This window comes from Ceratotherium simum, chromosome 25 (assembly GCF_057802395.1).
Source record: "Ceratotherium simum simum isolate JZ-2026a chromosome 25, ASM5780239v1, whole genome shotgun sequence".
NCBI lineage: Eukaryota > Metazoa > Chordata > Mammalia > Perissodactyla > Rhinocerotidae > Ceratotherium > Ceratotherium simum.
Window position 1 is genome coordinate 35443274 of NC_141924.1, and position 576716 is coordinate 36019989.

Below are 576716 nucleotides of genomic sequence, written 5' to 3' on the forward strand. Positions count from 1 at the left end.
AACATTGGGTCTCTTATCTCGAGGAAGGACAATTCTGAAGAGCCATACCAGCTCCAGAGCATCCTGTGAACTGAGACACTCGTTACAACACTATTGCAGTTACACTCCTCCCTTTGCTCATTCCTTCCTCCCTCCTTCACAGGGGTTGATCCTGAGAGGACTCTTCACCAAATTACCAACACGCAAATATCCATCCCAGTCTCTTTCGCTGGCGGAACCCAACCTTACATAATGCACTTGCACTTGTGAGATTAAGGGCTTTAAGAAATAAATTCATAAATGCTGAATGGCATGATAGTCCCCGTAACGTGCAGCTCAACATATCTTCCTAGGGTGGTGTCAGCTCCTGTAGAAGCTATCCTGACGCAGACAAATATATAATAAAGAGCAATGCAATAGTATCAGAAAAGTCTATTAAAAATTCAAGGATTTGAGGGCTGGATAGAAAGTTCATAAGAGATATGAGCTGAAAGAAAAGTTTAAAAGGGAAGTCAAAGTAGAAACAAGAGCTCGTTCCTAACAAGGTTAATAAGTTTTATTAACAAAACCTAACAGAGATGGAAAAGATGAAGGAAAGACACTTCAAAAACATAAAAAATACAGAAGCCGTGAGAAAAGCTACATAATAACATATTGCAAGAAAATCTTGATGGTGACTTCAGACTGAGTCGAGCTATTCATATGGCGGACTCCTCATTCTTCCTCTCTCCCCTTCAAATTTCCTCCTCAGAGAAGAAGTCCCTGACTACCCAATCAGAAGTAGGGCTTCCTGTTACTTCAATCTCCGTACCCAATTTATTCTTTAATAGCATTTATCACAATTTTTAACTCTTTTATTTACTTGACAACTTTTTTATCTATCATTTCTAAGTGGCTGGACCTCCATAAAGGAAGAACCACTATCTTTTTCACTAATCATTATCTCTTGGGTGTCTAGGACTAGACTAATAAGGACAACGGAGGGAAAACACGTACCACAAGAACACAGGAGATCTTTGCAATAATGTGCTATGTAGTTTCACCCATATGCAATAAGAATTTGAAAATAGAATATTTTAAAATACTCTTTATTAGATTTGGAAGGTAAAATCTTTTAAGTCTTATAGGTCATCAGTTTCTATCAAATTCACAGATAACTCTTAACGTATATTGTGTGGCTGGCACCACACTAGGAATTGAGGTGAATTAAAAAAAAATTATACATCGTTAAGAACTTACAGTATTGTTGGATCAGGAGATAGACTTATAGGAAACAAACTGAAAATCATAAAGACAAACAAAAATCACATGGCAAATGAATGGCACTCATTCAACAGTGGTTGCGGTGAACTTAAGTGCCAAAACAATAAGAGCTGTGGGTCATCATCTCCACTCAGTGAATAAATTGGAAGGTGAGGAATGGCAGGTTCCCAGATGGCTTTAGTTTGGTTTGGCTCTGAAACACAAATACTATACTCTTAAAGGGAAAATGATATTTCAGCATTTCTGTTCCCATGGAAAAAAAAAAACGAAGAATTGTAAATCTTTGAAGAGGAAGTTCATATTCACCAAACTTTTAGCTTCAGTTCCAAAGGGTAAAAATAAATCCATTTATGTTTAGATAAGCACTTATGAATATTTCAGTTTCCAACAAATGACAATGAATTCAGATTTTTTTAAAGCTACTCTTCAGTTTTTCTTTTTAAAAATTATTTAAATAAAATAGCTGTTTCTTAAGCAAGTTGCTGAAATACAGTAGCCATAGCACATAAATTTTTGGCTCTCTCTCTCTTTTGAGTTGCCAAACTCTATTTCATAAATTATCCAAGTTTTCTAAAGTGTACACTGGAAGATATTTCCTAAAATAGTCTGAAGTGTGTACATAGATTATTATTAAAGTTTATCAAAAAAAATCTTGTTTCTTAATGTATCAAGATGACATAATTCCCCATGAAGAAGTACACAGGTACATAAAATAATTTCACATACTTATATACGTGAACCAGGATGAACTTAGATACATTTTTTAATTTAGAAATCTATTTTGCAATAAATAATAACTTTTTCACTGTATATACGTGCTAATTTTATTTTTGCATGTATTTTAAAGATTTAGGTAGTTTCAATTAATTTATATTTATTTTTATGGGTTTAACTAAACCATTCTAATGTCAAATATAAAAACACCTTCTTTTATTTTTTAAATGTATACAAATATCTTTTTACCTGAAGGGGATACATTTGAATGATTAATTACTTCATACATCAGTCAACAACTTATAATTTTTAATCTCATGATAACTGTACTAATATTTTCCTCTGGATTGTCATAGAAAAATGCAGCACATGATCAATAAATACTCCCTGAAAGGGTACTCAAATTCAAAAGAATCTTGCAATACTTAAAGCCAAGGGTCTTGTTTGTGCTATCTGTGACGAGGATTGATATTTTTAAGACGTATTCATCCATCCCTCTTCCAGCATCTGTGAGTTTCCATTCACTAAGATGATTAACAATTATCAAAGAGTTTCCTTATGGAGCAGGCCAAAGCTGGTATCTGCTTTCCGTCCAAGACAATGAGGTTGATGCCAAAAAAAGTACACAGAATTATCGAGGCAAGGTTTTGGCTACTCATACTTCAACATTTAGTTGCTTTCTGTGTTTAACTGTAAGCTACAATAGAAGCCAACCATTTTCTAACTTTTATAGCACAGTCAAATCAGTTCAGAGAAAAACTAAAACGAGAATTTCCATATGCTGCATGTTCATTATACAACAGAACTGTGCTTGACTTTTTCTTCACAGCAAGCCAGTGAAATAAGCACAGTTATATAAAGACCAGAGAATTTAAATATGTTACAGAATCCTACGTACCTAGAGAGACAAGGAGCCAGGACTGTAAATTTGGAAGTTATCCTGGCCCTTTTCTCGCCCCTAGCCTCCACCATACACACACATAGGAGTTATCTGCTAATAGTGTATCCAGGGAAAACCTTCTCTCTTAAATATAAGTATTTTTTATTTTATGAGGAAGATCAGCCCTGAGCTAACATCCATGCCAATCCTCCTCTTTTTGCTGAGGAAGACTGGCCCTGAGCAAACATCTATTGCTAATCCTCCTCTTTTTTTCCCCAAAGCCCCAGTAGATAGTTGTATGTTATAGTTGCACTTCCTTCTAGTTGCTGTATGTGGGATGACGCCTCAGCATGGCCCGACAAGTGGTGTGTGGGTGCATACCCGAGATCTGAACCCGGGCCGCCAATAGTGGAGCTCACACACTTAACTGTTAAGCCACGGGGCCGGCCCCTAAATATAAATATTTTTAATAAAATTTTTTCATACAATGTTATAAGATAAAATTAAAGAGTTACAAAACTGTCATAAATATGAGAAAAACTCACTAGAATAAAATTCACTGGAAAAAGAATTGCTGCAAATTATTCGGAAATTATAACCCAACATTACAACATGAACACTAGCACCCACAACAAAAAATACTTTAACGTAGTAATGAAAGACCAGAAATACAAGAATTCAGAACAGTTGTACAGGCTGCAGTAGGTGACAAGCACACAACAGGAGAAAGAGAAAGGGGAAACTTCAGAAATAAAGTCTGAAATTACAGGAAGAAAAAGGAAAGTAGACACTTAAGAAACCATATCTATATAAAGAAACCATATATCTATGTGTGTGTGTGTATATATAGACATATACATATATATATAAAAGACATAAAAGACAGGAAAAGGTGATTCACCATACATATAATTGATATTCCTGAATAAGAAAATGAAACAAAACAAAAATTAAATATGTAATTAAAGAAAATGTTCTGAAATAGAACTATATTGTTTTCATATATTGAAAATCCACATTATATGCCAAGGAAACTTCATTCAGAACCATAAGACATCTCTGTAACATTATTGGGCTTCCAGAACTTAAAAACTCAGGCCAAAAAGATTATGTCACATATATGAGAAAGAAAATAAAGCTGGCATCAGACTTTGACACAACAACATTCCACATAAAACTTCAAATTCCCTCAAGCTCTCCTGCAGGTATGAAGAGTAAAGACAAATGGTTTTGAACCTGAGGGTACTCAGACAATAGTGTGCATATAAACTGTTCTCGAGGAGTGTACTAGAGGATTAATTCCATTCAAATATCAGCAAAAAGATAGGCTGTGAGCATTGACTATACTTAACTGCAGATCTAAGAATGAAAGGGGGGGAGATTAGAGTGACACAATGGAATTGCTGCTATGTAATTTGACAATATAGAAATTGTACAACAAATAAAATTTGCATTTTATATCTATATCGGCTTAAAAGCCAGTATCAGATTTAATGGAAAAATAATACTGGTGGCATTCTTGTCAAAGTTAATAGGAAGATAAGGATGTCACTATTACAACTCTATATTTTACATTTTCTGGAGGTATTAGCCAGCGAAAATAAATTAGGGGAAAAAAGAGAGGTATGTGAAATAAAAATAAAGTTTTCAATATTTGTACATGTAATGATTGTTTAGCTGGAATACTTAAAACATTCAACCGAAAATAAGGTAATTCAGTAAGGTAGTGATTTTAAAATAATACAGAGAAATGTAGTTATCATAAATGACAAGAACTAGTTAAAAGACATAATGGAAGAGAAGACCCTATGTACCATATCAACAGGAAAGATAAAATTAAGAAATTCAATGTAATTACAATGTGGATTCTTACAGATTTTATTTTATTCTCTACTCCAGCAGAAATAGATATATTGATTCTAAAGTTCAATAAGAAAAATAAACAAGCAATAATAGCCAATATAACTCTAAATAAAACAATGTAGAAGGAATAGCCCTAACTACAAGTAAAATAGCAAACATAATATAAAGTTTTGAAAATCAAAACAGTGTAATATTAGAACATGAATAGTAAGATAGACCAAAAGAACAGAGTTGAAAGTCAAAAAGTCACCCAATTTCACCCGTTACATTTATTGTATAACGAACACTATGTCTTAAATCATGTGCAAATGAACTTTTTAATTCATAGTGTTGGAACAACAAAGTAGTCATCTGGAAAAAGATAAATTTTGATCCATATTACACACTTTATGTCAGAACAAATTCCAAAGGAGTTTCAGTTCTCAGATGCTAAAAATGAAACTAGAAGAAATTGTAGGTGAACTTGTTTATACTCTTGGAGTGGGGAAGAACTTTCTAGGATCAATGCTGTAGCTATTAAAGCTGTATAACAATTACTCAAAACTTAGGGATATAAAACAATCATTTGTTGCACTCTTGGTCTCTGGGGGTGAGAAATTCAGACAGGGCACAGCAGAGAGGGCTTCATGATGTCCAGAGCCATGGCTCAAAAACGTGAAGGCTAGGGGCTGGGATCATCCAAAGGCTTCTTTACTCTCATGTCTGGGGTTGATGCTAACTGTTGTCTGGGGGCCTCAGTTCCTCTCCTTGGGCCTCTCAGGAGGTAATTTGGGCTTCTTCACAGCATATTGGCTGACATCCACAGAGCTAGCTTTCCAAAATGAATAGGTCAAAAGGGATCTATCTCTTTTTCAGGATCTAGCCTTGGAAGTCACATAGTATCACCTCTGCCATATTCTGCTCATTGAAGTAGTCAAAGACCCATCAAGAGTTAAAGGGACAAAATATAGATTTCACTTCTCAGGGGCAAGAATGTCAAAGTCACTGTTATGAGCTGAACCGTGTTCCCCTAAAATTCACTAATCCACAGTACCTCAGAATGTGACTATATTTGGAGACAGAACCTTTAAAGAGGTAATTAAGATTAAATGAGGTCATTAGGGTAGGGTGGACTCTAATCCAATATAAATGGTCTCCTTATAAAAAATGATTAGGACAAAGACACACAGAGAAAAGACCATGAGAAGACAGAGGAAGAAGATAGTCATCTACAAGCCAAGGAGTGAGAATTCAGAAAATATCAACCATGCAGACTCCTTGGTCTTGGACTTCCAGCCTCCAGAATTGTCAGACAATAAATTTCTGTTTAAGACATCAAGCCTGCGGCACTTTGTTATGACAGCTCTATGACTGACGAATTCAGTCATATTTTAGGAAGAGTATATGGAACAGAATCTTGTGATCATTACAAAAATACAATCTTCCAGATCAAAAATTCAGAAACAAAGAATGACCAAAAAATTGAAAAATTTTTGAGTACATAAATATCAGGAATGTCTGCAAGGCAAAATTATCAGAAGCAAAACCAGAAAATACATGGCAAGCAGGAAGAATAATTGGAACTCACATCACCCACAAAGGGTCCTTTGCCTGAAAGAAAATAGGCAAAGGACATGAATTCATATTTCCCAGAAAAATAAATACAAGTTGTCCTTAAACATATTAAATTATTCTCCATCTCAAATACAGTAAGAGAAAATATAAATTAAATGATCATTTTCTAACTATAACATTAGCAAAATTCAAAGTTTGAAAACACGTTCTGTTGCCAAGGCTACAGCAAGCGAGCTGTGGAAGTGAAGAATGGGGTTACTTATGGAGAGCAAGTTGATAATAGCTCACGGAACTGCAAATCTATTCACTCTTTCACCTACAAATCTTTGGAATTTATCCTACAGATATGCTAGCACACCTACGAAATGACATACATTCAAGTTTATTCCTTGTGGTATTTTGTGGCAAAAGTTTTCAAACAATCTATGATTCCAAATTTAGAGAACTGATGAAATAAGCCACAATGCATTCACTCAATGGAACATTATGCAGCTGTAAAAAAGCATAAAGAAGCCCTTTATGTATTAATGTAGAAAGAAGTCCATGATATATTTTTAAGCAAAACAAATAAGGATAGAACAATGTATATATTGTGGTAATTTTTGTTTATGAAAAAGGGATAAATAAAGTATATATCTATATTTTAATTTCCTTGTGTTTGAAGAAGGAACCACATACATGAGGATCTAAAAAAGTGGCTAATTGTGAGAGTGGTGGGCAAGGGCAGGGATAGAAGAAAAATATAAGGTAAAGTATATTATATAATATATATAAAGTATATATATTGCATTGTTCTGATTTTTGAACCATAAGAATAATTTATTAAAAAAATTGAACCAAATTTTAAGAAGACTGAGAGAGCACCATAAAAATTTTCTACTAGAAATGCTATGGAATTTAAGAATTTTGCAAGAAAAATGTATTCTGTGTACAAACAAGTATGAAAAAGACTAGCTTAAACAAAATTAGGAATTACTTCCAGCTTTTTCAGACAATTTTCTATGCTAGTTATCATTGTTAGTAGTCAAAGGGTAGTTAATATTTGACAGCATTTGCCAAATATATCCAGATTTACTTTTTCCTTTCTCTTTTTTTTTCTTTTTTTCTTCCTAAAAGTGCCTATTAATATCTTGAGGAAAGTTTGAGAAGTTCTATTCTATATATTAAAATGTCATGTTAATAAAATATTCAATTGGCAGCAACCTTGAAATGGTAAATTTTTGTGGTTATTCACTTAAATTGAAGGTCAAATATTGTGGTATTCCTTCAACATGTCCTCAGTAGAACTTACAATCTGCCCAACAAAAACAATGGCTCATTTTTAAGGCCACTGGTCTAAGAGTAAGTTGCTTTCTACACTGTGTTTGGATTTTTTCCCCTTGGAAACTTGTTATTACTTGCTAGAAATAAGGCACCATGCTAACCCTTCTACAGAAGGGCTGTTCTTTTAAAGAATAAGTGAGGATGTATCACAGAGGTACAGAGACGGTAGGGTCCACTTTGGGTTAAGGTGATCGGGAAAGATTATTGGAGGGAATGTGAATCAGTCCTTGAACCATTATAGTGAATGAAGGTTTTGAATGTCATTCCAACCAAAAGTGTGGAAACCTGAAAAGCACAGTTCCTACTTAGCTAAAGGTACACAGTACACAGCCACTAATTCTATCCTACTGAGAATTCTCTCGGTCATTTTTTTCTTTCCTTAAACCAATGCCACATTGTCTTATTTACCGTAGTTTCGTCCTAAGTTCTGACACTAGAGATGCAAGTCTTCATTTCCTGATCTTCCTTAGAAATCTCCTAGCTGATCTTGGGCATTTATTCTAACACAAATTTTATCAAATTCTGTGAAAAATCCTGTGGGTATCTTGATTAGAATCGTTTTTAATTAATAGGTCATTTGGGGGGAACCGAACATCATCTTCACGTTATTTGTCTTCTTTCATGTCAATTAACAAGATTTTAAATTTTTCTCTGCAGAGGTCCTGCATACTATACGCCAGATTCCGCTAGGTGCTTGATACTGTCTGAAAATATTGCAAGTAGTATGTTCTAGTTAATTACAGTTCCAGTTGTTTTGCTGGTACACACATTGGAAACACAAAGGAGTTTTATTCATTAATCCTATATCCAGCTTTTTGCCTAAAACCTCATATTATTCATAAAAGTTTTTCTGTATTTTTGGGATTTTTCTAAATAAATAATACTACCATCTGTAAATAATGACAATTTTCTCCTTTTCCAACGTTAGATATGTATTTTTAAGTGTGTCCATAAAATACAAAATACACAGGTAACTCTTAAAAATGATAATAATAATTAGTAACCACGTCTCCCTTTCACATGTATTATATTATTCAACATTTATAACAGTCATATGAGGCTATTTATTATTTAATTAATTAATATCACCATTTTGTAATTAAACACAGGAAGTGACTACCCCAATCTTGCTCTTCATTGAATGAGGACACTACCTTGCAAAACCAAATTACCTTAAGTGAAAAACAAAACAAATAGGTTTTGAAATTGAACACTCCAGAAGCAGATCAGGAACATCCAGGACGTGGTGCTCAAACAATGTAAGAAAACTCGGGGTCTCTTTTTCTTTTTATCTTCCCTTCCCTTCACTTCCCATATCTTCTTTCTTTCCATCTCTTTTGCTTCCTCTCATCCATCAGCTTTTCTCTATGTTGGTTTTATTCTCAGGGTGGTTGACATGGTGACCCTCAGAAACTTTAGCTTATGTTACCCTAGCTCACAATACCATAGTTTCTCCCTCCATGGTTTAAAGAAAGAAGTCTGGAAGTAAATGTTTGTGTCCTGGCTTGATATATGCGCACATCCCGGAACCAATCACTATAAGCACCTTGATTGCCACCTTCCTACACAGATCTTAGTGTATGTGCCCATGAGATATGAACGCACTTCAGTGGGAGATTCTGATTTGCAGTTCATTGTCCCCACTGGAATTGGGGCCCCGATATGAATCCAAGTTGGTTAGTGCCTTACCCCTGCCCAGCCTTATCTGTGTCCTCTCATTGAGGTGGTTTTTGGAGATTTGAGAGAGAGATTCTGTCCCTGCATCCCAGCTGCTGAACAGGATCTTAATTAACCCACCAAGAACTAAGACATGACAGCCTACCTGAAGGAGTACTTTCATTGACCCACCACCTACCGCTTTTTCACCATGTACAAGATCAGAACTCTCAAGTAGTCTTATCTGTCAAATTAAATCTAATTGTTTCATGACCACTTCAACATTAATTGGAATATCTGGCCTACAGTAGTCTTTGAGCCCAGCCATGCTTTGTATAGGATCATTTCTCTCTCTCATCCACTGAGGTGACAGGTCATCTTATGGTAGAGAAAACATAAGTCATAACATCCAGGGAGTTTTTTTCAATTATTCAGCTAACTTATTTATTTATTTTTGAGAAAGATTGGCCCTGAGCTAACATATGCTGCCAATCTTCCTCTTTTTCTTTTTTCTCCCCAAAGCCCCAGTACATAGTTGTATATCTTAGTTGTAGGTCCTTCTAGTTCTTCTATGTGGGACCCCCTCAGCATGGCTTGATGAGTGGTGACTAGATCCACGCCTAGGATCCAATCTGGTGAACCCTGGGGCAGCCAAAGCAGAATGCGTGAACTTAACCCCTATGCCACCGGGCTGGCCCCCCGTTGAGTAACTTTTAACCAAAGATTTTTTTTCCAGGATTTATACACTGTTTTTTAAGTGTCTGCCTTTAGTAATAATCAATATGTAACGCAGCGCAGCGTGGTGGACAGAGTCATGGGCTTAAATTTACCCTCTGCATTTTCTACCCAGGTGAAATTGGGTGAGAGTTCTTTAAACTCTCTGAACCTCTGATTTTTTATTTATAAAATATGCATAATAGTAATCATTTCATAGGGTTGCTTTGAGGATTAATGGTTTATAAATGGTAAATTTATATACCTAAATGGAAGCTTTGATTTTTTTTTGTATATCCAATATATTAAAAGCATTGTGGAAATAAATACAAAGACATACCAGAGGCAGTTTCTCAATTCAGAAGCATATAATTTAGTGAGAAACCAAAGCATAAGCAAGAACAAATTCTAATATAGAAACTTAAGGATAAAAATTTAAATGATTTCAGAAGACATAATAATTATTTCCCATTTGAGTAATATACAGAATGGGTATTATAATCTCAAACTAGTATTTATAATTAAGGAGGTTATGCATAAATCCTTATTCATTTAGAAGTAAATGTCCTTGACTTCTAAATCCATGGAAAACTGACTTTTCAATCTCAAGCAGTAACTCACCACCAAAGCAAAATATACGATTCTGCGTTCAGAAGGCCCTAATTAACTGTCAAGCCCAATAAAACCCATCATTTAGTCAATTTTCAGGATTGTTGCTCTGAGTATAATTTTATGGTCATGTCCAAATTTGAAGTGAAGTAAATTATTATTGAATAAACTGACAATTTTTCCCAGAATTATTTGAATTTGATGCTTCCACTGATTAATGAGTCCTTTGGCATAGCCAGAATATATCCAAAGAACAAACTCAGAAGAAATTATTATTCTTGAATCCCAGTCTTTTCAAAATAGCTTGTTATAGATGCAAAGCTTTCACCACTTTTGTTTTTTCAAAAGCTTAACAGTCAATTAGATGCTGACCAGCCAGAATAAAACGTGGATTGGAGGTTTTAACTTATACCTTATCTAATGGGAGAGCCTGCTGTGTTGTTGTGGTTACTCTGGCAAAGAGGGAGGTGTCAAATGTTTGTCTGTCACCTAATGCTAGGCTCAACAGTCACTAAAGTTCTTGGATTCCCTGGCAGGGTTAGTTAGAGAGGGCCTATCATGGATTCTTAATTCTCTAAGAAAACATTAAAAAGTGGCTTCTAATTGGCCTCGTGCAAAGGTAACAGATTAACCAGAGGTGGTGTATTTAGACAGAAAAGTGTTAAATTAGACGTGAAACTTCCTGCAACAACCTGTGTAAGATTCTCCTCAATGGAGTTGGTAGTTTAAACTTAGACATTATTTTAGGTATTAAGGCTCACCCCTGCTCACTTATGCTCATGAAAGTTTTACTATTTATGTGTTTAAATATACGCAGAGGAATAGCACCATTTACTTTTTTTTTTTTTTCTTTTGGTCTGTTCAGGACTCTATTTAGTAAATATATTGTGATGACCATGAAATTTTAAGCCTTGCATTCCATGCTAGTTCTAAATAAACTAACATTCTTTCATTATTTTGCTTAACAAAGATTTAAGTTTTAGCTCTGTGCCAAGCATTGGAAATAGAAAGTTGTATAAGGTAATATCATTGCCCTTACAAATATCAGTCAAGTAGAGAAACACACAAAAAAATAAAAGAATATAGGATAGATTTTTTTTAAAGTCTGTAGGATCACTCAAGTGGCAGAGCAAAGCATATATCAAGTCAGGGAATGAGTGAAGGAGAGAGAACACGGAGGAGCCCATAGCTCGACAGTACAAAGTGGAGATGGTGAAGTCCCAGAAGAAGACAAGAGCAGTGAGTCAGGAAGTACCACCTGAAAGGAATAATAATGGTGATAATGATGACAATAGGAGCGAACATTTATTGAGTGCTCACTCTTTGCCAGATAACATTCTAAGAACTTTACGCATAACACGTTTAATGCTCAGAACAACCCCAACATGTTCATTCAATTATCCCCATTTTACAGATGAAGAAACTAAGGCACTGAGCAGTCAAGTATCCTCCCCAAGGTCACACCCATGATAAGCAGAGGACTTGTTGAGCTGGGATTCAAACTCAAGCAAGGACTCTAGAGTCTGCTTTCATAACTAAGAAACCATGGGAAATAAAGAATAACATGGGTCTCAGGTTTCTCTCTTAGATGACTGCCTGGACCGCATGCTAGTATTGAAAATAAACATTAAAGAAGAAAGAGCATTTGGGTGGATGGGGGAGAGAGAATTAAATTTTACTTCTGTTCATGTTGAATTTGAGGGTCTTATAGGAGATCTAAATGGAGTAGGCTGCTGTTAGAAATAGGAATCTGGACCTGGGAGAGAGTTGAAAATTAGAGATACGTATTTGGAGGGCCTCGTATTGAAATCATAAACTCACTCAAGAGTGAGTGGAGTCAGAGAGATCCCAGAAAAGAGCTATGGAGTAGGTCAATATTGAGTGTGTAGGCAGAGGAAGGTAAGCCAACAAAGAATTCTGAATCTCATTGGCCAGAGAAGAGAGAGAAGAAAGAGATTTCAAATGTTCAAGGGGAGGAGGACTCAAGGGAATGTAAATATCAAGCATAGCTCAAAAAAAATAAGGAGCAAAAAGTGATAATTCAATATGGTATTTAAGAAGTCTTAAAAGCAATTTTAGGGAAAAGATGAGGAGAAAATTCAGATTTTAGTTGGGTAAATAGTAATCCTAAGTATCTGAATAAGTAACTGAATGCTTAGCATGGTCCTGTGACAGACTAATTGCTTTACATGGTGGTAAAGAGATAAAAAAAAAAAAAAGGATACAGCAAGTTAAATTATCTTTTTAGTGCTCTACTTCCGGTACACAATCCTGCTCACGGATTTCTATGCTCATCTTTGCTACTTCTATCAGTATTTTGTACCCGTCCTGAATCAAAATATAAAATCAAGCATCTACGTCGAATTATAGAAAGCAATTAAACAATCAGAAGAGGTGATACTATGAAAAACAAAACAAAAAACATTAAACTCATGAAAGAAACTATAAGGATAAGGTTAAGCATGCCAGTTAGGTAGTCTTTAAAAGTACTGAATTCATTCCAGATCATTTGTCTCTATACAGGCTCTCAGCCATAAGGAATCAGTGAATGTTAGAAATGGTGGAAATTGAAGAGATAAGGAAACCAAGGCCTTTAGAGCTAAAATAATCTGCCAAAAGCCACCCAGCTATTAGTGGTAGGATATAATTCAGAAAATGTCTCCTGATGGCAACTTTAGTGTTTTTTGGGCTACACTATACTGTGTCCTTACAAACTTTATAGTCTAAATAATTTGAACTTGCACTTGAAAATTCTTATACATCTAAATGAGTCAACTACGTTAAGTATTTATACATAGATTAATAAATAAATTGATGTTTGATGGTGAGTATGACTGAATGTATTACTGAATACGTCACAACTCTTTCATTATTATTCTTGCATCTAGTAGGTAAAACAATCTGTTAATGAATGGAAAGATCAGCTTTCGAAGAGGATGTCTATTTCTAAGGATGTGCAAAAAGGATAAATCATCATTACCTATTACCATTAGTTTCTTGACATTTTGGCATAGTGGCATATCCTCTGGAGGAAAATTTGAAAAAGAACAATTTTCACAAGAACCAGGATTGTTCCTCCCTGCCAATGTAAATATGTCTATGTATAGGCCTTACGTTCCTTCATAAAGTAGAGTTCAAGAGTGCTTTTAAATCTCCCTCCAAAATATATATATATATATATATATGCCTTAAATTTAGGGAAACTGTGGTTATTTTATTCTAACACTTGCTTCCAAAGAAAGGAAAGCAGGGGAAAGAATCCAAAACTTAAAACCTTTAGGTTTTTGAAAAAGTGATATCGCCTTACATATTTAACGCAGCCTATGACTGTATATGACTATACCAGTTAGTCCAAAGAAATAAGCAGATATTTTTGTTCTGTGCATTTGTCTTTATGTATGTTCCATTTCAATTAAAAGCTTCCTTTTTAAAACAAGAATAAGTAGAAACCATTATAATTGCTATGACCAAAGTCTGTATTTTAAGCCTTCCTAATATAATAAATCATGAACTAAGATTGGAATGTTTTTCATTCCTTAAATGCAAGGGAAATTTTTGAAATTATAAAAAAACTATGGATAAGCATACTAGCAGTTTTATTATTAAAACAGAAGCATTTTATTTAAGTAAAGAAAATGGAACATTTTTGCTGAGAATATATTTATTCACTATTGCTCACTAAAATGTCTTAGATTGACAATAAGCTTAAAGCACATAGACACAAATCACTTTAGAGGATTAGGTTTGGCAGTTAGTAAAATTGTCAGGAATGACTCAGGAGGAATCTGAAAAATAGGAAAACTTGCGTTAAGATCAATTATAAAAATGACCAAGTAGGTAAAACTTACAAAGGTTGGGGCTCGGGCTTATCACAATCAAGAATCTATATTGGAATTTGGGAGTTAGAATTTCTCAGTGATCCCATAATTTCAAACTGTCAAATTGGAAATTTTTACTACACAATAAGCTCTTCTAGAGAAGGGACTATGAATTAGAATGTCTTTTTTAATTATTACTTTCACCTATTTCCATACAGCAAGCTTTCGATAAATGTTTGTTGAGTAAGTAAATGATTAGTGAAGTCTCTCCTTGGCACTAACTGTTGCCCTAGAAATGTTTTGTATTTCCCTTTAGAAATTCTAATGAGATGTTTACCTGAGGCATTGGTATTCCTGATATGCTTATTTAAACGATGCTGAGAATTGAAAGTTACCAGAGAAATGCGGGTCTACTTCTTGTTATGATCTTACCCAGCTGAGTTTAGGAGAGATATTCCAGGAGGTCTCTTCACCCACATGTTTGCACTACCTTATCTTTCAAGATAAAAGGAATGAGGAGAGACGCACCAAGAGAAATGAAAAATGTCACTGTGTAGAAGGCATACACATGGGATAGATGTAAACAACCAGCAAGCCCAACGAGAATTAGAGACCGTGGTACCAACCTAGCAGGAGTGTTCCCTAGAATGAGGTCCTGGACTTTTCCAGATATTTCTTTCGAGTCCTCAGTGTTCCTTCTTTTTCCCTCTCATAATCTTTATTTCTTTTTTCAAACTCCCACTTCCCCATTTCCAGTGACCTAAGATATCATCATAATTCCTATCCACTTTCCCTCCCACCTCCCCCGCCCTCCCCACCCCCCCCACCCCGGGCCACAGGAGAACAACCAGTATTTTCCACTGGGAATATCTACTAGTCAGTATCACCTTTTTAATAAAAAAGATGTTTACTTACCAAATATATTGTTAATATATCTCCATGCAAAGCAAACCATATAAAATGAATTATCAGCCAAAATTCTTCTTTGAGGTAATTTGAAGCCAAAGTCAGATTTGGCTGAAGTACAGAAGATCTACTTTTCTTTAACCTAAAACTATGCAGTAGTTGAATTCCACAGAAGGATCTGGCAATGCAGTAATATGTTTCTAACCAGGGCCTAATTTCTTGCTATTACCAGTGGTTTATGGTCAAAGTATTACAGTCAGCACATTGTAAAAGACATTTGGGAGAGCAGCTTACTTAGTGCCAAACTGGAATTGAAATTTCATTCCTGGTAGCCTATCGGCACACATTGCTAAAGGCATCCTGGTTCTGGTGCTGGGATAAACACAAACAGAGGAAGCAGAGTCGGGAAGCAACCTGTATTCGTGGTTTGTTTTCAAACTGCTTTCTCCTTCACTTGCGGGAACAAACCAACATACCACCAGAATGAGTGCTGCCCAGAGACAGGGAGTGAAATTTAAGATATCTTACAGTGCAGTAAACTCAAAAATGTAACATTCACAAACCATTTTTAAAGCCTATAATTTGCGCTAGAATGATTCAGAGTGATGTGCCTTCCATACAGCTGAGGCTCGATGTTACACCAGGATTCAGCCTTTCCTTTGAGTTAATGAAGCCCTCAGAAGCCGAGCCTGCGCACTGTGGCTCCAGGTCTCTGTTCATTCATTTCTTTTTAAAGCACTTACAGCACAAGAGCCTATTAGGAACCAGACATTGTGTAAGACGCTATGGATGCAAAGATGACTAAAACGTGGTTACTGAGCCCCAGACAGCTTGGATTCAAATCTGGATACAAATACTTGCTAAAGATTTGACCTTGAGCAAATTATTCAACCACTTTAAGCCCCAGTTTCCAGATCTTTAAAATAGAGAGGAAAAGAGTACCTACCTTTCAGGGGCTGTTGCATGATGAAATGACAGATCCATATCAAGGGTTTGGCATAGCCCCTGGCCCATACTGAGTACCTGTGTGTGTCATACATTATTCTGGGGGCCAATTCTACACTTGATACACAGTATTATAGTCTTTTATCCCAGAAAATACTATTACACAAAATGGGCTACAGTGCAGATTTTTTATTATTTTTCCTTATGTCTCTTTAAATATAGAAAATCAAATAGAGAGACTATCCATGATGCCTCAACTCATTTTTCTTCTAACAGCTTGTTCTGTTAAAGCTATCCTAACGATCATGTTCTGCTCATCACTGAATTGGCTGTACAGCGAATCTAAACCAGTAGGTTATAATTTTGAAAATCACAGCTCAAATAGAATTGCTTTTTATTGACTTTTTAAAAAGAAAACAGCATCGTATAATTTTAATTTTCTGCGATAGCCATAGTAACCTAGAATTTAACAATGGCCTGTGGCATTTTTTTGAACTTAAAGATCTATTGATTCACTTGCTCTTTTGCTGTAAGAAAACAAAAACTCTGACTACAGGTAAATTTCATCTGAAGATTATGAAAACAAGTCTTTTAGCTAAACACATGCAGATACTATTAATTCTTTCTATATTTTCAAAATACGTGATGTTGATTAGATTGCCATACCTTGATCATTTACCATATTAAAAAATAACGTCTTTATTACAGAACATTAAATATTTTTCAAGAAACAAAACCTAAAGCTATAAGTGTTATGGGAAATTTGAAAAAGTTACGAAATTATAGAGAATCTTTGTATCTATATGGAATAGTTGCAGCTCTCATTCTAGTATTCTTACTTCATTTCTCCAAACCACACTCATTTTTTTGAAACTTCCGCAAGAAAGGAACAAAAGTACCCCAGTATGAGATTGTGCAATGGGGCCCAACATGTATAACATGGTTTGGAAACTTCTGTCTGCTCCATTTGGCTGAATCTGAGTATTCGGTCTTTAAATAATTCATCTAAATAGATTTTAAATAAAAATGACCTGTTTTCACATATTTATCAATCATTTTAGCATCCAATCAAGTACGCTGGTACTACGAATACACATCTGTGATGATATAGAACATTTATCTTGAATATTTTCTTGAACATTTTATTAAACTTTTTATTTAACAATATTTATAAAATATTTTCTTTAATTTTATTTAATTTTTTATTAAACATTATTTCCTCATGAGCATAAATAATTAAAATTATTAATTAAGGAATTAAGTGAGATTTCTATGTTGATCTATAGTTCTTAATCTAAGGTCATTCAATTTACAATTTAATATCTATAATAGAATATTAAAAGTATGCAGTATGAACTATGTATATAAAACAAATAAACAAATCAGACAACACAAAAGCAAAGAGCAGAGAACTCACCCAAGACTGAACATAGCAATAGATATCCCTGTTTATAAATCTATAGCACTCAAAGTCAGCATATAGTTAGAGATTCTATAATTCAGAGGGGGGTGAATTGACATTGATTCTATGGGACCAGGAAAACATAAATCTGACATAATGATTTGCCTAAAAAGTTGGAGACTAGTAGGAAGGAGATTTGCAGAAGAAGATGTCATTTCAAGCATCCTGCTGGCAAAAAGAAAAACTCAAGTCAACTCCACCCTGAATATTTGGACAAACATTCATTAGAGACTGGCCAAAATCAACATTGTGTTCCTGGATTGCTGAACTTGTTTCTTGACCCATTAATTGGCCTTCCATCTGGGTTGGCTGCTAATCTAGCTAGTTACTCATTCTCAGAAAAGGATAAACTTTTGATTTTGACATAACCTTTATTTTGATTTGGAAAATGTGAAAAAGAAGTGTGATGAAATTACATTTCTTCGCAACAGTTAGTTTCGTTATGCAAAACATATTTTTAGTATATTAGATAAATGATATGGGGCCCACAGCAATAATCACAACATATACAAAGAATATCCATTTCCTGTAAGTAACAAGCAATCATCAGAAGCAGCCATGTTCTGTTTACCATGAGATGCAGACAGTTTTCACCCTTAAGCCATCATTCATATTTTTCCAGGTCAATTTTTGTACTGATGCAATTCTGTTCATTGTTTATTCCCATTTCACAACAGTGTCCTTATGACCTTTGCATTGTTCCAGACAAGCTATGCCTGAAACATATCAAAATGAAAGGCTTAAATCAGAAAACGAGATTTTTCTCAGTTTTTAGATGCATCTTTAATTTTTCACTATCTTGGTTTTTTTTGTCTCTGCTCTGATTTATTTCAGTCTGTGTTGACATAACTCCAAAACAACATTTGAAAAACAATTTAGTGTAACAGCAAAAAAGAATGGTGCTTTGTATGCCTACCAAAAAGTTTAGTTGAACAAACTTTCTTTTTAATCCATCGAATTGCCAGATGAACATATCTAATAGTAAATGTATCTTTGAGAATCCACATGATCTCTTTCCAACACTTATCACTCTTGAAAATTGTGATGACAAAAATTATATCACTATCAAATATAAACACAATGCTGAAGTTTCAACACAAGTTTCTATTTTTATGTAACTCACAATGCTATCAGAGAAGACAGCCTTTAGTGGTTTGATTAATTCTTCAGAGAGAGGCAGTCATTGTTAAGACAGAATAACAGGATTTTTTTTTCTGATTAAAACAACACAAAGAAGTTATATAATCTACATTTATGTGTGTGACTAATGTAAATGAAGTCAGAGAAAGAGAAATGTTTTCTCATTCTTTATGCAGATTTGGTTTGCCTAATGTATCAGTTAAGGTGCTTTCAGCTCTAAGTAATACAAAACTAACAGAGGCGTAAAGCCTTGCTACTAAAAGTGTAGACCCTGGGCCAGCAGTATCAGCCTCAGCTGGGAGCATGCAGACTTACTGAATCATAATCTTAAATTTAAGAAAATTCCCAAATGATTCAGCTGCAAATTATAGTTTGAGAATCAATGGCCTAATCAAGAGAATATTTCACAGAACTGGAAGGTAATTTCCAGTTTCCCAGGCAGCATCTCTGTAATTTTCTTACCTTTCCCCTCATGTTGCCAAGAAGGCTGTCACAGTTCTGGACATCATGCCTTCATGTGACCTTGTTCAAAGACAGGAAGAGCAGTTTCTCTTTTTATGTCTCTTTTTGACAAGGAGGAAAATCTTTCACAAAAGCCCCTAACAAACCTCTTGGTGTTATTGGCCACTGCCTGGTGATTCCATTAGCAGGGGGGGCGGATTGTCAAGATTGGCTGAGACTAATCAGCATTCACTCAGGGGCTAAGGTGGAGTAAGCTTTCCTGGGCACACAATCACACAGGGGCTCTGCTACTGAGAAGGGGTGGGGAGGGTGGGACACAGACGGGCATCAACAGCGACTGCCAAAACTATTTTGCTACTTCTGGTTCTTTACCCAACAAAGACATGTCATGAGACTCACAAATGACACCACAGGAATCTATTTCTGTGATAATGACTGTAATCCGAATGTCAAATAAAAGTCTTTTCTTAAGACTAATAATACTGCATTGTCTTTTTTTTTTTTTTGGTGAGGGAGATTGGCCATGAGCTAACACCTGTGCCCATCTTCCTCTACTTTATATATGGGACGCCACCACAGCATAGCTTGATGAAAGGTGTGTAGGTTCATGCCCAGGATCCAAACCTGCGAACCTGGGCCGCCAAAGCCGAGCATGTGAACTTAAACACTACACCACCAAGCTGGCTCCTGTATTGTCTCTTTTTATGATCTTTTTGTAAAGACAATATGATACACAGTGTGATGTGCAGAAGTGTTTTTTGCACGGTTATGCCTGTTGTGCACTGTTGCTTGGAGATTGAACAGATAAGCCTAAATATTCTCTCAATATTGAAGACAGGACACATTGAGAAAGATAACAGGATATTTGTGTTGTAGTTCCATTCTCACGTTTTAAAGCTCCTAAAATAAACAGTTTGGCATAACTCATTTTTTAAAGCACTTTGAGTTATAGTGAAATGAGTTCACAGAATTGATTAATTTAGTCTACAAATACTTATTGGGCACTTACCATATACCAGGCATTGTTTTAATTGTGGGTATAGAGATTAACGAATAGTCAAGATCGGGGGACTTGTAATTGAATGAAAAGGCAGAATAAACAAACAAACAACAATCAAAAAGCAAACAATTACCAAAAGAAAAGAAAAAAGTAATATAAATGAAAATAGTGCTGAGATAACTAATAGACTTCATTAGATAAGAAGGGTAGGGAAAGTCTTTATGAAATGATATTTTAGCTACAATTTAGACTATGGGTCTGCAAGCCATGCCATCTGTTTCTGTGTGTCCTTGAGCTAAGAATGGTTTTTTATGTTTAAGTGTTTTTTTAAAAAAAATGAAGAAGATTTTGTTGTACACAAAAATTCTATAAAATTCAAATTTTAGTGTTCATAAATAAAGTTTTACTGGAACACATGGAGATTTCGCTCTACAATGGCTGAGTCGATTAGTTAAAACAGAGACTCTATGACCCAAAAGCCCACAAATATTTACTATCTGGCCCATCCTTTGGCCCATCTAGAACTTTGCCCATCCTTGACTTACAGATGAGCAGAATTCAGCCTTAAGAAGAGGCAGAGGAAAGGCATTCCAGGCAGAGGAAAGCATATGCACAGAGGTTCTAAAATAAAGCAGAGTCAAGTGGCAGAACCATAGTGACAAGTGGGAAGGCAGAAAGAAATTAAGTAGGAGAGGCAGACAGGGGCCAGTTCCTCTAAGGTCCTCATGTGAGCCAAGTGTGACTGCCATCAAGTACAAGAAAAGCCCACGATGGATTTTAAGCAAAGAATACTGGATTGCTTACATTTTAAAAAGATCACCCTGGCTTCTTTGTGGAAATTTTGCTAGAAGAGAGCCACAGAAGGGAAAAATCCAAATGGAAAGCTACTTATTGGTAATGGCCAGGCCAGAAGTGACTGTGGCTTGGTCGATGAACTGCTTGTTACAAATCCTTGAAGGGAGAAGTTCAGAACTTAAGGGTATTCCCACGACATTCAAGCATTTGATCTGGAGACTTGTTGCATTGAACAGATGGTAGGTCAGTTCCAGTTTTGTGCAACTTATGTGGTGAGTTGCCTGTGTTAGGAGATGCAAACCAGAAGTAGTTAGGAGGACCATGCTACACAACATGTGCTATGTTAGGGTGGTTAGTCAACTCTAACCTAAAAGTAGATTAAAAAATGAAGAAAGTGTAAGTAGTCATTTATTTATGTAATATGATGTGAACTTTATATAACTGTGTCAGGTTACATTTGAGAGTAAATATTTCTTTCTCATCAAGAAAAAAAGAAACAGAGAGATAGAGGGAGAAACGAAAGAGGGACGGAGGGGAAAGGGAGGAAGGGAGAAAGGGAGGAAGGAAGGAAGGAAGGAGCAAACTTCTTTGCTGTGTGCCTGGCTTTTCCCTATTCTTTGATTTTAGTTATGCTTCAAAAAGCTTTAGATGGTCTCCTTTGTGAAATAAATTGATTTAGTGAAATAAATCGAATAGTTTTGCCTTACCTCATAGGAACAAAAACAAGGAGGCTTTATAAATCATTTGCAAAGTGCTATGTAAATTCCGTCTTTGCCTCATTTTCCCATTGTGTACTTGTGAGAACTTCACTCTGAATGTGCACTTGTTTGGCGCACAGAATGCTGAAATTCTTGCACCTTACTGCTGGAAGGAGACAGGTTAAAAACTATTTGAAGTGGTCACAGTTAGTTCTTGCAAAGGAGTCACCCATCCCAGCTTCTCTATCAGCAAAATCTTGCCACTACGTAAAATATCAGGGCCAAGTCCTGCAGGTCTCTTTAAGGAATGCATAAGAAAACTGAATTGACAGCACATTCAGCACATCATATATATGTTTGTTTTTATTGTTGTTAGTACACTGGGCACAGAGTCAAAGTTAATGGGCAAGTCATTTGAAGTTTGGAACTTTCAGCAGACAGTAAAGGAGGTTAATTGATTTATACTAACACAGATAAAGGGGCTTTTGTGTCGCTGAGAACTGGTTAAAGCAAATTTGTCTAAGCATGAATCTAACCAGGAAAGACATTAAACACCAAATGTCAGGGTAAGATTCCAAATGGGAATTGAGATAAATGCTTCATATTTCAACATTAATACAGCGCAGAGTAGAAAGAGCACTGGATTAAGAGTCAGGAATCTAGGATCCCACTCTATAATTTATTAATCTTCTGAGTTTGAGAAGGTTATTTTAAATACTTTTGGCTTCAGTTTTTTCAGCAGGAGAATGGGTAATTTTATTTAATCTGTTAAATAGCTAAATGAGATAATGACTGAGAATAGACTTTGAAAATTGTTTACACACATGGTTATAAAAAAAATGAACTCATTAAATGAGTTCCTAGAGTCGATATAGTTACTAATCTAACGCAAGCAAAAAAGTCAAATTATTCTGGGCATAAATAAGGCACAAAGGTCACTGAAGTATTTCCATGGGTGTCTGAGGAAGGTAAGAGGAGTCAGCAATATATAAATCATCTCTGACCTACGTGGTCACTGTTTCTTCTCATGTTGACTTCGGAGTTGGAAAGGTTGCCCCATCTCCGAGTTAAGCTTAGCTCTCAGACATAAGACAGATGAAGCAGGTTATCAGCAACTAGTTTGGGGAGGCCAGCTTATAACTTTTCAGTTTTCAACAGGATCTTTTCAAAATTCCACTATAAACCTGGACATATGTATTTTGTGTAACTTCTAGTTTTTCGTATAACTTCTATTTTCAAGCATGTAAAGTGAGGATAAAATATATCATTTCATATTGTATCGTGGCTCTTTGTACCCCAAAGGGAGCAAAGGACAGAATAGATGCTGAAACCAAACCTGTATAAAAATCAGGAGTTTTGGCCAGAAGCTAAAACACTCTCTTACAAATGGTAATCACAAATCTTTTTTGAGGTGACCTGGGTTATGAAGAAAATGGAAACCCTTCCTCTTAAAAGACCATAAGAATTAAAGTGTTATCTTTCCAGCTGGGGTTAGAGTTGTTTGTGACCTTAGAGCTGGCAGCAATGGAAAAAGCATGTCGAGCTTTAATATGTTACCCATGTGATAGTTTTTCGAAAGGAATAAATGCACGTGTGATTCTGATGACCTCATATGAGATCTAAAGGTGTTACATTAGAGTGGACCACCATCAAGCTTTTGCTTGAAACCTTTTCATACCGAGTGCTCAAGACACTGCCCACACCACATAAGTTATACAAGGTTTTCCAAACTTATAGCTGCCTGCTTTCAACTAAAGCTAAAGCCAGCATGGCTGTAGGATTTTTGCTGTTTTGACCTCCAATAACAACCAAAACAAGGCATGAATATTGACTTTAGGGGGAAGGGAGCAGGAAGTATTTTCCAGTGAGATTATCCTCAAGGGCTATTAAATAGTAAAGAAGCAACACATATATATTTAAGCTGCATCTGTAATAAAATTTCCTCTGGGACAAAACAAGTGGATGATTAAGTATTTGAAAAACATACAGCAGACACGTGTAACAGAGTCATTAAATGCAAAGAAAATTAGGCAGACTGGAATAACAATAAGCCGAGACAGGCTTGTCTAGCCTAGATACAAACAGTAGCGAAAGTCTGGAAGCATTTATTCTTTCCTTGATTAATTTTTACCTATCAGCACGTTTTTAAAATGACTCGTCTAAAGCCATTTCTTGAGGCAAAAAGTAGAAGCTTGGAACTCATATTCCAGCTTCAGAAAAATTAGCTTTCCCAAAATGTCTAAGTATTTAAAGAATTAAAAATGGTTTTGAAAGATAATACAAATATTTTATATACATTTAAATATGAAATATATATATTTTTATATAATATATATCTAAGATATGTTGTATATATACACATGTACATACATGTGTATATGTGTGTGTGTATATATACACACACACATGAATTTTTGCCAAAAAATAAAGAAGCCATCATGCACACTTCCTCGTGAGCAGTTGATTAACTGACACAATCATTCCAACTGACTCAAGTGGCTGTTCATGGACTCATCTCAAATGTTTGAATTCTCCCAGCTTGGTCCTTGTGTTGGTAATGCTCAATGTAATGGTCAAGATATAGCTCCCTTGACCATTGTTGTAATAAAAGCAATAATCTAAGAAAAAGAATATTCAACCAGATATGTATCCTTATGAAGAATGTAGCTCTGTTACTAAAAAAAGTTAGTTGAACCATCTTAATGCCTGTGGAAAATGGTGACTAGCCTAAGAGAGATTTTTCAAGGGATAACTCCAAGAGAACAGCTTTCAAGTATTTACATTGTGCTCTTGGACTTAATTCACACTTTTATCCCTTGTTAACTTGAGTTAATACATGGGAAAACCTACCAAACATATGCCCTGTTACTACATTTAAAACATTGTTTTAAATTATGAAGCAATAATGTGTTTACTTTTACATTGCACTGCTATTGTTTTTGTTTTTTTTTACCAGTTCTAACCAGTGGAAAGAAACACTGGGCAGTGTAACTGAAGACTCAGTTTTTATTCTCCATTCTCCACTTTAGGCTTTTGGTCTCTATTCACTTAATGTCTCTAGCTTCAATTTTTTTCCCTCTCAACTATAATCTTGAACTCTATTCTCCCCCCTCCTTTTGAAACTTGTACCATTAATTATGCAGTTTCCCACTTTTATCTTCAGAATATTTCTCTCTACTGGTTTCCTCCCATGTGCTCTCATAAATATGCTTGTATGTTTCCTTTGCTGAAAATGTACAAACCAACACACACACACACACACACACACAAATAACTAACAAACTTTTCCTTGATGTTGTCTCCTCATAACTTACTATCCTGTTTCTATTTTAAAAATCTCAGATTTTTTCAGGTCCTCAGAAACTCTGTGGTCTCCAAAAGCATTTTGGCATTACATGGTAGTGCTAAACATATTCATACCTAATGACCCAGAATTCTACTCCTAGGTAAATACCTCAGAAAAATTTTCACACTTGGGCAACAGGTGATATACAAGAATTTTTAGAGCTGTATAGTCAGCAAAGCAAAATTCTGGAAACAAACCAAATGTCTAATAGATGGATAAGTAAATTTTGATATCTCTTGCATTGGACAACTATACAATAATGAAAATTAATTTACCTCAGCTACGAGAATAAGCATGGATGACTCTCAAAACATCATGCTAATGAAAAAAGAAAAATCACAAAATAACACATGTACTAAGATTCCATTTACCTAAAATTCAGAAACTAACAAAATTTAACAATATATGAATTAAAGATGTATACACATATATTAATAATATAAAGCAGGACAAGTAAATAACACACAAAATTCATAATAGTAATTATATATTGAAATATAGTAATTATACACTGAAATATAATAAATATACAATATATATATTTCAATATATGTGCATGTATATTGAAGAAAGGGGGAGGGGTACACAAGAAAAGGAACATAGAGTGTTTCAAAATTATTGGTAATGTTCTATTTCCAATAAAGAAGTGAAGTGGCAAGTCCATGAAAGTTGTATCTAAACTTTTGTGGGTATGATCTGTTTTACAATTTAAAAACTCTGTGGTCTCTCTTGTTTCTATCCCTTTACAAATTTCTCAGCCAGTAGTGTTCTTTCCTTTTTCCTATGCCCCCCACCAGAGTTTGCTGGCTAACTTCCACTCATAGTCCCAGTCTCATCTTAGTTGTCTCTTCCCTAGGGAGGTCGTCCTTGGTCTAAAGTAGGTCAGCTCCTTTGTTATATTAGCCCATATCATCTTGTGCTCAGCCTTTCTCAGTACTCAGCTTACCTGTGAAATGCCTGTTTTCTCCACCGGGCTCTAAACTCCATCAGGGAACACAATACTTAGCATGGAACCTGACACAAAATGGATGATCAATAAATATTTATTGAATTGTATTATTCTCTCTTCAGCTAAACTTCTTATAAAAGCAGTTTATAATCATCATGAAAGTTTCCTCAGGTCAACTTTATTCTTCATTACTCTAAAATATCACTCCTGTCTTCACAAATCTATTTGCTTTCAGAGAGGTCACTAGTGACCTCATAAGCCTTCCGTTAGTGTAAATCCTTAACCAATTCGACCTCTGTGACATTTGATACTCCTAAGGAGAATATTTGGTCATTTGCTTAACCTTTACTGAATGTTCTGTATGTGTCAGAAAATGTGAAAATGCTTCCCTTAGATTCCACGATGTCTTTCACCTGGTTCCTCTACTTCTCTAACTTTTCTTCCTTGAGCTCTGCTGCCTCTTCTTTGCACCAAGGATTGTTCCCAGCCCTTGACTCTTCCTATCCTATACCCTCTTCTCACTGATGATTCTCTTAGTTGAGCTGATCATCATCTCTTAAACTATTACAGTATCCTTCTTGCTGCTCCCTGCCTCTAGTCACTCTTGTGCTAAGGCACCTTCGACACGTTTCTTATAAAAAAAAATCCACTGTTATTCCCTGCTTTAAAACTTGTAATTTCCTCTTATTGGTGGTTGAATACAGCTTAAATTCATTAGCACAGACCACAAGCCCTTTCACAATAACTGACAAATTTCCTCTGCAGCCTCTTCGGCAGGTATTTCCCATTGTAGCCTATGCCCCAACCACCCCAAATTATCTGACTTTTTTTTTTAACACATCCTATAGTGGTTACTTGCATCCAGAGCTCTGCTCACATTACACCTTATGCTAAAAGTTCCTTTTAATGTGCTTCTTTATTCAGAAAATTCCAACATCATAGATCCTAAATTGGGGCAGAGGGGGTGTCAGAAAACCATCTGAGAATCTGATAAAAAATATATTGAACCCCTTGTCAGATAAATTCATACCTGTGTACACAATTTTACATAGAATTTCATGGAATTTGCTCTGCCTTCATTTTTCAAGAAAGAAAATGAGTGGAATGAGTTGAATGTGAAAATGAGATGTAAATGTGATGAACTCTTCCTTCTTCCACCAAAGATAGAAAAATCTTGCTATGCACTTGATTTTCAGTATAGAGAACCAGGGGACATGGCTTCAAAGGAATTTTGAATAAATTGGCAATGGTATCAGTTTGGTCAAGCTTTAAAAACAGATGATGTAGCCTCTATCCAGGTCTGTAGTGTATTAAGAAGTCGGGCTGTCCATGAAACGATACAAACATTCCCTAAAGTCATATTAGAGAATGCTAGGACTAGTAAGGGTCAGAAGATAATTACCTGAGAAAAACAGTAACATAGAAGACTATGGAATGCTAGCGGGTTAAGACCACACAGTCCTTATAAGTCATCATCTGTCAACAACTCTCTAGCCTCCTTTCAACAATGAACCGTTCTACAAACATGTATTATGCATTAACCCATGTTAGGCATTACACTAGACACTAGGATACACAGAATAATAAAAATGGTCTCTGATCATGAGATTTCATTATCTGGAAGTTTACAGCATTCTTTGTATCTAGTTCCCCATGAGATATATAAGTGAATGATTTATTCCTTACACCTATACATACATACTAAATGTGAGTTTGTTGGTTTTTTTTGTGGGGAAATTTTCCCCCTGAGCTAACATCTGTTGCCAATCTTCCTCTTTTTTTGTTCCCTCCCCAAGGCCCCAGTGCATGGTTGTATACCCTAGTTGTAAGTCCTTCTAGTTCTTCTATGTGAGCCACCACCACAGCATGGCAACTGACAGACGGGTGGTGTGGTTCTGTGACCAGGAAACAAACCCCGGCCGCTGAAGCAGTGAGAGCGTGGAAATTTAACCACTAGGCTATCAGGGATGGCTCTAAACGTGAATTTAAAGAAGACGGGCTGACACTACATACAGTCTGAGCTTAAACATGGGTATCACCAACTCTGATTACCTTGATGAGTTTAAAATGCAAAAAGGATACCACAGACATGCCAGCATGGACCTAATGAAACAACAAATATATTTTATATTTTCAATAAAAGTATGGCATGAAATAATCAATCTTACTCATATATAAGAGCTACTACGGGGCCGGCCCTGTGGCTTAGCGGTTCAGTGCTCGCCCTATGCTACCAGCGGCCTTGGTTCGGATCCCGGGCCCGCACTGACGCACTGCTTCTCTGGCCATGCTGAGGCCACGTCCCACATACAGCAACTAGCAGGATGTGCAGCTATGACATACAACTATCTACTGGGGCTTTGGGGAGAAAAAGAGGAGAAAAAGGAGGAGGATTGGCAATAGATGTTAGCTCAGGGCCGATCTTCCTCACAAAAAACAAAAAAAAAAATAAGAGCTACTAATTATGATTTTGCTGCATTGAATGTCGTAAGGTCTATGAAAGCTAATTAATTGGGCAAAAGGAGACATCAGCAGATTTCAGTTGAAGGCGACTGTGCACACCTGAGCAGCCCAGGCAGTCCTTCCTTCCTGAGCTATTCGACAGCGGTTGTTTAAAGTACATAACCTCACCCCTAAGAAGCTGAGCACATTTTGGAAGAACTGTGCTCGCCACTGAGCAATTGAGCCAGGGAACTTTTTACTACATCTAAGAGGAAAAATATGTTTGCTGAAATTGAAGTTTGAAATATACAGTTTTTTAAACTAGATTTCATGTTTTTATTGATACTTTGCATAACAAAACAAAGCAATTACATGTGCATAAACATTTTAAAAGTGGGGTTTAAACATTTTAAAAGAAAAAGAATATGAAACAGTAGCTAAAAAACACGTGGCATTCCTGTTAAGCAGTTTTCAGATGTCCATTTGCTTCTTATTAAATGCAACTCCAAATTTCTGAAAGTCTCTTTTGGTACTTTATTATTTCCTAAAAGTTATAAGCAACAACCAGCTTCACACAAAGCCTCTATAGCATATTGAATGTGCTCAGAACAAAAATATGTTTCTCCTCGTTATTTTCAGCCACTAATACCACCACAGAGGAAATAATACAAGTGGGTATGAGTGAGTGTGGAGCCATTTTCCAGAAAACTAACTTCTCAGGGTGATTATTAATTTTTTTTTCAGAATCATAGAAAATGTCCTTTGGACAGTATTATAACTAAGTTTTTCTGAAGAAAAATTTACACATAATCTAGTTTCAGTTGTATTACATATATCAGCAATAAATAAGGAGATGAAAGGAAGAAACAAGTAAAACATAGTTTAATATTTTAAGCAATTATGACATCTTAGATTTTACAAAATATGTGCAGTTATGTTCACCCACTTAACTTTTACAATCTTATGAATTACAGGACTTTTTATCTCAATTTTACCAATGAGGAAAGTAGACAAGTCTCGAAGGATTTGAACAAGTTGCTCAAGATCAGTTATCTTTAAGTGTCAGAGTTAGGGTCTCACTATGTAAAGTCCAGAACTCTTAACTCACGTAACATTGAGACTGTCTGAGAATGTCATCAGGAATGGGAAAAATATTAATTCTTGAAAAAAAACAAACTTTAAATGAACAACCCATGAGAACAAATCACCTAAAGTAATTTGCAAGAACCACAAAGAGCATGATACACTATGTGTTATCCTCTAAGTCCCCTGCAGGCATGATATTGCTCTCAACAGGTCTCAATAAATACAAATTGATAAATGAAGAACAGATCTTCCTAGCTAACGTTTTCCAATAGAATGTAAATTAAGAATGGGGAAGTGAAAAACTAAATTTAGCAAGATTTTGTCATCCCCTTGAGTATCATTAAACCAAAGATAACGACTCAATTTGATCATCTAACAAGTAGTTTCCTTACCTAAGAGACATATGGCCTAAATCAGTAACTCTTAATACACACGCCAGAGACCCATGAGACCCTTCAACCCGCCATGATAACCCACAGCTGCTGCGTGGCTATTTCTACCTAGTCCGTTACTGCTGGGACCTGAATTCACCCTACCCTCAGGCAGTTAGCACACCCCAAAGTTAGGTATTGGAGAAAGGAACCAGGAGTTCACCCATGGTTGAGCAGATACTTTGCCTCCTTCCTATTTTTAGCCATCTTCAGATCATCGAGTAAGCAAACCTAGTTGTGGACATTCAGCCTAAATTATTATAATTCATAAGGGTCATAATTAAGCGAGTTTTCTGATAAGCTCTAAGAGAACAAATATTAAAAGAAGATGCATAAATTAAAAACTAGGTTTGCAGGTAGAAAAACTATTATTATTAGGTAGGGAATCAGGAATTCAATGTGTTTTCTTATTCAGAAGGAAGGTTACTCCACCTCTGCACAAAGAGTGCTACACCGTGCCAGGGATTAACCTAAGTATGGGTTGATTAACCCAGTTTTTATTAAAATGCACTGTAGACTTATAAGGAGTTAATTTAGAGGCTAAACCATAAGTTTAGCAGAAAGTACAAGTTTTGAAAACATTTAATAAAGCAGAATACAGCATTGGGCAGAGTGGTTGTCACATACTGGATACCAAATAATATTTTTTGAATGACCTGCAAAAACTATTTCACTATAGCTTGCACAATTATGAGAACAATGCTGATGACTTATTTCAATTTAATCCATCACACATTTATTGGGTGCCGAGTAGGTATAAGTCCTTTCAACATATACTGTACGTGGTGAAAATTCCAAGCTAGAACAAATTAGTGAATTTTCGAAGGAAATTACATTCTGATGCTTTCATTTCTCTGGTACAGGATGAGTTTTAGTCACAACTGCAAGAAAATAGTAGCAGACAACAAGAGAAACTGCTGGCATCCTAAGACTTAGGAAGGAAGGAAGAGGAAGATGTTACTAGAGAAATTACGGTATCTCTATTTTTAAAATATATGTATAGTATTCATTATATATTTTATATGTTATAATATCTATGTATGATAATTTTAAATTATTTAACATATTTAATCTTTGACAGTTACTTTTGCAAAATATTTTTGCTGTTAGATGGACAATGGGATTTTAAGCAAAATTATAGCAGAGCAGTTATTTGAAAAAATACACATTTTAGATAAAATAACATGTTAGAAAAAGAAAGTCAACATAAAAAAATGTATTATTGATTTCTTGTGATAATTATCACAGAAAATGACCATTTTAAATGTCTTATTACAAGTATTATTCTCTATGAGTCCCCACTGAAATGTTTTTATATGTGAGATGTGATAAAACTCTATTAAAGTTACTCAGTTATAGATAATCCATTGGCAAATGAGGTTTCCATCAAGGGACTAAAGTGGTAGCTGCTTGAAATAGGATTGTAGATTGAATCTACTCATGAAAATGTGTTCCCTATTGACTGGTGCTTAGAGAACTTGATTATTTCGTTTTAATTTAGAAACTGTAGTTAGTGTCCCAAAACTCTACTTGAAATTTCTTTTATTAGTCTTTTTCACAAGGGAGCCAAACTGTTACTTCCTTATAACTGCCCTGCAATTTTCAGGGATTACTCTAAGTGTGAATTGTCAAGTATTCCTTCCAGCTGCCTCCTGTCAGGCTATAATCCCATACTGAGCCTTGTCAGAGGTCACTGAGCTCCTGACTAATGCACTTCATTAGAGGAGGAAAACAGAATGTCTCCAGTACACAAATGGCAGGAGACATACAGCAGAACCGGGTATTACTTAAAAAAAAAAAATCACATTAAACTTTAAATCCATGAAATTTGAAAAGTCGCTTTCAGTATATTTCCAATTATTCAGAACAAAATTTATTATACCAAATATTTATAATCACGGCATTATTTTTCAATATCTGATACATTTTGGAATTAAAACTTTCAAGCTATTAACAGTGATGGATGAATCATTGATAAGAAAAATACTTATACCAACGAATCTGTTCCTTTTTTCACAATTGCCTCTTAAATCAATTTTGGGGATGTTTAAACTTTCACTTTTCCTAGTTATTTAATATATTGTTACATTTATTGCAACCCCTGAAATCTTTTATATTGAAATCTACTTTTAGTGAAGGTGGAAATCTGCAAATATAGGAAGTGGTAAAATTTTTAATTTCAAAAGTTTATCTTGTGGAATTTTTTAATACACAAACATTGGCTTGTCTGAATAAGCTATAATTAGGCAAAAGAGTTTGGCCACCATTGTGTAATAGTCTGTTTTAAGAATCGTTCTTGAAGCAAACCAGTAAGTATTTGTTCTCTATTTGGTCTTGGTGCTGATGTTTCTGTTATTATTGTGGTTTAGCCTTATAGGAACAATCTTGAAAGACTATTCTTTAGTTAGAAAGATACTAATGTTCATTATGAAACATGCTAAGAAATATTTTCTCGTTACTTTCATTGTCAAATTTACATAATCTTAACAGAAAGTGGGGAAAAATATGACTCTATGAAACCATTTTATGTAGAATAAGCTAAGAGAGGCTTTATTCCTACATAAGGATCAATTATTTTTAGAAAAATATCAAAACTTTTAATCACACTGTTAAAACTACAAAATTAAGCTATGTTGTTGAGAATTATAAAATGAAATAACCAATATGTGACTATCGTACTCTCTGTATTGACAAATAGGTTATCGCTTTGAGAAAAGCTTCTTTCCTTTAGATGATTTACTTTAAATGTCACTTAAAAGTGTCATTTAAAAAGAAAAAAGATAAAATATATCAAAATATGTTGCAAAATTTTAGGAAGCTACATGTTTAAAAGTCAATGTTTTGCTTGCCCACCTGAAATGACTAGTCTGCATTATTTTTTCTTGAAAGAATTAATTAATTGATTCCATATCTGTCATAAGAAGTTACCTTTATAGGGAACTGGAGTGATGCGTCTGTTCCCTTCTTTTCTTTTCAGACTGAATGTGCAAATATGAATTGTTTAGAGCCATGATACCATTGGTATGTTTTTATCACTTTTATTTTTTATCTTTGTTTTTTATTCATCTTCTTCCAGAAACGATACTATTTTAGTTTCCTTCCATTTCCTCTGAAAAGGGGAAAAATATATATTTGTAAATATATATAATTATATAATATAATATATAATTATTACATTTATAGATAATATATCTAAATAATAAATATATATTTCCTATATATTTTTTAAATATACGTATTTTTTTTCCTATATATATATCCTAACTCAGAGGCCAGAAGCTAATTTAAAAACCCATAAACTTAAACTACACATCATGATTAAAACTTACTATGGTAAAATTAGTAAAAATTGTGGCACAGTCTCACCAATATTCATTATTTTCCGGTCAAAAAATCCCTGGAGTGTGCAATTATTTCTCAATCACAGTTTAAAAAGTCATTTATCAAATCAGAGCTTAAAGTAAGATCCACTGGTTTCTCATAATTACTTGAGGCTCTTTCTGGTTTAGAGAAAGCCATAAATTGATATCAATGAGTTTTCCTAAAGGCATTCTCTTTTCAAAATGTTTTAGACACCCACTTAGGTACTCTTACACACAGAGAATTATTTCACCACATTTTGATGTCGTCTCGCAGTTTCTCTCTCACCGTAGTTTGCAGTCACCCACTGGACCTCCATGGCGGTGGAATTGAATAACGTTTTTTCTGAAATCCCAAGGCTTCAAATTAGGGATCAGGAGTAAGCTCTTCTCAACAGAGGGCTCATGGGTCTGGAATTTAATTAAAGTTCTTCTAGTGGTCTGAAACGTTCTCAGTTTTCCTTCTTTCACCCACCTCTGAGAATTACTTCAATATTAAAAATTCTTTCAAGGAAAATCTCTAATATTCAACATCACATTTGAAAATTAAGTATATTCATCCCAAAATAGATAAACTATTGGAAATATAACATGTGAAATGTAATGCATTATTAAAATACTAAAAAATGACTATGTTCCAATGTATCTGCATACAGATATTAGATTGTAGACTTTCCAGGGTGTATCAGTTGCAGCCCAAGACATTTCTGAATTTGTAGTGAGATGGGTCCAGATCCCAACTGAGACTCATTCTCATGAAAATAACTCAGGGAGATGTTTTCTTAGATATTCCAAATACAAAATAGCAATTTTCTATTACTAAATTCAATTAGAAGGAGTATTTTCTATCTTCTTAGTACATTAATATACTTTTATGGAATAAGCAAATGAGGGATCAGGAAAACACGTACTGTGAAGGGCGAGGAAATGATATTTCACCAAGAGCAAAGAAGACTTGAAGGTCAGCCAGGCAGGCATCCACATTTTCTTCTGCATTTGAGTGGCTTTTATGTAGACAAGATGGTATATCTTTTCTGTCTTGCACCAACATGTGAAACTAGTACTAATGGGTAGAAGTCAGAGAAATAGACATTTTGATTCAATTCAAAAGATCAGAATTATCTAACACAGAGAAAGTTAATCTCGAAAAGTGGTGAAGTTGTCTCTGTGATGGTTCAAGGAAACTGGGTGGCAGTCAACAAAGAATCTACAGAGATATTTCTGCAACAGGAGAGGGCTGAGATGATACAGCCTCTAGGACCTCTTTCAACCCTAAAATTCTTTGCTTCTTTGTTTAGATACACAATGAAATACTGCAAACAAACTAGCAACTGTGAGGTGATAAAAAAATCTCTGTAGACTGGTTCTGCGCCTATCATTTCTAGAAGCTTGAATTGAAAATCTGAAGTACATAAAAAGAATAAGGAAAAACCTTTCATAAGGAATTTTTAAATAATAAATTGGAAATGATCATGTATATTCTGACTCTTAAAAATACCACTTGCTAGTCCATCTTTTCCCTTCTTTTTGTTTATCCAGGCTGGGGCAGGGAAAATACAAAATAAGACTGGAACATTTTCATATACCAGGAAGCAAGAGATGATTTATAAATGACAAGGACATGTTAAAAGGATACAGAAGCCAGCTTGAAAGGGGCTACCAGTGGCCCAATCTGTGACAATTTGAACACCAAAATAATTGATTATAACAGATTGAAAAATAAACTCTGAGGCCATAGTGTTATAAATAGAAAAGATGAATTAATTGAAAGTTTGTTGAGGAATGGGATATTGACATAGTATGCACAAAATACTTAATTATAAAGAGCAAAAAATTAACTTTGCAGTGGAGAAGTCTACCTTAATCAAATGATCAAAATGAATATCATCAGCATGGGACCAATAGAAATCATAGACTACCTAACAGGATGCAATGAGGAGAATGCAGTGATATGCCAGTGATGCACAGCCTGAATCAAATCATTGGGAAACATTAGACAAGCCCAGTCTGAGAAACACATCAACAAAATAATTGGCTTGTAATCTTCCAAAGTGTCATGATTATGAAAGTTGAGCAACTGTTCTGTATTGAAAAAGACCAAAATGAAATGACAACCAAATAAACACATGAATCTGAATTGGATTCTTTCCCATTATAGGACATTGTTGAGACAACTAGTGAAATTTGAATGGGATTTGAGGACTAAATGGTAATAATGTATCAGTGTTAATTTCCTGATTGTGATGCTTGTATTTTGGTTATGTAGGATAATGTTGGTAATGAATACACACTAAAGTGTTTGAGGGTGATGGAGCGCCATGTTGGGACCATACACTTAAAGAGTTCAGAAAAAAATATTCTGCATGTTGTATACTTTCAACTTTTCTGTAGGTTTGTGATTGTTTGAAATAATATAGATCACCGTATTATTACAATTTATCCTTTTTGGGCTCAATATATGTAAGGGCTGCTACTGATTAAGGTTATCTAATAATAGCACAGATTTATTTCTAATTAGTAATCTTTCCATTTTTGAAAGTTTTTCAGTCAAGGATCAATGATCTTCTTTCATTAACGTTAAAAAAAGAAACTTATGAAGTCTCTACCAGCCCAATGGGAGCCGTGGAGCAAAGAGTGCCCACTGGAAGTGTCCGCCTTGTTCTATTCTCTGCTTCTATGACTTTGACTATTTCAGGTATCTCATATAAGTGGAATTAGTCCTGTGCCTGGCTTATTTCACTTAGCATAATGTAGCAGGGGTCTGGGGGAGGACGAAATGGGGATTTGTTATTCAATTGGTATGAAGTTTCAGTTATGCATGATGAATATGTTCTAGAGATCTGCTGTATAGCATAGTGCCTATAGTCAAAAATACTGTATTGTGCACTTAATAAACATTTGTTAAGAGGGTAGATCTCATGTTGTGTTCTTACCCACCCCCCCAAAAAAAAGGAAACTTGTGGAGGTGATGGATATGTCTATTATCTTGATTGTGGTGATTGTCTCATGGATGTATGCATACGTCCAAATTCATCAAATTGTACGCATTACATAGATGCAGTTTTTTGTATATCAATTATACTCAATAAAGCTGTTTAAAAAAAAAAGAAAGAAAGAAACTTATGTATTGGCAAAGGACTTTTGGATAGAGCAGGGAACACATGGGCCTTAGTGTGTTCCTGTGATATAATAAAAACACTGCAACCAACTAGATTGTTAATCTCAAGCATATCAATTAGCCTCTGTGCATAGATTTTTCCATCTTTTAAATGCAGTTAATAATACCAATCCAGCCAGCCTCTTGTAGGGATTCAATGAGTCAACCCATCAAAGAGTCTAGTATAATGCCTAGCACATGGTTGATATCCACCCATCCATCCCATTCATTCACCAAATATTTACTGAGTAGTGTTTGGGTTCCTGGCATAAATTACGCACTGAGACTACAAAGATAAATAAGACCTCAAGAATTTCATAGTCTAGTGGGTAAAACACACACACAACTTATGATATATGGAGATAAATGAAATGAGAGAGGTATGCACCAAGATATCATGGAAAAATAGAATAGGGACACTAAACAAATATCACTTTCCTTTGGAAGGAAGATCAAAATAAATAAAATCATTGCTCAGTTCCAATTCTGATATTAAATATTAATTATTTTATTTTATGAGACTACTACAGAAAAATATGCTTGAGAGAGGACCGTGTATGAGAAGTGTGTTATCTCAAATAGAGTCTCCATTTAACAACATAATTTGGAGTTCATGATATCTGAATAAGGCTGTCTCCTTCTATTGTGTTAAAAGTAAAACAACTACATTTAATACTGATTGAGGACTTACCATGTACCAGTGCCCTAAGCATTTTACATGGATAACTTATTGAATACTCACAATGAACCATTGGAGGTAGGTTCCATCACTGTGCGATTTACAGGCCCAGAACTTTTCTACCTACATGTACTCACATACTGATTTCATCTAATCTTATTCCTTTAAATACTATCTATATGCCAAACTGACTCCTTTATTTATGTCTCCACTTCAGACCTTTCTATCTGAGCTTAACTCATGTATCTCACTGCCTTGGGTGTATAACAGGCTTCCTAAACTTAGCAAACTGAACTAGCTTCTATCCTTATTCAACATAATTTGCTCCACAGCCTTTCCCTTATCAGTTAACGTTGACTCCATCCTTCCACTTAATCGGGCCAAAAATCTATGTGTTATCCATGACCGTATTCTCTCATTCCTTGTGAGCAATCCACTCACATAGGCTACCAGCTCTATTTTCAAAAATATGTTCTCAGATCTGACCTCCTGTTATTGTGACCATTGCTACCACCTTGTCAAAGCCTCTTTTTAAACTCCTGGCTGAATTTTTGCAATAGCCTCCTAATTGGTCTCATGCTTCCGCCCTCACCCCATTTCAACCTGCTCTTAGCCCAGCAATCAGAGTGATCCTGTGAAAGTTATATCAGACCACAGCTCTGCTCAAAACATTTTCATTGCTTCTCAACTCATTCAAATAAAACCAAAGTCCCAGAAACGACTCCTGTATGTTCTCCACCTCACTCTCCTATGTTGCTCAGAGCTTTTGCACTCGCTATTCCCTTCTTAGAAAGCTCTTTTCCTTAGACTTGGAGGACCTTCTCCCTCTCTTTTCTCAAATGCTAGATCCTCAGCGGGATCTTTCCTGATGCCCCTGTTAAAAATTCATACCCATTTACCCCTGCACTCTTTATCTGCCTTCCTTGTTTCCCTCTCATTTGTCCTCAGAGTACTTCACTAATGTTTTACCTATCTTTGGTATTGTTGTCTATTGTCTGCCTTCTCCCTCCAGGATGTAAGCTCCTTGACACAAGAGATTTTTATCTGTGTTTTTCACTTCTCTTTCCTGAGCATCTAATACAGTGTCTGGCATGTATTAGGCACTTAATAAATACTCTCAAATGCTTGAACAAACTTAAACTTCCTCATACAGCAAGGGGCAGCACCAGAAGTGATACTCAGGAGTCTGGTGCCAGAGCCTGTGCTCTTACCCCTTGTACTGTACTCTTGCGATTACCTTTAGCTCATCTCCATGTCAGCCATTCCACCACTCTCGGTAAACTGGACCACTTCCCAGAATTTCTCCAATGTTCCAACTCTGACAACATGTTTAAATTGAACCAACGAATGCAGAATATTGTTGTTATAGAAGGGTGGGTTTAAGAGGGGATGGAGTTTAGAAGATGTCAAATAGGAAGATACTTGACTATATGTCCAGTCATGACAAAACTTCATGTGGTTCTAGAGTCACTGCATATGTAAATGTGCTCCTGAAATAAAGCCAGTAAATCCAGTAAGTGATTTCCAAGCACTAGAAAATTTTGTGTTTTACAGATTATCTGTAACATACACACACCCCTCACCACCACCACCCCTAAATTGGCACTGATATTCCATAATATTCTACTCCCTAAACATAGACACACCTGCATAGGTTAGTATGAAAGCCAAGTTGACAGCATGTTTTATGCACTGGCTTATTTCTTGGCCAAAGATTTGTTTTCTGTCATAGAGACCAGGCTTTGGACCTGTTTTTATTGCAACATAATAGAACACATATAGAGAGAGCTCAGCCAACTTAAAAACTGTATATTGAACACCTCCTCTGTCCAGGGTGCAAAGAGGCTAGAAAGAAGGATAAAACAGAGTTGTGTCCAGAGGGAGTTTGCAGTTTGGATGAAGAGAGAAAATTAATACGTACATAAAATAATTATCAAATAACTAAGAGAAAAATTGTAATCCTGACTGGAGAGAATTAAGATAAACAGATGAAACTATGAACCAAAGTGGTTAAGGAAGGCTCTGTGAAAGAATGAAAAAGAACGCTTAGTAAGCACCTGCTATGTGCCAGGTGCTTTGCATATATTGCCTCACTTAATCATCAGAGTAACCATATGGGGTCTGAATTATTATGTTATTTTTATAGGTAAGGAAATTGCGTTGAGGTCAGTCTAGCAAGGATTTATTGCAACCTTATTGCAATCATTTTGTATCTTCAGCCAGAACACAATGCCAAGCCAGGAACACAATGCCAAGTTTGGCGTTGTGTTCCCGGCTGAAAATGTAAACCATTGGTTTCTGCCCCTAATGAAATTTCAATCTTGGTGGGGATGTTGGTAACAAGATAGGTGAACATAATTTCAATTTAATGTTGAATCATATTAATAGAACTAAACTTATATTCTGTGGGAACAAGAAGCTTCTCCCCAAAAATGTGGGTCCCAAGGAAGTTTTTCTGGAAGAGGTGAGGCCTGTGCTGAATCTTAAATGATGACAATGGTGAAACTGTAATTTTCCAGGGACTGTAAGAACAAAGTCTTGTAGTTCTGATACTGTATGGCCCGTGTATTATTCAAAGTCCTGCTAACTAATAACAAACAACCCCAAAAATGTATTTTGGCTCAAATCTGATAGAAGTTAATTTTTCTCATGCTTGCATTGTCAAAGTGAGTGCTCCTGAAGTCAAAGAGGCTCTTCTTAAAGCGATGATTCTGGGACCCAGGATCCTTCCATCATAAATCTCCACCATCATCAATGTGTGGCTTCCAAGGTCTTCGAGTTTTTTGGCATCAGGTTGAAAGAAGGGGAAGAGACCCTATGGGAGGTCTTCATGCACCGGTCCTGGCAGTAGCTGACCTCACGCCCACTTGCCTAGAACACAGTGGTGTGGCCACTTCTATCTGCAAGGGAGGCTGCAAGGGAGGGGAAGATATTTTATCATTTCACACAGAAAGGGAAGAAATTTTTTCATGAACACATAGCAGTGTCTGCCATTTTGTATAAATTCTGTTATCGCTGTGGAATAAAGTTCAGTGAGAGCGAACAGAACAGCCCTATCATAGAGAACGTTTTATTTCATGATAAAGAACTTCAGTTCAAATCAACAAACATTTTTTGAGCAAAGCCAGGTACTATATTGGGTAGTAAGAGGTCAAGAATAAATCCCAAGGTTTTTCTTCAAGGTGATTGTATTTTAGTGGGATACGCTGAAAAGTCCATTGATAAGAGAAGCTTTGATTTTTATCTTGTAGGTGATGGAGACTTGGGGAAGGCAGGAGCATTGAAGTGAGGGGATGGCATGATCTGATTTGCTTCTGTGTGTATTTAAATGATGGCAAGCATGGTGCATTTGAGAATGAAAGACTAATGGCAAAGAGAAAATTTTGACTTAAAGTAGGTCAGTGTTAGTGAGGTGGAAAGAAAAAATGAAAAGTAGGTCACAATTTACTATATGTAGAGAATGGAGGAAAAGTCATAGATGAATCCTAGGTTTCCGACTCGGATAAATGAGGGGATGGCTTTATCAACAACTAAGATGTGAAATGCGAAACGAGAATTAGCCTAGGAGATAGGATAATATAATAAATTCAATTTTGACAAGTTGAGTGCAAAATGCTTATGAAACGTCTAGTTGAAGATGTCCATCTGAATCTTGGGTACTGTGGTAGGTTGAAAAAAGGCCCCCTAAAGATATCCACATCTTAATCCCTGGAACCTTACATAGTGGGAGGGTATTTTGCCTGCAAACTCACCTGGTAAAAGAGACTTTACAGATGTGATTAAGTTAAGGATCTTGAGATGGGAAGATTATGATGGATTATCCAGGTGAGCCCAATGTAATCACAAAGGTCATTAAAAGAGAGTGCAGGAAGATCAGAGTCAGAGAGAGAAGATAAGAAGATGGAAGCAGAGATTAGAAAGGAGAGAAAACGTTATGCTGCTGGCTTTGAATGTGGAGGAAGGGGCCATGAGCCAAGGAATGTAGACTCAGAAAGCAGAGGTGGGAAAAGGCAAGGAAACAGATTCTCCCCTAGAACCTATAGAAGGAACCAGCCCTGCTGACACTTGACATCAGCCCAGTGAAACTGATTTTAGACTTCTTACCACCAGAACTGTCAGAGAGTAACTGTGTTGTTTTAAGCCACTGACTTTGTGGCCTGTTATAGCAGCAACAGGAAACTAATACAGTGCAAGTATTTGTTTTCCAGGAATAAACATATTGGCACGTGATAGTTAAAACCATGAAACTAGATGCACACCCAGAAACTGTGAGGAAAATAGAGGATAGTATCCCGGGAATTACAAAAATTTAAGGAATAATCAGAGGAAAAATACTTAGGAGAGCTGACCAAGAGTAGATGAAGAGGGTGATATCAGGAGAACCAGGAGACTATGGCATCATAGAACTCGAAGTTATAAACAGAAATCTAATGGAACGAAGCCAGCAGCAGATTCAAATACAGGACAAAGGTCTTTATAAGTTAATGGACATAAATTGCTTGAATGGGAAAACAAGAGGTGTTAGGCTGGAAGAGAAATTGGTGGAGGAAAGGAGATATCATCTTGGAGCATATATATTTCGATATAATGATATTATGGGGCTGATCTAATGTGAAGTTTTGATATTAAATTGAGTCCTGAAGCCAATTCCACTGTGTGTGTGGTGGGGTTCCCCATACCTCCAACAAGCAGTGTTCCAGACACCAGCTGAGTGTCCTACAATTCAACTCAATTTTGACGCTATCTACCCGGACACAGCATCAGATTCCACAGGTTAAGTGTTCAGTCCTACAAGACTGCCCTCCCCTTCAGACGCCAATCGCAAGCCCAGGTTGTCACCTGTGTCTCTGACCAACTGGCTATAGATCAAATGTTCCCAAGACCCCCTCCTCGGGTTCAATTAATTTACTAGAGTGACTCACAGAACTCAGAGAAACATTTTACTTACTAGATTACCAGTTTATTATAAAAAAATATATAACTCAGGGACAGCCAGATGGAAGAGATGCACAGAGCAAGGTATAGGGAAGGGGGAAGGAGCTTCCATGCTTTCTTCAGGCACACCACTCTCCCAGCACCTCCACTTGTTTAGCAACCCAGAAACTCTCTGAACCCTGTCCTTTTGGGGTTTTATGGAGGCTTTATTACATAGTCATGATTGATTAAATCATTAGCCATTGGCGACTCATTCAACCTCCAGCCCCTCTCCCCTCCCTGGAGGTTGTTGGGGGGAGAGGGGTTCTGAAATTTCCAACCCTCTAATCTCATGGTTGGTTCCCCTGGCAACCAGACCCTATCCTTAGGTTACCTAAGGGTTTTCCAATAGTCACTTCATTGACATAACAAAAGACATCTTTATTACTCAGCACAAGAGATTCCAAGGGCTTTAGGAGCGCTGTGCCAGGGACTGGGTTGAAGACCAAATATATATTTCTTACTATAAATCACAATATCACAGATATCAAGTTCAGACTGATTTTTTTGGTACTCATATCCTGCCCCATCTCCACGACATTCTGTTGTTTCCAGTTGATTTCCCAGCTTTCGCTTTGTAGTACAACTTATCCGATGGATATATGAACTAATTCTTCTTATTAAAATAATGCACTGTGATACTTCTCTTTGAAATATTTTCATTCTAAACCTCATGGAAAGTGAGGTTTTGTTCTACTTAAAGGATGACAAACATCAAAAAGATAGGACTTCTGTGGGAGGAGGTGGCAGGCCATTAACTGTGATATCAGAATCGTATGACAGTTCTCTTTATCCATCAGTGGCTCCTTTCCACTGAATTGACTTTACATCATTTCTAGTTTTATTTTATTGGTTAAGTGCAATATGCTTCTCAATCAGTGTCTGCTTGATGAAGATACAACATAATTTTCACTTTTACCACTTGCATTGCTGACTTTAGCATTTAGTAACTGAATTTAATCCACGGAAAAGTATTTTAAACTTCATATATTGTTAAAAAATATATGCTAGTATATATTTTGAAACAGTCTCCATAAGTTAGTAACACATGATCCTAGTGGACTATACATTTTGTAAATGCTATAATTGTATAAAATCTGCAAAATATAATAATAAATTCAGACTTCAATATTTCTCAAATATTTCATATCTTTTTCTAAATGAAGTGTTTCCTCCATAAATGTAAACTGCTCCATTTTTTCATGTTTTCCTCATTTTCAGAGATTTTCCTGCAATTTCACTTCATGGATTGATGCAAGCGCAGGTGTGGTTTTTAAGGAGGTGTTTACACCACTTCTTGTGCAGAGTTCATCCATCATATTCAACTCACATATTTCAAAAACTGAAACAGAGAATGACAGTGGCAGATGCATTTGACACCAGATAGGACTCCTGAAATGCAACATACATAAGGAAAAGTTGAAGTCAACCAAGTCTAAACATAAATATGGGGAATATCTCTGTATGACCTTCTGCTCAAATGAGTGTAAAGATATTTAAGATTTTAGTTCCCAGCTAGGTTTAATACTGAATATAAGCTCTATATTGAAAAGACATTATTTAAAAAGACTAAAATATAAAAACAGAAGATTTACTTTTGTTTTCACAAATCACTGTTCCCCACGAGTTTGACATTCCTACATCCCATTCTTTGGTTCGAGAGGATCTTTTCAAAGAACAGAACATTTCATACCCCCTTTCAAAAGGCTTGATTGACTGCCTCTGCTACCCATAGAATAACATTAAAACTGCTTTACAACAGCATCCAAAAACCCTTCATGATCAAACATGAATTTTTATTTCAGACTTATCTCTTATCCTTTCCCCATGATGGAACCACCGTCATATTTACTATACCCCAAACATTGCATGTACAATCACATTACATACATACTATATATGAGAAAAGCATAGAGCCTGGCAACAACAACAAAAATATTTTTGTTAAAATTTATGAGAGATGCCTAACGTCCCTTTCATTGCTTACCTACCTATTGCCCGTGCTTCAAATCCCAGCTTAAATGCAAACTCTATTCTATTTAGTCCAGGCCTGGCTATTCACTCCCTCGTCTGGACTGCGGTCACACTCTCATCAAATCTCTTATGTAATATATTATGCTTTGCATTGAAAGTTTGTGGCTACATGTCTGTCCCCCTCATTGGACTATGACTTCTATGAAAATATGGGCCCTGTCTTTTTCTTCTTCAGATCCATAGAGCTCAACATAGTACTAATTCTTAATTTCTTATCTGAAACTTTTATCTTGGTGAAATTCAGAAATCTTTTGGATTTTAGAAAAATAATGTGGTATATATGATATGTAACCTATAAGACCGCAACCAGATATTGGGGACTGCATTCTGTAATCACCACAATAATATTTCTTCAGTGAAACATAACCTGGTAATTGTTAGTGCTATTTACCAACTATATTTCCAGTTCTCTTCCCTACCAGGCACACGGCAGGGTTAGACTTCCTGTGTTTGGGAGGAGCCATGTGTCTGGTTCTGTTTGTGAGTGGAAGTGATATGTGTCGTTTCTAAGTTCAGGTATTAATTGTTAATGTGAGATCCCCTGCAGCTCTCTACTCCCCTGGCATGATAGGCAAGGAAATGGATGCAAAGAGGAAAGCAACTTGTCTAGGATCACAAAATTAATAAGTAGGTCAAACCCAGGCAGTCTGATCTCAGAACCTGTCCTTAGCTATATCATGGGAAATATGCAGCAACTCTCAACCTAAGGAAACAAAAAATACTCTTTAACATTTCTTTCACTGCATTTACCCTGGGTCTTATTTTTCACTACTTCAATCACTTTTTGGTTCCCCACTGAAATTCTCTTCAAATTCTTTGATCCTGAGTGGTTGATTCCAAAATCTATAAAAGGATCAGCACCGGAGGAAAATGACTTTATGTTACAACATTACATTAGTATTGTCTTTAAAAATACCATTTCTAAAAAAAAAATACCATTTCTATGTCATTGATCCATATTTTGTTTGCCAGTCATTAAATACTAAGCGTGTATTTTCAGAAGATATGTCATAGTTGCTCATTTTTCTATTTCAAAATGTTTCTCAAGATACACTCTTTACCATTGAATGCATAATAATAAAAGCAATACTAGCTACCATTTATTGGACATATACTACCTGTCAGATGTAATACCAGGCATTCACATTCAATACATCACTTAGTCCCTACAGCAATCTTTCACATTTTGCATTCTTAATCTTATTTTACAAACGGGGAAACAGACTCAGCATAGATTTAGTAATTTAATCAGAGGTAGAACTGGAAATCCAAATGAGATCAGATCAGCCTCGAAGTCTGTGCTCTGTACTCTATGAGACATCAGGTATTTGGATGGGTATTGGAAATAAACTAAAAATAATTCCACATAAGGGTTTTGGGTTTTTGCTTTTTTTTTTTTTAGTATGTCAAGAAAAATACCATAATAGTTGATATAAAAAGAAAATACATTCCATTCCAGTATGTATTTCAAAAATGAATGAATTAATCAATATTCTTCTCTTGGAAAGCTCTAACAAGTCAAGTCAATTTATATGGTATGGTTGCACATAAACCCAGAAATTGTAGTTTGGTTTCTTTAGAAGTTTATTTTATATAATTTAAACTTACAATGAGGCATCTCAAAGAGGTATAATGATTTCTTCAGCTACAAACCAGGTACTTGTCATTTCAAAATGTAACCCATATCGATATTCCTCGTACAGAGAAATATGATCCCTTTAGTTCTTTTTGGGGAGAGTGTATTTCAATATGTGTTCTCTGTAGCCAATCAGCATCAGCCAGCCCCAGTGTATGTGGAACTTTAAAGAGCTTCCATGAACTTCAGTTTAAAAGGTGAATATCATTTTTTAAAATACTGTACATCACACAATTCAAATGCAAAGATAGTTTGGTAGGAAATATGATAACACCTAAACCAAGAAATATATTTCTAATAAATTTTGTGGTTATTTATTACTGGATGCTGCCTCGTTTTTCTTAGAAATAATGCCTTCTAAGGAACCAACTTCAGAAACGTTCATGTCTAAGAGAACACCAGAAGCAGCATAAATCCCCTAAAAGAGCAATAAAATATCTTTCCAAAGAAACCAAATCCAGATTCCATACCATAATTCAGGCAGCACGGCCCATCATAAACAAAAATTCATTATGCCTGCTGTGTGGAAAAAAGTTAAGCAAGAAGAAATAAACAGAAAATGTTTTAACAAATCATATTAGCCAAATGAAAAAAAAAAAAAGAGGATAAAGCCACAGTTCTGAATGAGTCTGCCAATAAAGCTTAAAACCGAGCCAAAATTTGGAAGAAATCTAAACATAGCCAGACCAAGTCTGAGTCTTCCTAAGATATTATATTCTGGGTTTTTCCTTTCAACTGTTTCCTTTAGGTTTAAGAGGAAACCTTGACCAGATCTAGAGATGTGATATTAATCTCACATAAACTGTATCCAAACCTAAATTGAGGATGCAATCGAGTGAAATTTAGAGACATGAAACAGAGCATCATTCCCATACAAGAGTTACAAAATACATCAGTAAAGGATGGAAATGTTTGTAGTTCTATAATGTTGCCTTTTAAAAAATCTAAAAATGGTTGTTTATAATCCAGTCTTCCATCAATGTGCAGAGCTATAAGCAGATGCAGTATGTATATTCCTCAGAAGTTTAGAAGCATGTTGAACTTTGTTATGAACATATAATAAAATGTCCTAGTCTGGATAGCCAGATACAATCAAAATACTTTCTTATTTGATATAACACATACAATGACAACTAGCTGCCTGAGAAAATCCAAGGAAAAATGAAAATCCCATTATGAAATAAAACCTGTCATTTGTAGAACAAGACAATTGTTCAGTTCTTCTGAATTGTTCAGTTCTTCAGACCTCATACTGTGTGGATGAGAAGGTCCTCTTCGTGTGCTGGTTGATGTCCCCCAACTGTGCTCTCCCAAAATCTTGGGATAAACATGAAGTGAGAAGGAGAGAGAAGAAGAAGAAAGGGAAGGAAGACACCTTACAGAAGCTAGTAGAATCTAACTGCCTACCTCTGCTGGGGGGATTGTGAAATTAGGCCCATCTTTCTTTCCTGGGGAATGTTTCTTATATGTGTTCAGGAACAACCAAGGCTACAGAGTTAGGCTAAATGTGTGTTTGCGAATTATCCTGAGATCTTAACCACCATTTTTAACATTATTTACTATTGGAGGAAAAAAGGTCTATTAAGTTCCAATTAACAAAATTATGAAGGTATTTTTAGAACACAATGCTTTTGGAAGTTGTAGTGTATTTACATATATAGTGGAAAGCCTTGAACTAGATACTATCAATGCCCCAGCCACAGCAACGGGAACATATTGCACTACATTCACAATTGAGACATCTAAAAGGAACAAAATAGATTAATCATCTGGAAATTATAATTGATGAGATGATTATACAAAAGCAGTGTCATATTCTTCTTCAGTGTAGATTTTTTTTTTAATAATCTTCCAAATACTGAATTCTCTCCTCACGGATAAATTTCTGAACTTGATGTGTGCTTTGAAAGAATCTGTGTTTCTTCCTGTACTTCACATCTACATATACTCAAGTGATCTTAAAGAGGGGAAGAGATGACAGACGACATGAAAGAAAAACGTGTAGCCCATCTTGTCCTGTGCTCTACTTTATCCTTCAGTATTCTAAGGCAACTCTCTCTCTTATTGTCCCCTCTCCTTCTCATTTTTTCCTTTTATATTCTGTACCTCATCCATTTTATCTAAATCATGATTTCCCAATCTCCCTTTCTGTGAAAGAAGAAGAAAGAGGATGCAGGTAGATGGAGAGAGAGTATAGATGGGAGAAGCTCAGTGCAGACCGCAAGGCAGTGAGAGAAGGCAGTTCTGAGAATCAGAGTGAGTAAGCATTAGAGTGATACACAGGTGTCATTCATGCAGATAAAAATTGTGTATCTCTGTGTGTTCATTTTGGCCTTAATCCTAAATTGGGAGTGGGGGTTATCTGGTCAATTTTTAAAGAAGATAATTTTTTTTTTTAAATCCCTCAGACTCATTTTTAGTGAATGCAAAAATTCATTCTCCTCTTCACGGCCCTTTTCTCACCATTTAAAAATAATAAAAAGTTGAAATAAAGATTTGCGTTTCCCCTCTTTCTTCTGTCCCTACAATAAAATGAGTGCGTGCGTGCGTGTGTGTGTGTGTAAATCGTGAAGAAATGGTCAATATACAGTGAATAACTAGACTGAAAAAATTACACTCAGAAAAGCTGATATATGGTTAATTCATAAATATTACAGGACACGGCTTGTGAACAATTTTTTTTTCTTATAATTAAAACCAGTTCTATTCTGACACACAGCACATTTTGAAGATTATTGAATTCAGTCAAAAACAAAAACAAAACTGGTAGTAATCTTGTTTATTGGCCAATTATTATCAAAGACTTACTTATTTGCCTAAATTTTTTTAAAATTAGTTTTTGTTTTGAAAAAGGCTAAAAGAAATACATTCATCAATATGAAGCTAAGACTAACTAAGATTTCCTTTTCAGGTCTTAAAATAAAATCCCAGAAAACAAATATGCAATTATTTATTTTCATGTCGTTTACTATTTTATATACTTTAAATGCTATCAGAATAAAAATTATAGCAATGAATCTGTTTCAGGCTAATGGCTAAATATTCCTATTTCGATAGACATTCTTTCTTCTATGTGCTTTTCAACAAAAGCTTTCCTTATACCCTACTCAAGGCTGACAACTTCTAGTTAATTTACTGAAACTGTAATGTCTATATTTATATTATCAATAAATCACTTATGCTTCCATAGGCATGGAAACAAATATTTTGCTGTTTGATTATATGTATTTAGGAATCACAACTTCTTAACTTAGCCAGATTACACTAGGCATTTAAGTGATGTTCTTTATAAACATATATAACATGGAACTACTGGCTAGAGGAAAGACTTACTCAAAACTAAGAATAAAAAAGAAAGATGAGAGTTGCTTCTTGAATAAACTATTTTACTAAATAATCTATGTTATTTTTAACTTTTAGGTATCCTGTTTGGAGGAAAATATTTGGTTTTTATGCTTTGCAAATCATACACAAAGTTGTTGTTTTCACGCATAATATGAAATCAGATTACTGGAAAAAAAAATAATTACAGTGCATAAATGTTTTATATGACAAAAATTAAAAAGTTTTGGGGCCGGCCCAGTAGCACAGCGGTTAAGTGCACGCATTCCGCTTTGGTGGCCTGGGTTCGCCGGTTCAGATCTCGGGTGCGCACCAACACACTGCTTGTTAAGCCATGCTGTGGCGGCGTCCCATATAAAGTAGAGGAAGATGGGCACGGATGTTAGCCCAGGGCCAGTCTTCCTCAGCAAAATAGAGGAGGACTGGCATTGAATGTTGGCTCAGGGCTGATCTTCCTCACAAAAAAAAAAAAAAATTAAAAAGTTTTCTGGCTATTTATTCACTTTAAGTTACACAGGCATATTGCACAATCTGCCATAAAAATAGAAACCTGGGTTGGTCAAATTAATCAAATAATTATCCCAATTTGATGTCTTACACTGTGTTTTAGAGAGCAAGAGCATTATAATTTTTAAAATTCACTAGCGATGGAAAAAGCTCTTTGTATTTACATTTTGGTTAAATTTCCATATTTGAAATACTAAAACTCAAACTTTGCATTATTTATGTAATTAATAGCATGATTATTGGCTTTCTAATTTTTAATAATTGCTATCTTTGGTAACAAAATATGCTCATTTATAGAATTAGAACATAAACAAAAAACATTTTTTAATCACCAGATGATATATGTATGGATACACAGAAAATGAAGTATAAAGAAATAGATGTAGTTATTCCTATATGCCAGTGTTCATGGACCCCCTGCCATAGGTGCCAGCACAAACACACTACCCCACAAATACTTTCACTCACATATATAGTTCTTTCCTCTTTTTTCTCTTCTTTCTTCTTGTTCCATTCTTTCCTCTGCCTGCAAATGTGGATATGTGATATAAAGAGACAGAGTTACAAATACATTTTTAGATGGTTTTTATTTGTCAAAGTACTATGGTACTTAGATTTAGTAAATTTTAGAAGCTGTAAAGCGAAAGCACATAAACAGATAAGGAGGATTTGTATCACTTTTTATATCTACATCCGTAGGCATACTGTGCACACAGTCATGTACATAGACATCCATGGAGCACATGTTACCAATTAAAAGTTACATAAACTTAAATCTAAGTAAAATCTTCAAAGCATTTTGGCCTGTGAAAAACGTACATTGCCTTTAATTCAATGAAAAAAAATACTTTCCATAAATAAGCACAAAAATTCTTCTATATTTAATTTTTTTTCCTGTTGGTCTATAAAACCAGAGAGGGAAAAGGCAAAGATGAATTATTTCCAATTTTTGCTAAATATCATATAATATAGGAACTAACAGTATAGCAACTATTTTCCTTTGAAATCAGGTATCATGTTTCTTGCTGCCATTTGTTTATAATCTTTTTTTTATGGTTAGTGTTAACTCAGATTTTTAATTTTGGAAATTAGAAGGCAAGCCTTCGTCTATTTATAGAATATGTACCCAGGCATCTACTAAATAAAAGGAACTTTATGAAATTTCTATGAAATAGAAACTCTATACGAAAAGTATAAGAAATTACTCTCTGAAGAATGTGTAATCTAGCAGAGGAAACTTTGCATGTTCAGCTAACTATAAGGCATCAAGTAATGGAAGTATGATCAAAGTGAGTGGAAGCATTCAGAAGAGAATGATGGGTTCCAACCGGGGTTTTGAAAAGCTGGGGACTTCACAGATATCTTTCTTAAGAAACAGTAGCAGCAGATTTCAAAGAAAATGTCATAACTTGAAATTTACAAAAAGTCAGGGAACCGTGGCATGTCGTGACAAACAAGCCCCAGAGTGATGCTGTCTAGTCACATAAACCAGTTTGAGGTTTTGACTGACTTAATCCGTCAGGTCAGGAGAAAAAAGCAAGGGTGTACTCTATGACTGATGTGACCCGTACAGAGAAAACAATCACACTTGTTTGTGTGTGTGCCTATGTGTTAACATTGCACAAGAGAGACGCATGGGCGATGATAGAAGTGACTGTGTTAATGTATTTAACGATCAGATCGTTCTCTTTCCCCAGCAATGACTCTGAAGAAGAGAAGAGGAAGGTAAAATGAGAAATAGAATTATTAGTGTTAAGGAAATACAGAGAGGAATTATATGAAGTTAGTGGTAGAGAGCTAGAGGGTCAAAGGCTGAAAGAAAAGCAAGATATGACAAAATGGAAGGATGGAAGGAAGAAAGAAGAGGGAAGGGGAGAGGGAGGAGAAAACGCGTGCATGGATCTACAGAGGGAAATATGAACTATGGAAGACAGATGAAGGTGGGAAGTCTGTAAGTCCCATGTGTGTGGGGAGGGAACAGGGACAGTCAAGTTCAGGCCCACAGACAACATGACTCACACTAAAATGCTTCCTTTGATTGTGTGTCTCCAGGAAATATTCGGTTTATTTATGCTCGTCTAGTAAGCCTTTGGTGATACAGGTTCTATGGTTTAAGCATCTTAAAATTCCTGTTGCAACTGTCCACTGAAAATGCACACATAAATCTTGAATAAAAATGAACCAGGCAAAGATATTTATTGAAAGAATTTGAAGGAAGCTATTTTACCTTAAGATTGTTTTCTTTTGGCTTATGATGATAAACAATGAGAGATGACTGTCATTTTACAAGCTAGTGAATAGTATTTGCCAAGCCTATTTCCATCGCCTTGAACTTCTTTATTCCTCCTATTTGTTCAGCACCACACCCTAAAGCATCTACCTGTGTCTGTAACTGAGCTTCAGAAACTTTGACACTCTTCTTTATTATTTTGATGTAAAAACACATTTGATAGAATAGTCGCTAAATTATAATACGTCATTATTTTCAAGGACTATTTTCTACTTTATGAGCTAATCTACTATAGAATAGGTAAAATATCAAGCTTTACAACTTTCGAAGCACTCTTCGAAGGACAATATTTATGTCACGTTAGATGCTATTTAACAGACATACACTTATTCATAGGAAGCACAGTTCCCTTCTTGCTTCAGACTTGCCCGGATTCACGTTGGCACACACAACTCCCAATTGAGCAGTTCAGATGTGGAATCCTGACTGCTTTTTTACCTTTAGTTCTCTTTAAAATGTGCAAAACTCATTTCCCTTAAAAAGTAGAAATGGAATTACCATGAAAAGATGAATATAGTTTAAATGCACATAGTTAAATGTATATAACACATATACATATAGTTCATTCTTTAGGGAAGAATTTCAAACAATAAATACAGAAGAAATGAAGGAAATAGAAAATCACCATTTGAACACCACGGTAATAATTCCTGCAGGCAAGATCCACTAATGGCTACTATAATTAGTAGGTGAAACTTTAAGGAAAAACAAGGTATTTGCATAGCCTCTAAGTATCTCCCCCAAATACTCATGAATTTCTGTGGAGGTTTTAACATATACCCACAAATCCTTTGATACTCTTCCCTCCAGGAGGTGGAGCTTAATTCCTCTCCCAAATAGAGTATGAAACGGAAAAACAATAGTAACTTTACAGTGGAGAAAATCAGTAGCATCTTCAGCAAGAGATCAAGGCTAACATCATCAGTGGGGAGCCATATTGGTATCATGTACACCCTGATATGATATAGTGAGAATGGCATTTCACCTCTGTGAGTATTCTTTCCAGAAACCCATAACCCCACTCTTATCATAAGAAAAAAAGCAGACAAACCCAAATTGAGGGACATTCTATGAACTACTTAACCAGTGCTCTTCAAAAGTTTCAAGAACATAAAAACAAAAGAAGACTAAGAAACTGTCGCAGACAAGAGAAGACTAAAAAGTCATGATGACTAAGTGCAATGTGGTGTCCAGAAAGGGAAGCTGGAGCAGAAAAAAAGGCATTAGTGGGAAAACAGGAAATCTGAATAAAGTCTATAGTTTAGTTAATAATATTTTACCCAGGGCTGGCCTCGTGGCTTAGCGGTTGTGTGCTCGCTCCGCTGCTAGCGGTCCAGGTTCGGTCCCAGGCGCGCACCCACGCACCGCTTCCCCGGCCATGCTGAGGCCGCGTCCCGCATGTGGCAACTGGAGGGATGTGCAGCTATGGCGTGCAGCTGTCTGCTGGGGCTTTGGGGGGAAAAAATAAATAAATAAATAAATAAAATCTTTTAAAAAAAATAATAATATTGTACCCATGTTAATTTCTTCGTTTTGGTAAATGTACTGTGGAATGAAAGATGCTAACATTAGAGGAATCTCGTCAAGGATAGGAGAATTTTATGTACTATCTTTGCAACTCTCCTGTCAATCTAATATTATTTCAAAATAAAAAGTAAAAAAATGTCAAAGTTATTACAGTAGCCCCTAAGGAGCTTAGTGATCCTCTGTTACCTGTCTGATCTCTTGTCTCATCCGTGTTCTCCTTCACACAATGGGGTCAATTCTCCCTCAGGGCCTTGCAGTTATCTTCTCTGTGGCAGCACCCTGCCTTCCTATATCCTCCTGGCCTCTCCTGTGGCTCCTTCAAGTCACCTTCTCTCCTGACCATCTCATTTATAAGTATAACCCCCTTCCACCCCAGCAATTCCCTATCTCACTTTCCCCCTTTGTTTTTTAACTTAGCACTCATCATTTCTAAAATACTACACTTTCACTTATTCCTTTAGAATATAATCTCCATGGGGACAGAGAATTCTGTGGGTTTTGTTCACTGCTATATACTAAGCACCTAGAACAGCATCAATGAATAAATATTTGTTGAATAAATGAATGAAGGAATTCTATATATATTGCATTTCTACTATGTTCCAGATACAATGAACAAAATGGACATTATCCCTTTGTGTGTAGAAAGTTACAGTGCAATGAGAAGACAGATACTTACAGGAACATCTATAATAAAGTAAGACAATTGCTATAACCAGGGAAATAGAAGGTGCTAGAAAGTCACTGAGCAGAACTGCTTAAGTCAATGCCAGCAAAGGGTCAGCAAAGACCTCCTGATATAAGTGACTTTTAAGTTAGAATTTAAAGGATGGGAGGATAATTAGACAAAGAGGAAAGAAAGAAAACATTTTTTCCAGGCAAAAGTAATACACAGAAAAACCTAAAGATCAAAAAGAGTGTATAGTGCACCCAGGAATTCAGCAACAATCATCCACGGGCTGGAGCATTAAGTGAGAAAGGCTAGAGACGTTAGCAGATGCCAGATCACAAAAGACCTTGTCAACCATGTTACAGGAGTTTGACTGTAATCTAAGGTTCTTGAAGACATAGAAGAGTTTGAAGCAGAGAAGTGATTTGGCCAGATGTGGGTTTTACACTCTATTGCAGTATGGAGATAGGCTATGTATCCTGATAGATCAGACCAGAGGCAGAGGCGCACCAATCCAGGTAGACATAGTGAATAGATTCAATGTTTATTCCAGTATGGAGAAATTTTGCTTCTTATTTTGTTTTACGTGGAATATTTAGGAACAACTTTTTCCTCAAACTAACGTTAGTCATAACTCATGAAAGATATGTTCAGCATGACCTCAGAGCCTCTGTTTCTCTTTCCTATTCTCCTTCTTTCACACGTTCTTAACCTGCACACACCTGTTCTTAATCACACACACATTCACATACACATGCACACACATGTCACATTGAGATCTATTTTCAAATAGCTACTATTATAGTAAAGGGATTAGAGTCTTTATTTGAGAGATTATTCTACAAGGTACTGATATACATATATTCACTTAATAATGAAACTTTAGTTTCCTCATAGCTACGTGAGTTTTTTAAAAAACTAAAGTTTATCTTGCCCTGCCAATTGAAAGCCTCATATAAAATACTTTGAAAGTGGCATGATTTTTTCTTTTATTCATTGACTCATGGTCAATTTAATGCAACTGACATCACATAAGACTGACTTTCAAACTTGTTTTATGATCATAGTTAAACTATAAACCTCACAAGGGCAAGATCTATGTCTAAGAATGTATTCCTGTATCCTCCATGAAACTCAGCACATGGCATGACAAAAAGTATATGTTCAGATTTCATAAATAGCTATATTGCCCACACATGACATTTAATTTAAATTAATTCAACAAGTTTTTATTGAGCACTTCCTATGTGCCATTCATTGTGTAATGTATTGCCCATTAGAAACTCACAGAAGAGCAGAGGAATACACATTTTTTATAGCACTGAGTTTGTAAATCCTATCACCTTATTTAATTAACATGATTGTACTGATTATTTCATTAGAACTTAGTATCTAGGTGCTAATGCACAGGAGGTGATTTTTGGTGGCACATAGATTGGAAGCTAACACCGTTAATATCACAAATGAAAGATGTTCTTTTTCTCCTTTTTTTTTTCTTTCTACATTCCTGCTTTCATGAAGTCCTTCTCCATGATCTCCCTGGCCTCCAGGGCTCTCCTGCTGCTCTGCCTCTAAAGCTCTGTAATGAGGTGTCTGAGCCAGCGATAATCCCTAGAGGTTCCAAAAACCCCTCTCTCCCTTCCCCCTCCACAATGAAAACTTGAGACTAGTATTTTGGAAAAGCATTTCTGGAAGGCTGCCAGCCTCTGCCCTGGACATTAGTTGAGATTTGATTTTCATTCCATTCTTGTGACTGTACTTCTAAAAAAAAATGTGGTAGGTTTTTCAGAGGTGGGAGCATTGGTAGCAAAGACAATATAAGAAAGAAGTTATTTAACAGGAGCCAATGGAGAAAGCGAGAGAATTCAATGCGTTTAACACTCGCTCTCCTCTTCTTTTGAGGGCCGTTTTGTGTGTGCTTATGATTAATTGCACATTTACACTTTTAGATTACTCCACAGTGAAAGAGCCTTTGCCAAAAATGAATCCTTGATACTTTGCTTTCATTTTTGCTATGTCAGTCTCCCATCACATTAACTGCACATTTATTCTTTCATCTCTCATTCCTCATGGCATTGAAGACGGAAATATTAGCACACAGTAGCTTGATTCACATTGAAATAACCTGGAAAATGCCCCAGAAACAAGTGGGCCTTCCTGTAGCTGTCCCACAAAGAGGAATTCGGGATAGCCTGTAGCTTCCATGAGTCACCATTTCACCACTGCATGCACAGTGAGCTTCCACTACACATATTGCATTCTGGGTAATAAGACCTCACAGTTCAGTTGTTGAATGAGGGGCTACTTAATGCACTTCGGGGAAAATTTTTGTAGTCAATGCCAGTCAGCTAGTCTTCTGTGATGCCCTAAGAGCATCTTAAATGCTTATATTCAAAGTTCAAAAAAGTGATTAAAGACTTGAGGGCAGTAAGTTTCTCTGAAACTTGTACCCAAACAGCCATGGAAATCAACATGGCTGGCGCTTCAAAACATATGTTAAAAGTGAAAGGTTAGTTGAAGGTCAGGAGGGGGGTGACAATTTACCTCATGTCCTCTCAAAATGGTTCACAATGAAAAGTACCTTGTTTTCAAGGTTACCTAATTTTCTCCCTCTATCAATGGAATCAAAAGTAATAATCCAGAGGAGATCTCTTCCTCCTTGAGGCAGGAAGCTTCCACACATCATGTATTCCTTGCAATTGATTAAGATCGTCTTAGATGTGGGGAAGCTGTTTCTGATCTCCTTATCACAGTGTAAAGTAAAACATGCTTGACTGGTTAATAAAAATGGAAGATGGAGTTACAAAGAGGAAAAGTTCACTTGACAACCCCAACAAAGACCAAAGTCCTTTGGTCACACCCAAGAAAGTCAGACAAGCGTATTTTAGAAATACAGGGTTAAAAGCTCCCTGGCAAAATTTTTCTGATTCACCATTAATTATGAATGTAACTAAGAAAAAAGGCACTCTATGTTAGTTGTCTGAATTCAAATACATAAAACAAAACCAAAAGAAATGAATGTTTTCCAGGTTTCACTTCAACAGTCTAGGTATGCAATTGCCAAAGGCATCTGTAAAAGCAATTTTTTCATATGTACAGAGAACACTAAATGGGTTCACTGTACTTCATAAGTTATTAATATGTATGATTTTAACTTCTCCTTTCGTAAATCACCATTCATTCTCTCTAGTTTTCCATGTATAATATAATCCATTTTGGACATTGCACAAGCAGTTATTTCTCTAAAGTTTTCCTATAACAATTAGAATCGTGGCGCATTAGACCTTCAGTAGATCTTAGGGGTCAGCTAGGTAGGCCCCTCATTTTACAGATGGGGAATCCAAGACATGGAAATTAAGGTCATACCTGTGTCAGAACTGGTTCCCCAACAATGTTCTTTCCATGGGAGTTACCATAACCATAGCAACCATAACAGTTACAAGTGTTGGTTGTGGAGTCAGGTTGGCAGACTTTGAATTCTGGCTCAACCACTGACTAGCTGTGTTACTTTGGATAAATTAATCTCTAAACCTCAGTTAGCCAGCCCTGGTGGTCTAGAGGTTAAAATTCAGGCTCTCACTGCTGAGGCCCAGGTTCATGTCCTGGTCAGGGAACCACACAACCGGTCTGTCGGTTGTCGTACTCTGGTGGCTGCATGTTGCTGTGATGCTGAAAGCTATGCCACCGGTATTTCAAATACCAGCAGGGTCACCCATGGTGGATAGGTTTCAGCAGAGTTTCCAAACTGAGACAGACTAGGAAGTAGGACCTGGGCACCCACTCCCGAAAAAACTGGCCGTGAAAACTCTATGAATAGCAGTAGAGCATTTGTGTCGTCTGATATGGCGCCAGAAAGTGAGAAGGAAATTTGTTGATGAAGCGCTTAGCAGGACAATAATTTGTTATATTAACCTTTATAATACATCAACCGTTACTAATAATCTCACCCCTCATTGGGCTCTGAGAGCTGGAACCAACATTTTCTCCAGGGGAAGTTTTCTTGAAGGGGAAGGTTGTTTGAAATCAAACAACCACCATGACAAATTGTTAGTTTCTATATTCCAAAACCTCTTAGCAGAGTGCCTGATCACTAAATGTCCATTTTTATTAATATCAATCTATATTATCCAGTCATTCAATAAGACACTGCATAAAAAATCATGAGATCTTTAATGAGATAGTGCATATATGAAAAAAATGGTAGAAATTAATAACCAATCACAGAATATAAAGAACATTAAACATGTAATATTTAATTATTATGGCTTTCAGAACCGTAATTTTTGAAGATTGAATTATTTTGATTTTCCACAGGAAGAATATCTTTTATTGACACTTGTTTTTAAGTAAGGAAAGTCACCAACTTATATCTTGCACTTGTTATATCGCTCTGAGTATATTTTCTTAAAGCACACTCCTCTCTGTGGTTGAAAAGTTCACAAGAGGCCCCTTTCGTTTCTCAAGCTTCATATAAATGGATCTATTTCAGAACGTTGCTAAGCACTTAGAAAGTTTGCAATGTGGTTCGTTTTAGTGCTGGGAAATTCTTTTTGGTGTTACCCTGACCTCAAGTGGTCTATTTCCTAATGCTTTTAGCAGCAAAAAACATATTACATTCAAACCTATTTTATTATTTATATGGTTTATAAATTAGATAGAAAATACCCTGAAGTTTAAATAGCCAGAGTTTTTCCTTAAAGTCTGAAACAGAATTGTTAGGAAGACCAATTTGCTCTTTGGGGTTCATCCTACTCCATTTTTGGTTCTCCTCCTCCTCACCTCCTCTCCACAGAGTGAAAAGTGTCTGTTCTTATTGTCCTGGGCCTCACAGTTGGTGCTTCTGCTGATTTTGGTAGTTTCACATAATCCAAACCTTTATTTGCCCACAATGAAACCTATTCGTATTTCCTCAAGACCGGGGCAAAGTAGATATATTTTCTCAGCCTCAGTTTCTTTCACAGCAAAAGGTGATAAGAACACCTACATCACTGTTCTGAGATCTACCCAAACTGGGGCATTTTAATGGCACTGTGCTTAAAAATGCAGGCTCTCACATCAGATAAGAGATCTCAGCTACTTATTATACCTCTGGAGTAAGTCGCTTGAGTTTCCATTGTCTGTAAAATGGATACACGTAGTGAGATCGACTTCAAGGAGTTGTTGAAAGAATTAAATAAAGTAATGCAAGTAGAAAACCCAGTACTGGGGGTAGCTCACTAAGTGCTCAAACATGTTCGCTATTGTCACTGTCATCATGTAAAGCAACTGGCACAATACTTGGTACATGTGGTTGACTAAATGGAAATTATTATTATTAGATATTAGTGCTATAGCATTGAGCAATAATAGGAACAAGCTCATACTCACTTCTAGGGTAACAGGTGATGCGCCACCTTTCAGATGCAACACGACCTATAGTAACCCTCTGGTGACACTCAACCTCATTCAAATGATGGAGGTAAGCATGGTTTGGAAGGCAGATCTGTGTTCACGGCCTGCAAACTGCAGCTCCCAGGTGGCTGGCTGTGTACTCTGATCACACAGCAGGCCTGCCCTGACTGTTGCCTATGGGGTGGGGGTGGGGTGGGGGGTGGGGGGTGATGATTTCAACCACATCACATGTGGTTTTCATTAGTGAGACGTATTTTACCTTTGAAGTTCTTGTTTTAAAATCCAATAATACTAAATATTCAGCAACACAAATTATATATAACTGCTCTGTTTTCTGTGTCAAATACAAACTTGATTTTATATACACTAAATCCCAAAGACATTTATTTTGGAAACTTTTTGGCGTTCTAGTTCAAAACAGATGAATGTGACCCAATAAAGCTAGGTCTATTAGATAAATTATGTAATCACATCTCTGAGTTAGGCATTCCAAAAACCTGTTTTTAACAATAAAAATCTGGTTGATATACTCATTTACCCTGAGGAGAGCATGAAAATCTACATTAGTATTTCCCCAATTAGGTGTTAACTAACAAAAAAGATTCTGTGATTAATTAAATAGAAAAAACCCCTATATTATACATCACCCCCTGGAGATTCACTATGTACGTTAACATGTTAAAAGTTCTGAAAATTCCTAGAGAACAGAAATCCGTTCAAATTTGTTTTACCTAGCTGATAAACAGACTTGTAAAGTGTTTTCATTTGAAGAACACCTATTATCAACCTGAGGATTTAGTGTTCCTTGAAACATATTGTGAAGAAAAAATTAATTTAGATGATTAATATGGAAAATGATTTTTTTTCCCCCTTAGATTGGGTAAGTGAGAAATATTTGGTATCTCAGTTGTCACTTCCAGCCTCTGGAACGGAAAGGAAGCCCAATCTCTTGCTAAAATTTAGATAAATTACATTCTTACCAGCCTACCATTGAATTTTGTATACCTTTGTCTTTGTGGTTAGGGGACCTGAGGCTGGCCAGGAATTAATTGAAGATAATTTATATAGTTTTACAAAATTCTAAACCACAAAATTCAATGTTAAATACAAAAAGCAATTTCTGTTAAATACATCAAAATTTGGTGTAAAATATATGTTAATAGTACAGCTAATAGCAACCTACATGGCCAAGGGTTAGATTTAATTAAAGGTCTTGAATCCACTCATTTAAAAACATTTAATAAGTGCTTGTTGAACACTCAAAATTGGATGTCTGGATGCTGGAAATATGCTGCTGGAAAAGATACAATCTTTGTTCTTAAAGATGGTAGCAGAAATGGATGTATCACGTGAATGATAGATAAGAAGTGGCTACTGTGATGAGGTAAACACAGGAGGCTATGGGAGCAGATCAGAGGGGCGCTTAGCCCAATTTTAGGGGATGGTGTTTCAGATGAGGCTTCTCTAGGACATAGAGTTGCCAGATAAAATAGAGGATGCCCAGTTACATTTGAATTTCTGATAAACAATGAATAATTCCTTAAAGTAAGTATGTTCCGTGCAATATTTGTAACTGGGAGTCCTGTATTTTTATTTGCCAAATCTGGCAACTCTACTAGGACATGACGTTTAAGTTGCAATCTGAAGGAAAAGAGTCAGATGAAGAAACAGCAAAGACCAGCAGAGGCAAATGGACCCACATGTAGAAAGAGGCAGATTTAAGCATGGGCACGGTACCCGTGGAGAAGTACAAGCAAGTCAGTATGGCAGAATCGGAGATTTAGAGGGAGATGGGAGTTGTAAACATATGTTGGAGTGTCTGCTTTCTTTAGAGGTGATGAGGAGCCATGAGATGATTTTATGTTTAGTGTTATCAGATTCATGCTTTAGAAATAGCAATCCGGAATAGGGCCAGACTGGATGCAAGAAACCCATTGAGAGAGTGCTGTTAGTAAACTAACTGAAAGATGATGGTTCTTGAATTAATACGGTGGCAATGAGGTTAAAGAGATATTAATGACTTCAAAAATGTTTAGAAATTAGTGTAATGATTGGGGTTCATAACCTGAAATCCAATTGCTCTGCTGCTTATGAGCTGTGAGTGGTAATATACCATAGGGGTTAAGAGTAAAGATGTTTCAGACTATTTATATAAGTAGAGTCCTCTCTGAGCTCAGGCTCTCACTACTAATATGGCCCTAATAATAGCATAGGATTATTGTAACAGTACATTAAATAATACATGTAAAGTGCTTAGCACAGGACTTGGTAGCTGATTGGCTGTAAGAGAGGAGAGAGAGAAGTAAAGAATGGCACTCAGGTTTCTGTTGGGTTAAGTTAGAATAACAGAGGAGTGAAAATCAGAAGCAGCCCAGACATAGAGCCATACAAATATTGTCAACTGATCTTTGACAAAAGAGCAAAGGTGATTCACGGGAGAAAGGATAGTCTTTTCGACAAATGGTGCTGGAACAAGTGGACGTCAATATGCAAAAAAGTGAATCTAGACACAGACCTTACATTTTTTTACAAAAACTAATTCAAAATGGACCAAAGACCTAAAGGTAAAAGACAAAACTGTAAAACTCCTAGGAGATAATACAGGAGGAAATCTAGGTGACCTTGGGTTTGGCAATGACATTTTAGATACAACACCAAAGGCATGATTCATGAAAGAAAAAATTGATGTCAGACTTCATTAAAATTAAAAATGTCTGCTCTATGAAAGACACTATCAAGAGAATGAAAAGACAAGCCATAGACTGGAGGAAAAAATCTTCACAAAACACATATCTGATAAAGGAATTTGTATCTGAAGTATACAAAGAATTCTTAAAACTCAACAATAAGAAAACAAATCCAATCTTTAAAATGGGCAAAAGATCTGAACAGACATCTCACCAAAAAAGATGTACAGATGGCAAATAAGCATATGAATAGATGCTCAACATCATGTGTCATCAGTGAATTGCAAATTAAAACAATGAGATACCACTACATACCTATTAATCCAGAACACTGACGATACCAAATATTGTGAGAATGCGGAGCAGCAAGAACTCTCGCTCCTTTGCTGGTAGGAATGCAAAGCAGTACAGTCACTGGAAGACAGTTTGGCAATTTCTTACAAAACTAAACGTACTCCGTATGTTTATCGTACAATCCAGCAATGATGCTCCTTGGTATTTACTTAAATGAGTTAAATACTTATGTCCACACAAAAATCTCCACATGAATGCTTATAGCAGCTTTATTCATAATTGCCAAAACTTAGAAGCAATCAAGATGCCCTTTAATAGGTGAATGGATAAACAAACTGTGGTACATCTATCCATACAATGGAATGTTATTCAGTGACAAAAAGAAATGAGCCATCAAACCACAAAAAGACATGAAGGAAACTCAGGTGCACATTGCTAAATGAAAGAGGCCAATCTGAAAAGGTTACATACTGTGTGATTCCCTATATGACATTCTGGAAGAGGCTAAATTATGGAGACAATAAAAAGATCAGTGATTGCCAGGGCTTAAGCTGGAGGAAGGAATGAATAGGCAGAGCACAAAGGATTTCTAGGGCAGCAAAAGTATTCTATATGTACTGTAATTTTGGATACATTTGTCACAAGTCATAGAATGTACAACACAAAGAGTGAACCCTAATGTAAACCATGGACTTTAGTTAATAATAATATATCTAAATTGGCTCATCATTATAACCCCTGTACCACACTAATGCAAGATGTTCATAATAAGAGGGGATATACAGGAACTCTGTACTCTTCTCTCAATTTTTCTGTAAACTTGAAACTGCTCAAAAAAATATTCTATTAAATATATATGTATATATATATACATTTTTTTAAGCAGAAGTGGGTTGGGATTTTATGTTCAGTTTGAGCTTCCCTAAGTCTGTTGTGCCTGGAGCACACCAGTAGGTGATCAGATATATAGCTCTGCTCCTCAGAAGGGAGATCTGGGGTGTGGTCAAGGGTATAGCTATTGAAGTAAAAACACCTGCAAAGAATATTGACAGTAAGAAAAGAAGAGAACAGAGTAGAGCACCCAGAATCACCAACATTTAGGCACAGAGGAAGAGTAGATTGGGGAGAAGTGGGAGAGGGAAGAGGATGACTAGAGGAGTTTGGCTCCACAGAGGCCAACATGGAAGACTCCCTTGAGCAGGAAGGAGTGGTCAGAATCAAATGATTCTGAGAATCTGGATTAGTTTCCTTGGGCTGCTGTAACAAAGTACCACATATCGGGTGGCTTAAAACAACTGGAATCTATTGAGTACAAAATCAAGGTGTTGATAGGCATTGCGGTTCTAGAGGTTCTAAGGGAGAATCTGCCCCATGTCTCTCTCCTAACTTTTGGTGGTTGTTGGCAATCCTTGGCTTATAAAATCACCACTCCAATCTCTGCTGATTATCACATGATAATCACATGATATTCTCTTCCTGTCTGTCTGGGTGTATCTAAATTTCTCTCTTCTTATGATCTTAATTTGATTACATCTGTAAACACCCTACTTACAAATAAGGTCACATTCACAGGCACTGAGGGTTAGGACTTTGGGGGGCCACGATTCAATCCAGAAGAGAATGGATCCGATGGAAAAGTGACCATCGGATTTAGGTTGGTGATCTTGAAAAAGGTAATTTCCACAGATTGGTAGAGTTCAAAACCCAATCATAGAGGTCTGAATAGTGGGTAGGAAGTGAAAAAGTGGAGATAGTGAGTGCAGATACACCTTATAGGAAGTTTTGGGGCAAATCTGAAAGTAGTGAAGATTTTTTGCCAACTTTTTTTGTGTGTGTGTGAGGAAGATCAGCCCTGTGCTAACACCAGCCAATCCTCCTCTTTTTTGCTGAGGAAGACTGGCCCTGGGCTAACATCCACGCCCATCTTCCTCCACTTTACATGGGAAGCCGCCACAGCATGGCTTGCCAAGCAGTGCATTGGTGAGTGCCCGGGATCTGAACCGGCGAACCCCAGGCCGCTGCAGTGGAGCGCGCGCACTTAACCGCTTGCACCACTGGGCCAGCCCCTTGCCAACTTTTTTAATTATTATTTTTCAACAAATGAGACTGGGTAAATGGCAGAAAGAAGTTTAAACATACAGGAGATGCCATAAAAACTCTGACAAGATGGGAAGGGATGCAACACAGAACAAGGATTCAACTTAGAAAGAAAATATCTCTTTCCCTAAAATAAACATGAAGAAGAAAAATCGCTTATGGGTGTAGGTATATTTGTAGATGTAGTGGCAGGAAATTGACAGTTCCTTTAGGATGGCTTTTTTTTCTTTGTGTAGAAGGTTCAGTGAGGTGGGGGAGCATTGCGGTAAAAGATTTGAAGAGTGGAAAAGCTTTGAAATGTTTATGGTAGAAAAAAGGAAGGAGGAATGACTGTGCTCAGGCATGTGGAGGGTCCCTTTGGGACCAAAGACCCAGTGGAGATAATATACATTCTTTTAGAGGAGCTAATCTACACACATTCCTGATGTTTTTTTAGTGATGTTCATTGGCCCAGGTGGAGGCAGGTGTGAAAAAAGGAAAACAGCAGGCTTTGAAGATATTGACCAAAGAGTAGTTGAAAGAATGGGCTGTGATGTTTAAGCTGGATAGGAAGGGAAGTAGAAATGGAAGGGAGTATCAAGAGAAACTGGACCATGAGGAGGTGGAGGGACTGGAGGATTTGATGGACTCAGACAATAGGCATGTTGAAGAAAGTAAGTTAAAATTTTTGCATGATGTAGTGTACTACCAGAGAACGGGAAGTAGGAATTTCAGATTTCCAAGATGGCACAATGCTGGCTAATCTGGAGCTCTGGGGTGTCACTAGGGATATAGATGCCTGAAGGAAGGGGGAGGCAAGAGTTATTGGAGTTGATGCTACAAGCCACTGAACTGGGTATAAACCACTTATTAAAGCTTTTAAAGTATTTTCTATATCAGCCAGAATATAAAATATAGTTTGTATTAAGAATATATTTATTTTAAAAATATGCAGCATAGCTGTGAATTGGTGTATTTTATGGATGGCATCCTCTCCTTTTCTTTTTCCTTTTTTTGTGAGGAGGATTAGCCCTGAGCTAACATCCGATGCCAGTCCTCCTCTATTTTGCTGAGAAGATTGGCCCTGGGCTAACATCCATGCTCATCTTCCTCTACTTTATATGGGACACTGCCACAGCATGGCTTGACAAGTGGTGCATCGGTGGGTGCCTGGGATCTGAACCTTCGAACCCCAGGCTGCCAAAGCGGAGCGCGAGCACTTAACCGCTTGCGACACCAGGCCGGCCCTGTTGGGGTTTCTTATTACTATTAGTTTGCCCTGTTTTCCCCCATAACAGGCTCACATATCCCCTCCCCCTTGAGGACCACTTTGCTTCCCTCAACATTACCCCCATGCTCCTAGAACTTCTCTGGTTCTCGGTTCTCTGATTGGAATCGATCAGTTTCAATTCCTGCGATTTTCAAGTCAGCTCCTTAACAACTGTTAAATAGATGAATGAGTGGTTCACATCAGTGAATTGAGAGGGAGCAAAGCAGAGAGAATGCATAGTAGATTACATGCTTTGGGCCAAATCCCAGTCCTACCACTTACTAGCTGTGCGACATTAGGGAATCTTAACCTCTCTGTGCTTCAGTTTTCTTATCTGAAAAGGGAAATAAAAGAACTTATCTGTTACATAGTAAGCACTGTTTAAGTGTTTGATAAATAAAACTAGGGTTAATGAATTTATGTTCTTCCCTCATATGCAACTGTGGGACTCCTGTATGAAATACTTTAACTATGAGAGCGAACTCTAGTGGAGGGCATTTCACACCAGCCAGCATAGTTGGTGATTCCCTCTTCCCCCAGATCACATTGGTGTAGACATCTCTTACACCTGTGCAGTGCCATCTACTGGTAAGAAAATAATAACAATAAGTGGATTTAATATTTCCCTCAATAACAAACTTTTTAAAGTTTCTGAATTTTTAAAAACACATTGAGATCTCAGATCTTTTGCTAGTCTGGTATCCTTCCTCTTACCTATTTTTTGTTTGTTTTTCAAAAGGTAGATTTTGCCAAATAAAAAATAAACACATAAAAATTTTAGAATAAGGAATGCCTTTCTACAAATGCCTTGAACTGACTAGTTTATGTGCCGATTAAAACAATAACTTTTAATCTGCATCTAAGTGTCCAAATTGCTGAGCAGTTTGTAAACCCAGGCAGAAAGACAAATGAAATAGCAAGACCAAAGTATCGCAGGTCCAAGGTAGATGCAGCCTCCACATGGTTCATCAGCTGGGTTCACTCGAGATTATGTCATTTACCTTAATAGCATTGGCTGAACACACACTAGAGGGAAAGTAAGGAATCTGCTTTCTTATTGTTGCTATGTTATCCAGGGATTGGTAGCTGCTCTCTTCCTGAATGTCACCTAAGACTGTAGACTTGGAAAATGGGTTTTAGCTAGGTATGGGCTCCGGGAAAGGGAAGAACACATAGAAGACTAAGGGAGAGATAAGGAGTGGGAGAAAGAAACTACAGAAGAGAGATCATGAATTAGGAAATGAATAGATTAAAGAAGCTCGTACAGTGCATTGAGGAGAGAGATGCAAAGTGCAAGCAATCTTTTTCTTAGGTATTATAAATTGTCCTCAGATCGAGTTTTTCACCATTTTATAATAGGCTCTAATGCTTATCTCTAGTTTTGTTTTATACACTGCCATCAAACTGGTTTTATGGATTGCTTTAATGGTTTCTGATCAATTTGACTTATTGATCATTGATAACTGATAACTGACTTATGATAGTTAAGGATAAACCCATATGATTTTTTAAGTGTCCATGAAATTCTCTTTGCATGGAAAGTCTTAGAGATGATTTCTTATCCCATGTTTTGGATTCTTTTCAGGTGATCAGATTCAACAATCTGCAACACAGCTGTCAGCCCATCAAAAAAAAAAAATGCTTCTGTTAGAGGAATAATAAAGGCAATCTGCCCCAAAGGAGTTTGTTTGTTAATTGCTTTGGTCCACTTTACAAGGTCAAATCCATTCTCCTAATGACGAATCTCATCTGTTCTGGCAGAGAAAGAAATGTTTTCTTTCACTTCTACGTGTGGCAAGAGCTCATTCATCTCAGTAAGTTCTGAAGAGAAATCTAGCTACATCAGAGAGAGGAGTACTCAAAGGGCAAATGATGGCCAGGAAGATATATGGAATTCACTTTCCTGAGACAGACATTCAAATGGTAACAAGTGATAGAAAACAGCTCTATATTTCAGCGTGATGTGTGTTCAGCTCCCGATGATTAAACCCCCTGTGAGCCATCTGCGTTTAATGGGTTCGAACTACTTTGTAGCTGCAGTTTCTTCCTTCCACTGCTCGCTTATTTATTTGAGAGGAGACCGAACTCCACTCTTTAAAAGTTAAGCATGTAAGAAACCCTGCCAAGAGAATCAGAAAGAAAAGGCAAATTTATAGCCCAGTGTTGTTTTAAGCATTTAGTAGTATAAATAAGAAGTGTAGATAAATGTGTACAAGTAGATGCATAAGTGACCCTCTGTTTATCTCAGTTACATTATTTGCCTAAATTCCAGAGCAAAATTAACCCAATTAGTTTATATAATGGCTAATGCTGTCCCTTAGCTGAGCTATTAGGGATGTGCATATCTGATGCTAGATGGGGGATGGTGTTATTTTACTTATAAGTCAAGCCTTGGGGACTATGGTTTGTATCCAGTGATTCTTGCAGATAAAAATCAGAATCCAGTGTGGAAATTATTGTACCTCGAAGCGATGTACACTCTTGGTGTTATTAATGCAATTAAATTGAACTTCTGGTTTAAGATGCCAATGATGATAATGGCTTTCTATATGTGGCTCTCTCTTAGCCAAGACATGTCACATTTTACTAACATCTCATTATTTTTCTCTGACTTAGAAAAGTCGGCAGCCATAAGCACTCAATAAATATTTGCTGAATTGAATTGAACTCTGAGAACTGAGAGGTGAGGTGGCACCGATTGTCAGTGACACATCTGGGATCAGAATCTAGATTCTGTTTTGCCAAATTGTGATCTCAGCCAAAGCCAATGGGGATATTACATGAAGAAGTTTAAATCTAAGACATTTTTGCACAGCTACAAATATTAATCCGAGTCACATAACTACATAAGCCTAGCAAGTTCTCTCTTGCCATTTATCTTCACTCTTAATACACTGACCATTTTCAGGGTTTTCCCTCTTCATAACATCTGGCTATATAGCTCTCTTCCTAGGTCATTAAAATTTCTTTCTCAGATATTTCCCTAAATAATTTCTCCTGCCTTTTTTTTCCCCCACTTTGAACCAGAAAACACATCTACAAGGGGAGGTTTCTTAGGGCTTTAAAAACATCAATCATTTTCACAGCTGGGAATAGAGGGATCTAGATAAGAGAGAGCAATTCCTCCATTAAACCTCTGTTTATAAAATTTAGATAAGAGTTTTGTATAAAGTGAGACAAACTTTGGCCACATTGAGGCAGACAAAGAGTTAAATTAAAGACACAAAATGAACACCCAGCTGTTGCTGCTTTTCTTTTCCCTTTCATGAGTAGGGAGTATTTTCCCCGCAATGACCTCAGAATCTTCTGTCTTTTTCTTGGTCAGAGATCAAGGGGTATACCAGGGTGAAACCTTCTTCTTATTGAACTTTTCTATCAACTTTCTGCAGATGTGTATTTTTAAACTACACTTACAATTTTTCCATTTTTTCTGTTAAACGTTTATATAGAGATCTTATTAAAATAGGTATGCTATCTTTTCATAGTAGGCAAGTTTCGGCAAATGTCATCCATCCAACTTAACTGAATATTCCTCGAAGACAAAGGCCATGGCTTGCATTTATTCACAACCTCCATGTCTAGCATAGCACATTGTAATATTATGAGCTCAGCACATATTCATTAAATTATTTGAGTAGAAAACTTGAAAAACATTATTGAATAAAATAAATTACTTCTCTGCTGAACCTGAGAACTTTGGTCCAGTTAATAAGATAATAATAAAATAAGGGACAAAATATAAAATTAGAGAGAAGTTGTGGTATGATGAAATAAAGAAAGCACGGACCCAGCTTTTTGAAACTTATTTGGGTTCTCTTTCAGAGAAAAAGAGAGAAAATACTGTATTCTTATAAGTTCCTACTCATCTTTCAACATCTAGCTCAAACGTCACCTCGTCTCTGCAGCTTTCCATGACTTATAAAGCATTGAATTAATTGCTCTCTTACCTGTTTTCCAGTAGTGTTTTGTTTGAGCCACTTCCATGTCATATAATAATTATTTATTGTACTCTTCCATCTCCCCAACCAGCATGTTAGTTTCTCTATGGCCTTGGCACAAAGGAAGTTCTCAATAAATGTTTGATAAATTGAATAAAACTGAATTTAAAGATCGAAAAATAAAAGGAAGAAAAAATCTAACATTGATTCAATAGCAGGACAAAATAGACTCTGTAAAAAGTGTTTCGTGTAAGTACTTCACAGACTACAATAAAGTATTTTCAAATGCATGTTTCACTTATTTTTTCTTCATGGCTTTAAGGACGGCCTGTAGGATACGAAGGCAGACGGAGAGGCTTTGAATGTAGAAATTCTTTACACTCTGACAGTAAGTCTCCTCATCTGTGAAATGGAGATGATAATAGCCATTGTCATAAAATTGTGAAGGTCAAAGGAGAAAATAAATGTGAAAGTGCCTTGTTAATTTAAAGCTTTATGCAACTTTTTCAATTATTGATAAAACTAAAGCTCAGAGGAATTGAATAACGCACCTAAAGCTTTAAAGCTAAAAAGTGGTAGAAGTAGGATTCCTAAGGCCGGACTGCTTCCATGATGCTGCCCAAACCATCGGCCCTCTTCCCAAATGCCTAGTCTCCATATACTGTACCCTGGCTCCTCAGTGATCCTCTTTAAAACGCCTCATTCATTCACTCAACAATGAATGCCCTGGGGCTGCCTGCTTTAACAAGTCCCATTCTCTTTCAATCCTACATTCTGCTAGTAAGAGATAATCTGATACATTATTATGTACCCTATTTTACTCCTTCCATAACATATAACTATCCTCCAGGGTGAAAGAATTAAATAATCTGGAGAACTGACCCTGGTGCATACAAAGGGTTTCTTAATCCCTTTTCCTGATGCACCCCTCTGGCAGTTTAGTGATTTTGGGAACCCCTTCTTAGATAATGTTTCTAAATAAATAAAATGCATAGGCTTAAAAGGGAAACAATTATATTGAAATGTCCAGATATTTATAAAACTAACTATAGGATGTAGTATTATCTGTGCATCTTGATTGATAGATTAAATAACAAGATCCAGCATCAGAACTAAAAATTACCCTAATTTTGAAGCAGTTTGAAAACTGTGCTAATCAAGTGATAAACTTGAATTATAATTATTTCAAATATCTACAATAATTCTAATAAATTAATATGCAATTATCTATTCTTTCTATTGGTGACAAAATTGCAGGTACTGCTAATACTACTGAATTTGTTGTTGATATTCATAAAGAAAATGCCAAGTTTCATTCTCAGGGTTAGTGAAGATAAAGATCTAATTATTTTTCCATTTCAGTTTATGGACCCTCTGAATTCTGTCCAGAGATACACTCTCCTCCACCGACTCCCCCCCAAGTTATGAACCCTGCTCTAGTGATATGGGGAGATTTTGAGCATTTGAATCTTTTCATGCCTACCAACTGGACTGTGTAGGTAACCTGTAGGGGGCTCCTTTTGCCTTCTACTGAAGACATGTCATGTTTTGACAACGCAGACAATTGTTCCAGATTATTCTCTTAAATCTTTAAAGTGTAAGTCAAAGTAAATAGGTAAGAGGAAATATTACAAGTATACTTTATGCGAAGATACATGAAAAATTTGTTATAATGTCTCTTATTCTAAAGTTAGACATGCTATCAAATAGTATCATGATGAAATACTCAAGTGAAGTCATTTATTTGCCTCTTGGACTTAAAAAAATGCAGTGATATACAAATCTAAGGCTCAGAAGAAAGAAAAATCTTCTTTCAACTCTGCTACTTTGTTCAGTAAAACTGAAGAACTACCCAGCCCTCGTCTTAAAGCCTTGCCCACAATTTTTGAAATACATTTCGAGGATAAATGATGGCAATATGTTTATTTAAAAAGGAAAGTTATTAAAACAAAACAAAACAAATCCTATTTTAGCATTTACTATACCCTGTAAAGCCAACATTGCATGTACTCTGTTTTTGAGGTTTTGTGCCATAAATGCTGACTCTACTGCCAGGCATTTCATTTCTGATTTTGTTTTCATTTGGATCATCAGTGACATTACTGCCTGGCTTGTATAAAATATATATAATGAGACTTAGAGGCTAAGAACAAAAGTACTATTTAATATATCATTTTATTAAATAGATTCCCTTACAAAAAGACATATTTTCTTCAATGCAAAATATGAATAGCTATAAGGAAATAATGTCTGTTGGAATTTTAGATGCCTAATTTCTTAAAGTAGAGATGGCTTAAAGTTAGCAATTATGTTTTAAATAATAAACATATATCTTTATATTCTAATCAGAGAAAAGAAAAGTAAGCCCAACTAGGATTTTAAAAATAAGATTATTTCCATATTTCTCCTAAAATATTTGGCAGCATAAGTGGTAATTATTTTTAATAAAAAATTATATCTAACATAATCACTCATCATTTACAATACTATTTGAATTAAATGTTGAAAGACAAAAGTCAGGGTCACTGGTAAGTTTAGAAAATTATTTAAATTTTTCAGTTTATGCAAACACTGTAATTGATCTTTTCACTTCTTATTTAGCTAAGGCATTGTTTAGTTGCTGATAAACTATAACTACAGCATTACATATAAAACAGCATTTTATAAAACACTGGGAGGTGATGTATGAATTGTACTTTGGAAGTCAAATAAGCACCCGGTATTTGACAGGAGAAAGTATAAAGACACTAAAAGGAAACAATAACATAGCCTCTTTGTAAGAACTGTATTAAGTGCATTCGTCTGCCTCTTCCCCCTTCCTGGGAGGTAAAAATCAACAGCCAATTGAAACGATGAAACTAATACACTCCTGAAATTTATACACAACTTTATGAGTTTCCTCAAGGTTATATAGGTTAAGTAACTCTGTTATTCATTTGCGATACATTGTCAGGACTGAGGGCAAAGATTATAGTGGCTTCCTTTTTCTACTTTATAAGAAGTTATATAAAAAGAAAATAATCACTATTCAATATTCATGAGACATAAATGATATATCTTAAAAAATCCACAAACCATTTTCTGAAATTTCATTTTATGTTTATGAAGGAAACTGCAAACTTTACTTAATTCTCTATTAAATTTATCTCTTATCATGAGGTCCAAACCTTAACCCAATTGGTCAGGAAAAAGAGGACAGAAATTCTCTCTTCAGCCGTCTGTGCAAGATAAATACGTGGAAGGAGCAAACGGGATGAGACCGTCATGGGAACAAACGTCCAGTGGATCAACTGCTTAATGGACCAAAGCTCCCAATAATCAATACTGTCAATCATGAGCCCAAACAAAAGTAAATGAAATATTCGTTAGTTTTTCATCCTGAAGTATATAAATTCAACATTTGTGTGAACATGAATTCCAGTACAGTCATATGCTGCATAACGACATTTCAGTCAACGGCGGGACGCATATAGGATTGTGGTCCCACAAGATTAGTCCCATATAGCCTAGGTGTGGAGTAGGCTATACCATCTAGGTTTGTGTAAGTACACTCCATGATGTTCGCACGACGACGCAATCGCCTAAAGATGCATTTCTTGGAAGGGATCTTTGTTGTTAAGCAACGCATGACTGTATGTGAAACTTTTTTCAACCTAAGTTCAGAAAGAGCAAGAGAAAGTTCAGGAAGTGCATTTTGTCCACTGTTTGTTTTAGTGTTATCTTATCCTATTACATCAAAAATTCATTTTATTATATTTTAGCAACTTAAATGCATAATACAATTTTCAGCCAATAAGAAAGAAAGATTGCAATGTTAACACAAAAAATTTCCTGTAATTCTTACTGCCATCATAAAATGTGGGGCATGGATGAGGGTGCAAACTTTATGCATGTGCCTGTCGAGGAAGATTATGAACTCATTAAGGACAAGAACCATGGTTACATTATTTATATTATTATCCCAAACAGTACTTCATACATTGTAAGTGTTAAGAAAAAAGTGCTGATTAAATTATATTTATACAGAGCATTGCAGATGTAGAACCTCAATTAAAAAGATGTTATTTAAACTGAAAAAAAGTTGAGTTACAGAAGTTCCAACTATTAGATATAATCAGGAGAAAAACTAAGGAATTAAGTGAAATTCAAACTTGACTCTATAAGTTTTGTCTCTCATTTTTAAAATATAAGGTATTAACCAAGGGATACTAAAATTTAAATTTTAAAGCAGAAGAAAATGAACACAAACACTACTAATTTGGGAAATTTCCAAAAGGAAAACCTTACATTTTACTTCTAAGTTTTAATTCACAAATTCATATTAGCCATATATATTAATACATTAAAGGAAGTCATTCTCTTCTAACACACGAAGGATATTTAACAGCTGCCTAAACAATCCTTTAACCAAAGCTCCTGCATGTAAGCATAATTCTCAAGGCCAAAGTTGAACAAGTTTGTCTTGGGAAGAAAACTAAAAAGAGAGAACACAAAAGTAATAAAGAACAGAGTTATTATGAAGTCAAGGAATGTTTGTTTAGGACATCACTCATCTCCATCATCTGCTTGATTTAAAATTTTATTACAAAAGATGTCTAAGTGCTGTAAATATTTTCCCACTTAAGGGGAAGAGACACTTACTGCATTTAAGTACTTTTTCTGAAATTTAATTTTTAAAATTCATTTATTCCTATCCTCTAGCCTTTAGGGCTTCCAAACATATCCCTAAAGGCTGTAGGAACCACAAGGAAGATTCTGAGAGTACAAAGAGCAGATCTTGCTCTGATCCAAGCCATGGAAGTCATCTTCATTTCAATTAATTTTCTTTGCCTTTATGAACTTAAGAGTCTTTCAAGGAGGTTAACATTTCACTCATCTGAAAAAGCTTGGAATGTGACAGGGGAAAGGGAGGAGAAGTAAATCAAAGGGGTTAGCAATTTTCCAGATGCAATGTATTTTTCTTCTCTTCTTGTCCACCAGAAACTTTAGAGAGCCTTCTGACATTTTAATTCCCTATGCAAAACCAAGGTAGCAAAAAATGCTTATGGCTTGTATGTCAAAAAACAAACATGCGTGTGCACTTGCACATGCCCATGAAATAAATATAAACTCCTATTTGCTGCTCCTTTAACTGAAAATATTTCTTAGTGTATTAGATGTTTGTGTGTACAGTTTAATCAACAGCGTTTTATTTTTTTTATTTTTTATTTTTTAAGCTACAACATTTTATTATGTTTGCTATAAACTATATTATATATGTATACATATATGCATATAGGTATGTATGGAAGGATATACACAAAAATATTAACAAAAGGTTACCACTTGGTAACTAGATTATGATTTTTAGTTTATATTTTCTTTGTGATTTTTGTTTTTAACTTCTGCATTGATTAGAATGGGTAATTTTTCTTTTTTTTTTTTTCACTTTGTATTGCCAGCTCTTTATTTTTATTTATTTATTTTTTTTCCCTGTGTTCATTGCAGCGCTATTCACAATAGCCAAGACTTGGAAGCAACCTAAGCGCCCATCAAGGGACGAATGGATAAAGAAGCTGTGGTATATATACACAATGGAATACTACTCAGCCATAAGAAACGATGAAATCCAGCCATTTGTGACAACATGGATGGACATTGAGGGTATAATGCAAAGTGAAATAAGTCAGAAGGAGAAGGTCAAATACAGTATGATTTCCTTCATTAAGTAGTAGATAATAACAACAATAAACAAACACATAGGGACAGAGATTGGATTGGTGGTTACCAGAGGGGAAGGGGGAGGGGAGGGTGAAAGGGATAATTCGGTACATGTGTGTGGTGATGGGTTGTAATTAGTATTTTGGTGGTGAACATGATGTAATCTATGCAGAAATAGAAGTACAATGATGTAAACCTGAAACTTTTACAATGTTATAAACCAATGTTACTGCAATAAACAAAAAATTAAAAAATAAAAATAAAAAAAACAAAAAAAACAAAAAAACAGCGTTTTAGTTTAAAAGCAACGGCAGGTTTTGTAACTTTCTTTTTTTCTTGTGTATGATAATTAAGTCGTTGAGTCCATGCTGGCTTTTTCATTAAAAAGATGACATTTATAAAAACTGTTCTCCAGACTGTATTTTAAATCACACCGGAATATTTCAGTTATCACCTTTAGCCATATGGTTTCAGGAAACTATGCCCGAATATTTCATGCAAATGCTGGTCCTTTTAGAAGAGCTCTTTTTTCATGGGGTGGAAATACACTGAAACAGCTAGAGGTAAAAATCTTCGAGGCCTGAAGATAAATTCTCAGCAACAGGGGATATGCCCATTGCATCCTGGAGCCAGAAAGGGAGAAATGGCAGTTAACTCCCTGAAACACGATGCTTCAATATTTACCTGACAGCTTTGGTATCTTGACATTTTCCCCTGTGCATTTCTTCCTTTATCAGGTATTATTTTACAAGGGATTTCTTGTTATACAGAACTAACATAAATCAATCTATAACACAGGAATTTGTTTAATACATTTATTCTTTTAAGAAGTTGCACGATCATATTTCATCGACTCGTACAATAGAAAAAAAATCTTACTACTAAAACAGAGTTTGTGGAGACTGGTGCATGGTAAACCTATTTAGTCTTTTCAGAGGTTCATTCTTAGATTTTAATGTTAAATAAGAACAACTATTCATTTAAGCTGGTCTCACTGTATATCTTGACCTTTAGCAATTCCACACACAGCAGCTTATTGTGGTATCCCTTAAATATGAGAAATAAGAATGTTTTACTTTGCCATTAAAAGAAAAATAAAAGAGTACTGTATGTTACATGGCCCATGAAATATTGGCAGTGTGCTCCTTGGCTTTCATTCGAAGAACTGCGATACTGGAAGACCTCCTTTCAAACTCTGGCTTTGTTTCAAATGCATGTCCATTGGTAGCCCCAGTAAGAAGAGAGTCAGTGAAAAAATTGTTGAGGGGCACGTGGCTGAACTGGTTCTGGTGGTTTGAAAACCCTGTGTAACTGGAATCTGTCCGAGGCGAGTGAGAATAAGGTGTCATACAGGACGAAGTGTCACGTGGTAACATGCATGAAGTAACCACAGAACCACCGCTCGCATTTCCTGCCCACAAATTGTTCTGAATCTGGAATACATAAAACAATAAATATTACATTTACGAGTTCTCACTTTTGTTCCCTTACTTTTGCTAAACTGCATTTACTAAATTTTGTTAACTGCTCATTGTTTGCTCCTTTCGGGTGGTCCGTAATTACATTCTGAGCACATAAACGGATTACTGAAAAATAATTATTTGAAAGATTCTTCCACTTTGTTATACTGTAACAGATCACCAAAACCCACATATTTGACCACATAAAATAGTCTCAGAACATGTCAATCTCTTGAGTATTCTTAAAGTCATGATTTTTAAAATGAAATCTGGAAGATTTAGTCATGATTCATGACCAATTCATGCGCTTAGAGAAGCAGTTTAAAATATGGTTTTAGGTTTGAACATAATTTTCATCTTTCTGAACAAAATGACACAATTGCTTTTTTTGTAAGTTCTATAGTTGGACTCTTGGTGTGGCAGTTTTGGTGAAAACCATTGGTGACATTAGGCTGTTTGATCTATAGATATTTTTTGATTAAACTCATTTTGGAAAATCTTTACCCTTTCATTGCTTGTTATTTCCTACAGTCTTGAATACATAGCTCTGTAGACCTGAGAAATATATACGTATTTTAAACATTTATTCTATCATTATATATGATAGAGTGAGGGTGCAATAGAACTATGACATGTAAAACATTTAGAATTCTAAAACATGACCGTTACCAAATAATGGAAGCACAACTGAAAGAAATATGCAAGTATTAGCAAAAATTTCATATGAGTATAATCAAAGTACTATATAATATCTTATATAAGATTGAAAACTGGGTTATTTCACGTCCAAGAAATTCACATTTCATGTTATTAAATATCTACAGGAAACAATTCAGTGCAATTTTACCAATAAACAAATTTATCTGAAGTTACTAGCACACAAAGAAACACTAAGTAGAAATTGTATAACATGAAATTTACATAGGAGGTATCTTAGACCAGCTATTTAAACAAGGGAAAAAAAACAGCAATCACATGTATTACTGAGAAGCATAGAGAAAATCACAACAAACGGCAGGAGCTGGGGAAAAAAAAATGTCTCACGATATAGCATGGCAGAGATGAAGACTTAGAAGATGAAATTTAAAAATTGTATGCCTTTCACAATATTATTACAATAGATTTGAACTAGAACACAGCAACAATATATATGTTTATTGCATCTGGCTTTCTTTTTTAAAATCACGATAATTAGAATGGAATCATCAATTATTTCAACACATACACAAATGTTTTCTTATATTTATTTTTACATAAAGATTCCTGTCTACTAAATATAGCCTCTGGTGTAGTCTTACAACACCCAAGCTTAAATCATACTTTTTAAGACAACTTATTTTCAATTAATAGCAGAAAATACATTAATGAATCTTCTAGATCACACTCGTAGAGATGTTACTCTGTCACTCAAGAAAGGACCTCTTAACCAGTTTCGAAACATAAGAGAAAATTTGAACAACTAATTTCATGCCTTAGGTGGGCTTTCAATGATTGACAAGATGCTCATTTCAGGGTTGTTTTAAAAATAGTTCTTTATACAAATATATTTATAATCTGCTTTAAATATGTTAAATCTGTGACATGTATCTATAGATATATCTAATGATTTGCATATTTTATTAATCCTTAAGTCATCATGGGCTATGTTATTTTAATTTTGGCTCATTCTACTATATGTATGCCACTTCAGCCAAAATATAACGATGGGTGCCAGTGATTGCTGAGTTATGTATCTCAAACCAACAACAGGGGCTGTTAATATCATTACTCTGTCAAACTAGCTCTTCTAACTTGATCTGGGTGATTTTCCTCTGACATTCAATCAAACATTGTGCTACACTGCAAAAACCACAGTCACATGTCTGACAAAAGGGCTTTCAAGAAATGAAAGTGAACTTGCTTGCTTATTTTTGGGGAAAAAAAAAATGAAAGGCAAAATTGTGGTAGAGAAAGATTATTTACATTTTATATTTGTTAAAGGATTCCTCCACTTATACATAGTGTTGCTAGAATTTATTATTAAAATCATCTACTTGTATTCCAAACGCATAGAAATTTATTTACCAAGTAGGTGAAAAAGGGAAAATAAGGAAAGTAGAGGCAAGGGAGGTAATCTATGAATGTAAATTAAGAAAGTGTTTTCTCTTTAAAAGAATTAGCATTAATCTTCCTATAAGCTGAAAAGAAATTCACCAGTTTCCATGACATGGGCAAATATTTTTATTTTGACCAAAACTTTTTTGTCTGGACATGATTAAGCAAGTTAAATGTGTTACTTTTGATGAAAGAATTTCTAACATATAGAAATGTTTTCTGAACAGAACGGATTGCTAAAGCAAGTTACTACAACAATATTTTAGTTGGACTTGAGAAGATATCCACATATGCCCATGGGGAGTGACATTGTCACACATTTCTACTGATACGTCCTGTTTCCATAATCTCTATCTTCCTTCACCCTCCCTCCCATATCTTTCTTTCATTTTTAAATTTCTGGCGTGTTTCCATTTGACTTTAGGGATCTAGCTGGTTTCTATATTGAAAATTAGATGCAAATTGTAAAGATAATATCCCCAGTGAACTGAGGTTTTGCTTCCTCTGAAGCATTCCCTCTGGATTTTTAAACATCTGATGATGATGATTAAGATCATGCTCATGATGGCTAATGGTTATCAGTTAATTACCAAGTGTCAGGCAATTACCAAGTGTCAGGCATTATATTAAATGCATTATGAAGACTTCTAATCATTTCAGTACACTAAAAAGTGTGTGCTTTTACTATCTCCATTTTGTAGAAGGTAAAACTATAGAACAGAGAGCTTAAGAACCTCACCTAAAATTGCATAATTACAATGGTGGAGGCCAAATCTAAACCCGGGAAATCTTAAGAAATGCTACAATGATATACAAACTAGTCTTATGAGTTGAAATTGCTTATTTACTTAATCATAATCCTAACTTTGTGGGGGTTCATAGGCTCTATTCTCTGAAAGCAAAATCCCGGATGACTGCTCACAACTGGTTCCTCATCCTCAGGCCTAAACACAATACATGATAAGCCATTAATACAAATCTATTAAATGACTGAAAAATCTCTAAGGATATGAAATTTGGACTGATCCATCTTGCAGATGTAATCAAAATTTTAGGGACAACTTATGCTAATATATCTAGATTTTGTTTCACGATTTGAACTCTAGAATCACCATACTATATAATCTTAACAGAAATCATGAAAATTACATACCTAGACCTTGCAGACTATATTTCCCTAGGTAGTTTTTTTTTCCTATTAAACATTTATTCTCAAGATTCTGATTCATTAAGCATGGGGTGTGGCTCAGAGGATCTGTATTAAAATAACGGCAATGATGATAATACACACATGCAATTCTGAAAATCACCTGGGATTAGGAAACACTTGAAGTCTAATGTTCTTCTAAATGCAAAACCCCTTGTCCACTTTCAATTACGTGTACTTCCTGTGATAAGAAGCTCACCTGTTCAAAAACCATTCCTTTCCCTTTTGAGAGCTCTGTAAAGAAGCAAGTGCTATCTTCCTCTATCTATCACTTCTATTTCTGTTCCTTGAAATGACAGAGAATAAGTAGCATCCTTCTTACATGTGGAAATCTTCAAGTATCATCAGGCAATTATTACACAATTGCAAGTCTCTTTTCTTTAAGCATTCCTCAGATGACATGGTTTCCAGACTGCGTCATTCTAGTTACATTCCTCTGCATAAGCTGGAGGTTGGCAACACCCTTCGCCCTTATCAACAGTTGACAAGAGAATATCATACTCTAGATGTCATCTGATCACTGTATGGAAAACCTGGCAGGTATCATTTTTGTTCTAGATCATCTACTTCTGTTAGTATTTGAAGGCAATATTTGATTAAACAACAAAGTTGTTTGAGCTTGTGATTTAATAAATCTGTTGTCAAGGTGGGCTCATTTTGCAGCTCCCCCATCCCTCCACAAATTCTATTCTTAAGTAAGTGGTCATTTTAAAACAATGTGCTGGAATCTACAAGCCATATTGTCTAAAACTGCATATATCTATTTGTCAACAAAGAAGGCATACAAAAATCTTGCTCTCTGACTCATTAATAGAAATATTATATTTGCTGTTAAATTCTGGAATGAAAGAATGCGTTTTTTTTTCTAAATAGGATCACTACTTTTCTTTTTTGGATTATTTCACAGACACCTACAATGGCAATGCTCAGCATCAAATCATTTTTTGGGTGTTTTTGTAGGCCTCTAACTGTATAATATTCAAGGGCTTTATAACATGGAACAACATTATTAAATAATGCCCATATCCTTCTTTCATGTGTGCTAAAAAAAAAAAAAAAAAAAGGACTGCTTGTCTTTACATTTTTCTTCTTTGTTGCATTTAAAAGGAGTGGAGAACCTAAAAACATTCCATGTTGTAAAGTGCTTCACAACGTTTTTCAAAAGTTCTAGGGGTCTGTTCAAAGCATTGTCCAGGGAACTTAGCCAACTGCCTGCCATTAGCGTAGATGGAAGTTCAGCTAACTTACTACCCTCCACTTTGAACATTTGCCCCTTAATGGTTTTCTAATCAAATAAAAAGTTAACACTTAATTATTCCACAACTTTGGAATTTTGAAGCAAAGTTGTTTTTTTGTCTGATTCTTTTCAAACTGAAATCAAATTCATTTAACATTCAGTTTTCTTCCAAGGAACTAAAAGCAATAGATAGGAAGGAGAGGGTTAATATATAAGTATATAAATATACACATTAAGAACTCTTCGCTGTGGATATATATCTGTCATGAATTGAAGTAATCTGGTAAATCATGCATAGGAAATCATAAATCTCATTTACCTTCACCTTAGAAACTCGATATAGATATATTCTTTGTATAACCAAAACTACAAAGAAAATTTTAGTATGCTAAACCTGGCGTATATTTCTAACATATTTGCTGATTTTATTGTAGTGAGTAATTTTTCACGCTTTTTAAAAACCTTTTAAAAGAAATGTAAGTTAGTCTTTGCCTTAGTTGTAAAGTACCACGCTGTGTAAAAAATACCAAATAGTTTCATGATAGCATTATATATTCTATATCCTAATGTTAGTGCTATTTAGAAGACACTGGTCTATGGAATCTAATCTAGATGTAATAGAAACACTGAACAACACGAAAATATATGAGTAACAACCGTTCCTTAATTCTAAAGCATCTCTAAAACCAGCTAAATAATATTTTTTCCCAGTAAAATAAGTTTATTCAACCCTAACTCCTCCTTTGTATACATACTGCTCCTACCTGCCACCAACATTCATATGCACGTGTACACACACAGACACACACGCACCATATACACAAAATGTTTGGTTTTTCCTCTTTGAGAGAATTTTTACATTTATTGACTACTTTATACATTATTTAATACTTACTATATAGATTTATTACCACATTATCACTATATAATTTAATTTACCATATTTTTTATATGGTCTCTTTAAAAAACACAAACATCACTTTTTGCAAAAGTAGTTTAACTTTTTAAGAGACCATTACATTCGTTCCTAGCATATCCTTTCCTTTAAAATTTAGGGGGATAAAATATTAATAAGAATCATATGCTTAGTACCTTGCAGGTATTTTTAGCTGTTGACTAACTTTAGGGTCCCATTAACTTTTCTAGTAACTACATCAGTAGGTTGCTGGCAGGGAGAAAGAGTTTAAATGTTTTTCTAAATAGTGAATTTGGTACCAGTGAATAACACACACTGAGACTTTGTCCATCTGGGAAAAAAAATCCCAACTGAATTAATCATGCAGTGAAAAGATCAATCTGAGTATGTTTAGGTACTCCCTGAGACAGGAATGAGGGTACGTTTTCATCAGTGCCTACTTATTAGGTGTAATTTTCACCAAAAAAATTTAAGATAACATATAAACATTAAGATTTTTTTGGAATCAATTTACATTTCAAAAATTCCAAAAGTGTATCTTTTCCACATACAGTATTATTAAGCTGAAGTGATTAGAAGTTATTTATTCATCTGAAAAAGTTCACATATTAAATATTGATTTTTAAAATAAAATTCCATCTTAGATATAGATATATACAGGGATTTGGAACAAGAAAGAGTGCATTTTCCCTTAAAGAAAAAATCACTGTTAGATCTAACAGTCATATGAGACCAATAATCTGAGAAGAAAACTGCTTTACAGAAAAATAAAAGTATATATCTCTTGTTAGTGCAAAAATGAAAAGCACTTAGTCTCATGAAAAATGTTAATGTCTGGAAATTTTCAGAATGACATCACATAAATGTGTTTAAATTTTGTATTATTCAAATAATATTTCAAATATTCTCCAAGTCAAAGATATAAGCAATACTAAGGATATTTTTTCTTTTCCTTTAGTGTTAGATGTGTTCTTACATTTTATAGTCATTATGATCATTAAAAAGAGTCATAGAAAATCTTACCCTATATGCCTTAAAATGAAACTTTTCCTATCAACTCACTTAAGGAGGAAATAAAATAATCACACTGAGCATTTGCTATTTTATTATCCAGAAACAAGTATCATATGAAGTATTTTCCAATTATTTATCACCTTATTTTTCATGTATTTTAGATACATGCCTGAGAGCTATTGCTGAGTCATCAGTGCCTGATTTGTTTTCAAAGACACCATTCTATTAAAACAAAATTCACAATTATAAAGGCAAAGATTACAATAAAAATTAAGTTTTCCTCATGAATAACTTAAAACAAATCAAATATGCAAAAACTTTAATTTTCACAGAATATTTTTAATCTTAGATATTCCCACTTGGTATCATATATGACCTTTGAATTTATTCTTAAAATCCTGCTTCAAGTTATCAATCATATTCGTCTTGTATTTGTGTTAACCACAAAGTTGAAATTTTATTTTTGTCATTTTTAAATCAACTGTGAGTTGGTGCAAAATTTTTTTTCTACTTAATGCTCCATGGCTTGGAATAAGAAAGAAAACTCATAGAAACATAGGGCTTAATATATATAGCACACATGAAATTCTGGATTAAAGTATATCACAAGGTTCCCACTAAGAAAATTAATGTGAACAGCAGGTTTTAACCTACAGGGCTGTTCTCATGGACTTCCTAGGCTTTGACGGCTTAATTCCTCCCTGGCTGTTCTCTATTTTCCCATAGTTTTTATATGTATAAGCAACATTGGCACTCTTCAATAATTTATTTTTACATCTTTTTCTTGTTATTTATTTTGGTAATCTACTTGATTTGTTGATATTCTTTCCTCTTAATATATAAAATACTTAGGATCAATTCAGTTAAATTCAATGCTTTCACAGTGGTCACCTCTTAAAAGCAAAAAAAAAAAATTAGCTAAGTTATTATTACTGTGTAAAGTCATTAAGTCACATTAAATTCTAATATGACATTTTTCAAAACTAAGTCTTTTCATAATCTAAAACACGAATGTACTCCATTTCTTTTGGAGGATATTCTTTATCTCTTTATAGTGTTTGTACTTTCAACAAAATAAAAATTATTCACTGTTTCTGTCTAGCTGCACTTTCACCAAGTTGATACTGACAAAATCTGCCTCATGCTACATGAAGTTATTTTTAATATCTACATATACATATATATGAAATATTCCTTATACATATTTATATAAAACTAGTATATATTTGTATACATTTAATTAAATCAGCAACTTTATCCACTGTAAAAACTACATTTATTTGAGTAATAACAGACTATCATATCATATTTCTTCTATGATTTTAAACATTTCTGCTTACTATCAGTGAGTAATTGTACAATTATCAATATGTCTTGTTGACCTAATGATGTTAACATTTTTGTCCCTTCATTCATCAGAAGGGAAGTTTCACTGTATCACTGTATGACCACATCATTGGTTATTTCATAGATAGGAGAATATTCATTACACAATGCCTCAAGTATAGCTACATTATTAACATTTTTTAAAGAATTTGGGTTATTTGTTTACTTCAAATATTTAGGAAAAAATAGAAATAACAGTGATTAAAATGTGATACTTTCTCTAAAGGTAAAAACTGCCCCAGATGCCTTTAAACTGCTAAACCACAGTAGTTGAAGGGAACAAGTTCCATATTTCTTAGTTAGCTTAAGTGAAGGTAAACTTTAAGATCAGTACAGAAGCTGGTGATAGAAGAAAGGTAGGGTAAACAATATCTTCACAATCACTATTTTACAGAAACTTTAAAATTTTCTTTTAAAAATTAAATAATTAGAATGTGGAAATAGAATTTGTTAAACTAGAAATGTACACAGCTTTAATCTGTTTTTATAATTACCCCAATGAATACAAATTATCTATAACTTGAATTCAACTCTTGGTATGTTCAAACTCCGAGTGGCACATATTTATAAAGTCATCAATTAAACAATAGAAAGCAAGATACTGCATAGGTCTCTTTGTACATTTGGTAAACACAGATTTAGTTATGATTCTCACCATATACTAAGTGAAACCTCATTGAAAATTTTGGTGGGAAAAAACTTCAACTCCTTTTTTGAAATTTTTGATGAAAACATTTTCTTCAAGAGAAAATAATTTTGGTGGATTGAGAATATACTCAAACTTCTCTACAGGTAGTACATTTGGTTATCCTAATTTAAAGAAGAAAGTATATGTAACTGAATTTAATCTTTCCCTAGATCATTAAATAGTAAATTTACTCACAGATTGGATTAGTTTAAATGCTACAACATAAGAGAACATTTAAACCACTTTGCCACCACTCTACTGTAGAAAACAATTAATAATGACTAATGGCTATTATAAAATTGTTACTATTTATTGAGCACTCTACATACTAGGCAATGTCTTAAGTACTTTGCATAAACTATTTTAATTGTCACAAACATGATATGAACTTTCATCCCCATTTTATAAATAAGGAGAAATGTTCCTGGAGGTTAATTCATTTGCCAAAGGTCTAAAATCTACTAAGTGGCAGAGTCAGGATTTGAACCCACAACTCCCTCATTGTGAAGCCCATAGTCACACATTAACCCCTGGCCTTCCTCAAATCCCAAGATTTAGCTCCATATATTGTTTGGAAATCAATTTAATCCTCTGCATAACAGAAAAGTATCATCATCATCATCATCACCATCACCACAACCATCATCATAATCACCACGATCATCACCATCATCATCATCATCATCATCTACACCACCACCACCACCAACTCTAGCACCAACAATACCTCCATTTTACAAATAAACAATCTGAAGATCAAGGAAGTCAAGAGACTTACCCAAAGTTACCCAACTAGTAAATGATAAAATTAATGCACATGTAATTTGAATCAAACCTAATGGCATGAAATTAAGCACTCCTTGTAAGAATGAAGGCTGGCTATAATCTTCCAGAAAATGTTTACACCTTAACAGAAAATATTTTATTCACCAAAAATAATTATTTAAAAAATGCTTTGGTTTTGATATATTAGAAACAAGTTAGAATCTAATGTCGATAGATATTTGCCTGCTTCATAAACTCAAGGACAAAATTATGTGGGTCTCTTGGTTTGCTAGGTCTAGTTTGCAACCAGAAGTGTTTGCAGAATTTGGTACAAATATCACTCAGTTTGTGGTCTGTCCACAAAGCAGGAGATTTTGTCTACATCATTTGTATAGTCCCTGTGCCTAAAACAGTACCTAGCATATTTTTGTTGGATAAAACGCAAATAATTCTGGAAGAAGAAAAAAAAATTAAGCTGAAAGAAGTCTGCAAAATCTTTCCAGTCTACTCCTTTTAAAGAGGAGGAAATTGAGATTCAAAGAGGAAAAGTTAATTGCTTAAGACCACAGAGCTGGTTAACAGCAGAGATTCAGAAGCCATCTATTTTATTGAAAATTGACTAATTTTTGTTTCATAATGTGCTCCTGCATAAATATTGAAGTGAATCAGTACTTTTTTTCACATCTATTCAGTATATATATAATTTGCTAAATACTGTGGTGATAAAAAGGTAAGACCTGAATTATCTTTTGAATACTTTACATTGCAAATGGTGTAGCAGACATTTTACACAACCCATCACAATATCAGTGAGAAAGAGATGCGATGATTGAAGGGGAATGAGAGGAGGCTCCATGGAGGAAATACAGTTTAGGTGAGGGGAAGGGAATTCAAGATAGAGGGAACAGATTCAGCACAAGCAATGGGACTGTGTTTTAAGATGTCATGTATGGGAGAACGTCAAATAGTTTAATTTAGCTAAATCATAGTGTTGCCAAATGGCAACTAATACTGTGAGCCAAAATAAAGGGCTTTTTTTTTAAAAAAAGATACTATTTTTCAGTAGAACAAAATATACTACCTTTAGAGTATATTCCTACTAACATCTCCCTTTCTTGTTTGTTTGCTATCAAATATGACCAAGCTTAAGAAAAAGAATATCTTAAGACAGTCTAAGAAATGTTCACTTTTTAAATGCTTTATATCATTATTTTATAAATTTAAAAAATAGAAGCATTTTGCCTTTCTAAAGTGATGCGATGTTTTAGGGTCAAAATTGAACTATTTCGTTGCTCAGGGATGGATTAAGGAGAAAATATTGCCTAAAAAGCCCCGGACTCCTGGACTCAGAAAACCAGGGCTGAAGTTCAATGAGTTAATGGCTATAGGAAGGAAGCCTGGCTTAAAAGAAGCCCTCAACTAGTAGTTACTATTTTTCTATTTTGGCTGTTTTTACTATAGTGTAATGAAGACCAGTGGAAACAAAGTATTTAGAACATTTTAGAAAATAATGTTTAATTACTATTCATGAATAAACATATTATATGTTATATATAGATACCTTTATACTAGGTAAGATTATCATCCCCACTGATCGAGCTCGAGGAGCTCATTTTTTAAACCATTTCCGGTTTTCATGTATTTCTGTGTATGTTTTTGCTTTCCTGCCAAATTGTTAATTCTTTATTTCTGTCCTGCCTCCAACATTTTCTAGTTTCCAACTTTTTTTGTAATTAATAATTTTTTTCTGTAATTAGTAACAGTAACCAAATTCAGTATCTTTTTGCATTGAGTTGTTGGCTTCTATTTTGGTTCCTATTTTTCCCATTAAAAATCTTTATTCTCAAGCCACATGATAAAAAGAGTTTCCTTAGACTGGAGCTTGGGAGAAATGATCTTGGCATAATTATTTTTTTCAAACAAACCAAAAAAAGTCAACCACATATTTTGAAGTAAAAATGGAACTTTCCCCTGGCTTTGTCCAATATCTACAATGGGGAGTGGGAAATACTTGATTTCAGAATTTCAGGCCACCAAACATTAAATGACTGACTAAGATAGAAAAGTACTATGGATTTTACAGTTTTGATTTTTATCATTGTTAATGAATTGCACTGTTAGAATAACTTCAACATATAGTCTCTGTGCCCCATACTTAACATTATGCGGTGGTATAACCAACGTACATAAATTATGGAGAAGCCACAGGCAGAATTAGTGCAAAATTCCCATGACTTGCGAGGAAAAAATTTTTAATTTTTTGTTTGAGTGAGAAAGACTATCAAATGTATAATCCGAGTGTATCATTCCCTTTCCTGCTTGACTACTAGGCTATCTCATTCTGCTAACTGATACTATCCAAAGCTGTGAGGCACAATAACACAATGGCAGGATAATCCTAGGCAAAAAGGGTGACTAGTCGGAGTATATGAATATATTAAGCCCTTAGAAAGAGCTTAATTGGTGCCAGGCATTATTCTAAATGTTTTATGCTATACTGAAGAAGAATGGGGACGTAGAGAGAAGGCAACCAACAGCAAAGAACAGAGAAGTGGAAAATGGACAGAAATGGGCTGTACAAGGAAAGGAATGAAGATAAAAATTATAAGATGTGAAAACGATATATCATGGTCAAGTGTTGTAGGACAGACTTATTGCTGCGCCTGTTTAAAATCCACTTGAAAAGAGTTCATAATTTGTGATTTTATTATTTCTAAAGTCATCACAGTCAAATAGTCCTAAATTATATAAAGTCTATGCCATCTCCATTTTTTAACTGTTAGTTCACTGGTTGTGAGGACATTCTCTGCTCCCCTGAACTAAACCACAGACTTGAATAATACAACTTAAGTCTCGTGCTCTCTGGAATTAATTTATTAGCCAGTCAATCATTCAAACATATTCACTAGGAGAGGCAGTCTATTGTGAGGGTTAAGACCTTGCACTCGGGAGCCAGGCTGCCTCTGGTCTAGTAGTGAAAGTGAGTAAAACCCTCACCTCTCTGTGCGTCAGTCTCCTCATATGAAAAGTGGGGATAATTAATAACACCTCCTGCATAAGGCTGTTGAGAGGATTAAATGAGTTAATATATGTAACCTGCTTGGAACAGAGCCTGATACAGGGAGGGTACAGCAGTGGAACAACTGAGAAGACACTGCCGCGCCTGCTCTCCTGGAGCTTCTAGTCTACAGGGGAACATCCCCACAGCACTTAGTGTAGAACTCAACTAGGACACCTAAAAATATCTGGGGAATAAATTTCATTAGCCGTGTGATGATAAGTAACTAGGAGTATATACACGCTTTTAAACAGGAGAAAAAATGAGCGAACTACTTCAAGATAAATTTTAAAAGAGAAATAATAAGATTCTTCTTATGGCAGGTATGGGCACTTATCAAAAGGTACCCACACCGCTGGTTTTCTAGCAAACGGCAGTGGCAAGGTTTCCTCGTAGCAGCCCTTTCGAGACTGCCCCGTGAAGGAGCGTGTGTGATCAGGGTCCAATTTCTTAACCCACCTGGGCCTGGTTTCCTAACTTTTAAAATGGAGTTGAACTAGGTGACCTGTAAGGCTCTTGTTCACATAGAATATTACCTTAATAAATTTGGTGAATTTATCTGGAGGAGTGAATGTCTCAAGATAGGATTTTAAGGATCATAAAAGGCATAAGAACACAAGGATAGCACAAAATTAAAGGACTGAATTCAAGCCCACAGGGTATGAATTTACAGTTGAAGAAAATGAATACCCTTAAGTGCGGGGCTGCGATGATCTGGTTACTGGATTATCGAGGTATTCCACTAGCATATCTGTTACATATTTGTTTTCAAAGTGGTCTCTTACAATGCATATCATTAAACAATAAGCAATGAAATAACAGATGGCTTGTTCCTTATAAGACACGTGTCCCTTATCATATATCAAATACAGTTCTCAATATAATAATTCAGTATTAGGAAAAAGTAATATCGAATTAGAAAGACAAAATATTTTTTATTTACATGCATTACAAAGTATTAAAAAGAAAAAAAACTCTAAATTAAAAAGAAAAATTGGAAGAAAAAGAATTTCTATATAGTCTTTGAAATGAGAGAGCTCCCATTATAAAGGAAAGTGTTTCTTAACAAGATAAATATTTAAAATTATGTTCAGTGCTAATTCTATAGATATTTTAAGTCACAAAGGGCTAAATGTTTCCTTGAAACAATGAGCAACTTTAAAGCTGAAAAAACAACATAAGAAAAGAGATATTTTTAAGTGGTACTGAAGGTTTCCTAGGCCACATCTGACACTAGGTTATGGGTACGGTTCATAAAACAATAGCTATGCCTGCCAAGCAATGCCTTATGTATTTTTAAAAGTTAACAAAGGAAGTGAGTCTGAATAATTAAAATGTAGAGAATTAAAAGTGTCATACTATTAAATGATGCTAATTCAGTTGTTGCAATGTATAACAAGGAAGAGATCCTGAAATATTTTTAAGTGAATGGCTCTGAAAAAAAACAAGAACAAAATAAATATTTTCATAAAATAAAAATCTAACGAACATGCAAAAAGTCTTCTGGAGGTTAAAATTCTTGACTATTATATTAGATAAAATAAAGCTTATAGTAACCCCTTGGAGAGTATATAAACTACGTCTATTTCGGTCCCTATCTGGTACAGTTACCATACCTGTGGGTAGCTGTCAGTCCTTGGCAAAACCGAGATATCATAGGTGGCAGCAAAATGGCTTTTAGCTTGTTGAATTTGGCCATAACGTTCTCTTTTTCTCCACTTGGCCCTTCGATTTTGAAACCAAACCTAATTTTTTAAAAAAGCAGAATTTTAGCTAAAGAATATTTGATAATGCAAATGTGATGTTAAAAGACTTCAACTGAGAAAGGTAAACCAGGTCAACAAAACTAATAAAGGAATTTCTTAATGTCAGAAAAGGATCCACAAATTTTACTTCCTATTGTACTCTGATAAGTGGTATGTCCGTGAGGCAATATAATGGAAAGAGTCAAGATACTTTCAGCAAATTTATTTAATATGTCGGAGCGTCTGTTTTCTCATTCATGGAAAATAAAAAGAAATTAGACTATATAATCTTGAAGACTCCTTATATCTCCAAACTATGATAGATAATCCTCCTTTCAGAGAATGCTGTAAATCTGGAAGACATCCATAACTTTTAGTTTGTGGTTATGCACATAACATTAACCTAGCCAATCCACAACCAAATTAATATCTAGATCTGTCAAAACAATTATCTTTAAAACATGTCACAAAGTGAAGATTATTCTGGGTTGTACTCATGCTTACACAATCTTAGAAAAATTTATAACATAAAGATTACACCTAAAGCATTTGGCATCAGTGGAAATATAATGATTATTTAGAAACAGAAAAGATTAAGATTACATATTATATCGAGCATGATAAAAACTACAGGTAAAATGGAATCATCTCAAGTTGAACTATGGTTTTAAAATATACAAATGTGCTTTTTACATAAATTACACCACTTATTTATTTTCCCGTATGGAAAATACTCAGAAATTTTTATCATCATTTCTCCAGTTTAAAACACTTACAGGTGATATAAATAATAAAAGAAACAGGGCAGGTATAACCAAGTGTCAAGAAAGCCTGTGAGTTAGTGTGGCCTCTAAAGGTCACTAAGCAGTCCTCAAATTTCTCTGATGACATACTAGAAATATTTATCATAGCAACTGTCTTCCTCAGAGGTTTAATATTCCTCAGGTATAAATATACACTAATTTATACTTGTAGCTCTCCAGAATCTTCATTTTAATATTTTAATGTATTAAAAGGAGATACAGAAAGTGATATTCAATATACATAATTTGATATTTTTGAGTGGACATTAGGGTAGCAGCTTTCAGGAAGCTCTTCAGTCTTTACAGAACTATGTTCAGAATATAGAATATTTAGGAAAGAAGCTGGAAATCAAGTATAAAAATGCAAATTATAAAAAGGCTTTCATTAAAATTTACTTAAAATTTTCACTCTTTTTCATATTCAATTCTAATCTTTTATATCTTTACCTTCACACTGATGGCCACGTATTAATACTCAGTTTAATGTTTAAGTATGTATTGCAAATTTAAGACGGCCCTTTGAAGAGTTTTCAGCAATTAAAACAAGGCAAAGAGAGCTACCTGTTGGATATGGTTTCTTAGAACACTGCTGGTCAATGTGAATTAGCCACTATGCCCAGGGCTCCAGATAACACCAAAAACAAAACAAAACCAATAAAACAAACCATATTTTCTTGCTGTCTCCACAGACAGGCATCATGAGCATACTAAGGGAATTCAGCAGCAATGAGGGGTTTTTTATTTCATTGAGAAAAAAACTTGACAATCTCCTTAAAATGGGTGCCAATTAGCACTCTGATGTGAAACACAGGGAAGAGAACAACCTGGCTTTCTGTGCGCGTTCTTAAGACAAAAATTAATCAGGACTTGAAATGTTAAGGGGAACGCATTGTGCACAGCTGATCACTCTGTGTGTGAACATATTTTTCTATGGTTACAAGTATAACTAATTTAAATATATGAACACAAGACAAAAAACACACATGAGGGACTCATTAACACCTGGCAATTCTAAAACTATTCCTTGCCATCCACTTTCCATATATTTAGTTCCCGAACTAAGATAAAGGAACCATTTACTTTCACAAACTAAAGTGAAAATCTGCTGCTGGTTATTCCTGCACCACTAGATGTTGTCTTTCATGATGTAAAGGCCTTTCAATGGCTGAATCTTCAGAAGGAATACTATTACTCCACTCAGAACAAAATTTCTCACTACTTTATTCATTTCTCTATTATAGTGGCTTATGGGAATTGCAAAATTCACTATTTTCTTACCTAGAGTAGTAAAAACACAAACAAAGGAAAAGGCCATTCGACTGAATTACCGTTACTTGGGAACTAATAAAATATAGGTTAAAATATCAAATCTAGTAAAAATAAATATACTTAAGAGGTACAATTTTACTCACTATAATTTTGTTTTTTCAAATTATTAAAAAATTTAGTATATTGAATCATCCAATTTGATAATTTGAATATAATTTATAAATATAATTGAGTATATACTTAAAAATTACTTTAAGATCATTATTTCTATTGCCTCTGCAAAAACCATGTAAGTTATCTAGATTAAAAAAAATTATAATAGAATGCCATGTATTGGCAACTACCAGGGCTAGATAATTGTATATGAGCTCTATGATCTTTCTTTAACTATGTATAGTGAAAATAGGTTATGGTATACATAACAATTAGGAATTTGTGAGACTTTTTCATTTTTTCTTTGCTTTATTATAACCCCAATATCAATAAAATTATAGATTTATGGGCCATTATACAAATACTTACAAATATACAAAAACTTACCAATATTACTTGGTAAATAACCTAAAAGAACCTCAGCGGCTGATAAAATAGAAAAACAAAATAAAATAAATGGATTACTAGTTTGGCTACTTATGATACTGTTTCTCGTCCTCTAAAAATTACTAAAAAAAACTCAGAGATACGTTTTTATATTTTTTAAATAATTTTTAATTTTTATGCCTGTGTAATAACTCAAAAGTTCTTTTGTTTTGTTTTTGTGTGAGTCGTTAAATCCTTTGCAAGTAAAAGGGAATTTTAGTAAATCTACATGCATATATTACATTGTTCTCTATCTTCAGCTGGAGAATCAGTTTCCTCCCTTGTAGCAAAATCCAACTATGAATTATTCTAACACGACCCCCGCCCCCCAACACACACCCAAAGCCTTCATTTGGTTCCTACCTGGACCCTGGCCTCAGTGAGCTCTGTCCTCAGAGCAAGCTGTTCTCTGACATATACATCCGGGTAATGGGTTTTCTGAAAGACCTTCTCCAGCTCCTCCAGCTGCAAGCTGGTGAAGGTGGTTCGGTGTCTCCGCTTCTTACTGCTGGATACGTTGCTGTCACATTTATCCCCAAGTTCATCCAGCTCTCCCTTCTCTGGCATCCCCTTCACAGGGGACATCCGGAGGCTGTTACAGTTGTCCATCGCTCTATTCAGTTCCGTGTGAAGAGGCTGTCCTTCTACTTTAGTGATCCCATAGTTCACTGTACCCAGAGGGGGAAAACACAGTTCTCAGGATTGTAAAACGTTTGGATGACGGAATTAAGTTGAAGTAATTTAGAGCATCAGGAAAGCGGTCTGGGTCTGTTAATGATTTACTGTGCCAGTGTTAATCCGATCATCACATTATATACAATTATTAATTCACTTTAAGCAGGTTTAAAACCATTTAAAAATGTGTAGCTGGAGCTCATATAATTTGCCAAAATTCACAGTTCTACTTTACAGGGCTAATACAATGTTTACGCACATAATTTATAACCAAATTAAGGTAGTCAAGTTAAAAGATGCTCTAGATTTTTTAAAAAACCCTAAGTGAGCATAATTTTTGAAAAGGGAACCAAATTTAATGTAAGTCATATATTTATTCACAGCAGACAAAATCAAACTTACATGACCCAAAAAAGATATTTCATTTTAAAATAATGTCTGTAAATCAAAATACAAACTCTTCTTAAAAGTCATCTTCCTCCTCTACACAAAACCTATGGACTATAGATTTAAGATACGATATTGTTTCTATTATATTTCAAATATTTCGACTGTATATTCATGTCTGCATTTAAAATTTTTTTTCAAAAAATGACCTACTAAATTATGAAATGAATTTCATAGCAGTTTCTGGAAGTGCTTCCTATAAAAAAGAATAAAACTTAAATAGACTTCTTCAGCTTAAAAACTCACTTGCAGTTCTTTCTAAATATGTCATATTTATGCTTAACTCATGAAATATGTTTTAAGACAAAGTTTTATTTTTTCCTCTAGTCAAGCAGAAATTAAAACATCTATTAAAAGATTACAAAGGATGTCATCTGGCATTCTGTTTAGGAGTGTTTTAATTTCAGTGATTTCCTCCAGATTTGATTGCATGCCTGCAGTATGATATAAAACAAAAAATGTATCATATGGTGCCACACACACACAAAAGCAATAGATGCACATATTGAAATGGGAGGCATTTGTTTTTAAAGTCAACCCAGTCAGAACAATAATTTCCAATGAATCGTCATACTTTTTCGTTTTTGTCTGTTTTTAAATTCTCACAATGTATTACAACTGCTTTAATCATTATACAAACGTATTGAACTCTAATGCCTATATAACTTAAATGCCTAATAGCTTTCATGCAAAAGAAGACGTGATGTAAAACTAAACATAAAGAAGAGCCATGACTGATTAACAATACGGTTTTGTCTCCGTGGGCAGGGTTCAACGGGGAACTGCGGTAATTAGGGATGGGGGAGGGGAAGCAGTCGTGACGCGAAGGGCAGCTCAGGAGAAAGACAGGAACTTTCCTAAATTTAGCGGACTGCTGCCTACATTCCTCTTACTTAATACCTTCCTTTTAAAATTCATCCTAATAGTGTGATGTTCGTTTACAAGTTGATAAAGTACCAAAAATCACCTATTGCTCTTATTTTGCATTCCCGACAATTTAAAATATTACGATTGAGTCTTATCCAGCAGTTAACACAGGACATTACAGAATCATTTTTAAAAAATCCTGTCTATTCCAATAACTTTATGTATACATCTAAGAATCCCCAAAATAAAGACACTGCAGTCTGAAATACATCCAGAAAGCCAAAAATTTAGTGAATTAAAAACAAAAATTAATTGCTGACGTCTTTCTAAATGACTGAACCTATTTAACTGATTTTTTTCTGTCGTTTGCGTCTTTATTTTTGGTTTAACCTTGCAAATCAAAAGTAACTTGCAACGTTGAATGAAATAAGTAAAATATATGAGATCTTTTTTTAAGCTTACTGTGTACCAAGTGTCTAGAAAATGATCTTCTACGAGCCCGTGCCTTGCCAGATTTTGAACCTCCATTAAAATAGGGGGTGGGAGGCTTGTTGTAAATATTTCACACTTAATTCGTTTGTTATTTTAAAGCAACCCGCTCCTTACAGCTTAACTGTGGAATATATACAATGATAAGGAAAAGTCCTCTTGTAATTGTAAACTTGCTTTAGCTGTCGCGATCTGAAAAAATAGGTTTGTATTGGGTTACAAGATAGAAAAGATAGATGGTTTGTTTTGATAACATTTTGACTTTGAGATAGTTAACCATTCAAAGTTGAAGATTTCACCCAGAAGCATTCCTAAAGGCTTCTTAGGTGACTTTTAATGTGGAGTCAGAAAAAAAGACAATGCAGAATTCGGGAGTGAGTGATTATAGTGGGGATTCTTTGCCGAAGCTATTTAAAGTGATTTGATATTTAACAAAAATTTGTGTTGTATTGCAAACTCAAAGAAACAGAAATCACAAATTCACACAAGCTAATCTAGCAACCCTCCAACTTCACAAGGAAAAATGTCGCTGTCTTGAAAAGTAAAAAATGTTTTTCACTTAAAGGAGCTTAGACTTTTCTTATTCGTGACGACAATGACGTCCTCTAACGAGCTGTGATCGATTTCAGCTCCTCCTGCCGGGGCAGCGCGGCGGGCTCGCAGAGGAAGCGCGCTGTCTTGACTCAATTACGCTCCATTCACCGCCCTATCAGTTTACGCCTGGGTCCTGGATAGAGGGACTCCGGGACCCGTAGGGGACAAGACAGGACAGCCAAAGGAGAACTGCGCGGAGGCAACCCGGAGCTGAATCCTTCCTTTGCCCCCTAAAGTCTGCTGCAACCAAAACACCGCTTCCTAAAACGCGCACCGTTCCACTGCCTCCTCCGCCCTCCAGTCTCTCGCTGCCCCTTTCCTTCCTTCCTTCCTCCCAGCCTGCCTGTCCTGACGGGTCCCCGCACTTCGGGTTTGCGGAAGGGCTCCCGCGGCTCGGGCTGGAGCTGGCGACTCACCGCTGCTGTCCTGACAGGGCGAGGTCCTCTCCAGGCGCACGTGATGCTCGGCGCGGGGCAGCGGCCCGAAGGCCTGCACGCATTTGCCCGCCGACGCTTTGCTGTAAAAGGACTCATTGTCCAGCGTCTCCATAACGTGCTCCAACGCGCCTCCTGCGCCCATGTAAAAGTCACTGTTTTTACTCGGCGGGCTCTTGAGGGCAAACTTCTCGCTCAGAAACTCCATAATCCTGGAAGGCTGTCGCGGAGCTCCCGGGGCGCGGAGGCTGGAGAGCGCTGGGGGAGGGAGCCAGTGGGCGGGAGGAGGGAGGGCCAGAGAGGAGGGAAAGGGGAAGCGAGCGCTGCGGCGCCGGGAGCAGCCCGGCTCTGAGCCCTTTAATCTGTCCCGGCTGGAAAGCGGGGCACCCGAACTTGCTTTTATATCTTGAAACTCAGCTGGGCTTCTCGGGCAACCTCCCAGTTCTAATGAATATGAAAATAGGCAGGCGACTAACTCCACCCCAGGTCCCCCTCCGCCCCTACCCCACCCCCACCATCCCCCACTTACCCGGGTAGGGCGCGTCCAGGCCTAGGTTAGATAGACAGTTCCATTTCAGACAAATGCCAGGAGGGACGAGGCCCCGGCATCCAGAAACATTGTCGCCGCGACAGTGGACTGGCATTTCGGAAGAGCTTGGTGAGATCGCAAAGCAGTTAACCCTCCACTCCCCGCTCTCTGCGCCCTCTCGGCCGCCTGCCCGGCACCCGGTCCCCACCCCGCCCCCACGCTGGCCACTCACTACCAGAAAGATTTAGAGGCGTCTTAAGAACTTGAAAGGAAGTATTGCTTTAAAGGGCTTTTAATTCGTCCGTAAATCGTTTATGTGGAAGATCCACATTAATCCGAAGCCCAAGAAGCCGGATACGTTGGCAGCTATTAACCGGGACGGCCGTGGTCGAGGACCCGCTTCTGCTTCTAAGCCGGAGGAGCTCGGCATCCCGGCGCGCTCGGCGCTTACGAGCCCACGGCCTTTCCTTTCTTTCTGGAATGCGGCGGCGTGGGGACGTGGTGGCGATGGATGGGAGAGGAAAGCCGAGCAAGAGGCAGGGAAACCATTACACCCATATCGACCTATTTCCCCACCCTTCTCCCCACCTCTCGTTGGTCCACGATTTTATCATTAGATCCAGATTATTTTAAGAAAACTATACAGGAAAAGTGCCTCCAGAGCCCTTAGTCTAGGCCAGAGGGAGGCACGTCACACAAAGGGGTTCATGAAGGAGGCAGGTCTTCAGCGCGGTTTTTAAAAAATTACTGTTTTTACTTTTAAATAGTCGCGGTGGAGGTACTTAGAAAAGTGCCTGCGGGGAGCCAGGGGCGCGCGCGCACGGAGCTGGGCGCGCTTGCGGGGCGGCGTCCGGGGCGCGGCTGGGCCGGGGCCTGGATTCCCGCTGGAGGGGGTGCTAGGGCGGGCGGGAAGCTGGCCGCTGCCTGAGGGCAGGGCAGCACTGCGGGGTTGAAAGCTCGTCTGTGTGATTTCGGGGGAGACTCTGGCTTCCGAGGAGCCCGCGGCGTCTGCGGGAAATGCGTTCAGCGCCTTGGGCACGAAAAGGCCATTTGCAACAGGCCTCCTCTGGCAAATTTGGTGAAAAACTCCCACCGACTGGGGACTAAAGACTGCGTCTTCCCAGGGAGGCCTCGGCTTGAGGGTTCTGATAGCGTTTCTCGCACAGGCCTTCGCCGTGCCCGTCGCGGTTCCCCAGGCCAGCCTGGCAATTACGCCGCGGATTTGGGCACGCCGGGCGGTTCAGACTCTGGGAGTGGCGAGGCCAAGCCCAAGTCTGGCGGGCATCCGGATGGGTTCGGGAATTTCCACCTCTCTTCGGAGTCTTGGTTGCTGCAAGACTCACTGGCGGTCCCTCGTCGAGGCCAGGACAGGCCACAGCCGGGGAGAAACAATCGTGGAGCGCTGCGCACCCCCGAGCACTTAGCACTGCTCTAGAAGCAGGGCCGGCCCTAAACACCCAGATCGGGCCGGTGGAACCCATCAGATCGGGCGGCCCGGAGCAGCAGGCTTAGTTCTTCCCAGACGCTTCTCCCGAGGAGGGCCCAAGCTCAGTTCACGCGGCGCCGCGCTCGGCGGGGCCTTGAGCGCGCACTCAGGTTCTGGCGAGTTGACACTACTCCTGGAATTATATAGCTTTGCTGTATTATTATCACTACCTTCCGAGCCATGCAGCCAGAACCAACAACGAATTGTTAAATCTCAAGGGGGCGCGGTCAAAGAAAAGCTTTCCGGGACTGCGCTCCGGGAGAAAGCCGGACTGCATCAAAGCGCGGGAACTCCAAGCCTGGCATCCTCGTATGGGGCAAAAAAAAAAAAAAAAAGCCAAGGAAACGCAGGCGAGAGGGTGCCCTCCGGACCATGCTTAAGGCGAAGGAGCAGCCATGCGCTTTCTGGGCACTTTCTAGCCCGTTCCTGTCCCTCGTCCCCCCCCCCCGCAGGAACGCTGGGTGTAGAGTTATCCACTCACTCCTGTGTGGGTCAGTGATTTTCGATTCTCTCCTATCCCCCTCTGTGTCTTACCTTCAATTTTTCAGAAAGTCTGACTTTCTCTAATAGACACGAGGAGGTTAAGAGACATGGTCGTTAAATAGATTTTTCAAGTATTCACAGCAGCAAGAACAACGCCTTGCTGACTTGAGGAAATATACAAACAACTCCTAGCTATAAACTTAGTTATGTCGTAGAGCTCTGTCAGCTTGTTTATAAATATGCGTCTTAAGAGCCCTAAATTCCCTGAAAAACATTCGGTGTCTTTTAAATGAAAGACATATGATGCAAGCTCTAGAGTACTTGACGCCAATAAAGGTCCGGCTCACACAGGAAACTACAGGGGAGCCAAGTAGGACGGCTCCTAGTAAACCGGTTTCCAGCCCATACCCCAAACCCAGTTTTGATGGTGGTGGTTGGAGGGATGGGTGCAAGGTGTCACCAACCCCTCTTAATATCCCTGGAGCCTCCTGGAAAAGCAAGTCTATTACACGGAATCCTGCGTGTTTTGGGACATGTAACCCCATGTCCCTAACAGAGGGAACAGCTAATGGCAAACTCCCATAACGAATGCTTAATCTGCAGTTTTTGGCACAAAGCTGGGTCTCTGGTTGCCAAGAGCTGCATTAAATGGATTTTGAGAGGTTGAGTTGGAGTTTATGGTAATGACACAGCTCTAGCCATTGGAGCATTAATAATAAACTTAATACTAATTAAAACAATAATAATTAAATGATTTCTGGAAGTCGCAAAAGGGAGTTGGAGGCTGATTGGACTGAGGTCTGTCTCGCCTTCCCTGAAGTCTACCTGGGCTGCTTCTGCCTGGTGCTTTGAGGATAACCTTCTTGGAAATTGACCATAGCACTCTGATAAATACTTTCAGCTACTCTACCCAGACCTGGCTTGGCTCTTTGCTCCTCAGCAGGCTTTTAAAGTCTGCTCTTAATCCTCATTACTTATCCCAACCCTTCCCAATTCCAACCAGTTGGCTTGGCCAGGGCCCCAGAGGCCAGAGTCCTGAGGAGCCTTAGCTGGCTAGAGAGACCCAGTTTATTAAGCCAGGTTCTAATTGGGCTTTTATCCTAGCAGGCTCAGCCCATCGCCCCCAGGCTACTGTTCCCTTCTTTGTTCCACCTTTCTATTTCACCTTTGAGAGTATTGTTCATCTCTTTCCATCCCAGGAACCCAGCTTCTAACCTAGGATTCAGCCCCCCATCTTTCATGTCAGTCAAGAAACCAACCTGGCATAAAGCACTTGCAGGAAGTGGTGGGAGTGGGGGTAGAAGAGGGAGGGAGATGGGGAGCCATCAATTTCTTGTAAAGCCTAACAAAATTTAGGACATCCCCAGGATTCCAGCACTTTTAGATCTCTGGGCACTGTGTAGCCATTGATGCTTCTTCTCATCTCCTTGACGGGAATGAGGCAGCGCCTGCAGAGAGCGTCAGGAAGGAATGTACAGATTCCAAAAAGCAAAAAGATGAAGGTCAACAAGCCCTACTGCAGGTTCAAGTCTCAGCCTCTTTGAAACCCTGTTTTCTCCTCATTCCTCTGGCACCATTCGATGCTAACACAGTGGAAAGGCTATTTTGTGAAGCGACTCTGATGCTCCAATTTGCAGTTACAACTACCATTCCTGCAAACAATTTGTTGTTGTTATTGTTATGAGGTGCCAACTCCCCAAACATAGTGATTTGGGGTGTTGACAAGAAGTTTTAAATAGTTCCCCTTAGAGCTGCTTAGAATTAAAGTAATTGAATAAGTTAAAACTAAATGAAAAGTTCATTGAAATGACTATTCAACTCCCCCCCACCCCCCACCCCACACATAAAGGTAAGTTCAGATAAGTCAAATTCAGATAAGGGATTGACTCTCTGTCAGCTTGACTCATTTTACATTAAAAAAAATTCTCACGGTCTAAAAGCTGCTTTTAATGCCCCCCCCCGCCCCCATGAGAATATATTTTGGGAAATGAAAAATATTTGAGTACACAGATCAAAGCAGCAGTTGAAACAATGTGTAGACCACTCTAGTTCCTTTCTTTCTCAACTTATTGAAAGAAACGTCACACTAATATAGTAACAGTGGGAATGTCAAGATAGGATTGGGAAAATTTTAGTCTTAGCACTTTCTTGTTGCGGTGAGAGTTTGAGGCATAGTATACTAAGTAAAGCTAGGAAAAATGCATGCTGAATCAGATGAACTGTGCCAAATGTAGAAAAGCAAGAATCTGGAGAGGGGAGGGGAAGCTGAGTGGAGGGAAAGCTCTTATGAAAAAGTACTAAAATAATTGAATGTCATGTATGATGGCAGGAAGCCAGATGGCCTCATGTTTGTGTGTGCTCTATTGCTGTTCTCTTTCCCTGGCTTCGTCTTCAGCCTTCCCACAGCTCTACAGACATAGCAGATACAGAAATATATTTTGCATCGAAGCAGTTCAAGAAGTCTTCATTAAAATAAAAATATATACACAAAGAAATATTTAAGCTTTTTAAAAAAATATATGTTCTAATCCATCATCATCTACTCCAGAAAACACACCTATAGACTAATAAATAACTTGGTCACATTTTTGAAGCTTCTGTATTTTAAATTTAAAAACGATTACCTGAATTTTAATCAACCATATCAGATTTTCAAGTGTGCTGTTACAAAGCTCTCAAATATACTAGATTAAATTTGCCTGTGATTTCAATAATACTACTAAGTATTTTGGTATTTCAGAAACACATGATTTTTCAAAGAGCTACACTTGTTTTTGAATTTCAACTTGTTTCTGTAATAGTTTTTCACATAGTTGCCCTTAAAGAGAGAAATGGATTAGACTTCTGCTCTCCTAAAGGATCCAATTTAAATGTAACAATCTAAGACGACTATTTTCCCCCACGTGCAAATATTTTGACTTATATAACGCATACCATTGTTTACATTTACTATGGACATTGTTTACATTTACTATAGAAATTTATTTTACTACAAATATTAAAAAATCATAATTCAACCGCAATAATCTAGGCATCTTTATTTCTCCTATGGCCGTCGTCATTGCTCCAGGAAGTTCTGAAGATAACAAAATGAAAGACCGTTAAAATTAGATCTCTTCTATGACATATATAGCTTTAAATAGTGCATAATTAAGCTAAACTGTATTCAATTCACAAACCCAGATTTCACTAGCAAATTCTTAATCTGTTTATCTATAATACATTTTCCACTATTTATTTGAAATAGGAGTTGCTTAAACTTCTAATATATTTTAATTCATCTTTTTCTGCTGATTTACTAGACATGTCTTGACAGTGCTGCGTATTTTCAAGAAGATGCTGGGCATACACATTAACGCCTTGAGCTTTCAGGTTTCAGGAAAGACTTTCTTAAAGAACATCTCAATATAGATAGAGGCAAATGACATGATGGATGTTTCTCTTTTGGACTGGAATGATAGAATGTAAGTGTGAAGTCCACGGTCATGAAACAAACCGACCAGGCTACGGCCAGTATGTCCAAGGCAGGTCCAAACAGAGGGAAGCAGAGTCTCCTGGGTTTAGACCCCCACCTCCTGTGCCCCTCCTCCGCCCACGAAGACCCTTTACCTCGGGACAACAGGACAAGGTTTGGGCGCCAAGGCGGTGCGCTTAGAACGCACCTCATTATAAGAAGCTGAAAACCATTCGCAACTTAGCTTAACCTCTTCCCGTGGGGCTTTATAAATTCTACAGAAAGAAGGAAAACACAAACCCGTTTATCACATCAAGGATTCTTCGGGAAAAAAAAAGGGGGAGAGACCGCCAACTCCTTTATTTCGAAAATCATTAAGGAACTTTAGAGAAAGGTAAAGATTAATATTCACTCGCTTCTCCCTTCCAACCTGGCCTGACCGCCCCCAGCAACATGGATTCCTGATGTGAATTTTGATAAGTGAGTTTTAAGTTGCAAAGTGTCTTAAGTAGAGTTTCGGAACAAAAAGCTCTCTGTGGCTCGCAGGGGGAAAGCGGAGTTCCTGGGACGCCCCTCCTTGGGGTGCAGGCGGGACCCAGAGCTGCAAGCGGCGCCTCCGCCGCGCGGACCTGCGTCCCAGAGCCTGCGGCCTCGCCCCGCGGTGGCCGCAGCGCGACCTCACGCCAAGGCTGTCTGGTCCGGGACCTGTTGTGCAGAGGCTGAGTGCGGGGCCAACTTCCGGAGGCGAGGCGCAGCGCCCCCGTGCACCCGTGGCTCGCCACCTGGTGTGCATCTCGGTGCAGGACCACACTCGGGGCACTGGCCCGGGGGAGCCGCAGGGGACCGCCCTGGCGGACCTCTGGGGTGAAGGCTGACTCTCCAAACGCCGCCTGATTTGACCTCAAGGCAGTAGGCTAAGTCACCTACGACGAGGGACGACGCCGTGGTTAAGGGCGCGTTTGTGGAGGAGTCTCTATTCTGAGCAGAGAGAATGCAGTTTCGCTTCTCCTGTCAACTTAAAAGAGCCTCGACGGCTACAGAAAGAAGGTGGTGGTTAACCGATTTGCTGCTAATATTTCATCCGTGGTGCTTTCCCTCCTTTAAAGTCTAACTCTTGGAAAAACAACATATTTTAAGCTTTCCATCCAAATATTGATATTGGCAAATAGATCATCCAACCGTCCCCTGGTAAGGACAGTGCCCTTTTTGTTTCACAAGTTGGCACTCAGAATTAATCCATATCACAAATTGCTGCAGATTTAGAGGATAAAGCAGAAGACTTGTACCTCTCTTTGACAGTAGCGTGGGTGCGTGTACGTGCGTGTGTGAGCGTGTGAAGCAGCGCGCGCCTCACTCTTCTACCTGTCTCCACAGCGAATGATCCACTCCCCCGGTTGGAGAAAGCCAGGTTTCAGCCTGACTGCGAGACGCTCCTAGCAGATTCGTTAAATGCCAGGCAACGATCCAGTCTCTTCTTAAGATCTTGTTTTACGGTAAAAATTTCTTACCCTTTACTGGATTTTGGATGTCCTTTTTGTTTAATAAAGCTGACGCATCACCTCTAGCAGGGTGGCGCCCGCCGCCTTCGAAGACGTCTGCTCGAAGGAATTCTCGGGACCTCAGCGGATTACGTCATTATTCAACTCCCAACATCAGATGCCCCGCATGGACCTTTGTTATACAGTCGGAACAATTAAACACTTTCCTACCTTCACAGTTTGCTCTCTGGGATCACAAAACGCACAATTTATTAATAAAGTTCAAATATAACAAGCAATTAAAATATTGACTGCTATTCTACCAAATACTTCAGCAAGTATTTTTTTCAAGTTACCAAAAAGAAAGAAAAAATTGGCTTTAAACAATTCATTTATATTAGATTCTTTGTGAGATTTCAATCCCTTGTGCAATGCCAAAAAAGTTATAATAAGCTCAGGACTTACTGAGGACTTCAATTTTAAAAGTAACTTGTTTTGGGGAAAATCTTTTTAATGCAGTTACTTATGGGGAATCCAAATATTTCCAATAAAATTCATTTCTGATTAACGTTAATGAAATTATTTCTCTTACACAATATTTGATTCACATGTGCTAGTTTTAGGGAGGAGGGTTTGTAGTCATTCTTCCACTACATTAAGAATTGTTCAATAATTGAATTAAACAAAATTCTATTTTGAGTAAGCAAGTCCTTTAATCTTGCATTCTTTCTAATGTTAATACAACTTTGAATGCTGTCTTAGAGTTTAAAAAGAAATATAAATCTTGGCAAAATGAATAAAGGAAAGAAACTTTATTAACGTAATTTTTATTTTTAATGAAAAAAATAGATCTATGGGCAATATCTCATTTGAGCTATATAAGCTTCTTTGGGTATCTCTGACTGCTGGATCACGTTGAGGCAAGCCACACAGTATATAAGGGCTTCTTTAAAGTATTTCATGCAACGTTTTAGCTCCAGAGGTGAACACTGTGGAATCCTGTAAATCATTTTGAAAAACTTTCCTCAAGTATTATCCATTAAAGGTAGACCTTTATTCAATATTTTCACCAAAAACTCAAATATAGATATTGCACTTACAGAATTTTACAAATTATGCATTCTTAGGAGGGCTAGTTAAAACTTTAGAATACAAAAAAATTGGTAGGCAAATATTTTGGGAGAAGGTAGAATGATAGAATTAAACCAATGGAGATAAACAAAAGTTGCAAATTAAGGTTAAAAAAATATGTAGGAGAGGGGAAACAAAGCTTATAAGTGTCCATACAATAAAGATCTGAGGATATTTTAGAGTCGACAGCATGACTTAGTTGCTAAGAAAGCTAAAACAAACTGAGCTTATATTACATTAACAGAAGTGAAGCAGTCACATCAAGAAAGATCAAATCCTCACTATACACTATATTATGCAGAAATTGAGAGAACTGAGAAGCACTGCAGAAACTACTTTTACAGAGAGAAATTATTAATTTTGAGTTTTTCTAGTGCACAGTGGGTGATTCAAAGAGGATTTGGAAACTGTCATTCAAGAATGGTTAAAAGAGTTAGTGATTTTTAGCTTAGAGAAGACATGCAAAAGAATGATTCAATTTATTCAGTTTAGACCCAGTGGTGGAACGAAGTGGATTGGCTTTGGTTAGAAAACAGGTTTTTTAATGTAAAAATCAAGCTTTTTAACAACGAAAGGTCTCTATTAGTAAAGTGGGCTGATTCTCAAAGCTGTATGCTACTGGACAGGAGATGTTACAGAGATAAATGTGTTGTGCAAGTCCCTTCCAAATCAAAGCTTCCAAATGATGTTCTTAATGCTTACAATAGCACTGCATCTCTGAAGTTTCCTTCACAAAAAAATTACTGTACCATTAATTTCCAAATTAGGATTAATTTTCTCTAGGGAGAGAACAGTAACGTTTTATCAAATTTAGCTTTAATTATAAGCTGAAATTAAAGACTACACTTAGAAAGCAAGTGTTTTCTGTCAAATAACCATTGTATCATTCTGGCTTGCCTACATTTTTATTATCTAGATAACTTTTTGGATTACCTATTCTCGGCAAGCTTGGCTAACTGGTTACCCACAACTTTTACCATAGTGTAGATGTATGCATATTTATTTCAATTATAACATCAAAAGTGTAGTAAAGTACAGACTAGATTCAGACTCACTGGGTTTGGGTCCAGCTCTACTGCTAAGAAAGGTATGTAACCATTCTATGATTCAGTATCATCTTCTGTAAAATGGGCTAGGAATAGTACCTATCTAAGGATGGGAGGAAATATAAAAAGCGTTAATGTATCTAAAGCATTTAGATACATTTAGCCTGGTCTTATTATCAGCACTATGTGTATAATATTATGATTTTGAAAATTCAGAATGGGAAAGCATTTAATACAGATTACAGACATAGCAAAAATAAAGTAATGGTGCTATGAAATAAAAAATGATTTTAAAAACAGAAACAAAATTCAACTATTTAAGAAAGTGAAACATATGATTATCTAAGAGATAGAAAGAGAAGGAAAAAGGAGCACATATGGGAAGCAAACCTCCATGAGGATTCTATGTCCTGAGGTCTGTAAGGTAAGTGTGCTTGCCCCAAACTACTATTCAGTAGTATTAGCTGTAACATAAGTATAATTACTACGCTTATGAATAAGTATTACTTCTAACATAAATTTTCTAAGATTTTTAGGACTCTGGTGACTGGGCTTCTACTTCCAGCTTTACCCTCAACTATCTATCTGTGTAATCTAAAACAAATACAGTCACGTCTAAAGATCTCAGCTTCTCTTGTTAAAATATTCTCATTGTAAGCCACGTATTGAAAAAAAGTCTATATTGAAGAAGTACAATTTATTTATTAGAATAGAATTCATATCAATTAAACTATATGATCTCTAGGAGGCTGCTATGGACTAATGTTGGTGTCCCCTCAAAATTCATATGTTGAGACCTTAATCCCCAGTGCGGTGGTATTTGGAGGTGGGGCCTTTGGGAGGTAATTAGGGTTATATTCAGTCATGAGAGTGAGCCCTCATGATGACATTAATGCTCTTATAAAGGGATGAGGAGACACGAGGTCTCTCTCCCTGCCATGTGAGGATACGGTGAGAAGCTGGCCATCTGTAAACCAGGAAGAGGGCCCTCACCAAGAACTTGACCAATGTTGGTACCCTGATCTTGGAATTCAAGCCTCCAGAACTGTGAAAAATAAATTTTTGTTGTTTAAGCCACACAGTCTATGGTATTCTGTCATAGCAGCCCAAGCAGACTAAGACAGAGGCCTTCCAATTCTTTGATGCCAATATACTCCAAGTAAATAATAATAGAAATTCTAGCTTTTTCCAACCATTACTAGACTTAGAGGACTCAGCATATTGCTCCTGAAGGCCTCATGGAACTCATTCTTGGGGTAGAACAGTTTGTTCACAAAATCACTGTCTGTATCAATATCCTTGGGAGGAAAGCATTTACAAAGAGTTCTGCCAGCATCTATATTTGGAAACAGCTTCACTCAGATTGAAGAGGCATCAACTTTTATAAAATCAACTCTCAACAGACTCTGAAAGGCTAACACCGCTTAGGTCATTCAAGTTTTCTCCCACTTAACACTAATAAAGAAAATCAGTCCCATTAATCAGGGACTTTTGTGTAGGTCACTTTACTGTTATTATTTCATATTTGAATCAAATTATTATTTTCCTCTAATCATGTCTATTTTTATTTCAAAATTATCCCAGTAGTTATTGGTAATAACATTATCTGAGAATATTATTGCCTTCCTGTTTTTGAAAACCATCACATAGCAGTTTTCCACCTAAAGACCACAGACATAACCTAAAATCTATAGGCTGGATGGGTCTCAGGGTACTTTATCCAATTCTACCTCCCAATCACATTTCCAACTAATTCCTTGTCTCTCTCACCAGGCTGTCTCACTTCTGTCCAATATTCCCGTCCTTGGATTGTTCCACTCTCTCCTCCCTGGACATGTCGCCATTATCTGTCTCCAGGTATCTATTCAGGCTGTGTCCTTAGCCTAAAATGCTTTCCTCACTATCAATTCATCCTTCAAGATCGGTTAAATGGAATATGAAAATACCCTTTCCCTGTTCATTCTCATTTGAAACTAATTCTTCCTGTGCCTAAAATATGTTGTATCCCCTTTAGGATACAAAAATAAAAGTTCCTTATAATGTTGTTTATTAGATCTAGGTTAATACTCATGGTTTAAAATTAGTTTATCTTTATGAAGATAATAAAATAAACAAGTTTTTTTGTTCTCAATAAAAAAACTGAATAAAGATTAAGAAATCAAATCAAGGGATGGATATCCCTTTCTTTGTCTCTCTAGGGAGACAATGAGCCAATATTTTCCTTGAGGGGGGAGGGATGCAAAGTGGAGAATGTGAGAGAAGTGGAGAATGTGAGCCAGTCTAGCCAATTACCTAGCATCCACTTTGGGACCTGGTAGTGGAAACATTTTGTGGGTCTATTTTGGAGTATAGAACATTGCCTACAGAGTTCTGGCACTGACATTTCTGTTTTCTAGAAATACATCTTTTATTTGCCCATGTGAAAAAATAAGTTAAGATGCTATTAGAAATGTATGCCTCTTACATTTCCAATGTATTCTGCAGACTTCCAATGGAGGATGCACAGTATGTACGTATTTGAAGCAATAACTTCTACTGCCATTTCAAGACAAATCTAAAGAAGTCAGTCTTAAAGATCTTTTAAAAATATTTTTTCATCATTTCATGGAAATGCTTTATAAATAAGATATGCAAAATTGATCCAATTTTTAGTTTAATTATGGAAGATTGGTCTGGAAAGGTTTTCTGTGTCAAGTCACCATTTACTGAGTGCTTATGAGACCCAACGTCCTGAGCCAGGGGCTTCTCACAGACTTTGTTACTTGACCTCATTGATTATAACCTCAAGATTATAACTCAACCCTGTGAGTTATAATCTTAATTTAATGGTAAGCAAGTAGGCTCAGAGAGTTTGCTACTTGTCCAAGAAGACATATCAGAGTGAGGATTAGAACATGGGACAATTAGATTACAAACAACATGTTCTTTTCACTTTCTTTCTTATGCCTCATACCAAAATGTGTACTGAGCAGAACAAAATAGCCTTGCTGAGTTCTTACTTTGTTCTATGTATTATATTGAGTTATTCTAAGCATTGGTTTCATTTTGAAATTAGTAGAAACTTTATGGTTGGACTAAATCTGAATGATCCAGAGAGAGAGAAGAAACAGATCTACCCTTACTATGTCTTCTTGGAATTTTCTGTTGATACATGAACTTTGGGAGAGAAATCTTGAATCTAATAACTGTGGGAGGAAACCTCAAATCTGTATCACAGAGCAGGGCAGTAAAATTAGCATTTATTTATTTGATTTGGAATATGTATAGTTAAATATTACAAATAGTTACACATTTATAGATATCAATGAGAAATCATTTTATTTTTATACCGTTTTATTTTTCTCCAAGACATGTAATTTTAGGGGCTAGTATAGCTGAAGTTTTCTGTTGCAAGATAATATCTTTATAATTCCATTTGAGAAAAGAAATGCATTGGATATATTGGGTTAATAATATATATATATATATATATATATCTGGTGAGGAAGATCAGCCCTGAGCTAACATCTGTTGCCAATCTTCCTCTTTTTTCTTGAGGAAGCTTGTTCCTGAGCTAACATCTATGCCAATCTTCCTCTATTTTGTATGTGGGACACTGCCACAGCATGGCTTGATGAGCAGTGTGTAGGTCTGCGCCCAGGATCTGAACCTGCGAACCCTGGGCCACCAAAGCAGAGCACACGAACTTAACAACTACGCCACCAGGCCGGCCTCTAAAATATATTAATTTTATCAATTCCTTTTTATATTTGTAACGTGGCTACTAGAAAATTTAAAATTACATATGTGGCTCAGATTACATTTGTATTGTACCTGCTTATCTAGACCAATTCTATGAGGATCATAAAGCAAGTCTAGAAGTTTCTATTACAGATTTTTCAGGAGAAAATTACTTTTCAGAAATTCTAATGACATATTTATTTAAAAAAAATAAGTTTTCCATTTACTCACCTGGTTACCACTGATGGATGCCTTCAGGCCTCCATAAGGAAAGCATGGACTGGAAGTGGTTTCTCACCTTTGTCTTGCAATGTAAAAGTGTTTACAACAACACCTCCTAAAATGTAGAGATGCTATACAGATTACACTCAGTCATGGCAAAAATAAGCTTGAAATAAAAGGAAAACTTTACCCGTTTTAATGTTAATTGAATTGGTTTGCTTTTCTTAAAATCGTCATAGAGAGGACTTCTCTTTCTGGAGCACCTTGGCTAGTTATTGTGTGAAAGCAACAATGACAAATGAGGAGCAGAGAAGCCCTCACGCTGACTCCCAGTGCTGTACAGCAGACATTACCAGTTGTGGCCCTCTTTCACGCTGCTTCATGCATATTCTTCCCTACTGAACTCTAAAGAGTCCTCATGGTCGCTTCCTATGGGTGGCCATCTCAGATGTAGTAGACAGGGCTCTTGCACTAAAGTGCTGACAGGGATACGAGCTATAAATGAAAAGTTTCACTTCACTTTTTGACTTGCATAACATTCTGTCTGCTAGGAACAGTAGATGAACTTCATGGTATTAGAGGGGAAGGAAGAATGGCAGTCAGGCTGGACCACATAAAGCATGTGTTGATTACATGCTTTTTATAGAAGTTATAAACTTTTATAGAAGTTATAAACACACTACTTGTTATCTTTCAAATGTATTATATTCATTTATGCAACTGTTATTGGCTTTTATGTTCTATGTCTTAGATTAAAACTGGATTTATGATACAATAGGATGCCAAATATAATATGGCTCCCATTAAAAGACTCCATCTAGGGCCAGCCTGGTGGTGTTGTGGTTAAGTTTGCACGCTCTGCTTCCGGCGGCCTGGAGTTCGCCAGTTCAGATCCCAGGCGTGGACCTACGCACAGCTTATCAAGCCATGCTGTGGCAGGCATCCCACATATAAAGTAGAGGAAGATGGGCACGATGTTAGCCCAGCGCCAATTTTCCTCAGCAAAAAGAGGAGGATTGGCAACAGATGTTAGCTCAGGGCTAATCTTCCTCACCAAAAAAAGAAGAAGCCATCTATGTCACAGTTCAAATCATGCCATTTAAAAAATTAACAGCTATACATATGTAAAGCAAATATAACATAGACTACAAGGTGGGTGGTAATCCTATTTCTCATCATCAGTAACATTTAAGACTTCAGCCTGACTTTATATAGGATGGTCTCTGATTAACACCAAATAAAAACAAATATATAGAGAGTTATATAATATATATAGCTATATAGAGAGTTAAATTCAATTATGGCAGAGTTAAATTATGCCATCTTAAAGTCTAGAGCCACAATGGAGAGTTATCTCTCCTTTTTATTTCATAATATTCACTATGCTTAGTAGAATCCAAGTTCCTTTTTCTTATAACTAGGATTTTTGTGCCGTGTTTTCTATGGTCACTATCTCTCTTTTACCTATTATCTTACCAATTATTTTCTGCATCAAAACATCCTACCTAAGTTTTCTTATAGAACAGCCTATAGATCAGTGCCATCCAATAGAAATACAATGTTAGCTACGTAATTTAAAATTTTATAGTACTCACATTTTAAAAAGTAAAAAAAGAAACAGATGAAATTATTTTAATAATATGTTTTATTAAAGCCAAAATACTATTATTTTTAACACAATCAATATAAAATTATTGAGCAATTTTCTTTTTCTCATACTAAATGTTTGAAATCTGCTGTGTATTTTATACGTACATCATATCTCAATTCAGACTAACCACATTAAAAGTACCCTGTAGCCATGTGGCTAGTGGTTAATGTTTTGGACGGCACAGATCCAGATTACAGTTCTTCATGGGCTGCAAAGAGCCTTTCTCTGAATCTCACAATCATCAATGACAAATACAGCGCCATCTAGGTAAGCAAAACAGTAGATAATAGTAAAACAGTAGGTAATAGATTCGTGCTATACTGAAATGGACAGTAGAATTACATCTACTATTAGTGATTAGTCAGAAATTAGCCTTCGCAACTATTATTCTATAGAATGCTTAGGGGTGGTCTTCCCCATAAATTAAAGTATATTTACTAGATAACTCACTTTCCCCCAGTATAGTCATGAAAACCGTAAATCCAGATGGTGTATAAGTTTCCGGCCTTTAAAGCTGATGGGAACTGCACTTGGTAGGAAATAGGATAATAAAGAAAATATAATAATAAAGGGAGATCTTATCCACTTATTTAATCTCTATTAAATGAATGATGAATGAATTTTTATTTTCAAAAATATGAGCCAAAATGTTTCTCTTTTCTAAGAAACTATTATAGTTCCTTTGCTTATAGTATACCACCAGTAAAATGTTATCCTGCATGTTTAATTTTATTAGTCTGAACTTTGGATCAATGCACCCAGATTTTGAGGGAAAAAAAGACAGAAAATATGAGTAAATTACAAACAACTAAGAGAAAATCAGCGCAATAACGACTTCAATGACTGAACAGCAGAATTAAGAAATATAAGAACCAAAGCTCATTATGCTGATGATGTGAGGATTTAAAATTAGACAAAGATCTCTTAAAACACTGCTATTTATTGTTCATTTGCAATTTTAATTTCAGTAAGCTTTTACTCCCTTTCTGTGCCTTCCAACATATTCTTTCTAGTTATAATGCATTCTCCCTTGTTTTCTCCAAGAAAGAAAAACTCAAAACTAATTTTCAAGAATCCTAGTGTATTCTCTTTTGCCTCAAAGGCAGAGCAGTGCCTACCTATAACAATGCTGTGGCTTTTGTTCTATTATTTTGGCTTTTTTTCTTTTTAATGTGAGTGCTGTACTTCCAACTACTTTATGAGCACAATAAGAAATTAGGATTTAGAATGCTTCCCCAAACGCCTAATAAGATCTCTTATAATGCACTATGTGCACAAAGATGTTGTTGGCAGACTGGACCTTGGGAAGGGGATATCTCCATTAACCAACATAACTAACTCGCCTATCAAGACATCCTGGAATCAGCAAACACCCTACCTAACACTTCTGTCAGCCTTTTTGTGATCAGTGATTCACTTTGTCATTCTTACTAGAAGTGACTGATGATGATCCTTTGTCATAGAACTGGGGGAGGGGGACAGGTAGGAAAGTGAGAATTGAGTTGGGAAGGGGTTGAGGAAGGCCATAGGGTGCAGGAAAGGACAAAATGTCATTTTGGGTGGTGCCCTTGAATAGTTGCATTGCCTAGGTCCATTACTGTGATTCCAAAATTCAGTGTCAACTGAGTGACAATATAGGCTCCTATTTTTACCTTCCCAAATCTTAAAGACAAATATTTGCCTCAATGTCTCCCCAAGGAAACAGGAGAAAGAATATTTCTTGGTTTGAATTCTTTCAGGTTTTATTCAAGTTTTAAAATTAAAAATTTTTAATTAAAAATTTATTCAATTTTCAAATACCTTTTCTATTTTTATAAGACAACTAACTAGTGTTAAAAACGATAAGTTGAGCTTTGAGAGATTTTTTTAAATGACCATTTTAAGGTTAGACACAATAAACATCACTACAAAGAACTTCCAACTTAGCAGCATAATTAAGAAGCTATTTTATTGACATACATATCAATCATCACTTACAAATTTAGGAGCATCAGCACCCATCATCTTCCTCAAAATTAATATTATGAAACAATTACACAGATCACAGAATAAGAATACTACAGATTAAAGTTATTTTTAGGCACTAAAACAGTTTAATCCTAAGCATCTCACTTCTCATACTAGCCTTTCCAGTTCATTGATTTGAGCATATGAACCATAAAACCCCATCAATATCAGCTTTAATGTGGTTTTCTCCTGCAGGGTTCACAATAAGCTGAGATAAAATATTTTCCATCATTACATTATGTTGGTTTGTGGATGCTGTTAGTAAAAGGATGACATAACAGCATGTTCATAAAGCAACTACACATGGAGCTTATGTTCCAAAGCTCAATTTCTAGGCCACAACATATGAATCTATTTTTTCTTTATTGATTGACAGCTCAAGGCTCATTAACATTTCTGTCTCAATCAAGTTAAAAGAGATTTACAGGTTTGAAATGCAATAGGGCTCCAAAAGTAGATGGGGGGCACAAACTAAATAAATGCATCTCTAAATCTGCTTAGTCAGTTTTAGTTAAACTATTTCCTTAAAGGGTAGGAAAAACAAAGGAAAAAACTGAAGTTCACTGGATCCTATTACACAGCAACACACTGGAAAGTCACTGGAGAACTTAACTTTGTAAATTGAGCTCCAGACTCAGGATAGATCCTACAGAGCATTAAGTGTAAACACAGCATTTTGCACATTGTATTTACTAAGATATTGCAGTACATTAACCACACAATAGTTAGAGTTTAATAAAACTGGTCTGTCATTTTAGGAATTATATTAGTATTACAAAATGATAAGGCTGATCTTTGAAAAGATTTTTTAAAGGATAATTTTAAGGCACCTTGGAAATTAAAATGATAGTGTATTTTTGAGGCAGTAGAATAATATTAATGAACCAGAATTAGCATCTACCTTTTACAAATGAGAAGAGTGATATCCATTTGAATGAAACATTACAGATAAAATATGCAATTCATTAAATTGATAAATATTTATATTTCATTTAAATTTAAACTGAATGTATATTTTCTTATAACTCTCTAATCTATTTAAGATGACAAAGTAAAACAAAAAGGCCATTTTCATTATCTATTTTGAATTACTTTATATATCAATTTATCTTTGAAATATCTAATAATAATAATCTGGTTGAATAAAATTTATTAATATATTAATTATTTATTAAAACTACATTAAACAGTGTCAATAAAATATATTTATATTCTATTATAATTTGTGTATGGTATTACAATTTATTATTGGTAACAAAAATCATTTTTAATACATGTGTCATAAAAATTTTAAACCAAAGAAGAAACTAGACATGCAAATTCCATTACAGCATTTCAAGAATTAATTTTCTGGAGGTCATTTCACATGAACACAGGAAAAACTGCAAAACTGTATTTTACAGATGGGAAATAAGATAACTCCATCAAAAAACAAAATGATGAAATACGTAGAATAATACAAATTAAATACAGTCCTCTAAAATCTTGTATCCAATTGGTAACATGACCAGATATCCACAGATCTCTTGAAAAGAAACCGTTTGCCATATGTTTTGAATGCTGAAGCTTGAAGGATTAGTTTGAAGTTTTCGCCTTCTTTTTGCCACTTCCCCATCCACCACTGAGCTGTAGAGGATTGTCACGGAATGATATCCGTTCTTTCTTAGAAGGTCTTGTGTTTGTTATCATTGGTGCAAGTATTCCCTTAATTGAACAACCTAGACAGTGATATTAACGTACACTTTCACTTAACTTGATGCAAGTAAAATTATATTTTAAAGTAAGAAATATATTTGTCAACAACATGCATTTTAGAACTGTATGATCTTTGAGTTTAAAAAAGGTATATTGAGTTTCCTTTTCATTTGCAAAATAATATAATCAAAGTTTGGTATAAATTATATTTAGGTTAAATAAAAAGAACTGACTAAATAATTAAATAAATATAATAGTTTCCTTCTATCTACAATTCAAATGTTCTTGGTATTTCAAGACTATGAGATGATATATCTTCTTAGTATTTAGATATTTAAATTTGATTATATTTTTATAGTTTAATTTTTTAATTGTTTATATTTTCATAAATAATTCATATGTTAAAGTTACTTTTAGAAATAGGCCTAAGCTCTTCTTCAGATAAAAGAATTCTTGGTAGAATGGAAAGCATGTTAGATCTAGAATCTAAAGATATTCATGGGTTCTAGTCTGGCTGCGTAAAACCTAGCTTTGTGACTCTGGACAGGTCACAGCCTTTCTGAGCCTTAGTTTTACAGAGGGAAATAACATGTGCATTACAGGGTAGTTATGAAGACTGCCTTTCTGATTACACTGCAATGGTGGTAAGATCTGTGAGCATGCTTTGCGAACAGATGCTAGAAAATGGAAGAAATTGTTATTCACATGCAACAAGGTAGAACTTATCCAGAGAAAAGTAACAAAACTGTTAGAGGTTAAAAACAAATAGTAGTTGTAAGAATGGAATAGTGGATTAGGAATGTTTTACTCGGCAAGACCCCAAGAGGCCATATCAAGAATACTATTAAAGAATTATGATCATCTGCTTTAAATCTCCTGAGGCTTAAGCAAGCGCACAGGGCTGTGTCTGGTGTCTGTGGGGAAAGGGTTTGAAAAGCAGCAGTTAGGCCTTCCAGAGCCCACTCAGTCCTGGCTGGAGGCAAGGGTTCCACCATGTGACTCTCCATTGTGATGCCTTTGTGCTTAAATAAGTTTAGGGCGAAAAATATCTAATTTTTTTACAGATTAATATTTTTCCAACTAAAATTTAAAATATTTAAAAATACATGTCCAAAAAGAAGGGTTAGGAAATATTAGACTGTGGAAACTGGTCTGTAATTTCAAATTTGGTGCAACATGATGGTGAATATTGATTGTAAAAGTCCATTTTATATTGAAAAGCTCTTTTAAAACAGAGAATTGCTTTTTGGTTTTTGATCTTAAAACTGTGATTAAGGGAACAAATTCAAAGGAGTTAATGAATTTTCATAAAGGAAGCATATTTTATTTTTAGTCAACAAAGAGAACATTACTGAAAAGCAGGAAAAAAAATTAAAACCTATTGTTTTAGGAAAGAGTGTGCTGGCATAGAGGCCAATGCCTATGGCTATAGGCACAAGTCTATAATGGAGTTAGAGACGGAGCATAGCTCACGAGTTTAGAGACCTTCACAGCTGGCACGCGTGAAGGCAAGCTAAGCGGAGAGACAACAACTAAGAGAGGTGCCAAGTGAAGCTGGCTCCCATGTGCCAGCCAGATTTATCCTGCATGAAACTACTCCCTGTAAGTCAGTCAGTAGTTCTTTTTGAAACTGTAAGAACTATTTCAAGCAAGGGGAATATTACTGGTTCATAAAAGCAAGACTTTGCTAATGATAAAATAGTGGCCTAAAAAACATAAGAAAGCATCCTAAAAGCTTATCCTTTTCTACTTACTAGTTACATAATGGAAATATATTTTTTTCCAAATAAGAGAATGGAATGTCTACTTTGGTCTATTTTAAAACACAATAACAATAAGAGCAAACTGTCACCTTGTCCCAGCAGCAAAAATTCTTGGATGAATAAACTATTTCCTGGATAGCAAGTACATATTTATGAGGACAGGTTATTTAGGGAGAATGCCGGGGCTGGAGGGGCAGGGGAGCAGGGAGGTCTGAGAAATGAAGAGCTATTGGGACACATTTAAAATTCAGTTATATTTATTCAAGATAAAAAATTAGAGATCACTAAAAGAGTAGGCAGATTTCTACAAATGGCTAACACAAATGTTTTGTTCCAATAAAGCTAAATCAAGTTCCTTATAAGCATTATTCAAGGTAATATGTAGAAATAAGTATGTATTTTAAAATATAATTCAATAACATAGTTAATTATTGGTTAATATTTTTGATGAAACTATCTTAATGGTATAAAGATGTATTATTTAATACCATTATTTTTAATATAAGCTTTTTATCAAAGATGGCAAATAATCAAGAAAGGTAGCACTTTCTGTGCAAAGTATTGAAATATTTACAATTTTATATACTTCTAAAATAATTATTTCAACATGAAATAAATTGAATTGTATTAAAACATAACTTTTCTTTAGACCAAATCCTCATTCTTAACAGTGTTTTTGCATTTTCTACAGGATTTTTCTATTGACTACAAATTTACCATATGGTACAATTTTTTTTTCCTTATACTATTCTGTTGTCTTTGTTATTTTGAAGTTGCTGACGAATCTTCAAGTCTTTTTGCACTTATCCATAATGTAACCCTACATTTAAAAGGCAGTTTGTAAATTTTTCATTGTTTAATGTAATTCCTTCAGCAAATAATAATTATATATTAAAGAACATATATTGTGTGATATTAAAAGACAGCTTTATAGAAATTTTGAGGTATATTTTCAGTGGAATGAAAATGCTGTAGGAAATTCATCTTTAAAATTACATAAACATGTAAATATATTGTACTTTTAAAACAATATTTTAGGTGCGACTAAAAGCTTGTATTTGTTTTTCTCTGTGTAAATAAACAATTTGAGCAGTAATCGATATAGCTTATTCTCTCATTGCATTTAGTGAGAGTCTTTTGTCACCATATAAATTCTTGCACCACTAGAAAAGTAGAAAATAAATTGAGGAGTGAAACAACATATCTATGAAGGAACCACATACTGGCATTCATTGCAAAGCTATTATTTTGTCCTATGATTACTCTAGAAATGAAAAACAGAAAATAAAGAAGCAATTTAATACAGTCAATGTATAATCATTCTAAAATTACTTACCCACATGAAAATACAATAGTGAGAGAATCTTGCCTCAAAAAATTATTAAAGCCAGACCTACTGATGGGTTCCTGGAATAAAAAACTATGACTAAAGGAACTTTGATAGTTTTTTCTCTTTTCTGCAACATTATGGTTATAGATTTTATGTTTCTTCAACAACAATCTGCTGCATATTTACAGGTGATCATACAAATCAACCAATGGCTCTGTTACAAATATTCTGAAAGTATGTCTTGATAAGTATGCCCTATCTTCTAGTAAGTCACTTCTTTGCTACATAATCTGTGTTCTGCTAAAGATTTGTTCTGGTCCTTTAAAAATTTTTTTTTGGTTAAATCCTTGGTTCTTTAGCAAATGTCAAGGTCTATATATGCTATGTTTTGATAAGTAATCTAATATGTAAAATGCTTTGAATAACTCTCCTGGTATGTATAAAAAAACTTCATTAAATAGGTCAAAATAGAAATTTCATGATGTATAGTAATACGTCATTGGATTTTCATCGATACACCCAACACCATGTGTCTGGATATAGAAATCATTTCAAAGTCCTTCCCATATTGTACTGCTTAGCAGCAGATACAGCATAAGTAAAGCATGGGGTAAAAAAATTCAACATTTTAATGAAAGTGACCAGAACAAATTTTTAGCAGCAAAGCGTTTCCATCAATTTCAGTGCTGTGAATGAGTGACACTGGGCAAGTTTGAGGTTGAGGCAGATATTGCAGTGTTCAAATAGCAGTTGCTTTTTAAAGCCATTGCTATGTCCAATCTTGAATTATAATGATCATTTACAGTGAACTTCAGGTAGAGAGTTTAAAGTCTAACACTGAGAAAGAAAATAAAATAAAAACAGGTTGTTTATGTCATATTCAGATTTCTTCAATGTAACATGGTGATTTTGTTTGTTTTTGAAATTGTTTCCAAGCTTTTTCAGTGAATAAAAATTTTTTCTATAACTTATAAAAATATTAATAAAATTTCTGTTTTTGAAATCTCAATTGGACAATGACATTTACAGTTATTCTTTTTACCCAATATTTAAGACACATATAAATAAGAAAACCAGTTAGTTGATAGTCACAAAAATATCTGCAGTATTTGCTATTGTTGCTAAAAATCACAATGTTTTTTTAAAACCAATATGTGTGACACATAATTTGCTTTGTACATTTAATTTGAAAAAAACAATTCTTAATGACCATAAAAGCTAATACATATCATATAGGGTGGGAAATCTTATTTTGATAGACATTGTATAGATTTTTAATTTTGTATTTTACCTATTTCTTGATCTTTTATAATAACTACCATTCATATTTGATCTAGAATCTTTGAGGCTTCCTTATGATATGCATTCTTTTCCCAAGTTTTATTATTTTTAACACACTACTGTGTTGATTTCTTCTTAAAGATACCTTGTGGCTGTGTCTGCACCACTAGAATGTGGTGCTAAAAATACTATCTGGCTTCTATAAATTCTGTGGTTTTCATACTAACATTGTTCAACATTGTTTTCATTATTTTTCTGGAGGAAATTTTTTTGAGTGATTTGTTTTTGGTTGTAATATCTAAATAGATCTTGTTACTTTTTTTCAGAATTAGATTTGCCTTCTGTCACGTTTAAATTAACTAAAAGTTTTCTTTCCATGATGACGATTCTATATAACTCTGGTTATTGCGGTTTTCTGGTTTAGCACCAAACTAGTAGATACTTAGTGAGTTTCTAAATTTTTCAATTGGGTAATAAAAAGTGTAGCTCAATAAGCAGTTACGAGTGAAATTTAACATCTATAAACTACCTAGGTATCCATTTTCTACTTCCTACAGTTGGTTCTGTGTTCATATGTGCCCTTACTCTTAATTCGGGAAAGGTCTGTTTCCAACTTCTCTGATGATTTTTTTTAATGTTCTCTTCAGGACTCTATTCAATTCCATTATATTTACAACTAAGTGTCCATAACTATTTGTAATTAAAGAATAATGGCATAAATAATGCTAATAATTGAGAATATTTTTACCCTTAATTGATATGCAGATTCCTTTGAAACAACCCAGTTCTTATATAACACTATATTTTAACTTCTAATAATCTCGTCTTACCCCTCGTTTTCCCATGTTAATTAATTTTGCCAAAGTAAACTTTTAGCAAAAATATGCATTTTAAATAAATTACAAAATGTTTATCACTGAGCAGTTATCCTTTGGAATTTAAACATTGAAAACCCAAATTAGATTTTCAGGATCACTTAGGGTCTTTGAAAGCTTTAATGTAAAATCTTCCTTTTATTTACACATTCATTCAACATGTATTTATTTAGTGCCTATTATGTAGCAGGCACTGTTCTATTCTGCCTTTCAATGGAGCTTCCCTGTCAATTTTCTTCTGTGTACCCAATAATGCTAGTAACTGTCATACTATAGTTGTTTTCCATTTGACTCTATTCTCATAATTCCATCTTTACAGTCCTCATGTGGATCTTGTGTAATACAAATACTTATTTCCACTTTCCCAGATAGTGAAGACTTGTGGATAGATTTCCCAAAAATTTTTCATGAAAACTTTCATTATCCCTTTTCATGCTTATTAGTTCTTAGCAGGGAGACATTTGGCAACAATACACATGACTAGCCTGGGGATTTATTCTATTACTGCACTTCAGTTGCATTCATTTAACAAATGCATTTCACATTTGACCATACCCATTTATTTTCGCACCACATTAGCTAGTGTAAGAAATCGGTTTGAAAACAACAATAACCATCAAAAGAAAAACAGAGTAAAACAGTTTAAGAAAGAAAACGATCATGAAGGAAAGGGGTAAGAACTAAAATATAATGGTTAGAAACATGATGCTTTAATCTATTATCAATAGAGCATACATGGATCTTGTCTTCAAAAATGTTAAAATGTGTGTAGGGTTTTTTTTGGGGGGCGGGGGTTTGTGTTTTTTATAAAGAATAAATGTAGCTGACATATGTACAACTAGTTCTCTTAACACAAGTACAGACGAAATTTGTCTTTCTCTGGGTAATGTCAACTGCTGGTGAAACTAACTACTGTTTTAGATCTGTAAACAATATTCTGTGTTACTAATAACTGTTATATTTAACTGTGTCTGGAATCATTGTTGACTGTTTCATTAAACTGTCTCAGATCTTGGCAATAGGTAGTATCAAGCTGTTAAAGATATTAAATCAATAGCTATTTATTGTGTGACTACTCTGTGCTGGACTTTTAATATTTATCTGTTAAATGATCCCACCAACCATGTAAACGTGCTCTTGGTATAACAGTAATTAAATTTGACTATCCACTTCTGGTTACGGGCATATTTCAAGGATTTAAATGTTAATCCTAATGTGTATGTTTAATTAATTGTCAAAGTTCAGGGACAAAATATCAAGACCTAACAAATTTGTATTTTAAAGCTCCTACTCCAAAATTTCAGACCAAGAAAAATTAGAGTTAATGGTTCAAGCCATAATAAAAAAGGCCTTAAAATTTAACATTGTTAGAGACCAACTCTTGCCAAACAACAACAACAACAATAATTATTATTATTATTCTATGAGATGTAACTCTATCTTCCTTATTGACATGTTACTTTAAATTGAACACTTCAAGAGGACAAGCAAAGCCAGATTTCATTATATATAGAACAAAAAAGTTTAACTTGGCCACAATCATTTATAAGATCTTATTTTTACCTTGTTTTTATATGGGGAAAAAAATATAATGTCTAGAATGAGATTGAAGTTTGAATCTTTTTAATGGGAAATCTGTTAGTCAATTTTTACTTTTACTACAATGAAATTTTGCAACAATTGGCATAGTGAATATCAAGGAATTAATTTATTAGAGGGGCCAGTACAGTGGCGTAGTGGTTAAATTCACATGCTCTGCTTCGGTAGCCCAGGGTTCACAGGTTTGGTTCCCAGGCACAGACCTATGCACGGCTCATCAAGCCATGCTATGGTGACATCCCATATACAAAATAGAGGAAGATGGGCACAGATGTTAGCTTAGGGCCAATCTTCCTCAGCAAAAAGAGGAAGATTGGCAATGGATGTTAGCTCAGGGCATATCTTCCTCACCAAAAAATTTAGAAAAAAATAATTTATTAGACAATTTTGTAGTCAGAGACCATCATTTATAAGTATGCCAATTAACTAAAAGTATTTCTACGGTGCATATATGTAACAATTTCTTTATTGTGCATTTAGCATCAACAAAATTTTTGCTTGAACATAATTACATTGCTTTTTACCATTAAATCTACTACAAGTGTATTATGTGCTATTGCTCATATTTTTTCACCATCCTTCAACTTCTCATCACTCTTCAAGTCTCTGCCAATGTCAATTCACTCATATCTTTCCTGAAAATGTCACATTGAAGGAGTGGCGGCAATTTAAGAGTCCACAACGTCCCAGTCCTGGCATGGTACTTTATGTTCACTGTCTCTTTTGATCCTCATAACAACCCTCCAAGATACATATCACCCTCTTTTAAAAATGAGAAAACTGAGGCAATGCAATTAAATTATTTGCCTAAAGGTAAGTGATAGTAACACAGTTGGAACTTGGCTCTATATGACTAAAATTTATCGTAAAGAAGTCCATATCTTGTTTAATATTCAGATATAAAGAATGTCTGTAATATAAGAGTACCATAAAGAAAATTATTAGGGAAGCGAATGTGAGATGCATATCTGTTTCTGCATGCCTTGGAATGCAAAGAACTGTTCATTACCTGGAAATAAGACCTGTGAAACTAAAAATGAATAAAATGTATCAATGAAAAACAATATTATCGTCAATTTCTGTAAGTAGAGAAACACAAGAGAAAGATATTTCTGTATCTGTATCCATATCTATATCTACATGTGATCTCATAACTTCTAACATGATTTTTTATATGTAATAATTTTTCCAGCAAAAGTTTTCTTCAGACTTTCTTATCCTTTACTTATATCACTGTCTTCTCTTTACCCCTCAAAGTCTCTGAAAACTAGGTATTACCAGAATATCTGAAGTTGTTCAAAGAATACTCTCATATTTGAGTGATTTTGGCTGTATGACATGAAAACATACTTTAATAAAATAACATTAATGAGTAGTGTCTCCTTTGAACTTTGCAAAAATAGACACGGAATACTAGAGACTAAATGTTTTTTCTTTAAGATTAGTATCTGAAGAAAATATATCAGAATTATATAACTATTTGGATTTTCTAAAGGCCAGGTACAAGTAAAACCAATATGCTAGTTAATTAGTGGACAACTGAACCAAAACTCAATTTATTCTTTTTATGTACAGTTCAGTCTATACTGAAAAATAGGCAAGTGGCGACATGATTACATATAACGTTTACTCACCGTTTGACTACTCTTTGTGACAAAAAAATTCAGTTAAATGTAAAATCTTTCTAGACACGCAGTGAAGAAATCACTGATTTCTACGTTTAATTTATGGAAGGTAAGGGACAGATAGGAACTAGCAGAGCTGCCAAAATGGTCAAAATGCTAGTTATAGATCTTGGAGCACTGAAAAAGGGAAATTTCAAAGGAGATGCAGGTTAGGAGTGGGTGGCAGAAGGCTTAGAGAGCAGCAAGATGACAAAATGGGGGTGTAAATCCACCAGTGAAACATCAGTGATTGGTATTATATCTATAAATTAAAATAAAGTCATTTATAACTGTTATTTCTGATGTTTTACAGTTTGAAAATCATGCTTGTAACTGAATATAAATGGTAATGTGGTAAGAATTAGGAGGTAAATCTCTCTTTGTGTGTTTGTGTGTGTGTGTGTATCTGTCTAGCTAGCTAGCTAGCTAGCTAGCTAGCTATATTTATCTATCTACATACTAGCTAGCTAGCTAGCTACCTATCTATCTGTATATTTTTGGCTTGGTATTTTATGTAAAATTGTAAATTTATGATCCAAGTAAGAAATTTGGTAATAGGAAAATGCCACGTAATTGTGGTTTTCTCTTCCTTTACCAATAAGAGACTCTATGTTGGGAATGTTATTGTTCTGACTGGCAGGGGACAATAAAGTATGAATATTACCACATTCTTTCTGTTGAAAAAGACTCCCTAGATGGTTCTGACCCATCTAGGAGCTAATCCATTACTAGAACTATAATTCCCTAAAAGATACCAGGGGCCTCTAGTGTTGAGAGGACTGTATGGCCCCCATGTGAGTAGTCTATTTCGGAATATACTTAGAAATAGTAACTGTAGTTACTCAGACTGTGACTTACTAATGATAAGTTCCTAAGGAGTATAGGTCAGAGTGGATCATGTGCTTAAATGTAGAGGGAGTCTCTTTGGAAAATATACAATCTTTATCATCCAATCAAGTTTCTTTACTATAGGAGTAGAGAGAGACAGCTGGTGACCACAGATGTGAGTCCTCCCACCTTAAAAATTAACACTGCAATTCATTAACACATCTTTGCATTGGATGGAGTTTATTAATACTTTCAGAGAGAAAAACCAGAGCTATTTCACACAAGAGATATTGCTTCTATTTTTGAAATACCAAAATAATGAAATTTTAATTTTGGAAAATAAATTTAAGCTCTACTTTTTAAAAATTTTGGAACATTTACTATATTAAGTGTAATTATAAGCAACAAAGGATGTCTTGCTTATTTTTTTTTTTTTAAGCTGAGGATGAGTTGCTCTGAGCTAACACCTGCTGCCAATCTTCCTCTTTTTGCTTGAGGAAGATTCACCCTGAGCTAAATCTGTGTCAGTCTTCCCCTATTTCGTACATGGGTTGCCGCCACAGTGTCGCCACAGACCAGTGGTGTAGGTCCACACCCAGGAACCAAACCCGGGCCACCGAAGCTGAGTGTGCTGAACTTAACCACTAGGCCACAGGGCCAGGCCCAACCTATATTTTTTAAAAGTTTAGAATTTTGATATTTAATTAAATTTGAAATGATCTCTACAGCATAGAATAGTACCTCATATATATTAGGTGCTCAATAAATGTTCACTGAACAAAACAGCCACAAATAACTTCAAAGGTATAATTCATTCAGGGTGGATTTAAAATATATTAACCTTATCTTCAAAAAGAGAACCCCTCTAGTCCCTTCCAGTTTTGGCCCATAAATATACTAGAGTTCCCTTCAAGACATACATAGCTTTCTTCAGGAGAGAACAGAGGCCTGGTTCTCTAATATTCTACATGAGAATAATCAGATTTAAAACCAAGGCCATCTCTCACACAGTTCTATAAATTAAAAAACTGAAATTTCTCTTAAAGAGTATAGCTGTCTAATCTTATTCCTGTCTTTCCTGTAATAACATTTTACATTTGTACAAAACTTCACAGACTTGACTTTACTTTCAGGATAACATATTTATTGAATTATCTTGTATCTGTAGGTCTTGTACCTAGTTCTCTCTTTAATGTCTTTAATTTTAAGTTTAAAAGCAACAACTTCCTTCTAAAAAAGTAAACATCTAGCTAAAGATTAAGCTAAAGATCATTTCCAAATGCCACCTATGGAATGTTGACTGCATTCTCAATAGGTAATTGTTTTTTCTCTTCTTTAAAAAATTGTATTGGGACATTAAGATATCAACTACTAAGTAGAATATTTTTAAGACAAATTATTTCAGTAGGCATGCTGAGTTTCAGAATCACTTCTAGCCTTTTAAAGTTCAACTTGATTTTATAAAATAGCTGTAATTTCTCAGGGATGATGGAATTTTCTGATCTTTACTTGGAAAACATTTAAAGGAAAGATTTACTTTTTCCCCATCTCAGTTGACTGTGCTTAGCTAAAGTAATTAGAGACAATTTAAACAAGTTTGAAACCAGGGTCATTTGAAAGTATTCTGGCATGGAGAAAATTTTCAGTTACAAACATGATTTTCATACTATGAAACATCAGAAATAATAGCTTCTGTTGGTTTTTAATTGGGAAATTGTCATATACAAAGTTTTATTGTTCTAGTTTCAGAATTATGGAATTTTAAAGCTATAAGGACTCTTGGATCTCCTTTAGGTTTGATTTTCTGTTTTTCCCTCTTTTCCCACATGAGTGCAAAATATGTATTTATATAGTCATCTAATTTTCACCATGATATTTTCTAAATGGACAAACCAAACCTGAAATATCTCATCCAAGCTCACAAAAACATATATATGAGAAATGGGATTCAAATTCAAATCTGGCCTGCTCTGAGTTTCTTTCCACTTGCCAGGCTGCCTTTTACCTACTAAATTTACAAAGGAGTGGTAAGAGACTTAACCAAGGTCACAGACAAACTGGTGAGGAGCCAAGCCAGAACTAGAAATTGATTTCCCAATCTCTTAACCCATACTCTTCCCAACACCACACTGTCTCTCACCGTGTCTAAAAATGCAATTGGCATATTAACCATCTCTCACCTCTGTCCTTCATCGTTCCAGTTTAGAGAGGGCCATACTATACTTTATTAAAGTCATTCCCTGCTTAATTGTTTACCCTAGTTAATGACATAGTTTTATAGGCTGGAAGTAGCATATGAAACTCAGAAGAAAGAGAAAAGGAATTATGGAACAATGTTTTCTTAACAATTTGATATCTTATTATGTGTTTCTTCACTTTTTCTCAATGGTGAAAAATTTTTTGCAATTTTTCTCACTCAAACACATTTCCTAGCCTAAGATGCCATGAATAAAATAATACAAGGCTTTAATTTGGTCCAAGCTGTGAATCTCTTCTAAAAAAAGGATAGTGAGTCCAATTAGTTTTAGAAAGAGGTTTTTATACACATACCTAAAATTCATATACATATATAATTATATTCAGAGAGTAGTAATTTAGTACATGCATATATGCCCGTTATCAATTTTTTGCCTCTTAGCAATGAATACACCCTTCATTACATGTTTAGTAATAAAATAATTCCTTTAAACAGTTCTCCTTTAAAGTGAGAAAAATGTTAAGCTGTCTCAGTAGAGGGTGCTGAAGGGACACTGCCCGAGGAAGAGGCTTTGCAATTTCCGGCATAGGTGGGGTGGAGTTGGCCTTGTGGGTTTGAGGACCTCTGCTGCAGCCTGCCTGAGCCACAGGCCCAGAACGTGATCTCTCTGCAACCTGCAGCTTCTACCTAGCGATGCCTATGTGCTGTCCTTTCCATGGGGCAACCAAAGCCTGCTGCACCTTCTGCCCTTGTCATGGCCCACTCACTGCACACCTGTGCTCCTGATTGCCCGTCATCACCTGCTCCCTCTGCTGCACTCCAGAGTGTTGCCTATTGTTGGCCCAGTAACTCCAGACCAACTGGGTCTGGCCAATCCAGGGAGCTTCTGTGCTATCCTGTGGCTGAACCACACCTTCTCCCACGAGGTCTGAACCTTCCAAGTTTGTCCTCTGGGTGCTCCCCCTCAGCCCTAGGGTAGCATATAGAGTTTCCTCATACTTTATAGCTGCTCCTTTGGCATAGGTAATAATGCTTAACCCTTCCCTGTTTAACCTGCTGTATGAGAGCTCTCTCTCAGTTGGACCCAGATTGTCAGAGCATATGTTTATGTGGATCATAAACGTCCTGAGGCCGGGAGTATGCTGGTGGCGCTCAGTACTCTCCCCTGTGTAGAGCGCTGGGCTTTCCAGCAGCACTCTGTAAGTGCTTCTGAATGAACAAATGACGGGATTGGCTTCACGTAGGCTGGATCCATGGGAACCTGCATCTAGTGACTGTGTTGTTTCAAAGACTCACCTGGAAGGAAACCCTTACCATTTGCATGGATTGTGCTCTTTAATGATAACAGCACCAGGATTTTGGACAGGTCAGGTGCTCTGAGAAGCTTTGGCAGACACTGTTGAATGTCAGTCTTCCTTTCTTCTTTGTCAGTACAGCCTGCCTCTCACTATGGAGCATGAAAATTGTAGACACTCTCTTTTCTAGCCCTTATGTAGCTAAAGGATGGCCATATTCATCAAATAATTCACTCATCAAATATACATCACAGGACCTACCATATGCCAGCGAGTTGTTCCAGGTACCTAGGATACTTCATTAAATTCCCTGCCCTCCTGAATATACATGCTAGCAGGGGAGAAGGAGAATAAACAATAAACAATAAACATAAAAAATTAGTATGACACTGCTATGGCCAACAGAATCTGAAAGGAAATCTGTTTAGTGCTTCTGAGAGAGATTTTCCTCCCCGATAGAGGCCAAGCCCTTCAAAATCCTATCTTCATGTTGACTGAATTCCACAATAGAGTGCTATTTATAATATATTACAACCTTTCTTTGATATCTGTAACCATTAGTCTAAATCTCATACCACAGTTTGGAGAGAAGGTCATATTTATTTATTTAGTGTGTGTGTGTGCGCATGAGGAAGATCAGCCCTGAGCTAACATCCATGCCAATCTTCCTCTTTTTGCTGAGGGAAGACTGGCCCTGAGCTCACATCCCTGCCGATCTTCCTCCACTTTATATGGGACACCGCCACAGCATGGCCTGACAAGCGGTGTGTCAGTGCGCGCCCAGGATCAGTACCTGGGCCACTAGCAGCAGAGCTCGTGCACTTAACCACTATGCCACGGGGCCGGCCCTGGAGAGAAGGTCATAGAATGTTAATGGAAATGTTTTCCCTTGTTCTGGAGAAGACAATATCCATTGAAAAATAAGGCAATATGAATATATGATACAGGAGAAAAGCAACAATGGCTGATATATTCATTTATTCTCTCTCTCTCTTTTTTTTTTTGGTGAGGCAGATTGGCCCTGAGCTAACATCTGTTGCCAATCCTCCTCTTTTTGCTTGAGGAAAATTGTCGCTAAGCTAACATCTGTGGCAATCCTCCTCCATTTTGCATGTGGGATGCCGCCACAGCATGGCTTGATGAGTGATGTGTAGGTCTGCGCACAGGATCCGAACTCGAGAACCCTGGGCTGCCGAAGCAGAGCACGCGAACCCAACCACTATACCACCGGGCTGGCCCATCATTTATTCTCTTAATATAAGTGCCTTCTATGTGCTAAGCACATACAATTCATCTCTGTACTTTCTTTTTTTTGAAAGAAATCATAATTTATATAGCATCTTTTCCTTCCATCTTTATGTTGAGATAGAAGCAAAATATTCATGGTGCAGAAAAGTTGGATGGGAAACAACTGATATCTTTACTCTAAGAATCAGAAGACCCAGATTTGAGTCTCAGCTCTCTAACTTTCTGCCTCCTTAACTCTGGACAATTTACATTTATAAAATTAAAATCTAAATCCTACTTATTCCAAAGTAAATATCAGGCAATAGCTGGCAAGGAACACCCTCCTGACCTTTTCTTTTCCCATTTTTTCTTTTTCCCCCCGACTTTTATTAAGACTTTATTTTTTTAGAGCAGCTTCAGGTTCAGAGCAAAATTGAAGGGAAGGTACAGAGATTTCCCGTATAACCCCTGACCCCACCCATGCATAGCCTTCCTCATTATCAAGATCCCCCACCAGAGAGGTACCTTTGTTACAATTGATGAATCTACATTGACACAACATAATCATCCAAAGTCCACAAAAGTTCACTTTTGGTTTCATACATTCTATGGGTTTGGACAAATGTATAATGAATGACACGTATCCATCATTATGGTATCATACAGAGTATTTTCACTGCCCCCAAATCCTCTGTGCTCTACCTATTCATCTCCCCTCTCCCTCAACCCCCTAGCAACTATTGATATTTTTACTATTTCCATAGTTTTGACTTTTCAAGAATGTCACATAGTTGGAGTTATATAGTATGCAGCCTTTTCAGACTGGCTTCTTTCACTTAGTAATACTCATTTAAGTTTCCTTCATGTCTTTTCATGGCTTGGTAGCACATTTGTTTTTAGCGGTGAATAATATTCTATTATCTGGATGTACCAGAGATTATTTAGCCATTTACCTACTAAAGAACACCTTAGTTGCTTCCAAACTTTGGCAATTATGAAAAAAGCTTCTATAAACATTTATGTGCAGGTTTTTGTGTGGACATAAGTTTTCAACGCCTTTGGGTAAATACCAAGGATCATAACTGTTGGATCATATGGTAAGAGTATGTCTAGTTGTTTAAAAAACTGCCAAACTGTCTTCCAAAGTGGCTGTACCATTTTGCATTTTCACCAGCCGTGAATGAGAGTTCCTGATTTTCCACATCCTTCCCAGTATTTGGTATTGTCAGTGTTCTGGATTTTGGCCATTCTAATAGGTGTGTAGTGGTATCTCATTGTTTCAATTTGCATTTCCCTTTATAGTAAGTATGGAAGTTGGATGTTTCGGTCCTCCAACTTTGTTCTTCTCCTTTACTATCATGCTGGCTATTCTAGATCTTGTGCTTCTCCATTTTTGTACTTTCTTAATGGCCTGTGTAGTACTTGGCACATTTTAGGCAGGTAATTGCTTGCTATCATGACACGTGGTTTATATAATGACCCACAGATATATGCAAAAATATTTAAGTCTTAAGTTTACTCAGTGAGGGATTATAAATGCATATTATATATATATATATATACTGCAGCTATGGACAAATCGGATATCCATATATATGTGTGTGTATATACATACAGACATACATGAATATACAACATGCTAATAATTCTTGATTTGCAAATTTAAAATTATGTTAAGGGAATGTGCTTAGTAAACTTGGAGTAAACTTGAATGGTCATCTTTGCAATCTACTTTTGCTTTAGCTACCACCTTCGGCCTCTCAGTCTGCATATATTATTGGGTATTGACATCTAGTACACTATTTCGCTTTGTGTGGATAACCAAAATTAATCTTTTTTGGTAAGAGCTGTTCAATTACTTTGTCAGCATATTGGCAGCATTGTGTAATGTTAGGACCGACTCAGAATACCTTTCTTCAACTGATCTTAAGCTTTCTAAAACACTAAGGTATTTTCAGAAATCTCTGTTAGTTATTCATTCTCAGTAGGAAAGTCTAGTTCCTCCACTTCACTTTCAAACTTACCTGAAACTAGGCTTCATTTTTAATCCAAACTTATTTTACAGTATGGGAAGCTCTTGGTCCAGACAGACTCCTCAATGTTCCACAAATATATATTCATATTTCACTCTTTGCTTTTGTTTAGATGGCTTTCTTCCACTTCTTTCCTTCCTTAAATCCCAAATATCATTCTAGATACAAACCAAGAATATTGCCTCCAACAAGCCTTCCTCACTCACTTAAACTACATTAGCTGCTTCACTTCTGAAAAATATTTTTTTACATATTCAGAAAATTCAGTCCCATATGAACAGGGATTATGTTCCATGAGAATTTAGACATGCTCAAAGAAGAAGTTGCCTCTCAGCTGATTCTGCACTATTACAGAGGTATTGTGGATTCTCAATCCCTGGCTAACTTTGAAAATAGAGTATGTCCTGGAAAGTGCAGAGATGACTAGAAGGAGGCAACTGAAAACCTAAACTAGGTATATAGTGAGCAGTGGTCATTCAATAAATAGTTCTTGAGTGAATGAATTAATGAAAAGAATTACATTAGTTATGTTCTACTCTTACCAATTAAGCTGTATATTTTAGTCCATGAAAGAATAAAAGGCAATATAGCAAGTGGGTTTGGAATAAGAAAAGATAGGTTCAAGTTGCTTCTTTCTCTTGCTAAATTTTTTGTGCCAAAGGCAAATTAAATAAACTCTCTGAGTCTCATTTATATTAGCTGTCAAAGAAAAATAATCATTATAAATAAGAAAAGATAATTAAAAGAAATTTGTAAAGCTATAAATTGCTATAGCAATAAAATTATTATTATTGTAATACATCCTTTATTTTAAGTATTAAGTGGGAAAATTGAGAAAATCAAAACCATTTAAGAAAATAAAATATTTTTCCTAAATATTGTCTAAGTGAGGAACTCTCTTGGCCTATTCATTTTATAAATGGCAATTTTTGAATAAGAATGTGACCTCTTTCATTTCTTTTAAACCATAAAATAGATTAGAAAGCTAGGTAGAAGGAGACTGCCTTGACCTCTGGTAAGAAAGCAGAAAGACTTAAAAGGAAAGGGACAGAAAACAGGAAATTCTCTAAGAAAAGACAATATTGTTTGAGATGGCTGGCATGCTGAAAGTATACTGGTTCTGGTATTACTTGACACACAGAAAAGGAAGACAATTCTACTTTGGAGTTGTTTAAAATTATGCAAGAGCAACATAAAACATACAGCAATAACAAACAATATAAACAGCAAGTACTATTGGTTAAGCCCTTACTATATGCTAGGCAATATATCACATGCTTGACGTGTATTTTTACTCATTTCTTTCTCACTAAAACTCTATGAGATAGACATTATTCCCATTTTACAGAAACTCATTCTCAGAGGTTAAATAATTTACCCAAGGTCACACAACTTATATGTGACGGTGGAACTGGGATTTTAAACCTGTTTTTCTGATTCTAAAGAATACATGTTACAAATATTATAGCAACGTTGAAAGAGAAATATCTAGAAAAGTTCAAAGGCTGAAAGAGTTTTATAGCTGCGGCCCATAAACTACTCTCTAGATTTGGCTTGCAAAGCTAAAAGAAATACTTTAGCTTTAATAAGGTGACAAAGTTTTGAGAGAGAGAGAGAGAGAAAGCTTCATGAAAAAGAGCTTTCAAAATACCATAGCTGTAAGTGGTTGGCCCAGGGCCATGGAGGCCAGGGACCCAAGGACTTTGATGGTTAAAAGATTTCTACAAATAATAGGCTAAGCCAAATTTTTCAGTCAAGAAACTATTAAGAGTAGGTTTCTTATAAGCAGAGCCAGTTAGCCCATGTGCCTAGATGCTAGAAACTTCAATATCTTCTTGCAACGATGTGCAGGTGGCAATTATAAAGAACATTTATCAAGCACTTATTTTGTGCCAGATATTGTTCTAAATGCTCTTCATTTGATCCTAACAACAACTCTGCAAGGTAGTAGGTACTTCTGTTATCATTCCCACTTTAAGGATGAAGAAATTAAGTCATGATTCAAATCCAGTCAAATTAATGTCAGGGCCCACATTCTTTACCATTATACTATGCAGATGTTATAGTAAACTAGTAACTACAGCAGTTAGGGAAGTAGTATTTTAGTCATAATCATTATTCTATTTAATAAAAACTCTATTTTTCTAAAGTGGCTTGTCTTAAATTATCATTTAGTGTTTAGTGATTAGCTGTGTTTGCAATAATGTTCCTTATTGACAACTAATTGGAATTACAGTGAGAACAGCCTTATGACAGTTTCTTAGAGAGTGTGTTAAGAAATGAACTCTACATAATGATTTTGTATACTCTAAAATCTATGATTCAATGTCACATAAGTGAAAGATGAAGCTTGTGATTTTCAGGATAGTTGCTGACATATTGAACTTTTTATGTTTTAACATTTAGATGATACATGATGATACATTATTCTGTAAAGTGACAGGCAATTTTTTTTGTTTTGTTTTTTTTGGTTTGTTTTTTTTACCTATACTGCTCCAAACTGATATCATATGAGTTTGTAATATGCAATTCTTAAAATGGATATAGCATTATTCATTATTATATGTGGCACAGGTTGTTTCCATCTGTAATGTAATATATATTTTGAAAATTGATGTAATTGACACATTATGTTAATAGTGCAGAAAATTTATACTAGATGAATAACTTTACTTGGGTGAATAAACCTAAAATATTTCTTTCTTAACCATATTGACTAGAGCAACCTTTTGTGACCAGATTCTATAAACAAGTAAGGAAAATTCAAGCACTATAAGAACTTTGAAGCCTGGGAAATATTTTTAAATTAGACATATTAAAATTATTATTTCAAAAGCAAATTAAAGTTTATCAAAATGAAATTGATGTACTAATGCATTTAAATGACTAGAATCTAATAATACCAAGTACCTGGATAAAAAATAAAAGTTACAGAATCATTTTGGAGCTTTCATTTATCTGGAGAGCACCATCTGGACCACCGAATTTTTCACATTTAATCAAATATTGACTTTGTATGTGTATAACTATAATATCAATGAGTAATAAAACTTTTTCAAGAATAACGTAATACTTATAATGAAGTGTAAATTAATGTGTGGACTTTTGAGGCTCACTATACTGCGTTGAAAGTAACAATATGTCTTTAGGGTGTAAGTTAAATGAAGAGTTTGGAAAAATTAGGCTCTATTACCCCAAAATACCACAAGATATAGATATTTTTTAAATGTTTACCTTTTTTCAGAGTTAATACCTGCAATGCAATTCTTGTTGAAATGATATCTCCCTAATTAAAGGTAATAGATGTATGTGACAGGTTTACAAGTGTAAAAAATCATCATTAATAAATATAAACTGTCATCTCTTCAATGGAAATAATTTTAAAAGCGTGGTTTTCACAGTATAATATTATTATCTAAAATTTGTTATTTTCAATAATTTCCTTTAAATAGTAACTTTACCTACAACATCTACTAAATCAATGACAAAAGGCCAAAATACACTTCTTTAATATATAAATCCAACTTTTTACAATTAACCTAAAAAATTCTTTTAGAACTAAATGATCAAAGAATTCAATATGATCCATAGTGGGTGGGGGGTGTAGAGCATTGAGTCACAGAATACGATTAAAATAAAAACTGATGCTGTTAATTTTAGAAATGATTTAATTTTGTTTATATCAAAAGAAGACATTTAAAGAAAGAAAAAATTCAAATACACATTTTTGGGCAGTTCTGGTCGCTGGCATCCTACCCCCTATCTGTAAAAGAATGCTTGTTGGCATTAGGTTCCATCAATTCATTTGTGATTTCTAAATTAATTCTGAAGGAAACCACAACTTACTTGAAGATCCCGCTGAGTGTCTGTGTGCCTGATTTTTTTTTTCTCTCTTCACAGACAAAGTGCTTCCACTGGTCATGGAAAAAAGGTCTAAATCTGTGTCTTCTCTGCTTACAAGTCTTGCCTGGGAGCAATAGGAGAGAATGTATACAATCATGAAACAAAATATGGCATTTTCTGAATGCAGCTCACATTACCCCAAATAAACAAACAGGCTCTGTCAAACAACCTTCTTCAAAATGATACTACAATCCTTTATTGCTGCCCAGGAAGAACAAATGCACTATGTCAAAGCACTTTTTGCAAATAAGAGCCGATTTTAAAATTGAGGTTTGCTATTTGAGTCTGTACAACAAAAGAAAACATTTTAGTAGAGTAATTTTGATGAAAATCAATCTTAAAGGCAACTGATGGAACTTTAAACAGCTTAACATCACTTATTTACCAAGCATATTATTCAATTCTTAATTGAATGTTAGAAATGTCATATTGGATTATTTTCTGCAATATTTATATTTTACCGCTTATAAGTATTAGCCTTCTCAATAAAATTCCCTGAAATGCCTTTCATCCCATATTTGTATACTATAAAGTCACAAAAGATCTCTACCTTCTCATTATAACCATTATTAACATAAAAATATTATACATTAAGTCTAATTTTGGGTTAATGGTAAATATATAGACATCTCAAGATATATTATTTTAAAGACATAAGGATTAGATAATTTATTTCAGCTAAAATTACCATCTGAACTTTTGTTACTACTTGGACTGAACCTAAGAGTTGAAAGAATTGTTTCTTGCCTATAAAATATTGTTTTACATAATGTCTAATATCATTAAGTAAGGATTTATCAGGAGTCAGTCCTGAAGTGGGGGAAAATGTCATGATGGAAAGCAAAGCAGCCTCAAAGTAGCTGGGATTTAACCCAAACCACAGGATGCTTGAAATCCTATGAGAAAGCATTGTCCTTAATGTTGGATGTGAAAAAATTTAAATAGAGCAAAATAAGTCCATAAAACCATCACTGTGGTTAAAAAGTTGCGTCCATACGATGAACCACAAAAACTCATGAAACAAGAATCTAAAGATCATCCTCATGGATTAAGAAGATATTGTGTATATGTACAACGGAATGCTATCCAGCCATAAAAAAGAAGGAAATTCTGCCATTTGTGACAACATGGATGGAACCTGAGGGCATCATGCAGAGTGAAATAAGTCAGACAGAGAAAAACATATACTATATGATCTCACTGATATGTAGAATCCAAAAAGGTTGAACTCATAGAAAGAGAGAGTAGATTGGTGATTGCCAGGGGCCAGGGGTGGGGGAATTGGGTGGTGCTGGACAAAGGGTGCAGACTTCAGTTATAAGATGAGTAAGTTCTGGGGATCTAATGTACAACATGGTGACTCTAGTTAACAATACTGTAGTATACTTGAAAATTGCTAAGAGAGGGGATCTTAAATGTTCTCACTACACACACACACACACACATACACAAATTAAGATCATCCTCTTTCAAATTTAGATCTTTGCCCTTCTCCTTTACATCCCCCTTCCCACCCTTACAAACATGAACTTCTCATTGTTAAGTAAGCAAGTTTGCTATTGCTAAACTCAGAATAGAAATCATTCTATAACGTCGATCATTTTTTGATGTGCCTAGCTAAGTGATACAATTGCATTGTCAAAAAACATCAGTAGAACACTGTTTAAAATGAAATAAATAAGAATTGGCTTCCAATTTACACTTGTGATTAGTATGAAAAATGTTACGCATTCTGTCTGAATTTTATTTCAATTAGTACACAAGAGTACATGTCTAATGTTCCCATTACAATAGCTCCATCAATACTAAGACTTAAAAAGAATCAGTCAGGAATAAGGGGGAAATACCAAAGCAACACCACAGTTTTGGTGAGACCAGTTACAAAACAAGCAAAAACATATTAATCACATAGGTGACCCTACTGCTGGCTAAAGAGGCTTTAACTATAAGCCTCAAGATTTTAAAGTCAGGTTTTATTTGCTTCAATTCAATGACATAATTTCATTGTGCCTATTTAGAAAGTATTAATCCCACCCTCCTCCAAATAAGATGATACCTATATGTCAAGAAAATATTTGTGAACGCGTGCCTTTCAAAAATCTTATCATCTAAGGCTTTAATATCCAAAAGATAGTTTCTTCAGAAATAGAAAACAATTAATGTCAGTTACTAATTAGGCCAGATTATAACAGGGAATCAAATTTAGAAGTGAAATTTCACAGGAATACATGATTTCACAATGGTGCCACCTAGTAGCTTAAATGCAAACCTAGAAATTTAATAAAGGGGCTAATTACAGGTCTATTAGTTCATCTGACATAGCCACTTGTGCATTAATAATCATATTCAATTCCTGAAAACACTGGCTTTCAAATTAAACATCATCATTCCTCTTACTGTTAACAAATAGATAAATCATAAAAAAATACTTCTTTTCTTCTATAGCACGCAAAATGGATACACTTAAAAACCAAACACAACTGACCATGCTTCTAACAAATTCTACAAAAATGTATGTTGAATTCTAAAAAACTGCAATATTAAATATTTTGTATGATTATAACATAATAAACAGTTTTGAGTTAATGTTGGATAAGAATTTTCTTATGTACAATTCAATAGCAAATATTTATTAAATAGTAATTTTGCAAAATTCTCAGAGGTCTTTGTTTTCTGAACAGCTCACATTTGTAGCCCCATCTACAAGGTTTGTAATTTTTTTTCCCGTATTTTCACAATGAAATGAGGGGTATGAATTCTGGAACATGACTTCTAAGCATCTGGATCCTGATTCACCTCCAACTCAGGCAACTTAATTAAAAATACAGAATCTGTGTCATCTAATAAAGAACAAGGAGTTCCTCTTTATTCTGCTTTTTTTTTCATAAACAAGATTTTATTAAGTATTTGTTTTAAAAATTTTGTATTTTTAGAAGTTAAGACATACTAAATAGCACAGATAAAAATAAATATCTAGGGCCAGCCCCCATGGCCTAGTGGTTAAGTTTGGCGTACTCCACTTGGGCGGCCCGGGTTCAGTTCCCGGGCATAGACCTACACCACTCGTCAGTGGCCATGCTGTGGCAGCAGCCCACATACAAAAGAGAGGAAGATTGGCGACAGATGTTAGGTCAGGGCGAATCTTCCTCAGCAAAAATAAAATAAAATAAATCTATTTACTTATGATCAAGACAGTTTTTTTAAAAGGCAAAATAAAATAATGCAAAGCAAAGTCCACTTCTAAGCTACCTTATAGTATTTCTACATATAGATATTCAAAAAATTTTAGAGTATTACTTTCAAAATTAACGTAAGTGGTTTGCAAATATCTTCTCCCAATTGTTAGGTTGTCTTTTCGTTTTGTTGATGGTTTCCTTTGCTGTGAAGAAGCTTTTTAGTTTGATGTAGTCCCATTTGTTTATTTTTTCTATTGTTTCTCTTGCCCGGTCAGACATGGTGCTTGAAAATATGTTGCTAAGACTGATGTCGAAGAGCGTTCTGCCTATGTTTTTTTCTAGAAGTTTCATAGTTTCAGGTCTTACATTCAAGTCTTTAATCCATTTGGAGTTAATTTTTCTGTATGGTGTAAGGTGAGGGTCTACTTTCATTTTTTTGCATATGGCTATCCAGTTTTCCCAACACCATTTGTTGAAGAGACTTTCTTTTCTCCATTGTATGTTCTTGGCTCCTTTGTCAAAGATTAACTGTCCATAGATGTGTGGGTTTATTTCTGAAATATATAAAGAACTCATACATCTCAACAACAAAAAAACTAACAACCCAATTAAAAAATGGGCAAAAGACCTGAACAGACATTTCTCCAAAGAAGATATATAGATGGCCAACAGACACATGAAAAGATGTTCAAAATCATTAACTATCAGGGAAATGCAAATCAAAACTACAATGAGATATCACCTCACGCCGGTCAGAATGGCTATAATTAACAAGACAAGTGCAAACTGGTGCAGCCACTATGGAAAACAGTATGGAGATTCCTCAAAAAATCAAGGATAGAACTACCATATGATCCAGCTATTCCACTGCTGGGTATTTATCCAAAGAACTTGAAAACACCAATGCGTAAAGATACATGCACCCCTGTGTTCATTGCAGTGTTATTCACAATAGCCAAGACTTGGAAGCAACCTAAGTGCCCATCAAGGGATGAATGGATAAAGAAGATGTGGTATATATACACAATGGAATACTACTCAGCAATAAGCAACAATGAAATCCAGCCATTTGTGACAACATGGATGGACATTGAGGGTATTATGCAAAGTGAAATAAGTCAGAGGGAGAAGGTCAAATACTGTATGATTTCCTTCTTTAAGTAGTAGATAATAACAACAATAAACAAACACATAGAGACAGAGATTGGATTGGTGGTTACCAGAGGAGAAGCGGGGAGGGAGGAGGGCGAAAGGGATAATTCGGCACAAGTGTGTGGTGATGGGTTGTAATTAGTATTTGGGTGGTGAACATGATGTAATCTATGCAGAAATAGAAGTATAATGACGTACACCTGAAATTTATACAATGTTATAAACCAATGTTACTGCAATAAACAAAAAATTAAAAAAAAAAAATTAACGTAAGTGGTATCTTTTTTTTGCTACTTGGTTTTTTCACTGTACATTATATCTGCAAGATCTTGATTTAGTTCATTCATTTTAACTGTTTGAATAATATGCAAATTATTATAAAATTATTGCATATGCTATGAACATACCACATCATTGTACCAATATCTAGACATATGAATGATTTTAAAGTATTTTTATCTTTGGTTGCAGAAAGCTTAGATATGCATAGCCCTCCATTCCTAACACATTATCATCATTGCACAACCCCCTTTTCTTATATCATAAGGCAGAGGCCTTGTTATATAATACATGTGGGCATGGAAGGCAGTTTAAATGTTTTATAGAGCTATAATTTACACGCAATGAAAGGAACAGACCTTAAACATGAAGTTCAATCATCTTTAACATTTTTATTTTGAAGTAATTTAAAACTCCCATAGAAGTTTCAAAAATTGGTTCTGAGAGTTTCTGTATACCCTCTACCCAGCTTGCCCCAGTGATATCTTATATAACCAAAGTGTGATAATAAAACCAGGAAATTGACCTTGGTGCAATAACATTACTAAACCACAGATCTTATTAAGATTTCACCAGTTTTCACTTGCACTATTTTTTTGGTTTGTTTATACCTCTTTTGACATTTTATCACATGTATAAATTCATATAATTACCACCATAATCAGGATACAGAACTATTCCATCTTCTCAAAGAAATTCCCTTGTTCTCCCTTTAGAGTCACACCCTTTCCCCAACCTAACCACCGGCAACCACCAATATGTTCTCCATCACTATAATTATATGATTTTGAGAATGTTACATAAATGAAATCATACAGTATGTAAGCTTTTGAGATTGTCTTTTTTTACTCAGTATAACGCTTTTGAGATCCATCAAAGTCTTCATATGTATCAAGAGTTTGTTCTTGTTTGTTGCTTTTTATTCTTTTAAATTGTATATCCACTGTATGCATGTACCACCACTTGTTTATCCTGTCACTCATCGAATGAGATTTGTGTTTTTTCCAATTTTTAGATATTACAAATAAAACTACTGTGAGCATTTATGTACAGGTTTTTGATTGAATATAAGTTCATCTCTCTAGGAAAAATGCTCCGGAGCAGAATTGTGGAGTCATATAATTGTTTATTTACTTTATAAGAAAGTGACATTTTTTCCAGTGGCTGCACCATTCTCAGCAGCAATGTATAAGAGACCTAGTTGCTCCACATCTTCGTCAGCACTTGGTATTGTCAGTATTTTATTTTACTCACTCTAATGGGTGTATAGTGGTATCATATAGTGGCTTTAACAACTTCGCTGGTGGACTGATTAACGATGTTTAACATCTTTTCATGTGCTTATGTCTAACTGAATATTCTCTTTGGTGAAGTATCTATTTAAGCTCTTTGCTCATTTTCTAATTACACTGTTCAATTATTTTTTACAGATGACTACTGTGATGGTTAATTTTATGTGTAAATTTGACTGGGCCACAGGATGCCCAGATATTTGGTTAAACGGTATTTCTGGGTGTGTCTGTGAGTGTATGAGGGTGTTTCTGGATGAGACTAGCATGTGAATGGGCAGACTGAGTTCACCAGATTGCCTTCCCCAATGTGGGTGGGCATCATCTAATCCATTGAGGGCCTGAATAGAACAAAAAGGTAGAGGAAGGGAGAATTCACTCTCTCTGCTTGACTGATGGAACTGTCTTTTCCTGTCTTAAGACTGGCACTTATATGATTGGCACTACTGGTTCTCAGGCCTTCAGACTCAGACTGGAACTAACCACCAGGCTCTCCTGGGGCTCTAGCTTGCAGACAGCAGATCATGAGATAGCCTTCATAATTTAATAAGCCAATTCCTTATAATAGATAATATATAATTCTTTATAATAAATAAATAAATCTATAAAATCTCTCTCTATATATATATACATAAAATAAGTCTCTTTATATATATAAATCTCTAGATAGATTTTCTAGATAGATAGATAGACCAGAGGGGGCCAATGGTGTAAGTTCCAGTCTGAGCCTGAAATCAAGTAGTATGAGTCATCTTACTGTTCTTTTTCAAGATTGCATTGGCTATTCTAGGTCCTGTACACACACACACACACACACACACATATATATTTATATAAAATATGAGAGATATATATCATATGGGTACTGTTTCTCTGGTGAACTCTGATTAATATAACTACCAAGAGTTCCTTTGTGCCTCCCTCCAGTAATTCGTCCTCAGAAGCAACTACTATTCTGATTTCTTTCACCATTGGCTAGGTTAGTTTTCTCTGTTCTTGATCTTAATATAAATAAAATCATACAGTATGTACTCTTTTGTGTCTGGCTTCTTTCACTCACTATATTGTTTTTGATATTCAGCCATATTGCTGTGTGCAATGTTTGATAGTTATCATTGTAGGAGACTTGCACATCTTATTGTTAACATTTTTCCTTAAATATTTTACATTTTTTACATTGTGGTGAATGGAAGGTTTTTAAATTAAATTTTTCTAAAGTTTGTTGCTAATATACAGAATCATATATATATATATTTCCTCCAAGAATGGGATTGAAGAGTAACAGGGGCCTACAAAGACCTACCTTAAGAAACACTGACAGATTTCTTTCCAGAATGACTGTACCAGCTTCTACTCTCACCAGCCATCCATCAGTGTTTCCACATTGTTAACAGCACTTTGCCTTACCCAATTTTCTAATTTATGCCATTCTGATGAGTATAGTCATGCAACTTCTTAGTTTTAATTTTTATTCCTCTGGTCATACAACTGAGCATCTTTTCATATATGCATTAAGCATCACCGCTGTGAACTATGTTCTATTGTCTATGTATATATTCTTTTTCTATTGCATTGATATTTTTTTCGTTGAGTCACCTGACTTTATATCGTTCATTTGCAGGAGTTCTTTTTATATTTAGATGTTGAGCTATTGTTAGTTTTAGATGCTGAAAATAGTTTGTCCATCTCTGAAATCTGTCTGTTAACCTTTTCTATAAAGTCCTTCACAGGAAGGAATATTTAACTTAACACAATCAAGTCAATCAATATTTTTTGCCATATAATTTGTACTATTTGTATCTTTTTAAAGAAATCTTTCTTCACTGCTAAGTTGCAAAGATATTCTTATAATTTTATTTGATCATATAGTTTCATAGCTTTACCTTTCACATTTGAGTCTTTAAACCTTCTGAATGCCATTTGACTATTGTAAAAGTGGTATCTGGTCTATATATAGCTCTAATTTTTTTCTCAATGCTAGTATACTGACTTCTACTTACCAAACAATCTGACCTTTCCCACCTTTATCACATATCACATTTGAATATAGTCATAGGTCTATTCCTGAACTCACTGTACATATCCACTGGTCTATTTATCCCTGCCTGCACCAGCACCCCAAATTATTTTAGTTTTGAACTAAGTCTTTATACCTTGTGACACAAGTTGCTCTTCTTTTTCGAAGTTGATTTATATAATCTTGAGTTTTTGTTTATCAATACATATTTTAGAATGAGATTTTTCAGATTCCTAATAAAGCAGCTGCAATTTTGGTTGGAATTGCTTTTAATTTATAGATTTACTTGGGGACAATTGAAACATTTTATATGCTAAGTTGTTGCATCCATGAACAATTTCCTGAGTATAGTGGATATTATCATATTCCACTCAGATCACTTTTAACAAATGAGTCAGATTCCTCCAGCTGCTGAGAAAGTTGAAGCCTGGTGGCTCTCAGCTGAAGCCCTCTCTGGAAACTGTCTTTAGCTGAAGAGAGTTGCCTTGCCCAAGTCACACCCTCTCCTGTGGAGATGCATGAGAGTTAAGCCTGGTCCTCTTGACTCAAGCTGGGACAACTCAAAGAGTCTTCCCACCGCCAGAGCTCCCTTCCTCTGCTGCAACTCTATTGCAGTTCACCTTCTTCCTCTTCTCAATCCTGCTTCTTTCATCCCTCAAAGGAGTTGTTCCTGAAAGCCTTCCCCAATAAATGCCCTGTACTCAAATATCAGAATCTCAGAGTATGTTTCCTGGGGAACCCGAACCATGACTGTCTTCTGCAGGAAAATCCTGGAGTTTGGGGGGATAAGTTTAATCAACAATACAATTGTTTAGATGTTTGACATGCTGTCTGATATATATCTGGAAGTAAGTAAAATGATATTTTGTTTCCATTTTTCTCATTCCCATTTGTCATACAATATGCTTTGATCTTGTTTGGAAGACAGAGATGTTATTTATTAGCTTCCTCAAAACTCAGCATTTGAATGTTTGATTATGTCTTATTCTGTCCTCACTCTTCAAGGTTAAGGTAGAATATTCTGGATGATATTTATATTTATGCCTATTATTAAGAAATTTCTGAGGGCCGGCCGAGTGGCCTAGTGGTTAAGTTTGGTGAGCTCCGCTTTGGCAGCCCAGGTTTGGTTCCCTGGGCACGGACCTACAACCCTTGTCAGCCATGCTGTGGTGGCGACCCACATACAAAATAGAGGAAGACTGGCCACAGATGTTAGCTCAGGGAGAATATTCCTCAAGCAAAATGAGGAAAATTGGCAACAGATGTTAGCTCAGGGTCAATCTTCCTCAGGAGAAAAAAAAAAAAATTTCTCCATTGTCTTTTGATATGCATTATTTCTGATATGATGTTAGCTGTCAATCTAATTATCATTCCTTTGTAGATAGTTTTTCAATTCACTAATTCTCTCTTTATGATGTCCAGTCCAGAGTTTATTTCAACGATAATATTTTTTATTTGCAGAATTTATAATAGCCTCATTTGCATATCCATCTGTCCTCTAATTAAAATCTGATCACTTTGGTTCCATAATTTTCTGTCCTTTTATTATGGGTGTTATTCCTGTGTCTTTGAGGATCTTATAGTAGCAGCAGTTGCAGCTTTTTTTTCTTTTTTCTAATTTTCCTCTTAGTTATGGCCTGATCCCAATTGTGCAATTATCTACCTCTACTTCCCCAGCACAAGTAGGGTGCCTTCATTCCCCAACACTCTGCAAGATTTCTACTCTGGTCCTTCAATTAGCCCAGTATCCTTTTGGCATAAGTCCTTGATCCCTTCCCCTGTGTCTACTCACAAACACACACAAAATCTGAGTGTTTTTGTTCTACTACAATTTATGTTGTTTTTGTGTTCAGCTGTACCTCTTTAACATGAAAAAAGCATTTATTATTGCTATGTATTTGTCATATATTTTATGTAGTGTAATGTAGTGGGATATGAAAGAAGAGAATTAATATCAGAGCATTAATCTCATAGAATCATTTTGATTAGTAATCTACCCAATCTATTTCTATTCATTTTTAGAAGTATAATAGTAATTAAATATAATATCACTTCCTTTTTCCTGGTATTCCTGAACACTTTTATACTCTCCATTCTTGCTCCAAAGTTGCCACTCAACAATCTGTACGAAAGTGTTAATCAGTAATATATATGTTGTTAATAGCCTGAAGTACCAATTTTCCCAGGGTAATCTACATGCCACTCTGCCAGAGGGATCTCTATTAAAATGCAAGGAAATATTTGCTGGGTGATTATTTCAAATCTGTGCATAGATTCCATAAATATTTTCATCAACACATTAATGTTAGCTATTGCCCTCATTTCGTTCCTCTCTCAGGAAAACTCCTTGAATGAGTTGTTCATGAGAATAATGAATATAACTGCTCTGAATACCATGATACTAGTTTCCAACAGAAAGTACATTATCTTTTTATACTAAATTCTACATGGTAAGCTAAATTATAATTAGTTTTCTTGGTGAATGTGGAATCTGAGAAAGGAGTATTAGTTGGTTGTTATAAATGGAAGGTGTCATAAAGTTAGGGTCACCTCCTACATCCATTTTCACCTGCCAAGGAGGCCACACACTTTTGTCATTAGTTAAGGTACTCTCTTCTCTCGAAATTTCTGGAAACACACAGAAAATTTCATGTTTTGTGGGCTCCATTTCTCTAGACTCCATATTGGCCATTCTCTTTCTGTTAACGTAGTCTTCCTTCTAATAGCACATAGCACTACTGACTTGAGCAATGCACAACAGTTATGTTGTCTAGAGTGTACAATCTGGTTACCATGTTTAGAACTTGGTTGTTCTTAAAGCTCCAATAATTTACACCTTATTACTTAAAGTGGCTGAGTTCACAATTACTTGTTAATTTTTGTCTGTTTTTGACTTGTGAGAGTACTTTCCCTCAAGTATCCTACTCTTTTAAAATACTCAAGAAAATAATTTCATTATGCAATTTCCTGTCCAGAGTAATTTTGTTTTAAATATGGTAGCATGCTAATATTTTAAAATCTGCCATATAGAATTAATATTTTAAAATAATATCATATTTTAAAGTTATATTACAAGTCAAGAAAACATGTTATTATTTTAATACATAGTACTTTGAGATTACCCCAAATAGATACAGTTGTGACATTTTCATAATTTATACTTATTATGGCCATATTTTAAAGTATCATTTATTGAGTACAGATGTCTACAACATTTTTCTGTAACTTTAAACACATTTCTTACCACAAGCTGAACTCTTCCACCATTAAGTACATCTGGGTCTAACTCAGGCAAGAAGTGATTGCTGCATAGTGACAAAAATAGAAAGCATATTATTATATAAATGTAGAGGAAGACTATGAAAGAAATGCCCAATAAAAAGCTTGAGAGAAATCAATAATTTACAAAATGAAAATAATAGTTTTCCTAAATTAGGTTACATGCAAAGATATATACAAATTTACATCTTTCCATAGTCATTTTAAAATTCAATTTGACATAAAATTTAAATTTCTAAATAACACTTTAATGCCATACTTCTTTGCCAAACATAAATACATACCAAGAGCAAAAGTTTGAAAGTACCAATAATGATAGCTAATAAATTATAAAAAATATAAATATTTTATTTACATTTACTTATATGTCTTGTCTTATAAGAAAGGCAAAGCTTCCCATTTTTAAAATAGCTCTAGTGTGTTTAATGCATTAAATACTAAAAACTAATATTCACAATTAACTTATGTTTAAAACTAGAACACTGACATTTGGCTTTTTAAGAACTCTTGAAATGTTCTTGAAAACAATTTTTCTTAAAATATTACTATCTATTCCTTTATATATTATATTTTCAAAAGAGAAAATCCATGAACAATTGCCTATTACATCATATGTTGAAATGTACATCATTTAGAAGTGAGGGATATTGCTAAATATTTAAGCATATCTAAAATACATCCTGAAACGTTTTACTTATATTTTTCACATTATGTATACTAATGCTTTTAAATTTCTGAACCAGACCTCTTATATCTGGTTACTATAGATGGTAAGCTATGGGTTATATTATATTTGTTTATAGTTCCAAGAATGTCATCTTATGAATTATGCTAAATTGATTAAAACCAACATAAAAGAAATTGTGCTTGCATTAATTAGAAGATAGTAAAATAAAAAAATTCTCAAATGTTGATTGCTTTATTCCTACTTTCTTTGCTCACAATAAAATAGGACACAGATTACAAAATGTTATATTAATTTTACTTTCAGTCTTAACTTTTTTTCAATATTTTTAAAAGAATTACATAAATAGAAGTGACTACATGTGAAAGTTTCAATTCATATATATTGTTTAAAAAAGGTTTCATTTTTTACACATTTTAACTTGTTGCTAAATTAAATTTTAACCCTCATAATTGTAGGATTTTGTTTGTTTGTAACTCATTTAAATAGTTATTACTCACAATGCCTGGAAACATTTCCAAAGTGTCATCTACATTTATTTATTTATTTTTGTGAGGGAGATCAGCCCTGAGCTAACATCCATGCTCATCCTCCTCTTTTTGCTGAGGAAGATCGGCTCTGAGCTAACATCTATTGCCAATCCTCCTCCTTTTTTCTCCCCAAAGCCCCAACTGTATGTCACAGTTGCACATCCTTCTAGTTGCTGTATGTGGGACGTGGCCTCAGCATGGCCGGAGAAGCAGTGCCTCGGTGCGGGCCTGGGATCCGAACCCAGGCCGCCAGCAGCAGAGCGCGCGCACTTAACCGCTAAGCCACGGGGCCGGCCCTAGTGTCATCTACACTTAGATTCAATATCAGTTTATATATTTAATAAGTGCTTATATGAGCACTTCTGTTTTTTTACTGTTTTGTGGATATATGTATCTAAAATTAAAATATTGAAAATTTTTGTCAAAAATATTATCTTCGGACTTTTATTTCCTTAAAATTTTGGTTCAGTGGTTATGTACATACATGCTTTATATTACCTTGTTATGGGCTGAATTTTGTTCTCTCAAAATTCATGTGTTGAAGTCTTAACCCTCAATACTTCAGAATGTGACTATATTTGGAGATAGGGCCTTGAAAGAGTAAAGTGAAATGAGGTCGTATGGGTGGGCCCTAATCCAATATGACTGGTGTCCTTGTAAAAAGAGGAGATTAGAACATAGACAACACAGATGGAGGGATGATCACGTGAGGGAGGACACAGTGAGAAGGTGACCACCTGCAAGCTAAGGAGAGAGACCTCCAAAGAAACCAGACTTGCTAACTCCTTGATTTTGGACTTGTAGCTTCCAGAACTCTGAGAAAATAAATTTCTGCTGTTTAAGCCAACCAATCTGTGGTATTTTGTTATGGCAGCCCTAGCAAACTAATACATATGCTAATGTGATAAAAATTAATTGATTACTTATTAGGTTCAAGGCACCTTGTTTGTTGCTAAGGGATATAAACATTTGATATCCTCAACCTTGTAAGCTCACCTCTCTCCTGTGAGATAGATAGATAAGATCTCACTATAAAGGAGAGGAAACTGAAATATTAAGACATCACTGAAAATTAGTTACATGACTAGTAAAGTGACAGCGTCAGGGTTGAGTTATAATTTTAACTGCCAAATATAAATGATAACAAAAATAACACAAAATAAAATATAACTTCCAATACATATGATATTTATAAACAGTTAATGGATACCATGTATTTTACTTTTAAAGTAGAATCATTTACGTGGTTCATCTGTTGATCTTAAGCATTACAAAGATAGAGTTCTCAAACATTTTAGGGTGAAAAATATAAAGAGTGATTAAGTCTATCCTATATAAGAGGCCTTTTTATAACCTGGTAATGTGGTGTATTGGCCTTTAGCTATAAAGTCATGTTTGTTTTAGCACAATTAACCTAGGTTTCACTTTCCAAGAGGTGTTTACAATATAAAAATCTAATTTAAAGGAACTGATCTCACCATTTCATATTTCTGGAACTAGTTGTTTCATGAACCCCAACCTGTGTGTGGAGCCATTGGTATGTATATTCTTTACTCCTTGCTAATTTTTCATTTGCAGTGGTATCCTTGTAGATAAATTGCTCTTCCTTCCCTGGGAAAGAAATATGGAATATTTATTTGTTATGTAAAGAGATAAGATTTTGGCCAAGCAGTTCAGTCTAGGCCAATAATTTTATCATAAGGAAGAAAAAAGAAAAGACTAATTCATGGGAGAAAAATAATCTGTAAGAAAAATAATGTCAGGCATTTACAGATTAAGTATTTTTCCTGTTTGAGTTTCAAACCCACCTATTTTGAAAAATAAAGGAAATGTTTTAATGTAACCAACATTTTATAAGGCTTGTTTTTTAGTTTTTAAATTAGAAAATTCAAAGAATTATTTTTGGTAGACAATAGAATTCTAGTATAAAAAGAATATCTGTCCATTCTTATGTCTTTTCAGGCTTATTTTAAAGTCTAATTGTTCTTATACTAGGCTTATCCATATGTAGAATTTATAAATTATATTGAGGGTATTTGAAACAGAGTTTTTATTTTATAGAAAGCTAAGCTTGATTTGTGTAAGCTAATACAACATTTTAAGATAGAAATATAATTTATATCAGGTTTAGAGAATCTGTGGTTATGCCAGAGCAGCTATTTCAAAGATGGAGGGGAGAAGCATAACAATGAAGCTGGGTAAGGAAAATACGCAAGAGGAGAAATTATGCAAAGTAAGAATGCAAGGTAACAAGTATAAAAGAAAATAAAAGAGTAAATAAAAAGAAAAATCCAATCCTTACATTGAAATGCAAAATTTACTATATATATGTTTGTGTCTTTTTTTTAAATTTGCAGACATTGCTGCTACGTCAATGCCGTGCATTTCAGAGCTGTACTGAGGGCCTGTTGCTTTAGAGCCTTCCTCCATGGACTTGATCTTTAGACCGCTTCTTTTTTGGGGCCCTCACCATGTTTAGGGACTTGTTAGCTCTGTAGGCTTGATTGACAGTACACCAGACAAAGGTCTCTCTTGAAAACTAACTCAATGGTAATCAAACTCACAACAATTCTATAACTTAAAACATGACATTTAAAATGTCAATTTATTACTTTGAGTATTCTTTCACTATAGATCATAGAAAGTCACTTTATATTTGCAAACTGTTTGGAAAACAAATGAAGCATGGTGCAAACCCTATTTTGAATGCTTGGTGCATGTGCACACACACACTTACACATGTACACACAAGCTTTTAACATTTCTCATTCTGAATATGTTAAGGATGATACATCTAACATTTCTTTTCTTTTCCTTAAAAATTGCTGTAGTAATTAGTGAAATGACACCAATTTTCAATCCAAAGAGATATTGGAGCCAGTTGTCAGGAAAGCTACAAGTCAGGATGTTTATTTCTCTAAACTCTATGTTACTTAGCAGAGTTTACTTCCTGTTACTTCTCATGCCACTTTATGTTTCTAAAACAGCCACATTTCTCGTATCCTGAGCTTAAGCCAACACTTTCATAGTTGCTATATTGGAAGGACAATTACTTCACATAAGAGGAGGGGTGACTATTGAATCCATCAGCAGACACCATTTTGATAAATGGCCTTATGGGTGTACAGAAACTATGAAAGAGACTCAAATAAAGGGAAGATCTGGCATTGTCACACCCAGTTACTGCACAGAATTGTCTCTTCTCTAGCAGAATCAGCCTTTTATCTGCCTTTCTTCATTGACCAGACCAGATCTTGGACCAGTAAGTGAAGTGACAGAAAATAGTAAGGACTCAGGGATCAAGATCATCAACTGAGCCCACAGCTGGAACCTTACCTCCTCTTGATATGTAGAGAATCCTTCTGTTACAAGTGTACTTTTTTAGCTAAAAATAAAAATTATCTCTGTCTTTCTGTTCTTAAAAATAGTGACATATACTTGCAATAGTCATTTTTTAAAGTTCTTATTTTTGGAAAGTTCTCCTCAACTCTAAACAACATTCCATAAACCCTAAGTGGTTTTACATCAGAACTCTGCCAAGGTTCTAAACAAAAATCCTTGAGGAAAGATGACAAATTTCACCGTAAGGGTCCAATTCATATTAACCATTTAACCCTAAGGCACAGATTGGTAGATTGGCATGAGCTCAGTGTAAGAAACAGAACAAGCACAGTGATGCAGTTGGCTGGATGTACTCAAAGAGATTGCAATTCAAATACTGGAGGAAGTGATTCTGTTTTGGCTAAACCATTTCAGGATCCCTCCTGTCACTGAGAAGAAGAAAGTAAGATTTACTCTTTGAAGCTTGCAGAAGTCCTGCTTTTAGCATCTTGGGTAGGAAGAATAATGGTGACCTAAATTACTCAACGGATGCTTATCAGTGTCTAGTCCAGCTACCAAATAAATCCTTCCTTTCAGTTTTAGAACAAGCATCATTCTGCTCATAGAAAGCGAAATCCTTTACTTACTGTCTTTTCCTACTTCTCTGGGTCTTGATTCATTAATTTCTTGTATTATCAACCTAAGAAAAAAGGTTTTTATTTGATTCCTGTTGTCCCCTAGTTACTACTGTCTATATATGCTCTCTGATTTCAAAACACAAATTTGAGTAATTTTATTTAAACAAATTGTTAAACTTTTTTATCATTAAAATAATACATTCTCATCATAGACAATTTAACAAATACAGAAAAGTAAAAAGTAAAAGAAAAGAAAATCCACAAAAATCTCACTATCTAAAGACAACCACTGGATAACATTTTTAAGGCATTTCCTTATAGTTCTTTTTTCATAGATTTATTTTGTTTTATTTTTTGTTTACATACAATTGTATGTATTCTATACATCCTACTGTTCAGGTGGTACTATAATAAATGCATTCTATGTAATGGAAATCTCATCTTAAACAAAATCTTAGTGGTTATGTACTATGATGTACCAACTTCTTACATGACAGGTTTTTAAGTATCCCATTTAATTAATCCATTTTCTCAGGTGGAATTAGAGATAACATGTCTAAAACTATAAGTATTTTGAGGAACTTGATATAATCTATACTGTCAAATTATTTTAAAACCTTTCACCAATTTACCACATAATATATGAGGTTGCTCATTTCACTGAGTCCCTGGTCAACACTGGCATATTAAGTATTTTAAAGCTGGTGATAATTTGACAAAAATATGTATAATATGGTCTTACTTTATATGTCTTTACTGCTAGTGAGATTGAACGTTATTCCATATGATTATTTATTAATTATACGTCATATTGTATAAAATATCTTTCTTGTTCTCCCCACTTATCTGCTGGGTCCTAGTATTTCCGTTTTTGTTTTCAACTGGCCATTCATACTCCTTTTTCTGGTATCACTGGTGCAAATATCTTCTCCTGCCCAGGGTTTGACTTTAGTTTCTTCTCTACTTTCAAAAGCATCAACTTTGTTTTTCTCTAGGCATGCAAATTTATCTATTTGCTAAATATCTTCTAAAGTACAAGCCATTTCCCCCTCACAATGTATGGGTTTGCGTCTCTCAATTCAATAAACTCATATGAAATGAGATATAAGATTTCAGGGACAAATTCTATACTCTTCTAATATTTTGTCTTTCACACCAAAAGATATTGGTTAATAAAATTCTTTTAAGAGAAGTCTACTCTCTGTCTCTATTTTTTCACTTTCCATTCCCTCCTTAATTTGTTGCAATCTGATTTTGTCAAATTGAAAATGTCCTTACTAAGAAGGCCTTAAACTGTCTTATCTAACAAACACATTTATTCCTTATCTTCACTGACCTCTCTGCTGAATTCAGCTACACAGGCCATTTCTTTTGTCTTAAAAATCTCTTCTCGGCAGAACTTTGGAACACCAGAGTTCATGTGCTCTCTCTCAGGCTCTTTAATAGATTCTTTTAGACTTTGGTACTCCTCATTCTACAAGTATTTAGGAGCCCCACCCCCATCTATGCCTGGCACTGTGCTGGCTTCCAATAATAGTTAACTAGATAGACATTGTTTATTACCTCATGGGGCTAGTAGCCTAGAGGACTGGATACCTAAAGGGCTAATATCATCAACTTCTTCCTACTCCTGTTCTAATATCCAGCTGAACTTCAGAATCACAACTGTTTTTACCATCGTCATCCTACTAAGACTGTTTTTCCCCCTGAATTCCCAAGTCACTTAGACCAGATATTCTGGAGTTAACCTCGGCTGCTCCTTCCTTAAGTACTAACATCTAATCAGAAACTAGGTCTAGCCCACCTGCTGGATATCTCACTAATATCTGGCTTCTCCTTTCTATCCCCACTGCCCTCATATGAACAGGAGTGAGCAGGCTTGTGTATGGTGACATAAGTGCAAAGGTACGTTTTCTACCCGTCACAATAGAAGAGGCACCCCTCCTCCTAAGCCCAATGCCCTCAACTGTGCTCTGAATCCCAATCCTTCCATATAATCTAGGATCTCTTGCCATCAATATTTTTTTCTGTATTTCCAATACCTCTCAAACACAGCTTTTTACCTACTCCTCTAGCTACTCTTCTCTCTCTCCTTCCCTAATTAGATAAACTTCTTAAAATAATAGAGAAAGCCCAGTCTCCACTGACTTATTGCCATTCATGCTTCAGCCCACTGCAGTGTGGCTTCCTCCCCACATCATTTCACTGGAACTGTCTGCACTGAGATCACTAATATTGCCAAATCTTTGGGACTTTTCGAAGTTCTCATCTTACTGACTCCTCTGTAATATTATACACTATTGTCCACTCCTTCCTTCTTAAAAGGTTTATTTCCTCTGGATTTTGTTTCTTTCCACTCTCCTTGTTTTTCTCTGACCTTTTGTCTAAACCCTACTCTCCTTCAAGGCTCCTCTTCCCTTGTCATTTCTTCCAATCTCAGCATTCTTCTTTGGGGTTCTATCCTGGCTCCATCTTATTCTTAGGCTATTCTCTTCCTGTATGAGGATATTCATTCAAGTTCTTCAATCACTTCCTCATCTCCCTCTGAAACATGTATCCATCCAAAGCCTCTCCATTTAAGTATCCCACAGATAATTTAAACCAAGTATGTAAAAAAGCTTAACTCATGTATTATCCCACCTTTTCCAAGTTCCTATAATGCTACCACCATCGTCAATGGACTACTCAGAAACCAGAGTGTTGTACTGAACCAACATTCTTCCTCACCCTCCAACTGCATAATTTACCCCCTAAATTCTTTTCAATCTGTCAAATCTCCTGTATTTCCATTGCCACTATTTTAATTTAGGCTACCATCATCTCTTCTGAATTACTGTAACAGCCTTCTCACTAGTCTTTTTGCTTTTGGTCTTGCTCTCAAGTATATATCTCCATAACTGCAGATGGTTTCACGAAAGTAAAAATCTAATTATGCTATTTCATAGGTTAAACTTCTGGTTCTCCACTGCCTTTGGATAATGTTCAAAATTTTTTGGATAGCATACTGGCCTTGAATATACTTTTGGATACATCCGTTAGGTTCCTGACTCCATCACCCAGATATATTATAATTACTAAAAATGGTCTTTTTTGCCTATAGACCCATAAGGTCTTGGTATTATCTACTTTACCAGTGGTGTTCTTGCTTCAGGTCTTCAGGTCTCAGTTTAGAAATTACATTCTTTGGGGTAAGCCCCTGATCTTCCAAAACTGCATTCCTTATTCAAATTAGGTTAGAGATGTCCTCCAAAGGATCCTATAGAGACCCCATGATAGCATTTATTACATCATATTTACTCTCCTATTCATGTGCCTGTTTCACCTACTAGGATACAAGCATTTTAAGTGGTACGTAGTAGGACGGTGCTCAACAAATATTGGTGAAATAAAGGAATAATTTTCATAGCTGATTAATACTTTCCCAGTGCCCTGAGAAATGCAGAACTGGAATTTAGATTTTTAGCATATAGATGAACCTGTGCATTGTGGAGAATAACACATATTTAAACATTATTAATTATTATAAAAGAAATTTCAGCTCTGAAAGTTAGAATTAGACTGGGATAAAAATTGACAACTAAACGTAGCAATTAAAAAACAAAACAAACAAAAAACCACTCCATCATATAAGGCTACTTTATAAAATGCCTATAATGTACACAATCCTAGAGGAAAGTAGTCCAGCTTTAAGAAGTTTACTAAAAGGAATGAAGTCTTTTTTTAAATTAATGGAAATATTATTCTTTTCTTCATAAAAAGCAAAATAAGTGTTCACTAAACCCATACGCTTCAAATAAATCAGTTTTCTAAATTTTTAGTATAGCATAATATCTTATATACAGGGAGATTAAGATTCAATTATCATTTGGGGCACACAAAAAGAAGGTAATTATTTATATTTTTAATACATATGGCAATTTTCCCATGACTATTTTCTTTTCCCTTAATGGCCTTCCTCAGTAATATAATAAAACACTCTTGGTTTCATGGATGGAGATGAGTTCATTTCTTTACCAAAAGCTTTTGGAGGACATGGTTGCGAGCTGAGCAAAATGCTTCATGTGATGGAAATATTTTGGGGAACTTTGATAAATGGCTGGTTCTATGTATCTTATGCCGGAAATACTAAAAATACGATTTACATTATAAAGCATAAGTGGCCTTTACGTGTTTATTAAAAGAAGTTATTGCATCATACCTCACAAATAAAGCACAAATAAAATTGGGAGTTTGGCATAAATGTTACACTAACAGAATTTTAAATTCATTAACATCTGTGTAAATACTTGTCAATAGGCTGTTTATGGCATCTTCCCTAACCAACCCAATCTGTTGTTGGAAAGTTGACAGCACTGGCATGAAACCAACAACCCTCTAAGAGCCATTTGTGTGTGACAAGCAACATCCCTATTCTTTTAAAATATATTTAAATATATATGTAATTGATCACTGAGGAAAAATGACTTCATGAATAAAGAAGAGGATTGTTGGTGAAAAAGTTTAAACAGAAATTTTGGGAATCAAGCCAAAGCTGTATGTAAGGGTCAAAGGCTAACTGCAGTACTAATCACTCCTTTACATATTTCACTATATTTTATGGCAGAGAGGGCAAAAAAATAAAAATACTAGAATGAAAAATACTTGCTAGTTTCTGACATTTGCATTAATTTTCAAAATTTGTCTGTTTAGGTGGCTGGGTAGTACATAAAGTGTATGAATGACCTCTACGATAGTAAAGAAAAATAAGTTACTAAATCATATCTTTTAAAATATATGGATTTTGCAGATACAATTTTCGATATTATGGAATTGCTATATTTAAGTGAATCCCTACAGAATAACCAGAAACATCCCTTTATAAAGTGGATGTAGTTGTGCTTATTAACCTATTATAGTAAGTGTTCTGTATAATTCTACCTGAAAGGATAGGTTTTGCATTGTTCAGTTGAGCTGTGTCTCCTCATTAATATCCTTATAGTGGAGTACCAAATACTACATAAAGTGTGGTTCTCAGTTTCTTCTGTGAGAGCCGCATAACTCAAGAAAATTGCAGTTTATTAAAGTCAAATCGATATGAACATATAATGTGTCACCACGTTTGCTGTTAACCAGGGATGGGACTAGGGTAAGGCAAGTTGGACAAATAAGATACTTGCTTTAGGCACTAAATTTAAGGAGGTGACAAAAAACTCAGTAATCAAGATAAATAATATTTTAATATAATATTTTAAAATAAAAATTAATGCGAAATCCATGATGAACAAAATATCCAAGTTTTAAATGATAAGATCAGTAACAGCACTGTGCCATGCTCTACTGGAGCCTGACGTAAAAGGAAACATTAGTAATACTGGGCCTTCTCTGCCATCATATTGGCAGATTTATCCATTTCTAAGTAATACTAATATAAACGTCAACAGGATATAGTTTTTAGAACTACCCAGTAGCCATTGTTTAAGATTGCTTTCTATTGTTTCCTATCAATCTGGCACACCACTTAATTTTCCATTAGAAGAGGCCCTGTAATTGTGACATATGAGAAATTAGTTATAGTATAAATTAATTCAGTCTATAAAGGAAAAGCTATACCTTATCCATCTTTCTATCTGCCTAGCAACTAACTTGCACACAGTAAGTTGGCTTTTTCACTTACCAGCTGTTTAATGTTGGGCAAATTATTTACCTTCTCTCTACTTCAGTTTTCAATCCTTTTAAAATGTGTAAAATAACAATATAAAATAATAGAACACCTATAATGCCTAACATATAGTAAGGATTTAACAACTGCAGCCATTTTTGTATTTTTTTTTTTTTAAAAACGTGAAATGAACTCCATTATGCATAGTCTTAACGCTGTCTCAATTGCCATGGGCTAAGATTCACGTACCCTGAGGTGAGCCTATCTGTAGAAGTCTCTGTATTCAGGCCAAGATCAAGGTTCCAGGGGGTCACTGGCAGGAGGGGAAGATTCCAGAATTAACCACAAAACTAGACAACAATTTTCTGGGGGTGAGTCCAGGAAGTCCTCTTTTCCAGAATTCTAAATCTGTAACAGGTATTTTTTAATGTATTTTATTTCATAATATGTGAGGATTTTAGCGTGTCTTTATAAAGAAAAATTAATTTCCAAAAGATAAGAAGGGTATACAGTCCTAATTGATTTGAAGTTATTTCAAATAATTTTTAGCAATTTTTCAGTAATAACCATGAAGGAGGTTTCATCGACATGATTCTCTCCTGTTTCACTCTCTCAATTTAATTATCCTTGGAAAATATTCCTCTATCCAACCTAGACTCCCTCAGGGAGTGTTAATACAGTAGGTCATCCAAACTAGGGCCCTCCCCATAGAATAATGGAGAGTCTGATGATGTAAGTAGGTTGGCTTTCAAAATAACATGATCATAGCGGCCACATAAATGTTACTGCCACCTGTTGTTTATTTGTTTTTTGTGTAGTTTTAGACTTTGTGTCCCTGCCATATCTAAAAGTTTCTACTCTTTAGTAGAAAGACTCTAATTCTAATTCTACTGATGTATTAATTAAGGGACAAGTAGATGGTTTATTACCTCTACTAGTTTCATAGCAAAAGAAGCCCCAGTAAGTGGCATGATATTGATACATTGATGATAGAGGCTTGATGAACCCAATTAAACATTTTTTATATTATTGTAGTCACTGTTCTTTTTCAAAGCTATAAAACAGAAATGCTTATATCACATATGTCTATACATTCATAATGCGTTTCTCATTGTCTATTAATTTTCTGTATCCGATGATTTCTATATTTGTCAAGCTGAAGAAAACAGATATACTTCTGTTACACACAGAGATATCATATGAAATACTAAATATATATTAAAACATTCCTTGCATTATAAAAATCAATAAGTAAATATAAGTAAAAAAATTTTCTTTCACAACTTGAGTGACAACATATTAGACACTAATAAACCTGGCCCCAAACTTATTGTTTTCTCCAGGTAATAATTTAAACAAGTATCCCCATAGCCTGCTGAAGATTTAAAAGTTTTCTAAGTGGATACTTCATTAACGCAAAATTTTTATCTTTTATTGTACTGTCTTTAGAAAGATATCTTTTTATGTAGAAGAATTTCATTTGTAAATGGATCAGGGCCTCCATTCATAGATTTCTTTTAATTGAAAAGATAGGTAAAAGCATTACTTATTTATTCACACTGCAGTGGAGAAAGAAGTCAAGATAGGCATTATAGGTCTTCCCTATAAAATTAATTTTTAGTTTTAAACTATTTACATAAATGTTGATCTGTGGAAGCTCTTTTTTTTTTTGGAGTTGGAGTTGGAATTGGGGGTGGGGTTTGAAGCTAGAAGGGCCCTCAATTAGGCAAGTCACCTTGCTTACCAGAGCCTTAGTTTTGTCCTTCATGAACATTAGAAAGAAAAGCAAAACATGGAACGCTTCATGAACTTTCCTATCATCCCTGTGCAGGGGCCATCTTAATCTCCATATCGTTCCAATTTTAGTATGTGTGCTGCCCAAGTGAGCACTGGAAGCTCTTTTTAAGCATTTTTATTTTATCATGATATATATACAATATACACAAAATATTGCATATAGCAGGTGTTTATAATTTCGAGATTTATAAATAAAATACATTATAAATATAGAAATAATTATGGAAATTATAAATTGCATAAATTATATATAAAATATTTAAAATAATTATATAAATAAATATCCCATGTGACCTCTGATCATTAAAAAAAAATAGAACACTGCTCGTACATTAGAAGTCCTGCTCAAAAATCCTTTACTTCTCTTAGGGGTAACCACTATGTTGAAGTTTATAACCTTGACTTTCTTGACTTCCTTTATAATTTTTACCACCTAAGTATTCTGCAATATAGTTTAATTTTGTGTGCTTTTTAACTGTTCATAAATAGAACAATTCTGTAGGTATTCTTTTGTCTTCATTTATTCAATATTGTTTGGGACATTCATCTATGTTTCTGTGTTTAGATCTAGTTTTTAATTTTTTATTGCTGTACTGTATTCCACTGTATGATGTATTAGAGTTTATCCATTCCATTGTTGTTGGACACACAGGGTGTTTCCAGTTTTTGGCTATTAAAAACAACATTGCCCCGACTATCTTTGTACAAGAGCTTCTATAGGGCAAACGTCTAGATTTGTAATTGAAGGATCATATGATATGCACATCTTCAACTCTACTGTAATGTCAAATTGTTTTCCAAATGTTTATACTAAATTATATTCCAGTCAGCAAAATATAAGAGTTCCATTGGTTTATATATTCTCCAATACTCTCTTAGGCCTTTTTTATTTTAATTTGCATTTCTCTGCTACCAAATGAGATTAAGCACGTTTTTATATTCTCACAAGTTATTTGGGTTTCTTCTTTTGTGAAATACATCTTAAAGCCTCTTGTTTATTGTTTTCTATTAGGCTGTTTGTATTTTAATTATTTTAAGGAATTAGTTATATATTCTGGGTATGAGACCTTTGTCAGCTATATGTGTGGCAAATACCTTCTCCATCTCTGTGGTTTGTCGTTTCACTACTATTATGACAATTTTGGATTCACAGAGATTCTTAATTTTAATGTAAATATATTTATCAACATGACCAGTACTTTTTGCATATTTTTAAAGAAATAATTCCATATCCAAGGTTATGAATATATTATTCTACATTATCTTCTACAAGTTTTATATTTTTGCTTCTTACACTTAGGTCTTTGATGTAGACAGAATTAATTTTTCAAGTATAGATAATTAATTGTTTAAGTAAGATTTATTGAAAAGTCTTATCTATTCCCCACTGATTTAGAATGCAATCTCTCTTATAATATCAATTAACATATACGCATGGGCCTCTGTGAGTTGTCATTTTCTAGACTATTTTACTTTACTCCACACTATCATGCCCTACAGTTACTACCACACATACCCTACATCCCATCCCATCCCATCCATACCCTATAACACCATACCACACCACACTATATTCACTGTCTCATTTGCTTCAGCTCTATAATAAGTTGTGGTGTTTAGCAAGTTTGCCCACTTTATTCATTTTTGTTGAGTGTGTTTAGGCTATTTGTGGATTTTGATTTTCCACACAAATTTTAGATTCTGCTTGTCAGCTTCTGTAAACAAATACTTTTTAGGATTTAATTGAAATTGCATAGTATCAATAAGTTAATTTGAGAAGAATTTAAATCTTTGGAATTTAATCTTCCAATTCATGCATATCTTTGTAGCTTTTCTTTAACATTTTTGATAAAGTTTTATAATTTCTTCCAAAAGGTCTTGCCCATCTTTTGTGAGACACATTCTTCAGTAAATGATTAAAAAAATAAAACTATCACAGGTTGCAATTTTGTTTTTCTTTCTGGTTGATTGCCTATAAGGTTAGGTTTAAGATTAGAGTAAAGGGCAGTTTTGGTAAATTATTTTTCTAGGAATTTTTCATTTCCTCCAAATTTTCAAATGTATTGCCATAAAGTTATTCATAACATTCTCTTACTACAGTTTTAAGTCTGTATCATTTGTCATCTCATGCTGTTTTCATTCCTGATACTGATTATCTGCATTTTCTCTTTTATTTTCATGATCAGACTTGCCAGGGATTCATTAAATTAAAAAAAATTTAGCTTTATTGATGCATTGTTTTACATTTTTTCTATTTCATTAACTATTGCTCTGATACTACAATATGTATATATATTTTTTGTTATTGTTCAGTTGTTTTGTGTGTGTGTGTGAGGAAGACAAGCCCTGAGCTAACATCCACTGCCAATCCTTCTCTTTTTGCTGAGGAAGACTGGCCCTGGGCTAACATCCATGCCCATCTCCCTCCACTTTATATGGGATGCCACAGCATGGCTTGATAAGTGGTGCATGGGTCTGTACCGGGGATCCGAACCTGCAAACCCTGGGCCGCCGAAGCAGAGCACGCGAACTTAACCAATATACCACCCGGATGGCCCCTGGTCAGTTTTTTTTTTTTTTAATTTCATTATGATTTCTTTGACTCAAGAATTCTTTAGATGTTTCTTAATTTCCAATAAAATGAAGATTTTCTAGTTATCTTAGTGTTTTCATTTATAGTTTCTTAGCATTATATTCAGAAAACAAATTGCACATGATTTCAGTGTAAGTTCAAGTTTTGTAAATGTCCTGTGTGTGCTTGAGGATAATGTGCATTCTCCAGTTGCTGAGTATTCTATACGTGTCCTTTAAGCAAATGTTATTAAATTGGTTTATCAAATCATATCCTTGCTGATTTTTTGAGTGCCTCTTCTATAAATTATTAAGAAAGATATGTTAAAATTCTCCCAAATAGTTTGGAATTTTCAACTTCTTGATACTTCTTTGGTCTTTGCCTTATATTATTAAAAAAATTTAAATTAATAAAAATTCATTTTTTAGAGCAGTTTTAGATTTAAAACAAAATTAGGAGGAAGGTTGAAAGATTTTTCCATATATTCCCTGCCCCTACACATGCAAAGCCTCCCTCGTTATCAACATATCCCCCCTTCCCAGTGGTACATTTATACAGTTGATGAACCTATATTGACACATCATAATCACCCAAAGTCCATAGTTTACATTAGGGTTCACTCTTGGTGTCGTACCTTCAATGGGTTTGAAAAAATGTATAATGACATGTATCCATCATTATGTTATCATACAGAACAGTTTCACTTCTCTAAAAATCCTCTGTGCTCCATCTCTTCATCCCTTCTCCCTTGCCCCAACCCCTAGCAATACTGATCTTTTTACTGTCTCCATAGTTTTGCCTTTTCCAGAATGTCACATAGTTGGAATCATACAGTATGTAACCTTTTCAGATTGGCTTCTTTCACTGAGTAATATGCATTTAAGTTTTCTCCATGCCTTTTCGTGGCTTGGTAGATCATCTGCTTTTATTGCTAAATAATATTCCATTGTCTGGATGTGCTAGAGTTTATCCATTCACCTACTGAAGGACATCTTGTTTGCTTCCAAATTTTACCAAATATGAATAAAGCTGCTGTAAGTATCTGTGTGCAGGTTTTTCTGTGGACATAAGTTTCCAACTCATATTGGTAAATACCAAAAAGTGAGATTGCTGGATCATTTAGTAAGAGTATGTTTAGTCTTATAAGAAACCCCCAAACTGTCTTCCAAAGTGGCTGTACGATTTTGCATTCCTACCAGCAATGAATAAGAGTTCTGTTGCCCGACATCCTCAACAGCATTTGGTGTTGTCAGTGTTCTGGATTTAGGCCACTCTGTTAGGTGTGCAGTGGTATCTCATTGCTGTAATTTGCATTTTGTTGATGACATAGGATGTAGAGCATCCTTTCATATTCTTAATTGCCATCTGTATATCTTCTTTGGTGAACTGTCTGTTAAGGTATTTGGCCCATTTTTTAATTGGGTTGTTTGTTTTCTTCTTGTTGAGATTTAAGAAATCTTTGTATATTTTGGATAGCAGTCCTTTATTAAATAAGTGTTTTGCAAATATTTTCTCCCAGTCTGTGGCTTGTCTTTTCATTCTCATAACACTGGCTTTAGCAGATGAGAAATTTTTGATTTCATTGAAATTCAACTTGTTAGTTATTTCTTTCACGCATTGTGCTTCTGGTGCTGTATCTAAAAAGTCATAGCCATACCCAAGGTCATCTAGGTTTTCTCCTATATCATCATCTAGGAATTTTAGAATTTTGCATTTTACATTTAGGTCTGTGATCCATTTTGAGTTAATTTTTGTGAACGGTATAAGATCTGTGTCTAAATTCATTTTTGTTTTGTATGTGGATGTCCACTTGTTCCAGCACCATTTGTTGAAAAGAACATCTTTGCTCTGATGTATTGTCTTTGCTACTTTGTCAAAGATCAGTTGGCCATATTTGTCTGGGTCTATTTCTGGGCTATCTATTCTGTTCCATTGATCTACTTGTCTATTCTTTTGCCAATACCTGACTGCCTTGGTTACTAAGCTTTAAAGTAAGTCTTGAGAAGTGTTAAGTCCTCCAACTTTGTTCTTGTCCTTCAATATTGTGTTGGCTATTCTGGGTATTTTACCTCTCCATATAAACTCTAAAATCAGTTTGTCAATATCCACAAAATCACTTGCTGGGATTTCTTTGAATCTGTAGATCAAGTTAAAAAGAATTGAAATCTTGCCAATATTGAGTCTTCCTATACATGGCATGGAATATTTATCCATTTATTTAGTTCTCCTTTATTTCATCTGAGTTTTATAGTTTTTCTCATATAGATCTTACACATAGTTTATTAGATTTATATCTAAGTACTTAATTTTTTGGGTGCCACTGTAAATGGTATTGTGTGTTTAACTTCAAATTCCACTGGTACATTGCTAGTATATAGGAAAGTGATTAACTTCTGTATATTAGATCCTGCAACCTTGCTATAATTGCTTTAGTTTCAGAAGTCTTCTTGTCAATTTTTTTGGATTTTCTATATAGATGATCATGTCATCTGCTAACAAAGACAGTTTTATTTTTTTCATTCCCAATCTGTATACCTTTTATTTCCTTTTCTTGTCTTATTGCATTAGCTAGAACTTCCAGTACAAGGTTCAAAAGGAGTGTTGAGAGGCAAAATCCTTATCTTATACCTGATCTTAGTGGGAAAGCTTTGAATTTCTCACCATTAAGTATGATGTTAGCTGTAGGTTTTTTATAGATATTCTTTATCAAGTTGAGGAAGTTTCCTTGTATTCCTAGTTTATTGAGAATTTTTTTCATGACTGGGTGGATTTTTTCAAATGCTTTTTCTGCATCTATTGATATAATCATTTGATTTTTCTTTTTATGTGTTTTCTGTTTATGTGATGGATACATTAACTGATTTTTGCATGCTGAACCAGACTTGCATACTTGTGATAAATCCCACTTGGTTGTGGTGTATAATTCTTTTTATAAACTGTTGCATTTTCTTTGCTGATATTTTGTTGAGGATTTTTGCATCATGTTCACAAGAGATATGGGTCTGTAGTTTTCTCTTCTTGTAATGTCTTTGTCTGGTTTTGGTATTAGGGTAATTCTGTCTTTATAGGATGAGTTAGGAAGTATTCCTTCTGTTTCTATCCTCTGAAAGAGATTTTAAAAGATTTGTGTAATTTCTCCCTTAAATGTTTGGCGAAATTCCCCAAGAATCCTTCTGGAGCTGGTGCTTTCCCTTTTGGAAGGTGATTAATTATTGATTCAGTTTCTTTAATAGATATGGTCCTATCTGCTTGTCTATTTATTCTTATGCAATTTTTGGCAAATTTTGTCTTTCAAAGAATTGGTCCATTTCATCCAGGTTAAAAATTTGTGGGCATAGAGTTGTTCATTGCATGCCTTTATTATTCTTTTCATGTCCATAGGATCTCTAGTGATGTTCCCTCTTTCATTTCTGATATTAGTAATTTGTGTCCTCTCTCTTTTTTTCCTTAGTTAGCCTGGCTAGAGGCTTATTGATTTTATTGATCTTTTCAAAGGACTAGCTTTTGGTTTCATAGATTTTTCTCTATTGATTTCCTGTTTTCAATTTCATTGATTTCTTCTCTAATTCTTATTATTTCTGTTCCTCTGTTTACTTTGGATGTAAGTTGCTCTGGTTTTCTAATTTCCTAAGGTAGAAACTTAGATTACTGATTTTAGATTTTTCTTCTTTTCTAATATATGCATTCAATGCTATAAATTTCCCTCTATCCACTGTTTTTGCTGCATCCTACAAATTTTAATAAGTTGTGTTTTTCATTTCATTTTCATTTAGTTCAAAAGTTGTATTTAGTTCAAAATATTTTTAAATTTATCTTGCTATTTCTTCTTTGACCTATTTAGAAGTGTTGTTTAATCTCCATACCTTTGGAGATTTTCTAGTTATTTTTCTGGTGTTGATTTCTAGTTTAATTCTATTGTGGTCTGAGAGCAGATACCTTATATTATATTTGAGGCTATGTTATATTAGTTCATTAAAACTAAAAGTATTATATTTACAACTTTTTACCACTTTGAAGTGACACTAATGTTTAGTAAACATTTAGTAAATTTATTTTAGTAAATTACTAACTTTTAGTACATTTACTAATGTCTAGTAATGTTTTATTTTTTTGCCCTAAAGTCTATTTTGTCTTATTTTAATATAAGAACACCATCTTTCTTTTGGTTAGTGTTTTTGTGGTATATTTTTTCTACCCTTTTACTTTCAAACTTATTGCACCTTTATAATTTAAGTTTGGCTCTTGAAACAATTCTAGAAACAATTGTTATCTGCTAACTGGTTTATTTAACCATTTACATGTAACATAAGTACTGATATAGTTGAGTATATATATATATATATATATATATATATATATATATATATATATATATATATCATCTCATTTTGTGCTTTCTATTTACCTGAATACACTATGTTATTTTTCCTTACTTTCTTGGCTTCATTTTGGATTGAGCATTTCTTTTCTTTCTAGCATTTTCTTTTTACTTGTGTGGAAATAATATTGTTTGCATATATTCATTTTAGTTTTTACCCAGGAAATCATAACATATGTGGTTAACATAATCTAAAATTAACCAATTTTTCCCTCCTCCTAGAGAATATAAGTATCATAGAACATTTTAACTCAATTTAGCTCCATTCTGACTTATATATTAATATTTCTCTGTATTTTACTTGTGACATTTAATTTCACAAGATATTATTACTGCTATTCATTCTGTCAATTTATGTTTGATTTTACCAACATGTTTCCTATTTATGAATTTTTTCTATCTTCTTGCAATGTGAATCTTTCATTTGTGATTTTCTTGTGAAAAGAACTGTCCATGTAAATAAATTTCTTTAATAAGGGTCTGCTAGTAGCAAACTGAGTTTTTGTTAATATGAAAATGTCTGTATTTTGTTCTTATTCTGGTGAGTTCCACTTTGGCAATAACTTTCTTTCATTCATACAACTTTCAAACCATTGAAGATATTCTATTGTCTTCTGCCTTCTATTGTTGCTTTTAAGATATTAGCTGTCAGTTTAACTGCAACTTCATTGAAGATAATCTGTCTTCTTTTTCTGTCACTACTTTAAGATATTTTTCTGGGGCATACAGTTCGACTCTTATGATTCTAGCTGTGTATTTCTTTTAAAATATATCCTGCTTATGATTCACTCAGCTTCTTGAATCTATGGATTGATGTCTTTCATCCAGGAAAAGGAAATATTTTAGTTATTATCTGATTGGATGTTGTCATTGTTTCACCCTATCTTGCCAATCTTCCTGGAATTCCGATTAGACGTAACTTAAATCTTCTCTAACCTTCTTTATATATTTTTAAATCTTCTCTAACTTTCTTAATACATTTTTATTTCTTAAGTTTTTCACTTCTTTGCTTCTCTGCACTAGATTCTATATAATGTCTTCTCACATATTTCCAAGTTCATTATTTCTTCAGCTTTGTCTGATGTGCAGGTAAACTCATATTATAAATTTCAATTTCAATTAGTTTGTTTTTCATTTCTAAAATTTATGTTGTTTTCTTAAATCTGCTCTCCCCTACAGATAATTCCAAGATAGTTTTTATTCCTTAAAGTAAGCATATTTATCTTATAATCAGTGTCTAATAAAAATTAATATTCATTATTTGTATATTTTTCTGATGCCTACTATTTCTATTGGCCTGATTTCATGCTGTCTTACTTTACTATAAATGAAAATATATTTTTCCAGAGATATATGTTTTCAATTCTGGCAGGTATATAGAAGTGCTATCAGATTAGGATCATGTTAAATAAATTCACATCTTAAGACTGCTTTTTAAATTATCTTCTGAATTTATGTTTGTTTTAGCAGAAGAATTGACCTATCCCTCTTTATTTCTCAAAAAGAAATTCTATGTCATTTTTTAGCCTCCAATTCTTTCATTTTTTTCTGTCCAAATTTATTCCTCTATCCTAATATCAGAAATCTCATATAGCCCTTCTTTTCCCAAAAGTATGTCTGCACTTTTACTAATTTTTTTCCCTTTGTTTGCTTTTACGTACTCACTATAAACATCTTTCCTAAAGTCAAGGGATCGTATACAAATGAAGTATTCTCAATCTATGTAGAAGAAATAGTAACCAGAGTTGGCTTCCAATGTATTTCGCTATGTTGGAAAAATATTTTATTAAAACATTGTCTATCTGTTTTGAATGATACAAATTTAATAGAGCTTGGTGTAGAGGAGAGAGAACTGAATTAAGAAGCAGAAAAATTGGTCACTACCACTTTAAATCTCAGTTTCATCGATTGTAAAATGGGAATAATACATGTACTGCCAATCTGTGAGATAAAATATGAAATCATTTGAGTACTGTAAATAAAATCATTTTCTTGTTTCTGGAAGACACAAACCTTAGAAATGGCAATTTTGATTTTTTGTGTGTGTGAGGAAGATTAGCCCTGACTGAGCTAACATCTGTTGCCAATCCTCCTCGTTTTGCTGAGGCACATTGGCCCTGAGCTAACATCTGTGCCCGTCTTCCTCCATTTTATATGTGGGACGTCTTCTACAGCATGGCTTGATGAGCAGTGCATGGGTTTGCACCCAGGATCCAAACCACGAACCCCGGGCCACCTAAGCGGAGCATGCAAACTTAACCACTACGCCACCAGGCCAGCCCCAAAATGGCGATTTTGATTTTTGAGCCAAGCCCTATGTGATTTCAAGGCTTTTTTCTCTCTGCTATAAGAAAATGACATTTCCTGAGACAAGGTTTGTTTGTGCTAATTCACATAATACCTGTCTTAAAATCATAGCCACAGCCAGGCAAATTTGATACACTATTACAGTCTTAGAATATTGTAAGCTAGTGTTCCTTAAAAGTACTATATAGTTAATAATCAATAATTACACACTCATGGTTACTAACAGCATTCACAAAATGCATCACTCAAAAAGATGGGATAAAGTATACACAAGCTTAAACAACGGTTCATAAAAAAAGAATAATTCATTATATAGTTACATGTACCCATTATTGGTAGTTCATTTACTTCTGAAGTTGTGAAATTAAAGTTTTTCTATGTCAAGAACTCTGAGAGTTTGAGATTTGATCCTACTTTCAGGTAGGAAGCTAGCCTATTGCTTTATGAATGCTGGTAGAAGATGCAAAGACTCCCAGGTGAGGGACAAACGGCTCTATGATTCACAGCACAGCAAGTAGCATGAGCATTAGCATTTTTGCATTGGTTTTCTTTGCCTCTCAATTTACACAGGGGTGAAGTGAAGGAGTCTAGCTGGATACTGAGCTCCCGGGAGGTTTGTGCCACAGCTGAGAAACCCCAAGCTTAGGGAGCTCAAATACTTTATAATGGGTTGCAAATTAAACTTCCTTTTGTACTGATAAGAAAATATTAACTTTACTATTCTGGACAGCAAGCAAATCTGCCCTTTGCTTCAAAGGAGACATTATCTCTATATTCTAAGGCTATTTGGTATACAAATATTTTTGAAAAGGTAGTCTGGAACAAAAGGATAGTTAGTACTACACCTCCAGGATGTTCCAAAATGAAAGAGACCATGGAGAATTGTCTCACAACACTACCACCAGGTCAATTTTGAATGTGAAACCAATGATTTATCTCTCCTTTCCTTCTATTAGAAATCAGACTAAAGTAACCCTATAGATATTGTTAATCTAACCAAAATACTACATCCTATTTACTCTCTATGATTTTCAGTATTCAAGTTGTAAAAATTTTCTCTTTATAAAATTGTTTTCCTAATTTGAAAAACAAATAAAAAAACTAAGCAAGTCAATTTCCATTTAAGTTTAAAGGAGAACACAAAAAAGGCAAAGAAAAAAAATCAATAAGTTCTATCTTTAGGTCAAAATATGCTGTTTTATAATTCTTTTGTAGCACAGAAACACATGTAGCTAAAAATTATTTTAGTTTTTCAGTGAGCATAAATAAGAAATATGCTTTAAACAGTCACAAATTTATTTATTCTCCAAATGTGTGAAAAAGCTATTCTTCAAAAAGTATTTACCATAGGGAAAGTACAGTGTTATAGAGTACTGTGTTTTTTGACCACTTCATCCATAATTTCCTATGGCTAGAATGTTTATGGTGCTTTTTCTTTCCCATAATTTAACATCTGAATAAGTTTAGTAGAAATTTATAAATTCCTCTGAGACCAAATATGGAAAATTTTATTTCAAAATTATTTCTTATTTTCCAAAAGTTATCCACAAGAGAAAAAGAAATTCTTTGTTATTCATTACAGCTGGTATATTAAGAACATTTTAAAATGTCATTCATTTCCATATTCAGAAATATGACATTAAGGAGAATTTCATGGGAAAATATAGCTTCCTGATGAAGTGGAAACACTGTGCGCTTTGGAGTCAGCCCGATGTAGGTTCAAATTCACACTACTCTTATATAAGCTCAAAATCTTTGTTTCATTCTCCAAAAACAATGAAGATAATTATATTTTTCTCACAAAGATGTTGTGAAGATACAATGAGATATATAAAATCCCTAGAGAATATTCTGGTTGCTCAACAAATAGCATTCTATTCTCTTTTTCTCCTGAGGCAGCTACCTCGAAATATTCAGAATATATGTTAGACATCAATTCCTTAAGTATAGATATTTACTAGAGCTCCTTATCATATTAATTCCTAGGCTAAGGATAGGAAATTAGTCTTTATGTATTTATTATAGCTACACTCAGAGATAAATTCACCATGAAAATGCATTTCTTTCATAATAAAGAAAAAACACACAATTAATCATTTTTTTTCAAAAGAGAAAATTGAGATTCAGAAAAGTTTTTACTGATTTACCTAGAATGCAACAGCTAGTTAGTGACAAGTCAGGAATCTTCCATGTCTTACACTTGTGCCCTTTTCACCATATTGCTAACATAAAGGCAACCAGTGGGTTGAGTTGTCTGAGACCACAGCTGGGTGCTTTCCACATTCATAGGGTCAAGAAGGCCCACTGATATATTCTTTTGAGTTATAGACCCAGAAGACAGAATTAATTTCTTAAGTATCTACAGAAAAATGTCAGTACTTTAGGTCAGGTGAGTCCTGAGTAAATCTCAGGTTTATCACATTAGGTAACAACCCAAAATAGAAAGTGCTGTCTTTGGAATTTAATAGCTAATTGTATAGATAATGCATAATAACAGTAGACTAGGTTCACTATATTTTTATTCACTTAATCTAATTTTATGTTTAATTCATCTATTAAGTTTATAATGTCAATTGTAATTCATTTTTATGATTTTATCAATCGTATCTCATTTCTAGAATTGCTATCCAGTTTTTACAAAGCTTTCTATTTTCACTAGTGTCTTATTGTTTCATTACATTTTCAAATCCATTTTTGTGTACATAAATACATAATATTTTATGTATTTCATCAAATTGAAGATGCTTATTTATTCTGTATCTGATAAATCTACTACTTTCATGATTCAATAGACTGATTTTGTTGTTTGTTTTTTTGTTGATTCTTACTCTAGTGGCTTGTTTCCCAAGGTGTTTAGGGATTCTGTTATTGTTTTAGTTAGTTTATGTTCTTTATTTTTTTCTTTATGTTTCTTTATTTTTAGAGGTGTGAGTTTACATTATCCAACTCAGAAAAATTTTGACTGCTTCTGCCAGGTACTAGAGGACACATTCCCCCTTATCTTGGAGAGATAATTAAGCAATCACTTGCTACACCTATATATTTGTGCTTTCTTTTTATAATTTTTTAATATGTATTTTTTATTTATTTTTAATACAATTTATATATATATAAGATGTACAACTTGGTGATTTGATATACATACATATAGTGAAATGATGACTACAGACAAGCTAATTAACATATCATAACCTCACACAGTTTTCATTGTGTGTCTGATGAGAGCACCTGAAATCTACTCTCTTAGCAAATTTTCAGTATTCAATACAGTATTATTAACTACAGTCATCACGCTTTACATTAGATCTCTAGACTTACTCATCCTTATATTTAGGTTTTCTTGTCATTTCTGACTTCTTAGGAATTCTCTACTTTTGTTGCCAGCTGAAACTTTGATTTAAAAATACTTTTTGCAGGACTGATGTGGCCTAACTCCAAGACTGATTATAGAGCTACAGTAACTAAGACAGTGTGGTATTGGTGAGAGAATAGGCAAATAGATCAATGGAACAGACTGGACAACCCAGAAATAGACCCACACAAATAGAGTCAACTCATATCTGATAAAGGAGCAAAGGCAATACAATGGGGAAAAGATAAGTCTTTTCCAACTATTGGTGCTAGAGCAACTGGACCTCTTCATGCAAAAAAAAAGATCTAAACACTGACGTTACACATTCACAAAAATTAACTTAAAATGGACCATAGACCTAAATGCAAAAGTCAAAACTAAAAAACTCCTAGGAGATAACACAGTAGAAAATCTAGGTGACCTTGGGTTTGGTGATGACTGTTTAGATACAACAGCAAAGGCATGATGCAGGAAATAAATAATTAAAAACCTCTGCTCTGTGAAAGACACTGTCAAAGGCATGAGAAGATAAATCACAGACTGGGAGAATGTATTTCCAAAAGATACATCTGATAAAGGACTGTTATCCAAAATATACAAAGAACTCTTAAAATTCAACAATAAGGGCCGGCCCTGTGGTAGTAGTTAAGTTCAGAGTGCTCCGCTTCAGTGGTCCAGGTTTGGTTCCCGGGTGTGGACTTACACCACTTGTCAGTGGCTATGCTGTGACGGTGACCCGCATACAAAATAGAGGAAGATTGGCACAGATGTGAGCTCAGGGCGAATCTTCCTCAAGCAAAAAAGAGGAAGATTAGCAACAGATGTTAGCTTAGAGTGAATCTTCCTCAGCCAAAACAAAAACCTCAACAATAAGAAAACAAACAACCTGATTTTAAAAATGGGTAAAAAATTTAAAACAATAATGAGATACCACTACACATCTATTAGAATGGCCAAAATCCAGAACACTGACAACATCAAATGCTGATGAGACTGCGGAGCAACATAACTCTCATTCATTGCTACTGGGAATGCAAAATGGTACAGCCACTTTGGAAGACAGTTTGGCAGTTTCTTATAAAACTAAACACACTCTTATCATGTGATCCAGCAATTGCTCTCCTTGGCATTCACCCAAATGAGCTGAAAACTTATTTTTACACAAAAACCTGCACATGGATGTTTATAGCAGTTTTATTTGTAATTGCCAGAACTTGGAAGCAACCAAGACGTCCTTTAGTAGGTGAATGGCTAAATAAACGGTGGCAAACCAGACAATGAAATATTCAGCACTAAAAAGAGAGGAGCTACCAAGCCATGAAAAGATATGGAGGAACCTTAAATGCATATTACTAAGTAACAGAAGCCAATCTGAAAAGGCTACATACTGTATGATTCCAACTATGCGGCATTCTGGAAAAGGCAAAACTATGGAGACAGTATAAAGATCAGCAGTTCCTAGGGGTTAAGGCAGAGGGTGGGATGAAGAGGTGGAGCACAGATGATTTTTAGAGCAGTGAAACTATTCTGCATGATACCATAATGATGGATACATGTCATCATACATTTGTCCAAACCCATAGAATGTACAACACCAAGAGTGAACCCTAACGTAAACTATGGACTTTGGGTGATGATGTGTCAACGTAGGCCATTGATTGAAACAAATGCACCACTCTAGTGAAGGATGCTTATAGCGGGGGAGCGTGTGCATGTGTGAGGTATATGGGAACTCTCTGTACACTCTGCTCAATTTTGCTATGAACCTAAACTATGTTAAAATGTAAAGTCTATTTTAAAATATTTTTTTAATTTAGTATTTTAGGTGAGCTATACATGAATATTTAATTCACCACATTGCACGAAATAGAAATCTCTTTAACAATTACTGTGGAAGCAGAAGCTCAACATCCCAAGACCAACGGGTGATCAATTTTGGTGAGAGAGTATGTATCTGATATGGCTGGAGGGGATACGTGGAAGTAGAGATACGATTTTAGTAGCAGTAAGAGTTGCAGTTTTCTACCGAGGACTGATCTGCCCAGCACTGATCCACACACTCCCAATACATTATCTCACGAGGAGTCTGAGAGGTCTACAATATCATTGCCATTTTAAAGATAAGAATGCTTCATTCAGCCCAGAGAGGTTACAAATAACATCACATAGTAAGTGGTAGAGCTAGGAAATTAAAATTAGTCTGAAACTCCCACCAGAATATTTCTTAACTATCTAATCATAATTTTTTATCTTCCCACCAAAGAAAGAAAGTCCAGGTCCTAATTTTATCTACCTTCATATGCAGGATTTGGGAATCAAGAATTACTTTTAAACTTTGTATCAAAAACTAATTTTTGATGTAGTCACTGTTTACATATTTTCTTTCTACTTTTCATGGTGTCTTTTTGAGGCTGGATAGTATTGGGAGGACATACTTTGATGATGCTTCTTGATAACTTGATATCATAACCCATATAATTTTGTTATTTTGCTTTTCAATATTTCTCTTAATTCTTCAATTACTTCCGACTTTATCTTTATTTATCTACTATTTTTCCCTACCTTTACTTCAATTGGCTCTTTTCCCTTCTATATTTTTGTCACTGCTCATATTAGAATTAGAACATAGACAGCATCTCTGACAATAGTGAAAGAAGTTTAGGCACAGTCTATAAGGGCACTTCTTGGAAGGGTCATAGGGTAATGTCAGGGCTGTGGAGAGGGTGTTGATATTCAATGGGCCCCTTCACTATTGAATCTAGCCATTTGGTTTTTCTTAGCTTCACCTGCAAGCCCCAAGCTAGCCATTCTTGGATATGAGCTACTTCACTAACAGGAAGCATACTCCGGCATTCCATGGCTGAGGGAATATCTTCAACTTAGTTGTCTGTTTATCTTTTCCTGGAATTTTGCTTTTTAACTTGATTTTTCAATCTCACAAATTTTGTGCCTGTATTGGCTTGGATTTGAGATTCTCCACCATGTTCTGTCTCTATTACTCAAAGCATCAGTTCACAATGAGGTTTGCAGAACTGGAGAGATAACATTGCCTTGCTGAGCCTTACTTCTTCATCTATAAAATTTGGAGATCACAACAATTTCTTTGTCTTACTCTCAGAGTTGAACCATACTAAAAAATCGATGTGTAATAGCGTGATAGTAAAAATTTTTAAGCTTTATGGCATGGGCACTAACCAATCAGAAAGGACACTGGCTTTGAAGTGGAGCAGAGTTCTGGGGGCCCTACTGTGCAGGACACTAATCCTTTAGTAACTGAACATCATAGACTGGGAGGGGACTTCTCAGGGGGGAGCTAAGGCAGCCATAGTGGGTGGGGCAGCAGTAGTGCGGAGAGGCTCAAGGAAGTAGCTATTTACCACTCAGGTAAGAATGCATTTCAGTATTTCAACAACTGTTCCAGTCATACTTGCATATGACAATCTTATATAAGCTCGATTTAAATGCTCTCCAAATTTTAGAGCACTATATTATTTCATAGTATCTATGATGCTTTGATCTTGATCTTGCTGGAGAATGACAATTGAAGGTTTTCACATAATGTGTCAACTACCACCTGACTGACAGTAATTTTTAAGCTTCCATCTATTATGAGATGCATTCTGAATTCAGAGAGGTTAAAATGTGAAAAAATTGTATATCTTGGAATCAATAAAATACTGAATAAATTATTAATATTTTTATTAGCACACTACATTCTATAATATGAAATGTAATAATCCATAACAGTCAATCTGAGATCATTAAATTAGCCTACCTAGAACAAGAATTATGCTACATGATGTTTTATTGTTACTCTAATATAAATTTGATATATTTTACATGAATTGTTTAATTATTTTATTGAGTGTCTACTACTGCCGGGCATTATTCTAAGAGCTGAGGATCTAGCAGTGAACTAACAGAGCCCTGAGTTGCAGCAGCATACAGAATAAAGACATGTTAGTTAACAGCTGTTAAACATATACTTCTGCATGTGATAGCATTGAGGATGTCAGTCAGTCTTAGATTCAATGCGAGTATGTAAGAAGTGAACTATTCTTTGGTAAAGTCTAATCCAGTCCACTGTTTTCATATTGTGCTTTGTGAAGCCCTAGGAAGCTTTGCAAATGCATCTCAGTGGCTGCTATGGGAAGTAGCCAAGAGATCAGGCCCACTTCCTAAGCCAGAGCAGATGTACTCTTAGCTGTTTTACATGCAATACTGAATTTGGGGTAACATTTCATTTGAAGAAAGAGGTTTTCTGCTAAAATATAAGTTTGTAAAACATTGATCTGGTGGACAAAGCACTAATCTCAGCATGAAAATGTTTAAATTAAACTTCTAACTCTACTGCCCATTTATAATTTGACTTCAAATAACCAAACCATGTCTAAACACACGACTGACAAATGATTCCGAATGATTCTGCTCCTAGCTTTCAGTCAAACTGTGAAGAAAGCTATGCAAATTATCCTATTTGGGCTGCTGTGCATGGGACAGACTTCATCCCATGCTGTGATGATAAGGATTCTGGAACCATCCTGTATCCAGTATGTGTGGGTATCCTGTATCCATTATGTGTAGGGATCCTGTATCTGCTATGTGTAGGGATACTCATGCTTTTCCCTCCTTTCGGAGGCATATAAAAAAAGAATATCACAATAATAATGATTACAATATCTGCTGGGATTTGTGACATGCCCTTTACATTACATTAATTTTCATTTAATTATTATAAAAACTGAGTGATGCTTCCCATTTTTAAAGTGAGAACATGGAGGTTCAAAGAACTAAGTAGTTTGCTCATGGTGACAATGGTGGAGCTACGATTTAAAGCCAGTGGTCTGTCGTCTCTAATCTTTATCCTCATTACACTATGCCATGCTACCTCTCTACATCACTGTTCTATACCCCAGAAATGGTTAGATTAGGGAGATGGGGGATGGGCAGCAGTGTGTACCTCTCTGAGGTACGCAGAGGTACACAGGTAAGAAATTGTTACATACATAAACTTTAAAAATGCATTAAAACAATAAACCTGCCCGAAAATAAATTAGCATTTGTTCTCAAAACTAATAAATCACACAAACTTCTTATTTGAAAAAAAGAAATTTTTGTGTATTTCACTAGTTGTGAAACGCTACTATTAGAGTACCCAGAGAGATGTATATACACAAAATAACACAGTTTTATACCACCGCAGGATAAACAGCACATGTAACTCAGACTAAGGGGGCTGACAAATCCATGCAGGCAGACCAACCTTCCTGGCTAAGAACCAGGAGTTACGCTTGTTACATAGAACTCTCAAGGGTACTATGCAATCAGAGGTCACAATCGAGGCAACAGAAGCAATGTCACCATATCAGAGAATGGGCCAATTCAGATCTGGTCCCTGACAGTCACTGAGGTCAAGGCTTGCGGCAAATAATTGTATTAAACAGGAATATTCCCTGCACACTTTTAGAACTGTCATCTGAACAAACAAGTCCAGGTCATCTGTAGGTTAAATCTGAGTTCTTTTTCCTGGTACTTAGAGCTTACTTTCTAGTCTTAATCCTTTACAGTTTTTAATTTTCTTTTGATCAAGTAAATGCTTAATAATTTTTTGTTTTCTGAACTTAACAACAAACCTTCATTTAAATGCATGCATTTGCCATTTAATTCCATTTTATTATTTGTTCTGAAATGTAATTTTAAAATTCTGACTATAGTGATAATACAATTTAAACTTCACAGTTTTAATGTACAGTATAAAGTGCATTGTACTTGAAATAACAAGGAAAATAGTATTATATTCAAATTTTGTCAATTAATTACCATTTATGTATCATTGCTTGTACTTTATATAAAAGCAACTAAAGTGAGAATAATAATTTTGGATAAAAGATCCAAAATTTACAAGTACTAATTAATATATAACAAAAGGTATATTTATAAATAAGTAGCTAAAATATGTAGTTAAATCAAATAGGGAAAATAAAATATATATGGAATAGAGTTGCATTCTGGTTTATATGAGACACTTGATGTACAATATTAGTTCACGTTTTCCTCGCAGCAATTTGAAATTTATCAATTATTACCACCACGCTTTGAGAAATCTCAGATCACACTTAAAAACTTATTTTATTTTTAATTTTAGTCCATGTTGTTAATTTAAAACACCTTTAGTTATGCTACTATTTAGCATATTTTAATTATTGCTTAATTTAAATAAAAATCCTTGAGAGAGTATTATTTTTACCATAAATTTTACTTCTTTACATATTTTCCACAAATCATGCTGGTGCATTCTAGGGCTCTCTTTTGTTCACATAAATTCCAAAAAATTAGAAAATCAAGAGTTTGATGCTTGTTTTATTTTATATTAATTTATATTTCACTCTTGAAAATTCTTATATTTAATATTTAAATTACACACACATACAATACACACACAATTCCATGATATAGTTCCAAATGAAGCACACAATAAACCAAATTATAAAACTGTAATACTAAAACTGGCCATATTCAACATTCAACTGAATAAGAGTGAAACTCTGTTTTTTCACGGCTGTATAACTAAGTATATTACCAATAGAAAAGAGTGGTCCTTATGAATAATAAGACACATCACATTCTAAAACAAGATCTAAGATAATACTCTCCTTACTATTTAATCAACCCAATAGCTTTTAGTTGCTAATTTTATAATGATGAAATCATTATATATATAAATGAGATCAAAACTGAGAATTTATGTTGTTTGGTAAATTATATGATCCTTGTGCAAAGTATAAACCTCAGCTTAGTTTAAACAGCTCAGACTAAGCGTCAACTTCAGAGACTTTTCTCAATATTTACTTTTTTAAAATCATATTTTTAAGTTTAGTTCTAATATATTTTTAATCCATAAGTTTATTAACTGTACAAGGAGAAAAAGTATCAAATGTATGTTAAACATTAAAACTGTTATTTTAAGGAAACACTTCTTGACCTCATTAAAATAATTAACGTTTCATAACATTATATTTCACATACAAGTTATGGTAAAGCAAAAAATAAAATTATCAAAACAAACTATAGTCAATTACATTTTCAGATCAGCAAAATGCACTTGTAAGAGTCTTCCTTCCCCTAATCCAATTGCCAAAGGCATTTAGCAGCTCAAATAGGTGGTTAGAAACATTCCTGCCATACTTTCTGAAATGTACAGGGTTTTTTTTGTTGTTGTTGTTATTCTTTTACAATTTTCCCTTTTCTGTAGCTATAAATATTAATAAAGACGGAAGATTACACTCACACATATTCACAGGTAATTGGAGTTCCTTTTTAACATTGCTGTTCTCAAACTATTCTGGTGAGTTACTGAAATATTATTACTTGTGATTCATTTACCTAATTATTTATTTTATAAACTGAATTACCTTAAAGGAATAGAAATGAGGAATTGTACTGCAAGTTACTCTTTTTAGAGACACCTGGTGATTTTCCATCCTATTGGGCAATAAAATCAATAATTTTCATAGTTTTAAACATATTAAACAAATAGAAAGTAATATATTTCATTTTGATTTTTTCATATTTAAGATACATAATTTCACTTTAAAAGGAAGAATTTTAGTCAAACTGTCTTCTACTTCTTTAATGCTATGGCATTTGACTTGTTTCTAAAATTATCTGAGTTTCGCACTCTAAGGCCTGGGTCACAACCTTATTTAGGGACAGGAAATAGTTATCAGGTCACTGAGTGGTCAAATGAAAAGGATTTGAAATGCTTCAGCACTTAGGACTCCATTCATTGAAATGATTGACTCCTACGTTGTCTAAAGGTTGAAGTTTTTTTACTGGAATTAGTCAGCTTATGCCTATATGATTATAGCAATTTTAAGAAATATCTACAGAGTATAAACAGATAGATTGTAAGAGCATAAGTGAATAGCCTTATACATTTACAAAAAAGAATGATCTTTAGGGTATGCACAGATATTTTAATTAACAACTTATCTGAGTCCAAGCCTAAGATAACTCCCTTGGCAGTTGGGTGCAATAAAACTGGAGGTAAAAGCAAAGGGAACAGAAAGTTATTTCTCCATGTTCTTTTTCTTCTAAACTAGACTTAAAACTTGCCATGCTAATTTAGCAACACATTTTACTATCATACAAGATAAAATCATACAATTATTGCTCTACAATAATGATTAACCCAAGCCTATGCTAGACATTTTTTGCTTTTATATCACCTGATATTACTTCAAGTGAAACAATCTATCTCTGATGATGGAAATAGGCAAAATAGGGGGAAGTGAGGCAAAATGAGTAAACGTGATTTGAGTCATTTAGCACTAGATCAGTTTCTCTAGAGGCCATGATCATCATTGGAAATCAAAATTATCATTTTGCACAGTTTCCAAGGCATGTAGTGGCAGGGACTTTATGTAAAGAGAAGCTCATGGCTGGAAGAAAATATGTTAAAAATGTATGAAAAGTAATAAGTCAAAGTATTGCTTGAATAACTCACTTTCTGATGTTCGGAAGCCTAAGAATAGGACATTATGAAAACTGCACCAAGTAAAGGTATTCCATATTGACATAACTGTTCTATATGATCACTAAAACTTAAATACATGTTTTATTCCATGAATGTTAAAGGAAGCAATCCTATCATTGATGGACAGAAAGTTGGAAAATTAGGCACAGATTTTATTTTTAAGTTTTATTTTATAATAAGAAACTGGGCCATTAAAACTATGTAACCAAAGCTGGAGTGCGTGCACTGGAAGGCCCCTGCAGTCTTTTACAACTTTTCAGAGGCCTCGGTTGTGAACTGGGTTTGCACTCTGCCAGCAGAGCAGCTCTGACCCATGGAGAGCACTCCTTCAGATCAACACTGCCTCGGGCCTTTCTGCTTTCTCCAAGAAGTCTTACATTTCAGGCATCAAGTTGAATTTCTTCTGGAGATGATTAACCCAAACCCATGACAGATTTTTTCCAAGATATCCAACTCCTTATGTTTATTTTATCCTGGCTCTTTTTTGGATGTACTGGACACAAGTAACTTACTCATTTTACATGTTAAAGGGCTGGTGGAGAGCCATTAATTCCCTTAAAAAATGAGAAAATATTTCAATGTTCTGGGTTCTATTGTGTGAGCTCACATTAACTACATGATTTAAAATTTTAAGAAAGATGTTTCTCCTCTACTATAGAATTTTTTAAAGCATTTCTTCATATCTCAAGATAGGGATCTTACACTTTTTTGGGAAATGCATTCTCGTGGTGTATTAAAAAACAGAATGTTAGAAGGATCAGTTACTGTTTCCATAAGCCCAGTTTGTAGAGAGTTTCAACTAACCTAAATCTTGGCACACACAATTTTAGTTAATAGTCAAATAAAAATATATAAAAGGCTCTGTTCTCCTTCTTATATACCAACCCCTATCACTGTTTCTATTTCTACAACATTTTCTTCTTATCATGGGTGAGATGAGTTCTGGAAAACAATTCAGGTGTTTTTACATTCTTCTCAAAGTAAAACATTTTAAACTCAGAGGCAATTGGATGACTTTTTTGGAGATGACTATTAGTATTTTTTTAACAAGAACATTTTTTATTCTTTGAAGAAACAGTGCAAAAGGTGAAGGTTTTTATAGTTTTTTTCTTTTTTGAGAATATAATCAAATCTCTTAGGACCTAAAGTTCCAAATGCAATGGGATTTTTATTATGAATTTAAGTTATTTTAAAAATATTTTAAATATTAAAATGCTCAATGTATAAATTACTAACACATACACACAGCAATAGGAAAGCTTATTCAATAACGTATTTGAACATTTACTCTTCAAAAATTGACAGAAAAATATCAAAGGAAAAACACATAAAATTAAATTTAAGGGACATTTCAAATGTAAAGCCTTGGTTTCAACATAGTGTCTGATAAGACAAGCAATTTAAAGAAAAATATATAAATTCCAATTTAACATTACATGCCAAGAATATGAACTCATTTCATCAGATGTAAATTTGTACATATGTACGTGTGCAGACACATGAGAAGGGAAACAAACACAATATGAGATTGGAAAACAGTTACAAAGTATACACCACCACAAACACAAATAATTCCATTTGAACATAAGGGTGTCATTTATCAGTGGCAATTCTGAGAAACTTACAACTTTGAATTTGATATAAACTTTGAGTTTAGCATCTGAGTGATAATAAAATGATGACTCTATGGTAACTAAGTTTTAATTTCTTAAAATTAAGTCTAAATATTATTTATAATAGTAATTAATTTAACTAATTTGCAAATAGTATTTGATATAATCTTTTCTCTCTAAATAGGAAAATCTTATATACAATTTAAGATCACTGGTGCAAAGAATCATAGGATATATTTTAGAAAACTTCAAGGGATAATTTTATTTCTATATAATATTGATAAATACCACAAGATTTTTAAAAATTATAAATCCTATAATCATAAGAATTACAAAAAATCCATTCACTGCTCTAGCTCAGCAATTCTAGAAGTATTAGTTTTTTTCTATTCTTCTTGACTAAAATTGCAAAATAAATTTTATCTTTACAAAACATATATCACTATCTGAATCAAAATATTTTATCTCTAAGTGGGGGATAAAAACTAAGTTAATTTTCATAATTAGATTTATTACTGGAATGTTTAAAGATATCAGTTTCTTCTTTAATTCATGCTTCAATGGGCTACCTAGGTTCAAGACCTTATACAGAGTGAAGAAAAGAAATGACAAGGGATAGCATACACACTGGGGGTGGTAGGTTAATGCCAGAAGTGTGACTGATTGATTGATTGACATCACTTTTAGATCTGGATTAAAGCTGCCTATCAAATTTGTCCAGCTAAAATTTAGAGTAGAATGAATCATTGACCAGAATCTGTATCTTGTCTGAATACTTAGGCACACGCATTTATCTTCACCTGGAAAATCTCTTTCCATGGAGAAATGATAGGCTGAGCAGAATAATAAATTTCCCCAACATATACATACATTTTAAAATATAATGTTTCAAAATGTATCCAGTTACTATAATCAAATTCTAAATTGTACAAATTTCATTGTAAACAGCTACTGTTCCTGATAATAGCAATAGCTAAATTGTATTGAGCTTACTATGCATTAGGTACTATTCCCAGCATTTTACATGTACTGATTCATTTACTCAACTCTGCAACCTATGCATGATTTTACCTCATTGTACCAATTTTATAAATGAGGAAACAGACACAGAAAGTTTAAGAGTGTGATTAAAGTCATACCTCTAGCAAGGGGCAGAGTTTGGATTTAAACCTAGGTTCTCTGGATCCATAGCTTACTCTCTTAACCATTAGTGTCCCTTTTTAATTAAAATGATGATCTTGAAAACTCTTGCAGAGGGTGGTGAAGCTTTGGGAAAAACACATGGGATCCCACAGTTCTATTAAACTACTATAAAATTTCAATGGAAAATAAAAATAGTTTAGTTTTCTGAGAAACATAAAAACATATATTGACTTTAATATATTACTCATCCCTATTCTTCCAGAAAATGTGTCAAAAACTAGGAAACCTTAAAACGAAGAGACACTGTTTATAATGATGAAGTTTTTCAAGATCCAAAACCTCACAGCTGGTTGGCTTAAGTAGGAAATGATTAAGTGAATTCGAAAGTTTTCTAAATAGATCTAAGGGGTGGCTGAGACAGTGGGACCTAAAGCTTGAATGTGAACACTGAATGAGTTGTAAGTTTAAGTTGGGAACAGGCCAATATCTGACTTTGAGTAATAGCAACTGGCAGGGAGAGTGTTTCTGAGAATCCAAAGATATTATTTTTTAAGTCAGAACTGTTTATTAATTCAACAAATACTTATTGAGTGCCTAGTATAGATGAATCTAATACTGTTGCTAGGTTCTGGGGATGGGAGGAAACAGAAATATGACTAAGACTTGATCCCTGACCTTGAAAAGATTTACAGTCAGGGGAAGGAATCGATAAAAACATATAGATACAGGACAGTATTAAAGAGACATGGACAAAGGCCTATGGGAGGCTTGGTGGTATTAGGAATGACTTACAGATGACATGACATTTATCTGAGATATAAAGGATAAGTAGAAATCTGAAACTAGAAAGGTGAGGAAAAGCATTAGAGATAAAGGAAATAGCATGAAAGTATGAAGGGCAAGACATTTTTTGGGGAAAGAACAAGCAGTCTATTATAGTAGGGAATATAATGAAGCAGTTCAATATGGTTAGGGAATATTTTGGGGTGGGGGAGAAATGGTACCAGATGATGCTGGAAAGGTAAGTTGGGAACAGTACGCAAAGAGCACTGTATGCTTAAGACTGTGGACTTGGGACTGTGTACTAGAGGAAACAAAGACACTGCAAGATTCTAAACAGGGGGGTGCTGTACGCAGAAATACAGTTTAGAAAGACATTGCAGTACAAGTATAAATGATAGCATTCACAAGACTGAGAGATGTGTGGCTATTATAAAGGAAGCTATTACAATATTTCAAGGCAAGAGACATTGCAGGCAATGGTTCATGTGGGGGTAGTGCTTATATTTAGGGAATGAGAAAGAAAACAGAATTAAGAATGATCTTGATTTTTCTAGGTTAAGTGAGGAATAGCTAATGATACTTTTAAGAGAAACAGGGAATAAAAAGAATCTAATAGGTGGGCAGAGTGGAATGAATATAACACACTTCGTGTTAGACATGCTGTGTTTGGAGTGCCTAGAAAAAAATCAAAGGCAGAAGGATGGAGGAAATGGAAATTGAGTTGTCATTGCCTGTGAACATAGTTATACAAGAGAATTAGGTGTCACATCTTGATCTTTTTCATCACGCCATGGGAATAGGTCTGATTTGTATTTCCATGACGTTTTGCCTATTTATAAGTCTCCTCAACTGGACTCAAGGGTGGTTTTTTTAAAGACAGAGACTCTGGGAGTTGGCTTGGTGGCACAGTGGTTAAGTTTGCATGCTCCTCTTCGGTGGCCCAGGGTTCACCGGTTCGGATTCCAGGCTTGGACCTATGCACCGCTTGTCAAGCCATGCTGTGGCGGCGTCCCATATACAGTAGAGGCAGATGGGCACAGATGTTAGCCCAGGGCCAATCTTCCTCAGCAAAAAGAGGAGGATTGGCATCGGATGTTAGATCAGGGCTGATCTTCTCACATACACACAAGAAGACAGAGACTAAGTCTTACTCATCTTTGTATCCCTATATTCATCTTTGTATCCCAAGACCTAGTATAATGTCTGACAAAGTAAACATTGGTTGTATGAGTAAATAAATACGTGGATTGAATAGAGAATAAGGTCAGACACAAACAAAATTCTACAGGATATTGATGTTTAAGGAACAGGAATAGGCAGAGAAGACAATTAAAAAGGAATGATCAGGTAAACAGGAGAACCAGAAGAGAGTGGGAACCAAAATGTAAAGAGAGAAGAAAAATTCTAGAGAGAAATTCCTGAAGAAAGGGCCAGTAGAATGAAGGCAGCAAAGAGGTTCCTGAGTTGAGCAGTTAAGAGGTCAACTCTCATTACTGTAATGAGTGTAGTTTGAGGAGAATGATGGGAATGCAACCAGAGTGCACACTCTGCATAACTTTCTAAAAGAATTGCACATGAGATTATAAATTTCAGTTTATTAGTTTGTCTCTCACCACGCTGAACTTCAGAAGCAGGAACTGTTTTTTCACTTGTGCATACAATCTCGAGTACAGTGAAAGAAAGCAGAAGCTCAAAAATGCATTTTGAAGGAATCAAAAATGTAGAACAAACAGAAGGTAAGGAATAAAGACACTGATTAGACTGCCTAAGGAGGCTGATAAAGAAAAAAGAGAGACGGATGGGGTAGTAGTTTGAAACAGAAGTAGAATCACATTTTCAATGGCAGAGACACAGCTTGTTCATACGTTGATTTTAAGAAGTTAGTGGATATAGTGGAGTCAGAAATTTAAGAAACAAAAGACAAGAGACAACTAAACATGCACAATATCATGGGATCAGGCAGAATAATATCCAAAGCAAAGATGAAAATTTTAGCCTTGGAAAGGAAGTGGGACACCGTTTAGTAAGAGAGAAAGAAAGTTATAGTGAAGTCTGGAATGTTAATGGAAATAAAAACAGTGATTGCTGCCACATACTGAGCACTGTGCTAGGCAATGATTTCACTCCTCACAACTACTCTATGGGATAAGTATTCTTCTCATCAATAGGTGAGAAGGAAGTTAAACACACCTAGGCCACAAGACCACTATTTCTTTTTTTTTCCCTCTTACCTCTCCACGTCTACTGTGTTCCTCCTGGTCCAAGCTACCATCTCTATGCTGGACTACTGCAATGACCTTCTAACTGGTCTTACATGTTAACTCTTGTTTCCTTTCTATCTGTTCTCCACACCACATGTTCCATAATCATTACTTGAAGGACAAATCACAGCATTTCATCTTTTGCTTACAATGACAGTTGTCCTAGGAAGAGAGAAACCCAAATCCTTAATATGGCCTAAAAAGAACAGACTAAAATTGCTCTGTCCCCTGCCAACTTCTCCAGCTTCCTCCCTCTCCTTGTTCTCTGGCCATACTAGCCTTCTTTCAGTTCCTTGAATGGCCCAAGCTACCCATCTTCAAAGTCTTTCAATAGGCCCATGCTTTGGTCTGGAACATTCATTATACACACCTTCTCTTTTTGCCTAGTTACTCCTACTCAAACTTCAAATTCAGCCCAAGCGTCACTTCTTCCCTCATCCCTCTGGGCTAGATTCATAATGAGCTTCCCTTACTTTTCCTCCATAGAACTTTATTCACTTGTGTTATTATACATTTATATGAGTATTTACATATGTCAGTCACTCCCTGCCACGCTGCCAGATAATGAACTCTATTACCCATGGTCTGTATTTATTTCATTTACCACTGTATCCTCATCTCCTTGCACAAGGCCAAGCTCATGATAGATGTTCATCATGATTAAATAGGGAAGATAAAGAATTAAGTCTTAATTCTCACATTCTAAAGACTAGCTCATTCTAGTATCTTCTAAACATTTTTATTCAATTTATCCAATGACTTTATGTGGTATGGATATTTGCTCCAATTAATTAACAAGAAAATTAAATATAGAAGGGTTAAGCAACTTTACCAAAATTACATGAGTTTGGGCTGTGATCCAAACTCAGTCTTATCTAATTCCAAGCTAGTGCACATGTTCCTGCTACAGTGGGGATAGCCAAAATAGAAAGGAACAGATGAATGTAAGACTCATCAAAAAAAAAAAAAAAATCCTATGCAAGTGATTTGATGCACAAGTAAGAAAAACAAAGTATAAATGTTATTGTTACCACATCTATAAATATTATAAACTCACCAGAAATTGTTATCATTGTTAGACCTCCTGGACTAAGTCAATGCTAATTTAGATTTACCCACATATTCATCCTTCTTTGCTCTTCATTACTTTCTATATCTGCAAGATTTCATCTAGAATCCTTTTTCTTTTGCCTGAAGAACTTCTTTTAGTATTGCTTTTAGACTTGGTCTATTGGTGAAGAATTCTGCTTTGCCTTTTTAAAAATGTCTTTGTTTTACCTTAATATGTTTTAATTTATTAACTTTTTATTAAAAACCAGGCCTTTTAATGGGTGATTTCAAAAACATCTCACTTAATCATTTAAAAAAATTTCATTAAGGTTATATATGTACATGGTTTTAGGAATGGAAGATGGTAATCCCCAGCCCTACCCCTCCTCAACACCAATTTACACTCTTAAAGGCAACCACATTCAACCGTAGTTGTCATTTCTTTTACTATTGGCCTGCATATATCTTGATGTCTTTATTTTTGAAGTTTTTGGGTCTTTGGCAGGTAATAGGGATTAGATTAGGTCTTGAGGATGGGGCCCTCGTGATGGGATTAGTGGCCCAATAAGAAGAGGAATTGAGAGAGAGAAAGCGAGAGAGAGATTGAGGGAGAGAGAGAAATGCACCCAGGAAAGGCCGCATGTGTACAAAGCAAGAAAGTGGCCATCTGCAAGCCAGAAAGAGCTCTCACCAGCAACCAAGTCAGCAAGCATCCTGATCTTGGACTTCTGTTTTTTAAGCCACCTAGTCTACGGTATTTTGTTATGGCCATTCGAGTGACTGAAAAACATAATTCTCAGCATTCTGGAAGCTGAGCGAGGGGAGGGCATGGGGCCTCAGCATTTAATGTGTATACCCACACTTACTCTTCTTAGTTTCAGCAAAGTGCCAAGAATCTCAAACAAGCCTGGTGTTCCTGAGTTCAGAGACTCTGTTTTATTCTATCTAAAGAATTAAGTTCAGGAATTTTGCAAGGGTAATTCAGACCTATTTATTTTTTTATCCTCTTCACCTTACTTCCAGAAGGCCTAATACCATCAATTCCTGCAACTTTGAATTTGAGATATCTCATATTTCATTGCTGGTTTAAGCTTTTTCTTTCTCCTTATGGCTCATATATTCATTTTCTAGCCTAAAAAATTCTATAGCTGTTGCCCCTTCCTTATATTCCCACATTTGTTAGTATGTGTCTTAAAAATATCTCCACTGAAATCTTAGTAAGGGTTTTCAGATCCATCATCTTTATCCTGAAGACCATAGATTATCATTTAATTTTCAAAATATCATGAGAAGTAAAGATTGGTGTTCCAAATTACAGATGAGAAAACACAGACATGGATCATATAGCTAGTGCATATCTATGCAAGATTCAAACCCAAGTCTTCTCAGTCCAAATCCATTGTTACTCTGTTATCTCATGTAGCCTTCTTTAGCTAGAAGACTAAGGACCTTATTGATGAACTTTCTAAGGTGTTGACCTTATTGATGAACTTTCTATGGTGTTGTAATAATTCTCTGAGACATTGATAGGATTACTGGCTATCCCAGAAATATAGCAAGTGTCCTAGGTAGCAAGTAGGTGGGCACCTGATACAGCTGGGCAGAGAAGTTTCTTTCAGGCAGCAAAGAGCAACACAGATAACGAAAGGGTGCCATGGGCTTCTCCCAGAACCACTGTTCTTCCCCACTTTCTCTGTGAAGCTTTGGCTCAGGAGTCCAGGTGTCCTCTCCCTTCTTCCTTGTGGCTGTACAGAGAAGCGACAGGTGGGGAGCTGGGTGGCATGAGTGCCTTGCTTTCATTTTTGAAGAAGAAAGTTTTGCTGAGTATAGACTTTCATGGCGGTAACCCTAACCCTACCTTATTTTCTTTTAGCACTCTGAGGATATCATTACATTACATAACAAAATAACACAGACTGGATGTTTAAACAACAGAAATTTATTTTCTCACAGTTTTGGAGGCTGAAAGTCTGAGAACAAGGTGACAGTAAGTTTAGTCTCTCAGAGGCCTCTCTCCTTGGCTTGGCGATGGCCACCTTCTTGCTATGCCTTTCCTCTGTGAGCATACACTCCTGGTGTCTCCTCCTCTTCTGATAAGGATACCAGTCCCGTTTGATTAGGGCCCCACCCATCTGACATCATTCAACCTTAACTACCTCCTTAAAAGCCTTATCTCCAAATACAGTCAGATTGAGGTGTAGGGCTTCAACCTATGAATTTAGGGAGGGGCACAATACACAACAATTTTCTTCTGGCTTTCATGGATTCTATTAAGAAGCCAGCTTTATTATTATTGCTCCTTTGAAGATAATAAACTTTTTCTCTGGCTTTTTCAAAATTTTTTCTCTTCGTCTTTAGTTTTTAGCAATTTTACTATGATGTGCTACAGTGTGGTTTTCTTTGTATATATTTTCTTAGTGGTTCATGGAGTTTCTTGAATCCATAACTTGGGAGTTTTTCCTTGCTTTTGGTAAGTTCTCAACCATTAACTCTTCAAATATTACTTCTACACCATTCTCTTTCATTTCTCCTTCTTGGACTGTAATTACATGTGTGTTAGATATTTTTGCTGTATCTCACATGTCTCTTCTCTTTTCTATATTTTCCATTCTCTTTCATTTCATGTTTCAATTTGGATGTTTCTTTCAGAGCTATTTTCCAGTCCACTAATTGTCTCTGCAGTTTTGATTAACCTGTAGTTATGCCCATCCATTGAGTTCTTAATTTCAGTTGTGCTTTTGAGTGATAGGCTTTCCATTTGGATATTTTCATAGGTTTAATATCTACTGAAATTCTCCATTTCTTCTTCTATATCCCTAAAGTTATGATGTATATTTTGTTTAAAGTCTCCATTATCTGAAATCTTGTTGGCTCTACTTCTATTTTCTATTGTTTCCCGTGGTGTTCAATGATGTTGTCTCATCTTCAATGCCTATTTTTTTTTATTGTGTGCCAAATATTGTACAGGAAAAAATGTAGAGATAATTTGAAGCATAGGATGATGTTATCTATTTTTGGAGATGGTTTATGTTTGTTTCTGGCAAGAGGTTAATAGAAAGTCCATTTGCTGTTCACCTAGACTGGTGACATTATCAAAAGCTTTGCTCAGCTTCTCAGCTCTCTGGATTTCCTTCTTGACTCCTGAATTCTTTAGTTACTTGTTAGTTCTCCAATGATTTCGATTAGATTTTTTAAAAATAAGCTTTTCAGCTTTTAAAGTTGTTCTCTGCAGGAAGGTTGGTTTGAACTATGTAGTCCTCTATTACCAGATGTGGAAGTCTCTTGTATTTTTTTTTTTTTTTAAAGATTTTATTTATTTAATTTTTCCCCCCAAAGCCCCAGTAGATAGTTGTATGTCATAGCTGCACATCCTTCTAGTTGCTGTATGTGGGACTCGGCCTCAGGATGGACGGAGAAGTGGTGCCTCGATGCGCACCCGGGATCCGAACCCGGGCCACCAGCATTGCAGCACGCGCACTTAACCACCAAGCCACAGGGCCGGCCCTCTTGTATTTTTTTAATGAAAAATAAACTAATAATATCTCACAGTCTACATATCATGGTCCATTTCAAAGAACTCTAAGAGCTCTGAAACCCTTTCTTATTTTTTAACAGTATACATCATATATATATATACACATGAAACATACATAGAGTGTATATATGTCTATTATATATTTATATGTATGTAAATCATACATATATAAGGTATATATATATATACATATAAATATACACTTTGGAATATATTATATATATTCTATTATGGTTGAATTCAGGGTGAAATTAGAAAATACAAACTACTTATAACTGATGTGGATACAGAAGAGTTGAATCAGCTTCTGTGACTCTGGATTGCCATTCCCTGAATCTCCATTATCCACAGATGAAGAATTTTTTAAAAATTACATTTGTTTTGTGCTTCACTGGACTAAATTCCCTAATCAGATTTTTCTCTATAGAAAATTGAAATGATTCCAAACCTTATATTATTAATGGTATAATAGTGCCTAGAATAGATTTAGGGAGTTTTAATTTAAGCACGTCATATACACTTATTTTCTTTCTTATTCAAATATTTATTGAGTACCAACCATATACTGGGTTCTGCTCTAGATGCTGAGGATACAACAGTGAATGATACTAACATGGTTCTCCTTTCATGAAACTTGTATTCTATTGGTGGAAACACAACATATAGGTAACAGTTTAGGCTAATAAATAAGACAATAGCAGGTAAATGCCATGACTGTGGCAGGTGCCATGTGAGAGAGTAACTGGGTATAGAGGAAATGTTACTTTAGAGAGTGCAGTAAGGAAAAGCCCGCTGACGGGACGAGAAATGCAAACTCAACAATGAGAGGAACCATTTGTGCAAAGTGCCGATGGCAGAGTTTCCAGGCAAAAAGATGAAGTACAAGAGTCCCAAAGAAAGCAAAGGCTTACCATATTTGAGGGACAGAAAGGGAATCTGACACCTACAGTCAGGTGGGCCATGATATGGAGTATAGCTTTTGTTCTAAGTGCAATGGGAGGCCAAGCAAAGATTTTTAGATACTTAGTTATACAAAAAGCTACCATAATTAGATTTTTAAAAAGAAGTTAAAATACAGTTCCTGATCTTCAATTATCTCTAAGTTGGGCCTCCAATTTACTTTTCGATTTTATTTAGTTTTGCTACTGACTCTTTCCCTGGGTTCTTTTCTCTCTATTAGTCAAGTTGAGAAATAAAAAACGATCATACAAAAATTAGACAAGATTTTGCTAGTTGATTTTTAATTCCTTGTAAGTGCAGGCAGATTTTCACTTTTCTACAAAGAATAAAGTTTTGTCTCCTACCTCAAAAGGTTATAGTGAGGATTTCATTATATATTATAGATAAAACACTTGGAACAAAGCCTTGTACAAATGGTAAATGACAGGCAAGAGTAAAGAGACTATTCTATTTTATTACAGCGTATTACATTACACTTCGACTAACACTGAGTCTTGCTTAGTAGGAATAAGACTATGAGTATCGCTTCTTCAGAGCATGCCTTCGGGGAGTCTCTGGTTGCCTGTATATACCCTGTGGCATTTATTCTACCAGCTCTTACTACCCAGTTGCATTGGCGCTACTAACAAGTCCTCTCTACAGCTATGGAAATACAAGACCTACTTTAAAACAATTTACATCATGTGACTCTGTGCTCTAAGCTGGTATTAAAAGAGAGAAAGCTGGAGAAGAAAATGCTTGTAATCATGCAGTAAAAAATACCACTAAACAAGACAGTTGATTAGAAATGCTCTGAAGTAAAAATTATAGAGATTAAAGGTCTTTTAAGGCCTTCAATTTTCAAAAGTTTAATACAAAAATATTCGAACATCCATGACGTAATAGGACATATGGTAAGTGTGAATCTTAAGTTTTATAAGAGGAGAAAAAGGAAGCATGTTACTGATGACAGCATCAGACTGGGAATTAAGAAAACTTGACTTTAAAATCAAGTAAAACTGTCCCAGGGATTGGAGGAGCTAAGGCTAACCCTGCCTCTCTGAGAAGGTTGTCGGGACAGATCCAATTTTTTTCCTGACTTGTCTAGCTTCCTTCCTTGGTCAAAGCCAGAAATCCAAATTTGGCATTGGCTTTAGGAATAGTAGATTTAAAAATTTCAGCGGATTAGGGCAGGAAAGTCATTTAATTTATGTATAAATAAAAACGAATAAATGAAGCAAAAATACTTTTGGGCTGTGTGGAGAGGTTTTCATCTATCTGAAAATCAAAATAGGTGATTGAAAATATGGTCTCTCTTAGAGTCTAATAGATTTGGTACTTCATAATGTTAGGTAATCATAATAATATTAATATTAGATGACACAGAAGCTAATAATAGGGCAAAATCTGATATTTATCACCATGTTGGCAGTAAACTGTTTCTTATATTAATGCAAGCTATGAGAAAGGATTAAAGAACAAAATTGATTATTAGTTTCCCAGAGTTTTGCCTAATTTAATAGTCTTTCTTTTCCCTTAAATATTTTGATTCTGAGTTTGAATACATTTCAGGGTTGCCCAGAATCTTTGCATTCTGTTTGATTTTTGCTACCTTTGTTTTGATAAAGAAATTATCCCCATTTCCCTTCAGCCACTTACTCACTGCATGACCTTGGGAAACTCACTTAGCAAATTCTCAAAACCAGTTTCCTCATCTGTAAAATGCTGACAGTTATAGTACATTCTTCAGAGTTTCTGAGAAGATCGAATCATTGAGAATTTAAGTAAAACTCAGCACACTACCTAGCAAGAAATACAATAAATACTACCAATAGCAAACAAGACAAAAAAAAACAAAGCTATACTTTTAAAAGGAATGTTGCCGACGATTCCATGTTTTGAGCACTTACTATGTGTTTATACTGTGTATCTCAAGCATTTCATGAGTAGGATCTCATGTAATCCCCAACAATCAGGTACTATTAGTATCCAGTTTTACAATATCTGTTTACTAATACTAAATAGAGAAGTTAAAAAATGTCTGCAGGGTCACACAGTGACCCTGTGTGGAATGGTGGAATCAAGGTTTAAACCGTGTTAGGCTAACTCTGGAGTCTACACTGACATCCATGAAGCTATTCGTGATAGCTATAGAAGAGTGATGTCAGGGCTCCAAACGGAACATTTAAAACAAAAAAAGGAAACTCGGTGAAAGATATTCAAGGTCATAATCAAAAAAGTGTTTCAAATTCCAAGGCAAGATCAGATATTGAAACTCAAGTAGAGATTATGGGTGATGCAGGATAAACCAAGACAGGTACCTGACACTAAATAAATATAAATAAACAAATAAATAAAGTAAACCAGTGTTGAATCTGCACAGTCCTCAGGCTCTTAGTTGTGTATTATTGAAAGAACTGAGTGATATCTGACACATGGCACATACATGAGGTTACACTGGGAACAGGTGTAGTCAAATCTTCCTCAGCCTTGATTGGGTTAAAGGTCTAAATCTGGCAGCTAGACAAAAATTGTCAGTATTTCATGAATATGACAAAATACAAGAATAGTTTGTAAAACATGGTCTGTTAAAAGGGTATTTATTATTTACTTTATATCATTTAATATAATTTGATATTTCACATTACATATTCCTCAAATTTAAGCATATTTTTTACTCTAGACCAATAGAGTATATCTACCATCCTCCCTGTCCTGCTAGTGACATCAAGATAAAGGCAACAATAATAACCAAAGCATTTTAGTACAATTTATAAGAGGAATCATGGAAACCCCATATAGGCAATATTGCAAAGTAGGGAAGAAAGTATTTTTAAATTTAGTTTTCCTAAAAACTCAAATGTTTTTGTACAATAAATGATCAGTATAGAAAGAAATAGTCAAATAACAGTATAATCTAATTTCAACAAAACCAAGGAAATTATAAGACACTGCTGGCACGCCATTGTGCTGAGATACTGTTCCAGATAGGATCATTCAACCTAAACCTACAGCAAAATTTAATTCTTATTTCTCTCACGTTGGGGAGGTGAGATGCCCAACTATTAATTTTATTTGAATTTTTTAAGGGAAAAAAGTCCTTCCAACGTTATAAAATTAGATTGTAGTGATGGTTGCATAACTGTAAATACATTGAAATTCATTGAGTTGTACTCATAACGAATGCATTTTATACTATGTAAATTGTATCTCAAAAGACCTGGTTTAAAATACGCTCTGTACTGGGAGGTTGGGTTAGTCAGGCTGCTAACCTGGAAGCTGGCTGGCTCCGTGGTCTGTCGGAAAATCAGAGTGTGAGTATAGGAGGTGGGTGAGGCCAGAGCATCAGTTAAAGATAAGATGCGGTTCAACCTGGCCAAAAATGATCAAATTATTTTTGCTTCACTCTCTCCCCATTCCTTCAGAAAAAAAAAAAAAAGCCTTAAAATAACTATTAGTCACCAGACTATCTGGTACATACATAAAGACCATTCAGTGAAATTAATGAAATGCCAAATGTACTTGAGGTTACCAAAAAAAAAAAAAGTAAACTAAACACATTTCATAGGGGGGAAAAAACCCCAAAATACACATCATATAATAAAGTATGTGGAAATGTTCCATCTTCTATAGACCACTTTATCTATATCACTATTGGAACTATTCCTAGTATATTTTATATTAGCATACAAATCAATAAATATACCAAATACCCACATATACTATTCTTGATGGTAACATATCTTCACATTTCACAGAACAAGAGAAAATGCAATAGCACATGTTAGAATGGATTTCTCCTTTCTGATTCTGAGATGCACACTAATTTAAAGGGCAAAAATCCCTCAATTATCTTTCTTCCTACACATTTCCTTTCTAAAGTAACAATGCTCATATTTAGCAGGTAATATCTGTGGTTAATGATTTTAGTAGATTTTCTACTTTTCCTTTTAAAAACAATGAAATGGTGAAGTTAACACTGTAACAAGAAAATGAGCCTTGATTAAAACCCAAGCCTTACTTTGTATTGGAAACATATATTAATTCTATTAAAACATTAATCCATAGATATTCTTTTAAATATTGATTTTTGACACCTCCAATGGCCATGAAATTTTTAAAATGTTTTACTATGGAAAATTTTAAATATTAAACAAAATTCACTGGTAAAACAAACCTCCATATGCCATCATTTATTGATCAAACAATTTGCCAAACTTGCTTTACCTATATTTCTACGTATACATTTATTGCTATACACTTTAAAGAAAATTCTAGACCTCATGTCTTCCACCCCTACGTACTTAATAAACATCTCTAGAAAAGTATAAAATTGCTGTTTATTAAATTTTTGAAACAATACTGAATAGAAATGTAAATCAAAATGTACCTATTTTCTAGAACAAAGAATCCCAAAATATATATGGAACAATAAAAGACTCCAAGTAGCCAAAGCAATCCTGAGGAAAAAAAACAAAGCTGGAGGTATCACAATCCCTGACTTCAAAATGTACTACAAAGCTATAGTAATCAAAACAGCATGGTACTGTCAGAAAAACAGACACACAGATCAATGGAACAGAATTGAGAGCCCAGAAATAAAACCACACATCTACGGACAGCTAATTTTCAACAAAAGAGCTAAGAACACACAATGGAGAAAGGAAAGTCTCTTCAATAAATAGTAGTGGGAAAACTGGATAGCCACATGCAAAAGAATATAAAATATATAAAAAATATAATATATATAAAAATATATAAAATATAAAATAAAATAAAAGTCGACCATTATCTTCCACCATACACAAAAATTAACTCAAAATGGATTAAAGACTTGTATGTAAGATCTGAAACCACAAAACTCCTAGAAGAAAACATAGGCAGTACCCTCTCTGACATCGGTCTTAGCACTATTTTTGAATACTATGTCTCCTCAGGCAAGGGAAACAAAAGAAAAAATAAATAAGTGGGACTACACCAAACTAAAAAGCTTCTGCACTGCAAAGGAAACCATCAACAAAATGAAAAGACAACCTACCAACTGGGAGAAAATATTTAGAAATCATATAGCTGATAAGGGGTTAATTTCCAAAATATATAAAGAACTCATGCAACTCAACGACAAAAAACAACCTGATCAAAAAATGGGGAGAGGATATGAAAAAAATTTTTTCCAAAGAAGATTTACAGATGACCAATAGGCACATGAAATATGTTCAACATCACTAATTATTAGGGAAATGCAAATCAAAACTACAATGAGATATCACCTCACGCCCGTCAGAATGGCTATAATTAACAAGACAGGAAACAACATGTGTTGGAGAGGATGTGGAGAGAAGGGAACTCTCATACACTGCTGGTGGGAGTGCAAACTGGTGCAGCCACTATGGAAAACAGTATGGAGATTCCTCAAAAAATCAAGGATACAACTACCATATGATCCAGCCATCCCACTGCTGGGTATTTATCCAAAGAACTTGAAAACACCAATTTGTAAAGGTACATGCACCCCTATGTTCATTGCAGCATTATTCACAATAGCCAAGACTTGGAAGCAACCTAAATGCCCATCAATGGATGAATGGTTAAAGAAGATGTGGTATATATATACAATGGAATACTACTCAGCCAAAAAAAATGATGAAATTGTGCTATTTGCAATAACATGGATGGACCTTGAGGGTATTATGCTAAGTGAAATAAGCCAGACAGAGAAAGACAAATACTGTATGATTTCACTCTTATGAGGAAGATAAATAAACACATAGATATGGAGAACAGATTGATGGTTACCAGAGGGGAAGTGAGTAGGGAGAGGATGAAACCGGTAAAGGGGCACATATGTATGGTGATGGATGGAAACTAGACTTTTGGTGATGAACATGATGCAGTCTATACAGAATCCAAAATATAATGATGTACACTTGAAATTTACACAATGTTATAAACCAAGATGACCTTAATAAAATAATAAAAAATAAATAAAATTAATCATAAAATATTGAATCAAATATGTAAAAACTGAATATGTATGTAAACAAGGATGAGAATGTAATGTCAATTAAATAAAATTCATTTTTGTCTTAAATGTTAATATTTTAATATTACTTTTATAATAAAAGAATATTGAAAAATAAAACAAGTATCTATTTTCAATTATGCTATGACAATGCATTAATTTTAAGATTTAAAATGTACAGAAGACAAAGTATTAAAAATTCTAAAAAGTTCACTTCCATTCAAATTACTGCAATAAACAAAAAATTAAAAAAAAAAAAATCCGAAAGAACAAATATATTTGACTCTGTTTTTTCCTATTAGAAACTACAATCCAAAAGTATAGGTAAAACGATGGACATTTTAATATTAAAGAGAAAGCTATGGCACTCTTGCTTTTAGTCATGTTTGCTGCTCTATTACATTTAAATATTTCTGTTTAATAACGTAAGTCCACAATGCTTCTGAATGCTGAAATCAGAAATATAATCTGCCACTTAGATGCACAAATCCTTCATCCCAGAAGTGAGTTGGGCCAGCTTCAAATATAGTGAAATATTTAAAATTCCAGAGTTTAATTCATAATGTTTAATACACTTTGTGTATATTGGCAGTAAATATATTAGAATGTCATTTCAATATGTGATCACTTCCACTGATATAGGCTAATATAATCTGTGAGTGTAAAATTTAAGTAAAATTAGTAATGATGATACAGCATTATAAGACTTTCACATAAAAATACAAGGAATTTAAATTTATATGAGCATTGATACAAATACTAAACTACTATGGTAATAATACACTAAATTAGTACTTTAGCTCCAAGAGCCATATTTTACTTTTATTTAATTATATTTTATACATAATTTTTTACATATGTGTACTCTAGGACTATTGAGGATTTAAAAATTTTGTTTTAAATACAATTTTCCATCTTTATCCTTTTTACCTTTCTATGTATCTGTGATTAAACCATACCTTCAAAGTAATCATCTCTTCTGGGCTGTGCCTTCTTTGATGCTTTTTGATAGTAAGTATCAGAAACTTTATTTTCATTATTTTTGAATAATGCTAGGCGCATAGTGGGATCTATACAAAAAGCAAGATAAAACAAAAGTTCAGCTCTGGTTCATTCCTTCTCTGAAATGCCTATATATTTTTTTCATGATACTAAAAAATAATACCCACTCTATAAGGCTCTGTGAAATGCTATGTTACTTTAAAAAGCTTTATGATATGAAAAGGTAACCAACCATTCACATATTGTTGGTTATCTGGTTAAACACATAGCCAACATTTAATACAAAGAACAGAAATACTAATAATGTGAAAATTTTGCATTTAAATTTTCCGGTTACGGTATCATCTTTTATTTGGGGAGTCACTTTACTGTTTATTTTAGGTCCTTTCTTAAATTCCTGATATATCTGCCGGAATAAAGTAAAATTTTTATAAATGCATAATAGGTAAAAGCTATTATTACTGGAAAAACCACACGCCCTACTTTTCTCTCCTACAAACTATGCGGAGCTGGGGTATAGAAGATGGAAGCAAGACGACTAATGGGATGAGGAACAGATAGAAAAAGACTGTTGCATTAATTTTACAGATAAATTAATGGCTTCTCTTTTGCCTTCAATGTATCGTATTTACATAACAAAGAAGATGTATAGACTCTATATTTTCTGTAACTAAGAACATTCTAAATCTATTAATTTTAAAAAATAAATAGGATAGTTGTAAATGTAGGGTCCTATAATTTTTTACTGGTAATGAATGAATGGTTCCATGGAATGTGAAATTGGGGATTTGGTGCAGTTGAATTAAGACAAAAGTTTTCTGCTTGTTGAAGAACTATAAGAAAAGCAAATGGTGATGTCAAGTAACAGGGAGGACAATAAAGAGTGGAAAGTTATGCATTTAAAGTAGGTTAGCATAAAACCACAATGCAGGGCAGCATACACTTTCTTAGTATCTTACATCATCTTGGAAAAAGAGAGTTTAAAAATCTTTGATTAATATCTCATGCAATAGAACTGAATATGCTAAATGGAAGAATCAGATTTTAAATATCATAAAGCCCAAATTACATATTTTAATAAAATGCTAAGGTAGCATGTTTTTTAGAATGTGAATTAGATGAGCAGAATAGTATTTGCAGAGTTATTCTCAAGCATAAGCAAACTGAAGATTTTCATTAGTCTTCTAGTAATAATTTATCTTTACTAAGCATGATTTACATGTTTCACAGAGATTATATTACTCAAGATTAGGGAAAATATTAGTCAATATTTGGGCACATCTCATAATTATATGCAACCTAAGGTATTATAAGAGTTGGGTGCTTCTATATGAATTCATTATGAATTATATCAATAAGAATAATAAAAAAACTATATATATTTAATAGAATAAGTATTATGCATCAGTTGAGTCATTTACAAAAAATCATACTAACACGTCAAAAAGAGCATGAGTCAGTCAGGGAAGACAGATTGCCATGGGCTTACATTCTGTGTGATACCTTATAACCTGCTGGTTTTTCCACACATTCTCTTGCGCTTCTTGCTTTTCGATTTGATCTATGTATTTCCTGAGCAAAGACATTACAATTCGACAGACCTGGGTTAGATCCAAGCTCCAACTTTTACTATTGCTATGACTCTGGACAAATTGCTCTCACCCTCTGCCTCCTCCTCTGTTCAATAGAAATAGTACTGATTTTGAAGTATCGCTGCGAGAATTAATGAAATAAGGTGTGTAAAGCATCGAGGCTCGTGCTCAACAAATGGCAGCTAGTAAACATGTAATTACAATACAGACAACAATATTTCCAACTTATTTTTTTCTTGAAAAAGATCTAAAATCCTTCATAGAATAAGGTGGGATACATAGGAAAGAGACTGATGGATCCACAATTGGCTTCATTTTATTCAATATAGCACATGGAATAAAAGCCACAGATCTTTTATAAGTTCTTTGCCCCTGCCTTGGGCAAATAACACTTTGCCCCTGCCTTGGGCAAATAACAATCTCTCTGTGACTTGATTTCTTAATATGTAAAACATGGATAACAACAGCACTTTCCTCCTACTATCACCAAGATTAAATAAGTTAATACATACAAAATATTTAGAAGAATTTTCTAGCTGAATTGACTCAATAAAATAATTTTATTCATCAAGAGCACATAAAGAGTGCTACATATTCAATATACTTTTACTTCAAGACATTCTGAGTGTGCCACCTTAAATTGATTTAAAACTTTAATTCAAAGTGCAAAGGGATAATGATAAGAAGCAAGAAACATAGCAATTCTAGATGGGAAAAAAAAAATCACTTGGCTTTGTCTCTGGAAATACCACTGTGAATAAGACATTTTACCACTGTTAAAATACACAATCGTGTAAAAAAGCCAAGAGATAATGACACTGTAAAAAGTACAGCTTGTGACACCTTTTCCTTGCATTATGAAATCAGTTTGTACATTTAAATCTACTCCTCTGAGATCATCAATGGCAAGTCTATGTTGCTGTTTCTTAAATCTTCCTCTCTCTCAGTATGACTTGCCCAGTGTCTGGGAAATAGGTTTTAAATACATCTTTATAAAATATTTAAAGAAACCCATAAGTAAGCTGAGTTTCTGTTATGCATAAGTGTACTCGACACTTTATATCCATTATCTCATTTAAGTAACACAATATTTTAGGCATTAGAATATCCTTAAAATTATTTCATCCCCTGTGTAATCCCTTTTCAATTTCTATCATCCTAATCTTAGCTCACTGGTTTATTTTATTCTCATTAACTTCATACATGAAAATCTGGTTATTATCCATTTTCTGTATGTGCCAAGTATAGCAGTGCTGTAAAATAAGTTGTATGTTAAAGTTGAATGACTAGTTGAATTTCATCATCTTATAAGAAATATTATTTATTAATTTAAATTTGCCTTCCCAAAGAAACATATATTTAAATGACTATAATACACACACACAGTCAGGCAAATATACACAGTCAAATGTATTTAGGGACTTTTTTTTTTTTTTTTGGTGAGGAAGATTAGCCCTGAGCTAACATCTGTGGCAAATTCTCCTCTTTTTGCTGAGGAATATTGGCCCTGGGCTAACATCTGTGCCCATATTCCTCTATTTTGTATGTGGGACGCCACCACAGCATGGCTTGATGAGTGGTGCGTAGGTCCACGCCTGGGATCCAAACTTGTGAACTCCAGGCCACCGAAGCAGAGTGCATGAGCTTAACCACTATGCCACCAGGCTGGCCCCTTAGCCACTTTTATCTAATCTATTGCTAATTTGGTTAACAGTAATTTATTGAACATCTACCATATGCCAGGCATGGTATTAGGTTTTGGGAATTCAGTGGGGAACAAGTCAAGTCTCCACTCTTGGACCTGCCCAAGGATCTTAGTGTTCAAATGGTCCTATTATTGGTTTGTTGAGAGCACAACAAAGTAACATTTGATCAAAATTCCTTTTGGAAATCACTGAAGTAAACAAAATAAATCAGCAGTAAATTTCATTTTGCCACAGTTTTGTCTATAATGTTTCCTTTTGATCCTTCCCCCTTAATATTCCTTAGTTATCTTATCATTTTGCAATCTGATCTCTTTGCTATAGCCCATGAACTGCTTAATTCATATGAAAAAGTTAACCTTTCTTATTTTCTACTGACTTAATTCTTGGTTATAATTAAATGTTACCAACACAGTCTTAAACTAGTGTCTTCATTGCAATAAAATCAGCACCTACTTATTGAATGCTTAGCATGTACTTGACACTGTGCTAGGTGTTACAAACAGCTGCAAGATGATTCTTATTCCTAGCTGTGGCTCTCTCTTTACAACTAAATTAACCTTGTTTACTTCATCCTTGTTTTCTCTATGAAATTTGAAATTTGATATGCATACATACAATGAATGTTGGAAAATCAGATTATGTCTTCATCCTTATATTCTTGGCCCTTAAACTTCTTACCATCTGCTCTCCACCAAAATCCCTATGCTCAGACCTCATCCTCTCTGAGCAGTGCTCCACGTCAAAACCATGCACTCACTCTGCTGCCCCATCCAGCTCATCTCAGTCTTGCTACCAACTATCCTCACTGCCTTTAGGTTATTGACCCTCATGTTTTCAATAAACCAGCAACTACCACCTTGCACATGATGCTCTTCACTGCAGTACTAAACTCTAAACTTCCGTGGGTATATGCTAAACTTCAATGTAGATCACCAAATTCTGAAATTTCTTCCATGCATGAGGCAACAGTAAAAACAAAAAAATAAACAAACAAATAAAAATTCACATAAACAAGACCAGTCATTACTGGTTTATGTTTATATCCTTCATAAGGGAAACAGCAATAACTTACTAGGAGAAACAACAATCAGAACCTCAAACCCAAACTGAGTAAATCAAGGTAACTTCTTACAATTTTAGATTCCATTCTGTGGCTTCCAATCAATTCCTCCCCCTCTCGCTCTCATCTTCCTGTTACTTCTGCTGTGGCCTCATTTATCCCAACAGAGTCATCAATACTGAGTCTCCCCTGCTGGCTGCCCACACTCCATGTTTCCTCAACCTCAATAGTATTCTTCCTCTATCTGCAACTTTCTTTAAATAATTGACCCACTTACTTTTGCCCTATTTTCACTCTTATCTTAAATCAAATATCATTGAGTCATATCCCTTGCCTGATAAATATATGTACAAGACACAAACAGGAAATACTAAGTGCTTGCTACTGAGCAACTTGCTCAACATTCATGGCAGAAATTTGAATTAAAGCTTCCATACTTCATGCATTTATGCCCCACCTCCTTGAGGATTATTGCTTTATCAGATTGTAGGATGTAACTGGTTCCATTTAATTAAAAGTTTCTAGTCTCTGACACTCACCTGCCACCCTCCCCACCCTCCTCTGTAGGTACCCCACAGAGCTGGTTAGTCTCCAGCAGTTTTATCAACAATGTTGCCCTCTGGTGGCTTAAAAATTTCAAGTTGGCAAGTTGTCCGCGTAAGACATATACCTCTATGTATATTTGAAAACTACTAGTAAATTTTTAAGTGTGTAACAGAATTTAAATATCTAAAATATTTTAATTTATTAATGAGTAAAAGTTTAAAACTATGACTATTATTTCAGGCAGATTCACATAAGTTAATAGCATATCACAGATTGACTGAATTGTAAAACTGGAAAAGTACTAGAAAATTCTTTATTCTATAAGAAAATTTGAGGTACGGAGTCTTAAATGATTCACTCACAGATACAAAATGACATAAGTGCTACATCATCAACCTAGTAGAAGATTAAATTATCATAATTGAAGAGGATCCCACTGATTTTCTTTTTCATGTTTTTTGTCTTTAATCTAACCTTGAATATTTCTGTTCTGCATATCTGCTGTGAAGGGGGAGTGGAGAAAACGAGTGAGGAGAATTTAAACTCATCATTAAGTTTTACATTTCAGAATTCAAATTTTAAAGAAAAAATTGCTTTTGTTTCATCAATCTAATAGTATTTTGATGAAACAAAAGCTTAACATAGAGATAACCTCACACAGTAATAAGAATGCAATTTGGTTTACAATCATGTAATCAGAGTAATGATACCCATAACAATGATACAATTGCCATTTTGGATTTTTACCTAACAGGTCATGCTTAATGACCACTGTCAAAATGGTAAATTTACGGCGTGGTTGTTAACTTGGACGTCTGGTTGTTCTTTTTCATTTGTTACCCTACCATGCCCCCTTGTGACAGATAAAAAAGTTTAATTTTTTTGCCTGATAATAACTATGTCTAATTTTTGGCCATTAAAGGAATGATTTTTACGTATGAGCACATATTCCTTATTGAAATTTTTGCTAAAACAGATTATTTACTATGCTGATTTATTAAAAATGTACTCAACCTAACAAAATCCCCCAGTTAAAGAATTAGCAAGAAAGATTTATATATTTCCAGAGACAGATTCTAACAAGATAAACCTTTCCTTAGCTTCAGTATCAGAGTCTACTGAAAACACTGTAAATATCTTAAAAAAAAAATAGATCTTGAACATAAATAAGGAATAATTATTTGTTGAAAATTGGCTGAAGCAGTTTTAAGCCACTTGTGATATTTGAACTTGCTGCAGAAGTTTCAGCAACTTTTATTATTCTCAAAACAGCTATTTAAGAATGGTTGTTGATACTGTTGAAGATGAGTAAAATAGACATCCAAGCAATAAAAAAGTTTATCAAATCACCGTGATTTACTGTACTGGATTCCATTTCCCAAGGACTAAGAGAGAGCCTCACTGTTGCTAAGGGTTTGGAGTGACCATTTCCCTGGGTAACTACCGCAGAGTGTTCAGCTCACAGAGCCCTGAGTAACTTACTAGGAATTTACAAAACAAGAGTGCAGGAGCCACCAGGCAAGTTGATAAATAGCGTATATATTTACATTTCCTTTAAAAATGCTTAAAATTTCAATATTTTAAACCTGACAAACTTTTAATACACACACAAAAATATTACAGTTATCTCAAAAAGATAAAAGATAAGATGAAGGTATCACTAATAACACCACCAAAAAAGGAAAGTTGAACATTTGCGAATATAAAAAATGAGTCACCAGTAATTTATTAACGGCTAGTAAGTGCTGTGCCAACAAAATATTAGTTATTCCTTGGAAACCAAGAGTATTTTGGTTATTTTTATTTCTGGCTTTTAAAATTAAATTAGAATTTTACTATTGAACTCATGATTAAAAATAATAAATATAAAAGTTAATAAAGATAAAAATTAATCCTCTGAATGCTTCTTTGTATGCTTGCATAAGCTAGAACTATAGAATAAATATAGATTCCTTGCTCTTCTCAGGAGCATTTCATAGAAACATTTCACTGAAATTAAGATCTTTATAAAAGAAACTGATGAGCAAGACAAACTGAAAACAGCTTAAAAAAAAAAGTCATGTTACTTATATTAAGCCTATGAGTCCATGAGTAAATATTTATAAAGTTATAAGTAAATGCAAAGTTATACACAATATGCAAATAATTTTAAATAGTTTTAATTATAGATATAAAGTCATAATAACCTGCTATTTCTTGCCCTGACACCTATAAACCACTCTACATATTAAGTAATTATACTAAAATGATTAGAGGTATCTAAAGAAAGACAAATGATTTGAAGGATAGCCTGGCAAGTGGGATAGAAGAAAAGATGCCTCTCAATATTTCCCCAGTTCTGCATAATCATGAAAGATACACATTGTGCTCCTTTTCCAAAGTGTCAAGTTATGGGGCCTTCATAGATAATATTCATGGAACTGATGAATTTATATAAATGGCTTATTGAATAATCAAGTAATTTAAAAACACACAAAGATATAAGCACATGAAGCAGACTCTCTTTAGAATCCGCATTTGCAAAATGAACGAGTTTAGAAACAAATTACAGTATAATTCTCAGTGCACAATAGATAGAATAATCAATAGCAAAGTAGATAAGAAACAGGGAAAAAGTAAAAATAGCACTTAAGAATATAACAAATCATTTAATGTAATATCATGATTTTCTCTAAGTTTTCTTGTTTGTTTTGGAATTATTACCTCAGACATACTCATATCTGTGCATTTCATTTCTGTTCTTATTAAATATAATTTGGTTAAAACATATTTTAAAATAATTTATCTTCAATATCAGACACATAGTTATTATTCAAAGAGCATTGATTACTCACCTAATTTTTTCCTTAATTTCTTTGATTTCATTTTCTGTGCTCTCTTCAGCATTTGCTGAGCAGTAGAAATATCCTTAAAGCCCCTATTAAAATATTAAATTTAATAAAGGCAAAACAAATATCCAGACCAAATTTATATATGCATATATATATAAACATGCTTATCTGAATTATATCATACTAAAACAAATTTGGATTCACATTTAAGAATCTGTAATTTAACAGATATATAGTTTCTTAAAAACTAATAAAGATGTTTATGAAATCTTGCAAAATATTTGCCTTGGACATTTAAAAGTCTCTCAATTTCTTAATATTTTAATGTAAAATAGATCACATACCATTCTTCTGAAATTTTTTCTTCTTTTTCAGATTTTAGCAAACTCTTTCTGTTGGTCTTTGATTCAGGTGTCCAGGACAAAGTTCTATTTTCTGATCTGGCAATAGAAAAAAACCACACCTAACTGAATCAACACAAGTATATCAGCACTTTTTAAAACTACAAGCTGTTTATGTTGTCTCAAAGTTGGAAATAAAATCCATTTAATTTACAGAAAAACTTTATCTTGAAAAGTAATAAAAGTCTGCCATTAATTTAAAATGTTTACATTTCAATTACTTGAAGCATATTTCAATCCTTTTGTCGAAAGAAATGCATCACTGGAATTTTTCTTCTAACCCTTATCTCTGTCTATACAGCAGTATTTAAAAGTCCACTTGTCTGCAACAATTAATTACCTTATTTCACTAACACGTAAGTTTTGTAGTTGCTTTAATAAACCTACCTTACACATTTTTCTTACATTGAAAATGCCATAAAACCATTACATTTTTAACACTAAATGTTCTTCCATCTTTCTAAACAAGTAAATTCACACCTGTTTTCATCATTTTACTACTTTTGTAAAGAGTGTAATATTTTTGTCATTCATGGATTGATCCTCTAAAATGAGTCATTTAGCTTACCTGCTACTAAATTGCGTGTGTTCCGATGAAAACAAATTTTCTTTCTCATTACACAGCCATGCTTGAGTTGGATGACTTGGTAAATTAAGTGAAGTATCATCACATTTTAAGGTTCCAGAGAACTTATTAGAAAAAAAAAGGTACATAAGTACAAAATAAATTGAAAAATTCTAGCATTTATATTGTATTATTTTATATACATATTATTGAGTAGCCTCCTAAAGAAACATAAAATTTTAAAATTACAATAAAATGAAATTTATGAAATATACATATAAGTGTCCTTTGTTGTGGTGGTGAGGAATATACTTTTTGGTATAGTTTGCATATACAAAATGATTAATTGCAAAGATCTTAAAAAAATCTCAGAAAACAAAAACTTCAAAGATTATCAAATAAATAACAGATATTGCAGTCCATTGACCTCTGACTGAGAATCTTCAGCTGTTGCCCTCTTAATGCATATTTTTGTATTTTTAGAGTGCTGTCAACTAGTGATTTTAGTCTAGTGCCAAATATGCAGCTGAAGCATATCATTTTTTTTTTTTTGCTACTGTGAAATAAAGTGTTGAAAGAAATCCAAAATAAAGAAAAAAATTAGGAGCAAATGAAAGAAAAGCTACATGAAAAATTACATCTGGGGATGAGGAGGAAGTCAGAGGCTTCTAAAAGTAATTGTGTTTTTCAAGTCAATAAATTGCATTATTAATCACTGTAGCATAGCATAACCTTAAGAAACGAGCAAAGATCAAGCACTAAGAGGTTTCCATGACATGTTACCTTTGGCCAGTGCAGCTGGTTTGGGAGAAGCAGTGTTTGTGAAGGGAAACGGGCGGAATCTAAAGCTAGCCATTCTTTCTCTAAGGCAGCCTGCACAAATAATAACATTAATGTACATAATTTAGTTTGCATAACTTTTACAAAGAGTCTTTTAAATTGTCTTATATACTACAAATGCTAAGAAAGCATATCAGAATTTTAATTTACAGGAAAATTTGCTGCTTGCTATTGTGAGATGTTATGTATCTGTTTAATGCAGACATTCTAAAAAATGGGAGAAGATTTTTCATGCCCAAGTGGGATTAAGAAAGAACTCCAGTATTCAAGTATTCTAAAAAATAAGAGGTGCAGATTGCTGAGTGTACTTAACAATTTGATAAATACGACTCTGAGCCAACTCTAGATGTAAGTGAGGGAAATAATCTTTTAGGTCTGTATAATACAAATTATAATATTTTCCATCAAACCTCACTATTGAAAATTTGTAGTATTTTAACACATTAGTATTAATTTTTCTATAATACTGCCTGTAAGATAGCTTTTACTTAATTTTTTTTCAAAACATCACAAGTTTTCTGAATAGATGGAAAAAAGAATTTTGTGGCAATATAAGGAACATGGTTCCTGATATTATATTCCCTAATTCAAGTGTTTGAATGATAAAAAATGTAAATTTAAATTTTGAAATGATCCCATTTTCCCTTCACTCTTCATCTTAAAATATCTTTATTCAATTTATGTAATTTTGAAATTTATTTTATCTTTCTGCAATGGAACTATACTAATTATGCTGTGTATGGTGTGTATAATTTACGATATAATTATCTAAATTTTATTTGCCTGGCTTAATATGGTTTAGAATGAACTTCTGTGGTTCCATAATGTTTTATGAATCTTTACCAAAAAGGTTGATCAGAATACCAATGAACTTGTTTTTTAACAGGTTCTAAAATGATCAAACATATTTATAATTTAAAAACTAGAATGATTATATTCTGAGGAGATATAAAAGCAATTTTCCATTTATACCATTTGATGTTTCTTGACTATCTCTTGAAAGACCATTGGGAAGGTAAGACAGGAAGGCTAGCCTGTAGTCAGCTAGCAGTGCAATGACAGACTTTTACTTATAGCATCTAGTCTTAGGAAATCTAATCAAATTCTTGCTACTTGAATATCTATGCAAATAGAACACTTCTACTCAGTTGTTAGATAGGTACATTGTCCACTTCTTTCTAGGCAGACATTATTAACATATACATTACAGTTATATACCAGGTATACATCTGGTTTAAGAATATATACCTGGTTTAAAAAGTGTTATTTGATACAAAGTTGCAAATAGGATTCAGGGTTCATATTTTTTAATTCTTTCTTTTGTATGACAAATAAAGGAAAATTCAGATCTATCCCAGGAAAGATCAAAGCCCAAAGCATATCAGCCATCATCAAATTAGTATTCCTACTCTGGTGAAAATTGCTAGAATGAAGAGAAAATGTGAAGATGTGGAGACAATATTACAAAAGGCAAGGTACCAGGTAAGAGGATTCTGGGAAGATAGTGGAGAAGGAAGCACCAGGAACCTGTCTCCCAACCTAGACAACAACTGCATTGGCAGAATCTGTCTGATGTGACTATTGTGGAACTCTGGAGTCTGCCGAAGTCTTGTAACCTCCAGGGGAAGACTTGGATGGTAAACTGCAGTTAATTTTGATCAATTTCAGCTCTTAGCACAGTAGCAGCTATCTATTCTCCACTCTCCAGCCCTGAGGCAGGCAGCTGTTCATGTGTTCCAGGAATAGCTTGCACACAGCTTGCAGGAGCCAGAGTGGACAATGAGTATCCTGTCCTCCAAATTTTTGGAATCTGTACTCTGGTCACTGATTGTTTCTTCTGATCACAGAGGTGCAAAGAGGTAGGTAGCCTTCATTGTTGCACCTCCCTTATTGTTGCAAGCCCCTGCCCCACCAGCTAAGTGATTTCCAGGGGATTTAAAGAGCTTGTCTTCTACCCTCCCCCTCCTTCATTTTTCTCTTTTTCCTTTTTTGGGAGTCAGACATTAAAGACTAGGATAGTCCTAAAAAACAAAAAAGACTAAAATACTCAAAAGTATCTGCATATATGGGGAAAATTAGAAAGTCAACACACATGCCCAAGGAAAGGCTCATGATTAGAAAAGATCTGAGAAGACCTTAAGTTTACAACTCAGGCTGATCTCAGCACAGAAACAGCCTATAACAATAAAACTAAAACAATAAAAAAACAAAAAACCCTAGCAAACACTGGGGAAATGATAGAATCTGATTTCCAGAGTTAACACATCATTAGATTCAATGTCCAGTTTTAAATAAACAATCACAAGGCATACAAAGAAATAGAAAAGTTTTTGGCCCATTCAAAGGAAAAAAGTGAATCAACCAAAACTTTCCCTGAAAAAGACTTCATGGCAGATTCACTGGACAAAGACTTTAAAATAACTGCCTTAGAGATGCTCAAAGAACTAAAAGAAGAGAGAAAATGATGTATGAACAAAATGGAAATATGAATAAAGAGACAGAAAATCTGAAAAGAAACCAAGAAGAAATTTTGGAGCTGAAAAGTACAATAACTGAAATGAAAAATTCACTAGAATTCACTAGTGGGATTCACTAGAGTGATCTGCTTCTGAGTAGGCAGATAAAAGTGAACTTGAAGATAAGACAATGGAAATTATCAAGTCTGAGGAAGAGAAAGAAAAAGACTGAAGAAAAGCAAACAGAACCTAAGGGACCTGTGAGACACTATCCAGTGGACCAACATATGCATCATGGGAGTCACAGAAGTGTCACCGACTAGGTGCCTCACAAAACTCAATAGTGGGTTTGGAAGCAATTAACTGTTTTTCCAAGTTGTTTCTTTTCCTTGTGTATGTTAAGGAGATGTAACCACCAGCCATCCTGAAACTGACCAAGTGAGAAAGTCAAGGGAGATGTAACCTCCAGCCATGCTGCAACTGACCAAGCCTCACCACAAGAGCTATGCCCATGACCTTTGCCTTATTTTTAATGCAAAGATCTCTCCAGGAGGAGCTTAGGCCTCATTATGTGGAAGCATGTTCTCCAACTGAGCCTGTGCAAGCGAATACCTGCCTTTCCCTTTTGAATATTCATTCCCCAGTGGAAATAAAAGATCCTGCTTCCCTTTGTTCGGGGATGCCATGACTTTGGAAATGATTCCTCATGTCTTCCTATTTGCTGCAAATACACTTTACTTTGTGAGACAACGTCCACTGGTGTAGAGTCTCATTTAACTCACCAGGAGGCAAGCCCACTTGGTTCAGTAACAGAAGGAGAAGAGAGAGAGAAAGGGGGCAGAGAAATAGTGGCTGGGTATTTCCCAAATTCAATAACATACCTGAATATAAACCTCCAAGAATCTCAATGAACTTGAAGTAAGATGAACTCAAAGAGACCCACAGAGAGACACATTATAGTCAAACTTTCAAAAGCCAAAAAGAGAATCTTGAAAGAAGTAACCGAGAAGCAATTCATGACATACAAGAGATCCTCAATAAGATTATCAGTAGATTTCTTATCAGAAACTTTGAAGTCCATAAGGCAGTGGGCTGATATATTCAAAGTGCTGATAGAAAAAAACTGTCAACCAAGAATCCTATATCTGGTAACACTGTTCTTCAAAATTGAGGGAGAAATTAAGACATTCCTACATAAACAAAAGCTGAGAGAGTTCATTACCATTAGACTCACTCCAAAAGAAATGCTAAAGAGAGTCCTGCAGGTTGAAATGAAAGGACACCAGACAGCACTTCAAAGCCATGCAAAGAAATAAAGAGATCAGTACAGGTAAATATACGAGAAATTACAAAAGCTAATATTATTGTGAAAATAGTCTGTAACTCCACTTTTTGTTTTCTACATGATTTAAGAGACTAATACATTTTAAAAAAATTATTAGTTTAAAACCTAGTATTATTATAACTTTGGTTTGTAACTCTACATTCTGTTTTCTACATAATTTAAGAGACTAATGCACTTAAAGGAATTATTAGCTTATGTTTTGTGGAACACAATATATAAAGATGTAATTTTGGGACATCAACAACTGAAAGGGGTGGAGATGGAACTGTAAAGAAGCAGAGTTTTTGGATGTGACTGAAGTTACACTGGTATAGACTAAAATTAGAGTGTTATAAGTTTAGGATATTAAGAGGGAATGGGGAATTATTGTTTAATAGGTATATATTTTCAGTTTTACAAGATGAAAAGAATTCTGGATATGGATGGTGGTAATGGTAGCATAACTTTATGAATGTATTTAATACCACTGAACGTACACTTAAAAATGGTGAAGATAGGGGTCAGCCCTGTGGCGTAGTGGTTAAGTTTGCATGTTCTGCTTAGGTGGCCCGGGGTTTGTAGGTTCAGATTCTGGGCGCGGACCTATGCACCGCTCATCAAGCCATGCTGTGGCGGCATCACACATATAAAGTAGAGGAAGATGGGCATGGATGTGAGCCCAGGGCCAATCTTCCTCAGCAAAAAGAGAAGGATTGGCAACAGATGTTAGCTCAGGACTAATCTTCCTCACCAAAGAAAAAAAAAGTGGTGAAGATAGTAAATTTTATGTTATGTGTATTTTACTACAATAAAAACATTGTAAGAAAAATTAAAAAGATAATGTGCCACTTGAGGAGTGACTGTGGAAAAGGACCAGTATTGCCAGGCAAGGAGTCTGACTTACACACTGGTTTTTATATAGACAAACAACTTTTTTTATTTCCTAAACATCTGCCAAACCACCTCCTTTTTATGTTCTCTGGGACTCCAGCTGTTTTCTTTCTGCAGCAGAACAAGGTCTCACAAAGCAGTGATTTCTTTGCCATATCATATAGATGTTGATGGAGGCCTCTTCCTTGGAAAAGTTACATAAAATCTGGGAAAAAATTTAGGTCTTTAAATTGATATCTAAAAGTGCAGAAAACTTCAAAAATAGTTTTTCTTGGTTTTTAATGTGCACTTACCAACCCTTATAAGACTCCAGACCAATTCTTTAACTACTGTCTCTTAGAAATTTCTAGAAGCATAAAGAGAAGGTTTAATAAAAAATGCTAAAGATATTTTTAGTAATTATATAATCACATCCAAAAAATGTTACCAAGACTATTGATTTATATGAGTTCAAGCTTATTAGTATCAAGTCTATTTGACAGTACCTAGTATGTTGAGGGGAAAAAAATCTCAAAGTGCCGGTAGGAATTGACCAAGATTATATATATACTACTGTTTTAAAAATGTATATTACTATATCACGCTTACCACTGGACATTATGCAAATTTCAGTTATTGCTTAAGAAAACCTTCTGTTCAGATATTCTTTAACTTACAACTGAGGATCTGCAAAGCTTCTTTGTTATTAGAAGACTATTATCAAATTTACTTATATATTAAAATTGAACTTGAACTTAGATAAATTTGTAACTGTGTTCACAATTAAACATTCGAACAGATATGCATATATTTGGCTTTTGATCAGAGAAGAGATCATTATTCTACAATCCAACTAGGCTAGAAAATAAGGCTTTCAGAAAGAGGAGCTGCAAATAATATTCATGTTTATTTGCATATGTATATGCAAAATTTTTCATGCCATCTAGTGTAATCCTTTCATTTGACACATGAAGCTAGGATCAGACTTGCCCTAAGCCACAAGTCAGGTAGAGTTCAACGAGTCCTAGAAATTCTAAAAGCTATTACTTTATCTTTTTCCTACTCCCTTCACTACTCCTGCCCTGCCCAACACTTTCCTCCTCTTCTGCCCAAGTTGCCTCTTGCTATCCCCCCAAAAATTCTTTCTAATACTTCTTGATAACTTTTGTAGCATCTCAGAATCTTTACAGTTTGGAAACTTCGTCCATTACGTATCTCAAATCTCACTTTCTAAACCCTCTCCTCCATCCTCAATGCAAAAGCATGGCTGCTCATATTGTTCGAGATTGCTGTTACACACCATGCATGCCTCTTTTCACTAAACCAAATACATTGCTTTGCTTTGGTCTTTTCCGTTGCCTATACCTTAGGTTTTATTTGTTTATTTTCCCACGATGTACTGTAATGTGTAACACTCTGTGAAGTTAATTTGAGGTAGGGATCAAACACAAACTCCAGGGCTGAAAGTTGCCCAGCTTAATGCATTTTACCTCCTTCTCAAAAATTATTCCTGCAAACTTATTGAATTTGACTTTGAGTTTGAGAGAAAAAACAAATCCAAATTTGACTGTTGTGGCTTTCTGTATTTATCATATGTTAGCCTTTCTCATCTTCTCTGGGTTTAGGAACTGATGAGAGGATTTGCTGTTTAAATTTAAAGACACTCTTATTGGTTCTCTTTATGTTGGCTTCTAAATGGCATACATAAAAAAGAAAATAAACTCTGTTAAATTAAGTCAACAAATAAAAATATCAATGAAGGGCCAGCCCCGGTGGCCCAGTGGTTAATTTCAGCACACTCCACTTTGGGAGCCTGGGTTTGGTTTCTGGGCACGGACCTACACCACTCGTGTGTCAGTGGCCATGCTGTGGCAGCAGCTCACATACAAAAAGAGGAAGATTGGCAACAGATGTTAGCTCAGGGCGAATCTTCCTCAGCAAAAAAAAAAAAAAAAATCAATGAAAATCACTTTATAATTTAAAAGGTGCAAAACACAAGTACTAATGTAGATCACTATGCCACATCAGACTTAACACACCTATTATTTTAGATATTTATTATGTTATTATAGCTAATGTATGACAAAGTGGCAAAAATTCCCCCTGAAAGAGATTGAGACCAAGGCTCACTAAAACTTCTGCTAAAATAATTCTTTTAAAAAGGTTATGCCCTGCAGACTCAAGGACCAAGACAATGTCTTATTCATCACTGTTTCAGAGTTCATTATGAGTAGTATATAATAGGGGCTTAATGTTAGGAGACAATTCTCCATGGGTCCCCCACATTTCTGCATGTCTGTGATAGCTTTTTTACAGACTATTCTTCCAAGGATCTTTGTATAGCTAACAGCCTGGGAAGATATAGATAGTGTCTCCCCTCTCCCGGTTAGAGAGCACTATGCTACCTGGATTCATGGGGTATGGGGCACACTGATTCAAGTGATGGGGTTTCAACATGGTTCATAGTGGAGGAAGGAGCTAAAATTATCTTGTGGGTGTGGTCCATTAGGCCAATTCAACGTACTGTTGTTATTGCTTTTATATCTGACTGTAGAGTAGAAATTGATGTTATATATATATATTTTTTTTTTTTTTGCTGAGGAAGATCAGAACCCACAAACCCCGGGCCACTGAAGCAGAGTGTGCGAACCCAACTACTATGTCACTGGGCCAGCCCTGATGTCTTACATGTTTTACTTTTCCATCCCATAAGTGCCAGAGGGGATTATCCCAGTTGGGAAAGAGTTGTAGGTAGAGAAGTGCTAGTGTGACATACTTTCTTGTGATTTGACGCTTGCAGGATGACCAGTGGGTCAGGATTTAGTGTGAGCACCTCTACCCTCTGATGTCTAAATATAGATGATATCCGGTTGGTTGTCAAGTCAAAATGGTAGGTAAATTATATCTCAATTAAAAAAAAACCCTTAGTTTCAGCTGTCCTGATTATGGTCAGTGTTATCTCACCTCTGCAGTAGAGATTGGCTGATAAATGTGAACAAAATTCCTGGGGCCTGCATTCTGGGGCCTATTTATCAAGTAGTTTCTTGGGACTATGTGGGAGAATATACGATGCTCAGTCTCTCCAGTAGCCAGGGAAAAAATACTGTCTCTTCAGCCCTTCACCACAAAAAAGGAGGCCCAATATCTTATTGGACCCCTTCAGTACTGGAAACAATACAAGTCTCTGTGACTGATGATTTTGCCAGTTGGAGCCTCTGGCCTCCACCCAGAGGCACCCCTTGTGGTTTTGGATTTGTGGCCTTCTGACACAGATACCAGTATATTCCTATTGAAAAGCAGCTATAAGCTCCCTACTGGACTATTTTAGAAATGAAATGACTGACCTATGGAGGCCCTGGGACTCTCTGGCCTGATATTCCCAGTTTGGGGTGGAACAGCTCAGATTCAACAACTATCAAGGTGTGAAGGCCTCTCAAAGCCTTACTTGTCAAAAGGAATAGCCAGCCTGGCCCCAGTGGCATCTTGGCTTTAAATGAAAAATTGGAAGGTATACTTCTTGAGGAAACTTGATTTCCACTCCATGGCCTGAACCAAAGCTGCTAGCTTGGAGGGACCTCACTTCACTCTGGTTCCCCTATATACTTGGGCCTGGTTCAGGGATGATTCAGCTAAGCTTAAACCAACTGACTCTTAGGCTGTAGCCAGTGGCCTCACAGTTTGGTCTGCCATGTGGAAAACCACAGACTGGCTGTCTAAAGACATTAGTATTTGATTACTCATATGTATGTCCAAGGGCCCATTCCCTGATGAGATGACTATAATCAAGTCATTGATTAGGGCTGATTCTGTTTCTGATGCGGAGGCTATCAATGCATGCCAGACTGGTGACTTTTGCAAAATTTACCCATTTGCCTTATGGTGGAAAATGTCCCATTTCATGGAACCCATTGCAAGGAGCCCCTGCCTGCTCTTGGAAAACTGACATTACACCTTCGACACCTTACTACTGTTGATACCTTTTTAGGTTATCTATCAGCTGACTTTGGCCATATAACTGTGGCCCTTGAAATTCATCTGTATAATTTTTCAGTTTTTTGCACCATTAGAGTCTGACAGGTATGTGTCTTTTATCATTAAAGCTACTCAACAATGAGCTGATAATATGACTTCACCATTCTCACTTCCTTCTGTCCACACACTTGATAAGGGAGTATCATCGGTTGATGTGACTGTCCCCAGAAAGGGATCATACTCTTGAAGCTACTTTCTAAGTAATGATTAGAAAAAAATGCATGGACGGTAATGTAGACCTATCTCAACAACTTGAGATTCTGTCCTGACCATTTCTATGCATGATGCATATTTCTTTTCCCTAACAGTAAGCCCCAAGCCAGCATGATTGACATATCCTCAGAGTGTAGCCTGGCCAAAGGAGGCTTAAGGTATACAAACTTAATCCTGATTAAGTTTTATAAAAATGCATTTGTTCCTCTTGTTCCAGACCCTTCCAGACAAAAGGTCCAGGTATAAATAGAGAATAATTAGAAAAAAGGTGAAGTTATAGCAACTGAAATGGGACATTCTAATTCTGAGGAGGTGGATAGAGAACAATCATCCAGTGCCTTTGAAAGCAATGTCTTAGTTTCTGAGAGGTATAGGAAATGGAGGGACATTAATGATCTTTTGTCCTTCAGAACTACCCCCGAAGCCTTCCTCCACAAGAAAAATGCCCCTGTAGGGCCCTCCCAGACTGCTGCAAGCACCTAAAGTTTAACTTATTGCTGAATCTGCCATCCACTTCCAGGAGACTGTGACCACCCTGCAATAGTCACTTTCTTTAACTTTATTGAGCAGTCTAACAAGGCAGCACGGACAGCCCCAGATCCTGCATCTCCCATGTAAAGCATCTCTGAATGTTTTCCTCATCCCCATTCTCAGTCATCCCATGAGGTGGACTAATGCCACCTGGAAGATGTCCTGGTTATAAATCACCTTCAAATGTTTAAGGAAACACCACTATGGCCCTGGGCAGCATTCAAGTCAGCCTCAACTCATTGGCCAGGGCTGTTTTAGATGGCAGACTTGCCTTAAACTTTCTCCTTGTGGGCCGAAAAAGAGTGTGATAGCTAACACTTCCAGCTAGACCTGAATTAAAGCTTCACGTCCAGTGGGAAGGTCAATACAGAAACTTAAAGAGAAAAAACCTGGGTTATTGATAGTAACCTTAATTAAATTCATCATGAGAGGGGCCAGCGGTAAAGTCCGTGTGTTCCACTTCCGTGGCCCGGCGTTCGCCAGTTCGGATCCTGGGTGTGGACCTACTCACCGCTCATCAAGCCATGCTGAGGTGGTGTCCCACATAGAAGAGCTACAACTCTACAACTATGATACACAACTATGTACTGGGGCTTTGGGGAGAAAAAAGAAAAAGAGGAAGATTGGCAACAGATGTTAGCATAGGGCCAATCTTCCTCAAAAAAAACAAAAAAAACAAAAAAAACAAAAAGCACCACGAGAAAACCTAATGGATTTCATCCTAGCCCCTGTCAGATTATTCAGAGTGGCCACCAGAGTGGGGACTTACGAGAAAATTTGCCATATAGACACAAGGGGTCTATATTGTTAGGAAACAATTTTCCATAGGTCTCTAACATTTCCACATGACTTATGACAGCTTTTGTTCTGGACTATCTTTTCAAGGATGTTAATATAGCTAACAGACTTGGAAGATAGAGATAGTCTTTTAGCATTTTCCTCTGGCACAGAAGGCAAGATTTGTTTGCTGTCCGGCATAATAAACATAATGACTTCCTCTGGAGCGTAGGATGGGCAGGTTTACTAGCAGCCCTTTATAAAATATGGGGTTTTCTAGGCTTGGGATTCCTAGGGGTGAATTCTTCAGATTCCTCCCTGTGGAACTTGGGGGCAAAGGGGATCTGATATGAACATGGAGCTCCTGCTGCCTGACATGACAAGAAATAAATGTCTCATTTCTTCTGCCAGCATCCATGAAAGTGTGGCAGCCTAACTTGTTAGATTGGATGCAGAATAAAATTTCAAATCCCTCACAGTTCTTGGCACTTAAAAAATTAAGGTAAACTATGCTTAATAAAACTAAAATAAATTGACTCTTGGTTATCAGTGTCCCCTTGGTTAACCATTTGTTAAATGCAATCACATTTCAGAGAGGCAACAAACCAATGTAAAAACTTCACGGTAGATGGATCCAGGCTTTTTGATTGAGGCTAATTTATTAAGACAATTTTATATCTACATCTTTTATAGTAATTGTAATTCACAGATCATATTTCTGACATCCCCTAAACTTAGGGCCATGTTACATCTGTCTATGTACCTATCCCAGTACCCACCATGGTGCCTGCCATATTGCAAGCATTCAGTATTTGTTGGCTGGAAGGGAAAAAATAAGTTTGAATAGATGTTATATGACTACATTGTGATACATCTTAAAGAGAAGTATGGACTTAATCCAAAGGCAATTATTTTTATTTCCTAAATGAATGACAAAAGGGAAGGCCTGGTTAGATAAGCCTTGCACTTGTATATAGGAAATTTAGAGAGAGAAATAAAAAAATATGGGGCCACTCTGGTAATTTGATCATGTCATCTGAAGTTGTAAGATAATTTTAAAATAAAGTGGTAACAATGGAAAAGGGGTAAGAGATGTCAAAGGAAGACAGAGTAACAATACCTTCCTAATTGGTACATGGCTTCAATTCTTATCTCCCCTAAACTATAATCTCTGCATTGCAAACAAAGTCATTCATTTAAACAAATAATAACTTTTAACTCCTTTGCTCAAAACCCAATATATTCTATCACATTTGAAATAAAATCCAAAGTTCTTGACATTATATCCTAGGCTTTACGTGGACTGATCCCTGGCCATTTTTCTGTTTCTTCCCTATCTCTGGTTTTTCTCCACCACTAATTAGCTCTACCTGTTGTAAACTTTCTGTTCCTTTAGTGTAATAAGGGAGTTCCTATTTCAAGGCTTCCATACTTGCCTTACACTTAGCCCAGAGAAGTATTACCCTGTGGCTATTCTTTCACTTTATTTTCACATCTCTATTAAAATATTATACCTTATGCAGGGCTTCCCTGATCATCCAATCAGATTCCATGCTCTATCCTTTGACTGTTCTTGTCTTTATAGTAATTTTCAATATCTTATAGTATTCTATATATTTATATATTTCTTCACTGTCTGTCACCTCAAGTTAAATGTAAGCTCTTTGAGGTCAGAGATCTTATCTCTTTTGTTCACTGTGGTGAGAACGATGCCTGGAACATTTAAGATAACCATTGACTTGAAATATTGATTTATAGACATTTCATTCAGGTATAGCTTTAATTAGAATTAAGATCCTCTTGAGAACATCTACAAATATTGGATTTAAAAAGAAGTTGAAGGCACTCAAGAGCAACTGAAGCAGTCAGGACTTAAAGAACCAAGATCCCAGAGAGTAGAGTCTCATGCTGATGTGAACCCTACATTTCCTTCCATATTTTCCCTCAGGGAAATTCCCAATTTTATTAACAGGAAAGAGAAGCCAAGCAGAAATATGAGGCCCACTTGTAGCAGTTTCACTAGGATGGAGACAGTGGTTTAAGTGTAGGGATGTCAAGGTAATTAGGAGTCAAGGACCAAGATCCCTGAGAAGAAACAACCACAGAAATGTGAGCTCAAAGTCATGTATAAAATTTCCCTTCATGTGTTTGCCAATTCCCAGTAGTACATGTGTAGGAGAGATACCTAGAATCAAAGTGCAATAGCAACAGCTGGGGTGCTAAAAAGCTAAGAAGAAATTTCTTCAGTCACTTGATGCTGTGGAGAAAGGGATTAGAATTTAGGGACAAACAAGGTGAAAGTAACTTGGTAAATATCCCACTTTCAGCTCAAGATACCATATTGGCTCAACCCTAAGAGAAACCAGAAATAGACCAGCTTGAAAATAAGCCTCAAAGGGATCTCTGCCTATACAGTATCTGCCTGGCAGAATAAAATTAAATCCTCTTTAGAGAAAGAAAACATCTTCCAGGATTTTTACACTTTTTCCATATATGTCTAACACTTAATCAAAGGTTAAATGTTAAGAAAGAGAATAGACTGACTCAAAATATAAGAGATAAACAGCCAATAGATATAAACCTACAAGTGATCCAGATGTTGCAATTAACTGAGAAAGCTTTGAAAATGCCATACTTAGTATGTTCACAATAGGATAGGATAGAAAACTTCAATATATCACTGGACTTTACAATAAGAAGCAACTAGAAATTTCAGAACTTAAAAATGGAATAACTGAAATTAAGAATTCAATGGATAAGATAAACATGATTAGATAACTCAGGAGAGATGGTTAGTGAACTACAAGATAGGTCAGTAGGAAACATCCAAATAAAAACACAAAAGCAAAAAAAAGAGAACAATTCAGAAAAGAGTCTAAGGGACACGTGAAATAGTGAGAAACTCTATCATATGTATTTTGGGAGCCACTTTACCTCAAATAAGAGAGATAATTTAAAAAGATTAAATATTTGAAGTAACACTGGCAAAGCAATTTCCAAAACTGATGAAAGACATCAACCACAGATTCAAGAAGCCATATGACCTCTCGCATTCCAAGCTGAGTAAATACAAAGAAATCACACCCATGCTGAAAAAGAAAAACAAAATGAACCTTAAAAGTTGTCTGGGGTGTGGGGTAGGAGGGCAATATCTTCAGAGAAGGAAAAAAATAAGACTTATTTACTGACTTTTCAACAGAATCTACAGAAGTCAGAAGCTAATGAAATGGCATCTGTAAACATCAAAAGCCAGAATTGTACACCTAGAGAAGATATCATTCAAAATTTAAAGTAAAAAAAACTTTCAGGCAATCAGACACTGACCTGGACTAAAATAAGTACTAAGGAAAGTCCTTCAGGCAAAAGAAAATGTTCCCTATGGAAGCATGTTAATGCAGGAAGGAATGAAGTGCATGGAAAAAGGTAATCACAAACTAACAAGCTAATGAAGAGAGAAAAAAAGGAAAAACAAAAACACTTGATTAATGCAAAAGAAGACAAGAAAGAAAAAAAAAAAGAAAATAGAAAAGATAGGACAAATAGAAAGATGGTATATATAACCTAATTATATTCTTAATTAAAATAAATTAAAATAGTCTGAATACATTAATAAAAAGAAAAATAATGTCAGAATGGAATATAAAAATTAGCAAAAGCCAACTACATTACTCTTATAAGAGTCACACTTTAAATATAAAAGCACAGAAATGTTGAATGGGAATGGTTAGGAAAATATATATTATGAAATTACCAGCCAAAAGAAAGTTGTTGTGTGAGAATATCAGAGGAAGTAGCTGTTAAGGCAATTAGTTAAAGAAGAAAACTAGAATTAAAGAGGGAAATTTTATATGATAAAAGGGTCAATAATAAATGATTTAGCTATCCTAAATGTGTATGTCCTAATAACATAGCCTTAAAGTATGAGGCAAAATTTGACAGAACCAAAAGCTGATTTAGAGAAACCCACAATCATAGTAAGATATTTTAGCATTCTTCTATCAATAACTGACAGAATCCACCCCGAAATTACTAAGGATACAGGAGATTTTAAAAGCCACAATTAATAAACTTGCAGTAATTGAGAGATTTTAGTGACAATGTACTTAACACCTGCAGAATGCACGTTTCTTTCAAGTGCACATGGAATATTTCCCCAAATTGATCGTGTGCTGACACAAATTTTTAAGAAACAAATGACATCAATCTCACAACAAACTCTTCCAGAAAATAGAAACAGAGGAAACACTTCCCAACTAAATGTATAAGGTCAATATAACCTTAATACCAAAATCTGGAGAGAGATTTTTACAAGAAAGAAAATTTACAGGCCCAGTTTCTTCTTGAATATAAACGCAAACAAAACATTAGCAAATCAAATTCATATATAGGATCATATATATAGGATCATATATATGATCCTATATCATATATAGGATCACCCTCATCATCATATTAATCTCTTGGAATGTTGTAAGAAGATGCTAAGGAAGGTAACTTCCTTAATCAAATATTGAGTTTCTATAAGAAACCTATGTTAAACATCTTACTTAGTGGAGGAATATTGAAAGATTTCACCCTGAGACTAGGAGCTAGAAAAAGATGTCTGCTAATATCATCACTATACAACATTTTACTGGAAGTAATAGTCAGGACAATAAGGCAAGAAAAATAAGAGGCATAAAAATTGGAAAAAGAGAAATAAAACCATCATTATGGTCAGATGACATGATTATGTATAAGAATATTCAAAAGAGAGATAACCTACTAAAATTAGTAAGTGATTTCCACAAAGTAGCTGAATACAAGGTCAATATACAAAAATAAATATAACATCAGAAAATGTTATACAGCTAGGAATAAATCTAATCAAAAATGTACAAGACCACTATGAGGAAAACTATAGAGCATTGTGGACAGAAATCTTAAATGGTGGGATATTCTATGTTTACGAATTTAAAAATGTAATGTTCTAAAAATGTCAGTTCTCCCAAATTGATTTATAGATTAGCTGCAATCTCAGACAAAATCCTAACATTTACTATGCAAATTGACAGGGTGATTCTAATATTCATACAGAAACAAAAAGGGTCAACAGCAGCAGCAGTAATTCTTTCTGAAGAGGAAGACGAAGTTGGAGTTCTTATAAGACTAGACATCAAGACATCATAAATTATACAGCAATTAAAGTAGTGATGTAAAGATAACAGAACAATGAGGAAAATTAAGAGAACCCACATACAGTTACCTGAGCTTAAACAAAGCTTCCATTGCAATCCATTGTGAAAAGTATGGTCTGTACAATAAACAGTTCTGAGTCAATGAGATAACCAAATGTGTGTGTGCGTGGAGGGGAACTTGACCTCTTCCTCATACTACACGCAAAAATTAATTCCAGATGCATCATAGACTTAAATGCTGAAAGCTAAGATAATAAAGTTTCTAGAATATCTTAATGACCTAGAAATGAGCAAAGAGTTCTTATATGTCACAACAATTAAAAACTTTTGTTTTTAATTTAAAATTAGAAACATTCTGTTCATCAGAATAAACCATAGAGAGATCGAAAAGGTAAGCCCAGAATTTAGAGATAATATTTACAAGGGAAAACAGAGTAGTACTTAGAATATATAAAGAACTTCTACAAATCAATAAGAAAAAAGATGTACAATCCATCTGAAAAATGCACAAACAATTGCTCATGTCACAAAAGTGGATATCTAAATGGCCAGTAAGCATATGAAAAGGTATCCAACATTATTAGTTATTAGAGAAGTGCCAGTTAAAACAACAAGATACCACCACAAACCTACTGGAATGGGTGAAAAAGATATGAAAATACAAAGTGTTGGTGAGGATAGAGCTCCTTTGAAACTCTCGTATTCTGCTGTAAATTTATACAATAACTTTGGAATACCATTAGACACTATCTATTAAACATAAATAAACATTATGACCCAGAAATTCTATTCCCAAAAGAAATGTGAATATGTACATCAAAAGATGTGTACAAAAAAGTTCATAGCATCTTTAGTCATAATAGGCAATACTAGAAATAATTCAACAACAAAGAATTTACCAATAGTCGAATAGACTTTTAAAAAACGGTATAATCAAATAGTAGATAGATAAAAGTGGTATATTCAAAAGAGTGATATATATATATAGCTACACAAATCTCACAGACAAAATATTATGTGAAAGAAGAGTAGATTCTGTATGATTCCACTTATAGGCAGTTCAAAAATAGGCAAAACTAATCTATGATGATGGAGGTATGAATCCTATGGAGGCAGGAGGAAGTCCTTTAGGGATGTTAATATGTTCTATATCTTAATCTGAGAGGTGGTTAGGTGGGTGTAAGTGTCTAGAGGAGAGGGAACAGAATAAGCAAAACTAAGGATGTAAAAGGCAAGCACTCCATACAGTAAAAGGGTGTTCAATTTGGTTGGAGCATACGGAAGTCACAGGCGAGAAGTGGTAGATATGTCCGTATAGTTTGCTACCTTTGGAATACTTGAATAACAATTTAAGGAGGTTGTTCTCACTTTGCTAGGCAACAAAGAACTACTTAAGGTTGTTGATCAGGGCATAAATAAGCTCAGAGTTATATTTAATGAAGAATAACTGATAAACAAAACATTGTGTAAATCTGGTCGAAGAGTACACAGCAAGTCTTGTAAATATTCTATGACCACATTTACATACTGTACAAGCTTGTAGGGTAAATAAAGAAGATGTTAAGATATCAGAAGCATACTTTTTCAAGTGCTATTTGAAAAAAAATCTATAACATAGTGTTGAGAGGATAAAAACCTTAGAAACTGGTTTAGCTCCAAAATAATATACTAAAAATATTTTAAGACCAATATTTACATGTTGTAGTTGGTACTTACTTCATCAAATGTAAAATCCTCTAAATCTATTTCTTCATATTCTTCTTCAGATTCTTCATTCTTAATAGCCTCCAGAGCTGTCATCAGTTTCTTTCGCAAAAGAAAGCCCTTCCAAACCGCCTAAACAAAAATTTAAAGCATGTTATACAAGGTTATAGATCAAACTCCAAACCAGATTCTCTGTGTTATCCCATTAGGAAGATAAAACATCTTAGAACTTAGTTTAATGGCTCAATAATCTGTTTTTTGAACTTTATGTGACACTTAAAACTGCAAGATAAATTAAATGACTGTTTGTGTCTAAAGTTCTGAATCTCAGGAGACTTTCCTCGTGGTAAGCAAAAAAGAATCTTTAAAACTCCCTCAACTGCACATGTAGGTCAACCAATCAATTATCTCACAATTCCTCCAGGACTCATTCTAAACTAAGAAGAAAGTGATACTATGGAAAACCAATTTTGCTAATTTTCAAATGATTATGTATAAAATAAACTTGCACACGTTTAGGAAAACTTCAACATATATAAATGGCCATATTATAGAGGCAGTATCATGGCCCATAATAATTAACTAACTTCATTTTAAAATAAGCACAGAATAATAGAATTGAAAACATTCAGACTCCTCAGTCTTATAGGGAAATCTTTCCTAACTAAAACTTCAAGAACATTGTAATTTTTAAAAAATGAATATCTTTATAACCTGCAGAGAGTGAGCTCCAGCATACAGTAAGTGTAAAAAATAAGGTAGAACTAAGTGTGTGTTGCATGCTACCATTTATCTACAAAAGAATGTATATAAATACATAATAAACATATCTATATAAACATACATATTTAAATATATGTATATGTGGTTGCTAATATTTAAAAAGTGAAAGTATAAATTGTAAAATTAACTTTAAAAATTGTTACCTATAGAGGTAGAAAACAAGGTAGAAGATACAGCAATAGAAGCCAGACTGCTCTGAACATACCTTGCTAGATTTGACTTTGGAATCGTGCATGTGCTTAAGATAATTGTAAAACAAATAAATATGAAATAAAAAGAAATTCCTGAAAAAATAAAAAAATATGTTTCATGCTGTGAGCATAACCACACAGAAGTTATTTAAAGTGACTTTAAAATAGATTTATTTGACTATATCCCTAGTGAAATATACTCAAAAGACAAATTTAACTACAAAAGATACGTTAAATATGTTTTCAGTAATCGTATTGTTAGTAATAAAATCGGTATTGTTATTCTGAAAAACACACATATTGAGAAGTAGAATATAGAAACAAGCAACGGCCAGACCATATATGACAATAGAAGTCCCCCACAACTTCTACAGCAACCAGCCTAGGAAGCCAAACCACAACCTCTGCGACCTCTTGGCAATTAGCCAAGAATGGCTAAGACTTGGTCAATAACTGTCAGGTTCCTTATTTTTTGTCCCTGCTTATAACTCGGGACGAACCAGAGATAACCAAATATGCTTCCTAAACCAATCACATAAGAGCCCCCACTCCTAGCTCTCTGCCTCCCGTCTTCCCCATGCCAACAACCTCCAATTAGAGCATACCTGAAGCCTTTTCTCCCTCTTTTTTTTCAATATAAAGATTTCCCGCTCCCTTCCCTGACTCTGAGTCTATGCCGAAGGTAAGCAATGGTGGCTGACCCCATTGCTATAGCATGCTCTGAATAAATGGCCTGTTCTTTCTCATTTGTGTGGTCATTGTTTATTTCCACTATGTATGTGCAGGTGTACACACACACACACACACACACACACACAGGAGGGGGAGTGAGAGAGCGGAGAAAAAGCAATTATGTCAATGTCATTAGGAACCAGGATTTTGTATAAAAGAGATACAAATATAAAATCAAATAAGTAAAAATCCTGTAGTCCTAAATTTAATTTTAAAATATCAGTATGAACCCATGGTATATTCTTTTTCTTAAAAATATGTATTTTCAAGCTTAGTACATTAAAATAATCCTAAAAACAATGTCCACACTAGTAGCAACAAGCACTCTTAAATCCTAAAGCACTCTTAAAATCCAGACTGGTGTCTTTACATATTATTCCCACTAAAGGAATCTAGGATCTTTGGAGAAATGACTGAATCCAGGCCTGGGGCAAAATGTATACATAATGAACCTGGAACAACATGTCACATTAGAAAGCAAGGAAAGTTTTAAAGACTACTGAATTGTGTCAAAAAAGCTAACTTGAAGAGATTACCATTGGTCAAATAACAGACAATTTGGGCATCAATAAGAATAATAACTGCAATGGAATTAAACACGTCATATATTTTAAAAATTTATATATACGTTATGATAGAACACATTATGGTGACCTCTGGAGGATGCTAGGAAACCTCATTAATCTAGAAATTGGTAAATAAAGGGAAAGAAAGTGTCATGCATTTAACCTACCTTTCCAGTATAAACTATACCCCAAGGTAAATAAATAGTAGATTAGACAAAGTCTCTCTTTATAGGCATATTTTAGTTAATAAATGAAGAAGAAATAATATATAGAGTATCAATATTTTGCAAACCATTAATAAAAGAACTGATTTGGCAATGATTATCAACGGCCATTAATATTCCCAAAAGAGAGGCAACCAGACATTATGGAACAACTGGTTGTAATATATACCAACACCTATGAAGTATTCTTGATAAATCAAACCCAAATCATATCAAATATTAGATCTTACTGTCCATTTACAGAAAACAAAGGGATGAGAAACATGTTAAGTGATGTCATGGGGATGCATTTGGAAAATTCAGAAGGTAAAAAACTCTACAGGACAAAAGACTTGGTTTCTTCAATAAATAAATTGTAAGAAAAAGAAGAGAGGTGGTTACTATATAGTAAAAGACTTAAGTAACATATAAACCAAAGGCAAAGTGATGACTTTGTATTTTGATTAAGAAAAATCTGTAAACAAACATTTATAAAACAGAGAAATTTGAATATTGATTTGATATTTCGTGATACTGAAAAATAATTGTCAGTTTTTAGGTTGGTATTGCATTGCAGTTATATTTAAAACCATAAGTCTTATAGAAATTCATACTGAAATATTTACAAAAAGAATGAGAAGATATCTGGAATTTGTTTCATATTGTCTAGTGACGAGGAGGGAGAGGTGGGTTGGTTATAGGAGTCTATATTGGCCAGTAGTTCCACTCATGTTGAAGTTTGGTATATGGGTACTTGGGGCTTTTCTATATGTTTGGAATGATCCTTAACAAAATGCTAAGAAATTTACAGATGGTGCAATTTTCTTTTTTCTTACAATCAATAAAATTATGTAAAATCAGAAATCAAGCTTTTAAAATTAGGTGACCTGTCAGGCTTCTTTTATTGGTTATAATCCATATTTCCAACAATCATGGATATGAACATTATTTTTGATGGAAACATAAAGAAACAGTGTTCTGCCATGCAGCCCATCATATACAAATCAGGCACAGTAAATAAGTAGAACAGATTTTGAAATTCATTGAGAGTCTATTATATGTAATTTTCACATGATAGAGCAGTGAATAAAACATAGATAAATATCTCTATATACAAATTTTCCATTCTAATAGGGGATAGGAACCAAAAACAAAATAAATAAGGAAAATATATCCTATGTTAAATAAATGCTATGGACAAAAATAAATCAGTGACAGGAGATGGGGAGATGGGGAAGGGACTGCTATTTTAAACAGAGCATCACAGGAACCCCTCACTGTGTGGTTAACATTTGAATATATATACTTAATAGATCCATGGGCCACCAACCTAAGGATACCATCAGCGTGCAAAATTAATAGCGTGAATGTTATTCCTTATATCTTTTCTCTGGCTCAATATCAGGAGAGGGATATTTCTGTAGGGTCCCACAACTGCTGTATTCCATGCCTTCTTGCACTCTGACTCTATGACCAAGTGGCCTTGCTCTACTCAGATAAGACAAAAGCTATGCTATAGCTGCTACTGCTGTCAACGTTCTTGGGCCTGTGGTCCTGGGCAGGAGTTGGAAGATGCTGATACAGGCAGAAATACAATGCCTCATAGTGTCATTACTATACCTGGAGCTACCGGTTTTTCACAGGTGGCAAATCCAGTCCTCAATCATGCCCATAGCTTCCTTTTCCTGATGCAGTATACTGGAGATTTTCTTTTCCCATCCCTGTGCTAAACACTTGAGCCTTTCAATGTTCCCTTCCTTTTTCCCAAAACCTGTAAGAAACCCAGACTACTCTCAGGAATAGGTAATAGTCATCTACTCTATTTTCTGGGTGAGGATGGCATTACTGAAGGGACTATTTCCCCATAACTGTACTCCTCCATCCATCCAACATGTTTGACCTGAAAATTTAATTTTTCTTCTCAACTCTGACACATATCCTTCACAAACATTCTCTGTGTTCTACTCCTCCCACCCCCAGTCCCACTCACTCTACATGGAAGCAACTTGTTTCCAACAAACCTCACCATTTATCTCAACAGGCTCCTTTTTAGCTTCCTCCAAGACAAACTCACAAAAGAGGTAAAGAACATGTTGGGATGTTGCCACTCTCCCAGAAGCATTACATTTCTTTTGCTCTTACACATGTGTCACGCTTCAGATTCCATTTACACATTGAGACCTCTTTTCCAGAAAAGCATGTGGTAGGTTTGGGAGGCCTGGTTGGGCTATAGTCTCTCATCTATTTATTGTCTAAACTATGTTTTTCTACTTTTCACCAATATATCTTTCTTTTTTCTAACCTACAAATTTCTAATTCAAATTCTAATTGTTATTAACACTTTAAACCAAGCTCAAAATCATCTGCAAAATGAAAAACATAAAAATCATATAGGATTGTTATATAGATTAAATTATAAAATTTATATACAGTGACGGACACACAATTCTCACATACTAAGCATTCATCAAATATTATTTTCTCAACTTCCTTGCCTCCTTATTTTTAACATTTACTTAGTTTATCAAGTAAGAAAATTGTGTGATATTAAACACCACATAAAGTTCAAAAACTACCATTGATAATATTTTAATCATTTTTGACTCTAAAAAATGGATTTCAGTATAAAAATAATATTCCACTATTTTGTAACTTGCTATGAATAAATTATAACTTCTCAAGAGAGTTCCAGGTTCTCCTAATCTGAGGAGAAATGATGTTCATATGAGTTAAGAACTTGAAAAGTATTAAATGGTAGAAATAGAAGAGAGGACATCTTTGTGTGATAAGGAACATGACTGAAAGCATTGCTTGAGAAATTGGCCTTCCTATTTTTAACTTACCCATTATGGAGAATACCATCAGCCCTTTACCCTCTTTATTAGTCTCATGTAGTTGGGTTGTTATTACAGACCTGCGCATGTCATGTGCTGTGGGTGACTGGCATATGCAAGCTCCCATAGACGGGAAAATACTATTTTTCTTTTCCTCCCCTTTTGTCTTAGTCCATTTGGGCTGCAATAACAAATATACCATAGACGTAGTGGCTTAAACTACAAACATTTATTTCTCCCAGTTCTGGAGGAGGCTGGGAAGTCCAAGATCAAGGCACTGATAAATTCAGTGTCTGGTAAGAGCAAGCTTCCTGGTTCATAGAAGGCCAACTTCTCACTGTGTCCTCACGGCGGAAAGGACTAGAAAGTTCTCTGGGGTCTCGTTTATAAGGGCACTAATTCTATTTGTGGGGGTTCCACCTTCATGACATCGTCTCTGCCCAAATGCCCCACATCCAAATACCATTACTTGGAAATTAAGTTTGAACATAGGAATTTTGTGGAGGACATAAATACATTCAATCTATATCACTTTTCATTTTGGGATCTTTTTTTAATTCCTCTTTTTTTGGATTCCTTTATCTGGCATTTATGCTCTCTGGTTCCTTGCTATCTTTCAAAATGCTTTCTCTATCATGGCAAATGGGCCCATGACTTCTTACTCCTAGGGAGATACCCTTCACATCCCTTCGTCCCTGACCCTGTCCTGGAAAGGTTCTAAGCATTAGAGCGACATGTTTTCTTTCCCTTGATTCTCCTATTTCTTAGGTCATCTTCTCTTCCTCACTTACCCCCCCCTTCCTTTTTTGTTATACCAACATAATGACATCAAGACTAGGTGAAGACCTAGGGAAAAGAGAGCATAAATGTAAATCTTTAATCCAGGCCTTCAATGACAGGAGCAAAAAGATTGATTCACTGTGGCTCACAATGGATCCAGACCAACTCATCAGGGACAGGTCTTCTACAAAACTCTAGACTGTCAGATAGTGTGTGTTTTTCTGGTGTGACATGTACAGATACTTTCCTCATGAATCTGCGTAGGGTCAGGAATTCAAGTCCCAGTCACCTCTATTCAGTTTATGAGAAATAATGGTAATATAAATGTGCAATAAGTAATGTACAGATTCTTCTTTTAAACTTATTTATTTATGTCAAGGTTTCAGTTTTTCTCCTAGTAATCCATGAATGATTAATTCATCTTTCTTTCTCACACATTCAAATCAATTTCCTGCCCAGACAATTCTATGTATATTAGACATATCTGACATCTTCTTCTTCTCCAACTACCATCGACTCCCACCCCTGGAACATACTATCTATACACTTATTCCTTGTTAAAATCTTTCACACATCTCTGACCATGTTCCTCCTATATTCTCATAATATTCTATTTCTTAGGATAGTCTAGTTGCACTATAACTTCTTATAATTCCAGTAATATGAAATCCTATTGTCTTTTACTTCCACTGTCCTTTATACCTGGAATTCCATTCTCTTACATATTTACATTGAGCCCTATCTATTTCTCAAGATGTATCTTACATCCTTTATATTAGTTAGGGTAAGCTAAGTGCTATAATAAAAATATCCAAAATGTATAACTCAAAAACAATAGTTGATTTCTTGATCACATAAAAAACATTGAGAGGGTAAGCGAGACAATGGGGCAGCACTTTAACATAAAGTGATTGAGGTATCCAGGCTTTGTAGACTCTGCAGTCCCAACAGACAGCTTCGAAGGATGCCTCAGAAGCCATCTTCATTTCAGCCAACCAGAAAGGGAGAGGAATATGAAGGAATGTCTGTGGGAGGTTTTATGGGCCAAACATGGAAGTGGTGCCAGTATCTTTCACCCGCATTCTATTGACTAGAACTCAGAAAAAAAGGTCAGACGGAAGTGCAAGGGCAGCTGGGATATCAAGGCTGAATATCAAGTCATATCCTAGGAAGAAGAGGAGAATGTGGGTTTGGTGAGCAGAGAGCAGTCTCCACAACATCCTTCATGAACTCTTCATTTTGTTCCTTCTAAAGCCCAGGCTCTTTCTACTATATCATACTCTGCTTTCCAGGATGATTAGGGAGTCTAGAATTCGTATTTTAAGATAAATAGTTTAAGAAACTAGAGGATTATACTCAGAAGAAGAGAAAATGAAGTTGAGTTGACTTCAATGATTTTAAGGTACCATGATGTACAACAAAAGAGACTTGTTCTAAGTGGCAAAGAAAGACTGGATTATGCTTACTTTTGTTAACAGATGAAGCTCAACAAAAAGACATTCAACAGAGAAATATGAGTCACTGAACTAGACTGTTTCATAAAGTAATGAACTTCTCTTTATTGAACGGAATGAAGTTCCATTTAATATCCAAAAGTTTAATATCCATTTACCATCAATGCTGAAAAACGTATTGCTCATCCACTGATGACAGGAGGGAGTTTAGACTTCATGACATATTCATTCCTCATGTAGCAGAATAATATTTTGAGACAGTAACTGAGGTTTCTTTCTTTTCCTCAGAGTTTTCTTGAATCCACTACCATCCCCCCACTCTCACCACCATTCGGGCATCAGTAACAGCTTTGTCTATGCATTGCCCTTAGGAGTACAGTCCAGACAAATTAAGTCAACTGAAATACTAAATATATTCATTAGAACCATAACAAAGATAATTTTCTTGAAAACTACAGCTTTAACAGCAAAAGCCAGCAACTTAATTTTAAAGCTATTCTTCCAGTTCCTTAAGACCTTGGAAGCATGCCTGATTCTTCTCTCTCTCTTTCATATACCACATCGCCATGAACTAATATTATCAGCTGTACCTTCAAAGTTTATACGCATACCCTCACGATAAATCAACACATACTCTGGAATGTGATTTTCTTCCCACTTCTACTGCAACACTCTGGTCCATGCTACCATTATCTCTTGTCTGGATTACTCCAATAGCCTCCTAACTGATTTTGCTGCTTCTACTCCTGCCTCCAACGGTGTGATCACAACATAAAGTAAACTTGATCACGTGAGTCCACTGCTCAAATTCCTGTAGTATCTTCCCATGTCATTCAGAGTAAAAGCCAAGGTCTTTACAATGACTTACGAGTTATAAGTCCTACTCTTCTCCCCTTCATCACCCTCAGTCACACTGGCTTCTTGTTGCTCTGTAAACCCTGTGGGTAGGCTCCTAAATCAGTGCCTTTGAATCTGATAGTCCTCTTCCTGGAATATTCTTCCCCCAGATATCCAATGGCTTAATCTCTCACCGCAATGTCTCCTTCTCTGGTTTTCCATATCCATCCTGTCTAAAATGATAAACTTTCCTTTGATACTCCTATCTCACTTTTCCTGCTTTATTTTTTCCCCTTAGTACTTATCGCTACCTAACATACTTATTTAACTTATTTATTAATGGCACATCCCAACAGAATGTAAGCTAGTAACATTTTTGTGCCAAGAAATATTTGCTGAATGAATAAAGAAAGGGAAACACTAAATTTTTGCTTAGTTACCATCATTCAATTCAGGCACAGTACTATGAATTTCCACAGATTTTCTTTTATCTATTTATTTAGTCTATGTCTGCCTCTTCCAGCAGGATGTAAACTCCATGACGGTAGAGATCTTGTATGTTTTTTTCATTTACTTTTCTTGAGCCTAGAACAGAGCTTGACAAATAGCACTAAAGAAATATTCTAAAAAATATTTGCCGTTCTAAAAAATATTTGATGAGTGAATAAATAAAGGGATGAATGTGATCAGGTTAAACTTCATTTCAAAATCTGGTCTTGGTGAGGTTAAATCAAATCTATTCACTACCTGCTTTCTGAATTTTTAAGTTAAATGGGTATTTGAAGGACTTGAATAATTATTTTAGTAGATTTTTAAACATGCTTCTAGAAATAGCTATAGATTAGGCCAAGTGAGACCTGCTTTGGCTAATCAAATGTTAGCAGATGTGACAAATGACACATCTGAGCAGAAGTTTTAAATATGATTTTGTGGTTCAGCTTGGCCCTCAGTCACGAGCATAGTATTTCCAAGTTATAGACTACTCCTTCAGGCTAGATGCTAGGCAGAGGCACAGCCAACCTGCAACCAACCTGCAGCCTGTATGTCACATGAGTATGAAATAATCCATGTATTTGTAAATCACTAAGATTCGGGGGTTGTCTGTTATACAGAATAACCCAGTGAAATACAACTAACATATCTCTCACGACTATTTCACCAAAAGATTAAAACTAACCTGAATAAGAATAGCAGCCTTCTCCCTCTGTTCTTGGATATTGACAGTATTTTCTCTTTTTTCTTTTTTTAAAATAGTTTGATCCTTGATGCAGGAATTTGGCCAGGATGTCAGGGGTCCTGTTGCAGCAGTATGCAGCCTTGTAGAGAAATCACTCTGTCTGCGTACAGTGTAACCACGCCAGTGTGCCTGGATTACCACAGCTGCCATAGTACTAACAAAAGAAAACATTTTTAGTACCCATAAATGCACAGTTGTAGATAAGAGGTCCTCACAAGCTATATTTGTAAACATGGACTACATAAAGTATTACTGAAAAAGAAGACCCCTTCTTTTGTTTAACTATAGTCTAGAAGTAAAAATACTATGGAAAGCCTCAAATCTGAAGCAGAGAAATGGGCCAGTAACTTAGAGAGGGATGTGAATACATGGGATTTTTGTTTGTTTCTTTTCAGGAGGGAGATATTACTGAGATTTTGTATAATACTGAGGAGGTTGAACCAATAGAGAGGCGGAAATGGGATGATGCAGAAGAGAGGGGACAAATGTAGAAGCCAATGTTGACTTGGCAAGAGAGGATGGGATCCTGTTCACAGGGGAGAGATTAGCTTTGGAGAGGAAGGAGGGCCCCCCTTCACTGTAAGACAAACGATCCATCAGGTTTTTGCTATCTTCGCTTTCCTCACTGCCCACGGACAAATAATTAAATCATACTGTTACAAGCCCAGCAGTAAATTCTAACAGTTTCTCAGCCTGCATCTATTTGCCAATTTCAGGCACTGAATCAATCAATACTGTGTTTTTCCCACATCCCTTTAGGCTGCCCAGCAACATTAGCAAAATATAAATAGCAATGTATGTTGATTGTAAGTGAGTTCTTAGTGTGCATAATCATTTAACTCTTCCTAATTGGATATGTTTTCCTTTCCCCACACAGATTATTCCAGGGATATTATCAGGATACAGAGTAAAGTCAAAATGCTAATTATTCTATCTTAACCTTTCTTCAAATGCTTACAGTTAGCTTAAAAGGCATACGAAGGAGAAGTGATTCTTGCAAATCCCCCTTCCCTAGTGCTTCCTTGAAACAGTTTTCAATAATTTTATAATTGCTAAACCCAATGAAATTTTCTCCTTCCTCAATGAAATTTTCTCCTTCCATATTAGAAAGGGATGATGTAACCATTTTCTATTGTTATTTTGCTTTATTATTGTTATTACTATTGATATCATCATCACCATTTTACCTAAAGCCTCTAGCAGCCTTCAATCTATTTTGTTATGAATGGAAAATTGAAGTTAATGGACAAAACTTCAGGCCTAAGATAAACTACTTGTATTCCCAATACTTGGAAAAAATAATCATGTTTCAACAAATCATTTCCTCCTCCTAGGGTAAACAGAACTTTGTAAATTTTGCTGTGAAATTAATTTACATTCGGTCATTCAATCATCAATTCATTTCCTTATCTTTTGAACAAAAATGAGTTAGGGAATTTTAAAGCACTATAATAGGTACTTTAGGTGATAAAGAAAAGAATCTGAATACATATTTGCAATGTATAACTGGTAAACGATGAAAGGCTTGTAAGAAAACACATTTAACCTGAGACAGCATCTTATATTTCTATACAGATACATACAAATTTCACTGACTGTAGTTGTGAATTTTTTCTAAAGCTGACCCAGTCATTTTCCGCTTGAATTCCTCAGCTCAATATCATCAAAAAAAAAGGTAGATGAGGGATATTTTCCTCAGTGACACTAACACAAGGACTGCTTTTCACTAAATCGAAAGCAGGTTAAAAAGCTGACTTTGGGGCTTCCTGAATGTAGGATGCTTTCCACATTGAGAACAACAGCTCATATTATTACTATCATCATCATTATCACCATCATCATCACCTTTTTTTTTTAGTAAAAATCATAATGATAAAAATGCCCTTAGCATACGAACACATGAAAACCATGCTTAGGAAACACCTACACAACTGACAATGAATCTTCCTGAATCACTGAATGGCAAGGTTTAGCAAGTGGGTATACATTTTCTCTTTATTCTTTACATCTTTGGTTTGTCTATATTTTCAGTTCTCCATCCTTCTTTATTTTCATCATTTGGCTATTTTATTTATCACGGATTCAGAAGTTCTAAGTGTTTTTATGTAAAATTTCAATAGGCAACATCTAGGATTTGAAGCTAATGCTACCCCAAAATACGGTATCTTGGCATATTGAATATTTTAAGCTAAAGGAATTTGAGAAAAGGCATGTGCAGGAAAGACGTTCTGACCTTCCTTGGATGAGAGGTGCCCTCCCTCTACTCAGAGGAAAGAAGCATTCTTATCTGAAGATAAAGGACCAGAGGAATCTGAATGAACAGGACTTGCTAAATTTCCCCCGGTTTACTGCTCTTAGCTCATACACTTTGTCCTACCATATTTTTTAACAACTTTCCACTCTTTATCAAACTTACTATAAAAATGCTCAGGTTTAACTATTTTTTCAGGTCTTCATTTCCTTATGAAGGCTCCCGTGTCATCTAAAACCTATATTAAATAAATTGTATGCTTTTCTCTTATTAATCTATGTATTAATCTCTAATTAACCTAACAGGGGACCTAGCTGAGAACTTAGAAAGGTAGAAGAAAAAGATATTTATTCTCCTCTACAGAGCAAAAGCATCAATTAAATAAATTGGTAAAATATAAGTCAGGAAATGTTAAAGCCACTTTCAATAAAATTTTTTAAAATTTTGCATCAGGAAATACATGTTAGCTTCAGCATATCTAACTATTTAATATAGCTTCCAGAAAAGAAATCATGATTCACTTTGACAATTCCTGAAGGAACGAAGACTGGAAAAGGCAAGATTAGCTACTTCGACATTCTGCGTTCTGCCCTGTTCAGCACCCGTTATTACAGGAGAAGCTGAACCTGACCATTTTTAAGTTTGTTGGCTTGACTGTGGCCAAAAGTAAAGAGAACAGAAAAAAGTTGACAGGCCAAAGTAGATACCAATCGTTGCTGGTTCAACAAGAAATTAAAGGCAACCATTAGCTTTTTAAAAGTGTTTCATAGTTGGAAGAGGTTTTATGTAACTAATCTCAAAGAATATTGTCCTACCTTACAGAGTTGTTATGCCAAAGAAAACTATCACACATGCATTCAAATACTTGCACAGATGCTTATTCAATGTTTACTAGATCAATAAGCAAATAAAGAGCCCTTGAAAAGGTATATTTTAAAAAATAAAATACCTGATTATTCAGAAAGTATCCTTTATAGTATTTTCAGAATAATGTAGTATTTTAGTTCTTAAAAATTCATTTAATTAGTTAGATATTTAGAAGGCAGAAAAAATCATTTCATATTTACTCATTTTAAATTATATAATACTAGTCAATTAAATTAGAATCTACCAAAATTCAACCAAATTAATCTGCACTGTAATTAATAATTTGTGTACATCACAAAAACAAAATTGAGGGAATTAATATGAAACATAATAGTGATATAGATCCTTTACCAAGTTATTATTTGGTAACAATGACTATGATTACCCATAAAAAATAATAAATATACAACTGTAAAAGAAAAATGATCTCTAAATCTTACATTTTTTCATGATGTTCAATATTTTGGCAATTCCTCAGCAGAGACCTTGTCATTACTGTTTCCATGGATGATATTCTTTTGGTGGGGATACCACCTGCCTTGCTGTCTTCTCCTTTCTGGCCTACTATTTTTTCCTGATTTCTTTCCTCAGTATCTTCACATAAGGAGAGGTTGGTTAATGGGAAGTGACTAGAGCCAGAGTCCTTCCGTTTCTCAGAAATATCTGGCGAGTCCAGTTTATGTTCATTTGCACTGGAGTGGAGGACTCTACTTTGCAGGATGCCATCACTGTTGGTAGGCACCAAATGATTTTGCTGGGCTTCTGATTCATCTCTCTTGGTGATACTTACATCCTCATGTTCATGTGCGTATCGATATTCATTACTAAGTGTCATCAATTTCTTAAAATAACAGCAGAGATTTTCTGCAGCATCCAAGGTGAATACATTTCTGAGGAAATAAATAATAAAGGACATTTAATAACAAAGATTATATCAGCAAATATTAAAACTTGTACAGGTTTTGAAAATTTCCCTGTGTGTCCTGACATGAATATTAAACTTGACTACAGCATTCATCAAAAACTTATTTTTGGTTGTTCATATAAAAATTGATCTCATTTCTAACAAAATTTGAAAATATTTGTTTAGTTAATCTTGATCTGTCAATCCAGACAAAATGTCTGGAAGTTTTAGAACCATTTTTATTCTAGGTATTTTTGGTACAAACGAATGGGAAAAATCCATGCTTTTACTACCATAAACACAAGAAATCATGGTTCCCTAAATTTGGAGAAGTTATTTATGAAACAAAGTTAAAAGTACTTTCTACACTTGACTCTTGCCATGAAAAATATTTATATTGGACTTTTAAACAAAGACCTTAAATTACGGGAAAGTTTTTATTCCCATTTTTCTCTGAAAAAAGAATCTATTGCAACCAGAATTCAAATATTTTAAGATATAAATGCCTGTGATTCTCTTGAACAATTGGTGGATTTCTATCCTATTGAGGTTATGACTTGTTTAATTAATCAAACTTTCGTGTTTATCAGATTTGAGGCTCTCAGTTGACAATGTAAAGGACTTTGCATTTTTGAGCCTTATTCATAGCTACATTTTATCTTCCTTTACTTTTGTTTTATTATTTTTTTAATTTTACTTACTTCAAATTTATATTTTCTGACTATATTTAATATATAGCCACAAGCTACCTTAAATTTTTTCTGAAACAATGTAGAATATAAATAAATATAAAAACATTTAATCATACCAAACAAAATGAAAGTTATAATTATTTCCTAAAATGTACAGATAGACAGTTCCTATGTTCACAAAAGTAATTATTAGACATGAGCATAGGCTTATCCAATATATGTTTGATATTTTGTATTTCATTAATTTTGTTGGCTAGTAATGCATAAAAAGTTCAATTCAATATTAGGAAGTCAAATGTTTATGGTTAGGTGTTCAATTCACCAGCATTTATGATTAAACATATAAAATATAGTCTATTTTCCATTTTCAATGCTAAAGTAAAACTTAAATTGCAACGACAATAACTTGTCCAAAGGAATCGAGAAATCTAAATTTCAACATGAGGGATGTCGAGGGTCATCTTTACGTAAAAAGTTCTTCATTACCATACATATACAAGGATATATTAGTTTAGATTTGCAAAGAGATAAATGTAAAAACCTTAGTACTTGTTGAAAGTAAACATTATCTATAACAATTGGAATTATTTTTATTTATTCATTTATTTATTTTTTTGTGAGGAAGATTAGCCCTGAGCTAACATCTGTTGCCAATCCTCCTCTTTTTGCTGAGGAAGATTGGCCCTGGGCTGACATCTGTGCCCATCTTCCTCTACTTTATATGGGACGCTGCCACAGCATGGCTTGACAAGCGGTGGTGCATTGGTCTGCGCCTGGGATCCAAACCTGTGAACCCCAGGCCGCCAAAGCGGAGCTTGGGAACTTAACCGCTATGCCACTGGGCTGGGCCCCAGAATTATTTTTAAAGCTGTGAGATTTATTTATAATCTGAATAGATTATATTCAAAAACATTTAAATAGAAAAACCAACTCTTACATAGGATAAGCATATATGAATGCACAAATAGCAATAATTTAAGTACTAAAATTAGACATTTGGAAGCACATCTTATTGTTCCAGTTATAATGGAGACATATGACATATGAAATAGTTTTCCTTTTTCATTTGTGTTTTCTGGAGCAATACAAATTAAAAAATATACAAAGATCAATTGTAATTCATTCATAGTAATGCAATCAGAATTGGGGGTGGGGAACGGGAAGTTCTCTTTCTTTCATAATTTTTTAGGACTCTACTCTCAACTTCTGTCCTCTGCATATGTTCATGAGTTGATTGCTTTCCTCCATTGTGCCCCATAATACCTTAATATATAAATATATGTGTAATATGATACTTTATATATAATAAACATTACATGTATTATATAACTAGCCTTGCTCTATTGTATCTGTTTATTTATCTAATTTTCTCTTATGTTAATCTGTGAATTTTTTGAGGGTAAAGTATAATACTTAGCTTATTATGTGTCTTGCCCACAATAATTGTTGAATAAATTTATGACTGGTTAATTGAATGAATGACTGAAGGAATGTTTGCATCTTGTCTTGAAGCTATCCTCATGCTTTCATTTATTTTATCCAATATTTTAACTTTTAAATTATGTTCAAAATACCTATTGATATATTTCAAACAATAAAAAGATGATGCCGAGAAGTTTTTCTAAAGGGAGAATATCCCCTGAAACAGATTGTTCTAATCTAAAAAAGGATGATTGTAGTAATCAGAATATTTTTTAATCATATGTATAAATTGAATTATATCTTTTAATTATGACAAGGGGAAGAAAACAGTCTTACCCTTTTCCAGTAATATAGTTTTCACTTAGTAAGTTGAATTCTCTGATCTGGGACTGACAAAGCACCAGGAAACGTCCTAATTCTAGCTGATAGTGTTCTTCAGTGTGGCTCTCTGAATAAGAGCTTAGCATTTCACCATTAAGGATTCTTAGAGCAGGTAACATTTTAAGTAGAGAATGCCTATTGACAACAATAAAACAATGAATAATATTGAAAAGGAGATTTTATATCTAAAATAACCATATGCCTATTACATAAATAATGTAAGCACAGAGTATATCTCAGAAACTGTTATTGCTTTTGTAGAGACAATGATACTGTTAAATTTGTTTAAAAAAGGTATGTTATCACGTCATGTACAAAATAAGTTTAGAGTTCTTGACATACATTTAACCGTTTTCTTCTAAAACACAAATGGAAAATTCAAACAGCTGGAAACTTGGGCTGGGATAAATAAAAGGCTGCACTATGAGAAGAATAATATCAGAATAATACACTCTTTTAAAAAGAAGATAATTAAAATAATCTTACTGAAAGTTGCTGTTTATTTCAGAAATAGACGAATTCTGATTGCTTCTCTTAGTAAAATATAGTGAGAGGAAGGCTAAAACAAGAGGGGTGGGATTGCTCTGTTTTTCATGATCTGGAAAATCTAAAGTTATGATATTTTTCCTTGAATTTTGCTAAGGATTATAATTATAAGAAGCTTCAAGATATGAGCAAAAGTCTACATCAATTTAAAAGACTAATGCTGTGAAAAACTAGGTCAGACAGCAAAAGCTGTCCACAAAGCCCCAGCCATTTAGCAGTACTTCCCAAGCCTTTCATAAGGAGAATGCAGGTCTCTTTTCACAAGGCTACTGATGGTCAGAGGCAAAACGGACTTCTCGAAGGAGTAAACTCCTTAGTTAAAAACTAACAGTTACGAGGCAGCCCTGATGGCCTAGCGGTTCAAGTTTGGCACACTCCACTTCAGAGGCCCAGGTTCAGTTCCTGGGTGCAGAACTACATCACTTGTCTGTCAGTGGCCACGCTGTGGTCGCAGCTCACATAGAAAAACTAGAAGGACCTACAACTAGAATATACAACTTTGTACTAGGGCTTTGGGGAGGAAGTAAAAAAAAAAAAAAAAAAAAAAAACAGAGGAAGATTGGCAACAGATGTTAGCCCAGGGCGAATCTTTCCCAGCAAAAAAAAAAAAAAAGAAAACCTAACAGTTACTATGAGGAAAACTACAAAACTTTGACCAAAGATATCAAAAAAGACTAAATAAATGGAAAGATGTCCCATGAAGACATTTTCATGAGTAAAAAGATTCAATATTGTCAAGAAGTCAGTTCTTCCCCGTTGATCTATAGTTCAACACAATCTCAATCAAAATACCAGCAAGACATTTTGTGGATATCAACAAACTGACTCTAAAGTTTATATGAAGAGGCAAAAGACCGAGAATAGCCAACTCAATATTGAAAGAGAAGAACAAGTAAGAGGACTAACACAACCTGACTTCAAGATTAACTATGAAGCTACAGTAATCCAGACAGCATGGTATCGGCAAAAGAACAGACAAGGAGATCAATGGAACAGAAGGGACAGCCCAGAAATAGACCCATATAAACATACTAAACTGATCTTTGACAAAAGAGCAAATGCAACACAATGGGGAAAAGATAAATGGTGCTGGAACAACCGGACCGTCCACATGCCAAAAAAAAAAAAAAAGAATCTAGACACAGACCTTTCATCCTTCACAAAAACTAACCCAAAATGGATCACAGATCTAAAAGTAAAATGCAAATCTCTAAAACTCCTAGAAGATAACATAGGAGAAAATCTAGATGACGTTGGGTATGGTGATGACTTTTAGATACAACACCACAGATAATCCATGAAAGAAATAATTGATAAGCTGGACTTCATTAAAATTAAAAATTTCTGCTCTGAGAAAGACACTGTCAAGAGAATGAGATGATAAGGCATACACTGAAAGAAAATATTTGCCAAAGACACATCTGATAAAAGATTATTATACAAATTATGCAAAGAACCCTTAAAACTCAACAATAAGACAATGAATATCCTGATTAAAAAATAGCCAAAGACTTTAAAAGACACCTCACCAAAGAAGATAGAAAGATGGCAAATAAGCATATGAATGATGTTCAATATCATATGTCGTTAGAGAATTGCAAATTGAAACAACAATGAGATACCACTACCTACCTATTAGAATGGCCCAAATCCAAAACACTGATAACACCAAATGCTGGTGAGGATGGAGAAACAGTAATTCTTGTTAACTGCTGGTGGAAATACAAAATAGTACAGCCACTTTGGAAGACAGTTTGCCGGTTTCTTACAAAAGTAAACATATTTTACCACTTGATCCAGAAATCGGGCTCCTTGGTATTTACCCAAATGAATTGAAAACATGTCTATACCAAAACCTACACACAGATATTTACAGCAGCTTTGTTTGTATTTGCCAAAACTTGAAAGCAACCAAGATGTCCTTCTGTAGGTGAATGAATAAATAAACTGTGATACATCCAAACAATGGCATAGTACTTAACATTAAAAAGAAATGAGCTCTCAAACCATGAACAGAGAGAGAGAAAACTTAAATGAATGTTACTAAGTGAAAGCAACCAATCTGAAAAGGCTGTGTACTGTATGATTCCAACTATGCTACATTCTGGAGAAAAGCAAAATTATGGAGACAAAAAGATCAGTGGTTGCCAAGGATTAAGGTAGAGGGAAGTATAAATAGGCAAAGCATAGAGGATTTTTAGGGAAGTGAAACTATTCTGTAGAATACTACATGGTGGATACATGTCATTACACATTCGTCAAAACCTATAGAATGTAGAACACCAAGAGCGAACCCTAATGCAAACTATGGCCTTTGGGTGATAATGACGTGTCGGTGTATGTTCATTGATTGTAAAACTGTACCACTTTGGTGCCGGAGGTTGATAGTGGGGGAGGTTGTCCATGTATGGGGACGGGGGGTATATGGGACTCTCTGTACTTTCCATTCAATTTTGCTGTTAACCTAATATTGCTCTAAAAAAATAAAGTTTATTAATTAAAAAACAAAAATATTTCCTAAACACTAAATGAAGGATGGCAAGGTAAGATTACTAAAATACTAGGTTTAGAAGGAAAACTCCAGTCAGAGCCCTAATATCAGTTATTCCTTCTACCTAGACTGTATAGTCTGGGTTGATAATATTCGTTTTTACAAACACAGTTGTAAAATATAATTTTTGTGTATGTGTGTGAGGAAGATTAGCCCTAAGCTAACAACCATTGCCAATTCTCCTCTTTTTGCTGAGGAAGATTGGCCCTGGGCTAACATCCGTGCATATCTTCAGCTACTTTATATGTGGGACGCCTGCCACAGCATGGCTTGATAAGCAGCACGTAGGTCCACGCCTGGGATCCGAACCTGCGAACCCCAGGCCACCAAAGTGGAGTGCGTGAACTTAACCACTATGCCACTGGATTGACCCCTAAAATATAATTTTAATATTTTTTTAATAAAAGAAGTGGTCCATTAAGCTAGGGCCAACCAAAGTCATAATATATCCTTGTGTGTAGTTACGATCCTGGCAGTCTTGGTATTAAGTAAAAGTAATCACAAGAGAGGTATAAATACATTGCCCTCAATGAAAGCAAAAAAGAGGAACACCACAGTTTTTCATTTACTGAGGACACAGTTGATTAGCTCCCTACCCTCCTCCAACCCCCCTGAAATAATGCCCTTTTTTTTCTTACAGATATTTAAATAAGGAAAGAAAGAAAGCAATTAGATTTGGTTCCTCAAGGTAATTATCAGATATTATACAATGTTAAGAAGCAGATAAGAAGTATTATGCTTTGCTAATAAAAAGTTTAAGCTAATTAATAAAATTTGGTTCCATATATTTTGAACATTTTTAGTAGGCTTGAAGTTAGCAATGTCTGCCAAATCATAAACTACCTAACACATTTACCACAAAGGGTTAAATAAATGCCAGTTATTGTGTTTCTGGTTGGATTCATTTTAAGGTATGATTCAAAAGCAGGATGTTATATTAAGATAATAGCTATTCACCTGCCCCATCACAGGTGATGAGGCAATCAGAGGTATTCACCACAGAGGTACAATATTAAATATAACATGAAATCTTTGACAGGTTCTCATCAAGGCAAGGAAAGGTTACTCTATGAAAGTGAAGCTGATAATAACCAAAATACAATGAAGAGATTAACTATCTGTATTCCACTCTACCAAATTGTTTATTACATTACTAAGGAAACTACATTGTATTCTAAATCTTCAAAGTATCCAGTCAAATTTCCTTCAAAACATGATCATAATGTCAGAATAACTTATTTAGCTATAATAATAAAATGCCAGGTATGAAATAATGATGCTTTTGAGATGTGACAATAAAGGATATTGAAAGTTAAAACTGTCTTGGTGTTCATTCAGCTTAAAAAAGAAGATGCTCTAATTCTATTACCAGTCCTGTTTCTTTGGATTAAATTTCCTAAATTATAGAAGAGCAAATACAAGGTTTCAACAACTTGATGGAAATAGCCCTTGAGAATAACCAACAGTTCTAATTCTTTGGGTGCCAATTAAGTTTCTGTCTGATACCTTGGTCACCAGAGTGGACCTGACCAGCAGAAGGAATGAAGTGTACCAATGATAGGTTCTAGACTTTGAAATAGATATGTCTTATAAGGAAAATTAATAAAGCAGATTTTCTTATTATAACCTGGATTCCTTAGGAGTTAGATAAAGCTAATTTTTTTTTCCTTCTAGAGTATAATCATTTCTGCTTAAACAAAAACAGTAAGCCGGTGGACGTACACAACTTTTCTGCAAGATCCTGGACCCACAGTGGTAGTGCAGATGCAGTAACACCTATGAGACACTCTTGAGCAGTCATCTTTCAGGTCTCATTTTGGCTAAATGAGGAGGTGTCAACAAAAGGAAGGCAATACTCATGCTGCTAACATGAGAACCACACGGTCTAACATATCTACTCTTTTTCTTAGTTACTCTCTAACTTGCGGTGGGAATTCAAGGCTAGATCCCTATGTGTGCCTCCAACCTTGCAGGGTAGTGTTTCTGAAAAGATTGCCCTTGAATTACTCCATTAGAGGTACCTGAATTGCTTTTTAAAATACAGAGTCTTCAATTACACCAAAGACCTCTAGTGGTGGGTTCAATGAATCTGTATTTTTAAAATACAGCCTTTCTTGTGCACCTTAAAGAATAAGAACCACTGCATTGGGAAGAAAATAGACTACAACACATCATATTAAAATCAGAGATGCTCGGGCTTAAACTTAAAAAACAACTCTAAAATTCTAATCACTTGAAAATTGTATTAAATTTTCAAAAAATATATATGTTACTTGGAAACCAATAGCATTTGATTATCAATGATGTCAGAGGAATTTGCTAAAGTAAGAGATATTGTGGGCCTGGGAAGTTATATTCCAATGATCTGTTCACTGATTAACATTGCCATTGGTTTTATATAAATGGTATGAAAGTTTCTTAGAAAAGTATTCCTGTAACACTAAAATTAGAAAGTACATATCAAATATACAGAGAAACCAGCTTTCTATTTAGAAATAATTGATGACAAAATGAAGAACCATTTTCACCAAATAACCTAATATATGCCTGGAGGCAAAAATACAAGAATTTGCTTTATCAGATTAATGGACAGATCAATACTTTACCACAATATTTTATTTAATAAAACAAGGGCTTATGCTCCAGACAACCATAATAATTAAAAATAAATGAATTTAAAGATAATACAGGACATTAGGTTTGTTTCTAGGTGTTGCAACTGGCATTATGTGGAAGCTGTTCAGATGTTAACTGACAGCAGATCAGCAAGGGGAAAAATGATAATTTTATCATCAAATACTATATTTCTGACATGGTTATTGATACAGATATCATTAAGTATAATATTTTAGGTACACGCAATAAGTCTAGAGAACGTGGGTCAATAGGGCTTGAATTTTTACTTTGGAATTTTTACTTTTGATGTTACATTCATCACCTATATGTAAAAAAAGTTCCCAACAGTTGATTTGAGTCAGAATATTTTGAAATTCTTTTTTTTTTTTTTTTTGTGAGGAAGATCAGCTCTGTGCTAACACCTGCCAATCCTCCTCTTTTTTTGCTGAGGAAGACTGGCCCTGAGCTAACATACATGCCCATCTTCCTCCACTTTATAAGGGACGCTGCCACAGCATGGCTTGACAAGCTGTGTGTCGGTGCGTGCCTGGGATCCAAACCGGCAACCCCCGGGCCACCGCAGCAGAGCGCGCGCACTTAACTGCTTGTGCCACTGGGCCGGCCCCTTGAAATTCTTTTGAATGTAAAAATTTAGTTTGCTTGGATCTTCGAGTGTGACAATGTCTTGAAATTTGTGACTTATATAATAAATGTCCAGATTGGAGTTAGTGTTTTATTTTAAAGATCTTGTCTTCAAATTTTTTTTTTAAGGAACAGTTCTGAGATGTATAAGTTAGTAGAGTGTGGATTGGCCTTAAGTTCAAATGCAGCCTTTTAAGAGTCTATGATGAATATATTAGAAAGTGCTATAACAAGTTGATTCATGTTGGAAATGAAGTATAAGAATACTGTGAGATCTCAACATTAGTTTTTCCAGCTGGGCTCCTCCTACTCAAGGGCTAAATCAATATTTCATTCGGTGAAAACTTCCTGGTGAATATTCTGTCATTTAAGAAGCTCTATTAATCATTAATGAATGAAACACATTCCCAAAGGAGATTCCAAACTGAGTCTGTGGATTAAGTTTTAAAAAGAGATTTTTTAGTACATCAGTTTTGTCTGTGTTATCACTGGCTAGACATGAAAGTAAGACGCCAATTGGGAAAATCTATAACTAATCCCTTTGTTGGTATCAAGGGGTTATGTAAAGTTCATTGGAACACACTGCTTCAAGTTTGAGTTGATCCTTTATTAACAAATCCATATTTTATAGATTACTAGATTTTTAAACCCTTTAGATAAATGAATCTCTTCTTAAAATTATGAAAGCTATATTAAGCCAACTGACCTAAGTGAAATTTGATAGGTAACATTTCCAAGTTTCTAGTTCAGAAAAGTTCATTTAAACACAGAAATTATAATAGCTAAATAATTGTACATATTTATAATATAAATACTACATATTTTCTTTCAGTATTGATTATTTATAATTAAATATTTTCTTTAAAACTGTAAATTATATATATTTTGCAAGTGTAGTAAAATGTGAATATTTATCTTTATATATTTATAATAGTTTTATATGAATATATTTTACCCACAAGCCTATTTTATTCAACAGAAAAGTGCTTATACTCCAAACCAACAAAATAATGAAAAATAATAAACTCTAAGATTATTCAGGACATAGGTTTGTTTCTAGTTGTTGCAACTGGCAATGTGGTAGCTGTTCATATGGAAACTGACAGCAGATCAGCAAGAGAATTCACATTCTATTTGTCCAACACCTAATAGAAAAGCCACTGCCCCTAAAGAGCCTGCTCTGAATAATGAACTACCTATTTTTATTTGTCATCATAGACTTGGTCTATATAGTTATGTGGGAAAATAAAGATATCTATCTAAAAACAACCCATTAGATATTTTCATTATAAATAATATCACTTGCCAAGCAGAGTCTTGTGGACATAATTACACTCTTCTTTTTGTATGGGAAATTGCACTCTAAGATCTAGCTCCTAGAAATGAGGGCCCAAAACTTGGGATGAATATTTTAAATCCCAAAGTAAAAGAAGCACAGCCCCAGAACCTGAGCTAGTGCATCTGGGTAGGACTTTGGCAGCTTCTATTCCAGACGAGGGAATCCACTCAGCTAGCGAGAGGTCTAGAAACATATTTAGGTGGCGTTTTCACATATACACACAAATATTTTAAATAGCTGCAATTTCTGATCCCCTATGATTTGATATTAACTAATAGCTGATATTTCCTATAATAATTTGTCTGAAGATGATTTTCTCAAGAAACTTGGAGAATCTGATAAACACTATGGTTCCCTAGAAGTCTGAGGACTCCCACTTTAGAACTCCTGATGTTGATAATTACTGGAAATCAACAATGACATCAATTGTCAATTTATAGGGAATAACATTTTCAATCACTAAAGTAGAATTAAATAAATTCAATAGGACAATTAAAGGGCTGAAACATGCAATTTTTTCAAGCTTTTACACATTGTAATGTTATTAAATTCTGTAATGTATTCCTTCAATAAATAATTTTGGGTGTCTACTACATACAAGGCATAGTTCTAAACTAGAATGATCTGTACAATAATCTAGGGCCACTTCTACTACTTACCTTTAGCCCTTTTTAATGCCTGGGCTCTCATTTATTTTGGCCACTTTTCCCTAATCTCTTATCATTTTGCCTCTGAAAACAATTTTCCCCAAACACTATTTTCCTTTTCACACAACTATTCAAAATTTCTGTATAGCTCCTTAAAAATAATGGCTAACATTTGTCCAGTGTGCTACATGCTAGGCACCACTAGAATATGCTTTCTTGTGGTAACATATTTAGTCCTCACAGAGACTGTTAGTGTACTCGGATACTCACGTTCTTCTCCACGTTTCCCAGCCTCTTTTGCAGTTTGGCCATATGTGTAGTTACAGCCAACAGAATATGAGAGAAGTGATCACTGCCACTATTGAGGGCAGAGTGGTTAAATGTCAGTTGTGATTTCCCTGTGGTCTTTTCCCCTCTCCCACCACAATCTAATACCTAAAAAATCAGGTTACATTGAAGTTACATGACACAGAGCCATGAAAAAGAAGAGCCTGAGTTTCTGGGGCTGCTTAGATTAGACAGGTTGAACTCACATCAGATGTAATGTAAACAAAAAATAAACTTCTATTGTATTAAACCACATAGATTTCTGAGTTCATTGTTGCACAGCATAATCTATATTACCCTAATGAATACATCCTACGAGAGAAGTAAACTTTTATTATACCCGTTTTGTAGATGAAGAAACAGAAACATAGCAAGATAAAGTAATTTGCACAAGGCAAACAGCTGTGAAGTGGTAGAACTAGATACGTACCCATCGGTTTACTCACAAGGCCTATACAAATATCCACTATGCTATAGTTCCTCTCCATGACCACAAGATAAAGAAACTTTTTATTTATTTATTTACTTATTTAATTTATTTTTTGGTGAGGAAGATTGTCCCTGAGCTAACATCTGTGCCAATCTTCCTCCATTTGTATGTGGGTCGCCGCCATAGCATGGCTTGATGAGTGGTATGTAGGTCCGCACCCAGGATCTGAACCGACAAACCCCGGGCTGCCGACACGGAGCACGAGAACTTAACCACTATGCTACCAGGCCAGCCCCTAAAGGAGACTTTTTATCCTAACACACAAGGCCCTTTACAATCTGGCAGTAATACATCGTATGAACAATAGAGCATAGTGTTTAGATCTCAGGCTTCAGAACTCAAATCTCATCCCTGACACTTACTGACATAACTGGGCAAATCACAAAGAATCTAAGCTTCAGTAAATACCCCTGTAAAATGAGAATGATAATTACAGCACCCAACTCAGAGTTGCTGTGAAGTGAAGTAACATGTACAGGGACTTAGCCACTCTCTGACACACTGTAAGTGTAAGTACTTGATTTCTTATTTCTTTCCAATATATTTCCCAGTACACCCACTTTAACCCTGAATAGACTGGCCTTCCAACAGAGCCTAACTTCATTTTTCACATTCCCTCCTTTTTTTGGATATTTCCTCTACCAGAAATGCTTTTTTGTTTTTTAAATTTGTTTTTAAATCTTTTCTAAAATTTTGAGATTTAACTCAAAGTTTACCTCTTCAGCAAAGGCAGTTTTTCCTGGTCACACTAAATTAAGGTGTTATTTCTGAATTTCTAAAGCATATCTGTCACCTTTTTTGACTCAATTTCCTTAACTACAAAATGGGCATACTGGGCAGCAATTTCATTAGGCATATTGTGAGGATTAAATGAAAACAGTGCTGGGCACAAAGTAAATGCTATATCACTGTTTGTTATCATTATTAGTTTTCATGGTTATCATTTTTTTGCATACATTTATATCCCTAACAAGATTATAAAAATGACTTGAAATCATGGGTTACATTGGATTTCTTTGATAATGTCCAACATGTTAGGACACTGGTTGCATATAGTAGGTGTACAATAAATACTTGGTTATTGAATAAGAACCCACATATAGTCTGGTTAGCCTAGTAATGGAAAATAGATTTTTGTGTGTTTAGCATGTTCCAGAAATTCTTCTCAACAAAATATGTGTATTATCCTTTCAATTTTCATAATTATCCCATAAGATAGGTACTATTATTATCCTCATTTTGCCAATGAGGACTCAGAGACATACGAAAGTTAAGTTATTTGCCCAATATCACACAATATAGGGCAGGAGTAGATGTCCTTGTTTAAAAACACAGTGATTTCCAAACTTTAGTGTGCACTGAATCACCCAAAGGGCTTGTTAAAACACAGATTACTGAGCATCATCCCCTAGTTTCTGATTCAGTGAGTCTGAACAGTGGCCAAGATTTGGCATTTCTAACAGTTTTCTAGGAGATGGTGGAGCTGCTGGTCTGAGGATACAACTTTGAGAACCACTGCACTGGGTTACACTCTTTCCATCTGTGCAACTTAAATTGCACTTGGAAACAGATGTTCCTAAACTTGAACTTGACAAGTCCTGTTCTAAAACATGTGGAAACATACAAAGTTTCCTTAAAAAACTGTTTAATATTAGAAATATATGTGGAAACTGAGCTTTGAAATAAAAGAAAGAAAAATAGATTTTTTGGCAAAGATGATAACTCTTCTGTGATACACAAGTTGTCAACTAGTAGCAAATTACACAGGTGTTTGACCTGGTATAAAAATGCTGCTATTTTCTTAACCAAAGACCAATTAATGAATTCAGGAAACCAATACATCTGGAAAGAGAGTGTCAGAGGTTTGCAGTGGCCTCAGAAAAGGGAGGAAATACAGACTACTTCCTAGACTCTCGTATCTTGTTCTACAGGTAGATTAAGTCAGATACAGGAATTTCAAACATAACCAGATCACTGATTCTTCTGTAACATATGTTATTTTCTTCTGAAGTCATCAGAGCCAGGATCTTCCTGGCTATGGCCACACGTCAGAGGGAAACCAAATCAGGGCAAAGAGTCAACTGCTTCTCTCCTAGGATCGGATGTCACAACAACCTTTTTTTCAATTATCCATTCTTCCTTGTCTATATTTTGTTCATAAATGTTGTATTTTCACTACCTGATCAAATTGAGAAAACTTGCTGACATGATCCAAACTCTGAGGATCCTGAAATAGATTTTCCTACCTGAATTTTAATAAATGTTTGCCTGTCCCTATACTTAGCATGTTGCCAAACTCACCTTGCTAAATTAGATTACAAATCCTAGTTTTCTTGGCTTTACATACCCATGACCTGAAATTTCAAATGTACAATAAATCATGTCAAACCATCTAACAAATGCATGGTTCTGGACAAAAAATGAGACAAGAGTTTAGGACAGAATCATCACTAGTACCAGAAAATTCCAAAGGGGACATATGCAAAGTCTTTCAGTATTCTGGGATGTAATTCACCTGGACCTGAGTAAATGAGTAAAGATCTGAGGATGTGTGAGAGAAAATCACTTAAGGCCCAGGGAAAGAACCAGTGGAAATGAAAGGTAGAAAAATTACAGGAACCTACACAGGGCTAGGAATAATTCTCATCAGCCAAAGTTGAAAGGATACATATAAGAGGCATCAGGGAGAATGCCTCAGAAAGTCAGCACCAGAGTAGTGGGGCTAAATTAGCACTAGCCTAAAGATTTCTTTGGGACTTCTCTAACAGAACGTAAAAGCAACCTTTGAAAGAATCTCACTAATTCCAAGTAACTTAGCTGCTGCACATCAGAAACAAAATAGATGTTATTTAAAGGAAAAAACAAAATTAAGAATAAAGCAATACAAAATTTAAAATGTCCAGAATACAACCAAAATTGACCAGGCATGCAAGAAGCAGGGAAATATGACCCAGAATCAGAAAGAAATCAATAAAAATAGACTTCATAATGATAGAGATGATGGAATTTGCAGACAAGGATGTTAAAATAACTATTATAAATATTCTCCATATGTTTAAGATGATTCAGGAAAATATGAGCATGAATAGGAGAGAGATTGCAAATGTTAAAGGAAAAGACATAAATAAAACTTCTAGAGATTAAAAACACAATGTCTAAAACCTGAACTGAAAAATAATCTGGATGGGATTAACAGCAGAGTAGATACCTAAGAAGAAAATATCAGAGCACTTGAAGGCATAGCAATAACTATTAAGAGTGAAATACAGGCAGAAAAAAAGTGTAATAAATATAAGAACAGAACAACAGTGACTTCTGCGATATATCAAGTCATTTAATATTGGTGAAATTGGAGTCCTAGTAGGCCAAGATAGGAAGGAAGCAGAAAAAATACTTGAAAAATAATGCCCCCCAAATTTCCAAGTTTTATGGAAACTATAAATCTATCAGATCCAAGAGGTTCAATAAATCCTAAACAGAGTAAATCTATACAAAACCACACCAAAGCACATCATAATCAAATTGCTGAAAACCATTGATAAACAGAAAATCTTAAAAGTATCCAGAGACAGAGGAGTGAAGACAAGAATGTCAGCAGACTTCTCATCAGAAACAGTGAGAGCCAAAAGACAGTGGAAAGACATTTTAAAGTGCTGAGAGAGGAGACCGACTGCAAAGGGGTATGAAGTAATTTTTTGAAGTGATAAAAACGTTCATTTTCTTGACTGTGGGGGTTTTTACACAATATTTAAACCCATAAACAAAATTGATGAAGTTTATTATGTGTAAATTATCTCAAAAAAGCTGATTATAAAAAAAGACACTGGTCAATTTGGGGGAAACAGTGTTAGCATAATATGAGCATTTCAGATTACAGAAACTTTCTTAAAGAAGAAAATTCATTTTAAAAAATTATAAAATATGTTTCTTCATTTACATCTAGGTCCTGCAATATTCTAAAAAGAGACATGAATTTACACATGTTTATAACACATACTTTAACAGACATCAACTTTTCCTTTTAAGAAAATAAAATGGGCTGGCCCTGTTGTGTAGCGATTAAGTCCATGCTCCATGCTTCAGCAGACTGGGCTTGTGGGTTTGGATCCCGTTATGGACCTACACCACTCATCAGTCATGCTGTGGTGGCGATCCACATACAAAACAGAGGAAGACTGGCACAGATGTTAGCTCAGGGCTAATCTTCCTCAGCAAAAAACAAAACAAAACAAAATGGAATCAAATTGCTTACAGAAAGAAAATAATTTTAAGTAGAAAGCTATGTGATTTAGATGACTTGTAAAAAGTAATTCCCAACAAATGTCTTTTCTATAAATACAAAACCCAAGTTAACAACATACTAAAAGTGTTACAAATCAATGGTATGGATCAGAACTATCATTAGTTTGTATGTGTGCGAAAAATTATTTTGGGCTGAAGATATTTCTAAACGATTTTTACAAAACCATTTTGTTTTGAATAACTTTTAAATTATTTTTTATTACTTTTTTCCAAGCAATTAGTATACACAGAACAAGTTTCATCAAATTACGTTTTTTTGCAACTATAATAAAGTATGTACATAGGTTGCAACAATGATTCTTTACCTCCAGTTTATTTCTTGAAGAAGTGGGTTTCCAGTGAGAGATAATTCACGGAGAGAATAGCATGCATCAAAGCACCTTATGGCACTTGTAAGATCTACAGAAAATAAACGATAAAAATCATTATGAAAGGTATCACAGATAAAGAAAAATAATCATAAATCAATGACCATTTTATTTATTGGTTAGCTATTAAAGAAAAGCAACAAAAAGTATTTATTCTGCAGAATACGATATGCATTTAAATGGTTCTGTATTAAGATCACTGACTGCTGTCAGAATATATATTTCCACCATTGAGCAGCTGTGTGAACTTATACAAATCATACAACTGCTTTATGATTCAGGTTCGTACCTATCTTATAGGGTGAGGATTAAATGAGATAATGTGTGTAAAGGGCTTAGACCAGCTCGTGCTAGAATGTAGGCACAAAATCTGAAAAAGTGAAATCCAAAGCAATAGAAAAGTGGTAAAATTGAACATAAACCTAAACAGAATTACATGGACCTGTTATAGTTTTAAAAGTAAAAACAGTAGGTCAATCTAGGGTACATTACAGAGGAATTTATACTGGAATTGCTCTCCCACAGAAAACAATCATAAAACTGGACAACATATAGGAAGCACCTGTTTTCAAACCTGACTCTGAGAGAAGAGAAACACACATGGTAAGCCTACAATCACAACGGGTTTCTACTTGAAAGCATTTTACCACTTCAGGGCAGGAACGAGGAGACCCAAGTGTTTTTGCTGAGTGAGGAGGCAACGATTAGAACTGAAGCTGGAATTTATGGCGAAAAATATTGAGAAGAAGCTGTGTGTGTATATGTTGGGAGGGAGGGAGCTGGGGGAAGACCATGTGGGGATTCACTGCAGGTCCTTGGACGAGTGCGAGGTGTTACACAGGCAGGACAAAACTCTGAAAAACCTAGCACAGATCACTGCTGTAGGGCTAAGAGCTGAATAATAACACTAAAGTTTATGCAGCAGTGAAAGACATTGGAGAATGTTATTATATTATTCTGGCTGGGCCAGAATAAGATATAATTGAGTATCTCAGAGATTGAGCTAAAATCCAGAAAGTCTTTGCATTAGGAGTGAAAACAATGTCCTGGGGGATGGGCAGGCACGAAGACTTGAAAACTAAAATGACTTGTCCTAGGGGAGGATGAAATTAAAGCTGACAGATATAAAATTATTCATCAATTATCAATCCAACTGCTCGCCAGAAGTAAACTCAACACCCTTTAAAAGGAAGACAACAATGTCCAGACTCAGTAAACTATATTATGTACAATGTTCAACATATAGTTACAAATTACTAGACATATAAAAAATAGAAAAACATGATATTATTATTAAGAGAAAAGCAGTTAATAGAGACAAGTCCCAAAGTAAGCCAAATGTAAATCAATTTTTTGACAAAGATAATGAAGTATTTCAATGATGAAAAAAGCTTGTTCAACAAATGTTGCTGGAACAACTGGATATCCCTATTAAAAACTGAACTCAACCCCTATTTCATACCATTCATAAAAATTAATTTGAGATGTATCATAGACCTAAACGTAAAAACTAAAAGTACAAAATTTCTATAAGAAAGTAAGAGAACATACAAAATCATGTTCTCAAGCTGGAGGTAGAAACATTTTACAAACGATACAGAGAACAATAACTATTAAAAAATGATAAATTAAGTTTCACCAAAATTGAAAACTTCTGCTTATCTAAAGATACCATTAATACAATTAATAGGTAAAAGAGGGACTGGGAGAAAATATTTACAAAACATATATCTGCTGAAGAATTTCATCCAGAATATATAAAGAACTAACACAAATAAATAAGAAAAAGGCAAATAACCAAATTTTAAAAATGGTAAGACACTGAATAGACACAAAAGAATATGCAGAAATCGTCAATACATGCACATAAAGAGGCTTAATATCATTATTCATCAGGGAAATGCAAACTAAATCCATCATGAGATGACACAATGAAACACTAAACACCCTCTATAATGGAACAATTGGAACTCTTGTACACTGCTAGACGGGATGAAAATGTTACAACTATTTTGGAAAACAGGTTTTTCAGTTTTTCATAAAGTTAAACATAGACCTACTCTATTATCCAGCAATTATACTCTTAAGTATTTACCCAAGAGGATTGAAAACATCTGTCCATAGAAGGATTTGTACAAGAATTTCCATAGGAACTTTATAACCATAGTAGCTCCAAACTGTAAACAATTAAAATATGGATCAACAGGAGAATGGACAAATTGTGATATATTCATACAATAGACTACACTTCAGAAAAAAACAAACTACTGATATAAACAACTGAACAACTGATATGGTAGAATGTCACATGAATGCTGAGTAAAGAAAGCTGGAGGCAAAAAAGAACGTATTGTTTGATCTCATTAATACAAAGACGTAGAACAGTTAAATTTAACCTGTGGTGACAAATTTAGAACTGTGGTTGTCTCTAGGAAGGGAGTGACTGGGAATGTGGATGAGGAAATTTTGGTGGGGATTAGTCAACCAAATCAATTCATCATTCTTTAACTTAATAAAATTTTAATGGGTGTCTACTCTATACCTGTTAGGAGTCAAAAAGTTAGACAAATTTCTTTATTCATCTTCATCAGGCTATTTATTTCATAGGTAAAATACACTTGAATTTTAAATAAAAATATAATTGTGACAGGTCTACTGGAAAGATATGGAAGTAATCTGATTTTAAAAGTGGACAGAAAATTTTGATTGAATTATTTCATCATGCCTTTGAAGGAGTTCAAAATATGCCACCACAATATGCCATTCTGGCATATTGACAACTTGAGTTAAAGGCACTTTAAAAACAGCAGATGCAAGAAGGACACTCTGACCTTCCTTCTTCTTAAAAGCAGATGAAATTCCCATGTGAAAGATGTCCTCCCTATACCAGAAGACACTCTTACCACAAGGACGGGAAGTTGAGGCCAAGAGAAATGTATACAAACAAACTTGTTAAACTAACCTTTATTTCCTAGTCACTCTTCCATCCAGTTAATTACCTTAGCCCAAGCTCCTTTGCCTTGTCACCTTTTCACAATTTACTACTCTTTGTCCAACTCACTACATAAGTGTTCAACTCTACCTGTTTCTTGGGGGCTTTACTTCTCTTGTGAGAATTCTCATGTACATGTTAAAAAGAAAGCAATTAAAACTTGTATTATTTTCTTCAGTTTATCTGTCTTATGTCAGCTTAATTCTTAGGCCCAGCCTAAGAGAGTAGAGGAGAAATTTTTCCTCCCCTACACCTTATTGTATAGATATTTTATCTGTAAGTGCCATTAACACATCTACCCAAAGCAACTTCATACTATATTTGAAACAGAAACTCAAAAGTCTATTATTTAAAAAAATTATATATTATTCTAAACTTACCAGAAAGACAATTGTTGTTGACATCTAGTTTTTCCAAAGAAACAAAATGAAAAAGTGGTATGATTTTTGTTAAGCTGAAAACAAAAGTAGAATTCATAAAAATTTTAAATTGGAATGTCCTTAATATTACTGATATGACTATATAATAATACATTTATATAACACAATTATAGAATGATAAGCAATTGTAGATAATTATATACACAATTGTATTTGTACAATAAAATACAATTATAATAACATTTATTGACAATACTTGTTAAATATGCAGTAATTATAAGATTCTAAGTATTTATTCTATAATGGAAGATTTATATGCATCTCTAAGAGAAATTATAATGGAACTGCCAATTTCAATCACAAATACCATGGATTTAATATGTATTTTAATATGTATTAATATTTAATATGTACTTGGTATTTAAATAAAAGTAAGTAGGTTTTCTGCTGTTATTGTTTTCTTTTGTCTTTGTATAAGGCAATATACAGAGAACTTATATTATGTATGTATTTTTTCTGGCTCAAACATATAACAAACCATTAAGCGATAAAAGCATAAAAAATACTTATTTTCACTTTTTGACAGGATAACTGATTAGAGACACTAGTTTTGTTTTTTTAAAAAAAATGTTTTATTCACTAGATTGAAAGTATTATAAGTACTGTAATTATCCAAAGTTACACTGGAGTTATTTCTAAATTAGAAATCTGCATCTAAGGAACACAATAATAGGAATGTTTTATATCGATAGAATGGACTTAAATTTGGCAGAAATATACTAACATTTAAAACTAATACTCATTATTAATGCATGTGTATTCAAATTCTAATAATAATGAACTTTCTTCCTACTTTTTAAAAGTTTCTATCATTTTCTAGGATATAATTGTCATTAAGAACCCATATTCAAAGAAGGAACGTAAACGATATCCAAAATACTCACATCATTGGAAACAAAAGCTTTGAAGGGAAAATGAACTTTAGTTTGATTTGCATTTCCAACTACGACAAGTCTACATTTACTTTGTAACATAATATCACATTATTCTAGCTACTTGGAAATGAAAATTAAGCCAGCTCATCTAAATCTTTAAACAAGACAAAAATTACTTTGTATAAAATATATTCTCATTACAAATACAAAAGTCTTCTCAACTAATCCCCCCTATAAATGTTGGAAATCCATAAATGTTCAAAATATGCTTCGACTAAAGAAGTATTTCTGGTACAAAAAAAAAAAAAGAGACATGCATTAATTTCCACTTCTTTTACTTTCTTGTTTTTTATACTGTCCCTCCAGTTGTCCTGGCAGAGATTTTTACATCTTTATCTCCACCAACTCCCTGCCGTGGAAAAAAAACTACTATTATTCTAAGGTCAGAAGCTTACAGAATAATACCATGACTGGAAGCCTCACGGGTCTGACACAAAACCAACCCTTGTATTGACCTTGACTCCTCTCTTGTACTATCCTGTTCTGCATTAGCAGAGAGACAGAAGATACTACTGATGAAAAAATAGACTAAATAATGAGCCTGGAAGATCTCTCTGAATGTAGCCAATCCTAAGTACAATATTAGTATTTATACTAAACCTATACAACACTACTTCTTAAAAACAATTCTAGGGGAAAAAAAATCCAAGGTAATAAAAGTATTAAAATATTGGCCATTAAATTTATACATACACTTCATTATTTGTATACACACTCTTTAATAGCAAAATTTACTGAAATGTCACATGAACACTGAAAAAGAAAGAAAGAAAGACGAAACTTAAAACTTTATCAATACATAATTAGTGGATTTAAGTCCTAATTTTACGACATTTCCTACTCGGGCATGTTCTAGATCATTATCACATGTAAGAAATTTAAGTTCTTCAAGTGAAAATATAATTCCAATAAATGTGTTTATTAACAGGAACATTCTTATTTGTTTTGTACCTTTAATATACTTCTAATACTAAATCTTTGCCCTTCTACTACAAGAATTTTGAAAGATTAATAGATGAGTTTTTCTTTTTTGTCAGAATATCTCATGTTTTTAACCAATAAGTTACATGGCAACATATAGGTAGCATATAAGTTATATGAAGACATCAAGTAAAAATAACCAGCAAAGTTTTAAAATTAAAAATAAACATTGCTTTTGCAAAAAAATAAATCCAAGTAAAAAAATGATTGGTTTGGCCAAATATTTTTATAATATTGAAATTTTACCTTTTCAGGTAACCACGCTTTTAGAATCATGTTCTTTTTTCGAAATTCTAATCAAGAAAACTGGCTATTCATTCACCTTTATGACTATTCATTAGGATAGTAGAAACCTAATAGTAGAATCTTTTTTTTTTAAACCTCTGACTTTTCCCTTACTGACATTCTGTGTATATTTTTTCCAGGAAAATTCAAACCAGAAAGACAAAGGACATTAGTGAAAACCTAATACCATTTGACCTTGTCACATTAGCCCTGGGCATAAAAAAGATATAAATTTCAAAGACGACAAAAAGCAAGAGATTTGTACAATGAGCAGCCAATGGGTAATAGTTTCCACTTTCTGCTCCTACTTAGAGTCTCACTGGAAGTTAGAAAGGCTTATGAAGCCAGAGAGTCTTCCAATTAGAACTCCACTGAGAAAAACTTAAAACAGTCACATGTCCTAATGAAAATTTAAAACATAAGTCAGGATGAAACAAGTATTTCAAACAATATGTACTAAGTATCATTCTTTATATGTATTTCATTTGTTGGGGAAAAAGGCATATGGACACCTAATTTCTTCCTTGTGATGAAAATATTTATCAAAAATTAAAAGAAAAATATATACAATTTGAAAGACAGACCAACCACAATCCAAATATCACATTTATAAAATTCTTCTCAGGTTTGCAAAAGGTACTGACATACATTTTCCTTTTGGATCATCATTAAAAATCTCATAAATGAGGTAACGTGGATATCACTATTCCCTTACACATGAAAAAGCTGAGGCGCAGGTAGTGAGAAGAGAGTTCTTCACCATCAACTGACAGATAAGCTATAGATTCAGAATTCAAACCCCGATCTGCTCACCCTGAGTTTTACCAAACCTGATGAGGTTCTGAACAAGTCAATGCACGCGTAAAAGCTTAATGTAAGATGAGTAATTTCCACAGTTAATGGTTTTGGTTTATTGTGAAAAATCCCAAGGTTGAAAATTAGTTTTCACTATGATTTTAGGAAATGATTTTACTAAGCTTTATGTCCGTTTCTATCAATCACATTTCCCTGGTTGCCCTCAGGCCTTCTCTCTTCATTCTCTCAAAAATGATAGAAAGTTACATGTGAAAAGAGCTTTGAGAGACCCACAAAAATATACTAAAATATAAGTGATAGTATTATTTAAAAATTCAAAATAGTGTATATTACATAATAATTTTACCTCTTTTTAAAATATAGTTAAGTTCAAAAGATTAAGTTGTTTTATTCTTAAGAATTTTTTGAGGGTGATGACATATAATACTCAGTTTTAATCCTCCCAAATAGCAAACACCATCTCAATATCCAAACGTTATCAGGCTAAGCAAACAAAATTATAAATAAGGATAATTTGGTTTAAGTACCCCAATTATTGTTATCAACTCTAAAAAATTTTAATAGTCTAGTTTAAAATAATTCTTAGTCATATCAGATTGATAGGGCAAAAGTCTATTAACTATTATTAATTTTAACTTGTAGGATATTTCTTTGATGATTTAAACTGTCCAAAGAAATTAAAGGTATTATTTCTCAAAAAATATTCTTGATTTAAATATTTTCTAATCTCTTTAAATATTATTAGGTTCATCAATGTGGCTTGAGATCCATTTCTATAAAATATGCTAGATATGTCAATTATTGAGTGATTTACTGCATATATCCAAAGTATACCTGAGTATTTCTATTGAAATTATATTTCTAACCTTAAAAATATTGTGAAAAGATCCAATGGGTTTGTGATGGCCCAGATTACTTAAACAGTGTTATCTGATAGAGCTGACTCTGGAATAACCGTCCTTTTAAAAGCAAATCAACTTCCATATTTTAGATCTGATTAAAGCAATTGGAAGGAATTTTTGAATACAGATTCAGTTTTTGATTTGTCAAATAATGGAATAGTTTAATACATGGAAATTAAATCTTTTGGGACATACGTGCTCAAAGGATGAGCACTATTGTGGCAGAGACTGAGAAAATTTTGTTTTGAGGGAAAAAAGAGAGATATATATATTAACATTGGGTTGTCCCTGTTCTCTTGTTTTGTAGGAATTGAATAACTCAAAGAAGCAAGTTCTTGTTAAAGGTGGTTTCTTTCCTCTACTCCATGTGCCTTTGATGAACAAATTAATCATATTAGCGTGAATAGCTCTCAACGAAATATCAAGCGGAGGGAGACACACACATGTTGTGCTCCTGTTTTGCTTTTAGACAGTTATTCTCTGCAAAGATCCAGATGTTTGGTGGTTTCAAATGGATCTTCTGTGGCAGGTACACATCTCAATGTAATGTTAAGGTATTTTTTTTTAAGTGTTACTTTATATCCTTGGGGAAATCGAATTTAAATCAATCTTAACAGTTACAAAAAGACATGCAAGTTGAGAGCAGATTCAAAATCCTTCTTCCAGGACTTAATCAGTACCATTTGAGAGAATGAGACATCCTTCTGAATTAAATTAACTACCTCCTGCATTTCTAAGGACTATATTCTTTACAAATATAAGCAAACCTGCCCTGAGAGATTCCTATAAGCATACCTTTGAGAAGAAACAAAATGAGTAGGATAAGTGACAATAAAAATTCTAAAATTTGAGGGTGTGTCAATACACAACTTTAATCTTTTTAATTCTATAAAGTTATATTTATAATTTATGTACTAATTTATTGTGATGCACTTCACTGAATTACTGGAAAAACCTAACAGCTTTTCTATTTGTTACGAAGATCACACACTTACATTAAGTAATCATTCACCGCATTTAAGCTTAAGCAAAGTATATTTTTACCTGTTTTGAGAGATAGTTAGGTTTTGTAGTAAAGGCAGCCAATATGAAGAAAATGCTTCCACAGTTGAAATGCTGTTATCATCCAAGTGCAATTCTCTTAGTAGAACATGATTCTCCAAGGATGGAAGCTATATTTAAATTTAGGTCATTAGTTTATATTAAGCAAAATATTTTTGTCATTTAACAAAATTTAAAAATATAAAACCTACCAAAGCTAACAACATATATTCTGGCAAACTGCATATCATAAATCACAGTATAATGTTATGAGAATTTTAGTATGAATAAAATTTTTAATAATTAACTTCATAATTAGAATTTGTTTTATAAAAAGTACTTCATGACAAATTTTAATGAGAATTTCATGATAGATAAATTTGGTCCCACATACACTGAAATATAACTGAAAAGTTATGATTTATTATGTTCTAGTATTATGAAAAACTGTTAAATTAGATTTCTTTATAAACTATTCTATGTTGAACATTTTTTAAACAGAGAAAAGTATGTAATAGTTTAAACTGGAAATCAAACAAAGCTGATAAGCAAAAAAGAACAAAGAAAAATTAATCAAAATTGCTTTTAAAATGTGCAATTGATATATGAAAGAAAAATGCTGCATTAATCACAAAAATCAATTAATTCAAAGCAATTACCTCACTGAGATAATTTCCCTGTAACTTCAGTATTTGGAGCAATCCACAGTTTTCAATGCCCTCGACTTCAGTAAGATGGTTATGTGAGCAATCCAGGTATATAATGGTAGGAGTATCACAAAGCCCTCTCGTACTAATTAACTGATTGTGGTCCACAATTAGTTGCTGAAGATTTTTCAAAGATTCTAAACCACCTGGAAGAAAAATGTTCCAAGATCATTTGTATCATACATTCTTCCAGACTCTACAGGAGAGTTTCAATTTTTTCTTAATAATTGCACCGTTATAGTTCCCATTATTTCTAATTGCAAGTGAAGACTTAGCCCAATTTCTTGGTAAAAAATGTGTAAGTGTAAAATGTATTATTATTTAAACTTGTACCTGAGAGACATATTTTTGAATGACATAATTATATATCACTTTAAAATTGAACAAAATACTAAAAGGCATACATTGGGCACTGAATGTTTTATATTCAAATGACAATGGAACAAGGGAGAGATAGAAGGACTCATTTAAAAAAAAAAAAACAGTTTTCAACTCAGTTTCAGGGTCTTTGAATTTTGAATCCTTGCTTAGGGTTGAATGCATAACATTAGAACACCATTTTCCTACCACTGAGATATCTACCTTAGATTCCCAAATGAAGTAGGTGCAACTATATTAAAACCAATGAAATATTAGCATATTCTTCTGGTATTCAAGATTGTCACAAGTGGCCTCCTTTTGGCCCAGATAAACAAAGTCAATATGATACTATCCAAGAAATATTGGAAGGGGCTTAGACTATAGTTCAGTGGTCATAAGGAAAAAGTTGAGAAGGTCGTTTATAAATAAGCCATCAGAGTTAACATTGGAAAGAGATGCTAAGGAAGTCTGTAAAAGTTTTATGGAAGATATTAAAAATCTAGAAAATGCTGTTTAGATTGACTATTGGACTATATATGTTCCTTGTAGCTACTACTCTGTTATATGAAATAAGTAATGCTGGAAAATGGAAATATTGTTTAAAGTCTAGAGTAAGTACTACTAAGCAGCATGTCTTCTGCGAGGATTTTACATATGGGAGTTATTGAGCCTAAAGCTTGGAGAATTGAGCTTCATCCTGATTTTCTTGTCAAACTTCCACAAAATATTTTCTTCACTTAAATGTTGGAATAGACATGAGTTTTTCTATCAAAAAGTTATTTCATAATAAATTGAAAGATAATCTTGAAGGAAACATAATTATGAATACAAACAAATATCTGGAATTCATACAATAAATTTATCCTGGAGGAATTTAAAGCATTTAACCCAAGATTTAGTCTTTTGATTACATATTGTGATTTACATAAATGACAGACAGCCTGCTTGTATCAAAAAATGAAGAAATAAAAGGAAGAATCAAGTACTATTACCAAGATCTAACAAGAAAACTGAATTCTACATCATGTTTTAAAAATTCAGATAATGTAATAGGATTATGAGTATATTGTAAAAATACTTCACAGAGATACATTTCAAGAAAATAATATTTTAAAATTACAGTATCCCTAACAGTTTAAGTCAAACAAAGCAACTTAATCTTACAAATGATTATCATAAAAAATATTTTTATGCTAAAAAAGTAAATTTTCTTATAACAAGAAATAAAGTGTACAATATCTAAGAGAAGTAGGAAAATGCATAGAAGACTCATAAAAGAAAAGAGAGACTAAAATTTAAATTCAGGCAATAATCTTACATTTTTAAGTACTTATATAGGATCTGGTACTGGTATTTTCCTGTAATGTAAAATAGCAATTATGACTTAGAGAAAATTGTTATCAGGGAGTGAACTGTTCTTCCCTATAAGATACTTGACTAAGTTAAAACAGACCAATTATATATTATCAATTCCAAACAATCAGAAATAATATATTACATATAATAGTAACTATAGATTAGCTACAATGTAATTTAAAGTCTGCTGAAACAGAAAATACTTTGGAGTTTAGTATGCCTTATGATCACATCTAATGAACATCAATTAACCCACTGAAGCAGATAAAAGGCACTCCAGGCAGAAGGAAATTCTAATTAATATAAATTTTTAGTTGTGTAAAATAAAATGTCCTTTATCAAATATTTAAACATCTTAAGCAATCTACTTTCACAAGCTTAATATATATATATATATTTTTTTTTTTCTTGGTGAGGAAGATCAGCCCCAAGTTAACATCCGTTGCCAACCCTCCTCTTTTTGCTGAGGAAGATTGGCCCTGGGCTAACACTGGTGCTCATCCTCCCCTACATTATATGTGGGATGCCTGCCACAGCACTGTTTGATAAGCATTGCATATGTCCACGCCCGGGATCCGAACCTGTGAACCCCAGGCAATTGAAGCAGAGCGTGCAAACTTAACCACTATGTAACCCGGCCGGCCCCCCATAAGCTTAATATTTTTAAAAGCCATGCACATTGCTCTTAGGTTTTTCAGAGCTAATCAGAAATAGAATTTTCTATTAACTCATTTAGAGTAGGGAATGCATTTTTGAAACGTTTCAAAGGTCGCCTAAGAAGAGAACCAAAAATGAAACAGTTTACACACTGAGGACAGGTAAAGGATTTGGCATAAGCCGCTGAAAGGAAACAGCTGATAAGGCAGAAGAACAATTTGAAGAGGAAAAATAGAAAAGGCAAACAGAATTCTGTGATGATGGGAGTGGTTAGTAACAATAAACATAAAATAATATATATATTTCAATTATCAAAGGCATTTTTTTCTTACACTACATTATATATGGTCAACAGTGTGAACCAGGGTGGGCAAAACAGAACAAAACAGGCCACTGCTGTGACAGTGATGAAGCAACTGAAGACTTCGGCCAGAGGCATCAATGGAGCAATCAGGATGGAAGCCACAGTGCAGTGGAGGTGAAGACAATGAGTGTCGACTGTTTACATATTTGACAATGGAGAGAAGGTCCTCTAAAGTCCCTAAAATAGCCCACAAAACCCTATCTTGGCACTCCTTCTCGACTACTGTCCCCTTCTCGTAGTTCATTCTAACACGCTGACCTCCTTGCTGTTCCTCAAACACGCCAGACGTGCTTCCACCGTAGGGCTGCCTGTATACGTCAGAAACAACTATCAGTCTGTGACACGTTGGGCTAGCAAGAATTAAATAAAGCTTATTAGCTTATTTCAAATATTAAGGCACTGTGACTTTCAATCAATACACAGAGAAGGTACAATTGGTCTACTCAACAATTCAAGAGAAATTGGATTGTTAGAAATTCCAATCTGGTGGAATTACCATGATTTCAAGCCTCAGATATTGATGGTATTTAACTGAGCATTTCCACTTCCAGGAATCCATTATATAACAATACACATAACTATAAAGTAAAATATAGAGAATTTCCTTGTCATATTATTTAAAAACAAAGAAATGGAGAGAAGTTAAATGTCTAACAGTAAGGGAATATTTAAATAAATTATGGGGAATCTATAAAATGAATATGTATAATCTTCAATATGAAGTAGTCTGACATAGAAGGATGTCCATGATATATTACTATATATAAAACCTAATTTGCATACATAGGCTTTGAGCTATTGAGTAAACCAGAATCGAAATCTACACACCTAAAATTGTACTGCATAGGACAGGGAGCTTGGGAATACCTAATGCTGTCAGCCTTCAACAGGGTTTGTCACACAGCCAAAATGGGGAAACCCTGTACATCAACAGGAGGGCATACCTCTTAGATTTTAAGATGAAAGTTTTAAAGGAAATTCAGTGAAATGGTAAAAAGGAGACTTGGTAGGATCTCTAAAACACTGGCCTAACTATAACAGTGAGGGAAGATGTGCATTAAAATATATATAATTATATATATATTAATCACTAATTAATATATATATTGATTATATAATGTAAAACTTAGCCTAATGAGAAAAAAGAAAAGGAAATCATCTAAAAAATATGTGGAACTAAGGTCTGCCAACAACCAACCAGGTGAGTGAGCTTGGAAGTAGATCCTTCAGCCTCACCGAGCCTTGAGATAACGGCAGTCCTGGTTGACCTCATGAGAGACCCTGAGCCACAACCACCCAGCTAAGCCACTTCCAAATTCCCGATCCACAGAAAATATGTGGTAATAGATGTTTTTGGTTTTTAATCGCTAAATTCTGGGCTACTTTGCCTCATGATAATATATAACTAATCCAGTAAGGATTCCATCCTGAGAAAAACATGAGAAAGAAGAAAATATGTTAAAAATGATTTGGGCCATGAAAGAATATTTAAAGAAATTTACTGTAACAAGAACTCAAAGATATTAAAACAGCAGATGTAGGTAAACAAATGGACCAAAATAAGACCATGACAGAACTAATAAATAATTTAGAAAAAACTTTGTACAGAACAGAAAGCTAAAAATTGAGTTGCCCATAAAGAAGAGACAATCACACTGAGAATAAAAGGTGAAGCAGAAGATAAAAAGACATAGAGTAAATTAATTAAATATTAATAGACATGAAAGACAAACAAAGTCAACCAAAATATAAATCATCTTTCACTGAAAAATAGAACCAAGCCAAAAAAGTTTTCAAATATATAAAAAACAAATTTTTCCAGAAATAAAAGAATAACTTAAAATGTTATTCAGGTATCTAGGCAGAAATAGTTATGAGGAGGAAAAAATAAAGTTAGTTTCTAGGTTTACCACAGCAACACACAATATCAAAATGCAATGAAGTAATGTCCACAAGGTACCAGTGAAAGTGTGACCTTAAAAGAGAATGCATAGCTATATTCTCATTCAAGTACGAAGGCAACAGACAGATATTCTCAAACATGAAGGAATTCAGGGAACGTAGTATCCATTAGCCCTTCTTTGAAAAATAAGACTTAAAAAGAGCTAATGAACTCTGTAATCCAGACAAGCAAAAGATGAAAGCAGCAGTTCTCATAAAAAGGACTGGTACTGACCCATTTTTATATAGATCTAATGATGCTAAAGGGTATCTAGACAGAGTCATAAATCCTGATGTGATGTCATAAATCCTGATGTGAAAACAAAAAATTGTGAGGGGAAAAGAAGACTGGAAAAAGTAAAAATAGTCTAATTTATTCTATTTTCTTAAAGAAGAGTTAATATTGTCTAAAATAGATTAACCAGAGGCTGGCCCAGTGGTGTAGTGGTTAAGTTTACGCGCTCTGCTTCGGCGGGCTCGGGGCTTGTGGGTTTGGATCCTGGGCACAGACCTACACATCGCGCAGCATGCCATGCTGTGGTGGGGTCCACATTGGCAACAGACATTAGCTCAGGGATAATCTTCCTCATCAAAAAAAAAAAAAAGATAGATTAACCAAAAGCACATCTTTTAATTACTGAACAACAAAAAAGATATTATAACTGACAAAATTATAAGGCAGAGATAGAAGTGTAAATGAGATATTTTTATCATTTTTAGTATAAGAAAGCCAACAGATAGTCTAGAATTTTGAAGCAAAAACATTTTCATATAATTTCCTGCTCTATTGCTTAACAATACTTTCATGAATTTTTAAATATGTCCCAACTTAATAAATTGTTTGTAGAAAACTTGGTTGAAAATGAATGTTTCCAACCAGTAATTCACATGTGGATGATTTTTGTTCATCATAAGATTATTTTATAAAAAGTTAATATATTTCAATAATTGCTTACTCTATAAATCATTGCGCTTTTTAAAAATTCAAGTTGATGTTCTATTTCAGTAGTGGTAAAGTTCTGGCTGCATCATCTCAAAAGCAGTACTAAAATGTTAACTGTTATTTTAATATTAGAATATAAAATATATGCTTAAAGCACATCTCTCTATGTATACTCTGATAATCACAGGTATCATTAAATTTTTTCCATGTGTAATTAAACTTTACTTAATTAATTACCTAAACTTCTTTTAATTAAAATTTACCCTAAGTACATTTATTTATATAGGAAATGTAGGCATCATTGGCTGAATAGTTACAAACAATGTTCATTTCAAGTGGTTTCTTATTTTGAAGACGTTTTTTTTCCCCATGTAATACGCCTCCTTCATATAGGAAAACATTTTGTTTACCATTTTACATTTGTTATTCCTCAACAAGTTTTGAATTTCTATTCAAAACTATGTTAGCTATGTTTAGTGGAGTTGTATTTTCTTAATAGTGGTATGTGACAATTTTTTCTAATTTCTTGAAATAGTAGTCAGAGAATACGTTAACACATATAAATCATTTATATTCTCCACAATTCTACTACAAAAATGAAAATCTATCTTCCCAAAAATAGTTGTACCTGTAACATAAAGCTCATCAGAGACTTGTTCTACTGGTCCCAGCATTGTGTTGTGTCCTCACGGAAATAGGAAAATGATATAGACAGACTCTCTGCTCAAGTATCTCTTACTTGATAAATTCAACTAGAATTTTTTTTAAATCATGACAGGTACATTCACAATTTATTGTTAACTGAATAAAGTACATTATAAAACAATATTACAGTAGTGATTTTTTGAATGGATAGAAAACATTCTGGAAAGCTCATCAATACTGTCTATATAAGGATGGTGGGATTATGATTATTATTTTATAATTTTATATTATAATTTTTAGACACTAAGCATATATTAAGTGTGGAGATTAAAATTTACTTAGAAAAGAATTACAAAATTCCATTTCCAGAAATTTCTGGTCAGATAGCCTTATATGTATCTCTGAAAATAACTAAAAATAGTCATTACATTTTTTTAACGTTTCCAAATGAGCTATTAAGAAAGTAAAGAATGTTCAGTCCAAAATCTAAATTAATATAGTAGGCAAAGAGAAGTAAGCAGAACAGTAAAGCCAGTTTTCAGTGTGAGAAAACTTGCTAAATCTGATGAATATAAAGATCAATTTCTTTAGCCTCAGAGTTTGAGGAGATAAGCTCAAAATTCACCAATAGAAGGCAAGTATAACAGACAATCCCACATAAATCTGGAACCCCAATCATCTATACCTAACTAGAGGACAGGAAATTAAACTGTCTATCTCAAATCTCAGTATTTAGTAAGAAGAAAAGAAAATTCTCCCTTTAAAATAATAAACAGAAGCTGACTCTCCCATAGGTTTGCAGCTCAGATTCACTCTAACAGCGATCAGAAAACTTTCACCAAAAATGTAGCACAAAGGATTCCAGATTGTTTGTGTCCCCTGGCATCTGAAAATTCCTCTCTAAAGAACAAACTTTCATTTCATATCTAAGAATAATCACAAAGCTTAAGTTCCAAGGGAAATGAACAGGTGACAAAAAAAAAAAATCACATGAAATACACAATAAAATAAGTCACCATGAGTAAGAGTTAGCATAAACAACAAATTCCAGCAAAACCAGACCCACATGAAAATTATAATTAATTGAAATTAAAAACAATGACCAGAATTAACAGCAAGTCAGAATTTGATAACTGGAATATAGATATATAGAAATTATCTAGAGGCAGCAAAAAGAGACAGAATGATAAAATGTAGGAAATATGGATGCTAGAGTCAGAATATCTAACATATATCTAGTGTTTCAGAAGGAAAGAACAAAATGAGGATGAAAAAACATTTGAAGAGAACAGCTGACAAATAGCCAGATAAAATTAAAAAGTGCATGCTACATATTTAATAATTGCATCAAACTCCAAGCAGGATGAATTGAAAAGAAATCCATGTCTAACTACATCAGAGTAAAAGTGCATAACAGCAATTACAAAGAAAAAATACTTGAAAAAGACATAGAGGGCCGGCCCCGTGGCTTAGCGGTTAAGTGCGCATGCTCCGTTGCTGGCAGCCCAGGTTCGGATCCCGGGCGCGCACTGACACACCACTTCTCCGGCCATGCTGAGGCCGCGTCCCACATACAGCAACTAGAAGGATGTGCAGCTATGACATACAACTATCTACTGGGGCTTTGGGGGAAAAAAATTAATTAATTAAATTTAAAAAAAAAAAAGAAAAAGACATAGAAAATACCCTCAAAGTTTCAGTAATTTAACTGACAGCTGACTTTTCAATAGCAACAGTGGAAGTAAAAAAGTAATGGAATGACATTTGCAAAGTACTGAAAAAAAATAAAATTCAACTTAGCAAAATACAGCCAGTTAAATTATGATTCAAATATGAATGTTAATAAAGATATTTACACACAAACAAAATCTGGTAGAATTTTCCACCAACTAGTTCCGTCACTCGAGGAAATTTTAAAGGATCTGATATGTATCAGGAAGAAGAAAAGTGATCTAAGATCTTAAATGAAAGAAGAATAAAGGGCATAAAAGCAATAAATATGGGAAAATATAGCCAAACTTTGATTGTATAAAATAACCATAATGTATTCCTTGAAGAGTTAAATAAAAATACATTTAAAATCCTGAACAACAAACACATAAGTCAGGAAAGTTGACATAAAGATATCAATTAACATGAGATAAATCGAATGCATTTTATCATTTCTATGGTGACCACTAAATTAATAAAGTACTCAGCTATCAAAGAATTGAGAAAAAAAGAGAAAATGAGGGGGAAAAAACATACCACCTCAAAAGAAAACAAGAGACAAGGCGGGGGGGGTGGAATAGAAATTATAGCACAGGCTTTCTGTTTACAGTAATGATGGACTATGTAATGAGAAACAATTCTTCTGTTGATAACTGGAAAAAAAGGTCAAAATAGAAACATATCTGCTCAAGGCATTAAAGAACTAAAATAGTATTACAGAATAAGAGGATTAAGTTCCAGAAGAGCGAGATGAGCACATCATTCAGGATATCTATTAATTCTGAGAAAGGACAGCTTGCAGTACCAGGGGGTCAAAATTTGGGTTCCAGGGCTCTCCTCAGAGAAGGCGGCCTAATGAATCCCTACATTACTTTTGTTTGGGACCTCCATGTACTATACATTAATCCAAACATAGAATGGCTCCCAAGGTACTGAAGCAACGCTTTAAATAATCTCAATATCAATATATGGATTTAGCTACACAGAAATTGCTAATGCTTGCAGCTTTAAATGATAAAGACTTCTGGAGGAAAAGAACATCATAGTCTCAAACTGATTCTACAGTTTTGTTTTCTCTTAGCATTCTCTGACTATAAAATAATAAAAACGAAGCAAGGTGATAACATCATGTGAACAAAACCTAAGAAAAACAACAAACAATAGAAACCATCCACAGAGAATCCAAATAATGAAGTTATCAGATACAGAAAATAACAAAACTTCATTGAGCACATTAAAGAAAATAAAATTTAAAATTGAAAACTTACATATTAGATACTATAAAAATGTGAATTGAATGCTAAACAAAAGAAGCAAATAAAAATTCTAAAAGTGAAAATCTACAAATACAAACAAGACTTTCATGGATGGATTGGACATTATATAGACTTAGCTGAAGAGAGAATTAGTGAACTGTAATTTGAGTACAAGAAAACATCCAGAGTGATGCACAGAGATGCAAAAGAAATAGGAGAGAATTGTAAGAATGGGTCTAGACATATAGACCTATAGAAAATATAGATCGATCAATTGATCTATGTATGTATGTATGTATCTATCTATCTATGTATCTATCTATCTATAAAGAAATGATGGCTCAGAATTTTTCAAAAAAAAAAAAGATGCCAAGTCATAGATTTAAGAGGTGCAATTCAAGCAGGGTGAATACTAAGGTAACCACATGTAGAAACATCAGAGTAAACTGATGAAAATAACGGACAAAAAGAAAAATCTTAAAAAGGGAAAAAGAAAATTATCTTCCAAGGATCAATAATTAGGTTGATGCATATCAATCTAAGCAAGGAAAGCTAGAAAAAAATGGAATATATTCACAATATAGAAAATGCATGCCAAATGGTAAGTCTATATCTCAAAATATACACACACAAGTGTGTGTGTGTGTGTATACATATACATAAATATGTTAAACCATACTTAACTAAACAAAATCTGAAAGAATTCATCCTCAGCAGGCTCGTACTAAAGGGAATACTAAGGCATATTCTTCAGGTAGAAGGAATATTGTAGATGAAAGGTGGAATAAAGAACAATGGAAAGATTTAAAAAAACTAGGTGAATCCAAATGATATTGACTTTATAAAATAATAATGTCTAAGGCCTTCCAAACACATACATTTAAAATACATGACAATAATAGCACATTAAGTTGGGAGGTAGTAAACAAAGTTTAAATTTTCTAAGACCTCAGCATTGCCTTGGGAAAAGAGGAAAGTATCAAATAAATTTAGATTTGGTAAACCAAGAAGGCATGAGGGGCCAGCCTGGTGGTGTAGTGGCTAAGTTCAGCGTGCTCTGCTTCAGCAACCTGGGTTTGCAGGTTTGGATCCCGGGCGCAGACCTATACTACTCATCAAGCCATGCTGTGGCAGTGTCCCACATACAAAATAGAGGAAGATAGGCACAGATATTAACTCAGGGCCACTCTTCCTCAAGCAAACAGAGGAAGACTGGCAACAGGTGTTAGCTCAGGGTCAATCTTCCTCACCAAAGAAAAAGAAAAAAAAAGGCATGATCTAATATCTGTAGTAAGGCAAAAGAGTAGCAAAATAATATATAACTGGTAATGTAATAGAAAGGAAAAATGAAATAATTTAAAACCTCAACCAAACCAAAAAAATGCAAGAGAAAAAACAAACAGAACAGGAAGAACAAACAGAATCAAACAATAAGATAATAGATTTAAACTCAAATATATCAATACTTGCACTTAATTACTGAGTACACTTCATTATTAGGGACTAAAGGCTACAAATCAAAGCCAGACTTTGTCAGGCAGCCTAGATGAAACAACAAAAACAACAAATTCTCATGTTTCATAAAAGAGACATCATAAAAATAAAACTTGTAGAAATACTGTAAGTAAAAGGATAGAAAAAGATATATTATGTGAGCACCAAACAAGTAATTCTGAAGTGTGGTCCAGAGGTCTCACCTATTATAGACGCTTTTAAAGGTTCCATGGAATCAAAACTATTTTCATAATAATTCTAAGATGTTATTTGCCTTTTTTACTCTCATTTGCTCAAGAGCATATAGTGGAGTTTTCCAGAGACTACACAAGGTGTGATACTGTAGCAAATTGAACGCAGAAGGAAATACAGAAATCCAGCTGTGTTGTGTTAAGCTAGACATTAAAGAGATTTGCAAATATGTGTAACAACGATTCTCTTCTCACTGTACCTTTTTGTTTAAAAAATACAGTTATTATTTATAAAACTGTTATGAATGAAAAGGCTTTATTATTTTAAGCTTTGAATGAATTATTAAATAAAAAAACATTTCTCAGTTTTTCTCTAATACAGTAAATATTTATAGAGATAACCCACATAAATGAAAGCTATTTGAGGGAGGTCCTCAATAATTTTTAAGAGTGTAAAGAGGTCCTGAGTCCAGAAGAAAGCTGGTTTGGTTATATCAGACACAGAAGACTAAGGCAGAAAGCTTTACTACAGATGAAAAGGGACATTTAAAAATGATAAAATTGGTCACTTCAACAGAAATACATAACAGTTATAAATTTGTATGCACCTAATAGCATGGCCTCAAAAATATTTAGAACAAAACGAAAAAACAAAGAATTGGCTATAAGAATAAAGATCTAGGGGCTGGCCGGGTGGCATAGTGGTTAAGTTGGTGCACTCCGCTTCAGCAGCCATGGGTTCGCAAGTTCGGATCCCGGGCGCAGACCTATGTACCACTTATCAAGCCATGCTGTGGCGGTGTCCATTATAAAGCAGAGGAAGGTGGACACAGATGTTAGCCCAGGGGCAGCCTTCCTCAGCAAAAACAGGAGGATTGGTGACGGATGTTAGCTCAGGGCTAATCTTCCTCAAAAAAAAAAAAAAAAAAGAATAAAGATCTACCATCTACCATCATCATGGTAGTCAGGTACATAACTTTTTCTCCATGACTATGCTAACATGATCAGTACTCCATTTAATCAACAGGCAGTAGGGCACAATGAAAAATGAATAGGCTCTGAGGCAGGCAGTCCTGAATTTCAATAAAACATGCCTACTCCCAAACTAGCTGTATGAATATAAACAAGTCACTTAACTTCTCTGAACCTTGTTCCTTTATTTGTGGAGTAGGGGTGATTTCACATTACTGGGAGGATTAAAAATAAGATTTTAAAGTAGCTTATACAACACTTTCACACGCTGGGTACTAAAAATGATAGCTATTATTATTTCCTAACAATTATCCTCAATAAAAACAAGGAGTTAAAAAACCATAACCGAGGTGACCAAATAAGGCTTCAAAGAGAAATGTTTGAGGTAAACCTTGAAGAAGGAATAGGATATTAATACACACTCAAAAAAAGTCTATACACAATTGATTAAACAGTAATTTGATCCAGAAAATGCATCTGGATCAAAAGGGGGAATCTAGATGGGAAGGAAGTCAGAATAACTTGCCACCCTTCCTCTTTTAATCTTACAAATTCTTTGCTATCAAATGAAGGATGAGAACCGAGCAAAACAGATTTACAGCAAGCCTTACCTTAGAATACCATTACTTCCTCAAAATCTCTAAGAAAATGATGCTCTCCCAGTCAAAATTTCTGATATTTCTTCCACTCCCCATCCAAAACGAAATAAAACAAATAGCCACAAAAATATTCAAGAGTCCCTTTCAAAGGACTTAAATATAATAAACATAAAGGACTGTTTAAATATTCTTGAGTTTACTGCTTCAATATATTCTTTATTAGCTCTTTAAAAGTTTCCCTAGGTCCCACAAAATAAAACTGAAGCCAAGTATGTTTATCCCTCAAAGGGCTCTTGCCCACGGCAAAATTAGCATTTGGCTATACCACTTGCTACAAATATCTATTTCAAAGAATTCCTCCCACAGAAATGAGCCAATGGTCTAATAAAACATTCCCGCCACAGGGAGAAAAAGCTCTCCTATAAGGAACAGCAAAACTAAAGATGTTAAATTAGGCTGGAGGTTTTCACTAAATAAGTGTTTGGTAAATGTCGACGTCCTTTAGCTACTCAGTGATTGCTATGTTTGACAGTTATGTACAAATATGCAGAGTTGCACTTGAGATTTTTAATATCAATGCAAAAGTCCTTCAGGATCATAAATGTTGTATGGAAACAAGAATACTGAAACAGGAATCAGGAAACTGGGGTTCTAACCCCACTTCTGCCAGAAGTTAGATGAAAACTATGTAGGTCTGTTTTTTCATCTGCAAACGAAGAAGCCTAGACTGGCAGATCTGTAAAATCCCTCTCAGCTTTGCACCAGGCATTGTGTTGCCTTTCAAAACTTAAGAGTAAGCTAGCACCATCTAGTGGAATGCAAAGAATTCACTAGGTATATAATGGAAAACATTTCTACAAGCAAAATATCCAGAGCTTTAGTTTATTTTACTTCATTATTTTTTTCTAACGTTCCAAAGACAACATTTGGTAGCGAGAATTAACCCAGGCACATTACCCCTGTGAGCCACGCCATAGTAATCAAGCCTATGTGAAAATGTTAAATTACTTCAATATCTTTCATATTTATGTCACTTTTTCAGAAAGCAGTGTCATCTGAAAATAAAGCAGCAGAAAAAAAATCTCCTAGTATCTCTATCTATTTACAATGATATTTTCTAGGGATGCATTACCTGAAATTTATAAATTAACAAATTAATTGCTGGCATTAGAGAAACACTTTTTCTAGATTAAAGTTTTGCTAAAATAGCAGAGACAGAAGCTTCATGAATGAGAAAACAAAAATAATTATTTGCTCTTACACATTAACTTCATCCTTATTTTCATTTTGACCCAACATTCAATAAACGAAATATAGCAATTTACTCTTATTCTTTCTTTGTACATAAATAACTATCACTAGGATACTCTCAGTGAAAGTCAGGATAGCCATTTGTTCTGTTTATTGCTGCATCCTCAACAACTACCAGTGCTGTGTTCTAGTGCCTGGAAAAGTGCTTACACATAGTGAGTGATCAATAAATTTGCTCATTAATAAATTTATTAATGAATAAGTCTTAAAATCATTACTTTTTTTCAGCATAAAGAGTTGGAACATAGTATAACAAAGCAGTAGTAATTTTAAATATTAAATGATTATTTATTAGAGAGACAGTAGAAGGAGGTAATATAAAAATTAGGTACTAGGGTTAGACTGCTGAGTTCCAAATCCTGGCTCTATCACTTACAAACTGTGTGATCTTAGACAATTTACTTAACCTCTTTGTGCCTCAGTTTTCTTATCTGGAAAAAAAAAAAGATTTAACAGTACCTAACTCATGAGCACTTACATGAAAAGCAAATGAGTTAATATGGTAAAGCACATAAAATAAATGCCTGGGGGTAAAAAAAAAGTTATCTATTGTTATATTTATTATATTAAGTTGTGTTTTTTTCTGTAAATAAAGTTTGTAAAATAATTTTGTCATACAGCATGAAATCTTTCAAAATTAATTTAGTTTCAAAATTTTTCTGCTAGGAAACATTATCTGAAGTCAATAAAATCTAACATAAAAATGGGAGGAACAAAGAAACTAGATTATAAATTATGTGACCTATTTTTCATTGGCTTTGGCTATTCATTTAAAAACTAAATCAAAAATACTAACTCAAAATACAAAAGATTTCCCACAGATTAATTTTATAAGCTTTAATGATCACTGTGGCAACATCTATTCAAAAAATGTTTTTCCACATCACTTTAGAAAACAAAATGTTTTACCAGTTTTGCCTGAAATTTACTTCGGGGAAAGTTCAGGCAAAAGAAACCATGAAATATAATAATGATATCATAACAAACCTGAAAATTTAAACTGCAATCCACCCAAATTAAACTGAGTTATAAAAGATAAAGAGTCATATAACTTCAAGGAAAAAAAAACATAAAACATTTTAAATTAAAAGTATAATAAAATCTGTCATTAAAATAAATCCATCTTCAAAATCATCAACCTTAAGTGAAATTAATGAACTTAAATTAAAGCAATTATTTTATGCATTCAAAATATGCAACAATAACTCCAGCTCAAGTCAAAATATCTATAATCAAACACTTGTTACCAAAACAGAACCAATTACAGAAAATAATATAAAAATGTACACAGTATTCTTTAAATTACTACAAAATTTGTATGAATCTATGTATCCCAATATAATAGTTTATTTTTTACTACATTTGTCCAGAAAATATGTACCTCAATATGTAATATATCTTAGAGACACTATTTTGAATTATATTTTTAATTTATATTTCAGTTATGATTAAGGGTAATAATAATAATCAAAATCATCTCTTTCCATAGCCATAGCACACAATATGTTTAAACACTAAAGGCAATAACAAAAATATATTAGTAACTTTGTAACTTTCAATTTATAGAATTAAATTTTAAACTGTTACTTTAAAAAAGTATATTTCATATTGTGTTTCTATTTTTATAATTGAACAGTTTAATTAGAATGGACAATATTCATCAAAAATAATTTCAAATCTCCTTAAAGAGATTGACATAGTTGCTATTCTTATTTACTTAAATGCAAAGAAAGTCAAATAAAAATATGCATTAATGTTTTCTAATAAAAGACTAATTAGAGCTAACATTACATATTAATTACTGCAGTAACTACAGCTTAGTAAGAATTAGGAACAAATTAAACTTGAAACTACAAATGTAGAATATGTGGTATTGCTTCCAATTTTATTTCACCTCCTTAAGAAATATAGCATGGAATGGTAACTTATTAATTTATAAACACAAATCTATCTTTGTGCCCCTTCATAAGAGTTCTTAGCATCAATATATCATTGAAAGACAAAATCTATGCTTTTCACTTAGCTCAACCAGAAGGTAAGCAGTTCCTGAAGATGAAAAACAGACTCCAACTGGTCTTCAGAAAATCTACTTTCTGCTGTGTACTCTTCTCACACTCAATAAATACAGTGTTTTCATTGTACCCAACAGACAGCAAAGATGTCTTTTACCTTGTTTGCTCTGTACTACATGGAGATACCTCAGATACATCAATTAATACTATGGCAGTTTTCGCATAAATCTTGCCGATATCCTATCCCAGGAAATCCACTGGCTACAGAAAATTCCATACAGCACTGCTGGCAATGAAAATGAAGTAAATGGGAGTTCAAGTATTTCTTCTTACAAACAGCCTTTTTCTTTTTTTTCAAGCTAGCTTCAGTGTGTGCCAATATAGAAACATACATTGTCAATGCACTTGCCTTTATTCCAACAACAACAAAATTATTTCTATATATATTTTAAAGTAAAATTTTAAAATTAAAAATTTGTAACAAAAGTATCAGTATTTTCATATGGGAGAAGTCATGAGTGCTCCCAAAGCAGGCAGCACACACACATGGGCAAATAAACATATTAAAGAATATTACACATTATATTTTCAAAAGTGTGCCTTGAAATGTTTGCAAAATAAAAGCTTGCTTTGTGAAAACAACTATATTTTTGACATATTAAAAAAAATGGGAGATGATGGGGACTGTCTTGATCCAACTCTCCCCCTACCTCTTCTAGAAATTCATAAAGAGCAACAAAGAAATCAAAATACCCACAACCCATCTTTCCAGTGTAAATGAGAGATAAAGAAATTACGAGCTGAATTTTTTTCTAAGTGGGGTAATAAGTATCCAGGACCAACACAATCCAGGCTGAATCCACACTCATACAGAGGGACTCCTATGGAAACAGAATGGATAAGTAAGAAGTGGAGGTGATCAAGTGATGGGAGAACCTGTGTATTATCAACGAGGCCTCCCTCCAGAAAGAGGGAGCACCATCTTGAATGGGGTGACAGTACTGAGACCAAGTATGTAAGTTGAATTAATAAATGCAAATGGCCATATGAGAGAAAAACATTTAAGCTAGAATCAAAATATAAAACCCAAATCTATGCCGTATACAAGTATATGCCTAAAATAAAGTAATTCAGAAAGGTTAAATTTTTATTTTAATGGCCAAGTAGGGAAATACAAACAAAAAGAACCGTATTAGACAAGGTAGAATTTAGTCTCAAAAGCATTAAAAAGGCAAAGAAGGGAACTTATAATTTTCAAGGCTAAAATTCACAATAAAGACAACACAGTTAAAAATATCTATGAAACATCATGAAGCAACATTCGTAAAACAGAAACCAAAGGATACACCAAAACAAATGGGCTGATTAATAACAGACAAATTTAAACTAGCTCAATTCCCTCAGTCCAAGGTTGATCAAGTAGACATAGAACACCTAAAACAAATGATCACTAAGGTAGATCTTAAAGATAAAAATATAAACTCTCTATTCCCACAAAAAAAAAAAAAAAATGACCTCCTTTTCAAGTACACATGAAACATTTCTGAAAATTGACCACATAGGAAACCACAATGAGTTCTGAAAAGCAGAAATGGCATAAAAATCTTTCTATAATGACTATAATGCAATAAAACTAGAAATAATAACAAAAAAAGGCCTTTTCATATGGAAATTTAAAATCTCAGGTAAAAGATAAAATACATATAAAATTGTACAACTGACGAAAATACCTACGGAACAGAAGTTATGGACTAAGCAGTGCTTAGGGGAAAATTTATAGACTTAATAATTTATGTCAATAAGTGAAAAATGATAAAAAATAATTGAATTAAATATTTAACTCAAAAATAGAAAAAAAGCATAATAAACAGAAGAAAAGCAGAAGAAACTGGTATTCATATGTATTAGCGCTAGGGGTGCAAAATGGTACAAGCCTATAAAGTGTGCCTGGCACTACCTTCCTAAATTACAGATGTCCTTTGCCCCAACAGTACATATTGCAGGAAGTTAACCTAAAGATAAATCTGATAAAGTATGAAATGACATAGGTATCAGGTTAGTAATTATGGCAATGTGGAAGATTGGAAATCATCCAGTGTCCATGAACCAGGGACCAGTGGAATAAACTCTGGTCCATGCAGAGTTTACAATCAAATACTATGAAGCCATGGAAAAAGAATGCTATGAACTCCATAATTGTTGTTAAGTGAAAAAAAACAAGATAAAGAACAGTACTTAAAATATTCTATATTTTGTGAAAAGATTAGCATATACACATATATTTCTTAGATATATGTGTGTATATGTATGTATATTTACATATATACACATATATACACATGTTATATACATATATTATTTTATACATATATACATACACATTTATATATAAAAGTAAATGGGAAAACAGAGGGAAAGGACAGGAATGAAAGTACAATCTGTTTAGGGATGTCTTTTTTTAATGTAATTTGAATTTGGAAACATATCTGTTTTACTTATCAAAAATAAAATTGAATCAAATGGGAAAAGTGAACTAACTATGTTTCAAATTCATAACATAATCACAAAGATAAAATACTTCAGATGATCCCATCACTTTGGGGGACAAAGTGCAAGCACAAAAAGAAATGCAAAGAAATTTTAAAATTAATTTAGTAGTTTTTTTCTTAGTAGTAATATTGGCAATGTTCTTTTGAAGCTATTTTATGGATAAAAGAGATAGCAAATAGTTGTGTTAATGTTGTTATCAACCAAGGATGACAGTGGAAGAAAAAGGAATACGACTATAAAGTTAAAAAATAAATTTGAATTGGAGATACCAATATTGGATACTCAAATTGTCCTGTCCTGTGAATTTGATGGCAGATATCAAATACTGATGTCACAGGACAGGACAATTTGAGTATCAAAAACTACAATAAGGCAACTGACTGAAGTATTCTGTACTATAAAAATCTATGAGTTCATAAGAATACTAAGAAAGAGAGAAGGGGAGGAAACAGAGAGAGAGAAAGAGAAAACAAGTGCAAAAACAAAGCAAAATAAACGAAAAATAAATCCATTTGGCTCCACTGAAAATAATGAGGGCCACTAAGACCTTACTGTAAAAATTTGTCAGTACATAAGTAGGCATTTATCCCTGTCTTTCCTCTACAAACTATTTCAATATAACCACATAGTGCTTATTAAATAAAGAATTCCAGCTTAAAACAATGTGGAAGGAATGATCAAATTAGAAAGTTCAGGAGCTAGTCCGGTGGCGCAAGCAATTAAGTGCGTGCGCTCTGCTGAGGCTCTGCTGAGGCGGCCCAGGGTTCGCCGGTTCAGATCCCTGGTGCGCACCAACGCATTGCTTGTCAAGCCATACTGTGGCGGCGTCCCATGTAAAGTGGAGGAAGATGGGCAGGGATGTTAGCCCAGGGCCAGTCTTCCTCAGCTAAAAGAGGAGGATTGGCAGATGTTAGCTCAGGGCTGATCCTCCTCACCAAAAAAAAGAAAAAAACAAAGCTCACCCTTTGCATTCCCCATTGCATTCACTGATTCAAGCCACATTATCAATGGATGAAAGCATTAGATGAAAGGTTGCTGGAGAACTTGATAACGGAGGGTTTGGGCTCTCACTAGCTGTACCCAATACTCAATGTATCATCACTACGGGCAAACAAGCCCTGTACGACTCCTGATGTAAGGCAACATGAAGCACAGAGCACCACCTATGAAAAATTCCTGCCAAAACAACTGAATTTGAATCTAATCAAGCCTATTGAGCCAACTTCCATTTGCAGGAAATGCAGGGCTTAGTGAAACAATTTTAATGACAGGAAAAGAAAGTAAATGGACAAACTCAGAATGCAGGACATTGTACTGGACAATTAACATCGGTTCTGCAACAAATCAATGGCATGGAGGACTGTTACAGATTAAAGAGACTTCAAAGACTTAGGTAAATGTAATATGTGGTCATTGTTTGTGTTATGATTCAAATAAACCCAGATAATTTTGAGAAAATAAGAAAAATTGAATTATGGATTGTCAGCTATACAAGGAATCACTATTAATTTTATTAGGTGTCACAATGCATTGTGGTCAAGTAAGGAAGAACCATATTATTAAAAACCATCTCCTGAGGTATGAAAGGAGGAAATTATATGATTTTAGGATTTGCTTTAAAAAAGAAAAAATAAAATCAAAAACAGAAAAAATTAATGATGAAGCAAATGTTGAATATGGTTATATGAAATCTCCATGTATTTATTTTGTAAATTTTAGAAATTTTCAATCATAAAATAAATGAAAGAAAAAACAAAACATAAGCAAACAAACAAAAGACATCAAGAAGGCCTAAGCAGAACCAGGCCTAAACTCAGACAGTAGGCTTACTTCTACTCCTCCATCTACTCCCAACCCACTGCCAGGTACTTCAGTCCAGATCACATCTCCCAAATATTATAGAACAGAGGAGGTGGAAAGGACAGTAACTTTTGGGGGTCCAAAAATTTAAACCATTAGTATTGTACCAGAGTAAAGTTTTTATCTAGTTCCTGATTTTTTTGACAATCGTTGATTATTCATTCACCATTATGTAAGCCCCTATCAACTCCCTTGAGAATCTTCCAAGTTAAATAATAAAAAATAAGAGAACTTTAAGCTAGGCGGTGAAAAACACAATGAGATTTTTGTTTTAGTATTATCACACTGGAAATAGCACAGAAGTAAGTTGAAGTCAAATTTCATGGGTAGAAGAGGGAAGTTGGGTACTAACAAGTGAGAGCAGGAACAGGACACTCCTTCACAAACCTTGACAGCAAAAGGTGAGAGAGAAGGCAATGGCAGAAGTGAATGGCAACAGGAAGAATCTGACATAAGACAGGAGATAAATGATGGAGTAAGCTATCAAAGAAGACTGACACAGAAAATAGAAGGACTGGCCTTAAACAAGAAAAGACATTTTCATTGCTAAATTATATGTATTAAAAAGTATGAGGGTGGAAACAAATATAGATACATAAGTATACAGATATACAGATTAAGGGATGGAGGTAAGGGAGATTAAAGCTGATGAATTCTTTCTTTTATATGGTATTAGTAGCCCTATCTAAAGAAGGACAGGTTAGTATAAGTGATGGATGCAGGCAAGGAGAGTAGTGATGAAAGAGTTTACCAAGGAATGGTTACGCCAGTTGCCGAGAAGTGAAGAAAGCACAGGATCTATAAAAAGATGATGGCACCAAACTGTGGTATTATATTCCCCAGTAGAGCTCAGGTCACTACTGGTTATAAGAAAAGGAAGAGAAAGACGAATGTATTAATTCTAGGAGCTACTAACAACTACCCATTTGCCAGTGGTGGGAGCATATTCCTTTTATATACATTAAAAATAATTTTATTTCCTTAATAAATCTGGATAGAAGATTAAGTATGGAAAGAATAAAATAAGCAAATTAGTCATGGTGGCCTACTCTTAAAAAGGAATAAATGAAACAAAATACAATCATAAGAAATAAATGTCTATATACTCAAATTCCATTGTTCTCACCAATTCGAGTGATTTTATTATGTGAAAGTTCAAGATTTTGGATATTACTGCAGCCATCCAAACCATGAAAAGAAGTCAGTTGATTTTTATTAAGAAGAACAATACAGAGATTTTCCAAATTTTCACAGTTGATAGTCTCAATATGGTTTTCCTAAAACAAAGAAAAGATGTAATTAGTTTTATTTATATGGCTTGTTAACCAAACATTTAAAGCTTACAAAAAGTGGAAAGATGAGATATAATCTCCAAATGAATATCTGGATCTCTACCTTTTAAGATAACTATGTATAATGTTATATTATCTAGATGAAAATATTAAGTAACCTAATAAACAATTAACTGATTTTGTATTTATTAATAACCTTTTAAAATATAGAAAATACAGAGGATAATATAACAAAATATTTCAAACAATCTAAATGAACAAGAGTGAACATTTGGTTATAGTTCCTATAAAGATGTTATTTTAAAGAAACCAAACACTGAAAAAGTTGAAATCTCCCTACTTCCCCTCCTCAATCCCTTTTGGCTCCTTCCTGTCCCAAGAATACCAATATCATGAATTAGGCGTATATCTCATTTATAAGTTTATACTTTTACTACCCCTACACATCTCTGTAATACATAATGTTAGTCTCAGTGTCAACAGCATGTGTCAAGGACACAACAGCAATTCTCTTTTTAAGACCTCAGAAAGATAAAAGGGCTTTTAAGAATCTTAAGGGTGTAGCCTCCCAGCACTCCTCTCAAAAATATTTGTGAGTATAGCCTTTGTCTGGAATGAACTTAGTAAGAAGCATAGGAAACCCACAAAGTTTTAAAGGAAAATCATTGGTGGAAGCACAGCCAGTTTGAACTGAGAAGAATATAATTCAAAATGAAAAGAAGACTCTAGGCTCCCCCAATCACCTATGGGAAAGAAATGGGCTGAGAAAAATTCTCAGCTGCAAAACAGGGCACTTCTTACGGAAAAGGAAATATGCCTTGAGGATGGTGTCATAAGCCCCGTGGGCAGAACCAAGAGTCACAGAGAACAATTCCCATGGAGCAGAACTGAGTCCTTATTAAGGAATTGATGATATGTGTTCAGCTATGGACCAGGGACTGCTGTGGGTTTCTTGTTTTCTCCCATTTTGATTGGGAATGACTACTGTAATCAATCAAGCCCTGTCTCACCACTGAATGTAGGCGTGTGTGGCGGGAGAGAGGGAAGATAATTTTTTACTTTACTTCACAGATCTCTGAGTTGAGAGAACTCTATCTGAGCAGATCATTTCCACTTGGATCTGATTTATATGAGAAGATTCTGTGCTTCAAGTCTGAGTTTGATGCCATAAAAGTTGATGAGACTTTGGGGTCTTTGGGACATGAGCATATTTTGCATGTGGTAAGGATGTGACTCTTTAGGAGCTAGAGGGTAGATTGTAGTAGACTGTTAATTTGATAGCCCTCGATAAACCTCATAACCCAAGGTTCACACATCCAGACAGTCCCCTCCCACATGAACTCAGGGCTTGGCCAATAGAACATTAGCTAGCATGATGCCAGCAGATCCTTGATATACTCTTGCATATTGGAGCTTGTCTTTTTGGAATGCATCACTCTTAGAATTCGGCCACCATGTAAAGAAGTCCAGGAAAGCAGACAGAGAGACATTGAATTCCTACCTCCCAAGGTATCAGACATATAAGAGAAGCATTTTGGACATTCCAGCCCCAGCTACAAATTTCATGAGACCCAATCAACACAATATGAAGCAGAAGAAATGTCCAGACAAACCTAGTCTCAATTCATGGCCCACAGGACTATGAGCAAATAAAATGGTTGTAGTTTTAATTTACTAAGTAATGTGGTTATTTGTCAGGCAGCCAAAAGTAACAAAAACAGTAACTACATTATCTGCAAATAGAGATAAGTAATTTCCAGGTCATACCACCTTATCATCTTCCCTCTTTGGCTCTCACAAAGTTTGGCCCTTGATCTCTTTTGACCTTGAGTTAGAGGTTATTTTAGTACATGTTTCTTCAAAATTGTCATTTATGAAATGTAGACATGAATACATTTTATATTTTAAGACTAACAATGAGGAGAACAGGGGACATACCTGTGCATCAATGTACTTCAGTTTTTTGCAGTTACTCAGGCTGTGCAAAGAAGTTAATCCACAGCGTTGAAGAGACAGAAATTGAAGATTTGTGCACTCTGCCAGAGTGGAGAGACTACAGCCTGGCAAATCTTGAAATGTAACTGTTGTAACCTAGACAATTCAAGAAAATTGGAGTCCACAATATTATCTAACAATAATGATTATAAACTATACTAGTCTTGCAGAATTGCTTTAAAAAATTCATCTAAAAAAAGTAATGCTATCTATTGAAACTCACATTTATTAACAACTCAATTCCATTTAAACTATCTGGCCTCTTTTGTTCCCCACATAGAAAGGCAAAATAATGCAATCATCCATGACCAATTCAAGTTCAAAAGAAATAAGCATAGAAGCAATAACAAACTATAATTATTTATTAGCTCACTCCCTGATTTTTTACCAAATTCACTTTCCTTGTTTTCACGTCCTTGGCATTATTTCCAGGCTTGCACTCATGAATGTGTAAGGCCTGGGTTTGGCAGTATCTAGGGATACCTGGACAGTACCAGGAGCCACAACAGGTCAGGAGATAGATTTTGTGTCCGACCTGCCACGCTTCAACTAGAATAGCTCAGCTATCTTCCAGAAAAGAAGAAAGTTTGACTGAGAAGAGATATTATAAAACCTGTAATAAGTAGAACCCTTCAATAATAATTGAACCAGGTAATACAAATAACATTCTAGTACAAGTCTTCTGCAATACAAAGGTATGGATCATTCCGTAGGCCAGAGCATAGAATCCGTGGCAGAACAAATCATGACTAGTAATTTTTTTTTGTATTTTTCAAACATTTTGAAGACCATACATTTACAACATTTCTTATTATTGAGATATTATTGTGGACTCAACACTTCAGAAAGCTTTTTCCTTAAGAAACTCTTCTTTTTGGTGTTAGTCTTTTTAACTCAGGAGAATTCAATATCAAAGAATGTATTCAACTTTACGATATGTATATTAAAAATTACACTTATAGTTCTACAAGAATATGTCAGATAGAAATATTTTTGGATTACTGAAAAGCACTCCACTTACTAAAATCAAGAGCTCTCATCTAAGTAAAATGGCAGAGAAATCATGTAATAATATGTTGGCTCCTCACTATAATTGAGTCCATGCACTGAAATAAGCATATAAGTTAAATCAATTTATAGTAAGAATACTTTCATATTGCCATATCAAAAATCCTAAAGCCAGGTTTCCCATGTACTGAATAACAATTTAAAAATTTTTAACTTCATAAGAAGAGTCTAGAGTATTATCATACTCAAAATAGAAATTCAAAGAATATTGTACTGAAATTGAAAGCATTATTGCTTCAGAAAAAGCTGGAAAAAGTATAAAATTCTTAAGTGCCGTAACTCCTCTTCATATGGAACATTTCCTGTGCATTAAACTAAAAGTTTTTAATTTACATATTTATGTAAGTGAATGGGAAGACCACATGTTCATGGAGATGTAAAGGAGATTAAGTCTACTCCTTGCTTTAAGTAGCAAAAGCAATTATCTATATTTAAAAACTTTGGGTGAATAAAAATTTCTAGTTTCATAATTATTTTAGGAATTTCCCGATTATTCATAAGCTAAAACAACTTTGAAACAAATTTCTTTTTCATAATTTTTCAGAAAGAAAAATATTCAGCAATTTGTGTCAAAATAATGCTCATTTAATTTGTGCACAAAGAGATACCATAAATTCTGTAACTGGAAAACTGACTCTATACTAAAAAATTAACATACTACTTAGAATCAAGCACTTAAAATCTGAAAACTCTACAACTGCAGCTTTATAATAACAAATGCTACTTACTACCTAGATTATCTTATAATTTATATTATTCTGCCTGATTTAATAATATACTGCTTACAATCAACTAAATAAACACAATTAAGTTCTAGTTATTATGATGTAGCAATTTCTCTAGTTTAATTTAATTACAGTACAGGAGTGGCAACTGCTGTAGTGTCCTTGTTAATGGTATCTACTTGTGAATATGAGGCATTTCAGAATATTTCCTCCTCCCTTTTATTGAACATTTAAAAAATTTCCTTACAATATAGCAATTTATTCTCTTCCCTACCTTAGATTTTTCCAAACATGAGATCAAAATAAATTTTTACATTAATCATTTACTGATACATGCATGACAATAATAACATAAATAAAACTGTTTTATGCTCCATAAACTAAGGTCAATATGGAACTAGTACTCACAGGTGTCCATCACTGCATGGTCAGCTTGAAAAAGAACTACTGGAGCATAGTGAATGTTCACTGACTGTTTCTTAAGTAAATAAGTAAACAGCCTCAGCCCTGTGGCAAAACTAAAACATACTTACAGCATTCATAGTTTCTTTCCCTTATAAAGAGTAACATAAAAATATTTGAAAGATTAATACTTTCAGGATCTCATGACTTGAAAATGAACTATTCTACCTATAGAAACTATGACTCATTCAATATATTTTAATTAAAGATCACAAATCAGTTTTCCACTTAATCATCTATATTTCCCCAAATCCTTGACAGTTCATGATACATGAAATGACCTAAAATAACTCTATATTTTTTAGAGAGTTCATTCTCAATTATTCTTGAGTTCAACCCAAGGAGTTTCAGTCATCTGTGGGAAACTGTAAGCACAAAAGTCACAAAAGCAATGATTCTATGTTTTGCTTTTCCCAGAACATCTGTTCAGTGCCACAACCTCAAATCTGTTCCACCCAGAGAAATAATATTGTATAAAAAATCATCTGCAGAGACTGAGTCAAAGGTATGATTAGTGGCTTAAATGAAAGAGAATCTAACTTCAATTAAGTCATGTACTGTATGATTTCACTCATAAGTGGAAGATAAAACAACAACAAACAAACACATAGACACAGAGAACAGATTGGTGGTTACTAGAGGGGGAAGAGGTAGGCGCAGGGTGAAAGGGGTAGAAGACCACATGTATATGGTGACGGATGGCAACTGGACTTTTGGTGGTGAACCCAATGTAGCCTATGCAAAAGTCGAAATATAATGTACACCTGAAATTTACATAATGTTTTAACCACAAGCCCACTACTAGAGCCAGTTCTAACAGAGCCCATCTCTTATCAACAGAGTGATTAAGAATCATCTTTCAGAAAATTTGCAAAGTCATGTAGCCAAAGCATATGCAGAAGAAGAAATCTTGACCTGAAATGACTGGAGAATCAACGATTTTCCTCTCCATGGAACCAAAGGACTGGGACATGACCAGAACGCAAAAGTTAGACTTATCAGAAGCGAGGGGTCCATCATCCTGGAAGATCTGGTGTTAAAATTCCTTCCCTACCTTACCATAAATGTTTAAAACCTTATCATAAATGTTTAGAACTTTACCACAAATGCTTAAAGCCCACCAATCAAAACCTGTCCTGCCAGCATTTCCACATGCCAGCCTGTTCTCCCTAACCTCTTAAATTTCATCCCCATACCCTGAATTGAGGAGACAGATCTGAGGGCACATGTCCCATCTCCTTGCAGATCAGTCTTGCAAAATAAAGCTACATTTCTTTTCCCAAAAGCTGACACCATAATAATTGGCTTTTTTTTAATGTACATTGGGCAACAGAATCCCAATTTTGTACAGTAACAATTTTTGGTGACCACAAAGGGACAAGGTCCTGTGACTGCCCACCTGAGGCTAAGGATCCCCTGGTGGGGTGCGGGGTCTTTTTGTCAACCCTAAGCCACTGCCTAGACAATTTTATATAGAGGGTCTGCTGATCGGATTCCCATTTCCCACTGCAGTGCTCCAGGCCCCAAAGGATCTTGTTTCTTTTGGGAGAATAAACAGCTTCTGGATCAAGACGTCTCTGGGCTCTGAGTGAGTAACTTTAAGAAAGCGATTGTCCTTTACCTCGTGTCTCCCATTTGATTTGCTGGAACTGCAAATTTAGCTTGTATTCTGGGGAATCCTGGCAGGCTGAGGACCGAACCTTGGGCCTGAACCACCTAAGGTAATTAAAGGCAGGATAAGAGGTTCACTCATGAACTTTCTTTTGGTTCTGGACGACAAATCTGGTTCTGAGTAGCTCCTGGCACTGGTTCTGAGCCACTCCTAGAAAACCAGCTAGTATTCTGGTCTATGTTATATGTAGAACTGTGCTGTGTGTTAATGTTTGTCTATGACTAACTGTTTTTTCTTAGAATTGGCTGCTTGGGGACTGAGTTCTTGGTGATCATAACAAACTTTCTCTTTAGATTAATCTTACGAGGTTCTTCCGACTCCCAAGAGAAGAGGCACTGTTCCCTCCAGTCCTTCGGGACATTCCCAGGTGACTGGGGATTTCACAGAGGTGTCAGGGTGTCTGTCCGTGATGTGCAATGTCCTCAGAGGGACACCATTCTGAAGAACATATCTTATTGGGACCTTATTGTTTGTGATGAGGCAGTTGGTGGCGGCAGCTCGTCCAGGTTCAATCACCCGAACTTTGTGGATGCCAGAACACATAAGGGAAAAAGCCAACTTCTTGGTTATTCTTGGGGGAGCTGTCCCCACAAGCACACTATCAGTCCTTAAATACCTTTCCCTAGAAAGAGCTTGTTTGTTGCAGCTACCTTGATAAAAGCCCCCCCAAAATGGGAAATAAAAATGGTATACCAGAGTGTAGAATGTATACATTGCCCACCAGGATACATTCTTCAAAATTGGGCAATGTTCAGTTATAAGTCCATGAAGAAAAAGAAAATGATTTTCTTTTGTAACACAAGCTGGCCCCGATACTCATTGGGGTCAGATGAGGTGTGGCCCCAGAACAGGTCTCTGAACTATAATACCACCTTGCAATTAGACCTATTCTGTAAAAGAGAAAAGAAATGGGACGAGATCCCTTATGTACAGTCTTTTACGTCTTTACATCAGAATAAGAATTTAGAAAAAAGATGTAAGATCATGGTTCAGATGGAGGATCCATAGGAAAAACCTATTCTCCCTATTCTATTCTCCTAGAATCAAAGTCAGATGGTGACCTTGTCCTTCCTCATCTGCTGTCTCCTACACTGCCTTTACTGTATGCTGGAGGCATAGGCAGAGATGACCGGGAAGGGCATAATGACCTCCCTGAAGCCACTGGCTCAGCTTTATACCTCCCTTTAACTAATAGTCAGACAGAAATGGTCTCCCCACCTCATACCCATTGGAGTACTCGATTCAGTCCAGAGAATGTTCCACCCCAGGCAGGGCAATTCCCACTAAGGCAAGTCCCTGCAGGTCTGGATGACCAAGGCCAACCCAGAGGATTTTTATACATGCATAATCCCTTTTCAACTTTGGACTTATACAACTGGAAAAACAACATGCCTACTTATCAAGATGATCCCCCAAAAGATGGAAAGTTTATTTATGCCCATCTTTGCTACTCATGATCCCAACTGCGCCAACATTCAGGCCCTTATAAACACCCTCCTCACCCCAGAGGAGCATAGGATGATACTGGACGAAGCTCATCAGGATGCCGAGAGACTCCATGAGTTACATCCTAACAATCCAATCAGTGCTCCAGCAGTAGAGGCCATATCTGAGGTTGACCTAGGCTGGGACGCCAACCTCAGAGGCTGGGCAAGGTTAAACCATTATAAAGCATGTTTAATAACTGGAATGTGGAGGGGTGTCCCAAAACTGAAGAGCTTAAATAAGGTCTAGGAGGTACAACAAGAGCCAAAATAAAATCCTTTGACCTTTCTAAAGAGAGTCTTTGAAGACTACAGAAAGTATACTGACATTGACCCAGAGCATCTGGATAACATGAGGCTGATCAATATGACCTTTATCAGCCAGATTGCCCCTGATATAAGGAAGAGCCTGCAAAAATTGGAAGGGAGATTAGGGATGCCCATGTCACAGCTTGTTGAGATTGTTTTTAAGGTGTTTAACAGCTGCAACCAGGAATAAGAGAAACAAAAACAACAGGAGATGTAAAAACAAGCCACTCTACTCACTACAGCCCTTAGTCACAATCTGCCTAGGCCAATGAGAAAAGGCAGACAGCCATGAGTAAAACCCCCAGGGCCCCCACCTTCTAACCACAAGGGAAATTCAGCCCTGGGGCCAAGACAATGGGCTTCCCGTAAGCAGGAAGGCCATTGGAAAAGGGAATATCCCAACTGTTCTTGGAAGTTGAGAGAGGAAACAAATGTGCCTAAACACCAGATGCACCAATTTGCTGACAGCAACCAAGAATGACGGAGCCCAGGAGCTCCTCTAGATGTCACCAGCTCCATCAATATTCCCCACAAGGAACCCCAGGTAACAACAGCAGTGGGAAAGAAATTTATAGACTTCATAAGTGACACAGAAGCTACTTATTCTGTACTAAACACCAGACAGGAACCCCTTTCCCCCAAAATCACATCCATTATTGGTGTCTCTGGGGAAGTCTCTCATAAGCCTTTCTTACAATTGCTGGAGTGTAACATAGGGAAAACATATCTAAAGCATAGCTTTCTATATATGCCTGAGTGACCTATTCCATTGTTGGGATAAGATCTACTAACAAAATTAAATGCCCAAGTGACCTCTACACCAGAAAAAAGTAGACACTGAAGTCCTCCCAGATCAAGCCTGTGGCTTCCAAGCAGTGCTGTTACAATTGGGAGAAGAGCCTCAATCAGAAGTCTGTGAAGAAATTCTGTAAAAGGTAAGAGCGGATGTTTGGGCTGACTGATGGGAGGCCTGGAAGAGCCAAGATAGCTGATCCAATAGTAGTTAAACTCTGCCCAGACACCAAGACTGCAAATTTGAACAAATATCCTTTAAAGAGACATGCGAAAGAGGGTATAAAACCTCTGATAGCCACCTTTCTGAAATGCTAATTAATCTGACCTTGTCAGTCTCCGTATAACACTCCCATCTTGCCAGTACAAAAACCTGGGATCAGAGACTATGATTTTATACAGGATTTGAGAGCGATTAACCAAATTGTAGAGGATATACATCCAGTAGTACCAAATCCTCATACTTTACTTACAACTTTATCTGAAGACTTCCGCTGGTTTACAGTTCTGGACTTAAAGGATGCCTTTCACTGCATACCCCTAAGTCCTGAGTCCCAGGAACTGTTTGCCTTTGAATGGGACAATCCTGAAACTAATGTAAAACAATATTGTTGAATAGTACTTCCACAAGAATTTTAAAATGCCCCCACCATCTTCAGGGAAGCCTTAGGCAAGGACTTAAGGGATCTCCAGTTAAGTGAGGGAGTCTTACTTCAATATGTGGATGACACACTGATTGCTAGTAAAACTAAGGAAGCTTCAGACCAAAATACAATCCTTACTTTAAACTTCTTGGCAGAAAAGGGATGTAAAATCTCCAAGAGAAAAGCACAAATTTCTCAACTGACTGTAAAATACCTAGGATTTGAGTTATCAAAAGGACAAAGAAACTTAATGGCTGATGGAAGGGAGGCATTAGTCAGGGTGGCGGTACCCACCACCAGACGACAACTGTGAAGATTTTTAGGAATGGCTGGGTTTTGTCCTATTTGGATTCCTAACTTTGGACTCATGGCCAAACCCCTATGTGAGGCACTTAAAAGACATGACAATGAACCATAAAACTGGACTGCAGAATGCCAGAGGACATTCCATATTGTCAAGGAAAAACTTTTTAACAGCCCCAGCACTTGGTCTTCCAGACATTAGAAAGTCATTAGACCTTTTTTTCTTTTTTTTTTTGTGAGGAAGATTAGCCCTGAGCTAACATCCGTTGCCAATCTTCCTCTTTTTGCTGAGGAAGAGTGGCCCTGAGCTAATACCTGTGCCCATCTTCCTCCATTTTATATGTGGGACACCTGCCACAGCATGGCTTGATGAGTGGTCTGTAGGTCCGCACCGGGATCTGAAGCTGCAAACCCTGGGCTGCCAAAGCGGACTGTGCGAACTTAACCACTACGCCACCGGGCCGGCCCACATTTGACCTTTTTGTAAACAAACTACAAGGTGTAAGCCTTGGAGTGCTAACTCAGAATTTAGGTGCTGCCAAGAGAACAGTGGCTTACTTTTCCAAACAACTGGCCATCGTAGTAACCCAAGGGTGGCCAGTCTGCCTCCGGGCTGTAGCCATGACCTGTGAACTTTTACAAGAGGCTGAAAAATTTACCCTGGGGTGGGCAACTACTGTGCACACTCCACACTGTGTGCTACCTCTACTTGAACAAAAGGGTGCATATGGGCTTACTTCAGGGAGACTGGGCAAGTAGCAGACCATACTACTAGACAATAGAAATGTAAAATTAAAGGCGGTATCCACCCTAAATCCAGCCACCTGCTTCCCACTATGACAAGAGCACCTGTCCACGATTGTATACAAATAATTGAAGAAGTCTATTCTAGCAGACCCAGTCTGACTGACTAGCCTTTGGAGAATCCAGATATGGAAATGTTTACTGACAGGAACAGCTTCATGGACCATGGACTTTGAAAGGTCAGGTATGCAATAGCAACTCATCAGGAGGTCCTAGAAACAGAAGCCCTCTGGTATGTCTACCCAGAAGGCAGAAGTCATAGTCCTCACAAGAGCCCTGCATCTTGCAGCTAAGAGAAAGATAACCATTTATACTGATTACAAGTATGCCTTCTCTGTCATGCACGAACATGGGACCACATGGAAAGAGAGAGGTCTACTAACATCAGGAAGCAAAGAGATTAAACACATGGAAGAGATACTGGCCTTATTACATTTTGTTACGATGTCAGGAAAGTGGCCATAGTACATTGCCCAGGCCACCAAAAGACTGACAGTTACATAGCTAAAGGAAATAATTTGGCTGATCTGGCTGCAAAATAGGCAGCCAGAACCAAAAGCCCAAATCCTAAGGCCCTAGCACTCATCCTGAGTGTGGATCTGTCCCTGTTTAAGCCTCAGTATTCAGAAATGGATTTAAACAGGGCAGATGAATGGGGATTTCATACTGACTCTCGAGGCCTAGATGGTAATCAGTACCAAACAAATAAACAAGCTGGATTTATAATGAAAAGGGACTAATGCTTATACCTGAACACTTAATGGAAAAAATCATTACTCATCTACATCAAGGAACCCATCATGGGAGAGACTCAACCTATCATTGGCTACAAAAGCTTATTATTGGTCCACAAATGCAAAGGACTATGCAAAAAGTAGTACAAAATTGCTTGATTTGTGCCAGAAACAATCCCCAAGCCAGGCCACCTCCAATAATCAAAGGGGTGCAAACCCAAGGGACAGAACCAGGAGATGATTGGGAAATAGACTTTACCATGACACCAAGAGCCATGGGAAATTATAGATATTTGCTGGTATTTGTGGACACCTTCACAGGATGGGTAGAAGCCTTTCCATGTAGGACAGAAAAGGCTCCCAAAGTAACAAAGGCCTTACTAAAGGAAATTATCCCTCGTTTTGGGCTGCCTATTTTAATTCAAAGCAACAATGAAGGAGTTTTCATAGCCAAAGTAACACAAGAGATGTCTGGAGCCCTCGGAATACAATGCAAGTTACATGCTTCACGGAGACCTCAGTCTACAGGAAAGACTGAAAAGATGAATCATACTTTAAAGAAAACAACTGCCAAAATACATCAGGAAAGCAACTTAACATGGGATAAAGTCTTGCCAGTTGCCCTGCCTAGGGTAAGAATAGCCCCTAGAAGTAGGTTTCAATTGAGCCCTTATGAAATGTTATATGGGAGACCCCTCCTTAAAACTAAGTATTATTGCAATCTTGAAAATGGCCATATTGTTGGGCCGGCCCCGTGGCTTAGCGGTTAAGTGCGTGCGCTCCGCTGCTGGCGGCCCAGCTTAGGATCCCGGGCGCACACCAACGCACCGCTTCTCCGGCCATGCTGAGGCGACGTCCTACATACAGCAACTAGAAGGATGTGCAGCTATGACATACAACTATCTACTGGGGCTTTGGGGGAAAAAATAAATAAATAAAAATTAAAAAAAAAAGAAAACGGCCATATTGTAAAAGAATTGGATGCTATAAAATGTGTACAGTCTCTAGGTGTTACTTTATCTGTTATACGTAAATATGCTTCTAGCTGATTAATCTTTCCTACAGACGTTCCCCTGTATCACATAAGCCTAGAGGATTGAGTCCTCCTCAAGACTTGGAAAAGTCAACATCCTGAGGACTGACTGCAACCTAAATGGAATGAACCCTATGAAGTCCTTCTGGTTACACATTCTTCAGTAAAATGAAAAGGAGTTAAACCTTGGATACACCACTCACAAGTAAAAATAGTACTCATTTCCAGTCAGGAACCCCCTCGTCCCCTTTATAATTCTCAAACAGGTAATGCTCTTCATGGACAACAGGAAATGGAAGGATCGAATCATTCAAACAATGGGTGGCCATGGAGTCCTACGGCTTGCAGTTCTAACCCAAGGGTATTCCTGTGACCCTCTAACTGATCTCAAGTTACTTTTCAGAAAAAGCAACAAAAACTGAGGAAACTCTTGGAACTCCAGGTACCAGGCTGAGCGGGTTTCAACTCCCTTTCTGACATCCAAATTCAACTGACACCCAATTTCAACTGACCAATACAAATATCTCCAAACCAGGGTGAGAAGAAGAAAGTATCTGTTGTAGACAGCTGTCCCAAGACTCTAGACCAGGTCTGTATTCCTAACCTTATATTTCCTCATTTAAATTCCAGTAACATTTAAACCCTACATAATTGCTACAATAATTAATTTCTAGATTGCCTTTTTACCTACCCCAATATCTTACTCCCCGCCAATTCTATAAGATATATTAGAACCAGATTACAAAACTCTTTTGATTAATCACAAAAATGCCATTTAAGATTTTCCTGATACAATCTTTGTTTTTCCAATCCACATCTGAAAGGGCCTCTGAGGGCAATGTTGTTTTATGATCAGCACATTCCTTTGCTACACACAAAAATCAGTCCAATTGTTGGATATGTGGCCAACTTCCCCTTTCTAGTACATCTGGGTTACCTTGGTGGGTTTTTTCCTTACCAGTACAGACTGGAAAGCTTTAAAGCAATTTCTTATGATGGAAAGATCTAGCTCCAGTGTTCATAGTATGTCCAATATTACTAATTATGATCCTGAAATGAGGCCAATAGCTCATACTGTTAATGATACAGGGGACGACTACTCTTTCTCTCTTACTTGGACCATACAATTATCCCAACAACTTGCAAATAAACAAAAGAAGATAGATATTACTGTGAGAACTATGAGAGGTTTTACACAAATTTGGGATGGATATGTTTGGCTCACTCCTAATCATGGATCTTTATATGCACCGGCACTTTTATATTGGGAAGAAGGAAATTGTTCCAAACAAAATCTACTGATTTACCCTCAAAATATGGGAGGGATATCCCCCAAGTCATGTCAAAATACTATCATACTTAAAGAAAGTGATTGGTTTGGAAAAGACTGGGCTTGACAGCCAAGCATTTACTGGATGGCTCCTAATGGAACTCAGTGGTTATGTGGAACAAACTTCTGACCTTGGCTACCCCTCAGATGGCTAGGACACTGCACCCTGGGTTTCCCTTGGATGCAAGGAAGGATTCACCCTGAGCTAACATCCATTGCCAATCTTCCTCTCCTTAAGGCCAGACGGGCTTGTTCAGTGACCACCTAGTGGCTATATTTGTTCCTTCCTTGGGGCTAGAAGATGTCATATCACAAATAGGAGCTCCGACTAAATTTACTGAAAAAGCCCTTAACAATAGCCAAGCAGGAATAGCCTTGTTAAATACTGTAGTGTCTTTAATGAGGAAGGCTGTCCTTCAAAACAGAATGGGCTTAGGTAATCTAACAGCATCCCAAGGTGCATACACGTGCAATTATTCAAACTGAATGCTGTGTCTTTACACCTCATGAATCTTCCAATGTGTCATCCCTGTTAAAGTACATGAGAAAGCAAGTGAATGCCTTGAGTGTTCCTACACCCCGTCTTAATTTATTTGGTTGGCTTCCCTCAGGTATTTGTTCCTTTTTGCGACCTGGATTACAATTCCTATTTCTATTACTTCTTGGGAGTGACGTCAGCATCATGGCAGAGTGAGCTTTCCCATAAACTCTTCTCCCGATAAGATACAACAAAGGAAACAGTCACAGGCCAATAATGGAATCCTAGACAGCGAAAAGCAAGATTGGAAAGATCCACACTGCTGCACATGTGAGAGTGGAACGTGCTGGGCCCCCAGAGGAAGTGGGGAGAGGTAAGGAGAACTCCTCTCCCTCCCCATCAGATCAGTGATCCCGGTCTGCACGGCTCCCAGAGAAGGGGGAGGGGCGGCCCTCTGCAGAGAAAACTTAGCTCTTTGGGCTCTCTCAGCCAGTGGGAAACTCCCACACAGAGGACTGAGAACTGCTACGGGGTACCATCAATATCTGAACACCCCAGGAGAGTGGATAATGAGGGGTGAGCGAGAACCCCCCCACGCCAGGGACCCAGCGGGCAAAAGAGAGAGCCCCACCCCTCCTGGAAAGCTGGACCCTGCAGTGCAGCTGACCAGACCAGACCAAGTGACAGGCAGATCACAGCGAATAGCTGGGGCAGAGCACAGGGGGCTCAGATTACACAGCCCTTTATCCCCACACAGTGGCGGCGGGTGGAAATTGCAACCAGATATTTCCAGGATGAGGAAAAACAAAGCCAATACAGGAACCACAATGCAAAGGTACATGAAATCACCAGACCAGAAGGAAAATGACAAGCACCCAGAAACCAACCTTGAAGACACAGAAATCCATAACCTAAACAACAGAGATTTCAAAATAGCTATCATAAAAAGACTCAACGAAATACGAGACAACACAAACAATTCAATGAGATTAGGAGTTTCTTCACAAAAGAGATTGAAATCATAAAGAAAAACCAATCAGTGCTGATGGAGATGAAGAACACAATTGAGGAGATAAAGGAGAATCTGGAATCTTTAAAAACAGAGCTGACAATATGGAGGAAAGAATTAGCATTATAGAGGATAGGAATACAGATATGCTCCAGATGGAAGAGGAGAGAGAACTAAGACTAAAAAGAAATGAAGAAAGTCTCTGAGAAATATCTGACTCTATTAGGAAATGTAACATAAGAATTATAGGTATTCCTGAGGGAGAAGAAAGGGAAAGAGGAACAGAGAGCCTATTCAAGGAAATAATAGCTGAGAACTTCCCAAATCTGGGGAAGGAGCAGGAAATACCAAGGAGCAGGAAGCCAACAGATCACCTAAATATGTCAACAGGCAAAGGCCCACTCCACAACATGTAGTGGTAAGGCTGGCCAAAGTCAATGACAAAGAAACAATATTAAGGGCAGCTAGACAAAAACAAAAAATAACGTACAAAGGAACTCCCATCAGGCTCTCAGTGGATTTCTCAACAAACTTTACAGGCTAGGAGAAACTGGAATGATATATTCAAAATACTGAAAGACAAAAACTTTCAGCCAAGAATACTCTATCCAGCAAAAATATCCTTCAAATATGATGGAGAAATAGTAACTTTCCCAGATAAACAAAAGCTAAGGGAGTTCATGGCCACGAGACCCCCACTGCAAGAAATACTCAAGAAGGCCTTCAGGCCTGAAAAAAAGAAGAGAAAGGGAATACAAAGCTTGGAGCAAGGAGTAAAATAGGTAGACAAACTCAGAAAAATAGAAGATCTTTACTGGAATAGGTTAGCAACCACTTAAATACCAAAATCAAAGATCAAAGGAAGGAATTCACCAAAAATAAACTTAACCTCATCACTGTAAACACACACCAACAACACAAGATAGAATAAGGTATAACAAGAACGACTTAGAAGGGGAAGAGGAAAGTGATTGAATTGGCTTAGTAGAAGGAAATAGGAGGCCATCAGATAATGGACTATCTCATACACAAGATTTTTGATACAAACCTCAAGGTAACCACTAAGCAAATAATCAAAACAAAATCACATATGATAAACAAAGAGAAAACTAGAAGAGTCATAAGACAGAACAACCAAACTGAATTGGCAGTCCGAAACAAATGGGACAAGAAACAAAGGAAATGCAAAAGAACTGGAAAATAAGTGACAAAACAGCAACATTAAGCCCTCATATATCAATAATTACCCTAAATGTAAATGGATTGAACTCTCCAATCAAAAGATACAGAGTGGCAGGGTGGATTAAAAAGCAAGACCCAACAATATGCTGCCTCCAGGAAACACATCTCAGCTCTAAAGACAAGCACAGGCTCAGAGTGAAAGGATGGAAGACAATACTCCAAGCTAATGGCAAACAAAAGAAAGCAGGTGTTGCCATACTCATATCCATTACTCCTTGGAATTCTTGTATTAGTCATAGTATTCAAACTGATTACTCTTTTCTTTACTCAGTGTTGTAAGACTGGTATGCAAGCTAAAGTAATGATGGCTCAACAACTTGAAATGGGCAATCAATTTTATAACTCTGGAGGAATTTCCTTTTATGATAAAGACTATTTCTGATAAAGCTTAAGAACTCATTTTAAAACTAGTATTTTCTATAATTGTAAAGAATCTGAGCATAAAAAGTCATAAAAGCACATGTACAATGTGCAACAATCTAAAATTAATTGGAAAAAACATATGAAAAGCTTCCTCTGTGTATGTGTGTATATATATAGATCTATCTCCATGCTAGCCCATTATTTCCCCCCAATGTAGATAACTAGGCATATGAATGAGATTCAGGCCTAGAACCAAGGGACTTGATGGATAGGCAGCAAACACTTTGGCGCCTAGGGACAATATTTTGATCATCAATGCTTTTTATCGAAAGATTATCAATCAAAAGGGGGGAAAATGATGAGTAAATGGAAAGCAATAGGATATATTAGAATATATGAGGAAGCCATTTGGTTTAAAATTAATTTGGCCTAATCTTGTTTTTCCAAAAAGGCCTTATGTGGCCTGTTGGGCATCCACTGTACATCTGTTTTAAAGATTTACAGTGTCCCAAAGCCAAGCTAGGGATGTTGCCTTCCCTCTCCCATCAGCATCTCTTTATAAATAATTATTTCTTCCCAATGGGGCAAGGCTATACTTACAAACAGGTCCTCTGGTGATGGTCTTGTTACACCTTCTGTTCAGGCTAGTGATTCTCAATTCTCTTGTCAAATCTATTCCCAGAGACCTAAGAATATCAATCCCTCTGGGAACAATGCTCCAGAACTCATGAGTAGTTACAATTAAAAGCTGGTCATTCCTCAAGTCTTTATTAGGCCTATGCCCCTTACCAGCAGGAAGCAGCTAGAGCAGTCACCACCCTACTCTCTCAAGATTGAGGAATGAACAACAAAAAGGGGGAATTTGTAACCACAAGCCCACTACAGCCAGTTCAAACAGACCCCATCTCTTATCAACACAGTGATTAAGAATTGTCTTTCAGAAAATTTGCAAAGCCATGTAGCCAGAGCATGTGCAGAAGAAGAAATCTTGACCTGAAATGACCGCAGAACCAAAGATTCTCCTCCCCACAGGACCAAAGGACCAGGACATGACCAGAACTTAAAAGTCACACTCTTATCAGAAGCGAGGGATCTGTCATCCAGGAAGATCTGGTGTTAAAATTCCTTCCCTACCTTACCATAAATGTTTAAAACCGCACCATAAATGTTTAGAACCTTACTGTAAATGCTTAAAGCCGACCAATCAAAACCTGTCCTGCCAGCATTTCCACATGCCAGCCTGTTTTCCCTAACCTCTTAAATTTCATCCCCATATCCTGAATTGAAGAGACAGATCTGAGGGCACATGTCCCGTCTCCTTGCAGACCAGTCTCACAAAAGAAAGCTACATTTCTTTCCCCAGAAGCTGATGCCATAATAATTGGCTTTTTTAAATGTGCATCAGGCAAGGTAACCCCAATTTTGTGTGGTAACAATGTTATAAAGCAATGTTACCTCAATAAAAATTAATTTAAAAAAAGTCAGTCATGTACCGTCACAACACCAGTTTATTACAATTTGCCTTGTATAAGGGAAGTGAGACATTCTGACATAAAAGTCAATCAGCACCTAAAATGTTATCATTCATGCCATGTTATAAAGCCATATCAAAAATCCTTAAGTTTAGTAGCCTTTTTTGTGGTTGTTATTTAAAGCAAGTTACCATTAGTAGCAAAATACCAAAAGTAAAAGAAAAATGAATTAGTTAAAACACTAAAACTAGGAAAAATAAAAACATCTTAGTTGTCAATAGTCTGTATTGCTCTTGGTATATTACTGCATATAGTGGATGGTACAGCATTTTCAGCTTCATAAGTTCTTTGATGAAACAGGCTATTGAGCATCCCTCAAACATCCATTTGCCTTTCTCTTCAGATACTTGAGACCACGTTTGACAATGACTATTATATGTATTAGGGGCCCTGGACCAGATTCTTCATATATATTATTCATATACACTCAACAAACCTACAAAACAGTATTGATCTTCCAGTTTATTTCTATTTATTTATTTATTGTTTATTTACTTTTTTTGTGTGAGGAGATCAGCCCTGTGCTAACATTTGCCAGTCCTCCTCTTTTTTTGCTGAGGAAGATTGGCCCTGGGCTAACATCTGTGCCCATCCTCCTCCACTTGATACGGGACGCCGCCACAGCGTGGCCTGACAAGTGGCGCATCGGTGCGCGCCCAGGATCTGAACCGGTGAACGCCGGGCCGCCACAGTAACCTCTATAAGAGCAAAGACTGGGTTTTGTTTCTGTCCCTTTGGTCCAACAATAAATATTGATCGATCATATGGCATAGATGAATATTTGCTGAGTGAATGAACAAAATAGTGAATATATATTAATATGAATGTTTCCTTTCCTAGGCACCTGTCAGTGTCAAGAAATTAAATAAACTTTATTGGACACATTTGTGTTTCAGGCCCTAGCTAAATATATGTATTTTAATCATAAGTCCTTTCTAGGATTGCACTATTTGAATTGCACTATTGAATTGCACTATTGCACTATTCTTTCCTGTTTTTCGACACATTTGTTAGTTTCTGTCTTAATTTTGATTGAAACTATGGACTCCGTTAACATAGAAAGTTAGTAGTATTTGGTGAGAACTCTTTTAAATTTCAGGCACATATGCAACATGTTTACATAGCAGATGGCTAAATAATCATGCTTCTATATAGAAATTCTAGAGTCTTCTATTGCTGTAAGCCCTTCTTTCACAGCACCCGTCAAGTACTGGGAAATCCACTTCATCCCGAATGGAACCACTAGGTGGTGTTGTGGCCTAAGGCTAACGCAAACCCCTTACTGAATATCAAGTGAGAAGCTTCCTACTCTAACTCAACCCTACATTCCCTGATGTCTCCTCTCAGAAGCTTAATACTGGCTATAGGGCCCTTGAACACAGGCTTCAAGATATAAATGAAAGCTTTTTATAGTGCTTCACTGGGGGAGAAGATGCCCTGAATAATTTTAATTGAGGAGATCTTTTAAATACACCCCCTCTCAAATAGGGGCAATATTTCATTAGCAACTTCATTGAGAAGTTAGCAATTCTTACGAATTCTTCGTTAGCAATTCTTAATGAGACAGAATTCTTGGATACAGAATATGCCTTCTACTAAGATTTTAAAAGTTACACTTTACAGAACCAATTGCTTTAAATATGAAAAAGTATTATAAAATTTTAAAATACCTGCTGTAAAGTATTCCAAGGGCCACACCGAAGAATTTCCAGTGTATTCAAAGGGGTCATCATGTTGACTGGGCATTTTACAAGTCTCTTTCTCTTAACAATTTTCTTTTGTTGACTTTGCTTGAAAATTTCAAACCAAGGTTTAAATGATTTTATCCAAGCTAGCCTCTTTTCTTCAATAGAAGATAGAAGTGTCGGCTCTGGTACGGAGCAGGTCACTATACTTCCACACTTAGCTCTATTTTCAAGATATTCTTCTGGAATTTCTTTGATCTGAGAGTTCAGAGAGTTTACCTCTTTAAAAACAAAGGAGTTTTTTGCATTACAGCCACCCAGGTCTTCGCAAAGAACCTGTCTACCTAAAATATAATTTTGCTTGTTTATTTTGCCTTCTACATTAATCGTGGCATCACTGGTGTTAAAAACCATGTCACTATTCAGAGTGTTGCCGTTTGGGTTCTCCTCTGTTTCTTTAGATTTTAAATCAGTGTCCTTTTCTTGTAGTATTACATTTTCCTCTGTATCCTCAGAATTTTCTAATTTTAGTGGTAGTACTTTTTGTTTCATTGACATCACTGAAATATCATTCTCTTTATACAATGTTCCATTCTGTTCTGATATCTCTTCTTTTTCTACTTTTTGTATATTATTCTGTTGATTATCTTTAATTATTTTCTGTGCTTCATTGTTTTTCACCTCATTAATTTCTTGATTTTGTCCTAATATTGTCATTTGGGTTTCTTGTCTCATATTGTCATTAACGGCAGGTTTCATGGTTTCCTCTTTCTGTGTTTGAGACTTTAATTCTTGCAGCTGAAACTGTTCTTTCACATTTTCTTTTAGATCTGGATTTTCTAATTCAGTTTTTTTGTATATATTTTCATATTTTCTTTCTTGCTTGACCAATTTTTCTGAACATTGTTGTTTTCCTAGGTTTTCATTTTTTTCTTTCATTTTAAATTCTGCCCAAATTTCTTGGTTTGATACAGATTCTTTGAATATTTGGTTTGATACAGATTCTTTGAATTGCACTTGTATTGATTCTTTCAATACAAGCTGTCTATATACATCTTTTCTCTTACTCGATTCTTCAACTAGCCAAAGGGGAACTTCTTCCAACTTCTTTGACTTTTCATCCCCTCGCTTTTTGGCTACATCATCCTTATTCTTTGACGTCTCTTCGACAGTCAAATGTTTGGCATTATAGTCTCCCTTCTGTAACGCTCTACTTATTACTAGCTGTTTTCTTGCATCTTCTTTTAATCTTAATTTTTCCTTGTTTAACAGTTGCTCTTTTTCTCTTCTCAGGAGGTTCTTTTTTTCTTCATATTCTTCTTCTCTCCTTTTCCTTTCTTCTTGCTTCTGCTTTTTTATCTCTTCTTCTATCCTCTGTTCTTCCTCTAATCTTTTTCGTTTTTCTTCTTCTATCTGTCTTATTTTTGCTTCCTTTTCTTTCCACTCTTGTGCTTTCCTTTTCTTACTTTCTATTTGTTCTTTTATGATTGGGCCATATTTTTGGTAGGCCACAAATGCTTTATATTTAGCTTGAATTTTTATAGCTGCATTATGCTGCAGTTTTAACAAACGCATTTTTTCTTTTTCCTGCAGGTCTTTAAATCTTGTTCTTTCTTCTTCCATTTGTAAATGCAAGTTTCTAATAAACTCCTAAAATAAAGTAAGATAAATAGTAGTCATCACAAACTAAATGTGAGATGCTATTAAAATATCATCTAAAATATAGATTGAAAATAAATACTAAAACTGAAGTCATAATGAAGTTACTATAAAATGTACTTAGAGGAACTAAGCCAACCTTGGTGGTCTAGTGGTTAAAATTCAGCGCTTTCATCGCTGTGCAGCTGGATTCCTGGTCAGCGAACCACACCATCCGTTTGTTGTCTGTCATACTGTGGCAGCAGTGTGTTGCTGTGATGCTCAAAGCTATGGCACTGGTATTTCAAATACCAGCAGGGTCACCCAGGGTGGACAGGTTTCAGCGGAGCTTCCAGACTAGACAGACTAGGAAGAAGGACCTGGCCACCCACTTCCAAAGAAATTGGCCATGAAAACCCTATGAACAGCAGCAGAGCATTGACTATATAGTGCTGGAAGGTGAGAGGATGGTGAAAAAAGACCGGGCAGGGTTCTGCTTTGCCGTATACAGGGTCACCAGGAGTTGGAATCGACTTGATGGCCCTAACAACTAAGAGGAACTAAAGTCATTTATTTCAAAGGGTATTAATACTTTAAATATTTAGGAGATTCTGTCAAGTTAGTAAGTTGATACTCTAATATTATGGCTATACTAAGCCACCCAGATATAAATTGAGGAATTCCTTGAAGATAGAAAGTATATAAAACCAGAATGACACAGAGAAAAAGCAAAAGAAACCACAGGCCAAAATTTGTGTAGGAGAAAAGGATTTCAAACTTTCTGAGATGGGAGTTCTGATACAGAAGACTCCCAGAGCTAGCAGGGAGACTGAAGAAGCAGGGAATGATTTGGCAAGACTTATAATGCCAGGAAGATGAGGTAGAATGCATGTATAAGTAATATGAAGAACTAGCCTAGTCACACATCTTATCCTTTCTCAACTATTAAGAGATAAGCACATATTGCATTAAATGAGATAATTTGGAGTTAAGTGAGAAAATATCATCGTCACTAGAGTCCTAAAACAAAAGTAAACAGATCAACAAAATTCAGCAAATATTTGAGGAAAACTAACACAAAGAATGTGAGGCAATGAAAATATGTCAATAAGCAGAAGGAAGAACCAATTTCTGAGAGAAGAGGGTTATTACATTAAATAAAAATTTAAATGAAGAAAATTTTTAAGAAAAAACATGTTTAAATAAGAATAACCTCAAATAAAAATGAAACGTTAAGTGTTCAAATAAAAAAATATGAATCACTCAAACAAAAAACTTCAATAGAACGCTGAACAGACGATTGCCTAAAGAAAAACTTCAAAATTAGGTGTTTTCCCAAAACAATATACAAAATAACAAAGACATGAAATATATGACAGAGGCATTCAGGTGTAAAGAGGATCAACACAGAAATTCCAAGATAACTAGTAGGAGTTCCAGATAAAGAACTCAGAAAAATTGAAGGGAAGAAAATAATAGTGAAATGTTTTTTAAACCAAAAAAAAGGCCATAAGATAAAAATTTGAGTTAACTTAATATACACACACATACAAACAAGGATAACTCATACAGACACTAGCAATATTTCAGAACTCTAAGGAATGTAAGCTCCCTGAAGGCAGGGGGTATTTGCTGTTTTATTCACTGCCGTTATCTTGAGCACTTAGAGAAATGCCTGGCACACAATAGAAAACTAGTCAATGTGTGTGGATGAATGTAAAAAGTGAAAAATCTTAAAGCTGCAAAAGAATGTAATAAATGAGTATCAAATTTGCAATCATAGGTAGCATAGGCAAAAATAAATAAATATGCAATGGAGTTATATCTTTATTTATTTATTTATTGAGGAAGATTGGCCCTGAGCTAACATCTGTTGCCAATCTTCCTCCTTTTTTCATTTTTTCTCCCCAAAGCCCTAGCAGATAGTTGTATGTCATAGGTGCGCATCCTTCTAGTTGCTCTACGTGGGACACCACCTCAGCACGGTTTGATGAGTGGTGAGTAGGTCCATGCCCAGGATCTGAACCAACGAACCCAGGGCCACTGAAGTGGAGCTCACAAACTTAACTGCTATGCCACTGGGCTGGCCCTGAGTTATATCTTTAAATTGTTAAAACTAAATGGCAATAAATTTGAATTCTATACCCAATGAAACTAATCATTCAGTTTTAAAAGCAAAATAAAAAAATCTCAAATGTGCAAAGATTGAGAAAATTTGCCATCCAAAAATGTTTTTTGACAAGTATTTAGGTATATACTCCAGGAAATGAAAATTGAGTCCAGAAAGCAGAGGAAGACTCAGGATTCAAAGATCACTGATGATCAAAGAAACCATTAACACTTAGCACTTAAATTTTTTGTTTTACTGTCTTCTTCTTTTCACCATTTCATTTAAAAAGTCAGCTGTTAGTTTACTGTTGCTCCTTTTTAGATAACATGCCTTTTTTCTATGGCTGCCTTTAAGATCTTTTTTCCCCCCTTCTCTTGAATTTCAGTAGTTATACTATTAAATTCCTAGGTGTGATTTTCTTTGTATTGTTTCTGCTTAGGGATCTTTAATCATCTTTGAATGTACAGATTGATTTTTCAAAAACAATTGAAACCATTTCAACTATAATCTCTTCACCCATTGTTTCCGCTCCATTCTCTCTCTCCTTTCCTTCCAAAATTACTAATATAGACATTTTTTATCTTTTTACTATGTATCACACACTTCTTGTGCTCTTTTCTGCTTTTCCCATTTTTTGTCCTCTCTGTACTTTAATTTGGATATATTCTATTCACTTCTCTTCAGTTTCACTAATGTTTTCACCTGCTGTGTCAAATCTACTGTCAAACTTATCCACTGAGTTTGTAATTTTATATACTGAACTTTTCACTCTAGTTTTACACTTGATACTTTATTATAGATTCTAATATTCTTTTTATATCACCTATCTGTTTAATCATTTTGCTACTGCATGATAGTGATAGGTATTCTAATGGCTATCCTAATTCCAACATCTTGATTACCTGCAGGTGAGCTACTATTGTCTTTTTTTTTTCTTATCATTCACATGAACCTGTCTCTTCACATGCCTAACCAACTTTTTAATTTAAAGATGGACAGTATAAACCAATGTTTTCAAGAGTGTGTTTATACAAATCAAGAAAAGACTTGAGGAAATACAAAGAATGGTAATATGTTTATTTGGATAACAGGATTATGGGAAATTTTATTTACTTTATATTTGTAATTACTTAAAATGATTTTATATAAAAACTGTGGAGTAAATGTGTTAAAACTTAATAAACATGTCCTCATCTTAAATTCAAAGGGGTTATTTAAAACATTTCATTAGTTGTGTTCAAGAAATGCAGTAACCTTTCATAACAATCCTCAATCATAATGAAATGTTCATCATAGTATGTTTACTCAAACCTTAAAAGAAATTTCAGAATTACAATTTTATATAGACATGTTCACTCACTGAACCAGTATATTTTCATTTTCAGGACATTCTATTTCAAGGAGAGTTTCTCATGATTAATGAATTTTTTAAAGCTTTAGTAAATTAAATCCTATACCAGCTAGGCAATGTTATTTTAAAATGCTATAGTAATTTTAAAATTACTATGTTTCAAGCATAGTAATTTATTTCAAATGAATAATCATTGCACTGATTAAAAACAACAAATACATACCTCATGCTGTTTAAATTTCTCTTTCCACATTTTCTCTTCCTTATGGAGTTCGTCATTCATCTTGTCCTGTTCTTGCTGAATATATGATAATATTGAAATATTATATTCAAATATCAAAGAATATTGTGTTCATTATATATGATTCTCACAATATATATTTGTACGCAATGGTTAAAGATAACAATGCACCCACTGGTCCTCAGTTATTAGTTCTGGGAGAACAACTTTAATCTCAACGTAAAGTGTCATGTAAATGACACCTAGTGTTCCCATTTTGGGCACATAAAGATGTTTCCAACCTAGGAAAGTTGTTTTATTTATTTGAGAATGTTTATTCACATAATAAAATGCATTGGCTATAAATACTGTTGAACAATGCAAAAATTACAAATAATAATGTTTGTAAGATGGGTTTTGCATTACAATTTTTTTCTCACCACACCATTCCATTTAATTCACATAATAAATCAGTTCAGTGGGTAACGTTTTTTTTTTAATAACTCTTTATTAGCACCTATTTTGTTAAGGCGCTGCAGAATAAACAAACATCAGTAAAATATAATCTCTTTCCTCAAAAACTTTACCTTTGATATGGGAATGCTATCGTAAGTTCACACATTACCTCAAATTTAGCTGAATAAGTTTATCACAAGAGAAGAACTATAAAGGATTAATGTTGGAATAGGTGCTATAATTAGAGGATCATGAAAGGTTTCATGCAGAAGACTGTATTTGAAATGACTAGGGTTTTAAGAAGTTAAACAGACATTTTAGGCATTTATTAAATGTTTTTCTAGGAAGGTGATTACAGTTCCATCTCAGGAAAATTATAAGGTTACATTAGATAGAGTTAGAGAAAGAGTCAAGGAGACACTAAGAAGATCAGTGAGGTAATATTAGAGAAGTCCATGTGAGAATCATCGAGAACCTTCTGTAGATAGGGTGGCAGGAGTGAGAAGAGATGAAAAGACAATGTAAACATGAAATTGCCAAAATTGGCAACTGACTGGATATAAAGGAAGTGGGAAAAGTTCTTTGGACATTATCTTTTATGAGCTGTGGGACCTTTTCATGGGATTTCAGCAAGGAACTAACTTTTCTAAAAAAAAAATCCTTCTGACAGCACTATAGTGGATGAGTTTGTGGAATATAAGACCAACGCTAGGGAGTTCAACTAGACAGTATAATAAATATTTCAAGCTAGACATTAGGACACCCTGAACCATGGAGTAGCACTAGATAGATAGATAGATGAGAAGATGGGTAATACAACTATTACAAGGAAGAGGATAATAAAAGAGAGGGAAGAATAAAAAATGGTCCTCATCTCTCTAGCTTAGACTATGATGATAGTGGGGCTTATAAGAATAAAGAATAACAGAGGAGGACATTAGCTCAGTTATGGGGGTGAGGCACAGATCGTCACCTATATGGTTGAACCACTTCAACCAAATAAGTTTTACATAATTGCTATATATCAGACCATATAGCAAGGACGTTGAATGATCAAGAAAATTCTGTTGCCTCTTTCTATGATAAGAAGGGTATAAAAAAGCAAGTTTATGTTGTAAATGTCAGCCTGTATAGGACAATTTTTGAAACTTCATAGACTCTAGAGGCCCCCAAGATCCAAAGCAGTACCTGAAATTTCAATGAATTTCAATAAAAACTAATCAAGGAGTCCGTATTAAATACGGTTAATCCATAGTCAATTGCTTCAATTATCAGGAGTAATTGAAACCCACAGCTCAATCCACACCATAATCTAAAACACCAATACTCTTCAGAAGTAGCTACTGATTCAAAAAATGTATGAAAAACAAAAACAAAAATAAAAAACCCTTGCCTTCTGAATATTCTCTAATTTCTTCTTTTCAACTTCAAATTGTTTCATCCAGCAATGTCTCTTCTCTTCTTCTTCTTGAAATTGCTTTTCTTCTCTATCCCTCTGAGCTTTGAGAGTTTCTTTCTCTTGGTCTTCTAGTTCTTTCTGTTTGTCTTGCCAAGCCTCAAAAGACTGCCTACATCTTTCTTCCACTTCACAGTATCCAAAATTTATATCAGCATCATCTGTACTCATGAAGAGAAGTAATATTATTATTCTTAAAATCAAACCTGTCAAAAATGATCCAATGTAAAGTATAAAAGTAATTTCAAAATGAAGAAATAATGTCAACATATTACCAAAGTAAAAGTGATAATATGCAAAAAGAAAATACATTTTTAAAATACATGAAAATTCCATTGCAGTCATATACATGGAAATTCCATTTCAGTCAATAACGAAATCACATAACTTGCCTTAAACTAGTCCATAAAACTTCATATAAAAATATAATGTATGTGTATGTGCACATGTGTGTAGTTAAGGGATACTTCAATTCAAGGCTAGGTATATCTATTGCAGTCAGCTATATATGTGGAAAAATTTTAAACATATTTAAACCAAGTTAATCTAGGAAGCATAAAGAAAACTATGAGAATATGTAAATAAGTACAGTAAAGGCATAATAATTTTCAAATATCGTGATTGTATTTTTCTAAATGTCAAAAGAAAATTGTCTAAATCTTTTTCATATAACTATGGTCAATCACATAAAAATTATCAAAAATATCATTGAGCAGTTTAGTCCACCTGGCAAAACATGCTCATCCACAGGCAATTCATGAGCACCAGGCTCTAGAACAGAATCACGACTGCCACGATGGGTTTCACTCCTCAGAAATTCTTCTTTTTCTATTTCTGACAACATCTAAGAGGTTAAAAGAGTACCAGTGATTAAAGAAAACCAAAATAGAGAGTAAAGCTATCATTTTGATAATATATTAAGTACTTATAAACACATATATAAAACTTTACTTCAAATCTCTCTCAAATATAATTCTATAGTATATTTATAATTATTTTCTTTACGGTGAATAAAAATGTTTTTCCCATACAAGATGACTGTATTTTACCCTCCTTATGTTTCTCAGAATTTGAATCACTCTCTAATATTTATCCACAATATTCAAACTACTTGATAATCATTTCAAAATGTTTCTACTAATATTTGTTTTCCTCATAATACATTTACGTCTTTCTTACCTGTAATGATTACTCACATATACTAATTGCTAATATATTCAATATGTTTAAAAAACAGAACTATTCTCTACTTTAACCTGAATTATGCACAAGTCATAATTTTGATTAATACTTTTCAATAATTACACTTCCACCATACTCTAGTTGGAAAGATACAGGATATCTATTCCAATGAAGTAGCATTATGATAATTCAAAATTAATATTTCAAGTTTGAATCTTACCAAAAAAGAAAATGAAAGGCATACATAGAAGTACTTTCCAAATGATGTTAAACATCTTAGGGAGCAGGAAGAGAGTCGGGTAAAATTAGAGAGAGTTAGGTAAGATGAGAAGGAAAAATGAGTCCAAGACGCTGAACTGTAGAAGAAACTTTCTCTTAAATACATTTCTGGGGTTTTAATCAAGAATGCTACGCTCTCCTTTACTCTTATTTTTTTAGGGATGTTTTTATTTTATTGTTTTTTAAAACTAATTTAAGGTGTCCTACATTTAAAGTTTCCATAGAGTATTTAAAGTCGCTGCTGGAACACACTACATTCCTAAGCAAGGTAATAAACACTAAAGTATATTCATTGTTTTCCTCAGAGTTTTTAGAGAAAAAATACCATGCAATATAGTTCTGTTTTATCTACATGCACATTAAATTCCCAAGTACTGATGGTTCAAGTCACTATTTCTAATATTTTTAAAGATTAAAATTTGACTCGTTTTATATTATATGCCAGAGGAAAACATAAAACCAAAAATGATTTGCTTAAAAATAATTAAATTTTTAATTTTTAAGTCAGTGAACTACCATGCTATGTAAGAGGAAAAGGTAAATTTCTAACTGTAATATTGAGTACTATCAGTCAAATGTTAAATACATACCTTCATTAATTGTTCTGGATTTTCTTTATATTCAGTTGATAATTCTATCCTTAAATGTGTATGATTATTAGAAACTGCTCCATAACTATAGCCTAGAGAAATAAAAATATATTATAGCTTTAAATATTAGAGTAGGGTACAACATGTTAACATTCTAAACCTTCCATCATCCTTTAATCTCAAATTCTATTATAGTGTATTCTTGATAAGTAACTCAAAACAACAAAAAGTAATGAGGAATAAAGGAAATCTGTAATCTTTATTCTAAAAATAAAAGTAAATTTTTAAAGCAATTTAACTCTTTATCACCTTTCATATTATAGACTGAAGTTTATTTTCTGTGTACACAGAATAATGCTGTGTTTGACACTGCCATGCCACCTTGATCAGAAATCAACAAAGGTTCAATTCTACCTGCCACAAACTAGCAATATAATCTTGTACAAAATATTGAAAACATATTAATAAAGGTATTAGTTTAAAAGATTATAATTACTAACGTGAATGAAGTGAACTTTCATTCCTGATTTTATGAGTTTTTGTTGAATTTTATTGTCTTTTTATCATCTATGCAGATGTTGTTATGTTTCTTTTCCTTATTCGGTTGTGTTCTATCATGATAACGTTCCCTAATAATAAATTATTTTTTACAGATGACCATTCTGCCAGTTAACTGACTATTCACACTTAGTTTGTCAGATAGCATAGATTTTCTTCTTTAACACCTATTCATAGCCTTTCTGGCATACTTTTCTATGTGAGAGGCTGAAAAGCAAAAAACAACATTCTCCAGATTCCTTTGAAGCTAGGTCTCTAAGGGTGATTTAAGTTCTGCCAATTGATCCATTTGTGTCAGTCTTTATTTTCATAAAAATATTATGTGTGAAGAGAGGCAGGGAGTGATATTTTCATTTTTCTGGCCCCGACTATGATAAAGTGATCTTTGGGTTGGAGATAGGAGTGTCTAGTAGAGGATTAATGTCTCTGAATTTCTTAATTATATCAGACAGCAGCTCCTAGGGCAGCCCGGTTCTACAATGTATGTGTGTGTATATTTTCTACATGTTGGATGTTCACCCTAGAGTCTATTTTTTCAGTTCTATTAACAATTCTGTTATTTATTGCAGTAGCTAATCTCCAAAGATGTCTCTCCCACATTTCCTGGTATGTACACCCTGTGTAGTTCCCTCCCACACAGAACCTGGGCTGACCCTGTGTAACCATCAACACGTGGTGGAAATGGTGTTGCATGACTTCTCAGCATAGGTCATAAGAAATCTTATAATGTTTCACCTTAGTCTCTCAGTATTTTGTTCATGGGACACTCCTTCTCAGAATCCAGGTGCCACACAAGCCATAGGGAGAGACCACATGCAGATGCCTCCAATTGACAGCCCTAACCGAACTCCCTGCCAACAACTAACATCAACTGCCAGCCATTTGAGTCAGCCATCTTGGAATTCCAGTCCAGTAAAGACTTCAGATGACTGTGGTCTTAATCAACACCTGACTACGAATGCATAAGAAATCCAAGCGAGAACTGCCTAGCTAAGGCCAGTCAAGCCACAGAACTGTAAAGATAAGAGCAAATTATTGTTTTAAACCACTAAGTTTGTTCTGCAGCAGTAAATAACTAGAACAACTACTCTACCCATAAAAACAAACACACAAATACCCCCCAAAATCTTACTGCTTAAAGTAGCCAAAACACCTTCCGTTTACAACTGAAAGCCCTAAGCAATACATCTATATTCATAAATGAAATTAGCCTCTAGTTTCTTTTGTGTGTGTTATGCTTGGACAGTTTTATATTTGAAATATGCAGCTTTTTATAAACGAATTGCTATATAATCTTCAAATTTTTTTGTTCCTTAATGGATTATAAAAATTCAATTGCAAAATTATTCCAAGTTTCTAATGACATTTGAAAAGATAGGGATTTCTTTCTACCATCTTGCTAGATTATTAATTTAATCTTCTTTTTCAAACAATTTTGATAATTTGAATTTTCTTAGAAAATTATTCTATTCATTGAGACTATCAAACCTATTTGATTAGAGCTGTACATGGTATCTTCCCTCAATTTTCTAAACCACTGCTATAATTGTAGTTATATAACCTTTCATGTAACTAATTTTCTACAATTGTTCGCTTTGATTTTTTTCATAATTAGGCTATATAATTGTCAATATATTTATAATACATTTTCATTGTATAAACCTTAGTAAATATAAACAAACCATTAAAAATCTCCTATAACTCAACTATAGATAATCACTGCCACAATTTGAAGCATCTACATATAGTAAGTCTTTACATATCCATTCATACAGGTTCTCAGGACAAAAAATCTTGGAGCCAATTTCCTCTCTTCCCTTCATACCAATCCATCAATAAGTCATTTTGGTTCTTTCTAGCTTAAAAATTGTTTCTAGAATATGACCATTTTTCATCATTTCTACTCAAATCGCTCTCATCTCTAACCATACTACTGCAACAGTCTTGTAGTAGACTCTTGCTACCTCAAGGCATAAATGTACATACAGGTATATAACAAGAGATGAGAACTTCAAGCAGTTTAATTTTCTAAATTATAAATTATTCATACTTACAGAAAACTTATCCGCCAAGCAGATGAAAACTTTACTTACTTAAAACATCAGTGTCTTCCAAGTCCTGAAGAATGAGCTCTTCCACAGTTTTACTCTTCTTCTTTATGACGTCAATACAGTGAAGAACCGACTCAGGCAATTCATCCACATCCTTAAAATTTGAATAATGAAAGAAACTGTAAAATTATTTAGTAAAACTATGTATCAAAAATTTGATACTTATTTTGATATACCAAAAATTTGAGTAAAATGTATAAATGAGGTAAAAGGGCTCCATATAAATAGCACAGTTCAAAAAAATATATTTGGTTAAAATTTGCTTTTTGTTTTCAGGTGGTTATGAATTATATCCATGATCCTGTTGGATTTCATAATCAACTGAAGAATTTCAGAATTTTTTGTCTAAAATTTGCTGTGTGAAAAAGACATAACAATGTAAAAATATTAATTTTCCAAAAGTAATATGTAGGTTATTATAATACTAATTAAAAATCAAAGTGTAATTATTTTTTGAAACTTGAAAAGAGTTTTTTTGGAAAAAGTATAGTTGAGAAGATTTTGAAACAACAAAACAACTAAAGGAATTTTATTCATTTGATATTTAAAAATACAAAACTGCAATATGGTAAAAATTAACAGAATAACAGAAAAAATAGTCTTCAATAGATTATATGTATATCAACTACATATATACACAAGATATGACAAATCAATTGAGAGGAGGTGAACTATTCAACAAGTCACACTGGGAATATTAGCTAAAGATGTGCAAGAAAATTTCAAATTAGATCTACATTTTATAACATACTTGAAAATAAATTCCCATTGGATTAAGGATTTTGACGTAAAGAATGAATCCATGAATAAATTTTCTAAGCATATAAACATTGGGGAAAATACACAAATGAAAAGATGCTTGATTTCAAAAAAGTAACTATTTCTATAGGTCTAAAGATTTTACATAAACCTTGCTTTTCATGTATTTCTAATCACATTAGAATGCTCATGAGTAAGTAAATAAAGCAGGATACAAATATGTATACAGTCATGCGTCACTTAATGATGGGGATACATTCTAAGAAATGCAGCGTTTGACGATTTTATCTTTGTGTGAACATGATAGAGTATCCTTACACAAACCTAGATGGTATAGCCTACGCCACACCTAGGCTATATGGGACTAATCTTATGGGATCACCATCCTATATGCGGTCTGTCATTGACTGAAATGTTGTTATGAGGTCCACGACTATGTGTGTGTATATATATATATGTCTCTCTCTCTATATATATTAATATGTCTATAACTATAATATATACACATAATTACATGCATAGTATAATCCCAATTTTGCAAAAAATGCACATATATACATGTGGAATTATAGGTGATTTATATCTGCAATATACTTTTTATATTTAAATATCTATCAATATACATTGTTTAAAGGTGATCCTAAGGTGAAAAATGAGATAAGTATACAAAACACACTGAGAAAAGTAATACTTCTCCTGAAAAGCTTACTCCAATTAAAAGGCTCAAAAGTCCAACATTTAACACTTACTGTATCACTATCATCACTCTGGATTTCTGATTCTGAATCACTGTCAACATCATCTTTATCCAAGGAAGAAATGCTGATTTTCTCCAGCTCAGCTTCTATTTCTTCTTTGAGCTTTTCATCATCATCATCGTTGTCTTCCATCATCCTTCAAAATAAAACACAGAACCATTTAAAGAAAATTGAAGAGGCTAATATGCCAGTAAAAGCCATGGGTTCCTTAATGTGTCATACCAATCCAATAGGTTCTACGTAGACACGTTTTAGTTTAACAAACTTTTATCACACCTTATTAGGGTTGTACCATATATTACAGAACCTTGTTTTCTCTCTCATTCATTATTTCTTTAATTTTTGATGACAAAATGACCAACTCTAACAATATTCTTTTAATTTTCTAAGGGAAAAGTTACATTGAATAAACTGGCTTACCTTCCTGAACCAAAAAACTTCACAGTAGAACTCATCCTCATGGGAATAATTAATGGCAAAATACCTTTGAACAGCTTGAATATTCAGAAATTAATATATCCAGAAGAGAACAACCTGAGTCTATATATGGAGAAACACATGGCTAGTTTCTACTCATAAACTCAGAGTTGTTACTTTTACCAGAGATAGCCACAAGTTTTTATCAACAGTAACATGTTGTAATAACGGATAATATATGGCTTATAAGATCAATATTTATTTCATTTAAATCTTTGATGCTTATAATAGATATGGGTTAAGCAGTACACTACAGTATATCTTCATATAACCATCATCATCATTAACCACCATCAGTAGCTTCCATGTATTGTGTATCTGTGACAAGCCAGGCTCTAGAAGACACTTGTGTGATTGATAATCTTCAGAGTAAGTTAACAAGTTAAAGGTCGTTATAGTTATTGTACAGATGAGAAAACCAAGGTATGAAGAAGTTACTTAACTGCCTACGGGCATTATGCTAATAAGTAACTGGGGCAGGATTCTAATTCCAAAGCCAGTGCTCTTCCCACTAGCAAATGGTCTCCAAACTCAGTCAAGCTCTTCATTGGCCCAGCGATCCTTCTGAACATCCCCTCGTCCAACAGTCTTCAAATCACAGATGATAACCCATTAGTGGATCAAGAAAGCAATTTCAGTAGCTCTTGATCATCAAGTTTTAATGATAGGCTAAGAGAGAAAAAGTTAGGACAGGCCAGAAAGGAAATTATAATATACCATATATACTAAAGACAAAAATTGTTGAAAAAAACTTTTGTTTCAATTATAAGTGTATACATATATATGTTTATAAATATATATATACACATATATATATGTGTACCCATGTGTGCATTAGGTGCAATGTAGTATTTTCTTGTTATGTGTTTGTTTTACTGTAGGTCTTGGGGGAAAATGCTCGAAAAATGCTTTACTAGTCAGCTATTATTTTATTTTCCAGACTGCCAAACTTTCATTCTTTCCTTAAGTTCCTGGCCTTTCCACTGCTGTCTTCTTCTTGGCTCTTCCTTCCTCTCCCCACTCCTTTCATCCTATCCTTCCTTCCTCCCTCCCTCCCCCCTTTCCTTCCTTCCTTCCCTCCCTCCCACCTTCTTCCTCCCTCCTTCCTTCATTTATTCTTCTCTCCTTCCCTCCTTCCCTCCCTTCCTCTTTCTTTTCCTTCCTTTACTTATTCATCTCAAAATCAACTTTTTAGGAGCCTACCAGGTGAATTCACAGCAGTGCTCGATGCTAAAAATACATTGATTAAATAAGACAAGTAACCTGTTTTCATAGATTTTATAGTCTAATTAACGAAAAAATGAAACACCTCTATTTTCCTAAAATCTCTTCTTATTCATCTTACCAGGAGAGAGCCTCTCTTCCTAACTAAGTGTGATCCTCTACTGATGCTCTGACAACCTCTGACAACTTCTCACCTACTGAACCGTGCCCTATCTGCTATTCCTTCTGTCTACTGCCTAGCCATGCATTTTATTCTACTGGCCCCCTCTCCCCATAAACACAATCAGTTCATTCCCATCCAAAAAAACAATGCCTGTGCCTGCCTTTCCTCTAGTTATAAATATCACATATCTTTCTTTCACACATAAATGATTTAATTGAATTGATCTCCACATATTTCCTACACTCTTGGGCATTTATCCCAGAGAAATGAAAACTTATGTTCACACCAAACATATTCAATTCACAACAGTTATATTCATAATAGTCCCAAACTAGAAACAACCAAAATGTCCCTCAGCAGGTGAATGGTTAAACCAACTCTAGTACATCCATACCATGGAATAATACTCAGTGATAAAAGGAAGGAACTATTGATACATGCCACAACACCGATGAATCTCCATGTGTCTCCAAGGAAGTATGCTGAGTAAAAAGCCCAAACCAAAAGGGAACATACTATATGATTCCATGTATATAACATTTTTGAAATGACGAAATTTTATAAATGGAGGACAGATTAGTGATTGCCAGGAGTTGGCAGTGGATGGGGTTGCAGGAAGGTGGTTATGGTGATAAAAGGGCATCACAAGAGATTCTTGTAGTGTTGGAACTATTCCGTATCTTGATTGTGGTAGTGCATAAGTGAGCCATACTCAGATGATAAAAATTATATATAATATAATACACACACAAATGAATACAAGTAAAACTGAGGAAATCTGAATAAGATCAATAGATTGTATCAATGTCAATATCCTGGGTGTGATATTATATTATAGTTTACAAAATATTACCATTGGGAGACAGTGAACAGAGTGTGCAAGGGGCATTTCTGCATTATTTCTTAATACTGATTGTGAATCTACAATTACCTCAACAAAAATTTAATTAAAAATATCCTAAGTACTCACTAAGAAACAAATAAATATGATGCATCCATAGAATGGAACACTATACAAGTCCTTTAAAAAATGCGTACACTTACTGTACTCCTGTGGAGAGGTAGCCAAGAAGGAACACTTGAAAAAAAGGCAAATGGTAGAAGAATATGCAGAGCAACATTTCTTTTGTGTAACTACACACACACACACACTTTTTTAGACACAGAAACTTTCTGGAAGAAATTGGGGAACTTTTAATCTTCATTTCATACATTTGTGTTGAGTGATTTTTTTTTTATCATGAATATGTACTACTTTTATTATTTTAAAAGCTAGTTTAAAAATATTCAACTTTACCCACAACCTCCCTCCCACAAAGGAAAACAAAGCAAAACAAAACAGCAGAACCAGCGCAAAATGCTATCCTGTATTCAAACGTAAAAGTGCAATTCAAAAGCTTTATTGGAAAATTTGATTTTTTTAAATGTAGCTATAAAGCAGAATGCACAGGTACACAGAACTTTATGTAGAAAGAAAGGCAGGAGAATAAGGTAAAGGTAAGAGTCATTTCCATCATATGCCCCTCTCTGCTCACCTACTTGCTCTTTAGATCCGCCCTAATTACACAGCACATATGTAATTTTAAATTTTCTAGTAGCAGCTTTTCAAAAAGTAAAGAGAAACAGGTGACATTATTTTAATAATATATTTTATTTAACCTAATATAGCCAAAATATTTCAACATGTAATCAATATTTAAAAAATACTCATTTTTAAGATCAAAGTAAAAATTTACATTCTTGTTGTGCATACTAATTCCTCAAAATCTGATGTGTATTTTACACACAGCCCATTTCAATTCGGACCAGCTGCATTTCAATAGCCACCTGTAGCTGGGGGTTACCGGACAGGACAGTGCAGCCCTAGATGGACCCCACTGTAAACGGGCTACAGTAAACTACTTCAAGTTGACAATAAATCACTCGGAGTGGGCTAAAGCTGCCCAAAGTGGAAAATCTTAAGGAATTCCACCCTTTACCACTGTAAAGAGAGGGAAATCTACTTTTAAAGGTAACCATAAATTATATACGAAAAAAAGAAAGAAAAAGGAAGGGAGGGAGGGAAGTGTCGGGGGTGGGCAGAGAAACCAGCGAAGCCTCCCTAGGTCGGCAGGGAGGTGGATCTTCAATTTTTGAGTGAGCTACCAAAAATCTCCAAAACTGAAGGGAGCCTCGAGCTCCGCAGACTCGCGCAGCCGCCCCCTCGGGCCCCCCGTTTGCCCGAAAGCCTGGCCTCCGGGGAAACGGTCCCGGCTCCGCCTGCGCTCCCACAGCCTTGCTTCGCCTCCCGCAACACGAACCTCGACCTTGAGGGGTCCCGGCTCACCCACCAGCAGCTAAATCCCTCGGCTGGGTTGGAAGACAGCTCCCAGAGCCTCCAAACAAAGCGTAGCCACGGCAACAGCCAATCCCAAGGAAGATGGACCGGCCTCTCCTTACAGGTGCCCCAGTAGGACAAACTATCTCCGTTCGAAATTGGAAGAAACTCGACATCTCAAGAGCTGGATGAGGAGCTTAGCATTCTTTCCAGGTACCTTTTAATATTTAAATAATTTTGAAAAGCATTTAATAAAAAATGAAATTTTGTTACAATTACTCAAGTAAAGTAGACTGACCTTTAAATTGTTTTGAGCTCTCTCTATTTATGCTTGAATCTAGTGAATGTTCAGTCGCTCAGGTATTAATTGTTCATTCCGCAAAACATTAATCCTGAATAGTGCTTTTGGGGCCTGGAATTATGAGAGAGAAGCCAATAAACTGTTTGCCTGCCATGACAACAGTTTCTTTTTAAAAAGAAAAAAAATCAATCATCACTCAATGCCTATCAGAAATCTCTTTTAAGTGAATGGGTGTGTAGGGTGAGAAATTTGAAAAATTATTTTCTGGAATGTGTTTTACTGTAAAATATTGACAGTGATACCCACTGTTTTGATATAAGATTTGAAGTTGTAAGTATATATCATGTTATTTAATTTTCACTTAAAAATTCATCAAAGTTTCTTTTTTTGTGGAGCAAATAGTGTACAAAATGTGAAATTTCTTTTTATTTAATAACAGATATTTCTGATTTTAATTTTTTTAAAGTTTGCAAACAAAGCATTAAATTCCAAGAGGAAGTGGTTAAGCATAGTTTTAGATATCTGACACACAATAAGCTAAAAGTAAACAGTTCATTGAGCCTTTCAAAGAAAATAGACTCTATATCCTGGTAACAATAAACTTGTATTGCATCAACATAAGAATGAATAATATACAGTGAGAAATCAGTAGACTTTTAATATTAAAAAAACATGTTAGTGTCTCATTCAAGGAAGATAATGGTTTTCAAAAATATACTGGTTTCAGATCTAATTAAATTTAGGATATTTTTATTATCAAAGTCCATGCTCAAATGCCATTTTTTCTTTTTTTAGTTTAGTTTAATTTTTAGTTTATTTTATTTACCTCTGCTTCCCTTTTTCCACTTAAAGACCATCCCAAACCTTCAATTTCCCTCTCTAACCATCTTTGCGTTCTCTCCTCGCAGCTGACATGACCACTGCTGATTTATAGACTATTCAAAGTCTTCATTTAAAATGCTCGGCAACTAGAAGGATGTGCAACTGTGACATACAACTATCTACTGGGGCTTTGGGGAGAAAAAAAGGAGGAGGATTGGCAATAGATGTTAGCTCAGAGCCAGTCTTCCTCAGCAAAAAGAGGAGGATTAGATGGATGTTAGCTCAGGGCTGATCTTCCTCACACACACACTCACACAAAATAAATAAATAAATAAAATAAATAAATAAAAAAAAATAAAATGCTCGGGTTATCATATTATGTTGAAATTCACGTGTAAATATCTTAAGATTAATTTTATTTGTAATTATAAAACTATTCAGGCTTTTCCTAAGTCACATCAAATCCATTAATAATCAATTAATTTCTAAAACTAATTTTAAATAGCTAATACAGTAATCAACTAATTTGAAGATGATGTCTAAATTGCTTTCCTTCTTAAAGCTTACCTTCTCAAACAAATTGATAGCATATCAGTTATATCTCTGGTTTGAATCTCAGCTCTGCCACATATTAACTAGGTGAACTCAAGAAAGTTGTTTTACCTTCCTGAGTCACTTTCCTCATTGGTAATACTGGAGATAATAGCATAATAGTGCCTAATTTGCAAAATTTTGATGGTCAAGGCTATTCTCAAATAGCTGCATAGCAAATGTATGTTTGTTTCACTTCTTAAGGATGATTATTAAATAATAATATACATATTTTTTTTGTGAGGAAGATCAGCTCTGAGCTACATTCATGTCAATCCTCCTCTTTTTGCTGAGGAAGACTGGCCCTGAGCTAACATCTATTGCCAATCCTCCTCCTTTTTTTTCTCCCTTTTTCTCCCCAAAGCCCCAGTAGAGAGTTGTATGTCACAGTTGCACATCCTGCTAGTTGCTGTATGTGGGATGCTGCCTCAGCATGGCCCAACAAGCGATGGGGCGGTGCACGCCCGGATCTGAACCTGGACCACCAGTAGTGGAGCGCACACACTTAACCACTAAGCCACGGGGCCGGCCCCCAAATAATAATATTTTTAATATGCGACCCATAGTATTGGATTCTTAGACATGACCACCTACTTCAGAGTCCATCGCTTTCTCACAGTTCCCACCCATTTCCCATCCTCATGGGCACCTCCCTTGTATAATCTTAGTATTTCTATACATGTACTAAGATGTGGTATGACTAGATCAATTAAGCAACATTTATCCAAGTACTGGACTAAGTGTTTTACAAACATAATTTCATTTAATTTTCACGACATCTCTTTGAGGTGCATGCTGTTATAATCTACATTTATAGATGATGACACTGAGGCTTGGAAAGGGTAGCAATTATTAACTAGGTGAACTCGAGAATTATTTTACCTGCCTGAGTCTCTTTCCTCATTGATAGTACTGGGGATTACAGCATAATAGTGCCTAATTTGCAAAATTTTGATGGTCGAGGCAATCAATATGAATGACATATTGTAGAATACAGGATAATGTTAATAGCTTAAGAATTTAAGCTCTGTAGACATGGATTCAAATTTCATCTTTGCCTCTTTCTGACATCCCAGTGCTGGCAATTCTACTTCCTACTATCTCTCTCACATCCTGGTAGTGTTCTCCATCCCCACAGCCATCTTGCCGTTTAGACCACATTCATTTCTTATGAACTAGTGCGTTAGCTTTGTAAAGTATCTCCCTGTCTTAGGTTTGTTTTCTTTTTTTTTTATTTTTTTTTATTTTTTATTTTTTATTTATTTTTATTTTTTTTATTTTTTGTTTATTCAAAATCACTAACTATCAGGGAAATGCAAATCAAAACTACAATGAGATATCACCTCACGCCCGTCAGAATGGCTATAATTAATAAGACAGGAAACAACATGTGTTGGAGAGGATGTGGAGAGAAGGGAACTCTCATACACTGCTGGTGGGAGTGCAAACTGGTGCAGCCACTATGGAAAACTGTATGGAGATTCCTCAAAAAATCAAGGTTAGAACTACCATATGATCCAGCTAGTCCACTGTTGGGTATTTATCCAAAGAACTTGAAAACACCAATTTGTAAAGGTACCTGCAACCCTGTGTTCATTGCAGCGCTATTCACAATAGCCAAGACTTGGAAGCAACCTAAGTGCCCATCAAGGGTCGAATGGATAAAGAAGCTGTGGTATATATACACAATGAAATACTACTCAGCCATAAGAAATGATGAAATCCAGCCATTTGTGACAACATGGATGGACACTGAGGGTATAATGCAAAGTGAAATAAGTCAGAGGGAGAAGGTCAAATACCGTATGATTTCCTTCATTAAGTAGTAGATAATAACAACAATAAACAAACACATAGGGACAGAGATTGGATTGGTGGTTGCCGGGGGGGAGGGGGGGAGGCAGGGGGGTAAGGGGATGGTTCAGGACATGTGTGTGGTGATGGGTTGTAGTTAGGTTTGTTTTCTAATTTGACTTCCACACCGACGACAGAATTATTCCTCCCCGTTACCTTCAGAAAAATGAAAGCAAATTCTTAGCAAAGCATAGATGATCCTTCACAATCTTTATAGTCTACTTCTCTAGCCTTATCTTTCATCTCTTAGCACTCTGAACCATGGCCTCATGTACTTCACTATAAAAGCTTGTGAACATAGTGTTCCATCTGTCTTGAAAACTTCCTGCCTTGGCCCCATTTTCGTCTGACTAGGATCTTTTTAATCATCCTTCAAAAATTATCTCAGATTTATCTGCTCTTTGAAACTTCCCCATTCCCTTTATTCCCTGTTCCCACACTCCCAACACATAATTCAGAGTTGGCCATAGGTTTTAATATTTGATTCCTTGCCTTATTTATTCATTTTTGTGTTCCCACCTCCTGTCACTTAGAAGGAACCTAAAAACAATAACAAAAAATAATTAGAGCACGATTTAATTAGTGAAAAATGACACCTATGAATAGGTGAATTATTGTAAACTGTCTTATAGCATTTATACCATTAAAAAAATCTCTCTGCTGTTGGACTTTTAACTAATCAGGAAATGGAAAAAAGAAATACCACCTTATTTGATTAAGATGAAAACACATTCTTTGTGTATAGCAAAAGAAAATAGAGATCCTTCACACTACAAATATTTATATAGGAACTGCACTAACTTGTTGTGTATCTTTGTATTAGCACATCTTCATTTTCCTTGACATCATTTCCAGTATGTGGGGCTTGTGACTGAAAAGATCAGCACGTGACCATCTCTTACCATTCCGTGCAAACATGGCTATGGGCTTCCTTGACTCGTTGCTTAGACACCCTGTTTGTTGTATTCTAACACTTCAACTTGAACAGCTTGCTATGGTCTGAATGTTTGTGTTCCCCCCAAATTCTCACACGTTGGAATCCTTATACCCAATGTGATGGTGTTAGAAGATAGGACGTTTAGGAGGTGATTAGGTCACGAGGGCGGATCCCCAATGAATGGGATTGTTAGCACGGTCAAGTCGATTCCGACTTCTAGCAAGCCTGTGGACAGCAGAGTGGAACCCTGCCTGATCTTTTTGCGCCATCCTCTCATCTTCCATTGCTACATGAGACAATGCTCTGCTGCTATTCATAGGGTTTTTATGGCGATTTTTTTTCAGAAATGGGTGGCCAGGTCCTTCTTCCTAGTTTATCTTAGTCTGGAAGCTCTGCTGAAACCTGTCTACCCTGGGTGACCCTGCTGCTGTTTGAAATACCGGTGGCATAGCTTTCAGCATCACGGTAACAGGCAGCAGCCACAGTATGACAACTGACAGATGGGTGGGTGTGGTTCCCTGACCAGGAAATGAACCCGGGCCAGGTGGTGGGAGCGCTGAATCTTAACCACTAGACCACCAGGGCTGGCTCCTGAATGGGGTTAGTGCTCTTATAAAAGAGATCTCTAGCCCCTTTCGCCAAGTGAGGATACAAGAAGTTTGAAACCTACCAGAGGGCTCTCACGTAGCCATACTGGCACCCTGAGTTCAGACTTCCAGCCTCTAGAACTGTGAGAAATAAATATCTGTTGTTTATAAGCTACCTAGTCTGTGGTATTTTGTTATAGCAACCCAAACAGACTAAAACACTGCTGTTTTGAAGTTACCGTGAATGTCCTCCTTACCAAGTTGGCTGACTTTGAGAGTACTGAATTCTCACCCTTTTGATCTCTATATCATGTAATACCATTTTAGAAATTTCTTCCTCTACTGGTTTCCATGAGGTCATGCTTTGATTGTCTTCTCATTGTGTAAAAGTCTGCTTTAAAAAAATCCAAATTCCTAGTTATATCATTCTCTACCATCAAACTTCTGCTCATTTTTATCTATACTCAATCCGTCTCCTCCTTCATTCATTCCCATGACATCAGCTCTCTAGGGATGACTCCTAAGTCTGCATAGCCTATGCTATCCATTTACCTGCCCTCCATTTCCAGTACCTAACCACAAAGATATCTCCTATCAATTCTAATTCCATTATTAAATATTGAATTTATAAATTTTTCAAACAATTTTTACTCAATTTTTTTATTTACAGTGATTATTATTATTCTCTTATTTTCCCATTCTACAGGAATCCTTCTGATCGTCTTTGATTTTTTCTTTTGCATGTAAAGCATATAGAAACTGTATCCAAGCCCTCTTTTTCTCCCTCTAATTATCTTTTATAATTCCCTTACCTAACTGTTGGGCATTTTGTCTGGCTCTTTCCACCCTAAGTCAGTTGTTTCCTTCATCTTGGGCACATAGTTGCCTCCACCTGCAGCTGAGAACTGCCATGTGACTAAGTATGTGCCAGTGGAATATGAGCAGAAGAGAAGTGTGCAACTTCCACCTAACTTGCTTAAAAGATGCTTGCTTGAGCATACTCATCTTTTGCTTTCTGCTGGCTATAAAGGATGACACCGTGAGCAACTTCGGGACTCATATTGAACAGGCTGGAGCAAGCCCCAGCCAGGTTCCTAATATGATTTCCTAGAAGAGAACGAATTACCCACCTTGGATTGAGAGAGAAATAAACTTCAGTCGATTTTTGTATTTGCGTCCTTTTATAAAGCATTTTAGCCTTGACTGTAACATGCTAATTATTACCAAACAACAGTCAAGTCTGTGCCTTCAACATTTCACACCAGCATGACTGCAAAGAGTTCTCATTCATTAGCCTCCTGTCTCTTTCTCATCTGCAGACAAACAGAGGTCAGTTCTTGTTCAGGCTGTAGGAGAGGATCACGACTTTTTCATATGCTGCAGCAAATAGAATTGAAGCCAAAAATGTAAATCCACGGTATCTTGGGGAGAAACTGAAATAAAAATCAGGCAGTCTTTTCAACTGAGTGCCCCATCAAAACAGGCCATACACTGGAGGAATCTAAGAATAAGACTACAGGACAGAAACTGGAGAAACCACATGACAGCAGAGAGTTCAAAGCAGAGGGTGGACGACAAAGCCTAGAGAGACGCCTTAAGCTGGGAAGAGCTTGGGGAGTTTTTAGGAGGAATGTGGCCTTGAGTCAAAGTAGGGAGGGAAGTGCGTGGACTCTAACCTAGACATCTCTTATTTGTCCACTTTTCAAGGCATTCTTTATTCCAACAGGTTAGTTTCTTCCCAACTAGAGACAAATAGCTTAGAATTAGTCTTATTAAATCTGCTTTCTTCATGTCAATTTTGCACTGCATGTATAAAACACTGTAAACTACCATACTTTTTAAAATATGGTGCTATCTAGAATTGAAACAGTGAAGGAAAAGAGAAAACCCAGAAACATACCTAAGAAAATTTAAAACCTTCATATCTAATAAACAAAGCACCAAAAACCAGTGGGTTAAGTGTTGATTTTTCCATCAAGTTTTAGGAAAATTGGCTATCTGGAAAATAATTTTTAATTAACACAACCTTAAGTTAGTGTATACCAAACTAAGTTATAGACTATTAAATAATTTAATTGATCCATTCATTCAACAAATATCTATTGAGTACCTAATATGTGCTAGACTCTGAGGTTATAATGGTATACATGACCTACTCTCTCCACCTAAAGACCTCAGAGTCTACTTGGGAAGAAAGACAAGCAAAGGAGAAAATAGGCAAAAATTGAAGTTAGGCAAGGGCTTCCAAGGCGAGGCCTCAGTGAGGCGCTGACATTATCCTGGGAAAGAGGAGGGGCAGCAGAGGTGAAGGAATGCTTTCCAGCAAGGAGAACAAGGTGTGTTAAGACTAGAAACAATATAAAATATTTTGCTTTCTAAAACTACGAGAAGTTCAGTAAGGCAGCTATTGACATTTTATACAAATGCCCTCTTGGTCTAGACTGCCTAGCCAATAAATGCAGATAGAGAAAGACAAGTACAGTTTCAAGATAGCTTCAATATGTCCTTATATTCGGGAGGGTGGAGGGGAATGCTATACTGACCACTGGTATGAGAAGAAAAATATGCAAATAAATGACATGAGTAGGCAGTATTATTTGAAGTTGTTACTGTGGTGAGTGTTTATAGTAAAAATTCTGCTTATCTTTTCAGAATCAATGGTATCTGGGGAGAAAAAGAATGTTAAGGAAAAGCAAAACATTAATTTTTAAATACTTTCTTAATCTCATTAATGGAGCTTTCTTGGTAAGAATCTTCATAATTATTTAGTAAAGAAAATGTAGTGCATTTTTATTGGCAATATTAAAAAATAAGCATTGACTCTCTTTTCTGTAGGTTCTTGGACTTTTACTCATGGGATTTGGTGCATGGCTTTTATTAGATGGAAATAATCTTTTCACAGCTTTGGGTATGTATCTATTTTCCTTTTTCTCTGTGAATGAAATGAAGCATTCCATTTTAAACAATTACATACATGATTTCTTCAGCAGGTGGCAGTATTTCTCTAAAATTCATTAAGTATTGTCCAGTTTTTCCTCTGAAGCTCTTTGTCAGTTGGTTTTAGAACCGTCTCATTAAATAACAGGACTTAAATCCAAAACCATAAAGGAGAAAAAATTTTGGGAGAGAGAACTACGACCTTTGGAAAAGAGGATGAGAGAAATGGAAGACTGTGATTGTTCTGCTAATTATAGACCTTTACAGATCTATAGACTTGAAAAGATAATGGAGAGCAACATAGTTTCACTGCCCAAGTTAAATAATCTCTTTTAAAACTCAGTTACCATATATTCTCACCATTACATGGTTAGAAATAAAATATAATATTCCCTATGGAAACAACCGAAGTGTTCATCAACAAATGAATAGCTAAAGATATATATATACACACACACAATGGAATTTTATTCAGCCATGAGAAATAAGGAAATCCTGCCATTTACAACAACATGGATGGAACTTGAAGGCGTTATGTTAAGTGAGATCAGTCAGACAGAGAAGGACAAAGACTGTATGATATCACTTATATGTAGAATCTAAGAAAACTGAACTTGTAAACACAGAGAGTAGAATAGTGGTTGCCAAGGGCTGGGGCAGTGGGAGTATTGGAGAGAGATTGTTTAAGGGTACAAACTTATAATTGGTAAATAAATAAGTTTTGGTGATCTAATGCACAATGTAATGATTACAGTCAACAGTACTGTATTATAAACTTCAAAGTTACTAACGGGCAATCTTAACTATTCTCAATGCAAAAAAGACATGATAAATATGTGACATGACAAAGATGTTAACAATGCTACTATAGTAATCACATTGCAATATATAAATGTGCCAAACCCAGACATTGTACACCTTAAACTTACGCAATGTTATATGCCAATTATATCTAAATAAAAAATATTCCCTTCCAAACATATTTTACAAAGCCAGCATTACCCTGATACCAAAACAAAACAAGAACACCACAAAAAAAGAAAATTATAGGCCAATAACCTTGATGAACATAGATACAAAAATCCTCAACAAAATAATAACAAACTGAACCCAACAATACGTTGAAAGGATCATACACCATGATCAAGTGGGATTTATTCCAGGGATGCAAGGGTGATTCAACATCTGCAAATCAATCAACATAATACATCATATTAACAAAATGAAGGATAAAGATCATATGATCATCTCAACAGATGCAGGAAAAGCATTTAACAAAATTCAACATCCATTTATGGTAAAAAGAACTCTCAACGAAGTGGGTATTGAGGAAATGTACCTCAACATAATAAAGGCCATATATGACAAAGCCACAGTTAACATCATACTCAACAGGGAAGAGCTGAAAGCTTTTCCTCTAAGATCTAGAACAAGACAAGGATGCCCACTCCTGCCACTTTTATTCAACATAGGATTGGCAGTCCTAGCCACAGCAATCAAGCAAGGAAAAGAAATAAAAGGCATCCAAATCAGAAAGGAAAAGCAAAACTCATTATTTGCAGGTGACGTGATACTATATATAGAAAACCCTAAAGACTTCACCAAAAAACTATTAGAGCTAATAAATGAATTCAGTAAAGTTGCAGAATACAAAATCAGTATATAGAAATCTGTTGTGTTTCTATACACTAATAACCAACTATCAGAAAGAGAAATTAAGAAAACAATCTCATTTACATTTGCATCAAAAAGGACAAAATATCTAGGAATAAACTTAACCAAGGAGGTGAAAGACCTATCTATACACTGAAAACTATAAGACACTGATGAAATAAATTGAAGAAGACACAAGTAAGTGAAAAGATATTCTGTGCTCACGGATTGGAAGAATCAATATTGTTAAAATGGTCATACTACCCAAAGCAATCTACAGATTCAATGAAATCCCTATCAAAATTCCAATGGCATACTTCACAGAACTAGAAGAAATAATTGTAAAATTTGTATGGAACCACAAAAGATCTTGAATAGACAAAACAATCTTGAGAAAGAAGAACAAAGCTGAAGGTATCACGCTACCTGATTTCAAACTATACTACAAAGCTATAGTAATCAAAACAGTATTGTATTGGCATAAAAACAGACACATAGATCAATGGAACAGAATCAAGGGCCCAGAAATAAATCCACACATATATGGACAACTAATCTGTAACAAAGGAGCCAAGAACATACAGTGGAGAAAGGACAATCTCTTTAATAAATGCTGTTGGGAAAACTGGACAGCCACATGCAAAAGAATGAAACTAGACCACTATCTTTCACCATACACAAAAATAATTCAAAATGGACTAAAGACTTAAATGTAAGACCTGAAACCATAAAACTCCTAGAAGAAAACATAGGCAGTAAGCCCGTTGACATCGGTATTAGCCATGTCTTTGTGGATTAGACTCCGAAATAAAAACAAAAAGAAACAAATGGGACTACATCAAACTAAAAAGCTTCTGCACAGTGAAGAAAACCATCATCGAAAGGAAAAGGCAATCTACTGAGTGGGAGAAGATACTTGCAAGTTATACTTCTGACAAGGGGTTAATATCCAAAATATATAAAGAACTCATACAACTCAACAACAGAAAAACAAACAACTCAATTAAAAAATGGGCAGAGGATCTGAATAGACATTTTTCCAAAGAAGTCATTCAGATGATCAAAAGGCACGTGAAAAGATGTTCAATATCACTACTTATTAGGGAAATGCAAATCAAAACTACAGTGAGATGTCACCTCACACCTGTAAGAATGGCTTGTATCAAAAAGGCAAGAAATAACAAGCATTGGAGAGGATCTAGAGAAAAGCGAACCCTCATACAGTTAGTGGGATTGTAAACTGGTGCAGCCACTATGGAAAACAGTATAGAGAGTCCTCAAAACACTAAGAATACAACTACCATATGACCCAGCTATTCCACTTCTGGGTGTTTATCTGAGGAACACAAAAACACTAATTTGAAAAGATATATGCACCCCTATGTCCATTGCAGCATTATCTACAATAGCCAAGATATGGAAACAACCTAAGTGTCTGTTGATGGATTAATGGATAAAGAAGACGATGTGGTATATATATATATATAATGGAGTACTACTCAGCCATAAAAAAGAATAAAATCTTGCCATTTGCAACAACATGGATGGACCTTGAGGGTATTATGCTAAGTGAAATAAGTCAGATGGAGAAAGACAAATACCGTATGATTTCACTCATATGTGGAATCTAAAAAAACAAAACAAGCAAACAAACAAAACAATTTACTGGAGGGGAAAGAGGTTGGAGGGGGAAAGATGGGTAAAGGGAGTCAACTGTGTGGTGATGGATGGTAACTAGACTTGTGTTGGTGAGCACTTTGTAATATATACAGATGTTGAATTATAATGCTGTGCACCTGAAACTTATGTAATTAAATAAATATATATTCCCATAGAATTTTGAATTTGAGTTTAAAAGAGTCTGGGACTAGACTTACCCAAGGTAGCCAAGATTTTGAAACACAGGACCTACCAGCAGCCATGTTTTACCTCGTGGACTGTGGCACATCAGAAGCTGGTCTGGAGGGAAAAGTGAAAAGAATTAGATTCCAGAGAGAGAGAGACAGAGATAAGAAAGAGACATCATCTACCCTTGATTTTTTTCAAGGCCCAAATGCATATCCACACTTTTCCCATGTGGTTGTTTAGATATTTTTTTGCATGTCCCAATATTCATTAAATAAATTTATTTTTTTGGATTAAAAAAATATATATAATATTACCCAAATATGAATAAAATAATTGAATGCATTTAACTTTATACAAAAAAACTTTAGATCTTTATATTGCCCTTATTTTACCATTTTGTGGTATGCTGTGGTCACTGTGGACTGAAGTTTAATAGGCTAAGGTTATTTTTATAGAAATATCCTTGGTTGGCAGGAAGAAAGCCACATTTTCAGTGCTCAATAGCCATATATGGCTATTGGGTATTGGTTACCTCACTGGACAGCATAGATATAGAACATTTCCATTATCTCAGTAAGTTCTATTGAACAGCACTGTTAATCATTGAACATATGGCAAAAAACATATGTACTATAGAGCCAACATATTTCTTAGTGGATATCAAGCAAGAAAAAATATGTTTGTGGGAAAAAGCAAGCTAAATGAAAAGACTTAATATGTAATAAAGTGCTACAAAGTAATGAATAATTTATCTAAACTTCAGCTATACCTAAGTGCGTGGTATCTTTATTCTCTTCTGTTTGTGTACTTTGTTTATGCAAAAGTATTCATGATGTCTGAGGGCATTAGCAGTTTACTAAGAGTAAATAGGTGTGTAGCGATCTTATGACAATGTTTCTCTCTCTCTTTCCTTCCCCACAATAATGACAACAGTTGTTTCTGCTGATTTAGTGTTGACTTGGTGCCAGACACCGGGCTAAGCACTTCCCATGCAGTATCTAACTTAATAATGTAGTAATTATTGGTGGAGCAAAAGGCATTTTCTTTTCTTTTTTCCTTCTCTCCGTTATGGACTTGACAGATTATTCTCATTAACCCTAATGTACTTGTGAAAAACCCCCTGCAGAGGTAATCAGAAACTTATCTTTTAAGTTCTGTTTTAAAAAGTTATGTATGGGGGCCGGCCCCGTGGCTTAGCGGTTAAGTACGCACACTCCCCTACTGGTGGCCCGGGTTCGGATCCCGGGCGCACACTGACACACCCCTTGTCTGGCCATGCTAAGGCGGCATACCACATACAGCAACTAGAAGGATGTGCAACTATGACATACAACTATCTACTGGGCCTTTGGGGAGGAAAAGGGAAAAAAAGGAGGAGGATTGGCAATAGATGTTAGCTCAGAGCTGGTCTTCCTCAGCAAAAAGAGGAGGATTAGCATGGATGTTAGCTCAGGGCTGATCTTCCTCACAAAAAAAAAATAAAAGAAAAGTCATGTATTTAAAACACTTAGTGAAACCTAAATTAAAGTTTCAGGACACGGAACTGAAAATAACCAGTTTGAGACAAGAAACATTAGATATTCTCCTCTTCTTTATCTACAACTTTCAATTAATTTACCTCTTTTTAAGTCATTCGGCCCTCACCTCTTCATTCGTAATAACACCATGCCACCTAAGGTCCCCATCCATCCTCTCCACTGTAATAGCCTTCAGTAGCCTTGCACTGATCTTCTTTCTCAGCCTTGTTCCAAATACCATTCCATTTTTTTTTATAATTTTTATTTATTTATTTTTCCCCCAAAGCCCCAGTAGATAGTTGTATGTCATAGCTGCACATCCTTCTAGTTGCTGTATGTGGGACATGGCCTCAGCATAGCCGGACAAGCAGTGCGTCGGTGCGCGCCTGGGATCCGAACCTGGGCCGCCAGTAGTGGAGTGCGTGCACTTAACCGCTAAGCCACGGGGCCGGCCCTCCATTTTTTTTTTAAGGATTTTTTTTTTCAGGTGTACGTCATTATACTTCTATTTCTGCATAGATTACATCATGTTCAGCACTCAAATACCAATTACAACCCATCACCACACACATGTGCCAAATTATCCCTTTCACCCTCCTCCCTGCCCCCCTCCCCTCTGGTAACCACCAATCCACTCTCTGTCTCTATGTGTTTGTTTATTGTTGTTATTATCTACTACTTAATGAAGGAAATCATACCGTATTTGACCTTCTCCCTCTGACTTATTTCACTTTGCATAATACCCTCAATGTCCATCCATGTTGTCACAAATGGCTGGATTTCATCGTTTCTTATGGCAGAGTAGTATTCCATTGTGTATATATACAACATCTTCTTTATCGATTCATCCGTTGATGGGCACTTAGGTTGCTTCCAAGTCTTGGCTATTGTGAATAACGCTGCAATGAACACAGGGGTGCATGTATCTTTATGCATTGGTGTTTTCAAGTTCTTTGGATAAATATCCAGCAGTGGAATAACTGGATCATATGGTAGTTCCATCCTTGATTTTTTTTTTTTTTTTTTTTTTTTTTTTTTAAAATACTTTTGTTTATTGCAGTAACATTGGTTTATAACATTGTAAAAATTTCAGGTGTACATCATTGTACTTCTATTTCTGCATGGACTACATCATGTTCACCACCAAAATACTAATTACAACCCATCACCACACACATGTACCGAATTATCCCTTTCACCCTCCTCCCTCCCCCCTTCCCCTCTGGTAACCACCAATCCAATCTCTGTCCCTATGTGTTTGTTTATTGTTGTTATTATCTACTACTTAATGAAGGAAATCATACGGTATTTGACCTTCTCCTCTGACTTATTTCACTTTGCATTATACTCCTCAATGTCCATCCATGTTGTCACAAATGGCTGGATTTCGCTGTTTATGGCTGAGTAGTATTCCATTGTGTATATATACCACAGCTTCTTTATCCATTCGTCCCTTGATGGGCACTTAGGTTGCTTCCAAGTCTTGGCTATTGTGAATAACGCTGCAATGAACACAGGGGTGCATGTATCTTTATGCATTGGTGTTTTCAAGTTCTTTGGATAAATATCCAGCAGTGGAATAACTGGATCATATGGTAGTTCCATCCTTGATTTTTTGAGGAATCTCCACACTGTTTTCCATAGTGGCTGCAACCAGTTTGCACTCCGACCAGCAGTGTATGAGAGTTCCCTTCTCTCCACATCCTCTCCAACACATGTTGTTTCCTGTCTTGTTAATTATAGCCATTCTGACGGGCGTGAGGTGATATCTCATTGTAGTTTTGATTTGCATTTCGCTGATAGTTAATGATGTTGAACATCTTTTCATGTGTCTGTTGGCCATCTGTATATCTTCTTTGGAGAAATGTCAGTTCAGGTCTTTAGCCCATTTTTTAATTGGGTTGTTAGTTTTTTTGTTGTTGAGATGCATGAGGTCTTTATATATTTTAGAGATTAGCCCCTTATCAGATGTATGGTTTGCAAATATCTTCTCCCAATTGTTAAGTTGTCTTTTCGTCTTGTTGATGGTTTCCTTTGCTGTGCAGAAGCTTTTTAGTTTGATGTAGTCCCATTTATTTATTTTTTCTATTGTTTCTCTTGCCCGGTCAGACATGGTGCTTGAAAATATGTTGCTAAGACCGATGTCGAAGAGCATACTGCCTATGATTTCTTCTAGAAGTTTCATAGTTTCAGGTCTTACATTCAAGTCTTTAACCCATTTTGAGTTAATTTTTGTGTATGGTGTAAGGTAAGGGTCTACTTTCATTTTTTTGCACGTGGCTATCCAGTTTTCCCAACACCATTTGTTGAAGAGACTTTCTTTTCTCCATTGTATGTTCTTGGCTCCTTTGTCAAAGATTAGCTGTCCATAGATGTGTGGGTTTATTTCTGGGCTTTCAATTCTATTCCATTGATCTGTGTGTCTGTTTTAGTGCCAGTACCATGCTGTTTTGGTTACTATAGCTTTTTAGTATATTTTGAAATCAGGGAGTGTGATACCTCCAGCTTTGTTCTTTTTTCTCAAGATTCCTTTAGCTATTCGGGGTCTTTTGTTGTTCCATATAAATTTTAGGATTCTTTGTTCCATTTCTGTGAAAAATGTTGTTGGAACTTTGATAGGGGTTGCATTGAATCTATAGATTGCTTTAGGAAGTATGGACATCTTAACTATGTTAATTCTTCCAATCCAAGAGCATGGAATATCTTTCTGTTTCTTTGTGTCTTCTTCAATTTCTTTCAGCAATGTTTTATAGTTTTCAGTGTACAGATCTTTCACCTCTTTGGTTAAGTTTATTCCTAGGTATTTTATTCTTTTTGTTGCAATTGTAAATGGGGTTGTATTCTTAATTTCTCTTTATGCTACTTTATTGTTAGTGTATAGAAATGCAACTGATTTTTGTATGTTGATTTTATATCTTTATATCTTCCAACTTTACCGTATTCGTTTATTACTTCTAAAAGTTTTCTGGTGGATTCTTTAGGGTTTTGTATATATAAAATCATGCCATCTGCAAATAGTGACAGTTTCACTTCTTCCTTTCCAATTTGGATCCCTTTTATTTCTTTTTCTTGCCTGATTGCTCTGACTAGGACTTCCAGTACTATGTTAAATAGGAGTGGTGACAGTGGGCATCCTTGTCTGGTTCCTGTTCTTAGAGGGATAGCTTTCAGTTTTTCACCATTGAGGATGATATTAGCTGTGGGTTTGTCATATATGCCCTTTATTATGTTGAGGTACTTTCCTTCTATACCCATTTTATTCAGAGTTTTTATCATAAATGGATGCTGTATCTTGTCAAATGCTTTCTCTGCATCTATTGAGATGATCATGTGATTTTTATTCTTCATTTTATTAATGTAGTGTATTACGTTGATTTATTTGCGAATGTTGAACCATTCCTGCATACCTGGAATAAATCCCACTTGATCATAGTGTATAATCTTTTTAATGTATTGTTGTATGCGATTTGCTAGTATTTTGTTGAGGATTTTTGTGTTGATGTTCCTCAGTGATATTGGCCTGTAATTTTCCTTTTTTGTGTTGTCCTTTTCTGGTTTTGGTGTCAGGGTAATGTCGGCTTCATAGAATGAGTTAGGGAGCTTACCCCCCTCCTCAATTTTTTGGACGAGTTTGAGAAGGATAGATATTAAGTCTTCTTTGAATGTCTGGTAGAATTCACCAGGGAAGCCGTCTGGTCCTGGACTTTTATTTTTGGGAAGGTTTTTGATTACTGTTTCGATCTCCTTACTGGTGATTGGTCTATTCAAATTCTCTACTTCTTCTTGATCCAGTTTTGGAAGGTTGTATGATTCTAAGAATTTATCCATTTCTTCCAGATTGTCAAATTGGTTGGCATATAGCTTTTCATAGTATTCTCTTATAATCTTTTGTATTTCTGAGGTGTCTGTTGTAACTTCTCCTCTTTCATTTCTGATTTTACTTATTTGTGCCTTCTCTCTTTTTTTCTTGGTGAGTCTAGCTACAGGTTTGTCAATTTTGTTTATCTTTTCAAAGAACCAGCTCTTGGTTTTATTAATTTTTTCTATTATTTCTTTAGTCTCTATTTCATTTATTTCTGCTCTGATTTTTATTATTTCCCTTCTACTGATTTTGGGCTTTGTTTGTTCTTCTTTTTCCAGTTCCTTTAGGTACATTGTTAGATTGTTTGTTTGAGATTTATCTTGTTTGTTGAGATAGGCCTGTATTGCTATAATCTTCCCTCTCAGAACCGCTTTCGCTGTATCCTGTAAATTCTGGCATGTCATATTTTCATTTTCATTTGTCTCCAGGTATTTTTTGATTTCTTCTTTGATTTCTTCGTTGACCCAGTCGTTGTTCAGTAGAATTTTGTTTAATCTCCGCGTATTTGTGGCTTTTCTAATTTTCTTCCTATAGTTGATTTCCAGTTTCATAGTGTTGTGGTCAGAAAAGATGCTTGGTATTATTTCAATCTTCTTAAATTTATAGAGACTTGTTTTGTGGCCTAATATGTGATCAATCCTGGAGAATGTTCCATGTGCATATGAAAAGAACGTGTATTCTTCGGTTTTTGGATGGAACGCTCTGTATATATCTACTAGGTCTATCTGTTCTAGTGTGTCATTTAAGGCCAATGTTTCCTTTTTGATCTTCTGTTTGGATGATCTATCTGTTGGTGTAAGTGGAGTGTTAAAGTCCCCTACTATTATTGTGTTACTGTCTATTTCTGTTTTTATGTCTGTTAATAATTGCTTTATATATTTAGGTGCACCTACATTGGGTGTGTAGATATTTACAAGTGTTATACCCTCTTGTTGGATTGTTCCCTTGATCATTATGTAATGCCCTTCTTTGTCTCTTTTTACAGTTTTTGTTTTAAAGTCTATTTTGTCTGATATGAGTACTGCTACCCCAGCTTTCTTTTCATTGCCATTTGCGTGGAGTATCTTTTTCCATCCCTTCACTTTCAGTTTGTGAGTGTCTTTAGGTCTGAAGTGTGTCTCTTGTACGCAGCATATATATGGGTCTTGTTGTTTTATCCAGTCAGCCACCCTCTGCCTTTTAATTGGAGCATTTAGTACATTGATGTTTAAAGTAGCTATTGATAAGTATGTACTTACTGCCATTTTTTAACTTTTTTTTCTTAGTGTTTTAGTAGTCCTTCTCTGTCCCTTTCTCCTTCTATACAGAATTGATGGTCTCTTTAGTTTGACCTCTGTCTGAAAGCTCTACTCTTTAACTCCCCTCCTCCCTCCTTTTATGTTTTTGATACATATCTAACCTCTTTTTTGTGCATTTGTATCCATTACCATCTTATCATGGAAATAGATAATTGTTCCTATTTGTGGTCTTCTCTTTTCCCCTTAAATTAGTCCCTTTAACATTTCTTGTAGCACTGGTTTCTTGGTGACAAACTCCTTTAATTTTTGCTTGTCTGGGAAATTTTTGATCTCTCCTTCCATTTTGAATGATAACCTTGCTGGGTAGAGTATTCTTGGCTGTAAATTTTTTCCTTTTAGCACTTTAAATATATCGTGCCACTCTCTTCTAGCCTGTAAGGTTTCTGCTGAGAAGTCAGCTGATAGCCTTATGGGGCTTCCTTTGTATGTAACTTGTCTTTCTCTTGCGGCTTTTAGGATTCTCTCTTTATCTTTAATTCTTGACATTTTGATTATGATGTGTCTTGGTGACGGCCTCTTTGGGTTTATCTTGTTTGGGGCTCTCTGTGCTTTCTGTACCTGGATGTCTGTTTCCTTCCTTAGGTTAGGGAAGTTTTCATATATTATTTCTTGAAATAGATTCTCTGCCCCTTTGTCTCGCTCTTCTCCTTCCGGGACACCTATAACATGGATGTTAGTGCACTTGATGTTGTCCCAGAGGTCTCTTAGGCTGTCCTCACTCTTTTTAATTCTTTTGTCTTTTACCTGTTCAGCTTGGGTAATTTCTTCGTCCAACTCACAGATCTGTTCTTCTGTATCCTCTACTCTGCTTTTGCGTCCCTCTAGTGAGTTTTTCATTTCCAGTTTCGTATTCTTCATTTCTGATTGGTTCTTTTTTATATCTTCCATTTATTTGTTGACATTCTCAAAGAGTTCATCTATTCTCCCCAGATCAGTGAGCATCCTTAACACTCTTTGTTTGAACTCTCTGTCAGGTAGGTTGCTCATTTCTCTTTCACTTAGTTCCTTTTCTGGGGTTTTGTCCTGTTCCCTTACTTGGGATGTATTCCTTTGCCTCCTCATTTTGCCTCTTTCCCTGTACTTGTGTCTACATATTAGGTAGGTCAGCTACGTCTCCTGCTCTTGGATAGGTGACCTTATGTAAGTTATTTCTTAGGAGGCCTGCAGCGTGCTTCCCTCAGTTCTCAATGTTCCAGGGGTGACCCCTATGTGGTTACGTGTGTCCTTCTGTTGTGGCCTGTTTGCTCTCTCTGTAGGTACCCAGGGAGGCTGAATTATGCTCCTCGTCAGCTCTTGTAATGCTCAGCTGTTTGTAGTTGTTGTGGGCCCTTCAGTCTCTTTATCAGGTGTGGGGAGCCCCAGCACAGTTGGCTGCAAGTTCTAATAGCACATTTGTGTTGCAGTATTTCTTTTAAGTGAGTAGGCCCCCAGCGGGGCAGGTTGTTAGGCTGAGGGGCTTACAATTGCTATAAGCCTCCAGCCTTTAGGTCTCTTGTCAGCTCTCTGAGGATTGCAGCTGGGTGGGGCTGGCCTCAGGCACAGGAGCACCCAATTGTTTCAGGCTTTGTAAGGTGGGGCAAACCCCCTATGTGTGTCTTTGAGAAGCACAAGTCTTCTGCAGCTGACAAGCCCTGCCTCCCACAGGTCCACACACACAGTCAACACAGTCCTGCCCCGTGTGCGCGCCCCAACCTCCTGAAGTGGACCCGGTCTCTCCACAGCGGGAGCCCCACACTCTCCACCCACTCCTTGTGCACACCCTGCCCCACTGAAGTGGGCTCAGTTGCCAGGCTGCAGAGAATCCAGTCACCAATCTATGCAGGCCCACAAGTTGCCTGCGGGCTTGTTGTTGGGTGGGGCCAGTCTCTAGAGTGGGCTGCCTGCCCTGGCTGAGCTGGATTAAATCGGTGCTCTAGTGGGTGGGGCAGACCTGGGCTAGCAGGCCCCAGGGAGAACTCCAATGGCGTCTGTGTCAGCACACCCACACCGGGCCACAACAATGGCCGCTGCCAATGTCCCAGTCCCTGGAGAGGTCTCACCTCTCACTGAGATGCACTCAGGACCTATAAGGTGAGTCTCTTTTCAGCAAAGCACTGTGCACCTTTCATTCTGGTGATTTTCGGTTGCTTTCTGAAACGGGTGAGTTTGCGCGTGGGCCCTTTAAGAGCCGGTTTTAATTTCTTTGTAAACCAGCTTTTCTGGGGGTACACCCCAATGTTTTAGTAGCAGGCAAATACCATTCCATTTTAAATGCAAATTTACCCATGTAACATAAGAGCTTCTTTCTGGCTCCCTATTGCCATTATTTTCTCATATGACGAATTTTTCTAGAGCGTCTTTTACACGTTGGGCACTATCCCATGAGCTGAGGATATAGTAGTATACAAGAAAGATAAAGGTCCTGGCCTCCTTGAGCTTAATTCCAGTGAGGAAGACTGGAAAACAGCACCCAAAGTGCCTGTAATTTGGCCTTTGCAAACTTCCAGTCTCATCTGCCTCAAACTGTAAGCGCCAGCAAAGCTGAGTTTCTTACACACACTGTGCAATTCTGTGTCTCAGAATGCTTCTGATGTTCCAACCTAGATGTTTCCAATTGTCATTTAAAGCCTAAACTCAGATGTTACCTTCTTCAGTAATCTTGCCTAGCTCCACCCTCCAACCTCCTCTCCCCACCGGATTAGGTGTTTCTCTACCCAGCGGTAGAACCAGTTCTGGGATGGAGATTCTTGATTTATGGTATTTACTTATTTCTGTGGTTTAAATAATCCCACAATGGCCTATTTCAAGGTGCCAGTGTGAACTGAGTTGGCTTACCAATTTTGTGAAAATTTAACAGTTGGCTTTTATGAGCTAGAACAGGCTGGCTCTGGCCCACCATGGCCTCCACTGTTCTACCATAAAACCTAATATTTAATTTATTTATTCTACCTTTTTTTTTCTACAAATAGCTGTTAGGCACTTAGTGTTCTACAGTCTGTGCCATAGCACTAAGCATTTAAAAGTTAGTCTGTTGACTATATAAATATATATAGTTATATATATAGTTTCTAGCACAGAGAGCTCAGTCTAGAAGGGGAGAGAATAAAATACAGTTTTAATGGGGCCATAATAGCAATGAACTCAGGGTTTCATACAAAGGAAACTTAACCTATACATGTTAGGTCATAAAAAATTTTTGATGATGGGGCCGGCCTGGTGGCGCAAGCGGTTAAGTGCGCACGCTCCACTGCAGCGGCCTGGGGTTCGCCGGTTTGGATCCCGGGCACGCACCACCACACCGCTTGTCAAGCCATGCTGTGGCAGCGTCCCATAATAAAGTGGAGGAAGATGGGCACGGATGTTAGCCCAGGGCGAGTCTTCCTCAGCTAAAAGAGGAGGATTGGCAGATGTTAGCACAGGGCTGATCTCCTCACAAAAAAAAAAAAAAAAATTTTTGATGAATGAATGAATAAATGATTACGTATATGTTTGGATGTACGTTAGACATAGAAGTGTTCACCCTAGAACAAATTGTCTTCTTTCGTAGAAGACAATGAAGATAAGGTAAAGGTAAAGAGATATCTGAGATTGAAGAAATTCTCGATCATGTCATTAAAGGAAGAAAAGTTGTTGCTAAGCATAAGTAAGAGGCACTAGAATGAAGTTAAAAAAAAAGAAAGGGAATTCTAGTGGTTTGGCGACACCTGCTTAGGGAAACCTTGGGTTGCTGCATTTATTATTAAATAGAAAACAAATATCACTTAATAATAAATTATTTTGTGCTTTCCACAGATGAAAATAATCACTTGGTAGTGTATATTTTTCGAATTTTGATTGGAATTGGATCTGCTACTGTTCTTCTTTGTCTCTTGGGTTATTTGGGAATTTACAATGAAATCAGATGGCTCCTAATTCTGGTACGTATGTCATTTCAATAGCCTGAATTTGTATCTTCAGTTTTCTGTGTCCAAGTCACACAAATGGGCAATAATGATTTATGTCACCATAACATTGCGGTAGAGTATGCCCTTGGGAGTAAGGCAAATAAAGTGCCCTCTCCCAAGAAACTTTTCTAGGTTGAATTTTCTTGGTGAGTTGTCCATGGATCGAATCTGGACTTCAACACTTGCACACTTAGATGTTAATTTTCAACACAGAGTCAATAGGAATCGGTGTCCTAGGGTGAACTACAATTAACCAAACTTGAGAATCTGAAGACTAAAATCGGAATAAAGTGCGTTGGAGTCAATAAGCAATGCAGATTAGCAAGGAAAAGGATACATGTCCTGTAGTCAGCACATTTTATCCCTGTGGGCATGCCGTGTGGGAAGCTAACTTATAGCTGAGATCACAACTTACTGTTTAACAAAGAGAAATATAACTGCTGAGAGGACCAGACGCTGGCGTCTGACTAGCACACGCTCTCTCCCTAGGCATGTAACATGAAAAGATAAATTGCAATCAGGAGTATAGACCTGGACCTGAGCCATTTACCGTACTTGTGGCAGATATGGATCACAATTCACAGACTCAGATGAATTATAGCTTTTAACATTTTCTTTAAATCAAATCAGTTCAGTTCTAATTCACAGGCACTCTCCTGTCAATCAGATAGGAATTCAACTTTAGCTATTGTGTCTTTTACCAGGAAGAATGCAGAGTTGCTTAGCTGTTATGTAGTGCTGAGAGTCTGGGTGGTCACTCAGGACACTGATTATCAGTCTACACTGGTTACCATGAAAGCACTCACTTTCCTGGCTCACATGGTCCCTTCAGGTCTACTCATTGTGCTGTTTGAATGGCCTAGAGTGGCAAAGGCAGGGCTGCTCTTCATCCAGTATATACCAGTTCAGGCATATCAGTGGAACCCTTTTGTGAAGGATTTGTAGCTATTATTTCAGTTCCTTCCCTGCAGTACTCCTCCCTTGAGACATTCAACCACACTCGCCCAAGACACAGCAATTAAAGGAGCCACACGTGACGTAGGGATTAGTTGTGGCCTATTGTTAAATATTGCTACCTATTATTATTTGAATATTACCCCTGGCAGAGGCATTTTAGGTAATGCTAGAAACCACACTTGCATTTCCCTCTGGGGTCTTGCCACTTCATCAGGGCAAAGCCAGAAAGCCAAGTGCTAGTCCCTGTTGCTCTGGGAACCCACACCTCTAGGATCAGTCTCAGAATCTTTTTAGTCTAAAAAGAGACCTCACTCTCTCTTCTCAAAGGCTCAGCCTCTCTTCTCAAATCTTATCTTACTCTTCTTCCAGGACACTTAGCATAATTTTCTCATTGGGCTTCTGATTTTAGATATGGAAACCAGGACAGAAATGGCTTGCAGGAAATTTTTGATTGTTCTCTTTGCCAAAAATCCCCATTTAGGCAAGAGGGACATAGAGCCTGCTACCAGTATAATGTTGGGGAATGGGACTGGGAAGGAAGGGGGAACCTAGAGGGAGAAAAACAGAAACATCTTATAAGTTTCCACCTCATATGATTCAAGTATTAATGTCCTCCGGCTGAGAAAGCCTGGTAGACCCCATCGTAAAGAATATACATGATACTAAGACTTGACAGCTTAGATCCTAAAGCCAAGACACCACTCTCCCTTCTGGTCACTCCATGGAAGGGGACTGCTACTTTTTGTAATCATGACGCTTCTGCTCTTCTCCTCTGAACTTACCACTACTTTCCTGATGGACACATTTTTCCTTTAACCATGTTAATTCAAGTTATGGGCAGTCAAGTTATGAGTAAATGTCATAGGCCTTACTGCTATTCTGTGGCTTAAAGGTGACTTTGCATACCCCTACTCTAATCAAATGATATTAGTTCTGCAGTTTAACTCATCAGAGCAATTTTACTTCCCTCTTTTAAAAGTGCTTAAGCAGTATCTCACTGTGCTCTGTAAGTGCTAATAACACATAAATACACTGAATTTTTCTTATTACTGTAAACATCTAACTGCTGTTAAAAGATAACTTTCAAATGTAAAATCATGACTCACATATATGTAAATGAGCATGTCAAAGACTTTATTTAAATAAGTAATTAATAAGGGAAGCAGTAAGAAGTAACAACTAGTTGAAATGAGAATTAGATTTGTGGAGATTTATATACTCTATTATTCATTTGTATTTCCGTGAATAGAAATCATTTGCATTGCTATGGACAGGAAACCTTTGTATTACTATTGGAATTCTCTAGGTTAACTCTATAGACTTGAATACAGTGATAGCTTAGTCAAAAGTAATGTTTCATACCCCACATGAGATCAGAAACCTGATAGGATCCACTAGACAACAACCAGCTTGCCATTAAAAAGAAACCCAGTAATTTTTTTTATTGTGTAGCAGAGGAAGAATATTCCTCTACCCTCTAGGTTCTTCTGGCTGGTCTAAGAATTAAAGTGACATGAGACAGAATAACAGGAGAAAATGAAACAAATTTAATATCATGTATACATGGGAGAAACCCAAGAAAACTGAGTAACTCACCAAAATGGCCAAAGCCACCACCTTAAATACCATCTTCAGCTGAAAACAAAGGGGGATGTTGGGGGTAATGATTTGAGGCTTCAAAGAAGAGGAAGGCAATTCACATGGAGGTGGAAAAGCAAATGTTTGGTAAACAAATGTTTGCTATGCCTTGCAGAAATAATGGGACATGGAGAGGACTTGGATCAAGTGGGCCTTCTAGGTTCCTCCCTGTCTACCACACCTAGTTCATATTACACTATAGTTATCTATGGCAATAGCTCCTTCCTGGAGCAGGCCTTCTATCTTAAATTCTTTTAGTCAGTTAGGGGGAAAGTCAAAGTTTCTTCCTGAGTCTTGTTCTTAAAAATAATCAAGCCAAAGAGACACATTTTGGGGTGGCAAATTCTGATCCCTCACAATTGTTTTGCACAATTTTTCCTGCCTCTTCCAATCTCTTATTAGTGAAGATTACGTGAGATATTGTATATAGAAGTATTATAAATCTAAACTTCTAAACAGGTCTAAAGACCAAATTTTTTTTTTCCTTTTGTGAGGAAGATCAGCCCTGTGCTAACATCTGCCAAGCCTCCTGTTTTTTTTTTTCTTTTTGCTGAGGAAGACTGGCCCTGAGCTAACATCTGTGCCCATCTTCCTCCACTTTACCTGGGACGCCGCCACAGCATAGCTTGCCAATTGGTGCATCGGTGCACGCCCGGGATCCAAACTGGCGAACCCCGGGCGGCTGCAGCGGAGCACGTGCACTTAACCGCTTCTGCCACCAGGCCGGCCCCTAAAGACCATATTTTTATCCCTAAAATTTTTGTCTCTGAAAATAGGAAATGTAATTAAGCATTTTAATGGACTATTTTAAAGTATTAAATGTTTAAAATATGTGAAACTAAGAATACTAACAGTAAATCATTCTTATATTTTTAGTTAGTAAAATATTTAGACAGCTAACTTTTTAAATTATTATGAATTCTAGATAATATGTGTCACTATGTGCTGCTATGATGAAGAAGATTGCAGTGGCCATGAGTTTAAAAAAAATAGAAAATAGTCAAATAAGTGTGAAAATCATTTTATTTGGTTTTGGTTAGGAGTATTTTCAGTTTTCAAAGAAATAGTCCAAATGTACATACAGACTTAACTTTACTATTGCAGTTGCTTTTGTTATTTTCTGTTTTGTTTTTCATTACTTTTGCATGATGGAATAGTTTACATAGTAGGTCACCATTTAGTGAGTTCTCTAGTTTTAGCAGAATGGGGTGTTAAGTGGAGGTCCAGATAATTGAATTCCTCCATCTGACAGTTTTAGATCTGAATGAAGAAGCATCATCAACAACTCCATTAGACCACATAGTCTGTTGAGGTTATCATGAAGTACAGTCGGCCCTCCGCATGCACGGATTCCGCATCTGTGGATTCAACCAACCATGGATCAAAAGACCTACAGTGGTTGCATCTGTACTGAATATGTACAGACATTTTTTTCTTGTCATTATTCCCTAAACAATACAGTGTCACAACTATTTACATAGCAGTTACATTGTATTCGGTATTATAAGTAATCTAGAGGTGATTTAAAGTATACAAGAGGATGTGTGTAGGTTATATGCAAATACTATACCATTTTATATGAGGGACTTGAGCATCTTCAGATTTTGGTACCTGCAGAGTCCTGGAACTAATCCCCCGTGGATAACAAGGGATGACTGTACTGTCACTTCTTTCTACTGTACTCTTATCTAAATGTTCATTGATTTTTTTCTTTGCCTTTTGCTTTCAATAATTTTTTTTTTTTTTTGCTAAGGAAGATTAGCCCTGAGCTAACAACTGTGCCAGTCTTCCTTTATTTTGTACATGGGTTGCTGCCACAGCATGACTGACAAGTGGTGTAGGTCTGCGTCTGGGATCCAAACCTGTGAACCTGGGCCGCCGAAGCAGAGCATGCCAAACTCAACCACTATGCCATGGGGCCAGCTCCTGGTTTCAGTAATTTTATTCATGTACATCAGGGCAGGAAACTTCAGCAATACCTATGTATATTTTAAGACTGCATATTTCATATGATATGCATTTTCCCATCATGGTAGCATCTAAAAATATATTGGAAGCATAGTTGTAATCTCTTTTTTCTTATGTTTTAGTATGCAGTACTGTTGATGTGGGCCTCTGGTGTTCAGGTTGTACTTTCAGCACTCATCTTCACAAAGAAAGAGGAGGTATGAAACGATCATCCTTTTTTTTGAAATCTAAAGAAAATTGGATACTTTAGATTATTGAGACCTGTAAACCTATAGTAAAAGCTAAAGGTAAATGTCTTTGAGGAAAAAAAGATTCAATGGAAGTTTGTTATTGTTAGTACCGTCCAGTTGATTCTGACTCCTAGTGACCCTTTGTACGGCATAGTGGAATCCTGCCTGGTCTTTTGTGCCATTCTCTCATCTTCTGGTGCTAATTTTTCAGAAGTGGGTGGCCAGGTCCTTCCTAGTCTGTCTTAGTCTGGAAGCTCTGATGAAACCTGTCACCATGGGGGACCCTGTTGGTATTTGAAACACCAGTGGCATAGTTTTCAGCATCACAGCTGCCACAGTATGACAACTGACAGACGAGTGACTCAGGCCGCAACAGGGAGAGTGCCATATCTTAACCACTAGACCACAGGGCGGCCTCAATAGAAGTACCAGAATTCTATATAGGAAGGGGCCAGGGGACTGGAAGGGTGGGCTAGGAGAACTTTAACTCTGTTTGCAGAAGGTTGAGAATGTTGCTGTAAATAACAAAGTATGTGAGGGAAGAGGAGGTGAGGATGCTAAGTGTGGGGAATCCAAATTGGCCCCCCAGCCAACCTGGCTACCATTACTGACCCAATCACTACAGTATATTCTATTTTTGTAAAGAAATACCTTTAGACTTGTACTAAGTTGAAATTTAGCAATTTCATTTAAATAAGATGTACTGAATAATTCATATATTTTGCACAGGTATGGTCGTGAGTGATATAATTAAATTATTTAAAAGAAGGTTTATATTTATCAAGTTCGGTTCAAAAAAGCACATAATAAATTGCCTAAAAAAACTTCTTGGTAACAAAACTTACCTATTACAGCCTACAGTTTCTTTTAATTCTTTAAAAAATTTCAGGGGCCGCCTGGTGGTGTAGTGGTTAAGTGTGCGCACTCTGTTGCAGCGGCCCGGGGTTCGGATCCTGGGCGCACACCAACTCACCGGTTGTCAAGCCATGCTGTGGCAGCATCCCATATAAAGTGGAGGAATATGGGCACGGATGTTAGCCCAGGGCCAGTCTTCCTTAGCAAAAAGAGGAGGATTGGCGACAGATGTTAGCTCAGGGCTAATCTTCCTCACACACACACACACACACACACACAGACACAAAAATTCAGTGTTTCAGTGTAGTCTTTGTATCACAGGAGATTGTCTTGTGAAAAGATCATGGACTTGAAGTCATACAGGTCTGTGTATGACTAGATATAAAGCCATTTAACAACCCTAAGCCTATGTTTTCATCTGTAAAATACGGTTAATACCTTCTACCTTATAGAGTTATCAAGTGACAATTTATAAAGTTCCTGTCATAGAGTAGCCGTAGAAGAGCTCTCTTCCGTCCCTTCATTAATTTTGAGGGTGTGGCTGATTAATCCCTATGCTTCCTAGCCTTCAAATTCTTTCTATATATAGACTCCTAAGTAATGACCAACTCCAACAAAATCTTTCCCATGTAACACCATTGCCCTCCGACTGTATTTGCTCTCTTGAGACCTAATCACCAAGGGCCTATTGTTGATGGCTTGGCATTTGGAGCTAAAATTTCCTCTGTCTACATTTCCTCTGTCTACATTCCTCTGTCTACATCTACATGTGTATGTATATGTATGTGTGTGTGTGTGTACATACAGCAGGTGAGTTCTGGAAAGCTGTTTTGGTGGCAAAGCACCAGGTCCCAACCCATCAGCCTCTAACTTTTGGACTTGGTGATAGAACCTGAATATAACAATTAAGGACCCTTAACACGTAAATATAGTTTATCAGTTTCATTCCTATTTACTTAAGTATTATTCACATATTCTTCTCTACTTATTTTAAGAATAATAAGAACTACCAGTTAGTAATAACCACCATGTGCTAGAGACTGTGATAAGCACTTTATAGACATTATATTATTGATTCTCACAACTATCTGTAGAGATGCAGTATTAGTCTTACTTTCTAGAACAGGAAGGTGACGAGATTGAGAGGAGAAACAGTTGCTGAAATATGCCGTGGGGAAATGACAGAGCCTAGACTCGAACCCTTATTAACTGTTCCCAGAGATAACAGCTTTGTTTACATCAGTTTGTTTTCTACATTCAAACTGGATTAAGCTCTTACGAGCCTTTAAATCTTTTATGCCATTTACAGCATCTAACTCAGTGTTGGAGATGCACTAGGGCTTCAATGGATGTTTGTCAAATTGAGTATGTGTGAGGGAATTTTATTCATATAATAATCACAAAGATTATACATGAAACTCATTTTCCCTCTTATGTACTAATGTTTGATTCATATGCACTCTGGATCTCCCAAGTAATGCTTTAGAGAGGAAATGAGAACTTAAGTCTGCCCACTCCCCACAACAATATAAAATGGAAAGACATCATTTTCTATTCTAAATGAAAATTAACTTAAAGAATAAGTGAAATAGATAACTTAGAGATCTAAATAACATTTTACATTATTCTAATCTTCTTAAGTATATTAAAACATAGATACATAAGTCACTGCATAAGAGTTTAACTTGTACAGATGTTTTCATTATTGTAGTATTCCCACCAGTTATTTAATTTTTGTTATTCAAAGTCAGCATAATACAATGAGAAATCATTAGACTAGAATTCAAATGAACCATATTTAAAAGTATCAGCTCTTCTTCTTTATTCATTGTAAACAAAGCAAATAATTAAATTCTCTGTGTATCTGTCTCCTTGGTCATAAAATGTGAATAATATCTGTCCTTTCTACCTTTTGGTATTTTTGAGGACCAAAGTAGGAATCAGTTATGAAAGTCATATAAACTTTTAAATGATCAAGTAAGTTTCTATTAAAATTTACTGAGCCAGCCCTTATGGCCTAGTGGTTAAAGTTCAGCGCTCTCACTGCTTTGAAGGCCCGGGTTTGTTTCCCGGTCATGGAACCACACCACTTGTCTGTCAGTTGCCATGCTGTGGCAGCAGGTCACATAGAAGAACTAGAAGGGCTTACAACTAGGCTATACAATTATGCACTGGGGCTTTGGGGAAGGAAAAAAAAAAAGAGGAATATTGGCAACAGGTGTTAGCTCAAGTTGACTCTTTCCTTGCAAAAATAAAAATCACTGGAGAAAGCTTTAAAAAAAAACTTACCTCTGCAATGTCTAGATTTTAAAATAGCAGTTTTGCCCTAAACTTTCAGATCTGATTGTTTTTGTTTTAGTATTATGAAAGGATAATTTTTTAAATTAGAAATCATAATTCTTATAAAAATATATAATAGACACAGGCCAATGATTTTATTTAACATCTAATTAACGTAGGAACCAGTATGATACAAAATCTAATTCAAAGGAGAGTCCAAAGAGAAGACACTTGTAGCTATAGTTTTCTACAACTTACAAAGTTGTAAAATAAGTTAAAAACTACGAAAGGTACAGACTCCCATAGAATCAGAGGACCCTAGAGAAGGCCTAGTTTCTTGAAAAGATACTCAGTAATCTTTTTTGGTCCATTTCAAAGTCTTTCACAATTTTTCCTGAGGGTATAAGAAGAGATGTAGAACCCTTAGACATTCAGAAGAATAGCACATAGCTTTCTCCCTAATCATAAAATAAATCTAATGTATTCTTCCTACAGATCACAATGTGAAAGACCAAATGCCTCAACACTCACTCAGATTGCTAAAAATAGTTATAAGGAAGAAAAAACAGTTAGAAATAAGCAGAAAAGAGCAAATTGACTTTGAATACTCTTTTATGAAGAACCATAAGGAAAGTTTCTATCAAATTTTCACTTTTAATACATTTTTTTAACAGGTTCACCAAGTGTGGCATGAACAAATTGATTTAGTCATTTCTCAATATGGATCTAAAAATATGCCTGAAGACATCCCCAAGTGGACTATTCTGAATGCTGTACAGAAAACAGTAAGACAAAATTAGCATAAAACTAAAAATTCGCTGTCAGAGGTGACCACTGTAGGGTAGGGAGGAGAAAGGGAAGCGCAGGGGATAGAGGTGGAGGAATGAGAGGCTTTTGTAATTCTTCCAAACAAACTGGGTGGAATATCACTGTTCCCACTTACAAATCTTGAGTTTTATAACTTATATCTTTTTGTAACTGATATCTCCTTTTCTGGGTGAACTAATGTGCATTTTAACCTGGTTTCACCTGTAAAGGTGTTGGTGGTCTTCTGCCAAGTCGAGTAATCTGCCCTGCTGCACCTGGGCGGCGGGAAAAGTCCCTGCTGGCAGCAGAGTGGTACAGCCATTACCGTTTGAACCTGAATGTCAAGACTGCCATGCAGTAGCTGTGTGACTCTGGACAAGTAACCTTTATGACTTGAGGTTCCACATTAGTAAAATGGGCAGAAGAACCCCTCCCTCTGGTTGGCAGGAATAAATGAAGTAATATATAGAATAGATAGAAAGCCTTGGGTCTGGGACATAGTAAGCAACTAATATTTTTTAGCTAATGTTTTTATGATTATTATTTCACAGTTCAGATTGTTCTGGGGAGGGTAAGGGAATTGGTGTTGTCAACCAAATGGTTTACAGGACTAGATCAGCACCTGGAACACAGTCGGTGCTTGATGAAGAAAACAGCAAACATTTACATAGCACCAGGCCCTTCTGTAAGTGCTTTGCATATATTGACTTATTTAATCCTCCCAACCCAAGGAGGTAAAGAACTATTATCCTTGTTTTATACATGAAGAACAGAGAAATTCAGTAACTTAGTGTCACACAGCTAATAAGTGGCAAAGCCAAGATTCAATCCCAGGCAATCTAGCACTAGATTTTGTACTCTTAACTGCTACCTTTGATGCCTCACATAAAAATAGTTATTATTTTTAGTACAGTTAATAACAGAAATGCATTTTAGCAGAATTGAAATGTAATTATAAATGTTTTCACTTGTCTTATTTTTTCCCTGATGTATATGATCTTACATGTATTGCATTTTCAGATTGCATTATGACTGATAGCAGAGTATCGACCCTTCCTATGGTCATAAACTGATAAGCAGGAAAACAGTTCTATGTACAACATTACTACTATTAATGAGAATCCAGCTGACCGTTCCTAGCCATGAATATAATGAAAATAGTGTATGTCAGTTTGACTGGTTAAACCAGCTTTCAATTTCCAAACTCTAAAGCACTATTTCAGTCATTCAACATATCCAAGATTGTGCCAAGATTGTTGGTACATGTTGTAATATAGGCAGTACTGGTGTTATAACTTTCAATAACAAGTTTAGAAAACAATGAAATACTTCAACTTTCTCTTATTTTCTGGGTGACAAATATATAAGCTGATTCTTTCACATTCTCCCAACTCAACTTAATAAGAGCGGAAATGAGACATTTCTTAGATGTTTGATCATTTCTATGACTATTTGCCTTATCATCTTTTTTGGTTCTTTGTGGCAATTTTTCACACAATACAAAATTGAAAGTTAACATCTCACATTAATCCTAAGAAAATAGAAATAACCCTGAATCTGAATGTACATTAAACGCATATGGCGGTATATTCTGGATAAATATAAAGAGAACTGCTATGGGGTTCGGAGGAAGATATGGCTAAGGTGATTCTCTCTTCTATATTCTGGCCCTAAACTTGGTTTGCAGCTTTCGTATATCAAGTGTATCCTCCATCCTGGGCTCCTATAAGATAAATTCCGATGTAACAATTTCATCCAAATACAGCCCACTTATATGAGTAGAGATCTTTAGCTCTGGTTAACATCAACAATAGCAGCCACAAAGTAATGGATTAAACACATAAACAAAAATATACTGATTTGTTTATTCACTACATTTCAAAGGAGAATAACCTAATAAATTCATCACATAAACTGCTTTAATATGCATGGGAATCATATAATTGACTGCATTTTGAATATTTTATAGTAAAATTCATAGACTCTTTTTCCTAGTTACAGTGTTGTGGCCAACACAATTACACAGATTGGATAAAGAATAAGCATAAAGAAAATTCAGAACAAGTGCCATGTTCTTGCACGAATTCTACATTGAGAAAGTGGTTTTGTGATGAGCCACTGAATGCAACTTACCTAGAGGTAAAAATAAGTCAAGGCTTCTCCAAGTGTTTACAGTGCCTTCTTTTTCTTTTTTTTTCCAAGTCAATTTAGAATTCTGAGCAAATTTTTATATAAAAACAATGTTATTCATGATGATAAGGTTCATAAGCTACTTCACTAAATTGAACTTATAATTAGGTGAATTGTAGTATTATTTCAGGTATATAATAAATAAATTAAATAACCTTTCTGGGAGTATGTGATGTAAGTGCTCCTAGAACTTGGGATACCATCAGCCTTTCTCGCCAACACTCCTTCCCAAATTCCTGCAGAGAGAGGAGGCACTTTTGGCAAAACTCTGGTGTATAGGGTTGGTAAGTGAGTTGCAAGAGTAAAGAGCATGGGGATTGGCAAAAACTGAAGGGTGGGGACCCCGGCAATGACAAATGTGGTGTTAAGTTAAATGTGGCAGAAGCAAGAGTAGAGGTTCATCTGGAGCAACTGCTATTTACGGGGTGTGAACCATTGATAAACTAGATGTTTCCAGCCCAAACCTTCTAATACTTTGTATAGTTTATATACGGATGTTATTCTAACTTTAATAAATCATTATTAAATGATTATGTATATTTAAATTACAAAATTCATTCGTAGATAGAGCATTATGCTTTTTAAAAAACTTCTTCTATTTGAAAAATAATCATTTTAGGTGGTGGTATATATCCTGATGAGTTACAATAGCCTGCAGAAAACCAAATCCCTCTCAAAACTTAACAAATTTCTGATTTCCATTACATGACAACATCTTAGCAACTTTAAAAGTAGCAGCTGAGGTGTCCTGCTATCATATGAAGCTCCCTAGACTAAAAAGTCCAGTTTCCAGTTAGACATTGACTTGCTTTTTAGACTTTGGTAAATTACTAATCTCCATGTCTCTTCTTCTTTGTAATACAATTATGTATAAGAACATTTCCATCTCCAAGTCCATCTAAGTAATTTCTTTTCCTTAGGGTTGTGAAAATAAAATCAACATATGGTATCATGCTAATGCTTTAACATTAATTGGAATTAACTTTGGACTTTTGGCTTCAGAGGTAAGCTTTTGTTCATATGTTTAAAGATAAAAAGTATTAAGTATTAACTATAGAGAATAAACTGTAAACAACCAGGTGGAGACCTAATTAGACAAGTTAATCCAATAGGAGCCAGGACTTGGAGACTCTTCAAACCCGGCTGAAGTATAGGCCCAGCTGGAGGTGATATGCCTAAATCAGCCAAGTGGTTGGAGCCTGTTAATAAGTGATCATCCTGGCAGGTATTGATTTCATTGCTTTGTGATATAAAAATAATACTTCATATCTCGGCAGTGAGAGCACCCTGTTGGGCAATCTGCAAGTTGGCAAACTTCTGAAATCTAGGCAGGTGTTTGACATTAGTAAATCTACTCATATACTTAGATTCAGTCATATACTCATTCGTTCATTCAATACATTTGGAGAGGGAGAACATATACTGTGTGTCAGGTACTGTATTCGATGCCGGAGATACAATGGGAAGCAAAATAGACATATTCCATGACTTTCAGGATGCCACTGCAGAATTGAGATTCAGAAGCAGGACTTCATTCATTCTTCAGTCTCCTTGAAGACTAATGAGAGTAAATGAAGCCTATGGATTCAAAGAAACTGTGAGACTGGATAGGTGATTACAGTGTAGACTGTAACATTGGAATGGATTTATAATGCATAGTTTGGCCAGAATAGGACACTGAATTTAATTTTATGTTGATCCACAAAGCACTGACCTAAATTTCCACAAATTGTTTTCAACTGGTAGCAGTTTTAGTCTCAGAATGGTGGTAAGCCAAGACATTCTTATAAGCATTAATATCATTCTTTTGAAATGTTTATTCTCTATTGTGTTATGCTGAGGGGGGATAGTAAGACAAGACTGAGGAGGGATGGTATCTGTGCCGCATTTTATCCTCTGTCCTTTACACACCACCTTTCACGATCCTATGCCAAAAAGAGGCAGTTTTGTAAGACTGATGAAATAGAAAGTTGATGAACAAAAACAGATCAGCAGTTCAGTAAGCCATCCGATGATAACCCATGTGATTAAAATTGAACAGTCTATTCCTTAGTGCCCCCTATAAATGAACTTGGTGACACCTGGTTTATTCTAGAAGACTCACTCTGCAGACTTCTCATTAACAACCATATGTACCTTAGTCTGAAATTTCTCACCCTCTTTAATCCTTTTTCCCTTTACAGTATGCATTTTGGTGATCATATAGAAGTGTTAACTTTACAAATTACGCTTATTGATTATATTTTGATCTTTTATTCTTTCCTTTTCTTCCAGGTTTTGCAAGTCTCATTAACTGTTTCTTTCTTCAGACATATCAAGAATAGAATATATGCAGAAATGTGATCTTTGGATTTTAATTCATCCAGAAGAAACCAATTAAATCTCAAAATAATCACATGTATTCTTTTTTATTCCAAAATAAAGTTTTGAATTACATTAATTAAGTTTAGCGCTTATTGAAGTCATTGGTTATATGCAATATAGAATTATTGAATATTATAATAAATTACTCCATGAAATTTTCATTAATTTGGCTTTTCAGATATCAAATTCTGTAGTTCAGAACTTTACGTTGACTTATTTTCCAAATTCAGAGGATATTATTGCATATACTGAATTCAAAATCTGGTTAAGTATCACCATATGTTTTTAGTTTCCTATGTAGAAAAAATACCTATATAATATTCAGAAAATACTAATTAAGTAAGCAATTATAACATGTAGGTTTCATTTGCAACTTTTAAGGAAACAATGCTGATTTATAGGAGATTTAAAAGAAAGATTGAACTTCATGACACTGATCTTTAAACTGAACTAATCATTTATTTTTCTTTTCTGATAATGCTTGCAAGTGGATAATAAACTTAAAATTTTAGAGATTTGGATATACTTTGGTGGCAATAATAAAATATTAAAATAATAATAAATTTTTAACTGTGGCAAAAATAATATGTTCTAAATGATCACTGAATTCATACTCTTTACTTTCTCCTCATTTTCTTCTCTTTTTCTTTACGTTTTGATCAATGCGTGCATGCACATTTCTCTGAAGGATATAAAAATAACCTACCTGTTCTGTTTTCCTAACAATGATATTGTGAGAACAGAAAAAAAGTCCTTTGAAAAATAAAACGTTCTATATAGTTATGAGGTTTTATCATATCATTGTTGTCCTTAAAGCAAAAGGCTGCCTTGACTTTGAGGAAATGAAGAAAGGATGGATTACCTGAAGATCCCGCATTGCTCCCGCTCCTATAGAAGGCTCGCTCTCATTTACTAATTCAATCATATCTCTTTTCATCCATCTGTCCAGTACATTGCAGATTTCAGAGACCTATGGACTTTTTTTTGACTCAGCACGAAAGAAAATAGAATAACCATTTTCTCTAAAGCAACCTGTAAATAGATATGCCTTCTATTCTTTAAGGAAAATGCTATCTTGGGATTTAAAGCTCATTTTGAAATTCCTGTTTTCTCTAAATTATGGGATTTAAAGCTCATTTTCAAATTCCTGTTTTCTCTAAATTATGCCATAGGAACACATTGATAGGAAAAACCTCCTACTTGGGAGTTGGAAACCAACTTATTGATAATCAAATAAATATTTGATTATTTGATTATATATATTTGTTTTTGCATCAAGGAAACAAAAAAGGGTCTCTAGATACTAGATTAGCTATTTTCAGTTAGTACAGTTAATTCACAAACTATATGCACTGGTGACTGAATCTATCACCTTTATGATTCTAGGAGAATATTGTCTTGAAGGACGTTGCCTTACACCTTGAATAAAATAAAGATTTATTTGGTAAGATAGAATAGAATAGATCAAGATCATGTCTCTCTCTTAATCTTATTTGTTTTAATTTCTGAAATAGAAAACTTAGAAATTTCTGAAAGTCAATCTGGATCAGAAGTGAAACAGTGCATTTGAATTTAGGGCAACACCTAATCCTGATTTCCCCAAAAACACATTTAACTTGCTGCAGGCTTTCCATTTTAATTATGTTTCCAAAAATATGGGCTATTTTGTGATGGTACTATATAAGTGGAATACTTTCAAATCTGTCTTATCTTCTTCCAGATAAGGATACATGCATTCAGTCAACAAGCAATTATGGGACACCTGCTATGTGCCAAGGACATTGCTAACTATTGGGATACGAAGGTGAAGAGATACATGTGTAGTTCCTCTACAGGGCTGGCTTCAGGGGCGTAAAACCTGTACTTAGAAGAGCCCCATACTTGGTTTGATACTTGGCAGTTGCCATTTTGAAATTCTTAATAATTTTTGAACAAGTGATGTCACATTTATATTTCACACTGGGCTCTGTAAATTAGGTAGCCAGCCCTATCCCTGTAGCTAAACTCAGAGTCAGTCACACAGCCTGACGTACGAACAAATAAATTTTATACAAATGATAATTTTTATGGACACCCAGAAAGAGAATTCCTGTTTGCCTTAAAGGATCACCTCAAAAAGGAGAGTCATTGATTCAACATTTACTTATTGAGCAATTGCTATGTGTTGGACATTGTTCTAAGTGCTAGAGAGTCACGAATAAAACAAACAAAAATTGCCCTCGTGGAGGTTAGATTCAAGTCAGGGTTGCCAAACAACAAAATATAAAGAAAACTATCTATTATGTCAGATGGTGGGAAGAGCTGTAGAGAAAAAATAAGTCAGGAAGTAGAATAAGGGGTGTTGGGGAAGTAGGAGGATCGCAGTTTTAAATAGGATGTACAAAGAAGGCCTCCTGGACGAAATGACTTTTGAGTAAAGAACCAAATGATATGAGATGATAAAGGGAAAGAACATTGAAAGCAAGAGAAAACAGCAAGTAGGAAGGAAAGAAGGAATTGAGACAAAAGTGAACATGTTGAGTTCAAGGAAGGGCAAGGAAGTGGGTGTGGCTAGAGGGGAGTGAATGGGGGGACTGGGAGGCTAGGGAGGAAGGTAGATAAGTTCAGAGGGGAAAAGGTCTTGTGGGAACGTGTCAGCCACTCTCAGGGCTTTAGTTTTTACTGAGTGAAATGGGAAGCGATTGGCAGGTTTTGTACAAGTGATATGATTAGGCTTGTGTTTTAATAGGAGCCATCTTGCTGCCATGTTGAAAATAGACTTAAAGGCACAAGTGTGAGGGCCGGCCTGGTAGGGTAGTGGTTAAGTTTGTGTGCTCTGCTTCAGTGGCCTGGAGTTTGGGGGTTTGGATCCTGGGTGTGGACCTACACCCGCTCATCAAGCCGTGTGGCAGTGACCCACATACAAAATGGAGAAAGATTGGCACAGATGTTAGCTCAGGGCCACTCTTTCTCAAGCAAAAAGAGGAAGATTGGCAACAGGTGTTAGCCCAGGTCTAATCTTCCTCACCAAACAAACAAAAAAAAAAGGCACAAGTATGGAGCAGAACATATTGGATTTTATTTAATAATCCAGATTAAGAGATAATAGAGGGTTTGGCCAGAAGGTAGAGGTGGAGCTGGTGAAAGGTGATCAGATTCTGCACATGTTTTGCGGTTATGAGAATTTTCCCATAGTTTGAATGTATAGCTGTGAGAAAAAGAGGCGTCAAAGATGACTTGAGTAACTAGAAAGATGGCATCACCATTTACAGAGATGGGAAAGACTGTGGGAGAAGCAAGTAATTTTAATTTAACATTTAACACTTTAAAAATCTTACTGAAATGATTTGTTTTGTGTCTACATCCTCCACTAATCTGCAAGAAGCTCTAGGCTAGGGATATTTTGAGTCGTCTTTGCAACTCCAAAGCCTGGCTCAGTACTTGACAACATAGGTGGCCAACAAATGTTAATGAACTTTAATAAGTCAATTTACTCAATATGCCATCAGATATAGCCCAACGGCTCTCTTCGGTTGTCTGACACTGACTATACTCGATGGTCTTGATTTCATTAGTCTATTATAAATATAATCTGTCCAAACTTGTTTGGTAAACAGTAACTGCTAGTTCAATTAGTCACTGCCACCCACATCTCTTTTCTCCAGGAATCTGAATGAGAGATGTTGGCAGAATAAAAACTTCTTTAAAAGGATTTCATTGAAACAAATTTTTAAAAGAATACTACAATAGAAATACTGTCAGTCAGTCTTAAGCATTTGTTTAGTATTTGCAATCCTTTATTTTCTTTTTCCGCTCCTAGGAGAGAAAGTCTTCAGGGACATAAGTCTTTGGCAAAAGGAAAACACAAATCAAATGTTTTCACTACCATGATATAGGGCTGCAAAAAAAAAGAAAACATCTTTATTTTACACCACCTATTATGTTTCATTGTTTAGCCTTTTTTATTTATTTTTCTTCTCTATTCCTTTTTATTTTTTTCTTATTTTTATTTATTTTTTTTGTGAGGAAGACCAGCCCTGAGCTAACATCCGATGCCAATCCTTCTCTTTTTGCTGAGGAAGATTGGCCCTGGGCTAACATCCGTGCCCATCTTCCTCTACTTTATATGGGACACGACCACAGCATGGCTCGACAAGCGGTGCGTCGGTGCGCGCCCAGGATCCAAACCTGCAAACCCCGGGCCACCGCAGGGGAGCACATGCACTTAACCACTACGCCACAGGGCCAGCCCCTCCTTTTTATTTTTGAAGTCACTCATTAGATGAACGACGATATGTCACATTTCCAGTAAATCTATAAATATTTGTTGAACAATAATGGATAACACTATACAAATGATAAAACCAGGGAGAGGAGAAGCTATTCCTTGACAAGTTAAATTATAGAGACTAAGCTTTTGCTAGGATTCTGAATATTTGGATCAAAGTAAAAGGAAATATTTTTGTACAAGAGTATGGTATTGAAAATTATTAAAGCTTATTACTAATTGCGTACAAGTACAGTAGACCTTCTCCTGAATGTCTGAGAAAGATTCATGGAATGAAACATGTAGAACCACAGATTTCCTTAATTAATAGTTCACTGCAGTTGCATGTTTTATTTCAGGAGAAAAATGTAAAAGATACTGGACAATAGACTATATCTGTAAGAATCTCTACAGTTTTTTAAGAAAATACAAAAGTTTATTTAATATGTGTGTAAATTAATATGTGTATAATTAACTTTTAAATTATTATATGTAGAGGAATTATAAAGAAGACATGAAAAAAATAAGTCATTTCATGATTAATTTTCTAAGTTACAGACACATTAAAGTGTGGGTAAGTCAGATTTTATAATTGATATTCAATATAAGTTGTTTATTATTTATTCATTCATTTTATTTTATTTCATCAGAAGGAAATGCTATTTTTTTCCATTTTGAAATGGATTTTATTATTATTGAAACTCCAGAAAACAAAGTATTAGGAAATATTTAAACAATAAAATCAGATTTAACAACAAAATCAGCAATTTTCACATTATGTTAAGTAGATCACTATCTAGTATATCTAAATACTAGTAAATGAAAAATGGCTAGCAGGTCATGGACCACAAATTTAAACCAATCGAGATTAAGAATGTCTTCTGTGTTAAAAAATACAACATGTTGTGAAAGGTCTAGAATAATTCCACAAGAAAATTTGGCAAACACTACCAACAACCTCAAAATAAATTGTAAACAGTCACAAAATTGGGAAGGTTATTTTTCAAGTCTGTATGATATAAAGATACTGAGTTTTAGTATTTACTTTTGTGTCTATTGATGTTTGATGTCCTGGTATAAAAATTTTCTTTTAAGTCCAATCTGCCTGGACTATTATTGGATACCTGAAACTGTGCATTTAATTAGTAATTCTTACTAAACACAAGAAGCAGATAACCCTCTATCACATCATACCAATTTATTATACATTTATATTATGTATTTATAGTATGATATATTCATCCATATTCATTAAAAATATTACCAACATCATTTTTCTGTCTTTCAGTTTTAGTCTATTTCAAAGCAACCCAATCCTTTTTCTATAATATCTCTGATATTTCTCTTCAATCTATAGACACTGTTCCAGGTATGGATTTGTCATAAGAAAATTCAGGTTTTTCAGAAACATCACCTATCTTTATTTTCTCTAAATTAGATCTATGAGCCCCAGTATCACAACCATTGCTGGGTAGGCCTATCCTTTCCCTAGGCTTCTATAGGGAGATATATGTGCCGCCCAAAGGATAAAGAGTCCTGTCATCTTCTGAGCATCCAGGTCTCACCAAGCCCTCTACACCACCACTCCAATAACCTCTTGAGGTGAGGATAGGCTAAGGTTTGCCCAACTTACTTGGGCCACTCTCCTTGCAAGACTTGTGAGAATGTCTTGTATTTTACGTTTGAATACACGAGTGTTTTACCGCTATTTGTTCTCAGCCTGAGACCTCAACCACAGTCTACACTTAGGCCAACTTTGAGCACTGTGATTTAATGCCTTCATCATATCACAAGCGTACATCAAATAAATTAATTTATTAAAGAAAACTTGGATACCTCTTTCATTTGGGATCTCATACTCGGAATAAAAGGCAATATCCTTTATACGTTATAAAGAGCATTTTTCTGGAGACACTCTGTGCGGAGAAGAGTTAGCACAACAAGCATGAGATGGCCTATCCTTAGAAGATCCTGCTTGCAAGGTTGACCCTTGGCTTGCACCTGGGGTCTAGGCTGATAAACAGTTCCCTACACTGATGTAAAACAGTCCTTAAACCATAAAGGTGGCTCATTGTGCCCGAACTGATTGTACAAACAGTGGGGTGTATGTTGAACACTTGCTTCCCCTTTGGGATTCTAGAATTTGGATATGTGCTCGGCAGAGAGTGCCTACCTGGCCAGTCCCCAAGAAAAACTTTGGATGCTCAGCCTCTGATGAATTGGGAATGTCCTATGTGACTCTGCCAGCAAAAGACCCTCAAAAGCTGGTGCCTGGTTTCCTCCATACTTATGTCCCATGCACCTTTTCCCTTCGCTGATTTTGCTTTGTAGCCTTTCACTATGATAAATCATGGCCATGACTTAAATTTTATGCTCAGTCCTGTGACTCCTTCTAGTGAATTACTGAACCTGGACTGATCTTGGAGACCCTCAACCTCTCCCTGAAAAGGAGAATTCTATTTCTAGCAAAGGGCTTGAGTTTCAGGAGTGATGCTGTCAATACACAGAAATGTATTACCTTCATCCAAAATATTTGCTTTGTATGTTTATTCTGGTAGTTGATATCATTACCAGCTCGCAACAATTTTCAGTTGCCTCTTCTCTTCCATTCCACCATCAAATCAGTCACTAAATCAGTCTGAGCACTGGATCTCCTATTCCTCTCCATGACTTTGCTCATTCCATTCCTGTTTCCTTGTGTGCCTCCTCCAATTCTTCCATTGACTGAAACCTAACGCCGTTTAAGGCCCACTGAGAGACAGGAAAGTGGAGTGGTTAATGCATAGTTTTGGAATCAGATGGTTTGGGCTCAAATCATGCCAATTACTAGCTATAACCTTAAGCAAGTTATTTCTCCTTTCTGTATCTCAGTTTTCTTATTTGAAAAATTCATATAATAAAAAGTAAACCTACAAAGTAGGTACTACTATGTTAGGATTAAATTATTCAATATTTGGAGTGTTTAAAACTGGGCCCAGCATATAGTAAATGAACATTATTGACGTATTTGTAAAATAAACAAGTTATGCTGCTTCATAATTGCTCTGAAGACTATATTATACTGGCTTCCTAGTTGCTCTGAGGAATATACATGGTGTGCCACTGCCTGAGATCCATTAAGTGGGGGTGACAGAGTAGACTTTGAGGGAGAGGAGTGTTTTCATATCTTGATAAGCCACTGAACTGTCCTCTTATTCTCCTGGAGCATCAGATAGAATGGGGTAAGTTGTTCTGTGTCTGATTTCAGGAATGCCTCAGGAGGGCACTGTTTTAAAAGATCTAGAATCATTTTACATGAAAATTTGTCTAACACTACCAAGAACTTGAAAATAAATTGTGAACAAAACATTCACAGCGTTGGGAAGTTTGCTTTTTCAAGTCTGTAGGATATTGAGAATATACTGTATTTTAGTATTTACTTTTGGGTCTACCAGTGTTTGACTTTGAGTTATAAATCTTTTCTTCTAAATCCAACCAGTTAGAGTGGTTTGGCCTCTTAGCCCTGTGAACTCAGAAGACTTAAGGTGAGACTGGAAAAATTTTTGGCATCTGCCAACACTTCCTGCCACTCTGCCCGTTAAGTACCCCATAAAAACAATTCTTTTACCTTTGTAGTCCTTTAGACCATTGACCCCTCCACATCCTCACTATTCACACCCACCTCCTGTTTTCACCTCCTTTTTTATTTAATTAGATTCACAGTTCATTAGTAACTTCTTTACAACCATCCTTATCTCTCCCTTAATCTCAGCAGCCAAGTCTATGCTGGCTCCAGTGTAGTTGAAGTTTGCTAGAGAAAATACTACAACTGGGCAGAACATTATAAAATCATAATCACAGACATTAAAGCAACACTCAGTACTTCCTGGCAATACTAGTGGTTTTCTGGTAAGGTCCCTTTCTCATGGGGAATAAGATTGTGTGCAGGGTATTATGGAATGGAGGAGATGTGAGGAAGTACTCTTTCAGGAACTATAAAAATGATCATAAATAATGAATATGTAATACACGTTCTCTGTTTGTGGATTTTGCAAAAGCCCCTCTTAATCCTTAGACCAGTATGTTATGGCACAAAAAACACACGGTTAGGAATTAAATAACCTGAAGTTGAGTTTTAGATCCACTCCATATAGACTCTGGAGTCACATAATCACCTGAGCTTCAGAAGCTCCTTCCCATCCAACTTACCTCAGCCGACTTTGACAGCAAGCAAAATATTTTGAAGGCACTCTATCCCTATTACAGAATGAGGTGCAGAAGGAATTCATGTATGGCTGCAAAATTGGGGTTCTCTGCCCGATGCATATAAACAAACCAATTAATTATGGCATCAGCCTTTGGGAAAAGAGGTCAGCTTTATTCTGTGAGATGGATCTGCAGGGAGAACAAGGGGTGTTTGTCCTCAGATCCATCTCCCTGATTCAGGGTCTGGGGCAAAATTTAAGAGGCTAGGGAGAAGATGTTGGCATGCAGACATGCTGGTGGGACAGGTTTTGATTGGTGGACTTCAAGCATTTATGGTAAGGTTTTAAACATTTATGAAAGGATTCTAAACATTTATGATGAGGTTCTAAACTTTTATGACAGGGTTCTAAACGTTATTGATAAGGTGGGGAAGGATTTTTACCACCAGATCTTCCTGAATCAGGGACCCTTTGCTTCTGATAAGATTTTCAAGTTCTGGTCATGTTCCGGTCCTTGGGTTCCATGGGAAGGATAATCTTTGGTTCTGTGGTCATTTCAGGTCACGATTTCTTCTTTTGTGCATGCTCTGTCTACATGACTTTGCAGATTTTCTGAAACGCAATTCTTAATCACTCTGTTGATAAGAGATGGGGTCAGTTGAACGGTCCTGCAGGGTCCGTGGTTACACTGCCTCCAGGTAAAACTGTGATTTTCTTATTTGTCTCTCATCCATCAACTATGAGCTGTGAACATCCAAGCTCTAATTTAGAAGCTATTAAAAAATAACCCTCTTCAGAAATTTTTATCAAATTGTCTCCCAAAAGTTCCAGGCATTCTCTAAAGCTCTTCTGGAACCCTAGCTATGCCTTATTGGAGAAAAGACCAAGGAAACATTTTTTTTTAAATACCATTGTATTAAACTTGGATTTGAGGTACAGTGTTTTCTTAGTTTCTGTAAAGGCCCTGAATTTCATTATGGTCTTACATTATTATTCCATTTCAACCCAACTGCTTTAAAACTAACTAGGTGTACTGCAGTTCAATTGTGGCACTAGCCACCTGGAGTTAGAAGAGCCCACTAGTTAAAGGGCACAGTCCCCAAAAAGACTGATCATACTTCAGATACCAGCCACACTTAAAGGTGTCCACAGGGGCCACCCACAGTTCTGACTGACAGGCTACAAATTTGGAGATTCCTACCACCACCTCAGGTTTGATAATTTGCTAGAATGACTCACTGAACTCAGAAAACTGCTGTGTTTATGATTATGGTTTTACTATGAAGGATAAAAACTCAGCAGGACCAGTCAAATGAAGAGGCACAGAGGGTATAAGGTCTGGGAAGGAACAGAGAGCTTCTGTGTCCTCTCCCTCTGGAATCAGAGTGCATCATCCTCCCCAGTACATCAGTGTATTCACCAAACAGGAAGCTCTACTGGGTTTCGGTGCCCACAATTTTTATTGCAGTTTCATTACATAGGCATGATTAATTAAATCATTGGCCACATGACTGAACTCAATCTCTGGCCTCCCCCCCCCTCCCTGGAGGTCAGGACTTTCACTGGTATCATGTGCCTCAAAGCTCCACCACTTTATTCACATGATTGGTCTTTCTGAAGTGGCTTACTCTGTCCTAAATCATCTTGTTAACAGAGGCTAACTAGGGGCCCACCAGGAGTCACCTCTTTAGGACAAACTATCAGGGCCCGCTATGAATAACAAAGAACTCCCATCACTGAGGAAATTCCAGTTTCCCTCCTAAGAGCCAGAGAAAAGGCCAGTCAAATTCTTTATAATAACAACAGATATGCTATTTTTATTACTAATAGATACATCAATAAACAGATAAAATATATGGGTGTATGAATTTAATATAGAGAGCACATAATATTTACTACTATTTAGTGGCTGGTAGTTTGTGTAAGTCAAAGTACCTTGGTTCACAGCTCCATCCCTCATCAGTTCTGTCACTTCTTGAGGCAGTTACTTAAATTCAGTGCCTCAATTTTCTCATTTGTAAATGGTGAAAATAAAATGTCTACCTCATTGCTAATTATTTGTTACCTATCCTAGCCCCCTGTTTGTTTCTATGCTCTTATTGTCACAGACTTTGTCTTGTTCATCTTTATATCCTTTCCAGTGACTTGCACACAGGAGGTCACAACTGCACATTCCAGGGATTTTCATGAATTCTGAACCCAAGGATACAGCCATTACTTTGTGCTTCAATTACTTCAGTTATCTTCATTTAGGTCAAAGGAGTGGGAAGATTTGTGAACTAAGGGGAATTTTATCAAAATTCTTTCCCGAAGCAAAAAATGGAAAACCCAATTCAAACCGGCTTAGGCAAAATCAAGACTGTTGCCCCTGCAACTGAGCAGTCCGTGGGCAGTTTGGCCTTCTGGTGTGGTTTGGTTCAAGGCTGAAATGTCACTTGATCCATGTCTTGGTTCATCTTCCCCGGGGATAATCTCTATCCCCAGCTTCCGTTGATGGCTTCTACCAGCTTCAACCCAATGGTCCCAAGATGGCTGCAGAGAGACCTCAAATCTTCATATTGCCACTCCAGGAGAAAACGGAAAGAGCTTTTCTTTTTTAGCAACTCCAAAGAATATGTAAGTACTGGCTCAGATTGGATCATTTGCCCATCCCTGAATTAATCACTGGAGAATGGGATACATTATGAGCTTACGCCAGTTAGACACTACCTTTAGTCATCCAGTTAACCCCATATAAACCAAATTCAATAAAAATGCAAAATGTGAATTCCCTGGATAAGATACAACCCTGGATAAGGGTTGTTTCTTTTCAGCCACTGTCTTACAAATGCCATCTTCAACCTTTTATCAGGGAGTGTTTTTCCTTCTTTCCTTCCTGTCTTCCTTCCTTCCTCCTTTTGTTATTTCTTTCCTTCATTCTCTCTGCCTCTGGGGTATTGACTGACTTTACTCCATTCCTTCCTGCATCTCTTACCCTCATTCCCTCCTTCACTTTAGTTATATTTTGCTTCAATTGCATTTCTGAAATTTTGGTCATGAATCAGGGTGCAGAATTAACTAACCAACAGATAGTTGTTAAGCACAGAGTTGATCCTTCTTAACCCGGAGTAATTCATTGTGAGATGAACTGCTTTCTGGGAGAATTCTTCAATTGAATACATTCAAGGAACACAGATGAAACCAGCAGGAAAAGTTTTAACATGGCCCCAATTTTTTTAAATTGAACTGCCGATATGCAGGGAAGAGAGTATTCCTGACCTTGAATGCCGCATGTCTCACAGCGAAGCTCGATACATTATCCCAAAGATGAATCGGTCTGTCTTTAATAGCCTGAAACTAGGATTCACAATTCTCCTTTGGCATATGATGTTTACAAAAGCATTTGATTTTAATATGTGGTTGATTTGTCAGTGCAAACACTTTCTGACCTATATCTTTTCTTCTGTACAGTTTCCTCAGCTGGGGAAGAAATGCTACCATGGCAACATGTCAGCTGTTGCCACCTCTTCATGGCTTCAACTGTCTATTCAAAAGCAATTAAAATTTTCAAACCAACTTGCAGTGAAGTTCAGTGGCATCCTGTTGCCTCATGGAATTATTTGTAGAGACTCTTGAATTTCTTTTAAATTTAATTATAGCCTCACATGGAAAGTTAATCATATTTTAAATTTCACTAAAGTTCATCTCTTGTTTGATGAACATCTTTTGCAAAGAGGGAGACCCTCTCTGAAACAGTTTCATGAATCTCGTCCAAATGGAGCGACATTTGATATGCCATTTTTAAATTTATATTTTCTACCTAAAAAGCATCAATTTCTTTGATCTCTTGATTTTCATTTTATGTTTATCACTAAACTTAAGAATTATCTTCTTTTCTTGTTCATTTTTTTTTCACAAAGAAATACAACTTTATAACTTCACATGAGTTAAAGTGTACTCTGAGATATGTTTAGATGCAGTTGGCTTACCTGGTTATAAGCTAAATGATTCATCCATGTTATACCCCATACACTTCTATTTCTATCTTCCATGTTTTTTAGGGTTTTTGTTTAGCTCATTTTTAAAACATTACATTATTGTTTCTTGGTGCCTTCTGAAATAATTCTTCAATTTGACGTTCCAGCTCACTAATTCCTTCTTGAGCTGCATCCATTCTACTATTTTTCACACAGATTGTGCTTATTTTGATTAGTAGTTGTGATCTTCCTTATGCCTATATTTCCTTCAGACAATCAGTATCTTCTCTTTTACCATAGAAGTTGGAAGCAATTACCTTGACCACAGATTGTCAAAGGTGGTAAATCAAGGAGCACAATAGATTTGCTGCATGGAATATCAGGAACTTGGAATAAACAACAGTTGTTCATTGCTTTCTACTCTGGACGTCATACGCTTTAATCTCATTAAACTCACCAGGGCAGACAGAGACCAAGACCTGGCCTTTGGCCCTTTCCCGTATCCATTACCAAATAGAGTGACTGATGCCTTCTTAGATGACATGACTTCACACACAAAAATAACCAGAAACCAAAGGAGTACAACGACTACAATGGAGAGGGAAAAAAAAGCTGAACAATATTTACCATCTGAGGAAGTATCATCAGAACAGACAAATCAGGAATTTAAAATAAGCTAGGTAAAATACACTTAAGGAGACAAAGAAAAGATAGAAACAGTTTGAAACTAGAACAAAATATCCCCCCAAAATTCCAAATTAAGATATATTACAGTAAGTATGAAAAGTACAGTGTTTGAAATGAACAGAATTGATGGCAGAAAAAGCAAGATACATGCTGCTGAAGAATTAAAGTGTGAATTGGAAAGTTCAGCTTAAACTCCCCCAGGAAGGAGCAGGGAAGGATACTCTATGAGAGAAGACCTGAGAGATATGGAAGATAAAACTAGAAACGCCAACATCAGAAAATAAATAGCCCAGAGAAACCAAAGAAGAAACTAAAGAAAGTAAAATATCTCAAATTGAAAGTGTCCACGGGGTGCCAAAGAGAAATGTAACAATTGAAAGAGTTGACATAAACTTTCGTAGTTTGTAGAAGATGTGATCATCTACTTAAAAAAAACAATAGAACCAATGGCAATACTTTTAGAACTAATAAGATAGTTGAAGCAATTTTCTAGGTGCAAAATCTACACTATTTGCTTCACCAATAATAATGAATTAGAAAATCTAATAAAATAAGATAACACTTATAACAGCAAAAGTAACTATAAAGTGTATTTCAAATAAAATTCAGAATGCACAAAAACTCTACAGAGAAAACTTAAAACTGTTTTTAAAAAGGGACATAGAAGATGACATGAAAAGTAGAAAGAATTACATACTCTTGGCTAGAGTAATATAATTACATCAGTTCTTCATAATTTAATTCATCCATTTACTACAATTCCAGTAAAAATTCCAGTTGAATATTTTGAAGAATAAAATTAGCTTGCTCCAAAATTTATACAGAACAATAAAAGTTCATGAATGCCTAAGTCAACCACAAAAATGAAAAGATTGAAGATATACTGTTCCACATACTGAAATCCTTAAAAAAGCCAAAATAGTAAGAACAAATATTTGTAGCACGATCAGAAAAAATAACATTTTAAATAACAGAGCGCTCAGAAGAAAAGTATACATGAACATTAAATAAGTGATAAGTTTAACACCACATATCAATGGCAAAAATAGGAATATTTAGTAGAGATGCTGGGAAAAATGACTTGCTATGCAGAGAAAAGTACAAAAGGATCTCTAACTAACTCAACATACAAACGTGAAAGTCAGATGTAATAAAATTCTAATAATGAAAGATAATCTATAAAGTTAATAAAATAAAAGAGACTATCTTCATGACCTAGGAGTTAGAGACTACTTCTTAAACAAAATTTTAAGAGCACAAACCATGTAGAAAAAAATTAAATATATCAAAGTTAAGACTTTCTGGTCAACAGAGGACTCTATAGACAAAGTTAACAGACAAATAACAATTGGAAGAAGATATTTGTAACAGTTAAAACCAACAAGGGTTTTAGCTATCAAGAAACTTTTACAAATTTACAATAAGAAAAAGAAATTGCAATGGAAAAATTGGGCAAGGATACGTTCAGGAAATTTACAGAAAAGAAAACTGCAAGGGCCATCATTGTATGTGGAGGTGTTCAAACTCAGTAGTAAAAAAAAAAAAAAGAAATGTACACTTAACAGCAGTAAGATGATATGTCATCATAATGGCCTGGTGAAAAGTAAAAGGCTAGATAATAGCAGAGTTGGTAGCAATGTAAAGCTATAGTACAGCTTTTGGGAGCATACACTAATGGAGCCTTTCTGAAGAATAGTCTGGCAGTTCCTACTCAAATGAAGTATACATATACTCTATGACCTTGCAGTTCTGTAAATATTCCAGGGAAATTCACATGTCATTGGGCCATTTTCAGAACACATATCATAGGATATATGTGTATATTTATTTATTTATAATAAGTGGAACATAAATATATTTCATATGTATGTATATATATCTCACAAACATGCAGCATGTTCATGTCAGCACAGGTTGGGTCCCTGGAGAGTGGGAGGCAAGATAGGTGTCCATCACTTGGGGGCTGATAAGCAAAAGTGGTGGATGCACTCCTTGGACTACTACTATGCAGCAGTTAAAAGTGATGCATTAAATCAATGATTCTCAATCATATTGGACTCAGTAGCTCCTTTTATAAGAAATATTTGTGACACTTAAAAAAAAAAAACCACCTCCACTAACAATTTTGAAATTACATGTTATGCCCTAATTGTAAAATAATGGAGACATAACAGGAAAGTAATTATGATAAAATAATATGTGTTTCAATATGTAGATACCAGTACATGACTGAAAGAAAAGACAACAAAGTAGTCAGATGCTTGCAACTACTGTGAATGTGACAGTTATAAATACATACTGATAAGCAGTGTTGTATTGGCAACTCAAATATAGCAAAAATAACTATAATAATAAATATAAATAATAAATATAGCACTGACATGACAGATGATTTTACAAAATGGTGACTAAATCTTGGTAAATTCTAAGCAATGCAAAGTACAGTCTTCCTTTGATTTATATGGTAGTAGCATTTCTGAAAAAAAAAACTGCATAAAATATTTTATGCTTATATAAAAACTCAGTTATTTTCTAGGCTCAGATAATTAAAAACATGGGACATTCTAAAGGAGTAGGACCCAGTTTTTGTGGATTGTTACCACATTATATGGCATCTGTCATCACTGGACCCTGCCCACTTAAAGCCAGTATGGTCCTCCCAATCATTAGGAAAATATTCCCACAGATTGCCAAAGTAATCCCTAGGAGTCAGAGCAAATACAGTGAGAATCAAGGGTCGAACTTAAGAACAAAATGTTGAACAAGAAAAATTAAAAAATAGAATAAGGTGTATAACACAATACTATTTATGTGAACTGCAAATAGATGCTCATAAATAACAAAATGTTTTTTTCTGGAAAGGAAGAACCGCAAACAGCATGGTTGGGAATGGGATTTGGGATAGAGATTGAAAGGAATGCAAGAATGAATGAATGAATGAATGAATGAACAAATAAACAGACATCAACAAATTCGCCAAATAAGCACACATAGTCCTTTATAAAAATTAGTTCATAGTAAGAGCAATACGATCATAGTAGAGGTTATAAAACTTAGCAATATTTCCATTTATTCAACTTGAAACAAAATGAAAAATGGAATGTTAAAATAAAGAAGTGTAACATATATTAGCCACCGTTTTGGACTGAATTGTATCCCCCTCTCAAAATTCATATGCTGAAGCCCTATTCCCTGATGTGACTATACTTGGAGATAGGGCCTTTAAAGAAGTAATTAAGGTTAAATGAGGTCACAAGGATGGGGCCTTAATCCAATGTCAGCCTGTTCGGGCTGCTATAACAAAATACCATAAGCCAGGTGGCTTGTAAATAACAGAAATTTATTTGTCACAGTTCTGGAAGCTGGGAAGTCCAAGATCAAGGTGCTGGCAGATTTGGTATTTGGTGAGGGTCTGCTTTCTGGTTCATAGATGGTGCCTTCTCACTGTGTCCTCACATGGTGGAAGGGGCAAGGGGGCTCTCTGGAGAAAGGGGGCTCTCTTTTATAAGGGCACTAATACCATTCATGAGGGCTCTGCCCTCAGGAATTTATCACCTCCCAAGATTCCCACCTCCTAATACCATCATCTTGGTGGTTAGGACTTCAGCATATGAATTTGGGGGGTACACAAACATTAATTACATAACATCCAATATGACTGTGTCCTTATAGGAAGAGAGACACCAGGGATGCATACACGCAGAGGCAAGTCCGTGTGAGGATACAGGAAATCCTCTGCAAGCTATCAGCAAGTCAAAGAGAGAGACTTCAGGAGAAACCAAATCTGCTGACACCTTGATCTTGAACTTCCAGCCTCCAGAACTATGAGAAAATAAATTTCTGCTGTTTAAGCCACTCAGTCTGTGGTATTTTGTTATGGCAGCCCTAGCAAATGAATACAGTCACCATCAGTCTGTGGCATTTTACAGTTAGGAGGAAGCCCATCGCCTCCACAGCATGAACCTTACTTCCTGAGAACCCAGGAGACAAGGGGTTGCATTTAACAGCAGCCGCCCAGGTGCTGGGTCTTCAGACAGTGGTCAAAGCACTTTGACTACCAGGGTTCTGGGGCACTAAATGTTTTTTCAATCAAAGTTTGATCAAGAAATTAAAATAAAAATCAGCTATACAAATATGTAATATGTTACAAATAACATCTAAGTCCTAAAGAGACATGATACCTTTTTCAAAAAAGGCAGTAGACTTTGAAAATGTTAACCTTATTTTGTTTTAATCTATCAAACGTTGGAACTTCAGGGTCTGGATTAATGCTAGAAAACCTATTAATCAAAGGTCACATGCTTTTTTAAAAGCACTATGGTCTTTTTTTTGGAAAGCAGAGAGCAAAAAGGGTTTGTATTTTCCTCACAGAAAAATGCTCCATCAGTTAGCTACTATGCTTTTCTCTGCCCATATTCTTTTGCATCTCATTTATCTGTATTTTATTTTTTGCTATATATCTCTTAGCATATTGCTTTCAGTATGGAGGATGGAGAACAAGATGTCATGCAAAACACATTGTTTATGGATTCTTATCTGTACTGAAAACTCATGGAGAATTATTTCCAATTTCCTTTTCATTGAGCCCACAATAACATTGTGCTGTCCGTGCTCAGGGCCCATCCCAGGCTGAACCCCCAAACTGGGCCTTCTTTATGCTTTATTCCCCCTTTTCAATGAAAGCTCAATATCCAGCATTAAAAGATGCATGAAAGAATAAACTCCAAAATATATTTTCTTAGAGTAATAATTCATCATTCTGTACATGAACCCATAGTTTTCAGAATAAGTAAAGGAGGTTGGCAAACAGCTACAGACGGTCAGCAACTTTAGAACCTGTGGATTCAAATGGATGGGGCTTTGGCACGCTATGGTAGAGACCAACATTCACGACTCCAATTCCTTTCCTCCACTTCTTCTACATAAGACTTAGCTGGACTAATGTCCACCCAGCTGAGACTAAATGTTCTCCCCTCTCTTGCAGCTAAGGTGGCGATGTAACTAATTTCTGGTCAATGAATATGAATAGAAGTGATGTTTTCAACAACTAGGCCATGCCCGTAAAAATGAAAGTTCATGCCCTCCCCATCTCCCTTTTCCCTTTCTCCAGGGCTAAAACGTAGATATGGTTGTGAATGGGTATGTACTACCTTTGGCTCTGTGGATGAGGGCGACACTTTAGGGATGGCAGAGCAACAGGATGGAAAGTATCTGCATCTCTAACACAGCAGAGATGGCATGCCAGCCCTGGAGGATCAACCTAGACCAGCAATTAAAAGAAATAAAGCACCTTTCTAAAGCTGCTCTACTTTTTAGTCTCTTGTTACAGAGCTCAGTCTTTATTCTAACTAACACCCATAACTTACCTCTCAAACGTGGCATGTTAAGGTTTGTTTGGAGGCAATGAAATGAAGAAGTTGCCCATGTAAGCATTGCCCGCTTCACACCTACAACAGCAATGAGTAATAGCAATGGACATAACAGAGCACTGAGCTAAAATTCCAGTCTCACCCACACTCTGTGTGTATGTGTTTATGTGCATATGTGTATGTATATTTACATTTCTTAGAACTGTTATTTTAAAAGTTTAAACTGTGACAAAGATAACTGTAGCGCTAAAGTTTAGTATAGGAACGTCGTTTTATATGTGAGCTTTCAACTTTCTACACATTCTTAAATCTGTTCCTAAGATTTTAGGAGTATATTTCACATTTACAAAGGTGTCTTTAACAGAGCTTCCTAATTTGCAAATTTCGTTAATAAATGTGTAGTAGAGTGAGTTAATACTTGTTCTTAAGAAAAAAACAAAATCTAGATTGAATAATGACTGAATATGTGTAAATGAGGTGCGAAAACTTTAGGATATTTTTACTGATCTATTTCTTGAATATTCTTCAACTATAATTACATAAATTATCTTGCTTAATCTTCACAACAAAGTTTTCTGGTAGGTCCCCCATCTACAGATGAGGAAACTGAGGCAGGGAGCCATGATGTAACTTGCGCAACGATGTGCCTTTAGGAAGTGAAAAGATCTGGGATTTGAACAAGCAGTCTGGCTATGGAGCAGGCTCTCTGCTTCTCCTATGTCCTGACGGCTGTATCCGGCTGAGCACTGGTTCTGGGATGTGTTGCCAACTGATTTAAGAAACACCAGAGCAAACTGTCAAGTGTACAAAAGCTCCTCTTCTTGTGAACAAGGTAAGCTATGAAAGGTTATATTTAAATTCATTTGTTTGTAATGCCATAACCATACTGTACTAGTGAATGTTAGTGCCATTCACTGAGGACAGGCAGAGGGACATACTTTTGTTGTGAGAATATGTTCAAATCTACGAAACTTTGCAAGTTGGAAAAGTTTGTAAAAAGAGGAGCTTCTGATTGTGATGTTTTTTAAGAACAAAGTAGAGGCCTGATTGGCTAGAACAACATGTTAAGCAAACAAAGGCAATAAGATTTAGGACTTGGATATGAGGTAGCATCATATTTAATTAGAATTTCCCTTAATCACAAGCATGAAATAGAATAAGCAATCGTTTACAAGCTGGTATTCCATTAATATATTCCCTTAAACTATTTCTCGATAGTATACTAGATATTTGAGTTGGATAGGTAGGTATTAGATTTAAGGAGGTAGATACTTGAATTAGCATTCAAATAAGAATTTAATTAACTCATCAAGGTAATAGTAAAATGCACAAGGAATTGGGAATTAGACAACTTATCTTTGGACCTCAAATGAACCACTTAATCGCCGTGAGATACTGGACAAATTAAAGGCCTCTTTGACTCTTTATTTCTAAAAACCTAATTTCATAAAACCTACTTTTAGGATCACGATCAATAATAAATGAGCTAATGTGTGAAAAAAGCGCCTCTTACTGTGTCAGATCTATAATACACACTTAAAAGATCTTTACCCTTAATCCCATCCCCACTGTACCAGTACTGAACATATTCCTGTATGTTACCTAATTTTATTTGTTATCTCAATATGTAAGAAGTATGTATTAGAGGCCGGCCCCGTGGTGTAGCAGTTAGGTGCGCACGCTCTGCTGCGGCGGTCCGGGGTTCGCAGGTTTGGATCCCGGAGTGCACTGACGCACCACTTCTCAAGCCATGCTGTGGCGGTGTCCCACATAAAGTAGAGGAAGATGGGCATGGATGTTAGCCCAGGGCCAAACTTCCTCAGAAAAAAGAGGAGGATTGGCATCGGATGTTAGCTCAGGGCTAATCTTCCTCACAAAAATAAAAAAAAGAAAGACCTATTCTTACCAATTAATAGGTGAGGGAATAGATTCAGAAAAACTTTGGCTAACCGAAACTAAACTAAATTTTAGAGAATGGAATTGACTTTAACTCTTCCTACTTGAACTTTAGTATTATTATCAGCATATAATAGCTGAGGCTACAAGATAAGTATAGAAGTGAGGAATTCTGGAAACCGAGAAATTACATAATTGTTTTTGCCAGAACCATAAATTAGTTTTATAGATTGAACAAATACTATCAAATTAGAATTGAGAAACACTCCTTAAAAATCCAGGAAAAATAATTACCACTACTATATATACACATGATAAGAAACTTACAGAACATAGTTCAGTTGAAAAGTGGATCATTCTAGTCCACATTGATTCATGGATTTTTCATTGCCTTTCTGTCTTGTTCTTCTCTATAGCACTGTGGTCTAAATGTGTCAATCTGTATACCTAATATCTGCATCATCTTTGGAAGTGAACTTTCACTGCTACATTTCTCACATTAGAACAAGTCCTATGTGGCCACATTTTACAGCATGTGACACACAATCTCTTTTTCTCATCTGCTGCCCCATCACAACTAATTGGGGCATTATTATGTGGCAGGCATTGTTCTAAAAGTTTTACATAAATTAAGTAAAAACTATGAACTATATTTTTTAGAAGAAGAAGCTAAGACTGAGATGGGCTAATTAACTTCCCTTAGGCTTAAAGCTAGAAAATGATGGATTAAGGATTCAAACATGTTCTGTCTGATTTTAGAGACAAACTCTTAGCCACCATCAATTACCAAAGGATAAAACCTTAAATACTTTGCTAATTCTTATCAGAAGCTCATTTATGAGAAGGATATGCAATCATCTATGCCTCCAAATATTCCAAATATACATCATATCAAGCCAAGCTGTCAAAGAACTATATCTTTATTCATTTGGACTCTCATAGAATTATATTGATTAAATAGGGCTTTGACATTAGTTCTCATATAGACACTGAGGAATGATAAAATAAGTAGTTGTACAAAATGCAATATGTGCATTTTAAAATGTTCTTGAATATATCTTGAAGATATGAGGATCCCAAAAGAAACTTCTCTCAAGTCTCAGAGCCAGGAAAGATAGATATATATAACACATACACATATTATATATATATATCTCTATATCATGCTTCTATGTAATACACAATGTGATTCAGCTAAGAAAAAGAGACTACCAAATAAAGAGGCATAATAAAAAGAATGCTTATTTCTCTTGTACCTAATTTGTCTGGAGATGAGCTACAGGATGTCTCTGATCCTTCTAGAGACCCAGCTTCCCTTCATCTGGTTGCCCCTCCACACAGTTGAACTGAGTCACCACAACTTGTACATCCCAGCCTGTAGGAAGAGGGAAGAACAGAAGTGGGGAGCACAAAATTCCATTCTAAGACTTGCGGAGGTTGCCAAGATCATATCCACTCATACAGCATTGGCTAGAGCTTAGTCATATGGCCATGCTTAGCTGCAAGGGAAGCTGAGAAATGTAGTCTCCAGCTGAGCAGTCATGGGCCCAGCTAAAACTCTATTTTTGTGGAAAAAGAGAATAACTTTTAGAGATCAGTTAGCAGTCTGCCACACTTCTCATCAACACTTAAACCTATTCAAGTTTCCTCTACCTTAAAAAACGCAACAAAGCAAAGTTAAACAAAAACATTAAAACTCTTCCCTTGTCTCTACTTTATTTTCTAGCTACTATCTTACTTCATTGTTCTTCCCACTTGTAACCAAACTTTTCAAGTGTTTTTTCCAATCATTGCCTCTATTTTCATACTTCTCTCTCATTCCTAAAGCTATGTGGTATTCTCCCCACCCACCCCCATGCCTTATAAAACCAAAATCTCCTTCCACCATTTATAATTATATATTTGAGTGTGATTATCTTAATCATTCATTGAAAACATAATTAGGGAGTCAGACACAGTTCTAGTTGGTGAATTACAGCGCTGGTATTCTTCTCGGGGAGACAGAAAATAAACATAACACTTGATTAACATTTTATTTCAACGTTTCAATGAGGAATAAGAGGAAAGGGCATGGTAACTCCTAAGGTCATGATTACATGAGGCAAGGCCAGAACACATCAGGTGTGATGGTTAATTTAATTTGTTAACTTAACTGGGGCATGGGATGCTAGATATCTGGTTAAACATTATTTCTGGGTGTGTCTGTGAGAGTGTTTCTGGAAGAGATTAGCATTTGAATTGGTGAATGGAATAAAGCAGATGCCCCCAGACCCCCAAGTTGGATGGGCATTCTCCAATCCCTTGAGGACCTGAATAGAACAAAAGGTGGAGGAAGGTTGAATTTGCTCTCTACCTGACTGCTTGAGCTGAGACATGGATCTCCCACCCTCATTGCTTCTGGTTCTCAGGTCTTTAGTTTCAAACTGGCATCTACATCACTGGCCTTCCTGGGTTTCCAGCTCACAGAGGGCAGACTGTGGGACACCTCAGCGTCTATAATCATGTGAGCCAATTACTTATAATAAAACTCATTGTGGATAGATAGACATAGATTTAGATGTAGATAGATATAGATATAGATATAGGTATAGGTATAGGTATAGGTATAGGTATAGATATAGATATAGATATAGATATAGATATAGATATAGATATAAATATAGATATAGATATAGATCCTATTGGTTCTGTTTGTCTGGAGAACCATGAATAATTTATAAGGCAAGATCTATGTCTGTTTTCCCTCGATTGTATTTCTAGTGCCTAGCATAGTCTATACACACAGAGAGGGTACTGAATAAATACCTGTTGAAAAAATTAGAGATTTATAACTGATCACATATTTATCTTATTGGTTTGACTTTTCAAAGCTCAGAGTTAAAATGTACAGCCCACCTCTTACAATTGTACAAGACCTTATGATATTGAATGTGCACACACACAGGCTTCCTTCTCTCTAAGTCGATTAGTGGCAAACAAGGGTGTGCTTTAAGGCTTGGGTGCAAATACAGGAGATTCACTTAAAGTATTAAAGTTTCAAGCTTCTCATCTTTAAAATGGGTATGACACCACGTACTTCATACTACTTTTGCAGTGGGATAATATAAAAAAAACTTAAATGTTGCAAGTTCCAAGTATTTGTTCGTTCTCCTATCAATTGAACTATTTGGGAAGTGTGAAGTTCATGTATTTCTTTTCCTCTTTATAATAGTAAACATAAGATAGTAAAAGTGAAGATATTTTCCCTTTCGAGACTTGTTCTCTTCACCATAGCTCTCTTCACGATTTCGTTCTCTTTACAGTAGCCTAGTAAATGTATTGAGACTTACATGGAAGGATTACATGGCACAGAAGCATATTTGTCTACATGATATGCATCTAACACTGGCTCTTATATTGTTACATTTGCTATTTTTTTCTTTCTGATTGAAGACATACAGCCAGAATTTCTTAGTAGAGTGAGTCAGTTGGGTTTGTTTATCATGTGCACTACAGAATCTCCTCTCTATTAGTTTTATTATTAAATTTCCTAAACTCAAAAAAAGGTTATATTTGAAAAGATCTTGGGGCCAGCCCCGTGGCCTAGCGGTTAAGTTCGGCACACCCTGCTTTGGCAGCCCAGGTTCGGATCCCGGGTGTGAACATACACCACTAGTTAGAGGCCATGCTGTGGCAGCGTCCCACGTACAAAATAGAGGAAGATTGGCACAGATGTTAGCTCAGGGCAAACATTTCTCAGCAACAACAACAACAACAAAAAATCTTATGGATATGCATTAGGCATGATTATATAATATTATTCCATATATGTGATCTTATAATTCTATCCAATTTAAGCTGTTCTATGAATTCCAGAAAAAAAAATCTCCTATGAAAATGAATTTCTCTAACTTTCTTTAAATGAGCATGGTAATAGTTAATGGAATCCTCAACCTTGTTGTTAACTGTGATAGTAACAGAGGTAGGTGTTAGTGATTTTAAAACCACCCATTTTCATATCAAGCAGCAGAATAGGGTTTAGCCTTATTTGCTAGCCTTATTTACTAAATATAAATTATAAAAGCATGGAAACAAAGGAATAAAATGATCACGTCTGATGTACACGTACATTTTTAAATTCAACATTAGAGTAACCTCTGGGAAACATGCCACTTTATGCTACCATAGTCTCTCCCTCCAAACAGTTTTCTCTGCCTGTTTTCTTCTCTCCTTTCTCCTCTTCCCTTAGCAATCTGCATTATCGTTGCAGTACACTTGAAAACTCCAGTTGTCTGGATCAATATTTCTGTCTGTTTCATTTTGCTTAAATCCTTCTACACACTGTTGCAGGCCAGCAGAGTCACATAAGCACTGTCACATGCCTTTCTGTTGCTAAGGGCAACACTACAGATGGCAAAAACTGGCTATTGTACATCACATGTTATACACACAAACACATGATGGTTTGAAACAGCTTAAACCATGCAGGGGCAGTTTGCCTCTAAGTGTTAGGATTTTATATGCCATGTGATCACGCGACCTTTAAAATACTGTGCTGAATCCAGTTAAATAAAGTGATTTCCTCTCTAATTATTATGAAATCAATTAATTGCCTTTATGACTAGGCTAAACCTCATTTCAAAGACAATAATATATAAAATACATAAAATGCAAGGTCGTGTGTAAAAAAGGATATGGTCGAGTTTATGTTACATTTGAATTTCTAATTTCTGTATCTCTGCAGAGTCCATTGTACATGTTGTCTTTCCCCTGATTTTACTTTGAGTAAATGAGTTTCAGACTTGGGGAGCCCACATAGCTTTTAAAAATACTTACTACTTAAGATCCAGAAATAGGTATATAAAAATATAAATATATTTAAGATGACATTTATGATATAAATATGTAATATATAAAATATTATTAAATTATAAATCAAAGGTTTTTTTTTTTTTTCCTGAGTAAAAAACTGTTCTTTCATGGATCAGCTATTCTCAGTGCTTGGCTTTGTGTGGATTTTGTTCTTTCTGAACAGCTGTCAATCATTTTGTTCAAGAAAAGTGAACATTTTATCTTGGAAAAATCTGAATGTGATTTTCATGCAATGAAAGCCGAGTCTCATGTTAAGTCTCTATGGACAAAAAGAATTGAAAAGCTGAAGCAATTATTGAGCTAATTAATGTGAGAGAGGATGGAGCACATGCCCTGTGCTAACTCACTGAGATGTTGCTCGGTTTTCACATTGCCATTGCAGATATGAATTAATAATTCTACTAAAAAGTAGAACCATCTGAAATAGCTAAATATGTGGGGGTTCAAAAAATGATTTTGGCTTTTGGGTGCCATTTATCTATATTTATATTACCTCTGTGTTCTCTATTTTTTGGTGAAGTTGAAATAAGATGGATTTAAGTCAGAAATAGAGATTTGAATTCCTCTTCTCCCACTGACTGGGAGTCTAATATGGTATTGGACTTTGCTTAACCTTTCTGAGTCTCAGTTTCTTCCTATGTAAAATAAGAAAAACAATAACATATGGGTTTGGAACATTTACATGTAAATATATTTTTAAATGATATATTTTCACATAAATATGTGTTATCGTTAGGTACCGGCTTACTGTTTTAGGACTTTACCAAAGGTAGCACCCATTCAGAAAAAGATGAGATCAGCTCAAAATGAAAAAACAAAAACAAACAAACAGAAAAGCACAAATTAACAACAATATTATCTGAGTTTTTTTTGTTGTTGTTTGTTTTTTTTGTTTGTTATTTATTTATTTATTTATTTTTTGTGTGAGGAAGATCAGCCCTGTGCTAACATCTGCCAGTCCTCCTCTTTCTTTTGATGATGAAGACTGGCCGTGGGCTAACTTCTGTGCCCATCTTCCTCCACTTTATATGGGATGCCACCACAGCATGGCTTGCCAAGCAGTGCGTCGGTATGCGCCCGGGATCCGAACTGGTGAACCCCGGGCCGCCGTAGCGGAGCGTGCACACTTAAGTGCTTGCGCCACGAGACCAGCCCCATTATCTGAGTTTTGAAATAAAAATATTGCCTAATAGCACAATTTGAAATATTATGTAACAGATAAATATGCACATTTATTTGTTTCTATATATAGTTGAAAGATCTATCTCAAATATAATAAAAGCATTTAAAATAAGGATAAAATAAGTTTCTCAATTATCTATTTATGGGGAATACTAATATCATTCAGAATTCTCTTAGAAGACATGTTTTTATTTTACCTTGCCCACTCATATATCATTTTCCATAAGAGTCCTTTACTAAAATTAAGAAAATTAAACTATTTAATGACATTCATTTTACTAATCAGTATGTGCTGGCTTTAGCTAATTGAATTGCAAGTAATGGAATAAAATATATATTTAAATATTCAATTCATTTATGCAGACAGGGAATCATATTTCTGAGAATATAATGGTCTCAGGAGATCAGCCAGCTCTGTTGCATGCTGCAAATATTATCAATCCCATGTCATAAAGAAAACAGTCTGAACAAGATTGTGAAATGGCTTGGTTCAAGATAAAACCTCTAATCAAAGAAATAGGATTATAATTTATATTTTTATGATTTGCATAATATTTCAAGGAAGCACTGATTTACTTTATAGGAAACTTTTCCCTTAAAAATAAGGTATATGATTCTAACTGGTTCCTCTTATTTAGCCCCTTTGTTATTTTAACTAATTTACCTATAATATCACTGAATTACTCTGTGTTTTACTAAAGAAATGCTCTTGCTTTCTCTTAAAGGAGATGAAACACAGCTTTTAGTTTGGGATGTTAGTTTTAGACACTTGGCTCCCATGCAGCCACAGAGTGGCTGTGCAAACTGTGGAAGTTCAAAGATCTTACCACACTCTCTTCTTTGGGAATCACTCTTTAGAGATTCTTGCTTCTGCCAGGAACGCTGTCTCTTTTGCCTTCTTTAGACATGAATCTTAGACCTTACAATAGTTTGCACAAGCAGTCCACTTGGTCTACATATTTTACAGACTTCAGTGCACTCAGATGGAGATTTGGGAGGAGTCTGTTGGGGCAGGTGGCAGACTTCCATGTCCGCTGCTCTTCTCCCCAGCACCTCCCACTGACTCTTCCCTCCTGATTCCTAGCTTGGCCTCTGTCTCTTACCCCTAAATTTCCCTCCTAGAGTGCTTAACTCTCCTTCAATCCTGAAGAGCAAGCCAATTCCCTTTTTGCCTTCTGCAACCCACCAAAGAGCTCAGCAACTAGGACCAGGGGTTCATATGATTACACTGTTCCAAAAGAAGGATTTGCACTGTATCTATATGTTAAAAAAACTCTCGCTCAGGAGGAAGAAGGAGCGAGTTCCAATCTGAGACACAGTAGAACCTGAGAAAAACACACGCCCAGAGATACTGAATAATTTGGCAGTGGTTAACTGATTTTAGGTCCGCTCAGGTCTGAGGAGACGAGGCTAGCCCCTGTCATTTCTGCTCTTGATGAAGCTAATGCTCTGGGCTTCACCATCTTGGGATTCCTCTCACTAGTCACATTTCCACTCCAATCCCCAAAGCTAGATTTCTCTCTCCAGTCTGGGTTGTGGAGTGTTAGCCATCAGCATTTGTTGGCACTGCCTATGCTTCATTACAGCAGTGAGAAAGTGTCAGATCTGGCCTGTTTCCTACCTGGGTTAAGTTACCACTAAATAATTGAGACTTAACTATATTTTTGTTTTTTAATTTGATTTTGGATTTTCCTTGACCTTGTTATCCACTCTCCAATGCCACTTTACTTCATTGAATTGATCCTAAAAAGGATCAGTTGATGGGACAATTAAAAAAACAGCTAATAATACTTATTATGTAAGAGAAAATGGCAATTTTTACATGAATTCAACCTCCTGTTTGAATTGCATTCAAGCAAATTAATTTTTCTGCATTAACAGAGTTTCTCATGTCAGTTAAGAGAAAAGCATAAAGCAACTGGAAAAGTAAGATTATCATCAATATTAATAATTGGTTATTATCAACCCCCAGTAGTGATGTTTTGTTTTCTCCCTTCTGTTTTCTCTCAGTACCAAATTTTGTTTTTACCACCTGTCTCTAAATTTCTTTTCAAAAGGTTAATGTTGTAACTATTCAACTGCACATTTATCTCAATTGGTATATATTTAATGTCTGCTGTGTTGCAGAACTGTTCTCTGCCACAGAGATTATAGGGAAGTATGGGACATGGTCTTTGACTTTAAAAAGATGAAATAGGCTTAGGGAAATAAAACTTAACCATAGGAATAATTTAGAGAACAACAAGTAAGATATCCATACAATAAGTCAGGCTTTCATTTTTTTCCAGGCCATAAAATGTTTATTAAGTCTCCTGTTTTTGTAAGGCATTCTGTTTGATACTTGGGATACAATGCTGAAAATACAGACATGGTACTTATCCTTGTGAAAGACAGCACATATTAAACTGATAACCGCAAGAATGAGGTGATGATTAAAATTATCATAAGCACTGCAGAGAAAAAGCATTGTGTGCTGTAAGCCTCGGTAACAAAGGAGGTAACTAAAGGGACATAACCTGGTCTGGAGAGTTGAGAAGCATACCCTGAAGAAGTTATATTTAACTCTAGTAAGTGCAGGAGGAATAGGTTGTGGGTGCGGAGAAGAGAAGAGAGTAATACAGAGAAAGAAAGATATAGGAAAGGGCTGATTAAGAAGTTTAGGGGATCTGAGGATGATAGTGAGCAGGGGTGAGGGTAAGGGAAGAAATGAGAAGAGTGGGGAGATCTTGCAGGATATTGTAGCCATATAAAGGATTTTGAATTCTATCCTAAGTGCAATAAAAATCCATTAACAGAGTTTTAAGCAAGAGAGTAAGTACTGTGATCAAATTTACCTTTTAAAAATGTCACTACAACTACGGAGAGAATGAATTATAGATAGTGGAGGAGGTTATGCATAGTCTAGGTGGCACAGGATTAAGACGTGATCTGGGATAGTGGCAGTCTTGGTACAGATAAGTAACGGAATTTAAATCGTATTTATGAAGTAGAATTAAGAGTCCTTGGTTATGGGCTGTATATGTGAAGCAAAGGAGAGGAAAATATCAGGAAAGTCTCCCGGATTTCTGGCAGAAGCACATAGGCGGAATAATGGAAGAATAAACTAGAAAAGGCAAGATTCATGTAAGCTGGAGTAACTGGATAAAGTTTATGCTGGGGTTGAGTCCAAAGGAACGAGAGGTTTTAGATGGAGAAGAGAGGGAGGAGCCATTAGGGAGGGGTATCTTCGCACACACTAGGTAGCACTGGACACGTCACTGATGTTGAGGATGGTGATACTTATTGATAGGCTTTGGTAGACAGATAAATTAGAATCCTTGAATGTTTAAGTCTTGATTCTGTAGGAAAATGGAGAGCCATTCACAGTTTGGCCAAGCAAATGGTGTATTAGCTATATTTCCCTTGAAATAAAGCATAGGATATTTAGAATTTTGAGAAACTGGAGACAAACATACTGATGTGAAACTGTGGTGAAATGAATAAGCAAAGGACAAAGTCTGTAATAAGAAAATGGGCTGAAGACATTCACAAATGAATGAAGGCATTCACAGTAACTCACAAAAAAGAAGTATAAATGGCCAGGAAACTTAAGAAAAAATGGTTAACTTGGTCAGCAATCGAATAGGGCCGAGAATTAAAACAAGATACTATTTTAAGTTATAAAATTGATAAATATTTTTTTAATGATGCTGAGTTTTTTTGAAGGGTGATAAAACACACTTATACACTGCTGGAAGTATATTTGAAAGAAAAAAAATTGGCAAGATTATTTTTAAAGTCTTGATAATTCATACTATTTAACTCATTGTTTCTACCTCTTGGCATTTATCTCTAAGAAATAATCAGATATTCACACAAACACGTAATTATGCAGATATCCATATCAGTGTTATTTATAAGAAGAAATTAGTAATGAAATAAAAATGCAAATGTGGAGATTAAATACATAAATGTATTTGTGAGAAAGTAATATATACACTTAAAAATCATGTTTTCAAAGAAAAATGAGAAGCAGATAGAAGCATATACAACAAAATGTCGATAGTTGTTTTAATTATCTCATAGCAGCATCAAAAATTATGCTTTAAATTCTTTATGTTTTAAAAATTCCTATTTTCTGATTTTTTTAGTAATTGTAAAAAGGAACAATAAATTCTACTTTTAAAAGCTATTGCAGGAGTTCAGTACCAGGTCATTGAACTAGGCTGGTGGCAGTGAGAGTAAAGAGAAAGAAAGAAGTATGAGAAACTTTTTTTGAGGGAAAAACTAACAAAATTCAGTGGCTTAATACACTAAGATTAAGAGAAGAATGGATCAGATTTAGCATCAGGTTGATGAGAAAATTATAGAGCTATGATTAAAGCAGGAAAGTTGCATGACTCTTTTGGGAGGACAATGAAAAGTTCAGTGTTAGAAATGTTTAAAGAAAAGTATTCAGTATTCTACAGGAGAAATAAGGCCAGAGCTTAGGGAAAGGTCAAGAGAGTAAATTTACAGAAGAAAAGAACAGAGAGAAAGAGTTGAAGACTGAAGACTGGAGCTAAGATCTTACTGGTCCAAAATTTGCTTTCAGCATTTTCAATAATAGAGATAATAGGATTTGTATTTAAAGTCAGTAACTAGAAGACTAATGTTTTTTGACAGCTGCATATACACTCACTAGATGAGATTATAAATTAACTTGCTTAGAGCTATTTACTTTAGTTATGTCTGGGCATTGTGGCTTTAGCGAGGAGACATGCCAGATGCAATTTACGTTATGTAGGTTTTAAGGACAAATCTTGTGATGTTGCTAACTATGTTTCAGAAAGAAAAAAAGGATAATTTTTTTGATTTTTGAAAAATTTCCTACATTGTGCTTCGTAATGATTACTTGCTCAACTGGTTTCTTTTTGGATTAATTAATTTCAGAAACTGATATCTTATGACTGTACTTTACATGAAAGACACGAAGAATATTAATTGGAGATAATTTTCTGACTATTGATTCAATATAGAAAGCACCATAAAACCTATTTCTAGAACTTGTTTTCATAATAATTCACCATTCTTTATTGAAAATATTTTAAATCAAGTAAAATAAAATATCCAAACAGAGTTGGGCATTTTAAAGGAAAATTATTTTGTTTAAAATTATTTTCAATATAACTGGTATATTATTTATTAGCAGAATAATTATAAAATAAATAGCTTTTCTTCCTCCATTAGAATATAAGGGCAGGAACAGACTATTGTGCCTATTCTTATTAGAGACTGACAATGAGTTGCTCAATAAATAGTAATTGAATGAATGAATTCATGTTTTATCATCTCTATTATCTCAGTAAAAGGTACATAACAAAGCTGTGAGATATTCATAGTGTTTGAGTTTTTACAATATATGAGGCATTATAATAAAAGATCATATTCCCACCTCACACTAGACTTTTTTGCTAAAACTTTATTTTGAAAATTATCAAGCTTATAGAAAATTAAAGGATATTATAGTACGTAAACATGTACCCACCACCTAGATTCTATGATTACCTTTTTAGCATACTTGATCACCTAATTATCTAACCATCCCCTATCCATCTACTAATTCATATTATTTTTGATGCTTTTCCACATAGGTAACAGACATCAGTACATTCCCCAAATATTTAAACATACATAGCATTAGCTAGAATTTTACAGATTTATTTTTTCTTTTGAGGTGAAATTTACATACAATAAAAAGCAAAAATCTTAAGTGTACCATTCAATAAGTTCAGGTACTACTCACAGAAGATACTCCTGTGCAACCCCAAATTCCTATCAAGATACAAAAGACTAGTATAACCCCAGAAATTTCCCTCATTCTCCTTTTCAGTCAGTCCTTGCTCCCACCACCCTAGAAACAGCCATTATTTTTTCTCATACATTAGTTTTTCCTGTTCTAGAACTTCATATAGATCATACAGTATGTACACTTTCGTGTAAGATTTCTGTCACTCAGCACTATGCGTTTGAGATTCTTCCATATTGTTGCATTCCTTTTTATTGCTGAGTAGTATTCCATTGCATGAATAAGCCACAGTTTGTTTATCTATTCTCCTATTGGTGGGCATCTGGGCTATTTCTAGTTTTGAGCTATTATAAATAAGTTGCTATGAACATTCTTATATTTTTTGTGTGTATGTGAACATACATTTTCATTTCTCTTGAATAAATTCTGGGCCACAGGGTAGGTATATGCTTAATTTTATAAATATTACCAGACCTTTTTTACAAAGTGGTTGTACCACTTTCCACTCCCACCAATAATGTGTTAGAGCACAGTTTGATCTACATTCTCACCCACATCTGAAGTTCTCAGTCTTTTTTAATGTTAGACATTCTGATAGATGTAAGATTTTTAAAATGACGCCTGTATTTCTAGGTTCTTCTTTTATAGGTCACAGAAACAGTGTTTCATTCTGGTTAGAAAGAATTCCGAAAAATATGTAATCCTATGAAGCCGATGGTGTTTTTCCGTCTTCCTTAATGCCTGCATCTGCAGGATACCACAAGTCTTAGACACTTCTTGCTCTAAGAACCACAAAAGGGCATGGATTGAGGAACTCTAGATAAGGCTGCCCCTCCTCAGCTTCTCGATTCCAGCAGGAGTCAAGAGGGAACCCAGAAGATCTGTGAGCTCAAAGTGAAACCACCCATGCAGGTCTCAACATCATCGCTCTCCAGCCAAGAGTGGGAGCCCAGAACTCTGTATGCTCCTGGCAAAAGTCTCCTTCTTCCCCTTCCTGAACACTGTTCCCAGGCTCACCATCACCATCTGCCTGGAGAGGATCAGCACTCATTTTATTATGCCTTAAACATGAGATTACTTTTGTGACAATAAAGAGGTGACGACATCCAGCCCATCCCTCCTCCTCTGAACCCCATGTGGTTGTATGGACAGTGGGGCAACTATAAGACATAACACATTTTTTTGTTTGTTTGTTATTTGGACCCTGCCACTAGTATACAAACCTCCACGATGGCAGAGATGTTTTTTCAGTTTTTGTTCACTGCCGTATCCTCAGTGCCTAGAGTACGTGGCACATAGTATATGCTTAGTAACCATTTGTTAAATGAATAAATTTTTTTTGACAAAGAAGTTTCATATCCTGGAGTGGGAAAAACTTTGAATCTTATATATAAATGAGAAAACCAAACATACAAGTTATTAAGGGACCTAATTTAGATTACACAAATTGCTCAGTAGCAGTATTGCACCTTTGTCTGGGTTTCCTGGCTAGTTGAATTATAGTTTCGAAGTTGGAGTATTTTTAGACATCCACCTTCCTACTTCATGTAGAGCTAACTTCTCTAATGTGTTTAGTGTTCCAGCTTTTGATTGACATTGCAAGTAAAAGAGGAAGAAATTTTCCTCTACCCTTGTAGGTTCTTCTGGCCGGTCTAAGAATTAAATTGACATGAGACAGAATTATGGGAGAAAATCAAACAAAGTTTAATAACGTGTATACATAGGATAAACCTAGGAAAACTAACTTGAGAAAATGACTGAAGCCACCACCTTAAATACTATCTTCAGCCAAAGACAAAAGAGGACATTGGGGGTAGTGTTTGGGACTTCAGAGGGGAGGAGGGCAATTCACGTGGAGATGAAAAAGCTAATGTTTGGTAGACAAATGTCTGCCGTGCCCTGCAGAGACAATGGGACATGGAGAGGACTTGGATAAATTGGGCCTTCTAGGTTCCTCCCTGTCTACCACACCTGGTTCATATTACACTATAGTTATCTATGGTGATAGCTCCTTCTTGGAACAGGCTTCTATCTTAAATTTTTTTAGGCAGTTAGGGGGAAGTTTAAAGTTTCTTCCTGAGTTTTTTGCTCTTAAACATAATCAAATCAAAAGCACATTTTGGGGTGGCCAATTCTACTCCTCTACACTAGGGATAATGAGAATGTTAACAGGATGTTAAAGCAAGATTCTTCTTGTCTCGACTTCTGGGCCACTCTTTTCAGTGTCCTATGCTTATTAACTTATTTAATCACCATAATGAACTTAAGAAGTGAGCAGTATTAATGCTTGTCAGGTAAGACTGTTTTATAAAAGAGGAAACTGAAGTTAGCAGGTTAAGTAAGTTGGGATTTGAAGCTGGGGAACTTGGCTCCAGTCTGTACTTTTAACTGTTACACTATTCTGCTTCTCAGATAACAAAGTAAGACAGACTGTGCTGAAGAATTTAAAAGGAGATATAACCAAAATCAGTTATACGAATCTTGAACCCCCTCACTCACCTGGGCACATGAACATAAAACAACTGAGGGACTAGATCCTGACTAGAACCTTCCCTGGGGGAGACGGGAATGGGGTGGGGTGCTTCCTCTTCCTCTCAACTCAAGACAGAGCGAGACTTCAATGGGTCTCTCAGAAAACTTGACAGCTGTCCCCTAAGGTTAGGGAAGGATGTTGGGTTTGTTCCAGACTCGCAGCTGTGAATCTAAATGGCAGAGATGGGCTGGGCACCTGCTCTAAAGGCAAGAGTAAAAGGATTTTCCCACCTCGTTGGGATCCACTTTCTCTCTCACTACTTATAGGAGCAAAGGATGTGTGAGTGTTTGAGGGCCACATGTGGGACACATGTAAAAGAGAGCTAGCATGCAGATAATCGTAGGCCTTGGCCAGTGGGATAGTTTTAGAGGAGCAAAAGACTCTCAGCTATGAGTAGTAGACGTTACTATATTCTTAGGGGTCGCAAGATTAAGCAAGAAGCCACAAAAGAGAAGAAAGAAGCGTTAGCTCAGACTGAGGGAACTGCATATGAACCAGGGAGCCTCTGAAGAATGCATGAACACAGCCAGCTAACAGGGACGTTGTCAGCTTTAAATACCCGGTACACGTATGAAGAATGAATCCAGGATACAAGAATACCAGCCAAGTAAGACCTGGCTTCCTCCCCTCACTCTTCTGCCTCCCTCTATTTCAACTCTGAGGAATCAGAGCTGTAGTTAAAAGGAGAGCTGGAAGCCTAAGGCAAAAGGAGATTGGCTATAACTCTGAATGAAATCAACAGCTTTGACTAGTGGTAAAACCAGATATTCTAAATATTGAACTGATGCTCTTTTGTGATTTAAAGAGGCCAAGGAAATCTTAATTACCTAAGAATAAGGTGTAAAATCATGAGACTGCCCACATTTTCACCTAGAGGCAAGAAAGAATTCCCCCACAGAGGCAAAACCAGATATGCTTTCTGATTACATTTCATGACACTCACTTGTTCAATGTACTGGTTTTAGGAAAGAGCTCTAAAATCCAGGGATTACTGAGGTCATGATCCTGCCCTTTACCCTGGTTGTGTGGTGGAGCTCTCTCATGGCACAGAGCAGATGGAGAGATTTACCTTTCTACTATAGAAATACAAGCTTGCTCTTTTCTTCTCTTCTACGATTCAAAAAGAGGATTACACTCGGGTATATGTGGACTGACAGCATATTTCTTAAGTAATTTTTGGATTATGTAGTCTTGGTGGTTAGAGTTTTTTTAAAAAGTAAAGCAGTTGTCAGCCTGTGCTTTGAGGATTTTTTTTTCTCTACAAATATTTGCTATCTTTGGAAAATACATATAAAATTTAAAACTAATGATTAGATGTTAGATAATTAACATGACTTGATTCAAAATGTGTTTTAAATCAGACAATTTTGTCAACTAACCTTCACCAGATGATTGTTTTGATTTATTAAACTTATCTCCCTACGTATGAAGTAAGAGTTGAGAAAATCCAAAATATGTCCAATATCTCCAAATTGGTCTTAGGAAGAAGTAAACCTATGAAAGACAGGTAGACAAACAGATAGATAAAGAGATATTCAGTTTCTGATGGCATATCCTTGATAAAGGAAGACCATTAGGGTAGGTTTGATCTGATTAACAAGAACTGCTAGGAGATGGGAGAGAAACTTTAAAATTTATAACTTTTCATCACAAATCACTGCTGCTCTAGTTGGTCTTCCATCTATCTAAGATGGATGATGTCTTAAACTCTACCCAGTTCCTCAACTCTCCCTACGATGGAAAAGCTTATGACCTGGGAAAGCATTCCTTTCACATTACATCTCGGTCAGGCATGTCAATTCACAGAGGAAGAATGCTTGTACCCATGAGAATCTTCCATGGTGGGATCAAAGAAGATTAGCAAGGGTTGGGGTCTGTTATGTGGGTGATAATAGGATTTCTAGCTTTTCTTCTTTGTCTTCTCCATATAACCAATGAATGCTATTCTTTATTTTTTGTAAAAGAACATAGATAATACTGTATAGTATAGTTTTACCATTTAAATGGGCCAGTGAGAGTTGCAATAACCTGTTTAAAACTCACAGAAATATCTTCAGAAAACATTCAACAATTATCCCCAGAGATTACAGTCATCAATAACCTGGGTGTATTAATATTTAGCTAGAAGAACAATGAGTGTGGTAGCTAGTTTCCAACGGTAACACAAGAGGAAGATGGGCATGGATGTTAGCTCAGGGCTGATCTTCCTCATACACACACACAAAAAAACTGAACCAAAGGTAACACAAAACAAATCCACTCATCTCTCTCACCTGCTGCTCCTCCCATGAAGAGGTGAAGGTTATGTCCCCTCCCGTTCAATCTAGGCTGGGCTTGTCCCTGCTTTGACCAACAGAACGTGAAGGAAGGGATGCTCTAGGACTTGTGAACCTCAGAATTTAAAAAGCTTGCCTTGCAACTTCCACTTCCTTCTCTTAGAGCACTGCTACCAACGTGAAAGAAATTTAGGCAGATCTGCTGGAGGGAGAGAGGTCATGCAGAGGAGCAACGATGAGCCAGACATCCAGTCACAGCCGCCGTTTGATTGTAACTGTGAAGACTGCAAGCAAGGCTAGTAGAGAAAGTGCGCATCTGGGCCCCAGCAACCCACGGAATCAGAGAAATAACAAAATGGTGGTTGTTTTAAGCCACTATATTTCGGGGTGTATTGTTACTCAGCAATAGATAACTGAAACAACGAGGATCCCCTAAGTCTTGCCTCTTCTTGAATTTCAGTTTCTTTTTTCAATCAAACAAATAAACAAATATAACTCTGTGCTGAGGCCTTAATATCAACTACTTTTTAAATTGGCTCTTGACTTTTTACCTCACATGTGATATGTCATCTACCTTAAATATAACACGTGAAAAATCTCATCCCCTATACATCATAACAAAATAGACTCCAATATCCCCTTTCCTCTGGGGGAAATGGCTAAATTAATTAACTAAATATCCACTCCAGTTACTCATGTTGCTATCAAAGAAGGCCATGGAGGAAACCAGTGGGGTGACAAGAGACAGCCAAGATAACCTTAGCCCATTGTTCTGAGACTCTGTGCCAGAATTAAAATGATAATACTGTGTGGTTGCATTTTGTGCAGATTCGAATCACACAAATTTGAGCTGGTGTGATATAAAATACCAAGTCTCACTGTATGATACAAATCCCACAAAAAAAAATAACTCAAGAATCACATGATTTCAGAGGTTACTGGCTATTATTTATAAACTGAGTTTACATTATTGCATGATGGGGCTACATTAGCTGGTAAATAGAAAGACCTACTATCATCAGAAAAAATAATCTGGAATTTTCTGAGTTTTCAATTATGTAGGCTGTCAGGAGCAAGATTTCTTATATAAAATGTCGCTACCCTGAAATTTCAGGCTATGTTGCCTACGGTGGGAATGGAGATGACTGAAGACGAGAGGCAACTTTCGAAACATTTTTGGAAGACGTAAGAGCTCTTTGTCCTCAGAAGCACAACACAAATCTTTAAAGGCCTCTCTTGGAATCCAGGAAACCTGAATGGACTCGAAACTTAGATCTACCACTTACCAAATGAGTGATTCAGGTACCTTACTTAGTATCTCTGTAAGTACTTCAATGATGGGATTCATTTATTCTATTACATTCATTTATTCACTCATTCACTAGTGAACTTTTTTTAGTGTCTACAAGGAGCAGGCACTGTGCAATGAGAATACAAACATGAATACATCATGATTGGTGGTGTAACAGTGCTGACAACACTTTATACGGAATGAAAATGTGTAATCATTCTTAGTGTATACTCTAAAACTTTGAAATTTTGATTCTTCTTGATGTTCCAACACAAACTGAAATTCAAAATGAAAAAGACAAGCTACATAATAATTTTATTTCTGTTATAAGCTTGAAGCTATTAAGAGATCAACACATTTTCACAAAAGCCTGCTTGCTTTGACAGCATAAAAGCATGCCTGCATAGTTTTGTAATATTCAATGAAATGCTCCATAAGCTACAATATAACCACTGGACAGAGATCTATTTCTCTTGCAATACTCTGTTGACTTGTAGAATGGCCTCCACATAGGTGTTAAAAAACTAAATGGATGAATTGGAACATCTAACAATATCAAAATTCCTTGTACTTCATTTTTGTAACCCAGATAACCAATTTTCATTCTCTTTATGGAATCGAAAGGAAATGATGACTTAGGGATTTATAAAAGATGAGAGGAGCTTTGGAGAGAATTTGCCTTATTTTCAGGTTTTCACAGGAGTTCTGCAGACTACCTACTTCAAAAATCTCTAGGGGCTTGTCAGAAAAGCAAACTCAGAGGCCTACCTAGTCTCACTAAATGAGAATTCTTGAAGCAAGGCTTGGGAATCTGCATTTTAACAAGCTCCCCATGTTAATTCTTTCGCACCGCAAAGTTTGTAGATCACATAGTTTAACTCCGCCACCTTATTTTGCAGATGAGAAAATGGAGGCACTGAGGCTAAATGACCTGTTAGGTAGTCTAATAAGCTTCTTCCAAAAATCAAAGAAACAGAGCAGGGGGAGTGTTTTCGAATAGGTTCTAAAGTGAAAACTAAGAAAAAAAGATATGAGGAAGATAGACGGCATTTCCACAGCCCGCTTTTTGCATGTTTGGATCTATGATGAGTATATTCATTCCTCACCATCCTCCTTGGAAAATTCCTTCAGCTGTTCACTATTCAACTGGAATTTTAAATGCTGTTGACCTAAAGTCTACTTCAAATCATTTGACAAGTAAGACAAGTAAAGTCACAATAACTCTATTCTCTCAGCATGTATCATCTTAGGCTGCATACACAATCAAAACACAGTAGAAGGGGGAAAAACACTTTGCTAAAACACCTGAATATATTTAAAATCACCTGTCTCATGGATAGTTGGGGTGACAGTATGCACGTATTAAAACCATACTGACACTAGTAGTTTTACTTCATAATTATCCATCTTAAGATAGACAACATACTTTTTTAGAAGTAATCATATAATTGAGTAAAATATCTTTGTCTTTAAAACTTTAATCTATGAAATTACCATCTACAACAAATAAACTCAATACATTCTGCTTTAGTCTGTACTATCCTTATATTTGATTAGTAAGAAAGTAATATGCACTTCACATACTAGGAACACAACTGGTGTTTAATGATTGTCTAAGCCACAATAAGCCTTGCTTTGTTCAGGAGATTTTGAGTAGGTACTAAATTTGTATAAATAAAAAGTATTTTTAATACTGCTAATATATTTCTTCTTACATTCCTACTGTTAATTTATAAAGAACTAAGAATACTTTGTAGCTACATATGCCTATGTCTTACTATCTTGGATCTGTTCCCTTCTAGGAAAATACAATTTTAAAAGTCTTTCCTTTGGAAAACAATCTCCTGAGAATGGGTGCCAGTTATTCATGATGCTTTCTTCAAGAGGAATGAAGAAAACAGAAACACATCTTAAAATTAGCTTTGGGGCAGTTGTGACTTGGACAAAGAATGTAGGTATTAGTAATGTCATCCTGACTGGATTGGGGTTTCATGCAACACTGCTGGTAGAAATTAATTTTTATTTGATGTTGAATTCTTGATGAAGTTTTAACTTGTCAAGCATTGTAAGCTTATAAATATGTGTATATGGTGAAATTTTATTCAATTAAGCCTCATAATGCTCTTGGTATTTTATTGCTCTGAAAAGGGGATCTCTTGAACATGTTGTTTCCTGTACCCACAGGCTAATCCTCAAAGTGTACATTCATAACAACATTAGTCTACGACTCTGGAATAAATCCTGTGGCATTTACTAGTTAAACATGTATTATTTCCTGTACAACACAGCTTTTTTTGTTGACATTTTTTGGAGTATAAAATGGAATTAAGGCCTTTTTATGTTCTTTTTCTTAATTTAAAGATATGAAGAAATCTGACCTTAAATAAGATTACTTATGGAAATAAAACTAGAAGTACACTGTTGATGCATATGTACTTTTAAAGATTCAGTATAATGATCTGATATACTCAATATTATGTATTCATGTAAATATTTTATATTTCAAGACAAATTTACTTGGCAGTCTTTTATTCATCTCCCTTGAAATAAAAGTGTATCACTGCAATTAAATAATAAAACAATAAGTAATCTTTTTATACTACTCATTTATTTAACCATGAGATTTAACAACAGGCTATCAGGATATTGAACCATAAACCTTAAGTAAATATGGGAGGATATTTGGCACAAACATCGCAAAAAAATAATTATGTTATAATCCTTATGGGAATAAATATTATGTCTTGCCAGGGAACACTTCTCCTACCTAGTATTGCAAAACCAAAATATGTAGATGACATCCTAAGGAAGTATTATTACTGCTTATATTTGTTGAAACACTGCTGTATTTTAGGCACTGTGCTAATACTTTGAAACATTTTTGTTTGTTTCTTTGTCTTATTTAACTGCACAGCAGCCCTGCAAGTTAGCTATGTCACAGATGAAAAAATTGTGCTAAAAGAGGTAAAAATGAGTAACGTACTGAAAAGGGCATAGTTGATATGAGGCAAATCTGAAATTTGAATCTGAGCCTGATTCTAAATCTCATAGAAGGAAAACACGACTTGAAAATACAGGGGGCCCGCCCCGTGGCTTAGCGGTTAAGTGCGCGCGCTCCACTACTGGCAGCCCAGGTTTGGATCCCGGGCGCACACCGACGCACCGCTTCTCCGGCCATGCTGAGGCCGTGTCCCACATACAGCAACTAGAAGGATGTGCAACTATGACATACAACTATCTACTGGGGCTTTGGGGAAAAAAAGGAGGAGGATTGGCAATAGATGTTAGCTCAGAGCCGGTATTCCTCAGCAAAAAGAGGATGATTAGCATGGATGTTAGCTCAGGGCTGATGTTCCTCAAAAAAAAACAAAAATAGGCATTAACTTTTAAGGCAATCATTCTGGAATATAAACCTCAGTTTTTTTATATTTATAGGTATTTTTCCAAGGAAAGGCCATTATTATATCAATGGGAGTTATGTTGACTGTGAAAGTAAATCATAGTTTTAGTCACAGCATAGTAGCGAGGCAGCATAACGTAACAGTGGCTAGAATGTTGTGTTAGAACATACATTCTGGAGTCAGACAGACTAAATTCAAATCTCAGCTTCATTGTTTACTAGCTATGTGACCCTGGGCCCATTGCTAGTGTCTAGGTGCCTCAGTTTCAATATCTATGAAATGGACATATTAAGAGAACCAATTTCACAGAGATATGGAGGATTAAGTGAGACCATGTACGTCAAGCTTAGTGTCTATATATACTAAGTGGAGCGTGTAGGTGAGCTACTGTTCTATCACACAGAACATCTGTAGTTCACAATCATGACATTGTAGAGATGGATAACAAGTGTCAGTCAGATTAGGAGAAAAGATGAAAGAAATTTGGAGTTGAAAAAAGGAAAATATGTACATCTAGCTAATTAATGGGGTAGAAAACAATGATTCAGAAAAGTAATAGGGAGAGCTGATTATGTTATTCATATTTAATCTAGCATAAATTCATTTATTCAATATATATTTACAGAATGCATTTGGCATGCCAGGCACTATGTTAGATGTAAGAAACTTTAAAAAGTTTCCCTAAAAAAGAAGAAAATCCTTGGGGGCTGGCCCCATGGCCTAGTGGTTGAGTTCGGTGCACTCTGCTTCAGTGGCCTGGGTTCAGTTCCTGGCACAGACCTACACCACTTGTTAGCGGCCGTGCTGTGGTGGTGACCCATGTATAAAATAGAGGAATATTGGCACAAATGTTAGCTCAGAGCGAATCTTCCTCAGCAAAAAAAAAAGAAAGAAAATCCTGCCATATGTGACAACATGAATGAACCTGAAGAACATTATTCTAAGTGAAATAAGCCAGTCACAGAAGGATGAATTGTACATGATTCCATTTATATAAAGTATCTAGAATAGTGAAACTCATAGAAACAAAGAGTAAAATGATGATTTTCAGGGTTTGGAGGAGGGGGAAGTAGGGAGTGGCTGTTCAAACTGTATAAACTTTCAGTTGTGTGAGATGAATAAGTTCTAGAGATCTGATATACAACATTTGTTGTACATAGTTCACAGTATTGAATTGTGAACTGAAATTTGTTGAGAGGGTAAATCTCATGTTAAGTATTCTTACCACAATTTAAAAAAAAAAGAATTTACTAAGAGGCTATATTCCTGCACCTTTAAGGCTTACAGTCCAGATTTGTATCAATAACAAAATTAAGTTCAAGTCAAAAAATCTTTCTTAGTGCAACTATGAAGCTGCGATTCATTGGAATCTTCAGCATTTGTCCTGTGTAAAGAGTTGAATTCTACTGAAGTTACTTATTACTGCAGTATTATATACAGAAAAACCATCTTCTGAATAAGCCTGAATCTCAGTGAATGCAGCACAGATTTACTTGAATATAAATCACCCAGTAGATTTAGGAGAATAAGGAAGAGTAAAATATATGTGAAAAGTGTGGATTTAGTCAAATAGCAATTGATAGTAAGATAAAAAATTAAACTGGTACAAACACTATGAAAAACTGTATGGAGAGTCCTCAAAAAATTAGGAATAGAACTACCATATGATCCAGCTATTCCACTACTGGGTATTTATCCAAAGAACACGAAAACACTAATTTGAAAAGATGTATGCACCCCTATGTTCATTGCAGCATTATTCACAGTAGCCAAAACTTGGAAACAACCTCAGTGGCCATCAATGGATGAACAGATAAAGAAGACGTGGTGTGCATATATATATATATGAATACACACAGTGAAATACTACTTAGCCATAAAAAAGATGACATCTTACCATACACGATAACAGGGATGGACCTTGAGGGTATTATGCTAAGAGAAATAAGTCAGATGGAAAAAGTCAAATACGGTATGATTTCACTCATATGTGGAAGATAAAAAAACAACAACAACAGACAAACACATAGACAGAGAATAGATTGGTTACCAGAGGAGAAGGAGGGAGGGAGGAGGGTGGAAGGGGTCAGGGGGCACATGTGTACGGTGACAGATGGCCACTAGACTTTGGGTGGTGAACATGATGTAGTCTACATGGAAATCAAAATATAATGATGTACACCTGAAGTTTACATAATGTTATAAGCCAGTGTTATCTCCATAAAAATTTAATAAAAAAATTAAATTATTATAAGAAGCATGATCAAATGCCTAAATGTGATTTTACTTTCGTTGCTGTTTGAAAATTTCCTATAACTTTTCTTATAGAGTAAAATTGTATATATAATTATGATCATTTCAATCATTTATATAGAAAAATATCAAGCTGTATTAAATGGATATTTTTAAAGTCTCAGTAATTAGTAACTGAGAAGATAAAGCTGGCAGAAGCTAGCCCTAACTGATAGAAATGACAAGGTGGAAGGTGAAACCATCAAGTTTGATCAGGAAGACAAGAGAAGAATTAGCTTCACTGTTGGTTGCTGTTTGGTTTTTGGATTGTGAGCATTTGGCAGAGATAGTGCTCATCAAATCTCCAGGTGTTCCCCTATATTTCAGAGACCCCACCTGTCCAGCGGGGTAAACGCAGTGATTTATTACCCATTTATTGGAAGGGAAAGTGAAGTGACGGATCACTCTGATTTAAGGCAGCCAAGGGTGTGTGGGTCTCTTCATTCTTTTGTTCTCCTCTCTGTAGCTGGAAGCAATTCAAAGAAGATAGAGTTGCAAGATGGAAACAACCTGGGTTCTTCAGTCCTTGCTTAGAACAGAGTTCTTGTAGAAGGGCAACGTGAGCCACATTGGATATGATGTGAATGAGCAATAAGCCTTTGTGGTAAGCCTCTAGAATTTGGAGGTTGTCTGTTGCAAATGCTGGCATTATTTACCTTGATTAATGTATAGGGTTATTATCACTTATTTTAGTCCAAATCTCAGAATTTTCCCTGGGGAAAGCTTTTCTTCCTTTCTGATTATAACTGGCTTCTTAGCTTTTATGTTTCTACTGCTGTATGATTTCTTTATATCATTTTTGTTAATCAGTAGATAGACTCTGACAATCTATTCTAGAGGATTGATGCAGAGTGGCTCCCTCCCTCCACAAATTTCCATGCTCATCCTCATTAGCCCCAGAAAGAAATGGAGCCGTGATGACATCATATGGGGTTTTATTTTACTCTTTAGCACTAGAGTACAGCATCCTTTCATTTAGAATTCTTGGTTTATATATGTGATCTGACAAATTGTATTCCCCATTTATCTCAGTTCCTTCTTCCCCCCAAACATCAAGAGACAGGAAATAAATTCTTCTCTGCCAATGCAATCTAATACAATATCTAGTCTAGCACATTTAATGCCATGATCATTGAAATATTCTTTGTAATTGACCCCAGTAGCTACACAAAGATTTTCCATCTTGACCTAGTTACAACCACAGGAAAGGCTCTAACCATCTGGAGTAAGGGGTTAGCATCAGTGTTTACATCAATTTCCACTGGAGGAAAAGTAGATTAAAAAGCATAAAAACTAGTTCTTTAAAATGAGTGGAACATAGTATTTCTGGAATGGTGCAGTAAGGACAATAAAAATCCATTTCTCCATAAGAGCTATGAGAAAACTATAAATAATTGTTAAAAAATCACCTTTTCAGAACCGTAGAAGTTAATCAAAGCCTTGCAACAATCTGAGGATTATTTATTCAAGAAACATGGCAGAATCTTGATTAAAAACAGTGAGATTTACAGTGTTTTAACTTGTCCTCTCCCAGTCCCATATTAGCTTGAAAACTAGCAGTCTCACAACTATGATAGCTGTTAAAACCAACAGCCTGACAAACATGGGAAGTTGGCAGATAGGGCTTAGAGCACCTCAAAAATCCTCATCCCCAGAGAACAGTCACTATTTAACCTGTCTGGTAGCCTCCTAGAAAAGCCCCATTCATATGAGATGGAGAAGAAACTTGAGAATTTTTAACCTCTCATGGCAAATTACTGCTGCTCTAGTTGGTCTTCCATCTCACTGAGATGATGTCCTAAACTCTACCCTATTCCTGTAACTCTCCCTGGGATGGGAAAGATCACGACCTGGGAAGCATTTCTTTCACAACACACCTCTGTCAGGCATGTCAGTTCAGAGAGGAAGAGTGCTTGTACCCATGGGTGATATCAACTGGGGTATTATATTAATGATCTTTTCTAGTTTTCCTGGTCGTGTTGTTGGCAGTAGCATTCTGTCTGTTCTTCCAGGTTGTGGGAAGTCCTGAGAGTGGGCTTACCAAGTTATCTCCCTAACCAAATCACCCTGAAGCTCTGAAATACTTAACTTATAGAGTTGCTAAAATTGGCCCTAAGAAACCATGTCATTTGGATCAAAAATGTGAATTTCAGATGTATTTTTTTAAAATGCAACTAGAGTTATCTTGCTGTGTCCGTGCAGGTTATATTACAGTCAGTAGGCGTCACCCATGGGCAACGCATTATAACTTGCATCTGCCTGTGAGTATGCAGTGTCTCATTGCCAGGAGGCCACAGCCTGACCAGGACCTACATATCATTTCCAGACCTAACCCAATCCTGGTTCCTAAAACACCCACTGGACAGATGAATGTAATATTATGTTTAACTTAGACCAGTGATTCTCAGTCATGGCTGCACAGTAGAATGACCTGAGAAGCAAAAAATGCTGATCAGAGGCTGTGGAAGTGAGAAGCATCAGTAGTTTTAAGAAACCTTCCTGCTCATTCTGATGTGCTGCTGGCATTAAAAATGAGAGGCTTAGACTACTCATAGCGACCAACTGGAACTGAGGTCAGTCTTACAAACCACTGGGCTAACATTTTGGAAAGAAAGTTATGGATAATTAGAGGTAATCACAATGTCCAATACAGTAATATTCCTTAAAAAAATCCTTGATTTAATAGTATGTATTTACCCAGAGAAATGTCTGAAAAGAATAATCGAAATAAAACGCTCCTTTCCATTTCTTTCTCATTAATAATTTTTACTACATTTCATCCAACTGTATTGTTCTTAATTTTCATTGTTTTGTATCTTATGTTCTCTGAGTAGCCTTACATACAGAAATTAATATAGTGTTAATGTATTCTAGGACAGCTGATTCGTGAATGAAATAAATATTTGTGGGATTAGTCTAGGAAAGTCACCACCATTTTCCCTTTCTGAAAAAATATCTTCTCATAAGTAAACTGTTGGAAAAAATTGTGTTTATAATTTGGGAACCGCCTATATATGTAGAGTTATGTGAACTGTGTTAAATAATGGAATAATGCCTATTTCTTTTTTCTTTCTTTTCTTTTTTTTTTTGGTGAGGAAGACTAGCCCTGAGCTAACATTTGTTGCCAATCCTCCTCTTTTTGCTGAGGAAGATTGGCCCTGGGCTAACATCCATGCCCATCTTCCTCTACTTTATATGTGGGACACCTGCCACAGCATGGCTTGATAAGCGGTGCATAGGTCTGCACCCCGGATCCAAACCTGAGAACCCCGGGCCACTGAAGCAGAGCATGTGAACTTAACCACTATGCCACTGGGCGAGCCCCATAATGCCTATTTCTACTGTAATCAAACATCATTTTTATCTTAAATTTTTATAGAAAATACCCCAGTTCAAACCTGACAAAAATTACTGTTGTTATGTTTAAACAGTGCAAAGTGTGAAGCAGACATTTGTTAAAATAATATTGTGCAAATTCTCTGTTAAATGAAATAGGTAATTGCAAAGCTTTCATTTTACCATTCTCATTTAATTTAGATAATTTACATAATTAGAGTAATTTATGTGGAAACATTTTTCAATTTTAATGGAGGCAAAAATTATAAAATGCATATTTTAAGAGTATAGTTTATAATAGAAAAAGTACTTTTGGCCATAGCCCAACATCAAATTGGGAAAACAACAAACAGAAATAACTTTGAATATCTCAAATCTCAATGGCAGTCTCCATTTTATCTTAATGAATTATGAAATTAACATTTTTGATTATCTGTCAGCAGTATTTTCTGGCTATAAAATACAATCAATTTCATAGTTGGCAATATAAAACAAGAAGATTCCACTGTTTGAAGAAGTCTTATTTTAAAGGGTAGATTTAATTTCTCAGAATCATTAAAATTAATCGAAATTGAAATTTTATCACATTAAGATGAGATTGTCCTCTTAACAATGTGACAACATTTCCACTATGTGTGTGTATGTAATTTTTAAAATTTATTTATTCATTGTCTTTCTTCATCAAGTTCTCCATTTTTTGGAAACAAAATGTATTTCTGTGTGATTTTGTACTCACAAATTTCATCTGGTAATTATTGAAGCCATATGAAAAATCATCAGCAAGACAGCTTTTTAATAAAATTCTGAAACCATTATTTTCAAGATGCATATCATGTAGCATAGCAGTAGAGTCAGAAAGATTTAATGTTTATTAATTGTATTATAGAGTTTCAAAGAAATTTACGTATTTCACGTAAAAGGCAACTTGTTTATCTTTTGCTTCTTATCTCAATTATCATATTCTAAATAGACTTAGGGCAAATTTATAATTTATGACCTCTTAACATACCTCAAGTATTTAACCATCTTCCACAAAATGTATTCTTTTAAAAACGCACAAATTTATATTTCTAGAACTGCTTTGTTATCTGAATTCTTCCAGGGACAGAAAAAAGTTGTTTACATAGATCATTTTCACTTCTATCAAACAAATATGAAGATATTGCATTTTGACCCTAGCATCTTAGAGGACAGGGACTCTTTATTTTTGTTTTTTATTCTCAGTATCCATTATGGTTTCTAACTGTTGTTCCCAAAATGCTTAAGGTAAGAAGAAAGGGAGGGAAGAATGGAGGGGATGGAGAAAGGGAAGGAAGAAAAAAGAGAGAGAAGAAAGGAAAGAAGGGGAGAAGATAGACACTTTACTTCTCCACATGTGTCTATGCTTCCTCCAGGAATGAAATATCATTCTCACTCATCTCACTATTGGTATCCCTGCTCAAGATCAAATTCGAATTTGACTAATTCTGTGATTCCTACTATCATTCTCAAGTGGATGTAATTGCTTTTTGTCTAAGCTTACCTCTGTGTGACATCATTCCCAGGCAGCCTCTCTCAACCAACAGCAGCTTCAAGTATACAATATCTATGAAGCTTACATTCTTAGAACAGAGAGAGAAAGAGAGAGAACGAGAGATGCTCTTTCTCAGCATCTACATCAAATCCCAGAAAGAACACCAATTGGCTAGGGGAATGGAATTTTTTTGTTGTTGTTGATCTGGATCATGTGCTCACCTCTGTGATGGAGAAGGGATGGCTCCTTAACCGTCAAGTCTACCAGAAGCACGTGGTATAAGAAATGGGCATTTGTCTCAAAGGAATTGATACTAGCTAATGAAAAAAAAATCAGAGACCCACTATATATTGCATTTGTTAAAAACAGTTCAATGTAGGGCATATAGAAAGCAATGAATAAATACGAGCTTAATAGATGAATAAATAAAGAAATGCATTTCTACTAGTATAAATGATTGTTTTGTAATATCAAGCATACACTAAGCTGAAAAAGGAGGCATGTCTTAGAATAAAGTAAACCATATCAAAAGAATATTTGAACATTTAAATTTATTTAGAAATCTTAATTTTGTTTCACATAAGTGCCTTATAATAGGATATGGATATTAAACTTATTTTACCAAACTATGTCTTTCTTAATCCTTTCTAACATTTGATTGAACTTTTTGAACGTGTACAATCGCTTGGAAGCATGATTTCTATTTTAAAAGAAATGTGTGCCAGATTTGTTTGGTTGGGTTGCAGCTTAATTAAAACTGAAAAAGAAGATATTTATAAAATGAACAAGAAAGTATCAGCACAATCTGATAAACACAGTATTGCTCCATTTAAGTCTACATTAAATTTACTGCAGTGATATTTTTTACTGCCTGATCTGGTCAATCATTTCCAATGTAATATTATACAATAGAAATGGTAAAGCATGAAAATCACTATACGGACAGAATTGTTTCATTTGGTTTTACACATGCTCATTTGGTCAGTTTGCATGTTTTGATGATACAAAGTATTCTATAAGGACTGATATTCTTAGCAATGGACTTTTAACTCAAGTTATTAAAGAGTGGCCTAATTTTCAAAATGAAAATTATAACTATATTTGTCAATCTTTTGAGGTTGTATCAGGAAAGATATTATACTTTCACTGTGTTTTCCAATGCCTCTGGTTATTTCTAGCATCTGTGTATACACACAACACATTTGGCTGCTGAAAAAGAACAACACTGAGATAAGGTGCCAACAGTGGGTCATTTAAATATGCTCGGAGATCTTGGCTACAAATAATTGTGGCAAAAAGCACTAGGTAGTATTGTTAATAAGTCCATCCTTTTCAGAGATGCTGGGCTTGGCGACAAATTTGTAGCGATATTTTCCCTTCATACTCTGCCCCTGGGTGGTTATCAATCACCTAATTTGTTTTAAACCAAGAGCATTTACAGGGTTTTATTTCTAATGGACAACACATACTCTTAACAGAATGACACGTATGTGTTTGCAGCAAAGCATATGAGAACTATGTTGAGTGTATGAGAAGAGTTGTTTATTTTCCAATACTGACTTAAAGGGGGTAACACAGTTGGATTTTATAATATCAATCTTTTACTATTGTATTGCCCATATAAATAACATCTCCATGTTGCTATCCTCTCTTTTTAACACTGTCTATAAATAGCTGTATATAAAATTGTACCCAGTGTTCAGTTTTAGGCAGTAATAGTATGGGAAATGGGATCATAAAATCACTCTAACATCTGGTTTTAGAACACAAGGTTAGGAACACAAAGTATGAAGAGATTCCCTTTGAATTGGGTGGTGGGTGATGAGAATTACAACTACAAATGCAAGAGATTTTAGAGATCATGATGTTAACACAGTAAAGGAAATAAAATCACAGAATCCAGCTACTGTTTAGTACTATCATGTTGATCAGTAAAACTGGCTTTTTAAAAGTTTAAAAAATTTTTTTATTGAGGTAACACTGGTTTATATTATATAAATTTCAGGTGTACATCATTATATTTCGATTTTTGTGTAGACTACATTGTGTTCACCACCCAAAGTCTAATTGCCATCTGTCACCACAGACATGTGCCCTTTTACCCTATTGCCCTCCCCTCTCCCCCTTCCCCTCTAGTATCCACCAATCTATTCTCTGTGTCTATGTGTTTGTTCATTTATTGTTGTTGTCGCTGTTTTATCACAGTCCTCTGTTTTCATTTCCAGCCACACGTCCATGATCACAAAACATTGCTTTCAATTCCAAGAACCAAAGCGACTACCTTAAAGAGTAAAAAGGTGTGCTAATGTTTGTTGTTCCTTTATCATAGAACCATATATGTCCTCTGGTGAATTAAAAGTAGGTTGGAAGTCATAATTGCTATCAATTTTATAAATAATTTTCCAAATGAAACCAGTGTAGAATAAATCACCTCTTAATGTTTATTCTAGAACTAACTCCTCTGTCTTTATGTTTTGGTGCTGGTTGATATTATTATCCAGTTATAGATTTTAAACGTCACTTACTTTGTATTCTAAACAAACTTTATTATTTGTATTAAAATTAACCTAAGAGTTAGGAACATTAGGATTTTTTTCCCTAAATTTTTTTTTTTTTTTTTTTTGGTGAAGAAGATCAGCCCTGAGCTAACATCCATGCCAATCCTCCTCTTTTTGCTGAGGAAGACTGGCCCTGGGCTAACATTGCTGCGCATCTTCCTCCACTTTATATGTGACGCCGCCACAACATGGCCTGACAAGCGGTGCATCGGTGCACGCCCAGGATCCGAACCCGGGCCACCAGCAGCGGGGCATGTGCACTTAACGGGTAGGCCATGGGGCTGGCCCCTTTCTCCCTAAATTTTAAAATATAGTGACATTAAGTAATTCTACCTTAAAATGTATCCTCCCCACCCCCACCCAGACAAATCACTATAATAACTAGAGAAACATTCTGGCCTAGAAATAACCGTTCTAATTTAATTCTATTATTTTGCTGGTATGATCTGATGAGTATAAAAACATTTGTCAGTGGCAGGTAAATTACCCTAATATTAAGAAATGGTTCAAATATTGTCAGGCAACCAATATATGGGACCATTCCTCAAGAGGTCAGGATACACAAACCTGAATCAATGTGTTAATTCAGTGAGATAACAGAAACGTGATGCACTGAAATAAGCCGGTACTCAGAGAGCACTAGGATCAACTTTTATTGCATCGTTCCTGGGTTCTTTATATTTCCCTTCCCACCTGAAATAATCAAGAATCTAGGCATTTCAGGTATCAATCTCACTTTCTTATGAGTAGAAAGATTAATATTTACCTTTTAGAGTAACAGATTTTCTTTGCCAGATTGAGCACTCAACGATTTGAAAAATGTATTTGTTTCATGGAGTATCTAGGAGTTACTTCACCTGGAAACAAAGATTCATAATTTTCTGATTTGGAATTGTGAATGAAAGTTACATAAACGTTGATAGTTTTAAAAAGTGATTCCAGGTGAAGATATAATAAAAAAGAGTTAGCTGTCTATGAAGTATTTCAAGGTTGTAAGCTTGAAAAACAAGTTTACTATACAGAGATCACATTCTCTGACATGTATTTCCTGTTTTAAAGAGTAACCTTAATGTATTAATGTAGTTTTTTCTATGAGTCTAACATAAAATGATGAATTAGTTTAGGCTCGGAGAATCTGGCAAATTAATTCTTATTGAGAGGCAAACGGTGAATGTAGATGCTTAAAAACATTTCCATTGGCACAAACAAACAGCACCTTATAAAAGGGTAAAATTAAACTCATATCAACTAATTAACATATATTGATCAACTTTTATGTACCAATACTGTGACAGATAATAAAAATATAAATGAACGTTATGTCTCTTATTCTCAAAGTGCTCCAGCCAGGCAGAGACAGAGGAAAATCAGCAAACGTTTAAAATGTGAGGTAATAAATGCAAAAAGAAAACTTTTTATTTTTTTGAGGACGACTGGCCCTGAGCTAACATCTGTTGCCACTCTTCCTCCTTTTTTCCTTCCCAAAGCCCCAGTAGATAGTTGTATGTCATAGTTGTACATCCTTCTAGTTGTTCTATGTGGGACGCCGCCTAAGAGCAGTGGGTAGGTCGGCGCCCAGGATCCGAGCCAGTGAACGCCGGGCTGCTGAAGCAGAGTGCGCGAACTTAACCAATATGCCACTGGGCCGGCCCCAAAAAAGAAAACTTTTAAATGCAACTCCAGGGGTTCAAGTAGGAGTGAGTGACTCTGTGGCCTCAGGGGAGGCTTCACAGAATGTGGATAGAAGGAAGTTTTAAAGGATAAGCAGAGATTACTTGGGAGAAAAGTCATGATGGTATTCCAGGCATGGAAAACAGCATGAACAATGATTTAGAAGCATGAAAAAGCGTGGTTTGTTTTTGACAAAGATACAAGAGGTTCCACATTGTTGAATGAAAAAGCAGTGCAGTCCTTGGACAGGCGAGATTGGTTGGTTTTAGAAAAGCAAGATATGCAGGCAGAACGTGAGAGGTAAAGGCTGAGGCTCGAGTTATAGAAGGCCTTGTAGTCACTGGCAGGGGGAGAGGGCATTGGAGGGCGTTAGGCACAGAAAACATAATTAGATGTACCTTCCAGAAATGCCATGTTGAAATCAGCATGGGGGATTTAGTTTATAAATGCATATTGATGTGTAATTTTAAGGCAACGAAGTTATCACACAATCAAAATCATAAAATGCTCAAAATAGGGAACTGATTGAGCTAAATCTTAGTGACTATTGGCACTAGTTTCAGAGGGGAGAAATTTTCATTCCATTTCTTCTACGGAATTTTTGCTTACATTTGGCTGCCTAGGGAAATTTACATATTGTAGTCTAATTTTGTTTTTATCTCTTCCTTTCCTACTACTCGATAATTTTTCTCTATTTTTAAGCGAGGACCGTGTCCTATATTTGCACCCTGGTATACAATATACTCTCTGAGTCATGGGATTCAATGACTGTTGAACAAATGAATGAATAAATGAATCAAAGTTCTAGCTCAGCGGCCAGTATGTAGCAGTTGAATCCAGCACCTCCCTATCCTCTTCTTCTGAATTTGACCAAGTAGTGGTTCTTTACTCAGTGTCAAAACCGTCTGCTGCTTCTCCATCTCTTCTATATCCCCACCTTGTATTTGCAGGTAAGCAAAGAATCAATTCTTTGTGCATTTATAAATATTGTTACGAAAACAAAGAGATTAGATATGAAATTATTCACCGCACTAGCATTTTGATATGCTTCTTTTGGTAGAAGAGAAAGAAGTAGAGCTTTAGTTAACGTAAGGATGAGTTTCACAGAATTCAGTTTATACTGTTAAGCATAGACCACGGTGTACGTCCCGACGGGGGAGAAAAGTGCCAGCACCAATGAAAGAGGAATAGGAACAAAACAGGTGTGCAGAGCCCTGTTTTCATAAAATGGGAGAAGCTATGCCATCTGTTCTTTCCACAAACCTACATAAGGTGTCCCCTCTCTGAAAGTGGCCCAAAGCCCAGATTTTGATCTGCCTGTTGGAAGATCAGACTAATAATTTATCTGATGTAGCATTCCAAGAGATATTTCTTTTTGAATAGCAAATTAATTAGACTTTAACTTTGAACTTCTATATTTGATCAATAATAATGAAGAGAAGCTCCTTGATAATTTTTCTATTATTAGTTCTTGCTCCTTCTACATGCATTGCTGAGAGTGTTTTGGTCTTTCTAGCAAAAGCTTATGATTAGAAATGAAAGAATAATAAATAAACAAAAATCCAAACAATATAGGTAGCTTCCAGTATAATAGAAACTGAGCTTTTTAGGAAAAAAACCCTAATAGTCTCTATTTGTTCATATAGTCATTTGTTTATTTGGCTCACACATTTTTATTAAGTGCCTGCTATGAGTCCTGCATTGCTCTACATGCTTTTGTTATATCAGCGGACAATAATCTTAGCTTCACGAGCTTAAAGAAAAAAAAATAACATAATAAATAGCTAAATAATTATAGTTCATGAAGATGCAAGAAGTACTATGAAAAAACAAAGAGCAGGGTAGGGAGAGTTGAGAGGGCCAGGGCCGAGGAGTGGGATGCAATTTAAAAGAGGATGGTCAAGGATGCTGGAGCGGAGTTGGAGATGTGGACATTTGACTTGCAGATATCTGGAGTGAGAATGTTCCAGACAGAGGGAACAGTCTCTACAAAGTCCCTGCTAAGGGTGGAGCATGCCTGGGGTGTTTGAGAACAGGAAGGAAGCCAACGTGGCAGGAGCTGTGAGCAAGGGGGATGAACAAAGGGGAATTGCACATAAGCTTGTGCAGTGTGTTCAGGGATGGAGAGCAGATCAAGAAGACCTTGCAGGCCATTTTACAGAACGCGACTCGACTCTGAATGCAACAGGGAGCCGCTGCAGCTTGTTGAGCATGGGAGGGACAGGATGTGACTTCCATTTTCAGAGTGTCATTTTGGCTGCTGTTAGCAATGAAGTGTGGAGGAATGAGGGCAGCATTAATTCAACCAGCTGGGAGGCTATGGAAGTAACACAGATGAGAGATAGATGGTGGTTCACACCAGGGAGGTGGAAGGACAGGAGTACTCAGTTTCTAGATTATTTTGAGGGTTTATCAATATTTTAATTTAGTTTCATTTGTTTAATTTGTCCTTATAAGAACTCAGCTAAGGAGGACAGTATTAACACATTCCCTCAGAACATTGCACTTATTGTTCCTTTCAAGTATATTTGTATTATCTCACATGTGGATGCTGAGTTACTTGAGGGTAGGCTGCAAATTTTATGTATCACTCTGCCTTAAGCGTACAAAGTACTCAGTAAATATTCTTGGATTAGGTTTCTGAAATTAAATGAAGATTTGAGAAAGCTTTCTGAAAATTTCCAATTTTGTTTAGTTATATTGTTTATTAAGTCTTCCGTGATTTAAAAAAATTATGTGCAATATAAGAATACGTTTTAGGACAATAGATACTCATAATTATTTTAATAAAATAGTGTGATTACAAAAGTTAATCACTTAACCTTTTCATCAATTATAATATTATTATGGTAAGATAATTTAATATTCTTCGTATTCTTGATGCAAATATGCTATCAAGAAGAGACATTACTAGTGAAAGAGAAATGTGACAGAAAGAAGAAAAGAGTAAAACATTAATTTAAGTCTAAATTTGCCCCATGAAAGTGATGTGAATTTAAGTTAATGAGATATTCCTGGGAACAATTAACGCAGCATGCTTGAATATAGTTTTTTTCATAAAGATATAAATATTAGTACAATAATGGTAATTACCTTTGGTCTTTATGTTTTTAAAGTTTGTTAACCTTTAGTACAAAATGAACAGAAATGTCCAATAACCTCTATAATTTAAGCTATATAGTAAGACACCCAAATAATATAGCTCCCAGTTCTGCCAACAAATTGACAATATATACCCTATTTTTACATTCTGTGGAGAGTAATACACATTTTAACCTTGATCTGGGAGAATACACATTGCCCTAAACTAAAAAAATATTGACTTGAATTTATAAATTGAAAATTCATTTAATTATGTTAGCCTAATTTTTCTTTTTTGTTATTTCAATCTAAAGCCCATAATATTAGTGAAGGTAACTAATCTAAGAAATTGAAAGTGGTAAGGAATTATGCAGAAAGTACTTTGACATAATGTGTCTAATCAATAGAGAAGCAAAGAATCTTGCTAGCATTCTTGGGATAACCACACGTTGCCTACGTGAGCTTGGCCTATATGTACCTTTACATTAATATTTAAATTTCAATGTGACTGAAACCAGAGTTTTTCTAGTTAAAAAAATAAGCACAACATTAGTAACTATAAGTGATAGACTGGAGATATTTAGAGTATGGGACAAAACGATTAGTGAGTGGAACTTCACGTAACACAAGTAGTTCAGTTTAAAAATACTTTTGAAGCATCTGCTCTTTCAAAATCTGAGTTCATTGGATAATTTTCTAATTTTTTCTCCTAAAAAAATCACCTTTAGTAGCCTCTACAGAAGGGAGAATAACATTATACAAATCACAAAACTATTCCATCAGCATCCTAGTGGGTTTTTTTGGCCTGTCAAAATTTAAAAGCAAAAAAAAAAAGAACTGAGAAGTTTTGTAATAAAGATATTTTCATCTTTGACTATTTTACTGTCTAGTGGAAAACAATTCACGTAGAACCACACAGAGATATTTCAAAATTCTTAACTCTCTCAGAAATAAAGCATATAAAGACTTTGAAATAAAATCTGAAATACCCATTGATTCTAGTTTATTATGAAAAGTGTTTAATGCATATTAATATCTGGTAGCAAGCCAATTCATTAAGCTTACCTGATCCTGTAACCTTATGTGTAATAACACTTTCAGCTGGGAATAGATCCACTTAGTTGCAGGATGTCCATCTTTGTCAAGTAACCTTTCCTTACAACTTCCCATCCTCACTGAGAATGAAAATCATCTAGAAGAGAAATCCTTAGGAATTCAGTTCTGTACTTCTCCTTTAATTGCATAGAACATCTTTCATGCCTGCAGATATTTTTACATCTAAGACAGCCTGCAGTTCTGCTTGCCAACATGAAACTTGTTTCACAAATTTTTCAGCAGCTGCTATGATAATGAGCCAGTTTTTATGTAAATTAGTGATCTTCCTAATCAATTTTTAACTACAAAATTAAAATTTAAAACACTTTTGAGTAAATTCTTTTTTTAAAAAAGGGTAACATGCTCTATCCAATCCATTTCTTCAGCTCACTTCCCATTATATTGTCTCTGATTTTAAGAAATATTTCTGTAAAGCAGAAAAAAGTTTTCTGATAGAACCATAGTTTTCAAAGGTGTGATATATTGAAAGGTACGTTTTACTTTTCCTTTTAACTGATATTCTTATAAAATAATACATTTTTACTAATTAAATATTAGTGAGGTTGGCATATTTTGTGCTACCACTGTAAATGCAGATTATTTACATCAATCATTTCTTTAGAAAGACAATGTACCACAAAATAAAAATGCTACTTTTGGTGCTGTAGCTAATTATTCCTTTTAATTGCTTGATCCAACCATTTTTCAAACCACAAACTAAGCAACTATTAAATGTATCTAGTTATTTACAGAGTGCAAGTTACTTTATTATTACTCCACGAAATGACCGTTCTTTTGAGAGTAAAGTGTAATACTTATTACTGATGGGCTTTGTGTACTATGATTGTATTTACGTGTATATGAACCTGCTTTTCCAATTTTATGCCCTGGAGTATAGTAGTGTCCTAGAAGATGAAGAGAAAAATATGCTGAACCTTTACCACAAAACAAGGAATAAAGTTTATTGTTATATTTATGTTTTATCTGAACAGTATACATCTTTCTGTAAAACATAATTGGTTGTACCTTTGAATCCAGTTATTTCCAAAGTAATCAAAGATAACTTTTGAATTTAAAAATTCAAAGATAAAGCAAGAATTATCTATGATTCAATATCATAGACATTTCAGGTATACATTAAGCATATTGTGAAACAGCGGTATTCTAAGTTAAAGTATATAGGAACATTTTATTCTCACAATTTAAATAATTAAATGAATCCTTAATATTCAAAGATGAGGTTTTAAAAAAGAGTATAGATTTACTATTATTTTTGGTAGGTATTATCATTATTATTATTTTTTTTTTGTTAAGGAAGATCAGCCCTGAGCTAACATCTGTTGCCAATCCTCCTCCTTTTGCTGAGGAAGACTGGCCCTGGGCTAACATCCATGCCCATTTTCCTCTAGTTTATATGTGGGACACCTGCCACAGCATGGCTTGACAAACAGTGTGTAGGTCCGCACCTGGGATCCAAACCCATGAACCCTGGGCCGCTGAAGTGGAGTGTGCAAACTTAACCACTACGCCACTGGGCCAGCCCCAAGGTAGGTATTATTTTTAAAAATCTGAGCTTTGACTTTGTAGACTTGGATATGGAATAACACATAGCTTGCTGCAGAGGGGAGTATGTTAAAGTTGGAAACTAAAACAAATAATTATTTTATTATTGACACTATCATTTGTTTTTCCTTTTGTTCCCAGATTCAAGGTCCACTTCTTGTGAAATCTAGAATTTAGAGAAGTGCCTAACGTGTGTGTGGTGATGGATTGTAATTAGTATTTGGGTGGTGAACATGAGAACATGATATAATCCATGCAGAAATAGAAGTATAATGATGTACACCTGAAATTTATACAATGTTACTGCAATAAACAAACAAAAAAGAGTATTTAGGATAAACTAGATTCTCAGTATATATTTATTGATTAAATGAATGAGAATGAGAATGGTTTCTGTCTTTGTCATTTTATTGACAATGCAGTCTTTATTTTTCATTGACTTTTAATTTTATTTATGTTGTTTTGGTGTATAGAAATATATATTTTTACTTTTTCCAGCTTTATTGAGGCTAATATCCCTGACGAACAAAGATGCAAAAATCCTCGACAAAATACTAGCAAACTGAATTTAACAGTACATTATAAGGACATATACCATTATCAAGTGTGATTTATCCCTGGGAGGCAAGGATGGTTCAACATACGCAAATCAATAAAAGTGATACACTTCATCAACACAATAAAGAATAAAAATCATGATCATCTCAATAATTACAGAAAAAACATTTGACAAAATTCAACATCCTTTCATCATAAAAACAATCAACAAATTAGGTATAGAAGGAATGTACTCGATACAATAAACGCCATATATGAAAAACCCACAGCTAATATGGTATTCAATGGTAAAAAGCTGAAAGCTTTTCCTCTAAGATCAGGAACAAGACAAGAGTACTCTCTCTCACCACTGCTACTCAACATAGTACAGGAAGTTCTAGTGAGAGCAATTACACAAGAAAAAGAAATAAAGACATCCAAATTAGGAAAGGAAGAAGTAAAATTGTCTCTGTTTGCAGATGACATGATCTTATATATAGAAAACCTTAAAGGTTCCGCCAAAAAACTATTAGAACTAATAAATGAATTCACTAAATTTGCAGAATACAAAATCAATATTCAAAAATCAGTTACATTTATGTACACTAATAATGAACTATCCAAAAAAAATTATGAAAACAATCTCATTTACAAGAGCGTCGAAAAGAATACAATATTTAGGACTAAATTTAACCAAGGAGATAAAAGATCTGCACACTGAAAAGTATAAGACATTGATGAAAGAAATTGAAGATGACACAAATAAATGGAAAGATATCCCATGGATTAGAAGAATTAATATTGTTAGCATGTCCATATTACACAATGCATTCTTTAAAATAAATTGTTTCTACCTCCTTTTTGGCTATCCCTTTCAGAATTCTTCCTTCTTTTTTTTCAGTTCATTTCTTTTTTCCTTGTATAATTTATTTGTTAAGATATCACAGCATGCACACTGATTATGTATTTATGTTCTTTCATCTTTGGTACAAATCTTTGTTCCACTAAATATCGAGGTCTGACACTTGATCTAGCATCACATCTGTCACTAATCTCATGGACTCTCTGATAATCCAGTTTTGACCTCAAATATATTACATGTTAGAGAGTAGCAGAGTGTAGATGGAAAAGTCCTTAGGGATTTTTTTTGCTCTAATTCTGCTTTTAACTTGTCATGTGACTACAAGTAAATTATCTAACCTCCCTGGTCTCCAGAGTTCTCTTCTAATAAAATGCAGAATTTGTTCTATATGATCATTAAGCATCCTTAGAACTTTCAGTTCAGAGCCTTTACCATCAATGCCTAAATGTCTTTCCTCAAAATGATCCCCCATTTCATAATTTTATTTCTGTTACTTATGTCTCATTATTTTACTTTCCACCTTGAATACACTCTTCCTTCACCTTTTTTTTTCTTTTTCCATTATTCCAGTGAAAATTAAGCTGAGTTTTAAAGAATGAGTAACATTTCACCTGCTGGAGAGGGAAAGGAAGTGCAACAGCTTGTGTAAAGACAGGAAAAAGTAAGGTGGGTGTACCTATTTTCTCACATTCTATCATTTTTATTTGACATAATGTATGGTGTCTTTGGCATTACGTAACTCTTTATGTTTGTTTTTATGTAATTGGAACTTCATTATTTTCCATTATGGATTCTTTAGGTCTTCCCTACAAAGTGGGGAGTATCAGCAGTGAACAGACAAGGTGAGGCAAGCATATAAATACCATCCACTTTTCCAAATGCTTTACATAATTTTTTTAATCCTTATAATGATCCTGCAAGGTAGGTGCTTTTATCTCCATTCACAAAGGAGCACAAAAAGTGTTAAGTGAGCTTCTGAAGTTACATAGATAGTACATGGCAGAGCTGGATTTCAAACCCAATCAGGACGGATCCTGAATCTCTGCTTCTAAGCACTGTGTCGTCTGCCTCTCAAGACTGTGTATGTCCAAGGATGGAAACACTTACACAGCTAAAGACAGTAGCCAGCAGTCCAAATCAGAATGTCTATCCGTGTTTGGGAAAGCCCATAGGGTCAGAGATTGTAGCTCAGAGCATAGAGCAGGGTTTATTAAATAAAGTGTGTGTAGACAGAATGGTGGAGGCAAGAAGAATCATCAGATATGGGTCGATCAGAGAAATGTTTCGTGAAATAACTGGATAGACTTTGCTGATGTAATTACTATACAGAAAAAGGTGACATCCTACTGTATTTGACTTTCTCCCTCTGACTTATTTCGCTTAGCATAATACCCTCAAGGTCCATCCATGTTGTTGCAAATGGGACGATTTTGTCTTTTTTATGGCTGAGTAGTATTCCATTGTGTATATATACCACATTTTCACTCATAAGTAGAAGATAAAAACAACAACAAACTATCACATAGAGACAGAGATCGGATTGGTGGTTACCAGAGGGGAAGCGGAGAGGGAGGAGAGTGAAAGGGGTAATTAGGCACATGTGTGTGGGGATGGATTGTAATTAGTGTTTGGGTAGTGAACATGATGTAATCTATACAGAAATTGAAATATAATGATGTACACCTGAAATTTATATAATGTTATAAACTAATGTTACCATGATAAAAAAAGAAAAAGGTGATAAAAAACATTAATGTTTTTCCTTGCAGTTTGTTAGAGACCTCTAAGGACCATTCCTTAATCAGAATAAAATCAACATCCAAAGGGCTTATCTGGCATATGGTATACAGCAGGAAACACTTGCCAGAGGCAATATTTTAGATAAGTGGGTACTTGAACAGTTGATCCAAGGAGATATTTTGAGGTTGGACAATAATTTAGTCACTGTGGGCATAAGGAACCAACTAAGCTCTAGGAAATTGGATTAGACCCTTCTAGCTGGATGGTATTTAGAGTAGATTCTAGCATTCACTTAGGAAAATTGATGCAGAATCCTTGTTTAAAAGCTTCCCACCTCCCCACAACAAATTTTTAAAGAAAAAGAGGTCAATGTTCAGCAAGCCTATAAGTCCTATCCCAGGCACATTGACATTTATGTTATACAGCAAGACTTAATAGAAATGGAATGACTAATAAATTACCTTCTTCATTATTGATGACTCAGGGACTGAGTGAGTCTGTGCTAGAAATGGAAGGTCTTTAAAACATGCTATTGGGCAAGATTGGAAGTGTCAAGGACTGAGAAGTTGAGGTACCTCAGGGACAGCTAGGCAGCAAAATATATAGGCTTGAAACTCAAGAGACAGAGTCTAGCTACAGAAAATATTTTAGATTACTGAAGTGCTTGGGGTGTATTAGATTATTTTTCACAACACTCAGTCCTTTCTCCCAACCTTATGCGAGACATATACTTCCCTGTCCCCTTCTGTGGGGCTTGGCCAAGTGACTCGCTTTGGCAGAGAGAATGTGGACAGTTGTACCAGTTCTAACCTGGCCTTGAGAGGCATCAAGTTGCTGTCGGCCATTTTTGCACTCCTTGCTTCTGCCACGAGAAACATGCCTTGGAAGTTAATGGTCTAAGGTGGGTGAGAGACAAGTGGAGCAGCCCTGAATGAAGCTTAGGATCAATAGAGCCAGGCCAGTCTAGATAAGGTGCTTCCCGAACACCCCACAGACATGTGATGAGGTAATGACTGTAGTTTTAAGCTACTGAGTGTAGAATGATTTGTTGATGCTCGCTTATTATGGCAATAACTGACTTAGTGCTATGCACATTATTCTCGAATTAGCACTATCTTCCAACCGAATCTCCCTAGTCCCTCCCATTTAATCCTGTCATGCTGTTATTTCAAATTGTGACTTTTATCATAACTTTTATAATTAGAAATTGGCAGAGCTGTGTAAAGAGGTGGAGAAGGATCATTAAATGGTGGTCCCTAGCGTTATCAAATAGAGAGAGAATCTAAATGATGAAAACAAAGCAGACTTTAATTTAAGGATCTACTTAGCTGGGTGGGAAATATGATGCTCAAGTATTACTCACAAGAGAAGCATGTGCAAACAACTAAGAGATTACAATAAGACAATTAGACTCAGAGTAAGGGCGTGTGAAAATAATGGAAGAGAAAAATTGCTGGTCAGGCTGTTATTAGGCTATGGCTTCTCCTCTGACTCACTCTGAGTTCCCACACTTTACACATTCCCCAAATCCTATAGGCAGAACATTAAAGGGACTTATAGTATTAAATATGATTGTACACTGCTTTTCCTTGAAAGATATGCAATTATCTCTCCCTCTACCTTTAAGTTCTGCAAATTACTTTGGCTTAAGTCCCAAAAGCACCAATACTTATGCATTATTAAATTTAAAAAGCCCCAAAATCAATTTCTAAATCCCTGAATAATGTTATTTTCACAGGAAATATGATCTTCTTGGCTATATTTCCTACAACAAATAAAGCCATTCTAAGAAATTATTTGACAGAACTTATAAATGTAATTGACTATGGCATACCAACCTAGAATTAAAATTGCCCTATGTTTATTACAGAGTAGTTTAAACAAGTTTTTTCTATGTAAAAACCTGGAACACTTAAACTCTGCTACGTTTAGAGATTCTTATAATAAGTCACGTGGCATTACAACAGAGCCACCATGTTCCCTAGAAGGTATGTCTTCAAAAACACCTTCTGCTTCCAGCTTCCTAGCCCTAACCTGATTGTCTTTTAAATTCTCTGTTGTGGTAAAGGTGATATCAATTTCCCAATTATTCAAGCTTTGGCTAATAGTAAGCCCTTTCTCTCTTTCAAGAAACTAAATTTAATTAACCACAAAATCCTTTAGAACTGTCCTTTTTAGCATTTCTCAGAGATGTTCTTTCCTTTCCTGACATTATGCTATCTCAGACCTTAAGCAATTCTTCAAACAGTGAGGAGACCACTGCACTTGCACATGCTTAGCATTTAGCAAATGTTTACCATAGAGAATGAATGAATGAATAAATGATTACTCCTTCCCAAAAAGACTCCTATGATTTCATATTTTTTATGGCATAAAACCATGAATCTTTAGCACTGTGATTAAGCAGATCTCTAGGACGTGAGCTAATCACCTTTGTAATATCATCTCTTACTGTTCAGACACTATATCATTTCCCTCTTGTTAGGAAAACTCACTCTCGAAAGCATATGCTTTTTTCATATTGTTCTTTTAATCTGAAATATCTTTCCGTAAATTTTCTCTTTGGAAAAATCCTATTTTCCTACAAGGCACATTTCAACTCTATAGCATAACAGTTAAGAGCACAGACTTTGAAGCCAGATCCATTTGGAAAATGTTATTCAATTTCCTATGAAACTAAGCATATACCTACTATAGGGCACAGGAATTCTACTTCTAGGAATTTACCCAAGAAAAATGAAGATATATTTCAATGAAAAGAAGTGTGAAAGAATGTTTATAGCGATTGTATTTATAATAGCCAAAACTGAAAATAGCCCAGTTATCCATCAATAGGCATATGGATAATCATTGTATATTTGTATTCATATGAAAGAATACTACTCAGTAATAAAAAGGAATGAACTACTATTACAACATGGATAAAATTAAAAAATATTATTCCGAGTGAAAGAAGCCTTAATAGAAGAGCACTACTGTGTGATTTCATTTATAAGAAGTTTTAGAGAAGAAAAAGTTGAGCAAACTGCAGTTGAAATGTAATATGAGGGAAAATAAACGCTTGTTGTTGTAAGAAACTGAGATTCTTGGGTGCTTGGTTGTGCCATAAGGCTGACTAATATAAGGATAGCTAGGAAACAGATTTTAAAAGTCTAAAATAATACTATGCACAACTCTAAGTTTGAAATTTGGTTGAAATAAAGAATAGTCTCTCTTAGTGATTATCTCTGTAGACAGAGAACCCAGTAATCAGAGGATACCACAGTGGCAACCCGGTTTGTGTGGTCACGGGAAAGCTTGGGTTGGGTCAGATGCAGTGTCGTCCACACAAACCAAGGCATATTTAGAACTCTCATTCTGAGGGAGGAAGACAATATGATCAATTGGCCAATCCCTCACTGGTTAGGAACTCCAGTGGACGGCCCCAGACTCCTTTGGGAGCTGCCTTGGGTATTGTTTAGAATACACAGCATTAACCAAGACATAGTATTTCAAGGGCAATCTGGCATCTTTGGTAATACGCCATCCCACCCAGGCGCTATGGTAGCTGCTTTTCCTATGCACCCAATCTGCTGTATCTACTGAAGGGTCAGCTGCTAGGGCTCATACCTGGGATAGAGCATCAGCTTCCTGATTGCCAGGGTTATCAGTGCCTTATGAGCTGAGATGTGGACAACAGCGGGGATTACTTTAGGCTCTTGCAGGTGCACTCAAATGTCTTTCCACATATCTTGACCCCACAAGGCTTATTCATGATTATCCACCCCTCAATATGAAGGGAATTTCTTACCACAATATGTTGTTCCTTAAAGCAGTCTGGCCATACCTGATTCTATGCACATTCTTAAATTTGACATTCCATTTAAAGCCCTGGTAATATAACCAGTGTTCCCAATTGTGTTCTGTTACAAGGAGAACAGATTCTTATGGAACTTATGCAAATAACTATACTGCCATGAAAATAAGAATACTCACTAAGAGTTTCTACATTTTGGAGGGAGCCAGTAGGGAGAAGAAAGGCAAATGTTTTATCTTTGTCCACAAAGCTATATGTTAGCAAATTGCTGATAGCTTAAGAGAAAAGAGAAGAAAGTTTTTTTAAATCTGAAAAAACAAAACATAAAAGAACCAATAATGTTTCAAATAAAAATCATAATCATCCTCATCATTTCATTTAGTCCCACGTAATTAATTCTTGTTGATCCTGATTTTTTGTTAGCAGTTTTATGAATTCACCAGTTTTCCTACTAGAGTTTTGTAAATTCTTATTCAGTTCAGCAGTATGATCCTAGTTATCAGAAACCTGTGCTTGTCAGAATCTTTTCCATGAGTCTCTTTGAAGATGAAGCACTTTTGCAGGGACACTTTTGCAAAAGCATCAGAATAAAACAAGAACTGTCTGTAAATGACAAAAGACTTCAAAATGGCCATGGTTAAAGATTTGATGAAAATTCATTATAATGTAATTGACAAGAGAAATTGTTATGTCTATGACATCCTTTTTAAAATAATAACTAGAATTATGACTGACAACGTTATACCAAGACATATCAAATATTTAGGAATTTCATATAATTTCTGGAATAGTTATATTAACTATATATATCTGTGGGCTGGCCTCATGGCCTAAGGGTTAAGTTCACTGCACTCTGCTTCTGTGGCCTGGGTTTGCAGGTTTGGATCCCAGGCATGAACCTATACCACTCGTCAGCGCCCATGCTATGGTGGCAACCTACATAAAAAATAGAAGGAGATTGGCACAGATGTTAGCTCAGGGTGAATCTTCCTCAGCAATAGTAATAATAATAATAATGATAATATACATCTATACAAATATAATCTAAAGAAAGTTTAGCATCATTTATTATTTGATAATGCTTCCCATGTAATTTAACATATTGAATAAGCCTACTTAGTTTAATATCTCTCTTTTATAAAGAGAAGGAATAAATCTTCTGAGATGTTCCAGGGGCCCTATGAAAAATCCCAAAGTTAGTTCAAGGTCAAAGGGACTTCATCTAGAATTTGATTTGGGGGAAATTTGTCAAAAATATCAAAAGGTTTTAAAACACTTGGTTAAATAGCATCATAGGTCACTGTGAAACAATACTTAGTTATCCATTTAACCAAAGTGAAAATTAAAGACTTTGAAGGCAAATACAGAAATTCACATAGTTGTAAAAAAATTTAGCTCTTTTAATAGAGAAGATTCAGTTTTCTTAAGTAATCAAAGACCTGATAAAGGTAACACTAAGTGCAGGAAACTATTTTGATAAATCACAGAATCTTTGTTTTCTAGGTAGATTCCTTAAAAGGTAAAGAAAAACCTTTCATCATCTTATTAATAAAAGACCAATAGTCCAAGAAAACTTTGTCCTTTCATCAGATGAAAGAAAATTAAGTTTTAGTTTTATGTAAGTGCACTATTGATATTAAAGTTTATTTTTCTTTAAGCCATTTAGAGTTCTTTTACAAATTATTTTTGACAATGCCATCCTGAGATAGAAAAATACCATATATATGTAAACTACATTTATAGACATACATAAACATACAGATAGACATGAATAGAGACACTATAACTTTAATTCCAAAATTTTAGTTATGAATCAAGTACAACAATATAAAGCCCACTAGTTTATCAATGACGGTTGAATCCAAATTTCATCTCTGGCAGATGTAACAAGTTAAGGTTACCTGCACCAATAGCTAAAGATTTTTAGTAATATTTGTGAAGAAGACCTTTAAGATTTGTAGTTGCCCTTGACAAGTTATCTTATGGAAGCTATGGACTAGATTTTGGGAAAGGGAGCTTCTATAACAGTCTATATTTTAAAAAGCCTTTTTACCTTTTTTAAATCAGTCTCTGTGGACAGTGTTTTAGTTATCTCCTGGGGTAATTACCTTTCAAAGAAATGATAAGATGTACATTTTTAAGGAATAGAGAAAGAATGCAGGTTTTCTCCTAGGAGTTTTGGAGTATATTTCTCTATTATCAGAAGTCTAGGGTAATTACTATTTCAAATTTTCCTTTGTATTAGGGGTTAGATGGCATGGGGCGCTTTGTCCATTTCATTGTCAAATACCACAACATCCTCCTCTTTCTTCTCCTTCCTTTCCCAGGGATTCTACCTCTTAGCTTCTCAATCAGGCTTTGTCTCAAGTGCCGGTACCTTAATCTGTGACAGCTTGTGCCCTCCTAGCTCTGCAAAACAGCACTCTAAGGTCTCTAACTTCTCCTATTCTCTCACCTGGTCTTTTAGCCCTGAAGCTAGCACAGTAGTGGACAACCACATGTCCATCTCCCAACCTTAGTTCTTCTTTCAACTTTCTAACTTGAACTTCAGCCTCTAGTTGGGCATCAGTGGCCGTTTGTTTCCCTTCTTTGCTGCAGTTCACAGTGCATAGATTCTCACACAAATTGTTTTCACAATTGTTTCTCACACAGCCACTGTTTTTGAGGTGTCCCTGGACTCCCATACAGTCCACAAGCATCTAACATATGGGCCACCACTCCCCACGTAAAGGTTGATGGTCAACGCAGGATTTTCCCCACCTCTTTCCCAAGACCCATTTCTTTGGTCTCCTGACTGGCTCACCAATTGTCGGTTTGCAACCTTGGAAGTTTCCAGGTGAAATCTGAAACTGGCCCCTGTACACAGAGGGCAAGAAGAGGAAAGAGGTAGGCCACTCCAGATTGGTAGGTGGCAGTTTTAACAAGCAAAGGAACTTACATATGAGGCTTGTCTTGGGTGCCACAAGATGAGTAGATCTCTGCATCCACCTGCGAGAATCTTGAAAGATTATATAGAGGCCATAACTGGGTTCAGTTACATATACCATCCAGATGGTCTCAACAACACATTACTCTCTCGAGATCGTGTCCTTGAAATGGCTCCAGGTATGGGAATAGTGGGTGGAATGTACATTTCAAGGAAAAGAGAGGGAGTGAGGAACCTCTGATTGCCTGGGGCCAGCTCACAAGGCAACCAGCCATCATGGCCTCTTGATGACCTCCTCCAAAACTCAGTTCCTATAGAACTCAATGTAATTATTCTGCCTGTAAAAGGGATTTTCATACCATGCTTTGCAGGGGTTCTTCTGTTAGCTTATAGTTTCGGCTACTTAAAATGTTTTTTCTCTCATGCCCCTTTTCTGTTACTAGTGGCTTCTTTCACTGGGAGAAGTTTCTTCTACTCCATGTGATCATTATGGAACTATGAATCTCATTTCCAGAGCCAAGTTAGTTGATTCAGGTGTAAGAACATGACCCAACATGACCAAACAAAGTTTTCCCTGGGAAGTATAGAAGTAAGTCAAAAATAAAAACAAACAAAAAAAATGAAACACATTTTATTTTTTTAATCTAGTTGAAATAGAATTATGCAATCATATGGGCCTTAAGGGTCTGTGCTGCATATTTGAAGATTTACAATCTGTAATTAATAAACTTAATCCAACAAATAAAACATACACACTCTTTTGAGTCCAACACAGATGAGTTTTTAAAAAAATTGAACAAGTACTGGGCCACAAAAGAATTCCAAAAGAATTGATATCATAAAGATCCAGTTATTTGACTATAATGTCAACATAAATAACTAGCAGTAAAAGTAAAATTAAAAGTATGCTTATAAATTATGCAAGTAAGAACTGAAATTATATAAAGGAGCACTTAATTAATTAAAGTGATATATAACCAAAATTTGTAGTTTGCAACTAAAGATGTACTTATAGAGTAAATCATAATCTTGAAGTAATTTACAAATTAAATTATAATAGCAGTTGTTCAAATCCAAAAGCTAGAAAAAGGCAAGTAGAAGAAATACATAAATAACAAGAGAAAAGAAATTCACAAAAAGCAAAAAACACATCACAAGCAATATCAAAAGTTGATCCTTTTAAAAGACTAATAGACAAATGTTTACCAAAACTGATTAGGAAAGAGAAAAAAAGGTTGAAATAAACAACATTATAGAGAAGAGCATATATCTACAAGTATAATCTAGGACTTAAAATAAAAAAAAAATATTACTAACAAATTTATTGCAATACATTAAAAAATTAGATGCAATGAACAACTTAAAAGAAATGAGTTACCAAAATACTCAATAAGAAATAGTTAACTTAAACAGATCAATAGAAAAACTGAATTAATAATAAAGTATCTCTATCTACCACCCCCTTCTTACTTTCCTAGGCAATTTCTATCTTATGAAAGAGTATTTGAGAGACAGAATAGAAGTATAAACTATGGATCTCATTTTACAATGCTAGAACAACCTTGATAAACAAACTTTGTAAGGAGAACACAAACAAATCATAGATCAATTTCATTTAGGTATATAGATGAAAAAACTCTAAATAAAATATGAAAAAGTTGGATCCATCAATTTATATAAAGAATAAAAGTATATTGTAGTCAAGTAGGATTTATTCCAGGAATGCAAGCATGCTTAAACAGAAAATCTATGAATACAAATTTTATAAAACCAATTAAACTTTAAAAGCCATAAGCTTGCTGTTATGGAGTGAGACAAGCATTTGCTGTATCTGGGTTTCCTCTCTGTTTCTCAAACAAGCTAGGCGAACTTCTCTTAGGGTATTTTCACCGGTTGACACTTCTGCTAGAACACACCCACCTCCCAACATTGACAAGGCTAACTCCCACAAGTCCTTCAAGTCGTTGCACCAATAAAGTCTCAATGAGACCAATCCTGACCACTCTGAAGTGAAAACTGAAGTCCACCCTCCTTCCCCTGACCCTCCCAAACTCTTAGCCTACTTTAGTTTCTCTTTTTAATTCTATAGCACCAATCACTTCCTGACATATCACATAATTTAGTTATTTATTATGTTTGTTGTGAATTGTTTGCCTTCCCTTGCCCCACTCCACTAGATTATTAATTCTGTGAGGACACAGATCTTTGTCTGTTTTGCTTATTGATATATTTCAAGCACTTAGAACTGTGCCTGCTATCTAGTAAGTGCCCAATAAATATTTGAATGAAATAACTCATGATTTAAGAACTCAGTAAATTAGAAATGAAAGGGAATTTCTTTAATAAGACAAATAGTATATGCCAAAAAACCATGTCAATATGGAGAATGGTTTTTGGTTACCATATACTGTTCAGCTGTACCAGTTAAAGGATATTGAAATATTTTCATCCTGCTGGATAAATACCTGTGCCCTGAGTCCCTCAAGCGTCTCCTTTCTGCTACTTCAGTCACCCTGGCGTCCTTTCTGGAACCCTGGTCCTGTCTATGATCAATTCCCTTTGGTCACTGCCAATTACAGTTATTAGTTACAGAAAATTAAATATTTTTAATATCACCATTATTTGAATCAAATGTGAAAGAAATTGTAAGTGAATGAGATCACCCAAGGAGACTATGGAGAGAAAAAAGACGTCAAGACCAAGTCACAGTGCCCTGAGGCATCAACATTTAGAATGAAGAGAATATAAAGATGGATGTCAGAGAAAAACTGTAAGCACTTCCTTTTATAAAAGTCAAAGGAAAAAAGAACCTTTATCTATCACGGTTTCCTCAAATGATCACTGAAATTGTTGAAACAATATTATTGTGAATTTGTAAACCATACTGCCCACCTACTAGCTGTGTGATCTTGGGTGAGTTACTCAATTTCTCTGTGCCTTAGTTTCCTAGTCTGTCAAAAAAGGAGAAAAATAATAGTTTGCACCTCATAGAGTATTATAAGGGTTAAACAAGTTACTATATGTAAGTTGTTTAGACCACTGCATTACACATAGCATTATATGGGTTTTGTAATTATTATTATTATTATTATTATCTCATATAATCATCATGAATGATAAGAGTTGCTATATATAAAGTGCTTATAACAATGCTCAGCACGTATTTTGGACTGAAGAATTATTAGCTATAATTGCTTTGTATATATTTCTGTCACAGATGTTTTACGTTTTTGTCTGTAGTCAACTTGATCCAGCTTCTCTTTATAGTGTGTCTGACTTCTAAATTTAGAAGGTCTTCTGTTTCCAGAGATTTGATGAGATACAGACACACACTAAATATGTGTGTGTATATACATATATATACATAAATACATATGTTTATATCAGGTACAGACACAGTACCTTTCATCCTCTTGGAATTTAGTTTGGTATCAAGTGAGGATATACATCTCTTCCTCTAGCAAATAATTCTCCTTTTCTGGCTGATTTGTGATGCCTTATTTATTATATTCAATTTACCACCAATATTTTGGAAGGATATATTCCTGAGTGTTCAGAATTCCTAAACTTGTGAATGCTACTATGATGTAGTAAAACATAACTGAAACATACAAGAGCACTTCAAACCCCGAGCAATAGTTACAATCAATATAATAATGAGTAGGGTAAAATAAGGAAAATGTATTCATTCATATATTTATCTTTTAAAAAATTGTGCTAGAAAATAGTATCAAATCCTCAAAATTATTAATGATGATATTCCTAAACACTTACAAAACGTTCTCAAAATGTGGTCCCTGGACCAGGAGTATCACTTGGAACTTGTAAGAAATGCAATTTGGCTCCCACCTACTGCATAAGAAACTCTGGTCAGGGGCCTAGAAATTTGTATTTTAATAGGTTCTCCAGGTGATTCTGATCCATGTAGAGACTGAATCCACTGATTACTGCATAGAAGAGCCAGTAGGTGCTCTAAGTACTTAACTATCATCTTAATTTGATAGAACCCCAGCACCAACCTAGTTTTCTTGAGTTGTTCTTGTGCTCAAGAATGAGAAAAGCAATCATTTGTCACACTTTAAAAAACAATAACACTAATAAAAACAAACAAAACTATGTATTTGTATATTGTACGCGTGTGTGCATATATATATATATATGTATATGTAGAGATCGAAAGGAGGAGAGAGAGAGGAGAGCGAGAGGGAGAGAGAAAAAAAGAGAGACAGAGAGGAAATTTTGTTAGAATGCATATCAAATAGTTAACAATATTTACTACTGGGTTGTAGAATTGACAGAAAGGCAGAGAAACATGAACACAGGGGCTATCACCGTGTGGGGGATCAGAATTGGCCACCCCAAAATGTGTCTCTTTGCCTTGATTACTTTTAAGAACAAAAGACTCTGAAAGAAACTCTGATCTTCCCCCTAACTGCCTAAAAGGATTTAAGATAAAAGGCTTGTCCCCAGAACAGGCCATCACCATAAATAACTCTCGGTATCAGAAGACTGAGGGTCCTTGCTAAGCCCATTCTTATTTAGCAAACATTTGCTTTTCCATTTCCTTGTGAATTGTCTTCCTCCCCTTTGACGCCCCAAACCATTGGCCCCAACATCCTCCTTTGTCTTTAGCCGAAGATGCTATTTTTTTTTTTTGTTTTGTGAGGAGATCAGCCCTGTGCTAACATCTGCCAATCCTGCTCTTTTTTTGCTGAGGAAGACTGGCCCTGGGCTAACATCCATGCCCATCTTCCTCCACTTTATATGGGACGCCACCACAGCATGGCTTGCCAAGCAGTGCGTCGGTGGGCGCCCGGGATCCCCAGGCCACTGCAGCACAGTGCTTGCACTTAACTGCTTGTGCCACTGGGCAGGCCCGAAGATGCTATTTAAGATGAGAGCCTCCACTATTTTATTGAGTTATTCAGTTTTCCTGAGTCTCTCCCATGTATACATGTTGTAAAGCTTTGTTTTATTTTCTCCTGTTATTCCGTCTCATGTCAATTTAATTCTTAGGCCAGCCAAAAGGACCTAGAGTGAGTACAGGAATTGTCTTCCTCCCCTACAACGGTATACCATGTACAAGTTTATACTTTTAAGTTTATTCAGTGAGTGGGTATTTTGTATTAAAATAATAATTTAGATTTTAGATTAGATCATGGAGCCTACAGAATTTGAATAAATCAGTAAGGAGGTTACACAGTGAATCAAAGCAAAAGCAGCTTGCGTAAGGCATGGCACACAAAACAAATATCATAAAACGTTTTTTTTTGTTTGTTTTCTTGTTTTGTGAGGAAGATTAGCCCTGAGGTAACATCCATTGTCAATCTTTCTCTTTTTTGCCGAGGAAGATTGGCCCTGGGCTAACATCTGTGCCCATCTTCCTCTACCTTATATGGGACGCTGCCACAGCATGGCTGGCCAAGCAGTGTGTTGGTCCGTGCCCGGGATCTAAACCTGTGAACTCTGGGCTGCCAAAGTGGAGCATTCGAACTTAATTGCTACACCACCAGGCCGGCCCCCAAACATTTTGTTTTTTGATCTCTAAGTAGTTGTAGAGCTGGTTTAATGCTGAGCACAGTACTTGACATATATATTTTAGGAATATAATCTATTATTATATAAAAGATATTTACAATTAAAGAGTAACTTAACAATTTAGTGACCAAGGTCAGTACATAGAGGCAGGGGGCACATTTCCTATGTCAACAAAGTGACAGCTTTTGTTGGTATTTTTAGTCAGAGCTATTTGGGCTTTATCTACAAAATGCAGAAACGTTAACAAAATTCAATCATTGTCTACTGTCTTGAATGCTTCACGATCTTAGCCAATTGGTTAAAAAATTTATTTGATAGCTTTGACATTTGTCAATTCAGTCAACCCACCCTCTACCAATAGAGACATCAGATAATCTAGTTACTTGCCCTGTTTCTACCTCTGAGCCCTTTATCAGTCATGAAAATGTAGGAGGAACAAAAAATTCACTAGATAGTTTGAGGTTGTGCAGACTTTGGTTTCATAAAAATTTTGAAACTATATCAAATAACATTTGGTATGGAGGATAATACAATAAAAATCTTGATTAGACTAAAAAAAAGAATTTCCACAATATACTGCCTATATAACAGTATAGGAAAATGAATTAACATAATCTTATGATGTGAATTGAATTCAATATTTGTCTTTAATACTGTGGTTTTAAAAGTTTTTTTTTTGGTAAATCTTTGAATTGTTTTTCTGAACTTGGGTGCTACATCCTTGGGAGTTTTTACCTAATATTGTCATTTTGAGGGATTTGGTGCTTAAAAGTAGTTATCAAATTCAAAAAGTGATTTAGATAGGGGCAGGTATTTATTTACAGTATCTAACAGTTGCCTTCTGACTGTGTGAACTTGGACAACCAAAGTCTCAATTTTTTCTTCTGCGATGTGTGGCCAATAACTGTACCTACATCATAGGGTTGGTGTAAGGATTAAGAAAAATAAGACATACAAATTATTACACACATTGCAAAGGCATATACTTAATATTGACTCAATACTTGCTAATATTATTAAATATACTGTGGCCAAAAAGACTAGTCTCCCTTTAATTGTAGGTTGGAATCTTCTTCCAACTTCTACTCTTCCCCTTCTGTGTGCTGCCTCCTCTGCCTACACCAACACCATGTGGTCATTTTTCTACTGTGTGACAGAGAAAGCACTCAGGAATCGTTAGCTAAAAGATATTAGCAATTGAACATGAAATCTTGGAAGGCTCTTTATTGTTAAAATTTAAAAATGGATACTTCTCATCTCCATGACTGGAGTTCCCAGGCTCTCCTTTTGGGAGCTTTCCACCTCTACTTGGCTTCTTATTTTCAAAGTTGCCTAGCCTTTGTGTTAATTCCACACTTTCCTCCTCTTAAAATCTATACATTCACTAAAAGCTTACAAGATAGCATAAAAAAACATGATCTTCGAAGCCAGCCAGATCTGGGTTTAAATCCCCATTCTGTCATAGAACTAGCTGTGAGACTTTTTGCAATTTTTTTTTCCTGAGTATCACCTCTGTCTAATCTCTAAATTAGGAAAAATCACCTCATTAATTAATTGAGAAGATTAAATAAGCTATTTCAAAGCCCCAGGTACTTAGTGGGAAACTCAATAGCTGCTTTCTCTTATTTCTTCTTGTTGGCATTAAGACATAAATTGGTATGAGTCAATTTTGAAGATATTACTCCACAAATATTTTGTGACTTGTAGCTTTGTACTTGCATTTAAGATAGGTGTCAAACATCAGTGAAAAAGTGTGAGGGGAGATTGTAGGCAGTTAGGCCTTCTCGGTACTACTGTAAACCATTCCTGCAGACATACAGAAAACTTTTTTCCCACAGATAAGCCTAATCCTGATTATAGAGGACATAGCTCTACTTATTTTCTTAAATTCTTCTCAGTTGTTACTGGTATTATTTGTACTATATCTCAATTTCAGTATATATAAAATGATATATATCAACATAAATATTTACCTGTCACCAACATGTGAAATAAAAAGCAAATGATGCAAGAGGTCCTGTAAAAGGCTTACTGTAATTGTGTTTTCTTTTTTTTGTTTTTCCTGCGGGGCATCTGTATTTATTTAGCCATGGCGGAGGAGGGGCATCCAGCGGATCAAATCCAATTTAATTTTTTTCTTTCATATTTTAAAGGTGGGTTTGGAAGAGACTGAGAAAAAGCTCTCTTGGCTGCTGTAAAAGTTAAGGATTAGCAGCAATGTTCTGACCTGAAATTTAGGTCTTGTGATTTCTTTCCAGGAGATTTTTCACTGCTTGAAAAACCTGTCTGCAATGGCCTTATTTTTTAGTTCAGTCTTAATTGGATACAAACCGTCAAAATCTGAGGGATTGTTGGAAGGCCTGAAAGTGCACAAAGGTATTTTCTTTAGCGGTGATATTAATCATCTGGAAGTGAAAAATGTCCTTCACCAAGTCAGTGAACCTTTCTGCTGTAATATGTTTCGGGTTCATTTTCCATTTCTTTCAAATTTCAAAAGTTTCAAGGACATAAAATTTGGTTTCTAGACACACGCCCTGTTTAGGGGAAGATTCAGCCATTTTCGAAAGGAGGCTAAGCTTTGTGTGCAGTGATGTATATTTTAGGAATTCTCCACGTGGCTTAATTATGAGTATGTCTTGATTGCTACAAGGGGTAAGTCAGCCTTCATCTTGTAGTGAGACCCCTTGGAGAAGAGTCGGATGCTAAGGGACCAACATGGGGTAAGGACCAGCTCCCTAAAACAGCCTTTCATAACCTGGCCAGAATCCTTGAGCGCTATCCGATTTGATGGAGAAGCCAATGCCCAGAGTGCTTTTCTCTTGCAAGAGATGTAAATGGCTAGCTTGGAAAGAAAGCTAGGGAAAAGGGTTCTTTGGGTCACCCACTTCTAGTCCCGTCACCGACTCTCGGAGAATCTTCAGAGGGTGCGAGGAAGGACCATGTCTATTGTCATCGCTGAGACAAAGGCGGGGGACGGGCAACCGGTGCCTACTCTTTCGGTTGAGTGGGTTGGGGGAGGACGGGAAGGCAGGGGAATTTGTTTTCTTCTGCTCCGGAGCGGGCTTCCCCGGTCCCTCCCGCCCCCGGAGGCTCAGCCCGGAGCGCAGGGCGTGCGCGGCTGGGCAGCCGCAGCGGCTCTGCGTCAAGGGCGGCGGGGCGGGGAGGTGCGGCGCCCCGCCGGGCGACCTGGCTCCCTTCCTCCGCCGCCCGCAGCCTCCCCGTCTCCCCCGCAGCCTGGCGGCGGCCGCAGCGTCGGCGGGCCGGGCACGTGGGCGCCTCCGTCACACCCTCTCTCACACACTCGCACACACCCGCGCGCACGCACCCGCGCGCTGCATCTCGTGCTCTGTCCCAGGCCGACACACAGGCGCTGCCGGCTCTCTCCTTCCCAGCGCGCAGGGCAGCGACCCCTCCACCCAGCCCCAGGGCCCGCCCTAGGTGAGCAGCCGCTTCTCTCCAGACCGCTCCTTCGCGGCCTCTGTCACTGCACCTGGACCAGACCCTCTGGCGACTGCGGCTACTGTCGGGACGTGGAAGCAGCCAGAGGCGCCCCTCAAGACACGCCAACGGTAATGACACGCTCCTACCGCGAAGGGCACGGGCTAGGTAGGGTGGGGCTCACCGTTAGCCACCCTGGAGCCCGGGGACGGAGCGGAAGGGATGGATAGACTCCGGGAAGGACTCAAGCTCTGTCCTGAAGGGAGGGGAGGGAGGGCGGCTCCAAAGCCCTGGGAGGGCGAAGCTGGGCTCAGCGGGCGACCCTCCAGGCTCCGCGTCCTGCACCTGTGCACCATCGGGGGGCGAGAGGCGGCGTGTAGGGGGAAGCACATGGGTCGAAACGTGCCGCCATCCCTCCTTCCTTCTCGTAGTGGAAACTGCCCACAACATCCCCGAGAGACTAGTCGTTGCCAAGTCAAGTCAGCGTTGCCTGAAGGGTGGGGTCCGACTGGGGCAGGTCCGAGAGGAAAGTTGGGAGGGTCGGGACGGAGCGAGGCGCTTCGGTGCTAGGTGAGTTGGAAGCCGATCCTCGTGCGGGTGGGCGGTGGGGCGGGGAGAAGAGCCAGCCTCATTCCTCATTCGCTTCTGGTTGCTTTTGCAACTGATGAAGGCGACTACTGAAGGCGGTGTGTTTTCACGTGACTCCAGTTCCCTCTTGCCTGAAGTAACCTGCGATAAGTGGTGCTAAAGTGGGCCTTTCGCGGTGCACAAGGCACGTGGCCCCTGAAGGAAGCACAGCTTGTGTATTTCTGCGCAGCCAGGAATTTGCGCGTCTGGCGGGGAGGGTGGTGGTGCTGGGATTTTAAGGAAAGGGTGGGAGGAATTGGAAACCCAGACCCGTGGCTGGTCTGTGCGTGGCCTGGGCAGAGGAGGGTTTTGAGTACAGGGAGAGCCTTTGAGTCGTAACACGCAGGCATACCAGCCTTATAAATATGAATGAATCAAAAAGCCCGAGACGTCGCGGGGACAGATGTGACCCGCCCGGTCTCAGAGGCCGCAGCGGGGGAATTCTTTTCCGTTAGGAAGGGCGTTAGCCCGCGTTCGCGGAGAGCGAAGCCCCCAGGCTGGCGCTCTGCGGTGGCCAGCTCTCCCTTCCCCTCCCAACCTCTTCCCTCGTGGGCAAGGCTGGAGTAAGACGGGGCGGGGTCCGCACTCGGGCGCGCTGACGTCAGCAGTGTTTGGGTGCTTATGCAAATGAGACTGCGACCGTTTCTCCCTGTCCGACCGTTTCCCTTCCAGGTCCTAAAGGTAGACCCAGCTTAGTCTGCACCGTTTGTATGGTTCCCTGCCCAGAAACACGAAGGGGTTGCTTTATGGGCTCCTCATCACCCAGTTTTTAAAGCTGTTTTATGCCTGGCAGTGCCTGGTTGCTTTCCCGGGATACCGGGAACAATGTGTTTGCTTTAGGAAATAGCGTTCTCTGACGAAGCAACCCCACCGAGCTCAGTACCCCACCCAGCCTGGTTTCTGCAAGAACGGTGCTGAGACACAGACCTACTTAATGTCTTCGGCGGCCAATATTGGGCTTGACTTATAGTAGGTATTTAATGGGTACTTGATGATGGACTGAATTTTCCCTGAGTACGTGTATTTCTCTCATTAAATTTGGAGTATTGGGCCATCAGAACCGTCTATTTTATTTTTGTGAGTGTGAGTGCCTTTTCGATCTACATGATCAATGACCCATGTATATTTGGTGGAGTAAAAGATATTATCAACATATATGACTGAATTTGTTGACCATTTTCCTGCAAGAAACATTCAATGTGTTCTTTTTTCAGGAAGATAGGAATTAACACTATTTTGAAAGACAGATAATCTTTTACTGTTTGTTGACATGTTTTCTTTTTCTGATTGCATGTTATATACTTGATTCAAGAATTATTTTACCTTCTCCCTCTGACTTATTTCACTTTGCATAAGACCCTCAGTGTCCATCCATGTTGTCACAAATGGCTGGATTTCATCGTTTCTTATGACTGAGTAGTATTCCATTGTGTATATATACCACATCTTCTTTATCCATTCGTCCTTTGATGGGCACTTAGGTTGCTTCCAAGTCTTGGCTATTGTGAATAACGCTGCAATGAACACAGGGGTGCATGTACATGATGTAATCTCTGCAGAAATAGAAGTATAATGATGTATACCTGAAATTTATACAATGTTGTAAACCAATGTTATTGCAATAAACAAAAAATTTTAAAAAAAGAATTTTATACTTCCGATCAATGTAACTCAAGACATTGTATTTTAATGGCATTAATAAATGTATTTATACATGTTTCTAGGAAATAAGTGCTCTGTCATCCAATTAATAAAGTAAATAAGAAATACTGTCTTAGTCCGTTCAAGCTGCTGTAACAAAATACCATAAACTAGGTAGTTTCTAAACAACACAAATTTATTTCTTATAGTTCTGGAGGCTGGGAAGTCCAAGATCAAGATACCAGCAGATTTGGTGTCTGGTGAGAGCCCACTTCCTGGTTCACAGATGGTGCCTTCTCACTGTGGCTTCACGTTTTGGAAGAGACTGCTTAGCTCTCTGGGCTCTCTTTTATTAACCCCTAAAGGCCCCACCTCCTAATACCATCACCTTGGAGTTAGAATTTCAACATATGAATTGGCCAGGAGGACACAAACATTCAAACCATAGCAAATAGTAAAGAATTTTTAAATTGAGTAATAGCTATTTGGGATACCAGTAATCAGATGAGATGCCCTACTTGTCAATTATTGAAAATTTAAAATGTTAGAATAATTACTAAAACCTAAACTCTATAATTATTAATTTACCGAGTGATCACAGTTCAAATTTTACCCTGTGCATGTTAGAAAATATGCTCGTCCACTCGTAAAATAAAACTTGTGGGTGTATAGGTAAAAAATTTGCATTCCTTTAAACTCTAGGGTTCATTGGGCAATTAAAAAATCATTGACTAGAATGGTTAGAATGGTAAATCTGAAAGCGATCTTGGTGATTATCAAAAGCTCTGAAAACTTACTTCTCAACTTCTTTTGGAGAGTATGTTAATTCTTTATTATATACATATGCATGATTGGATGTATTAATATATTCCTATGCAGAGTAGAATTTAAAATGGTTCCTGAGCAGATGGCATTATTAACAAAAACCACGGGCATAGTCTGATGCATAAAACATTCAAGTAGGCATCTTTAAATTTATTTCCAATTTGCCTTATAACATAATACAAGTCCTAACTACTTTTCTGGAAGTATTTGTGAATAATTTTTTGATAAACAAATTTATCTGCTTAAATATTAACTTTGACCAATGGTTGTCTCATATTTCTTGGCAAAAAACAAGCCCTAGAGGCTGGGCTACAGAGTGGTTTTAAATGCACAGTATCACTTGAATAGGATAGAGCTGCTTTCAGTCGTGAAGGTCACTTTATTTCCTTGTGATGAATGCACTAAGGTATCCTTTCAATAAGATTAATTGATTGTTATCTTTGAATAGAATGCTTACTCTGGGAGCTTTTTCACCTATCAGATTGGCAAAGATCAAAAAGATTATTCACTGTATTGAAGAGGGCAGAGGGAAATATATGAGAGTTCATACACCGCTCATGGTAGTGCAAATTGAAATAACTTTTATAAAGGGTCATTTGGCAGCATTTATCAAAATTATGAAAGCACATACCCTTTGATCAAGCAGTACCACGTCCAGGAGTTTGTTCTACAGATATGCAATTACCAGATATACAAAGTTATTTGCTTGAACATTGAAATAATTATCAGAAATGACCTAAATATATGATGTACTCATGCCATGAACTGTCATGCAATCATTTAAGAAAAACACAAGTTGGGGCCGGCCTAGTGGGGTAGTGGTTAAGTTCTTGCACTCCGCTTCCGCCGCCTGGCGTTCATGGGTTCGGATCCTGGGCTCGGATCTACTCATCACTCATCAAGCCATGCTGTGGCGGCATCCCACCTACAAAATAGAGGAAGACTGGTACAGATGTTAGCTCAAGGACAATCTTCCTTAAGCAAAAAGAGGAAGATTGGCAATGGATGTTGCCTCAGGGCCAATCTTCACCAAAAAAAATTAAAACAAACCACACAAGTTATTGTATTGAGAGCAAAACTTTTTGAAGATTTTTTTAAAGTGAAAAACCAAGATGCAGAATTATGCATATGGTAATAATTGTGTAAAAACAAACCAGGTTGGGTAGGTGGAGAGAAAACACATATTAGCTTGACTATGCACCAAATATTCTGTGGAGGACTTTGGTGACTTATAGGGAGGTAGGGGTGACTTACAGTGTGCTAAGGGGAAGGATGGGAAGATATTTTTCACTCTATGCCCTTTAATACCATATTACTGTATTATTTATTCAAAGTATAGATTAAACCATACTTTAAAGTGAAAAGAATAGCAAATACCCTTGGGAGAACAGTATGCAGGCATCAGATGCTGTCAAATAAGTAAGGCATAAAAGTCAATGGGTGTTTTGACTCCAGGATTTGTGTAGTTTCTGAATTTACAAGAAAGTTTCCTCTTTCAACATTCTTAGTAATAAGATTATATTAGACTAGCAGATGAGATTTAGTGGCTTCACTAAATTTAGCCAGTTTTATCAACATAAAAATGCATAATTTGAACTAGCCCTCATGGTCTAGCAGTTAAAGTTCTGTGCGCTCTGCTTTGGCAGCCTGAGTTTGGTTCCCAGGAGCAGAACCACACCACTTGTCTGTCAGTAGCCATACTGTAGTGGTGGCTCACAGAAGAACCAGAAGAACCTACAACTATATACAACTACGAATGGGGGCTTTGAGAGGGGGAAAGGAAGAAAAAAGGAGAAAGATTGGCAACAGATGTTAGCTTAGGACAAATCTTCCCTTGCAAAAAAACGAAATGCATAATTTTTTTTAATGAGTTGACTTTTAAAAAAATTTTTGAGATGGTTATAGATTCACATGTAGTTGTTAAGAAATAATATAGAGAGTTCTTGTGTGCCCTTTACCCAGTTTCCTACAAATGTAACATGTTGCAAAACTATACTACAACATCAAAATCAGAATATTGACATTGATCAAGTCAAGTCACAGAACAGCTCCATCTCTATAAGGATCCCTGTAGTTGCCCTTTCATAACCACAACCACTTCACTCCTGCCGCCAACCCCCTTTAAACTCCTGGCAACCACTAATCTGTTCTCCATGTTTACCATTTTGTCATTTCAAGAATTTTATATAAATGGAATCACACAGTAGGAAACCTTTTGGAATTGGCTTTTTCCGCTCAGCATCATTCTCTGTAGATTCATTCAAGTTGTCGTGTGTATCAATAATTTGTTTTTATTTCTGGGTAGTACTCCATGGTATGGGTTTACCAGAGTTTGTTTAACCATTCACCCATTGAATAACTTCTGGGTGGTTTCCAGTGTAGGGTTATTATGCATAAAGCTGCTATGGACACTTGTTTACAGGTTTTATGGAACATAAGTTTTCATTTCTATGGGATAAGTGCCCAGGAGGGCAATTGCTGGGTTATATGATAGTTGAATGTTTAGTTTTCTAGAAAGCTGTACTGTTTTACATTCTCACCAGAAATGTATGAATGATACGGTTTTTCTGTATCCTTGCCAGAATTTGGTTGTCACTATATTTTATCCATTCTGATAGATATGTTGTGACATCTCATTGTAGTTTTAGTTAGCATTTCCCTAATGGCTAGTAATGTTGAACGTCATTTCACATGCTCTTTTGCCATCCAGAAATCATATTCAATGAAACATGTCTTTATGTTCTTTGCCCATTTGCTAAATTATTTTTAATTGTTGAGTTTTATGAGTTCTTTATAGATCCTAAATACAGGTCCTTTCTTGGATATGTAGTCTGCAAATATTTTCTCCCAGTCTTTGGCTTATTTTTTTATCCTCTTAATAGAGCAGAAGTTCTTTCACAGAGCAGAATTTTTTAATTTTGAAGTCCAGTTTACCAATTTTTGCTTTGATGGATTCTGCTTTTCATGTCATGTCTAAGAACTCTTTACTTAGCTCTAGCTCTCAAAGATTTTCTCCAATGATTTCTTTTTTAAAAGTTTTATAGTTTTATATTTTACATTTAAGTCCATGATCCATTTTGAGTTAATTTTTATATAAGGTGTGAAGTTTAGGTTGAGATTATATTTTGGCTTAGGAATGTCCAGTTGTTTCAGAGCCATTTGTTGAAAGGGCTATCCTTTCTTCATTGAAATTACTTTTGCACCTTTGTCAATCAGTTGCGTGTATTTGTATGGGACTATTTCTGGTACTCTCTTCTGTTCCATTGGTCTGTGTGTCCATCCTTCTACCAGCCTCCCACAGTCTTCATTACTGTAGCTATGTAGTAAGTCTTGAAATCAGGTAGAATCATTCCTCCCACTTCATTCTTCTGTTTTGAAATTGTTGTAGCTATTTTAGTTTTTTGCCTTTTCATATAAATTTTAGAATAATCTTATCTATATCTACAAAAAATTCTGCTGAGAGTTTTATAGGAATTACATTAATCCTGTATATCAATTTAGGGAGAATTAACATATTTACTATTTTGAGTCTTCTAATCCATGAACATGATGTGTCTATCCTTATATTTAGATCTTTCATCAACACTATGGTTTTCAGCATAAAAGTACTGTCCGTGTTCTGTAGATTCCTTGGAATTTTCAACATAGGCAATCAGAATGTCTACAAATATGGAAAGTTTTGTTTCTTCCTTTCCAATCTATATGCCTTATATTTCCTTTTCTTGCTTGATTGCACTGGCTAGAACTTGCAGTACTACGTTGAATAAAAGTATGAGAATGGACACCCTTGCCTTGTTCCTGATCTTAAGGGAAAAGCATTCAGTTTTTCATTGGTAAGTGTCACGTCAGGTGTACGTTTTCTGTAGATGATTTTTATTAAGTTGAAAAAGTTCCCTTTTATTCCTGTTTTTGTTGTTGAGGAAGATTTGCCCTGAGCTAACATCTGTGCCAGTTTTCCTCTATTTCGTATGTGGGTCACCGCCACAGCATGGCTGACAAGTGGTGTAGGTTCACACTCATGATCCGAACTCACAAACCCGGGCCACTGAAGCGGAGCACGCCGAACATAACTCCTATGCCACTGGGCCAGCCCCTGGTTGTTTTTTTTTTGACAGCTTTTAATCATAAATGAATGTTGAATTTTGTCAAATGTCTTTCTGAATCAATTGATATGGCTATGTGATTTTTTTTCCTTAGCCTGTTGTTATGGTATATTATGTCATTGATTTTTTTTTTTTTTGTGAGAAAGATCAGCCCTGAGCTAACATCTGCCAATCCTCCTCTTTTTTTTTTTTGCTGAGGAAGACTGGCCCTGGGCTAACATCCCTGCCCATCTTTCTCCACTTTATATGGGACGCCACCACAGCATGGCTTTACAAGCAGCGTATTGGTACGTGCCAGGATCTGAACCGGCGAACCCCGGGCTGCTGCAGCAGACGCGCACTTAACCACTTGCGCCCCCTGGCCGGCCCCCATCATTGATTTTTTGAATATTAAACCAGTCTTGTAGACCTAGAATAAATCTCACTTGGTTATGGTGTATAATTTTTATTATATATATTGTTGAATTCTGTTTTCTAATGTTGTATTAAGGAATTTTGTGTTATATTCATGAGGGATATAGATCTATAGTTTTCTTTTCTGGAACTATCTTTGTATGGTTTTGGTATCAGAGTAATTCTAGCTTCATAAAATGAATTGTGAAGTGTTTTATCATCTTCTCTTGTGTAGAAGAAATTGTGCAGAGTTGGAGTTAATTCTTTAAATGTTTGGTAGGATTCTCCAGTGAAACTATCTGGACCTGGAGATTTCTTTTGTGAGAGTTTTAAAATAATGCATTCAAGTTTCTTAATAGTTGTAGGGCTCTTAAATGATCTGTTTCACATTAAGTAAGTTATAATAGTTCTGTGTTTTTCAAGGAATTGGTTCATTTCATCTAAGTTATCAATTTTGTGTGTGTTGAGTTTTTGCTAGTATTCCCTTATGCTCATTTTGATGTCTGGTTTTGTTATGATAATCTCTATTTCATTTCTGATATACAAAATGCTTAAACATAAGACTGAGCATATGGAGCTTTACATAAACCTAATTAAATGTCTCTTTCAAGGTTAATATTTATCTTGTGGTTAAAATAAAATCACTACATAGATTTGAAAACCTAATCCATACCCCTTCTGCATGGGTCTAGCTTCATTGTGAACAGTTTCTTGGGCAATATTTTAAGTTTCAGTAGAGTTAGATCTTTATACTTTCAGTTAAATTCAATAAATATTCAATTTATATTCCCCATAGGCAAATGTTTCAGTTATCTATTGCTACATAACAAACCATCCAAAATGAAGGAGACTTCAAACAATAATGACTTATTATTTCTCATTATGCTGTGTGTTGGCTGGGCTCAGCTGGTTGCTTCATCTGTTCCAGTTGGTGTTAACTGGCAGTTCAATTGGGGCTAGAATGTCAATGCCGTAGTTCTTGTGCCCTGGGCCTCTGCTCAGATGGCTGGAATAGTTGGTAGCTGACTGAGACTCCTCTCTCTCCCTTTCGATGTGGAACTTTGAGCAGGGCAGGTGGACTTTTTTATGTTATGTCTAGCTTCCAAAAGAGTGAAAGCAGAAACTGCTAGGCTTCTTCAGGCCTAGTCTCGGAACTTGCATAGTGTCTTGGAACTTTTGCATTCTACTGGTCAAAGCAAGCTCAAGGTCAACCCAGAATTAAGAGAAGGAGAAATAGAGTCCATCTCCTGATGGAAGGAGCAGCAAGCATGTACAGTATTGGGAGGAACTGTTAATATTCGTTTTTGCAAACAATCTACTACAGGAGATAACTAAAAAGGATCACACTTGACAGTTTATGATGATAAATAAGACATATTAAGTGCCTTCAAATTCACTTTTCATAATACATGATAATACAAATATACGACTAAGTGTTACGTAATAGTATCTGCCTGTGGTTGGCTGATAATATCTCCTAAAGGAATGTCTACCTCCTAGTTCCTGGCACTTGTGAATGTTACCTTATTTGGAAGAAGAGTCTTTGCAGACCTAATCTTCAGATGAAGAGATTGTCTTGCAATGTCCAGATGAACCCTACATGCTATCACAAATGTCCTTGTATGAAAGAGGCAGAGGGAGATTAGACACACACAGAGGAAGAGGAGGCAATGTGAACATGCAGGTAGAGATTGGAGTGACTTGGCTGCAAGTGAAGGAATGCTGGTGGCCCCCAGAAGCTAGAAGAGGCATGGAATAATCTTTCCCCTGGAGCATCCTGAGGGAGTGCGGGCTTGCCAACACCTTGGTTTTGCTTCATTGAAACTGATTTTGGATCTCTGGCTTTCAGAGTTTTAAAATAATAAATTTCGGTTGTTTGAAACAACTAAATTTGAAGTAATTTGTTGCAGCAGCCTTAGGAAATGAATACAGTGCCTAAATGTGAGGAGTTCTTAATCTGTTTATAAAATTTTAAGTGTTTAAAAGATTTTGTCTATTTGAAAAATGTTTAAAAGACTTTTTGAAAGACTGTTTTAGTTAAGTAAGATTTAAAATCTGTCCTTGGTTCATAGAAGTTAGCAAAAAATACACTTCAATTTATGGAAATTACTTTATAATTATATTTACTTTTGAAATAATTGTAAGCTCGCAGGCAGGTGCAAAGGGAGGTCCTGTGTACCCTTCACCTTACCTCCCCCATTTTTTCAATCTCGTATAAAAGTACGTACAATGTCAAAACCAGCATATTGATATTGGTAAAATCCACAGAGCTTTTTCAGAGTATGTAGTCCTTTCCTCTGTGTCTGTGTTGGTATGTGTGTATAGTTCTTTGCAATTTTATCAGATATATAGCTTTATGTAACCCTTACCACAAAGAAGATACTAAACTGTACCATCTCACACGATTCCCATGGGCTACCCTTTTATAGCACACCTACCTGCCCTTCTCTACCCTAACTCCTAGCAACCACTATTCTGTGGTTCATCTCTATCATTGTATTATTTCACAGATGTTATATAAATGGACACCTGAAGTACGTATCCTTTGAAATTGGCCTTTTTCCCCCATTCAGCATCATTTCCTTGAGGTTCATCCAAGTTGTTGCAACTATCAATAGTTTTTTCATTTTTATTTCTGATATTGTTCTGTATGGATGTACTACAGTTTGTAGTACAATGTCACCCACTGACAGACATTTAGGTAGTTTCCAGTTTTGGGCTATTATGAATAAAGCTGATATGAACATTTATGTTCAAGTTGCTGCTTGAAAATAAGAGATTTTTTTTCCAGTTTTATTAAGAAATAGTTGACATCCATCACTGTATAAGTTTAAGGCATACAGCATTATGGTTTGGTTTACATATATTGTGAAATGATTACCACAATAGGTTTAGTTAATATCTGTCATCTCGTACAGATACAATAAAAAAAAAGAAAAAAAATTCTCCTTCTGATGAGAACTCTTAGGATTTACTCTCTTAACAACTTTCCTGTATATTGTACATTGGTGTTAACTACAGTCATTATGTTGTACATTACATCCCTAGTACTTATTTATCTTATAACTGGAAGTTTGTACCTTTTTGCATTAAGCTAAAAGACAACAAAATCACAGAGCTATCAAAAGGAGGGAAGTATTTTTTCCAAATGACAATACAAAGTCACTACTTTTGTAGTGACTTTTTCTTTTAATTAATTAATTTATTTTTCCCCCCAAAGCCCCAGTAGATAGTTGCATGTCATAGCTGCACATCCCTCCAGCCGCTGCACGTGGGACAGGGCCCCAGCATGGCGGGAGAAGCGGTGCGTCGGTGCGCTACCGGGATCTGAACTGGGGTCGCCAGCAGCGGAGCGCGAGCACTTAACCGCTAAGCCACGGGGCCGGCCCCTGTAGTGACGTTTTGTAGTGACTAATTATAAAGTCAATATGTTATATTATTTTCCCAAAAAGGGGGACTATAACACACCTAACAGAATGGCTAAAAAAAAAGGTAATAAATTCTTATTTCTCTGAGATATATGCCTAAGAGTGCAACTGGTGGTCATTATGGTAATCCTAGCATTAAAAGGAACTATTTTTTACAGTGGCTGTACTATTTTACATTTCCATCAGCAATGTATGATTGATCTAATTTCTTTGCATCCTCTCCCACATTCAGTATTATTATAATTTTTAGCCATTCTGATAGGTGTGTTATAGTCCACCTTTTTGGGCATAATATATATTATAAAATAAGTTGTGACTTATATTGTCATTTGGAAAAAATTGTTTCCCACCTTTTGATTGGCTTTGTGATTTTTTTATCTTTCTGCTTAATGCAAACATTTTATGTAAAGGGGGATATAATTTACAAAAGAATTTTTTAGGATGAATTCTATATTGTTGAAAATATTTGTATTATTTGTCAAGATTATTATTTCAGTATGTTATCAAATCTCTCGTGTTTTTCCTTTTGCAATTATTCCATAAGTATAAACTTCTCAACATGTGCCATTTTTCTTGGGTGTTGCAATATGGTACAACATTTTGTCTTTATTTAGGTAGTCTTTACTTTTTACCCCATGTATTAGAATTAGAAAAATATATTTCATTTGAATCCACAATGAATTTCAGATTCAGTGTTCAGAATTGGCTCATATTTAAAGAAAACTTTATTCAGGAAAATTTGAATTTGTCCAACTCAAGGACATAATTTCCTGTTGTTCTAGTTCTTTATTATAGAATATTGAGCTTGCGGCAAATGCCGGTAATTGGCCAGTGCAGGCATGTCTGTTTGGGTCATCTCTCATCTCTAAGATGCAAAGGCCTGCCTGCTATTTTAGGTTTTTGCATGTTTTTAGTAGAAATTTTAATTAAAATTTAATATTACATAATTTCAAAAGAGGTTGTAGCAATAGTTTAGAAGCTAAAAAGTCTTGAAAGATGGAGTGAGAATTGCACAATATTTTGAATTAATTCTATACTGAAAATACTTGCAAGACTAATCAAGACAAAAGCAGAGAAACACCAGTTACCAATATCAAGAATGAAGCATGGGATATCACTACAAATCCTACAGGTATTAAAAAGTACTAGGGAATATTATGAATCACTTTATGCCAATAAATTTGACAACTTAGATGAAATGGACAAATTCCTCAAAAAACACAGCTTACCAAAACTAACACAAGAAGAAAAAGAAAATCTAGGTAGCTTTATATCAATGAAATAAATTGAATTTTTAATTAAAAATATTCCCAGTAAGAAAACTACAGGCCCAGATGGCTTTATGGGTGTGTGCTGCTAGACATTTAAGGAAGAAATAAAACTAATGCTGCATATGTTCTCTCAGAAAATAAAGGAGAGACCATTTTAAAACTCCATTTATGAGTTCTCCAAAATCAGAGAAGCAAAATACAAGAAAAAAAATTACAGACCTTGTTCCCATGAATATAGTTGAAAAAATTTTTACCAAAATGTTAGCAAATTGATTCCAGTGATATATTAAAAAAGTTATACATCTTGACCAATTGGGGTTTATCCCATAATGAAAGATTGGTTTAAGATACAAAACCAATCAATGTAATATTCTGTATTAACAGATTAAGAAGTTATATGATTATTTTAATAAAAGCAGAAAATTGTGTCAAAATTCAAGAGTTATTCATGATTCAAAAGAAGAAAAAACCTCACTGAACTAAGAATTAAAAAAAAAAACTTCTATGAACTGAGGGAAAAAAAAATCCATATAAAAGAATCTGTAACTAACATTGTACCTAACTGTAAAATATTGAGTACTTTTCCACTAGCATTGGGGCATAGATGAAGATGTCTGCTCTAATACTTTGGTTCAAAATTTTAGTGGAGGTCCTAGCTAGTACAATAATTCAAGAAAAAGAAATTAAAGGTAAACAATTAGAGAACGCTAAACTATTTTTATTTACTGATGACATACTGTGTATATAAAAATCCTAAAGTATCTTAAAACAAACAAGAACAACTTGACTTACCATTGTTGCAAGATAGAAAGCTTGTATTAAAACATCAGTTTTTTCTAGAGAGAAATTAAATATATAGATAAATGGAAATATATACCAAGTTCATAGATAGGAAAACTCAATTTTTTAAGATATCAGTGCTCAAAAAAAAAAAAAAAAAGATGTCATTGCTCCCCAAATGAGTCCATAGAATCGATGTAATCCAATTCAGAATTCCAGCAGGCTCTTTGTTTTGGGTAGAAATTGACAAGCTGATTTCAAAATTTATGTGGAAAGGCAAACAATCATAAAAAAGAAAAAACATTAAAAAATGGTTAAGATTGAGAACCACTGAGTTAGAAATTTATTATGTTGATTTAAAAAGGTTTGAATCTAGTTTTTAACGCTTTAAAATAGACTTTTTTTTTTTCTGAGAAATTACACATGGAGATAATTAAAGCAATACAAAAATGGAAGAATGAGAAAAATGTAAATATAAGTCCAAATTTAAATAATGTAACATTCCCAACATTTTTTCTGTATGTAAGTCCCCCTTACACACAATAGATGAATGGAAAGACACCGACTGTTTTACATTTAGGGTGTTATTTAGAATTCTTGATTTGCAAGTTGCAGAAACTGATGCTGGCTTAGAGGTAAAAAGAAAAGAAATACTGGCAGGGTCGCAGGGGCTCAAAGAAACAATGGGGTGCTTGGCAATGACATGGAAAAGGGCAAGAATGAAAACAGTTCTGAACACTAGGAACCAGGATCCATGACTACAGTAGTAGTTACAGCCTGGGCATAATGCCTTTGGAATTGAATGAGATGCCAACTTTTGATCTCTTTGCTCCTCTCTTCAAGATCCAAAAATCCAGGGAGAGGAAATCTAACTGGACAAATGCGGAAGATTATTTTCAAAGATGGTGGCAATATTTTTCTCTTCTGTCTATTCATACCTTTTGTAATTTGACTTTGTTGCTCCTGCCATCAAAAGGTGGAGTTGATCGACTTCTTGAATTAGTCTGTACTTAACTGTATGACTTGCCTTGGCCAGTGAGACATTAACAAACGTGACACAAACAGAGGCTTTACTTGCACTTGCATGTTGGGCTTACTTCTTTTGGCTAGAGTTGGAACTCCAAGCTAACAATGCAAACAAGTTGGAGCTAGCATTTTGGAGAGAGTAAATGCAGGAGAACCAAAGTCCTCTGGCTGATAGCCTGCCTCCTGCCAGAACGTGAGTGAGACCTTCCTCTCCTGCTAGAGTCGACAGATAACTGCAGTGCAGAAGTGACCCAGTTCAAGACCAGGAAAACGACTGATCATCTAAGCCTTGCTCAAATCGCTAACCCACAGAATCACGAGCAAATCAATTTTTGTTTGTTAAGCCACTAAGTTTTGAGGTAATTTGTTATGTAGCAATAGAAAACTGGTATTAAAAAAAAAAGTGGTGTTGAGCCAGCCCTGATGGCCTAGTGGTTAAAGTTCAGCACGCTCCTCTTCGAGGGCCCGGGTTCGGTTCCCAGACGTGCAACCATACCACTCATCTGTCAGTAGCCATGCTGTGGCAGCAGCTCACATAGAAGAACTCGAAGGACTTACAACTAGAATATACAACTATGTCCTGGGGTTTGGGGAGGAGAAAAAGTGGTGTTAAAATGACTAAAACATGTAGCATTGGCTCTGGACTTAACATTATCCTTTATAGAATAATATGCCACAAACCAGTTGTAATATAATACAACTGTAAGAGAGATGATAATCATAGTAATAAAAGAAAACATATATTGAATCCTCTCAATGTGCTGGCATTTATCTAAGCACTTTATTATTAGATAGACATACTATTTTCCTTATTTTATAAATGAAGAAACTGAAGCATAGTTAAGTAACTTAGCCAAAGTCGTAAAACCAAAAGTGATAGACCTAGAATTTGAACTTGGTTTGTCTCTAGAACCTAGATATAAATGTTTGGCACCAATACATGTCTCTTTATAGCAAGAAATATTAATTCCTACAAGATCCCATTAAAGTTAAATAAGAAGGATTATGGGAAAACATGAAGAGGTTGGGGTCATCAGCCTTTCTTAGACTATGGGTTTCATATTTAGATAGTATGCAAAATTGCTTCCTGCTGTGAAAGATGAGGATATTCTCACACTTTTATTTTTCTGTCTCCTTTCATTTCAATTCTTGATTTTGTTAGTTTTTTAAATTTTCATTTATGTTTTTCCCCTAACATAATTCCTACAGATTTTAAACCTTATTTCCTTGTTTAAATTAATGGTCACTTCTATTCTTTAACATGGCTTCTCTGTTACTGAGATCTTTACTTTGTTTTCTCTCTTGGTTGGCCAAGTTTGGTGATCATTTCGTCCCACCCATCAGATCTCTTATGGATAAGAATATTTGCCTGTGGCCTTTGTAATTGGAATACAAAGTAATTGAGTATAAAAATTGGAGATCAAGTATTTTTTCTCTTGGTTTTTATAGAGGTTATTGAATATCCTGAGAAGTCTTTATTTCTCCTTTCTACTTCTGTTTGAAATCCGTAGGAATCTTTATCCCAGTAATTCCTCAGTGTTGACCCTCTGTTTTATTATTATTATTTGAAATTATAAGTCTAAGTAAAACCTCTGTTATTTTATCTTTTAGTTAATTTGATTCTATCTTTTATTAATTATATTCTCTTGTCTGGGTACACCTGTTTTAAGTTTGTTGGATCACCTTTGTCTAACTTTAATTTTCATTAGCTTTTTCTCCAAGTTACTTTAAAATATTTGTCTCTTTTTGTTTTTTTTTTGAGCAGTTTCCTTAAGACTGTGCTCCATGTCTCGGGATGTGGTTGCGGTAGTGTTTATTCTAGTTTTACTTGTTTCTAATGTGCCTTTCATTCCTGTAATGAATTTTCCCATTTCTTACCTGTATTGAGTATTCATCCACTTAACTTTTTTCTTCCTGTTAATCTTTTATGTCTTTTCTTTGAGTTTTTTTTTTTTTTTGAGAGACTTGTTTATCTTTCATTTGTTGAATCTCTGAGCTCTTCTTTTTTTTTCTAATAAGTAATCTCTTTAAAACTCTGGAGCACTCTGTTTCCTGGTATATATTCTGCATTTGTCTTTTGCTTATGTTTCTTCTCCTCTCAACTGTTACCCCTCCATCTCCCTGTTTCTTTATAAAACTCTTTCATTCTTAGCAATTACTCATCTTCGAATGGGGAGAGTTCTATCTTGTCATACTATTTGATAAAGAAATTATTGCCATAGAAATGAAGCATAGATGGAATGATCTGGGGCACTCCACATCTTTAATTCAGATTTATTCTCTGTAACAGTGGTTGTCAATTTTTTTGAATAGGGTCAGTAAATATTTTAGGCTTTGCAGTCCATACAAAATGAATCTGCTGTTGCAGGACAAAATAGCCATAGGAAATATGTAAATGTGTGGGCTTGGCTATGTTCCAATAAAGTTTTATTTACAAAATCAGACAGTGGGTTGTATTTGACCCATGGGCAATATTTTGTTGGCCCCTGCTCTTGAATATCTGTTCGTCAGTTGGAGATAGGAGGCCCTTACCAGATAATGATGAGGACAGCTAATGCAACTCCCAGGTGCAGATGAAGAGCAATAGATGATCGTTTGTCCCCCAGTTGACTCTGTCACAGGCATGGATAGTGCTGACTTGGCAGAGCCTGTACAGTTCCTTGGTACTCATTAACGCTGCTGCCTGTGTGACTTGTGGAGTACCCGATGCTTTATCATCCTCTCTCTACCTCTCTTCGTTCCCGGACATTCCTGCCTCATTTCTTCTTCCATTCCCTGAGGTAGCAAAAGTAACACACTTTCGGCAACGGTCAGCCTCACTTTTTATTCTCTTTTTAATCTATGTTTATAGCCTGCTTTTATAGACTAAGTTCTTTAGGCAAGCTTTTGGCATTCATAAAAAATTCTATGTTTCAAAAAAGTTGGGTCTTGAAATTAATTTGGCTTCCAAATTGTCTCATATATAAATTTTTTACAAATCCATTTGGAAACCCAATTTATATTTTTACTTTGGGCTATATGCAGCCTCTATACACGAAAGGAATGCCTCTGACTCTGTGAGTATAGGGCCTTGGGGTAAAAAAACCCAAAAAACAAAAAAAAAAAACCCAAAAGGTAATAGTGCAAAATACTTGTATGTATCATACAATATTATTCTGTCATACTTCTTTCAGTTCATTCGAGAGTGTGAGATGAGTAAGATAAAGTCATTTTCCAGGCAGAGCTTATGGCCTAGTGAAGAAGAGAGAATTTTTTCCCCCAGACTTACATGTTATGGTGGAAATTTCAATGTTAACTGCAACCCTACCCCATGTTTTCCACAGCCACCCCAGACAAGAGCAGGAGGTGGGAGAGGGTAAGAAACAGAGTGAGAAAAGAAAGTTTAAATTATTTTACTTGTAATATTAATGTCCTATCACTTTTTTTTTGCTTATAATAGAAAAGAAGCTTTAAATGCGTGCAAATACATATTTAACATCCCTTTTTAATATGTTTAATTTTATAAAGCTTGCCTAGGATTATTGCATTATACAATCTGTATATATAGTTATGTACATTTTAGGCATTTATAATATAAAGTTGCATTTAAATTTTGTTTACATTAGACATTGACTTTTTTCCTAGAAAATATGAACTTTGGGTAGTCTGTTAGGAATTTTTATTTTATTTTATTTTTTTCCCCAAAGCCCGAGTAGATAGTTGTATGTCATAGATGCACATCCTTCTAGTTGCTGTACGTCGGACGCGGCCTCAGCATGGCCGGAGAAGCAGTGTGTCGGTGCGCGCCCGGGATCCGAACCCCGGGCACACTTAACTGCTAAGCCACGGAGCCGGCCCTGTTGGGAATTTTTAAATGTGAGCTTTGCCTAAGGATATCCTATGTAAATTGGTATGATTATTCATCAGATATGTAAAAAACATGCAGTGATGTTACTTTTCATTTTTACTTTTTTGTTTGTACGTTTTTTCCTACCAAGAGCAGAAATGTATAGAAGAAATACAACAATTCATGAGATAATTAATTTGGGGGAGGTTCATGAGTAACACTATCTTTAAAATTTTTTATTTATGAAATGGTGGGTGTTTTTACTGGAACAGAGTCTCTAAACTTTGATACCTTTCTTATCTTTCTATTTGTATGGAAAAAAGCAAAAGGAATCACAGATGAATGTTTATTGAGGAAACTAAGGTTAAGAGTGATATAACTTCTAGAAGGTATACCAATAATAAGTAGAAGAGCTAGGATACAACTCTAAGTTTGTCAGATTAAAATCAATGCTCTTATCCATGTATTGGTTGAGTTCTTTGCCAACAGCTTTTGTTGTTAGTGCCTGTTGACATGATTCCCACTCCTAGCCACCTGTGGACAGCAGAGCAGAACCCTGCCCTGTCTTTTTGCTCCATCCTCTCACCTTCCGATGCTATATCAGACAATGCTCCACTATTATTCATAGGGTTTTCATGGCCAGTTTTTTCGGAAGTGGGTGGCCAAGCCCTTCTTTCCTAGTCTGTCTTAGTCTGGAAGCTCTGCTGAAAACTGCCCACCATGGGTGACCCTGCTGGTATTTGAAATACTGGTGGCATAGCTTTCAGCATCACAGCAACATGCAGCTGCCGTAGTATGCCAACTGACGGATGGGTGGTGTGGTTCTCTGACCAGGACAGGGACCTAGGCCTCCGTGGTGAGAGGGCTGAATCTTCACCACTAGACCACCAGGGCTGGCTATCTTTAGACAGTTGAATAAATGTAGACTTTTAATCTAGATCATTCATGTCTCACAAATCACAATTTCTTATATGTCAGATTTTCTTCCAGCAAAAATTATTTGGAAAATTAGCTTATTTCGTTTTTCAATGGTTGTATTTATTCATTTATTCAACTACTATTTATGAGCTCTAGGGAGAAATAATGCAAATTAAACAGACACAATCCCTAACCTCATGAAACTATTTCCATATCAAAACCTTGTTGGCTTCTCTAAAATAGTCACTATGAGAAGTTTTTCACGTATGATAGAGATGTGTCTGTCATTTAAAAGGTTTTGGGAATGCTTCTCTTTCAGAATTTCTTCACAGTCTTCCTCTTAGTCTTCACCAAATCTAAATAAGTGTTTGCTCTTAGGGTATATATTTTAATTTTGGAAACAACTAAACAAACACCATCTAAACCTAAACGCAATAAGTAAGTTACATCGTCAAGTTAAAGAATTTTTTTTTCGTTGTGTTACCCAGTACCCTGTCTCTTGTTCATCTAATTATAAGTTAAAGTATGATAGGCTGTTTCTCTGACTTTTAATGTAAATCTAACAGCAGTTCCATCAAAGAATTTCATTTTCTTTAGCCATGAATGGCAGAATTCTTGAGATATCATTTCTAAAGCCTCCCAATCCAGCGTTGAAGAAAAGCACTCATATGTTTAGTCACTTTGTATAAAACACACAATCTCAATTGTTTTATAAACATGCCTTGTAGATTTACTTGATTGGTGTCTGAATAGAGAAAAGGTTATGAGATCTAACACAAAAAGAAAAAGAAAGGGAAAAATGCCAAAGTGATGGCAGTGTTTTTCTTGAGATGTTTAAGAGAATGTTCACACAAATATCATGAATTTTCAACACTTCCTGCCTCTGTTTATGCTGTTTCTTATGTTTGGTGTGCCTTACTCTATTTCTGCCCAACTCTAATGTCACTTTTATCCAACTTTTCTGATCTCTCTTATTGTAATGATGTTGGGTCATTTAAATTATGCAATGTGTTGTAGTTGAGATGTGCCTTTCTATTAGATATAAGCTCCTTAAAAGCAGATATTGTATGTTTTCATTAATGTTTGTATCCCTTAAAGTCCCATCACAATATCAAATAAGTGAATGGATGAAAATGTGAACAGAAGAGATTCTGTGTAAGACAAATTTATAGGGATGGCATGCAATTGTGTATGTAATTCTATAGGTAATAAAATGAGGGATGTACTTTATGAGAGAGGAAAAAAGGAAAGAAAAAGAAAAGAAGGAAAGAAAGAAGAAAAAGTGTCACAAAATTTTAATTCCTAATGAACAGAGTATACACTATGCATTGGGGTATATCTGAGATTGTTACTGAACCAAAGTGTGTTTGCTTCCTGGCGAGAGTTAAAATCAGACTCTCCACCAGAAGTAATTGTCACACAAAGTAGAGTTTATTTGCAGCAAATAGGAGACCTCATGGAATCATTTCCAAAGTCGTGGCTCCCTGAACAAAGGGAAGCAGGTCCTTTTATTTTGGGTGGGGAAGGAATATTTAAAAGGGAAGTTTTATCGTCACATGTAGAGGCAAGTATTAGCTGGCACAGATATGGTCTGAAAACATGCTCATACATGGCGTGTTATACTAATAAGGCCTCAGCTCCTCCTAGGGCTGAGACTTTAGTATTAAGATGAAGTAGAGGGCATCTTTTGGTCATCTCTGGGCCATCTGTGCAAGTGCTGCCCTTGCAGTGGGGCTCGATCTGGTTCAGACCAGTTGACACTGGTATCTCTTGCCAACATAGCTCTGGAAAACAACCTTGAGGGAGTGTTAAGCTCCTTTAAACTTCCTTTGAGCTGCTTAAGGCATGCACTAGTGACAAGATCAAAGTAAATTTTTGAAAGAAGGAAGAAGTTAGTGAAAAGAAAATATGTGAAGCTCATGTGTTTTTTACAATTCTTACACTTCTGGAAATATTCATCTCTGGAAGGCCAAGGACAATCGTACGTTTTATATTCTGTAGAAAGAGTTTCCATCATAAAAATTAATAAGAAAGAGTCTTCAGTGGTTTTAATATTTTTCCTCATTCAATACTATCATTTTTCAACTTAAAATTTTACAGGTACCTACGGAATAGCGGACATACAGATCCAAGATCGATAGGACTTTATCGCCTTGAATCAAGGATTTATTTGATATCCTCCTCCATCCTTGCTTCATATCAGCTAACGCTTTAAAAAAGACTTAATATATTTGCCACAAGGGAATTTTTAAAAATAATACTACCCACACTTTCCAATGCCTAAGAATAGCAAAGTGGTAAAGAGAGAATTAGACGATGAGGTTATTGAGTCTGTCAAAGACCTTCTTTCCAATGAAGACTCAGCTGATGATGCTTTTAAGAAGAGTGAACTAATTGTTGATGTCCAAGAAGAGAAAGACACAGATGTTGAAGAAGGATCTGAAGTCGAAGATGAAAGACCAGCTTGGAACAATAAGCTACAGTACATCCTGGCCCAAGTTGGATTTTCTGTAGGTTTAGGGAATGTGTGGCGATTCCCATACCTATGTCAGAAGAATGGGGGTGGTAAGTTTTTGTTTTTGATTTTTTTTTTAAATGATGCATTGCTAAGTAAATTGCAATTGATTATCTCAAATGGCTCCTGTTGTTGCTACAGTCTCATTATTTTAGAAACCATGAATTCCTTTGTAAGGCTGGGGAGGCTCCTTTGTTGGAAGTGAGCTCAGCCTTGTTTTCAGATTAGGTTTCCATAGGAGCAGATGGTTTGCTGTGAATACACAAGGGTTGCTTAAGGGTAACAAACTCAAATTCTTTCTGTGGATGCTATTAAACATCTCTAAAGTACTGACTTTTCTAACAAATGTTGCCTCCCCTGTGCCTGTCAGTTTTTCTCTTTGGAGAAAAATCCTCAAGTTCCCAATATAAGACAATATTGGTGAAGGAAGACAGATTTTTCTCTCTACAACTTATTAACTCTGAATTTTAAGTTGTTTCATTCTTCAAAAAAGCAAAAATTACATATAATTTAGAATGATTATAGTTTTCAATTGCTGACCAGACCTTGGTAGATCCCAGTAGAAGGGATTTAACCGGATAATTAATATAATGCCAGACATTCTTCATCCTTAGTTATCATGGGTATTTGGTTCCCAATTCTGTAGTATTTGGGGACAATGTTTAGTTTTAAAGAAAACTTTCAAGAAATTAGCATCCTTAATTTTAAACAAAAATATGTGCATCGACACAATATTCTAGCTTTTTGTATTTGTGCGTGTAATTGCCAACGGTTATTAGCAAAAATTGTCTTAAAAATCAAGAAAAAAAGCATATACAAAGGAATAGATTGTTTATGCAGGATACAAGCTTTTTAGTACACTGAAGTCAAACTGAATTTTAAGTTAACTAACGTTTGAGTTGAAACTTTATTATCTCTATACATGAAAGCTGTTAATATAAGTGTGGTTAAAAACTAAATATTCTTTAAGCTGCATTTCAGCACACAAAGGATAGAAAGATTATTTTGGTATTTGACTTCAGTTTGTCTTAGTGTTGTTGACTGGACAAAAATATGGTTTTATTTTTGATGTAGTTGTAACCTATAAATTAAATGAAATAGTATAACCATTCATATGTGAAATTTCTTCTTAGCCATTAACAGATAAAAAGCTAAGGTCTTACGGTCCCAAAATATGTTTAAGATCTTGCTTAGTTAATTCAACCAGGCACAAAACAACAGGTTGGAAGAAGTAGCCTATTTGACAAATCTACCTGAGAGGTAAGAATCAACACATGGAGTTGGTGTTGTGCTACACATTACTCCACTGAAATTGTAAGCTCCTTAGCTAGTCATTAACATCACATATAAATTGTTTATCAAATCAGATATAAGTAGCTATGTACTACCCTGCTTTTTAATTTTCACAAATCATTTCATATGCCGTGACTGACAGAAGATGAATTCTGATTTTCAGACCTTTCACCTTATGAGCCTTACTGGCCATGTTGTTGAGGAAGAAGGCTGTCTTGGCTGAAAAGTCAGGATGCCTTCCATTTAATACAATTTTTGGCTTGATGTAGAGCTCTAAAGGATTTCATATTTAGTAATTAGTTATTAGCAAAAATGGCTCCTCCTTCTTACTTTCATATGTAAAAGGAGTCAAAAGGCGCTTCCTAGTATTGTTTCCTCTCCTCTAATCACAAGTACTAGAGAATGATATTATAAAATACCAATGGACTTGAACATTTCAACATGGCTGTGAGAGTACAAAAGGATGTAGTCAACGTGCAGTATAGGACTGGGCCTTCTAGGTATTTGAGTAGTATCTTCTGGCTGTTTAGTCAAACAGTCTCAGGCTACCTAAATCTTACTCATTCAACTTTTGAGGCATTTTATGAATAATAGAACTAAAAAGTAATAGACCCAATGTAAGTTGATTTGTCCGAAGATACTATACTTAAAGCACAATGGTTAAGCTTAATATGTGGTATAATATAGAAGCTACCAGCTCAAGTTTTGAAGCCAGTGTGACTATGAAGCTTGGCTCTTTCCCACAGTAGCCATGTGACCTTTCACAAGTTAACTTACTTCTTCTGGCTTAGTTCCCACTCCTGTAAAATGAAGATAATAATGGTACTTACCCCATTGGATTCTTGTAAGGATTATATGAGTAACTACTTGTAACATGCTTAGAAATGTGCCTGGCAAATAGTAAATGCTCAGTTACATTATAGCTATGACTGTTTTTAATATGGGGGCTAATGTTTAGAGTAATTTGAGTTAGAAGTAAAGGCTAAGTATCTAATAGCATGTCATTAGATAACTAAGGAAAGATCCCCAATGAATCCAGTCTTAATTCATTGTCTCTTTTTCTCTGGTCATTCGCACACACACAAACCCATTCACACTCTAGGACTTGGTGCAGGTGTTACAATGCACTTTTGGTCCTTTGGGAAACATTTTCAGGTCATTAGTGCCTGAAGGTTACTAATTATTTTAAAATTAGAATTTTGATAATTCTGTTTTATAAGCTCGTGCATCCATACTTACATTACATATCCCTTTCTAGAATCAGCTCAAGTCCGAAAGACTGAAAATCAACCATAAGAAAGTAGAGATTTCCTACTCTCAGTTATTTTTATGGAAAATGAAGCAGTTTTACCCTTTCAATATAATGAAACTAAAACTATTCATTGATGGTCTTTTATCATCATTTTTTTATCAGAAACTCTGTAGCAAATTCAGGTTTCAAATACTAGGAAGTTTAAAGTAATGAAATTGCATTTTCTTGAAAGTATATATATACTTTATTTATAATATAAATTGTGAAGTCTTATGATTATATTATATAGAAGTTCAAATATCGTCTTTCATGAGATAATCAGAATTAGTGTCTTCTCTACTGTGACTGTTGAAAATATAATCTATTTTATTTATTCTTGTCTCTGTAGGTGCATATCTTTTGCCATATTTAATACTGCTTCTGGTAATAGGTATTCCCCTTTTTTTTCTGGAACTTGCTGTGGGGCAAAGAATTCGGCGAGGAAGCATTGGTGTATGGAATTACATAAGCCCTAAACTGGGCGGGATTGGATTTGCAAGTTGTGTAGTAAGTTTCTTGATATGGTATATGCCATATATTTTTTACAGGGTTTGTAATTATATAGTTTGTATTTACATGAAACTTTTGAGTGTGTATTTCTGCTCTTTAATCATGTTTAAAAAAGAGCCCTGCTGGAGCTTGCACTAATACACAACACAAGCTGCATATAATATAGTTCAGTCTTGCTAATGCTCGTAAGACCTATGAGAGCCACCCTTTTAGGAAAGATAATATGTTTCAAATAAAAATAAAATGAGGAGGATTTTCAAATGTTAAATGGGGTTTTATGCCTTTTATCTCGTTATTTCAAAAGAAGGGGCATGAGAGGGTTAATGTAATCACGTTGCTTTATTTTGCAGGTGTGCTTTTTTGTGGCTCTCTACTACAATGTCATCATCGGCTGGAGTTTGTTTTATTTTTCTCAGTCTTTTCAGCAGCCTCTACCTTGGGATCAGTGTCCTTTGGGGAAAAATGCTTCACACACTTGTAAGACATGTATAATGTAGTGTTTTTGTATTTAAAGATCATAAAATTGGTAAAGGCATGAGCTTTCAAGAGTTTTTCTTTTTTAAAATAATATGGGGAAATCTTTCAAAATTATTATCCTAACAAACTTTCCTCACTTTGAGGATTGGCATACTCAGAGAGATAAACCTTTGGCACCACCTAATTTTACTAGCGCTTCCCAAGGTATTTTATTGTGCCCCGTGACATTAGGGTAAAATATTATAAGCCTTCAGATGTTAATTTTGACAGTCTTTTATTTTCTACACCTTTCTTGATGCCTTACATTTTCACTAAAATAAAAAAGAGGTCAAAAAGAAGAATTTGGATTGGAGTAATTGTTTTTATGTCTTTGGTTCTGTTGTTTCACATTCCTATCATTTATTTTTATATCCTAGAATATACATGAAGAACAATTCCCTATAGTAGTGATGTCTAGTAACTATAGAATGCAAATAATATATATAGTCTAACATTTTTTAGTAGCCGCATTTAAAAGAAGTAAAAAGAAACAGATGAAATATTTTCTTTAATCCAATATATCCAAAATATTAACATTTCAACATATAATTAATATAAAAATTATTAATGTAATAATTTGCATTATTTTTCTTGTACTAAGCCTCCAAAATCCCCTTTGTATTTTGTATTTACAGCATCTGTCACTTTAGACTAGCTCCACGTGGCCAGCAGCTACATGTTTGACAGCTCTGCCCCAGGAAGTCGGTCAGATAATTCTGGGCGTGGAAGGGGCTGTAAACCTGACGTGTTTTAATTACCTTAATAAAAAGCTCACATATTCCTATTTCAGAAATGTGTAATAAGAAATATCAAAGATGACACGTCTGTTGGTTTTTCACATTTTTGCACAGTTGAGTTTTCATTGTGAATTTAAATCCTTCTGTAGAATAGTAGTAGTTTTCTAGAAATGCTAAGAATTGATTTACAGGCTTACTGGAAGAAAAATTGTCTCATTATTGTCTCATTATTGTCTCAATGTCTCATTGTCTCTTTATATCTGAAATGATCACGTTACCCTTCTTTTTACAGTTGTAGAGCCAGAATGTGAGAAAAGTTCCGCCACTACCTATTACTGGTACAGAGAAGCGCTGAATATTTCCAGTTCCATTTCCGCAAGTGGGGGCTTAAACTGGAAGATGACTGTCTGCTTGCTGGTTGCCTGGGTCGTGGTTTGCTTGGCTATGATCAAAGGCATTCAGTCTTCTGGAAAAGTTAGTATGTTAGAGCGCCGATTCTGCTAATCACCATGCCTGGTACTAGGCTCCCCTCAAGCTCTGCTATAAATCTCTGTGGGAGCACTGCAAGTAGCATCCTAGGTAGTTAATTAAAGGTTGGTTAGAAGTGGTGCTTTTACAGATGTGTTTAAAAAAAGGACATAAAGAAAGATATAAGTGTTTTATAGTGAAATCTAAAGTCCTTTATAATCTTTCCTTATTTCATCAAGATCTTCTGTGAAATGTTTTGTCAATACCTAAAAGTCCTTTCTTTTTGCGTTTATTTAGTTGACCCTAATGTTTTAGTTCTCTGATTACTTATTCCAATCAGGGAAATTGGGGAAAGTAGTAGAATGAAGAATTTGTTCATTTTTTGGGTGTTATATCATTTTCCTCTACTATAGGTGTTCTAAGGAATAGTTGCATAAAAGATTTTAAAATAGTCTAGTGTGAAGTATTTCTTAAAGATCTGAACATCGTTAGGTGGTTATGACAAGCTCAACAAGGAACTCAGAGTGATGTAGAAGACTAAAGGGCATGCCTGCCAGGGCATGTGGAACATTTTAAAAGGCTGTGATTGAAAAAGACATCAAGTGAATTCTAGATACCTTGAGTTCTTTTTTTCTTAAAGGATGCATTAGGAAAGTAATTGCTAGTCACTATTTTGCTTTTATACTGCATTTTTTTTCGTTATTATTGTCATTGTTTTAAAGCTCTCTACATCTTTTGGCTGGGCCATAGCAAGAATTTATTGTGGGTGCTTCTTCTCTCTGCCCCTCGACAGTCCGTCTCTACTATCTTTTCTTTCCAAAGCATAGATCTGATCATATATCTTTCCAGGCTGATATATTACCACTCACCATCTATACTAGTAGGAGTGGGACTAGTAGCAGTAGTAGTAATAAATGATGGTGGTGAAGATGATTCTGACAGTGATCAGAGCAAGAACAATAACAGAAGCCAATATTTCTTACATGTTTATTTTGCTCTAGGCACTGTGATAAGTGCTTTATGTACTTTATTCCATTTAATTCTAAAGAAAACTCTAAGAAGGAATTGCTGCTCTCAGGCCTATTTTACAGATAAAAAAAAAAGTTTGAGAAATTAGGTAACTTGCTCAAAGTGTCATGACTAGTAAGTGCTGGTACCTGGAGTCAAACCTGACAGGTCCGTCTAAATCTAGAGCCCGTGTTATTTATTTGAAACACTGTAATGTCTCTCACTGTCATATTTTATTCCCACCAAATAGTGAACTCTTAGGGCAGAAGTCTGTCTAATTCATCTCTGCTTCCTGTTACTTCATTTAATTCAAAATGTTTGATGATATTTTTAACTTGTAAACCACAGCTGATTTTACATTCACCTTCCTGCTAGAACTTCTATACCATTTTTCCTTTGAAGAAATGAACATGGTAGATAACACATTTGAATCTTTCAGTACTTTCTGAATGTTAATGTACTGTATGATTAAATAAGTTCAATTCATTTGTTCAATTGGATGTGACTTCTACTATGCCAGAGACACATTGTAGTCAGGTTATAAATAAAGAAATAGATTCTTAAGCCAAATCTAACCACATTTACAAGCATCCTAAGAAAATGTCATTTGGTAGAAAGAGAACGAACTGTGGTCAGTCAGAGACGTCTAGAAATCCCTGTGCTGGAGTCTTACTGCCACGTTTTGTTTCTTAATATAAGTATATGTTTTATTATTTAAGGAAATATTCATCCTTTTCTTATCACAGCATTTTGGAGTTGTTTTTCTTATATCATGTAATATAACTTTATCTCTCAAAATGTAATACAGCGTATTGGTACATACAGTTTATTATTTCAGTGAGAAGGCTTCAGGGAGAGAGTGGCTTTTCATCAGAATTTGAAGAAAGAATTCAGTAGGCACAGATGGGGAGAAAGCTGTACGTAATATGAGCAAGGAGATGAAAGTCTAAATTGTCACAATTCCTTGGTCTGAAACAATGAGCTCAATATAAGGAGAAGAAATTTATTAGGAATAAATGGAAAGCTCTATGTTTGCCTGCAAAAAGAAAGCTCCAAATAAACAATCACACAAGTCCAGTATAGAGAAACATGGTTAAGGCTGATGTGGTTTAAGGGTAGTATATGAAAAAACAACTTAGAGGATTTAGTAGCTAAAAGAATATGAGTCAGCTTGTGATATGCTTGGCCAAACACACACATATACACAGACACACATACCACACACAATGCTAATTGGAAACTGCATAAAATAAGAGGAGTCTGACTGTCATTCTTCTTTGGGCCAGGTAGGCACACCTCACTTGCACCGTACCTGCAGTACTGGATTTTACTGAAATCTTAATTTCCCCCTTTATTATGGAGAAGAGAAATCTCGGCCCTGTGGTCACAATCTTCAAATAGTTGAATGCAGAGAAGAATAAGGCTCATTCTGTGTGGCTACAGAGAACAGAACTATGATCAAATATGGGGCATTGTGGAGGTTGGTGGGATGGTGGTAAATCGTCAAAGAAAGGAAGACCTTTCAGCAATCAGGCCTGGTAACAATGAACTTAGTTGTCTCAGTGCTAGAGAGCCTGGCATCACTGGAGGTTTTGACCACAGAGGTCGCATGTCCCTTTGTGACAACTGCTATGAAGGGGATGCCTGCCCCAAGATGAAGGATAGAAATGTGAAGCTCTAGCTGTCTTCTGATTCTAAGGTGATATTTCTGCTAGTACTGCTTTGCCATAATTACTACTACTGTGCTAAGTACTTTGCATACAATAGCTTGTTTAATCTTTCTGTCAGCCAATGATTTTCGATGTTTTTATCCCCATTTTACTACAAAGTTAACAAGCTTAGATAGAATAAATAAATGGCCAGAATTAAACAACTGATAAGTGGCAGAGCTAGAACTAGGCTATGGTGTTCTCAAATAGAATGACTTTCTGAAAGTGTGTTTATAGTAAACATTTTAATATGTAAGAAAAAAAAAACAACTAAATGATTTCAGATGTTTTCTGTTCTTCAGCAGTTGAGTAGAATGAAAATATTTTTATAAACATTTTGATTGATAAACTAGTCTCTTACCAAATGCACTCGCTATGAAGGCATTTCAGTTATCAAGGCCCAGGGGTCTTAAAATCAGCCAAAGAAACATATTTCATTTCTCAGTTCTTAAAAATGTGTACTTCTTAGACAATGTAAGGATCATTCATGTATTCATTTAACACGTATTTATTGAGCACCTACTGTATGCCAACCATTCATCTTGGTCTGGAGATATAGCAATGAACCAGGCAAACAAAATGCCTGTCTTCATGAAATGTCATTCTAGTGGCAGAGACAGACAATAAACAAATGGGTAAAATAATTTCAGGTAGCAATGCATAAAATAAAGTGTAAGGAGAAAGTGTAACATTTTACATATAGTTAGGTAGAATTTAACCTATTTTAAATAATATTATGCATCTGACTATGTTGGTGTAATAAGATTAGATCCATATGATTAAATGTAAAGAATTTGTGTTTAAAAACACAATATGGCTGCCTCTGTAAAAGTGCTGACTTAAGATACATCTTTAAATCTCAGAATTTAATAATTAAATATTTTGTCCTTTTACCTGCTCATAGAAGAAAGTTTAGACATTACCCACTTAATATTACTTGACTATTTAAAATTTTGACTATTTTTCTCTGTCTTATATTGAACATGAAATTTTCCTGTTCCTTTTTAGGAAGCTATGCCAGAGTCCTATCACTGAATCCAGATCAGTGTCTTTAAGAACCCAAATACTTATTAAATTAATAAATGAAAATTGAAATGAGTCTGATCATATATTAGTATATGATTTAAAAAATACTGCAGAATAAAGATGAGTTGAATTTTTTAGGGAATGTATACAGAAAGGAAAACTTAATTTCTTATAAATTCTCTGTTAATGTACAATATGTTTGAGTACCCACTATATGTAAGGTGCTGATGGATATGCAAAAATGAATAGGCCACAGTTTTGTCCTCATGGAACCCATAATTTAAGGGGTGAGACAGATAATTACAGCAGAATAAGTGCAGTAATAGAAGCATATAAAAGTACATGATGGCATAGAGGGAGCCACTGAAATTCACGTGGATTTAGAGGAAGGCTTCACAGAGGAGGTAACTTTTGGTCTAGAGTTTGATGTTTGAAGAGGAGCTCACCAGAAAGTTCAGAGAGAGAACACTGGATGTGCCAAGCACAAAGATTGCTGAGTGCCCCTGTGTGACTTTTACATACAACCTGTGCAGCTCTTGGGAGATGAAACTTGAAATGTGAATTGATAGCAGATACTAAAGGATCTGTGTACACTGGTCAGATGCTTGGCTGTTACTCAACAAACGGTATGGAATATCTGAGGATTTTTAGCAGTTCATTGATACCATCAGCTCTTTAGTTTAGAAAGATCATCCTGGTAGTAATGTGGACAATGGATTTCAGGGATGAAGGGGAGAGCTGGCAGAGAGAATCTGGAGGCAGGGTGAGCAGGAAACTGCTCATAAAAGTGAAAGGTGACACGTCATTGAGGATGGAAACACAGGGACGGGTCTGAGATTTCTGTGGTAGAATCAATTGGTTATGGGATGTGGGAAAGAGGGACGTATTAAGGGTGTGTTTGAGATGTTTAGCCTGGAGAAATACAAGTACAGCAAGAATCACTTCTTCCCTTAGTCTCTAATTTGAAATTATATTTAAAACATACTGAGCATATGTAAATTTGTTGGAAAAATTAAAACCAACCTATCCAGACTATTTTAGTGTGTAGCCTTCGTTTTCAGTTTTGAAATAAATAGGATTAATGAAAGTCATATAAGTCACTTAGAAGGCAGCAAATTTGAGTTCTGTTTAAAAAAACAAAAAGATAAGCTGTTGTGCATAAGCGAACCCATGCTTCTGGCTAGCCTCAAGATTTGTGAAGAAGAATCGTAAAAGGAATAGCTTTAATTCAAGTGAGATCAGGCTACTTAAGTAGATACATAGTAGACTGACATTTAAAGAATGCTAAAAGTAGGCAAGGAGAATGAAAAAAAGTTACTTCATCTGAAGGCATTCTGATAAAAAGAAATCAAGAAATGTGGGTGGATGGAAGTAATCAAGGAATTAAACGAAGTTGAAATGACTGAGAAATTCTGTTTTATTATAACTGATTAAATTAAAATATAATTATTTTTATTGACATTGATTCAGAAGTATGTTGAGATTTTATTAATTTTTCCTTAGCGTGTTCTATGTGTATTTAAATATAAGTGGATAGAACTATAGAAGAAATGCAAATTATGATGTTGACTTATACATTGTTTGTGTATAGTTATTATTGGATTCAATCTCTCTTACCTGCCCTGAGTCATCCCCTGCTATGACAGTTTTTCCTCCATTCCTCCCATCCTCCCTCCATCCCTCCCTCCCCAGATACATAGCATATACGTACTGTGTGCCAACACCTATGTACGTGTTTGGGGTATGGCAGCCAACAGAAGGGAAAAGGCCGTTGCCCTCACAGAGCTTATATTCCCATAGGGGAGACAGGTGGTGATCTAGTGGTTAAGATTTGGTGCTCTCACCAGGTTCATTTCCCAGTCAGGGAACCCCACCACCCATCTGTCGGTGGTCATACCGTGGCGGCTGTGTGTTGCTGTGATGCTGAAAGCTATGCCACCAGTATTCCAAATACCAACAGGTTCACCCATGGTGGACAGGTTTCAGCGCAGCTTCCAGACTAAGACAGACGAAGAAGAAGGACCTGGCCACCCACTTCCAAAAAAATTTGGCCATGAAAACCCTAGGAATAGTGGCAGATCATTGTCTGATATAGTGCCAGAAGGTGAGAGAATGGCTTAAAAAGAGCAGTCAAGGTTCAATTCTGCTGTACACAGGGTCCCTAGGAGTGGGAATCGACTCGACAGCACTAACACGAAGGGGAGACTGGAAATTAATAAGTAAATGTATAAATAACGTAATTTTGACAGTGCTGAGTGCTGTCAAAAAAACCAAAACAAGGTAATATCATGGAGGGTTCATAGGGTGTAGGGGAGGGCAGATGGGGGGATATTGGATGGAAAAAAGCATAGCCTTATCTTGGGTGGTCTGGGAAGATTTCCTGGAGGAGATGAAGATGAGACGTAAATGACAAAGAGGAGCGAGTCACGTGCAGATGAGGGAGATGAGTGCCTCAGACTGAGGGCCCAGCCCTGCTCTGGCCCTGAAGATGGAGGGCTTGGTCTCCCCACGGAGAGCAGGGGCCTGCGGGGCCAGAGCTCAGCTGGGGGAAGAGTGGTGAGGAAGGCCGGTAGGGCTCTAGTGTAAGGCTTTGCAGGTCAGAGGGAGGAATTCGAATTTTATTCCAAGTGTTTTAGAAATCTCTGGAGTGTGTGAAGCAGGGAATGAGATAACTCAGGTTATCTCTGGTACTGGAAACCAGTTAGGAGAATATTACAAATAGTGCAGGACTACTTCTGGACATTTGACTTTAGCCGCTGGATGGATAGTGGGCCCATTTACTTAGAGGGAGATGGGTGGGGACAGCTTTGGGGGAAATTCAGAAGTTCCCTTGGGGACTTGAAAAGCCTTAGAGACTCATTGGGTGTCCACATGGAAATGTCAAGAAGGCGGTAAATGTTTGGTTAGGACAATCCTTTTTCTATGATAAACATTTGCTTAACTTTAATGGTAGAAATGCTGAAGAAGAAAGTAAAACCTTTACATGGTTAATTGCTGAGGTTCTGTAGGAAACTTAACATAGGACCACTCCCTACTCCACAAGCTTTACAGAATCATAATGGAACAACAATAAAAGTAGAAATTTGTTAGGGAGTCAGTGACCATTCATTTCTCTTAAATATTGCTTGTTTTATGAACTATAAGAATTAACACTATTTCAAGTTAGCCCATACGTATGAACTATTTTAAAGGAGATTAAATAAGGAAGATTTCTTATTTTTCGGAATCTCAATAAATAGGATCTTAAATAAGTTATATTGAATCAAGACTAATAAGCCATTCTAATAAGATGGCTATACAAATTATTAATCATACTATAAAACAGTTAACTGTCAAAGTATGGTGCAGAACACATAATCTTAACTCTAAAAAAGAATAGAATTAGTGTGTCTGGCCTGTTTTTGTTTTTCTTTCTTTGCAGATCATGTATTTTAGTTCTCTGTTCCCATACGTGGTGCTTCTGTGCTTCCTCGTCAGAGCGCTGCTGTTAAACGGCTCAGTTGATGGCGTCCGCCACATGTTCACCCCTAAGGTACGCGCTGTGCTTCTGCTTAAGGCTTGTGACCGTGAAGGCATTAGGCTTGTTGTTAAGATATTCCCACCGTTAGATTTAAGGGATAATTATTCTACCATATGTACATTAGACTTTTAAATTACAGTTATGTTAACCAGCCTAGAAAAACTAGAGCTTTCGTGTATCTATAATTATATCCATCCGTCTCCAAGTTTAAATATCCCTTTTTAGTTCTAGAGTAAGACTATCACTATTTAAACTTCAAAAATTCCTCTTTTATAATCAATTTCTAATTTTATAAATTTCTAATTCTGATAAATTCTAGAACTTTTCAATCTTTATTCCCTCTTCCTCCTCCATTTCAGTGGTTCTTAACATTTTGTATCATGGATCTCTTTGATAAAACTGACAATAGGATCTTCTTACCAGAAAAAATAACGAACATATTAATTTGCTTAGCGTCTCAGGAGGTTGACAGATCACTTAAAATCCATGGACTCAAGTTAAGAACCCTACTGTACTCTAAATCCTGTCTCAGAACATCAGTGCTTTCTTGGTTTATTTGTTTGTTTTAAGGTTTTGTACCTTCTACAATAGTATTTATAGTGGTGAGTTTGGGAAGTTCTGTAACTTTTACAGATACACATACATTTTAGGAAAATTCTCATCAGGCTTCATAGAAGCTCAGAACTTATGCTCTGTCATTCAACTTAGAGCTGAACTCAACACTGGGCACATTGATGGGGCTGGCCCCGTGGCGTAGTGGTTAAGTGCGCATGCTCTGCTGCTGGTGGCCCGGGTTCGGATCCCAGGCGCACATCGATGCACCACTTGTCCGGCTATCCTGTGGCGGCATCCCATATAAAGTGGAGGAAGATGGGCACGGATGTTAGCCCAGGGCCAGTCTTCCTCAGCAAAAAGAGGAGGATTGGCATGGATGTTAACTCAGGGCTGATCATCCTCACAAAAAGTAAACAAACAAAAAAGCACTGGGCAAATTGAACCTGATTAATCAATACTTGTGGACTTATATTGATTTACAGGAAACAAAAACAAGTTTTGGCAGACACTGCGTTATAAAGATACAATTTCAAAATTAGTTCAGAAATGAGAAGTTATCTGAAGGATGAGTGTGCAGCCAGCATCATGCTGTGAGATTTGGGCAGAAGATATTAGCTTTCCCGGAATTCTTTGTCACTCCTGGCAGCTCCCTTGATCCTGTGTAAAAGAGGCTGTGTTCTTTGGGCGTCTGTTTACAACTTGGTGTTCATTCTCTAGTAACAAATATGCTGACATTGGTATCTGATTTTCTTGAATAGTTCAAAAGTCCAACATTTAGAGTTGTTGGAACTCCTCAGTGAATAACTAGTTGAGATTTATAAATTTCAGCTATAACTTAAATCAGCTTCAAATGAGCTATACTTAATGACAAAAAATACTTATATTTGTAATATTGAAGAAAAAAGTTTTCTGGGTTTAAAACAGCTAGCTTTGGTGTGAATTTCTGGAATGTCATCTTTTTCCAGGTTGGCAATTGCTTGTGACATAATTCTAAATATTTCATTTAAATAGATATTTTAGAATTTAAATAGTTTGATATGACACTCTTACATGGCTCTCATATTTAAAATTACGGCATAATTAACGTTTTAAACCAGGACTAGGATTCACTATTAATATAGTTAATTCTTTCTTCAGCTCACTTTTTTTTGACTGTTGATAAGATTTTGCATCACTGTAGGATGTGATAGTTAATATAATAATAAGAGGTTGTCAATTACTTTTTAATTCACATTGTATATGTAAGGGAGAAAGTACCTAAGCACATGAAATATTCCCAAAACAGTGAATGGAGTATTTAGTTCCTGATTTGAAAGTAAGCTGAATAATGTCTTTAGTAAATGGGTGTTGTCTGCCACCTAGTGGGTAATGTAGAGATAGACAGTTGAGTGTATTTGAGTAGATCAGAATTAACCACAGAATGGTATATTGTAGCAATAGTCAATAAATAATATGCATATCTGAGTTAATTGTAAATACATTATAAATATAATCATGATTATGTTTCATGAGAATATTGCATAAATTTTAATAATAATCATTAAAATTAATTGAACAATAAATCCTAACATTTGAGAGAATATATGCATTTTGAAATCTGCTTGTGTTCATATTTCCGCTCCACTCCAGACCTGCTGTGTCACCTTAGGCAGGTTACTTAATCTTTCTAAGATTCAGATAATAGTAGCAACAATTTTATGGATTGTTGTGAAGATGAAATGAGATAATCCATATAAAGTGCTTCTCAGTTTGCCTACCACTACAGTCCATGTATCTTAGCAATTATCGAGCACTTAGCCTGTGGCAGGCACTGTGGTAAGTGGTATGTGTCTTGTTACTCCCATCTTTCAGTTGAGTAAGCTGAAACTCAGGGAGGACAGGCCACTTACCCCAGGTTGCACTGTTTATAGATTATTACATGGCCAGCACCTGAAACTTTCTGTGGAGCTCCTGGGCGTAACCACGTTCCACATTGCTCCCGATAAAGGCAATTTCGTTGCAATAGTAAAAAGAGATAAAATACCAATTTAAAGACTCCTGTTACTGAAATCAAAATTAACTGTTTATTGAAGTCTCTGTCAGATATGGCTAATATTAGTTGTTCATTTAAAGGCTTGATTATATACAGTGCAGTGATAATTGTCTAAGAAGTAAAGCAGAGTTCATTCAAATGTATGTTTGGCACAGACTCAGAACTTTAGAACTTTGGATCTGAAAGGGCCTTAGAAATGATATGGTTGAATTTCTTCAATTTTCAAAGAAAAGGCTTTCAGGAAAGTATTGAATGAAGAAATGAATGATACATACGTGAATATGTAAAGTACAAATAGTTCAACTCTACCAAGCTTATAATTATTATCTACTTTGATTATTACACTTCCACCAGAAAACAAAAAACTTATGGTATTAGTTAAGGAATTATTTAACTTTTATTGATAATTGATTTATTTTGCTTTGGAAAGAAAACAAAGATATAAATAGGAAATAATTGAAGATAGTTAATTTCTCTTTCAAATAGTCCTGTGATGATTTGTTTTAAAGATATTTAAAAATTCCCATAGAAGTAGAAAATCTCCATGTCGGTAAAATCTCTATATAAAGGCTTGATAGTCTATAGTATTGCTTATTCATATTCCTCGTTTCATTCCTAAATGGAAAATTTGTTATTTCTACTTAAGAACAAATTGTCCCCCTGATTTAAATAACCTTTGGATTCATAGATATCATTATGATATATTTGAACAATAAGACTAACTCCATGTAGATTAGTCCGAACTATTATTTTGCAGCTGACCTCTGTTATGTTTAATTTTAAACAGCTGGAAATGATGCTGGAGCCGAAGGTCTGGAGAGAAGCGGCGACGCAGGTGTTCTTTGCCTTAGGGCTGGGCTTTGGTGGCGTCATTGCCTTCTCCAGCTACAACAAGAGAGACAACAACTGCCACTTTGACGCTGTCCTCGTGTCCTTCATCAATTTTTTTACTTCTGTCCTGGCAACATTAGTGGTGTTTGCAGTTCTGGGCTTCAAAGCCAATGTCGTAAATGAGAAATGCATTGCAGAGTATGGATATTAATTTTCTTCAGCTTCTGATGGCATAATTATATAGAAAATGTACTCCCAAAATCCATAAGTGTTCATTATGTTCTATTTTTCAGAAATTCAGAAATGATCATAAAATTTTTGAAAATGGGCAACCTTAGTCAGGATATTATCCCCCATCATATCAACTTTTCGGCTGTTACCACAGAAGATTATCATTTAGTTTATGACATCCTTCAAAAAGTGAAAGAAGAGGAGTTTCCCGCTCTTCATCTCAATTCCTGTCAAATTGAAGATGAGCTAAATAAAGTCAGTAGGCTATGTTTAAGTAATCAAGTAATCATCATTCAGTTGAAACATGCATTGTCCAGGAGACTTCTTATAGGAAAATGACCTTTAAAATGCCTGTGGAAGATTATGCTGTTGCAGAATTTACATTCTTTATTTCAGAGAACATTCTTTCTTAAATCGTAAAGTTTTGCTTCACTTTAAAAAACAATTTCATTGATTAAATCGCAATGAATATAAATTTAAGTGATTTTCATCAGAGAAAATGAAATCACTCTGATACTTTTCCTGGTATAATATTTAATACAAAAATTGAATTATGACTATCATTTACATATTACATGATTGTTTTGGCACATGAATGGTATTTGGCCATTTTGCTAACTGTATTCAACAAGTCATGATGAAGTCCTTTTTCTTAGCCACTGTCGTATATTTTAATAAACACGAAATAGGTGAACAGTAGTAAATGTCCTTGTGTTGCTTTTCACCTTCTCCCTGTATTGCCAAAAAGGAAAATATAATTGGAGAAATTGTCCATTAATCACTTTCTGTAAGAGAGCTAAGTATACTTGTGACTAAACATAAAAAATCATGTGTAGGTAATTATGAATGAAGTCATCATTAATATAAAAATCTTGAATTCTGTAAGGAAAAATTTAACAACTTACCCTTAAAAGTTGTGTGTGTGTGTGTGTGTGTGTGTGTGTGTGTCTTAATTCTGGTCTATCTGTTGTCTTTTGAGATAACACAGTCAACTTGAAGTTTGGTTAGAGGCACAGTTTCTTGGAAACAACATGATACCAGCATGTTTACTGCCAGTAACTCCAGGCGTTATTGAGAGTTTTCCCTCCCCTTTGTCACTGATATGTATAGCCATCACTTAATATTGCTCTGTGTTAATGTTGCTCTTTTGTATATTTTCCAGGCTGTTCAGGGGACTGGTCTAGCTTTCATTGCCTTTACGGAAGCAATGACACACTTCCCTGCATCTCCCTTCTGGTCAGTGATGTTCTTCCTCATGCTGGTCAATCTAGGGCTTGGCAGCATGTTTGGAACCATTGAAGGGATCATCACACCTATTGTGGACACTTTCAAAGTGAGGAAAGAAATTCTTACTGGTGAGTTTTTATGCATTTGACTTTTCATTGAACTGATACAGGGCATTTTACTCTTAGTGAGAGATCAGAGATGGAAAAATGAAAGTGTTTTATTAATGTCTCTTTATTAGTTATATTATTAGTATTTGTTATTTTATTTACATATTTATATAATATGCAAATAATAGATTTAATATAGATTACATTAGTTATTAATGATTGTTTATTACTTTACTAATAATAATGTCATTATCATGAATTACTGGCACTAGAATAAAGTCATGGAATGTTCATGTACAATTTTGTATACAAGTAAAATAATTATAAAAAAGTAGTTGGGATGCAATACTCCTTTTCCACAAAGTGCATAGCTGAAATTGATAAACCTAAATTCAGTTCTCCTATAAAATAGCAATTGTAGCCTACTAGTAGTTAATATCTCTAGGTAGGAAAGAAAATAAAACAATTTATCAATATTGATGGTTGTTAATAAGTCCAATCTGCAAGCAGTTATTACAGTGCCAGTTTTGTAGTACATCGTCCTTGCATTTGAGGGATATTAAGGATATAAGAGAAATTATAACAGAGATGCAGAGATATGGGAGAGCCTCTTCTCCAAAAAGAATAGTACTGATAATTAAAATCAAGTTGGGTAGATGAGACCTGTACCATGTAATATCCTGATAGCATAATAGAGACTTTACATGTTGTAAGAATTAAGAAGCAGCAAATGTCATCTAAATATATGACGGAACTGTCAGCAAGAGAGGGAAGTTGAATTGGAAAGGGGGAGGGTCTTCTTAGGGATCAGAGGGTAGCTTTAGTAAACGTACATAAATAGAGGTAAAGGGAGCCGTGAGGAAGCCGGCCAGACAGAGTGCAGGAACAGTGTCGGCAGGCGATGCAAAAATAAATGGGAAAAAACATATGGGTGACCTTCAGTGCCGGGCAGTGGTGCGCAAGCCCCGAAGGCTCTGTTTTGCTCGGAAAGATCTAGTAATAATTCATGTGTAAATAACTCACATATATACCTTTATCACTTACTGCTCTAACTGTGTGTGTGTAAAACAATTTCAGCAGTTTGTTAAATATTTATACCTAAATATCCTCAACTCAGCTGAACATAAATGAGAAACTTCTTTATCTTCTCCAAAAGGTGGTCACTACTTCTGAAGTTTCTATTTCATTTAAGGCTCTTAATATCCTATACCCTGACATGCAGGCTACATAGCAGTCATCTTTGCTGCTTTCCTCATCTTTGCCCCATACCCAAACCATCCTGTGGTTAGAGGGCTTGCAGTGTAGAGGGAAAGACACACAGATGGTATTTGCTGACTCTCACTGACTCCACTGTTTGGTCAGAGCAAAGGGGAATGCCCTGTCTTCCCCCCTTACCTGTCCTCTGGGGTCACACCTATACTTCAGTCATATTTTACCTTGAGGAAATGTTCCTCCATCACCTTTGTCAGATACGTTTTTCTCTTCTCTAATAGTTGGACTTAGATAAGTGAATTTACTCACTGTCTCTTCCTCTCACATCTCCAGCAAAACCCTTACTGTCCGTACCACCTAGAATACACTTTCTTCATATTTACCTTATGTTGTGGTGTAATGAGGAGAGAGTGAAAGTGACAAAGGCCATGGTTCAAATCCAAGCTCTGCTACTTCCATCCTGAGACTCTGAGTACAACATACTGTGACAAGCATTTAAATATTTCCGTATGTGATAGACTCCAAGTAAATGTTACTTTTCCTTTTCTACATTGTGTGTCTATATATAAATATTTGTTTATGTAGGATGAAACGCATACCACTAGCACAGTGCTTAAGAGATGGAAGTAATGGCTTAATTTAACCCCCGCTTGCTGAGATTGTTGGAGCCCCAGCTGACTGAACCCAGGCATGTGTGCTTTCTCCCTCCCGAGCGGCTCGTACCTGCTGTGTGTCTTCCACTTTTTCTCACCTCTGCTAAAGGTGGTTGAGAAAGAAAACACAGTCATCCTTTATTTCTGAAGGCTCTCCACTAATGTGCATGAGAGAATAAAGCGTATGGCGAAAAATATGAGAATACTATATGGAATCCAGAAATCTAAGTTTTCATGTTAATGGTAACTGGTCAAAATTTCTGCATCTTTCTTAGATACTACTATGGAAGCTCCTTTTAGATGATTCTTCTTAGTTCTTGGATAACTAGGTTGCCCAACCCTGTCATAATGCATTCCCAACGAATCTGTTCAGGCAATATCAAGATCTAGACTTGGGTTGGTGCTAAGGCAAGGTCTGATCAGATTTTTTCAGTTATGCTTTAAAAATAACCATATTTCAATCAAATATAACATATATGTTATCACAATCTTATTATGTCACATTAGTCTCATTATAAATTCAAAAATTCAATGTAGCTCCCAAAACTATAAAGCATTATTAAAGGTAGAAATGACCTATGAACATTTGCTGCCTGAAAAGGTCACTTTGCTATTAGTATAAAGAGAAGAAGGGTATGGAGATTTATACTTTTAAAATCTTCAGTTTTTTCTCATTTATTGTTTGTGCTTGGAAAGGTATTGCCTGTTTATATCATTGGCAAGTTATAAAAGTGAAAACAAAATTATTGTTTGACTATACTAATTCATAATGAAGTTTAAAAGACTTGGTTCTGAATAAGGGCTTAATTTTTAATTTATTCCTTTTGTCCAGTGATCTGTTGTCTTCTGGCATTTTGTATTGGCCTGATATTTGTGCAACGCTCTGGAAATTACTTTGTTACAATGTTTGATGATTATTCTGCAACACTGCCGCTGCTAATTGTAGTCATTTTGGAGAATATTGCTGTATCCTTTGTTTATGGCATAGATAAGTAAGTATATTTGCTTTTATGCATTCATTTTTCATCTCTATTTTGGAAAGACCAATAGTAAATATCTATTTCATTTAGAAGAGGAGGGAAATGTCTAAAGGGAAAAATTTGTTGCCACAAAATCAAATCTTTTGCAGGCTCATCTTCATTCAACAATTTTGTGTGTGTGTGTGTGTGAGGAAGATTGGCCCTAAGCTAACCTCTGTGCCAATCTTCCTCCACTTTATATGTGGGTCACCACCACAGCACGGCTTGATGGGTGGTGTATGTCTGTGCCTGGGATCCGAACCGTGAACCTGGGCTGCCAAAGCAGAGCACGCCAAACTTAACTACGCCACATGGCCAGCCCCGTTCATTTAACAGTTTTATTGAAGTATATTCCCCTATTAGGTGATTAGATAGAATTGTGTGGATGGTAATATCGTCTAGGATTCTGGAGCTTTGATTTAATTCTGGTTATCAAATAGTAACTTCCAAGACCTAGTGATTATTGACTATGTTCCAAGAACCTTGTTAGGTTGTTTGAAGTTCTTCTTGTTATCTACGTTTCACAGATGAGAAAACTCAGGCTGAGTGACACAACAAGGGACTTGCTCATCACACTCTGGACAGAGGCAGGCCTGGGATTTGTTGCCATTTCTGCTTAACTCTAAAGCCTGTGCTCCTAATTACTTTGCTAACCTATTTTATGAGAGGAATTTTATTTTATTATGCTACATTATGCTTTATGTAGCAGGCTAATTTTTGGAAATGATATATCCTGCTCTGAGATATATATGGCATTTGCTATATACAAACTTCATATTTATATGAAGTCATTACTTGAATTCACTAGATGCCTAAGCCTCTGAATTACATACCTACTTGATGTGAAAAGCATATATACTTGGTGTAAAGTGAAGCATTAGAGTAATTGCAGAAGAAAAAAGTGTCTGGAGGCCTTGTACAATATTTTTTAAAGTTGTTATCTCTAGTTAACATATATGGACTAAGGCAGTGAGATCATCAAGCTTATTAGACGTCTGTGCAAAGTAGGAATGAGTTCATTGAATGAAGACCAGAGTCCTCTTAAACAGCATACAGAACATTAGTGTGCTTTGTAACAAAGCTTAGAAAATGTTTTTATTACCGTCAAAAGCTCCAGGCAAGGAAGAGTAGGGGAACTTACATTTAATAATCATGTACTATATAGCAATAGTAGTAATAGCTGTCTGACATGCATTAAATCTTAATCCTCATAAAAATACTCTCTGGTGACTATCACCCACATCACAGAAGGAACATTGTCCTGCTTGTACAGGACACAGTATGTTAGTTGTAGAGCCAGGACTTTAACTTAGACCTTAATTTCTAAACCGGATATCTCTACACTCTACCAAGCTACGCCCAACGCCTAACCTGCACCACGTGGGAATGTGATATTGTCGTTGGACTGATGTGTGGATCAACGAGATCATAATTTAGATGTCCATTTAGACAGCTCATCATTTACAATAGGCATAGTAGAAAATATCTCTTTTTAGTTGAGTTCCTAAATAATAATACTTATAACAAAAGAAGGAATAATACTACTAACAGTAGATGCATCTATTAAATTCCTACTGTATGTGAAGTGGTGTGCTCTGCATACATTGTCTATGACCCTAGCAATAACCCTCCAAGATAAGTATTATCTTTTTTGAATGCCAAAAATGAAGCTCAGAGAGACTAAGACATACATTAAAAGATGACAGAGCTATGATTTGAAACCAGGTCTGTGGGCCTCCAAAGCTCATATTGTGTCTTAGGAGCAGGATTAGAATTCTCACATCTAAGATGCTCTCATTGAATTACTTTCTCCCTCCTTTATTATTATTATTATTATCATTATTATTATTATTATTATTATTTTGAGGAAGATTGGCCCTGAGCTAACATCCATGCCCATCTTCCTCCATGTTATATGGGACGCCACCATAGCATGGCTTGACAAGCGGTGCGTTGGTGCACGCCCAGGACCCGAACCCGAGAACCCCGGGCTGCCGCAGCAGAGCGCGCACACTTAACCGCTTGTGCCACTGGGCTGGCCCCTCTCCCTCCTTTAAATTTCTGTAGCAACCTTATATTCTTCCAGTTCACCTTCAACAGTTTCGTGAGCTCAGTTCTGTTCTATGTCCTCTGCTACTTTTACCTGCATTTCCAGAGACAGGGTTAAGAGAAAGAAGGCAATCAAAACCTAAAATTTTGAGACAGCAAATTCAAATGCAGAAAAAAAACATATCGGCACATAGCAATTTAGGAATTAGGAAGAAATATGAATGAAAGAAAATGAGGAGGATCCTGTGAAGCTGAAGGTGATGGCCGCGTAGCTTTTGTATCTCTCCAGATCTCTTTTTAAAAAAAGAAAGAGAAAAATAATGACTATAATAGCAAAACCAAATACCCGTGGACATTGGCAAGAAGATATTCCTGTGAACCCTCAAATAAGAGAGGGTAGGGACAAATTGCTGGCAGCCACAGGACCTTTGTGGCATCACATCTGTGTGAGACACGGCAGAGGATATGCAGGCAGGGCTTCTGACAGCTCCCTCATCATTCCCAGAGCCTCCCTGAAAAGTGTGGCAGGCCCACATGAAGACAGTGACCTGCACTGGGAGAATTTTTATGGGGTCCTTGCCCTCATTTCAAGGAATGCAGAAGGAACAAAGTGCAATAAGATCATCAGTGCTGGAGCAATCTGGTCTCTAAAACCTCTTGAAACTAACAAACCAGAATTCCCTTCCAAGATAAAGCTCTGCACTGAAGAGCAAGTGAAGGGAGCAAAACCTGAACAGAGCAGGAGAGAGACAGTAGGGGCGATGGAAACAGCAAGTCCAGGTAATATGAGGAGGAGAGCAGAGGAGGGAAATTGACAAATTACGAGGCCAATCTTTGATTACTGTGCACAGAGAGGAAGTGCCCATCCCTCCCTCTTAATAATGCAGTAAAATTCATTTCACTCAAATGTGGTCAAATCTTAAGAAACTTATTCTTTTAAAGAAAGAGGAAAGGAGCAGAGTAATATCTCTGCAGAAAACAAAAGCACACAAGCAAAATAGAGGAACTATTTCAAAATGAGTTGAAATAAATTTTTAAAAATGATAGAAGCCACAAAAGAACAGCATATATCAGTTATTTAAAAGTCAAGAAATATGTAATTAGAGAAAAGGAAGATTTGAAAGCAGAGGTGGTAGAATTCAGGAAATAATTGTGAATAAAAGAAAAACACTTCAGAAATGAAGATCAAATTAAAAGGAACACAGAAACAATAAGTCCAATGGCTAATTCCACAAGAAGGAGAAGCTAGAAAGGAGGGATATTTTTTAAAACCAAGAAGAAGTAACGAAGGATTTAAGAAAAAGAATAGAAACAGGAGTTAAGCAAAGATGATTCAATGAGGGCCTCTAAAAGCAGTGGCCAGAAGAAATACTAAAAACTATAATTCATGAAACTTGCCTGAAATAAATGAGAACTTGAATGTAGAAAGTGCACACGATGTACTTGGAAAAATAGACACAATGGCCAACACCAGGGCATAGTTTAGGATGTTACTTCAAGACAAAGAAAAAAAAATTGGGACATCCAGGCAAAAAAAAATACAAAACAAAACAAGCAAAACTATTTATAAGAGAAAAATCTGATAGTCAGCAAACTTCTTGAAACAATACTACGTAGTTAGACTTATTTATGATTCTCAAGGAAAGAAAACATAAGACACAGATTTTAAATCCAGTCAAACTGACATTCAAGTAGTGTGACCATAGACGAATAATTATAAACATGCAAGAAATTAGAGAATATAGTTACTATGACCCTTCTTTGAAGAACCTACTAGAGAACTAGCTTTAGACAACAGAAAAGTCTACAGAAACATCAGTACAGGGACTGGTGGGGGCGCAGTAGATATTTATCTCTGGATAAATATTAAGGGAGATAGACTAGTATGTCATGGCTATATGCTCTGACAGTGTTAACATCATATACCTAAAAAGGGTGAATTTTATTTCATGTAAATAATACCTTGATAACCTGACTTAAAAAGAAAACGAGGGGCTGGCCTGGTGGCATAGTGGTTAAATTCACATGCTCTGCTTCAGCCAGGGGTTCACAGGTTTGGATCCCGGGTGTGGGCCTACACTGCTCATCCAGCCATGTGGCGGCATCCCATAGACAAAATAGAGGAAGACTGGCACAAACAGCTCAGGGCCAATCTTCCTCAAGCAAAAAAAAGAAAAAGGAAAACAAACATAAGTTTAACCGTTACTAGGTCTAAGTACTAATTTATAGGAAATATGAGGATCAGATGTACTTGTGAAGCAACACTGTGGGGATGCAGTCCCCAAAATCCAGACTGTGGGAAACCATAGGACAGAGTACCCAGCGGACTCAACAAAAAATTGGAAGAAACAAAAAAGAGACATAGGAGGAACCCAGAGATGAAAAATGGTCTTGAGAAACACACCAGTCAGTTGCAATGCATGGACCTTCTTTCAACTCAGACATACTAGAAAAAGAAGTGAGAGTTCAGATAATATAAATACCGACTGGATATTGGATGATATTAATTAATCATTGCTGAGTCGAAAAAAGAGAGACAAGGAATTTTTAATGTATTGCAAATATTGTGTTCATCGAGTAGAAAGTCATTAGTAGGAGGAGACTTTTCAGTGATTGGCTAAAGGGGCTTTTGTTAAATGAAAATTATAGTACTTGACTGGTTCCATTTTACTTTATAAATTTACTTTACAAATGTTCCTAACTTATAAGTTATCTTCCAATATGACTTTTTGTTTCAGCGTAGAACGTCATATGGTATCATGGCTAAACCTCTGTCAAATCGGTGATATAATGCACATTTTCAAGGTATAGCAATATTAACTCGGGAAATAATTAAATACTTTCCTTTTATTTAGGTTTATAGAAGACCTAAAAGATATGCTGGGCTTTGCTCCTAACAGATATTACTACTATATGTGGAAATATATTTCACCTCTAATGCTACTATCGCTGCTAATAGCTAGTGTTGTGAATATGGGATTAAGTCCTCCTGGCTACAATGCATGGATTGAGGATAAGGTAAAATACAAAATAAGAAAGTTAGATAAATAGTATACATAAAATACCAGTTTAGAGTTTTTCGTCTTTTGCTTTCTTCATAGTATATTTTGCTGTTTAATGGATGGTGTTGCTTTTATGCAAGGATCTTAAGATTTATGTTTTGTTTGACCCTAAACATGTATGATTTCTTTTATACGTTGCAGATTTTTTTAATACTTGAGAAACACTGACTTGGTCCTTATTAAAGTAGCTTTATTCATGCCACCATAGATGCACCAATAATTATTGGGCCTTTGACTCTAAAACTATTGCTCAAACTACCAGAAATATTTTTCCTATATAAATTTATTAAATCATATCCCAGATACTATATAACAATGAAAATATGCGTTAGCCGTGTAGACATTATTTAAGTAAATATTGAAGCAAAGTTTTAACTTTTATGTTAGCAGCGGCTTTCAATTTCTGTTCTCAAGCTGCATTAGCCATATAATAATGTAATCATGAGATATATATTAGCTGTTATAAAATCAGAATGCTTATTTTTCAGAGATACCTCTGACCTTTAACTATTCTATGGTCAATAATCCTATATAATAACACCTAATTCATGGGGTATAAATAAGTCTGTTATCCCTTACCAAGTCCCTGGGGGCCAGATGTGCTTCAAAATTTAGATTTTCAGATTTTAGAAAGATGATGTGACACATGCAATAGGTATCTGTTGCTTAATAACAAACTACCCCCAAACTTAATGACTGAAAGCAATACTGATTTATTATTTCTTAGGGTTCTTTGGATGAGCTGGGCAATTCTTCTCTCCATCTTGCCTGAGCTAACTCATGCAGTTGCTGAAACCTGGAGAGCTGGGCACCCTCTCTGTGATCTTTCATTCTTGGCTTCTTCCAAGCATTATGTACTCAGGGCAGCATTCTAAGAAACAGAAGCAGAAATTGCAAGGCCTTTAAGGCCTAGCTTTGGAAGTTGCTTAACGTCACTTTTATGGGTTCTATTGGTCAAAGCAAGTCCCAAGACTAGCCCAGAGTCTTTGCTTACAAACCTGAGACAAATATAATTTTTTTCACATACTTGCAGAGAAAGATTGTTAATCATTATTTTTTGGCTTTAACAGGCATCTGAAGAATTTCTGAGCTATCCGACGTGGGGAATGGTTGTCTGTATCTCTCTGATGGTCCTAGCAATACTCCCCATCCCGATTGTCTTCATCATTCGTCGCTGCAACCTTATAGACGATAGTTCTGGTAATTTAGCATCTGTGACTTATAAGAGAGGAAGGGTCCTGAAGGAGCCTGTAAACTTAGAGGGAGATGATGCAAGCCTCATTCATGGAAAGATATCAAGCGAGATGTCATCTCCAAATTTTGGTAAAAATATTTATCGAAAACAGAGTGGATCACCAACTCTGGATACTGCTCCCAATGGACGATATGGAATAGGGTACTTGATGGCTGATATGCCGGATATGCCAGAATCTGACTTGTAGCTGGGGGAAAATCAGTGGCTTTTATCTGGTTCATTCTTATCAATGAACATTGGCTCTACTAAGAGAAGCGTTAGGCTTCGCTTATCAGAGGGCGATCTCAGGTGTTCCATGGCTGTGATCTTTAATCCTAACAGTATATGTACGTTCAACTAGAGCATTCCTTTGGATTCTTTGGTTTACATTTGCGCAGAAAGAGTTACAGACAAAGCTCATAATGACTGAGGTCCATGTTTGTCAGAATTTTTAAAAATACTTTTGGTGTTTTTTCAAGTATTTCTATCTCTAAAAAACAGGTGTTACCTCAGTTTCTAATAATTTCTGGATGTAATAGAATTGGCTTTTCAAAAATGGTATACTTTAAAATTTATTAGTTTGCTTTCAGGATAACTAACTCCCGGTATTACAATGACCAGTTCTGTAAGTTGGTGCCTCTCAGCACATTTCCATGAATATATTGTATAGACAGGCTGTACTTATTTTGGTAGCACTGATACCTTCTTAGGCAATTAGTTGAAGAAAACTGCAAAATATTTTCTTATGTAATAGCTGTATAGAGCAATAGTATCAAAGAATAAGAAGGCACTAATGCTGGGATGAAAGTTGAGATTCAGAGGTGACTGGGGATCATGTGCGTGATGGCTGTATATTTGGTGTAAAATATATGTGTCCAAATGATCTAAGAATGAGTCGCTCAGCACTCTTAAGAATTCTGCAGATTCTGCATTTTTCTATGCCGTGTGCCTAAAAACCTACTTGATATTTATTGTGATTTCAAGATTACCCATAGTATATTTATATAATATACTTGCAATGTACATAGATGTATATTACTTAGTACTCTAAGTACTGATTCGAAAACTTGAAGCAAGATGGCATTTTATTTCCTATCTTTCTGTTTTGCTTCTGTTTTATGCAAATATAAATCTTTTTTTAAGTGATTGTTAAAATTGTATGGCATTACATTTTAAGCTACAAATAAACAAAGTTAAAAAAATGATGTATGTTTTCCACGTTGATTTTCCTGGTATCACCTGAACTGGATTATCTTGCATTTCAGTCAGCACTTAGCATTTCATAATTAGTCATCACATTCCAAGTGGGATTAATAGATTGATTAATAGAGTAACCACTGCTTTAGAGACAAAGGAAAATTAGAGTATTATGGTTAAGTGGTGTTCTAACGTAGTCTTACATTCTTGAAAAAATACTTATAGTCTCCCAGGAAACCATGTGTACGGTTGACTGCTTGCTGGGTCAGTATTGTCTCTGAAGTGTGAAAAATTATGATGATTTTTATGAAACTGTTGTATATATAAATTGGATGAAGCAGAAGAACTCCACCGAGTGCCATCTAGTTAAAAGGCTTTTATATATCAGTCACATTTTTAAAATACAGTGGATGAAGCAGCAAAATGACGGAGGGAGTAGACACACCATATCCACTGACTTATTTTGGCCAAATACTCTTGGTCTGCTATAGACATATGTTAATAGACTGCATCACAGCATTTAAAATATAATTCCACTTATGACTAAAACTTTTAGTTGTTTTTTTTTACAGATTCACTAATATTATATTTTGTATCACTTTAAAATTTAAAAATATTTTATAGGTAGGCAATATATGCACATTATACAAAACTCAAAAATTATAACAATTCAGTGTAAAGTATATTTCCCTTCCAACATTTCTCCAAGCCACCCATTCCCCATCCTTGAAGACAACTACCATTGCCAGTTTCTTAGGTATCCTTCTGGAGATGCTCTGTGTCTACTCATTACACAAATGACAGCATTCAGTATCCTGTCTTCTGAATCTTACTTATTTCAATGAATAATTTGTTTTGGACAGTGTTTCATATTGAAGGCACAAAAATCTGCCTCATTATTTCAGAAGTTGAGGTAATATAAGTTTTGTTTTTTGTGTGTGTTGAAGCAATATTTTTTTAAGATGCCTCACTATTAGAAAGTTTGTGGCAAATTACTTAGTTTAGCTGCCAGCCTTTAGCTTACCACGATAATACATTGCCAATAGCACCATCCCTCTTCGCTCCCAATCCTGCCATGAGGGCTCATATTCTAAGTTTGATACTTGCCTTCCACTAGGGAAAAGGTCTCCACCCTTCTAGTCACAGAGTAATATGAAGAATGCGGGAATCATATGAGATGGAAGAACGTCTAAACTGCTTCTAATGCCCTTGCTTGGCAGAGGAGGAAACCAGGCCATAGAAGTTAAAGGGAAATGGACAAGGTCTCTCCTTTCTGCTTCTTTCATCCAGTCAGTTCTTTAGCTGTTCATTCATCTATTCATTTGCTCACCCTTTCTTTCAGCATCCATTCACCAAGAATCTACCTTATTCTTAGTACTAAACCAAGGCACCGTTGTAATTAGAGTGTAAACTGTTCAGCTTTTCCCCATTTTCTCCCCTTTGTCAGGGAGACCCCTTACCTGCCCTTTCCCAGGCAGTGTAGCCCCTAATAAATAGTAGTATGAAGTGTCCTTCTCAGTACTTTAAATTTGAGGCCACTTGTTTTTGTATGACTTTCCACTACTTCTGTAAACTCTGCTCTAGATGGGACATAGCCAAGAATTGTCTATCTTCAAATGGAAAGGAGGCTGGGGAGTGTGGCAGGAGGGCTAACAGAGTGTTCAGAGTGGAGTAAAAGGAGGAGGAGAAAAGGTATTCCCCAGTAGGTGTTAGAGTCGTAATGAGGGAGTCACGGTGCAACGAAGTCTTAGGATGTAATTTTATGAAAGTATATTTGCATTTCCATGTGTTTGTGTTTATGTGCACTTTTTCAGGCAGAAGTTACTTTTTTCACGGAATCTTCAAATGGGTTTGTGATCCCAGAAAGTTTAAGATCAAGACATAGTGCTTCTTAAGTATAATTCTGCTTTTGGGTCCCTTGTGACCTTTTTAAAGACATATTTCCAACCTACTGAATCTGAGTCCTTTTGGGATTGGATGCATGACATGAGTATTTTTTAAAAAAACTTATTATAATGTGCGTTCTTGGTTAGGCACCATGGGCATGAAGAAGATGAAAAGAAGGACAAGAAAAATAGGAATCCTAATTGTGTTCAAACAGAATGAAAATGAACGTGCTATAACTGTGAAACTGGGGAGAAAAATAATTTGAGTGGCTAGAAGTTGGAATTCACAATTTAAAAAATCGTTTGAAAAGTAAAATATCTTTGTCCTTTTGAGTTTATTCTGGTCACTGTGTTTCCCAAACACTCTTCAAAGAGATCCATACCTATGTCGATTGAATATGAATAAAATCAATACCATTTATAGCAATTACATGGATTTTTTCATAAATTTTAGTTGTAAATTTTTTGAGCCATAAAGTTTGGACAAAAAGGGAAAAACCGTAAACTCTAGAAAACTATTGGAAACATTAAAGATAACGCTTTCCATAAGCTATCCATTACTGAGAATAGCATATTTTACCTTCATAATTTAGGACTGAAGTAAAATGTTTCATATGTTATTTTGCCTCAAATAACTGACTCCAAAATTGGCTGACCCTCTAGTTATTCTGACATACGTTTCCATCTAAAACATTGCCTTAAGAATGCCTATCATGTGGAGGCAAAAAGAGAAAAGAGGCTGGGACATTATCTTGTCCTCAGTCCAATGCCCTCTGGATTCTCCTATGCTTTAACACCCCACAGTCATTTCTAGCCCACCATCAAAACACACACACATGCACACCACCACTACTACCAGCAACAACAAAAACAAAAACATCTGATTTATACGAATAGCAAGAAACATGCCCTGTGGTGCCTACACAATACCATATGTGGCGCCGTTAAGTAAAAGGAACCATGCCCCGTAGATTAATGGTGATACCCCAGCTGCAATTCCTTTTACGTCAATTGCCTTTTCAGGGTATATTCAATTTCATAATAAGGAAGATAAGGTTCTTTAGAAAAGATTGACATATTTCTGAGAATACAATTTTCTTAGCAAAAAGCCATTAAAAGAGTTGCAAAAATAGGTCATTTCACTGTTCTTTAAAGGAATGCTTATAAAAAGCAAAAAAGCAGAACACGATACCCCAGTGTACCCCAATCTGAAAAGATTGACTAAACCTTAAATTTTTCAATCATGGTAGCAATGTGGCATTCATTTGATCTGCTCATCACTAGCATTTACCCACATTACTGACCAGGTCAACAGAATTCATCCATGCACATGCCTGGCCTATATTCATTCCCCCTAGAGCACTCTCTTTTTTTTGTCAGGAATATGCCTTTCTTTCCCCTTCATTTTAAAGCTTTACTTTAATCTGAGTAAATATTAAAAGGATCAATTTAAGAACATTTGAGGTCAGTTAAATCAATATCTGGTAGAATTGAACAAAGAAGACATCATCTCTGAACAAGAGGGTATCTGGACTGCCCAATCTCCCTGCTAAACAAATCCCATAGAAGTTTATTCACTCTATACTTTCTTAATATACTTTTGAGTAGAATCATTTCAATTCAGCCTTTTTGTAAACAATTCTATGAGATTTAATCATCTCAATCCTTTTTTCTGAGTTACTGTATGGAGTAATGCAATGCTCATGTAGATAACCAACCAACCAACCGACCAACCAACCAACCATTCTACATAAGAACGTCCACTCCCCATTTCTTTAGTCAAGTGAGGTCGCTGATAAACTGGTTCTAGGACTTATATTCAGTAGAATAAATCTAATTATTTACATAATATACACTTTATTGTCATGATATGGAATTTATTATCTATTTTATTTTTACTTTTCAACTTGTAGTCATAACTCATATCCATTCAACATAGAGAGTATTTTCTCATCCAAAACTCTTTCACTTTTTTTCCCACCTCTTCATAAAATATTTATATTCAAACAAATCCCAACCCAAGCAAGAAGATTAAGCTACCTTCCTGTTGTATTTTACAGCTGAGTTACAATAGTAAAAGCAACACACATTTTTTTGTCATCACTTTGTGGTTAACTTACCCTTTCTGTGTTCTTTTAGAAAATACAGTAGTCCATATCCTAAACTTGAATTTTTCAAATTTTTTACATTTCCAACTTTTTCAAATAAGGCTTTTAAACTGGTTTTCTATTTTCAGCAAAACACCTCTAGAATGGAAGTGATGAATAGATGCATCACTTTTTTTGGTGTTTTCATCACAAAAGTAAACTTTATAATGCATATAGTGATAACAAGCACTAGTTCAGAGATTTTGCCTTGTTTTGGCCATGATTAAATGAAAAAGTACCTGAAATTTCACAAGTAGTTTGTTTCACAGGAATTCAATAGTTGTATATGATTAAGGTATAAGTATTTCTTTATTAGGATCAAATAATTTCAGGTAATGTCAAGACCATAAAGGAAGTTTCTGGGATAGGGAGAAGATATTTTTGGCATTAAAGGATCATGTTTCTAATGAAAATAATGATGACAAGTATTTGACAATAGTCTGAATAGAATTCTAAACCTCTGGCTTTACATCATTGATCTAGTCTTCAGAGAGGAAAGTAATTTATATGTGAATGAGTCTTTGTCTTTTGATAGGAAAAAAGTGTCATTAAAGAAAGACAAAACAGTCAGTTCTGGGCTGTTCAGAGAAAATAGGGAGATGTTTCCAGAGTTTTCCGGTGTGCACTAGATAGAGGAACGGACTGTGGACCTACTTTCGTTTCCTGCTATGATCTCCCTCACTGATCAGCCAGGCATGGCAGCCTTGTCTGCTCTTATTGATTAGCTCTCCAGGCTGACTTGAAGCCTTGTGCTGCCCAGGTTTCAGATTTGTTCAGCTGGTTTCACACAAAGGAAATGCTAGGACCTGTCACCTTAGAATGTAGCTCTAACAGCAGCCTCATCTTAAAAAGCACAAGGGAATGAATTCAGAGAGGGTTATTGGTTAGCATAACCTATGGAAAGTCTAGAAAAGTAGCTCCCACTCTTTATTCATGTTTTAAGAAGATAGTATATTTCAGGTAATATGGATTTGAAAATCTAGAGACGTGGCTACTGAAAATTATAGTTCGGACTTTTGAAAGAGCTCTAATATTGAGGCCTGGGCAGCTAGGTGTAGAGAACTTAGCCATTCCATTCCTAATGCTTATTAACACCGTTTAAGCTGAGTGTCTATAGATTTTGCCTGGGTATCCCTAAGCTTCAAGTGAACCGGGTTTCCCTCAGCTCTTCCTTCCCTCCTCGCCCATTTCAGCCTGCTGTGTTCTTCTGCTCTTTTCCATCCTCTTCTCCTTAATTCATATCCATTAGTCAAGGCATAAATGATTAGCAAAAGTGTTAGGTTTTGGCTCCACTCCCAGGGGCATGTACCGTTTGATGGAGAGTCCAGTCTCCAAGCAGGTCCACCTATAGTCCACAGAGCCCGAGTGCGGGAGGAGGCAGTGGGCAGGGTGTCTGCTCTACCCCACCCCTCTTTTATTCAACTAAAGCAGCTTCACATTTTTCTGTTTTTAGGTTGGGTAACATTTCAGTGAAAATGAATTCCAAGTTTATAAGAGGCTATACATGTAAAATAAGAACACTTTGTTTCTGGAGTCAGAATTTTTTTTCTTAATGGAAGCTCTACCACTTATACTTTGTAACTCTGGACAATTTCTCAAGCCAATCTGAGCCTCAGTTTCCTTATATGTAAGGTGGGATTAATAATAGTGTCTACCACATACAGCTATCATGAGAATTAAATAATGAGATAAAATGCTCAGCACAGTTGCTGGCCCATATTAACTGGTCATTATATTCAGGCATCCTCCAAAAGCTGAATATGATCCTTTACAAGCTTGAGGCTTTCCAGAATCCTTAAAAATCAAACCACATATAATTATTTCCCTATTTTTCCTATGTGTAAGACTAGCCTCGAGATGCTAAGATAAATTAAATCTCTTGATTTAGAAATGGCCAAGGCATAATATACTTCTCTTCTGTTTCATTGCAAATACATTTCCTATGCCTATGCCACATGTAAATTACAGCCAAATTAGAGAAGCCAAACATGTCACAAGATCCAACCAATGAATGCAGGGCTAAAGATAGAAGATGTAACCCAAAAGTCACGAGTCAGAGACCCAAGAAAGAAACAGGAACTAAGAAGCAAAGGAAAGAATGAGGTCTGAGGGAACAGACCTTTGTGAACAAGGATACCAAAACCTCCTTCATATGGGAGTGGCAGTGGTTTGTCATATGGGCTTAAAGGAACCAGATCAGTGCAGACTCTCCATTCCTTCAATAAGTATAATATAGCCAGGATGACAGGTACATATATGCAAAGCATGGTGGATGGTATATGGCGACAAACTCAGATCCTTCAAGTTAAACAAATTTGAGAATATAGAGAGCACGAGGGAATGTTAGGAACTGGGCTATATGTCTAAATTCATTCAAAATGATTGTTTAAAAACTAAGAAACACATGTGCTAACGAAATAACACAAGTCTGGGGGCCAGATTCTGCTAATAGGCTGCCAGTTTACATTTGTTTTTACTACCATCGTGATGTCATATAAAATCTTGGGACTTACCTGGCCAGGGAGTATTTCTCCATGCACTATTATCTCAACAGGCAAATAAAAAGATACTAGACCTATGAACTTTTTTGGGTACTTAGATGAATGCATTTACCTGAACACATGTCCATATAGAAAAGTGAGAAAGAGGGAAATATGTAAAAATGTCTTGCAAAATATAATGATGGTCTTTCCTCGTAAGTCAACTGCCCATCACTTTGTGAATTCTGCAATGCCCTGTTGTGCTCCTGTATGAGCCCTAAAGGCAAAACTAGGAGGGAGGGTGTATTAGTTTTCTAGGGTGCCATGACAAAGTACCACAGACTGGGTGGCTTGAAACAACAAAAATCTATTCTCTCACAGTTCTGGAAGCTGGAAGTCTGAAATCAAGCCATGTTCTCTCTTAAAGATCTGGAGGAGGGCCGGCCCCGTGGCTTGGCGGTTAAGTGCTCGCGCTCTGCTACTGGCTGCCCAGGTTCGGATCCCGGGCGCGCGCCGACGCACCGCTTCTCCGGCTTAGGCAGCGTCCCACATACAGCAACTAGAAGGATGTGCAACTATGACATACAACTATCTACTGGGGCTTTGGGGAAAAAAAAAAAAGGAGGAGGATTGGCAATAGATGTTAGCTCAGAGCCGGTCTTCCTCAGCAAAAAGAGGAGGATTAGCATGGATGTTAGCTCAGGGCTGATCTTCCTCACAAAAATAAATAAATACATACATAAATAAATAAATAAATAAAAAAGATCTAGAGGAGAGTCTGTTCCATGCCTTTTCTTAGTTCTGGTGGTGTGGGCAATCCTTGCTGTTCCTTGACTTGAAGATGCATCACTCCAGTCTCTGCCTTCATCATCACACGGTGTTCTCTCTTCGTGTATCTGTGTCACTTCTCTTCCTATAGGGCCCACCTTGATTCAGTAGGACCTCTTCTTAACTTAATTTGATCTTCAAAACCCCTATTTCCAAATAAGGCCACATTCATAGGTATGGGGGGTTACGATTATATCATATCTTTTTAGGTAACACAATTCAACCCACAACAGAGCAGGTTGAAGCTGTGTTCATTTATGTTCCACTTCTCTGGTGAAATATAAATCTAATACTGCTAAGAGTAAGAATAAAGTATAGATTTCACTATTTTCCTTCATATTTCTAGAGAAAAATGCAGATAACTGGAACATTTAAAAGTGTAAGTTTGGTTTGATCATTCTCTTAAACATCCTTCTAAGGATCTGCATTTCCCTCAGGATAAGTTCAAACTATTTAAGATGGTGGACCTGTTTCTTCTGCCTTACCTCTGGCTCATCTCTTTTCTAGAACATTCCACACCCCAGCCATATGCAATTGCTGTATTTACAGTTCTTTGAATGTTCTGAATTCCTTCAAATCCATTTCTTTGCACATGCTGTTCTATGTTTCCAGTTGCTCTCCATTCCTTCCTATTCATCCATTAATCTTTGGCTAGAATCACCACATCTTCCACTTAGCAGTTTAGATAGTATTTTCCTTTGTGGAATTTTCTGCCCTGTTTATGTGCTCTGCTTACCCTTGAAACAGCACTCATCCCACTGCGTTCAAATTCTCTCTTTCCCACATAAGCCTATAAACTCCCAAAAGTCAGATGTTTTGTTTTATTCAGAATTGTATTGCCAGGGGCTGGCCCAGTGGTGCAAGCGGTTAAGTGCTCCCGCTCTGATGCGGCGGCCCAGGGATCGCCGGTTCGGATCCCGGGCACGCACCGACGTACCACTTGGCAAGCCATGCTGTGGCGGCAACCCATATAAAGTGGAGGAAGATGGGCACAGATGTTAGCCCAGGGTCTGTCTTCCTCAGCAAAAAAAGAGGAGGATTGGCAGATGTTAGCACAGGGCTGATCTCCTCACAAAAAAAATAAAAAAAGAATTGTATTTCCAGGACTTACATATTACTTGGCACAGAATAGACATGCAATTTATTTATTTATTTATTTATTTTGAGGAAGGAGGAATAGGAGAGAAGGAGGTATGGAAGAGGGAAGAAGCATTAGAGGAGAATAAACAAGGTGGTATCTGAACACCCACACTCATATAAATAGGATCAAATTAGTCTGCCCATTTAGTTTGTTAAAACTCATTAAAATGATCTAACAAGAGATGAGCTGAAGGAATTTCTGGGTTCCTTTCAGGGATCATAGATAAATATAAAGATCTTTTTTTTTTTTTTTCAGTTAACCTTTTTTTTTGTGTGAGGAGATCAGCCCTGTGCTAACATCTGCCAATCCTCCTCTTTTTTGCTGAGGAAGACTGGCCCTGGGCTAACATCTGTGCCCATTTTCCTCCACTTTATATGGGATGCCGCCACAGCATGGCTTGCCATGCAGTGTGTTGGTGCACGCCGGGGATCCGAACTGGCAAACCCAAGGCCGCCGCAGTGGAGTGCCTGCATTTAACTTCTTGTGCCACAGGGCCGGGCCTATAAAGATCTTTTTATAAATTATCTCGATCACAGAGAACCAGTAGTTTGGAGTTAAAAACAGGGAACGAAATTGCCTGGGTTCAAATACCAGCTCTGCTACTTAGTATCCAAGTGACTAATTCACGTACTTCTCCATGCCTCCTTTTCCTCATCTGTAAATTAGGGATGATAACAGTACCTAGCTCATAAGGTTGTTGTGAGAATACAGTGGGTGAGTATGTGTAGAATGCTTTGTACCTAGAACAATGCATATCGAATAGAACGTTACATAGTGTTAACTATTATTTTCAACATTTTCTTATTTTATCCAGTTTTTCCACGTGGATTAACCAGCCGTGTTAACCAGCCATGGTTTAAACATTAAAATGAGTATTTTTACCCACCCTCAACATTAAGGATCAAGTATTGTATTTCAGTTTTCCATTAAAGACACTACTATAATTCTGCTACAAATTCAAAGGACACTGTGTGAGAAACAAATTCGCAGAAATTCTGTATTGATTAGCTTAAAGGGGAAAAGAAAATTATACAAATAAAAAATTTTAAATGTTTTGTAGTCAGGAAATTAACAAAAGAAGTAGAAAAATAAGTGAACAGAATAGAGTATATGAATTGAATCATATTTTTAAAATTTTATTTATATTTCTCTCCACTTCAAAAGAGATGTGTAAAACCACAGAGTGTCATTCAAGTATTTTCCATAAGAGGGCAGTAGCACATTTCCATATCAATAGAAGGTTTTCAAGTATTTTCATTTATATTACATCTAAGTAAAGTGACAGTAATAATTGGCACTTTGGAAGCTATATATTTATGTCAAAATCTTGTTTTTATGGCTTAAAGCTTTATTTTTTATACCTTTATTACCATGTAATTTTAAAAGAAAATATTTTTATTTCTATGTAGAAATAAAACTTTTACAAAAATATAATACAGACAAACAATGCTTGTTTTCCTAAATGAAAGCAACCATCAAGAAAATTAATATAATGTATTGATATTCCAGTAACAATTCTGGACATTAGGAAAATATTTTGAAAACATTATTCTTTTATTAAAATATAAGTAGTTGAAATATATTAGCCATCATTGTTTAGACATTGATTGTGTGTGTACTAGTGCGTGGAATGTACCTCTTTGAAATAGTCTAGCAAAATAAATTTATTCACATTATTGTGTATAATATGCTCACAAGTATGCAATATTTTTCATTGCTGTAAGTTTATAATGCTTTTTAAGAAGAAAATCTTCAGATAGTCTAATGGTAACTATATAATATAGGATTATGATTGAGGGATACATAAATTCTTGAAGAACGTAAATCTGAAGAGTGCTAGTGCTAATATTAACATGAATTGAACTTAATATCAATAACTCTAATACTACCCAAAATATATTTCAGCAGCAACATCTAACATTTTCTGACTAAGTGCTTACTACATGCCAGATAAAGCTCATGGCAAGAATCATACAGTTCTGATCTCATTTATTCTTTACAACATCCTTATGAGTTAGCTATCTCCACAGTATGAGCCCCTTTTTATACTTGAGGATTAAAATCTGCTGCCCAGGTTCACAACACTAGTAAGTGGCCGAATCGGGTCTCAAGAAGCCTGAGATTTTAACCAGCTTGCTGGAATAAAACATCAAAAATTTGAGACATTTTTAAAAAATAAGAGATTATAACAACTAGATAGTCAATCCTGTATTTTTACTTATGACCTGTGTGTCCCTGTGTGAAAAAGATTTCTTTTAAAGAGTGGTTGCATTTGAGCTAAGACCCGAGAAGGAGATTGAAATAATTAAAAGACATGGTGAGGTTTCCTCCTTCTTTCTTCCTTTTCCTTTTCCTTTTTACTTTTCATAGGTGTTGAGCTTTTGCCAAGACTGCTGGAAGACTGGTACATGCAATCCAGGGGGATGGAGAACATAGGCAAATAAATTGAGCATAATAGGAGGCAAGCTTCTCACCGTTAAAAAATGGAGTTACAGGGCCGGCCCTGTGGCATAGCGGTTAAGTGCGCGTTCTCCGCTGCTGGCGGCCCAGGTTCGGATCCCTGGCGCGCACTGATGCACCGTTTGTCTGGCCATGCTGTGGTGGCGTCCCACGTACAGTGGAGGAAGATGGGATGTTAGCTCAGGGCCAGTCTTCCACAGCAAAAAGAGGAGGATTGGCGTGGATGTTGGCTCAGGACTGATCTTCCTCACAAAAAAATAAATAATAAAAAAAATGGAGTTACAAACATAGAAAGGGGAGGCTAGAATTGGAGATAAGAGTGTGAGATTATGATTTTTAAAATAAATTGTAGATAAGTAGGTACAGAAATAGCTATAGATATGTGCGTGTATCTATTTACATATATATTTCTCAACTCCCTTCACCGACCAGCCAATGAGTAATGAGGAACCATTTGAAATGAGCACAACTAGCACCTAAATCTTGGTTTACAAATACTATTCTCCACTAAAATGAACCAGGGCTCTTAAAGAAGTGGGCGACTCCAGGGCTTGGCAGGGAAAATACAAGATGAGCTCAGGACAACTCGTTGGGCTAGGAGTAAGGCAGTGCTCAAAGAATGATGGAGATGTGTCAAAAGGATACAGCAACAACTTTGAAGAGGCTTCCACTGACCAAATATGAGAGAATTTGAGTGTAAAATAACAATAGTAACAATTGTAATACTTTGAGTAAAATAGAAATTCAGATTCCATATATACAAAAATATATAATTGCATATGAAATTGAAGAGACAGCAAATTCTACTTTAAGTAGAATGCCAACTGATATGTGTAAAAGGAATGCTGGAATTGGAAAAATCAGCATATGGCAACCGCCATATTAATAATTAATTCATGCAAGAACCATAAATGGATGCAAAAATTGACGAGGAACAGAATATTTACAGAATCTCAAAGTATATTTCTGCAAAATACTTTGAAATTATTACTAACAAATACATTAAGTAATGAACTTCACAGTGGAAAAAACATGGCACTGTCTTAATCAAAAGATAAAAGTTAACATCACCAGTAATATGACAATTAACCACGGCATACATTCTAATACAATGTATTGAGGAGAACCAACAAATCGATATAAAACATTCTACAAAGTAACCGGCCTGCATTCTTTAAACTGGTCACAGACATGAAATACAAGGAAAGCCTGAGGAACTGTTCTAGATTTAAAAAAGCTAATGAGGCATGTCAATTAAGTACATCTTAAAATTCTGATTGGACCTTAGTCCTTTACAGTATATTACTAGGACAATCAGTGAAATTTAAATGGGATTTGTGGATTAGATGGTAATACTTAATCGATTTTGACCAATGGTAACTTCCTGATTGTGATGATTTTATTGTGGTTATGAAAGCAAGTGTCCTAATCTGGAAAAAGGACGTATGGGAGCTCTTAATACTATCTGGCAACTTTTACATACATTTGAAATTATTTCAAAATAAAATGTTTTGAAAAAGCACTAGGAAAGGGTTTCCCAGGAAGAGAGAACAACAAACGCCCAGGCTTTCAAGCAGAGAAGGGAGGTAGAGACAGAAGGCTGAGCACAGTGAGGGAAGGGGTGTGGTATGTACCAGATAAAGCTTGAAAAGTGTGCAGAAGTCCTATCTAGAGGCGCTTTGCTGGACAAAGGCATTTGAGTTTTATCATAAAAGAAAGAAGAAGCCCTGAAAGTTGTATAAAAGGTAATTAACATGATCTGATTTATGTTTTAAAAACTAGACTCTGTGTGCTGAGTGTAAATCGGCTTGGTGGTGGTGAGGTGAGGCAGAAGAAGAGTAGGAGCAGGAGGGAAGAGGCGGGTCCGTGGGAGATGATGATTGCTTAGCCTGTGCGACTGTAATGTAGATGAAAAGGAGTAGACGGATTTGAGATGTATTTTGGAGTTGGAACCTGCAGCGACAGGCTGATGGATTGAATAGAAGAATTAAAGATGACTCTGACAGGAGTCATCAGGGAGCTTGTAAATTACACTCTTCGGTATATGCCAAAGTACATGCATAGCATAGAGTCTTACATATACGAAATAGTCTGTGCATGTTTTATATACGTTGGTTGATAATTTTTATGTTATTTGAAAATAATTAGACGGGTAAACGTAATTATAGAATAAAGCTTCCATAGTGAATGCTTTACGAGGAAATTAGGTAGGCTTGTACTCTGAAACATTTTTAAGTGCTAATGTAAGCAAGCTATCAATGCCATTACCATACTAGTCTATCACATTTTACATAATTTAATAACAGTTCCATAATGGTTCAGAATGCCCACTCCTTAGTTGCTACCTGACAATTCATAGAATTACAGTATTGTAGCATTAAAAGTAATTTTAGAAGTGATTACTAGACTCCGAAAACAATACTCTTTCAGTATTTTCTGACAAATGTTCATCTGATCCTTCTCTACGGATCTCTGGGACTAGGAAATCTTTGCATTAATTTCAAAGACAAATAAACAAGTATTGATCTCTGCAGCCTTCTTCTTTGATCTTTCTTTCTGCTTCATCCATCTCCATCATGTAATTTATGAGGAAAAAGTAGAGGATAGAATGGTGTATCATTCAGATAAATGTGATACAGGAAAGACATTTAAATGGATAACCAGACACTTTCAAACCATTGCAAGGGCTGAGGATGTGGTGGTCAGGAAAGGCACCTTCAGGAAATTGAGAAATGAAAGTAGACCAGGGAAATCACCACCAGGGACCTCCGCTGCCTGCAGAACCAGTGTGGGTTATTTCAGGAGGACTCCAGAAAGCCTCGGGAAGCCTCCACTAATGATCTTAAAGGCATAGAACACTGAGGTGGGTAGTATCCCTGAGGAATTCCAGTGGCTGCTGAAAATACCCTTCATCTGCTGCTTGCCTGCTGATGCCTACACCCCTGTCTGTAGCTGCCGCAGAAGACTCCCTGCTCCTCCTTCACTCCTTCACCTCCCAGCTGGTGAGGAAGTCTGGAAAACGTGGCTTTTAGCTTTCTTGCCCTGCAGTCTTTGGGTGAGCTTTGAAGGGCAGAGATGGTACCGAGAAGCTGTAAATGATATCTTTCACAGGTAGATTGGTGTTATTTTTTCCTTGAGCTCAGTATCCAAATTAATGGCTTATTATTTCTCTGTACCTGTTATTAAAGTCAGTTGAAGGTGAACGTTTTGTCTTTAGGTCTCCAGAATCCCTGATATCAATATAGTGAAAAGCAAAGTGAGGAATTTGGGAATATCTAATCAGGATCACTCAGACTTTTACCAGGATGGCAAAGTTAATTTAGTCACTTTTTTGGTATTCTTTAGCACACATTAATGGGGAACAAACAATGTATCAGACCCAAAGTCATTAATGTGTTTGATAATTTAGTTCAGAAAACAGCAAGCAGTTAGTTTATTAATTTAGATAATTAACCTGGTAGATAAATTTTATTCAATTGCCAAATATTTATTGAGCACTAAAATGTGTCATAGACTCTATTAGGTTTTGGGGACACAAAAGTTAGTAGTCAATTGATAATCTTTATCTACTACACATTCCATATGCACTTTGTTTGCTGTCATAATCTCAGCTGGTTGAAATTCTTTAACTGGTAGTGATCTAAACGTTCGTTCCTGAAGGGTCTGAATCACGAGTGGACCCGCCTCACTTATTTGTTTGTTCACTTGCCTACGTGTTTATCTGTTCATTTATTTGTTTTGCTCTAATTTTCAATTACCTTTACTGATCGGAATGGAAGTAATGACAGGAGACCCTAGAGAATCCCAGAGATTCCAGACAGAGTTTTTCTCCCCTCACTGTGTAGCAGTAACCACAATTTACCCTTGTTAATTAAGATCACCCCAGCCAGTAGTCTGTCCTCTTTGCCTCTTCCTTGAATGGCACGAGGAGTGAAAAATGGCAGAGTGCAAACTGGCCAGTTTCAACTTCCAATACTATGGATCCTGGTGCACTGGAGCAGGCGCACTTGGACTCCCAAGAGCCGATGATGTGAGTCATTTCTCAGCTCTGCATTCGGTGACACCCCCTTGGAAGATTAAAGTCAGCCTTTGGAAGTATTTACACTACAAAAATCAGCAAATGCTACAAGGCAGGGCCTGTATTGGCTATGGCTTCATGACTGATTACTAAAACAAGCACCGTGGCAGCTCTGCATGGTTTCCTAGCACGTTGTGTGTATGTGTGTGTGTACCAATTACTTTGTCCCCATTCTTATTCTTATCTTTATTATTTTATTAAGGATTGTTGTGGGTGGTTAACTTTATAATTTGGTCTTTAGATTACAGAATATTCAAGTGAGACTGTGCTGAATATGGGGAGTGATTAACAATATCCAATGATGGATTCTATGACCAATTGGATTGCATGTTGCCATTTTTAGGGAATAGCTGAGAACATACTCGTGTGTATAAAAGATAATTGAATACGTTTAGGTGAAAGCACAAACTTGTTATTGTTGTTATATGGTGGTCTAACACACACTCTAATAAGAGTGTATATAGGTGATGAATGGCAGAAGGGATTCACCAGGCTGGCAATTAATCTATTTTCTCTCATCTCCAAAACCGCACTTTTATTCTCTGCTCTGTGATACCAGTGTTGTTCCTGACAGTGCTGTCCCAGCAATAGCTCCTCCCTCTGGGAATAGCAGTCAGTTCCAGTTTCCAGATTTTTTTTTTTTTTTACACATTTTCAAAAACTGCCTCATTATGTCCCCTGAGAGGTACCAGTTCCAGCTGAGTAGAGTCTTTCCTTAGAGGTCTGGGCTCCTTCTCTGCAAAGCACTGGCTCTGAGTTCCTGAGGTACCAGCAATAGCAGGGCAGCACCTTCTATTCCAAGACCTAGGTCCTAGCTCTGCCGAGCTCCTGCTCCAGGTCAGGTGGCCCACTCTCTTTCTAAGAGGACTGAGAGCTCCACAGAGATTCCTCTCCAAGCTTCTAGGTTCTAATCCTCTCAAGCTCTTCCTTTTGCCCAACTTAATGATGCTAGCTGCTTCCTCCATTTGCTTTCTGATATCTTTAAAAAAAAATCTTTTGAGCCCACCAATACCTCACTAACCAATTCTCTATACTAAATTCTCTCTATTAAAATAACTAGTGCAGTTTTTGTTTTCTTAAATAGACCTTTATGAATACTATTCACCATCAACCAACACACTTCTGGCAAAATGTTGGATATACATGGTTGAAAATGTGTTGTTGTTTTTTTTTTTTTTTTTTTGATTTACTCCATCATTCTTCACTGTTGTAAAATGGAAGATCAAGTTATTATTTCTACATATTATACATCTTTCTGTTGCACACGTTTATTGTGTGCCCACAGGAGTCTTAGTGACCAGAGTGAAAAGCAATCAAAAAGAATATTAAATATATTCACAATACAATAAACTGCTCAACATAAGCTTTATGGGAATAGAGAAAGAAAATGATTACAGACGTTATGAAGTTGGAAGAGCAGATGATTAAAGAAAGGAGATGAAGGGATGGAAATTGACAAAGAGGAGATAAGAAAGATAGTTATTCCTAGATTTTTTTGATTTTTGGAACAATTCCAAAACTATTATGAGATACAATAAAAAATAAACATTTAAAAATATTTTACCATGCTACCATATGTTAGCATCATCATCACTTCACAAAGAAAAATATTTTAATGCAAATGGAGGAACAACATGCTATCAGAATTAAAGTCAGTCCTTCCCTAGAAAAGATAGTAACTTACTATAGAACACAGATACATTCAGGTGTGCCACAGACATTCCTCAAAGATCATTCTCCTCTACTATATTAGGGAATGAAAGCAGTTATATCTTCAGCTAACTAGATCAGTTGAAAGCAGATTTCTTTAGTGTTCCTTCCCAATTCTCCCACTTTTAAGATGGCCACCACCACCGCAACTTCCTTGCTGATTATGGACTAAAGCTTCAAGACCATTGTCCTTCCCTGGATGGTGCTTCAATGTTCTGCAAAAGGTCAGCCTGTGTCATTCTATTCCCCATTGAAGATTACATGTTTGTAAGACTTTACTGAGAAATTAAAGGTAACTAGGAAATTAAAACATAGAAGAAAAAATACTGAAAGTGTACACTGAATATGGGTTCTCCCATAATTTCATGTGGAAAAAAAGAACTTTAAAATAGTCACTGTCTTAGAGCTGGCTGAAATCAAAGATGGTGCCATTTTCTAGGCTAAAATATGATAAATTTTTTTATTATATAATTTTTAAACATATGCAAGAAAGAGAGAAGGATGTAATAAACCTCACGTATTCCATTCACCCAACTTGAATAATTTTAAAGGATTGGTCAATCTTGTTTATTTAATTCCACAACAGTATTTTCTGGAGTATTTTAAAGCAAATTTCAGACAGCATATAATTTTATTTATTTTATTTTATTTATTTATTTATTTTTTGTGAGGAAGATCAGCCCTGAGCTAACATCCATGCTAATCCTCCTCTTTTGCTGAGGAAGACCGGCTCTGAGCTAACATCTATTGTCAATCCTCCTCCTCTTTTTTCCCCAAAGCCCCAGTAGATAGTTCTACGTCATAGCTGCACATCCTTCTAGTTGCTGTGTGGGACGTGGCCTCAGCATGGCCAGAGAAGCGGTGCGTAGGTGCCCACCAGGGATCCGAACCCGGGCGGCCAATAGCGGAGCGTGCGCACTTAACTGCTAAGCCACGGGCGGCCCCAGACAGCATATAATTTTAATTTCATTTTCCTAAAATAAACAAAGTTTGCAAAGAGTCAGGGACCAAGCTACTGTGCCTCTTTATTATTTATTACCCCCCAAACAGTATTAAACACATTCTGGTTCTATCCTCCAGGTTTCAGCCCTTGGTCCTAATTAAAACGACTCCTTCTTTTCCTCCCCCTTTTCTAAAACTCAGAGCAGTTCTGGGCTTCCAGTAGACGGTTTTGCTTACAGCCAGGTGACTGTTGCAAAGTAGAGAGGGATTTTGGCCACTTTTATTACTCCTTCTCGGGCACAAACAATGGGTGGTGATAAAAGGCAATAGTAATTCTATCACCTCATTTGAGATGGGTTCAATGAACAGGTGGTCCCTCTCTATTCTCTAAAAACAACACTAAAATAGCAAAGAATCATTACATGTTGCTTGCATTATGGTTAATTTATCATTTTTTGTGAAAGTTCACACAGATATTTAAATCAATTATCAACAACCAAAGTTCCTAATCCCATATATACCCTGCGAAAATAAGAGAAAAAATGTCTTTTGTTTTATGAGAAGTATTAGGAAAACATTCATGCTATTATAAACTATTTAACCAAGGGATTTCCAGAAGAATCCAGTCCCCCCTGGGCTGATCCCTGCACCTAGTCATGCTCCCCACTGTCAAAGCTTGCCCCTTTCTCCATCTCCTGAGAGACACTTCTCTTTAAACTACTACAGTCCCATTTTTCTCCCCTGAGAAAACTCCACTCGGAACTGCAGAGTCTAGTCTCATTCTAGAATCAGTTCTTCTCCTCCATTAGTACAATCGGGGGGATACAATAAAAGTACCTGAGTAAATATCACAAGTCTAAGTTTTTCTGTTTAAAACAAACTGTGCATAGGGAGCGTAGGAGAGGCTTTAATAGAATTGCTGTGGATGAGACATGGGAATTTTGGTGTAGCTCACAGGTCTGGGTCAGATTTTGGTACTCCAATTTTTGGTATCCTTTCCACTAGAGGGCATTGAAGATGTGTGGATGTTAGTGGGTAATTCATGTAAAATGTTTACATGCACATATACCCACACCTGACAAATAATAATTCAGGGTCAGTATGGTCCAGGGTCATGTTAAACACACTATATTCTCTACAGGATACTTCGCCTAGCATGTAGATACCAAAGTGTTATCATTCACCCCTGTGCTCCTTCTCTCAATTCCAAAACCACACCCAGAGGGCTAATAAGGGTCACTGGGAAATAGCACTAATTGCTGTGCATTTTCCAAGCGTCTGTCCTTTGTGGGTACCTTCTACAAAAAGTCCTTTTGGAAAAAAAAAAACACCACATTTACTTACCTTAGATTCGACAGAAGAAATTGATGTAAGCAAATGAGGTAATAAAGGATTTAGTATCCTACTGTCCATAGCAATCAGTTCCCCAATAGGTCAAGAAAAGGGAGGGGGTGGTCCCTCAGTTATGTAATCACTGGGTTATCCTTACTTTCCCATCTTACTTCAGACCAGAGAAGACTTCTCTTAGACTGAGGAAAATATGAAAGATTTGCCTCTAGTATTATAATTAGATATGTGATGATATAATAAATGTTAACTTCTGAACATGTCTTTAGTAAATATTAATTTATGCCTTCATGCCATAAGTTTCAGACTTTACTGTGATTAAAATGACTTAGGAAGCTTATTTAAATTATAGCTTTCTAGTCCTCCGAAATTCTGATTTAATAAGTCTGGGAGGCATTCAGTGATCAGCATTATTTTTAACCAGTATCTTTGGAAATCTGGGTGCAAAAGATCTGTATCATTTACTGCGAGAAATAATTCTTCCATAGAGTGTAAACATATGAAGTAAACGTTAACTAGTAATTGAGAAAACAGTGTAGTGAGTATATATCATATTCCACTAACTCAGACACACAAGTTATTTCACTTACCAAATGCTCTTAGCTCCTGCGTACTGGGAAACACCTGGGTCTAAGAATCCGGCTTCCTTAGATCCACCACACAGACTTTTGCTGATTCTTTCACCCCACAAAGACACTTTCCTTGCTTCCTTTCTCCCTCAAATCCTCAGTCTTTACACCCTCAATGAACCAAAATTTCTGCGTGAGAGAAGAGTGGGGTAGTCTGGTTGCAAACAATTTTTGTTTTGCTTCTGAGGCAGAGGAGCTCGAAGTCATGTCTTGATAAAGGGGAATTAATAAGAATGAAAAGGCACAGATTATCAACTCAATAAATTATTCTGTCACCTGAGTAAACCTATTGGTATTAATATCCTTGATCTTTATAACAATATTCATGCTACTTACATTCCCATATGGTATACACATTTTATTTTATTTTTGGTGAGGAAGATTGTCCCTGAGCTAACATCTGTTGCCAATCTTCCTCTTTTTGCTTGAGGAATATTGTCCCTGAGCTAACATCTGTGCCAATCTTTCTCTATCTTATATGTGGGATGCCACCACAGCCCATGGCTTGACGTGCAGTGCGTCAGTCTGTGCCCGGGATCCAAACCTGCGAATCCCGGGCCCCGAAGCAGAGCTTGTGAACTTAACCACTACGCCACCAGGCCAGCTCCCATTTGCTGTATTTTTGAAATACTTTTTTTCTAGTTATGAAAGTAATTCGTGTACATTATAGCAACTTGGAAAATACTGAAAAATTATAAAAGTAAATAAAATCATCCATAATACCAGACACCAGAAAACAATCTGGAAAAATTTTTAATAAGCTTTTTCTAAACAGCCCTAAAATATCTATAGCAAATATTTTATTTCTTTATTTCCCAAGCAGAATCCTGAAATAACCATAGATGAAGCAATCTCATAGGAAAGACTGGTAAAAATAAACATGACATAACGGAGGGCGGAAAATAATAATTGCAGAGATATTTACTTGAGGTTTTCTTCTTGCCTGAAATCATTCTGTTTACCTCAGGACACTGGCATGACTGCACAGTTGTACTTAGTGGTCAATATGGTTGATCTATGAGATAGTAAATTGCCCAAAGCAAGCTAAATTTAATGGTTTGTAGGGAAAAAAAAAACAAACCACGGTGTAATTTATCTAAATCTTTAGGTAGTAACAGCACTCAAATACAATATTGGTAGATTTTTAGGCAATTGTTACATGTTACCTGGGTTTTTTTGTTGTTGGTTTGTTTGTTTATTGTTTCTTTAAAATGATCCTATACCTTTGCATCTTTTGGCATTATCCAAAATCCTTATATCTAGACTAGTCTCATTCAAGTCTGTTGAAGTCTTTTAAAAATTTTCCATTTCTAGAGCTCCACTGAATCAGAATCTCCAGGGGTTAACTTTTGAATTCTGCATTTTTAGTAAATAACTTGATTAACTCTAGTGTGTGGCCAAGTTTTGGAACTACTGAAATAGGGCAAAAAGATGTGGGTGTCAGCAAGAAGTTGTCTTCCTTTAAAAATAGTTTTCAAAATATTGGGACTTCCTTCCAGAATCTTTTCCCCCAGATGGTAGCCTCTTGATTGTAAGTGACTCAAATTTATATATTTCTGGTCTCACAATGGCTCCATTTTGAAGAAAGATTGGATAATATTGCTTAGAATTGCTAAAAATAAGTTACCATTAATTAGTTAGTTTTTTATCTCTCCAATTTCCATGAAACTCAAGAAAACAGATAAAACTCATATTTTGCTTTTACCAAGATAATTCCGTAAAAGTTTCGTTTGCCTGAATTATTCAACCTACTTTAATACGATATTGAAAATTGTTAATTTTATTCTAATTTCTGCTATCATGACTGTTAGACTTTCTGATGGTTTGAGCTAAAATAAGGGCAATTTAATTTAGCTATAATGAACAATTTCTGTAGTCTTAAAAATGGAGGAATCGCTGCATTTCCTTTTGCATCCTAAGTATGCTAGTGGATCAAATTATAGACATTACGCATTCTCTTCATGCTTTCATGTCTCTTATACCACTCGATCCTTAGAAGACGTGGAAGGGGCTAGAGAAGGGATTCATTTCAGGAATGTGCTTGTTTAGATGGAAGATGAGTTAATAAACGGTTAAAGAATATGTGTTTTCTGAGAAGCAATCCTGAAGTTTTATCCTTCTGAATTCACAGAATTATAGTGCAGCTGAAATGAAATACTGTACATAAAACCTCTCTAAAAAAGCAGAAAAATCTATGAATTGTTTTTAAATAACACTTTTTACATGTAGTATATTTTTTATCTGATGAAGTTTTAAGTCAAATTTGGATTCAGAAAATGCAGGCCAGTTTTTAAAATTTGTGACAGCATTTTGATGTTTCTCGCAAAGTATTTTACTTATTTTGCTCTCCTGAACCAATTACTTATTTTGCTGGTTTGTGGCTCACTTAGTTATCTTTCATCATTAGAGGTGATCCCTACCAACAAGTGATGGTCTTTAGTGTACCATACAGAATTGGGCTAAATACCATTTAACATAAATCAGCCTTGCCCTTTCCAAATGAAATTTCTCCCATGGCATAAAGCATGGACTCTTAATGATGGAAAAACACCTTCAGCTTCAAAATTAGATATTAAATAGACTAATCAGTTTTCAACTGGCTGCCAGTGCAGAAAAAACTGTGAGTCATTGGGAATGGCTTCAATTCACGGTCAACCACAGCCAATATTTCAGGTTGCTATTTCTGCAACATATTCACTTTCAGATGTGATTTTTGAGTCAGAATTATAAGTTTTCTTTGCCATGAACCTAAACAGAAAATTATTCTCTGATATATTTCGTCCCTTGGTAGTGGTTTTGGGGTATGTGAGATATTACTCTGACAGCTGTGGAAATTATGTGGACATAATTATATATGGTTTTGAAAGTTTATTATTTTTGCTGGATGTCACTGCATTTAACACTATATATATATATTTTCAGTATGTATAAATATATATATTCTTAAGAAACTATAAACATTTTCCTTTCAATTTTTTTAAATTAAAATTATTTTATTTTGATTATAAACTATTATTTATTCTTAAAAACTTACATGGAGAAAGAAATTCTGAGCCCTAAGTATAACACTCACGTCTACTCATTAAAAACAGAGAGAAAAAGAACAAAATGAAAAAAAACTTACATTGTTTGTCAGATCATGAGAAACACAACCCCGAAAAAGTTTTTCCTGTATGAATTTGATCATTTTATAATTTCAAACATGCAGAAGAGCCCACTCATATTTCCAAGCTGGGAGAAGAGAAATTTCCAATTTCAAGAATGCTTCAAAGAAACTTTTAAAAATGTTTCATCAATGAATTAACAAATAATTATATTATTATGATATCAGATTACGTAGAATTAGCATGATGGATTTCTGGCCACATAAACTATTTTACAAATTGTTTCCAGGTTTTAAAAATACTGTGGAAAAGCAGAACAGTTTTACACAAGAAGTGTAATAAAAGGCCCATGAAGAGTTTCTGTAGGGGAGGAGATTGTTTCATTTTGTTGATCTATGTTTTATTTCTCTGATCTACGTTAACTTCCATCTAAGACACAGGTTTAGAGTACTTGGGTGTATCTACACAGATTAAGTATAAAAGAATTGAGAATTGAGGCAATGATCTAGAGAAATGCATCTCAAACTTGAATGTGCACACAAATCACCTGAAGAATTTGTTAAAATATAGATTCTGATTCCATCGTCCTCTCTTGAGGGCTGAGATTCTGCTTTTGTAACAAGCTCCTAGATGGTGCTCATATCACTCGGACCACATACTGAGTGGCTAGGAGTTAGAGCCATGGATCCTATACCTGACTGCCCAGCCAAGTCACCTTGGGATGGTTTTGAACTAAAAGAGAGGCCTGGGCCATAACCGAGATCTGAATCCAGGTTACCCAAGTGGGCCTTTGACATGAGTGCCCTTCAGAAGCTCTATACCAGTGATTCTGAGTCTCAGCCAGTGTGGGGAACCACTTACTTAGACTAATGGTTTGTCTGCCAAGAGTGCACACAGGTATAGATGTGTACTGGGGAGGTTGTGGATGAGGATTTGGGGTGGAATTTTTGTAGTGGTCAAGAGAGAGGGAGAGCTTTATCCTGAGCAGGTACACCTCCTGCTCTCAAAGCTTCTTTCATCCCAAATGGAGAAGCACTGATTGTGAGGCAAAAATAATTTGACATATAGTCACAGCCTCATTTTTCAGAACTAAACCCAGAGACCTCTGAAGTCGTCTCCTAATTCTCTTCCCACCCCCAACTCTGCTCTGGTCATACTGGCTTCCTCACTATTTCTGACAATTCCTATGCAAAGCACTCCCAAATTTTGCACTAAATGTTTCCTCAGCCCAGAATACCCTTACCTCAAATATCCCATGACAGATCCCTTACCTCTCTCAACTATTTGATCAAATACTGTCTCCTCAATACACTTGCCTGACCACTCTATTCAAATGACAACTTTCCACCAGCTCTTCTGGTCCCCCTTATTTGCTCACTTTTGGTATAGCACATGTCATGTTCTATCATATTACTTATTTATTATGTTTGCTGGTCATTTTTTGGTTCTCACTCCTCTTCTCTGCCATCATTAGAATGTAGTGATATTAGGGATCTTAGTTCATGGATATTGCCAAACTGCTAGAAAAATTTCTATCCTATAGTACATATTTCATAAATAAATGAATGTATCTAAACTCAGGTGTCACTTCAGAGAGGTCTTCTGTGACTGTCCCAGGAAAAGAAGCACCCACCTTCAAACTTCCTATCTTCATCACCCTTTAATATAGTAGCGTATTACATTACCTTATTATATAGTCCTTAGGCTCTCTCTCTTTCTCTGCACACATACACATATATAATTTTTATTTGTTTTTGAGTTTATTATTAGAACATAAATTCTTTTTGGATGTATGTACTAAGCAAATATAACACCTCCTAGCATGGAGTGGATGGGTAATAAATATTTGTTGACTCTTTTAAGAAAGGAGGGGAGTGTAAAGACATTTTGGCTCCTCTGCATTGCTCTAATGTAATGAATAATTTCTGTTGTACATTTCTCTGGATAGAGAAACACCGTCTGGTGTTGATGGCTGATTTAGCGCTCTTTTATTCAAGTGAGCAAGGGCAAACAAATCAGTTAGACATTTATTCCCAACATTTATGCTATGATCTTTTCACCAAGCAAAATTTAGAGTATTATAGTGTCCAGTTGGTTTGCTTGCCAAAAAGCACCCAGGTATTCAGATTCTCCCTCCCCCGCCATCCCATTTTCTTGGCTCCAAAAGATGCGTATCCAGAGTTCTACTAATGAGGAATTGGCACTGCAAAAAGTCTGGTTCAGCTCAAGGCAAATTCACTCAGTTGACTAAAGTCATCGCATGGTGGGATGCTGTTTTTCTACTTAAATATCCTTGTGGTCTATCAAGAGCTCACTATTTCAGAGTTGTTTACGTTTGATCCAACAGGGTCTACATTTTCCACTGTACAGCATTTCAGCAACCCCGTCTCTGCAGAGGTTGCCCTCACTGACATGGCGTACAAGGAGGCATTGATGCCCAGATTTGCTAGACAGACTTGGAGCCGGTGTCCGTGTGTTCTTTCCTGACCTAGGGCATCCAGTTGTGTTGATTTATTTACAGTTTGTGGCACAGGGGACCATACTCAAAAGATCCAAATATAGTTGTGCACTTGTTGTTCCTCTTGACTTAGCTACAAACACAAGTAGGTACAGGGAAGAAAGAGGCTCCAGCCTCAACTTCCAAATCTGAAAGCAGTATTTTCTAAAATTACAATAATGGTTAAAATCAAAGTAATCATTTCAGAGTTAACAAGACAAGAGCTAAATGCAGATCATTTTGGGTCTCTTGCTAAATCTCTTGCCTAACAATTAGTAGTCACTTGATTTAGTCATTCATTTATTAATGCACTCAAGAATATTTACTGATTCCTGTAATGTACACAATGCTGTGCAAGGCATATAGGGACGAAAAAATCTTAATTATGCAAAATATGAAAAAAATAGAATAAAAAAAGACCATGGATGTAGTGATTGTAATGAATTTAAATTCAATTCAACAAATATTTATTAAAGTACCTATTTTGTGCTCAAAATGTAACACTTGCACATGTACACAGATCATTATTAGTTGATTTGACCAATTATTAGCTGCATACTGTGTACACATGAATTTGAAAGCTATAAACAGTCTGTACTTAGAAAAATCCGAGAACATTAGGAAAAGACAATGCTCTCTAAAATCACACTCTATAGCACCATTTCTTTGCAAAGAGAGAGTGAACACCAAAAAAAGAGATAGGAAAAAATCAATTTAAAAAATGTATTTTGGGGGCTGGCCCAGTGCCATAGCAGTTAAGTTTGCACACTCTGCTTCGGCGGCCTGGGGTTCACGGGTTCGGATCCCAGGCACCAACATATATGCCACTCATCAAGCCATACTGTGGTGGCATCCCACCTAGAAAACAGAGGAAGATTGGCGCAGATGTTAGCTCAGGGCTAAACTTCCTCACACACACACAAAAAAAATGTATTTGGAATCTACTCTTTGCCAGAGTGTGTTAGGATTTTGTGGTGGTTGTGGTGGTGGAGGTGGAATTACAAAGATAAATTATCATCTCGCCTTCAAAGAGTTTATAATCCTTACGAAAAAGGGATTTAGTAAATACATCCCACCTCCAGGGTCTCAATTTACTCACTTTAGCATTCTCACCCTAAAGGCAGGTATGGGAATTGCACCCCACTAGAATTGCACTGCTAGATGTTCAGAAACTCTTAGGCTGACATGCATTCTGATACATTATGGGATACACACTCAGGATATCCAGACAAGGATCAGAGTAAAATCTCCTGGCTTGCCTGGCTTCTCAGTTGTGCAGTTAGCAGGTGAGATGGTGATATAGAAGGAGATTAGTTCCCTCCTGTGGCCAGCCTGGAAGAGGCAGATCAAATGTCGTATGTCCTGGATCATTTGGATGGAAGGTCAGTGTAAACTTGGCCTCTAAATTAAATAAATAGAGTCCCATTCACCCTTCACTTCCCCCTCAATGGGACTCTACCTCTCTCACTTCTTTTCTGGAACATAATTTGGGAAGCTGTGCTTCGGGTTCTGTTCCATAATCTTTTTATCTCTCCATAGGAATTCTCTCTTTTCCTTTCAAAATAGACCTTGATGGCCCATTAAAAAATTGTCTAATTAATTAGTTCCTAGAGAACAGGAAGATGTCAGTCTTCAAACACTTTCCCATCACTGAGAAATATTTTCACTACACCTGGATGGTGATGGTGTTGGTGGTGTGCTTCTCCCAGAGTAAAATTAATCCTAATATAGGGTTTTAAAAATCATATTAACTCCTGAGAGTCGGGTAGGAGTTGGAATTTTGTGGAGTAGGTTTTTGGTTGTCACTATTATTTTGCATTCAGGGACCTACATCAGAGTGCTAGAAATCCTGGAATGTGGGGGAGAGTCCCAACAAAAAATAATTTTACTGTGTCCTAATGACTTTTAACCATTTACATAGTCAATCTTGAAGATGAAAAACTCACTTATGATTATTTGAGACTAGAACCTCCCTCTATTTTACATATAAACACAAAGGATTATTTTTGCACAATTTTAATGGACACTGAATTTTGTAGGAATGTCACTTCTGTATAAATCAAGGGAAAATCATATTATAGATTATTCTATTTGGGAATTTACCAAGAGTATTTCATATTGTTGGAAATAAAATAAATAAAAATAACTCTGATGATACTACTTAAGACAATATAATATGCACAGTCTGGGTCAGCATATGTGGTTATAATCTACTGTTATTCTACATATAGGCACAACCCTCTGACCTCTTCATGTCATTTAGTGTAGATTTGCCTGGGCATTAGGCATAGGGAAATAAAGCCATGGTTTTTTTAACAAATTATTTTATTTTATTTTGCAAATGCCAAAATTTGGGCATTAGAGAAGTTATTTCAAACTCCATACAGTTAAGTAGTTATTTTATCTATGAATTTAATTTCAGGAAAGTAATGGGGTATTAGTAAATTATAAAAAGGAATTTTTATAAATCTGAAAAATTTGAAAACCACAGTACTGATTCAACAAAAAATATTTTAAAAAGTTACCTTTGCTATGAAAATTATTTGAAAGTTAATATCCCACTACACATAAAATGTAGTAGAGAATGCATAAAAATATATACAGGTAAGAATAAATTATGACAAAATACAATATGTGGTCTCATAAAGAAGGAACAAAGGACTGGTAAGAGCACAGAGGAAGCAGAACCAGGCCTTGAAGGAGGAGTAGAATGAAGCGGCAGGGCTGGGGAGAGGATGAGGGAACAGGGAGGAAAGGTTTCACATAGACCAGGTATAGGAAGGATTTAGGAAAAGGCAAATGGTCTTAATTTTTGGAGAAAATGATCTTGGTAGATAAACACTCAATATTTTGGTGTTAAATTTCTTAATGAATACAGATCACAGGCAGGAATAACATTTGGAGCTTCTCAGGTAGAATAGAAATGAACGAATGCAGGGAAAAAGGTTGAGAAGATGCTACTGGAAACCAGTTAGACCAATGCCAATAGGACTAAAGTAAGTGGAAAGTGAACATACTGTTAGTTAGATTCTTTTAAATTAAGAATATTGCTTATTTTTGCAACATAGAAATAATAAAATTGTTTCAAATAATTGTATATGGTTCAAATTCCATGCCAATTGAATAAGGAGCACCTCTGCCCCCCCACATTTCAACTTAGCACCTGTTGTGTTTACGACTAGACTCAATACATATTTCAGAAACCCAGATTTGTCTGGCTTCAATCATCTTGGTGCCCTGGACTATATAGAGGCTCTGAGACCTAGTCTGGCTGACCCAGACAGAACCCATCTGTATTCTGGCCATATTTGTAAGGGTAGAGTCATTTAGTGGTTGAAAGCACAGATTTGGAGGCTGTGGCAGGTAGAATAATGCCCCCTGCAAGGATGTTGACATCCTAAACCCCAGAACATGTGAATATGTTACATGGCAAAGGAGAAATAAGGCTGCAGATGGAATTAAGATTGTCAATCAGCTGACTTTAAAATATGGAGATTATCCTGTATTATCTAGGTGAGCCCAATATAATCACTAGTCCTTAAAATTGGAAGAGGAAGGCAGAAGAGACGGAGTCAGAAGAAGATGTAGTTATGGAAGAGGTCAGATGATATGTGATGTGGGAAGGACTCGAGACTAATACAGAGCCAGAATTTCTTGGTTCAGATCCCAGCAATGCCCCATAGTAACTGTGTGACTTTGGACAAGTTGGTAAACTCTTTTCCTCCATTTCTCATCTATGAAATAAAGATGATGATAATAGGACTTTCCTTATAGGGTTGTGGTGAGGACGAAGTCAGTTATTTGCATGTCTTTCTGTAAATCACTAAGAATAGTGCCCAGCACATAGTAAGTGCTACCTAAGGCATTAGTAGGTTTACTCTCCAGTGTTGTCCACCCATGTCAACTCTGGACTCAAGAGGAAAGCTCTGGAGTCAGGATCTTGGATCTTTTTTCTCTTGTGCCTGGAAGATACTTCGCTCAGAATCCTTGTTGCCTGCCTGCTCTCTCTCTTCTTTTGGGCTCCTCTTTAGATGTCACATTCCCATTGAAGCATGCTTGATTGCCCACTTCCAGAATTTTCTAGCCCCTTTATCTCACATTTTTTCCCCATAGAACTCATCACTTATCTGCCATTCTAAAGATTTATTTATTTTTATCAATCTTCTTCAATAGAATGAAAGCAAGAACTTTTTTTGTTCACTACTGTATATCTGTAATGTCTAGAACAGTGCCTAGTGAGAGTGGGAGCTCAACCAATATTTGTAAACCCATCAGTAAATACATTAATCTATTTTGACTAATGCTCAGTCTTTTAGATTGTCTGCAGTGATTTTCAGATTTCCACTTCAATTTGTTTAGCATCAGATTGCCACACTGCAGGGTCTTGCTAAATTAAACCACGAAATCCCCCTGCCCCATCACTGCTTCTTTTGTTACTACTGCTGCTGTATGCTCTCTTGGCCTCTTCACTTGAACATTGCATTACTTTTGCTTGACTTAAATTGCTTCACACCGCACTCTACATCTGCTGTTAATAGGCTATGCACTCTTTTTGGCCACTTGTTTTCCTAAAATGCCTCTGGCTTCATGCTTTTCCTTTTGTTTTTGTCACCAGATCTATAAGGCTCCGTGGCCATACGTGAACTCTTTTCTCATGGGCAGCATTGCCCTCACACACACCGGAACATCCATTTTGGTTTCCCAGACTTCCATAATCTGTCCTACCTTCATTTTCAATATCAACTAAGTGGATTGTGAGGGACTTTTTACCTCACTTTGATAGTTTTGAGTGGAAAAAAGAAATAGTTTCCATATAATTCTGCTAGAGATGATTTTTCCCCACATAAATCACTATTTATTTTCTATAGTCTCTTTCAGCATCTCATTTTTCAAGGTGGAGGAGAATGACCATAAGCTTGGAGTCCAACACGTTGGATTAGAACTCAGGCTCTGGCAGGTGTCAGATCAGGCCGTTGCAGCTTATCTCATTGCTAAACGCGTTCTCTTGTCTTGGGCCTGTTTCTCCCACCCCCACCTTCCATCTCTCCTCACTAGTGAACTTTTGATGATCGTTTGGTTCTCAATTCAATCATCATTTATTCAGGAATGTCTTCCCTGAGTCCCCAGCCTCATTCAGTTAACCCCTTAGGTACTCTCACACGATACACTGTACTTTCCCTTTGTGGCCTGTGCCTGGTTCCTCTTGTAAACTATAACCTCTGGGAGGGCAGACACTGGGTCTGTTTCCTGAGAGTTAACCATAGTTGTACATACATTACAGGTACTCAAAACTATTCGTTAAATGATTGGATAAATGAAATCTATGGATTTTCCTCATTAATGACCTTTGTTAATACCAAGATTCTTTCTGGGTACTCTTTGGTCTATTCAAGAATACATTTACTTCTCTTCCTCTTTAGTCTGTTGAAATTCTTGGGCTGTTGCTTCTAAAGTCCCCTAGAAACCAGGAGGGCATTCTGTCACTATGTTGGGCTTCTCTTTTCAGTAGCTGCTCCTCATCTTAGATCTTAACTTGAAATTCCCAGTTTCTAATTAAACTCTACCTTTAAGCAAGCCCACCTGAAGACTTGCCTTCCATCCCTTTTCAAAAGTTTAGGTTTTCTTTCTTTCTTTTTTTTTTGTTGGGAAAGATGCTCTCTGAGCTAACATTGGTTGTCAATCTTCCTCTCCTTTTTTTCCCTCCCCAAAGCCTCAGTACACAGTTGTATATTCCAGTTGTAAGCCCTTCTAGTTCTTCTATGTGAGCCGCCGCCACAGCACAGCTACTGACAGACAATTGGTGTGGTTCTGCACCCGGGAACCGAACCCGGGCCGCTGAAGGGGAGCGTGCCAAACTTTACCGCTAGGCCATCAGGGCTGGCTCATCAAAAGTTTAGGTTTTCTTTCTAGTAATTTTCAGACTTTCTCCCCAGTGATTCAGAGGACAGGAACTGTATTTTGTTCTTCTTTGTTTTGCCAGGTACACAATAGCCTCACAAATTATTTTGTGGAATGAATAGATGAAGGACCCATAAATAACCATACAGATAGAGAGAACCCTAAACAGTCTCAAAATTAACAAAGAAGCAAATGGAACTAACATTTCAGAAGTCATGATCTACATCTAGAGCAGCCTAATACTACCTTAGCTATGGTCAGTTCCAGGCAATAATATGTTTGCTATAGGTTGGGAAAATCATAAATTGCATATAAATATAGAGGATTTTTATTTAGTCATGTCTATCAGGGCATGGATTGGATATTAAATGGAACTTCTGGATCCCTGGTTAAGGTTAAAGATTCTATTTAACAAGGCTTATAACTGCATAGAAAAGGTAACCTGCTGTTAAATTCAACACAGTTACAGTTAGTTACACAAGTTACCTTGAAACAGGTAAATACACTGGGAAAACTTGATAACCCAAATTTAGTGTGGATTATTTTTAAAACAGAAAATCATTGAATATTATTAATAATATTTTTGAGAAGTGAGCATATGTACCCACTCTTAATCATATCTTTAGTTTCAAGTTTTCAACTTTTTAACTCTTTCGTTGTTAAAGTTTTGTTTTCCCTTTCTTAGAGCAAGCACAAAACAGCATACCAATAATCATTAAGGATTAGCTAATCTTTTTTGATTTTTTTAAATCTAAAGCTAGCAACTCAAATGCCTAGCTTTGCCCTTCCTTTGATCTTGCAAAGGAAACATGGTTACTGTTATAATCAAAGATGTAGAGATACAGGGTTCTGAGACATTACAATTTGGGTGAGACTTTGATGAGGCAAAGGACACTGAGAAGGGCATGGGCTATGAAATCCCTCTTGTCCTTGCCTCTCTAGGGGACAGAATAACTGAAAAATTGCCACATCTTGTTCTCCTGGATTAGTTGTTGAGAAACAGAAAAGAAAGTTTGCAATAATCAAAATTGGGCAGTCATTGGGTGAGTCATTCTGGAATCTAGATCCTGGAAAATGGCTTTCAAAGATGGAGGATGAGGGAGTGACACACACGACTTACCTCTCATCTCTCCTTCACCCCTGCCCTGAATTCTAATTCAGTAGGCTTTATATGGATTCTAGGCAGATGCAAAAAATTCCTCTGTTGATTCTGATATTCCTCCACGTGCCTCATCCCTCACTCTTGGTTTCAAAGATCACATGCTGATAGTGAGATCAGAAGAGGTTCTAAGTAAATACTCAATGGTTTGTAATATTCATAGGTTTTTTTTTTTTTTTATAATGAAGAATTTTTTTTTTGAGGAAGATTGGCCCTGAGCTAACATCTGTTGCCAATCTTCCTCCTGTTTTCCTTTTTGCTCCCCAAAGCCCTAGTAGATAGTTGTATGTCATAGTTGTACATCCTTCTAGTTGCTCTACGTGGGATGCAGCCTCAGCATGACTTGATGAGTGGTGCATAGATCCGCACCCAGGATCAGAACCCGCTAACCCCAGGAAGCAAAGCACGTGAACTTAACTGCTATACTACTGGGCCAGCTCCATATGCACCATATTCATAGTTTTTAATTTCGAGTTCCACTTCCTTCCGTATTATGTACAAATAACTATAATGCTACAGGAAGCACTTTACACATACTAAATTTTACAATAAATCTATGAGGTAACATTATTATCCCCATAGTACAAATATAAGGCTGCAACACAAGGAAGTTAAATAATTTACCGAAGCATTTGGAGACAGGATTTGAACTCAAAAAGTCTGGCCCCAGAACTCACTTCCTTTAGCAGCATCGGATACTATATATGTACTCCATGTGCAATAATATCTATTAGTCCAGGTACAAATTTAAATGCAAACACTTTTCTAACTTTCAGTGATAGTGATAAATTATTTCAGTTATTAAAAAAAGAAACATTTGGAGTAAATACAATAATTTTTATTTTTGCCTTTGAAAGTTTTTACCCTATCATCTTTCTTTGCTAACATTGTTCTTATCTAAAAATCATACTGAAGAATGAAGCTAAATCATTTATTACATAGTATAACTACTCCAGGTAGTGGAATCTAAGCCAGGTCCATAAATCAAATGTGGACAGTAGTAACTTGGAAATTTTAGGAGCACTTATAAATGAAAAGAATTTTTTTTTTTTTTTTTTCGTGAGAACCAAATCTTCCTACAGGTCTTTCAAAATGGAACACTTTTTGTTTTATTGTTTTTATTATTTGACTGGGTTTATTCATTTTTGCAAGTTCAAGGTAGAAAATTCATCCAATTCTCTTAGGATTGGGCATGAAGATTTCTTTAATGTCACAGGCTGAAAAAATTATAGTATAATATAACTCCATTCCAAATATATCTGAACCACAAGTTCTCACAGAAAATTAAAAAAAAAAACAAAAATCAAGTGCCTGTTTTTTATTTAAGTTTTATATGTGAGACCAGGGAAATAAATATGTTATAGTAAAGATGAACTTTGGAAAGCAACAAATGTCAAATGATATTCTTTCATCTCTCTAGTGACAATATATCTTTACACTGTCAAATTTCAATTTATACTTTTTTGGAAGTGGTATGTTTCAAGCACCATTTATTTCAACTTTTTATAGACCATTTACCTTTGATTTCATTTGATGGATATCTTTCAAACTTATGTGCTAACCAATTTAATCTTAGTTATTTTTCCAGTGTTAACCACAGTTATCTGTTTACTAAGTGCTTATGTCAACTGGGCTTCATATTTAAGAGCCCTGTGATGGGCCTTTAGTTTATTATAAACACGTTCTGTAATGTTCTTTCCCCCCTTGTAAATTGTATTTCATTTTGTTCTGGAACTCTGGTTCTGATTTGGATTTCATTTATTTGTATTTCATTATTTTTACCTTTTAAACTTTTTAATCTCATAACTTCCCATTTTCTAATTCTTTCCAAATGTCAGTCTTAATCTTTTTAAAAAAAATAATGCTGTTTCTGTTTTTCTTTCTTATGGTTGTGCTTTTTTTCCCTGTTGTATATTCCTTAGCTTTCTTCATTTTTAGTTTAATTCTTTGTACAGTGCCTGCACAGGTAGTTATTCAGTAAATATTGACTGCCTGATAGATTTACCTCAAAAACTCTTCCAAAACAACTTTTTCAAAGCATGTTAAAAACATTCAGATGCGTATTTAGCTATATTTGAATAACTTTTGGTAAAATTTATTAGACATGATTGATAGATTCACTCTTATTCAGATATTTTGGCACCAGGTGTATAAAATCATTAATGGTGGGGGAATTGGGGAGACGTTGTTAAACAGCACAAACATACAACTAGAAGATAAATAAGTTCTGGAGATCTCGTGCGTAGTGTAGGGATTTTAGTCAACTATACTGTATTATATACTTCAAAATTACTGAGAGACTAGATCGTAAAATCAATAATGGCAGATTGGTTGGTTTTTGTATTATTTATTTATTGCATTGCAATAATATTCTATTATTTTTATATTTATTAAATTTACAGAAATTTACACATTTATGTATAAAGGGCTTGAAGGTATCATTTTGTGTTTAGGAGTATCAGAGGAATAAAAATTATTTTATTCAGAATTTTCTGATAAAGTTGGTACTTTGTTTTAAGGCATTGGCCTTTGTTTAAACAAAGTGTTTGCCTCTCAGATAACTGAGAAATTTTTAAAGTAACATAAAAGCTATCTATTGGGCATATGAAATATTTCCAGTTCTAAAAAAGAAAAGAACAAAAGAATAGTCTTGGTCTTGGATTTTTCACACATTTGGCAAAAACTTATCAAACAAAACAGAAAACTTAATATTATCTTTGGTTTTTCCTTTCTGAATAACATTTATCTTTCCATTACTGGTTCATATTCCATTAACCCAGTATTTTCCACTGGGTTTTACAAAAATGGAGTAAAATTATCACCAATCCTATTGACAATCACATTGTATCAAAATGTTTTATTTTTTTTTTAAATTTTTTGTTTATTGCAGTAACATTGGTTTATAACATTGTAAAAATTTCAGGTGTACATCATTGTACTTCTATTTCTGCATAGATTACATCATGTTCACCACCAAAATACTAATTACAACCCATCACCACACACATGTACCGAATTATCCCTTTCACCCTCCTCCCTCCTCCCTTCCCCTCTGGTAACCACCAATCCAATCTCTGTCCCTATGTGTTTGTTTATTGTTGTTATTATCTACTACTTAATGAAGGAAATCATACAAAATTTGACCTTCTCCCTCTGACTTATTTCACTTTGCATTATACCCTCAATGTCCATCCATGTTGTCACAAATGGCTGGATTTCATCGTTTCTTATGGCTGAGTAGTATTCCATTGTGTATATATACCACAGCTTCTTTATCCATTTGTCCCTTGATGGGCACTTAGGTTGCTTCCAAGTCTTGGCTATTGTGAATAACGCTGCAATGAACACAGGGGTGCATGTACCTTTACAAATTGGTGTTTTCAAGTTCTTTGGATAAATACCCAACAGTGGAATAGCTGGATCATATGGTAGTTCCATCCTTGCTTTTTTGAGGAATCTCCGTACTGTTTTCCACAATGGCTGCACCAGTTTGCACTCCCACCAGCAGTGTATGAGAGTTCCCTTCTCCCCACATCCTCTCCAACACATGTTATTTCCTGTCTTGTTAACTATAGCCATTCTGACGGGCGTGAGGTGATATCTCATTGTAGTTTTGATTTGCATTTCCCTGATAGTGGTTTTGAACATCTTTTCATGTATCTGTTGGCCATCTATATATCTTCTTTGGAGAAATGTCTGTTCAGGTCTTTTGTCCATTTTTTAATTGGGTTGGTAGTTTTTTTGTTGGTGAGATGCATGAGTTCTTTATATATTTTGGAGATTAAGCCCTTATCAGAAGTATGGTTTGCAAATATCTTCTCCCAATTGTTAGGTTGTCTTTTCGTTTTGTTGATGGTTTCCTTTGCTGTGCAGAAGCTTTTTAGTTTGATGTAGTCCCATTTGTTTATTTTTTCTATTGTTTCTCTTGCCCGGTCAGACGTGGTGTTTGAAAAGATGTTGCTAAGACCGATGTCGAAGAGCGTACTGCCTATGTTTTCTTCTAGAAGTTTCACAGTTTCAGGTCTTACATTCAAGTCTTAAATCCATTTGGAGTTAAATTTTGTGTATGGTGTAAGGTAAGGGTCTACTTTCCTTTTTTTGCATATGGCTATCCAGTTTTCCCAACACCATTTGTTGAAGAGACTTTCTTTTCCCCATTGTATGTTCTTGGCTCCTTTGTCAAAGATTAGCTGTCCATAGATGTGTGGGTTTATTTCTGGGCTTTCGATTCTATTCCATTGATCTGTGTGTCTGTTTTTGTGCCAGTACCATGCTGTTTTGGTTACTATAGCTTTTTAGTATATTTTGAAATCAGGGAGTGTGATACCTCCAGCTTTGTTCTTTTTCCTCAGGATTCCTTTAGCTATTCGGGGTCTTTTGTTTTTCCTTATAAATTTTAGGATTCTTTGTTCTATTTCAGTGAAAAATGTTGTTGGAACTTTGATAGGGATTGCATTGAATCTATAGATGGCTTTAGGAAGTATGGCCATCTTAACTATGTTAATTCTTCCAATCCAAGAGCACGGAATATCTTTCCATTGCTTTGTGTCTTCTTCAATTTCTTCCAGCAATGTTTTATAGTTTTCGGTGTACAGATCTTTCACCTCTTTGGTTAAGTTTATTCCTAGGTATTTTATTCTTTTTGTTGCAATTGTAAATGGGATGGTATTCTTAATTTCTCTTTCTGCTACTTCGTTGTTAGTGTACAGAAATGCAACTGATTTTTGATGTTGATTTTGTATCCTGCAACTTTACCATATTCGTTTATTACTTCTAAAAGTTTTCTGGTGGATTCTTTAGGGTTTTCTATATATACCATTATGTCATCTGCAAATAGTGACAGTTTCACTTCTTCCTTTCCAATTTGGATCCCTTTTATTTCTTTTCTTGCCTGATTGCTCTGGCTAGGACTTCCAGTACTATGTTAAATAGGAGTGGTGACAGTGGGCTTCCTTGTCTGGTTCCTGTTCTTACAGGGATAGCTTTCAGTTTTTCACCATTGAGGATGATATTAGCTGTGGGTTTCTCATATATGGTCTTTATTATATTGAGGTACTTTCCTTCTCTACCCATTTTATTCAGAGTTTTTATCATAAATGGATGCTGTTTGTCAAATGCTTTCTCTGCATCTATTGAGATGATCATATGATTTTTATTCTTAATTTTATTAATGTGGTGTATTACGTTGATTTATTTGCGAATGTTAAACCATCCCTGCATACCTGGAATAAATCCCCCTTGATCATGGTGTATAATCTTTTTAATGTATTGTTGTATGCGATTTGCTAGTATTTTGTTGAGGATTTTTGCATCGATGTTCATCAGTGATATTGGCCTGTAATTTTCTTTTTTTGTGTTGTCCTTGTCTGGTTTTGGTATCAGGGTAATGTCAGCTTTGTAGAATGAGTTAGGGAGCTTCCCCCACTCCTCAATTTTTTGGAAGAGTTTGAGAAGGATAGGTATTAAGTCTTCTTTGAATGTTTGGTAGAATTCACCAGGGAAGCCGTCTGGTCCTGGACTTTTATTTTTGGGGAGGTTTGTGATTACTGTTTCTATCTCCTTACTGGTGATTGGTCTATTCAAATTCTCTACTTCTTCTTGATCCAATTTTGGAAGGTTGTATGATTCTAAGAATTTATCCATTTCTTCCAGATTGTCGAATTGGTTGGCATATAGCTTTTCATAGTATTCTCTTATAATCTTTTGTATTTCTGAGGTGTCTGTCGTAACCTCTCCTCTTTCATTTCTGATTTTACCTATTTGTGCCTTCTCTCTTTTTTTCTTGGTGAGTCTAGCTAAAGGTTTGTCAATTTTGTTTATCTTTTCAAAGAACCAGCTCTTGGTTTTATTAATTTTTTGTATTTTTTTTTGGTCTCTATTTCATTAATTTCTGCTGTGATTTTTATTATTTCCCTTCTCTACTGATTTTGGGCTTTGTTTGTTCTTCTTTTTCCAGTTCCTTTAGGTGCATTGTTAGATTGTTTATTTGACATTTTTCTTGTTTGTTGAGATAGGCCTGTATCGCAATAAACTTCCCTCTTAGAACTGCTTTTGCTGTATCCCATAAATTCTGGCATGTCGTATCTTCATTCTCATTTGTCTCCAGGTATTTTTTGATTTCTTTTTTGATTTCCTCATTAACCCAGTCGTTGCTCAGTAGCATTTTGTTTAATCTCCATGTATTTGTGGCTTTTCTGACTTTCTTCCTATAGTTGATTTCTAGTTTCATACCGTTGTGGTCAGAAAAGATGCTTGGTATTATTTCAATCTTCTTAAATTTATGGAGACTTGTTTTGTGGCCTAATATGTGATCAATCCTGGAGAACGTTCCATGTGCATTTGAAAAGAACGTGTATTCTTCGGTTTTTGGATGGAATGCTCTGTATATATCTACTAGGTCCATCTGTTCTAGTGTGTCATTTAAGGCCAATGTTTCCTTATTGATCTTCTGTTTGGATGATCTATCCGTTGGTGTAAGTGGAGTGTTAAAGTCCCCTACTATTATTGTGTTACTGTCTATTTCTGTTTTTATGTCTGTTAATAATTGCTTTATACATTTAGGTGCACCTACATTGGGAGTGTAGATATTTGCAAGTGTTATATCCTCTTGTTGGATTGTTCCCTTGATCATTATGTAATGCCCTTCTTTGTCTCTTTTTACAGTTTTTGTTTTAAAGTCTTTTTTGTCTGATATGAGTACTGCTACCCCAGTTTTCTTTTCCTTGCCATTTGCGTGGAGAGTCTTTTTCCATCCCTTCACTTTCAGTTTGTGAGTGTCTTGAGGTCTGAAGTGTGTCTCTTGTATGCAGCATATATATGGGTCTTGTTTTTTTATCCAGTCAGCCACCCTATGCCTTTTAATTGGAGCATTTAGTCCATTGACGTTTAAAGTAGCTATTGATAAGTATGTACTTACTGCCATTTTTTAACTTTTTTTTTTTTTCTGAGTGTTTTAGTAGTCCTTCTCTGTTCCTTTCTTCTTCTATACAGAATTGGTGGTCACTTTAGTTTGACCTCTGTCTGAAAGCTGTACTCGTTAACTCCCCTCCTCCCTCCTTCTATGTTTTTGATATCATATCTAACCTCTTTTTTGTGCATTTGTATCCATTACGTTCTAATCATGGAAATAGATAATTTTTCCTATTTGCGGTCTTCTCTTTTCCCCTTAAATCAGTCCCTTTAACATTTCTTGTAGCACTGGTTTCTTGGTGACAAACTCCTTTAATTTTTGCTTATCTGGGAAAATTTTGATCTCTCCTTCCATTTTGAATGATAACCTTGCTGGGTAGAGTAATCTTGGCTGTAAGTTTTTTCCTTTTAGCACTTTAAATATATCATGGCATTCTCTTCTAGCCTGTAAGGTTTCTGCTGAGAAGTCAGCTGATAGCCTTATGGGGTTTCCTTTGTATGTAACTTGACATTCTCTTGCGGCTTTTAGGATTCTCTCTTTATCTTTAATTCTGGACATTTTGATTATGATGTGTCTTGGTGTGGGCCTCTTTGGGTTTATCTTGTTTGGGGCTCTCTGTGCTTTCTGTACCTGGATGTCTGTTTCCTTCCTTAGGTTAGGGAAGTTTTCATCTATTATTTCTTGAAATAGATTCTCTGCCCCCTTGTCTCGCTCTTCTCCTCCCGGGACACCTATAATATGTATGTTAGTGCGCTTGATGTTGTCCCAGAGGTCCCTTAGACTGTCCTCACTCTTTTTAATTCTTTTCTCTTTTACCTGTTCAGCTTGGGTAATTTCTTCTAGTCTTTCGTACAGCTCACAAATCCGTTCTTCTGTATCCTCTACTCTGCTTTTGAGTCCCTCTAATGAATTTTTCATTTCCAGTATTGTATTCTTCATTTCTGATTGGTTCTTTTTTATATCTTCCATTTCTTTGTTGACATTCTCACTGAGTTCATCTATTCTTCTCCCCAGATCAGTGAGCATCCTTAACAGTCTTAGTTTGAACTCTCTGTCAGGTAGCTTGCTCATTTCTGTTTCACTTAGTTCCTTTTCTGGGGTTTTGTCCTGTTCTCTTACTTGGAATGTATTCCTTTGCCTCCTCATTTTGCCTCTTTCCCTGTGCTTGTGTCTACGTATCAGGTAGGTCGGCTACGTCTCCTGCTCTTGGATAGGTGACCTTATGTAAGTGATGCCTTAGGAGGCTTCCAGTGTGCTTCCCTCAGTTCTCAATGTTCCAGGGGTGACCCCTATGTGGGCTACGTGTGTCCTTCTGTTGTGGCCTGTTTGCTCTCCCTGTAGGCACCTAGGGAGGCCGAGTTATGTTCCTGGCCACCTGTTGTAATGCTCAGCTCCTTGTAGTTGTTGTGGGTCCTTCAGTCTCTTTATCAGGTGTGGGAAGCCCCAGCACAGTTGGCTGCAAGTTCTAATACCACATTTGTGTTACAGTATTTCTTTTAACTGAGTAGGCCCCCAGGGTGGTAAGTTGTTAGGCTCAGGGCCTTACAATTGCTGTAAGCCTCTAGCCTATTAGGTCTCTTGTCAGCTCTCTGAGGATTGCAGCTGGGTGGGGCTGGCCTCAGGCACACGAGCACCCAATTGTTTCAGGCTTTGGAAGGTGGGGCAAACCTCCTATGTGGGTCTTTGAGAAGCACAAGTCTTCTGCAGCTGACAAGCCCTGCCCCCCACAGGTCCACACACACAGTCAACACAGTCCTGCCCTGTGTGAGCGCCCCGACCTCCCCAAGTGGACCCAGTTTCTCCACAGCGGGAGCCCCACACACTCCGCCACCGCCCCACACTCTCCACCTGCTCCTTGTGCACACCCTGCCCCGCTCAAGTCGGCTCAGTTGCCAGGCTGCAGAGAATCCAGTCACCAATCTATGCAGGCCCACACGTTGCCTGAGGGCTTGTTGTTGGGTGGGGCCAGTCTTTAGGGTGGGCTGCCTGCCCTGGCTGAGCTGGATTAAATTGGGGCTCTAGCAGGTGGGGCAGACCCTGGGCTAGCATGCCTCAGGGAGAACTCCAATGGCCTCTGTGTCAGCACGCTCACACCAGGCCACAACAATGGCCGCCGCCAATGTCCCAGTCCCTGGAGAGGTCTCACCCCTCAGCGAAATGCACTCAGGGCCTATTAGGTGAGTCTCTTGTCACCAAAGCACTGTGCACCTTTCTTTCTGGTCATTTTAGGATGCTTTCTGGAACGGGTGAGTTTGCGCTCGGGCCCTTTAAGAACCAGTGTTAGTTTCTTTGTGAACCGGGTTTTTGAGGGTGTTCCCCAATGTTTTAGTAGCAGGCAAAGTCAGATATTATGCCACTCGGCTCAATTGTGCTGGGTCCACAAAATGCCCCCAGTGGGGGCGCTCCCCGGCTCAGGGCCCTGTGCCTCCAGGGAGGCTGCGTACCTGTGAGCTGCTCCTGGCGGCCGTGAGGCGCTGCGCCTTGTGAAGGCGGCGTTTTTCTCTCCAGAAGGGAGTCTCTGCCGCTTCCACCTCAGTTAGGATTGTCGTTGTTGCAGGAGGTCCTCTTATCCAGTTTTCAGTTCTGTCTCAGGGGTAATTTTTCCATGAGTAGTTGTCAATTGGCTGTGTCCACGGGAGGAGGTGAGTTCCGAGTCTGCCTACGCCACCACCTTGACTCCGCCTCACAATGTGTTTTATTGATGGAAGAAATTAATTACATATAAATGTATGTAAAAAAATGAATGTAAGAGTTCCACTTTACTTATGGTTGTGCAGCTCCTGTCGGACCAACCATACCACAGATAATAACCATAATTTCTGGACAAAAAGGATGAAACAACCACTTGAAGGCTGGAGAGCAGATAAAAGTACGTAGATTCTGAAGAGGATGTGACACTTGGAAGAAGAAAATGACACTGAGTGAATTTCCCATTTTTACAGCTCTTATCTCAAGAGCAGTTCCAAGACTATACGTTGTAGCATCATTTTGTATTTAGGAGTATTAGAGGAGTGAAAAATCATTTTAGTCAGAATTTTCTGATAAATTTGGTGTCTTATTTTAAAGCGTTGGCCTTAAACAAAGTGGTTATCTCTGAGAAAACTGAGAAATTTTTAAAGTAACATAAAAGCTATCTATTGGGCATATAAAATGGGTCAGTTAAAATTTCAATAGAATGCTGAAACTTACATGGAAAACTCTCCATCTTGCTGTCTTGAAGAACAGAACAGGGTTTGGGGCCAAACTTACTGGAAAGCTAGAGGTGAAATTTTGTGAAGAGGAAAGTCAGGGAGAGGAACCCCAAGTTCTATGTATAACTGCGCATATCTCTGGTTGACCACTAAGCGTGCATAGGGAAGACTCCAAAAAGCCCAGAAAACAGCAAAATAAACTGATCTGAGATTTAAGCTATCTTCCACTGAAGGGTAAACAACAATTTGCAATTTGAAGTCAGTCAAGTTCCTGGTTTAAAAAAAAAAATGTTTTGGAGGAATATAAAAGTCAGAACTTCTAAAACATATCATTCAAAATGTCTAAGACACAATCTGAAAATACTTACCATATGATGAATCGCAAAAAAACAAGGGAAGAGAGACGTTCTTTGCAACTTGCAGGTTGACCAAGGTTTGTTAGGATGTAAAAAGTAGTTACTATAGAAGAAAAAATGACAAATTAGACCTCATTAAGTAAAACTTTTGTTTATTAAAAATGTCATTAAAGAAATAAATGTACAAGCCACAGATATGAAGAAAATATTTGAAATATTTGCAAAACCTATATCTGATAAAAGACTGGTATTCAGGAAATATGAAGGCCTCTCATAACTCAAAAATAAAAAGATAAAAATGTAGTATAAATTAGCAAAATATTTTTACAGATGCTTCATAAATAAACATATAAGAATGAGCAATAAACACAAGAAAACATGTACAATATCATTAGTCATCATGAAAAATCATACTAAAACCACAATGAGAGACTCACTACATGTGATCAGAATGGCTAAAATGAAAGAGACTGGCAACATTGAAAGCAGGCAAGAATGTGGAGGAACTGGAACGCTTAAGAACTGTTGATGGGAGTTTAAAATTTTACAATTACTTTGGAAAATATCTCAGTTTTTATTATAAAACCAAACACATATTTACCCATGACCCAGAAATTCCATTTGTAGATATTTATTCAATAGAATTAAAAGCATGTCCACAAAAAGACACCTGTGAAAATGTTCATACCGGTTGTATTCATAATAGCCAAAACTCTCTGGAAAAATATCAGATGGCCATCAGTAAGAGAATAGATAAACAAATTGTAATATATTCATAAAATGGAATGCTACTCTGCAAGAAAAAGAATGAACTATTAATATATGTAACAACATGGATGAATCTTAAAAACATTGAGTGAAAGAGAGATTATACAGAAAAATAACATTGTATGATTATATTTATAAAAGGTTCTAGAATAGGCCAAAAAATGAAAGTAATATTGTCTCTGGGGAGTTGGTGCAGTGACTTACTGTGAAGAAGCATGAGGGAACTTTCTGGATGATGGTAATATTCTGTATGTTGATTGGGTTGCACAGATGTATGCATTTGTGAGAGCTCATTGAATGGTACACTAAACATTTATGCAGTTCATTGCTTATAAGTTTTATCACAAAAGAAGAAAACTTAAACTCTAGGTAATTATATACACCCTGAAGAATTTATTAGGAAGTGGACTGATGTCTGAACTAACTTTGTAGTGCATCAAAAATGATATGGTTGATGAATGAATAAAGGGATGGATTGATGAATAGATACGTGATAAAGCAAGTATGATAAAATACTAATTATATCACCTAGGTACTGGGTATATGGATATTTACTGTCATAATCTTTCAACTTTTCCATATGTTTGAAAGTTTTCATTATAGTGTGCTAGAAAAAAGAAATAAATGTAGGATATAAATTTTATTTTAGTCATTTCGAACATACTTTAGCCAAATTCATAGACTATCTTGTTTATTCTTCTTGGTGATACAACAGGACAACTGTAAACTATTGACGTTTTTGTCAATAAATATTTAAGTACTATTTCACTAGTAAACATTAAGTACCATTTGACGAAGGCACGTGAGTCCTTGATCTATTGAAATCAAGGAAGCCCAGTACAAAAACGTGCAGAAATGCGTGTCAGCAGCTTGAAAGAAAATTCTGAATAATTGTTGAAAACGCTTTAAAGAAATGCTGCATTATCAATGTTGGTAATGGCACAGAGGTTGATATTGCATGGAAAAAATAGATATCAATCCATCTAAGTTGAAAAAGAATTCTAAAAAGTCAGACTCAATGTGAAGAAGTTTCAGAAATGTATGAAAAAATCTATAAGGAAGTGTAAAATAAGAATTGGAACTGTTAAAGTTATTTTCTTTCTTAGCGGTTTATAACATAATGTTGCATCTTAGATGACATTTTAGATTTAATGAAATATGATATTTAAGAGTTCCTACTGTGTTCTAGACACTGTGCTATGCTAGGCATTAGAAAGACAGTGATGAGTAAAACACATTCCCTGTCATTGAAAAGTGCAAATTTTGGGAAGGAAATATACCAGGTACACAAATATAATCTATAATATAATTGTGCTGTGTGAGTCCACTCTGTAGGAGAATCTAAACTTATCCAGTCTTGACTTTGAAAATTTCCAAGAAGTGATATTATATTTAGTTATGAAGGGCAACTGTCAATTCACTTGGTTGAGAAGACAGGAAATCACTGTCTAGAAACATAAGCAGCAAGCACAAAAACATAAAGGCATGAAGGAACAGAGTGTTTCAAAAGTGATGAAGTCCTTCATATGAGAGGGCATGAGAGTTGTGGGAAGACGTAGTATGCCATAAAGGTAAGTTAGATTAGCTTTTGAAGTATGTTGTATGTCATGGTAAGTATTTTGGAATTATAGGCCAAATGTTCCCAAACCGTGGAGGTGAAGTGTCTGCCTCATGAGGAAGAAGTGATAAAAATAAGACTATTCTCTTATAGTCAAATTCTATTTGACTATATAATTCTATTTGACTAAGAAGTGATAAAAATAAGACTGTTTTCTTAGAGTCATTCTTATAGTCAAATGATATATTATCCCGTTGCCTTTTATTCTTAGGTATAAGCAATACTTTCTCATGAGTAATCAGCTGAGTTACTGAGAGTTACTCATATTGTAGTCATACAATAAAATTATAATACTGTTCGAGTTTCTGAGAACAAAAATCCAATATTCTACCACATATCAAGCTACCATTCGACTGTTGTCAGCACTGTACATTTTCCAGGACACAGGCATACATGTAAGTAGAGAGTTGTAATTCCTACAAATTGCAGAAGGACTGCATATCTTTGTATATTGGACAGCTCCTTTTTACTGACTAGTATTTTTTAACCCTTCAGGTATTAACATTCCAATTTTTCTCTAGGCAATGAAACATCTCCCAAGATCTGTTGTGATGATTTGGTTGTTTTGACTCAAATTCTAGGTCAAGAATAGGCATACAATTCAGACCAGGCCAAGCAAAACATCACATTGTGCTGGTCACATTGATTGGTTCAGGCAAGATTGACAACAATTCAACAGAGATATCAGCTAGGACCTCTGTGGAAGTATCTCTCTTTCCCCTCTCCCTTCTCCCTGCTCCTTTCTCCCCTGCACCCTTTTCCTCTTCGGAATTTAACCTGATAGATGTAGATTTATAGCTGCTAAGAGCCATATTGATACCAAATGAAGCCTAAATGTAGAAAGCATGATGGCGGAAAACGTAACTGCAAATGGAGAGAGACAGCGTTGTATGTGCCTTTGAATCAAGCTAATTCTTGACATTATTTATGCTCTTGGGCCTGTCAGATCTGTTAACCAATAAATTCTCCTTTTGCACAATCCAGTTTGGGTTCTACTCTCTGATACTCACTACAGAAAGAGTTATAACATAGATGTCTAGTTTTCAGTGTATCTGCAGTATTTTCTTGAGGAATCTTAGTTTCCAGTTTCTCCTGTATCAGCCTTGGTGTCAAACAGCCTGTTTTAAGTCCTGATTCTGACACTCTTTTGTGTAATTACCAACTAAACCTCTCTGTGCCTCATTTTCCTTAGTAGTAAATTGGCAATAAAAAGATAACTTACTGAGAGTGGTTTTGTGAGGAATAAATGATATGATAAATGTAATGTGCTTACTAAGGTGTTTTTCACATGCTAAATAAATGTTAGCTCTTTTTACTGCTTAACGATGAAATATTGTTTGTTATTATTTTCCATTTCGAATGCTGAGAGATATTTGGTTTCTCTACAGTGAGCTTTGTTAAAAGTCTGCATATTTTTGGCCTGTAATTTCCCACTTACTGAATTTCAAGGCCTGTCATAGTGGATTCCAAAATAAATCATCTGCATCACTATTGCTAATGTGTGTGTAAACATAACCTCTTCCTATAACTTATTTTGTCCAATGATTTGCCATTGGTGATATATCGTAGCCTGTGAAATTCTCTTATTTAAGAAATTTCTAGCAAAAGATCAAAGGAGAGTAATAAATTACTGAATTAAATGTGCTTATGCTCTTATTCTTCTAATAAACAAGTAACTCAAAGAATTATCACAGGTTTTTTTTTTTTTTTAATGGAAAGTGGCCCCAGAGGGCCACTGTCGAAATTATTTACATGATATTACTTAAGTTAATTTAAGTTAACTTAAGATACTATTTAATGTAAGATTTTTGACACAAGTGAGTAAAGAGGTAAGACAGGTTTTAGAGAAAAAATAAGTGGGGTGGCAGCCTGCAGGTGAATTGGGAACAACAAAGAATTGGAACTGAGTTGAGTAAAGGAAGATGATAAAAAATTTGAACTACGCAGTGTGTCTGTGTCTCGCACACCATCCTGGTACATTAGACTCTGATCCCTTTGAGAGAAGGAATGGAACAGTAGTCACCTTTTTGTCTCTGGAAACTAGCAGAGTATATCACATATAGGGGTTTAAAAGACATTGTTAAATGAAAATATTCTGAATTCTTTTCCTGACTTCACCAATTCAAGGAAATATCTTAAAACAGCTAACTTCTCATTGCATTAGTTAAGGAGAACCTGTTTTCACATTATAGGAATTTATAATATACAACTTAGTGGTATAGATATCTTCATAGAGATTATCTTTTGGATTGTACCATTTAAATAGATAAAATATTATGAGCAAATCTATGCCCTAGCTACCAATATAAGTAATGAAAGTAATAACTATAGTGAAAGCATAGACTGAACACACGAATGTTTCCTGTAGAAGAAAAAATTATAAAGCAGATCTCTATTAGAGGAAAGGGTTATCAAAGAAGATATAGCCTTATAAGATTCATTTTACCAATTGAGATGTACTAACCACAAAGACTTTGTGGTCGTAGTTTCACTTCTCTTTCATAAAGCATAATGCAATGTTCCATTACTGAAACATTTTAAATTACGAAAAAAATCTCACAAAATCTCTGACTATTTATACACACAAATATGCAATTTTTGCTCACCTTTTCTATGATGTCTCTTTTCTTAGACTAAAAGACAAAACTGGGAAAATGGTAAACACTAAGAAAAAGATAACATCTTTAAACTAGTAGTTCCTCATTTTATTTTATTGTACATTAAGATTGCAATCTCCAAAATTGTGCCTAACATATCCACTCTTATAGTTCCAGTGTCGAGCACATTGTTTCACACATAGTCGGCATTAAACAAAAAAGTGGAATGAATGAATGAAGATACTGTTCTTTGCTTAATTCATATTTCTATTAAAGCAGATGTGGAGCGAGATCACATGTGCATAGAGGTGAAGGAATAAGTGGTTTGTCTTCAGCACTAGCTCTGTGCCCTAGTTCCCTGACACTGACACGCACATTCTGAAGCAAACATAAGTCCTTCCTGCACTCTAGGATTCTTCTTTCTCAGTAGCGTTTGGGCCAAATTTGGGCCAAATCTGTCTTGCAGCATCTTTCTTTTCAAATCATGCTTTTTTTTCCAATCCACATACGCCTCTTCTGCCCATATCTAACTGTACCTGTGATACTAAAAGATTTTAAGAACGGGAAATGGTCTTACTGTGAGGTAATCTTGTGCATCTCCCACAGATAGGTAGGTTTGTCCATGATCTTAAGACATGCCACATAGAAAAATGATCTCTTCTGCCAACTTGTGAAACTGATTTGTGAAACTGCAAGAAAGTATCACTCTAGAACTCTCTGAAAGATGCTCGATTCACATCTGCTTAGATAGGGAATAAATGACTGAACAATTAATATGCATCAAGCACTGAAGGTACAAAGTTGAATAAGACATGATTCCTATTCTCATCACCCAGAGATTCAAATGTCAAAACTATAGATACCCAGGGTCTACCTTGGACCCAATGAATCAAAATCCTTGGATGTGTAAATGGTAATATAACATAGGTAATATTTTATCGTAATTTTACAGGTGAGAAAATAAGGCACAAAGAGGTTAAAGAAACTTGTCCCAAACCACACACAACTGATGTAGAAAATTGTTATGGTGGGCAGAATAATGATCCCCAAAAGATGTCCATGTCCTAAACCCCATAACCTATGAATATGTTATGCCCTATGGCAAAGAGGAATTAAGATTACTAATGGACTTGTTTGCTTATCAGCTGACCTTAAAATAAGCAGATTGTTTCAGGTTTACTGGTAAGCCCAATGTAATCTCAAAGGTCTTTTAAAATGGAAACAGGAGGCTGAAGTGAAAGTCAGAGTCAGAAGAGGTTTGAAGATGCTACACTGCTGGCTTAGAAGGTGGAGGAAGTGGCCACAACCCAAGGAATGCGGGTAGCCTCTCTGATCTGGAAAAGGTAAGGAAACATTCCCCACTGAGCCTCCAGGCTTCCAGCCTGACTGAAACCTTAATTTTAGCTCAGTGAAACCCTTTTCAGGCTTCCCACCTCCAGAGCTGTAAGATAATAAATGTAAAATGTTGTTTTAAAACACTAAGTTTGTGGTAACTGATCACAGCAGCAATGGGAAACGAATAAAACTATACAGAAAAATTGAGGTAATACAGAGGAAGGAAAGTTATAGAAAGAGTCTATAAAAACACATAATAAGAATTACTTATGGATTTACAGTAAAAAAGTTTCTGCACCCAGTCAAACCTTCCCAGCTCCCAGCCCACTCATATGGATATTTTCTGTCTTATCAACTCTAAATATTATTGACTTACTCCCTGCTATGAAGCATTCACACGTCCACTTCCCTTCCTTCTCTCGTTTTTTTTTTAGCTTTTCTCAATCAGAATTTGTTCAGGAAAGCAGAGGCTAGTCCATGATAAAAGGTTTAGTATTGTGTTAGGGGCTTGCACAAAAATTCGCAAGCTTAGGAACATTACTTCTGAAGGTCAGAGTTAGGGAAAATGGCCCTCTGAGCCTCAGCCTTGAGCAAATTGGATAATTTTCAAGAACTTGCCAGGAAGCTCCTGCTAGTCTCAAGAATCTCTGAGAAACTTGTATTTACTGTGTTAGTATTCAATAGTAAAATGAGTAGTTTTCGTGTCTTTTCCCGGAAACCATTGTGAGTCTCACACCTGCCAGCGCATCAGGCCACAGCTGCCTCTAGAGAATAAAGGCTTCCCTTCTCCCAAGTTTGCCAAACTTTAACCTGGAACCACAAAGGGAAAGAAATTCTGGGAAATGCAGTTCCTGGGTCTCTTCAGCAATACAAAGGAGACCTTAAAAGAAGGTATAAAGTGGACAACAGGAAGTCTAGCAAATGATTCTGTTGCTTATATAACTTGAAATGTTTAAAAACTCTATCTCTTGTCCCATTTAAATTCAATATTATCTCTTGTCTCACTGCTGTGAAGAGATAATTAGGATCCTTATGTTTCTTTCTACCTCTTCTCTTCATCACAGCATCCAAAATTTTGGCAGGTGTATCTTTATTTCCAAAAGTTTTGCAGATGTGTCTTTAATATTTATATATTTTTGTGTAATCATAAATTAATCTTTCAGTTTTGTTTTAACAGATTCGAAACGGTGAAAACAAATAAGTTCTATTTTCGTTGTTACGACTATGTGATTCTTAGCCACTGCAGATAACATCTGGTAGGTTCAGGATTGCTCTTTGAAAAAGAATGTTCTTAGAGTCAAGGACACATAGATGATTTTTTTCTTACATTACATAGTCATTTAAATCATGCCACATTTTAGCTGTTTCATATTTGGACCATTATGTTTTAGACTTTTTTTTCTTTGTGAAATTTGTATTTGTCTGGCGGCCTTTCTTTTTCTTTCCCTCCCGTGTCCTCCTCTCCCATCCCCTCCCCTTCCCTCCCTCCTCTTGCTCCCTTCCTTTCTTCCATCCTTTCCTTTTTTCTTTATCTGGAAGAAGTAACAGGTTATTTTCATCAAACGACTAATATGCTCCTGCTTCTTATCCATTCTAGTGTCAGGAAAAATTGTGAGAGACTTTGAAATGGGTGAAAAAGATTCCTGGAAGTCCTGTCTAAGTCACCCTGCTGGGTTATCCGTGTCTTTTATTATCTTTGAGTTCTTTTACTGCTCCAAGTTGTAGAAAATTGAAAGGAAAGCAAATAATTCATGTCCATAGAAATATAAATGAGTTTTGTCAAGTGGAATGCAATCAGTTATTGCTCTGTGGGTATTGAACAGTTTTACATTTTGAAAAAATTTGTTTTAGCATTTCTGATTGCCTATATATTTATGTGTTCTTTGAATTGGTTGTAACATCTTATTGTTTACCTCATTAATTAACCAAAAAATGAAATTTTCGACATATGTTCATTTTTTACGTGTTTACATTTCAAAAATAATATCTTTTGATACTATCAATTGTTTGACATATATTCCATTATTTTTCTGAACTTACTGCACAGCTGTCATTTTGGAATTTTTATTTTTTTTCCTTGAATTGGGTTTTTCACTTGTTCCTTCCTTCCTTCCTTCCTTCCTTCCTTCCTTCCTTCCTTCCTTCCTTCCTTCCTTCCTTCCTTCCTTCCTTCCTTCCTTCCTTCCTTCCTTTCATTATTTTTTTGAGGAAGATTAGCCCTGAGCTAACATCTGTTGCCAATTCTCCTCTTTTTTGCTGAGGAACATTGGCCCCGGGCTAACATCTGTGCCCATCTTCCTCTACTTTATACGGGACACAGCCCCAGCATGGCTTGATAAGCGGTGCATAAGTCCTTGCCCGGGATCCGAACCAATGAACCCCGGGCCACTGAAGCGGAGTGTGCAAGCTTAACCACCATGCCACCGGGCTGGCTCCCACACTTTAATTTTTTTGGTAACCACTTATATTAACTTCTTGCATTGGTACATTATCTGAAAATGAGATTGTGTGCACTATTTGTCAGAAAAGTTTTTATTTTCTTCTCCATCTATATTGGTAGTTTTTCTGAGTAAACTATTCTTGGTTCAAAACTTGTTTTCTCTCAGAGCTTTAAGACATTGCTGCAATGTCCTCAATCATTCAGTATTCTATTGAGAAGAATAATGCCTGCTTGATTCTCTTTCCTTTATAGTCAACATTTAAGGTTTTTCTTTCTTTGATAGCCTGTAGGATCCTCTATGTTTTCTTTACGTACCGAAGTTTTGTAATGGTGTATCTTTTATTCATCCCACTTGGCACTGTATGGACCCTTAAAATCTTCAGACTTGTGATATTCTTAAGTCTGGATATTTTCTTCAACTATTTTTGATAGTTTTCCCTATTGTGTCTCTTCCCTCTTTTTAGAATTTTTATTCCCAAATTGTTGCTTTAAAGTAATATCCTATTTCTGTTTTACGGGGACAAAGTAGTCTGGCTTGAATATCTCTGAGGATGCTTGATTTTTTAAAAACTTATTTTTGTTCCCTGAATTGTCTGTTTCGTATGGGCTGAATTGTTATATTATTTTGGTCCTTTTATAATTCTGGTTTTCTTCATACGTCTAGTGGTCTTTAATACTTCAGTTATGTTTTAGAAGAACTTGAGTTGATTATTCTTGGTGTCCGGCATGGGTTTCCTTTGCAAGTGTGTATATGTCCTTCTATTTTCTCTCGAGTTCTTTCCTCCTGAAGAGTGGGGCTGCCTGACTGGGTGGTGAGTACTGGGTGCTGGTCACATGCAGGCTTCACTCCAGGTTGTGCAGTGAAGAGTTAGCCTTTAGTGTGGCATAGACCCAAATATCAGATGTCGGTGGGGGTCTTTGCCCTGAGGCATGAATGCCCTGCTCTGATTTTCCCCAAGTAGTTTGTTCCATTTCTTTAGAGAACACTTTGTTCTTTTTGACTGAGACAAACACTCAGCTGCTTGTATGTAGGAAGCAAGGTGGGAGAGTGGGCGGAGTAGGGAAGAGGAAGAAGTGGGAACACGACTTGCCTTTTAAACATGCACTCAATTCTTTCTGAATTTTTGATTTTTTCTTCTAACTCTCCAGTGATTCCAACTCCAGAGTTCTGTCAGTGTGACAGATTCACTCCTGGTTTTTCTAAAGACGCCTCCTGTACTTTTTTCCTTTGTGCCTTCATTCACTCTATTAAATCATCAATAGGCTTCTTTTTGCTTTTTATTTCCCAGAATTAAAAAAAAAATCCATTAAGTTACTGATGATCCCTCCTGTTCTGTTTACTGTTACAGAAGTTATTGAGTTATTCCCTTTATATATAGAGAAGAGGGGGTCAATTCTTACAGTGGCTGAGTAACTCTCAAGATTATCATACAAGGTTATCTATGTCTTTTTATCTGCCCACAATCTTTTCTTTTTGGGACTTGTCCCCTTAACCTGTTGGAGCTGTCAATCTAGTATTTTGATCTATGCCACACATCATTCCCTTTCATCTAACTATAGTGATTCACTTCAGGGAAGAACATGTAAAAAGTTCCAAGCTAATCAGAATCATACCCAAGAAATATTTCTCCCTGAGTTGTAGGAATAGTGTAGGCTTAGAGCAACCAGTGGCTGTCTTTGATACCATAAGGAGAGAAACTGTCTGAAAATAAAGACATTACAGGAGGAAGCAAAGCTGCAGGATGGAGCAAAACAGAGTTCTGGTGGCTTTGTTTGTGTCCCTGGATAGAGTGATCTCTGAATCCACATTTTGTCTCTTTCAGTTATAGGAGTCAATGAATTCCCTCTCTCTGTAAGGTTGTATGAGTTGGCTTTTGTCACTTGTGTCATATGAGTTTTGACTACCACAGTTGTGCAGGTAGTAAATAGGCAGTATGACAATTAATCTGACTGAAGAATCTGTATTCTCATGCTCCGTTGGATACAGCTTCCCCTGGACAAGTAAAGGCTAGGAGATAGAGGAGAATTAAGAAAGTTGATTGGTCACTTTGGCTTAAGAATTTCAATTAATCAAACAAAAAAATGTGTTGCACATGTATATTGGTTCAAATGAGACAAAAAAGGAAGCCCTCTCCTTTCCCTAACTATTTGATTTATTCATACTTGCTTTTTTAATGCACCCAAGATATTCGTTTTTACAACTCAAACTAATAAAAAAAGAAACAGAATTCAAAGCAGTTGTGCATTCCATAACTAGGTACAGAAGACTGATGGAAAGCAGCTAAAACACTTGTCTGGTAGCAGAGTCTTCCCATAGGAAAGTTATAGTGGAAAATCATTCTGTGATTTATTCTGAAATGCATGCACACTTGCCCCCCATTGATTCAATTTCAGACTAAAATGAAAGGATTTCTAGCTAACTATAATAACTTGGGAAAAAAAGGCAAATTGAGTATTTTGCCATGAAATAAATAAATACGTAAATGTTTGGCATTTAGTCTATCTCAGTATATTGAGGGGTAATGAAAGCTACATGTAAAATCTTAAACTTTCAGTTACCTTGGATTTTTTTCTTATTTATTGTCTCAAAATATTATGAATAATAAAAAGAAAACTTATTTTTTAAATAAATGGTTTGGGTACCAGAAGGAAAAAAAGAAAACTATATAACCTAATGATTAATAAAATAAACTTCCTATAGGGAGCAATTGGTTTCTAAACCATAGATATACAGGGAATCAAATGAAGACAAATTCTTAGACTTTTAAAGATATCGACTTTTGGCATGGAAGATATGTATCATTAAATTAACCAAGTTACAAAGAGAAATAAAACAAATTAATTTTCAAATATTCTTGTCATCTAAAGGAGCAAACTAATTAACCTAGCCCTGCACCATCCTAGAAAACTAAACTACTGTATTGTAAACTTGCTTCTACTTTACTGACTTAGAGTAAATGTTTGTTTAATTATATGCAGCTCAAGTTATTGCAAATGAATGCGCTAGGTTCATGCTCAATTTATATGACTCTTATTTCATATTGTGCAATAAAATCCTCATTTTATTCCTCACCAAGTTTAAAGATGTTCTAGCTTAGAGCAAATGTAAGAATCACATTGTTAAAAGCTGAGGCCATCTGTCACCACCGGAGGTCATCTTGTTTCATTGCTTATTCTGCTGAAATGTGTGGGCAAAAATGTAGCTTTATAGAATTTGAGGGCCGGCTCTGTGGCTTAGCGGTTAAGTGCGCGCGCTCTGATGCTGGCGGCCCGGGTTCGGATCCCGGGCGCGCCCCGAGGCACCACTTCTCCGTCCAACGCGAGGCCGAGTCCCACGTACAGCAACTAGAAGGATGTGAACCTATGACATACAACTATCTACTGCGGCTTTGGGGGGAAAAAAAATGAATAAATAAAATCTTTAAAAAAAAAAAAAAAAAAAAAAGAATTTGAAATGTTCCATATATATTTACAGTTGGAACCATATTTATAGTTTTTCATTGTTTTTACATTAAAACAGAACCCGAACACTGGTAACAAAAGGATCTTCTCTCCCTGAAGTACAGACGTATATTTCTAATATTTCCAGAAAAAGAAGCTAAATTAGAGAGATGTCAAGAGGACATATGATATATGATCCAGGATTTTGTTTTCTTCTTTGATTTTTTTCCTTTAAAGAGACTTTGTCCTTAAGTAAAACATCTCCCTCCATCCACTCTACTCATCTTTCTTAAATTGATTTATGATCCTGTAGAGTCGAAGATATAGTTTTTGAGACACAGGTTTCAGTAAATGGTTACATTATTGGATGGTTGTAATTTTGTATATTCATGAATTCATGAAGACGTCATAATGCAAAACATACAAAGTCATATATAGTCATCAAATGTCGACATTTCTGTGGCTACTTTCCGTGATTCCAGTGATAGCATTTAACTTTACAAGTTCAGAAACCTTGCTGGGTCAGCATTTACTAAGCAAGTCTAAGATACTTATGAAAGGATATTAATCTTACTCCATTAAGTCCAAGTGTAAAAGAAATGTTACTTTTTATATATCATTAAATCAATTTAGGTTTGTCTCAGAGGTGCACTTCTCCTATGCTGGATGGGAATTTCATCTCAGTCATTATAGGGTGTCCTTGATCTTCCAGTTTCACTCAGAAATCAGGAGATCTAGACACTACCTCCAAAATGCGATAATGCCCTGTAAGCTCCTGTTTATTATTTACTACTGCTATCTTTTTTGTCTAAGTCTGCAGTGTTTCCTTGATGTCCAGCGGTTCTGTGGTTCATGCTAGATGTGGGATGTAAAAATCTTTATACCCAGGATTTAGTTACCATCTTTTTGGAAACTCTTTGGTTTTTAAAAACTGTCACTTCTTTCAATTTCTTTTATAAGGCTGATTTTACCCTCAAGACCCAGAAATATACATATTACCTTAGTCTGGCCAATCAGCACAGCATATTCCTCAGGCTACAGTGATTGATTCATAGATGAACCTGTGACACATTCGAGACTAATGATATGAATGAAACCTTCTAGGGGGAGGGGTTCTGGATAAGAGAATCTCACTCTTTCCTTTAAAATATGAAGCTCAGATCATGTATAGTTTGGAGCTGTTTAAGTTTACTTAAAACCAAGAGGAGAGAGCTTGCTTGAGAATAGCACTGATGTTATGGTGAATAGAATTGAAAGATCGAGAATGAAAAACTGAATCCTGGGGCATTATCTCAACTGCTGATCAAATAACTCTTGAACTTTTCAGTCATGTAAGCCAATAGATTGTCTTTCTGTTCAAGCTTTTGGAACTGTTTTTCTGTCTTTTCATAACAGAGATAGCACCTCCCTAGATATATCACATAACCATCTCTATAAAGATTGAGTCGTCTCCCCTAGTCCAGCATGGAGCAGTACTTAGATGTCATTACCTGCGGAACTTAGAATCCTGTCTTCCGTTTCATGATCCGTTTTCTCTGCCTTCTTGATTCTTAAAGATACTCTTTCTTCCAAACTCTGCCCAGACCATCAACAATCTATTTTATTGGCTTATGGCCCAAGGATTTTGAGCTGACTTGTCTCCTGGAAATCGGACTGAATATCTTAGGGAACGGTGAAGCTTGTTGTGAACTTCATATTTTTAACTATGTCAACATACCCGTTGGCCTATTTCAGCCCCTAGTTAAAAATTTTTTTCAAAAGACAAAAAGTATCTATGATATCACTTTACTTATGAAGCTTTCCACTCTACCAAAAATCTCAGACTTTCAAAGCCTGGCTACCTAATTTATTGGAAAACAGTAAGGGTGGCAGAGAAGCAAAATACAAATGGAAGAACAAGCAGACATTAATCTTTCAATAAGCTTTCTGGATTCATGAATGTTCTTGGATGCCAATGAATTAATGTACAATTGAAAATTCTAATTGAAATATAGAATTGAATACTTAGTGTTCATGAATAATTTTATTATATCTCAGAAGGTCGACCTATGTGTTGACCTGAGAAGGTCGATCTATGTGTCAACCTCCATAGTTTCTTGTGCCAAGACTCAATTCATCAAAGGCTTCTATCTTTGAATAGGATTATTACAGAAAAATTTCTGAGAGATAGAAATAGCTAGGGCCGGCCCCGTGGCTTGGTGGTTAAGTGCGCGCGCTCCGATGCCGGTGGCCCGGGGTTCGGATCCCGGTGCACAGCGAGGAACCACTTCTCCGTCCATCCTGAGGCCGAGTCCCACATACAGCAACTAGAAGGATATGCAGCTATGACATACAACTATCTACTGGGGCTTTGGGGGGAAAAAATAAATAAATAAAATCTTAAAAAAAAAAAAAAAAGAGAAAGAGCTTTAAAAAAAAAAAAAAAAAAAAGAAATAGCTAATGATCAGTTCCAACACAATACAGAGAGAATTTTAAACAAGGACTCCAAGGAGATCAGAAAACTGGTTTATGTCAAAAGTGTCCTCCTAAAGATCTAGATTCTTAGAGACTAGCTAAGGGTAACTGTTGCAGGAAGCAGGTAGCAAAAGGGGCACAAGATGACCTTGGAGGAAGTGGACATCTGACCTCCCCCCCCACCTTTCTCCATTAGTTTGATAAGGCTTCCATAACAAAGCACCACAGACTGGGTGGCTTAAACATTTATTTTCTGGCAGTTCTGGAGATTAGAAGTCTGAGACCACGGTGCCTGTGTCTGGAGGGTTGATTTCTTCTGAAGCCTCTCTCCCTAGCTTGCAGATGGCTGTCTTCTTTCTCTGTCTTTACATGGGCTTTTATCTGTGGGCATGCATGTCTGTATCCAAATTTCCTCTTCTTGTAAGGACATGAGTCATATTGAATTAGGACTCACACTAAAGATTTCATTTTAACTTAAGTATTTCTTTAAAGACCTTATTTCCAAATAATGTTACGTTTTGAGGTACTGGGGGTTAGGACTTCAACATATGAATTTTAGGGGAACACAATTCAGCCTGTAACTCTCTTACTTTCTTCTTTGCCTCATTTGTTATGGCACAAACTCCACACCTCAGACTCTGGAGGGCTTTCCCATTGTATTCTCTACAGCTAGTTTTAGTAACCAAAAACTGGACAATGAATGGATAGTCACTGCTCTATTATGACTTTCCTTTTACTTCTAGCATTTGCTGACTGATCAGACTTCATACTCTCCCATTCTCACTCCATTTCCCCACATTTAGTGTTGACACATTCATCTTAAAGCCTCGTTAATACCTTGCATCTGGATGAACTCAAGATCCTCACACACTTTAAACAGAATTTTCTTTAATTGCTAGTACGTTTAAGTGGGAGAAATTGCATTTGCTTATTTTTATTTAATCATTGTAGCTTCTTGAATCAATAAAGCTACAATTTATGGAGAAAGTGTAAAATCTAATGAGGACCCAGTTGTATCTTTCTGAAGTGAATCTATTTGTTGAACATGTGCTCTACTAATCTTTCCACTTCACTGGTGGCTGCTGATGACATTGCATTTTTAGTGTCACCAGGGATAAATGATCAGCCACCAGGGGAATTGCTGTCAAAATAGCACTCATTCTTTGATGGCTGATATCACCTTAATATTATGTTGCTGAATCTATTTCTTTTCTTGGAATTCATTAGCTACACATTAAGAAAATACAGTGAAGGGGATGCCTACCTACTATCTGTGAATTAGGGGAAAATGTGTAAGAAGGTAAAACATGTAGAAAAGAGTGTTCCTCACAGGGGCAATTTGAGCAGATCTTCCCAATTAATAACAAAATTCTCTGGTTATGAGTCAGTTAATAGCGCAGTGTTATAAATTAGACCACACTCTTTAGGATAAAGGAAATAATTTTGTATGGTTTTTCAAACGCTCTCCACAATACTTTAATTGTTCCCCTCCCCTCTCCTCTGCCCTGTTACATTCGTGTTCTAATAAAAGCTATAATTATTTATTGAAAATTAATATGAACTTTATATACATTATTTTAACAACTCCCCACATAAATAGGGTGTGGTAGGAATTATTATTATACTAATTTTAAAGGTGAAAAAACTGAGGTTTCAGGAGTTTAATAGCCTGACCAAAGTCAAATGCCAGTAAGTGGCAGAAACTGAATTTGAAATCAGTTTGCTTGTTTTTAGAGCCTGAGCTCTAAATGTCATCTTGTTGCCTATTTAGTTTTATCTGATGCCTTAGCATGGCTATATCTAAAAATAAATTAGCTACCATGTAAGTCAATTGCTCCTTAATAGAAAGACATCCTATATTTCCCAGAGCTCACGATAGTGTAACCCATTCCAAGATCAACAGCACCTTGCAAAGCATTGCACTGTAACGTCAAGAAGAAATGATAGTTTTCCAGTGCATATACTTTGTATTTTATTCTGTTTTTTAAATTTTCACAATGGAAAACAATGGATATCTTAAAAAAAGAAGTTGTCTACTGATAAGGTGCTGTGATGACTGAGGCTCCAAAACATTCTTACTGTTTTTCCAGTTAGAAACTTGAAACAAGTTACATGCAATTCTGTAATACACGTTGCATTATCCTAAGATGCAATGCTTGAGAATCTTACAGGTCACATACAGTTCTCATTGCTTTTTAATAATGGAGGAAGGAAAAATATCTTTAATTTGAAGACTATAATGAGCGAGTGAAAGAAAGCAGACAGATCTTTATCGAGAGCGCATTGTTTGATCATCTCTCACAGATAATTTTAAATTGTAAGAAATTTTAGGAAAAAAATTCTTTAAGTTATAGGAAGAAGTAAATTATCATGTGAAAAAATATCTAAAATGAGTGCAATTATTGCTTAACAAACTTAACCAAAGCAAAGTATATACTATATGTTTGATGACCACCCCTCTTTCTAGACCATATGCCAACTCCTACTACATCTTCAAATATGGAAAATAAATTTCGTATTGATCACTGGTGACCTTTTTGTGGCTCAGATAAGCTGATGCTCCAATGACAAGTTACCTTAAATTCCCAGTTAATCAAAAATACCATTTTTTTTGCCTTATTGACTCAAAATTTGTCCACTACTTGCTGTTGATTCTGAGAATCAAATGGATAATCTAATAAATCCTACCTCTAATATCACATTTATTCTCAGCTTGGGCTAATCCAAAGTGCACCTTTATTGAGAACAGTTGCTGGCAGTGGACAAGGTGGCATCTGAAGGCTCGTTTCCTCCTCTGCTAGCCACGCCAAGGAGTGAGCTGCAAGTAGGTGTCATTGCTCCCCAGTCTGTCAGGTACGTGACTTAACTCTTATCTAAAACAAATTTCTATAGATCCTGACAAGCCTGTCCAGCCATCAGTCCTTTCTTGTGTTCTGAAGTTCAGAATTTTTTTGCTTTCGTGCTGTCACTGACTCATTTGCAACTAATGACACCTTTATTATCCACTGTGTGCTCTGCCACCCCTATTTCATAATCCACAAACCTCCAAACACCTCAACTCTTGGCAGAATACATCCTTCATCTTCTTGATTTGTCTGAAATTTGCATCTCCAACTTGATACCCCATAAGAATTTCAAAATTTACCTTTTCCTAAATGATCTTGTTATTTTTTTTGGCCCCAAAATAATTGCTCCCCTTTTTATTTGATTTCAGTGAATGCGTACATTATCTATTACTTGACTAGGCCAGAAGCTATAAACCTGAGGCCCAGTGGACTTTCCTCTGCATAATTTCTGTAAATCTGTTGATCACAGAATTCTATAAATTGTATTTCTTCTATCTGGTTTCTTCCCTCTGCCGTCATGCCACAAGTTTAGGTCTTTAAACTTTTCCTGGACTACTGCAGTAACCAACCACATTCTTCTGGCTAATATCTGTGATTCATATATTCCTGGCTCTACAATACTGGCTTTGGTGTCTGCTTCTGGCCTAATTATCTCTTCAGCTTTTCAAATTAAGTTCCCGACTAGTCTCTTGGATTTGTTCAATCCTCTAATTTTCATGTCCTCTGAATTCTTGCCTTTTTCTCTCATCCTTGGTCCAATGAAAACCCATTGCCCTGATTAACCTTAAAATTCATCACTCAGTGCCAGAGACATTCCAATATTAAAATCCACCCCCTATTTACCCATCTACTGTTAATGCAAACTCTTTGCCTTTATGAAACCTAATTATAGCTAAGGACTAGTTTCTATATATCATGGTTACCTTTATGGCCAGGGTTATATATATGTTGATCACTCTTCAGAGAGCATCAACTCTTGGAAAATTCCTTCTTATTAAGGTTTCAAATCAATGTTATCTTACTTGAAGACTTTCCTGACTCTCTTTCATTAGATTTTGTCCCTCTTTCTTCTGTGTTTTCACAATTATAGGAAAACAGCGATGAATAAGAAAGAAAGGGTCTTTGTCCTCAGAGAGCTTGCATTATTGTAGAGATTATATTAACTAAAGGAACGCTCATTGTTCTAAGCAACAAATTCCAAATTTTTTTAACTCAAACAAGATAATTGATTTTTCGTTTGTGACAAGTCCAAAACAGGTATTACTATATAGCCTTTGTCTGGAATCCATGAGCTTATATAGAGACCCAGGTTTCCTATTTCAAAAAAAATTGCACCAGAAAAATTAAACTGGCAAGTAAGACTATTCAAGACTATGGCAATAGGTGTCAAGACTATTGCAGTAAGGGAAAGAGATTGAACTCAACTCCATTGAGACCAGAGGTGAGAGAGTTTTTAAGCACCTCGGTGAGATAGTGAAGAAGTATTGGAGGACGTTAATCATTGTGGTCAGTGTGATTGGGTCATCTATGTCTGCTAATCGGTGCTTATGAAAGGTAGGCTCCTATTCTCCCATAGAGACTGGGAGATAGAGGCTCTGTTTTTCGTGATGATTACATTTCAAAAAGATGGCTTTCAGCAACTTGAGAAACATATTTTTGGGTTGTAGAAGATTTATATCTGAAAGAGGCAGAGGAAGAATTTATATTGCAAACATTCTAAAATAAATGCTCTAAGAAAAGGGAGGGCAAGGGCCTATGGTCGAGAAGAAACCTGTCTAAAGTTTAATCAAGGTGAAGGGAACATTAAGGTGATTTTGGTCACTTCTTGGATTTTGCATCATCTACACATACCTTTGAAGTTTCATTGTTTTTATGCATCAAACAGGTGCATGGGGAAAGACCATGAATGATGCCTGTGGGAAATCTCATGGTCTAGTCCTGAAAGTGGCACGTTTCACTCTCACCGTTATTCCACTGGCGAAATCTCAGACACATGACCACATTCAACTGCAAATGAGGCTGGGAAAAAATGCCTGAAGCTGTGTGCACAAGAGGAATATGCAATTGGTTTGATAAACAGGAAACTGTCTCTGCCATAGGAAGACATACATCTAATATATAATTATACTATTGAATTGCATTATAGATTCTTTCTTTATAGAAATCATGTTCCTTTGTTTGAATGTCTACTTTCCCACACTAGAGTAATGCCCTTGAGGACAGTGCTTGTGTCTCTTTCCTTTGTGTTTTCTTAGATCCAATAAAAATGCCATGCACATAGAAACTATGATGCCCAGTAAATATTTTTAAATGAGTCATTGGTGAGGGGTGATATTTTGAGATGACTATGAAAATTGCTGCCTTTAATCACACTCCACTCCACCACTTATATTCCCTAACATCTCTGAAGTTAGTATTGCTTGTATAAATTGCAGTTGACAAAGTGATGGCATACGTAGTCAATCAATCTCCTTATTTTAGAATGATTTGTGTTATTTATTTAAACATAATTTAAAAAATAAATGAGGGGCCAGCCTGACGGCATAGTAGTTGGGTTTGCGTGTTCTGCTTCCACAACCTGCTGTTCACTATATAAAACTATAATTAAAAAAAAAAAATGACTTTGTAGCTCAGTCAAAATTACTTTTTAAATTGTAATTGTTTGAATTTTTATTTTGAACATTATTAATTCTTTTCTTTCCATCTCTTTCCACTAAAATAGTGGCAATGCATTACTCAAATATATAGTCTTCAGTTTATTTTCTTAAGCAGATATACCCATATTGATCCATGATCCTACTCTCTGAGTTTCTTAGTTAAATGGCATCTGTCACATTTTTCTGCTTATGAGTCATTAGAAACCATCTTTAGTGAAAACCAGAATTAAACAGGGTTGTCATCCGAATTCATAGGCAAAGAAAAAAAATCAAATATAAGACCCCGGAAATGTTTAAATGAGTAGAATATCCTGGGGGGATATTTAGTCATTAGTTCATGTTTTGTATGTGGCCTGATCAGGCCTAACTCAGAATCAAATGCCAGCTCTATTTCCATACCAAATTATATTTACCATTCCTGTTGGTATTATTCTAAATGTAATTTAATAGATTATTTAACATAATACCTATGACAAGTTACTAGTATTTTAATTTTGCTGATGAAGACAACTGAAGCATATAAAAGTCACATGCAAAAGCGCCAAGCATTTCTTTAGAAAAATTAAATTTAAAGCTCCCTATATTTTGACAATTGCACAGCGTACTGAGTCTTATTATAAATGAAGTATTTTCATTCTTATGACAATTCACTTTCAAATTTGTACATGTAAAGAAAGTTGGAATCAACTTTATAGGACTTGATTCTTTTTGTTCTAATATTCCATTGCATATCCCATAAGGGCAATTCATCACCAAGATAGAAAGTAATAACTCTAGATAAGTGGTTGGAATCTAAGATCTCAATCTATTCCTCTTGCTCTCTTGTCTCGTTAGAGAATATTTATATTCTAATAACAACTTTCACTTATACTGTGTTTGAAATTTTATTACATCTTTTCTCATATATCCTAATATCTGACTTTCATAACCCCAGTGTGAAATAAGTCAAGCAGTTAATATTTCCATTTTATAGATGGGAGAATGGAAGCACAGAAAGATTCAGAAATTTGGTCAAGATAGCATAGCTAGTATGGCAGATTGTATTTTCCACGATGATTGTAACATGATGTCTTGTCCCACATGCTTTTCTTACACAGTGACATTGACATTCTTCCCACTGAGAGCTGCAAGCGTCTATGTTCCCTCTACCAGAGTCTGGGCAGGCCCTTGGCCATAGTGGAATTGAAGCTATGTGACTTTTGAAGTTAGGTTACAAAAGGTAATATCCCTTCTAGCTGGTGCTTGGAACTCAGCTGCCATGCTGTGAAGAAGCTCAAACCTTGTGAAAAGGCCTCCTGTAGGTGTTATGGCCAACAAGTAGCATCAATCAACGGACCCAGGAGGGAAGAAGTGTTTGAGATGACTCCATCCTCAGCTACCGTCTGACAGCAACTGCATGAAAGATTCCAGAGGAGAGCCCAATCAACCCCCAGAAAGGGGAGAGAGAATAATACAATGATTGCTGTTGTTTTGTGTTATAAAATGTTGGGCTGATGTGCTCTGTAGCAAGTGAGTGGAAGAGCTAGCAAGTGTTGTAGCTGAGACTTGAACCAAAGTCTTCCTCTTGCTTATCCCAATCTCCTGTGCTCTTTCCAGTACACTACACTGCAAAGCATGCCAACATCTGCATGACGCAAGTCACATAAACAGTGAAAAATTCAATTCTGTAACTATGTATGGTGACAGATGTTAATTAAACTCATTGTGGCCATCGTTTTGCAGTTTATAAATAAATATCAAATCAATATATTGTACACCTAAAACTATTATAATGTTATACGTCAATCATACCTCAGTAAAAAAAAGTGAAAAATTCAGTTACCTATCCGGAAGTTTTGTTATGTTTTTCACAGCTTCACAACCGAATGATATAAATCATTGATGCAGCTAATGATGTAAAGAGTTACATATTTTTTTTTAGTTTTTGCAGTGACAATTGATGACCTTGGGCAAGTCATTTAACTTCTCCTTAGAATTAAGATCAAACATTGTAGCACACCTTTAACTACCCCCTCAGGCAAGACCTTTACAAGAAAATTATCTGAAAGCAACTCTGATTTGCTTCTGAAATATTCAACTTTTGTAGCAGCTTTGGTGGCCCAGAGAACAGTCCTTCATTTTTGTGTTCCAGTTGCATGTTAATTAGCAAGGAAAAAACTAAAATATACTTAGAGAGCTATAGAGATTTAGAAAATCCTTAGGAGTTTATGATTTTTATCTTTATTCTAATTGTTTCGATCTGTTATAAATTTAACCTTAAGAACTAGATCTCAAAAAAAAAAACTATTCTATAATGGTGTAAATATTTGACTAATAAAAATGTCTCAAGTATAATTTACACCTTTATTACACTTGTTACATTATTTTATTTTATTTTTGTGAGGGAGATCAGCCCTGAGCTAACATCCGATGCCGATCCTCCTCTTTTTTTTGCCAACCGAGATTGGCCCTGAGCTAACATCTGTGCCCATCTTCTTCTACTTTATATGGGACTCCGCCACAGCATGGCGTGACAAGCGGTGGGTCAATGTGCGCCCGGATCTGAACCCCGTGAACCCCAGGCCGCCAAAGTGGAGCGTGCCCACTCAACCGCTTGTGCCACAGGGCCAGCCCCTACACTTGTTATATTTTAAAATCATTAAGGTTAATCATGTTTGGGTACAATTTTAAGCAAAAAGAAAAGAAGTACAAGAAGAGAAAAAGTTCAAAGTTTATTGACATTAAGTTTGAATGGCAGTTGAAGGTCTAATGCTCTGTAGAAGATGCATTCTATATTATGTTGGTGGACACATGGATTTGTTTCAGTGAAAGGCTTCCTCCCCCACCCAACAAAATAGATAACAAACACGACTCTACATACTGACTCGCATTTCTGTCACAGAGGGATATGCATGGTGACCTCTGCGAATGAATGACACAAATATTCTTTTAAATATATAAATCAAATGGAATCAATCTCCTGCTTACAGTTGTTCCGTGGCTTTCTATCTCAATTAGAATAAATTACAAATTCCTTAGCCTTGGACACAAATCCCTCCATGAGCTGCTCTCTGTCTTCTTCTAGAACCTCGTCTCCTTATCTCTCCCCCTTGTTCACTATGTGCTATCCACGTTGGTCTCCTTGTTGTTATCGTGTGTTGAACAGACCACCATTCTTTCACTTCAGGGCATGACTATTGCTGCTCCCTCTACCCGTAACACACATTTCTAGTCACTCAGGTCTTAATGCAAATGGTGCTTACTCAGAGAGGCTGTCTTTGGCACAGTCACCAAAAGATCATGTCCCTGCCCCCTCTTATGTCATTACCCTAGATTGGGAAGGGAAAACTTTTCCTCTACCTTTTTAGATTGAGTTGCTGGGGCTTGCAAATTAAACTGACAAAAGACAAGTTAAGAGGAGGAAAAGCATAAATTTTCTTAAGATTTTAAATTTTATGTTCATAGGGGCTTCACAGAAAAGAAGTAAAAAACCCAAAGAAGTTGTTAGACTTGGGACTTATGCACCATTTTAACAGAGGGTGCTAAATTGTAGAGAAGTGGCTAGACAAAAGAAAGGGGGTTTGGGCTTCTAGGGCCAATAAGTTGTGGGAAAGTGACTAGGAAATATATGGGAAGATCTAATGGAGGATAAAGGCGAAGATAAGGGTAAAGTCTGTTTATGCAGACTCATCTTGGCCTGGACTCTGTCTCAGTGATGAAGAGTGCTCTCTTTTCCTGGTACAGGGAGGGCACCTCTCTTAGGGGAAATTTATGTCCCGCTTTTAGGCAGATAAAGGGAAGATAGAGAACTTTTTCTGCTTTTGCTGTTTCTCAATTGCCTTCAGCTCAAAATAATCAATATTCCAAGGTGGCGTATTCTGGGGTAGCGTATTCTGATTCCCTTCACCTGGTTTATCTACTTCTTATTACTCATTTGACTTGTGTTGATTCTTCAATTTTGTCATCATTCCATTGTGTGACTCCTCTGGAATCAGTGCAAACTCCACACAGGCAGGAAACTTCTCAGTGTCGGTCTCTTCCACTCCTGTATCCACAGTTCCTAAAACAGCACAGGTGCTCACTGCAATGGTTCACGTAGCCATTTGTTCCTTTCTCCTACCTCCCTCACCAATCTGAACTTTCATGCTCTACTGCTTTCCTTCTCTCTCCTGTCTGCAAAAATAAAGATGTTGAAAGAAAAGACTGTCAGAAGCAATAATTTTCATAGGATACAATTTGGTCATAAAAAATTTGGGAGCTATACAATCCAGAGCAGTGTAGAGGTCATATAATATAATAATTAAGGCTGAAATTCTGGAGATCCAATACCTACCTTGAATCCTGACTTCATCGTTTACGAGGGGTATACCTTGAGCAGATTGTTTAACCTGTTTGAAGCTTTATTTTTGCATCCCTGAAATGAGGATAATGATAGTTTTTGCCTCTAGGGGTTGTTGCAATGATTAAATCCATTAATACATTCCTTCTAACAATAAGGTTGTTAAAAGATTGCCTGGCAGTCAATAAACATTAATTTTCATTTCATTTTAAAGAAATTATTAACAATTCTGAAAGGAGTACAAAAGACTGGATGGACAATTGACCTAAAATGAAGAGAAATTTAGCAACCAAACCGTCAAAATAACAATAGCTTACACTTAAGTAGTGCATATGATGTTTCTGGTACTACTCTGATTGCCTTATGTATATTACCTCATTTAATTCTCATACCAGTGCTCTCAAGATGTTACTAATATTGTCTCTGTTTTGACATTGTGGAGTCAGAGGCACAGCTCATACAGTTAAGAAGTGACAGAGCCAGGATTTGAACCTCAGTAAACTGAGTTCTCGAGTTCTTGTTCTTAACCACTAGGTGATACTACCATTTCAAACAAACCAACCAACCCATAAAACCGCCCTTCAATCAATATAGATCATGGAAATATGATATAACTTATGAATTAATTATTGTTTAATATTTTATATATGAGGATTGCTAATTTTTATTCCGTGAAAACATGTTTAGCATTTTTCCTCCCTCCTACTTCGGGTGTATCATTGAACAAATATATAAATTATTAGTAATTTATAAATAAAAAATACTAAAACAACATTAAATTATTTTTCAAGACATCAAAAAATATAAAATCACAGAAAACTATTTAAAACTCATTGGAATTTTTAATAATTCCAAGCTTGTTTGATATATAATATTTCATATTAAAGTGTTCTCAGATCAAGATAGGGTTAGACGCGATTTAGAATATCCAAATATAAAACACACTCCCCTACATATAACTGGTACTCTTAATAGTAAGAGTTCTTCAGGAAAATTCCCTTTCTTGTGTAGCCTCTCTTTACATCTATTTCTTTGGAACAAGACTATCTCCCTTTATTTGCCAGAATTTCCATTAAATTACTTTAAGCTTGTGGACCTAGTTAAAATTAAAGGTAGGTTTATGTAACTTGCTTATAATATGACTGTCCGGATTTTATAAAGGCTGTGCTTAACAAGTAAGAATGTGACTGCATTTTACAATGTAATGTGAAAGGACCTGGTGGGTTATGTGTGCTTGAACAGTTTAACCTCATAGTCACGGAGCTGTGTTTCAATTATCCAATTACGTCAATAAGCGGAAGAGACCGATTGTGTTCTCTCTCTCTCTCTCTGGGACAGCCTGAGGTAATGGGACACTCTTCAGTATCTGTTGTTGCTGTTGTACCTGCTGATATTTGTTGATTCATCTGATTTCTCAACCATATCCGCTCTACCACTAGCCCACAGCATACTCTGTTCTTTATGTTTTCTATTTCTATGTAACAAACTATCTCAAAATGTAGTGACGTAAAATAACAATTCCTTTGCTGGCCCATGATTCTATAGTCAGAAATTCAGGCAGAGAACAGTGGGAGTAACTCAACTTGCTTCACGATGTTGGAGATGTCAGGTGGGCTGCCTTGAACAGGTGGGGGCTGGCTGCCATAGCTCACTTGAGGCCAGATGTCTGGGGATTCAGTTTTAGTGATTAGCTGGGTTCATCGGTTCTCCTACATGTGACCTCTCCATGTAGCTAGCTTGTGCTTTCTCACAGCAAGGGGTCTCAGAGTCCCAAGAGAGTGCATTACATGAGGACTAAAGTCAATGTATAAGTACCTGTCAAGTGTCTGCTTGTGTCACACTTTTTAATGTTTCATTGGCCCAAGCAAGTTACGTAGCCAATTTCAGAATCAGTGGGAGGAGACTATATAAGGGTGTGATTACTAAGAGGCATGGATTTGCGGCAGCAACAGATATAACTGTTTACCTCAGTCCATCCTTTGATGTCTAATAGTTCACAGCCCTTCCATATACAAAATACACTCTCCCTCTCCCAACTCCCTCAATATCATATTTCCTTATGGTATCAGGCTTAGGCTCTTGTCGTCTGAATCAGGTTCGGATGCAAATGGGGATCCTTGGATGCAATTCCTTCGATGCAGCTGCTCAGGTATGACTCCACTCAATCCAGACATCTGTGAACTAAACAGGGACGTTTTCTGCCTCCATTCACCCAATATGTAGCGATGAGATAGTAATAGGAGAACTGCAGCACACATTTCTGTCAAAAAAAAAAAAAAAAAGTGGAGGAACATATAGCACATAGTAGTCACTAGTCTCTAAAAATTCTGAAATCTACACAGCCGTGTAATACGAGGTATCCTCATTCAGGAAGCAGGAAATGGTCTTTGATTACAGGCCAGTTCTGCTCCATGGAGTGGTTCTCTCTGGAGTTTTTCGTTCTGTCTTTGCTTTTCATAAGATATGCTACACACATGCAAGCCTTTGCCTGCTTCCCAGTCCCAAAGCCAATATTGCATTTTAGGTTTTAGTAATAGCAGCACCACATTTCTGGTATTAATTTCTCATACAGCTATCTATTGACGCATAACATACCACCGCGAAACTTAGTATATTAAAACGAGAAAGACTTATTTGTTCACAATTCTGTGGGTCAGAATTTCAGGAAAGGAACGGTGGAGCTAGTATCTGCTTTATAATGTCTGTGGCCTAAACTGCTGTGGCTTGAAGGGCTGGAGCTGATTAAAATAGGTTGACTGGGGCCAAAAACCTGGGGTCTTCAATCTGGATGTCAGTTCAAACCCTTGGTTCTTCTCCATGGGCTTCTCCGTGTGGCTAGCTTGAGTTTTCTCATAGATAGCAGTCTCAGAGATCCAGAAGGTAGTCTTTGAAGAGGACAAACCCCATGTGCAAGTACTGATCAAGCTTCTACTTGTATCACATTAACTAATGTCCCATTGCCATGCAAACCACCTGGCTGAGCTCAGAGTCACCGTGAAAGAGAAATACAGGATTGTAAATAACACTAAGTGTGGTTTATTGAAAAAACAGCAATGTAACAGTGAACTTTACCTACTTGGGTAACTATCAAAGCTGCACTGAATTGTACTTTTACACTTTAGTTTTTGTTATCATTGGAAAGACCTACTTATTTTGAGAATACAGAATATGTTCACAATTCACTTTGTCTATCAAAAATTTAGTTGTTAAATGGACTCAGATAGTGCTCAATTAATATTGATTGAATAAGCTGAATGGATAAAATCCTTATACATTAGCATTTCTAAGATGTGAGCTGCAAATTCAACCTTGGAAGACATTTTGTGGGAAAAAAAGGGTTCCTCGGTCAAATTCTACGGCAGATTGATTACAATATTGTTTGCCACACTTCCTTCCTTTCTGTACATACATCCTCTGTGGTATAACTCTTATCAAGAGGTATTTTCATCAAGAGGTGGAATCTATTTCACTACCTCTTGAATCTGCGCTGCACTTGTGACTTGCTTTGGCCAATAGAATACAGTGTGAGTGATATTCTGCCATTTTCTGTGCAGCTCCCAAAGGCTTGGCACGCTTCTATTCTCTCTTTTGGAATCTGCCTCTGCTAAGAGAACAGGCTCAGGCTAGCCTGCTGGAGGATGGAAGACCATGTAAAGCAGAGTCAAGTTGCCCCAGCTGAGAACATTAAACCGTCCGGTCTCTAGCTGACACGCCAGCTGACAAGAGAAGCAGGAGCGAGCCCAGAGATCAGTGGAGCGTGGTGCAGATGAGAAGAACTGCTCAAAAATCCATAGATTCAAAGTTTTGGAGTGATTTATTATGCATCAATAGATAACTGATACAAATATGCTAAGAATTTACACTACCCATAAACATAATGTTAACTATCAGAAAAGAAACTACAGAACCAAAACAACAATTAAAAATATATAGCTCTGTTTAACCAGTGTTCCCCAAATTATTTGGCTACATAATTTCAACAATCCCTGCTTGTTTTTTGTTTTAATGTATTAGCTGCTACATTTCTGCTTTAATAGTCTGTAGAGCACACTTGGGAATCTTCTGTAGAATTCAGCAATAATATAACAATGAAAGGACGGTTTACCAGAAAATATAAAGTGGTGATGATTTTATTGTTTCTACTTGCTTGGAAATGGTTAGTTAATTTGACTGAACTTGGTCACGTTTATTACATATATTTTCTTAAAGTACTTATTTTTTTTGCCTTTTCTGTCCTTGCTACAAAATGGTCTCAATTTTCACAGTTCCAATGCAAAAAGTTTTAAAAGGCCATCTTATGCCAGATGTATGTGAGGCTTAATCATTCACACTGTCATGTACATATCTGATTAAAGTGTTCACTGGTAGCTGACTTATGGGTTGATATTAAATTATACGTATAAGAAGTACTCAAAATGCTTCACAGAACTGAGGAGATAAGAAACCAGGCAAATGGAATAGAAAATAATACTTCAGATATCGCTTAAGTGTCACAGAATAAACTTTAATTTTCCTGCCATGCAAACAATGACTGCTTTATGCTCCTAATATAAAAGTGTGCATGCCTTTAGTGAGTACAATATTTCCTGAAATGAAATCTCTTCTGATTTTATCATGATTTCTAAGGTAAAACTGTGAATAAAAGTGTTACTTTTAAATTTAAAGAACTTTAAGATAATAATATCCAGTTGACTTGTACATGATCATTTAAAAATGGGTTTATTTTTGTAGGTTCTCTTTAAAATTGTCATCTCTGCCATCTATCTGGGAAGCTATGAGGCTTTTCATAGATTTGAGATTTAAGATCTTTTGGTTTTGTAAGCTTGTATAGTTGTAAAATTTGATTTTAAATCAAATTTAGGTCTAAATTTATTTAACAATGAATGATTAAAATACATGTAGACAAACAGTTATGAAAGAGAATTGAAACCTCTTAGCAGAGCAATAACATTTGATCATGATCATTAACTTCTATTTGTTTAACTTTTATTAAGTATTAATGCCTATTACTCTAAGGTGTGTTAATATAGCTGTAATTGTTTTATCGATTAAAGGAAAACATTAAATTAAAGAACATTTGAGGGAAACAGACAATTCTACATGACATTGGAATCTACATTTAATGATTAGTGAGTTGGTAGTCATTCCAACTGAAAAATAATGATGGATTCCAAATCTAGAAATTTAAATATAATTAGAAGTGTGCACAAGAATTTACATGTAAGATTGTCTATACAACGTTATTTAAAAAAATTAATAAATGAAATACTAGGAATCACAAAAGTCTGATTTATTGTGGTATATTCAGAGAATGGAATGCTATGTATCCCAAAACACAAAGTTTTTAAATATTTAATGGCACATGGAAATTCTGATAGTACACTATTAAGAGAAGAAGGAAGATGATAAAGCAATGTACATCGTCTAAGTGAATTTTTTAATTGAAATTTAATCACATTCGTGGGATAGATACTGGATGTATAGACGCTGGATGTTTAACAGTGATTATCCCTGGATGATGCGTTACACATCCCTTTTAGTTTTGTATTTATACTTTCTTTTATTCTACATATTTTCTTCAGATAGTAAGTTTCATTATGATAATCACAAAATGTTATTTTTAAAAAGGAGTTGGAAATCATGCCCATATATTAAAATCATGAATTACTGTCTTTCATTAGTATTTAGGCATATTTTAAGTAAATTCTATTATTTTTTTTCTAACTACTTCTTAATATTAAACAAATTTTCTATGCAGTAATCTCCTACCAGGAAATCCTTGTATTTGCCATTACGTATTCTTTTATTCACATAGACTATTCTCCTATTCTCTTATTTTGGATCATTAAGGTTTCATTAATTTGTTTGTTCATTTGTTAATTTAAAGATTTTTTTCAAGCACCTACTAAATGCTTTAGTTTTAGGCACTGTAGATACAGCTTCAACATAACAGACATAAATCCCTACCTTTCTTTACTGAGCTTATATTCAAATGACAAAATAAAGAATAAACTTCCAGACCACTTCTGCATAGGTTTACCCATTCGGATTCATGAGTGAACTAAGCTTTTTCATTTGTGATAAAGTTGTTAACATGAGTATGTATGACACGATGTCAGGGAACACAGTAGTGTATTCAAGAGTAGTAGTGACCACAAATCTAGTGTAGACGACTACAGCACTGAGTTGAACTCAGACTGCCACTGTTTGAAAGGTGTTTGCTATGATATAAATTCTAGCCTAAATTTGAGTCCTCTGTTTACTTCAGTTTTCTCATCCATAAAATGGAAGCAATAATGGTGTTTATCTTATAGGGTTGTAGAGAGGATTAAATGAGTCAACACACGTTAAGTGCTTACTTAGACTAGCAGGCATTAAATAAAACTCAGTTATTGAGTACTATTACATTCAATTAACTTCAAACTTCTTTCTTTTTAACCAAAGAAATGCTTTTAGTCTGAGCTTTCTTCAATATCATGTCTCTGCATTACTGTAAGACCATAATGTTATTAGTTAGGAACATTACAGTAACCTCCTAACTCATGTTCAGGCAAATAACATTTTTTTCTCTTCATGGCTTCCCGAAACAATTATATTTTGTTGAGTGTATTTAGACTGGTATGTGCTCCGTGTACGTAGCTATATGAATTCCCATAAGTCTGGAAAGTGCTTAAATAATTTGTTAATTATTTCTAACTTTGCATGTGTTGAGAAATGAACAGTCTATGAGACATCATGGATTAGATGTTCGATAAATTAACAGAGATTGTATTGTAAAATTGATAGTGTTGATTTAGGTTTTATTTTCACATTTGTTATTCATTTTATAATATGTAAAGTTAATAATTTTGTGATATGTAGGAACATTTATTGATGAGTCAAATTATTAGTGAATTTAACCCTGTGGCATTAATTACTATATATACAGCAACAACTTCGTTATCTCCAATCAATATCTTTTTCTTCTCTCCCAAGAACCAACATTTTATGTCTAAGTTTGTTTTGGAATCTTCATCAGGCCCATCAGTTACCTCAGATGTAACATGTTCAGAACTCAACACACTGCCTTTTCCTCAAATCTATTTCCTATATGAATGAATAGCATACAATTCACCTTGTGTCACAAGCTAGAACCTTGAAAATCATCCCAGACTCTTCCCTCCGTGGGTAACTCTTTTCATGCAATAGCTTAAATAATAAATGAAATCTTAATTTTTTTTTTCACCCTCCTCTGTTACCTTATTTTGTCTGTCTTGTGCTCCTCTTTCCTGGACTTTTATCAACTGGTGACTCGTCTTTTTACCTCCAGTTCCACCCTTTTCAAAATTCCTCAATGTCTCCTCATTATCTACAAAATCAAATTTAAATTCCTTGGCATAGCATCTGAGGCCATCTAGGATTAAGGACCTCCTTTCTTATGCTGTTTTATATCTTGACTCTACAAGTTTTCTGTTTATACATCAGGAATGCTAAATGGTTTTTGCCTCTCAAACATGCCAGGCACATCTTGGTCTTTTTATCATTGCTCTTATAGTTCTTCCTGCTAGGGATGTCTTTTTCCTTATTTTCTTAACAAATTCCCACTCATTTATCAAAAGTAAGCTCAGATATTACCTCCTGAACATTTTCTATCCCACTAAGCTGGCAATGTTGTCAGTGCACCTTGTCTATACTCCCTCTCTATAGGATTTATCACTAAATATTGTAAACAACAGTTCATATGTGTATATTTCCACACGAGACTTGGGAGCTGGGACCGTGAGTTTATATCCATGTATCAGGAATGGATAATAAGTATACAGTGCATATTCCAGTCCTGGGCACGGGTATTCAATTCTACAACTAAATGACGGGCTGCCTTTCTAAAGTGGGTTAGGGAAGATGTTCAACTCCCTAAATGATGCCTCATGTACACTTTGCCAGAACTGCAATGAGACATATTGAGGAAGCTCTTTTGGCATTGTCACTTTCTGGTAAACTGCACACCAGCTTCACATCCATTATGAAGATTACAACGGCCAACTGAATAGTAATGATACAGGAAGGCATGTATATTTACACACACATAAATTATACATTCACGCTAAAATTTGCACTGCAACTCTTGCATTTAAAAATAAAGTCTTGCAGAAAACAAGTAGATTCAGGATTTTGATGGGCTTATGTCTATGGCTTTCTGATTTTCGGTAACATTTGCCAGCGGTAACACTGAAAGAGGTGCTGGAGCTGGCTCCCTGTGGTGCTTCCCTTAATCTTGCTGCGAGGTTGGGGCCTTTAGCAATGCAGCTGAGTCAGCTCAAAAGCCCCTGGTCAACCCAGTTCTCTTGGGAATTGCTGCTTTTCTTGAGGTAGAGTTGGTGTCTTCCCAAGTCAAAACAATTTTGATTTTTGTTCTTTCTTTCAGAAATCTTAACTGCAGGGAAATGGGGAAATATTTTGGAAATAAAAATCAATTTTATTTTGATTAAATTTTGAATTTTAACAACTTATAGACAGTTAAATAGTTGCAAGAGTGACATAAAAATGCTGTAACCACGGGCCCATTTAGAGCCAGTTTGAACAGACCCCATCTCTTATCAACAAAGTGATTAAGGATTGTCTTTCAGAAAAACTGCAAAGTCACATAGCCACAGCATGAGCAAAAGAAGAAATTGTGACCTGAAATGACCTGGGAACCAAAGATCCTCCTTCTACAGAACCCAAGGACCCGGACGAGACTGGAACTTGAAAGCCAGACTCTTATCAGAAGTGAGGGGTCCCTCATTCAGGAAGATCTGATGTTAAAATTCCTTTGCCACCTCACAGCAAATATTTACAACCTCATCATAAATGTGTAGAGCCTCATCATAAATGTTTAAAACCTTACCATAAATACCTGAAGCCCACCAATCAAAATCTGTCCTACCAGCATTTCTGTGTGCCAACCTGTTCTCTGTAATCTCTTAAATTTTGTCCCAAATCAGGAATCGGAGAGACAGATCTGAGGGCACATGTCCCCTGTCTCCCTAAGGATCAATCTTGCAGAATAAAAGCTGATTTCTCCCCTCAAAGGCTGGTGCTATAATTAATTGGCTTGTTTATGCTCATCGGGCAGAGAACCCCAATTTTGTGTGGTAACAATGTTACTTATGTTGATGAGTGTAATACAGATGAATGGATGGAGGGGGGATATGGACTTATTGAATGAACAATCACATATTAATCATGAAATATTGTAATTAAACTGAATTCTTAGTAACTATTATTATTTGATAGATATATTTAAATAAGAATTTTCCCCTATGATGACTATTTATAGCTCTACTTTTTCATGTCATGTCAAAATGGCTTTTTATCAGGATCTCTTTATAGTGCAATCATCATATCTTATACTTAAAAGACAAAATAGCTTTTACTCACATTTTAATAATTGCACATGTACATTACAATAATGTATTATAATTGCTGAAAATTAGATTGACAGCCTCTGGAATCAACAAAATCATTATAAATTACTGATCCCAAACATGAGTGTAGAATATTTGCTGTCAAATTATCCCATTGCTTACATTTCTTCCATTTAAAGGATTTTACACACTGAAGTATTTTGGGAATTGCTGGGAACTAAATTCGTTGATTTTCAAGCAGTATTTACAAATGACTTGCTGATTAAACGGAATTCTTGTTAAATGAATAAAAATAACTCATTGACAAATTCCATCTTTGAATAAGATCCTGAATTACTCCTTTTATCTTTTGAAAGATCAAGTATTTGAAAGATTCTTATGCTGGCAAGTAAAAATGATAGAATTAGGGTGTTCTTTTTAAATTCCATTTATTTACAAAAACTTTCTGAGTAAGGCTAATAGACACATTGTCTTTTTCCCTTTGTAAAAAGTCATCATTATCATTAACAGCAACATCTATAAATGAATTTCTATGGGGGGCATTGGGCATGAGATCATAAGATATATAGTTTATAATTCATCAAGAGTTACATTCCTCTTTATGTTTACTATAATTGTGGTATCCATTGTTTATAAACTCAGTTATTGGGTAATCGTCAATAAGTATACAGTGCAATATATTCCAAGTCTAATTTCATAAGTGTCTCTGATAAGGATGATAAAATAATATTACTTTTGCTACTAAAATGCTAAGAAGAACCAACCCATCCACTCCATGCAATTTACAATATTATTGAAATTTAATGGATTAGTATTAAAATTAGCTACAAATAAAATATAACTGCATTCAGTTCTTCTAACTTGAAACTGCTTCTCTTTGACATGATCTGTCAATGCTTCTGATTTTTCATTTCACTAAATCGTCATTCACTTCGCATCATAATTTACTTATTTTTATAGAATTTGATTCATGGATGGTCACATTAGTAATCTACTATCCATTTAGTTTTTACTTTAAATTTTTTTAATCGTAAACTTTTAAAGCAACAACCAAGCATTTCCCACTCTGAGCAACAAAATAAAAAGAAATAGCCATCTAGGATGTACATTTTTCAGATATCTATCCTTGATAATACCTAGAGGGTTTTCTTACCTCAGTGTTTTATAAATACCACACATAAATGTTTGAGGATGACTAAAGCCACATTGTGGATTGAAAAGTAATTATTCAGTTTATAACCACATATACGTAATTTAACCAATGACATTATAAGGTGTTGATATTAATTTTTAATTTCCTTCTTAACAATACATTGGAGAAAAGAACTTCCTGATTCTAGTTTCCTCCATTAGGGTTTAATTTTCACCAGTGCTGCTGTAACGGCCAGGAATAGTACTTATAGTAGACTTTTCCTCTGCTTGGTCTTCTCTGTTCATCCTCTTAGCCAGTTACTTTGGGTCTAAATGTGTTCCTTTTGCATTTCATTAGTTAGATTGTCCTCTGTAATCTACCTCAAGGCTTTCCTCTCTTCATACCAAGGATATGTAAAGATATCCCATTATCAAATTCTTGTCAGACTTTTCTTCCTGCTCCCTTTTTTCTCGCCCCCAGATGTTTTAGCCATTATAATTTGTGGTCTGAATGACAATCCCACTGCTGCCACTAATCTACGTTACACAGAATTTTGAAATGTCAAAGCAGACTCACACACCAAATAGATCTCTCACACCAAAATTTACAAATGCTTATTGTATTAGTTTCCTAGGGCTACCTTAACAAAGTACTGCAGACTGGGTGGCTTAAAACAACAGAAATTTGCTCTCTCACAGTTCTAGAGGACAGAAGTCTGAAATCATGGTGTATGTAGGGCCATTCTCTCTCAAAGGTTCTAGGAGAGAATCTGTTTCACGCTCTTCTCTTAGCTTTTGGTGTTGCCAGCAACCCTTGGTGTTCCCAGGTTTGCAGCTGAATAAAGTCAGTCTCTGCCTCCATTGTCACATAGTGTTCTCTCTCTGGGTCTTTACATCATTTTATAAAGACATCAGTCATTTTGGATTAAGAGCCCACCCTATTCCAGTATGACCTCATTTTAACAATTTACTTCCACAATGACTGTATTTCCAAATAAGTTCACGTCCTGCAGTATTGGAGGTTGGATTCCAACATATCTTTTTGGTGGACACAATTTAACCCATAACACATATAATATGATGCAAACAAAAACCAGGCATAGCTTCAACATTCTTTTCTTGAGGGGTCCCCAAACTCGTCAGACACAGCTTTTCAACGATTTCCTTTGCCACAGTAGGGCATGTTTTAATTTCAGAGTAATAGATGAATGCTATAAAAGCCTGTGGTGCATCTAAACTCAGAGGGAGATGTTTAAGTTTGGAGCTTCATAGTTTTTATGCTTGATGAGTGATGCAGGGGTAGAGAGACTGTGTATTACCTTCCATTTTCCAGCCAGGTACATGTCAATTGATAAACTCCAGATTTATTTTCAATAATCAATCTAGACAGATCAAGCATAGCCTGCTAAAGCATCCTTAGATAAGAACTCTCCCAGGGATCTCCTAGCTGGTAAAAATACCATTAGCATATTTACAGAAGGCTCTGATTTATGTCATCACTACCTCAGGAGTCCCCTAGGAAGGAGGAATGAGTTATAGACTCTCCATGTGATAACCAGACTTCACAATGGCTCCAATGATCCTTGTCTCCAGATATCCATGTATTTGTGTAGTTCCCTCTTACATTGTAGTCAGGATTGGTCTGTTTGACCAACAGAATACAATGGAAGTCATTATATGTAACTTCAGAGACTGGGCCATAAAAGCCAGTAACACTTCTGCCTAGCTCTCTCCCTCATAGGGAAAGCCAAATGTCATGTTATAAGAACATTTAAACAGCCCCATGAACTCCACATGGCAAGGAACTAAGGCCTTCTGACATCCAGCAAGGAACTGAGGCCTCCTGCCAACAGCCCTGTGAGTTAGCCATCCTGGAAGCAGATTTTCCAGCCCCAGTCAAGCCTTCTGATGATTGTAGTCCTAGATGACATCTTGACTGCAGCTTCATGAGAGACCTTGAGTCTAAACCAACCCAGCAAAGCCACTCCTCAATCCCTGACTCACAGAAACTTTGACATAATAAGTGTTGCTTAAACTGCTAAGTTTGGGGTAATTTTTTGTACAGCAATGCATCACTAATACATGCTGTTAACCTTCCCAATATCTTATAACACTTTTCTTTAATTTTATATGTGCTGGAAATCTGTTTCTCTACTTCCAAAGCGTCTTTTAGAATTTGTGGGAAATTCTCAGGCTTTTATAGGTGTAATTGAAAAATGTCTCTTTCTACTTTCTCATTGCTGTGGGAATACTTTCCCTCTCTGAATTCATGGTCCTTCAACTTTCTATGTCTATTGTAATGAGCACTATGTTGTCTGGCTAACTGCCTCTAAATTTAGCCTGATTTGAATTCTGTTTTATATGTAATAATGAGACTAATGAATTAATTCAATTTTTTTGGCAAGAATGTGGAGACATAGAAGAAATTCCTTACTTACGCTGGAAATAGGGATAATTTCCTTTATTTGGAAGAAACAGAAATGTCATGCCATTTCCCGTGTTTATGTTATTAAACATATCCTGAGTTTCAGTTGTTCTGAGATATTGCTCTTTAACAATTCTATATTCAATATTCATGTCATTTCCATGTACATGTAGTCCAACTAAAACTCTAATGTGCTTGCTCATTTCTCAGCTTCTTTCAGGGATTTACACTCACAAATAACTTACATGATAATTCCTCAGGGGTGTGCTTTCTGGGACTGCTTGCCTGTCCAACACACCAGGTCCTTTAATTTCCGTGTCCTCGCTTTAAAGTCACTAGGGATGCTAACTTCACTTAAGATTAAAATAAATCTTTTAATACAGAGAAAGATGATTCGAATCTCAGAAAGATTTTGTAAAAATCCAGTGGTATTCCATATGAAGAAATTCTATTTTTACAGAGATGACAACTTATACAATACTTGCTCCATAGCTCACATTTCAGGTTTAAAATTCTGCTACAATGTAACTTGTTCTCATTGGGATTGTTCTTCCCATGATGCTGTTTTCATTATATTTTCCGTTAGTGAAGAAAAGCAATGACCCAAAGAATCACTGAGTCTAAGGCATATAATTTCAGAAACAGCAACTACATCATTGATTTTTCCTTCCCAAACGATGTGCTATAAGAGAGAAGAGGATATAGAGATCCAGTGTAAAATAAGAACATGTTTCAGCAGTATGAAACAATTTGATCTCAGGTTCCCACTGAATATAGCTTATTCATTTTAAAACAAATTTACCCCAACAACACCTCTCTCTCTTTCTCTCTCACCCTTTGGCGGTAATTTTATTTGTTCTTTCATATATACACACCGTTCATTCTTATCTTTCTAAGGTAGGAGGTTTTCTCTTTATATCCTGTAGTTCTCTCAATTCATAGATTTTTTTCTATTCCCCTAAAACTAGCCATTTTTTTCTGTGCTCTCTTTTTTTGTAAAAAAGAGACCCTCACAACACAAACTTTCTATTGTCTAATCTCTTCCCTTAGAGATTTACTACAATATCAGCTTCTAAGTTACCTCAGGGATCAGAGTTTACCAAATGTTTTCCTTCTGAAGAACGTAGACCACTATCTTTCCAGTCTTTGATAACAGTTCCCTGACCACTCACCAAGTGACCACTAAGTCAATCTAGTGTTTTAAGCTTTTGTTACATAGCACTGAACTTCTAAGTATCAATTTCTAGACTACTTAAAATGAGCTAGGTTAAACTGTGGCAAAATAACCCCCAAATCTCAGTTTGACGTACATACACTCATGCACACACACACACACACATGCATGTGCATACAAACGCACACAACTTTGTTTCTTGCTCAATGCCGGCCAACAAGGGTCTCCACTCATTATAGTCACTCAAAAGCCCAGGCTGAGAGAAGCTTCTTCTCTTTTCATGCTTCATTACAGTCACCACAGCAATGGGGAGGATATGCAGTAAATCAAACACTCCCCCTAAAAGTTTTCTTCCAAAATGGGGCACATTATTTCTGCTTACATTTCATTTGCAACAGTAAGTCGCGTAGGTGTGCATATCTACGAAGAGATCAGAGAAATGCAAACCCTCTATGTGGCAGGAAGAAGAAAATCCAAAAATACTTGTTGAACAGCGCTATTTTAAAACAGTGTTTAAAACAGGTTTTTAAAAAACACTTCAAAATAGTGAACACACACTGTTTTAAGGAGTTTCGACTTTGTTCTAAATTTCAAGTGAAATCATTTAGAAAATGTTAAGCAGATAAGTGAAATTATCTGATGCATTTTTTTCTAATAAAGATTCTTTTCATATACTAATGTATAACATAAAATGTGATATCCTCCTCTTACTCTAAAACATAACAAACCTAAAGTTGACCACATATGCCAACTGACCATACATGTATGAGACAGCGACTGTGGGACCATCATCATGATGTTTTCCCTCTGGGACACAAGGTGAAGCAGCCTCCATTATCTGGGCATCACCAAATGCCATAGCAGAAGGAAGAGAGCACAGTACACCATATACTGGCTTGAGAAATACAGCCATATTGTGTGCCTGGTTTATTCTACTATATATGTTGTCTGTTGGTGAATTTGTGTATTTGTAAGAGTCAATAAATCGCACTCCAAAATCAAGTTTGGAAACAAGTGAGAAATAAAACAAAGGAGTCTGATTGGAAGAAATGGTTCAACATAGAGCTAAAATCACAATCCCTGATATATGTCCCTGAATTGAATATTTTCCCCTAAATTACCGGTCTCCTCATTGAAGGGGCAATCTTTCCTGATGAGCTTACAACATGGATTAACAGAAATGCAAAGGGAGATAAGTATTCTCTTCTAAAAACAGAGAAAGCTGCAGTTGTTGTTCTTGATTTTTTGTTTTATTTTTGTTTTACTATTCTATTTTACTATGCAGATTTTGGCAATTTCTCTTTTCAAGTCTTTACAGGAGAAGCTCATGGTTAAGGCCCTTTATTTGCTTAGGAAAGAGCCTATGTAATGGTTTAGGGGTCAGAAGACCTGGATTTAAATATCCCTATGCACCAAGTCGTTGCTTAGCGCCTGTGAATGAGTGAGAAGACTCATCTACTGTCTAGTGTAGACTGGAAGCTAGTCCACCAGGAGAGGCTAATGGGCTGCTCTGAATGCGGAAACTTCTGTGTACTGCTGGGGTCTACCATCCTGGGTTTAAATCTCAGTTATATAGCTTATTAATTGAAACCTTACGCAAGCTATGATATTTAATTTCCCTTGATAACAATCAGCTGCCAAGTCTGATTGCTTATAATAGATGACACTGCACTTCATGTCCTATGAACATTATCTCACTTAAATGACCCTGCAAGAAATATATCCATTTTTGCAGATGAGGAAATTAAGGTTTATTGAGGATAAGTTATATGCTCAAGGCCATAGTCTTAGTAAATTTCAGAGCTATGGTTTAAATTAAAGCCAATCTGACACCAAAGCCAGTGCTATCAACCACCACACTAAAAAGAGTCTCATTTTTCTTTGTTGAAAAGTGGAAGAAATAATTGCAAGCAGGAGAAACCAAGATTGCATTGGAAATATGTTTAAGAAAACTGAGAATGTATGGCAAATACATAGAGTGGAGTAACTGCTTGGTGACTGGAAATATTTAGAAACTGCTTTTAGGTGTGGATAGTCCACAAAGAGACACTATGTGATGATGACTCCCCTTCACGCAGTAGCTACTTTGTGCTCTGAGGAAGTCAGTCTTACTAAAGTGAGCCTTTAGGATTGAGAAAAAGAGATGCATGGCATACGGTTAGCGCTCCTTCTACATGGGAACTTAGCGTCTATGTCTAATACTTTCAGTCACCCTTTGGAACAGAACTACTTTCCAGACCTCCCATCTTTAAATGTGAGGGAGCTGATTTAACTGGTGGGATGGAGCTTTGGGGAAGATAGGCTGGGGTGACTGAGAGCAAAGACTTATATTTTAACCCAACTAACTGCACTTGATTATGACGACATTCTGTGGTTTTCTCGAAGACTGTCCTACATATGAAATCTCCTTGATCTTATGTTAAGAGAAACTCCAATCAAAGAAACGCACTAATTCGTTGAAATTCACTAACCCTCACTAACTTTCTGTCCTAAATTCTACACTTAAGACATAAAATTTGAATGGTCTGCCATCAAATGAAGAAAAGGGAGCATGACTTTCTGTTAAGGCTATGTTAGTGGATGATAGATGAACTTTAGCCAGAAATGGAATTAAAATATGCAACACTAATTTAGAGAAAATTTCCATTAATGACTTAAAGGGACATTTTTTATGGATGATACACTTACCTCTTCTTCCAAATTAAGACAAAAATACATAATTAAAATGGAAAATTGCCTCACTAGAAAAGTTGCTGAAATATTCAAAGTATTCACTTTACATAGTAATTGTTTTCAATCTAAATTCTGAAAGAATTATCCTGCCTCCAACTTATTTCAAAATGTTATGTCCTTCAAACAATATACATATCTCACATAAAAAGTAACAGTCATAGAAAGGGACCCAAAAAAAGTCACCTTGAAACTGAACTTGATCTTAGCCATTTCTGTCTTTTAAAGAGATGAAAGAGGTAGTGGTTGCATAATTCAGATCAGTAGAGGAAATAAAAATATTCTGACTGCTCTCTTCCTCTCATAGAGCCTGGTTGTCAGAAGGAGATCATAGGTCTGACACTAACGTCTTTGCCAGTGTGGGATGATAATGGTTGGCACCTGATGTAGGTGGACCATAGTTTAATAGAACCCTTTAGTGAGTCTTTGAATCTGCAAAGGCAGGACTGCATTTAGCTATAGGAGACAGAGAACTGAACTTCTCCATTATGTAAGTGAGAGAGTTAAATGTGTGTGCATGTAGCAGGATTGGACAATGGGACAGAACTAGAAGAAGGGGAGGTATAAAGTAGAGAGAAAACAGTGCTGAGCAACAGGGCAAGTAGCTGCAGCCCATGCACAAGGTGAGCTAACAAGAAATCCCTACTGGTGAAGTGGCCAGAGTTTTAATTAAAAAAAAAAACCTTTTAAATAGCATTTTTAGAGAGAAGTCAAGATGGCGGCATAAGCAGACTCTGAACTCATCTCCTCCTGCGAACACAGCCAATTTACAACTACTCGTGGAAAAATTACCCCTGAGAGAGAATGGGAAATTGGATAAGAGGAACTCCTGCAACAAAGGACAATCCTGAGGTGGAAGAGGCAGACACTCCTTTCCGGAGAGAAAAAATGCTGCCTTCACAAGCCACAGCGCCACACGGCCACGGGGGAGCAGCGCACAGGTCCGCAGCCTCCCTGGAGGAGTGGGGCCCTGAGCCAGGAGCGCCCCCGCTGTGGGCATTTTGTGAACCCACCACAATGGAGATGAGTGGCATAATATCTGACTTTGCCTGCTACTAAAACATTGGGGTACTGGTTCACAAAGAAATTAAAGCCGGCTCTTAAAGGGACCATGCGCAAACTCACCCATTTCAGAAAGCAACCGAAAATCACCAGAAAGAAAGGTGCACAGTGATTTGGTGAAAAGAGACTCACCTGATAGGCTCTGAGTGCATTGCAGTGAGAGGTGAGACCTCTCCAGGGACTGGGACATTGGCGGCGGCCATTGTTGTGGCCTGGGGTGGGAGTGCTGACACAGACGCCATTGGAGTTCTCCCTGGGGCCTGCTAGCCCAGGTCTGCCCCACCCACTAGAGCACCGATTTAATCCAGCTCAGCAAGGGCAGGCAGCCCACCCTAGGGACTGACCCCACCCAACAACAAGCCCTCAGGCAACTTGTGGGCCTGCATAGATTGGTGACTGGATTCTCTGCAGCCTGGCAACGGAGCCCACTTCAGTGGGGCAGGGCATACACAAGGAGTGGGTGGAGGGTGTGGGGCAGTGGTGGAGTGTATGGGGCTCCTGCCATGGAGAGACTGGGTCCACTTAGGGAGGTCAGGGCATGCACAAGGGGCAGGACTGTGTTGACTGTGTGTGTGGACCTGTGGGTGGCAGGGCTTGTCAGCTGCAGAAGACTTGTGCTTCTCAAAGACCCACATAGGGGGTTGGCCCCACATTCCGAAGCCTGAAACAATTGGGTGCTCCCATGCCTGAGGCCAGCCCCACCCAGCTGCAATCCTCAGAGAGCTGACAAGAGACCTAAAGCCTGGAGGCTTATAGCAATTGTAAGCCCCTGAGCCTAACAACCTGCCAGGCTGGGAGCCTATTCACTTAAAAGAAATATTGCAACACAAATGTGCTATTAGAACTTGCAGCCAACTGTGCTGGGGCTCCCCACACCTGATAAAGAGACTGAAGGACCCACAACAACTACAAGCAGCTGAGCATTACAACAGCTGGCCAGGAACATAACTCGGCCTCCCTGCGCACCTACAGGGAGAGCAAACAGGCCACAACAGAAGGACACACGTAGCCCACATAGGGGTCACCCCTGGAAGATTGAGAACTGAGGGAAGCACATGGCAGGCCTCCTAAGGCATCACTTATATAAGGTCACCTGTCCAAGAGGAGGGGACATAGCTGACCTACCTAATATGTAGACACAAGCAGAGGGAGAGAGACAAAGTGAGGCGGCAAAGGAATACATTCCAAGTAAGGGAACAGGACAAAACCCCAGAAAAGGAACTAAGTGAAACAGAAATGAGCAACCTACCCAACAGAGAGTTCAAACTAAGAGTGTTAAGGATGCTCACTGATCTGGGGAGAAGAATAGATGAACTCAGAGAGAATGTCAACAAAGAAATGCAAAATATAAACAAGAACCAATCAGAAATGAAGAATACAATACTGGAAATGAAAAATTCATTAGAGGGACTCAAAAGCAGAATAGAGGATACAGAAGAACGGATCTGCGAGCTGGATGAAAGACTAGAAGAAATTACCCAAGCTGAACAGGTAAAAGAGAAAAGAATTAAAAAGAGTGAGGACAGGGTAAGGGACCTCTGGGACAACATCAAGAGCTCTAACATCCATGTTATATGTGTCCCAGAGGGAGAAGAGCGAGACAAAGGGGCAGAGAATCTATTTCAAGAAATAATAGATGAAAACTTCCCTAAGCTAAGGAAGGAAACAGAATACCAGGTACAGGAAGCACAGAGAGCCCCAAACAAGATAAACCCAAAGAAGCCCACACCAAGACACATCATAATCAAAATGTCTGGAATTAAAGATAAAGAGAGAACCCTAAAAGCCGCAAGAGAAAGACAAGTTACATACAAAGGAAACCCTATAAGGCTATCAGCTGACTTCTCAGCAGAAACCTTACAGGCTAGAAGAGAGTGGCACGATATATTTAAAGTGCTAAAAGGAAAAAACTTACAGCCAAGAATACTCTACCCAGCAAGGTTATCATTCAAAATGGAAGGAGAGATCAAAATTTTCCCAGACAAGCAGCAATAAAAGGAGTGTGTCACCAAGAAACCAGTGCTACAAGAAATGTTAAAGGGAGTGATTTAAGGGGAAAAGAGAAGTCCACAAATAGGAAAAATTATCTATTTCCATGATAAGTGGATAATGGATACAAATGCATAAAAAAGAGGTTAGATATCATATCAAAAACATAAAATGAGGGAGGACGGGAGTTAAAGAGTGTAGCTTTTAGACAGAGGTCAAACTAAAGAGACCATCAATTCTGTATAGAAGAAGAAAGGAACAGAGAAGGACTACCAAAACACTGAGAAAAAAAGTTAAAAAATGGCAGTAAGTACATACTTATCAATAGCTACATTAAACATCAATGGAATAAATGCTCCAATTAAAAGGCATAGGGTGGCTGATTGGATAAAACAACAAGACCCATATATATGCTGCATACAGGAGACACATTTCAGACCTAAAGACACTCACAAACTGAAAGTGAAGGGATGGGAAAAGATACTCCACACAAATGGCAATGAAAAGAAAGCTGGGGTAGCAGTACTCATATCAGACAAAATAGACTTTAAAACAAAAACTGTAAAAACAGACAAAGCAGGGCATTGCATAATGATCAAGAGAACAATCCAACAAGAGGATATAACACTTGTAAATATCTACGCACACAATGTAGGTGCATCTAAATATATAAAGCAATTATTAACAGACATCAAAAGAGAAATAGACAGTAACACAATAGTAGGGGACTTTAACACTCCACTTACACCAACAGAGAGATCATCCAAATGGAAGATCAATAAGGAAACATTGGCCTTAAATGACACACTAGAACTGATGGACCTAGTGGATATATACAGCACACTCCATCAAAAACTGAAGAATACACGTTCTTTTCAAATGCACATGGAACATTCTCCAGGATTAATCACATATTAGGCCACAAAACAAGTCTACATAAATTTAAGAAGATTAAAATAATACCAAGCATCTTTTCTGACCACAACGGTATGAAACTAGAAATCAACTATAGGAAGAAAATCAGAAAAGCCACAAATACGTGGAGATTAAACAAAATGCTACTGAACAATGACTGGGTCAATGAAGAAATTAAAGAAGAAATCAAAAAATACCTGGAGACAAATGAAAATGAAAATATGACATGCCAGAATTTATGGGATACAGCAAAAGCGGTTCTAAAAGGGAAGTTTATAGCAATACAGGCCTATCTCAACAAACAAGAAAAATCTCAAATAAACCATATAACAATGCACCTAAAGGAACTGGGAAAAGAAGAACAAACAAAGCCCAAAATCAGTAGAAGAAGGGAAATAATAAAAATCAGAGCAGAAATAAATGAAATAGAGACCAAAAAAAAAATAGAAAAAATTAATAAAACCAAGGGCTGGTTCTTTGAAAAGATCAACAAAATTGACAAACCTTTAGCTAAACTCACCAAGAAAAAAAGAGAGAAGGCATAAATAAGTAAAATCAGAAATGAATGAGGAGAAATTACAACAGACACCTCAGAAATACAAAAGATTATAAGAGAATACTATGTAAAGCTATATGCCAACCAATTCGACAATCTGGAAGAAATGAATAAATTCTTAGAATCATACAACCTTCCAAAACTGGATCAAGAAGAAGTAGAGAATTTGAATAGACCAATCACCAGTAAGGAGATCGAAACAGTAATCAAAAACCTCCCCAAAAATAAAAGTCCAGGACAGAAGGCTTCCCTGGTGAATTCTACCAAACATTCAAAGAAGACTTAATACCTATCCTTCTCAAACTCTTCCAAAAAATTGAGGAGGGGAGGATGCTCCCTAACTCATTCTACAAAGCCAACATTACCCTGATACCAAAACCAGACAAGGACAACACAAAAAAGGAAAATTACAGGCCAATATCACTGGTGAACATCGATGCAAAAATCCTCAACAAAATACTAGCAAATCGCATACAACAATACATTAAAAAGATTATACACCATGATCAAGTGGGATTTATTACAGGTATGCAGGGATGGCTCAACATTTGCAAATCAATCAACATAATACACCACACTAATAAAATGAAGAATAAAAATCACATGATCATCTCAATAGATGCAGAGAAAGCATTTGACAAGATACAGCATACATTTATGATAAAAATTCTCAATAAAATGGGTACAGAAAGAAAATACCTCAACATAATAAAGGCCATTTATGACAAACCCACAGCTAATATCATCCTTAATGGTCAAAAACTGAAAGATATCCTTCTAAGAACAGGAACCAGACAAGGATGCCCACTGTTCACCACTCCTATTTAACATAGTACTGGAAGTCCTAGCCAGAGCAATTAGGCAAGAAAAAGAAAAAATAGCAATCCAAATTGGAAAGGAAGAAGTGAAACTGTCACTATTTGCAGATGACATGATTTTGTATATAGAAAACCCTAAAGAATCCACCAGAAAACTTTCAGAAGTAATAAACGAATATGGTAAAGTTGCAGGATACAAAATCAACATACAAAAATCAGTTGCATTTCTATACACTAACAACAAAGTAGCAGAAAGACAAATTAAGAATACAATCCCATTTACAATTGCAACAAAAAGAATAAAATACCTAGGAATAAACTTAACCAGAGAGGTGAAAGATCTGTACACCGAAAACTATAAAACATTGCAGAAGAAATTGAAGAAGACACAAAGCAATGGAAAGATATTCCGTGTTCTTGGATGGGAAGAATTAACATAGTTATGATGTCCATGCTTCCTAAAGCAATCTATAGATTCAATGCAATCCCTATCAAAGTTCCAACAACATTTCTCACAGAAATAGAACAAAGAATCCTAAAATTTATATGGAACAACAAAAGACCCCGAATAGCTAAAGGAATCCTGAGAAAAAAGAACAAACCTGCAGATATCACACTCCCTGATTTCAAAATCTACTACAAAGCTATAGTAACCAAAACAGCATGGTGCTGGCACAAAAACAGACACACAGATTAACAGAATAGTATCGAAAGCCCAGAAATAAACCCACACATCTATAGACAGCTAATCTTCGACAAAGGAGCCAAGAATATACAATGGAGAAAAGAAAGTCTCTTCAACAAATGGTTTTGGGAAAACTGGATAGCCACATGCAAAAAAATGAAATTAGACCCTTACCTTACACCGTACACAAAAATTAACCTAAAATGGATTAAAGACTTGAATGTAAGACCTGAAACCATGAAACTTCTAGAAGAAACCATAGGCAGTACACTCTTCGACATTGGTCTTAGCAACATATTTTCAAACACCATGTCTGACTGGGCAAGAGAAACAATAGAAAAAATAAACAAATGGGACTACATCAAACTAAAAAGCCTCTGCTCAGCAAAGGAAACCATCAACAAAACGAAAAGACAACCTAACAGTTGGGAGAAGATATTTGCAAACCATACGTCTGATAATGGGTTAATCTCCAAAATATATAAAGAACTCATGCATCTCAACAACAAAAAAACTACCAACCCAATTAAAAAATGGGCAAAAGACCTGAACAGACATTTCTCCAAAGAAGATATATAGATGGCCAACAGACACATGAAAAGATGTTCAAAATCATTAACTGTCAGGGAAATGCAAATCAAAACTACAATGAGATATCACCTCACACCCGTCAGAATGGCTATCATTAACAAGACAGGAAACAACACGTGTTGGAGAGGTTGTGGAGAGAAGGGAACTCTCATACACTGCTGGTGGGAGTGCAAACT

At 35.7% G+C, this 576716-nt stretch overlaps 4 protein-coding genes, 1 non-coding gene and 1 pseudogene across 5 annotated transcripts; 2 read left to right on the top strand and 4 right to left on the bottom strand.

Moving 5' to 3' along the window:
• Positions 1–76389: 76389 nt before the first annotated feature.
• Positions 76390–97598, bottom strand: ALX1 (ALX homeobox 1). The gene is made up of 4 exons (XM_004417921.2): positions 97276–97598; positions 94151–94455; positions 91008–91136; positions 76390–76999 (listed from the first exon to the last, which is right to left on the bottom strand). Exons 1-4 carry the CDS (start codon positions 97499–97501, stop codon positions 76679–76681), a joined length of 981 nt encoding a protein of 326 aa, XP_004417978.1. The 5' UTR covers positions 97502–97598; the 3' UTR covers positions 76390–76678.
• An 18099-nt stretch (positions 97599–115697) lies between these two features.
• Positions 115698–324011, bottom strand: LRRIQ1 (leucine rich repeats and IQ motif containing 1). Its single transcript, XM_014788515.2, has 27 exons — positions 323980–324011; positions 319807–319951; positions 318281–318392; positions 315630–315721; positions 314305–314422; positions 313516–313739; positions 311670–311744; positions 306333–307997; positions 288622–288774; positions 286518–286668; positions 265123–265316; positions 264467–264594; positions 259444–259517; positions 256009–256102; positions 242199–242378; positions 239285–239734; positions 235667–235880; positions 226122–226241; positions 208969–209058; positions 208189–208310; positions 207564–207659; positions 207223–207305; positions 199442–199552; positions 150076–150208; positions 147348–147408; positions 136134–136254; positions 115698–116218 (listed from the first exon to the last, which is right to left on the bottom strand). Exons 2-27 carry the CDS (start codon positions 319948–319950, stop codon positions 116076–116078), a joined length of 5148 nt encoding a protein of 1715 aa, XP_014644001.2. The 5' UTR covers position 319951; positions 323980–324011; the 3' UTR covers positions 115698–116075.
• Positions 159981–160084, bottom strand: LOC147913772 (U6 spliceosomal RNA). The gene has a single exon (XR_015556418.1). It is a non-coding gene; the product is annotated as a U6 spliceosomal RNA (small nuclear RNA).
• Positions 324012–345788: 21777 nt separating the features above from the next.
• On the top strand, positions 345789–359445 carry TSPAN19 (tetraspanin 19). The gene is made up of 7 exons (XM_087448612.1): positions 345789–345825; positions 345930–346099; positions 350812–350886; positions 354729–354839; positions 356857–357000; positions 357972–358055; positions 359326–359445. The coding sequence occupies exons 1-7, from the start codon at positions 345789–345791 to the stop codon at positions 359392–359394; spliced, it is 690 nt and encodes a 229-aa protein (XP_087304738.1). The 3' UTR covers positions 359395–359445.
• A 77208-nt stretch (positions 359446–436653) lies between these two features.
• Positions 436654–437977, bottom strand: LOC147913773 (uncharacterized; annotated as a pseudogene).
• Positions 436775–485848, top strand: SLC6A15 (solute carrier family 6 member 15). The gene is made up of 12 exons (XM_014796365.2): positions 436775–437131; positions 457939–458403; positions 461287–461444; positions 461798–461924; positions 462993–463174; positions 470333–470443; positions 473806–474047; positions 474143–474335; positions 475243–475435; positions 478112–478271; positions 483203–483365; positions 484480–485848. The coding sequence occupies exons 2-12, from the start codon at positions 458115–458117 to the stop codon at positions 484849–484851; spliced, it is 2190 nt and encodes a 729-aa protein (XP_014651851.1). The 5' UTR covers positions 436775–437131; positions 457939–458114; the 3' UTR covers positions 484852–485848.
• The last annotated feature ends 90868 nt before the right edge of the window (positions 485849–576716 follow it).

Coding starts and splice junctions, on each gene's coding strand:
- ALX1 (XM_004417921.2), bottom strand. CDS start 97,501: ATGGAGTTTCTGAGCGAGAAGTTTGCCCTCAAGAGCCCGCCGAGTAAA. Junction 94,456..97,275: donor GCCCTGTCAGGACAGCAGCG/GTGAGTCGCCAG, acceptor CTCTGGGTACAG/TGAACTATGGGATCACTAAA. Junction 77,000..91,007: donor GGACTGACAGCTACCCACAG/GTATGGTAACTG, acceptor TATGTATTCCAG/ATTCAGAACAATTTGTGGGC.
- LRRIQ1 (XM_014788515.2), bottom strand. CDS start 319,950: ATGATGGAAGACAACGATGATGATGATGAAAAGCTCAAAGAAGAAATA. Junction 313,740..314,304: donor GGATGAGCATGTTTTGCCAG/GTGGACTAAACT, acceptor TCATGAGTACAG/ATGATGCTGATATAAATTTT. Junction 259,518..264,466: donor CTAACTATCTCTCAAAACAG/GTAAAAATATAC, acceptor TTTTGTTTTCAG/CTTAACAAAAATCATACCAC.
- TSPAN19 (XM_087448612.1), top strand. CDS start 345,789: ATGTCATTAAAGGAAGAAAAGTTGTTGCTAAGCATAA. Junction 345,826..345,929: donor AAAGTTGTTGCTAAGCATAA/GTAAGAGGCACT, acceptor ATTATTAAATAG/AAAACAAATATCACTTAATA. Junction 350,887..354,728: donor TCTTCACAAAGAAAGAGGAG/GTATGAAACGAT, acceptor TTTTTTTAACAG/GTTCACCAAGTGTGGCATGA.
- SLC6A15 (XM_014796365.2), top strand. CDS start 458,115: ATGCCTAAGAATAGCAAAGTGGTAAAGAGAGAATTAGACGATGAGGTT. Junction 470,444..473,805: donor GCCACATGTTCACCCCTAAG/GTACGCGCTGTG, acceptor AATTTTAAACAG/CTGGAAATGATGCTGGAGCC. Junction 474,048..474,142: donor AATGAGAAATGCATTGCAGA/GTATGGATATTA, acceptor TCTATTTTTCAG/AAATTCAGAAATGATCATAA.